This window comes from Phaenicophaeus curvirostris, chromosome 11 (assembly GCF_032191515.1).
Source record: "Phaenicophaeus curvirostris isolate KB17595 chromosome 11, BPBGC_Pcur_1.0, whole genome shotgun sequence".
NCBI classification, from domain to species: Eukaryota; Metazoa; Chordata; class Aves; order Cuculiformes; family Cuculidae; genus Phaenicophaeus; species Phaenicophaeus curvirostris.
Window position 1 is genome coordinate 14,783,595 of NC_091402.1, and position 546,378 is coordinate 15,329,972.

Here is a 546,378-nt window from a genome sequence, read left to right on the forward strand (position 1 = left end):
TGCTCTGGCAGAGCTCTCTTCTTCGTGTCTGGGAGCCTGTCTGCGGGGATGTGGAAAAAAACACCAGCTGCTTGCACCGCTGCTGTCGCTCAGGCCTGAGGTCACAGCTCAGCTGTGAAAGGAAGGGAGAAGAAAGTGGTATAGAAGTCATCACAGCAGGTCAGTGTCCTTTCCCAAAGCATCACTGCTGATCAGGAGCCAATTCTGAGACTGCACTTTGTCCTTGGTGATGTCTTAACCAATGTTTTATTTATTTCCTCTAGCTGTGAAATGGGGTTAATAATTTTTCTCAACTGCACTACAGTACTGCAAATTAATATATACTAAAAAATAAGTTTTTGCAATCAGGCAGGCCTGACAGCCCTGCTACTCATCATGCAGTGCTGATGGCAAATCATCATTTAAAAGGTCAGCACTTTAAATCCACAATTTCTAGCACTACAGCATGTGCTGTGCTGTGCCATTTCAACAAACGTGATTCTCATGGCAGGTATTTATTGGTGTATCCTTCATTCTATTTAAAGATTCCTGTTCTACTACTTCAGGACCAAAAAGAAATAAAAAAGGGAGGTAGGGAAAACAGTAATAAAGGGATAAAAGTCACAGCCCATTTTAGACAATCGTTTAATACGTTGCGCTCCCTTGACCATCTGCACTGTCAGTCCCCACAGGATATATGTAGCAGCTGGATAATAATTGAGAATTATGGCTTGGAAGGCAACTTATAATCTGATGGATAGTTTATGGCACCGATTTTCTTCCCTGCCGATACTAACAAAACATGACAGGGAAAATAATCAAATGAAGACAAGAATAAAATCAGCACAACAAGCTGCCAGCAGGAGCCTCTCCTCAGCCCTATGCCCTCTTTCAGTTACTAAAATATAGTGGAGTTTCCTCTAAACATTAGGACAGGGCTCATGCTGAGAAATGCTGAGCATTTTGGAAGATGAGCTGAGCATTCAAAGCCTCCCTTGGGTTCCTGCAGGTTTTCAGCACCTTCATGGAGGAGCTGAGCATCCCCAGGGATGGGGCTCTTGCAGGGTGGGCACATGAGACGTTTACTCTGCACAACCTACATTTGCTCTTTAAAAATGTGCTTATACATGCTCCCAGTCATTCTCTTTTTTTGGTGACCTTTAAATGCACAAATTAAAAGGATACTGGCAGTCCAGAAATAACAGTGTGATTAGATGTGATATAAGACAAATTCCAAACCTACAGATTGAACTGAAAACCTGGCAAGCATTTGAAACAAATCCTGTAAAAAGAGCAAAAAGAAAAACAAAACAAAACGTAACCCCAAAAAACCTGATGCCTTTCCTCCAATTATGGTGTTTTCCTTCCTCTTCCTTCCTTTTAGACTTCAAGAAATTTGGAACCAAAACCAAAAGAGATCTGTTTAATTTCCCATTTACAGTTAGTTTCACTGTCTTGTATCCCAGACATCCTAAGACAATGTTGCTTTCCCTTGACTCACAGCATTATTCGGGAATGATTACATGAAACAGGTACATTCTTCCTCAGCAGAGTGAGTTGCTGACACTAAATTAGGTCATAATGTCTAATATTTACAGCATTTTTTAAAGATGTCTTGAAGTGTGGTAGTCAAGGCTGGTTAATATATGTGAGTGTGTGTGTGTGTTCCAATATCAGTGTCCCTTTGAATGATATTCTGAGTCTTAACCATTTCCTCCTCCATCCAAAGATAATGTTACAGGCAGCTATCCTCACTTTCTCTCACTTCTTTCAACTTTTTTGAAAGCCTATTCTGTTGTCCAGGCTCACTCAGACCTTGCACGTATCCTAGATGTCCAGTTTCCTTCAAGGATGCCCAATAGCAGCACTCCCACTGCCTATGGCAAAACCCTCCAGGTGAATTTTGCTTGTTTGTTTTCTCTCTTATTCTCTGCAGCTTGTATTCTTTAGGACTTAGCATCCAGAAAAAAATTTAAAAAAAAAATCAAACAAAACAAACCACAACACAATCAAATGATGTAACTGATACTCACTAATCGCTTTATGTTCAGATTTGGAGAGTGCCAAAGCACCAATATTTATCAAACTGAAAACTGAAAAACACATGCTGCCTGAGTTGAGGGATGCACATGCCCACCACGAGCCAAAATAACCCCAAAACTTAAAACAAAAAAAACCATTTCTTGAAGGTCTTGGGTTATCTTGTTCCCACTGAAAGCCCACATTTGCTTTGAAATTGAATGGCACTTGCTCTACATGTCTACAGTTATGTTACCTTTCTAAGCTATAGTCTTTGAAGAAGACACTTGCATAATTTAAAAGAAAGCCAGGCCTTTGTTGCCACATCCTCTAGGCAGGAACTGCAATCTGTTCCTCTTCCCAGATGAGGCAACATCCTGCCAGGAGTTCTCAGGAGCCTGTTCTGGTAGAGCCAAAGTTCAGTGATGAGAACACAACACGGATGCTGCTCAAGCTGTGCCAGTGACTCATCGGGGTGTCTTAAGTGATCCTTTCTCCTTGTAAAATGGATAAAATGGTGTTTATCTATTCCTGTAATGCCCTGTGAGGTCTACATTCATAAACAATTAAAAGGGACTTGTTGTTCGTTATTGCAGGACAATTAAACAACGGCGAGGACTTCAGTGAGACAGGCTACTGGTAGTGAGGCATGATTTTAGGCTCTGAGTAGTGCTCGTGGAGAAGAAAACATGATGAGAACTCAACACATGAGAACTACTGAGAAGAAACAGTGGATGGGAGAGGAGAGAACTAACACAAATTGGGGTTTTCTGAGCACAGTAATTTCCTTTTTCAGTCGTATTCTTCTTGAGAAGTTCTTTACATCATTACTTGCCTCAAGACACAGGTATACAATCAGCCTGATTTCCAAAGGTTTTCTAAAGGGAGAAGTTAGGAGTAAAACTTCATAAAACTAATGCAGGCTGATAGCTTTGGGTAATGAAGTGATAAACAAAAGTCAGTTACAGAGGTACTCCTGGTACTAGTTTGCTGGTAAACAAGGATCACACAGCTGTACATCTTCTAGGATTGGACTCTGAATATTTTCTTCTTCTTTTGAGACTTTTTCAACTTTCATTCCTTATGAAAACAATGCTATTTTCACATTTCCAACAGACACACACTGTACTAATGTTAAGAAATTCTTCAAAGAGGCCACCAGCGTCAACCATGGGCCTCACCTGATTTCTGTAAGTGTTGGCTGATTGCAAATGCTTTTTTTATTAGTGTGTAGTGAAGCCTCTGTAAGCGAGATGTCTCTTGGGCTATACTGCATCTTGACCCAGTAAGTGGAACATTATTAACTGGGCCCTGTGGTATTGGTGGATATGACACCTTTTCCCTTGTATTTTTATTGCATCGCTTTGTGGAGGTTCAAGACTTACTGAAAGATATCCGATTTCATGGGCAGAAAGGCCTTAGGTTTTATCTATCATTCCATACTTTGTTTTACTTATGATTGTCCTGATAAAACAAAATGAAATTTCTCTTGCAACGAGCCAGAAAGGGAACTGTAGCTTCAGCAACAGAGATTCCTGTTATCAGGGTAGATCTGGGCATCGAACTGGTGATGCTGTGCGATGGAGCTACTGCTTTTTCCATTTGAGAGCTAATGGCTTCAATTTCCAGCAATCCGGCTGTCCCTGTGGATACTGATTCTATCTTGGCTGTAATGTAATGAGACGCTTAGCTATTGCAATCCTTGTCACCACAACTGAACTTATCCTTAGGTTTGCAGCTGGAAATGAAATTTCAAAGCAACATTCTCAGGATCTGTGGGGAGTTTGCTGTCTTCCTCTATCGCAAGGGTATAGTTTGGGCGTATTCTGTATTGCCATCACAAGGTACAATTTTTATTCCCCAGAAGCAGCAGAAGCAACTGGTGCTTTTATTATTGTTTATAACAGAAGTTTTATGGATGCTAAGAGTGGGTGTTTCTTGCTAACAGCAGGATGTAAGCAATCACTGTCTGAATTGGGGTAACTCGATGGGATTGCACTGATGAACAAAAAGCACTCAGTTTATCAGTTCATTTGCACGTCCATCAGAAAGTTAGTTGTAGCACTGCTCTTTAAGCACAGAACGGGAGGTAACAAATAGGATCAGAGAGATGTATTTTAGACTATTTTTTTTCCACAGGAACAAGGAACGATCTTTGCCCGCTTTACTTTTCTCTGTTATTCAAGTGATGGTCATCTTGTTTAGATGCTGGAGGTTGGAAAGGATTCTCAGGGTTGCCACCAACTTGTCATCTGGCCTTGGGAAAATCAGTAGAATTGATGACAAGGAAAAATAAAACCTCCAGAAAAAGGGAAATACAAAACTGAAATTTTGCTTCTAAATTCAGATTAGTATGTTTGGGAATGACGTTGCTGCACTTTCTGGGAGTTGCGATTCGTGATCTCATCCTTGTCACCTTGTCACCAGTGCAGGCTCATGCTGCAGTACAGTTCTCATATCATACTGCAATCTGCTCTGGACTAACAAGAGGCAGAGCTTCACAGACGGGTCATGGAAGACAAAATCCCTGCTTGATGCCTAGAGGAGATGGGGGTCACCCATTTTTTTAATATGTTGGTTTTCAGCCAAATGCCTTCCAGATTTTCTTTGAACTAAAAGTTTCCCATAAGGGACACATTTTCTGTCAAAACTTGGTTTAATAGAAAAATTTCTACCACTCAACAACCTTCATTTTCCCTGTAAACAGGATGACTGCTTCGACAATTGCCCCAAACAACAAAGTAATGTGTACAGACAGGTTCCTCCTCCCTCCGTTACTTGCTTTAATTCAAAGGCATTTTAACTGTTAGCAAAGTTCCAGCCTCTGTCACTGCACTCAATTATTCACAGCAATGGACAGAGACACTGACAGACTGCACAGGCACGAATGCAGTTTAGGACTGAGGCTCCTGGCACTCTGGTAATTTATTGCAGCCTATTATGCAGACTAACAGAAACTCTGGGACTTTACTTACAATAAATGTGCGATGCATAATCTATCGCTACCCGAAACATAAACTGGATAACCCAGTTCCTTAGTCCCAATGGAACTGAAGGGCGGTTGCTCGTTGCAGGAGACACATAGGGTAATGCTGTTTTCTTCAGTGTCTTTGGTGGTGATGAGTTCATTGCAGAAATTAGCTGTGGCATTAATACAATTAAACAAAACAAATTAGATCCTAAGTTCTTATATAGAACTAGGATACATCTTGAACCGAGGGGTTTCAGAAAAAAAAAACCCTACATGCTGTACAGCTCTATGTTGAATCTTCCCTCAACAAGAATACTGAACATGCAGATCACTGAAAGAGATTTGATACGAACAAGAAGGACAAGTAATTTAATGCATCGAAAATCTTCAGCCACATTCAGCCTTTCCTGAAAACTCTTCACTGACTTTTATCGCACTGTCCTACGGACTTCAGAAAATTTCCTTTTTCTTTTCAACTTTTCATCATTTGTTTGCTGTGTCAAATGTACCCTCTGAGACAAGTGATCTGCTAGCTCTCTGGCTGCCACCCCATGCTGCTCACAATGACAGGAACAGGAGCGAAAACGTCGGCTGGGCTTTCACATTTCTGACTCACTGCCTGTCCCTGACAATGTGGTTGGGATTTTGTATTTCTGAAATATCCCACACTAGCCTCTGTTCTTCATTGACACCAAAGAAATTGAAGGGTTTGGTTTCCAGGTAGCGTAGGCTTCAAGGTGATCTTTTCCCATTGTGTGGCTGACTCTATCGGCCGTGGTTGCAAACCTCAGCCCAGAGTGTGATCCAACCAACGGGTTTTGCTGAGTAAATGGAAACTGCTGACTGCTCTCCAAATGCCCCACAAGTCCTGGATGCTCCTGACCAGCACTCATGACGTCAGGTTAGCTGGCACCATGAGGGTGCCCAGACTACGCTTACAGCTTTTCCTCCCTTCTGCTTAAGTGTAGCACTTTGGATCTCTAAGGATCTTCCAAGAACCTGAAATACTTCAAGAAAAAACATTTCACCAGATCTGATTTCTGCATGTGTTTGATTTCCCGCTGTTTATTAACTGAAGAAGCTGGTTATGACTTCATCAGTACAGCCACTTGCCTTATCCTGGCCACGTCCACCTCCACCTGCCCCCGATTCCTCTCGGTTAGTCCAGAACCTGTTGCAAACAGACCTCGCTGTGACATGGGCTTCCCGCCCTCATTTCCTGCTTTCCCCAACTTTGACAGCGTCCATCAGGAAGTGACCCATCTCGCAGTCAAGGGGACCCTTGCCAATGTGCTTCAGCAGGTCCCTCTCCCTGCAGTCACATCCGTTGAAAACACAGCCCCAGCAGCCCAGCTTCCTCCCCAGCGGACATCTGTTGACAAACAGTCAGGAAGGAGAAAGGGGAGGGGGGCAGAAAAAAAAAAACCAACAACTTTGCTTTGCAGCAAGAAAAAAAAAAATACTAGTGCAAAGGCTTGGACTAAACGTCTTCCCTTTCCTGTTTTGCTCCAGGCTCTTAGATCTGTCTTCTCCCAGTGTCTGGTGCTCCAGTGGCCACACGCTCTTCCCTGCAGCATCCCCACACCCTCACCAATGGCCGGAGATGAGGAGTGGGGAGTGTGGGGTGGGCGCTCCCGGAGGGGCCGTGGGCACCGGCTGTGAGAGGGGCATCACCCAGTGATCCCTGGAGCATCCCAAGGGATGTGCTTGATCTGTTTGTACTGAAGAGGGGGTGGGGGCAGAGCTCCAGCCTGCTGTGAGGGGTTCGTGCCATCTCCTTTTCTCTACTGAGCTGAATTCCGTAAGCAAACTAATAAAACCAAGCTTCCATCTCCTGGATCACGGAAGCTGGAGACCTAGGTAAATACCACAAATGGATTATATAAACTGCCTTAAATTAAAGAAACAGACAGTCCCTGCTTATCATCACATACATCTTCTGGGGATGGGTTGAAGACTCCCCACTAAAAGTAACACAGCAGCTGTAAGTGTGAAAAAATATCTGTCTAAGGAAATTAGCTGTTGGTATGGATCACTGGGTAGTGTCAGATAGGAGATAGAAAAGGGAGAGATTTGGTAAGTGAAGTAATTCAAGCCTTCATGAGTAAACAGGGAATTAAGCAAAGGCTGCGTATATCTTGCCAGCCACAGCACTCTGAAAGGATAGAAAGAACGAAGCAGGCTATTAAAAATAAACTCAAGAAAATTATAGGGCAATATGCAAAGCAATGGACTGAAAAATTACGAGTGATATTAACAGCTTTAAGAAATGTAACAGCTCACGCACCAGTTTACATGTGCGGCATGTTTTATTTGGACAGCCTATGCCCCACACGTGAAACCCTAAGGATCCTGAAGGTGATCAGAGGGAATGGGAAAAAAATTACAAGAGAATGAAGAGGAAATGTAGGCTCTGGTGAAAGAAGCAATAAAAGAAGCAAGGAAAAAAATGAGGAAAATAAGAATCGAATTCATGTATATGTGGTGATACTGAGGCCAAGTAATTGTTTTGAGCCTGGGTAAAAAAAACCCCGTGCCTTAGAACTGAAATGGAAGAGGCCCTGATTTGTTATCTGTACGAGTCCAGGGAGATGAGGGCATTGGTGTGTATGAATGGCTTCAAGAACATTGGTATAGAATATAAGTGGAAAATGCAGCCCTGCGAGCTCCTTTTTGACACCTGATGTTATGGCCGAGGCAAGTGACCAAATCGAGCCACAGCTCCCTCTTTCAGTTTTTGGAGATGGGATTTCTTTTGAGCTTGCTGTGTGCTGAAGGGGAAGCCAGCCTAAATATTCACCTTCTCAAACTGATATTGTATCAACTGTCTACCTTCTTGGCCAGTTCACAAGTGAGTCCATACCTACTCACCCATGTAGGTGCTGAGAAACATGTAGGAAACTAAACATTTACCAGATGCACTTCAGTAGATTTAGGAAACAATTTAAGCAGAAGATCACGCAGAGCATATAACCAAAATAACACTCTGCAAAAGGCTTGAACTGCCCAGCTCAGGGGGTGAATCAGGTACTCGTGACTGTGAAGCCCCTCTTCAGAACATGAGTTCTTATGTTTTTACTGAATATATCACTGCTGATGTTATATAGTGCACCACAGTAATCCTGATCTTGGAACATAAAGATGGAATAAGAGCGAATCATAGAATGGTTTGGGTTGCAAGGGACCTTCAAAGATTCATAGGTGAGTATCTCAGCCTTCTCCACGACGGTTGCCACTAGTTCTGTTCCTCGCAATCCAAAATATTGGAAGTACCAAGAACCAAAGGACTGGAGTGAATAATTGCTTGTCCAGGTTTGTTACCTAATGACATATTGTCATAGCGTTTAACGCACAGGCATGCTTGAGATTGAGTGGAAAAGTTATATGTGACTGGTGCTTTAAAGCAGGTCCTCCATGGCGCCAGGGTAGTGTGTACAAGATTAAATCCAGTAATACCTCATTTTGATATCTGTCCTTTACATAAAAGCATTTAAATCAGATTACAACATGCTACTAAGAAACCTGCAGTGAATGGGATGTAGTAGTTTGTTCCCTTGGAGAAAGTGTTTTACCTTTTAGGTTTTATTAGAGAACAGTGAAGTGCAGTTTTGTCTTTAACTCCTGGTGTTGCAGAAGATTCTGCTGGCACCTTGGTTTGAAGCAGCTGGCAACCTGTCAAAACTAAAGGCAATTTGGTGGAATCACCCAGAGCTTTTAAAATATCGGTATTTGCCCTTTGTAACAGCCTAGGTGCTTGCAGTAAGAACAACCGTGGTAACCAAGGACAGGAGGTGATGGATGCACGGATGGCTGGAGGGAGGGAGCAATGCAGAGATGGATCAGTGGATGGCTGGATAGAGGGAAGGAGGGAGGGAAAGGTAGATGGAGGGACAGATACAAAGATGGATGGATGGATGGATGGATGCAGAGATGGGTGGTGGGAGGAAGGGAGGGAGAGGTAGATGGAGGGACAGATGCAGAAATGTATGGCTGAGTGGAGGGATGCAGAGATGGATGGATGGGTGGATGGATGCAGGGAAAGGTAGATGGAGGGACAGATGCAGAGATGTATGGCTGGGTGGAGGGATGGATGCAGAGATGGGTGGATGCAGGGATGGGTAGATGGAGGGAGGACTAGCGAGCGGGAGGGATGGATGGAGGGGCACGTGCCTGCACGGACGGAGGAGCGGACTCTGTCTCAGCGGGGCCGCGGACGCCGGTTTGCTGCCGCCCGGCGGCCAAACGCCGGTACTGCAGGTGCGCGGGGCGGCAGCGCCGCCCGGTGGCCGAGGAGCCGCGGCGGGAGGGGTTAAACCCCGGCGGGGGAGCCCGGGACACCGGAGCTGGCGGGAGAGGGGAGAGGGGAGAAGGGAGAGGGGGCTATATCCCCAGCGCAGGCCCCGGCGCGGCGCCGCTCCTCTAGAGGGACCCTGGCCGGCAGCCCGTGCTTATGTCAGCAGCAACGTTCACTCTCTTTAAAGAAGTCAATTTTGTTCCATGGAAGGTAAAAAAAAAAAAGAAAGCAAACACGCTCCGACAGGGGCTTTCTGTCTGACGTTTGAAAATACGGTTACTTAGATGAGACCGAAATAAGGAGCCGCCCCCCCCCCTCCCCCCGGCCCCGTGTGGCCCCGGCGAGGCGCTGGGCGGGGCGAGCGCGAGCCCTGCGTCACGTGACACGGGCCCGGTTGGAACCGGAAGCGGAAGTGCAAGGCGCCGGTGCGCGCGGCTGCGGCCCCGCTGAGGGGCAGGTGAGGCCGGGAGGGGAGCGGGGGCCGGGGAGGGGAGGCCTGGGTGGAACGGGGGGGTTGCTGGGGGACTGCGGGACCGTGTGAGGCGGAGGGTGGGGGCTGCGCCGTAGGGATGCGTGGGACAGGGCCGCGGGGTTGCTGCGGGGGCACCGCAGGGGGTGTATCGGGGCCGTGGGGGTTCACCTGAGGGGTGAACTGCCCCTGCCCCCGGGGTCAGCAGGGCGATGGGGGAGGCAGTGGGGACTGAGGAAGCCAGAAGCACGTTCTAGGGTGAGCTGGAGGGGGCACCATCCCCTAGGAGTCACCATCCAACCCCAGCCCCGTCTGACCAGATTCCTGCCCCCCTCAGGACCTCCGCAGCCTCTCCAGCCCAGGCGATGCCGGTGGTCTCCTTTCCGCCATGCTCCTTGCATCCTATTCTGCCTGTGCCCTCCTGCTGGCTGCTTGCCTGGCGCTGGAGCTGGTGGCCTGCCGCTCCCGCCACCCCACCACTCCTCACCACGCCAACCCGGCCTTCCGCCGCTTCCAGCGTGGCTACTACTTTGGCTACCTGCCGGCACTGGCCGCTGACTGGCTGCAGGGACCCTACCTCTACAAACTCTACCAGCACTACCACTTCCTGGAGGGACAGATCGCCATTCTCTACGTCTGCGGCTTCGCCTCCAGCGTTGTTTTCGGGTTGGTTTCCTCTTCTTTAGTCGATCGATTGGGTCGGAAAAAATCCTGTGTCCTTTTTTCCCTGACCTACTCAATTTGTTGTCTGGCCAAACTCTCCCGGGATTATCTGGTGCTGGCGGTGGGGAGGGTTTTAGGAGGGTTGTCCACAGCATTGCTTTTCTCGGCCTTTGAGGCGTGGTACGTCCATGAGCACGTGCAGCGGTACGATTTTCCAACAGAGTGGATTGCTGTCACCTTCTCCCAGACGGCTTTTTGGAACAATGTCATCGCCGTAGGGGCTGGAGGGGCAGCCGATTTCTTCGCTGAGTGGTTGGGGTTGGGCCCGGTGGCTCCATTCATGGTCTCCATCCCCCTCCTGGTGCTGTCAGGGGTCGTTGCCGTGAAAAATTGGGATGAAAACTATGGAAAGAAACGAGCTTTCTCCAAAACCTGCGGTGATGGTTTGAAGTGCCTCCTCTCCAACCCGCGCGTCCTTCTCCTGGGCACCATCCAGGCTCTGTTTGAAAGCGTTATCTACATCTTCATTTTCCTGTGGACCCCTGTTCTGGATCCCCACGGCGCTCCTTTGGGCATCGTCTTCTCCAGCTTCATGGCTGCCAGCATGCTGGGCTCCTCGCTGTACCGCCTGGCCATCTCCAAGAGATACCACCTCCAGCCTGTCCACCTCCTCTCCCTCGCCGTCCTCCTGGTCTTCTTCTCCCTTTTCATGCTCACCTTCTCCACCAGCCCCGGCCAAGAGAGCCCTGCCGAGTCCTTCCTCGCCTTCCTCCTCATCGAACTCTCCTGCGGGCTCTACTTCCCAGCCATGGGCTTCCTCCGACGGAAAGTAGTGCCAGAGAAGGATCGTGTGGGGGTGATGAACTGGTTTCGCCTCCCCCTGAACTTACTGGCCTGTCTGGGTTTGCTGCTCCTCCACGACAGCGACCGTCAGACGGGCACCAGGAGCATGTTTGGCCTTTGTGCGGCCGTCGCGCTGCTGGCTCTGCTCGCCGTCGGCCGCCTCTTCACCCTCAGCCGCCACGACGCCGAGCTCCGCCTGCCCGCCCCATCGGGACAGAGCGACACCGCGGATGCCGTGCCCGAGCTGTGACAGAGCCCTGTGACACAAAGTCCCCCCCAGGAACTGCAGAGGGGGCGTGGGGACACCCTGACGCACTGCTGCTGGGTGAGTGGCCCCCCCCCGCTGGCTGGTGACCCCCAAGATGTCCTTGTCCTCGCTGCCTCTGGTGGCAAGGGGGCAGAAACACGTGGGGAGGTGTATTATTTTTTTTTTAATAACAAAATAAAAGGTGTTTCTGTACATCCCGCCCCCTCCTGGACAATTTTGCAGGGAACCTGTTCTGTATCTGCCTCCCTGTCCGGCACCAGGGGCTGCGCGAGCTGCACGCTGGAACCTCGTCCCGAGCAGCGGCGTGCAGAGCCGCACTAGCACAATTGTTCTTGGCATATGGGGGCTCTGTGCACACCAGCGTTTGGTTTGCACGATCATCCCTGGTGTGCAGGGGCCTTTCTGCATCCAGTGGGTTTTCCGTTGCGCTGTCCCACTTGTCACAGAGCCGTGTCCCAGCACCTCTCTGCATGCTGAGCCGCCGGCATCCCCTTACAGCCTTCCCCACACGTCAGGGTAGCGATCCCTGCACCTCGGTGCACACCAGCAGCCTCACTGCATGCCAGTCCCTGCGGCACAGGTATCCTTGCACACTCGCTTCCCCTTGCACAGGTGTCCCTGCACACCGGCTCCACCTGGCACAGGTGCTCCTGCACACCACAAAGCTGTTGTGCACTGTTCCCTGCGCACCAGCAGCCTCTTGCACGCTGCCTGTGTGTACACCACCAGCCGCCCCTGCACATCCGTACCTGCTGCATGGGGGCCTGTGCACACCCGCAGCCATCGCAGGGAGATTCCTGCAGAGTTACGGATTTACACACAGCGGCCACCGTAACAGGGTCCAGCCCTGGGATCCCACTGATTAATGGCAGGTCTGGTTTCCGATTCCTTTATTAGTTCTTGAGAGACAGTTTGAGCTGGGTGCCTCCAGAGAGGGACCTTTATCCCATACTGCATCCCCCAGTTATACCTGGACCACCCAGCACTCAGTCCCCAAGTCCATCCCCAGATCTAATCCTTTAATTCTGGTTGGTGGTCTTTTGATTTCTTATGGGGTTTCATTTCTTCTGAAGTAACCTCATTCTTTTGGGATTGGGCCTGTTGAAGCAGGTCCAGAGGAGGACCATGAAGATGATTGGAGGGTTGGAGCACCTCATCTGTGAAGAAAGGCTGAGAGAGCTGGGATTGTTGAGCCTGGAGAAGAGAGGGCTCCGGGGAGAACCCGTAGCAGCCTTCCAGTACCTAAAGGGAGCCTACAAGAAAGATGGGGACAGGCTTCTTATCAGAGCCTGTCGCAACAGGTCAAAGGTAATTGTTTAAAAGAGGAAAGATTCAGACTAGACACAAGGAAGGGATTTTTTTATGGTGAGGGTGCTGAAACACTAGCACGGGTTGCCCAGAGCAGAGGTCAATGTCCCATCCCTGGAAACATTCAATGTCAGGTTGGACAGGGCTCAGCAAACTGATTGGGTTAAAGATGCTGAGGGTGGTTTCAGTTACACAGCAGCCTTGGCTGGATTTGGGGGTTCATGCAGAATTCACCCATGTGAAAAGCAAAAAGCATTTGGACAACATCCTCAGACACACAGGGTGAATATTTGGGTTATCCTGTGCAGGGGCAGGAGTTGGACTCGATGATCCTTGTGGGTCCCTTCCAACTTGGGACATTCTATGATTCTATGTCCCTGCTCACTGCAGTGGGGTTGAACTGGATGCCTTTTAAAGATCCCTTTCAGCCCAAACTATTCTGTGACTCTATAATTTTTTTCTTGGTCCTTCTCTTCATTCCGCTCCCATCTGCTGGATCCAGAGTTCTGTGTTTGTAGCATATCCTGCTTCTGTCTGGGAAAGGGCTCATATCCTGGGTTTGGTGGGGAAAGAGCTACTTTTCAGCAGAAGCTGGGTCGGCTCACAGCCCTGGCCGCTGCCCCAAAGTGGTCAGCAACCGGCTTGGGGTTTCAGTTTCGGGTACAGCGCAGGCAGGGGGCGGCTACGGTGCCGCTCAGCTGGAATTGGGATGAGAAGTTTCCTACCCTGGAGCAGTCAGGCTTTGGTCTTCTGGGCAGGGAGCTACTTGCATTGCATGTTACCTGTTCTGTATATTCTTTTATTGTTGCTGGTGTATTTTCTCTCCCTTTGCTGTCCTGTTAAACTGTTCCTATCTGAACCCATGAGTTTTACTTTTTCTTTTCACTTCCCCACCCCACTGGAGTAGGGAGGGTGAGTGAGTGCCTGCATGGTTCTTTGTTCCTGGCAACGCTCCACGTGATTCCTTCTTTGCCACCCGGCCTAAACCACGATAAGGCCTTAGTTTTATCAGCAAGTTTCTGCTTGGTCACTTCCTGCGGCCTCCTGACGCTTCAGCTCCTTCTGCTGGTGCCGAGCTGCTCATGAAACGAGACTCTTCAGAGAGAAGAACACAGTTCCCATCCCCAGGGGTCCTTGCACACCTGCACCCATTGCAGGGGGTCCCTGCGCGCCATGGGAGACAGGTAGGAGCTGGAGGTGGCCTCGGCAGCAGCCAAAACCCTCAAGCGCTATCAGAGACCGGCTGCTTTGCTCCCCAGCCCAAGGCTTCTGCAGAGAACAAGAACTGTCCTGGCCAGAGCAGCACAGCGGGGGCTGCACAATCATCCTCAGTGCATGGGGTCCCTGCACACCAGCCCGTTTACCACGGGGGTCCTGGTGTCCCTGCCCGGCCCTCCCATTGCACGAGGTGCCACATGGGTGGCAGGGACAGTTAAACGGGGCGCAGGGCAGCAGCGCTGGGGGAGCAGCGCGAGCCCGAGGGTCTGCAGGCACGGGGGGCGAGGAGGGCGCCTGCAGCAGGCACTGGCGGCTGAGCTGCTGGCACAGGCAGCTGCCCAGGAGCAGCAGCTGGGGCAGCAGGAGCAGCTCCGCAGCTGGAGGTGAAGGAGCTCCTGCAGGAGCTCAATCAAGGTGAAACCCGCTCTCCACAGCAGGGGGGTTCCTGCACATACCCATGGCCTGTATTATTTAAGGATGAATCATAACTAAGCTATTATTTAATGAACATGGTAGCAATTATTCCCAATCTGTATTGTAATCAAAAACTGTAGCAATCCTTTTTTTAAGCAATAAAAGACAGAAAAACACACACTCATGGCAGGGGAGCTGGAACTCGATGATCTTTAAGGTTCCTCCCAACCCAAACTATTCCATGATTGTATGAAAACTAGTTGAGAGACATCAATAGCTAAATTTCAATGTAGCCATTATTAAATTGCAGGCATTAATGACTCCCAATCAGAAAGAACACAAGAAAGTTTTAGAATTTAAAATGCAAATGGCATTGGAAAGGTAATCAGGAGCGTTCAGCACTGAAATTAGAACACAGCTCTAAGTCCAGAGGCCACAACAATTCCTGCTTAGAGCCGGGACAGTGTTATCAAGGGCAGAAGTTATCCGAATCCTAAATTTGGTGTCAGGAATTCCACATTGAGATGTTGGGGATTGGGGCAGGTAGAACCTGTTTGAGCCAGAAGCAGTCTCTTCAAATGGATGTGTCATCCATCATACATAAAAATACTTAGTTTTGCATTCAATGAAGGATTTTGCTGTCCATTTTATTCTATGCACAGAGATTACAGAGCCATCTTCATGCTGAAGCACTGAAGAAGGTGGCATCAAGCATCTTCTCTCTACTCTAGGTTCAAGCAGATGGCACCTATGTAAGATGAGGGTCACAGAACATTAATTATTTCACCATGATTACAGTGAGCATTTCCTTCATTTGAGACAAAGTTCTAATACCTCTAATGAAAGTTTGCACCGCTGCCAGCCGATACTCTGTGGTTCACCAGCTGTCCAAGGTAAAGCCTGGGTAACACAACACAAGCCCGCAGCTTGTGGGAAGGAGACCGCGCACCATCTTTCCCCCCAAGCAGTTTGTGTTTCTGCTTTTCATCTTATCTTTCAGCACATCACTAGCTTATTTCCTGGCCCAGCCAGGGTATTGCAAACATGCTTCCTCATTATTTACATTAACGAGCTTCAGTCAAAGTACAAGAGAATGTTTACAGTTGTTTCATAGTTTGAATAGCTCAGTGGTTCACACAGACAACTTATTCTTATAACTGGCCTTCCCGTGTAATCCCATAACTCAGCAGAATCCAGACAAAATGGACAACCTGTTGAATTCTTATAGCATTCTACTACTGGGGTAACATTAAAATACCTTCCAACATCCACAATTCCAATATCCACAATTTACAATGTTGAATTTTACTCGTCTGGTAAGAATACCTGTATTTTTTTTAAATAGATATTTTAAAATAGGTAAACGAACAGCAGCTGTGCCCATGTCGTCACTTTTCTTCATCAGCCGTCTTCCAACAGGGAACAAGAAGCTAAATTTCTTGATGATCAGACTCAGCAAGAGAAATTGCTGCCCCAGCTGGCAGCAGCCTATGCCTCTCATTTCATCAACTACCTGCAGGAGATCCAGAGGAAGAACTTATAGATGCTGCCGGCCATGAGCTGCAGGGGGATGAGCTCGCAGCACTTCTCACCTCTAAAGTTCAAAGCATTCCTCTCACCACCAGATAACTGGAGAAAGAGGAGGCACTTACGAGGCCAAATCCCGTGTCCTACATCCACCTCTGGTCAGCAACAGCATTTGCTTTACCGCCCCAAATTTTTCAGTTTGGGAACTACTGCAGATTGAAAAGCCCTTGAAAACATGTCCCCTTGATAAAAACCTTGTTCCAAGTACCTGGTGGTGCAAAACATTATTCACAACTTCACCTACAAATGCGTGTGCAAATATTCACTTCTAAGACAAAACTAAATAGGTGATTTTTTCAGATAGCACGTGAGATTTTGCAGCTGGGAGCCTGAAATGAAAACGTGCTTTGAATAAGGGCGGCCAAAGCCACTGCTGGTTGTGAGAAATCCAAAAATGCATAAACTGACCACAGCCCAGCCTGAGGGCGTGCAGTGTCCCAGGCAGACACCGAAGGCCGGGCTCAGGGAGCTGGACGCTACATGAGCAAGCAAAGGAGGATCTCATGTCCAGAAATTGCACAAAACTGAAAAAGGAAGCTTATTCTGAGGGTTGCTTGAGAACACTTTCACCACTGACTCTTTCTTAAACAGCTCCATGTGTTTTCTTCAGGCTTTCAAGCCGTGGCTGCTCAGTACTGCACTTCAGCAGCAGAGATCTGTCTCTGGGCGTGCACGGTACATGGTTCCCCCTAACTGAGCAGACTCCCTTCCTTGTGTATTAAAATACTTGTCTCTCATATTTATGAAGGGGAAAACAACATTTTACTCCTGCAAACTGCCAGGTAACAATTCAAATCTGTTCATCTAAAAGCCTGCCTCCCTCATTTAGTCACCCTCTACCACTTCTTCTCCAAAACCAGTAAAACCAGCTACTCCTTTCTCACACCTTCTAAAAATACAGCTCAGGACATAAAGTATTCATGTCTTCTGTCTAACAGGCATCAAGGTGTGTGGGAATTGGATTCTCTCTTCTATTTTTGGTTTGGGGATGCATGCAGGTGCTGTTCTGCATAACCTCATTTTCCTCTCTGTCCGGTAGCACAGCAAAAGCATCACTACACTAGTTTTGCAATTTTTTTTTTAAGCAACCAATGTAACTTGATATTGGTAAATTGAGGTTGATTCAGAGAAGGCAAAGTTGTTGGATGTTGAAAGCCGATGAGTCATGCCGTGATAACACCACTCTCCTCTGAACACACAGACTGGTGATTATTCAGAGTAGATGAAATACAGGAGGAAGAAACCTCAGTTGCTTGAACTTTTAATAATGTGTGGTTTCACTCGAAGGAGAAAACTAGTGCACTTCCCAGGGACAGAGATGCGACCGTACGCTTGCCTGCACGCACTGGTGCACTCATGGCTGATGCTTCTTGCAAGATTAACAGCAAGGCCAAGAGAGAAATGCTGTAACTTTTTACTTCCAGATGTGGGCACTCTAGGTCATAGTTGAGACGCCAAAAAAAATTAGAGGGTAGAACACTCCTTGAACACATTTAGGTCCAAGAAATGGTTTCATGTTTGTTAACGTAACGTCACTGTGTGCTGGGGATCACAGGGGGTAAGACCAAACCACCACCAGGACTCCCAGAGCATTAAGGCTCAGGCTGCAGAGTTGGTAACGTATCTAATCACCATGCTGCTGAGACTGCTAATAGCCACAGCAAGTTTCTTCCTACTAAATATTCATCGCTACAGATTGCTGTAGCATTAAACACAGCAGCCAGGCTACTTCCAAGACCCGACACAGATCAGGTTATTGTGAATAACATGCAAAACAAAAGGTCATTACTTGTTCAAGTCTGTTCTGAACCACTCATGGGATGGGCCGCACCTTGCTGCTCCGCAGCTGAACCCACTTTGCTTTTTGTGTGAGCATTTGCTGTGTGGTGATCAGAACCCTGCCCTGCTCTGTTACCCTCTTCCCAGGCTCCTGACTAAGTGCTTGATGGCAGCCAGTGCTGACCAGCCTGTTCTGCCATCTGTCACCTACCTGGCTGCAGTGAAACCTGGGAAGTGTCCAGCCAAGATCAAGTTTGTTTTTCTGAGTCCAGGTATTTACATGGAGACAGTCAGGTCAGTACAGAGAATGGGACAGGGTTTCTCACTGACATCAGAAGTGTGTTAAGAGCTCAGCTTCTTCCTTGCTTTAAAGGGAGGTAAAATAATCAAAGTTACACAAGAATTGACACCATCTGCTCCTGAAGGAGAAATGGAACATTGACACAGGATTAACAACCATGTCAAATGCTCAGTACAAAACTTTCACATTTACAACAACAGAAGTTTTTAAGCCATGTGCTACGTAACAACTATATTCCATAAGTTGATTCTGTACCAAGCTGGTGGCGGCTACTTAACTAAATCCCAGACCACATCACTGGGTTGCCCTCCAGTATAACCTTTAGGCAACTGTAGCTTGTGCAATTCTAAAATTTCACATAGCTGAGAAACCTATGTTTGCTTTCAATTAACACCACAGCACACACAGAGCCTCTCATTTTGCATAATCCAAGCTTGCTTATACTAAGTATAGATAAATTAAAATGTCAGAAATGCCATTTTGCCACACGATCACACACGAGTCTGAGTATGAAATGAGCTCATGTGGGCTGCTATATTTATACACAATACACTTTTTCAGTTTTCCAGAATCACTAGCAGCACAGCAGCGAGACCACAGGCCTCGAGTCAGTCAGGAGTCGAAAAGCACAACTATGCAACGGGAATGGCATCTCCAGCTATCGCTTGTCTCTTTATCAGAATCCCGGGTTTCTGGCTCCCAGGGAAAGCCTCTCCAAAGCCACCCCGCTGACAGACGGGGGAGTCACAGCAACCCTGAAACATGCCTGGTATTTCTTACATCTACTGCTCTCACAAGGGAAGATAACTGCAGGGGAAAGCAGTGATAAGTGCAATGTTAATTACTACTGAAAGAAAAATCAAATCAGCAAAGTCAAATTAATAACAGACACAAAACAAACTCCCAGCTCATATGGATCAGGCAACCAGTATGCCTTCGGCTGAAACAGGATCAGAACAGCTGCATTTGTTCCCCAAAACAGGGGTTAGTTAGTACAGTACTAAGCAGAAAAGCAAGCAAGCGGGGAGAGAAGCCCTTAATTTAAATGAAAACCAAACCCACCGGTACTTCAGCATCTCCAAAAACCAAAACTCGTTCTTTAATATGCAATTAAGTGTGATTCCTCTACAATTACAGCTAATGTCTTCCTTCCTAAACTGAGGAAAGGAAGATTTTGAAACAGATCCATGGCTGATTTTAACTTTATTCAATTTTGAATGGCATGTAATGTAATCTACAGTTCAGCCTGAGCCAACACAAATTGAAATGGACTTAGCAAGAAGCCTTGACAAGGAAAAAGAACCCCCATGCTGTGGCGATACCATCTCAGTGATTTCACATTAGGAAACAGCCCCTTTGTAATCAGTCAATTAGATGAAGTCTTTGATGAGTCAAACTCCTTCTCAGCAACAACCAAAATCCTTTCAAAACCATTGGCAGCGCTGATCGTCTCATACCCACGCAGCAGATACCAACACCATCAACCACCCACGATACTGTCAGCGTAACAAGAGCCACCCCATGGACAGGTGGAGTCAGCCTGCTTCGTGTGCTCTGGACCTCAGCTGGTATTTCTGAAATGAGACAGCTGGACACTTTACTGGTGTCTGACCCAGAAATGATCAGTTTATGTGAGAGGTAAGTTTGGTTCTTTTATCTGTGACAACAGATCTTCTCAGCTATAGACACTAAGCCCAATGTGCCATAAGCCCACGGTCTTCAACAAAACAGTTTTCACCTAGTGATGCATAGCCAAGATTCACTTGCTAGCAGTCAACTCGAGCACAATTCCAATGTGTTTCCATCACACAAACTCTTTGGGGGATTCGTTAGAAATATTCAGTGTAAGTACTACCATGATTTCTGAAGCGGTTCTCTAGAGTTTACAAATAGCACAGTGTTGACTGTTTACAGACAATTCTCCCCTCTACTGTCACTGTAAGACATGAAAAGGCCTGGTCAACCAGCAAAGAAAGAAAACGGACTAGAAAAGTGCCAGGGAGATGAAAAAGTTTTATATTCTTCACAAGAACATTTGAGTCACTTGGCCTACTAAAAGTGTTCTGAGGAGCATTCACTGTTGATTGCATTTGTTTTCCGGGCTCACTGCCACTACATCACAGGGAAAATCTTGGCAGAAACTGGAAAAACTCAAAACCAAGGCTGCCATCCAGAAGATTATGAAACATCTTTGTGACCTCTTTGCATTACCTTATGTTTGCATTATCTGGAAGTCAAATGGACATGGTTGCAGCATTGTACCTGGACCTCCTGGCTGTCTTTTGGTGAGCTGCTCTAGCATGAGAGGAATACACAGCTATTCAGTTTGTCCTTGTAACAGACATAAAACAGTGCTGCTGTACCTATGGCAACATCTCCAAAGTCAATTCACCTCACTAGGATTTTGTTCATTGCCTGGCAGCACTAGAAATTGATGGCAACATCTACACAGAGCTCATTTTCACAGCAAAACAGACTTAATTGTCCAGCTCCTCTGCGAGCTCTACATTAAACTTCTGTAACATGAAATCTTAAATTATTAATCAAGAAATCCTGAACATCTTCTAGTATTTGCAGTAGAGCAAAAGCAGGAAAGCAGCACTGGCAGGAGGCAGCCACAGCAACCGACCGTACACGGTAAAATCTGCTTAAGCCACAGCTAATACAGCCTACTCTGTTGCCATGGCTGAGCTGCAACTGGTACCCAAACAACCCTGCCTACTGCTAGTTCAGAAGCATCTGCTCATCGCTGTTAATTAGAAATTAAGTGAATTCTGAAATACGCTGAGGTTTTAACTTGCCACAACACTCACAAAGGCTTTTTGAGAAAGGGTTCACCTTTCCCTACTCAGCGCTGTTTGTTAAGGGCAGAGTAACTTAGGGTGCAGAGAAGCAAGTTGCTACTACGTGTAAAATTCTACTTAAGCCATCTGACAAGAAACAAGAACACACCATGACCAAAAGCAGAACAGGACCAAGCCGAACACCAAGCTTTTTCAGAACTGATGGCAGAATTCAAGTTAAGCAATAAACTGAATGTACCATTTTCAGAAGCCTAACACATCATTATCTCTGGAATTCATTCCAGCTTCTCTGTGTTCATCTATGCCTTGTTAACAGGATTCAAGAATTGAATGGTATTTACCTGAGTAATTTGACTCAATTATTTGCAGTCAGTAGAAAGGATACAAACACTTCCCCATCTGTAGCAAAATCCTGGCCTTTCCCAAACCCTCAAACAAATCTTCCCCAAAAGGAACTGGTGGATGCAAATGCCAGCATTTCAGCAAACTGCTTTGCATCCCTTTATCTCAGGTGTGGGGTACAGCCAGCACAACTTCCTGCACCCACGACAATGGGAGGACAAGGAAAAAGAAACCACCTTTTGCTTAGAAGATGCTGCCCTTCGCTCTGTCTGTTGCTGACTGCTGTAAGACTGGCCCCTGGGCCAGATGGGCCCTTGGTGTGGTTCAGAGTTGCTTTGTTCCTACAGACACAAAAAGAGTAGAACAAATAGAAATACTTAAGGTAACAGAAATACATAAGAGTAGATGAAGGTTAAAGATCAGAAAAGCACTAAACATCAGTCTAGCAGCAATCTTATTCCATTTTTTAAGACAACCACAAACAGCATAAGAAAAACAAAGCAAAACAAAATAAAAAAAAAAAACCAAAACCCAGTGAAAAGCAAAAGCAAAAACTGGCAGAATCTGCTTAGGAAACACCTGAGAGGAGATTGAGTCCTAAATTAGGGAATTAGGGACAGACCCCAGGTGATTACAGGACCCTGCAAATACCCACTCAAAAGTACAGACAACTCAGGGTATTAGTAGAACACGCCTCTGAGGAATCAAAACAAGTAGGAATTTCCCCAAAGCACAGGCAAGGTGGAAAACTGGCACAAGCATTTCAGACTGAGGAACACGAACAACTGACTTTCAGCTTTACTTTTGACATATTTTCCTTCCTTACAAAGCAATACCTGCTTGGGTAACATGAAATTCATTTATCTGCTCTGTAGGAAGGATGCTGTGGATGCTTTTCACCTCACAGATAAGAGTATGAATTCTGTGCTTAGTAAACCTGGAACTGCCAACAGCTCTGCAAGTGGGCTCAGAAGTCACTGACCAACTAGCAGCAGGTACAGCTGCTGGGTCACAGCCAGGCAACTTCTGCATTAGCAGGAGCAGAAATGGTTTGCTTTTCTTTTAATAACAGCAGCATAGACAGAGGTGGAATAGAAATGGTTTGCTTCTCTTTTAATAACAGCAGCATAGACAGAGGTGGAATAAAAACCTTTAATTATTAGTACGTCACTCAGAACAATGACCTGTGATATTCCAAATATGCCATCTATTGTCTTTTCTCAGACATTTAATGCAACGATGATTTACAGCCTCCAGAGTAAGAGAGCTTGTACCAGGGAGCTGGGCTGTCATGTGCCACCAATGTAGTTTTGGTAACGTTGTACAAAATAAACTAGAACAAGTCTGTTTATATAGTTTATATATCGTGGAACAACACTAGATGGTTGCATGAGCCAATGATTGCAGGGTATTTTCTATTCGCTGGTACATTTACCAGCACAATATTTATTTTTTTAAATAATATATTAAACCAGAAAGAGTATAAATGTTAAACAAGGCAAATTTCATCCTTCATGTTCTTTAGCACTTCACTTTCACTTCTTAATTCATCCATATTGTGGAGTAATGTAAATTCTGCATGATGCAAATAGCTATTGCTCTGTTTGAAAACTCATTTTGCCTTAAGTGAGATTTTTACTGTGGTAATCAGCAACCCTTTGAAATTCTACAGCTGAACACAAAATTTGCCTTCTGTAAGTATTCAAGTTGAAGCGTATTTTTGGAAGTTAAATAGTATGCTGTCCCAGCTGGATGGGAATTGTGTACTGGTTATGAAGGACAACACATGCTACAGGGAAAGAGATCTTGCATAGCTGAAGTAGCTGGTTGTTTGGGTGGTTTTTTTTTAAATAGTCTAGCTTTCTGTATTTCAGAGATCATCCTTAACAAAGAAATTACAGCCTTTTCCTTCTTCGTAATTACCATTAACTTCCTTCTACATTCTCCTTCTGAACTGATGAGTCCAGCCTGTAAGAGGTATTTGAAGCCACTTCTTCACAACATGCTTTCAAAATGATGAAGACCATGATGTAAGTGAAGGTCACACACTTCCTGCTGTCTTTGTGCAGCAGGACATTTATGAAGCATCACTAATGACTAATCAGAAATAATAATCAGTTGCAAAAAGTATGAAACAAGATTCTTAGCCAGCCATTTGCATTTAATCAGACAGGAGCCAAACAATGCTGAGTGGCACCCACTGTGATGAGGCAATCTAGTCAGAAATAGCCCAGGGTTTGCCATTTTCCAACCTGAAGCATCAAAATGATACCATTAGTCTTTCTTACTCTTTTTCTAAATACACTATATGAGGATTAAGGAAAAAAAAACCAAACACAGACATTATGAGTGTGTCATAACTGTACAGTGCCTTAAAGAAAACCAAACAAAACACAAAAGCAAACACAAAACCCAGCAAAACCTCCCACTTTACTGAAAAAAAATCCCAAGGAAGGTCCTTGGATTCTAGGAACAACTTGGTCTCTTAGATTAAGAAGCATATTAGAAAGTACATCTGGTTAGGCAATTTAAATAGCTCTTAACTCACTTTGCAGTGGAGTATTCCTGGCTAATGAAGACTGAGACAATGCTGATGCAAACTCCTGTCTCCAGAATTTACTCTCCCATTAACAGAGACGCTCACACGGTCTTTCTATAAATCTTAGGCTCCAATAAAGTGTATTATTTGGAATACTGCTTCTCTAATTATTATATTTAATAATTGTGGAAAGGGCAGGCTGATCCAGGCCAGTCATTAATTTGCTAGTAAATGAAGCGTTGCAAAGAAGGTCTTGTGATTATAGTTTAATGCCAGTTAACACAGATACTTCTTACCCTGTGTTGCAGGAAAGAAACAACCACTCTTCATGAGCTTCATCAGTTCAGCTTTTCTTTCCCCCCTTGTAGCAAGAATACAGCTCTTAAAATGCCTCTTACTACAAAAGTCAAAATCCCTACAACGTATGAAAAGGGGGAGACAAAATATGACAGATAGATACACCCCCAAGACCGATCGTCTGAGTGAGAGATGGGATGGAAATCTCCTGCCTTCAAGAACCAGCAGCTGCCATAGAAATCCATACCCTGCCTTACATCCCCAAAGAGCTGTGGTCCACACAGCCCAGAAAGCAAAGCAGTTGTAGCAGGGAACACTTGTAAGAAGTACTTCATGGGAGAACATGATCCATTCATCAAGACTGGTATCAACTCTTACTCCCAACTGTATTCAGGTAAGAGCACAATCAGAAATTCTATTATTAACTATGAGAAAATGCCCAAGATAAGCAGAAATGTCTAATCGAAATTGAACTTGAGTGAACACAGAACTTAAGTACCTTGACTTGAACATCATCAGAAACAGCACACTACAGTTAAAATTTCACATATATAAAGTCACGAGATAAATCACTAACAAACCAGACATTACTCGGCAGCTACAAGCATTTAGGCTCCAGGTTCCCTCCATCTCTATCCCCTTAGCCAGTACAATTACTTGCCATCCTGTGTTAGTCATAAAGCAGTTTTCAAAACACAAGCTTCTTCTATAATGAGGAGAGTTGAATCAACTGATTAAGACAAAAAAGAAACAAAGTACATCCATAACATAGGAGAACAGAGCCCTCCCAGGGTATTTGAACTACTCTGTAGAACAGAAAACCAAATTCTGGGTGGGGTTTTTTTGTTTGGTTGGTTGGTTTTGGTTTTTTAAGTATCAGAATTCTAGAAGACAAAAAAGATACAAATAGTATTCTGTATTTCACATTTTTATTAGCTTCTTGCTGGCAGGCATTACAGTTGGGAATAATATTGCACCAGGCATTAAAAATACGAATTCTACCACTGGGACATTTTGCATTTAGAATCCAATATAAACATTTCTAATCATATTTCCATGGCTACAGATAATATTTGGTTGCTTGGTTTATATGCATAGAAATAAACAGTTGTCATAACTGTAAGAAATTGTACTTATCAAGTACTTTTAAAGAGTGGGATTTGTTTTCATAGAATATTACAATAGTGTTTATTGATTTAGAAACGTGATTAGTCTACAAGATAGCAGGTTTTCCTCAGTTGCATCTTAAATTCTGTTTGTTTCTTCCTCCCAGTTCCGTAGCATTAGTTGGATTAGAAACCATTTAAACTGAGTTAATTTTAGCACTTTAAGTTGCGTCAGAGAATTGTGTTAATGACACAAAATACCCTATTGTACTAATTCTTTGGACTCCCTCTTTCAAACAAAAAGGTGTCTTGACAGAACAGGCACATGCATGTTTTTTTCTGAACAGGACAAAAGGACAGAGCTGCTAGAGAACGAAACTCCTCCAGTCCTTACTGATAAACAATAAATAGTTGTATAAAAAAAGCCCACATTGTTGCTTTAATCAAAATCCAGACTCTCTCAGGGATACTGTCCAACTAAGTTGCTAATCACTGAAGTGGCTCCTGGAGTTAGAATCAGTCATCTGTTTTCCGTGCCAGTCTACAGAAAGTCCAGTTGTGCTCCACTGTGTTTTCATTGGCACGCTCGCTCATATGATGAACTCTGGTATTCCTAATCGTGAAGCCTTGCTTCGTGATGTACTCCATCAGATGGACTCTGAGCGACACTTCCTGGTGATAATCGCACGGCCCAAAAGTGAAGGAAACCTGGCAGTCCCTGGTGTCCATCATATGCTTATTCCACTTCGTGAAGTGGTTTGAAATGCCTTCCAGTAATGAATGGACTTTTGTTGTGATCGTGAGCTGCGTGATGATTACAGCCACTGGGTTGGAGTACTTGGAAAGCTTGCGGGTGCTGGACAGCTCCACCACCTCCTCAAAGGTATCCACAGGATACAGCGGCTTGGGGTCATTAAGACACTGAATTAGTGGTTCAATCTGATAGAAGTCCGCCTCCTTACGAAGTAGGTCAAACTCCTTGAAGTCCAGTGGCAAAGTGAGCTCTGAGGTCCTTAAAAAGTTAAGAACATAACGGAAAAGTGGTCCATCTCTGTCAATAAAGTAATTGCCCTGAGAGTCCCTGGCAGTGGGGAAGTCTCCCCTGAACATGGCCCCAAGCATTGAGTCAGGATATCTCGTTAGAGTTGTGAGGGAGGTCGTATACATGTGTCCACCCACATTTAGCGTGACTGGATCAGTCATCTAGAAAGAGAGAAATTGCAGAGTTTATCAAGCCACCACAAGAAGATTCGATCACCTCACCGACACGCAGAGCAAATATGGTTTGAAACCTGCAGGCTCTGGAGAGACTCACGCTTCTCCCATTCCAAGCCTTCAAGAGGTGTTTGAACACGAATAAATCCAAGCGACCTAGCAACAAGGCACAACTGGCAACTAAACAGGATGACACTTAATATTCAGAACGCGCGTTTCCAGAATGCTTTGGAAATCTTAACAACTGAGCTACTGTCAAAGAAGCAAGTTTTGCATTTGGGCAACAAATTTTTTCCTACTCTACAGATGGGCAAATGAGAACAGAGATTTCCTGAAGAACAAGTTAGTCTGACAGAGGCCTATCAGTGCTCCTGACTTTCACAATCTGTCTCTCATTCTAGAACAAGAAAAAAAAAATAAAAAGAGAGAAAGACAGACAGACAAATCAGCTGAACAAGTCTGAAGCCTCTTTCTCTCCCTCAAAAGAGGATGACAGTGCAAGTTTAGACAAAGGACCAAGAGCTAACAATCCAAATAATCCATGCACCAGTTAAGAGGTATCATTAAAACAAACAAAAAATAACTTTCAGCTTATAACTTTAAAAAGAAATATTTATTAGCAAATTAGCATGCTGCATAGAAGAGGGGGGCCAGAACACAAACCAGTCTGCATCAGCTTCCAGACAGCACATGAGGAAGCAAGAGAGAAAGGAACATAAATCCCATCTGGCCACCAACCCTAACAACCAGGACTGAGGCCAGCCAGAGAAGAGAGACATATGCACGGCAGCAGAATGTTTAGAGAAAGAGAAGAGGAGAAAAATAGGATGTGTTTGTCTAGTTGGAAACAGGGTTTACAAGGAAAAATATTTTTCTTTATAAATAAAATTATGAAGTCCTAATAAAATGACAAAGTCCTTAAAGTTATATGCAGGAGGCACAAACTACTTTCAGCTTTTTTTATGTTAGGAAAATGGTAATAGTGAGTTCCAGGCATCAGTTAAGTACTCACTGTTTGTACCTAGGAAATACAAATCTGAGCTCTCCCCACAAACAGCAAGTGAGGTGAAACACCCCTGAGAACGTGAGCAAGCTGTTGTAACAAGCACAGTTTTTCTTCTCACATGACTGAAGTTCTGGGTTTACACAAGACAGATCTGGAAGGACTCTTACCGCAGGATCTTGAAAGCTCAGTTGTACCACACAGCGCACAATTACAGAAGCTCACTTACCATATATCCCCAGTCTCCATTATCCATCTGTTCAATTGCTTGAACTGTAGTATTCCAAGTTTAACAGAAGGCTGCTGAAAGGCTATGCAATTCACCTCTTATTATCTTCCTGCAGGAAAAACCACACACAAAAACAAAGAACAAAACATGGCAGACCATCAGTACCTACAAGAACAACCAAGGGGAATGCTTTCTAATCAAAGGCAGGCTCTCTGTCAGGAGAGCAGCCAGCTACAAAGCCATATTAGCAGGAGAATCTACAAAAGAGCTTTTCCCTCATTCTCCCTACACGCTACCCACAGGACTGCCTCCGGAGCACATGGGTAATCACTTTACCAGCTGTCTGACCATCTCAGATTGTTAAATAACAAGCAATGTGCCTCTGAGGATAATGTACATTCACAAATGGACTACCTTCACCTGGCAAACAGAGTACTTTGAAGACAGATGTCCTTTTCCCAATTTAAAAAGGTTTGTTTAGCCACCATTGAGGGCATACATGTGATCCGTTAATATTAGTCAAAATTCCCATGCTCCAGTTTCAAACTCTGCAGAAGAATAAATCAAGCACGAAAGTCAATGAAAAGTAAGAAGAAAAAAAAATCTCACTGTGGAATTAATAATTCAGTAGTGGAGAACTACAATTGATAGCATTAATCTACAAAGAGTACGAATGGACTTCACAGACACATACATGCTCACAAAAGAAATCTCTTTAGGGACAAGCCAGAAGACATCAAACACGTTTTCAACACTGCTCCAACAAAAGCAGTTTGAGAAGTGGTTCATGCCGTTCTTTCCCAGAAGATGCTGAACTGCTGACTTGCATAACAAGGAGACTCTCTCCACACGAGCATGGCAAGGGAAATCCACAGCACAGGTTGTGCAACTTGAGGCTCTGGCAGGGGGAACAGCGAACGACCCCAGACACCAACAGACTTTTCCAAAGGTAGCCTGTCAACCACGCCAAGCGATGCACGGACAGAGAAGCCAGTCATCAGTAAGCCTCTATCCCTACTCAGAGCCTGTCCCTCTGCTAGAGCTGCTGAAAATTTAGGTCAGTCTGTTTTAAGAAGGGTACAACTTCTCAGCTTTGTTTATTTTTATATCTTAAAGATCACACAATTACCAAAACTTCTGCTCCCATCCTCTTTACTAGCAAACTTCAACACACACAGTCACCCAGCCAAAAGCAGCATGAAGATTTAGCTGAGCCAGAGCCCTACATTCCAAAGCAACTGAAGGTCCACAGTTAATTCCCAACCAAAACAATTACTTTCCCTTCTCATTCCTAGCAAACAAGGTCAACCTCATTCACCACAGAACAAGGCAGCACATCCCACCTCTCTGGGTCCAGCTACCCTGCCCAAATCCACAGCCTGGGTACAACAGCGTCTGGCAGATCAGACCTTCAGGGGCTAGCAGCATGAGCACAGCCTCAGCTGCATTGGAGAGCAGAAAAAATCCAAGAAACGGGATATGAAAATCATGAGGTCAGACAACAAAAGACTGAGGAATACTAAGATACAGAACTAGTCGTACCAGGATCCTATTTTTACAAATTAGAGACAGAGCATGCCTCAAGAAAATACATTAAAGCACATCCACCCCCCAACAGCAGATAAACCTGGAACGCCAGCTCTTTTGCCAACCTCTGTAATTATTTTTTTTTAACTGCTCACAAATCAAGAAGTGAATTCATTCAGGTTTTCTTTATTTGGAATTGTCATTCAAGTACAGCTCATTAGCTTTTATCAATAGCCACACCTTTCAAATTCCAGCACCTATATGTGTTCTTCTGGTCAAGTATAACATGCGGATGCATTAAACCCATAGGAGACTGGTACAGGTTTCTGATATTCAAGGTAAACATTCACTTCAAAGTGAAATGATGCAGCCAGACAGAAACTTCGACAGAAGTGATTTGCAGTCTTAATAGAATTAATTTGAATTATACATGCAGAATATTCCTCAGAAAGAGAGATGTCCATCAGTTATTTAAACTGATGGACAGACACTATTTATTTTGGTCAGCATCTAAGTTCACAGTACAGATTAATCAAGACTTCCTTTAATCAGAGAAAGAAAATGATGGCACTGCCTGTCTGTACGAGGGCATGAACTAACTTTTGATCACAGCACTGCTATGTAGAATCATAGAATCATAGAATAACCAGGTTGGAAGAGACCCACCGGATCATCGAGTAACACCAGAGCAAGTAATTTAGGAGAGTAATTAGCTGAAAAAAACCCAGCCCTCAACATATAAGCAGCATTGAGAAGTTTCACTACTCTTTGCGTAAGGACTCAGTGTCACGGAGCACGCACAAACCTCCCTGGCAAAGCCAGTGCTGGAAAGAGATGCACAAGGTGAAGGGACGATACTGGGAGGCCATGTTAAAATGCTCGAGCGTGATCACAGCTACCCCCTGCTTACCTCATCAGCCTGGGAATTTCTAGACAACTTCATCAGCAGAAACAGCTCTGTTCAGGTACCACCTGAGCTTAGGACCAGCAACCACATCACAACAAGGGTGAGGACGTATGCCCTTCACGATGATTGCCCTTTCAATGATGCTGTAAATTCTTCCTGAATGAAATATAATGATGCATCACAGACGCTCGCAGGTGGGCAGACGCTCGCTCCATCCATACCCTGGGATGGGCAGCCTCAAGCCAGGTCTTGTCCCTGGGTCACACAACAACATACCACACCCAGGGACAGCCTCACTAAAGTGGCTACTCACATCCAGACAGCAGAGGACATGCAGCCATATCCAAAGACAGCCTGCCTTTAATAACTGTAACAAACATTCAGTTAAGATGAAACTCAGCCAGACAAACTGCTGACACCATTTAAGCGAAACTGGACATGGTTCTGTGGTGAGAGAAGCACGCTGATTGTGTCAAACCACAGTCCTGCTTTCGTTTAAGCTGCTTCTTCAAGCAGGGAGAAGACGGGCAGCGTCAGCACGGTCATCATAGCTGCTGCCACAGGCCAGCACCAAGCACATCCAAAACTAGAAAGGTACAATGAGAAGCGAGCACCTTTGAAGAAAAGTGCTCAAGTCATCATTTCATACTTAATACACCAAATTGGACACCTGCATTTATAAACTGTTCCCTCTCATTTCACGTATTATGACTCAGAGGATTACAAGGCTATTCACCAGCAACACTACTGCAACAGGTAGTCCCATTAACTTCAGCAGGGCTTCTCCCAGAACAGAACTGCTAACATGCAACCATTTTGCAAGGTGAAATTCAGAGAAAGCAAGTGAGAGTCAGCTGCACATCTGCATCTGTGAACAAACATACACACACGGGCTCAGGACAGGCCCAGGAGATGTCAGCAGCACTGCCAAGTGTCTGCACTGCATCTGGTCAAGGCCACAGGCTACACACTGCACCTGGAGAAAATCATACTGTGTGTCATACACAGCTACTTAAAGGAGAGGCAGAAATACACCTATGAGTTAAAAGTCAAGAGGCACTAGTTCCATCTAGTTTTTCCAACAAAAGAATTAAAGAATATACTACAGCACTAGTCTTTAATGGACAGTTTGGTATCAATATTGCAACACAAACTGTTTAACATCAATTACCTTAGATTTGTAGGCCAGTCCAGAGTCGACAGGAATTCTACCCCTGGCAACTTAAAAATTAAAAAGAGCAAAAACAGGACTCTACTTAAACAGATAAATATACCTGGTATTTCAAGCTACTCGCCCACTTAGTGAGCTCCCTGCCTCTCACACTTCAATGTCCAAAGATGATAAAAAGGAACTCCTGTCCCCCAGCACAGTTGTGCTGCACACAGACAGCCTCTCTATCCCCCAGCCACTCATAATATTGAAAAGTGAGTTTTTATTGTAATTCATTATTGGTGACTCACCCGAATGGACAAAATCTAAGCTAGCATCAGTGATTACTGTACTCCACCACACCGTACAGCAAAGCTATAGTCTGCAGAACAAAACCACGAGGATACAGCAATGTGCTACCCTAACCAAAGAGGAGGCAAGTTCTTAAAACAACTCATTACTGAATCTTCTGGTAATTCAGATCAGCTTCACTAAAGAAAGTATTCACCACCTTCTACACATGTCAAGTTTATAACGACTAATGTAGTTTATTAAAAACTAAGTTAGTTCTTGCGTGTCTTTAGTTGCTTTTTACTTAGTCCTCACCTCAGGCAGGAAGGAAGAATGCTCACACCAACCACTCAGCATTTTCACTCTTTATGTCTAATTGCTTCACTGTAAATTCCAAGCTCCTGAGTTTCCTTCCCTCCCCTGAGGAGCTCTACAACATCCTCGTTTTAAGTTCAGGTTCCAGACTTTTATTTGAACTGCTACTGGCTTGAAATGCCCATGTTGCTTTGGCCCTCCTCTCATGAGAGCTGAAAGACCCTTGCATGTAGCCTTGTGCTGCTGCAGGAATCCAAGCCACCCAGGCTTTCAGCACCTGTGACAACAGTTGGGTTTTACCCACATACATTGCTGCTGGGAAACTAACAGGTAGCTGTCTGCGCATGGAAACGTGTCCAGACGGCTTTGGAGAAGTGTCAGAAACACCGAGTCTCCCTGCACATACCAGCACATGCACGGACCGAGCAGCAACGGCAAGAAAAGGGCAGAAATCCTTCTCGTGACCCCTGGCCAAAGAGGGGACCCAAGCCTGCATCTGGAGCTGGGAAGCATCTGTTTCCATCACAGAAAAGCCAGAGAACTCACTGTAGAAGAACACTCCCCAGGATCACAATGATTCAGCAAAGATGCTGGAAACGAACCCAGACATTCTGCCTCCCCCCTGTCAGTGACCCGAGGCCACACCCTCGCCCTAAACCAGCGTCCCAACTCTGCCTCCTCTCCCCGGTGGGCCAGGAGGACCCACTCCCTCCCAGCGCAGGGTGGGACCCGCATATTCCAGACCCTTCCTGCTAGAGATCCGCGCTGGGCGCCCTGGCTCCCACCACGGCTCCCCTCCCCAGCCCAACCGGGAGCAGGACCCGCGCACCGGCTGTCCCCTCCCCACCCTAACACCGGGGCCCCGCAGCCCTCCCCCGGCTCCGAAAAGGCACCGGGAGCCCAGCCCTTTCGCCCCCGCCCGGGACGCGGCCTCAACGCGCTCCCCAACATGGTCCGAGCACCCCACCCGCCCCGGGCCGCGGGCACCCGGCCCCTCCGCGCTGCCCGGAGCCAGGGCAGGCCCCGCGGCCCCGGCCCGGCACTCACGGGCGCAGCTCCCGGCGCGGCGACAGAGCCCGGTGGCGGCAGCAGCAGCAGCGGCGGCGGCGACGGCGACTGCAGGCGATCCCGGAGCCGAGCCGCCGGCGCGGGCGGGGGCGGAGCGAGGGTGCGTCCCAGCCAAGCCCCGCCCGGGCCGCCCCACCCCCGGCACCGCCCCCGTTCGCTTCAGGGCCCGCGGCCCGGTGGCCGCGCTCGGGCCCGCCTCGGCCCTGCGGCCGCCGCGGCGTCACCGGCGGGGCTGGGAGGGGCGCGGCCCGGGCAGCCCCGTCTCCGGAGGGCGAAGCCGTGGCCGCGGGCGGGGCGCTGGAGCCCGAGCCATGCGCCTCCCGGGCAGCGCGGGGGTCGGGGCGCGGGGCCTCCCGGCGGGCCCGGCCGCCGCCGCCGCCGCCACAGGGGGACCGGAAGTGGCGCGCGAAGGGCCGCGCATCCCGCCGCGAGACGGAGCTCTCGCGAGAGTTCGGGCGGCGCGCGCGCCGTGCTGGGGCGGGGCCGCGAAGTCACATGTGGCGCGGCGGGTGTGGTCTCGCGATCACTGGGGCGCGGCCTCACCACCGCGGGGCAGCGAGAGGGGTGTGTTTTCATCGTCACGTGGTATGAAGGCGGGACCTAACCGTGACGTGTCGCCCTGGGGGCGTGGCCTCATCGTCACGTGTGGCGCAAAGGGGCGTGGCCTCCCTGTCACGTGTGCGGCGCGGCCCCGCGGTAGAGGACACGGCCAAGATGGCGGCTGCGGCGGCGCTGCGGCTCCTGGCGCGGCGGGGCCTCTCCGCAGGGCGGCCGCTCGTCCAGCAGCGCCGCGGGATCCGCCTCTCCGCGCCCGCCGCCATCCAGGTAGCGGGGCCGGCAGAGAGGGGCTGGGGGAAGCGCGCGGGGGCGGCGAGGGGCGGCGCGGGGCCGCGCCCCCGCGTCCTGCCCGCCTGCCCGTGTCTCGCAGGTGACGGTGCGGGACGCGCTGAACCAGGCGCTGGACGAGGAGCTGGAGCGGGACGAGCGCGTTTTCCTGCTGGGCGAGGAGGTGGCCCAGTACGACGGCGCCTACAAGGTGCGTGGCCGCCGTTCCCGGGGCGGGCGGGAGCCTCGGGCGGGCCCTGACCCCCCTCCTCTGCCCTGCAGATCTCCAGGGGGCTCTGGAAGAAGTACGGGGACAAGAGGGTGATCGACACCCCGATATCGGAGGTGAGGCTGCCCCCACACCCTGCCCTGGCCGTCCCTTCGCAGGCTGCTCCCCGCTCTTACCCTTGGTTTCCTTCCCTTTCAGATGGGCTTCACGGGCATAGCGGTCGGTGCTGCCATGGTTTGTAAATTTACATTCCGTTACTCCCAATTAAACCCTTAAAATAAACTTGCTATGCGCCGAGATGTACTAAAATATACTTTGATATATCAAACAGGCGGGGTTGAGACCGGTCTGTGAATTCATGACGTTCAACTTCTCCATGCAAGCGATCGATCAGGTTATAAACTCTGCTGCCAAGACCTGCTACATGTCTGCGGGCTCCATCGCCGTTCCCATCGTCTTCCGGGGACCCAACGGGGCATCCGCGGGAGTCGCCGCTCAGCACTCGCAGTGCTTTGCGGCTTGGTACGGGCACTGCCCGGGACTGAAAGTTGTTAGTCCTTGGAGCTCAGAAGATGCCAAGGGTCTGCTGAAAGCATCGATCCGCGATGATAATCCAGGTGAACGCAGGCAGATCATGGCAATACCTAGCACTTGATTCTGAAAAAAATGTGTCTTCCCCTCCTGCCTCATTTAAAACAACCACCTAAAAAAAGATTGTTAAACTCCAAAACGCTTTAGGTTGCTTTACTGCAGCTTTAAGGTACTTGCAGAGGCGCAGAAATATTTATTCTTTTCCTAACAGTCACTTGCCCGCTGGCAGCAGGCTGATTTTGTGCTGTTACCAGCTGCGTGTCTTTAGTGCCACTCTGGGTAACTTAGAAGTATTTATGACTCTGTCATAGAGGGGTTAAAAAGGATGCAGATGAGGCAGGAGGAGTTCCTGCATGTGCAGCGTCTATATATAAAACTCATTTTTATAGATCATTAAATTTGCACAAATGTCATTCATTAAAAGTAATGCAGTCTTTGTCTTTATTTCTCACAAACGTGCATGAAAAATCTTAAGACCTTTCTAAAACTAGTGATTCTACTGTCATCTACCAAAAGTCAACTATCTGATCTCGTTTAAGACTGATTTTAGACAATTTTTTAAATAATTCAGCATTGAAGTAATGATTGGGATTTTTATTTATTTATTATTTAGCTGCTACTCCCAGGCTGAACTCAAGTCCTTGTTACCTGGGTGGGCTTTGTGTATTGATCTGTCTATTGCAGTACTTCTCATCATTAGTCCAGTGCCTGCAGATGTATGCATTAATCTAAGTATGTTTTCTTCTAGTTGTGATGCTGGAAAATGAATTACTGTATGGTGTTCCCTTTGAAATGTCTGAACAGGCACAGTCAAAGGATTTCCTTGTTCCAATTGGAAAAGCTAAAATAGAAAGGGAAGGTAAGCCAAAGATACAGTTTGTTTCCTTATTAACTGAAGTGCTTGGGGAGTTTTTTAATATCTTAGCTATTCAGCATGCTGCTCTTATGGGGTACAGGAAAGTATTTCAATGTTAAGTGTTCAAATGTAGTACATTTTATTGTTCTGTTACCCATATAAAGAAAGATCACCTGATTCTCTGTATCTCAAAGTCTACCCTTCTGTAGGATTTTCTCTGTAGTAGAGATGGAGAAGGTGATGATCACTTTAGTATGTATGTCAAAAAATGCAGAAAGAGATCATTGTAATATTTCAGCCCCATTTGTTCATAATTCACCACTGAATTTATGTGAATGTTTGAAAATGATGATCTGAAAACTATATTAAACATCTCTTCAGTTCCCTGAATTAAAGGATAAAGTTTGTCAGCATAGTCCTTCCACTACCACTGTTCATGTATGGGTGTGGAATACTCACCACTTAAAATATACGTAAGGAACTTAAATTTACAAGAGAATCCTAACTTTACCTTGAAAAGACCTCAAGGTCCAGAAAAAAGCTTTAATTCTTGAAGTTTTTTTCTTTTGTCATGCTTTTTCTGTTCCAGGAACTCATGTTACGTTAGTGTCACACTCAAGACCTGTTGGGCACTGTTTGGAAGCAGCTGCTGTACTTGCCAAAGAAGGTGTAGAGTGTGAGGTAGGTGGGGTTTCTGTTGCTTTTTTCTTTTCCTGAAGTAGAGAAAAATGCAGAGGGTCTTCTTGTTCAGGTGCTGCAAAATTCAGCGTAATAGCTTTGAGCTGCTTATATTTGTAAATGCCTTACCAGCATGTGCATTTCACGTTTCTGAATTTCACCTTTTCATCACAAAATTAACACAGAACTAACGATTTTCAGATTGACCCAACTGTCTGGTGAGCAGAACAATGACAGTATGTATTAGTATGGTTGTATCTTGATATAGCGAGACTCGCCAATCTGGGATTTCCCAAGAGCCACCAAGAACTGTTGTGAGCAGTCTCTGCCAGAATAAATCGTTAGAAATTTTATTAACTCTTAAATCTTGTATTCAAGTTAAAACAGATTAAAAAAAGTGCTAAAGGGCACTGTACCCAAACGGTGGTAACTGACAGGCTCAGACCACAGCAAAACTCACACAGTCCCTACGTGTTCCCCTCCAGGTTATAAATCTGCGTACCATTCGACCAATGGATATTGAAACAGTGGAAGCCAGCGTTGTAAAGACAAACCATCTTGTAACTGTGGAAGGCGGCTGGCCACAATTTGGAGTAGGAGCTGAAATCTGTGCCAGGATTATGGAAGGTACCAAGTTTTGCAGTATATGTGTCGATCTTATTCCTTAGTCTAAATCCTGACAACTTCCTGATAAAGCCAGATGAAGGCAAAGTGAGGGGGTTATATCTAAGGATCTTGAGCCTAGCTGTCTTGCTGTAGAGATTATCACAGTGGATCCCACTCATCCTCTGCTGCAAGTAATGCTTATCCCACTGTGGGAGAAGCAGGATAGAAGCTTTTTGTCTAAACCACAGTACATGAAGATAAAAGAGCAGGAACAGCACTCACTGGAATGTTAGAGCTCTGGGAACAAAATTGTTTAAGGTTCAGAAATAGAATTGAGAGAAAACCCATAGCACATGGCAACCTGACCACTCTTTTCTGTTTCAGGACCTGCCTTTAACTACCTGGACGCTCCAGCCGTGCGTGTTACTGGTGCAGATGTTCCAATGCCTTACGCAAAAATTTTAGAAGATAACTGCATACCTCAAGTGAAGGATATAATATTTGCAGTGAAGAAAACATTAAATATCTAAGTTGTAAATACACATTTTAAAGTCATGCTTGTATCAGTGGTGTAGGGCAAGCTGTATGCGTAACTTCTGTTCTATAGCTACGTGAACTTTTGTACAGTGGGGGAAGTACAGTGACCCCCTAGGGTATTTATATGGGGTTACCCTCTAAGCCACACTTCATATAAGCAACAGTGTAATGTGGTCATGTTTGTTTGTTCAACAGTACAGGTGGGTTTGTGGTACTGTAGGTGGACAAGTCCCATTCTAAATTCAGATTGAGGTAAAAATCCTCTGTTTCTGCTTGGCTTGTAATTACCAGACCAGCTGCATTAAACTGCCTGAGTGAAGAACTGCAGTAAGCAAGAGGGGTCCCTGGAGTCCAGCCCTGGAATGCTGTACAGCTCTCTCAGAGCCCATGGTCATGAGGCTTATTAAAGGTGAATGATCAGACTGGAGCGGGTGAAGCCTTGCTTTTCAGTTCAACATTTAACTCAACTACCCACATTGGAAGCCTGTGGTGTGGGTTAAGAGATGGCTGACGTGTTTAGTTTGAAGAGCACTCCAATCATGCAGGAAGGGGTCTGCACAGGAGCTTAAATAAAGACTGTGATCCTCTTGAGTGTGTGATGGGAAACAGTACCTACTTTTTTTCACTAACTGCCACATACAGTGATAACAAAATACTTGCCCAGATGCTTTGCTTTATGTATCTGGGTTTTTAAAAGTCATCCAATGGGCTGACAAGGGCATGTTCAAACTATAGCTGTTACAGTGCCAAATAACTTATTTCATTCAGACTCACCGACGCTGGGGCTGAAGCAGTTGTGTAGATTGTGTTTGAAGAGCTGAGAAGCGGCTGCAGCAGCCTTTGAGCAGAGCACCACACAGCAGGATTTAGCTGAGGGGTTTGTCCTGACTGGACAGGCAGGGAGAGCTCTGCTAGGTTTTGTTCAGCAGCTTCTGGCACAGAAGAGAAATTCAAGAATTTAAATCTTGGAGGCCAGAGTGACAGCTGCCTAGCCGAGTCTGCAGTGCAGCTTGGCCTGTCTGCCCAGCAGGCTGCTTGTCCACCAAACCCTTGGAGAGGCGATACTTGCCCCTGAGAGCAGACCTCCTTCAATTAAGGGCCAGCAATACCTTTCAGAGTATTTCCTTTAGCAGAAGTGCTCTTAGGCTCATGGGAAGTCTGGCTTGCAGGTGCAGTCCTAGCTGAACACAGCCACCACCACGCTGCCAAAGGAATTCCATTAACATTTTAATAAAAACGACTGAATATCACAGGTTACATGAAACTTTGTACAGACATTCTCTGCATAGTAACAAACACTAATGTACTTGAATTTAAAAAAATGGATTATCTATAATCCTTTAAAGTGCAATTTGTTTAAGGTTTTAAATCAAAAAGGATCTTTCAATAAACTTGAAGCTGTAGAATTGACTTGATGTAACTTTGCATTTAACTATATCAAGAATATTATCTCAGCGCCCTATTAACGCCCATTTCAACCATTTCCCCATTTAAAAACACTTTCCCTTAGAGTTACAGGTAAGATGTCCACTTAAACAAGTCTAATGAAATTGCATTTTTACTCCAGCAAATATGCTGAGAATAAGATTTAATTCTTCAGTTCCCTCACCCTGTGCAGTACGCTTTAAGGGTTTAGAGGGGGAGGAGGATGGTGGATTATCTGAAACAAAACTTGCTGATTCAATGCAGCAAGAATTTAGATGAGTAACAAGCACATGAAAAGTGTTGGAAAACTGAGCAGGCTAAAACTGCGTTCCTGTCATTTAAAAGAAGGGGTGGAATAGAGCTGGAAAAAAAATGCATTAATTCACCATGATCATGGTCATTCCTATTTTTGGGTTTTTATTTGGCTGTATAGAAATTTCTGTAAGCCCGAAACTGTAAGCAGAGAACAAAGTTCTTGAAATCAAAAAAAAGAATGGAGTACTTAGCATAGCATGGCAACGCAATTCAGACAGGGTAGTGCTGCTACTCCAGAAGAGCTGAAATAGGGGTAAATGGAGCTACAGCGTGATTAGCTGCTATATGCTGGAGGATCGGTCACCAGTTGGGAGGGTCTTGTTCCCAAACAGCACAGGAAGGAAAGAGGGAATTAAACCCTGGTGTGAGCTGTGGCCTCAGCTGATCCTGGGAGCACTGTAATCACAGGTCTGTGTTTTCTTCAGAGTTCCTTTCTGAAAGTTTTGAATGGAGCTGAGTAAGGCTCCTCGGCTTGCGTTGACATCGGGCTGTGGGCTTGGCTGCGTTGGCACCTCTGTACTTGGAGGAGGAGGAGCTGCTGGTGGCAGGGGCGGCGGTGGCGGTGCTGGGGGTATCGATGATGCTCCTGTTAGTTGAGGAGAAAAGATGTGGTTTGATTATGTCTAGGAGGTCCTGCTGCAGAGGACTGCAGCTCTTAGCTGGACTTGGTCAGTCCTGCACTAGTCACGTCATTCTTGGAATGCCAGTGGAGTGTGAAGAACAGAACAGATGAAAAATGCCAGAGTGATCAGATCCCTCTATCTGCAGGTGAGTCGAGTCATCTGAGACACCTCTGAAATTAAGCCTGAAGTGCCTCGGTACTCAAGGATGGAAAACATGACTCAAATGTGATCTTGCTCTGAGGGAAATGCAGATCACATAATAGGACTTCCAGCTTTAGTTTCTCTTGTTGTGCCCAGTGAAGCAGTTTGCTCTTTGGGTCATGAACAGCTACAAAACTGGAAGCAAATCCTTCTGCTTTTTCAAATTATATTCCATTTTCGAAGCACTAACTGCAGATAGAGTTTTCTGGAAGCGTTTTACGCTTCCTGTCAGACTTTCCCCAAACACGTAACAAATGCTTGTTACACCGGCTGAATGAATCACAACCATCTGCCCCTCTCATCCCTCGCCTGCCTCCCATGCGCCCACCGGTCACCTTTGCACTCTAGTCCTTGCCTTCTGCCCCAGTCACACCCATCTGTTCCTTCTCACCATGCCTCAGCCTCTAGTTCCTGACTCCCTGGAAAGCCAGAGCCCAGAGCGGGGCACACAGGCAGCCAGCCCACGTGGAGGTGCCTCCTGGCAGCTCAGATCCAAACACCCTTATCTTGTACAGCTCAAAACATCTGTGCTGGAGCAAAAGCAAAGGGGTGGTGAGCCCTTGCCACTCCACCAGACATCCATTGGAAGGTGGCATTTGCAGCACACCACCAGCTACGTGGAGAATGATGGGCTTGGCTTGTCTTATATATTATGCAATGAGCATGGGGCATAATGTTTAGTTAGCATCTTACAACTATTCAACGGAGAATTTTAACTTATGATCAGCTAGATCATTAGTTATTCCATAGTAAGTCTAGAAAGACAGATGGCGCCTATAGTGTAACACTTTTGGTAGCTCTGACCTACAAAGAGTGTAGGTGATGAGTGGCAAGAACTGTGACACAACACAGCACAAGGTCAATCAAGAGGCTGTGGTTACTGAAGCATAACTGCTTGCTATGAAGCGAGCAAATACTAAGCAGTTAAAGAACATGATGTCACACAGACTCAAGAGGGATTTGATGAAGGATAAAGCTCAGCTACAGAAAACAAAAAGCAGGCAAAGTTCTCCATACTCCACTTCTCTCTCAATTCCTCCCTCACACTTGCTCTCAGATCAACAAGTAATAGTAAAAAAGTAACTGCTGCAATTAAAAAGAAGCAGTTACACTCGATGGAAGTCATACTCAAAGCTCCCTCATTTTCTATTTCTACCAGTCTGTGAAGAGAGACTTTTCATAAGGAAGCAAGCTCCAAATGCAGAGATTTCACACAAAGCATTCTGTTTTGCTAGTGTAAGTTAATACATGCTGTGATTGTGCCGCTGCCAACTTTTCAGGAGAAATTCTAATTGGCATGGAAACCACCTTCTGTGACAACAAAACATGGAAGTACATATTGGGCTCATCTTCACTCTCCCCCGTTCCAGGGGAAATATTCAAGTCCCAGTAGAAATATCAGAGATCAACTGACACAATTTAACATGCCTGTCACATGTGGATCAACTGCTCTCTTAAGTAATCAAAACATTGCATGATGTTAGCACAAACTGAAATAAATTGCACATTTATGCCTTGTTTTGCCTTGTTTCCATCTAACTTATCCAAATGTCCTTTCTACACTAGCCAAAGATGTAAGTCAATTTATTTTTAAAAATACTGGAAAACCATCACATAGGTTAGAGTCCTTACGTTTCTCACACGTACAGACTGACAGCAGATGCAGCAAAGCAAATCTTGACACTTTGCCAAAGGAAGAACAAGATCAAGAACAGTTTAAGTAACCACTTTTGCAGTTAAAGTGGTCAGAGCAGAACATCGCAGGACTGGCGCTATCACCAAAGTGTAAAAAAATCCAAGACCAGCTAAGCATAAGTTAAATGGCTTGGATGAGATGCAAGAACTGCAGAGAACAAAGAATTTTGGCTGGAACTGCAAGCCGAGGTTGAAAAGGCTGTGCAAGTAATGGTACAAGATGTAATAGAGAATGACCATGAAACCAGTGGCCAGGACTACCTTTGGAATATAAATACAATGGTAATGTATGCAGTGAAGAAGGTAAAACCTTTGACAGAGGGGTAAAAAAGTCACAAACTGCTTGGATTACTAAGTATTATTAGGTCAAGATTCCATGTGTAATCTTAAAATTTTATTCTGGCTATTTTACAACAATGGCAGAAAAGAGAGCGAAGTAGGGAAAGAGGCCACCTTTCTTCAGGAAATTTGTTAAATTCCTCAGTGCTAACTATTATTGAAATTGAGCTGCTGACAACATCATTGTTTACAGACTATGATACTTACACATTTGAGCTCTGCCTTAAAACAAACACACACAGTTTTCAGGAAGGTATCTGACTAGCTATGAGCATTACACATTGAACCCATTAATTAAGAGCATGGTTCTGAAAATCTTCAAATCAATTCATGTCAAGTAGTCAATCAAAACCAAGCTGTCTTTCCCTTCTTGACATGAATCGTGCAAAGGAAATCATAGTTCACGCTGGTGTGCTCATATGCAGTTACATCTACAGATCAAATTGTTGTGTGTGAAATACTTCACTGTATTTACTAGAAAAAACATTTGAGACTAGTGCTCAGTTATAACTAGACCTTTCCAATACATATGTTGGAAGAACTTGTCTGCACGCATACATTTTACTCATTCATGCAGTTGTAGGAATAAAACACTCAAACAAGAACTTACCAAGGGTTTTTTACAGGGACATTTTTGTTAAGAGAGTGTGTTAAAAGGAATAGGAAGTAAATCAGATGCTGTAAACTTGATGCCTGAATTGAAACAAAAACTTAATTATGAATTTAAAGTGACAGTAATTGCGCAAACAGCATTAAAAACTTGGCTGAGAATGGGATGCAAACAAAGAAAATCATTTTAGTGATAGAGTTTTTAAAGATGCTGTATTTCATTAAAATAATCCAAAAGAACGTTCAAATCTTTTTCTTCTGTTCCCTCCCAATACTAACCAAGTTCAAGATTTGCATTTAACTTTCCCACACAGAAACAGAGCATCTTTAAAGAGATAAATCAGCATTAGCTTACTTTTCCGAAAATTCACGTTCAAAATGATGCATGCTCTATTGAAGACAGCAGAGAAAGAGAGAGGACACAAGTTAATCATCCAGTTCTCGTGTCAAGGTAAGAAAAACAGATACTGTTAGCTGAAAAGTTAGTACAAAAATCAATACATTGTTATTCACTGACAAACATGAGGACAGTAGATTGACTATTTCATATTACATATACAATACTTAGATTCTGAGTAACGAACCACAATTTTCCTTGCTAGGAGCGTTATTATACTTGATGAGCAAATGAAACACATGCGTTCAGTTGCACATGCCACAATTCAAGCTTTACAGTATTAAAGTGCATTTGGAGAGATACAGCAAGAAATCTGCAGGAAGATTAACTACAGAAGACAAAATTTATTCCATTCAAGGAACACTCCCTGTCATATTAACACCTTTATTTACACTTATGCTCTACGTATCAGAGACACTCCAGAACAGCACTTGCTGATGCATTCAAATTGTCTTACAGAAAGGTGAAGAGCAGAAAAGATGCACCATATGGGTGTCTATGAAACATACGCCGTACTTCAGGATTCAGAACAACTGGCACAGAAAATTATAGCTAAAGTTAAGTACAAATCTCTCATTTTCACTCCCATAGGGAAGCAAAAAACAACCCCCCCCACAAAGCTTCTCTGTTTTATGGGCTTACAAGGTTTAGAGGAGACACAGTGAAGTTCTAAAGAACCCATACCATGATGTTCTGCACCCTTTCTGATCCTAACTACAGCTCACAGCTACAAAGAAAAATAACATATTTTCAAGAAAGCAAAGGATTATGCAAGTAGAGAAAAAAAAGAATCAAACATTCAAAGAGAATGTCAGAAACACGGGAAGTCACATTAGAATCACTTGCCACAACCTAAGCAATGTGTTTCAAAGATGTTATCTAGCCAGGTGTCAGCAACAAAACCAGCCCAAACATTCTAGTCAATGCTAAATGCTCAGGAGAGCCTGTATTTCCAGTAGACACCTCTCCCCTCAAAGCAAGTTGTGCATTCAATCCTACAGCTGCAGCTATCGCTACGAAGACAACTGAAGCCAGCAATCATTTTATTTCTTATTATGTTTTGCATTGACTATACCAAGCACACAGCTGCAAACTAAGTCTTGCCAGGCCTTTGTTCAGAGACAAAGCAGATCTCAACCTGTGAGAAACCGCCTGAACGAGGTTCCTTCCCCAGGGCATGTCAGCATGGAGCCTGCTCCCCTCTAGCCAGTGTCTCTGGCTCCACACATACCCACAAACTACACTGATTTGCTTGGTTACAGGCCAGGACAAGGGCAAGAGCTTCTGATGGATACACCTATCCACGTCAGCCTTCACTTTGCCATCCCATCATATCAGCAAGACGCTTTGACATGGCATGATTCTACCACAACCAAACCACAAAGACAGACCGAAGGACTCGCTCCCCTTCTGACAGTCAGCTCACCACTCTGATACCCACAAGTAATTTGGTTTAGAGGTAAATATCATTAGTAAGTACAAGAAAAATTGAAGAGAGAGGTACAAGCTATAGATCTGTCAGTTGTCACAGAGAAAGACCTACCATGAGGTCCGTGAGATTTTCACTGAGTCATTAATAGCACACTTACTTAGAATAGCTAAAACTGCTGGTGAAAAAAATATTAGGCATGCTAGCTTTTCTTAGAGCTAATATCTGAAGTTTCTTCTATGCATTCTGCTCACAAAAGCATTCCTGAAATGGTGGCGCTTGGCTTTACACCCCATCAAATGCATCAAAGCCATCAGCACACTGAAACACTGTCCAATTTGAATGTAGTAGGGCAACGTGAACTGTATCAAACAGGGCTGATCACCACAAATCACCATGACCACACCAGCAGCAGGATGACCCACACACTGTGACAATGGGATTTGAACAAGAGGCAAGTTTTGAGCCCAAACTTGAGCGATTTTTAGCCATTTGAGCCACGTCTACACATAAACTTGCATCACATGCTCAAAACTTGGAAAAGCTTTCAATAAAGTTCCAATACATTAAAGTTAAAACATAAGTAAAAGGTATTTCTACTGCAGAAAATTAAAAGAAAAAGGTATTCTAAATATCTGTCCTTTGGAAATACAAAGTTTTCTTTTGCATTTTCAGCTACTCCTTTTTAAAAACCACAGAACTTGAAATAAACCCTCCAACTAAGAGCCAGTAAGACCAGAGAACAGCGCTGTTACTGTGCAACACACTTAACAGGAATTATCTTGTTCAGACTAGGTGGGAGAATTTAGTTTATAAAATACACACTTCAACATACCCTCAACTTGAAGGAGAATAATTTGAATTTCAGCATGACTGACTTGAATTACATTACAGACTGCAGTGTCCTTTGAAAGACCATCCACAGCAAACACAAATTTGACTGCATGCCTTCAGTTAACATGCTGCGCTGTGCAGAAAGTTCCCGGGACTAGAAATCATATGGCATGGGTCACCATAAAAATGGCCATGTTATGGACTGCTTCCCTTCTAGAAATGTATTCCATTAACAGCTTTTGCTGTTAAGGTTTGCCAGTGATACGCTTCTAGCCTTTCAGACTGAAGCACATCCACTATCACTCAATATTCGGATTTGTCATCAAATTTACATGAGCATTTCTGTTGCCCACTCAAGCAGATTCTTCACTACTTCCCACCACCTATCCTAAACATTAGCAAACTGTTTGCAGAGTTATCCAGAAAATCGGTAGAGGGAACTGGCCAAAAATAATAAAGATGATATTTTTAACCCAGATCAGTCTCTGACTTTTTTTTTTCCCAGTTCTACCGGTGTTACGAATGGGCTGCAGCAGAACAGGGGAGATCCGTGCAGCCTAAGCCACTGAATTTGTCATACCCCAAACTTCTGAAACTACATCACAGCAACACAGGTGTAAAGCCACGATACACAAAAACAAAGGGTCAACAAACCATTAACATCAGAACAAATGTATACTGCAACGTGAGGCTCAGAAAAGGCCTGTAAAGTAGCAATGTCAGTAGGACTGGAGTAACAAGAGACCTTGAAGCAAGCACTTATATACTATGGGTAAATCATATCATGTAGACCTCAAGAAAGGTTATTAGATGAAAAAGAACAGTATTAAAAGGTTCTCAATAGCCCTTAAATACAGCAAATGCTCACACTCAGGCTGACAGAAGATAAATGTCATCTCTGTGTTCCATCCCTGAAAGCCACCAACCCTCAAACATCCTTGGGAATAGCACCCACAGTTGGGGGAGGGGGAGATAAAAAAACAAAGAAAAAGATGAACACTGTAACAACTTTTGAACTTACCTGCTGTAGAGGGCGGAGTGGGGGATGATGGCGAAGTTAATGGGGAACTCGCCCCAGAGCCTGCTAAATAAAACAACAGACTAGTAACTAAAGATGTGACATTAAAACTCAACACAGTCAGACAAGACAGATTGTTGGAAACAGGCCAACTTTATTGACTGAAAATCCAATCCTACTTCCACTGAAATCTTGGGAAAGATTCCATTTCATACAAACAGTGTCACTCAGACCTGATTTGAACAGGGAGGCTTTACAGAACACAGGATCAGAGGAGTTCCAAACACGTAAGAAGCCCACTCAACAGTATTCCTCTATGGGAAACACTTCTTTTCTGTTGCTTAGGCTGTTGGATTTCAGCATCAAAATTCTGTTGTCCTTAAGAGTGGTGCCACCGCATGGATGGCACCCCATTTCTCCTTCTAAGAGATGATTTTCAGTCAGTTGCTGTACTCCACAAATTACTCTGATATCCGACTATTCCACATCAGGTTGCTTTTGGACACATAACAGCCAGGCAAGTCAACTCTGTTAAACTGTCTGTTAGTATCGACCAGTCCTCTAAACTAAATGAAGACCTGCCAAGGGCTCTGTTGTTTTAGATTAATTAAGCAGATAACTTTCTCAATTCATCTTAAGACCTTACTACAGAATACACATCACCACAGGCTCACAGGCTTTCTCCCTGAAGGCTACATTATTAAATGGCCCAAATAATAGATGTCATTATTCCACTAAAATGACAAACAGATTGAAGAGATTTGATGTATTTATTTATTTTTTTTTTAGGAATGGGGCACAGAAGAGAGGACAAAATGTTTTGTATTCAGCAACTGAAAAAATAAAACTGACAATAATTTTAAGCCCTCAATATATCTGTTATTAAATACTCAAAACAGTGGTATCAGGCTTAGTCCAATATTAATGCGTAAACTAATGGTGACCCTGGATCTTTTAAGCCAGAAAAGGACAGCAACAGCAAAGACATTGACACAGCTGTGTAGAAGAAAGCTCTTTTTTCTGTAGTTACCTGAGTTATTTGAGTTGCTGTATTTTGCTGAGTGTTCTTCCCCACTTTCATAGGCGGAGCGTTTTGATTTCTATAAACAAAGCAGAAGAAACAGAAGGTGGGAGTGAGTAACTGTTTTCCATGATAAGGACTGAACTGACAGACAGACTTGAAGCAGCCATCATCCACTTTATCACACAAGGTTTATCAATGCCCAACATCCCTCTCCCGCACCCAGCATGTGCCGCCACGATGCAGCAAGGCTGTTCTGCACTCAGGTATCTCCAAGCAAGCAAACAGGGCAACTCTAGTGCCTCCTCACCACTGGGGAAAGGCAGAAAACTGGCCCTCCAGAAAGGAAAAGAAATGCAGACAGCATGCTGCAGGAGCAGACTTAAAAAGGCTCCAATATCCTCACAACTTGTATCAGGAAGCAGCACAGACTGTCATCTGTGTATGAGATGTTAACTAAGCCTGTTTTCATACAACAGCCTCAAACCAAGTTAAACCAATATGCATATTTTCTGTGCGAGAAACCTATTTAAGACTGCTTACCTTTCGTGCTAGAATCTTCCTTTTCTGTTTTTCTTCTTCAGAGCCATGATGAGATTGAGCTCTTGTCAGCCTTCTGTGCTGGTGAATCTTCGAAATGAAGGGAAAACCAGGAAAAGACCATGTTAAGATCTTAAATGTTCTCAGACAAAGCATATATTTGGGGTGCAAGAAAACACACTGTAGTCACTCTGCATTTAGCTGTCTTTTTTTTCATTTTAGTTTTTATCTTTACTGCTCCTGGTAGAGGATGGAGCCTTATATGTAGTTAAAACGATCCTTTAACTTGGGAGCCACTGCCAGTAAAGCTACACCACTTAAAACAGTAAAATGCCATATAGCCAACACCTGTTCTACAACTGCACACACTGCATTTTCAGGAAAGCAATTCCATTGAGGAAAGTTTTTATTACTTAAAATCAGTTCAAGTGAGTAAAAACTCACTTTCTCCAAGTAAAAGTGATAAGAGGAAGTAAAATGGCTGGAGGAAATACAGTAAAGAAATGCAGACATTACCAATTTCTGTTCTTCTGTTAATCGTTTTTCTATGCATTCCCTGGAGGTTTTCAATGCCTCTTTTAGCTTAGTAGGAATCTAATACAGAACAGGAAAAAAAAAATCATAGCACAAAATGTGATAAAGGAAAACACAACTTCACTGCTGAAAACTCACCATTCATCTGATCATGTTGCCTACCTAAAGCCCCACGTTCTGACACTATTCCCTTAGTGAAGAAAAAAAGACAACTCCGGGTGCATGTTTTCCACCTTTCAAGGGTGACATAATGTTCTTGGGTACAATTCACCAAAGGAATCCAAATACTGATGGCAATCACCATAAAGCCAAATAAAGCCAGTTCTTTTCTGCCCTATTTGTCAATTAGTGCATAGCTACCCACACCTTGGCACTTCCACAAACATCAGCAAATCAATGTTCAGCTCTACCTTAAACTGTGGTTTCTCCGAGTTTGTTAGCAGGACGTCACTGAATAATCTGTGAGTGGATGAAAAAAAAAGAATAAAAAAGGAATATTACTCCCAAGAGACAAGCAGAACCACAGTAAGAACACTACTGGCACTGTTCACTCCTTCTTTCTCCTTTTCCTTCTCTCTCCTCATCCTGGGCCACTGCTTGGTTTTGGTTTTGTTTTTTTTACACAGGTTTTTATGTACTGCTTTTCATTTTCCAAGCACTGACATAAAACTTGCAGCATCCAGCCCTCAGAATGTAGCCGTGGCTGACAGCAGAGTTAGTTTTCAAAATACTTCATCCAGTCTTGCTGATAGAACAGGTATAAAGGCAGAGAAGGACTTCCCCAAAATAAGAATGCCTTTTCCTTAAAAGTATTTGGATCCTTAAATGACAAGAGATTGTTGGGGAACTTTATTTTAAATTTCACCTAAACAAAATGATTGCTCTTTTTAAGACAACTCTCCTGGTACAAGTGTTGTTTTAGTATTAACAAGAACCATGTGCAAGGTCAATGAGTGAACTTAACATTTGAAAATATTTGCATTTTTTGTCTGTACTCAGGCAAAGGCAACTAAAGCAAATACTCTAATATTTTTGCTCTCCCTTCTGTGATATCAGCAGAAAGAGTACACATGATTAATCCTTTTCCATCCAAAACAAAGACACTAGAGGGCAATGGCAGTCTGAAAATAAACTGGTTAGTCTGTTTCAAGATACTTTGTTCTGGAGAACATACTAGAAAACTGTCCCAGTAAGAGATCTCAAACCTGGCTCTGACAAAGATTTCAGAGAGTTTTTTGTTGTTGTTCACTATGGAAAATTATCATAGGCCTATACTAGAGAAAACAAATTCAAGACTGGAATCAAGTTTATAAGAATGGTATTCCATTAAAAATTCAGATATAAATCAAATTTTTAAAGACTTTAAAAAAACACAAATATTCAACCTTTTTTACAGGGTATCTTTCTGACCCTTTCTCACAAAATTAAGCAAACTCACAGTTTATATGGTTATAAGAAATAATAAAGTTTAGTAAATATTTATATTAATTACATTGCACAACACACTTCCGAAGAGCACTGGTATGAAGGGAATGCAGTATAATATCCTACATATCAGATACAGCTGGGCAGAGGTTGTTCAACAAATTTTACCACCTGTACATTCGTGTATTCACAGATTTTTCTCCCCTGCTTACATTCTTTTCTCTACCTCCCACCTTCTTTAAAAACAGAGGAAAGGAGGAATAGAAGGAGTTGAAGGCTGAGACAAGCCTGCAGTAACTGTTCCCAGCCAGGAAATACGAATCCTGGACCATGCTCTAAATGCTGTGCAATCTGTATGCTGTGAGATCAGACCCAGATTTAGGTATGGGCAATCTGTCATTTATAAGGTCATGATTCTGGCACCTTGTATTAAGGATAAATAAAAGAAACCCCCACTAGGAACAGTGGTTCTTTTGCTCAGCATGCTGGTGACACGTCACAGCGCAGTGACAGCAGACAACTTCCCTGGTAATAGTGCCTCCTAATTGCTGGCAGGGCAGCACTGCAGACAGGTGTGATCTCCAGCTCAGTCATGCACTAACATTGATAACCTTCTGCATCCTAGTCTTGCCCCATACCTGCCCTTACCACTTCACTGCATCACTGGGAGGACAGCCAGGAAATTTCTATCTATGCTTTGGGGAATCCCCAAGCCAGCCCTGCAAGAAGCCAGCCAGAACTGCACAAATTTCACACCCAGACCCAGTTAAAATGTCACTGCAGAGCAAAAGAAGAGATCTATTTTGCTAGCCATATGTAAACTGATAAAAAAATCTCCCACATTAGGTCTGAAGAAGATATGCAAAAAGACTCCTTATTTTAAAAGCTTCAAGACAATCTATGCATGACCCCAATCATGCCTGCTCTACTTTAATAACTGGATCAATTTAAACCATAGCACCGTGCTAAATAAACTGCATTCAAAATAGCTCCAACACACCAAGAAACAAAGAAATGTTAAATGGGCATCTAAAATATTCACAAGGAATGGGTTCTATGAAGCTTATCAAGTTTACAGCTTCATTTGGGATACACTATACATCCTTCAGAATGATGAGCAAATAATTCTAAAGAGGAACATGAGTAGAAAGGTTTTTCCTCCTACTATAATTAAAAACATTGTTATGAGTATAAAACAAGTAAAACAAGACTTACGGCATCTGTAAGAGCCGTGAAACAGTTGGCATGCCATTCTTCATAGCTTCACAGGTCAGAATGGATTCCAACACAGACACTACCAAAGCAAGAATAAGAATGAACACATTTTTGCACGGCAGGATAGCAAATGATTTAGAATGAATGTCTGGCACTGCTGTGCGATGTTCCTTTCAGTACTGCATCAACTAAGCAGTGATGAAGCTCTGTGGCATGTGTTTTTTATTATAAAGTTACTATAACAAATAGAAACTTTACAAGAATGTTAGACATGGGGTAGGGGAGTCCAGGCATCTAATTACTTATTACACACAACTTTATCACTTAGTTAAAAAAAATAAAAGTTTTATTTATATGTCACAGATATTTCAGGAAGAAGACATTTTCTGTTTTTACAAACTACTAATTATTTTCAGTACTGGCCACAAAGATCTTGGGCTGCTATTTCACAGCATTTCAGCCTAAGTAAAAGGGAAGAGTACCCAGGGAGCTGAGTGAGATTTTCTCAATCGTATACTAACCAACAAACACTGATGGTGCAGGAGGGAAGCTCTCTACTGGAATCGTATCTGGGGGTCTTCCGTACGTCATTTCATACAGCAAGTGTCCAAAGCAATGCACATCGACACCTTCTAAAGTCTGCAGAAGAACAAAACCATAAAACCACAACTTGCTACAACTAATCACTTTTTCACAACTGGTTTCAAAACCTGCAATACTCCATTAAAGAAAAAAAGTGGTCTTGCATTTGAAGATAGAAATGAAGAACCATTAAGACAGCTCCTAATCACAACTACTTCCCTGCATAACTTTAGCTCTAATGAAATATTTCTGCCTCAAGCTAAAGCAGGTACTGCTTTCTGTACATGGTGATACAACTGGGATAGCAGTATAGTCATGTTCAGTAGAGTAGTAAATTTCCATATGCAGCAGTTTAGAGAGCCATAGACTGATACAAATCACAATCAAGCACATATTCCTAGCTAAGTCACACAGCAAAGATTGAGATCAATAATATGACCAGCTGTCAGTTTATGGGGAAGTAGATAAGAAGACAGCAAAAATGCACACCAAACAAACCTAGGAGACTGTCCTTCACTCCTTGTTAAGTTTGTACAAGCTGTACATATATGCTAAGCATATTTCTGAGATTTTTGATTCATGTTTAAACAGAAATGGCTCCTTTTACTGGAAGAGGCTTGGAGCTTTGATGGTACTAACAGATTTGGACTAACCATGAACTTTTGATCGTTTCTTTGACAACACGTTAGAACCTGTTTAGCAAGGTCAGCAAGCAGCTGCCTCGTGATGCTGTACGGAATTTCTTACAACAAGCACTTAAAGGCAGGGCAAGATGCTGGTTAAAAAACTGTATTGCTGCAGCAGGGCAAATTTGTTTTCATATTTTTGTAGGAAGATAATATTTGGCTTTGCAAGCCTGCAGCAAAGAGACTCTTCAAATACATAAAAAATACCATTTAATAGCTAGACGTCTGTAAGCACCTAATCAATTTTCACAGTATCCACCAAAGACAAGGCTGACACTCCCAGCTAAAACCAAGTAATAAGCTGCACTCATTTTACAGAGGTAGAAGTGAAGAAGTGTAGTAGACAATATGCAAATTCCTATGAAATAAAAAGCTAAGGTGAAAGAGACTGCAGTTCACCTCTATTTGTGTCAGCACCACTGTCACAAAAACATTCATTTGCGCTCCCCTTCTACCTGCTTACCTTTGGCCTTAGCCTCACTCCAGTGTGCTGCAACAAAAATTCTGTGCAGCCAGGCAGTAATTTGGAGGAAGCAGAAAAAGGAATTGATGGAAAAAAGCTCAAATCTAAAAAAGAGGTTTGAAAGAGGTTCTTCTCATTCTACTCAGTTCTCCACAAACAGAAGTTGAGGATTAAGGGATGCAAGACAGTCAGCTGAATTAATTGTCTGATTCTTACATTTATTTTCCGAAACTGTGAGAAGTATGATCGATAAAATGATGGAAGTCCCAACAAGGAATTTTCTAGATCCAGTAACTTGCATGTGTCCCCATCCAATATCACATTGCCAGAGTGAAGATGGCCATAAGGAAATCCTTTCTCATGCAGAAATTTTAATACCTGAAAAAAATCCAATACAGAAGCACTGTCACAAGATACTCTGATGATCTCAAGATCTTAAATGCTCTAATACTAAAGCAGACACAAAACAAATGAGGCCCCTATCTGGAATGCTTGCTCAGCTTGATTTTCTATGTACGTCATCTTTGGCTCATGATTCATTTCCATTTCACTGGTAACATTTCCCACAAAACAAACATTTGATGCTGATTCTCATAGCAGGCTTACTGACACCTCCCAAGAAGATTGGCATACAAAAATTCACAATTCTATTATAGTTTGAATAAATTTTTTTAAAACTCATCTTAATGACAGTGAATTTATGGCATGTGTTCTGCAGGCTATGACTTACTTCTTTCCCTTTTCCCACAGGGCAAAACTACATTATTACCCCTCTCCTACTTAAGCTAGACACACACAAAAATTGCCTTTTTTTTTCTTGGTCACAAATGGCCTCAGACATCAATACCTAAATTCAGCTCCCATCAGCTAATCTCAATTTACATTTAGCTTTGAAGCCTGCTGCTGAAATAAAGCTTGTCTACTTTTTCTCGTTAAACCAGCTGACCTGAAAAAAAATCATAAAGGCTGGTAAATAAAGCAAAAAATAAATACCTCTAATATTTGCCTTCCATATGTTTTTATTTGCTGAAGTTCAAGACCTTGAATTTTTTTAGGATTGCAATACTTCTTCAGGAATGGGTCTTTTGGCCTTGCCTTTAAAAGAAACACACATCAAGTATAATGCTCAGAAAAGCCAGTAATTGTTTCAGTTTGCTAAGCAAGAGATGGTGAACGGTTTTATAAAAGACATACTATGGTCATTCCAGCAAACATACTACCATTTAATCTGAGGGCATGAGGGAGACATTACCTTATAAATAAGGTCCTTTAGTGTCCCTTTTTCACTGAATGGTCTGATAAACAGCGCTGAAGATTCATTGGCAGTGGCAAAAGTGATTTTGTAAATATAGGGATGCTACCAAAAGAAGAAACTGCAGGTAAGTTTTAAATGACACATTCTGTAATTAATTTTTGCTTGATTCACATGTAAGAAAAGTGCTGCTTGAATTGTATATTTGAAGTAATAAATTGGATTCTGTCAGTGACATTTGCTCAAGTTATTCAGTCTTAACCTGGAGTAAACGCAAAGAAAACTTCACAGGACATTGTTCAATTTCCACATAAATTAAAAAATAAATCCACCAACTTTTTTTAACCAAACAGACTAGAAGTTTAGACAAATAAAAAAATCCAGCCCCACTAGCACTTACACATGAGCAGCTTTACTACAAGTTTAAGTCATGCTAGGCTAAAATCCATCCATGGTTTTAGACAACTATGGCACATAAGAGAACTTGGCATTAATAGCTGTCATTACAGTGTATGTCTTCAGAGATTATTATAACAACTTCCTGCAACTTTGTGAAACCAAATGAGACAATGCAGTTGGAAATAAATTACACATGCAATACATAGACTAAGTGGAATCGCTAGTAAGGAAAGGACTCCTTGCTCATGTCTTTTAATACACCAGTTTCAGTCTGGTTTGGAGGTTGAAAAGCCCAGTTTTCAGCCTTTGCTGTTGTGTGTATCTGCACAGAGGTTTTACCAGTTTAAATATCACCCTTTCCAGCCAGTCTTTCACATGCTTAACATCCTTAAAGAGAAACACCTTTTGAAGTCATATTCCAATTTTTCAGAGATGCCTACTGGATTTATAATGTGGCATTGCATAGGAACTTACAATTGCACAGCCTCCATTGTACCTCTGCTAAGATATTCCTGTCTCAAGTTCAAAGAACTGAAAAAATGACACCCATTCCACTGCTTTATCCACTGTTGCCTGAGAATATCCGCAGCATACAGGCTAGCAATTACACCTAGACAGCACTATCCTAGCAACCTAGGATGTTGAGGAGCTGAAATAAAAGCTCGTGATCTCACAGTACTGCACAAGAAAAAAAAAAAAAAAATAATCACAACTCTGAATCTCCTGTAATAATCCTGCAGGATTATTATCTCTGCTGAGAACATGTTATATCATGTAGTGTGGGAAATGTAATTAAATGTTTTGCAAATCTTTAAATGAAAGCAACTCTAAAATTACAAACTCTGTCTACTAGGCTACAGATGCCTTTGCAAGATCAGTCCTTGACAAGAACTTTTGTGCTGGCACAATTAAGAAGTCTTCAAGTAATACTCACAGAACAGGAAGAAAGAAGTTTCACAGCATACTGTAAGTCTTTGTCAGACAAGTATTTATCAGGGCCAAGATCAGCCTAGAAATAATAGGAAAAGAATGGCATCACAATGGATCCTGCATTCCATAAAGAAAATATGATCTATATTCTGCTTTCACAAATTAAGGCAGCTGCTTGAAGGTGTATTTTGAAGAAAAAGAAAGGAAATTACATACAGAATGAAACTCAAAAGAGTCTGAATAACGCCATGGTTTCACAATACAGAGTGTCTGACATTAAATAAATATTATTGCCTCCTTCCTCCCCCCATATCTGATGTGCATTACTGCCACTGAATGAACTCTGCCAACCCCAAACTAAGGACTGTGTGCACTGTGAACTGATAAGGCTTAAGCCCCCACCTTCTTCCCCTCCAGCAAAAAAAAAAACTTCCCTCTTACTGCAGAATTCAGTGATATCCGCTCTCCAGTGAAGTCTCACAAACAGCTGTGCTGATACAATTAAGAGGGCAGCACATTTCAGCACAGGAACACAAGCATGTGTTCAGTAATAACACGCTGTTCGGTGTCAATGCATGTCTACCTCACAGGAGCAACTCATGCTTCTCTGACATATTTATGTCAGTAAAACTAAAGATCGGAGTAAGGAAACCCAGCACTTTAAAAAGGATCATCTTGTTAATTTTCAGTGAGCAAGTTTATACTACGCTCAGCAGCTACATCATTACAACTAAAGAAATAGAGATGCAAGAATGGGAACAACTGAGCAGGCGCGGAAACTTGCAAACTGGATTTGCCACCAGAAGAAAGATATGTAAGTTCTCACACCACGTATCCACCCAAGGGCTTTCAAGGCTCTTTCAAAGCCTGAGCTCTTAAGTCTATGTCCCTGTCAGTCATGCATGGAAGTCAACATAAATTAAATCAGCCAATTTTATGAAGATAGACTTGAGTGTGACACGAAAATGCATATACCCAGCTTAACATCAGCCGTTCCTTTGGTTGATTCTTAATCTTCATTAAGAAATATTTCTTACGTAATCGCCAACCTACAAAAGAAGAGTCATCAACAGCTTTAATTAAAACACTACTAAATTACACAGCTTACAGACACGGCAAGGTCTGTAAGCAGAAACAGCATTGTAATCTTAGGACAATTTCTGTAGTCAGAAAAAAAAAAATCAGACAAGTTTCCATGCATACATGCTCTTCTTACCTATATCTTTTAATGGTTCTACCACTTCCCACTTTGGCTCTGACCGGAAGAACATTGACACATGCTGTAAGGCAATTTCTGGAGAGAAAAAAAAAAGTTTTTAAGAGACTATTTAAGATTATCACCCACATGTTGAGTAAGGTTGAATGCCAGAAGGAAGCCTGGAGGAATTCAGATTGAAAGTCAGCAAAATGACTTGAAAAGGAAATCAGATAAAACCACAGTTAAAGGGCATTTGCATTTTTAACCCGATATCTCAAATCCACAGAGAAAACAGAGAAAGCACTGCCTTCAAAAACCTTAGCCTACTGAGTTTGCATTCTATCTGCACCAGATCTACATTTCCAAGTTCAAATTCAATGCTCACAGCTAAGATTTCCCACACTATGTTAGATCAAAAAATGTTTCTACTATATCTGTAAAAGTGCTAACTTTTACATCGCTCTAATGGGCATCTACATTGCCATTACTACACGCACACTAACCAGTTCTGTTTCACTACGTGTTGTTCTGTTCTTTTCTATGCAGGCAAATGCATTTTGCTAGCTATCATCATCTAACACACATTTCAGGGTGGGGAGGGGGAGAGCACCCTTCTGGTTACTGAACTCTCCCACAGCTGGGAACACAACTGCTATGTTCATGAAGTGATTTGAGGGGAAATCTCCATGAGTAGTGACAGCAAGTGGAGAAAGAGAATCATGCCAACAAGGAGTTTTCTCTAACATGGCTTATCTTGGCACAGAAACACTGCAAAAAGGTAAGGACACGCTGGTCTTCCTGCACTCTATCTTCACTCTCAAAAATTAGGCTAGGAAGAAGAGAGAGAACAGTGCAATAAATATCAGTTCACTGTCCCAGTATTTAAGAAATGACAACTGATTGTGTCTCCAAAGACTATAGGCAATGACTTGATTGCTACTAACTTTCCAGTAACTTGCTGTGAAAACAACCTTGATGAAAGTGCTCAAAAATTAACACAGAAGTCACGGTATCTCCTACAGATTTAAACTGCTTGCTCAGCATCAGCCAGACAAACTGCATCCTTTGAGTTACTAATAATTTACAGCTCCTCCACAGCTTATCATAAACATCCAGGAAATGTTCTTTGCACTTCGAAGCTGAAGACACGACAATGTCACATAAAGGGAGAGCAAAAAGACAAGTGAAAAGGAAGCAGTAAGTTCCTGCTTCAGTAGGCTCTGCTTTTATGAAAACAAACTTTGCATTTTGCAAAGAGTCAATCTGACCATGAACTACATCTGTGGAGTGGGTTTCATCACTAAGAGGAAGTTTTTTTCAACCTATAAGAAAAATATTTAACATTTTCCAATGGCTGAAGCTGAAGCCATATGAATTCAAAGAAATACTTAATAATGAAGAGAACTGATCACTGGCATATCATTTTAAGGGATGCAGTGGTGTTCCAGTATTTGAGGAGTGAAAGGGGTGTCACTTATTCAGACCTTGAAAAAGTACTCAATCTATCTCAAACAATTAGTTCGAGGAAGTCTCACAACCCAAAGCGCTAGCGAGAGCCAGACAAGATACCACAATTGTTCCTGTTGATTTGAAAAACAGCAGAACCGCAACAAATGCAAAATTCTGTGCTCAGAAGGCTGGCTGTTTTAACAGAATGCAGAGCTGACAAACTTAACTCCACCTTACACTCTGGTAGACAGTTTCCAAGTACCAACCTTCCCCATTTATCATGAACTGTGAAAAAGTAGATATCACTCGCACCAACCCCACTCCCCCAGGTTCTGCACATATAGATCTTGACCCTCATTACTCTTCTGTAAAATAATACAAATATTTAGATTTGGCAATTGCAGCACGATTCAGGCACAGAGATGGAGATTATGTATGATTTATGATTATAAATAATCACATTCCCAGTATGATAATGTTGAAGGTTGTTCCCCACTCACCCCCTCCATGGTTCAGTATAAAACCCTGCCAGCATTAATGAAAGATACACACATGCTAAAGGGAAACTGCAACACAGTTTTGCAATTCCTCACTTACCAGTGTAGTTTACAGAATAGCTGTTTGGGTCCAAGAATTTTTTTACCAGTTCACAGTTAGACAGTATGTGATGGGTAGTAATTACATCGAGATAGGCCTGGAGTCCCTTCTGTCTTTCAGCTATGAATTCACGCTCCATATTTCCAATCAATTTTTTTGGAGGAAGAGGTAGACTTAGAGCTGAGATCTTAAAAAGAGAGGAAAAATTACTATCTTTGCTCTTAAAATGCCCCAGGGATATAAACTAGCAACTCAGAAAGTAAAAGACTTCAGCTATATAACTGTTTTTGAACTGTGTGTATAGAAGCTTTTATGTTTTTTCTAGGTAGTGTTATCAGGGTAAACCAGCCAGGCGACAGCTCGCATCCCGCTGTGAAGAGATTAATAAGTAGAACAACACTGAAAATGCAAGGAGATAAATCTTTGCTAGTGAGTCATGCATTTAAGATCACTGCACAAAAACTTTCACATACTAAATAACTACAATTTTCAGCCATATCGTTCCTATGACATACCTCCACCACAGCATAAAACCAATTCAGACCTTTCCACTTTCCCTGGATAAGATTTACACTTTCTTATTTCATGAAGTGCAAATTAATAACCTTCCCTTGCTTCTATTGCCTTTACAGGTAATTTAAAGACCTTACTGCTAGTATCTCAAATCTATAATTTCAAATACAGTGCAACTTTTCTGTTTTCTCTTCTGAATTTGTTGTTACACAGTCTTTAAACAGCTATACATCTTTCAACACAGAAATAGCTGCAATCTACTAGTGGATGCAGAGTAGTTGTCCTATGCTGACATAAATGATCCAAAACTTCAGATAAAATCAGAGAAATACTTTGAAATACAATGCTGAGAAACTGTACAGGAATTCAAAGCCTCACCTAAGTCAGAACAAAGAGATCATCTTTAGAAAACAAAACTAGGCTGCACACAGTGTTTATATTCAATTAGGTCATGGGAATTGCCAGAATAAATTTTTGTTGTTGTTAACACATCGCTGTCCTGCAGATCAAAGCACCTGCCTTGGCACGCTGAATCTCCATGGGAGTTAGCTTTAAGAAGCGCGTGTTGCAGGAATCAATTACACCAGATGCAGTAACCTCAATTCAAACTTCAGCAAACAGTTCACCAGAGAGAAGACAGTGACTTTTCGTGTTTGAACAATTCTCATTTTAACTAGCAGAAACAATAACAGGATTAGTCCAACAAACTGGGGCAGAAGTGGCAATCCCTTTCCGTTTTTCCCTCCTTTCTTTTTTTGAACACTGGAATCGACTGCCCCCAGCCTTAGCACTTCTCATGCTTTCTGACCACAAATTATGGGTTGAAAAACAGCTGTGACTGTATTACTCACCTGAAAAGCATGTCAAATCTTAATCACCTTTAACAGTTAGCTCCCATCAAACAGATGAGGACTCTAGTTCAGATGTTTTCAAACCACTATTATTTGTGTCAAAATTTATTACAATAAACCACACATCTGTTATTTTTCAACAGAAAGTAACATTCATTTTTGTAGCTATCTGCCAAAATACATAACACAGTGAGAACACTGTCTGGTCTAGAAGAACACCCCACTGAGGTCTCGACCTCACAAAGATCTCGCACGCTTTCAAACACAGGCAGTACTTCTTTGCGGCCCCAGCTCAGCACTAGAGCTAGGATGGGCTTCACTGCAGAAGAACCTGGGAATAAACATTCTTATCTTCAAATCACAGCCTGCTCAGGAATGTCTGTTCAAAAGCTGCAATAAAATGCTTCACAAAAGCCAGATATCTTGCTGTACCGGTAGTTCACTGAACAAAACAGAAGAGCAGCCAATGATCTTCACACATCTCTGTCAAATAAGTGAAGAGGAAGAAGTGGTCTGGAAGGGGATTTTCAGCTGAGAGTTCAGGAAATCTGGCTTGAAACTTTCTGATGCTGATCAGAGTCACGGGGGCATACACCTTTCTTTATTTCCAAAGTGTTTAGTAGGGCAGCATCCCCTAGCCTAGACACTTTGGAAATTTACAGTCCTTACTATTATTGCATAGGCAGCACCACATTAACAGCAGAAAAGTTGCATTCCGACTCAACTGCAGCTATTTGTTCAGACACAACCATCCAAAGCCTCCAGAAAGGTCAACTGTGCCACAAGAACTGAAAGAACTTGGAACTTTACACCCAAATTAAATCCAGCAGTTTTCCCAGCAACATTTTAGTCTTGAATGAAGGCAACTGGGATTTGGCATTTTCTTATTGCTCGTCTTTTTATATTATTTCGGGGGTTTGTTTTGTTTTGAGGCTAGTTTGTTTACTCTAATTTTGGCATACACAAGATGAGAGTTTAAAGAGTTTAAAAACAAATAATGGGAGATTAATATCGTGATGAAATGTTGTTGCTTAGAGTTCTGGATGGAAAGAACTGAGGAGTGCTGCGTGTCTTAATGGGTCAGAAAACTTCAGCTCCAGCATCACAAAGAGCAATTGATAAAAAACACCAAAACAGCAGGAGAAAAAGCAATTTTAACATGCTTCTCACCAGCTGCAGACTGCTGTCTCTCAAGCCCTGGCATACAGAGCTAGGCTGAGGGAGCAGTGGTGTTTGTCAAAAGCAGAGTTGTGCATCATCAATAAAGGCTTAAAACTGTCTTCCTGCCTTTTGCTGGGAACATACCAAAGAATCACACCTCTTAGGGTGGCCCTCTGTACTAGCGAAAACCAGCTGTCTCCAAGTATCTTGGCCTTTCTAGGCTGTGGAAAGCAGAAACGGGAGTTTGAACATCAAGGGGTAAGCAGCAGTTTTCACAGAAAAGATATGAAGTGCTAATGAAGAAGGCCTGTTAATTTAGCCACCATCTGCATATCCTCCTACCCAAGTCAGAGATACATCTTGATGTTTGATCTTTTCTAGCCATTCAGGTAGCTGATGATTTTGTCCCAGATCTTGGTATCTTCTATCTTCAAACTCTCTCATTTCAAATTCCTCCTTGTCCCACTCTGCAAGTTGCTGTCAAATAATTTCCTGAACCTTCCACTTTCATCATTCACCTCTGTCTCAGGTACAAAGGCCTTTTCTTTCTGTCCTACATCATACACAACCTATTTCCCTTTACTTTCTAGACCTTCCACTTAGGCCTAACCTTTCAGCACCTGTCATTTCTGAATTTTAAGTCTTAAAGGTCTACTGCCTTTTCTACTAAAGCTTTCTCACTTGAAAGTTAAATGAGAATGTAATAAAGCTTTTTCACATCCTATTCTCCATGGTTAAAAGGACTTTGTTAGAGGTAGCTGCAAAAGTGAACTCTTTCTTCTTTTTAAAGCATTCTCTTTGATGTCTATCAAAACTTGACTATAGTTAAGACTACAATGACTACTACAAACAATGGCACTAATACCATCTCATTTTCCTTGTCTTCCCATGGGTGCTTATCTTACATCTTGGATCTCTAGAGCAGGAGGCATCTTTGTCTTGCATTTCTTCAGCACATCACTTGAGGTTTCTAGGTCACAATTAAAGTTCCTACAAGCCACTCCATATTCAATAAAACAATGCTACAAGGCAACTGTGTTGGTTCTGTTGAATCATGACTAATTTGCCCCTCCATCTACCTTCTAGCATAGGAGTCATTCACAGCAGACTATTAGAGTGCACATTTCAACATCTTTACATGGTTTTGCTCACTGAAATTCATCAAGAAGATATGGGGGGGGAGAGAAGGAGAGGAAGTGCAGGTAGGATTAAGTTCTTGAATTCACACTGTATTTAACAGGAAAAAAAGCTTCAAAGTCACAAAAATCTATCCTCAAATCACAGAAGCATTCACTTTTTATCTTGTTTGCATAGTACTATGGAAATCTCAAGTAACAAGTTTCAGCCTTGTAGATGCTAGTCACTGCTGCTTCCCCCCTTTTCCCAAACACACTCATATACCCTGCTTTTTCCCACACAAACTAAAAAGAAATAATTGTCCTAAAAAGCAGAAGAAAACACACAGTAAGTCCAGTGTTTAACTACAGAGCACTTTCCAGTGATACAGAAAACCATCACATGATAAGCAGCATCTGGTAGTGCTTTTAGACGAATATAAATAATGAGACACATAGCACTTCAGTGCTGAATTTAAAAGGTTGGTATGTGCCTTGGCTTTCTTCAAATCAAAGGAGGAACAAATAATAACACACAAAACCGGAACAAGTCACAGTACTGAAGGGAAGATTCAGTATCTGCCAATTTCCTCCATTTCTACACAAATTGGTCCTGTTGATGTTAAAATTAAAATTTAACAAGAGAAAACATAGGAGTGAAAAAATATACATTCGAGTTACACTTGAAGTCAGAATTTCTCTTTACACCTATGTGAATCTGTATTTTTTCTTCACTGCAATATATAAAAAAATCACAAGCCATTTGAAATATATCCTTCTAACAGACATTTTATATTTATATATCAAGGGTAAAAGTTACCTGCAAGCTATTATTAAGCAAGTCAAAGTCACTGTATCGCCTCACAATCTGCAAAATATAAAGACAAAGTTCAGGAAATATATTACCTTTCCCATTAGCATTTTACTCTTCAAAATCCCATCAGAGAAAAGTAATTCCCATTTATAATTGTCTTCTTCTTTTAACCACTTATGTAGAAATGCATAACTGCTGGATTTATGTCATGCTGCCAGACAGCAAAGAGCAAAATAAAGATGCATTTCAGATATTATCTTAAAACAGCTTAAAATAATATTTGTGAGCAAAGCTGCTAGCAAACAATGGATTTTTGCCATGTTAGAGCAAACAACTTTTCACAATCATCATTGCTTCTAAGCTTGATTGGTCATGTATCAGCAAGGCCCTCATTTTATCACTAGGGAAGGCAAACTTGCATTTGAAATTTTGAAAAAATGGTCACGCCAACACATGGTAGTAACAAAACAGACATTTTTCCTGTTTCCCTGGAATGGTCACAATAGCAGCAGACAACTTGCCTTCTGTAGCTACAGAACACTGTTTTTCTCTTAGTTTTTGACCACAAATATTCAAGCACTTCATGTTCTCAATTCCAAACCACTTCCCTCTCCAGCTCAAATTTAAAAAGCTAGGAAGAGACAATTTCCAAATTCTTCCTGAAAAGGCATCCTGGTTACGTGAACCACATTTAAGAAATTACCTGCCAACTGTTTTCCGACGAAACTCCTCTCTGAACACGGATTATGTATTCCTAATAAAAGGAAAAAGTTATTAGAAATGAGAAGTAATGAGAAATGAGAAATGAGAAGATATTAGAAATGAGAAGCTGAAGAAAGCTATTAGTTACTTCTCCAAATGTGACCACTATCCAGTTAGGAAACATTCAGAAAGAGAACATTCAGATCAGGATTTTAAGTGCCCAGGTGACAGTCGGACCTGCGTTTGCTCTGACCCATCACGAGCAGCAAAGTAAAAGACAGAGAGGCCCAAGAGCTTGCAGACCTGTGAAGCACTTGAACAGTTCAATTTAGTTGACAACAGTTGAAGAAACCTCTCACCACTTCCAGAACGTAACAAATAGCCCTTGGGAATTACTACCTCCATCACAGCAGAACAAAACACCAGTACAAACCCACAGCTGCCCAACCTCTGATTATTTTTAGATGAGAAAGGTTACCACAAAAGCTTTGGGGTGTGCTTGAATAACAAGAATATATCATTTTCTCATGATGATTCTTAATTTCTAATGCACACTTGATGTTAATTATTTATATATTAACTATGCAGCTATATCTCAATCTCAGTGAACCACATTCAGATCTCAGGAATTTGTAATTCTCCCACCACAACTAGATTCATAAAACACAATTCTTTTCAGTCTCTTCATTTCAAGCTCCACTGTAACTTTTGTGGACCAATACCTGGTCAATACAACAATATCCCAATCGAGATTTATCTAATTATCTGAAGAAAAGACACCAAGTATTTTGTGCACCTACTCAGACACACTTCAAAGAAGTTGTGATTTTGTTTACCCCTATTCTGTTTAAGTTTGAAAACAACTCTAAAAACACTTTGACACTTCAAAGGTCATAAGCAAGGCAAGTCCTTTTCCTAGAAAGTCTATAATCTCAATTTTAGGTATTGTTTAATTAGCAAGGAAATAAAATTAATCTAGGCTAAGTGCAGTAACAGATGCTTCCCTCATTATTTATATACAGTGAAAGCTCTATAAATGCAGAACTCATTACACAGATAGTGCCCGGCCATGTAATTTACATTGAAAAACATGAAAACGGAGAGTCGGAAAAGGTAAGATGCTGCCTAAAAAACTACAGGTCTCAACAATGAAGAGAGCTAGAGAGTACCCAGAGTCAGAAAGAGAAGCAGCCACACAGGTACCTGTGCTTTTACACTCTCCTTCCAATTTATCAGCTTGACAGTGTAGGAGAAGCCTATGTCTCTGATGTCTTTTAAACACATTTCTCTGCAGCAGGACCCACCACCGGAGCTCCAAACACAATGAAATCCCCCAGGCTTCCTCAGTGAACACACTCAGTCACATTGCACACGTGCAGCTACAACATTCAAAGTGAGAACTAGAAATTCTAAACCAAATACAAATTCAAGCCATGGCTCACAGTATTTCTAAGCTGGAACATGCAAAAAGCTCTTTGCATTTGTGCCCAGGGATGCGTGAGTACCCACCCAGTTATTGCCTGCAGTGCAGCAAGCATCACATGATAAATCATTTATTATTCAGCTCAGACAACTTGATTCACCCTGGCACTTTCAAATGGATTTTATGTAAAGTAATGGATAATTTTTCAGTTTCAAATGCCACCTAATTTTGCTGAACTGCTTACATCAATGGGAGCCTTACACAGGTAAAAAAGGACAGATTATAGAATTATGCACATTTTTTCAGATATTAAAATTAATACTGCATTCCTAATTATCAGGACTAGACAATAACAAAATAACAACAAATAAACAAAGACATTTCCAGCACCTTGAGTTTGTATACCAGATTTGTCCGTTCTGTAACACTAACTCTGTGTGGTGTGTGTGCCTGCACACCACCTAAATAATTCAATTAATCGAGTGTTTGATCCATGAAGTATTATTATAAATACAAGTCTTACAAGTCTTACGAGGAGCGGCTGAGAGAGCTGGGGTTGTTTAACTTTGAGGAGGCTGAGACGAGACCTTATTGCTCTCTACAACTACCTGAAAGGAGGTTGTGGAGAGGAGGGTGCTGGCCTCTTCTCCCAAGTGACAGGGGACAGGACGAGGGGGAGTGGACGCAAGCTCTGCCAGGGGAGGTTTAGGCTGGACATCGGGAAAAAATTTTTCACAGAAAGGGTCATCGGAACAGGCTGCCCAGGGAGGTGGTTGAGTCACCTTCCCTGGAGGTATTTGAAAGATGGGTGGATGAGGTGCTCCGGGACATAGTTTAGGGGCAGATAAGAATGGTTGGACTCAATGATCCTGGAGGCCTTTTCCAGCCTAGTGATTCTGTGAAATCCACTACACGCATTCATCAGTAACTTCTCTCAGGTACCATGAAGTGTCTTCTGGTTTTGGAAGCTGCTTTCAGAGCCCCAAAGAACTAATTCTCCTCTTTCACATTAAATAAAATTAAAAGCTTGTACACCAAAAAATATAAATATATCATTGGATGCAAACAAACAATGTGGAACATATTAGAGAATCCCCCAGTAGAATTAAATTCCCATTTAACATTTACCACCATGAAAACTAAGTAGTGTAAATCACGAATTATGACTACTTCAGGCAAGAGGCAAAGGCAACATTTATCAGATGGCATTATCTTGTGTGTTCAGCTTTAACTAATTCAGGATTCAATTTACTGAAATTTCCTTCCAAAGCACAACGGTGCTCAGGCAAAAATGCTATTCCATTTTCTAAAGTTCACTTAAAATACCCTTTATCATCAACAGCTATCAAATATGTTTAGCAATTTTGAACCATCTAGCCTCGAGAACAAATTCAAGACTAGTAAGCATGAAAACCAAAGAGCATTCTAATGTCGTAGCACCTTAGATTGAAATGACAGAAATCCAAGATGTCACAAACCAAAACACATAATGATCACACTGAAATTAAAGTGTTTATTTTCCGAAAGTCAGCCTGACATGCTGTCTCCATATGCCCTTGTCGTACCCATTTGAAATTATAATTAAGGTATTTTCCTGCAAAACAAGAAGCCCAAATCCTCATAAATAGTAACAAAAATCCACAGAGCCGCTTGCAATTCAACCACCGTAATTATGTTCGGAAACTGTGTGACAGAAAGTGATTAAATAGACACCTGGAAACCCAGATTCACTGCTAACTTGGCTTTTCCTGCTTTGTGATCGTTGCTGCATTTTGGGAAGGAGGAAGAGGCTATTTCATGCACAGCCAAAAAATTGCAGCAACTGCTTTTTCAGCAAGTCCCAAAGGAACATTGGCTGCTTCTCTGAAAAAAAACACGTCAGCAATGATTCATCATGTTCAGTCATTCATGTTTTCTAGGATTTTGAAAGAAGCAGAGCTTTCGCTCAATCCCTTGTAGTGCTTACTCTTTATCCAGTGATTAACCTGTTATGTTGTACCCCAAGAAAATGCTCTCAGGCAGGCAGAACACACAAATTCATTATACAACCACCAAAGCATCTTATTGCATACAGCCACTCTGATCAATACAACAGTAGTCTCTTCTGGAGAGCCTAGTGATTAACAGCTTAGGGCTCAGAGCCCATTTTCTGTGTTACCAAACCAAATTAGGGCCACAACTATTTTTTTCCATGCAGACTCAAGCATTTTCCTACCCAGTTCTGCTTTGGAGCCCTAAAGCAATAACCAAACCCTCTCTTTACATCACAGGATCACCTGAAAAAAGTGAGGATCACTCTTCAGATAGGGTTGCTAGTTCTGCCTGTCTGGAAAAACAAAGTCCCCACCACGCTCCCTCCATCAGCACTGACCGTAAAGAGGAACTGGCCACCTCAGCAATACCTTGTCAATACAATTAATGAAAAAGCATAAAGGGTGTTCTAGTTTTTTTGTTCCCAAAGTTGATATTGAGATTGAGAGTCAAAGAACAGCTACAGTAGAAAATCTGTGATAAGAAACACAACCCCTCCCCCAGGATCTGCCATGGCTACACGTAATCAGCAGAGCACAGTACGCTGAGTTTTGGTGAGAAGCTGATACTTCCTATTGCCTCCACACGACAAGAAGCTTGTCTTGGGATTATAATTAGTACCGCTGATATATGCTTCCCATAGGACCAAAGAAGAGCTTTCAGCTTGTCAAGGAAAAAGCCTAAATGCACAAAAGCCTTTATTACTCTGCCAAACTGTTTCATTTGGGAAAAAAAAAACTAAGTAGAATAATATTCTTCTGAGACAGCGTGATTTGATAGTGGGACTGAGACTGTGCTCATAGGAAATAAATGAAAGCGTAAGGAAAACAGATAGGAATACTCAGAATCATTTCTGTTTAGCTGCATCATCAGGAAAATATAACAGAAAAAGGCCTCAGTAAGGGCTAGTAATTACTAGAATTCACTCCTGCCAACAAATGCAGGGATCAACAACCAGGCTCAGCGAGGTCTAGCTTAGCAACACTGATGCAGAAAATCCCATGGCATCTTTCACTCCTACATGAATGGCTCAAAATCTTTCCTATGACTCAGTTTACCAAACAACTTCAAAGGAGCCTTAACAGCTGCTAGCTGGCAAAGAAAGGTCTCAGCTTTCAGAACAGAGACAACCTCCCACTCCTGACTTTGTCCATGAGCAGCAGGCTCACTGGCGTCAACTACATAGGAGCAACCAACAAGATAGGCCATAAAACCATCCCCCGAGACAACCTCCCCGAGTGCCTCCAGACTCCCACACAGGTAAGATTTGCACATCTGCTGCTCTTCCTACCAATACCGCCAAGCCAGATCCTGCCGCAACCTTGATATTCCAGCATCACAGCAATATACATTTTTAAAGATGCCAAGCAAAGCAGTTTTACCTATGGGAACATTTCCTGGCTGCTCCAATTAGTTAAGAAAGCGGAAACTGGTGGTGAGAGGAGGAGGTCGGGAGTAGGGAAAGCTGTATGACCCCAGCTGCACACTGCCATTTCCTAAAATCTTCTTCCTACCACTACAGTGTGCTGGATTGAGTTTCTAAAAAGCAATATTTTGCAAACATCCACAAGGATCAGTGACAACCACACTGCATTTCTCCAGTCCTTTGCCAATAACAGTTTCACAATCACTTCCTGGGATTAACGTTATCCTGAACTTAACCATTTTCATGCAGAACCAACATTCAGGTGATGTCCACCCCTAAATTCACTAAGATTATTCCCTGGTATTCCAGCACTTCTTAAAACCTCAGCATCAGCAGCTCCGAGCTGCTCAGATAATTGTTGTTAAGATTCCTACTTGAAAATTACACAAAGTATACCCAAGTGTTTGTCATCTTTCCTAGTTTTTGAAATAGAAAGCAAATAGGAAAGAAAGGCTTTTGCACAGACAAAATAAGTAAGAACAAATGGTGTATTTAGAGATTGATATAATAAAACATAGAGAGTCCCGCAACACTGGGTAATACATTCTGTTTTCCCAAGGAAATAGTCTCTAAATTTCTGGCTCAGGATAGACCGTCTGTTTTTCCACAGATTTCTGCTGTACATCTGTTTAATCCAACAGCCTTGAAAAGCCAACCATTATAAAGATCCAGGTCGCTTTCAGGTCACATCAACTAAAAGTTTGAAAAGGCTTTATTTTATAAGCATTAAAGAGGGGAAAGCCTAATTAAGCATGAATACAATCCATGCTTAAGTAGGCTGAATTGGAACAATTTCAAGTAAGAAGCTCTTCTCAATGTTTATTTAGAAAATCTCCCATGTGAAAAGTAGCAACAAAATCAGGAAAGCTGCTCAGACCCGGGGACCTCTTCACTACAGACACAGTGTTTATTTGCTATTGCACAACCTGCCATCAAGTCCATCTGAGATGGAAACAGCAACAGTGGTGTTTACCTGCATTTTAAAGAACACACGTGCTTGTCCAGAGGCATTATACCACCCCACACACCCCGTATCGCTGGTGTAGTAATAAGTAAACCATTCAATAAGTGAAAGGTATGAAGTAGGACAACTGCAAGAAAAAAATAGGGCACACCTCTACATGTAATGAAACGTACAGAACAAGAAAAGCTCTGGACAGAGACAAAAGAAATAGCAGCTTTTCAGTACCCTGTATCACCACGGCCTTCGCCAGGAAAGAAAAATACTCAGTAGCGAATAAAAATTTTCTAATCACACCACAAGGTCTCTAAGGTGATGTATTTACTAAGGAATGATACAGCAGCTAATATATTGACCGCAGCCTCTGAGGGAGCAACAAACACAATGCATATTTAGTAAGCCCACCAGTGGAAACTATAAGGTTGGGATTTCTAAAATTAGATGTGATGAAGCAGCTATCTTTATTGAGCTCAAGCTGGGAGAGAAGAGGAGGTCGGAGATGGTCAAGCTTACTTACAATGTCCAGCGGAGGAACTGCATTTCCAAAACCTCAAACAAGTGAGCTCTGATAGTTCCCTGTCTAAAGTCACCTCTAAAAGTCACTTAAACAGTTCGGGTTTTTTTCCCCAAAGTGAAGGCAACCTTGCAGTAATTGAATTCCTTTTAAAGGAGATGTGCAAAGTCCTTTACAAGCTTTTAAAATGAATTCTACAGTTCTAGAAACATATTTCCATATTTTTTGTATCACAGAACAACATTGGAAAAATACAAATGCTTTTCCAACATTTTTCTAATTGAAAAGCTATGAGTGTCAACATTCATTATTGCTTAAGGAAAACGAAAAACTCTGAAAGCATGTTACAAGAACAATTTATTTCAGCTGTTCATTTCCAAATGCCTTGAAGACAACAATGTACTGCCACAAAACTGGCTGCTTTACTACTTCAATTTCAACATGAAATGTATGATAAAGGGCAACCACTTCAAAAAAGAATTAAGGAATGTTCTGAAGTATAGATTTTACTGGTATAAGGTGATCTGAAACTGGTAAGTACAGATGTGCAGTTAAGGAATATGTCTAGAAAACAGATGAAAACAGCACCCTATATTAAGCCTCAGAAAGCAAGCCTCTTTTAAATACCGAATACACAGATGAAATATTGCAATACGAAGCAAGTTCAATAGCCAAAATGTACTAAAGCTTTAGTGCTGAAAATACCTCTGTTGTCAGAACACAACATTTGGCATAAAAATGAGACACTAGCAAATTGCTTAATGTGTTGGATGTAATTCCAGTCCTACTGAATTCAAGGAATGCAATGGCAACAAAACAACTTTTTCTGCAAAATGATTGGCTCACATACCTACCAAGAGCACTGCATCACACCTATGAAAGGTGCCAAACACAGCCCTGGAAGTTACAGAGTCACACTCTCTTCAAACCCAGTGGTAGTGATTGAAGCACATAGCAGGGGCAAAATGAGGCTGACAGGGTTTGCTCATGTGATTTCAAACCTGTTAAGTGAGGCACCGTTGGAATGCACCTGCAATATAAATCTATTTGGCTTTCAAAATGAGGACTTCCTGAACACCACGCTATAGAATTATTTGTATGTAAATGCACATTCCAATGGAACTCAGACTGCTTGTAACACATTTAACTGGGGAAACAACTTCCTTAAATAGAAAAGGCACCATTTTCATCTTCACTTATCATTGGAAATAAATATGTAGAAAGAAAATCTCAGCTGACCATTTCTTTGTTGCAACACAAAAGCATGGAGATTATGTCCCAGCCGAGATGTACGAACTCAAGTAAGAACTTCAGACTTGAGATCTTCAGACTTGAACGAAACATGAAAAGCTTGTGAGCATATCAGAAAATTTTGCAGTTGATTTCCTAACAATCCAAAACCCACATTTACTAGGGGGTTGATACGTTCTTACTAAGAAAAACGTGCAGGACCTCAGAAGTACATTTTAAATACTAGCTTTGTTCCTTCTTTGGTTTCTGGAGAATTCAGGTAATTATGTAGTAGTTTCAGGTTTTGGTTTCAGTTTTGTTTCTTTAGTTTCACCTTCATCCCCAGGAAACAGAAACTCAGTCTCTGCCAAGTACAGCCCTTTATTCAATGCTATGAAGTTTACACTTACCCAGCCTGTTATATTAAATTTAAATTAACAGAAGCTGCTTAGAACAATACACAAGCAGACTGCTCATTTCACACAAGCTTTGGTGGCATTTCATCATGTCTACAGAGCTTTTCCTGAAATTCTTCACCTTTTCCGTAGCTGGTTATTCAGAAGACCCACTGTTTTCAGCACCCATAGAAGGTTTACTTTATTACTAAATCAGTTGCCATGTTAAAGCTGCACCTAGCCAGGGCCTAAATAATTTTCATGTAAGTGTTTTTATAAGCAATGACCCACAGGAAAAAAATTAGAAATGCAAGTTTAAAGCAATTCTAGCAACACTAGGCAGCTTTATAAAATCTTAATACACACTGCTGACAAAAGAATAGAAAATCTATTCAAGGATGCCTTTGTGTTTCAATTTTAGAACAAGCCTAGCATGCAAAGACCTAGTTCTCCAAACATTAGTTTGGGATGAAGAATTGTATAGATCTATATCTTTTGAAGATATCGCTTTGAGGTGGGTGAGGAAGAAACCACCAAAGCATTCAGTTAATGACAACCTACTTCCTTATATCTACAACACAACAAAGTAAAGTACAACAAAGTAAAGTTAATGCCTCGCAAAAGCCTGTTGACTCTTATTTCTTAGAGGGGCTTCATTTACACACCTCTTCAAACACAAGGATCTATTTGTGTGGCTTATTTAAACTCGGAAAGTGCAAATCAGGAACAGCATCACTCGCCAATGAATACATTGTTCAGATAGCAGGGACATAACAAGTGTCCAAAATGACAAAATACTCACACCAAATAAGAAACCAAGTCTCTGTTAAAGCTTCCTGTATTTTGTTATCCCACACTGCCTCCATATAAACCATCTGCACTACACACACTTCAAGCCATCTTCCAAATATCAACCGGGCTTCTGCAGTAAAACAAACAATTACTAATAGATGTATCTTAGAGATAGATATTAAATCAAAAGCTGCAGTGCTTCAGCGTTCTGTTATTAACAAAAGATAAGAACAAATCAGTAGAGATTTTTTTTCTGAACAGCCATTAGTTAACAGAACACAGAGATGAAAGACAGAGGAGGGGGAGCAACATTTGCTATCACACTCACCCAGACAAGACAACACACACAGGGCCTGGACTGAAAAACTGCTTCCAAGTGCTCATTCTAAAAGAATTTTGTGACTTTTCTTTTTTTCCTAACCCAAATAATTCAAATAAAAGGAAAGAACACGAAAAGCTATTGTAATTTGCACTACCAAAAAAGTGTAACAAGGCATGATGGAAACAAGTTAACAATCAAACTGTAATCTGGGGAGTCTTAGAAGTCACACAACTTCTCACTGGACTTGGCACATGCACCCCTCAGCTATTGAAACAGGTAAAATGTCTCAGGCTTGCTAGAAAAGAAACCTTATTAGCTTTATTTATAGGAGGAGTTGCAACAACCATGAGCCATAGTCTGCTAGATTCACAAGATCTTCTGGAGAATGTCTCATTCCTAACTTCTCTTCAGAGGAAGATTGGAACACTGGTAAATGCAGGTTCCTCACACAAAAATACACTTCCTAAGTGTGGATTACTTATAGGAAAAGTATTTAATAAGACAGTCTACAGATTGTGGTGAACCTATCATTATTGTCATTTGGGTTAAGAGCATTCACTAGCTGCAAGGAACCAGGAAGAGAGATCAAGCACGCAGGAATCAGAGCTGTGTAAGGGGCAGAGGGAACACCCTCTCTCCATTTAAAACATGTTTCCCAACAGCCTACCTGCTGCTCAAGTACCTCTGGCCTCCTTTACAGCCCAGCATCCCTGCTCTCAGCTAAGGCAGGAATCGGAGAGGACAGCCAGTTCTCTCTCTGATTCACAGGACTGCTTGCTCATACCTCAAGTAAACCCAGTTTTTAAAGTGGAAAATAACCACAAACAGGAGATTATGAATTTTGGGCTGTGACTGCATGCTGAAAGGCAGCGCAGTTCTCACGCAGGCTGCGCGTGTGGGTACCAGGCAGCCCAGAGGAATTATTCTGTGACATAAAAGTCACAGCAGGGCTCATCCCGCTCGGTGTCATCGCTCCCCACAACAAAGAGAGGGGGCTGTACCCCATTACATCTCTGCAGCTTTACAGCCTTCCCTGCAGCCGCACAGCAGGACCTGGAGGCAAACGCAACTTCATCACAGCTACTGGAAAGAGGCAGCTGGAGCCCCTCTCTGCCTCGCAGGCTGGGACAGACCCCGAGGGCTGGGGACGTCGTGCTGGGACAGACCCCCAGGGCAGGGCACATCACAGCGGCCACGAGGCCTCCCGGGGGCGGGCGCGGCTCCCAGACACCGGGGAGCCCCGGGCGGTGCCAGGGCCGAGAGCCGGGCCGGGCGGACACCCCGAGAGGAGACAAGCGGGACCCCGGCTACCCCCGGAGTTGCCCCCAGACCTTCCAGCCCCCGCTGCCCCAGCCCCGCTGCCTCCGAGGGCTTCCCCCTGCCCCCTTGTCCCCCTGCCCCGCTGCCCCCCCAGCCCCTACAGACCCCGCTTACCCCCAGCCCCACTGCCCCCCAGCACCCAGGCGCTACCCCTGCCCCCCAGCCCCACTGCCCCCTTGTCCCACAGCCTCACTGCCCTCCAGCTCCATTGCTCCCTTTCCCCGCTACCCCACTGCCCCCCAGCCCCACTGCCCCACTGCCCCCCAGCTCCATTGCTCCTTTTCCCCGCTACCCCACTTCTCCCCCAGCCCCACAGCTCCCCCTTGTCCCACTGCCCCAGCCCCACTGCTCCCCCAGCCCCACAGCTCCCACTGACCCCTTGTTCCCCAGCCCCACAGCTCCCTCTGCCCCACTGCTCCCCCTGCTCCCCCTTGTCCCCCAGCTCCTTGTCCCACTGCCCCTGCCCCACAGCTCCCACTGACCCCTTCTTCCCCAGCCCCACAGCTCCCCCTGCCCCACTGCTCCCCCTTGTCCCCCAGCTCCTTCTCCCACTGCCCCAGCCCCACTGCTCCCCCAGCCCCACTGCTCCCCCTTGTCCCCCAGCTCCTTGTCCCACTGCCCCAGCCCCACAGCTCCCCCTGACCCACTGCTCCCTTGTCCCCCAGCTCCTTGTCCCCCAGCTCCCCCAGCCCCACTGTTCCCCCAGCCCCACTGTTCCCCCAGCTCCCCTGCCCCAGCCCCGCGTCCCCCGCTCTCTCCCCCCGCGGCCCGGCCCTGCCCGCTCACCGTGTGCGAGTGCAGGCTCTGGCTCGCCTCGATCTGCGCTGTCAGCGGCACCGTGTCGTCCAGCAGCACCTTGCCGGCGGGCGGCTTCTCCATGAAGGCCATCCCGGGGCGCCGACCGAGAGCCCGGCGGAGCCCACCCGCGTCCCGGGGGCAGCTCCCGCCGCCGCCGCCGCCGCGCCCGCCGCTGTCAACACGGCAGCGCCGCCGCGGGGCCTTAGCGCCGCCGCCCGGCACCGCCGCCGCCCGCCGCCAGGGGGCGCAGCGCGGCCCGGCCCGGCACCCCGCGGGGGAGCGGCGCCCCCCGGCGGCGGGAGACGGCGGTGCAGAACGGGAGCGGGCGGCCAGCGCAGGGGGAAGGGGCGGGGGGGGCAGAGCGCCCGTTACCCACAGCCTGTCACCCACCAAGGACATCGTCACCCACCCTGTCACCCACCCCCTGCACCATCACCCACCCTGTCACCCATCATGTGCACCCACCTCCTGTTGCCCACTCCATCACCCACCACACACACCCACCCCCTGCACCATCATCCACCACCTCCTGCACCATCACCCACCCCATCACCTGCTCCACTACCCACCACGCGCGCGCACCCACCCCCTGCACCATCATCCACCATCACCCATCATGTGCACTGACCCCCTGCACCATCACCCACCACCTCCCACCCACCCCCTGCACCATCACCCACTCCATCACCTGCTCCACTACCCACCACGCGCGCGCACCCACCCCCTGCACCATCATCCACCATCACCCATCATGTGCACTGACCCCCTGCACCATCACCCACCACCTCCCACCCACCCCCTGCACCATCATCCACCCCATCACCCATCATGTGCATCCACCTCCTGTCACCCACTCCATCACCCACCACGTGCACCCACCCCCTGAACCATCATCCACCATCACCCAACTCCATCACCCACCACATGCACTGACCCCCTGCACCGTCACCCACCACCTCCCACCCACCTCCTGCACCATCACCCACTGTCACGCATTACATCACCCCCCACGTGCACCCACCCCCTGCACCATCACCCACTCCACCACCTATCATCCACCCCATTAGTCACTGCTTGTCCCCCACCCATCACACAACCCCCCCTGCACGCGCCACCTGTCCCCACTCGGTCACCCACACCCTGTCACTGCGCACTCTGTCCCCGCCACTCCTCCCAGTGCTGCTGTGCCCGGTGACACAAAGGCAGCAGGAAGGGGATTGCCCCAAGAAGCCACCAGCCCTCGCAGAGAGAGGAAGAAGCACAAGAGAGCTGGTGCTCTCGTTGCCCCTCACCTTCTGGGGGCTGTGTATTTAAACAATCATGAAGAATAGAACAGCACCCAGGGCCTTTGCCTCAATTACTTGGGTTTAGTTAATTTATTTCTAAACACAGATTTAAAGTTATTAAATGGAGCCCAACAACTCAGCTGTTGTTGTAGCAGCACAGAGAACTATTTCTACAGTGCCCAGCACCAGAAAACCCAGTGCCTGTTGAACGCTTCTCTGCCTTTCCGTATGTTCTTACAGCGTGTACAGGAACTGACCGCAGTGAAGGGGCTGTAAGCAGGACTGCAGAGCGTGGGTTTGTACTGCAAACAGCCTCCTCAGCCCCACACTGACAGGAAAACAGCCTGTGCCCTGTGGTTTAACAGCTTCATCTCAGGCTGGAATAGCGACCTTTCCAAACTGCTCCTGATGCAGCTACCCCAGGGTCAGAAACAGATTTGATGCCTTTTCTTAACAGGCATTAACAGGATGACTTCCCATCTAGAGAGGCAGGTGAACAAGGAACGAAGGAAGGAGAATGCCTGCTTTGAAAAAGTGTTGCTTGGCAAAAGCCAGTGATCAGGCACTGATCCGAGGCAGAAGAAAATGGGAAGTGAAGCAACTCCTACTGCTGAGAGATGAGGAAAGCTCTCACCAAGTACTGGTTCCATATTGAGAAGAGGCCAAACCCTGAGCTTTGGAAACAGAGGGCACGTTGAAGTCAAACAGCTCAAACATTGCCCCTCCCTCTGACCCAGTGTGACTCAATTCCTGGATTTGCTGTCACAGTGCCGCTGCCCTGAAAAACAAGACACTGCATCCAGACAGCGCAACCGTTTTACCAGCAGCTTTCATCACAGTTTGAAGACAAACTCTCCTTTCACAGCAAATAATTTCTGAGGTTATTTTCAGCCATGAAAAGTCAGGGCACTTAGGGACATTGTTTAGTTTACCAAAAAGAGCAGCCTCAGTACAAGCCCTGTCACTCCAGACTTGCCGCTGTAGGAGGTTTGTTTAAAGGTGCCACTTCTGTGGTTTCATCTTGGCAGTACATGAGGAAAAATGAAAAGCTCCAGGTTTAACATAGTTCTATCAAGATTAAGCTTGTGCACTCTGAAACATTGTGAAGTTTTTTTTGTTGTAAATTTACTAGATCAGATGACATCACATAAAAAGACAGAGTCAAAGCCAATCATACATTTCTCACCTTTATAGTAAAGTAGCACAGGATCAAAAGCTCTAACTGTCAGACACCATGACTTTCACCATCCCTTCCATAACAGTCTTTCCACTTTCTCTGACTTTACATGACACCAAGATGTGCGCCAGAGAACCCTTCAGGCGTTTAACTTCCGCAGCAGCTACAACTTCTTCATCAATATATAAAGGAGCTGGAAATCGGATCTCCTGAGAAAGAAATATACAACCTTGACCAGGCATTTTAGTACCCAGAACTGCAGAAATAAGTCCATTGATCAAGACTCCATGCACAATAGTTCTTCCAAACCTAGACTTCTTTGCAAAATCTTCATCTAAATGCAAAGGATTTGTGTCACCTGTTAAATGAGAAAAAGCAACAACATCATCCTGCGTAAAAGCTTTGGTAAGTTCAGCTTTGTCTCCAACTTTTATGTGTAAGTTCTGAAGGAAGGGACATCCAAGCAGGGAGCTGATTACTGTTAGCTTCGTCAGGGTTCTTTGTCGTAAATCTCCTCCAGAAATTCCACACCTGATGGGCGGCAACATCTCAAGCAGCTTCTGCTTTGTACAATGAAACCAACAGCGGCATTCAGTCCAGGACTAGTTCTCTACTGTTGCCAGATAATGCAAGAAGAAATGGAGAGGCCTAGTTTGGGGGCAAGAAAAAGAAACAAAACACAAAGCAAGAAACTAACTAAAGCATTAAAAAATAAAAAAACAAACCACACCACGAAATGCGCTCAAAGCTGAAAAACCTTAAATGTTCCTTTTGACATAAACAATGAAAAACTCAGAGCTGTGCCCAAGATTTTTTTTGTTTAGCTACGGCTTCAGAGACAAAGAATTCTTGGAATGCAATTTATTAAGCAGCATCTTCTGGAAAAAAATAAACTCTGGAAGTGCACGTTCATGCAGACATTTTTAAACAAGGTCAGACAACAGTGATTACTAGAAAGAGAAGAAACAAGGTAGGGGAAATAAAAGACTGGACCAAGGTGTGGGCCAAGAACACAGAAATTATTCCAGAAATTATTTTCTTGCAGACATACTAATGAGTTCAGGGCTTGTCATTTGAATTAAACCATAAAGCAATGACACAGCCACTATTGGCACATTTTCCAAGATTCATTATAAGATGCAAATTGCTTGAACACACACCTACACACCTGCATTGAAAAGCATTTCACTCTCAAACCATGACATTTTTGCACCTAGGCCATTTTGCTGTGAAGGGGAAGCGTGCTCAGCTGGCCAGACAACCTTAGAGCCAGAATCGACATTAGGGGGAAGCCATCCAGCCCCCGCAGAGCTTTACCTGCAGCACTCGAAAGGCACACCTCCTGTTCTGGTAGAAGCCCAGCAATGTTAAAGCACTCCACAGTTTGACGAAGCCACTAAGAAAACAAAATATATGAATAAAATCTGGGGGTTTTTTTCTGTTTCCCAGCAGCATTAACATCTTCAATAAAAACATGTTATGTGAAGAGTAACAAAACCTTAACTGAGTGTAACAGCAGTTAATTTCATCGATGAGTTCCAGTAGCAACATGATGTCGTAATGGGTTATTGCAATGACTGCAGTCTCTTGTTCTTGGCATACAGATACAAAACCATAAACTTTACAAGTTTACTTTACCGGCCCTGTTCTTGTTCCCTCTGTGAAGCTCCTCCTTCCCCTAAATCACCTGTAGTTGCCTTCACCACCTAAATCTGGTAGCCATTATCACCTTTACTTTATAAAGAGATTTAAAGCCACATATCTCAATGGTCCTGCCAGACCATTCTGTTTTAAAGCAGGAATAATGTACTGATGCATCAGGCTACCAAATCTTAGTGAATTTTTACTTCCCACGTACTTTATATGGACATCTGCAAGTTAGGCTTAATTCTTCAAAGACCACTCTTAAGTTAAGAGTCATGGTTTCTTATGAAAAATATTTCCATGGCAGTATCTGAAGCGCACATCTTCTGCGCCTTACCTGCTAATAACTCTTAATATGGCACACAGAGTTTTTTCCTCATACGTTAAGACGTCAACAGGTAAAGCTGCTCCAACCTATGAAAAAATACATTATTTAAGAAAGTACCATCCTATGCTCTTATAGTGGTTTATACGCAAGTGAATTCACTGCCAGCCCATGACATCAGGTATTACGGTTCAAATCTCATGTGAGTGTTTCAGTGACACCACCACTAGACACCCCAAATTCTCAAAACCAGATATGCTGCAGCCACTCGACTACAGACCCAGAGACAGAAGGTTCAGCCCCAGCTGCATCAGGAGCAACTCCCATGCAGCACAAACGGGGCTGATACAAGAAGTAGTTACTATTGCAAAAAGTGGGATGTTTTCTTTTTAAGCTAAGTATTAAGTTTCATCTAAGTAATTGTATTTTTTGAAAGTTGGACAGAATGTCCCTCTGATGGAATGTTTTCTTTCACAGTGCCTTCCAGATAGCGTTCATTCTTTGAAGATAACTTCTTGTGTTCAGTGCGATCTGTGCTGAACAGATGTGTTCTCTCAAATCATCCATTTGCTAAGGGGCATGGTTTAGTGTTTGATAGGAATGGTTGGACTCGATGATCCAGTGGGTCTCTTCCAACCTGGTGATTCTATGATCCCTGTTTGCTGCCTTTCTCTCCCTCACATCCAAGGTCAGGCAGAGCTGGAGCCACCTCCAAATCAGCAACAGTTTTGGCTATTGTAAAGTTCACAATAACATAAAAATTACACCTTGGAAAGTACAGAATATGCGTGAGATTTCTGGAAAATGTATATGCGTGCACGTCAGTGGGAAATCCATTCTGTCCCAGCTCTTGTCTGACTGCACGCAACTGATGGGGCTCGCTCCCTCGTGTTGCCCAGGCCTGATAATCACAGAATCATAGAATAACCAGGTTGGAACAGACCCACCGGATCATCGAGTCCAACCATTCCTATCAAACACTAAACCATGTTCCTCAGGACCTCGTCCACCCATGCCTTAAACACCTCCAGGGAAGGTGACTCAACCCCCTCCCTGGGCAGCCTCTGCCAGTGCCCAATGGCCCTTTCTGTGAAGAATTTGTTCCTAATGTCCAGCCTAAATCTCCCCTGGCGGAGCTTGAGGCCATTCCCTCTTGTCCTGTCCCCTGTCCCTTGGGAGAAGAGCCCAGCTCCCTCCTCTCTACAACCTCCTTATCATAGAATCATAGAATAACCAGGTTGGAAGAGATCCACCGGATCATCGAGTCCAACCATTCCTATCAAACACTAAACCATGCCCCTCAGCGCCTCAAATGGGTGCTCGCTCTCTAAAACTCCAAAACGAGTCTGAAGAGAGTTCGTTTGCCGGCATTTTCGGTATCAGGGCGACGGGAGAGGCGAAGAGCAGACGCTCCCGCCGCCCCCGCGGCCCCCGCCCACCTCTCCGTGCAGCTCCCTCAGCGCCGACACCACCAGCTGCTTGAACTGCGCGGCGCTGGGCCGGGACCCGCCGTCGGGCAGCTCCCTGCGGGGAAGCAGAGAGGAGACCGGGCTTGCGGGGGTTGCCGGGACCGCGATGGAGGGGGGGAGGTGGAGGGAGAACGCGGCCCGCGCTCACTCACAGCCGCACGCGCAGGTAGTGGTGCCCCGCCGCGCCCCGCAGCACCCGCCGCTCGAACGAGGGCGCCGCCATTTTGACCGGCCCGCTACGGCGGCCGCGCGGGGTCAGCCCCGCTCCGCTCCTTCCCCCCTCACGGCGAGGCGGCTACGGCGGCCGCGCGGGGTCAGAAAGGCCCCGTCTACCCTCTTATATCGAGGTGGCTACGGAGGCCGCGCGGGGTCAGCTCCGCGCCCCCCCGCCCCATCTTCTTATTCCGAGGCGGGGGCAGGTGCTTCCCCTCCATCCCCTCACGCGGCTGCACTCGCCACCGCTCCAGCCCGGGGCGTGACCCCGGGGGCCTCCGAGCTTGGCCGCCTCAGACGGAGGAATCATAGAATCACCAGGCTGGAAAAGACCCACCGGATCATCGAGTCCAACCATTCCCATCAGTCGCTAAACCATGTCCCTCAGCGCCTCGTCCACCCGTCCCTTAAACCCCTCCAGGGAAGGTGACTCAACCACCTCCCTGGGCAGCCTGTTCCAGTGCCCAATGACCCTTTCTGTGAAGAATTTTTTCCTGATGTCCAGCCTGAACCTCCCCTGGCGGAGCTTGAGGCCATTCCCTCTTGTCCTGTCCCCTGTCACTTGGGAGAAGAGGCCAGCTCCCTCCTCTCCACAACCTCCTTTCAGGTAGTTATAGAGCGCAATGAGGTCTCCCCTCAGCCTCCTTTTCTCCAGGCTAAACACCCCCAGCTCTCTCAGCCGCTCCTCATAAGGCAACAAGGACAGAATCACAGAATGACCCGAGATGGAAGGGCCCCACAAGAATTATTGAATCCAACTCCTTGCCGTCCACAGGGCAAGCCAGAAGTTCATACCCTGTGTCTGAGTGCGCTGGCCAAGCACCTCTGGAATATTGTCAGGCTCGGCGCCGTGACTGCTTGCCTAGAGAGCTGCCCCGGTGCTCCACCACCCTCTGCATGAGGAGTCATTTCAGAGAATCATTAGGCTGGAAAAGACCTTTTAGATCATCAACTCCAACCGACTCTTAATGTCCAAACTAACCCCCCCCCCAGCACGTCTTCCTGCTGTTCCCTCGAGTCCAGCGCCTGTTGCTCCTCTCCTTGTAAGGAAGCAGCTGTCTTTGGGGTTGGAATTAATCTCTGGGAAGCTGTGGAAACAGATGGTGTTTTGAGCGCTCCACACTAGCTTTTAGCTTCAAAAAGACAAATATTGAATACTCCACAGTAAACACACTGATGGAGAGCAACTAGCAGAGATGCTCTTCCACTTGCCCTTTAAACCAATGATGCTGGTCTAGATGCTGTTCCTGGTGGAGGGTAGTGTCTGGCACCACAAACACCGAGGGCATCGGGTTATTCCAGCATATGTTTTGCAGAACACAACTGAAACAGATTTGAAAAGTACACAGCAGTTGGCTGGCAGCGTGTCTTTGCATCTCGCTGGTCAAGGCAGAGTTGAGAGCACAATTTTATTAACAGCGTGAATCCCTGTAGCTGATCTGAAGCCTGCTGTACAATATCCTTCAGAGAGAAAGAAGAGAACAGATAGATGCATCTCTGCCCTGCCAAAATGAGGAAACACTGTCCTTGACATAAGAACTTTTCAGAATTTATTTTTTTTTAAAAAAAAGGTCTATCTAGGAATTAACATTGACCTTCACGGTAGCCTAAAAGCCACCTGATGCACTTGAGTTAGGGCCCAACTCACAGGACACATTTTGTTTGCCATCAAGCTGCTGTCTGTGCAAAGGAATTTCAGAGCTCAAGATGCATTCTGTTTAGATTTGAGGCTTTCGCTCTCCCACATGAGACAGCAAACTTTTGGACCTGAGCCGTAGCACACTGCCAGCCTGCTGCCACGTTTGGCTGCAAGGGGCACATCTCCCTTTTACAGGCACTAATCCATTTTCATCTTCCTGCTGCTGCTGCGGTGCAAAGCCTGGAGACAGCATGTGTGTCAGCTAAAGCCCTTGGTGATTTTCAAGAGGTATTCGTAAGAAAACAGCAGTATTATCTAATCCTCTCCTGCCTCAGACAGATGCTATAAGCATTCAGCAGAGCTAGCTTAGAACCATTGAAAAAAAACCCAAAAAACACCCAAACAAAAAATTAGTGCTGGAGGATTTCACACTCCCCTATGCAGTCTATTCGAGTTGTCTTCCAGGCAGATCTTTTCAATACTTAATCACCAGCTTTCCTGCTGTAGCTTATGCCCAGTATTAATAGGCCTGTCCCAATTACTATGGGATCATTCCTCCTTGCTGAAGTCTTTTCCCCACTCCTTTTTTCCATAGGGGAAAAAACCCAACCAAACAAAAAAAGCCAAACCAAACCCACCCAGTTTTTCCTCACCCGTCTGTAAAATGTAAGATTTTCTGGATATTTGTTTATCATGCTGCTGCCTTCTGGCCCTTCAGGCATCAACCATCTTCCTTGAGTCAGAGTGCCCCAAGCTGAAGTCCTGTGTTCTGGAAGAGGTTTTCTCATGGTGAGCACCACAGTCCCTCTGAACTGCACTCCCAGACTAATTTAAAAACTGTACATAAAATGCACAGTGCTTAGAAACAAAACTTCAGCAAAAAAAAAATACTGAGTATTTGAACAGGCAACTTCACATGTACCAAAGTAATTTTCTTTTCAAATTGTTAGTTAGGTTAAAAAGCAGCTTGCCACATAAAATTCAGTAGCTGTAAGTGAAGGCCAGCAAGAGACCTTTGGGAATTTTGTGTTTGTTCTAGGAACCAAGAACCAGTTAGCACAGTGCTAAAACACTAAATCAGTTTTACGATAATTCAGCAGACGTATCAGAGCAGCCAGTTTTATTGGGAGGAATTTTATCTACAGAAACTAGTAGTATTTTCAAGATGTTAGTAAAAATTTTATCACCAAACAGCAAAATTGGGTGGCCAGGTGATGTATAAATCTCTCCTGGTTATTGGAACTGGGCGAGTGCTGCTCTCCATAAGGCCCTGATAACAGAAGCAACAGTGACTCAGGCACTCTGAGTAAACCTAGTTAGCTGCTGTGAAGTCCACTCCTGAGGCGAGCACCGGGGAGGTTGTGTCAGCTGCAGGGAGTCAATAAAGAGCACACACAGGACGGTAGAGGAAGGCTGGACACAACAGGTCAGTTTATTAACCAAAGGTGAAGCTAAACCCCAGAGTGGTTTGACTCGTTAAAACCATATGTATATATGCCAGAAATTTTTCTTTTATGTTCAACACTATAGTGCAAGATCCAAACTGCACAGGTGTTCATCCTTTGAGAATCAAGTACTAAATGTAAAATGAATTAAAATAAGGGTCCCTCAATGAATCAATTAAAAAACCACACAACTCAAAAGAACAGACCGATTTTAAGAACTGTCTTATGAAATTCTCCCAAGTGAAAGACCTTGAAAAGCACTTGGAGCCTTGAGGTAGCAACTTTATGCAGAATTTAACTCCCCTCCTGCCCCACAGAGCAGAGAAAAATTAGTAGCACATTATTAGCTCCAGCCAGCTAATAATCGAGCGTTCTGTGCACTTAGTGATTTTCTCTTCCATCTTGTAATAGCAGTATATTCGTGCAGACCATCAGGAGGAAATCCACAAGGAAGGCCTCTTGAAATAAAGTATATGGTTTGAAAAAAGTGAAACTAATCAGCAATAACCATAATAAAATAAATATCTGGAGTGGAAAAAACCCAAAGCATTTGTATGTTGGCAAGACTAGTTTGCAAATACATGTCAAGAACAAGAGCCGCTTTCGGCCAACAGAAAAGAAAGAATGGAAGTGACATTCAAAAGGGTTTCAGTTTTTGCCCTCTGTGCAAAATTGCACTTTGTTTTAAAAGTTTTAAGGTTTAAAGTTTTGCACTAAGAGAGCACGTTTGCCCCTTTTTTTATTCTGTTACATTGTGAAACCTGTGCTGTGACATTAACAGAAATAACACATGCCAGGATATTTGACCACTGAAAGCTCCTCTCACTGACTTCACAACAATTACAAGCAGGGAATCACAAACGAGACTTCTTTCCCCTCTAAGGCTCAAAGACACTATCCTCTTTGCTCACTTTGCTGCTGAGTTCTTCTATTAAAAACTAGATTTCTCTGCTGCCAATTTTCAGCAGATTTACAGAACACTGAGCAGTAACAACAAAACAACTGGGCTGATTCTCCGTGACAATTGCGATGAACAGTCAGAGTGAAAAGGAATGAGCTGAGATACAGTGATGTGTGCAGGTCTTTACAATCAGACACCTCACTTTAATCCCTGGTCTTGGTACCACCACGCACACTTTCCAGCTTTGCTCCCTGCTGGTGGTCTAACCAGATACCTGGCAATGCTGAGTATCCAACTACAAGCTTCTCTCACTATATTCACCTTCCAAACCTGTCCAGGTTGCTTCAACCAGACCCAACTAAGCAGGCACATTGCAAATTATAGCTCCTAAATGGACGAGCCTTTTTACAGGCTCACTCTCATTCAGCTTGCCTCTTTACACGACAGAATGATATCACACAGATGCTGGATGGCATTGCTCAGTATGGCTTTGCTTTAGGGTCTAGAGAAAAATTCAAAACTTCTTGCTTGCATGGGATCCAAACCTTTTGACTTTACATTCTCATCCTTTCCTTTGACTTCTGGAAGCCACCAAATCCTCCCTTCCAGGCAGAACTACCTTAAGAATTTAACATCAGCTTTGCCTGGTTTTTTTGGTTAAGCTTCTGAATAATTGCTAACCCCCACATATGCTGAGTTACACAGTCCTGTCCAGCAGAGAACCAAAGGCTGTAAGAACCAGAATCCATCTGTAAGGTAGCCCAACCTGCCAGGCTCCTCTGGACAAAGGGGAGGATATTCTGCCTAGGAATAATAAAGGCCAGCTGATTGTTCACAGCAAGTTCCTCTTCAGTTCATATGACAGTTTAGGCAGCACAGAATCTCAGACTGTTTTGGAGATAAGTTTATGTCTGATTCACAGGATGGTCATAAGCTGGCTTCAAAAGGACTCTTGTCTTAGAGCCCAATATCTCTTAAAAGTTTTAACTGTTAACAATGTAAAGACCTGGGGAGTGTTTCTTTTTTTTTTTTTTAATTTTCTGTTGTGGTTTTGTTTGTTGAAGTTTTTTTATGCGTTTTTGTTTGTCAATTCTGTCAGCAAAAGAACGTTTTTGTCTTTGGTGTTAAACCTTGGAAGCATGAATGAAATACCTGCTGCTTCTTTGGCTGTAATTTACAACAACAGCAACAACAACAACAAAAGAACCAACAGCCCAGCAAAGCAAGGGAAATTCACTGTTCTAGAATACATGCAGTTAGAACAGCCGCTAGACATCACAACCAGGACTTTAATAATATGGAAACACCTAGTTCAGTGGTGTCCATTACAAATCATTTGCATTATATAAAAATATGACTCCAATTACAGTAACTGGACAACAGTCATTTAAACTTCTCAAGTTTCCATCTTACTCATATTGCAGGAACTGGGAGGAGCTTGTCCATTTAGGGAAAAATATTGTCCAGAAATCAACTTAAGAGTTGCAGCTAAGCATCTCGAGCCTTAGCAAAATGTCCACTGTGGTAACTAGAAGCAGGAATTCAACAATATCATCCTTCTATTCTTGCTCATGTGGCCATGAATAAAAAAAGCAGTTCTGTTACATTAGCATCCACAATTAAAATTTTATAACCCCCATAAAACACCAGTTAAGTTTTGTATGAGCTGTGGAACAATGCAAATTCAACAGTTCACTAGATTTATTACCTACAAATTCAATGTCTTAATATAAATATTCTGTTTGTACACCATTAAAATGTCCTTCTTACGGCCCAATTCTTGTTTAGATAATACTCTGATAAAATCTCAGCAGTATGCCAATTTAGGTCATTAAAACTATAGAAACAGAATCTATCTAATAGATGCTGTAAATTTTAACCAGTGTTTTAGATAAACATCATTAGCTCAGTTATCACCTAAACCAAAAAGACTCCTCAAACACACCAACTGCGTAGTTAGGAAAGACGTTTGCTTTACAAAGTCAAATGTTGCCAACTTGTGAAAAGTTTAGCAAATTGACAGGGTATTTGGAAGCATCCAAGTGTCTAATTAAGTTAGAATACTGTGAAACATTAGGACTGGGGGGACCTTCTGTAAGCAAGTACAGAAGTAGTCTTCATTTAAATTACAAAACATTCACCTCCTTAAAAAGCTTTAAAATTGACCCAGTCAACAACAGCGTCCTGGGAAATCTAGCAGTAAAAAGGGTCTCTGCAAGCAAGAGAAGGTCATACATTGTGATCTCATCACAATAAAATGTACTTGGTGTCAGGAACAAGGAGCAAATCTGGGGAGATGACAATCACAATACCTTCATTTGATTTGAACCACTGCACTTTTTTGGGCAGCATAGAATAAAACAATTTTCTTTGCTGCTCAGAAAACACTTAAAATGTACTAATGCTTCATTTTCTGCATTGTGTTGCTAAGCAGACTCTCCCATGTCCCCAGCTCATTTTACTTGGTTTAAAGAGCTATTGTAGATATAGTACCTGCTGCTTTCAGCAGGTGGAAGAAAACTTCAGTGCCACCTTATTAATTGGCTCTGTTGACATTTTAACTCCAAATCCAGATGCTACAATTAAAAGCAAATTTAACATTGTGTATAGAAAGCATCAGATGAAGGTCATAAGCCCATAAAAGGCTCGTATTCCACAGGTTGCCTCTGCAGAACAGGCAACCTCACACTACAGAATCTGATCTGACAATTTATCCCAACAATAACACCAGAAGGAAGGAGGCTTCTGTATCTTGCACACTTTGGGTTTCATATCAGGCACTTGAACTGTTGGACAGATGCCATTCTGAACCAAGTAAGTGAACACAGGGTTAAAATAATCTTTAATCTAGGTCTAATAATGAAGTATCAGCAGCAAATTGGAGGCAGGGAGTGAGCAGTCCATCTGTGCTGAGACTTGTTTATGGTTTCTAAAATGCCCAAGAAGACAGCAGCAGTAACTGTTCCATAGTGTCTGTTTTCCTTGTGAGTTGTGTTGCTGATAGGAGGCTTTTCTGTGTCTTGAACTAAGAAGGCATTGAGGTACCCTGTGCCTAATTCCCTGGATCCAACAGGTCCATGCTAGAGCCAAACATTGCCACCAGCTGCTCCTCGTAATGTGTTATATTCCTCTTCATAATGTCCATGCAGGGTCCAAGCAACCTCTCAAATGCTTGCACATCCATGACTGCAAAGGAACAGAAGTGAGAACAAGATTGTTTGTCAGAAAGGACACCACACACCAATCTATTTTTTGAACTCAGAATATAGACCTCCACTCCAACCCATCCAGGTTCAATGGAAGCCACAGAAACAGAAATCACATTTCTGTTTTCCCTCTGTACCATTACGTGGAGAAACAAGATTAATGAAATGCACACCTAACCTCAAGGACAAATACAGAAGGCAAATACACACCACACTGGCACTAAAAGAACACCTGAACGCTGTATGTGACAACAAGCAGTAGACAAGAAGCTGATGCTACTTACCTCTTCAAAGAGTATAGGCTACAGAAGCAGAAAAACCAGAATCTGCAGGAAGGAAGCAGCAGCGCTTCTCAGACTTCAAAGTGGAGATGCGCTCCAGCCCATGCCCCTAGCTTCTCGTGTCTGACCACGTTACTGAAAGGCTGCTAGGCTTCAAATAGCTGCTCACTCAAGCACAGTCCACAAAACAAGCAAAGAGTAGAAAAGGGTAACTAGAAACACAGAACATCTGCTTACCTAAACACTTGACTTCCCCAACAGCATAGGCAGAGGCTGCTCTGGGTTTGTTGGTAACAAGTGCAAGTTCTCCAAAATACTGCCCTCTGTGACACCGGGCAATCTCCACTTCTTGGTTGGCTTCTTTACTCGTCATAGTCTGTTAGACAGTACATTTTGATTATTTGCATACAGTCCTGTCTTTGTACGAGGCTGCAGTTAATCCCACGCATCTTACAGATGTGCAACATCTCATTGGTTTAGGGCTTTTAAAATAGCAACACCCACATCATGCTCTGTACTGGCAGAGCACCTAAACAGCATGTTCAATTAAAAGTTTGATAAGAAAAGTGTATGCCAGACCCTAAGTGTTGAGATTGTTAGATAATTACTTTTACAGCTTTGGGAACTACCATTACGTTAGCCTAACGGGTTTCATCATGCACAACATGGGTTGTTCCCCATGGGTGGTTCAGACTGTACAGAGATCCATCCAAATTCCAATGTCTACTGTGCCACTAGAGATAACAGACTGCAAATTTTCCAAGTTGCAGTTTTCTATAATCCTAGAAGAAAAGTTTCATCTCCAATCTTAAGGCTAAGGTTAGTTTGCAGAGGAGCAGATACAAGCTAAAGACTTTCCAACTTTAGTAAAGTGACTTCTGGCCTCTTCAGAACAGGTATGGGGATTTACAACCTAGTGCACATGAGTGACCGTCATAAATATCATAAAATAATATCTTAAAATAAGTGAGGGTAGTTTTTTTCACACCACTTGTATAAATAGATCAAATCAGGGATGGACCTAAAGCCTAATCACCCAATTTGAACTCACCTTGCTTTTGATCAAGATTTTTACTTCACCAGATTCTACAATGTAAAAACAATCTGCTTTATCGCCCTGTGAAGAGGGGAAAAAAAAAACCAAATTATTTTTACTGTAAAAGTACATATTTAATTTAAGGATCTGATAAGAGAATGGGAGCTGCTCAAACCTCTGAAACAATGTGAGGAAAGAGATAAATTTGATGTTAAGTCAGCAAGAAAACTATGAATGTAATAGGAAAGATGGAGAGAGATGATTACTACTTGAATATAAAACACAGGCTTGGAAAAGATCATGCAAGAATTAAACATGGAGTTACAGAACAAACTGAGACCTTAGCTAAACTTCCTGGGGATGGTTAAAAACAATCCAGCACAAGGCTTCTTATTTGCTGTTGCCATCTATCATAGCTTGAGCTAACACACAGAGCAGGCTTTTGAAAGAGTACCTATTTTTCTAAAAGAATGAAAACAAACTGAGTGGGAGATGTCCTCACAACACTGGCAGGCACTAATAATTTTCACGTGCTCCAAAGCATACAGCCCTTAACTGAAGGATCAAATTCCAGAAAAATAATCAAAATGTAAAATTACCCACGAGAGAAAAGGGGTTCATGGTATTGACGCAACTGCTATAATATAAGAGCTATCACATCTTTCCCATGCATAAAATTTCATCATCATTCAAAAATTTCAGCAGTGTATTACCATCACCTAGACCTATCTAGACTATTAATCCTCCTTTTAAGGGTAATAACATCCTTGTCCTTAATTAGGTTATTACAAAAGATTAAATCCAACTGCATAATTGGATCACTGATTGTGTGGGTTCTCAGTTTTGAGACTGATTTTAAGCTTTGATATTTCTGAAAATTCAGTTTTCTCAGGGTCTTAAGCAACAAGATTTTCAACTTCGCAATGGCAGCTTTGGAGAGAAGTAATTTGGCAGTATTTGGTTATCAGTAAACTAAGTTCTCCTACGTTCAGAATTATCTGACATTCAAGGTAATTAACATTAATTATTCTAGACATTATCATGGAGTCATTCTGTCTATAAAACAACATGATGGTTATGATTAAATGCCTGCAATTTCAGGTAAGCCAAGGAGTTCTTTTGCATTAGTTTCTGCTTGAACTACAGCACTTTTGCAACAAAGCATCCCCAAGCTAAAATTAACGCAAAATTTCAGTGTTCCATGAGCAATAAGGTTCAAAAAAAAAAAGTTTTGTGTCATGGTCAAAAAAACCCTACAGCTTTAGCTTGAGTTTGTCCAGCCTCATGTTCCACCACTCTGGTCTTGATCTCTTACAGCAGACAAAACGTACACCAACAACTAAAGGCTGGCAATTGAAGTTAGACTACTCCACCATTGAGATATTCTTTTTAAAGACCATCAGGAAAAAAAGTGGTTTCAATTAACCTTGATAGTTTCTTAGTATAGTTAACTAGGAAGAGGAGGCTGAGGGGAGACCTCATTGCTCTCTACAACTACCTGAAAGGAGGTTGTGGAGAGGAGGGAGCTGGGCTCTTCTCCCAAGTGACAGGGGACAGGACAAGAGGGAATGGCCTCAAGCTCCGCCAGGGGAGATTTAGGATGGACATTAGGAAAAAATTTTTCACAGAAAGAGTCATTGGGCACTGGCAGAGGCTGCCCAGGGAGGTGGTTGAGTCACCTTCCCTGGAGGTGTTTAAGGCACGGGTGGACGAGGTGCTAAGGGGCATGGTTTAGTGTTTGATAGGAATGGTTGGACTCGATGATCTGGCAGGTCTTTTCCAACCTGGTTATTCTATGATTCTATGATTAAAGTTTTCCCAATTAACTTCATTTAGTTTCATCCAAACCATACTCCTGTAGAGTTGTTTGGCTTTGTTTAGTCAGACCAAGGAACTAGAGATGCTTTTACTATATGCTTGTGACTCCTTGTTTAATTTGCTCATAAGGGCCTATGAAAAGTCTAGCTGTGGGCTTTCATGGAAAATTGCATAGATAGGCATTTAATTTTCAGAAGAAAAATGCAGAAGCTAAAGTAATAGAATGGGTGGTTAAATAAATTGGAAATATGAAATGAATAAGTGATGCCAAGTTGGTCCCAGTAATAGGACCTAGTAATAGTAATAAGTCAACTCCAGGGAAAAAAGAAGCAGCGAAAGGAAAACAATAAAGAGAAATTTAGACTTAAAGTACCTGAGAAATGATACGTTCACCATCTTGGTAGACTTTCTCCCCTATAACGTCCACTATCTTCATTCGCTCTGATGCCTGGAATAACAAGGAAAGTTAAGCTAATCACGTATCATAGAACATTTCTGGTAAAACCTGTAGCCTTGAAAAGGCATTCACTAAACATACAAATACACAGTACCTGAGTACTGAAAAATATAACTATTATAATTACATGGCCATAGTGCACCACATCTTTCAAGATTACCATAATCAATAGGGAAAGAAAATTTAGTGTCCCATCCATATGCTTTTCCTACCCCCAAAGTTAACAAATAACTGATCTGGCTGGCTTAGAGTAAAGAACAAAAAATCTCTTCCTCTAAGTTTCAGTTGAAATTCGAAGAAAATACTCAGAAACTGTCAAACTTCCTAAGAACAAACTTCAATAGGAATACGTGTGGGGTTTGTGCTTCCCAGAATTCATTTCTAGAGTGGAGAGAGGAAAGGGCTATGAAAAGGATTTCAGCTTTAAATTGTGAGCAGGCGCTGCAAGAGATGCCCAGCAGCAAGGGCAGGAGGTACTAATCTGACATGCAATGAAACTCATCCTAGTGTTCATAAACAAGAAGAGAAAAAGAACAGTTAAATTTATCTCCAGTGTTTCCCACACCACAAAACAATTTTATTACTTCAGAGCACTGTAAAAAAAACCATGTCAGGTAAGGAAGAAAATCCTACAGTTAAAATTAATACCTCAACAGATGATTCAGTTGTAATCCATTCATTCCACAAGTGCACCTCAATCTAGCCCATGTATGAGAAACTTCATTTTGACCCACACATGATTCAACTGCGGTGTGTCATGCAAAAAGCCACCCAGTGCTAATGAGTTATTTTTCTACATCTTTAAATATTTATGAGTCATTTTTGTGCTCAAAAAAATTCAGTCTGATGGAACTAGTGTAAGCCAGGCACTGGGGGAGAACGTGTTGTGTGATTTACAGCTACCAGCATATGTCCAAAATAATATATATTAAAGGTTGCTATTCACTTGAAATGATACTTGGCAATTTTGTAATCTTCTCCAAATGGATTAAAAGCTCTTCTCAAACACCAAACATTAATGCTGAAAAAAATCCTTATGATGAGAAAACAAAGAAAAGCTAAGTTATGGTGTAATGCAAAGACAGACTCCTGCTAGTGTTCAAAGCAGTTTGGTATGGCTCTAAAAACCCTCTTAAGATGCAGGCTGGATCAATGGCTTAGAAGTGACAGTTTATACATTGCTCCTAAAGTCATGGTGAAAACACATCAACTTTACATAAGCCTGCTTTGCCTGGTCATTTTGTTCCCAGGTAGCAGTACCAGCCTCTAGCCTATTCTTAGTTTACCTTCTGAATATCAGTTAAGGTTAAAGCAAGAGCTACTATGTCCCACAGCTTTGTCTCAATTTTAAAATGATTCACAGCTGATTAAATATATCCCAGTGATTGTATCATTCCTTCAACATCACACCCTCAAAGGGAACCACAGATCTGAGTCCAGGTTTTCACTTTAATACCTGTTCTCTGACACATTTACAGTTGGTTTCTGTTTTGTGGTGTTTCTGGGGTTTTTTTTCCAAATCTCTACACAGACTGAGATAAAAATCAGCAAATTGCCTACTGTGAACAAAATGTATATAAAAAAATGTTGTACAACTTCAACAATGCAAATTAAGTCATACAGTAAACACGGTATCAAAGCAGCTCTTAAAATTTTGTTCTAAACAAAACCAACACAGATCTCTGATATAGTGGAAACAGTGACTGCAGAGCTAATGCAATAATTTTATGCAGATGTCTCCAAGAGGCTTTACCTCCAAGGATTTAAGAAGGGGCACAGACTCAATAAATAATTCATATGTCTTCCTCTTCTTTGCGTTGTTTTTCAGTATAATTCTCCTGAATGTCACTCGATCCTGCAAGAAACAGCACAGGAAATACATTATTCCTCTTGACTAAAATGCTCTGTTTAAAGAGCTGACAAACATGAACTAGTATTTGCAACAAACACTGCGTTTGAAGAGCCAGCTGTTAAAAAGATACCATATTCATCACAACGGTGACTGTAACAGCTCTTGTGAGAGTACTTTCTGCAATAACAAACTGAAAAACAGGGAACTATAACACCTGCTCCTTCTCATATAAGCATTTAAGAATTCCTTTTTCTGTCTACCTTGTACTGTTTTTCAGGGTTCAGTTTCTGGTGGTGTTTGGTTGGTTGTTAATATCTCTTACATGCTTTCACATAGAATGAAGTAGTTGTGCTCTTCTTGTTGAAGCCATTGGAAACTGGGACTGCAACACTTATTCGTGAAGGCAACTGCAAGATTAAGTCTGAATCAGATTCTTCTCAAATCACAGATTTCAAAAGCAAGTTGGAGATTTATACTGGTCTCAAATAGGTCAGGAACAGAGTATCAAACAGCAACAGGCTTGATTCACTCCTCCACCTTTTAGGATCCAAGAGGCAGCTTTTTCCAGTGATTCCTTCCTAACTGCTGTACCATAAGCACTTTCCTGATGGAAAAATTGTTTGGTTTGGTTTTGAAGCCCAAATATTGGGCAAGATTCCTACTCACTATCTGCCAGCCCTCCTGCACTGCTCTCCTCCCCGGGCAGCAGCCAGCTATGTGCAGGCTCCATGGCCACAGGGCGGCACTACGTGCCCATGTGAAAGCAAGCGTGCCCCTTCACCCACAGCTCCTGCCTCAGTACCTGCCAGGGCAGACATATTTAAGAGTTTGTGGTTAGAGATCATCATGAAATGCTTTCTATTTCCACACGGAAAAGGCAGGGCTCAACTACTGGCAAATGCCAACAAGAACGGCCACAAGAGAGCTGAAACTAAACAGCACAACCAGGCTAAGCAGAAGGGCACCTGCCCACCAAGTAATTTTCTTAGTGTTTACGTGACAATCATGCCCACCATCCCCGTTACGAGCAGCACTAAATTAAGAACAGAGGGAGAGTTGCAGAGTTTACCTTACACAATAGGAGGCCATAAGTGTAAAAACTGAGAACAAAAAGTCAGAGGGGAAAGGAGAAGTATGGTTAGATTTAATTTTCTGAAAACATCAACTGCTACCTTAGCAGAGACATTTTGAGGTTAAGAGGGATTTTCAAGTTAAGAGAGCAGCTTTATGGGATGTATGCTGCAAATACGTGAAGCAATGATTGACACAGGTGAATATAAAGGTTGGATACAGTGGAATATAAAGGTCGAAGGATGTGAAAGATGAAAGGAAAATGGTATTGTTGTTATCCAAATGAGAACAAGAGATAATAAAGCATGAGGGACTCTCATTTTTATTTTTGAAAGAAATAATTCAGGGATAGATGTCTCTTCAAATGTACATGCTTGAAGAAGCAGAAAGGTGCAGAAACAGTCAGGGGAATTGCAAAAGCATAAAAAATTCAGAATTCATTTGATTGAGAATATCAGCGAGGGAGGAGAAGCAGCAGTATTTGAACACAAAAGGCAGAGCAGTGAAGGAAGCTTGTGTGATCCCCCAGCACATTCAGTAGCGAGGGCTGAGGATGTTTCTTTGCTCCAGAAGAGACCCACGTATGATTACTGCCTTGTGCCTGAGCCTTCCAGGCTTTTGTTGGCCTAAGTCTGCAATGCAGCAGGAGTAATCCACATTTCCTAAATGACAAATAACCCATAAGCCTTAGCAATGGCTTCTGCATACTAATAAAAATATGTTTAAATTACATCAGGCATAAAATAGTACAATAAAACATGGCAATGACAGAATATCTAGAAGAAATAATATAAATTTTAGGCAGGAAAATGCAGCCTCAGTTAATGAAATATCCAGAGGACAGATGACTAGCAAGAGATTCCTCTTCACCTATACCTTGCTAATTAAGTGAATGTATCACAGAAAACAAATGCAAAATTAACCATATTTGCACAGTTCTTTTCAAAAGCAAATGAGAACAAAGAATCACCTCATTTTCTTCCTTCTGTGAATGAGCTCAGTTTGTACTAGCTGCTTTGTTCTGTTTCATTTAAGAAATTAGATTCTGACATTACTCCCTGGTTGATTTCCCAAAATCTTTTCTTTCAGCTCACAAAGAAAAGGGAAATCAGAAGTCAGATCTCTCAGCAAGAGCTGAAATTGCGCAAGCGTGCAGTGTGTAGCAGCTTATCAGTCCTGTAATCAAGGTCACAACACACAGTCAGCCCCCAGCGCTAGTTGCCGAGGAGCCCAGTGCACACAGAAAGCGTACAGCACTTCTGGCTTCAAATGCTTCATTGAATGCACAATCGGCTTATTATGTGAGCCCTCAGAGATGAGTAAGAGAGCACTGTGAAAATAACCCTATCCAAATAGTACAGAGAAAAGAACTAAAAAAGGAGACTAATGTCTACAGCTTCACATTCAACACTGCTGGTCTAGAGACAAAGCAACACCATCACTTATAGCTGGGTATCTCATAGGTCATGCTGACCCGAGAACCTCTTCCAGGGTAGCATAAAGGGACCAGAAACATCGTGACAGTTTATTTTGAAGGGAAACAAAGATTTGTGCAGTTTTTCTAGCTTTTCAAATTACTAACGTCCTTAAGGAGATATTTAACACCTTCCCACTCCCCCTAAAGCAGACAAAATGGTAGGAAGGTGAGCTGAAAATAAAGAATCTTTTAGATAGTATTCATCTTCCATAAAATACATGCATTAATGCCTCCACTGTCCTCTGCAGGATGAAAACAGAACCAGGGCTTTTTTTTCCCCCCACTAAGAAAAGCCACAATTGCAGCAAACAAAAAATATTGAAGGGACAGATAGAACTGGTGATACAGTTTTTGCAGACAAGTTGTTCAGAAATGTGGCCAAAGAGATTTACACAATGGATCTCTTACGCTAGGAGGCGAGATAATAGATCGTGATAAAATAGTTAGGAGCATAAGGAGCCATACCAAGAGAAACACTGGACATGGTGAGCTAATGTCTAAAATATTAAGTATATGAGAGCAATTTCCTTTCCTTACCAGTCCCCAAAGGGCTCCTTCTGTTGTGGCAACAATAGTGGCAGCTCTAGGAGTGTTGTACATCAATGCCAGTTCCCCAAAACTGCCGTGATTATCATAGCGGCCCACACAGCGTGACTGGTTGTCTTTTGCCACAATAATATCATACAATCCCCTGGAAAACAATGGAATACATGCTTTTTATTAGACAACATTCCAGAAAAATCATAAAAACAGATTTTTGCTGTTAAACAAATAGTCCTTTTACTGCTAGGTGAGATGGAACGTGCTTTATAGAGCCTTTCAATCGCCTGATACGAAGCTGCTTCTATCTACATTACTTTCACAATAATTCTCTCAAAGCATTTCCCTCCTGATTGGTCTGGTCAGGATCCACTTGATTTCCTCTGCATAGTATTATATTTTGAAACTGCTACTGCAAGTATTGTGGCCAGGGTGATAGGTAGTTCCATCGCCTTTAACAGTACTGTCTTTTCAAAGCACATGTTACCCAGTGAGGCCTCTTTAGAGCTACTTGGATCCGTCTATACCCATTTTCTCGGTGACAGCATTGCTGTAGTACCTCTGGGATACACTCGATCCAACTGCTTACCTGCTCCTATGGTTTTGTCTCAAGTTCAGCTTAAGAGAGTGTCTAACATAACCCCAAAATGCAACTGTGGCTCATGTCTGCATATGCCCATGCTAGATTCAAACAATCCAGCTCTTGTCTGCCCAAGAGTGATGCTGTAGAAGCACAAAGATGACAGAAAGGCCCTTTCTTTAGATACCTAAGATACCGACTAAGTTCTATAGAGCAAACTGACCAGTCTTACGAGCAACAGACACTGATCCTTCCTGGAAGATTTAAAGCTTGTTCAGGAATGTTACACATGTCATTTCTTACCCAGTATTCATCTAATAGCTCCCTTATGACCAAAATTTCTATCACTCAGTTCAACTCCACACAGCGCTGCAACTCCAAGCACGCTGGAAGTTGAACCAACCAATTTTATCACCATTTTCATAGATGTGCAGCTACTGAAGAACACTGGTTACAGCACACAATAAACTTGAAGAGCATCTGTTCAACTCTCACAAAGCTCTGTGTGCTGAGGTGACACTGTAGGATGCAAAAGCTTAGGAAGCATGGAAAAGTAACTTCCAGCAGTTTTGCAGAACAGTATAGGTTTTACTCTAGTCACACAGGCTTCCAATTAAAGCAGCCAAGCTAAGAGGAAACTGCTTAGGTAATCAGAAGCATCCTTGTACTTTGTTCACAGGGAGCTGTAACCTGTTAAAATTGGAAAGGCTTCCTCACCTGTTCTCCCAGAGGCACAATTTCTACATTAAAATGAAGTTAAAGGAGCAATATTCCAGAATTTACTAAGAATCAAAAGACTGCTCTAATGAAGATGTAGGTACAAGTCCAGTGAGTCAAAGCTCAAGACACAAATCTGGATCAAACTGCACCACAGCAATTCTACATGAAGAAACAGGCTGTGCAAAGAAATGTAGCCCTCAGTACTACCTTATGTTTGGAGCTTTAAAAAATAATTATATATATTGTATATCTGGCATGACTAAGCTTGATTGATTCTTGGTTATGGCATCAGAGATCACTCAAGGACTAGCCACAGGCCTAGGAGACTTTTTAAAAATAAATCATGCCCTAGGAAAAGTAGGTAAGGAACACCTCCCTGTCTTTAAGCAACTGAACACACATAAATTTTCCCCAGGAGCTCAGAGATTTGTCAGAAGGAGTGGTATTATCTCCCAGAACATCATAGGCATGTAAGAAAAAAAAGAACCTCCAGAAATGGCAGGGGGTGAAACCTCATGGTAAACAAGCTTGGGAACAGAATCATTGGCGAAACCTGCCTAGCATTAGCAGGAGAATGTCATTCAGGATTGCTGATGGACCACCCTGGGTTTGTTAGCTATCTTTGAACACTGCTGCACCTAAAAAAAATGTACTACAGGACAGCTTTATGTCAGCTTAATTTGTAGTAGATTCCACAAAGTGGACATCACATGCATCCAACAAACAGCTAAAAAATATTAAAGTGAGGAAGCTTTGCACAGTGAATTGAAGGCCTACTGTATTAGTCTTTGAGGCCCAGAGAAAAGTTTGGCTACTGAATCAATAGAAAATGGGTCAGATTCAGACATGTCAGAAGATCCAAGAAATTTAGTTTCTCTTTGTCACCCAGAAAGCTAAAGGAGGAAGACAGGCACATGAGGACTGCGTGACATCCTTACCAGGAACTTTTTACACTTTACTGCTTACTGACACCTAGAAGACAAAGAAACCAACAGCATATAAGCAGTAAATTTAATAAGGATTAGTGACGATAGAAAGTTTCACTAATTCTTGTAATATCCCAAATCTATTTCATGATTCTCTGAGAGGCACCAAATGCAAGTACCTTCAGAGGGTTTTTTGATCTAGAAGAACCATCCTTGAGCACCTTAAGCAAATGCAACAACTTCTTCCCATCCCTTAGCCTGAAGGTCACTTACTAGTGTCATTTATTTCGCAGTAACTACAGCCATGTAACCTTCAGCCAAGCATTCAGCCCGAGGACTAAACTGATGAGGCACCACTGGGTAACCTTGGCTTAGATTTATTAAGAAAATTGTTGCTGAGCTGTAAGACAACTCATGAGCTAAAGCCCTGCAAGATAAGAAGAATAAAAACACAGACCAAAGTGTAACTGTTGAGATGGTAATCATTAGGAGCTCAAGGACTCAAAAGAAAAATACTGACCTGAAAAAATATAAAACCCCAAGAAAAAAAAAAAAAGCAGAAAAGCAGAAGAGGGCAACTCAGCAAGACTGAGGATCAGACTGTTCCAAGAGGCACCAGAGGCCAATGCTGCCCCTCCTGACTGATGACGGCTCAATCAGCAGAGACTCATAAGGTGCCTTCTCAGCAATGATGAACACACTAATGTTTAGCCAGGCAACACATTTGTCCTAGCTCTCCCTCCTCTCTAGTAAGCACTAACCAGCTCCTGAATCCTCAAGTTGCATCTGTCCTGCCTGCTGTCCCTCTGCACATGGTAAAAGACAGATAAAAGTGATCTGGTGAGGAACTATTACAACCAGAGACTTTAGAAAAAAATGGCCTGTGCCAGAAAGTCTGTTTTTCTATGCAGATGAGAACCTCAAGAGTTACATCTGCAACACAAAGTCACTCTTCATTAAGACAGGAAATAATCCTCAGGGATATTTAGGCATTAATGACAGAGTAACACGCCTAGTAATGCCTTGAAACAGCCAGAGCCCCCTGAATTGGCATTTGCAGGCTAGTGAAAATATTGTAGTTTTCCATAAGTATACTGCTATTCTTTTGCATGAAAAAATGAGGGGTTGGGAGGTTGAGGAGGACTGGAATGGAGAAGAAATGGAAAGAGAGAGAGAGACAGAAAATTCATAATGGTAGAATTCTTTCTAATAACTGAACAGCCAAAGACACAGGATTGGTCTGAGGCAGAGCTGTTGATGGAAACAACTGAGTGCAGAAACACAGCACTGGTTTAGGTTAATGGGATGGTATGGTAGAGGACAGGGGAACAGGCACATGGTCAGAATATATTTGAGTTAACATCATGACATGTAATTCCACTACTTGGAAAGGGGAATGTCCTTAAAATGAACAAGGACCATTTAAAATGAACAATTTCTAACCTAGAAATTCTTCTTCAAATTCATTATACACAGAAGTGACAATTCAAAAGGCAACATGTTGTATTGAACTGCTTTGAAAGCATTTAATATACTATTAACCATGCCGTTATTTGAATGATAAGGAAGAAAACAGTGTGTCAACAAAGACGTTTGCTAAGATTGTGCTCCAACAGACATTCATAATTTGGTCAGTAATATTCCATTTAACGTTACAGTTTTACAGGACGAAATAAAACTGTGCCCCTAATTCTTCAAATAGAGTGATTAAAAGTAATATTAGCCAGAACTTCTTCCAAAGAGTAAAAGATACTCAAACTGTGTATGCACACATACATTATTATATGCTTATTGCACATATACAATCCACAAAGTTACCATGTGAATTTCCTTGATGCAAGAAACTACAAATCAGCACCTTAAACTCAGAAAATACTAATCACACGACCAAGAGAAGCAAAGGAAGCTAAACTGAACAAATCATAGGCAAGCTCACGCTGTGGCCCTTCCCTCAGAGAAAGTGGTATTTGAGTTTTTCTGCAGTCACACAGAATGTGGTAAAACCCAGCAGGTTTGAAATGTCCTCCTCTGTCAGATTTGATTGCCACTGGGCAAATGATTTATAAGTCAACAGGGGGCTAAAAGGGAAAATGGAAAGATCAAAGGAAGAGGCAATGACTTTGGAAAGTAAATTTCCTTCAGGAACTGTCCTGTAAGCACTCCCTGCCATTTCTAAGAAACTGAAAAGAAACATACTCTGCATTTCAAAGGCACAGCTGCTTACCGCTCAACAACATAGAAATTGTCTCCATCATCACCCTGGTCAATCACATGTTCCTGAGGTTTCACCTTCCTCTCAAACATGGCATCAAGGACCTGAGACAGCTGCTCCTATAAAACAAACAGGAGAGGCAAAGGGGAAGAAAAAAAATCAGAACAGTCTTAGAAAATACACTTTATCCTTATTGCTGAACAAGGGCGAGTTCATCTGACTTGATCTGGATAGTGAAGTGCAACATGCATTACATTATTGTTCCTGTATGTAAATACAAAATGCTGATACTAAATGTTGATTTCCACTAGCACCTCACTTGCTTCCAGTTTATTAATTCAATAATTTACTAAGTTCAATAATGCGGACTAACAAATACTTCCATGACAGCAGAGCTATTATCTCAAATGCATGATCAAACGGTTTAATTAATGTACGTCATTTCAGGGCCAAAGCATGAGTGTACAGCAAGTTCTTATTTGGGATAATCTGACACAGCTTCACAGAAATGGATGCATATTGATTTATGTCAACAGTACACATTTCCTTACATGTATAAACGTCTAGAAACTGCATTGCAATGTATTAGTGACTTATTTGTACTGCTATCATCTAAGAGCTCCAGTCACGATCAGGAATATACTGAACAAGACTCTATAGAGTGTTATTTCCTAGACAGTCTGTGTCTTAGAGAACATGCAGTTCCAGTACAGGACAAGGTCAGACAAGTAGAGATGGGGAGCACATACAGCAAAAGTGATAATGCTGGTCTGCAAAGCAGACTCAAGCAAGGTTTCTCTGACAAGCCATGACTAACTTTTTTTGCAGGCAGCACAGCCAGAGAAGCTGTGAAAGCCAAGAGAGATGATAGCATATCATCTCGCCTCAATGCTGAGCTGCTTTACCCATCTTCGTTATTCCAAAGTCCATTAACAACAGACTTTCACGGCATTTTCAATGAACAGATGTTCAAAGTCAAAGATGCAGATCACAGCTGAACTTCTAAAAATATACTGCATGCACAGGCAACCTGAACAGGCAATCTGAATCAACTTCAGTCCGAAATTCAACATGAACTTTGCTAGAAGTGATGTGCTGGACACCAGCTCCCTTGTGTTTGATACCATGTGTAAGATATCCATGCAAGTGAAGACATTTTAAAGGGCTGTTGAGTCACTGGGCCTAAATTCAGCACAGTTCACCTACAAGCAACCAGTGGAAAAGGAATGGATTTGGCCAGGACATTTGAGTCACACAATCATATTTACTCCTAACTGGGCTTTAGGAAGTTTTGTTGTTGGGTTTGTTAGCTCATATTTAACAGTTTTACATGATACCTTTTAGAGGTTAAGAAGGAAAAGAATGTATTTTAAGCCTTAATTTGGAAGTGTTCCTCACCCTTATTAAAGGGCAATATGCACTGAGCAAGATCAGCAGCTGTGTATTCTGCCTTTCAGTGGGTATCCTACAGCCAGCCTTCCAAACCAGCCACATTATACAGAGGGAGTTAATAAAAAATTATTGGGAGGACATGTGAAAGGATGCAAGTTCCATACTCCCTTTATACTCTTCCCTCTCTAGAGTGCCTTTCATTATACAATAATCAATGTATGGACTGCAGTCATCTTGTTCAGCCATGTGCTATTTTAAAGCCCAAGTCTTTAACAGTTGCAGTTGTTTCCATTACTTCTCTCCTCAGCAGCTTCAAAAGCTTTTCCCAGGAAGCACTATTTTTCCAAACGCACTTTCTCAGCTCAAATTTGTTTTTCAAAGTAATCTTGGAATATAAATCGGTAATTAATTTTTGCTTCTGGGTGATTTTGCTGGAAACTAAAAGACTGGCCTAATCAATTGGAATGGTGATCACATTTTGTACATACTCCTTGCGCTGATGAATGCTCTTAAATATTTCATTTTTTTCCTGTACATAATGAGGTTACTTGCAAAAGGAACCTTTAAAGTGTTTTACGTAAATAGGCTTAATGACTACAGGAACCCTCGAACAGTGAAAGGCCAGTCTTGGAAAGGACAGCTTTCAAGGAAATGTTTTAACGGAATGTCAATTCCTTAAGCCTGCTGCAATCTAAAGCTTTCCACAATTATTTTGAGAATGCAGTTCAATGACCCTTGGGGTTTGTACAGCAACCAAGAACTGCAAGAACTTCCTGGTTTTCAAGGAAAGCTGAGCAGTGTTTTTGAAGCCATAAGCTACCACATCCACCCTTTCATATCTCAGGCAAAGCTCATTGATTCAAACCAGGCAGCTGCAGGGACTGTCACTGGTGTAACAGCTTTCATTCTTCCCCACCCCTTAGTAGAGATGTCAGGTTTTTTTCCTCATGGTAACATCAGCCTAGAGATGAGATGCATTTATTCTATGACCTCTCAGAGGCTGGATTAGGGGATCTCCAAAGTTCTCACCCTGATCTATCCTATGATCCTCATCAAAAAAATTCATGCCGAATAAGAATACTAGGTACAGTATTGTACCTAGTAATGGAGACACTCATCTCTAAAACTCAATGCTAAGCCAATGAGTAATTAATAACCACCTTCAGTAAAAAAAAAAAAAAAAAGGAGGAGTAAGAATAAGAACACTTTAAAAACATTACATTAATTTACAGAAACATTACTGACACATTGGCATTTAAGAAAAAAGTGCAGCAATCTGAAGTCATGCAAGTCTGGATAGTGCTCAATATCACAATTGTGTAAGTAATTTCCTTTTTAAGTTGCCCATAAAATTATTAACTGTTTCCTAGGGAAAAGGAAATCAGGTGCAATGGTACCCAACAGCAAAAACTGAAAAGTAGGCAAAGGAATGTTTAAAAACCCCAAGCTTTCTCTAAAAACAACAACAAAAGAATATGCAAGGAGTGACATCTGAATCACAGTAACTGACAATTTAACATGTTTAAGTTGTTCACTGACTGTTGACCTCCAATTACATGTCCCAATCCAGCCCACATATAACTAATAATCCATGAACTATCACAACACAAACAAGTGCCTGGACTGTTAGATCATGCTATTACTTGTACCTGCAAACCATCAACTCTGGTTAAATTTACCTTAAAATGATATTACCTGATCTAGGTTTTTGAAGAGCAGGATATCTTTACACGCTTCCTGCAGTCTGCACCGCTGCTCATCAGTTTTCGGATGAACTATCTTTAAAATAAAGTAAAACAAAACCATCATGACAACAAAGAAATATGATTAAAGACTTAACTTTCGCTTCAGAGTAAAGAAGCAGAAAGCAATTTAAGAGTGTCAAAGTAAACAGTTCTTTTTTTGTTGTTTGCATAAACAGTCTTTATATATAAACACACAATGCAAGACAGAATGAAAGGAAGAGACATAAGAAATAATATTATGCTGACAATTAACACAAGCAAAATAACAATCGAGAGAGACAAGAAGAGGATGCTTTTTCCTTTCACTTCGTTTCTAACCCAGCCACAGATACAGTCAAGGCTTGGGCATTTGGAACAGAGGAAGAGTTTTCTTTCTAAACTCTGGCTTTATTAGACCAAATACACTTATTGTTGGCACACGGGTAATTTATAAGACTTATGATAAGTATGTATCAGCCCATCTAATAACAAAAGTTACCCAAGAACTGTATTTTTTTAACAAAATTACTTAAATAATAGCTTTGCTGTTTGAGAGATCTTTTTTTGATGCTTTTTTTCCCATTATAAACATCTCATCAAGTTAAATTAACCAACACTCACTGTGTCATAGAAATGTTTATATATGTGCTTTTGGGGGGGCTAATTATGAAAACATAAAAATATTAATTACCTCCCATTCACCACATTAACTACATTTCTGGAATAACAAGGATCCCCAAAACTAGTTACATTAGTAGGCATTCCTAAAAATCCATTGTCCAAAGCTGAGTAGATCTCAGATATTTCGTTTTCTAAAGAAAACTGAATGAGCCATCAGGAAAGCTAAGATTTTTTTGATGGAATAAACGTATCCAGGTTTATAAACATTTGGCTGATCAGAAACAATCATTCTATTTTTCTTTTCAAGGCATCTTATTTTTCTTCTTTTTGAAGAGAAATTGAATTAGACTTAAATTGTCACTACAGAAATTTAAGCATCCCAAATACCATCTCAAGAAATGGAACACTAGAAGTCCAGAGAGAAAACACTGCTCTCACCAGCCAAGCTACAGGAATTCACTCACATAAAAGCGCCTCTAAAGAAATCCAATTACTGTATTTGGACTTGCAATTCCTAGAAATTCCCAGCATCCAAAAACAATAGAACAACAGGTGGCCACAGTCTCAAAATATTTCAGCAAAGTATTGCTCCTGCCCAGGCAGAAGTGTTTTGACAAGAAAGGCAGTAAAAAGCATGTCAGGAATTTTAAGCACCCATGAAGAAACAGCTGTGGTAAAGCTTAACTAATAATTCAGAAGAGCATCAATGCTCTAGGATTGCCTCAACAAGCATTTAAGATAATTAAGAAAGGAAAATATCCACACTTTTATAGATGGTAGACTTAAGCATGGCTCTTGAGTCCTTTGAAGTAAAATTATATTAAAATCTATAGTGACTAAAAAAGCACCTGAGACCAAGTGGCCCTACGTTTCAGAGCAATGTCACTTGTCAACGTCAGCCTCGCAGAATGAAATGCACAAGTGGTAAGGAAAAGGCAACGTACAGACATCTGACAGCCTGTCAGACTGCAGAGAGAACCATGCATGATACAATTCACCCACTCTTACCCTTTGTTCTGTATCTTCTTCCTCTTCATCTGGATTGAAAGCTTCAGCACAAACTTGGAAGAAACAGAGAGAGGAATTTAGTAAAAAGAAGCAATTACATGAGAACATGAAGCAAATCAAGTTTCAATTCCTTTATTCTATATTTTATTTTTCTACAGAAATAAACAAAATCACTTTAGTTTTTATGTCATTGTAGTGTCAGAGGCTTATATCCTGTCCATTCTCTAAGCAGACACAGCCTGGCTGTTCTCAAACTCTCATGAAAAAGGTCTGTCTGTAACTTAAAACAAAGTAATTGCACCTAACGAGTACTACAAACCATGCACACAGGTTCCCTTGCAATTCTTAAAGCTTGACAACCCCAATTCATTTACAAACACCTTCTCTAAAACGCAGGGAAAAAACACTGCAGCTACATTGTTCTGTTCTTTGCAGTTTGATGTATGTAGAAAAACACATAAATAAAATGAGTGCAAGGAGACACGTGGCACTCATTCCACCTGAAGTCAGATTTGCAAGCATCTGTACCTTGGGTCTTTTCAGAAACAGAGATATCACATTTACAAAGAAATTAACCCGGGAAATAAACAATCACCTTGAATATGGTATATTCTATGACAAAAACAAATGCTTAGTCCTCTTCCCTATGTGCTCCTATATCTTACTATATTTGACTCAAACGGGTGTCAAGTTGCAATATAAAAACAACTTTAAAACACACACAACATGATTTTTATTTTTTTTTTAAAAGGATGAGAACTCTTGTGGAAATCATGCATTGCAAGTATGCAGGAAACAAAGCTCTGCCAAATATGCCATTATAACTACAGGATCAATTGTAACAGAGGTGATGATAATAGTGAGCTTCTAAGATTTCAAACCATTTTTGTTCCACTTTAATACTTCAGAAAAGGCCTATCTTCACTTATCTTACCAGTTATGCTGTTACACAATTTTATAATATTAAATATAGACACCTTTAGCTGCCAAAAGTCTATATCTCTAGTTCAGACTTCAATATTAATTTGTGGACATTTGCAGTGTTTTTAACTCTACAATTCTAACAAGCTGTACAGGTAGTTAGGGAAAGGGAGAGTCAGTCCTGTTTTCATCTAGTTCTAATCTGACTTTGATAAGGGTGGTCTCACCGCCTACTTGTAAAATTTTAGAAGGAAACACAGGCAAGCATTTTTCTTTGTACTTTATCCAGCATCCTGACAATACTGAAGGCTTGGCAGGATGCCCAGGAGCTCACTGCAGTGACATCGAACCGCTGAATGGACTTAGAAAGTATAAATAAAAATAAGCAGATTTTAAAAAAAAATGGGAGGCCTATCATGTAGCAACTTTTAAATAATTTGAAAACATATACAGGACTATTGACCTTGTCATCATGCTTTCAAAAGGATTATAAAAATGCACAAGTCCAGTATGATTTGCTAGGGAAGACTTGCCTTATCTTTTTCCCCTCTGTCTAAAAGGTACAGATCTTTCCTAGCAAATCAGATTTTAATTCCTTTTTTCCTGGAGAGGTTGAAGAGACTGGAATACAACACAAGCATTCCATTTATCAAACAACAATGTAAAAACTCATATAACCATTAGGCATTTGAAGAGTAGCTACTGCTCATATAATAAAGCTAGTGTCACACTTCCTCTTCTGTTTGGTGCCATTTAACACTATAGAAACAGTATATTAACAGTGCACCTACAACACACACATGCTTTTAACAGAATGATCAACCCACATTTAGGGCAGATACTTTACAAAGAATAAACAGCATTCTTCCCCAGCTGCAAAAGAGAGTCTGGTCCATCACACAGTCCAAAGATGACTGTACAACAGGAAGGAAGATGCCTACGAAGCTGCAGAACTTGGACTGATCGGCAAAGATCCACTTCATATGCAATACAAAGGCACTAACAAAGAGAATATTATTAGCATTTTAGTGTGAAAGCTTTCCTCCTCCTTTCATTTTACAGTAAAGATCAAAGTCTATTGTGAAAGCTTTGGATTTTCTAATAGGAAACATTTTCTTAGAAGAAAGACTCATTGGCTTAAACAGTATGGTGAAACTGGAGATGAATTATCTTTATTTCTTACAACCACCATATCTTACCAGTCACTACAATAGTACATACTATAAATGTATTTCTGCAAATTAGATTTTCTTCCTGCCTCAACTGCAGGGAAGTTACTGCTAAGAATTTGCTTTGGAAATGAGGAAATTCTCTCAAAGATTTTCTTCAGAAAACAAGTTTAATTACCATGGCTAATGCTACAGCATTAGAGCAAAACCTTATCTTAAAACATGCAGTAATCAAAGCAACAGTCCTCTGCAACTTTAGTATCAAATGGCTTTGGTTGGGATTTGTACACATAAGTCTACCCTGTTTCATCTTACCCAGCAAGGGCAAAAACAGCTTCATAAATCCCACTAAGGATACAGACTAGGACTTAGGGTCCTTCCTTACATATGGAAATCACTCCTGTAGTACTCATGAATGGGCACCACAAATATACAACAAAAACGTGGCAAAAATACTACTTCTTCCCATGCTGTCACACAGAAAGCCTTCCCATTATACTTTTCACTCTTCAACCTCCTGCTGAGATTTCTTTTTTTCATGTTGAAGCGGCAGGGCATTTTGGACTTCAACTGAGAGCTCTGAATGACAGGACTTTATTTACTTGCAGGCAGAGCTGTAACATATATCGTAACATATCTGTTGTGGGACGGTTGAAAAAAAAAGGAAGAAAGACAAAAATGATTAATTCTGACCTCAAGCTTAAATTAATATTGTGATATGATGGAAAACCCACAGAAAGCTTTTCAGCCTACTCACATTACACAAACCAACAGCATTTTTCAAACGTTTTAAAACATGACTAATGCAAAGAAAAGGCAAATATTACGTCAACACTGTATGGTGGCTTACGTTCCAATAGCTCCATTTTTTCTTTCTACTCTTTTCAGTCAGTAAATTACTTGTGGAAGACTCTACTGGCAAACGCATTACCTGTCAAGATCTGTGTGTCAGTCTTACCTTCAATATGCTTCACATTTCCTGTGATCAGTATCATTTCTCTGCTCTTCTGATTGAAAAGAACCCCCGTAACTACCCTAAACTCTGCCAACCCCTGACAGAAATCTATGGAAGTTAATTTCAAGGCTCCTGAAAGTTAGTCATTTGTGGGTTACAGTACAGCCAGTCCCAACGAAAAACACATCTGATCTTTCATCTTGAGGGAGTGAAAACATACTTTCCCTGCTACTTTATACGTGACTGAATTAAAGTATTAACTATTTCAACGTCCCAATAAAACAGGTACATGAATGCAAGCTTATTTTCACAAGATTACCCTAAAGCAAAGCATTGGTAGCATCTTTTCAAACTCATTGAAACAGCAGTTGGAAGGGAACCCTCTCTGAAGGTAACACATTCCAGCCTACCCCTTAACAAAGAGTTATTTGCAACACGAGCTTGGGGCTGACCTGGAAACCTCCCTGGGTGAAGATGGCATCTCTCTCTGGCCAACCTGCTCCATTGCTCCAGCACCCCCCCAGAGAAGAAGTTCTTAACGCGCAACCTAAAGCTCACAAATATCTTGATATTATTTGAAGCGACTGCTGAAATCACACCTTTCCTGTGTGAGATTTTCAGCACAACTCTGCCCTTCAGCAAACACTAAGCATGAATGCATCAGTGAAAATTATGTGCAAGCGTGACACACAGCCCCACTACATATTTCCAATACTAGAACTATACCAGCATGTATCATGCAGACCAAGCTTCCTTCCAAATCCGCCCACATAGTTCAAATAGCTTTAGAACATAAAGAAACAGTTTTCAACTTAAAGAAGCTTTAGGATAAAAAGAAATTCAGGCTTCTATCCTACCATCTACATTTAGTCTCTCTCAGCTTGTGCAGCTTCTATAGCTAGCTTAGCTTTCTCCTCCTAGGGCACCTTCTTTGGCTTTCAAGAACAGGCACATCTGTTAACACTTCTGAAGGCTCAGAGATGATACAACTTGATCACTGCTTATGCAGGTGACAGCATCTGAAAAGCAAAGATCTTTCTAGCTGCAGCAATGACATAAGCAGTGGATGGGTGAGGGGTAAGCAAGGGGTGGGGAAGAGAATGAGAAGTAGCAATAAGTTTGCCAGTACAAACACCACCTTTGTTTATGCAAGTTTTATTCTCTCCCAGGGTAATATTGTTCTCTAAAATATGTGTTTTGTCAAGATAAAATTCCTTTCACTCTATGCAAACCTGCGTAATAGTTCAGCATTTATCTCCCATAAGCAAATAAACCCTTTGTGAGAAAAGCATTGGTCCTGGTAGCTGAGACATCACTGCTACTTTTTTTTCAAACTAGCAGCCAAGAGGCTGTGGCCTGAAAACCTTAAGACACACACAAGAGGAGGAAAATTTCTCATATCAGACATGGAAATTCTACATTTCATGTACAGTGAATGCTCTGTTGATATTCTGCTGTTATTGGAGGAAGTAGCAAAGATGCTCTGTCATATTCACTTTGCAGTTTTAGATGGCACTTTCTGTATTTGGGAGTGAAATCCTACTCGCTTGTCTTCACTTATGAGGATGCATCACCTCCAACTCATGTTATGAGATCCATTAATGAGAATCCACCCAGACTAGCACATGCAGAACAACTTTTCCAGTTATTTCTTCAGATCAGTAATCTTGCACTACAATGAAGGTGACGTTCTTTGCATTTGAGCTTACCAGTGCTTCAAATGCTTTGTAAGCCTGTGTCTCAAGGGTCGGATCCATAGCATGTTCTGGGAACAGTATGCCAGCTGGAAAGGTGACCACTTCCAGTGGCTTGTCATTCCTCTTCGACAGCTGAGTTGCTAAAGCAGGCAATTCCAAAGTGATGGCAATTCCAAAATGATGCAGTGAAGATGAACTCAGGAAGCTTAAACAGAGTTTATACGCGGGTCTTTGCTGGCACAGCTCAACGTGATTTTCTGCACTTCAGAAACAACTTCAAGTTTCCTCTCACTTCTGTTGCTGGATAGCTCAGAAGTTTTTGGTGTAGAAATTGCACTTGTTTTCCAAGTTAAAGATCTCACCGTGTCAAAGCAGATGACAGATTTATACCTCAATTCAGCAAGTGGGAAACAGAACCTGCACCCATTTGCACTACCTGAACAATTTTCACATTTATGACAGTTAGAATGAAAAGCAACACTGAAACCTGAAAAACAGTTAAGCCATATGCAGGAAAATCAGCTGTTTCAGCCTTCAGCTCACTAACAAGAAGTGACTGAAATCAAGTGTTAAGTTTTTAGCTAAAAAAATGTCATTGCATCAGCTCCTAACTTGGATCTCGGGTCTTAAAAGGCTTGATGTGCCACTTGGAAAATCTCCAGATGCAGGAGTACCCACAGCAGTGCCACCTCAGCACTTCATTCTTAATTCTCGAAGAGGCATAACTGAGACACGACTTACGATGAATGGGACTTGAGCAGACAACGCCCCCTCAAATCTTCGTCAAATACCAGCACAGAACAGCCAAACACACTTGCACGGCCATGTACGTCAAATCGATTGTAAGATTCTTCAGTTGAGAAGTATTTAGAAATAATGAATTAAGGTGGCAAAGGAAAATAATGGATTTTCAATTCCAGAAGGAGGTTCAAATTCCACTTGAAGTTAAAAGGAAATTAAAACAAAATCAAGTGCCTTTTTCACAGGCAGAATTATTCTGCCTGACAGATTAACTACGGAGACACCGAGTCACTTGGTCTGCCTGTGCCAAACCAGCTCAGTGCAGCAAGGATTACAGGTTCAGGCGCATCTCCGCACATGGTCCCAAAGCCTGCTCAGTTTAGAAAGCTGCACAAATCATTTTGGCAGGCAAGGAAGCCTTTGAGACACTGAAAAGCCTGTAAGGCCCTAAAATCCTATATTGCCTCACCCAGCTCTGCCAGCACTGCCTCTCTGTACTGTTGTACAAACACAGCAAGAGGTAGTTTAGGGGAATCATAGAATCATAGAGTAGTTTGAGTTGGAAGGGACTTTAAAGATCATCTAATTCCAACCCCCCTGCCCTGGGCAGGGACACCTCCCACTAGATCAGGCTGCCCCAGGCCCATCCAGCCTGGCCTTGAACACCTCCAGGGACGGGGCAGCCACAGCCTCCCTGGACAGCCTGGGCCAGGGCCTCACCACCCTTATCGTGAAGAATTTCCTCCTTATATCTAAGCTAAATCTGCCCCTCCCGAGTTTATACCCATTCTCCCTCATCATAGAATCATAGAAGAAAGGTGAAAACGCTCACCTGGCTTACTCAAAGCTTTTCTTATACCTCCAATTGTACCTGAAAATGCCCATCTCTGATCTGGGTGATACAGGTATTTCACACAGCTCACCACTTCATCAGTGAGTGGTACAACCGAGGTCACAGGCAAGGACCAGGTGCCTCCTCGCTGCCGAGGCACAATCCAGGGTAGGTGCTTTTGTGCAGGGAGGTTGGGGCACTGCAACTCTCTAAGGGAGCTGGATGATGTGTGCCAGTGCGTGCTATCCTTGCCTTTAGAAACCTGCGATAAACTCTCCCTCGGTTACATACCTTCCAGTAGTATAATTATCTAAATCAGACTTCTCCAGCTTGTTTTCTTCCCAGCTTATCAAGACAGAGATGAAACAGTTCCAGCAGCAATGGCTTCAGATAAAACTAACACCAGTGTCACACACTTCTACTTCATATTACATTTCAGTCATGAGTTCAGAACAGGCTGCATAATCAATTATAAATGCCTTTTATGACGATGTAGTTTTTTTCTTTGCAGGAAATCCAACTCTACATCCACAGACACCATTCATCCCACGACGCATAATTACAGGCAATATAATAAGCCCTTCAAAATGATCACAATTCACTGACAACTGTTTCCATATGTACATTTGTTTTATAGATTCTGAATGAATTTTTCAAATATTTATATTAAATTCATACAGATTAATAAAAATCCAGGTTTAAGTGTTTCTTTCAAAGACCTTATCATCTAGAGTAAACCAATTTATTAAATACATTACAGCAGAACAGCCACTACATGATACAGCCACCAATTAATTTTTTTTTCCACTACAGGAAGATTCAGGAAAGTATTTAAAATTGCAATTCCCCAGGGACAAATAAGAACTTTCATGATGAAAGAACTAGAATAATAAATGGAAAGTAAATAATCAGTCTCTTTTAGATTTGTATGTTTTACGTAGATATAATGAAAGCAGTACAATGCAGACAATACTGCTTCAGACAAACATAAAACACTTAACTTTTAATACAATGCATTCCTATTCAATTATTATTTTTAGGCAGGCTTTGTTTAGGGTTTGGTGGTTTGTTTTCTTTTGCTTAACTCCTTCTGCAACACACAGTATCGAGCTGGAAACTGCCCCAAGTTTACTGACAGGTCTTGCTTTGCCACAACCATCCTACACATCACAGCAGCACACAGCTTGAGAGCCTGACCTGCTCCTAGGATCTATTATGCAAAGAAATTTCCTGTCAAAGTAAGAGGCAAACTGGGGGTAAGGGAGATCCTACTGAACTGCAAAGGAACCTCAGAAGGCAATCCTCAGCCTCTGTATCCTTATTTAAATCCTCCTCCTACTCAGGAGCAATTAAAACAAAAGATTTGCACCAGTGTAGGACTAGGGACCAAATTCTCTTAGGCTTTTCTGCTACCTCTTTGGTACAAGCACATGAACACGGCATTTACGTTTTTCTTTTTGTTATTTAAACCAATACCAATTTATCACTGTGTTTGCTTTATGTTGCTGCCTGGTGAATTATATAAAGGCATGACTTCTACCCTTATGTACGAGTTATGCAAACTGCTTTAGCTTATCCTTCCACTTTACATGCTGACAAGTGGTTCAAGTGACAAACCCACAAACCCTCCCACCTCACAGAAACCAGATGCTGGATGATGATGATGACAATAACAACAATAATAATAATGTCACAAGGCTACTTTGTTTCATAGAATAAAACACGGGCAAAAATAACTGACAAAAATGCTTCAAGATCATCTAAACGCACATTCCTGTACACACTCCGATAGTTCTACATAATTTGAAATCCTAAAATTTACAGAGGACTGATCATGAAAGCACTCTGTAGATAAAATACAGTACTCTGCAATTAGCTGCTCTTCTGTACAGCTGGAGAAGCCAATGGACAAGTTTTCTCAATTTCACAGAAGTAATCTGTTAATTAAGCCGCAACCAGGGCTCCTTCACTTTTGGCTCCTATGTCTCTATTTGCAACAGTAAGTATCCCATCAGACACTACTGTGCTCCTGAACTTGCAGTAAGATGTAAGTCTGCATAAAAAATAACAATAACAAAAAAATAACAAAAAGCTTTCTATCATGGTAGAGGGCTAATTAAAAATAAGAAAGCTTTCCATGTGGCAGCATCAAAGGAGTTCACAGCTCTGTCATGGTAACAACCAAATCAGAAATATTGCCTCTTAGATCTTAAACAGTAATTTAAGATTTGCTACTTCTGTTTCCAACTCCCTTTCCTACGTTTAAACAAAAACCGTAAAACAGTAGAAGGTATTTTACAGTTATACGTTGTTATTGCATGTGGTATGGCCTGAGAAATTCAAATGAAGTACGCTTTATTCTTGCAAGTTAAGAAATCAGAAGACTGAAATGGATAAACATGCTGCTGACATTGTCCAAGCCATCTAAGAGAGCCTTTCCGATGAGATAGTCAGCCATAAAAAAGGTCTCCTGGAAAACATGATGCTACTACTATTTCAGAGCACCCAGCTTCACAATTGTAGAAGTAAGCCTTCTGCTTTAACGATCTTTTGGTTTAGCCCATCGCATAAAGCTGGCCACATTGCTAAATGGTTACATAACCAAGGCAGTCAGAACCAGAAATCAAGCACCAAAAATGTTTACACGCCTGATAAACACGGTGATACTTTAGCTCATTTAAGAACTGCATGAAGAATGTTCATTTCACATTGAGTTTATACCACAAGTACTAAGAAAGGGCTCAAAGCTCAAATATATACCTTCTAAAAGGGGAAGGAGAAAAAAAAGGCATGTTTCTTACAAGTTTGTAGTTGCAAACAGTAGTTAGGAAAGAATCTAGCTGAGGAGTAAAACAGAAAAAATATTTTGAGAAATAAGAAATTCTCTTTCATTTTCCAGACCAAGGCATTTTTTGTTCTTATACTTGCAGTTCTGATTTGTGAATTGCTAAACCTGCAATAAGGCACATATTTTAAAAGGACCTCAGCATCCTTAGAGAAGTGCACTGAAGGACTTGAGCATAGCAGATATTTAGCAATGAAAATTACCCACATCTTTCTGACTTATACCTTGACAGAGAATTGAAGGACGTCAAAGTGTCACAAGGCATTTCTGAAATTAATGGCTCAGCCAACTTAGATAGAATTTGTAAAGATTTCTAGAGAATGTCCAGATAGATTAAAAATCACATTCCCTTAATGGAACAAGTATCGCTTGTTTACCTGGACCGCCAGTGAACAATATAAAACTCGTACGGCTTAGGCACAAAAGGATTGCGTGCAGAGCAATGATGCAGAAGCCCCCAGGTCCCTGTGCTTTGAAATGACTGCTTCCCATTCTGGCACACAGGCAAAGCAGGGGATGTGGACACGTATTGACCAATCCCTTGAAGAAAAAAAAAAAAACAAAACACCGGCTCTCCCCATTTCTGTGCAGCTACCAAGCAATTCGGATGCTCTGGCGACTGCTAGAAGTGGGGAAGATATAACTGTCTGATTTGATGCAAACGCATCTTCAAGATGAGTCAACTCTTGACTTCAGTGGCTCACTGAACAAATCGATTTCATTTACAGGAAACACGCAGCTGAAGTCTGGCAAGAGACTCCGGCAGAACTTCATCAGCTGGAACTTGCATGCTTTACATACAACCCCTTACTTGGTGTTTTTCCATTACAGATGATTAGTGAGTTTAAGAAGATTAGATTCCTTCCTATCCTGAATTTTGGAGACGTGGGAAAAACATACATTATGACACACTAATCGGAATCAGGTAAGTGCTTCAGAAAGCCAAGTACCCATGCAGAAGTTATGCCCCAAAGTCAAGCCTTGATTTAAGTCTCTCTTTAAATGACAGCACTGTAAAAGTGCTCACAGCAATTCCTAACTGACACTGCTTTAAACTCATTCTGTTCCCTGTATCCAGTTTTTTAGCATCCTGACAACAGCTTTGCACTATTTAGAGTACACACAGCTTCATCAAGGTATCCTGGTGTTAAAAACAACTGAGTGAGGTTTCTGAAAATACATGGGATATCCTTTCACATTTAAGTCAGATACGCTTAAACTTTTCTGTTCTACATTCAATCCTTTTCACATTTGATCTGAAGTTACAGCAACCTAAACTTGTCATGAGTGTATTAATCAGTATAACAACATGACATCTATGACTGTCTAAAACTTTATATTAAAAAAGGGATAAGGTGCTGCCTTTTTTAATCAAAAAAAAAATGTAAAGCACATCAACTCCTGTGGTCACTCCACATGAATACCTCACAGCACCATGTTCTGCACTAAAACTCTTGTTTTAGCCTGTAGTATGACACGTGTTTTGAGATTTCTTCCAGTGTGCTTGCCTTCAGTTTCTTGTGCACAACAAACCATGTGGGAGTATTTTAATTTGGGCTTTAATTCACATGTTAAAAACCATCTCGGGTTCAAAACAAAAGGGAAAAAAAATTCTCCTCTAAATTCCAACCCATCAAAAAGTGAATTACATTTTATTAAAAAATAACGGTCGATGGCTAATATTTTCAAAACTGTTTATGTATCTAAATATACAGATTAGCATTAAATAATTTTAAAAGTTCTTTAACATAAAAGAATTAACAAGTTCATCACCTGCACCTTTTGCAACCCGAATACTTCTGTAAAATTAGACCTTAAGACAATAATGGCTTAGCATATAGCATACCATAATGCATAGCTATACCTTATTCTCCCAGTTAATAAGGACTAAATTGAATTAAAACAGTTGACTTCAGACAAACAATTTTTAATTGTTATATAACACTATACGCATTAACAATTATTTAGAGAATAAATAAAAAAGATAGGAAAACTGAGTGAATTCTATTCCACTGTAGCACTTACACTCACTTATATTTGCATTGAGTAGATTGGACCAGATTTCATCTGACCAGGTATGACACTGACCCAAGTTTTAAATAAGGAATCTCACTAGGTATTGTATTTCTCTTTCTCATTAAAAAAATCTAGCAGTTACAAGGAGAATTATTCACAACAGTGTAAAATCCAAGTAATTATGAAGTCACGACTGTTAATTTCCAAAAATAATCTTTTCATTTTTCACTGAATGCCAATTACATGCCAAGAATTTTTAAGTAAGTCCTCATATTGCAAACAGAGAAAACAAGCTTTTTTTTTTTGTTTAACGAATAATGAATCAGGCGCTTTCTTACAGGAGGAGCACCCACACAATTTATCACCACTTTCATCTGTCATCCCACACACTTGGCTTTTGCTCATATCAACATTTTTCAAAATGAATTATTTTCACTCTAGTTATGATATCAGTTTTGCAATCATTAGGGCTAGCAATAAAATAGGCATCATGTTGTTGAAACAGGAAAGCTGTTTGTGCCGTTAATAAAAAGTGAATTTTTGAAGTCAAAAGTCTCTTAAAATTTATTATCTGCCTGAAAACCTTTCAGCAGAAGTTATTATGTCATCCGTGTCATAAGATGGTGAATAATCAATAGAAAAATCATTACATAGCTGTAAGAGAAGAAACCAGACTATGATTTTCAAGTCAACCTCTGATAATCAGATAGTCTGGCAAAAAGAAAGCAAAGAGAATGGCACAGAGAAAGTTAGTCACTCGGTCTTCCTCCCTCAATGATGTGAACTGATGAGATTTTATCGCTGAAGTAGCAGATAGTATCCTGCAATAGAAAATACTCAAAACAACCTCCTGCAAAAGTGTTGCTTCTTGTTTCATTGCTACTATTTTGATGTCTTAATTTTACAGGATCCCAGAACTGTATTCTTTAGCAAATACTAACATGCCACATGGCAATAATTAATATAAAAGCTTTCTTAGAAAATTATTTTTTTTCAAGCTGTCATTTTAAAATGTTAAAAAGCTACTAAAAAGATTTTACTATGCATAATATTATCATATCCTGACATCTCGACTTGCCAGGGTGTGAAGAAAATGCTGTATCTCACCAGAGAGCCCAGAGAGATATCAGACTTCAACAACACATCTACTTTATGAGATGATTGCTCATCTTTGGTAAGAGGCAGAAGCATGAAGAGCCGAAGGTAATGATTGCCCCACTGTCCAAATGGAGAAAAACCAACAGTCATAGTCCTCTTACAGGATTTCATCTTATGAGAAAAGAAAAAGCCAGAAACCATAAGAGGACGTTGATTTAAACATCATTTAAATATGGTATTTTCTATGTACAGCCTCTATAAATAGTATGTTAAAATGGTACATAAAGATAAAATACCCCAAAGAACCAAATCAGACTGTCACATCAGACTGCTAGAGAAGAGCAAAAGGGAAACATCAAAACAATTACTCCAATCCCACCCTTTGATGTCAGTGTCCCCAACCATGTTAATGCTCACCATACAAGGAAAACAAGATTCATTTAAAGTAACATTTAAATAAAATTATCCTCTACATATGTAAACATTTATTTGGTAATCATATCTTAGGAGAGGGCTTATCCTCTTGTTCCAGGGACAGCAGATTTGATCCTTCTCCCTTCCCTGAGTCTCTGCTGAAAGATGCCCTACCAAAAGGACCAACTGAAGCAAGGCTGGCTCATTTGACTACTTCTCAAATTAAAATGAAAATAGTCACAGATCCTGAACATTAGGAAAAAATTCTTCACAGAAAGGGTCATTGGGCACTGGAACAGGCTGCCCAGGGAGGGGGTTGAGTCACCTTGCCTGGAGGTGTTTAAGGCACGGGTGGATGAGGTGCTAAGGGACATGGTTTAGTGTTTGATAGGAATGGTTGGACTCAATGATCCGGTGGGTCTCTTCCAATCTGGTTATTCTATGATTCTATGACAGTCATGTTACTTTGCTGGTATAAAAATACTGGGGAAATAACTACTGTATATTGCTTCCCTAGACTGCATGATTTGAGCATTTCGATCATACAGCTGTAAAATGTGAAAACCGTAATCTCATTCCTACCCCTTGGAGGCCAAAAGACGACTGAGGAAGGAATACAGGCATATGAAAGAGGTATGTTATACTAGGTCACTCAGAAAACCAGAAATAATTGGAGAAAACAGATTAAAATCCTCTGCCACACATGTATGGTATGGGTGTCATATTTTGTCAGAATTTTTCTATTCCATGAAGAAGTCAGCAAATCTGCTGGAGAGTGGGTGTTCTGTGGAATGAATCAAAGGTGTCTAGAAATGGCAATATAGAAATCTACATAGAAACTTTACTTTTCTGAAACAAACTAAAAAGGGAGAAACCATACCCAAGTGAGACTGTAGTAGGCGTCACTCTTCATTCCAAAACCACAATTCATTTTCATTCATATACTGCCAGAGAAGCAAAATTCCCCTTGATGTTATACATCAGTTGTTGCGATGGGACAAATATCAATGCCCTCTGCCCTTTAGTTTTCAAACAGCTTTGGTATTATTGTTTGAGAAAGGAGGTATCACTGATTGCCCCACCTCCCTGCACCCTATAATCTAAGGGCTGAGGCACTCGCTGCCATTCTCTGCAGTCGCTTCTACTACAGAAAAGGAAGCGACTAAAGAAGTTTGTCAGGAGCCCCTGTGCTTGAAGGAATCAAACATAATCAAGCAAGGATGAATTTCAGCACAGTCTGAGCCTTGGAGGAAGGAATCTGTACGGTTTTCAGGCCATTCAAACCAAGGCTGGGCAGACTGAGCCAGTCAGCAAGCCATGCAACGGGAGTTGCTCACACTGGTGGAAGGCTCAGACGCTGCTAATTTACTTAAAGCAGCAGCAGGACCATTTGTTCATCTGAGAAATGAGCACTGAAATTGCCCATGGCACCACAGGCAACCTAGAGCCAAGAGACTTTTAAATTAATGGGCTGGGAATGGTGGGGTTTTTTTTCTTTTTAGTTTCTACAGAGGGACAGCTTATGATTTTGCAAACAGAGGATGGTTTTAATTATAATTTGTATACAAGCCAGTGGCTCATAACTGACCAACCACACTCGGGGTTTGTGCACATAATACTGAACCTCAACATGTTACATGGCCAAACACACCGTACACAAGTAACATACATATTAATAGTATGTATTGCACTCTATACACAAGTAACATACATATTAATAGCATGCATTACATGCTATACAGAAGAAAACTATTCATTAGATAAATTTCTAAGGCAACATCAGGCTCCCATTTCTCTTTCTGCCTCCTAGCATTTCCTGGAAAAGGCTGTTTCTCTTCACGAGAACACTACTTTACCACTCTGCACTTCTATAAATAATTCCGAACATGATTAGATAAGCCCCCCTTTTCCAGGATGACCTCCCTGTGCAGTCTGTGGAGTCTCCCTCTATCCCACCCGCAGACCCCTGCTTGGCTGGCTGAATCTCTGACCAACACACAGAGCTGTGTTTCTCTGGTCAAGAAGCAAATGGGATTCCCTGCAGAGCCTTTATGGTTGTCAAACAGCCTGGAAGGGTTTAGTGCCAAACAGCCAACAGCATCCCTCCCCCTCAGCGAACACATCAGCCTAGGAGATGAGTAAGGAGCAAACACTTTAGAAAAGGGGAGCACAAGCGAGCAGAATGAATCCCTGCGTTCTCAGTATCACAGGGTGAGAAATAAGTACTAGCATGTGAGAATGAGCTACTGTCATTTATGGGATATGAAAGCGGTACCATTCTTGGCCAGTGACTTGAGAAATACAGGAATAAAATCTGTTCTGTTGGATAAAGAATATAAACAAGGCATGTTTTAAAGTACAAGGTCAGCTTCACCTTTCTAATAGATTAACATTTAGAAGCGTTTTTCTTAAATCGTAATTTCTTGGAGTATTTTAGTGAGGTGCTGCATAAGCCAGAAGTAAACAAATTTAAAAAAAACCAAGTTTTCAAAAAGCGCAAAAATAAAACCACATAGTTTGAGTAAGCCTTAAAGACTGACAGCTAAGTATTTACAATCATTAAAGCAATATTGGCCAGTACAGTCAAGAGCCCCAACTTCAGATGTTTCATAACTAAAAAAGCACCAACATGAAAATTCAGTAATCATTACAACAGTTTTTTTTAATAGGTTTATGTATCCTTAGAATTTGCATTAGTGCACCAAGGGACTCATGATCATCCTGGTACCTTTCAGCAGCAAATCACAACTGTCCAGGAGTAAATACTCCAAATTTAATATTGAGGACACTAATAAAGGACTTTAAAATAGATTCTGTAATTGCTATGTGTAAGAGGGTCATAAACAATCGTTAGTCTCCAAGAACATACATCCAGTTTAATTGTTTACCAGAACCATTATACACACAGTTTAGGACAGGCTAGTAGTGTAGATAATTACTTTATTATCGTTTCCTTTAATTAGAATTATATTTTTTCTAAATTTCATTCTTGACCTACTGAAAAACGTCAGCAAAACGCCACAATTTCCTTTCCTAAGTCAAATGCTTAAAAGAAAAAGAAAATAAAGATTCTTGCTGGATTATTAAGCCTTTTTCTCCAATATTAGTTTTTAAATTTTCCTATTGCGTTCTTCCAGAATACTGTAAATCTACAATTTCATGCATGCTAATCTCGATACCAGGAAACAATTTAGCTGCGTTCTTCACGCCCCTCACAAATGCACATTGCCCTGGAAATGTGAGAATAGCCAGTAAGACTGACAAGATTTAACACAGATCAGCAAAAAGCCCTTCTGATTAGAAGACCATGAAAGAACACACTAAATGCAAATACAAAAAAATTGTGCATTAGTTTTTCTCTGCCAAGTTTTGCTCTGCTTTACCTAATTAGTTAAAAGCAGAGACATTTAGATACTGCGTTGAGTAATCTATAATGCACTGTTGGGTTCTTTTTACAAAGAAAAAAGAAATCCTATAACTATTTTAGAATTAAAAGTTTGTTAAATCCTAACACATTTAACAAGGAAATCAAACTGAATTCAGAGCACCAAAACCAACAGACCAGTTGTTTATTTTATACATGGGATTACACACTGAGGTTGCCTGCGACAGTAGAGGCTGAGCTCAATAACCTAGGAGAATCCTACCAGCCTCGTTCCACTTTGGGAGATTTCTTGACAGACACAGCAGGTATGGATTGCAAAAACATCCCAACCAAACAACCTTCCTTGCCCCCCCCCCAAAAACAGTAGGTTTCTGGATTTTACTGCCAAGAAAAGGAAAATGGGGTCCCCTTGTACATGCATGGGTGCTGTTTGCATCTCTTTTGAATTTTAACAAATGCCACGCCACTCACCACCCACACAGTGTGTATACAAAAAGTGAAGAAAAATAATGGTGTTGTAGTGACAAGCATTTAAAACACAGGAGTAAAAGTATACATATTCTATTAATGTTGGTCTCCATGAGAATTCTAACATGTATTGCAAATTGAATTATTCTAGCTCTTCTTGGAGGAATGTAATTAAGCACCTAAGCAGTCCTCCTTAATCAAGCAGCATAGCTTCACTATTCAGTTTTACATTTGCTGTTCAGTTCTTCACATTGACCTTTAGACTCCTTCAAAGAAACCTGGTTCTAACTTAAGAGTAGCTCAGTACTACGACAGTACCAACACTATTTCAGCATTGAAGATCCAAAAAGATTACAACTACCATATCATTACGGCTCGACTTTTCAAGGCTGAATTATTCGTGAAGTTATTTAAATTTAAACCTGAGATGTACTCACTTCTCATTTGTAAGATTTTACTATGTCAGTAAGTTCCATTAAGCTAAGGCTAATTAAACTAACCCACATTATTTTAATTAGCAGAGAAATGAAAATGTCTTGGGACTCTCCAGATTAAGATACCCTATCCTGTATGACTTCCCAGTATTTACTACCAGAGTATCAAACGCCCTCAATTCAAAACATCAGTTGCACAAGCAAGGGGCTACAACACAAAGGTGGGATACCCCCACCTACCCCATATTTCTGTATTCTAACCAGACACGAAACTCCTAGCAACATGAAAGACTGGGAGATGTGTTCCAGCAGAAAGAAGCTGCCACTTTTTCAGTTCACTGCAAGTAAGCTTTCGCCATAACATTGCATTAAAAATTCTGGGGAGCTTTTCTGGACAGAGTCATTTACTGCTGATTTACTCAATGACCCGATGGGTCTTTTCCAAACTGGTGATTCTATGATTCTAAATTGTTTTAGTAGTCTGTAATCACCTACAGAACTGCTTTTAAACTACTCTCGATGTGTTTCCCAGTGGTTTCTACAGTGAATTAAGAAGCAATTTTCATTATTTCAAATAAAAATACTGCAAAAAGTATGAGAATTAAGGCAATGGCGAAGAGTAAGGTAATTTTTAATGTAACTTTAGTCAAATACTCATTTAGAAACTTTTTCAGAAACATTAAATTCTTAAAAGGCAATCTTACCTGATACTCTTCTGTTGTATCGGTTAACAACTGGAGCTGCAAAATAAACAAAACAAAATTACAAATGCTATTTATTATTACAAATTCAAAGTCATCATCTTGAATAATTGATGAGGCATTTTTACTTTCGAGTATCTCAGCACCACCAGAATATGAAGAACAATGCGTTCTTAAGCAAACACACAAGAAGTCAGCTTCTTTTGAGCATTTACAACCACGCTGCGTCTATAATTAAAACGCAGAACTGAGAAAAATACCAGAAAAAAGATCAAAATTATTATTGGGTATTCTTCTGTAGCAATAAAGGAAATCAAAAGAATGAAGAGGTTGGGCGAAAAATAATCAGATTAATCAACACTATAAGTAAGAAAATAACATTATTTCAGGCACTATCTTGCACACTCAGTTTTTTTTCCTCTGCTTTCACTTACTATGCTCATTTCTTGCTGGTGTTTAAGAATAACATTTTAACATCTTTAAGCAGAACTAATATACTACAGGAAAACTCTGACATACTTTGGGTACCATAGAAAAAAAAAAAATCTACTTTTCAAAGGCTATGGCTTCTTTTAGAATCTTGATTATTTTATCCCATAGCAGGATTCAGCGTCATCAGAACAGCATCAAGTTTTCCAGTGTTAAAAACAAGAAAAAACATAACCTTTTAAGGACAGTTAAGAGAGCACTATTATTCTGCCTCCACAAAGCTTTTAAGATTAAAATGATAGTTTGCTTTTCTCACAGCAGTGATGGTTTTAATATGTATAAAATTTCAGGTTCACTTTTATATGTTGTCAGAAGATGACTATTTTTATGCTAAGGAGAGAAAAACTGACATTTCCTACACCAGAAGATTAGCATTTTCTTTTGTTCTGGCTTAGCAATGAAAAGCTCTCTCTGTTTACGATTGTGTTCAGGGTTGCACAGGCAGGACAGCCGCTCCTTCAGCATCCTTGTGCTTTGCCATTAGAGGGACACGGGAAAAGTCTGCCAGCAAGGACTGCGAAGAGAACAACTCATGGAGGTCCTCCTCACCTAGATTACCATGTGGACAGATTCCAAAACAAACAAACAAAAAAATATCAGATGGGGTGGAAGAGAATAATACATTTACGGTTAACCCAGCCTTTTTCCTAGCCAGAACACATTAGGACATCTAATTTAAAGCAACAGTGATAGATAAACTGTTAGTAACTTTGTACGTCCTTCACAGCCATGGGAGAACACCTCTGCCCACGCTGCAACAAGAACACGGTGAACCCAGCACGCCAGCCTGGGACCACTCGCTGCTGGCATCTTCAACAACAAAAAGAAATTGCTGCTTCTAAATAGGAAACAAATTTTTTTTTTTTTTTTTATATCCACGTTTAGAATTTCCCTCTTGCACGCCAACAGGCCATGCTTTGGGTCAGTTATACATTAACTGCAGAAATTTTAATGAAAATAAAACATTTAGCTGCTAGATTGTTGTATTACAAATATTCCATTATGTCAAAACCTCAGATGCAGCAACATTCCAGTTCAAAAATGACTCGTACCTTTGGCACCGTCCTTGCCTTTACTTGGCTCTTGGGAGCCAAGACTTAGTAATTGGGGACACACAACAAAAACTTGAGGTAAATTAAACTATTGTACCAGAGGAGACCAAATCAGCCCCATTTCCTCCCTGGCAGCCAGAGGCAAGGGACACCGGCAGGGGAAAAGCAGATCAAGTTGTGCGTTCCACAGCTTTGCCAGAACAGACTCAGGACAGATCCTGTGCCGCTGCTCAAGAAAAATCAGAACTGTCTCCTGAATGTGTATTTTCCATACTGACCTGAGGCACAGACTGAATGGGGCACTAGACAGCAATACTCAACAGGAGCTGGTTTGGATTGAAGGAATTACAGGGTTTTGGCTGCAGGATTCTTTTTTATTTACAACTACAACATCTAGAACTAGTGTTTAAATCAAACACATACTTTAGTAATCAATTTTATTTCAGTATCACTTAACCTCACTCATCATTCTCCTCTTCCTGCACCAGGGGACAAAAGCCACAACAAAATAGTGGGCATGAATATGAATGCCACACATACACCATAAATAATCAAAGAAGAAACAATGCTATAAAGCCATTTTAAGGCCCAGCTTCCCAATTTCAAAAGCATTTTATACTACCTTCAACCAGCTAACTATGCAAAAATTAGTCATGCACACATTAGCTAATAAAAGAAAGCACAACCTTTCTTCCTCAAAGTAAAGCTATGTCATTGCACTTAATAAAAATTATTTGAACCATTCGCATAAATAAATCAATATTGTACCTTCTGTTAGTTAAAACGACCGATACATCTTATATCAAACAACAAGCAGCACTACTGCCACGCAGCAATCCTAACACGTATTAGTGGCTCCTTTCCATGTGGTGTTATAACTTGACAAATTAGGGACAAATTTCAGAAACAGAGCCTGGTTTACGATATTCCTGGGAACCACTGGCCTCAAATACAGATTTATTTATTTTTAAATAGCATTATTATTTTTAAAATACATTCCAAAAGTGCAAAAAACAGGAATTGCTTCATTACTCTGCAGTTTACTTTGGCACTGTGATTTTTTTTTTTTTTTGCTAGGCTTTGGCTCACCATGCTTAACTCACGTGAGTTCTGACTAGGGTTATATGCAGGTGTTTAAACTCAGCCCCATAGGTGTATATAAAAGAAAAAGGACACAAATGCTGCTTCTTTTTACCCCTGCTTTCAAGATCAAACCAACAAGTACTTAAGCTAAACAAGTGACAGTAAAATCATTCTCCATCTTCAAAAATCAGACCTAAAAGACTGTTTTCCCTGCAGTGCGTGGGTTCCCTTCTTTGTCAGCGTGCTGAAAAGTGACTGTAAAAACACCAGCAAGCTTCTTAAAAGTTACACTACTACCGTAAAAACATAAGTTATTTCTCCATACTACTTATATACATTGTACAGTTATAGAAGACACCAAAGCTTGAAATGAATAGAAAAATAACAACAATCGTTCTGCCACCTATTACTGTCCTCCTCTTACACATCTTAAGAACATAGAATTCTTACAGAAAAGATAAATAAAACTCAAAAGATCAGTTCAGGGTCACAGGAAAAAAAGTCAGGGACAAATGAAGAACTGGCATTCCAGGCATGAGCTTAAAGCACTGGGTGTTACCATCCCGTACAGGATACTTTGAGAACTTTATTTCTCTTCTCCACAAGCACTAGGTTTTTTTGAGGACCAGTGAACACTATTTCCAGCTGAGGGGAAAAAAATCCCCACATGTTGACTGTTCCTGAGACTGGATGCAATTTACAGCAGCTAAGTTAAGCTATTGTGCACACAAAGATTTAATATAGATCTTTCATGTAACACTCATCTGCTCAACAATTTCTTGAACGTTTCCTGATGAAAGACGGAGCAAAATTTACAATAGGTTGCATAAATTCAGTAGTGTAGTACTCAAGAGTTTAGAGATCGTAGGCGTGAAATACCAGCCTTAGTAAAACAAATTAGCAGAAATCAGTGATTTCCAGAGTAACTGCCCATGGAATCATAGCACAGAATCATCCTATGTGAACAGAGAGAGAAAGAGAGACAGAAGGTGAACTGTTCTTGTTTAACCAGTCAATTAGGATTACCCAAACAACATGTGAGTTGACATTATAAACTATTAAAGCTGAAATCCCAGAAGCAGAGTAGAGTATAACTCTGAGGTGTGACTGTCTCTATGGAATGTTGTATCAAGTTACGATAAGGAAGTGCTAGACTACAGCTGTCAAAGTGTTTTTCTACGCACAGAGATGTTAATGGACTTACATGAATATGAACCACCGCAACTGTGAGAAAATTCGAAGACTTAAGTATCAACGTTTTAGGATTTCTAGTAATTAAAAAGTGATGCCATAGCAGAAACAAGACTTTCATCACCAGATATACAATCGTACATTAATAAAATCAAAATCTGAACTGTAATTCTTTCACACGCAGTTCTGGAACCTAGCAGTCCATGTGTCACTGTTTCTGTCAGAAAAGCCAAAGACAGAAATGGACAAGAATTTTACAGGTGCCAGTTTTACTTCCTTCTATTCACACACACACAGAGACTCCCCAGAAAAGGATGGAAACTCAGAACCTGGTTACAGACAGGCAGGAGAGATTCTGATGGTGTCAACTGAAGCATGCCAGATATTCAGAGGAAGACAAAAGGTCAGGGAGCACCGCGGAGGAAGCAAGTTTTCAGAGTATGAACATGGAATGTTAAAAAAAAAAGACAGAAAGATCATCTGTGTATGCCCACACACTCAACTTTTCTGTAAAAGACTTTTACATCTATTAAGTTGGAAAACAGTAATAAATACATTAATACTAAACACTGTTTTCCTCTTCACTGCAGGAGAAGTAGTAGAGGCACAGATACCTTTTCATTCCCAGTATTTAAAAATAGCTCTCAGCAGCAGCATGAGATAATAAAATATAAAACCGAACTAGCAACACATCCTGCTCTCCAATTTAATTGATTTCTTTTTATTTGGATTTAAAAATTACTGACACAAAATGGAAAAATGGTGTTTGGAAGCCTCATCATAAAGAAGCCCCTGATCCTTGCTTTCGGATATTTTAGAATCCCTCTAATAGAAAGAATGTAATAAATACTTATGATGGAAAAAGTTGAGTCAACAAGCAAGGCATTTATGTCAGTTAAAAAAAGATCTTCTACAAAGTTATTAAAGTTGTTGTGCTATTTTGGGTTGGCTCTTTTTTTTTTAAGAAAAAAAGAAAAAATAATATGCACTCTGCAATGGACAGACTTTAAATAGCTGATAAATTCAAAAACAATGCTAAATCTTTACTTGACTCTCCGAAATAAAATCGGGGGAACCTCCTTGGTCAAAAACTGCTATTAAGAGTTTTTTTTAAATTCAAGACTTTTTAGAAAAATGTATCACTATTTCATCGTTCTCATTCCACAACTGAATTTGAGCAGTGGTGCGTGGTGCTCTTTTGATTATGCATCCCAGCAGATACTAATCCAATACCAAAAATGCCCACAACCTGTTTTGTGGCGAGCCCTGCTCTCCAAATTCAGGAGTTAATACAGTCTGACTGAAGCCTAAGCCCAGGAGAACAAACACCTAGCAAGCAGCACTAGTACCGTTTGACATTGCAACGACATGACCCAGGCAGCACTCCCCTATTTCTTACTGACACGTTTCAGAGATCGAGCCAAACACAACATTGGGGTTTTCTGCTGATTTTTTTGTGAGAGTAACCTATATTATGAAGATCAAAGAGAGCAATAGGAGATGCATGTGCTTTACAGACATAAAATCAGACAAATCTCTAGCGCTAAGGTACAACCTCAGCTGAAACAACACGCTTCATGGTGATTAAAGAGATAACCGTATGCTGATACCACATGGAGACTGAAATGAAAGACTTGGGCATTTTTTCAAGGATTAGAAAGGCAAAATTATATATTGCATGGAAAAGGAAGGAGGCTGCAAAGAACGAGGAGAGTTGAACAGCAACTGACAAATCTTCAAAGCGTTGTCAGGAGAGGAACACATTGGAGGGTAAAGCAAAGGAAAACACAGTAAGTAAAGAAAGGGAAAATTGCTTGGGCTTTAAGAGCAAACTTAAAGAGGAAGGCATTTCAGAGACAACGAAGCAACGAAGCCACACTGGTAATACCACCAAAGTTTTTGGAGCCAGAATGACATTCAGCTTACAGACCCCACATTAAATAGATGATAAAAAGTAAAATCCTGAACAGATTTGGAAAATTATTTTCATGTGGATTCTCTGACAATGACTATGAGACTATAGAGTAACAGCAACATCACATCAAAGAGAAACACCTGCATGTTTTCTTAAAATAAATGTTTTATGCAGGATAAGATAGTTGCATCCTACCTAGAGAACCAAAAGGCATTTCCCAGTCAGAAAGAAACATGAGCAACTCAGCCTCCTGTCTACGTGGAGTGGCAAAGGAAGGATAGCCTCTTCCTTCCCCAAGCCTCCTGACTCTTCCTTTTTATGTTTGTAGTCTTGCCTTCAAACTTCACCCCCTTATTTACCAGACTCCTGTCCCACCAGAAACCATAAATATAATAGGAAAGGGATTAATACTCCAGGGTATTTAAGATCTTTGAAATGTGACGAAGACAAATTTTGTCTGGAATCCTTTTGGATTTCAGAAGTGCTGTTTAAAACAAGGTTTGACAAGTACAGATCTCTTATAGCAACACATTCACATTTCAACTGATTTTTTTACTGTATCTTTGATTTCTAAGACACTGAGAAGACTTAACTTCACATCTTCATATCTTTTAAACCATCAAGCCCTAAAGACTTTTGGCTAGATTTTTACCCTTTGACTGGTTATAAGATGCAGAATCATTGCTCTGTGTTACATATTAGCAACATTTAAACTTCTTTTAGCTTATTAAGAAAGCTAAGATTCACCAAACATACTTAGAAATTATCTCTAGAATTTCTAAATGAGTCACAAAAAAGTCATTTAACTATGTTTAGTCAGCTACTCTATTTTTATTATTTCCAACAATGCCTCTCACATCAATCTTTTTCCACAGATTAATGAACTGCACACAGTGAATGCAACGTGAATAAAGCTAAAACAAAACCGAACCCCACATAGAATCATAGAATAACCAGGTTGGAAGAGACCCACCAGATCATCAAGTCCAACATAAACCTGAGACAAATTTTTATCAGTTTCACTACTACTGAATTTGCATCCTACCACAGCACAGAGCCACTGCTAAGTGGAAGTCTAAGCTACGTAAGTCACTGCTCCAAAGGGCATAGTCTCAATCACTCCTTCTGATCCACTACTGAAATCACACAAGACGACTTGTTTTTTCATTTTCAGTGGCCTAATTAAAAGTCCCACTACTATCCTGAACAAGTGAATGTCTTAAACATTATTGTGAAAACTTTACTGAGAGCAACAACCCAGTGAAGGTCTCTCATGACAGGTAAATCAAATCCACCTAGCAATTTCTGCACTCCTCCCTAAGGGAAAATGGCACCAACAAGCTGTGGTCTGGGACAGCATCATCAAAACCAGCTTAAGTGAGGTCCAGACTCAGCTCTTCCTCACTCTGACCATACTCAGTCACTGCTGCCCATGGGGTCTGGAAGTGGACAATTCTGCTCAGTCTCGCCGTGATTAGGTTTCAAACACTCTCATCGAATGAGCACTGTCCTCAGGAAAAACACACAGCCAGCCTCTCCCTAAGCACCCATATATCAGTTGACAAAGTACCTTTACTGAAGCCAGGAACCTCTTCTTTACTGCTAGGCCAGTAACTTGGAGAGAAATTGTAGCCAGGTAGTACAATTACAATAGTCAAACACAATCCAAACGTAGATCTGAGGGGAAAATCTTCACTAAAGTAGTATGGGTTAACTGGAAATGCTATCACTAGCACTGGCTTTAGTGCAGCCTCAGGTAGGAGCTATTGTGAAATTAAGTATGAAAAGGGTGGGAGACAATGATGTCACAGCTATGGTAACAGCACTAGTGAGTTAAACAGTGTACTAGATTTACATATACTGCACGTCCTGTCACTGCCTTTTCCATAATCTTTTCCTCCTGGACGCAACAGCTTATTCCCTTCTCACACATCCTCCTGAAAGGATAAGACAACTGCAACAGAAAAGAGGAAAGTTACAACCACCACTCACAGAGAAACCCTTTGTCTTTCTGTTCCAAGACTTTTAATACATTCCTACTACCAAGACTTTACTTCATATATCAAGGATTGCCACAGAAACACAGAAAACACTTAAGTAATTAATCTACACGCTTTCTCAGCTGGACTGCTGCTGTTTGCTGACAGCTGACTCTGGGTTTCAATATGCTACACTGCAGTGCACCACTGATGTTCTTGTCACTCCATTTCTCAGTTTTTCAGTACCCCTCCTATCCACGCTGAACATTTCTTAATACACCTCACTTAAGGTCTTAAAATCAATTAAATACACACACCTATAAATTCTTTTACACAGCCTTTCTCAGTTAATAACTCCTCAGATAACTCAGACATCCTACATTTCAGCAATTATCTATTGCCTTATATCTGTTCTTTAGGCAGAGGCATATTTTACAGCATAGCAAACGTTGCACACTCTCCTACTATTTTTCTAGGTACATTTAGCATTTAAGACAACTTAAGGCATAGTGCTGAATTGTTATTTGGATGTATAACGAAGAGTTGATTTCCTCCTGTATGTAAAGAAAGATGACAACACACCAATATCCTTGTGGTTTAGCAATGAACAACAAAAAAAAAAAGAATAAATTTTGACTGCCTCTCAGTTTCCACCAGAAACCAACCTTAATTTTACATTCACTGTATTGTATTTTAAGGAGGTTCCATCTGCTCTGTCTGTAGTACACATTAATATTCAGAAGACATCTGCAGTGTGCAGACCAAGCTTTTAATTGGAATCATGTCACAGCTACCATCACACAACACTGAATGTAAATGTTGGCTATCTGCACTTGGCAGCTGCTTGGCAGGCTTATTATAAAGTCCTACTGAGACCGATAGTGTCTTCAAATATTGCACTATCAGGACATAAAAAGTATCTTGAAAAATCAAATATTTACTATTATGAAAGTTTTACAATGCCATCCATACCTAATATAGTTTACCAGCACCTTAAACTACTTATGAGCAAAATATTTATATTCAGCAAGAATTTCCAGAGAGCCAAGAAACCGACACAACTGAACGCTCACGCCTTTCGTGATGATAGATATTTAAGCAAATCTAAAACATAAATGAAAGAGGACAAAAAACCCTGAACTTCAGTGCAAATGAAATTGTGTAGGGAAGCTTGAGGCATTGATAAAAATCTAAAACTTGAGCTTTGCTAAGCATGTAAGAGCACCTGAATAAAATAATTCAATTAACAGGTATGCTCGGTGATTTAAGACACTTACCTATTATGTCAGACTAATTATTCTAGAAAGAACAAGGCAATTTAGTGGGTTTTTTTTTTCTTTAAAAAGATAACTAATAGCATCGTCAATTGCTTCAAATCCTTGCCAAACTATGGAAAGGGCTCACGCTGGAGCAGTTCGTGAAGAACTGCAGCACGTGGGAAGGACTCGGTGTTGGAGAAGTTTGTGGGGGCCTGTCTCCCATGGGAGGGACCCCATTCCAGAGCAGAGAAAGTGTGTGAGGCATCCTCCCACTGCAGAGGAAGGAGCAGCAGAGACATGTGATGAACTGACCACAACCCCCATTCCCCGTCCCCCCACACCGCCCAGTGGGGAGGAGGTAGAGGAAAGTTAAGCCCAGGAAGGGGGGAAAAGGTTGGGAGAAGGTGTTTTAAGATTAGCTTTTATTTCTCATTATCCTACTCCGATTTGACGCGTTTGGCCCATGACAGAAATTGGTGAGCGATCTCTCCCTGTCCTTATCTCGACCCACACGCCTTTTGTTATATTTTCTCATCCCTGTCCAGCTAGGGAGAGGAGAAACAGAGCGGCTTTGGTGGGTACCTGGTGTCCATCCAGGGCCGACCCACCACAAGTGCCCTTCTCCAACAGACTAATTGGCTTAACAGATACTGCTTAGCTTCAGTACAGCTTTCAACATTAAAAAGGGAATTAAACACAAGGGGAAGACACAACTCTTTGTGCTCAGAGCATACACGCACAGCCAGTCTCAAGCCCATACTTGTACATCCACCACCATTTTAGAACACATTGTGGTGGAAGGGAAACAAAGGAAAATAAAAATCAGAGGACAGACTAGGGTTTGGTCTCAAATTTGAACACACAACAGCCAATTGACGGCTATCAATTATCACAGCACTTCTAGCCTGTTTCAATCCAAAAGGAAAGCGTTGGTCTTAGCTTTTTAATCAGTGATATACAGCTGGTCTGCTCAAGTTGCACTAGAGCAGACAGGAAGAATTAACGTGGGCAGTTACGGATGAGATGCAGTACAAGAAGCTTTTCCTTTTGCCTCTTAGCTATTTACAGTCTTGGATAAAACAGATTGGAGTCACTCTCACAGTCAGGTACTCTATCTCATGTGACAGACAGTAAGAAACAACTATAACTGAACCAGTTGTACAAAAGAGAGCAATTTCGAAGAAAAATATGGAAGAGAAGATTTGAAGCTCAGCAGAAACAACTAGTAACACTGACAAAGTCTGGAGTTTTATAAGCCCAGCATGGATGTTACACAGCTATACCTGCCAGGTCAACCTGAGCTCAGGATAGTATAATTATAAGTACCCAGGTAGGATTAAAGAATAGCGTCCTACAGCTAAAACAGGAGGGACATGAAAGGCCATAGTTCTTTGGTTGGGTCAGTTCTAATTTCATTACAATTCCTACTGTCATTTCTGATTTGGATGATGAAACATAGCATGGTTTTTACAAACAACAAAGCTGGAATGGGTTGTGCTATCATCTGATTAGATCTGTATAAAGAGCAAGAGGAATTTCAACTAGAAACACCAGCATCAAGCATTACTTCAAGTTGATTCGGAGCCTAATCTCACACACCCACCTTTAAACCAGGGCATAAGCGCGCGTGCACACACCACACAAGACACACTAGCTTCAGGGTATCCTGGGCTGCACTAGGAACAGTGTCAGCAGGGTGAGGGAGGTGGCCCTACCTTTCTACTAAGCCTGGTAAGATCACACCAGGATGAGTGCTGTGTCCAGTTCCAGGCTCCGCAGTACGAGAGAGACATGGACATACTTGACAGAGTCCAGCAAAGGGCCACAAAGATGAGGGACTAGAGCATCTCTTGTCCGAGGACAGTCTGAAAGAGCTGGGATAAAGCCCTTCTCTAGGCTAACGGTCTAGGCTAAGATTGATAAATTTATTTATCAATAAATTTATTTATTGATAAAGCTCAGGGGAGTTCTTATCAATACCTGTAGGGAGGGTGCAAAGACAATGGAGCCAGGATCTTTCAGTGGTACCCAGTGACACGACCAGAGCAAATCAGCACAAACTAAAACACACGAGCATCCCTTTGAACACCAGGAAACACTTTTTTAACTGTGAGCGTGACAAAGCACTGGCACAGGTTGCATGAAGAGGTTCTGAAACGTCCATCCTTCAGAATACTTAAAGGCACTCTGGACACAGTCCTGGGCAACCACCCTAGGCAGCTCTGCTTAACCGGGGGGATTGGACAAGATGACCTCCAGAGCTCCCTTATAACCTCAATTGTTCTGTGATTCTGTAAAGATATTCTAATAACTCAACACAACTCATTCTTTACTTCCAGTTTAAATTCCAAGGACTGCCCAGGGAAACAGCTGAGTCACCATCCCTGGAGGTATTTAAAAAAACATGTAGAAGTGGCACCTAGGGACATGTTTTAGTGTTGGCTTGATAGTGCTCGGTTAAGGGTTGGACTCAATGATCTTAAATTTCTTTTCCAATCTAAGCAATTCAATGAGTCTATGTGTATCAGCCTTCTCAGTCAATGTCACAAAAGGAATCTATTATCAGATGATCATCCATGATAACCTCTCCATCTTTCTCCACATCACTGTTTTCTAGGATTTAGAACTTTAGCCAATACACATAATCACCACTGAACACTCACTCTTGACAGAACAGTTTCTGAATGACCTTTCCCAAGTCAGTTTTTCTCAAAAGATCAACAGTTTGAAGAACTGGTTCAATTCTTGAAGTCCGATTTTGACAGCTTTTTTAATCAGATGCTTAAAAAAGACCAAAGATGTGTTGATTTGTGAAATTTAAAAAGTGCATTCAAAAACTACTGTTCCTATATGTGATATGCTCAAAAAATACACGGAGAAAAACCTGTTACCATGTATCATATCACACATTTTGATAACCAAAGCCAAAAACCTCCTGGTCAGTTGTTTATTAAAAGTTCTAGGTAAACTTGCAAATGTTATTTGTTTTCCAGTTAAAACAGGCAAAATAAAACCAAACACACAAAACTCCTCACACCAACTCACATCTTGTGTCCTATATATAGATTTATCTACAGGAGTCACAGGACTTAAAGGATTTTATCCTATAATGGCAGCTTCAGAATCACGGTGCTGGCCACAAGGATTTCTGCCTCGCTTCCCCTCATCTCTAGGGTGCAGGACCCTCTGCACTGAGCACAACTGACTCTACCACTCATGTCAATTCTCTTTATGGGTGCTTTACTGGGAAGACAAAACGTGAATCGCACAGAGCCCTTCCGCACCACATCACCGAGAGGGGATGACAGCCAGTGGACCAAGGGGTGGCACAGAGCGATAAGAAGGAAGGCACAGAAAAGCATCAGATTCTGCGGAAGAATTACTAACATCTCTGGCGATTCAGTGACTCTGTATACAACATAAAATACTGCTTCATTACCAATACAATTATATTCATCAATAATAGTTTTTCTTCTTTCAGATTTGCTCTTCTAACAACATTAAGTCAACATTCAGCAAAGCTTACTTAAATATACAGCTGTAAAAAGAATAATCTCCGTGTAAAAAAAGTATTTTGACAGACAGCCCACACACACACTTCCAGTAACTGAATCCTGAGCGCTTTCACAGGAAGAGGATTTTGGGGAAGAAGGATGAGTGAAGATAGACAGATTCGTCCTGTTTCCTAAGAAGGTATAATAGGAACAGTGTATTCTCCCCAGACCAGGGAAAATCTTTCTTCACGCTCATGAATGTTTGAAGTCCCTGCAAGAGAGTACAAGTTCACCCCAACACAAACATGCCAGTACAATAAAAAGAAATTCCCCGACCAACGTAAGCTGCAGCAGGTGGTGAGCACTACTATATGGGTCAGCTTCCAGATGAACTGACTTTTAGTAACAGAATTTCTAGTATAAAGTTCCCCACAGTCACTGTTACACACTATTTCAAAACACAATGCACACACTGCAAATCTTTTGGCTAGGAAAAGTTAAGCATCTGCATGTAAAAGCTAGGAAAAGTTAAAAAAACGCTATCAAAAACAATAGATATCATTCAAAGTTTCACAGTATCATCGTACTGTTTCATAGTGTTACCAAAAGAGATACAAGGCACAACACAATAATTAAGTATTTATAGCAGCAAGAAATTTAAAGTACTTCACAAGGATGTAAGAGATGCTCATACAGAATACAAGAGAAACCGAAGCCCAGTTTTTGGCATTTATCATAAAGTTACACAATCTCAAGATAACAATTAAAAACAACATACAAATTACATCCAGTGATGTTTAATTTCTATGTGCTTGAGGAACTGGAGTATGTAAAATAACATCACCAGTCTGAAAAGTATTAAGTTTTAGCATTTCAGAAGAATAATACTTCTGGAATCTTCCACCAACCTTCCCTAAAGGTCTCAGAAGACTGAATGTTCATCTATTTCCATGAGCCATCTTGCCAAACTTATCCCTGAGAAATCTGAGTCTAAAATTCATAGATATTTGTAAACCAGAGACATTTATATACTTTGTAACATTAAATGTCAAAAAAGTAAGTGTTTCAGAAGGATTACTTTCAAAAAAATAAATATAGAATAAAAAGAAACTCCATCATCTTTCAATTTTCATTCCAGGGCTGTCCATGAGACATCTTTCCCAGGGAGGTGGTAAGGTGCCCCCCATATGTGTGACAACCCGAGATGGACCAGCTCCTTACACTACAGCATGTCCTAGAGGAAGCAATTCTTCCTGGATGATCAGGATTAGCATGAGTGTCGCCACAGAAATGTGTTTACTGAGGCCCCAACAGGAAAAAAACCCCACACAAATATTTGTATTTTTCTTTTCTTAAAATCTCTTCTATGGAATAGGGTTTTCTCAATAGGAAGCAGAAAACAATGCTATCCCAGGGGAGAACCAAACTGGAAACGAAGGGCCATTGTGACATCCTGCTTTACAAGAGTCAATATACAATCACCAACAACAAGGAACTTGGCACTACCATTTATTCAAAAACACACAGGAAAAATACAGAGCAGTTTCTCAAGCCTCAACTAAAAACCACAGAGTTCACTGCTCACACAAGCTCCACACATGCCTTCAGAACGCTCCCATGGATGATCTTGATTTGGATTTCAACACCTGAAAAGGAGTGCAGGGTTCCAGACTTCTCCAAGATGACCTGATCTAGTGGGAGGTGTCCCTGCCCGTCGCAGTAGTTGGAATTAGATGATCTTTAAAGCCCCTTCCAACCCAAACCATTCTCCGACTCTGTGACCTCAGAACAAAACCTGACATCCTGCCAGTTGGAAACGGAGCTTCTGCAGGCTGCACACCTTTTCTGCAGAGAAGCAAAGCTGTTTTTCAAGCCACCCTCAGAAGCTCAACAGGAAATAGAAGGAGGGAACAGAGTGGCTTAAACCATTTTAGAAAAATAAAAAATAAGTTTGGATTTCTTGTTGTTTTTAAATTATAAAAGCAGTGCCACAGAAGGAATACCTGCAGCCCCTCCCACACACCTTGAAGGCAGGGTATTCCTAGAGATGCCTCCCTCCCTAAAGGGAATTTCCAAGTCTATACTTCAAGTAGAATTGCCACTACTCATCATCCGCAATTGCTACATAGAAAAGAAATGTCCCAGTATGAAAAGGAGCAGTACCAAAACTGCTACCAATTCAATGCAGGGCTTTATTTTACACACAACTTATTGTATATTTACTGAACAGAGACCGGATCCCAGCAGTATGAGAACTGTAAGACAAGCTTCCTTTCTTCTACATCTCTTATCTCTTCTAAGCATCCTACCCATCAAAGCACACAGAGAATATCACCGTGATCACCACAATTTTCACAGCCTCATAGACAAAACACAAATGACTACAAAGCAGCTACTTGTTCCACGCAACAGACCTCCAGAGTTTCCCTCTTTCAGATTCAAACATTCAAAATAAAAGGATCCTTTTGCATTAAAAAAAAAAATCTCATAAGCACACTTCTTTTAGTAAAATTAGTATCTTGCTGCAAGTGTCGTTGATACATCAGTGTTTTGTTCACACTCAGATTTCTCAAATTCCCCACTAGTCACTTTTCTAACCAATATTCTTATGATTTATGATTTACCCGGTCTGTTTCAGATTACAGTGATGCATAAAGACACTAAAAATGCAGAGTGCAGAAGAGTACATATCATTTGCCGTGCAACTAACGGCACCTCAGGGGAAAAAAAACCTAAATCTACATGATCAAAGAACTGTCGTGTATCAAAACAACACGAAACAATTGTTACATACCAAAGAACCACTGATGCAAAGCCAGATGCAGATCACAAAGATCCAAGCATAGCAGCTTATCTTAAAGAATCTAGAGGTCTCTTACAGAGATAGGAATGATATCCCCCTAGAAGAGGAGCCAGTATGTTTGTGAATTATATTTGACATTGTCTACTGCTTCTTTCACAAAAAAGAGGTTCATTCATGAAGTTGAAAATGTTACTAAAGCCAGCAAGTAACATCCATAGCTGGTCTTGGCTACACTTCCAGTCTGCATTTGAATAATGAGCAACTGCTCTTTGTTAAACATTAATGACTGACTGGTGAATAATTTGAAGTGAGCTTGCTCTCTGTTGTCTCCTCCTCTTCCCCGAGGTCTCCATTGTTCTATTTTAGATAAGAGGGTACAACTAAACTTCAGTATTAGCACAAGGGGAAGATGGCACTCTGCAACACAGAGAATTGTTTCAGCACTCGAAAATTAGTTTATTGAATGAATAAAACAGCATAGTTAAAAAGAAGCTACTATTCAGTACAGTATCTAATATCACAATACAATAATTTCCTTTAGCTTAATTTTAGAACCAGATAGAACAATCCCATTTTAAAAGTTTCATTCATTTTTTCTTAAAATAAACTTTTTACAATAAACATGGGAAAAAAGCTTTTAAGAATTCAATAATAATTTACAAAGCCTCGTTATCCATTTCCTTTATAGTTATGCTATTTTTAGAGGCCAGTATACAGTAATGCAGTTTCTATTTGCCCAAAGCAACAGCAGGACACTAAAAGAGCAGAAACTGAGTCTAGAATTTATCTATACAGTAGTACCTAGTATCAAAAGCTTTTTCAGCAAACATCAAGCTTAACAGTCCAGTGAAAAGTTACCAGCATGCAGCAGATCACAAATATTAATTCATAAGTCATTTTCTAAAGTACTACTTGCTTCCTCAAATTCTACGACGTGCAGATTACTTAAGAAAAGCAGAATGACTGCATCAAGCCACTGACAGCAAACTGGAATAAGAGGATATCTTTCTTGAGAGATTTTAAGGAGTGTCTAGTGATACTATAGGAATAACAACAGTGCTGATGACAGTGTTACAAATAACACTTATTTATACCATGTCAAAATTGCAAGAAACTAACCTTTTAAAACTAACACAAGTTTGTCCTTCCTCATGTAAATCAACACACATTTAGCAACATCCAGTGATGCTTGCAAATTTCAGTTAACTCATCTACAATTCCCTGCCTCTCAGCCAGCCAGCAGCTTTTATCCCTTCACTCTGTATTTCCAGTTCTTTTACTGTTGCAGGCAAGATACCTGCATTTTAATTAAAATTTTCACTTGTACTGATGATTACTGATGAAGCCTTCCTTCCAACTCCATTGGGATACAAATGGTGACCTCCTTAGTCAAAAAAAATCCTAGTCTAATCTTGTAACAGAACAAGTGCAATCTTAAGAACAACACTAAAAAGCAAGTTTTCTGTGATAAGCAAACACAGAAGCAAAACAAAAAAACCCAAAAACTCCAGAAAAAAAGCTTTAGATATTTTGTCCAAGTAGCTAAAGAGAGGTAAAATCAGTCTCTCAATACTTGGTTTATCTTGATAGTTCGCCTGTGTGAACAAGATAAATATAAGGAGTGAAGTTCCATTAGTACTAACAACTATTCTATTTAATCTTTCAGATTTAAGCCAGTGAGAACTATTTCTGCAAAAGCAAAGATGTGCAAGTATAGCAGCTGCATGTTATACTTTCATTTGATATTTATGTTAAACACGTTCAAGATACCATGCTGCCAAGACTTATTAATATTAGAAGATTAAACACAGAAATACGTTCCTCTTAGAATACTATCAACATGGATGCATTGCGAATATTTTGCTTTATAATTGATTTCACGTTCGCAATGGAGATCAAAGAATAAATAAAACTGCAGCTTCTGCACCTTCAGGTTGCTAGGCTTGCTGACATATACATTATTCTTAAACATAGTATAAAGAAAGCATGCATGTCTGTCTTTGTATACTCAACCCAGAAGCTTAATACAGTTAGATCATATTCTAGAGCTGCTTCTTCCATTTCCATAAAATCTAGAGACTGCTTAAGTAGAGTGCAAAGCACCTTTGTTATAATCACAATTAAGCTGTTAAGCCACATGAGTCAGTCAAACAAATTTCAAAGGGAAAAAAAAAAATGTAGTCATTATCAGATTATGAAAGTGCTCACTGTGCTACCTAGATTTTAAATAGTGTAGCTATTCTGTGGACTGAATTTGCATCATACAACGCAATAATATTGTAAAAAGGATGTTCTGCAAAGAGAGGCTCTTTTAATACTAAGGACAAAAAAAAAAAATAGTGAAGAGAGCTACTCTGTTTTATTCCCAGTACATTAACAATTACAGAGGAAGAAGGCGAACATACTACTACGAAGTTAAAAGTACTTTCATTTAGAGGTGACAGTACCTCACAGGAACTCATGAATCTGAATCACATTTGAAAACTTGAAGAGCATTCTTCAGAAGAGGACCGCCGTTCCCCTTACTCTGTCCTTCAAAAGTCTTAACGTCATCTGACTTCTACCATTCAACAATGTCCCTGACCTGTTTCAGGAAGACAGCAAGGAGTTATGCTTGACCTGTAAATTGATGTACGCAGAGCACAAATTCTTTGTGATTGATGTAACAGTAATTCCTGAGGAATTCCACAGGACAATAGCAGCCAAGTATAAGAGAGCATAAGCAAACGATGCTTAAGAATGAGAAGCAATCAATCCAAAACAGTTTCAATAGCAAGCATTTCTGTTAACAATAAAAAAGGAAAATATTTCCAAGATGAATTCATATTCAGTATTATCTCCAAGATTTAATGATGTAAAAGTGCATTTCCCTGCTTCCTTTTGCACCCCTTCTATTCAGATACCCTGTTGATGGTTTAGAGATGACACTTGGCAAATCCCTGAATTTTAATTGAGCAGCTCAGAGCCAAACTAAATGGGATTTTTTCACCTGTTCATCCAGATTCACAAGCACCATTTTCCTTCGTAACAACAGAGCACACTGAAGAGGATTATTTCACAAGCAATATATAAAGAAATGTTCCAGTTTTGCTCAGGGAGCAGCTGAAAAGCACACAATCTTTTCCTTCAATAACAAGGTGAGACTCTAGAAAGGAATAAATGGTTTTGCACTAAAATATTTGTCGTTAGTTAAAACATCCGAGTTGCTCAAGTTAGCATATAATCCCAAATAAAACTTAGTTCCACTGTTAGCTACACGTGGTATCTCCAAAACTAAACACAGGTGGCTTTTAAATTACCTGATTCACAGCCTTAACACATCCATTCAGAGCTTACTTGTTAAAAATACAAGCGTGATAGTCAAGGACACGTATCCATCCTTGGTTATGTCCTCAGCCTGATTTCTGGAGTTGTCATTTTGCATCTTTTCCTAACTCTATCAACTTGTCAACTGAGCAGCTACACCAGTCAAATAAAGGCTCCAAAAAAAGCTTTGTATGCATAAATTCTCTGCCGCAACCCAACGGATAAATGTTCCTGAAGGTTTCCCCACACACACTAGCAACATTTTCTTTCCACGCATCCTTTACCCTCCACTCACTGCCAAACAGCCACGTCCCAATATCCATCAATCACATATAAAAAAACAATTAAAATCAGGGATGAAACTCCAGAGGGGGTCAGAAAATAAGAAATCACTTCTAGGTTTATATTTAACTACCACAAGAGAACAGAAGTCGTCTTTGTAGTCCAGTAAGTTCCAGTGACTTTTACCACATTGATCAAGTGCCATAATGGCAGAAAAGAAACCACTGACTTCACTATGACTACATCAATAAATTTACCACATGGTTTACACCAACGGCCAAGGACTCACTCTGATTTTAAGTTATTTCTTGCTTCTATTACCATGTGCACTCAAAGCACATAAAAAAAGCAGATAACATATCTGAAATGTTCTCTAACTCATAGCACAGAGGTGCAGCCTAGCGAGATGCACAAATTTAATGTTGTTCCAGAACTGCAAACACGATGACACCCACATTATTTGTGCAGATGTCTTTCATGTCCCCAAAATAAACAATAAGATTATTTATTTAAGCTATCTTTAAATTTTCTTAACATAATATTTTACAACAGCACTGCTGCTCTACATCATTATTAAAAACAGCCATGGAAACATGTGTCTTTGCAGCCGGAAGGTGACACTGTGTTAACCCAGAGAAATTAACTGAAGTCTTTCCTAAGATGTTCAAGATCACAGAATCATAGAATCGAATCATAGAATAATCTGCCCCTCTCCAGTTTATAGCCATTGCCCCTAGTCCCGTCATTACCAGCCTTTGTAAACAGTCCCTCCCCAGCTTTCTCGTAGCCCCTGAAATCTGAAAAAGCAGAACGCAACGCTCCTCCTTCCCCAGGTCTGTGGAACGATGACGAGGAATAGCAAAGGTTTTCAGATAAGAGGCAAGACAGCATCGCTAACAGTGCAGCTTGCCTCGAGGGTTCCAACTTGCACAAGTGACACCGACCAGCCGTGTTAATTTAACTTTCTCTCCGACGAAGATAGATGATGAGTGGAAACTTGAAGCAAAGGAGCCACCTTTCTGCTGCGGACAACCTCATCACATTAAGTGGTATTTGAAAAGTTGGTTGCCACATCAAGTTCTTACATTTTTATCTGAAAGTATTTAACTTTAGAGGATCCTTTCAGCTGGAGTTGCCAACATTCACCAGCAAAACTTCACACTCACTCTCGCAGAGAAGATCTTTCGAACCCTAAAACAAGAAACTGATCTAGAAATAGAAAAGTTGCTTTCAGTAACACTAAAAACGCTGGTGGAGAGGGAGTTTTTGTACATGTTTTTTGCTAGTGCAGTTGTGGGTTTAAGGAAAACATCATAAATGGATAGTGCACATTTTAATAAAATTATATCCAGCTATTTAGTATGTTTTTTCCAATTTAGAACTTTATTTTAAAATAATACATTTTACAAGGAACTACAACTACTTTTACATTTGGAGATGCTTGAAAATATTCCTGACGTGGGTTGCAGGACAAAGTCACCTGTAATTATTGTCATAAATCTGTGCTCATTCTTGCACATCCCCTTAACTTCAATCGAGTCACTACCAGTGTCTACCCCTTTACCCTTCACCTTTCATCTTTTCTTCTGCCCTACACAGAACCTCTTTCTCATTAGAAAAGAATAGCCATCCAAATCTAATTGCAAACTGCTTTTTAACTCATCCTGACTTTTCTTCTCACATGTTTGCATGGCTTGTTTATCTTGTATATTTTCAAGAGCAGAAGCTGTGGTTTACTTTGTAAAGGTTCTGCAACGATAGCTGGGCTCTCAATGCTTCCTTAAAAAAAAAACCAACCTATTATTTGTTCTACAGTTTAATTTCTCTTTGTTTCTTTAAAACTGTTAACTGAGCACAGACAAAAGAAAACACTGCATTCACAAGGTGACACACGGTAATTGGTCTAAAAGAGGATCCTGTCAATAAAAGTCAGAAACATTTATACACATTACAGGTCAAGGACACAAGACCTTCAAATGAGGGCACTGAAAGTTTAGGGGAAGCACCTCGCCTTTCCCCTCTCCCCTTACATCCCTTTCTAACAAAGGGAGAGCGTTCCCTGGTTTCAGGTCCAAAATTGTTGGCGTGCCAAGAAGTACCATTCGCAAACGTTTTAAATTACTTTTCGCAGCGCATCTCAATCACAGCCCAAATCATAAACCCTGCGCATCGCACAGCATGCGTGTTACACCCAACAGAATAAAAATGGAAGCATCACCATTGTTCAGGTCAGGCAGGAATCTCTTCTACCTGGGAGAGCTACAGCGCACACACACGGGTGGGTTTGCATTTTTGCTATTTAATAACATATTAAAAGGTCGTTTCAGTGTGTTAGAATAATCATTTTAAACACAGCAGCCACAAAGAGCACAGAATCATAGGATAGGGAAGGACCTTAGGGAAAGGACCTTAAAGATCATCCAGTTCCAACCCCCCTGCCATGGGCAGGGACACCTCCCACTGATCAGGTGCCCAAGGCCCATCCAGCCTGGCCTTGAACCCCTCCAGGGACGGGGCAGCCACAGCTTCCCTGGGCAACCTGGGCCAGAGCCTCACCCCCCTCATAGTGAATAAATTCCTCCTTATGTCTAGTCTAAATCTGCCCCTCTCCAGTTTACAGACGCTGTCCCTGCTTCTATCACCACAGGCCTTTGTGAACAGCCCCCCCCCCCCAGCTCTCTCGTAGCCCCTTCAGACACTGGAAGGTCGCTATAAGGTCTCCTCAGAGCCTTCTCTTCTCCAGGATGAATAACCCCAACTCTCTCAGCGTGTCCCCTTATGGAAGGTGCTCCAGCCCTCGGATCGCCCTCGTAGCCTCCCGTGGACCCGTTCCAACAGCTCCATCCCCTTCTCACACTGAGGATTACAGAACTGGACACGGCGGCCCAGGTGCGGTCTGGCAGGGCAGCCGCGGGGCACAAGCCCCTTTGCCGACAGCCCCGGGAACCTGGCCGCTCCCTCGGCTCCCCGCACCCCCCGGGGGCAGGACAGCTGTCCCGGGAGCACGGCTGCCCCCGGCACCGGGCACGACCCACAGGCACCGGGCTGGACCTCGGCGATGCCTCCTGGCCCCCAGGCAGGACCCCACACCGGGTTGGACCTGAGGGCTGTTCCCCAGCCCCCGGGATGGACCCACATTCCCCAGGCTGGACCCTGGGGCTGCTCCCCGACCCCCGGGATGGACCCACATCCCCCAGGCTGGACCTCGGGGCTGTTCCCCAGCCCCCGGGATGGACCCACACACACCGGGCTGGACCTTGAGGCTGCTCCCCGACTCCCGGGATAAACCCACATTCCCCAGGCTGGACCTCGGGGCTGTTCCCCAGCCCCCGGGATGGACCCACACACACCGGGCTGGACCTTGAGGCTGCTCCCCGACTCCCGGGATAAACCCACATTCCCCAGGCTGGACCTCGGGGCTGTTCCCCAGCTCCCGGGATGGACCCACACACACCGGGCTGGACCTTGGGGCTGCTCCCCGGCCCCCGGGATGGACCCACATCCCCTAGGCTGGACCTTGGGGCTGCTCCCCGGCCCCGGGCTGAACTCCCCCGCTCTCCTCGGGCCGCTCCCCGCCCGGACACGACCCCCCCGGCCCGGTCCGTAGCTCGGGGCCGCCCCCCGCCCCGCAGAGCAGGACACCCCCCTTCCCCCCACCGCGCCCGCACTCACGCTCGAAGTCGGAGTCCGAATCGTCGTCGCCGCGGTCGGGCTCCTCCTCGCCGTTGGACTCGGTCTGCATGGGTTCCCCGTCGAAGCTGACCACCCTGCGGCCGCCGCCCGCCTCCCGGTCTCGGGCATCCCGCAGGCGGGCGAAATAGTCGGCGGCGAAGCCCAGCAGGTCGGGCGGCCGGTGCCGCAGCACCTCCACCGTGTAGCCCTGCAGCAGCTCGGTCAGCCCCGGCGGGATCTCGATGCTCATGGCTCCGGGCACCGAGGACGCCATCGCCTCCCCCCCAGCCCTGCGGCCGTGGCGGGGCTCGGGGCCTCCCTCCGCGGGCGCTGCCTCCCCGCCGCTCCGGTCACACGAGCCGCGCCGGGAGGCGGGGGGGAGGAACGGGAGCGGCCCCGGTGGCGCAGGCGCCGCACGGTGTGTGCGTCACGGGGGGCGGGGGAAGAGGCTTCGAACCGCCCCCCGGCACCCGCACCGAAACGCTTGGACCGGGACCGCCCCCCCGGGATCCCGCACCGCCCCCCCAGCCCTCCGCACCGCCCCTCCCGGGATCCCGCGCCGAAACACCGGGGCCGGTACCGAACGACCGGGATCCCGCACCGTCCCCCCCCGGGGCCCCCGCACCGCCCCCCGGGACCGGGACCGAACCACCGGGATGCCGCACCCCCCCCCCGCAGGACCCCGCACCGCCCCCCGGGACCGAACCACCGGGCCCCCGCACCCCCCCGCACCGCCCCCCCCGGGATCCCGCACCAAAACACCGGGCCCCCGCACCGCCCCACCCCGGGCCCCCGCACCGCCCCCCGGGACCGGGACCGCACCACCGGGACCCCGCACCGAACCACCGGGGTCCCGCACCACCAGCCCCGAATCCGCACCGCCCCCCGACGACCCGCATCGTCCTCCCCGGGAATGGCACCGAACCACTAGGACCCAACACTACCCCCCCCGGGACCCTCATCGCCCCCCCCGGCACCCTCACTGCCCCTCCGGGACCCGGCACCGCCCCCCGGGACCGGGACCGAACCACTGGGACCCCGCACTACCCCCCCGGGGATGGAGAGGGGGGACCCGGGCTGCGGGGGAGCCTGCGGGGTCCACATCGCCGACCCCGCACAGCGATTCCTTTTGCTCTTTCCTCACGCTGCCCAGGAGGGTTTTTCCAAGCTGCCCCCGGGAGCGAGAGGTTGTCTTTGATCTTGATGGGAGCCGATATAAAACTCGATGCGGTTCTTGGTTAGAATTGGGATTTAGTCCTCCGGCACCTCTGGGTTTCTCTGTCCTCAGAAGGAGGCTCTTCTCCCTCTGTACTCGGCACTGGGGAGACCGCTCCTCGAATCCTGGGGTCAGTTCTGGGCCCCTCACCACAAGAAGGATGTTGAGGCTCTGGAGCGAGTCCAGAGAAGAGCAACAAAGCTGGTGAGGGGGCTGGAGAACAGGCCTTATGAGGAACGGCTGAGAGAGCTGGGGGTGTTTAGCCTGGAGAAGAGGAGGCTGAGGGGAGACCTCATTGCTCTCTACAACTACCTGAAAGGAGGTTGTGGAGAGGAGGGAGCTGGGCTCTTCTCCCAAGTGACAGGGGACAGGACAAGAGGGAATGGCCTCAAGCTCCGCCAGGGGAGGTTCAGGCTGGACATTAGCAAAAAAATTTTCACAGAAAGGGTCATTGGGCACTGGAACAGGCTGCCCAGAGGGGTGGTTGAGTCACCTTCCCTGGAGGTGTTTAAGGCACGGGTGGATGAGGTGCTCAGGGACATGGTTTAGTGTTTGATAGGAATGGTTGGACTGGTGGGTCTCTTCCAACCTGGTTATTCTATGATTCTATGATTAAATAAATATCATTAAATAAATATTCCTAAAACTAAGAGGGATATGGAACATAAGAAGGATATGGAGCTGTTGGAGCGGGTCCAGAGGAGGCTATGAAGATGATCCCAGGGCTTGAGCAGCTCCCATACGAGGACAGGCTGAGAGAGTTGGGGTGTCCAGCCTGGAGAAGAAAAGGCTCTGGGAAAACCTTAGAGCAGCTGCCAGAACCTGAAGGGGCTACAAGAGAGCTGGGGAGGGACTGTTCACAAAGGCTTGTAGTGATAGGACTGGGAGGAATGGATTTAAATTGGAAGGGGGAAGATTTAGACTAGACGTTAGAAAGAAATTCTACATGATGAGGGTGGTGAAACACTGGCCCAGGTTGCCCAGAGCAGTGGTGGCTGCCCCATCCCTGGAGGTGTCCAAGGCCAGGTTGGATGGGGCTTGGAGACCCTGATCTGAAGGGAGGTGTCGCTGCCCGTGGCAGGGGGGTTGGAACTGGATGAGCTTTAAGGTCCCTTCCCAATCCAAACCATTCTATGATTCTATGAAAACCAGTGAGCAGAAGAGAGGCATGCAGGTCTTCACATCAGATCTGTAAGGGCCAGGGAGGTCTGGTGGATGCCTGGGGTGGGTGATGTCTGCGTGGGGGGAGCCATCAGCCTTTAGGGTTCGGCGTTGCTAGATAACCAGTCTAGGAGGAAAACAGTCCAGTGCAAACAGGAGTCAAGGAGAAGAGGGATGTTGGCTTAGTAAGGCCTCTACGTGTCGTCAGTGTAAATATTTTTATTTTATTTTTTTTTTAATTCTTTTGTTTCAACAGTCAACTTGTACTCAAAAAAAAAAAAAATATCACTTGGAAGCCCAGAATTGGCTGAGACAATTTATTGTGGGCTTTGGTTTTGTTTGCTTGTGTGCCAAAGGGTCCCACAGCTTATCCAGATGGTGCTCACCACAATCCCGTACAAAGATAGCCTGTTTGTTGCCGTTGCAACAACTGCAGATCCCAGAACAACCCATTCAGTGCTTTTACTTGATGACTTTATTCTCAGTGAGGGAGGCCAGTCGGAAGTCTCATGGCACTTATTACAGCACAAAGCCTCTCTGGTAAAAGCTGTTATTTGTAATTCAGCTCCCGTATTTTTTATGTAGGGTAGGATTACATTTTGCATCTATACAAAATGAACAAATTAAGAACAAGCACAGGAGATAAACTGATGAGATGTGGCAAATCTATCTGGAGATTTCCTATGAAGCCATTTCTCTTTATTTTTACTCTTTCTTTACAGCAGGCACAATAATTGCAGAGTCCCTTTTCTCCAGAGATAATGGATACTGATTTTTCATTTACCACTCCTAACATATTATCTTTCTGATGGCCTCAAACAGTACAAGAGCCCATTTCACTGCTGAATGTATTTACTTTAACTACTGATAGAACTAGTACAGGGAAACTGCACTTGGGGAGCCCCCCACAGAAGTGATATTTCTGACGAGATCTTTCCTTTGCCAGTTGGGTGCTGAACGCATTACTGGTGGTGAAAGGGTGCAAAGGAAATCTTAAAAATGCTCTAAAGCTCAGAAAATACTGTTAAGAATAAAAAGCATTGGCAAGCAGAATTAGAGGAAGAGAGAGAAAGTCTAACTCCAAGGGAATACACTTATTTTTCTTTCCCATTCTTGCACAGCAGCCAGCCTGACAACTGCCTGCTTTTGGCATTAGTCAGCTCTTGTATTAGCTTTTAACGTTTGTTGATCGTTTTCTCTCATTTGTGCCTGTGGATATAAATCTGGTTATTTATATGAAAAAATGTGTTACCAGTAAATATTGTTAAGTCTCTGAAGAGCTACATTGTGTTAGCCTTCTGATATTTATATGTCCACATACAACTAATCAGCTTCAGAGGAAAGTAAACAGCAGAGGGCTGTTTAGCCTCTTTCTGAAGGTCAGTGGACGAAATAAAATGCATTCAAGGTCACATGAAGCACATTTTCAAGCTGGTTCACACCACAGCTTGTCCCATTTCTTTATATACCTTTTTATTTAGTGAGCGTCAGGACTGATGGCACATATGTATGCAAGAGACTTGCCTGCGATCAGGGTAATTGCAATACTTCCAGCTGTGCATGCGTATAGAATCATAGAACCATAGAATGGTTTGGATTGAAAAGGACCTTAAGGATCACCCAATCCAACCCCCCTGCCATGGGAAGGGACACCTCCCACTGGATCAGGTTGCTTAAAGCCCCATCCAACCTGACCTTGAACACCTCCAGGGACGGGGCAGCCACCACTTCTCTGGGCAGCCTATGGCAGTGTCTCACCAGCATCACAGGAAAAAAATTCTTCTTACTATCTGATCTAAATCTCCTCTCTTTCAGCTTAAATTTCCCTTCTTTCAGCTTAAATGTAATTCATCGTATGCTTTCTTTCACCCTGAATTTGCATAACTGTTTCAATTACTACTGTAATAAGCATCCACATTAAAATAATAGTAGGAAAGAAATTAGGTCATGTACTAGCAGCCTTAATATGATCCCCTTTATAATAACATTTCTCATTCATGCAGCATGACCGATGCAATTTCTTTTTGCTGGCTTCATGGCATTATCAGCATCATCTTGTGTAAATGATGAACCCGTTCCCCCACGGTATTCCTATCAAAATATATATTATTCAGAATCATATTTTCTCCTAATGATTTCTTAGCATCTGAAAGCTATTCTCAGACTTACCATGAGTCTGTGCTCCCAAACACTGGGGTCTCTTCCCTCCACTCTGCCTGTCCTACCCAGTGCTGTGCCTGGGATACACCCTTAGTGAAACTCTGATGGAGCTTCAGTGCTTGTTTGACTTACATGAGCAGCAAAACTGCAAACAAAAAGGCAAAATAGTCTATGTAGTCTTGCACTGGAGAAAAATAATCAGATTAAACTTCCAGGCTGGCTCTTTAAAAAGTAAAATAAATCATTTTATAACTAGTAATAATTTACTTCTCATAAACCTGTCAGCACCAGCCAGAGCTCAGACACTGTATAAACATATGTACATCTTGGATTAATTACCCTTGCCTTCAAATTTGCTGCGAGTAATTCAGCACAAGGATAACGCAAGAAAGCACTAAGTATCCTGATGGCTGTAATTAGCAAACACAACCTCTTGTTTAAGGGAAGTTAGATTAATTAGCACAAGTGTAGCTTTTGCATGTTGTTACAAGGTGACACGCTCGCCAGCCCTTTCAAGTCGGGCATGTGGCAAAACAGTCCTCCCGACAAACCCCGTTCAGGGCCTTCTGCAAACACTGTGAAATCCTGCCCTTGCCCTGTTGACTCATGGAGTTCAATGGAGTGGGATCTTTTTGGCACAAAAAGCATGAACTGGAGAGGAATAGATTCAACAGTGGCTTTGAAACTCAATGGCAGGTTTTAAATGATTTGTTCGTTCTAGGTGGAAAGAAGGATCAACGAAAGGTGCCCCATTTCTTGTACTGTCTGTCTAGTTGTGCATTGTTGGGACTGGTTATTAGGTTTGGGGAACCTTTGCTCTGACCCACTTCCAATTTATGAGTTAATCTGGTCAGAGTCCAGAGCCTCTTAACACCTTAGGTACTGCTTTTGTCCTACACCACTGCTGTTCATATTGAGAAGCTGTAGGCCAATATTAAATAATTTAAAGACCACATTGATAGCATCTTAAAACAGAACAAGTCAAACGTTGTATTTGTGATTGAGCAATCAGGGCTGCTTGCCATTTCCCTATGTTTCCTGGCTGGTAACTACCTCAGCTCACTTTTAAACCCTTCCACCCAACATCTTGGAGCCATAGAATAGAGGACAGATGGTATCTGTTTGATAATCTTATGCAAGATGTTGTAAACCTCAGGATGTTATGTTTTCGACATCCCCTGTGCGCTGAAGCCAGTAGCCAGGGCTTGTCCCAGAATCCTGTCTTAGGCAGGATAGGAGGAGATTCTGCTTGCAGAGGGCACATCAGCCTGGCTACTGTCTGCAGCCTGATCCCCGAGTAGTGCTCTAGCATCTCTGGTTGTTTTGTTAGGGATGTTACGGAGCATAGCTCTAGCCATCTCTTGTCCATTTGAGGGAAAGAAGTAGCTGTTTATGGCTCTCTCATCTGGTTTTGAACCCACAGCTGCAGTTCATTTCTATAGTATCTCACAGAAGCAAGTTCCAGAAGTTAAATAACTGTTAGATAAAGCGTCACTCCTCTTTCCTCAGTTTTGAAACACTCCTCCCCCATTTACTGAATGCCTCCTACTCCTCGTATTGCAGGGTCTGGTGAATGATGGTTCTGCATCTGTTTTATTTGCTTCTTCATATTGTTGTAAACCTTAATCTTAGCTTGCTTCAGCCTTTCTTAAAATAAGGCCTCACACTCTTACCAGTCTCACCTCCAAAGGAAGCTACATCATCCCAGGACCACATTAAATGCTCTTTTCTGTACCTTCTCAACTCTACTACACCTTTCAAGAGCACCATTTGCAGATCTGGTCTCCAATTCCAAAATGTGGGCTCTTCTCAGTTTTACACAGCAGAAAAATTAAACTGTCTGCTTAGTTCTCCAACACGTTTCCTTGGGTTTTTTTGGCTGCCACTTCATAATGAGCTGGAGGTATCCTGTCTTCATTATAAGATGCTGAAAACAACCTCACTTCACTTGCTCTGTTCCTCCAGTGGTCGATCAACCTCATTGTAAAAAAACCCCAAACATATGCTGAGTTTCATATTTGAAATTTTCTGTTTAATGTTCAAACTTTGGTGGTTTTTGTTTTCCTATGTAAATGTGCACGTACATCATATAGCCACGTGCTTAACGTACAAAAAAGTTCTGAGTTTTGATTTTAGCAGAGGAAGTAATTCTAACAAAAGACAGAGTGATCCTGGGCTTAGCTACCAGGATGTAAAGATCCTTCAGTGCAGAGAACAGGATAAAACTGCTTCTCCTGCTTCTGTTTGGTTTTCTTCTTAGGGAAGTACTAAACCTCAGAAGCCAAGGTTTTGATGCTCTAATGAGCCAGTTTGCCTGTGGCAGTCAGCAAGACAGTATGTATTTTTTCTTGTTAGCTTTTAGAGTGAGGTGCTTGAATACTGTGTATTTCAATAAATTACACAGGACTGTGTACACTAGTACAAAGACAGGAGAAAAAAAATCAGCTTTCTGAATAAATGTACATAAATACTGGTATCAGTTGAAATATATTAGGTTGCCACTCCTTGATGTTGCTACAAGGTTGCTACAATCCTTGATGGATTGTAGTCCATCAAACATACTTTGGACAATTCTTGGGAAAACACTTTTCTTCATTTGCTGATAAAGCTCAGAGCATCGAGATAGGAGAAATATCTGCATAGGTGTCCGGATTTTCATTGGCATAATTTAGTTTATGAACACAGATAACACTGATTCTGTTGGGAACAATTATAATTTTTCAGGCAGTAGAAACCAGGAGTTTTAAAATACCTGATTTTGTAAGACATTTGCCCTAGCCCTTACCTAGGTGTAGAAAGAAATATCTCTGGATATCAGTTGCGTTGTACTGATGATGTAAAATGCGACGTGTATCAATCTAGATAAAAGTAGTTCTTGCAGCCTAAGACACGCGATGACCCTGTTGTTTAAATTACCTTGAGCAACACTACATGGCAAATGTAAAGTTTGTGGTTTCCACATCAGAGAAGCCCTAAGCAACTGCTTTCCAAGGTGTAAGCGCAGATTATTCAAATCAGAACCTTGCTAATCGTTTAGTTCTCTTGTTTACAAAGTGAAAACTGTACTCACTTTGATTGTACTTTCTTTTTTGTCACCAGCAATGAAAATATTACATGAAGCGCTTCCCTGGTGAGGCCAGGTGAACGTTGGGCAGAAGGAGCTGGTGAGAACAGGGCTTTGTGCCTGTCCCATGGTAGCAAGAGATAGCCCTGAGCCTGTTGGAATGGCTGTGTTTGGGTTACACTACACAGGCATTGCTACTAATTAAAGGTAAAAGGTTTCTAGATTGTTTTCTTTCAAGAGAAGACACCAAATTAACCTGCTTGTACATTGTTCAAAGACTCATCTGAATCTGAAGTATCAGTTTTTATCTATGTTTTCCAGCAGACCCTGTTCAAACAGAAGTTTGTTGGAGTTAAGGGGTGTGTCCCACAAAGAGCTGTGAAATTAATGTCTTCCTTGAGCCTTTGCTTGCAAATCTGGGATTGTCTTTTACTGTATGTACACACGTGTCCCTTCGCTCCCTATCTTCTCACATTTCCATCTGACGCAGTTCAGGTTGTCAGAGCCATTGTAATGCGGTCCCGACCTGCCCTTACCCGTCCCAGGGAGCATTTCAGACACGTCTTGCTCTATCGCTATTGCTACAAGCCCTGTTTTCACATCTTCCATTGTCACCTTTGTCCATTGAACACTATTGGCCATTTCTCACACCTTGGCATTTTCCCATTTGTCATATATCTTCACTTGCCTTTCATAGAATCATAGAATCATAGAATAACCAGGTTGGAAGAGACCCACCGGATCATCGAGTCCAACCATTCCTATCAAATACTAAACCATGCCCCTTAGCACCTCGTCCACCCGTGCCTTAAACCCCTCCAGGGAAGGTGACTCAACCACCTCCCTGGGCAGCCTGTTCCAGTGCCCAATGACCCTTTCTGTGAAAATTTTTTTCCTAATGTCCATCCTAAATCTCCCCTGGCGGAGCTTGAGGCCATTCCCTCTTGTCCTGTCCCCTGTCACTTGGGAGAAGAGGCCATCGTCCAAAAACCATTGCCATTCCCACAACTTCACCTCTGAGGTTTACCCCAAATCCATAATCCCACCCCATCCTGCTTATCTCCCCCAGTGGGGCACCTTGCAGACAGAGCCTGTCTCTCTCCCTCCTCTTGCAGCACTTGATCCCTCACCAAGCTGGGAGACGCGATGTCTGTGCTCTTTGGCCTCATTTTATGGCAACTGCAAGAAGTAAGCCATTAACACATCTTGCTGTTCCCAGAGTTTATGTCCCTGCCCCTGCCCTTTGGTGCTCACAGATCCACCGCACACACAGACGTACTAAACAAAAACACAGGACAGAGCTACAGAATCACAGATGGATGCTGTGCGAGGGATACATTTTGCCAGTCCTTCCAGCTCAGCACAGCGTGTTGACTAATTCCCAATGCTAAAATCACAGTAAATTATAGCAGTAGTAAATGAGTTTTAGCCACCAAATCCCAAACATTTTATATTTTATTCTTAACCCACTTTTATGAGCTCTATTACAGCTGTTAGCACTTGTTTTAATTAAACTTACAGCACAGCATGCAGCTCAGTTAACCAGTTCTCAGTTTCCAAAGCAAATCAGTAAGCAGTTCAAATTGCATTTTTCTGTCGTTCTTCCCATGCCGTGCTTTACCATGCATTGTAAAAATGTTGATAGAGGATTATATGTCTCAGGGGAGGATAATGGGAATGTGAAACTTCTTACTTTCAGGCTATTTTTTCCAACTTAGTTTAGATTCTTAAGTTTTATACAAGTCTTTGGTGTTTGACTGTGGCTTGGATGTGTGCTTTAAAGGCTGAGTGGTCTCAGCATCCACGACAGAGGATTATAAGGCCACCTCACCATGGTTAGATCCCTCATTGACAGTGTCAGCAAAAAACTGATTGGTTTATTGGGCTGAAGATGCTTGCTGGCTTCAACTGCAACTCGGATCATATCTGTATCAGAAACTGGTTGGGTTGGTGCTCCCTGTACAGTGCCTCTCCTGAGGATTTTTTGTGACTTTAATGCCCAAGTCTACCAGCCCAAAAGAGTTGTATTAGAAAAAGAAGAAAAAGAACCTGGTTTTAGAGAATGCAGTGGTACAGCCTTTGTTGCAGCTGCTTTGAAGCGTCTCTCCATTGACATCTAGTGTCGGTACAGAAAGATCTTCAGATTCCTCACAGCCATGCGGGCAATATGTGTATCCACACCTCTAGAGATTGTTTCCCCGTGTAGTTATCAAGACCTCTTATTGATAATACCGGGTGCACCAGTGGGTGAGGCTGACGGTGACAACACAGGAGTCTCCCTGCACTTAACTTTTTCAGATATGGCTCCAGAAACCCTTTCACCGCCCTGCAGTTCAGAAACATTATAATTTTTTAAGATATTCTGTGAATACCTGCAAAATGCTTTTAATCTCTATTATCTTTCCTCACAGCATACAAGTGATTGTGAATCTTCAAGACAGATTTTATGAAGTATTGTACTTCTGTAGTCAGGCATTATTCTAATTTCCTTAATTAACTAACAGTCTTTTTGAATAATAGAAGCCTCTTTATTACACTCCAGTATATCACCGAGAGCTATTTGGTAAAAAACTGTTTTTATCTACTTTTACAATGATGAAGAGTTATTTTTGTATTCATCACTTTATACTGTAGAAAATCCAAGTTTTTACAAAAGGAAAGTCATTCCCTAATCTGGAAACTTCCTGTAGGTTCACGTTATGATCATTTCCATTGCTACCTGGTTTAAAAGGCAGTTACTCCATATAAATTATGTTATGAAAGCTTAACATGATTTGTTGCCCTGATATCAGTTTGTTGCAGCTTCAGGAGAAGAGGACAGGTCCAAGATGCATGGCTCTTATCCACGATTGACTCTGTGGCTCCGAAGGGCTCATGGACTCCATCGTTTCTTGGCACCGTTTTATCATCCACCCCTTTCCAGTCTTTCCTCAGTATGTCGTAAGCTCTAGAGGAGCTCTCCCTTGGTTTGGTGATACCTGACATGGTAGGGTCCTGTCTTGCTGGTCAGTGGAAGCTACTAATGTGCAAATAATAAATCTGTGCCTTGGAACTATAGGAAACTTCTGCTCAAAAAAAAAAAAAAAAGGCTAGAACAGCCTTGAACTTTTTATGTGGGGCTCAGAGGAGTGTGATACAACATTCTCCATAATTTCCGGAAAATGAGCTGTCATCAGTTTCTATGAACAGTCAACTATTTTCCCCTCTTTGTCCTTTCAGTATTCTGATTATTCTGAGTATTAAAAATACTCATTACATTAGCCCAACCGTCAGAAATTCTGTATTGAGAGAACCTGCTGAATCAATACATCCAGAATAGGAATGAACACATCATTAAAATGTATCCTGCTTAGATTATTCATAATTTAACTATAAAGCAAAACATGTGATCATGAGCAATGAAGGAATGTGACATAAATAATTTCATTCAGAGCAGTGCATTATGTGGGCGCGGACAAAGCTGCTGCAGGAGCAGCCAGAGCCTTTAACATGGAGCTGCTTTACAGTGCAAGGTACAAATATACATTCATATCGTCCATGCCACGATCCTTTGGTCACCCTGACTTTTCATCCTTGGTAGGACTCAATGCTTCCAACAACCCCAAATTCTCCCTCCCTGGTGTCAATGGAAGGAGGCAGCAACTGCAGCTGAGAGCATTGCGTTGCTACAGCAACACATCCCACATCCCCAGGGACCGCTTTGTCTCAGCGACATCGGGCAGGCAGGCATCAAGGCATCAGGAGATCAAATTGTCTCAAAGAAGCTGCCCCCCAAAAAAGCAGGGTAGTCCTGGCCTTCAGACCATATGAGCGAGCAGAAGTAGATGACCTGATGAGTGTAGGACTGTGCACTCACAGCCCCAGTCTGAATTAGGAGAGGGGACTGGGGCGTGTGATTCTTTGCAGGTAGGCAAAGACATGGTTACTGCCAAAAATAAGTTAAAATAAGACAGCAGGAAAGACACTGTCAGCAGGAGGGGAGCAAGTGCTGAGGCCACTCTTCTTGGTTTGTATAATCAGGACCTGCAAACATACTGCAACATCAGAAATAATTGTCTTGCTGTATGACGCATCTATGAATGAAGAAACCTTGTACGTTCATTTTAGGGGAGGCCAGTGCTTCATTATGCTGTGTCACACACAGTGCACAGCGCCATGTAGGCAGAGGATTAAAGATCAATTTACATAAGCAAATATACAGTTGGGCACAGAGCCTCCCATTTATGTGTCTGCAGGTGGTCTGGGCCCAGCCCATGGGAAAAGGCTGACAGGATTTCAAGAGCCCATAGACTATTTATTACAACAGTGTTGGTTGAGATCAGCACCAAACGCATTCTCTGGACTTCGCTGGAGCCATCTGTGTAACTGCTAGTAAAATGCAAGTTTGGTGCACGGACATCAGTTATCCATAACACTTGAAAAGCAATTGGAAAAGCAGGAAGAAGGTAAAGAACAGAAGAATTTATTCAAGAAGACAGGTAATTTCCTTGTGATTTGTCCATTCTTATTGTAGGAATCTTTCCTCCCTTTACGCTGCTGGATTAAGAAGCCTCTTGGCTACTCTAAGTAGCCCTTGAATAAAAAACACCTCTTAAATACAAGCCTGTGTGTCCTGGGTTTGTGTGCTAGCTGTGCTTTGGGGATTTTTTAAGCCTTACACTGATTCTTGCAGAAGAGCAGAGCCTGTTTCAGAGGGTCTAATGTTATTTTTTGCCTCTAGAGACGTTGCCATATGCTGCAGTGCTGTGTCTCAATGATGTTAACGTATCTGGTTTTAAGTAAATATTGCCTGTGCTTACAGCTACAGCTCTGCTACTTGATTTATCCTTGTATTTCTAATATTTGCCTTACCCTCTCTGAGCCATTCTTTGTGCATTTTCTGCAAGACATTAGCTGTCTTTGTTCTTACAATCAAAACTAGGGTTAGTTGTATTCACAAAGGACTCCTGAACTGTGAGAAATGTTTCTCAGAGTGTGTGGTTTTGCATCATTTAGCCTTGAAAGGACGCTGCTTTCCCTGACCTCTTGCTGCTTTTTCTCATTGACACTCAGTAGCCTTGGGAGTCACATTTTCCTTTCACATCTAGGAAAGACCCAATATTTCCTTACCCTCTCCCAGCTGAATCACATATCCAGTCCCTCCTTTATGCTGTGGCTCAACCACACCAGCTTTTCCTCTCGCTCTTTTTCTCTGGCTCTGTGGATGCAATCTTTTTTCACTCTTGTCCAGAATGAACTCTGCCACTTTCCTGGCTCATCATTTCCACCGCTCTGCTTTTCTGTGAACTTCTCAGTCTTCTTTCCTCCCCCGAATGAAACACAGTTATCCTCTCAATCAATATCCTTTAGAACCCCTCTTCAGTCGAGTCCGTTAGCAGTCATTCTATCAGCGTTGTCCCCTGTCACTGTTTCAAACAGACACGTCAGTAGTTCTCTCTATCTCCCCACCACAGCTGGGCAGTGCTCTCCAGAGAAAAGACCACCATGGTCCTCCTGTTGGAGGAATTAATCTGTCATGTTTCACCCTATACTTAAAATTCAGACTGCCTCGGGGAAAGGGCTTGTCTTTTGTTTGCTTCAGCACACTGAGAAATTGAAAAAAATGACAGCCAGGAATGCATCCCAAGCCCACACATTTATGACTGACGTCACCTCGGAGCCGCTCAGTCCCCACGCGGATGTTCCACGTTCTCTGCAGTTGTGGAAGGGAGGGGTTCCCTTTCAGACACATGGCAGCAGTGTCAGTTCCTTGAGGTTTAATTTGCAGTCAGCAGGAAACTAGAGGCAACATGCATTAAAAAAACCTGTTTCCTCTCTTTCTTCACACCCTTTTAAAGGTGACTGGGATTTTTTGAGTCATAGCTAACGCAAGTCTTTTGAAAAAGATTAAGCCTAGACTTATACTACAGGTTAGAGGAACCTAAAAGACCATTTAGCATTTGAAGTATTATTATAAATTATTAATCAAGACCCCTGTCTGGCAGAGGTCAGTCAGGTCCTCCTTCAGGCTTTGTGGAGTTTGCTTCTCTTGTCATCCGGAGCAACCTTTAATGCGCAGAACATAGGTTTGCTGATAAATCAGGGAGATTGCTGGCAAAGTTCGGCTCTGTCTGCATTTGCAGGAGGATCTTAGTGCCAGAGATATGCCTTGCAGTTGTTCTTTTGTTCATATTTAATCACACGAGAAAGAAGAACATAATTATGGCCTGTCTCCCTCAATCTCCTCCCTGCCTCTGAGTATTTGAACTCTTTGAGATAAAGGCAAGTGGGAACGTAGGTTTTTCTGACAGTGGCGTGCATCCCAGAGAGGATCAGAAGTGATTCTGCCCCAATCACTCTGCAGTTTCCATTTGACAACAGTTTCCCACCGAGCTGTCTCCCACGTGAAGGAACACGGCCATTACAGACAGCGTTGGAAGCACCAAAACCTGATCAAAGCCAGAAGCATGGTGTTTCACAGAATCACAGAATCACAGAATAACCAGGTTGGAAGAGACCCACCGGATCACCGAGTCCAACCGTTCCTACCAAACACTAAACCATATCCCTCAGCACCTCGTCCACCCGTGCCTTAAACACCTCCAGGGAAGGTGACTCAACCACCTCCCTGGGCAGCCTGTTCCAGTGCCCAATGACCCTTTCTGTAAAGAATTTTTTCCTAACGTCTAGCCTAAACCTCCCCTGGCGGAGCTTGAAGCCATTCCCTCTTGTCCTGTCCCCTGTCACTTGGGAGAAGAGGCCAGCACCCTCCTCTCTACAACGTCCTTTCAGGTAGTTGTAGAGAGCAATGAGGTCTCCCCTCAGCCTCCTCTTCTCCAGGCTAAACAACCCCAGCTCTCTCAGCCGCTCCTCATAAGGCCTGTTCTCCAGCCCTTTCACCAGCTTTGTTGCTCTTCTTTCCTCTTGGTTTTCTTTGTACATTTGACAGCCCAATCAGACCATGCTTGATTCGCTTTTCCCCTCAATAGCTGGATGATTTCTCCTTATCTGAAAACACCCTTATACAGTTATTAGATTTGAGGATGCAGCATCAAGATGGGGCTTGCCTCCAAAATAGACTTTCTTTTCTTTATTTTCCCCCCTATTTAGCTATTTTAGCTGTTTATTTTCTGTTTGGCTTTGTATCAGAAGTTAAACTCACTTCATTGACGCTCTAAACCTGTCAAGCCCTATAAAGCTCAGCACAGGGCTGTAAAAGATTTTCAGAATTCTGAAAATTGAAAATGTCTTATTGAAAAGGGTGCCTCAAGCTTATGATTTTGGTTGGCCTTGAGCTGAAACAAAACCATAACAGCAAAGACGAGAGAGGATTGGAAGGGGCAAAGAAGGATGAGTCGACCCACCTGACTCCCAGGACGGTGGCTTGGGCTGGTGTCGTGGGAGGCAGCTTCAGATGCCAGCAGTGAGGGATGGGGTTTGACCAAACCAAGGAGAAACCTTTTGTTTCTTTGCCTGAGTTGTGTGTCAGAGCTACAGAAAAAACAGTCAATGAGACGGTAGCTGATTGATGAAATTGCCTGAAATGAGGAAGGAGGAAAAAAGACTGTAATATGTAAACACTTTAATTGCAAGTTGTTTAATCTGAACTGTTCTGGGAGCTGACAGGGTATATGTTACTGCTGCTTCCTAGACTACAGTAACAGGCACAGAGAATGACAGGGAAATCTTCCCCATGGCAGGAATATTGAATTATAAAAAAGATAAGAGTTTATCTTAAAAGTGATGAGCTGATATTTTCTGAAGACCTTTCTGCCAAATTTTAAAAGTGCCATAGAAATCAAAGCAGTGCTTAAAAGGAGAGAAATCTGCTACAGAAAAAATACTGATTTAAATCTTCCTTCAGTTTGCAATTTATTTTTTTTTTGACCTACAGAGAGGCTTTAAACAGGAGGAAAATGTATTCCAATTGCTTGGGATCAAAATCCAAGGCTCAGACACACAGAAGAATAGTCCGGAGAGAGAAGCCAATAATTGGCTGCTGAAAAAAAAGCTATGGCAAATGTGAAACCCAAGAAGAGTGGAAAGTAAAGGGGGAGAAAGGACAAAAGAATGGAAAATGTTCTTGCAGCAGCAGAAGTGCAGCTACAACAGAGGATTTGAATGTGAGGAATAACCAAAAGGTTATATGGGAAGATTTCTTGTGAGTTAGCGAGTATGAACTGTGGCACAGTGCTGGTGCTTAGGAAGCAAGCTGCGGGAAGGTTGATTTGATGGGAAAAGTCTATTCTTGTTGTAGAAAAATACTGAGATGAGGAGCTTGGGAAAGAGGAGGAGAAATGAAATGGAAAGGATTGCCCTGAAGAGCTTCAGTGATGAGCGAAACAGGGGCTGGTGCCCTGTTCCCCGCACCATGGGAGTGTGTCTGGGTGCAGCGAGGGCCAGCGGCTTCTCTGGGGAAGGTGGAGCCGGGAGCTGCGGGTAAGGGCAGCCAAGAAAACCCCGGAGCCTGGTCATGGTCAGGGACAGGCAGCGCTCACAGCCAGGGGTAATGGGGGCACAGAGGGAGGTGGATCGTGCTCTGCTCTCAGCACCCCACAGCTCCCTTAGTCCCCCGTGGCTGTTGCAGTCCTCAGGCTCTGCCCCGGGCATGAGGCAGCCCCTTGCCTCGCAGGGTTTCCCCATCAGAAGCTTTAAATATATTATTAGTGGCCTTTAGACTGAGCTGTTCAGTTCTGGCCCCTCACCACAAGAAGGATGTTGAGGCTCTGGAGCGAGTCCAGAGAAGAGCAACAAAGCTGGTGAGGGGGCTGGAGAACAGGCCTTATGAGGAGCAGCTGAGAGAGCTGGGGGTGTTTAGCCTGGAGAAGAGGAGGCTGAGGGGAGACCTCATTGCTCTCTACAACTACCTGAAAGGAGGTTGTGGAGAGGAGGGTGCTGGGCTCTTCTCCCAAGTGACAGGGGACAGGACAAGAGGGAATGGCCTCAAGCTCCACCAGGGGAGATTTAGGCTGGAAATTAAGAAAAAATTTTTCACAGAAAGGGTCACTGGGCACTGGAACAGGCTGCCCAGAGGGGTGGTTGAGTCACCTTCCCTGGAGGTGTTTAAGGCACGGGTGGATGAGGTGCTCAGGGACACAGTTTAGTGGTTGATAGGAATGGTTGGACTTGATGATCCTGGAGGTCTTTTCCAACCTAGTGATTCTGTGATTCTGTGATCGGCTCCAGCAGCTGCTTTCTTCAGCTCAAGCACAGGGAGGCCATGTGCTCCTTGTTAACCACACGCCTTTCCAGACTGAATCCCTGGAGGTGTGCAAGGCCAGGTTCAATGGGCCTCGGGCAGCCTGATCTGATGGGAGGTGCCCCTGCTCATCTCAGGGGGTTGAAATTAGATGATCTGTAAGGTCCTTTCCAACCCAAACTATTCTATGATTCTATGATTCCATGATTCTATGATTCTAAGAATAAGAAGCGATGTTATCTCCTATTAAAGGATGCGGTTGCTTGCCCGGTTATCCCTGTCACAGGGTGCAGCTTCTGCTCACATTTGAAAGCAAATAGTTTAAAATGCACTTTGAAATAAGCCAGTACTTTGGGAAAGGTCGAATTCTTGCTGGAATTTTGATTGGTATATCTTTTAACAGGAAAAGATCCAATAAAGAAGGTAAAATAGAGAAGGCAGCAAGCACTCATGCTATCAGTAATTCAGGCTCCCAGACTGCTGGGAAGAACTGCCCTCGGGGAAATTAGGTTATATTTTACTTACGACATATATAGAATAACAGATTTCTCCTTCATCTCTAAATCCATATCGAAAACGATTACGGAAGAGCTACTGGAACAGAAGGAAAATCGTGACCAAGCCATAGAAGCAGCATTAGGTCACCAGAAGTCTCTTTTTGGAGAGACTCTCATTGGAAATGAATACATTGGTTGCTGGAACAACTTAGAGAAATTAAGGAAGACTGCTCCTTGCTTTCAGTGAAGGGAAACCTCTTTCTATATTTATTTAGTTAGTTAGTTATGAAAAGATGTTGTTTAAGCAATATTTGGGGCAAAGAAGGTCTTGCAAAAAAAAAGGGTCATCAAGAGTAACCTGACCATTAAATAGTAATTACATTTCTAACATCACAATTTTTTAAAAAAGTATATTTAGAATTAATTTAAGTTGAATGTCATGGCATATGATGGAAAAACTTGGTATCTTATGAAAAAGAAGATCAAGTGGCAAGGAATGTTGGTTTGGATTTATAGGAATTCAGGAAAAGCAGTGTTTTCAGTAAGATAGTTACCTATTGTAGCAAAATGAGTACTACTTGTGTTGTTTGCTTATTTTTAAAAGCCTTGATATTTGAGAAAGGCTGAAGAAAAACAAAAAGACCCTAGATGTAACAATTTATCAACTGTTATATTAATTAACTGTATAAGGAATAACTAAAAGAGACATCCAACAAAAGGAAAAAAAAAAAAAAAAGAAAAATACTTAAAACTTTGCAGCAGCATAGGAGATGAGGGCTTCCCCCATCTGGAGTTGCTGGGGCAGTGGGTAAAGACAGCTCAGCAGGGCTGCCCAGGGCTCTCTGTCCATGCACCTTCCCCATCCCCGCAGCAGCAGATGCCACCCGATTTCCTGGCATCCTGGCAGAGCAGGTGGAGACCTTGCTCTGACCTCCTGCCCAGCGCAGCTTCAGGTTCTTTTCTTGAAGAGGCCTCTGCTGTTAGAGCCAGGGTCCAACCACCCCGCAGAAGCTCGCTGTGTTGCAGCTAAGCACGCTTGCGACTGCTGGGAAATGGGTGGTCTGGCTGGGAGAACAGCGAGTTCCCTCCGCTGAGTGATCTCTTGCCATCAACTGCCAGTTCCTGAACTTTGGCTCTAGCAGTAAACAGAGCAGATAATTGCCTGGCAGTGACTGATGGGGAGTCAAGGGTGAGCGGGGAGGCAGCGGAGGGGGGGTGGGCTGTATGAGCAGGAGGATTATGTTTCAGAGGGAAGTATTTTTTTAAGATTGTCTGTGCAGGCAGTCGGGAGCTTTTCTGAATCACGTGGGCTTTGCCCGAGCAAGAGGACTTGTTGTAATTTTACACCTTTTAAGCATTTCAGCTGATTCTGCTGAAATCTGTATAGGGATTAAAGATGGGAAAGGACAGATAATTGATTTCCTTGCCTTCAACCTACCAGGACAAACATTCATGGCTATATCGCAGTTTAGAATTTTTTGGTATGAGTGGAGAGAAGAAGGAGCAAGCAGCTGCCAGCAATAAATAACTATTAGGAAACAGTATTAGGAAATGGAACCCAGAAGAAATGTTGCTGCTAGGATATGCTTTCAGTGTTGGGGAATCCATAACCAGGCAACTCAAAATCTGCTTTGAAATCCAGAGTTCTTGTGCTTCTTTCAGACTCAGAGAATGGTGCTGCTAGAGAAGCCTGAGCTCGGGTGTCTGATGAAGAGAGGAAATCAGTTTGTTGCATGGATATACATTGCAGGCTTCCACTTGGCCGTGCTGAGGGCTGGCAACAGTGTCCTGCACTTCAGCAAATCTACATTCAAACTGTCGTTGCGAAGGGAAGTGAAGCTTATCTATAGCCTCCTGCTGTAAAGACAATACTGATCTTTATAGCCAGGCTTCCAGTAAGCCTGGGGAGAACCTATGCATTGTAAACCACTTAAACTGAACGTTCTGAGCTCAAACTGAACCATCTGAATTCAGAGACATATGTTAGTAAAAATCCTGTCCAAGCTCTGCTTAAGGTTTACATTTTTTACCAGGTTTGAGATACACTAGAAAAACTATTCTAACACATTGAGGTAATGGAAAATTCCTCAGTTTTATACACAAATCTCCCTGAATTAGAAATGGTTTTCCATTTCAAGCATCCAGCGTCAAGCACGCTGTTCCCTCTCCTTTGCTGGGTGACTTTCGCAGGGCAGGGTCTACCGGGCAGAAAGGCAACACACGGCATAAACCAGGGTCAGACAGAGCCTTGTCCGTGGCTGCAGACCAGATGGTCAGCTCACCGCTAGGAATGAGCACAGCCACATGTGGTTGGATCACCCGAAATGCATCCTGGAGAGTGGGGAAGAGGCAGGAATCCCCGCAATCCCTCCAGCCCTGTCCCCTGGGAAGCCCCCAGCTGCAAGGCAGGCGTCTCCCTGCTGCCTTCTGAGTCAGAAGCAAAAGTCCCCAGCAAACAGCTGCCAAAGCAGCTGGTCCTGTTTTCAAACGGGAGCAGTTGGGCAGCATTACTGAAGCCCTTTGGTGCCCAGCACGCCCAATGGCAGCAGCGAGTGCCACAGGGTACGTGGCTTCTCGCCCCTGACTCAGCAAGCATTTTCATCCACGGCCTGTACAAGCAAGCAGCGCGGTCACACGTTACAGTTGGAAGCAAGATGTTGTGCAGAGAACCATCCCACACTGCACACACGAGGTCGTCCTGCATGGAGACCCCACAGAACAGTCAGGGCTCTGCCCATCGCATCACAGGAACAGCAGCCAAACTATCAAACTATCTTCTGCCTGACAGTAGCCAGCAGCAGATGTTTAAGGAAAGAACACAAGAAATAAAGCCCTTGGTGTGGTGTCCCTAGCACACTCTCCCAGTTCCCATCAATCTGCAATTCAGGAACTTCTTGTATGAGACATTGTAGTTGTTTCACTTTCCAGTAGTTCTTGATGAACTGTTCTTCCATGATGTTTTTTAAAGCACTTTGCACTCTGTGGCAATGACTTGTGTAGCTTAACTGTACACAACAGTTAAAAAGTATTTTTATTTTAAATATTGCTTGATAACCTCACTGGACACACTGTATGTCTTGTACTGTAAGAAATAAGAACAAAAGCACCCTTGTGACATTACTAACTATTTGTAAGATCTACCACATCACATCCTTTCCAAACTGGAGAGTTTGTAGTAACCCTCCCACAGGCAGCTTCCTTTAATTAGTCAAGATTGATCAAGACTGACTTGTCAGGGTTATTCCAAGGACCTTTCTGCCAATATAGCAACGCTGAGTGTACACAACAGCCACTTGCACACGACAGGCAAAGAAATGCAAGCAGGGAAGACTTACGTATCATGGATTACTTCTGAAATACTTCCAGGCACCTTGAGTCACCACTGGAAAAATCACTTGTCTCAAAGCAGGATGGGCCAGGAAGGTATGCAGCACGAGAATTCTGGGGAACTCTATGCTGACTTTGATACAGCAAAAATGTACGTTATCAGCACAAGGAACGCAGACAAATGTCATCGGTATCCTTCGCTGGTATGGAGACCCAGCTTACCAGCTGCTCCTGTTAATATGTATATGTGCTACCTGAATTCCTACAAGAAGCTGGGCAATTACAAAATAACATCTGAATGCAAATCTAGGCTTCTGAAAGCAAAAGAGTCCTCAGAAACTGCACCTGCAGTAAAACCCCTCTCTCATTCTGAGGCTGCACACACCAGAGGACAAGGATTTGGCAAATTTTGCATTGCAGAATCTTGAGACGCATGAGCAGCTTTTTTAACTTTTCCAGGGTGTCTGGGTTTCAGTTTCTGAACAAACAAGCAGATGTGTCTGATCAGCCCTCCCAAAGCTCCGCTCCTCCCATCGCTGTTGTTGGAAAGCAGCCCCTGATTCCCAATTGCCTTCCTTCATACTCATCTAAAAGCACCAAATGAAATCGAGCACGTTAAACAGTCAGGATGTTATCATACAAAATGCAAAGCTCTGCAAAAAGTTCAAAGTTGGGAGGCTGTAATTAGGATAACTGAAATTGGAAAAAGGATCTGAAATGCTTTTAAAAAGTATGAGAAAGGATATTTGGGTAGCAGGGAGACAGTTTAATACTTCAGTTCTTACCAGGAACTGTAGGGAGCACAGGGAATCTCTCAGATTTCAGAGCAGATACTGCTTACAGCCACAGCCAGGCAAGCCTGAGCTGGTGAGAGCACAGCCAAGGTAAGAGCTGGAGCACCAAGAAAGAGGCCAGCACAGCCTGAGAGAAGGCACCCCAGTGGAAGATGGAAGACCTGTGCTCTTATCCTCAGCAACTGAATTCAGGGCATTACTAGCCCCTGACTTGGTTTCCAAGAATCAGATGGTTTTTGCAGACTGCAGCACTTCAGACTGGGATGGGAGGGAGCACTAACCACAACCCACATCTTAGCACCAAGCCTGGAGGATCACAGTCTTCTTCAGCAGGACAGATGAGGAGAAGAGAATCCTGCCTTCCGGCTGCCTGTCTGTCCTGACAGAGACTCAAAACTTCTGCGGTCTGACAGGGAAAGCTGGAGGTGCCACAGAGAGAGGTGTGCCGGCTCCCTCGCCTTTGGACCTGCCGTTTGTCTATCTCGACAGCCCCAGACAGCCATCTGCTGGGCAACTGCATCATAAACCAGTCTAGAACAGCTCTCCCAACCAGGACCATGATGCTTCGGTTCTTAACAGCTTCCTATGAGACCAGGAGCAAAACGGGAGGCACTATTTAGCAGAGCTGCTGGAATAGGCAGCTTTAAGCATTAGTATTTGGAATCTGAAGACAGAAGATGCACATCTACCCCTCCCAGGAGGTGTCAGTATTTCTGGAACATGCAAGTAAAAGGGAAGGGGAAAAAATATCAGCTTTATACCACTTCTCAAAGCTGAAAGCTGCTTCAAGGTATCAGAGCCCAGCACAGAAGTCAGAAAGGTGGCTACAGCAGCAGGGGAACCAAAGCAGTAGGACAGCATTTAGGGGTCAGGAAGCACAGAACCATAAAAGCAGACCTGGTCCCCTTGAAACTAGACAAGATTAGCCTCAGTAAACCTTGGGTTGTGTCTAAAAAACATTCCAGAGGTTCGCTAATCACTTGTCTGAACCATTATTAACTTAGTGCTCGTGCTTTAGCATTTCATTCATCCATCACTGCTGTGACTTTGAGAAGCAGGAGCAGCAGCAGGTTATCAAGCAGTGAGGAACAGGGAAAGCCTGTGGTGAACACAGAGGCAGCTTCAAGCGACTGTTTTTTTCCCACACCAGGTGCTACCTCATTGTCTTCACTCCCTCCCCTCTGTAAAACACAAGGGGTAGACTCTGTAGAAAGTAGGTTCCCTTCTGGTGCTTCCAAAGAATTGTGAAGGAGAGCAGGATTCAAGGCTTCTACAGCATCATTGGGTGGAAGGCATTTAAGGCTGACCCTGCCTGTGGAAAGCCAAGGCGAAGATTGTTTCCTGACAGAAAAAGCCAAAAGACCACACCAGACCCAGGCCAAATTCTTTGCCTCCTTTCCTGTGGGGCATCAGGACAGGTGCTTGCCTTCAGTTCCCCTCTTATCTGTGCCCAGGGCTCTCTGTGGAAAACATAAAATACTTTCCACAGGCAAGATGTTATTTAGCTTCTGGTTTTACAGTTAAAAAGCTGTGGCTGCAACACAGCACCTAACAGGACTCGTATGACAAATGTGTTGAATGCAGAACGTTCATTTCCACAGCTCATCAGAAATCCAAAAGCTAACAGCAAGGGGCTAACAATGAAAGACAGCACAGCACAACTTATTTCCCAATCACATCTCAGAATGAAGAATCAGAAAACTTTTGCAAAACTGACCATGCACATCCATGCAAAAGGTAAATGAACCAAAGCACACGTTCTAGCCAAGCACCAACTAGCTTTATTGAGTTCCAATAACACGGCATCAAACCCAAAAGAAATTAAAAGCTGCGTTTTGCTTCTTAGCATTAGGCATTTCTCAAATGAAAATGTGACTGTTAAGAGAAAACCAAGGAACAGTAGCAAGAATAAAGTTAGACAGAATTGCAGAGCCAGCGTCCCCTTCACATATCCCTTTCACACACCCCTCTCATGACAAAGAAATTTGAGTTCTTGGAAGCCTTGTTAAATTTCCTCAGGTGAGGGATTCAATCCCACAACACAGCATTTGAGAATATCAAATATTGTGGGCTGCCAGAAACCATGCTAAACTTTTGAAATCACAACTGGGATATCTTCAGTGGGATATTAAGGGATTTCAGAGAAAAGTTCAGGTTAATCAAACACGTTTCCCCCCTGGCTGCCTCAGTAAAGCTCAGTACAGTGAGGAGAATTCATTTTTCCTTCTAGTTCCACAGACAAGACCAGTGTACAAGATCCAATGTGGTATCTGTAACACCTCTCACTCCACTGAAATGGAGGTCTGGCCTCCCCTGCTTAGTTCTGCATTTGCTTCATTACATGCATATAGGATTAAAACCACTGTCAACACAGAAACAGCCACAACTGAAAAACTGCAAGAGATGCGAATGCTGTCTGACATTGCCTGCGAAAGCAGCATGCGCAGCTGCTAACTCATGCCCTGAGTTAAGTACACACTGCCAAGCAATTCTTTTAAGGAAGTTTTTCAGCATTAGTGGCTACATGTTTCTTCAGTAAGTAAAAAATTACATTTTAAGAAGTGTCCTCTTCTTCCATGAGGAAGTACTGAAGGTAGCGTGTGTGACAGAGACAGCTGCCTGTTAGCAGCATTACTGCTGTGCTACATTGGCTCAGAAGGCAGGTGCATCACCTCTAACTCCTCATCAACTCTGTTTCAGAGTTACAGCTTAAATTCCTGAATGGCACATAGCACCACCTAAAGAACGTGAGGAAGGCAAAAAGGTATTAGGCAAGCAATCATTCCTGAAACTTCAAGTGATCATTCATTTATTCCTGTGAGGCAGACTTGCACTCTATTCCTTCTCCTCTCTGATTTCCAAAGACTTTCTAGTCTTCACAGACCGGGTGCAATCCAGTTAAGGAACTTCATGGCAACTTCAAAACCAAGAAAACATGCCTGGAAAAGAGAGAACAGGCAGAACAAATAAGGATTTTAGCAACCTATTCTGAACAAGGTTTTTTGAAATGCAGCACTGTAAACACCTGATGTACCTAATGTGGAAGGAGGAAGAGAACAAAAAAAGGTCTTCGACCAGAGGCAAGAATTCTACTGTACCCATCCACACAAAGGCAGAATTTCTCTTCCGTTAGACTTGCTATTTATTCAAGGGGAAGAGAGTCTAAACTTAGCCACCCATTTCTGTCTTCTATGACTGGGTGTGCAATCAGACAAGAAATACTGTCAGAAAGAGCCAACAATAGGCTTTCAGGTAAAGCTTTGAAGGAAGGCTTACTTGGTGCTCCCCCTAGATTGAAGTACGTTTTTAGAACCTGGACACCAATAGCCAAAAGTACCTGCAGTGACAAGAATCTCACTGAAATGGTACAACAGCAAGCAGCCAGTTGTCTCCTCTACAGACTGCAAACATTCACTGTGAGTGGCCAGGTCCCTCAAACCCATCTGGAACTGCAATTTACTTACCGCGTTAGCGGGAAATGCCCTGATCATGACAGCTGTGAAGCCCTTATAGAGAGATGCAACTCCTTCCTCCCTGATAAGTTCTCTCAGCACATCTCTAAAACCATTCGGGTATTTTCCTGGAGGAGCTGAAAGGGATACAAAACACATTAGCTAAGATGCGTGGCAGTCACAAATGCTGGAGAATGTGTTGTATGTAATAGCTCAGGATTTTCAACAGGTTCATAGTCCTGTACCATCTAGGTCACACCAAAATGCAAGCATTGCTGAAGAGACATTGTGAAAACATATGCTTGGGAAAATTATCTCTCTCAGTCAAAAGCAAGCAATCAAAAAAGACACCTTACTGTGGACTCGGTAAACAGAAGGTAAGTGCTCACCATCACCACAAAGCATTTACCTAATCAAGTCACTGAGGGGCAGGGAAGAAAGAGGAAAACTTTTTTCAAGGCTGGATGTCTGAGCTGTTACTTGCGCCGCTGCTCACAGCTCTCCCAAGAGCTGCAATTAGGAAATAGGAAGGTCAGATATAAAAATCAATGAAGTCTGAAAATTGATAACGTCAGAAAATGATCCTATCACATGCCCAGCCAAGAATAGGAATAAACTTCGAGTGAAAAGCACAGGATGTTTTAATGCTGATGTTACACAGATTTGCTGAGGTGTTTTTTAAAAGTTATGTTATTCAAAGAGCAAGTTCTTCCTTCTCCTGCCCTTCTTGGGGAAGTACTGCCTCAACCAGCCCTCTGAACAAGAGCGCCACAAACCAACCCGGTTAAAAAGAACCACCGTTAACTCACATCATCTGCATAGCAGCATTAGGGATTGGCTCAGTGGAATAAGGGTGAAAAGCTATAATGCATTTCACACACATCCCTCAAACAACTACAGCAGCCATTCTTCAGATAAAACCAAAATAAGTTTCCTGCACTAGATTATCATAATCCATGACTCAAGGAAAAAGATCACTGTCCAGTGGGGAGCTAAGTCCACAGACAGGGACTGCGAGGAGCCTTAACAAAAATATCCATTGACTGGGACTCCCAGAGAAACCAACAAAAAGTCTGTCAGCTTCGCTGAAGTGCAGGGCCTAGGGACATCCTTACAATAACCAGGCCAGAGATACTGAAGAGCAGAGCTGCTAGTCTAAAAGCAATATTCTCAGCAAGATGCACTCAGTTACTATAAATTTCAGACAGCACAGACTACAAGTTATACAACTGCGTCTGAAGTGAAATAACCTCTCAAGAATCACATTTGTAATAAAACAGCCATGAAGAGCTGTCCTGTTATTATGACTTCTACACTTAGGCTTCAAACCACACATCTGAAATAGAGATCATTATATTAGCAGGGAGGCAGAAACAGAGAAGCACAGCCTGATTTGCCAAAAATTTGTGAGGAAACCAATTAAAAAGCTAGGAACACGCTTTGTTTTTTCACATACTTGTCTCAAGCAGTGTTCAAGACATGCTTTCTCCCAGCTGCCATGCTCAGATGGCATCTTGGAGATTGGCCGTGCTCAGATGGCATCTTCCCTCGCTGCCCAGCCCATTGCCAGGAGCACTGCACTGAGTGTAACAAGCAGGAATGCAACTCACCGGTCTGGAAACGGGATTTCAGCACGTCTGGTGGAATGGCAACCGCCCAGTTGAAGATCCCAGCCAGGCCCCCAGCAAAGAGGATCCTAGGCACACTGAGGTCACTCACACTGTGGCAGGGTTGGGGTAGGAGGAAAAGAAAGAAAAAAAAAAAAAAAGTAAGAAAAAAAAGGAAAATCTCATCTGTTTTGACTAAGGTGACAACCAAAGAGGCAGCCTGGCTGACAGCTAGAAGGCTGCACAAGGCTGCAGATGCAGAGTGCAGTATCTGAGCAAGATTTCCAAGAATCAGAGCCTTGTTGGCAAAATGTACTAACTCTACCCTAAAGGTCAGATCGTTTCATTCAGCAACATATGTACAAATAATCTGGGGAAGAGAAAAAACAAGCCAAAACAACAGAAAATCCCAACAACCCCACACACAGAGCTCTTGGTGCACACACAGGGGTGGAAGTGAAGAGACCTACTTTAAATATTCCTTACTTGGCTACTAAGATCCAAGGGAAGAATCTGAGAGGAACTCTAATACTATTTGCATTGTCACTTAACGCCAGAACAACACAGCTCAACCCAAGACAAGTGACTTTATTTTGTTAAATTTGTTTTGATGCTGCTGCTCTAATCTCTTCGAAACTGGGGAGATGAATCAGGAGTGTCTGGGAAGTCCAGAAAATGATGACTGTGAGATTTCACTAACCTTTTTCCCTCGGGGGTGAGAACATTCTTCAGCCATTCGTACGTCATGAAGTACATTCCGCTGGCTGGGACATCTAGTGGGTAAACAACAAGTAAGTAGTGGGGAATAAACGAAGCCAGAAGCACAGCAGCCCCAGGCCAGCTCAGCAACACCACTAAGTACATCCAGATTCCTTTCCTGAACCTCCTCTACAAACAAAATCTTCTGTTGCTCTAGACAGAGAAGCATGAACTTTCCCAGGGAGAGCAGGTGCTAAAAGCAAGAATTGGGAAAATAGCTGTTCTCAAGCATTTCTGTTAGCAGCCCTTCTGATCAGACTCTAACCTGCCTGCTGGCCGTTAAGCTAATGAAGAGATAGCTCCAAGCTTTCTTACTTACTGCATAGCAGATCAGAGCAGCTCAGGAACTTCCAGAGTTCTGCACATTATTAGTTCTAATGATTCTGTTTGGGGTTTTGTTTTTGTTTTGTTGTAGTTTTTTTTTTTTAAGGTATTCCCACAGCCCATTCTTAGCTCACGTCTCAACTGGAGAACGAGCCTCTGGCTAGGGACACTGCTAGAATTACATTGCTAGCTGCTACACTAATATGAGAAGCAGAGGACAGAAGAAATTCCTCAACTGAGATATAAAAAACACAGAAATTTCAGCTTGTGGTTGGACAACATTCCCTCGGTATAGGGAACAACCTAATGCTTTTCAAAGGAGAAAGTACTAAAGCACATAAAGAATTCAGTGTCTGGCACAATTTGTTGTTGTTGTGAGAGAGGTTCTGGCATCCCAGTCCAAAATAATCCACACTCAAGCAGGTAGAAAGCATAACTGCTGCAATCGCATCTTTTAAAGTGGTCAACATTACACAGCAAGTGTCATACACACTTTCTTTCCTTCTCTCAAGGAAGGAAGGAAAAAAAAAGACAAGGAAAAAAAGCCCACTTTGTATTTTTCTTTTCACTTTGTCCTCTCTGCTCCTCTCCTGAAGTCTCTCATTCCTATATCCCTCTGATCCTTGTTACCCAATCTCTTCCTCCCTCACTGAGAATCTCATTTATCTCTCAGTCCCATTGAGGCACTGGAGTAGCTCTGCAGACTGCAAAGAAAGGAAAAAGGGTGACATAGCATCTCCAGTTGGCTAAAGGGACGGTGAAATCTATGACACTATGTCAGTCTCCTTATCCTAAACTATCCCATGCAGAAGAAGCATCAGAACATCTCCATCAGTTACCTCTCATGAGGGTGAGCACTGTCCCCTTGTACACGCCACGAATCCCAGCCTCGCGGTACAGCTGTTTTGCACAGTCCAAAGAGCCACTGTATTTAGTTTCACCTGTAGCTGCCTGGATCTGAAGGATTAAAGTGACAGTGTCTGACTAGTGAAGGTTTCTGGCTGGTGAACAATCATTCAGCTAATAGTCAGAAAGCCACGTGCATGTTTCCAGAGAGGAAAGAGCACATACTCGTTCCACAGGCACTTCTGCATATGAAACCTCTGCATCACCCCCTCAAACCACACTCTCCTATTTATGTTGAGGCTATGTTTACTGTTCCATGCAGCAACTGCATTCTCCTTTATTTTTCCCCAGCGTAAGTTTGAAACAACTAAAGTCAGTTAGGTAATTTTATACTTGCAACGACAAGAAGTAGCCTTCAAATACTTCAGTGAAATTCAAACAATTTGTATGTGTATAAAAGCTTCCATGATAATATCACATCTGTCAGAACTAACATGTGACTAGGCATCACCATATTAACGGAGTTCAACAGAGTCTAGAATAAGGAAAGCTTCTTCTAAAGATGGTATTTTCCCCTGTTCAGGTTTACATTTTCCAACAGTACTTTAAAAGCCTGGAGGAGGTGTGGAGCTAACACTCACCCAAACACTGGAAAACTATTTCATGTATTTGAATTCCTCAGTTACGTCCCAGGAATCTCTCAAGGTAACCAAAAATCTCTACTCTAGAAAGAGTCTTATGATCTCATAGTTTTCCATTTTTTAGAAAAAGTTTCCTGCTGGAAAACTGGACTTTTCCATACTTTAAGGTAGACCGAGGCATCCACCAATGCCTCACATCATGCATCATAAGGCTTGTGCTCTAAAAAAATAGAGCAATGAATGCCATATGTACTCATACTGTCACAGTGAGTTTGTATAATGCTTCTTCGTGACACAGTTTCATTAACTGACAGTTGTCTCAGTCCTGTCGAAAACCAGAACAGAGTAAATACACTAGCTGAAGAATTTTCGGGTAAGGAGAGACAAAACCCCTAAAATTAAATTCCCATCACTGCCACCCGATGCCTTACCTGTAAAAGGCACTTGATTCTCTCGCCTGGAGCCATGATCGCTGTTGTGAACACTCCTGACAACATGCCAGCAGCAAACAGCTGAGGATATCTGCGCCAAGGAAACAGAAGAGACCTTAACACAACACAGCACGCAGGAATCATAGAATCATAGAATCATAGAATAACCAGGTTGGAAGAGACCCACCGGATCATTGAGTCCAACCATTCCTATCAAACACTAAACCATGCCCCTTAGCACCTCGTCCACCCGTGCCTTAAACACCTCCAGGGAAAGTGAATCAACCACCTCCCTGGGCAGCCTGTTCCAGTGCCCAATGACCCTTTCTGTGAAGAATTTTTTCCTAATGTCCAGCCTAAACCTCCCCTGGCGGAGCTTGAGGCCGTTCCCTCTCGTCCTGTCCCCTGTCACTTGGGAGAAGAGGCCAGCACCCTCCTCTCTACAACCTCCTTTCAGGTAGTTATAGAGCGCAATGAGGTCTAATGAGGAGACGATGGGTAGAAAGACCCTGGGATCGCCAGATTATGGTGTTCCACACAAGGCTGGCAGTGGAACTAGGAATGCACCCACTGCTTTTGATCAGTACAGAAGTGCCTCATCAATGCATAAATAGAGCTAAATGTTTAAGATCTCAAGGATTCAAAGCCCTGGTTCCCACAGTAACAATAACCCAGCTCTTCACATCATTGTATTTGCCTTTAACTTGTTTTTTTTGCTTCAGCATTCCCCATTGATTTTTATGCTCAACAGTCTCATCCCCTTCCAGTCTCCCACTCCCTTCTCCATGATCTAAGCTTCCACGTATATTCCTGCTTGTGCAGCCAGGAGCCTCCCTTCTGTAACCTCTCAGTCCTCAACTCCTTTAGCTTCTGACATTGTCGAGTCTGCTCTACCAACATGCCATCAGCCCACGTATTCTGCATCCACTGTTATTTGGCAAAGTCTCCATGTCAGAAATCCCTTTAACAGACTGAGCTTTATCATCACAAACTTATTTTTACATCCAACATCCTGCTACATTCTCTAGTAAGACAAGCTAATATCTCAATTTAATTAAATTTCACACCTCCCACTTCTCTCCTCTTGCCCAAGAGATGGCATTCTATTCAGCTTTTTTGGTTCTTACCACCTTTCTTTACCTTTAAGATTCTGTTAATCATCCAGACCATTCAGACCTCCCTCACCAGTCCCCACGCACCTTCTACTCAAACTAATCTTTGTGTTTTCTAACTTGCCTTGGGGTTATTCAGCCCTGGAAAAGATAAAACAAGCTCCTCCAATTTCTTCCTATCTCCTTCCTTTCAAAACTTCCCTTTAAAATCAGCCTAGGGAGCCACTGCCATCGTGTCTGCCTCTAGACGCACATACACAGCACTAAGAGTCTGACTTTTGTTTTCAGGCCTCACATCCCAAGTGCACTGTATCTTACTGTGTAAAGTCTACACCTAGGGTCCAGCACAGTGGGGAACAATGACAGTTGCATCATCTATTTGTTCTTTCTCTCCCGCTGCTCTGCTTGAGAGAAGTTCTACATAAACACTCAAAAAACTACGCTGCCCTCCTCCAGCTTGCTCCTTAGAATCTCCCTTAGGAATAATGTGTATAAAACACAAGGCAATGACTGAAAAGGCTGCTGGAAATAAGCCCACAGCACATTTATTCCTTGTACTCTCCACTCCTTATTGTTCCCCTGATTTTACCCTTCAGCATTGTCTGCAGGAGACGCTGGTTAACCAGAGCGTAAGCCAGCAGCGGCCTGGTATCTTGGCACTGCCTCCCTCTGAGCAACGTGAGCACGGCGAGCTCACTCTGTGTCACAGCAAGGACTGAGCTGTACAGCCAGGGGCACCCACGCCACCCTGCAGCCCCCACGCAGGCCAGGCTCCACCAGAAACCTCACCTCCCCACCCACCACGCCTCGCTCAACACAAAGGACTCTTCCTTTCAGACAGAACTCCTACGTATGGCACAAATAACAGAATAAAATGCTGCTAAGCTACAGCTCTGTTCCTGTAGAGCTATAAATCACAATTCAGCAAAGAAGTTAAGGGAGTACTTTATAGGGTGGGGGCTTTCTTTATGCATAAGTCAGCTTGGAGAAAGCCACATAAAGCTTTCCTAGCTTCCCATCTCTTTTCCAGGAGGTCAGATGTGCCTGAGAGGAGGGGTGCTCATAAACATCACCTTTTGGAAAGCAATAAGACATTTCTATGAATATTATTATACCCTAACGTAAGGACACAGCAAGAGTCACAACTAAAAGGAAAAACATAACCAGGAGTGAGAAATGTTGTCAAGACTACCTGACCATGACTTTATTTCTCTTCTGTTAAGAGCAAGGCTGTTGGCAGGCAATCATTATATAACTCGCGCTGTATTCATCTCAAATGGAATTGTTCCTTAATGGCTCTTTCTTCCGTAGAAAGTGATTTGCATAGCACCTGCCCACACACTGTCTGTTTTTAGCCTGTGCTATCGCTCCCACGCTTCCAGAATCCTTAAAACACACAAGTGTCTTATTTTTTAGAACTATATTTATAAGCTAGGAGAACAGACAAATTTACACCACAACAAAATGTGCGACAACAGAGGGTGCCTTTCCCAAAAGTCTGATTAACTCGGAAACTCACGTCAAAACGTCATCAGGCTTTCTCTGTTGGAGTCTTTTCCCCAAGCCAAATCCAAAGAAGCACACAGCAAACATGGGTGTCACTCCAATAATAGGAGCTGCCATTCCTCTATACAAACCCCGGACTCCCTGCAAGAAATGTAATCATAAGAATTACTTTGTTTTGCACAGACTTTGCACACATTTCAACTTACTGAGAAGAAAAAGTCTACAATACAGCACAGTATCAGTCAGAGAGTTAAATTAATCAGAAGAGTAATGCAGTCTATTGTTCATTTGCAATTGTATGCGTCTAGCTGCGGCTCAGGGCCTGTTGCAGAGGAAAGCTAACCTTCCTAGAAGACATTAGCACCACTTACACCCTTTTTTTCCAGTACTGTTCGTCCAGTACTTGCATCTCATGTATGAAGATGCTAAGGTAAAAGCCACCTGAATAATTGTCCTAATAGATTATTTAAAGCCTTCTCTCTCAGATACACACAGAAATGCACATGTGCTTTATTAATAAGTCATCAAAGGTAGCAGTGTGAAATCTTGACACTGAGCCCGAGAACACTGAATCAAATTTATACTCTTTGGATAAAGGAAGAGCAATGGGGACTAGCTTGAACTACTTCGCTCCTCACATGAATTCAATTTGGAATGCGCTCAGGAGCAAATTATTTTTTCTTTCCTCTTCTAGGTCAAAACTTTACATTCCTGACCTTTCCCTTCACCAGACAACACACATGGAAAAATTCTAATACAGACCCCAGCAGTAACATTTATTTCATTTATCTTGCTTTTGAACCGATCGTTTTCTAATAAAAAGGATAGTTATCTTTCTAGATAAAGCCCAGATACACAAATTAAATATTTGCTGGTCTGTCTACCCATTCCTTCCCCTCCCAATAAATCAGTGTATTCTAGTATGTGTCTGTACGCTTACAGGCACAACTGACACTAATGAAATGGTATCTGTCTGGCAAAGATCAGACACCCCTGCTCAATCTTCCCGTGTGCAGCAGGAAACAAAAGGCCTTGGCACAGAGGTTTAATAGCTTTTCTTATAGAAACTGATGAGTATTGAGTAGGAGTAGAGAGGCAGCATTGCTTTTGAACTTCACAGCACAAGGCTATTATTATGGTTCGGCTCTGACGTCCATGCTTCAGCAGGGGTGTTAAAAACCACAAGGGATTCAAAGCTAGCAAAGCATTTCAGCACTTTGTGGGAGAGACTAGGAAAGCAAGATTTACTTTGGTTACATAACAACCTGTTAATACCATCATGAAATTAGATTTCAGATATGAAATAGATCTTTCATTTAACAGAGAGTGACTTAACAAGATCCAGTGGGTAGAAATTAAGACTCCAGACTAGTAAACAAACAACTCGGCTTTACAGCCTTTGTTTCCAAATGGTAAAAAGCTGCTGGGGAAACTCACAAAGCAGAAAAATGGATTCTATGTCACTTAGTCTTTAAACAAAGGCTGCATGACTTTCTAAAAAGAAAACAGACTATAGTTCAGTCACAGGAGTGAAAACTAGTGTCCACCTGCTGAAGAAAAGGGAACGAAACCACTATAACTGATCCTCTGTTTTCAAAAAAGAAACATATCAAGCTAATGCTTTTCTGCCTTCTCATAGATGGCACAATATATTACAGAAGAAAGTAAAAATATTGTTTGTATCAACAAAAATCATTGCCTGTTTTAGGATTTCCAGAGACAACTCCAAATACCACTGACTACAACAAAGCCAGCAAACAACTGCTAACTTCAGATATTAATGCCATGATATTTTAAACCAAAAGTATTTCTTAATCAAACAGAGAGACATGCACCTGGAACATGTGGGTGCTAAGTATTCCTCAAGTTTTGTAATACGACAAAGAATTTTAGTTAGAAATCAATTCAAGCGATAACCAAAGAATTGTATAGTCTCCAAGGGACAACATTCCCACACAATTCCATTCCGGCGACAAACAGGAACAAGTGGTATTTTTGGCAGGCATTGCAGATGACTGGCTAACATAGTACCTCTCCGACAAGAGTCTTTCTGAAGCAGTCAAAGGTCCCAGAATAGAGTGGAGGCTGACCAGGCTGCGGCTTGGGCTGGGTTTGCAGTCTGACCTAGTAAGACAGAACAGGAAAACAGTATTTTATCAACCATTACTGTCTCAGCTTTGATTCAGAGCACATCTCTGTGTGACTTATGGAATAAGTTACGTGAGTGGACTTTGGTAGAGAGGTTAACAACCATCTGAAGGAAAGAACAGATTGAATTTTAATGCTTTTAATAGGGATTGAAGCGATAGGATGAGAGGGGACAGATTAAAGCTGAAAGAGGGGAAATTTAGATTAGATCTTGGAAAGAAACATCTTCCTGGGGAAGACCATGGGGAGGCCATGGAGCAGGTTGCCCAGAAAAGTGGTGGCTGCTCAGTCCCTGGAGGTGTTCACAGCCAGGTTGGATGGGGCTTGGAGCAACCGGGTCCAGGGGGAGGTGTCCCTGCCCATGGTACAGGGGTGGAAGTGGATGGGCTTTGAGGTCAGTCTTTAACCATTCTATGAATGTATTTAATTAATGTGCTGGAGAGCAAGTCTTATAAGAAGTGGCTGAGGGAACTGAGCTTGTTCAGCTTGGAGAAGAGGAGGCTGAGGGGAGACCTCATTGCTCTCTACAACTGCCTGAAAGGAGGTTGTGGAGAGGAGGGAGCTGGGCTCTTCTCCCAAGTGACAGGGGACAGGACAAGGGGGAATGGCCTCAAGCTGCACCGGGGAGGTTCAGACTGGATAGCAGGAAAACATTTTTCACAGAAAGGATCATACTTGCCTGCAGGGTTCCTCCTGCCCTCCCTGCGGCCCCGGGACACTGTGTCTGCCCCGAGGCTGGCGGGAGCAGCCCAGACTCCCCCTCTTCCCCGCAGCACCGATGCACTTTTATCAATTCACTGACTCCGCAGCGCCCCGAGAGAGACTGCGGGGAGAGCGGACACCGCCCCGCCGCCAGGGGGCGCCCTGAGGAGTGGGGGGGGAGTGGCGCACAGAGGCCGCCCCGCCGCAAGGGGCGCGCGCCACAGGCTCGGCCCGCGCGGTGCACGCCGGGAAATGTAGTCTTTCTCTCCCACACACTCTCTCATCTTCTCCCCTCCGCTCGCCGGGAAGCGTAGCCCCGCACGGCACCGGGGTGCCGCCGCCTCACCTTGATGGTGTCTAGCGGGTGCCCCACAAACACCAGGCAGACGCCGCCGAAGCCTCCGGCGAAGAAGTTCTTGACGGGGCTGATGGGCTGCGGCTGCTCCGCCATGGCGGCGGCGGCGGAGCGAAGCGCGGGGCCCGGCAGCTGTGTCCCCGCCGAGACAGTGCCGCCCCCTCCGCCCCGCGACCTTTACCCCACAGCGGGGCCGCGCGGCACGCCGGGACGCGGAGAGCGCGGGGCGGGACGGGACGGGACGGGGGCCCCTGGCGCTGCGGGCCCTTCCGCACCGGGCGCCGCCATCGGGCGAGGCCTCCGAGGGGCGCCTCCCCCCCCCCAGGCTGTTCCGCCCGCGGCCTCTTCCCCCCCCGGCCCGGCAAAGCGCTCCGGCTGTTCCCCCCTCCGGCTGTTCCCCCCTCCGACTGCTCCCCCCTACCCCGCCCCGGCGCTCCAGCTGCTCCCCAAACCCAGCGCAGCCATTCAGCTGTTCCCCCCCCCGGCCCGGCACAGTGGTTCGGCCTTTCTCCTCCCCCCCCCTCCCTGGGCCAGCATAGTGGTTCGGTCCGGCCCGGCCCAGCCCGGCGGCGGCTCCGGCCCCGCCCGGCGGAAGTGACGTCAGGCGGAGGCCGGTGCTTCCGGCGCACAGGCAGTGGTGGCCCGGCAGGAGGAGCCCGGGGCGCTGCTCCCTGCCTCCCCCGTGCTCCGCGGCGCCCGGTGAGTGCGGGGCCGGGGGGAAGCGATGGGGGCTCCCGGGAGAGGTTTGTGCCGCGGCGGGGGCAGCCGGTGGGGGCGTGCAGTAGGCGCTGCCGCCGCCCGCCAGGCCCGCGTCCCGCGGTGGGGGCCCGGGGCGGGGCGAGCCCGGCGTGGGAGACGCGGTGCCGCTTCTCCCGAACTTCTGCCCGCTCAGCGCTTGGCCCCGGAGCCGGTGCTGCGGGGGGGCTCCCTGGGGAGAAGCCGCAGCCCCGGAGCTCTGTGGCCGGTACTGGTACGGGCTGCGAGCGGGCTCTGCTGGGGCTCCCTCCTCGCCCCACCGCCATTCGGGCTCTTCCTCCGCAGCTCTGTTCTTTCCCCCGTGTTCCTGGGCTTTTGTCCCATAAGGATGCGGTGCCCGGGTGTGTGGGACAAGCGCAGGATTTTTAGTCTTGCACGCATTGCAAAAGCAAAGGACTTGGTGTGATTTAAATGGACAGAGCACCTCTCTGCCCAAGCCTGAAGTTACTGTAGAAGCAAGACTCACGTAGCTATGGGTCAAGTAACTTGTTAAAAGCGGTGGTGGATCAGAAAGGACAGGAATGAAATGGATTAGATGAGTTGGGAAGGACGAGGCAGTCGTAATAGCCTGAACAAAGACTGGGAAGTGGGAGGAGAGCATGCAGATTCACGGGGGATGTGCGATATGGCTGCAAGGAGGTCCCTGCAGAGTCATCTGTGGTGAAAAGGATGGGGGATGTTCTTCTAGTTTCTCACTTTTGGGGTGACAAAATCCTATCAAAAAATAGCGAAGGGAGAAATGGCAAGGTCCGCATACTGCATGTGTGATGAAGCAGTAGAGGATGATCCACGGATTACAGGTTTGAGTGACACAGACAAAGATGCGATTAACATCGATAGCCAGGATGGAGATGAGATTGTAGATGGCTTCAGAGAAAAAAGAATTAGGCCATTTAAAGTTTGCATGGGGAAGTGCTTCAGGAGGTAGAGTTGAGTTAGACTTTCTCTATGATGGCATTATCAATAAAGAGGTGAGAGGAAAAAGCCATGTCAAATGGCTGTGAAATATCAGCAGAAAAAGTAGAAGAGGAGTGTCTTTCAAAAGACTTATTGGAGAAATCGCACAGAGGGCAAGAAATCGGGAAAGAGTGATGTAGTGGAAGGAGATACAAGGCAGCAGAACATAGGGATGGGTGTGCTTATGAGGTCCTTCAAGGAGGCTGGAGGAAGAGAGGAGATTAAATTATATCGGTGTGAGTGAAGATGAGGGAGTATCTTGAATGAAGGTGATAAAGAAGTGCCTCATCCTCTCTTGGGTAGGAAAGTTTAAAAATTAATAATCTGATTTGAGACATTATAGTGATTATTTACATACTGATTGGAGGGGTTTGACCTGCTGTTATGAGCTTAACATCTTTATTGTCTTAAAAACTAGCGTTACCGAGTATTAGCTGTGTCCTGTCTTAGACTGAGCATTAGGTGAGGTGAGTTCTGTTCCTCATTTTCCTAGAACGTTGCTTTGCTTTGTCCCCAGAGTTTTTGCCTTCATCTTCCTCTCCCGTTCATGCTTGTCTGATGTGCAGTTATGCTGGGAGTGAGCTCTCTCTGAGAACATTGTGATGGGAGTCTCGGTAGTCATCCAGTCTGCAGGCTGTTTTCAGCTTGATATATCCAATTGCAGAGAGTCCCTGTTTGTTCAAGTAAGTGTGTTAGTGGCACAGAGAAACAGCTCTGCACTGTTCTGAGCTTTCTGCTCAGCACCAAGAGGTAGCTGCTGAGGTACAGAGGAGGCCCATTATTCTACTTGGATATCTAAAAAACCCATCATTGCTTGGATGGGACTCACTCTGTGTGAGACAGCAAATGGACCCAGTGTTTGAGGGTTTTTTCCTGTCTCTGGAGTGTGGGATAATCTGTCTGAGTTTGAGAAGTTTCCTGACTGGTGGAGCTTGCTCGGGCTTTGTGATGCTTTGAGGTTGGCTGAACAAAGCAGTTGCATGCTGGGCTATTGATATCTCTGTAGAAATGCTCATGATGGTTTTAGATTCTCAAATAAATTATTCCTTTAAAGTAAGGCTTAACAGGTGAAGATCCATTACTACTTCTACAGATTAAGCCCGGAACTGGATCATTAACTCTAAGCAGGATAGAGGGAGGAACGGACAAATGTAGGTTTGCCTTGTGTCTGTCAAATCAGGTTTCACGTCTGTCTCCTTCTAATATGAAGAGGCGGTGCCTCTGTTCCACTGAAGTTCCATGGGAAGCAGAGCTGTGAGATATTTGTGTGCTCCTATGTGGTGGATAGCTAAGAAATCAAGAGGCATATTAAAAGAATGGGTACCAGAATTCAGGGGATAATATAATTAGTTCCTAGCCTTTATCCTCTCTCACTGGAGGTTTGGATTTGCTGGAATCGCTGCAGCTCTTCAAGTTAATTGTACATCACATCTCTTCCTGATTGCTCTGTGCTGCCTGGTCAGGTTAGTGGAAACAGAAAACAAGCAACTTGAGGATGAATAATGAAAATTTATGGTTGAGATTTCCTGTGCTCTGAAGTCAGGATTTTCAAAACTTCATTATGTTTTCCCCAGCAGCTATAAATTGTGATACTGTGGGAATATATTTCAGTAACAGAGCTAACAGCATAGTGATTTAAAATGCAAACATGTAAGAAAGCCAGGACGTGCTGCTTATAGAAAATATAGTTTTGATTTTGTGTATATATTTTCATATGTAAAATTTGTTTGCAGAGTTGTTTTAAGTCTTTTGTGTTTAATACATTCCCTCTTGAAACTAAATTATTTTGTTAAATGGAAATGTGTGGCTAAATGAGATGACCATAACTCAGGGTTGATACATGCTCTACTGATGAACCTCTTAGAACTCAGATTCATGATGGTTTAGTTATTCAAGCAGAAGCTTTGTAGTTTTGATTAGTAAAGTCAAATATGTGAATTTTCCCATACCAGTGAGAATCTAAAAAAAAAAATTAAAGATTAGCTGTTCTGATTCTTCTGGAATAGCAGCTGTCATCACCCAAACATAAATTTCTACGTTCAGAAGATAAGTGTATGGAGAAGGTAATACAATTAGAGAAGTTTTTATTCCCCCCTCAGATGTAAGGCCCGAGCCACATCACATCCAGCAGAGCTTACTTGAAGGGATTAACTAATTTCACCATTTCTTTTGAGATGGTACCGAAATCTGTTAAATGTGGTGTATGCGAGTGATCTGTTTGCTAGTTGTCTTTTCCAAACTCCCACTTAATGGCTGTGGTTCTGAAGCACTATGGACTTGCACAGGGTATCACAGGTTGCCTTTCTAGCTACAGTGGTTACAGTTAAGAGGATTGTGATTTTTCCTTTTGGTGAAGTTGATGCTTTTCTGCAACACATCAGGCTGTTGGTGAAAACTTCGTGTCATCAATCTAGCTGTATCTCTGTAAAGATCTGTTGCAAAGGTTATGGAGCCACTTTCCACATGTCAGAAGTGTCGGGGCCTGTGCTGGGGGCAGAACTTTCTCTAGCTGGGCCACTGGATTGGTCTGTTCCTGACTGTTTGATCACCTGTATGATGTTGATGTGGCCTCTCTTATAATTGCCTAGGCAACAGAAAAAAAAAAAATCTTTTTCCCCCCCTTAGGAGACAGAACTCAGATGAAATCAAAAGAACGATAAAATTTGGAGGAGAAAAAGAAGCTGCAATTGCTTTCCTGGTCTGCAGTTTGACAGGGCATTAAGATGTCCGTGGACATGAACAGCCAGGGCTCTGACAGCAATGAAGAGGATTATGACCCTAATTGCGAGGAGGAGGAAGAGGATGAGGATCCTGGGGATATTGAGGATTATTATGATGGGGTAGCTAACGACGTGGAGCAGCAGGGAGCAGATGCCTTTGATCCAGAGGAATATCAGTTCACCTGCCTGACTTACAAGGAGTCGGAGAGCACTCTGAATGAACACATGGCCAGCTTGGCTGCCACGTTAAAGGTGAGGAAAGGTTTCTGCATTAATACAGGTGTGGATTAAATCTGTGATTGCAAAGGCAAATCCAAAGCATTGCATTAGATTTGAAATAAAAACTGTGGTGATGTTACTGTTGTGGGGGGTTGGAGAACGTTATTGAATGTCCCTGGTTCAGAACTGACGCAAACATTTAAAATTGTTGCACCTGTTTCTGGGGCCTGAAAAATCTTCCTCACTGAATGTTGATTCTTACCACTTTTATTTTTTCTTTAACAGAGCTGGGCTTCATGACCAAAATTCCTGAGTTATAGCTCTTTGCGTCAGCACAGTGCAAAGAGGCTGTATAGAAAAGAAACAAACCAAATCGTGAATGGTGCAGATCGGTACCCCTGTGTTTGAGATGTTAACTGACAGATGGGGAGACATGCTAAAACTCTGTAATTCTAACAAAAACACTTTTCTTTGTTGGTTCTGAGAGAATAATCATAGACTTTCAAAAGATCAGCTGTCATGCCAGGTATTAACCCTACTGTTGCAGTGACAGCAATTAAAGTACAATGAACTTGCCAGCTCTTGTAGTGACTAATTCATCACTGATGAGTCCCGCTTCAAGACAGCTCCATGGTATTATGCCCAATAAGACTTCTGTGAAGTTTTTTCTTTTTGCAACTGATTACTGTAGTGCAGAAGAGCAATAAAAACAGGGTCCCTCTCTGCTTTGCTAGTGTGCTTTGGTCCCAGTGCAGGTCATAGAAAAATAGTTTCCCAAGCTCTAGGTGTTGACATGGGTTAAAATTACCTATGCACCTACTTTGTAACAGGTCTCCTAGTGTCTGTGGTCCTCTGGAATGGCCCCTGAAAGGAAGACAGGTGATCACAGCATATATAAAAACACGTTGGATGGGTTTTGATTCCTACTCGTTTGGTCTGAATCAAGCCTTATTTAAAAAAAAATAGAGGGATCTCTTGGTCCTCATTTGCACATCAGTGTGTCCTATAGAAATAGTGTAACAGTAAATCCTGAAGACTGTAAAGCCTATAAACAATAGGCTCTAACATGCACCCATGCTTTTTGCTGCATCTCTGGCTGATTTTCCCATCTATTGTGCCTTTTCCCAGCATCCATCACCTCAGAAAATGAAGTTTTACTTTCTTGACTGTCAGACTTGTATTTGATTTCTTCAGTCAACTCTAAATACCTGCTATTCCCTACAGACTTTAGGAAAAAGGAAGCAAAAGAAAAGAACAAATGAGAGTAGTTCATCAGCATTTTTAATCCAGCTGCCAGTTGCTCTTGTTTCTTAGCAGTTAAAGATTTAGAATGTCTTTTCTGCTCCTTACCATTTGCCTTTAAGCGGAGCACCCTTCGAAAAGGTGACTGCTGCCATATTATTCCTTTGAAGTAAATTAACAAAAGCAATGCTTTATTTAGTTTTTAAAATCAGACTTACAAAGTCAAAATAAATTTTCTAGGAATTCTGAAGGTCTCACTGAGCAAATATTATGCTTGACCTGTAGTACCAACCTGCTAGCTCAAAACTGGCCCCAAACATGACCCAACGAGAGAAGATTTTAGATTCCAGTTGTATCAGGAATATGCCTGCGTATTTGCTTAAAAGTGAAGTACTACACATTTTGGTTTGTGCTTGAGAAGATAAAAATAAATTTGGGTAGAAACCTGAAAAACTGTGATCTCATAAGCCATACACCAAGTTTTTAGCTCTTGAAGAACCACATTAGCTCTGTTTGCTAGGAGCAGTCATGCAAGAGTTGCACTGTTCTTGGAAATGTGTCATGTATCTGCAGCATGTGCTTCTTGTTTCCTGGCATCCTTTCTTAGAATACTACAGCAGCCTTGTTTCTTCCTTCCCCTCTCTTCCCCTAAGGAAACTTGTCATTTTGTTGGTTTTCTGAGACAAACTGGAGTGGAAAGAATTTGCTTTGTATTAAAAAGCTTAGAGAAGAAGGAAATTGAATAGAACATGTTGAACTATTTGTTATCATTATTTTCCATTGACTTAATGGGTATGAATAAACAGGGACAGACTTGTGGAAGAACCATGTTAACTTCTTTCCTCTAATTTGCTCAAGCTCAAGCCTTTTTTTTTTTTCCCCTCTTGGAGACTACCTTTCATAATGTCTTGGGCTTTTTGGACAGTGATGATTGTTCTTCTGGAGCATGCTAGTTCATTTTGCTGATTTCATCTACTTTTCCTTGTGAGGGCTGGTGGTTGTGGAGTACTTTTCAGCAATAGCTCATATTTAAGGCAGAGTGGCTGCCCCTGACAGGGGAACATCAAAGTAAATTAAAGACCGTCTTCAGAAGATGCAATGTTGAAGGCAGTGCCTGACATGGTATCTTAGCAATTTGCTATCACAAGAAATGAATAGACTAATACAGTTCCCTAAAGCAAAGAAATATGAATGCAATAAATGGGCTGAAAGCCATGTTTGAATGTTCTGCCACTGCATGTTGTCTTTAGGTGATTCACTTTCTGAAAATCAAATTGGGAGGGGTCTGTATTGAGCGTGTTTTTTCTGTCACATACTGTCTACCTGTTTTTAAGACCAGAAACAGGTTTTCAGAGCTTTAAGTCCTCATACTTGCTGCTTGTACAGTTATTAGCTAATAACAAATAAGCAATGTTTCACTTGCTCTGCTCATTAACCCTCAACATTTCTCTTGAACTGTTTTATTCATCTAGTTCAGGCTGATTGTTGAATTCCTATTTTCTTAAAAGGGTCAGGGTAAAGGGTGATCTTCCTTGGAAACCCTGTTGGCTGCCTTTTTTTGTTCCTCGTGAGATGCAGCTAACCTTGTTCTCGCTCCTGCTGAAGCTAAACGAACAACTGAACAAGCCTTGGATTGGCTGACTGACTGCAGGTCAGGTGTGAATACCCTGTGTATGTTAGAAGTTTGAAAAAAAACAAAAAAACAGCCTCTTCAACAAAATGCTTGGTTTTTTATCTACCACATTTAAAGAGAAAAATCAGTTGAAATGTGTAGTCTGATAAAAGCATGAAACTCAGCATGTAGGTATACGCGTGCTCTTGTATCTCTTACTGTTATAGGAAACTCGTGCTTCAAATTCTTCTGACTTGATAAAAAGCAAGTGGGGAATTCGGAATAGGAAAAATTAGTACAAAGAAGGTAGAAGTACATACAACCAGCTGTGCTGTGTGTCAGGCCTGCAGCTACAGTAGTTGTTATCCCAGAACCATACTGAAACTGGAAGGACTTTTCAAGTGGCACTCTTAGAAGTCTCTCCTCATTTTTGTTTTAGTAAGAATTATGAGTGGATCCTTGCTTTCCAGGAAGAAGAGGAGGAAATGTTTGCTCCTCGTTGAGTGCTGTTAATTTGGAAGTCTCTTTGTGGAGGGTTCAATTAATACTCTGACTAAAATTAGGACAGGCTATCTCTGTTGAAACATGCCTGAAGAAAATCTCAAACTAGTATTTTCCAAAACTGCGATTCTTTGACCAAAAGGCCTGTGAACTGAAGCAGATCACTTCTAATTCCCAAAAAGGTCACTTAACCAACACTCATCACTTAAGGACAATACTCTTCAAAGCAGAGTGGCATCTATTGCCCGCAGATCAGCAAAGGAATTTACAGGAGTTCTTTTTAAAAAGTAGATATCATCATAAAATCTAGTATCTTTCCAAAACAATGTGCTAATTCTATAGTAGTAAGTTTGTTTTCAAGGTAACTGTCATATCATCACTGAGTGATGTGGGTCCTGGAGTAGCAATGTCAGTACATGCACACAAACAGTATGATACTCAACAGTTGTACAAACGGAATTGACTCTGTCACTGAAAAGCGAATAGGTGTGTGATGATGTCATATTGTTTTTGTTTGTGAATGACACTTCCTGGTTTTGCTGAGGGTCTCTGTATAAGTCTGAAATATCTGTAATGTTCCAAATAACTGTCAGTAGTTTCTCTGTTTCAGTGGAGAAATGGATCTTTCTGGGTTTTACCAGATTTTTTGAACTGCTGATATAAGCAACCAGATAAAACCATTTATGAAAAAATGTTACCTTGACTTCAGGTCTCTTTAGAAGTTTTAGAACTGATCAGAAAATAGTTTGACTGATTTGCAGTCATGAAGAAGCTAACATGTACAGGGTACCAAGGAAAGATAGTTGTGGTGTTTTACAGGCAATTGATACTGGTGTAGTCTTTCCACTAAACAAGAACGAATTGTAAAACTTAACTTGTAATTTTCAGTTCACTAATCTGAATAATCTGTTAATATTTACCAGACAGCAAAAAGCCTACTTCCCTTGCTCCTTGAAATAACAGCTTGCGATGTGGTTTTTAGCCCTGTCACGTAATCAAACACTTGGTAGATGCCAAAAGTATTTGATGTCATGACATAGTACTGAATCTGTTGATCCATGTTATCATTGCTGATCTTTTGGAGATAAACCATTTTTCTCATTTATTCTTGCCCACCTTCCTAATATCACAGCTTTTAATGCGGCCAAATTAGTGTTTGCTCATGAAAGCACGGCACTCTGAAACTTTTCCACACGCTCAAATTGCGCTGACACACAACAGTTAGTTTGTCGAGCTGCTTGGTGAATGCTGGCACTGGTCCTTCTCAAATACCATCTTTAGCAGATCCAGAGTCATGTGCATGGAGATTGGCAGCCTCTATGAGCAGCTCTACCCGAAGGAGCTGGCGCTCACAGAATGCCTGTTCAACGCGATGGCAAAAAGTCCGTAAAGAGCCAGATGTCAAGACGCTGGCGTGTGTGCCTCCCTGTGTCACCACACAAACCATGACCAAGCGTGTGGGGTGGGCTGCTTATCTGAGCAAACCTGCAGCATTGCATAGTCATCCTTTCTTATGCTGTAATGACTTCATGAAACTTATATGCAACGTAAGATGACAGTAATGAAAAGCTGGCTGCATCCGAGTCCCTTAAGTATGCAAGAAGTATTAAACCCCTTGAAATATTAAAGTGCACATGGATAAGAACAGAGTTTGATAAATTTATGTTCAAAGTTGGTGTCCGTAAGAGCCAACATTTGGTGAGTATTGGTATATATTAGCAAACAGTAAATATTTAAATATAATTTATTATAAATGGTAGACCCTGATAGGCAAATATAACTTTGCCACAGAACCCCTATGGTGCTGTTTGGCAGTGATTACACACACTTTCACAGTACCTGTAAACTCTAGATTAGTCAGGACGTGTAGGTTTATATCTGTCCTTGTTCTGTGTTCTCATATCAAGCCAACACTATATGGGCATCCAGTGTGAAGTTGTAGCCCGTAGGAGCACAGACGTTTGAGGTGTACCTTTGTCCTTTACCTGCCTTTTGTTCTTAAACAGAAAGATCCTGGAAGTTGTGCCATACGAGAGCTGTGGAGCCTACCAGATTCACAATGCCTGTAATTTAGTAGCGTGTTAAACATGAAGAGGACATGAAGATGGCCATAACTGTCTTCAGTGTGTGTTTTATTTTGGCTCCTAAAGGTCTTTTTTTTTTTTTTTCCTAAAGGAAAAAAAAACCAACCGAAACCACATAGTAAGTTTTTGTAGCCTTCTGGTCAGTGAGATAAGAGCTGGCAGTAGAGCCAGGCCTTGCAACAACTTCTTGAAGTCATTTGAGGAGAGAAATCAATTTTGTTCCTTATTGCTCAGGACTGCTGAAATATTCAACTTGATTAGAAAAATGAGCCACAAATGTGGAGGGTGATTATAGCCCACACACTTCTTTGTGATTCACGCCTTAAGTGCATCTTACAACCAGTACGAATTGGCAGTGAGCAAAATATCTATTCACAGCTGTTGATGAGTATGGTCTTGGTGGGAGGTAGAGGCAAGACATAAGTCATTAAAAATGCCAAAACAGTCTTTTTAGTAACTGTTCCATGCTGCAAGCTGGACACCACAATCACTGGCGCAGCTGAAGTGCATTGCCAAATTTGTGTGTTGTACCTGTTAAGGATGGCACAGCAGCAATGGCGTATGTTGTATGCTATGAAACTGTTTTACAAAGCGGGTGTTCCTCCTTGTCATCTTTTTAAAACGTAAGCAAAATTCCCTTAGAAGCTGGAATAGTCAAGTTGAGGACTATGTTATTTGGGACTGAATGGAGGTTACTCACTACAAAATTACTGAAGCTCAGTGTGTGTGTGCTGCTGTGGCTGTGTGCACGCACCAGTGCTTTCCAGTTGCACTTGGCTGCCCCTTGTCCTGAGCCACCAGTCACGATTGTGTGGATTCAGGTTGTGACCTGCCCTTTGCTTCCTCCCTGTGTGTCCTCCCCATCCTTCTTTATATCAACCAGAAAGAATGTTCTGGTTTGAGCTAAACTAGAATCTGTTTTCCAAGATTATAAAAATGATGGTAAGAACCACCAGGCTGGGGCTAAACCGTGACCAAGAATTGTCTGCTTCACCAGTGTTTCACTAGGAAAGCAGCTGGGCAGGGTCTGAGCTGAGCGCAGCAGTGGGGTTTGTCTGGGGTTTCACAGCACGTTGGGAGTGCAGTGCAGTGTGCACTGGGCACTGATGCTCTCAGACACTTTATTACATCGGAAGGAATAACTCCGGTGTGTACAGCTGGGGAGTCCCATGTCAATGTTCTAGCCGTGTGCTCTCTTGCAGCTTTCTCGCTGCATTTCTTTCTCTCTATATCTTTCGAAGAAGAAATCTCATAGCTGTTTTGTAATAAAGCCTTCTGGCAGACCGTCTTGCTTAAGTCTTTTTTTTTTTTTTAATTTATTTCTGGATCTCCTCAGGAAGAATAGCCTAACAGCTTGAGAAATACGTATGTTGAGATTTCCTAGCTGAGTCCTACTGATCCTGCTTGTTGGCAGCTGCAGCTGAAATTGTTGCTGTCCTGCGTAGGAGAATGGATGGATTAGAGCAATATGTAAGTGTGGAGAAGGAGTTTAGAATATAACCCAAGATCCCCTTTCTTTAGTATGTGGCCAGCTAGATTGTGCACTCACAGCTTCACAGACCCTCAGTATTTGTCATTCCCAAACTGCACTGTGGCTCCTAAATATGCTTCTAATCTTGCGAACTGACACTAGGTCTCTACGTGCCAGAGGCTGAGTGACGGAGTGCAGATCAAAACCCTGCAATGAAGCAGAGCTCTTGTAGAGCTGTTTGTCAAGACCTTCCAGTGATATCATGACTGCAGATACAGACTATAAATTGCGTTTCTTTCCCTGGTGAAGCCTGCACTCTGTAATCAGGAGAGGGGCTGAAATATCAGACAAATTGTAAGCGAAGCTGTGAGTGAAACCTGAGATGGAGGGCTTTTTCTCACATTTTTTTTTAAGGTTGGTTGAACAGAGAAAAAAAAGCGGGGTGCCTGATTTTGTTGTAATGTTGTCCTTTTCGTTCTGATAAGGGACATAAATCTGAAAATAGCCCTCTAATGCTCAGAAACCTGTAACAGTTACAGAGGGCTTTGCTTCAAGACTTTGAACACTTGTGTTTATGGCCAGTGACGTTAATCACAGCTCAAGCTCTTGCAACTTCATGAGTTTTCTACCAGGATTGTGTGTTGAAGCCTGCTTAAAAGAGGGGCAGATCAAAGCTAAGGAGCAAATGTGGTCCAAAAGAAGCTGTTGTCCCTTTGTTTCTTTTTAAATCCTAATACCTCTGCAGTTTTCTGCATAATCGTCCAGTGAAAACCAGAGCAGTTGGATGTTTTTTCCAGTGGGACATGGAGGGAGTCAGATCTATTTTCTACAAGAGAAGTGAGTGTAGAGTAGTATTTTGTCCATTTGCAGGTCACTTTTTTTACCTCAGTAAATAAATAAAGCCTGTCTGAAGGAATTTTGTTTTTCAGCAAAATTATTTGATACAGAGTACGGTTTCTTTCTACCCTTGTGAAGAGTTTGAGAGTGTGTTTTTAGAAATTTTGATGCAGCACACAAACTAATATCTTCCCAAGTTCATCCTTTCCTTGTAGAACTAACAAAAACTATTCATGGATTAAAAGAAATGCTTCTCAAGGTTAATCCTATTTGCTTAAATCTATTTGTACAAAACCCTTTGATTAGGGGAAACACAAGAAATAGAAACTGGGTTTCTTTATGCCAGGTTTGTGTTCATCTCAGCCAGACATTTTAGTGCAACCCTGATTGAACATGAATTGTCAGCTCTAAGCAGATCATAATATCTCCAACTCATTCTGAATTGAATCTCTCTGAGAATTCTGTGATGATTCTTGTTTTAAATTCCTGAAACCATATCTCTGCAAAAGTGAGGATTGAAACACACCTCCAAAAAATAGGCCATCCCTTGGAGAAAAGTGAAATGAACTCATGAGATATGCATGCAACATCAATATGCATGAGCAATTTCTGTAGAATATAAGCTCTACAAAAGACAGCAGTTTCTTAGCTTTTAGCAGATATTTCTGTCTGAATTAGCAACTGTCAAGGTGGCATGGTTGAAAAGACTTTCTGCTGTAGGTAGGTAAAACTTCAGCTCTTTAAACAACTTAGTTTATCTAGGGAAGCATTTTGAGACAGAGTTGTCTTAGAGCTCTCCAAACCCAGCATGGTACCTGCAGAGCTGCTTTGCAAATTCTTTTGCTATTGTCTTGTCCTAGACCGTGCCAGACTCTCTCTCTCACACTTCAGAAGTGTGAAAATTTTGCTTATCTTGGAGGGTAAAGAACCCAGGAGATAAACAGAGGTAGAAATAAGGAAAAAAAATACTGTGCTCTCTTCCAGACACTGAATAGATGTGTGTTTAATGCAGTGGCGTTACTTCTTTGTTCTACTTACAGAACCTAATTTTGTCCAGTACTATGTAAAATTTTCAGACTTCACAACTACTGTAGAGTGTTTCTCTTATGCAGAGCAGCTTCCTCTTGGTATCTTCTTGTGTGCACAGACACTGAGCCTCTTTTCCAGTGCAGTGATCCATTTCTTGCAATCAGGAGCCTTCTGTCACTAGGAAGGCAGAATTAAGCTGATTGAGTTTGGAAGAGGCTTCTGAATTGACCAAATTCCTGTTTTAAGGTGAAGCTAGCAATTGCAGATTGGGTGAGATCCTCTCTTCAGCTTTGCCACCATATCGTAAAGAAAGAAGCCTAGTCTTCAGATTTGGACTGAGCCAGTCTTTAATCTTAAAGTTTTAAGTTGATGGTGAAGAAACAGGCAAATGAAAATGAGGAAAAGAGAATTTTTTTAGTGTGACCACTGCTTTCAGCTTTCATCTTCTAAATTCAAATAAATTTAATCACAGCTAGAAGAGTTCTGGAGAAGTCAGACTATGTAGAAGTACTGGCACAATTCATTAGTTGCAGGTAGAAACTAAAATAGAAGTGCAGCACCTAGAATATGTGTTCTTCTGCTGTGTGGTCTGTAGAAGTGTGTTACTGAAGTGACCTGCTGCCACCAAGACACCAAGTGGGCTATCTCACTGCCTGGTTTGAGTCCTAGTATTCTGAAACAAGAATAGGAAAGCTGACAATCTATTAAAGACATCTTTTTTAATTTGTGTCTGAGATGAAGCATTGTTGTTCCTGGATGACCTGAGCTTCTGGTGGCACCCGGTGACTGATGGGGGACTGAATCATAGCTCTTTCTGAAATGTTTTGTAAGTTTGTAACCTTTCATTGCGTGAAACTTCTGACTGTCCAGGAAATGCTGTATTGGACAGTGTACCTGAAGAGCAACCAAGGCTTCTTTCCTAAGCTGCAGGGCTGCAGTGGGTGCGTATGAAGGGGGCATCAGTGTCTTCTAACTGAATAGTTGAACCTGCATTATCAGCATCTGTACATTGCTTCTCCAGTACTGTAAGGTAATGGATTATGTACATAGGGAACAGACTTCTGACTGCAGTGGTATTTTTTCCATGCTCAGCATGTTTTCACTCCTGCTTACAAAGAAATACTTCAATTATTCTGGGGTGTTATTGTGGAAGAACTGGCTGACTTGGTACAATCATTCACTCATTGTGAATGTACAATCATTGAAGAGGCTGGGGAGCACTGCTAATCAATAGAAGCAGGCTTTTGTTAAACACTTGTTTTTCTTCTCATGCTTGTTTTCTTGAATCTCTCCGTTAGTGTTGACCTCGATGGTATTCACGTTTGCCTTCTGAACCATCAGGCTTGCTGTTGGTGAGCAGGATGTAGACTGCAATGTGATGAGACTCCACTCGGCAGGCGTGGTCCCAAGCCTCATCAGTTATCTGCTCCTTTCCCATCCCTCTTTCTTACAGTTTCAATGTTATCTATCTTTAACGTGTGAGAACTAGTACTTCCATGCCAAGCATACTCTGGGTATGTTGCTGCAACAGTCTGATTCTGGGTCTTCTTTTTTGCCAGATCGATATGCACCAGTCAGGTAGTGCCAAAAACTTCTCTGCTTCGGGCCTTTTGTGAAAGTGGACCCATGTAACGAACCTGGCTTATGAATTTATGAAAATGTTGTATTCTTGGATGATTATATGACAAAAGTAATTAAATAAGCACTACAGTGGTCCAATCAGTGCTTGCAGTTGGAGCAAAATAGAAATGGTCACAGAAGCTTTATTATTCTGAATGTACTTGATTCCTTCTCCAGGAATAAGTAACTGCATGGGGTTATGATATTGCAATAGATGCTACACCTCAGGCTCTGAAAATCCAACTGAAAAATACTCATTTTCATATGTTAGATATGAACTTCCCATTTAAGTCTGATGGTTTGGTTTTTTCTGTTGGGATGGTAGTTCTTCCTTAGTTCTACTAAGAAATAATTTTTTTTTGCTGTTGGAGAATGATTCATTAGCATGTGATTTGCATTTGCAGGAAGCCAGTCTTGTAGAGACCACATTCCTGATGCTTGTTTGTTTTACAAAAGTGAAATGCAGATGTCTTCCTTGTTCGAGCAAGTCAGAGGTGTCTGTCTGGGTCTGCCAGGCTGGGGGCTTAAGCTAACAACCCGTGCAAGACTTTCAGTGGCACTTCATCCATGCAGACTGCACTTGTTGGCAGCAGCAGCCCTGCGTGCCACGCTCCATCTAGTCCCAGGCGTCTCTGCTGAGAGGGAGGACAACGCTGCCTGGGCAGCCTTTGTTTTCTGAGGGTCACATCACTGGTAAAGTCAAGGAAGGAGACATACCAGACCTTACACAGCAGGAGCTAATGCTTCAGTTCTTCTGGAAAAAGAGATTATTTGAATATTGGAAATTTCTCCTGTATTGCTGGGATATCTTAGTGGCTAGCAAAGTGAACACATTGGAAAGCAGAGGCAGACAAAAAAAAAAACAACCAAAAACCTTTAAAAACCTTGGCTGCATTGTGTATTGGTGCTACGCCGGTTTAGCTCACTGGATGAACTACCCAGCTCTGACAAATGCCAGCGTGGGCCCAGGGCAGTATCGTGTGGCAGGAATAGGTCAGTTGTGTTGCGCTGGGAAACTGCACCTCTTCGGTGGGCAGATTTTAAAGAGTAATGAATGTGCTGCCCCTAGGTGTGCAGAGGGTTTTATTGGGGTTGCTGTGTATCTGTATTACCGGTACATCGGATTCTGTGATTCACCTGCAGCAAGAATCAAGAAGGCTTATGGCTTTTCAGCTCATGATTGGGATTGACAGCTTCTCTGGGGAACAAAGAGCTCTTCCTGCAGCTGGGATGGAAGGAGTTTTGGTTTTCATATGTATAGTAGAGAGAGAGAGGTGACGTGGTGACAACTTGGCTGGGAGTGCAGGAGGTAAAGCCCCTTCATGTCAGAGGGTGTTTGAATGCATTGAGCTTAACCAAGGGCTTCCTAGCACAGAGAGGAGTGAGGAGGCAGGGGTCATGAGCTTTCCAAATCCTTCTGGAAGAGATGTCTTGTTTGCAGGAGACCTGCTTTATGTGAACTCCATGGGCCTGAGTCAGGCATGAAGGGGTCAAGAGGCAGGTTGAAGGTCCGTCAGCTCAGCAGTTGCCTGTGGTCTTGGTGGGTACAAGCCTTTTTGTGCTATCAGACCAGTCTATTTTATTCTGAAATAAACTAATACACAGAAGCAAAGGAGAACTTGTTCCCCCATGCCCTTGTAACATGACTTTAAAAGTCATGTTGCAGTATTCTAGCGGGTGCTCAGGCTAGCGTGGACTGTGTTAGTGCTTGCCAGGAGTCCACGTAATGCAAACAACTCTGCATGGAAATAGTCCCTGTCACAGTAGCTTTCCATCTTCCCAGTCCAGTCCAGCGTGTAGCTGTAGAAAGAAATTTCTACAGTGAAGGCCTTGGAAAATGGTTTTGGTTTTTCCCCCACCCTTTGCTGTCACAGCATGCCTGCATTCGCAGCTTGTTACTGCTTCTCCAGCTCAGTCAGTGGAGTCTGTTTTACCCCAAGGTGCCTGCTTTGCACACTTAACATGGACCCTAATCCCACTCTGGTCTGAGACTCTCAGGTGGTGACCACGGTCAGGACTGGATGTGGGCCTTCCATGAGCAGTTAAGCTAATCCAGTGAATTCATGATTCTTTCCTCTCTGTACTGTTGTGATTAAGTATCCGAGTTCATTTGGGTGCATCCATGCTTCATTTTAACCTGTGTCTTGCAGATGCACTGACTGTGAACATTATGTCTAGTAGTTTAACGGGTATTGGATATCACTGGGGTATTGTACTGCCTTTGTACAACTTATTTTGTAAGAAGGTCATAATCCTAAACAGATGTGTGGCTTCAAAATATGCTTAACTTGACTTTTTATTTTATTCTATTTTCCACCTAGGTATCACATGCTGTTGCAAAGCTAGTATTAGTTAGTTTCCACTGGCAAATCTCAGAGATTTTGGAAAGGTAAGTTTAAATAGTCTTCTCTCTTCTATGCTTAGTGCTTTTGCCCCTTGCTTTGCAAGAATGCACAGGGTGGTCCATAGGTGTCTTTTTGGCAAGTGTCTTTGAACCTAAAAGCAGGCCATACAGTCTATTTGGGAGCAGAGGAAAAACATTGTTTTGTTGAGGCTGCATTGCCTGTCAGAAATTTGTGAACAGGGAGAGAGTAGAAGTGGCAAATGTCTTTCAGTCTGAGGAATTATCATCCTGCTGGGAACCCTGTAGAAGCATTTAGCTTAAACTTTGAGATAACAGATTGAGAGTGCTGCATCTATATTTATTTATTTTAACAAATATAAAGGTAACATACGTTCTGTTTTGAACATATGAGCCATAAATCTTGAAGAAGCACTGAACCTATGCTGGTGTATTCTTTAGTGTTACATTTGCATTGAAGCTTTTGCTCCTTCGGACCTTAAGTGATGCTTTTTTCTAAGCTGACTAACATTGAGAGAATAGGAGACGGTTTGAGAAAACCAATAAGTGCAGCCCCTTTGTGGCTTGGTCAGTGTCACTGTAACTAAGTCCTCTAGCTGATTTCAAAAGGAGGGTTCGGACTCTACCCAAACATATACGGGAAGCGTGTCAGGAGGCACTGCTGTCTGGCAGCCCCTCCAGAAAATACTGGCTCAGAACTTATCATTGTCTGTAAACAGAGAGCACATCAGTCTGACTCATTCTGCCATGCCATTTTTTGGCTCTGTAGCCAGCAACTTCATCCAGAGGATGTATGGGAAATGCATCCTATGCATGGATATTGCTGCAGCATCTGTTGTAACTGGCTCGTTGGTTACCAGGTGTTGAGGAGTTTTTAGACCAAAATGGGTATGGATATTTAAACGTGCACAACCCAGCTTTTGCACCAGAATAAAAGCTAACTTTGCAGAAGAAGCAGCTACTGTAGAGGACACGCTGTCCTTAAGGTTTCTCTTTGTAATATTAGGAAGTTGTTCTGCCTTGTACTCCTCTCATTTCTCATGCCTAACTTTCCTCGGTAGTCCTTGATTTGTTACTTTGTAGTCTATCAATTTGTAGACCAGAATGCTCACATAGCTGTTTTCTATGGGAAAGTATAATAGTGTATGTAGCTAATGATTGCTTGTTGCTAAAGGAGAATTGTCCTATCAGCTTGTTACACAATAGCTTGTTTCACCTAAGTTAGGTATAAAAGTGTGTTATGAACTTTGATTAAACGGCTTCACTTGATCATATTGGTCGTGTGTTGTCCCTTATTCCTCCGCAACCAGGCATCCTGTGAAAGCTTTACTCTGGGGAACGTGGAGGGTGAGATTCCTGCTCAGGGTGATTTTGCAGGTCAACTGATGAGATTTAAACAAGAGGAAGTTTGGGGAAGGATCTACTTCTAAAGCTCTGACTTTGCAAGTTATACTGCGGTTGATCAGGTCTTCAAACATCTGTCTTGGTACAAAGTGACATTATTAAAGGAAAGCTCCCTAGTACAACTAAGAAGTGCTAGTGGAGAGGGGGGATTTACAACATTGTCACAATAGTGATGCTGCTGTTTCTGATCGTCTAGATATAGGCTTTCCTCTGCAACAGAAATCACAAACAGCAGAACACATTTAATTCTAAGGCTGCTGATAGACAGCTTCATATGCCTAAAGGGTGATAATCTGTCACAGAGTAAATACTTGACTAGATAACAGACTGGAGTCAAAGTGAGACCTAATCAGGATAGCTTCGTTTTACAAAGGAATAGGAGACAGACAGGAGCCTCACTGGAGTGCAGTGCTAATACAGGCAGTGCTTCAGGAATGCTTTAGGAGTGTGGACAGAAAAATCTTAGCTTCAAAAATAATTTTTCAGGGAAGGGGGAGAGCTGTAGAAAAATATTCATCAAGGAGTACGAGGGAAATTCTCATCCATTTCTCTTTCTGATTTTGAAGAAACTCTCATAAAGTTCTGTTGATGAGCATTCGGCTCGCTGTGTGGAGGAGCCTCACACAGGACACATTCCCACTTTTCTTGTGGTAACCTACCCTACCATTTGCACAGAGCCTGTTATTTATTCAGAGGAGAAGGATGAATTTAATAAAGCAACATGTATTCAGAAATTGATTTGATCGTTTTTCAATTGCCTTTCAGGCACAAGTCTAATGCTGCCCAATTGCTAGTAGAAGCACGAGTTCAGCCCACCTCATCCAAACATGTAAGTATGCTAACTATTTTGGTCTGCTCCCTTGGCAGACACCTCTGGCCTGAAGATTGCGTTACTAATGGCATAGTCTGTCCCATATTAACCCTTTGTAACCTCAGGTCCAACACCCTAACTCAACGATGGGTTTACTTTTTAAATGGAAATGTATTCAAGAGATGTCTTAACTTCTAAATAGCAGCTTTGCTATTGTCTTGCAAGTAGTGTTCATGAATTACTTGCCTCAAGAAAATTAAGCTTTTTTTTTTGGCGTGAGGGATGGTAAGCAATGGAAGGAGTGGAGTGCTTGGGCTTGGCTACCTCTTCCAAATTCTGCTCTCTCTGTAGAAGACAGTCAGGGAAAGCTCTGGCTGCAGAGAGTGAACAAAGCTTCTCTGTGGCTGGAACAGAGTATTTTTAATATTTTTCTTGAGATAATTCTTTGCTGTGCTGCTCTGCTCAGGGATGCTCAAGCCAAATCTCACAGTGATGTTGCTGCTGCTGAGCCAGTCAGTACTGATATCTGAACCAACAGCTTGTGTTTTGCAGCCAGGGCTACATAGGTCTACTGGTTTGGGGTTTTTCCCTTTAAGAAGAAAACGTCTTGTTGTAGTTTACAGGTTTTGTTTACAATAGGTGACTTGGTACAATTCACAGTTACCCCAGATAACATTGCAATGTGTCAGATTTTGAGTTAATAAAAATATTACATCTGAGAAACACTCTTTGGGCTGGGGGGAGGGGAGATTTTGAAAGCCTGATTTGGCATCCGAGCTGACCTGTAACTAGCAGGGGGTGAAAATGATAAAACAGCTGACAGGAGTAAGCTTCATGGACTCAAAATAAATTATCTGCCTAGAGTCTAGAAAAAAAAGCTTTGGTATTTGAGGTAACTGCAAATAAGTCCATGTATTTTGAGATTTGCCTGAATCTTTTATCAGCTGTCACTTAAGTATTCTCCACTGCAATGGAGATGTAATCTTGACAAACTTGGTTTGGTAGGTGATTCATTAGAGCCTTTTGGTATGTGCTAGAGCAAGTTGCTTTGTGCTTCTGCTCCTGATGCAGAATGGTGATGATTTGGGAGCAGATGCTCATACTGTAGAGCAATTGGCTCTATACGGAGAAGCTACAGTGGTGAGCTCAGAGGGACAGCCTTGCTGTTCGAGTTGAGCAGTCGGTGTAGGCAATCAACACAGTTGCAGTTGTAGTGAATCTTGTTCTTGTCCATAAGGGCAGCTGTTTAGAACAAAGTTGCTTTATTTCCTTTTTCATGTGGTCATGCTATAAAACAAGCTCTGTTGGTCATGTGGCTGGGTATCGTGCTGCTGCTTCTCTGTGTCTCTGGCATGCAGAGCTAGGCATGGAAGCTGATGACTGCCTTGTACAAGCTTCTAGAAGAGCAGCAAAGGTTTAAGTAGATGAAAAGTGATCATACGACTTCTTGGTGAAAGGGGAAATGGGGACGTAAAAGCAAGGCTCTTCAAAGCTGTTATCACTTCGGTGATGTGCTAGACCTAGTTCTTCAGGTTCCAGGGGTGAGCTGAGATGTGTTAGAGGCTTGATGTGTTGTCTAGGAATTAGTTCTGCGCTACCTGAGGGGAGATCCAGACTGCTTCCCAGTGGTTTAGTGAAGCAATAGCAGGATTATGCCTGACTTGAGACAAACCCTCTAATCCTTTTCAGATGAAGGGATGGTGCCTGCTTTGTCAAATGTGGCATGGGCGGAAGATAAGAGATGCGAGGTGATGGTCTGTCAACTCCTTCTCCTCTTTGCATATACACTTTGCACCTTCAGTTGCCTACCCTCTTACCCAAAATCATTTTCCAGTAAAAGGGCACTGCTAAGCCTGCTTCCAGCGGATGAGATGAGAATACTCGGGAGCACTGGGATGCTTTCACGGTAATGCTGATTTGTCTCTCTCCCAGGCAATGGTACATTCCTCCCATCACTGCGCAGTGTGCATGCAGTTTGTCCGGAAGGAGAACTTGCTCTCTCTGGCTTGTCAGCACCAGTTCTGTCGCAGCTGTTGGGAGCAGCATTGTACAGTGCTCGTCAAGGATGGTGTCGGAGTCGGTGAGTTTAAGGCAGATATGGTACAGGGTCTCTATTTGTTATGTTGACCGTTTTGATGATGACTGGCTGAATTGGTCTAAAACATCTCTGTAATGACAAAACAGAGTGTGGAATGAGTATTTGTGACAAACTTAATTGAACTAGTGATCACTAATCTGATTCCTTGGTTATTGTTGGCATACCACCGGGACAGCACTTACTCCTGCCTATCAAAACATGCAAGCTGATAAATCCATGCACGGCTTTTCTTCTCTCGTGATCTTGAGAGCATGATTGTAACAAGTTAGAAGCTGCGAATCTGCTGCATTTTGAGTTTGCATCTCTTGTGAAGTGTTGTTGCACTGCCCCAGAGTGCTTGTGGATGCAAGCATCTGTTCCCTTTGTTTTGGGTAGAAGACAGTTGTTGCCAGAGTTGCTTTGGGCTTTTCCTAGCCTGTCTTCCATGCTGGCATGGCAGTAACATGCAATTTTTTACTTTAAGTGTCTGACCTTGAGAATACCGGTTGAAGCGCTTACTGGTCCTGGATGCACATGTGCCCTGTCATCTTTTGGTGAAGACAGTTGGGCTTCAGCCTTTCAGCAGCCCAGATTTGTTTCACAGTTGTGTCCTACTTGCACAACAACAGATAGCACCCAGGAAACTGTGTTGAACGCTCTCTGTGCAGTCACTTCTTAGTATAAGTTGTGGTGAAACATTGTTTCCTCCTCTCAGGGGTCTCCTGCATGGCTCAGGACTGCCTACTTCGGACACCAGAAGACTTCGTGTTTCCATTGCTGCCTAGTGAAGAGCTGAAAGACAAATACAGGCGCTACCTCTTCAGGGACTATGTGGAGGTATAGGGGTTTTTTCAGTTTTAAAATATACTGGCTTAATTCACTGATGACTTGCAGAAATTTTGCTTGAAGTGCCTTGCATCTTTGATTAGAACTGCAGTAACTGCAGCAAAATTGTCCCTGATAAACATGATGTGGCTGCTTCTGTAGGACAGCCTCACTGATAAAATGCTCTAGCAAGTTGCCAGGGTAAATTCTGATGTAAGGTCACCGAGTAGCTCCTTGGCTGGTGCTTGGCTCTTTTCCTGAAGCGGATTTCTCAGAATGTTGCAGCTAAGAACTGCAAACTTCAATCTGAATTTTAAAGTCCTTCTTGCTCTTGCATAGATATTTTAGTCTCTCATCTTAGCGTAGCCCAACTGAATTGGCTTTCTCAATAGCACTTTATGTGAGGTCTTTTGAAATAAAAGCAGCAATCGTTAAGATTAAACGTGCAGGAAATATTCTGGTAGCTGGGAACAGACTGGGAACACTCAAGAAGCAGCGAAGGAGTTTAAGAGTGGTCACCTCTCTTCAGTAAGAGATCCTTTGTGAGGGAACAGCCACTACAAGAGATCAACTCAATACATTCTGAGGCATAAAGAGAGGACAAGGAAAAATCTCAAATGGAATAAAATTGTTTGTTCAGTATCTTGGTGGAGTCTTATGGTTGTGTTACTGCACTAACCTGGTCTGTAAACCTCCATTTGAATTCTCTCTTCTAGAAAAGCTGTGAGTAACTGACACTCCCTTTCCTCAGGTGGAAAAGGTTTGTCTGCTCTGTTAGCCAAGATCTGGTGACAGTTCTCACTCTTTTTCACCAAGAAGTAACTGACTTGTGTATTTTTGAGGATAGGCGTGATTAAACTTGGATAATGCTCTTCTGCACCCACTGCTGACTGACCACCTTGGTATGTTCGCAGAGCCATTATCAGCTGCAGCTATGTCCTGGTGCAGATTGCCCTATGGTCATACAGGTACAGGAGCCAAAAGCCCGGCGAGTGCAGTGCAATCGTTGCAATGAAGTGTTCTGGTAAGAAACAGAGAAGGTTAAAGATCGTGGGGAAAGTCTGTGCTGTCCTCAGAGCTACTCCATTTGCTTGCCAACAGGTTCAGTCTGTTGAAATATCTCAAGTGCTGCTAGAGTTGTTTGTAATTTGAGTTAGCTTGAGTAATTGGATGCTCGGGTTCTGACTTCTGCAGGTGGTCAGCCCTCTTCTTGCTTCCTAAACGGCTTGGAAGTTGGGTGTTCTGACAACCAGGGAATGCAGGGCTTGGGTAATGAAGGAGTTACAAATCTACCATTCTCATGCTTGCCTCAGTTACAAATGTTAGTACAGTCCAAGTGACCAGTAGAGATTCTGGTAATGGATGTGGCCTCGCTGCTATCTGCTGGTATTGAGTTTTTAAGTTTATTACATATTTGACTCCCGGAGTGTCTGGCATATGTTTCGGCTGGTGTGAGAATACATTTCTGCTGCATAGGAACACTAGTGTTCCTTCTCTGACTTCAAGTGTATATGGGACCAGAGCAAAAAGACAGCTTGCGGGGCTGCTGAAATGTCTTCTGCTCCGGCGTATCCAGAATCACTGCTGTTGAGAACGTCTGAGGAGCACAATACAACAGGTTTAGAGATGCAGGTTGCTGGTGTCTCTATGCAAATGGCCCTTACTCACCTGGTGGCAATCAGCTCATGCTAACGCAGGTGCCTTGATAGCTACCACTGGAGTAAGGCTACTTGTAAAGCCACTGGTAGAAGGCCTCAGGTCACTCTCATCCTGACTCCAGTTTCTGAACAAGAGGGTCAGGGTTTATTGGAGCTCAGCCTTAGTCTTTCACTCTAGCAATGCACATCCCTTACCCATGCTTGGCCTCCTAGATTTTGGTCGTCACTGGGGAAAACCTCAATTCTTGAGTCACTTCCTTGGAAACTGATCTGTCTTTTTTTCTTTCTTCCTGTTAAGCTTTAAGTGTCGGCAGATGTACCACGCACCCACAGACTGTGCTACCATTCGGAAATGGCTCACCAAGTGTGCAGATGATTCCGAAACAGCCAACTACATCAGCGCTCACACTAAAGATGTAAGGACAAGCACCTGCGTGTCTTTTTTTGTCCTCTAGCCCTGCCTGGGAAGCAAGATACACCTCCATACGCAACATAGCATTGTGTGCTGCTTTTTCACAGACTGTGGTTTCTCACAGCTTCCTCAGCACTGTTATAGAACAGAATTGAATGCTTTGGGAACACTTTGTGCAGAAAATCCAGTTGCTCTCCCCTGGTAAGGACCTGGTGGTCCTTATTTCAGACCTGGTGTGAATGTCTTGGGCAGCCAGGTGTGCTGCCTTCCCATGGGGAAAGGAACTGTGGCTACTTCAAAATGATCAGTGGAGATGTATTTCAAATGAAAGAAGAGAATGTAGTAAGATTAGAGTCAGTATCAAATAATGCATTGTACTGTTTAAACCTGAACAGCTGAGTGAAGTATTGTGTGCTGGAAGATGAGGGAGATAAAGTCTAGATTTGGCAAGGAGAGCAAAATAGGGTAGAAGTAGTCTGTAAATTAGACATTGAAGTACTTCTAGTAGATTTAGACCTAAGAAAAAGAAATACTATTGCATATTGTGCCCTTTAATAGTATTACTATTTCCATACATGAAATAGTAATACATATTGTGTTGCGGATACAATACCTTTATCCTCTAGATCAGCTGTTGCAGATTGGAACTTCTGATGTCTTTTGGGGATTTGGTGGCCTGACTGCAAAACAGTTCTTAGCTGGCTTTTGTTCTACCCTAGCCAATGGCAATTGTGACAGTGCTATTTATCTGCAAACTTCAGTTGTGTTAAGAAAATTGGTACTTAGATAGACTAGAGATTTTAAATTCCCTTCTTACTCTGGAGAAGGTATCAACATGTGATGGCATTGTTTCTGCTATGCTCTTTTGTAAAATAAGGTTCTGGTATATTGAGCGTTGTCCTGGCATACATTTAGCCTGCCGCTAACGTTTATAAAAAGCAGCAAAACTCTTCTTTGTACCTGTACAACCCAAAACCATGTAATTGAACTTGACACTCCAGAGCATCAGGGGCCTGGTGATGGAGCGAAGTATACAGCTCTCCCTGTGGTCAGCCGGATTCCCTGCAGCTAAGCTGTCAGTGTTAGTGGCTCCTGAAGGTGGGGCAGAGTGCTGATCCTCTTGTGGTCTAATGAGCTGCGGAAGCTGCTGTCATATATGAACTAATTATGTCCCTGTTCCTGAGCAACTGCTAAATGGTAGCTCAGTAAGACCTTCCCTTTTACAAGGAGTAACAACAGTGAACTTGTTTTCTTGAGCAAGCCGTCCCGTGCTGCTATGTAACTTCCCTGGCTTTGCCTTTCTGCCTCCTATTTAAATGGAGCTGTCAGGAGTTGATGAGAGGCAGGGTGCATCTGTGTTAACGTTCTCATATATGCATATTTAAAATAATAAAAAAAGCTGGAGGGGAATAATCATGCAAGTATTGTCATTCTCCAGAGGGCTGCTAGAGATAGAATTGGATCTAACAACTGCTTCTGTTTCCCCAGTGTCCCAAGTGCAATATCTGTATTGAAAAGAATGGAGGCTGCAATCACATGGTGAGCAGTTCCCTGAACATGTCAGACCTTCCTTGTTCTTCCTTGTTTTTTCCCCCACTCTCCACTAACCAGTGGCTCCTGTCTCTTCTTTTTCAGCAATGCTCCAAATGCAAGCATGGTAAGTAGGATTTGGAAACAGTTTTCTCTGGAATGTTTCTTAGTGGTGGTGTTCTTTTTTTTCTGTGATGTGAAGACAAATTGTAAACATCAACTGAAATTTCCACATAAACCCCCAGTAAAAGGTTAACAGGATATTAATTACAGACTTGTGTGTGATAGTGCTTTTTTTTTCCCAACTGGCTGTGATTGCAGCTGGGTTGTAATTCGGTGTTGATTTGGTTCCCTCTCCTCGACATGTCCATTGTATAAGAAGTCTCCATCTCTATCTCTTCATTAACAGTGGAATCCATCTCAGAGGAAAGCAGTAAATGCTTTCCATGTGCTTGTATTTGTCATCAGCTGAAAATAATGGCAAAACTGACCCGTTTACTCAGATCACTTTAAGTCCTTCTGCTTAATGATGGAAATAATAAGCTTCAACCTAGATGAATCTGCAGTAACTGTGAATTGTTCTGCAGAAAATTATCAGTTGGACTTCTCAGTCCACCTCTGTGCAATTAGCAGCCTGAATGTCTTTGGCCCATTGTGTGGTCCCACAAAATGACAGCCAATTCTTGCACTTATCTTTTCATGGCAGAATTAATTTCTGTTGCCTTGGAGCGAGATAGCTTGTATTCAGCCCTCTAAGTTGAGTGCACCACTAGGAAATTTTATAATATCCAAACCTTATTTAGAAGATAATTAAAGATTACTGTCCTCTCTCATTTCCTTTGCTTTGGGGTCCTCAGCAGCACTGGACGTGATTTGATGGAGCTGTCACAAGGGTGAGCATGCAAGTGCCAAGGTACCATGGTGATTAGCACTCGAGAAGGCTGGTGAACTCTGGAAATACAATTTCAGTCTCTTATTATGAGTAACACAGAAGTGATTCCTATGTAGCAACTTAATCTCCATCTTTTTTTCCTTCCCAGCAGAACACTCACAGCCTCGCTCTGAAATCAGGAAACTGTTGTGCGGGTTTTGCTGTTTCTCTCTTTCCTCCACTTTCTTTCCCATTCAGTGGCTCCTAATTTGAAGTGTCATAAACCACTGATACCTGAAGTTACCTGGCTAGTTCCCTCCTCAAGAGAACTGAAGGCAGACTTTATTTTGCATGAGTTACTTCGCTTTTGGATTTGATTGTTCATATTTCATTCAGCCAGAAGTCTGCATGGGGTGGTTTGCCAGTGGTGGGGAGGACGCACCTCACAAATAAGGCTGCAGCCTGCCTCTTCTTTAATCTAGAGTGACAGCCTGTGCAGGGCGCAAGTACGGTTCTGCCAGTCAGTCTTGGTATACAGGATGCAGTACTTCAGGATTTACTTTCCGTTGTTGCAGGGGAGGCTGTAAACTGAAAATCTTCAAGACAGGCTGGTATTTTGGGCTCACTATTGTGTTCCGTTATGCAAGATAATACAAAATGTGTATGTTTCTTGGCTTAGCAGAAATATCTGAAAACAGGTGGGTTGTGTCTCCTGAAGCTTTTCTCTCTCAGGAGTTTTTTTTCTGTGCATCACAGTGGGTTTTTTTGCTGTTTTCTGCAGACTTCTGCTGGATGTGTCTGGGAGACTGGAAGACTCACGGCAGCGAGTACTACGAATGCAGTCGGTACAAAGAGAATCCTGATATTGTAAACCAGAGTCAGCAAGCACAGGCCAGGGAGGCCCTTAAGAAGTACTTGTTCTATTTTGAGAGGGTAGGAGACATCTCCTTGGCCAGAGCTGCTGTAGCCTTTTAATGCTCCCTGCCTGGTGCAAAGGTCATTGCCAGCAATCTCCGTGCAAGAAACTGCCCAAAAGAATCTGTGCAGAATTTTCAGGCCCTGTTGTTTTTCATTCAAAATCCTGCCCAGCAAGTCCTGTCCCAACCAGTAATGTTGTACCCAAAGCAAATCACATTCACTCCTGTATTTCCTTGTGCTAAAGAAAATCAGTATTACCTGTGTGCCACTGTACTGTTTTACTGCAGGCTGAGTGCTGCTGCAGTAGATAGATATTGCTCCTGTCATTTCCTTCCAGGATCGGGGAACATCAGCTCTTTACAGTATGTCTTTATGGAGACAAAGACTAAAGAAACTGCCATGCTTAGAGTTCCATTGGCAGAAGCAAAGTTTTCCTAAAATTTCATGTAATTACATTTTTAAAAGTTGCAGTCAGAGCGTCTCTGTCCACACAGCAGGCTCGATGCACCTGGCCATACAGTGCGATTCTAGAGCAGCATCTCTAGAAGAGTACGTGGTAGAGGTTCAGTGCTGCTGCACTTCAGTTTCCCCATTAAAATGAGTTTATTCTTCACACCATGAGCCAAGTCTTTTGGTAAAATAAATGTGCTTATTCCTCAGTCTCCAGAACAACAGGCTGTGAGAAATAGCCCTGCTTACAATGTGCACATAGATGCTGGAGTTCACTGAGCCCGTGTTAAATGTCAATTTAAACTCTTGACCTTTCTATAGGAATTCCTTAAGTAGGAGAATCGCCGTTACTTTCCATCTTGTTAGACACAAGGTCATTGTGTGACCAGAAGGGATTCCCACTCTGAGGAGTTGGGTTTGCTCCCTGCTCTTTGCTGTTGTCAGTCTGTTGAATACAGCCTCTGCTGCTTCCTACGGGAGATGCTTCCTCGCTGTTCTTTCCTGCAGCGTGTCTTGCCTTGCTGGACTCCTACCCCACTTCAATTTCTGCTTGCTAGAGCTTGTGCTTTTGCAGCAGCAGTATTCTGGTCTCATGCTGTTTTTTCTTTCCCTATCTCCCCACCCTCACCCCTTGCAGTGGGAGAATCACAATAAAAGCCTACAGCTGGAGGCACAGACGTACCAACGAATCCAGGAGAAAATCCAAGAAAGAGTTATGAACAACTTGGGAACGTGGATAGACTGGCAATACCTACAAAATGCTGCAAAACTGCTTGCAAAGGTGGGTAGTTGTGGCTTGTTTGGCACAGAGAAGAAAATACGCACCAGAACGCTAAATTCACAACACCGAGGGAAGAAGGGAATTCAGGAGTTCTGGGTATGTGGGACAGTACCTCTGATCGAGGACATGAACTTAGCCAAATATCATCTGGAAGTGACCTCCATGAAGTTATACTTTACTGCACAACTTCTTCCAAAGAAGGTTTAGGAAATTCCACTCTGAAGTGTCCAGTTGTCCTTGTAAGAAGGTGGCTTCTTAGTCTGTAGTGGTCACACAAATGTGACTCTGCCAACTTCCAAGTCTGAGACTTTTGTCCTTTTTTTCTCTCTTCCTCCCACTCCTCAACAGTGTCGTTACACCCTGCAGTACACATATCCATATGCCTACTACATGGAGTCTGGTCCCAGAAAGAAATTGGTAAGATGTTTTGCTCTTTTTTTTTTTGTGCTGATAGCTTTTTGAGGTGTAGCTGGCAGCATGGTGGGCTGAATTCCAGAGCTTGGCAGTGTCTGAAATGTTAGTCCTGAGTTTGAGGCATGGACAGGACAAATAATAGGTGGATTTGCACCTTTCCTCTTCACTTCGAGATGACCAGCAGCTCGGTCTTCTGATACATTATTTCCCAGGGCAGCACTGCACTTTCTCTAACACACAATTTATCCAGAATGTTTTGAGGCTGGAAAAGTGTGTTTGTTCCTTGGTAAGACTTGTCACGGTGCTGTGGGCCATATCTCCCGGGAAGAGCTGCTGGAGGATAGCTTTTCCAGCCTCCAGTCAGGGTGTAGCTTTGCTTTTTTTATTCCTGCTGTAAGTTCCTTGCTTGCTGGCTTGGAGCATCCCATGGGCTGGGCTTGTTCAAAAACAGCCCTGAATTGACTGGAGACGTTGTTTCTTTGACTCGATTATCCAGTAAAACCTGTTATCCAATCTCTCCCCGTAGCATCATACATATTCTCTGAGGCTGCCAACAGATGTTCTGGGTCTGACTGTGCCAGTGGAACAAGTTACTGCTCCCAGCAGCGGGTAACAGTCCCCGTGCCCTGCCTGCAGAGCTGATCACAAGAGCATTTGGTGACCCATTTATGGCAAAATTAACTGAGTTAGAAGATATTTGTCAAAAAAAAAAAAAATTTTAAAAAAGATATTTGTTTATAGTCTGACTGGGTTAATCTTGAGTAATGCAGATTGGGAAGTTCTTACAGAAGAGACTCCTGGAAGGCGTCTAGCTGAAGGTGGATAAGGAGGAGGCACAAACCTGCTCTGCCAGCACAGCTGTCAGAAGAACACATTTGTCTGCTCCTCAAGTGTAGCGCGTGATACAAAACTGTTCCACTAAACTAGTTTCTTGTTGCTGTCTTTACTTTTGCTCTTTGCAGTTTGAATATCAGCAGGCCCAGCTGGAAGCTGAAATTGAAAATCTCTCATGGAAGGTGGAGCGAGCAGACAGCTATGACAGAGGGGTGAGTGTTCCTCTTGCTTGAGCCTACTGGCCAGATTTTGTTTGTTGGGCTTGACGCTTCTGCAGGAGCGCTAAGGCAGTCAAGTGAGGGTTCTGGGAAACTAGATCAAAAACCTCACCATCTAATCAGCAGATGTTTTAGAAGTGGAGTGCTCGCTGCCTTATGAGAGAGGAGGGAAGGCTGCAGTGAGCCTTGCAAACTGAAAGAGGACCAAAAAAAGCTCTGGAGGAGCTGCGTGTAGCCCTCTGGTGAAGAGCAGATCCTAACAGTTTCTACCTTCTCTTCTACCAGGACTTAGAGAATCAGATGCACATAGCAGAGCAGAGACGGAGGACCCTGCTGAAAGACTTCCATGACACATAAGACAGGAGGAAGTGACAAAATGCAGGGGTGAGAGCAGCAAGTGAAGTGATGGCAGCTTCACCGGTATAAGCAGGCACTGCCTCTGGGAGAACACGGCCAAGGACAAAGCCACCCCTCCCCTTGCAAGTCAGACACATGCAAACACCACATCTTAGTCCAGTTTGTTCTCTTATCTTTCTGTTTCTGCCAGGCTAGAGGCCAGAGTTCAGATTGGCATATTTCCTGGGACATTTCCCTCCTGACCGTGTTGGTTTCAGAAGGGGAGGGAGTTTTTCTCTGAAAGGCTGTTAATAGTATTAGATCATTACAATTTATGTAATTTTCAACGGTTGTACAATTATACAGGCAAACTTTAGAATAACACACAACCCTTTTTGAAAATAAATTGGCAGTGGAGTGTTTTTCCTTAATCTGCTTGTAAATTTAATGGGATTTTTCCCCTCTCCCCCTCCCTTCCTCTGACCTCAAAATCCTCCTGGGCACTGAAGGAGGTTACAAAATATCTCAAGGAGATTTCTCCATGCTCTTTTAGAGGGCATTGTAGCATTGGCGTTGCAGGAGGAGAGTGGCTGGTGTTAAGAGTGGCTGCTGCTGCGTCTGACCCAACAGTACCTGCAGTGGCCGTGATTTAGGATGATGACATGCGACATCTCTTTTCTTGTAAATCAGCTGTGCAAAATCCTGCTACACGAACAAAAGCAAACGGAGGAATCGTAGGGGAGAGACCAGGTTAACACGAGGGGATAGGCCTTGAGTCAGGTCACGTTCTACATTCGATTCTACATTTGATTTAGGTCTTCCATGTAGATTTTTGCTTTACTCATTTTTGTGGGGAGGATGTTGTATTGCCAAAGTGAGTGATGAGGGAGTAGTAGCATACAGTTGTTAATCAAGGCTTGGGAATTTTGCAGAGTGAAACAATCCATGTTATAACAGTGCCATGAAGCCTGGTAAAGATTATTTGTGCCTGCTGGGTAACATGGCTGAGAAAATTTGATCCCATGCGTCAAGGTGAGACTAAACACCGGTATATTATGAGGCAGAAGGATGATGTGTAACACACTCCCTGGCACGTGTTGGCAATGTGGGCAGGCACCTGAATACAGGTGCCCTGCTTGTGCAGTGCCTGCACCAAGCCAGGCAGAAAATTAACTAGCAAAATTAATTTATTTGTATATTAGTATTGATACTGGTGGGGACTTATCAGAAAAAAATTGATTGTTAGGAGCATGTGGAGCTTTTTTATTAACATTCTTTTTTCTAATGTAAAATATACACTAAAATAAAAATATGAAAACCTAGTTCATCTTAGTAGGGGTTAACGTGGAAAAGGTTACTTAAGTGTTGATGCTTCCCTGTTTGCTGCAGGGAGCAGGCCACATGTTAAGATTTCACAGGCATGTATGTTGCCTGCACCAGGAACATGTTATTTGCAGCCAGTAAGGTGGAGCTGAAGTCTGGTTTGAGGAAATCTTCACCTCTGCGGGGAACTCATGGCATTCTCCTCCATGCTCTGTTTGGAAGCGTTGCCTTTGATGCATCCCTGTATTGCTCTTACACAATGTTACTTGGTAAAGATTAAATTGGAGGGGGGGGAGAGTGCTCGATTCCTGCATGTCAGCAGAAGCTAACTCTGCTGCTGGAGCCTTTTTCACCTACCTGCGACATGTGAGCCAGGTATTTGCAGTGCGTATAACTGGGCTGATGGATTTTAATGAGAGAGATGCATCAGTTTAAAAGAGGAGTCAATAGTCAATAGGAGCCAATCCTGTGGCCGTGCGTGTTGCACACAGCAGAAAATTTTGAACTGAGAGGCATTTTTCCCTCCTTCCCATCGCTGGTGTGGAGTGCATCCTCAAGGAATGGGGGAACGTGCTGCCAGGAGCTGCTGGCAGTGGAGAGGGTGTTACAGCAGAAGTGGCTGAGGGTAGAGCAGGATTGCAGAGAGGTGGCTGGAGCCAGGGAGCGGAGCAGGGGCAAGGAGGGATGAGACAATGGTTTCTGGGAGCAAGTGCTGCTTGCTGCGCAAGAGATCTCCATAACCACAACTCCTGTGTTCCTGCTCTGTCCTGTTCCGCCTCCGCTCCAGGCTGGAGCCGTAGGGGTAGATAGGTCCTTGCCACAGCCGCTGCCTCCTGATTTTATTCCCTCCTCTGCTCCCTGCAGCAACCTCGTTGTGCCCTCCTCGTGAGATATTCTAGGCTCAGCCTCTTCCTTCCCCTCCCCTTCCCAAATGATTGTGAAAGTCTGGGCACGCTAGACCCAGGGGAAGGGATGGCGTGGGAGAAGGCTTGCTGAGACCTGGCAGTTTGCAGTGCGTAGAGCCAAAGTTTAAACTGATCTTTGAAAATGTAATGTGCAAAGTACTAATTAGGATAAAAGCTGGTGTTCTCGTTGTCTAAATGTAACTATTCGTAGCACCTAATCTCTTTGCAGAACAGGTACATGGAGTTCCCTGATCCCAAAGAGCTCTCACTTCTGTTACATAATTGTCCGGCTTTGAGCAGATGAGAATGGGGTTTTGTCTTTCTCCCTCCCTCTTCCCCTCCCTCTCCCATGCCCCCACAAAATGCTTTGCTATGAATCCTTGTTTGTAGACAAGCCAGACCATATAGCTGTGGCCAGGCTTACTGAACAGACTGCTGAGCAACAGTAACAAATACTGCACAGCACACCCCCTAATTCTTTCAAATTTTCTGAAACCAGAGCTTTGTCAGCAGTTCTGTTTATTTTAAAAGAAAAAAAAAAACCCACCCTTTTTTAAGATGGGGAAAGTCCTGGTTTGCACGCACAGATTTCTGTACTCTGGGAAAACAACAGGACTGCCTCGTGCAGCGCAGGCGAGGCGACTCCTGTACTGGTGTCCGACAGAAAGCCGTAAGCTCCAAGACCTGCAGAGCACGAGGACTGTTGGCTCTTCACATAAAGTGACTGAAGCTGCTTGAGAGGGAGGCGACAAGGAGGAAACAGAGTTCTTGATGCCAAAAGATGAGGCCAGTTTTTTCCCCTCTGATAGATACACGGCCCTGTTTGAGTCAGCGGGGTTATGAGTGTAGGTGAACAGATAACGGCTCAGGAGCTGCTAATTCTGAGGTGCAAGTTTCCCTTTGGTGCATTACTGCTGTGGATGTGGAATGTTTGCTCTCTTGTTTCTTTTTGCACTCATTTCCAGTTCCCGGGCCAGCCCGACACCTCTCCATCCTTCACCCGATACTCTGATTTCAGCTTCGCTTGTGTTAGTGCGTTGGCTGCTCACCTCTAACAGTCCTCAGGCTTCCCAGACTGTAACACAAAGAATTTTCTACTGATCTCGTAAACTGCATGACTGCTGCTCCGCGCTGCCGGCGCTGTGGGATGGGGCAGCAGGAGGTTTCTGTACCATAGTCTTACACTCTGAATTTTAGACTTTTTAAGCGGGTGAAAAAAAAAAAAATAGAACTTTATTTTTAAATGAGGCGCTTGCTCTGGGAATTCCTTCCCTGGCCCCGCCCGGCTCGGGCCGCGGGGAGCTGGGGCGAACCCCGACACGGGCTCCGCTTCGCCGCGCCTGCAGAGGGGCGCGGGGGCCGCCCGGGAGGCGGATTCCCAGCGGGCGCCCTCGGTTTATTTGAAATAAACTGCGACTTTCTCACTTTCCGGAGGCGTCGCGGCTCTTCTTGGGGAGCGGGGCGGGGAGGGGGCGGGGAGCTCCCGCCACAAGCGCGCGCCCTCCCGCCGGCGCCACGGGCTCTGGCCACGCCCCTTTTGACCTTGGCCACGCCCCCGCGCTCATACCTGGCCACGCCCCCTACAGGGCGTCTTTAAATATGATTGGCCCCGCCTCCTTCCATTGGCCCCGCCCCCCGGCGGTGACGCAGCGCGCGGCCGTTGCCGTGGTGACGCGCGCGCGGGGCGCGATGGCGGCGGCGGCGGAGCCTGAGGGGCCGCCGCTGCCCGGCCCTCCCGGCGGGCGCCCGCGCCCCGTGTGCTCCCGGCCCTATTTCCTCGTGCTGATGGTGTTCGCCCACCTCTACGTCCTCAACGTGCTGGGGCTGCTCCTCTTCGTGCACCTCAGCGCCGGAGAGACCGGCGCGCCGCCCGCCGCGCCCCCGCCGCCGCCGCCGCCGCCCGCCCGCGCCCTCCCGCGCCTCGAGGGCATCAAGGCAAGGCCGCGCCGCGGGTCCCGGGATGGGGGGGAGCCGCGCCGGGCCGCCGCTGACGGCCGCTCTCCCCACAGGTGGGACACACGCAGCGCCTGGAGCTCGAGCCCGGCAGGGTCCGCGCCGCCCGCACGCTCAGCCTCAAACCGCTGCTCTTCGGTGAGTACCGGGCCCGGGGCTCTCCCGCCGCTGTACCCCTCCTTTAACCTCCGCTGTCACCCCCGCTGTCACACCTGGTGCCTCCTGTCGCCCCCCGCTGTCACCCCACACCCCCGCTGTCACCCCTGCTCTCACCCCCTGCTGTCATAGAATCACAGAATCACCAGGTTGGAAAAGACCCACCGGATCATCGAGTCCAACCATTCCCATCAGTCGCTAAACCATGTCATTCAGCACCTCGTCCACCTGTCCCTTAAACACCTCCAGGGAAGGTGACTCAACCCCCTCCCTGGGCAGCCTCTGCCAGTGCCCGATGCTCTCATGTCACCCCTGCTCTCACTCCTGCTGTCACACCCCGTGTCACACCCGCTTTCACCCCCGCTGTCTCATAGAACTATAGAATCGCTAGGCTGGAAAACACTTTTGAGAACATCAAACCCAACCGTACTTGTCTGCTACTAAATCACATCCCAAAGCGCTTCATGGAACCATAGAATAGTGTGGGTTGGAAAGGACCTCAAAGCTCACCCAGTTCCAACTCCCCTGCCATGGGCAGGGACACCTCCCGCTGGATCAGAGTGCTCAAAGCCCCATCCAGCCTGGCCTTGAACACCTCCAGGGATGGGGCAGCCCCAGCTTCCCTGGGCAACCTGTGCCTGTGCCCCACCACCCTCGTGATGAAGGATTTCTTCCTGATGTCTAATCTAAATCTTCCTCCTTCCAATTTAAAGTCATTATAACGAAACAAAGCAGGCTTTCCCTAATTCATAGAATCACAGAATTGCTTTGAGATCATCAAGCCCAACCATATCTGTCCACTACTAAATCACATCCCTAAGCACTTCATCTGCCCAGATGGCAGCTCAACCACCTCCTGAGCAGCCATTCCAGTGCCTGAGAACCCTTTCAGTGAAGAAATTTTTCCTAATATCTAATCTGAACCTCCCTGGGTGCAACTTGAGGCCATTCCCTCTCATCCTATCACTTGGGAGAAGAGACCAACACTCGCCTCATTACAACCTCCTTTCAGATGGTTGTAGACAGTGATAAGGTCTCCCCTCAGTCTCACACTCTCTCTGTCTGCTTTCTCGGGGCTGGCTTTTCCCTTGGGACTGTCTGAAAAAGAGTGGGATTCTGTTTAAGGTATTTACTGCAGTTCCCAGAGGTTACTTGTTCTGGATGGCCCACTTAGAAGAATTTGGGAGATTAACCTTTCCAGGTTTTCCCTTTGACATACCACAGACAGAAGATTGCTGACAAGGACCCCAAAGAAGCTGCCGAGTATTAGGAAGGGATGAGGGACCCCCAAAGTTTTGATAATAAATTATGAGAAAGTGATTTAGTGTTGGTGCTTCAGTACTGAGGAAGGAGTAACAGGAGAAGCGATAGATTTAATGTCTTACACCATTTTGCATCCGTTTGTTCTAGATTTATCTTTATTTCTGCCTGTGCTGGTACACAACCCCACAACATCCTTCTTTCAGATATTTACATTTCTTCTCTACCTTTCTGTGATTTGTGCTGTGACAAGTAAAGTCTCGTTAATTGAACCCCGTGTGCTGGAAATCCACTGAAAATATACAAATTAATTTTGGGGACAGATGATTACAAAATTCCTGCTACCACAAAGTCAGAGAAAACCTGTTGTCTTTGAAAAAGAGTGTTGAGAGTGTCAGATGCTTTCTCAATAGTATAAGAAGGGTTTTTTTCAGATTACAAATCCACATAGAAACCTCAGCCATAAACCAGATAAGTTCTTCTGCCATTTCTCCATATGTGGTGCTCATGGGCTGCAGGTCTCCAAGTGGCTTTCTGACATTCAGTGAACAGACACCTCAACCTAGAACTGACACCTCACAGCCATCACAAAGCTGACCTCATTACCAGAACCACAGCCTGGGGCAATCGCTCTGATTTTCTCTCAGGAAAACTGTTCCCACTTCCTCTGCCCCGCTGGTGCTGCTGAAGGAAAAGAGCTGATCATGGCCTGCGAGGAAGGTGCTGAGGCTGAGAAAAGGCAGGTTGGTCCTGGCAGCCCTAATCCCAAAGATTTTAACTTGTCACTCCGGCACCTCTGTCTGTTCTGGGGGTAGCTTTGCTCCCTGAGGAGGCATCACAGACAGCGATGGACATTCAGCGTTTGAGATGCCACGCGAGTCTGTTCTCCTTTGTCCTCCGATAGGGTCCCTTATTTAGAAACTGCAAGTCGCAAGACAGCTCTTATCTCCTGGATGAACCTGCCAGGAGCCAGCTCTGACTTTAAAAGACTTCCAGAGATTCCTCTATCTATGCAAACAGCACCAATCTAAATCAACTCTTTTTTAAAAACCAAAATTTATTGCATCTCTGTTATTTAAATTAGTGAAAGTGTGTATTTAACTTGGTGGTGTTAGACAAACCCAGGAGCTGCTGGCAAAGGACTCATGAATTTCTGGGGATTTTACTCAGCACGAAGTGTTGTGGCGTGCGAGAGCCCGTTTAAGGGAATAAGTGGCTGGTCTGCAATCTTTGCTTTCAGTGGCGCAGGCTGTAGTGGGACTGCAGCAGCAAACGGCTCGTTAATGATTTAATGTGCGCTCTGTGCTTTGCAGCGTGGCACTGGCACCGGAGGGGAACTTGCAGTTTGTTTTATAAATGTGGCTAAGTCATCTGCCTTGAACCCAAGCGTATTTCATGGAGCCAGAAGAAGTCCCTGCCCTATTTTTCCCCCTCTGGCTACCAGACGTCATTTCTAAAGCTTGCAAGTCAGACCATCTGTGCACTTTTTAGTTAGGAAACACCAGTAATCAAATAACCCCATTAATGGAAAACAAATATCAGACAAAGCCTTTTCAACCTTCAGAGCTTTTATGTGTTCTGTCATGTTTTCCAAATGCAGTCTGTTCAGAAGATGCTGCTGTTGCAGGGACCACCTGGCAGCAGATTCTGTGCATCGGGCAGCCGTTTGTAAGACAAGGCTATAGGGAGAAATAAAAATAGGAAATCTCACTGCGTTTTCCTTCGGCGCCTCAGGGAATAGAAATAATGTCTGCACGAATGTCAGGGCGCAGCTAAATTTCAGTGTGAGTGTCTGCATGCTCGTCTCGGCCCACACTAAATCCAAAGAGGAGATCTCGTTGTGGGTTGTCGGTGTGCTGTACGAGCACAGGGAGGCAATGTGCCTCCATCAAACCGAGTGCTGCTCTCCACAGCTGAGGCTGCAGGCATCATAAACAGAGCAGAAAGCATTTCTCCCAAAAGGCGTTTTCCCCCTTGTTTTCTTATTTCCATCCGGAGTTTAATCCAGTGTAGAAACCTTTCCACAGACAGTGCTTGGTTAGGCAATACAAATCTGACTTGTTTTCTCATTTGGGGCTTGCTCTTCTCTGGTCTGTGGTCTGGAGTATGGAGCTGTAGCTGGTTTTGCCCCCTGCAGGGAATTACAGTCCCTACTTGGGTGAGAGCGTGAGCTGCAGAGAGCTGCCTTTTGCCACCTTTTTGGTCTTTCCTGCATGCAGGGGGAAGGCCAGACAAATGTGTGATGTTTCTTGCCCCCTGTATCCAAACTGCAAGTATCTCCTGCTGTGCTGCGGTTGGGGCTCACCGCCGAGTCCCAAGCAAAGCTGCTGTTGCACCCCAGAGCAGAGGTTTAAATGGCTGATGTCCTGCTCTGCTTTCTCAAGGCCCTTGCAGTATCTTTGGTAGTTCCTCAGATACCAGAATCTTCTGATTCAAACCCAGTTTCTGATGTTAAAAAATGTTTTTTGCTGTTATGCAGAAATCCTCGGCTATCTTTGCTCCGTGCCTTTCCTGCTTGAGAATGCCTGTTTCCTTTTACCCCTGTGGATGCTCATCAGCTCTCAGCGCAGCAAGCTGAAGGGACAGCCTGAGTGACTGATCAATAGTGGAGAATTAGCATTACTTTTTTAAGGGTCCAGGCACTGCTTAGGTGTGATCCTCTCTCCCTTAATTTACCTCAAACTGTTCAAAAGTAAAGAATTTGCTCCATGACCTAAAAAAGCATCTCTTAGCAGTCAGGGAGACTTTCATGTAATCTCTCTGGACAGAAAACAAGCAGGCACTTAGCATCAGTGTCTCAGGATCAAATAATGAAGCTGAAATGGCTATCAGCTCTAACAATGAGACGTAGAAGAAACTGTTATTATATGTCTCTTCTAGTTTGTGCTTGCCTGCAGAGTTCATTTCAGTTCAGTTGTGATGTTGGATCCTACACAAAGCTGTCCATTGCAAGTCCTGGATCTGCAGAGCCTTATGAGAGGAATATGTTAAATCTGCATCCTTAAACTCTGTCTCAGTAAAACCGTGATCTATCACGAGGCCCTATCTGTGGACTACGACTGCTTTGAATCGCCTAAAAATATTGTCTGTACATCTCCAAAACATCACCTGCCAAGGAAAGGAATTTTCTAGCCATAAGGAAAGGAGCAGTTTCTTATTGTTGGAATTGAGATTTTTCAGACCCTCCGGCCAGCCAGTTCGGGGCAGCGATGATGTTTCCACCTCCGCACTGCCTGGTGCAGGTTCCTGTTCTTCTTCTGCCAGGCGTAGGCCTTGTTCACCACCACTTTGTCACTCTGTACGTCACCACTTACAATGAAGACCCCTGCCTGAGTGCCTCTCATGATGTTGTGGACGCAGGTAGCATCTATGTCCAGCCACTGCTGGAGCCTGGTGGGGATTTCGGTTCGGAGGAGCGGGCCGTGCTTCAGGACCTCCACCCTGGAGGCATCTAGGTCAAAGTCCGAGATGGTGGTGGTTATATTCTTCCTCAGGATTCGGATTTTCACTGCTGCAGGGGTTGGAAAAAGAGCTGTTAGTTCTATTTACTTTTCATAGCTCTTACCTACCGAAATACACAGCCAGGACAAGGCTTTCTTGCTGTTTCTGTAATGCAGTGACACATCCATCCAGGCTCCTATAATGCAGTGAACTTGTCTAAGTTCTCATTTGAAGTTACCTTACAGTACTGAGCACCATTCTCACTCCACTTTTCTCGTGAGTGGCAAAGGCTGCATGGGCAGAAACCCTGTAGAATTAGGGGCACAAGCGAGTGGATGCGTCAAAGCCCTGGTCTCGTGCAAATTACTTTTCTCTGAGCTGGGATTTCGGGAGGTAACGTGGCTGCCAGCTGCTCAGGATTTTTAATTTTGTTTTTTTCATGAAGGTTGTGTGCCTGAATTCAAGACAGTATCTTGAAAACTTCCTGCCAGCTGACTGAGCAGAGCTGTTGCTGCCATCTGCTAGGGCTAGGAGAGGGAGAGGCGTGTTGCTAGAACAAGAGTCCTGAAGTTCAAAATAACTAATGTGGAGTTTGCTAAAGGTTTTCAGGGGCAGCAGTTGAAATCTTAGTCTCTGAGGCAAAACCAGTGCTTGTGTTTGGCAGCCACAGAACAAAACCAAATCACAGCCCACAGAAATAAAGCAGGTCTTCACCTTCGATGCTGTCTGGAGCTGAGCCCTCCTGCTGCCGAACAGGTAAGCTGGGACCTGGAAATCCCTGGGATCTGCTGTGAAAGCTGCAGTTCTGCCGAGTCAGTTTGTTAGGGCAAAGCCTTTTTCTGCCCCCACCACTACTCGGCTGTTGGAGAGAACAGCAGCAACTGAGAGGAGAAGGAGGGTTACTCACCAAAATCATTCGCACAGAGGTTTTCCAGAATCTCCCTGGCAGTGCTGGCCTCCTCAAGCTCACAGTCCTTGCAACTGGCTCGGGGCACTGCTGCAACAGAAATTTGGTTATAACACCCTTGTCAAGCTTCACCGGAGAAGGTGTAACACAATTTTGAGACCCGTGAGTGGTGGCTTGCTGTTCCCAAGTTGTGCCTCCTCCTGAGCTACCCAGTCCCTGGAGAGACAGCTTAGGCTTCCAAGGTGGGAAATGTTAATCTCCCCTTCCTATGGCTGGGGCAGATGCTGCTTGTTGTGCTTTGTTTAGGCTTATCAGTGTTTCTGCATGTTTAAGCGCCAGTGAAAATGCCTAATTAAGATGTCCTGGTTTGGGTGAAACAGTAAAGCCATTGGTATGGCCAGACTCCATCCAGTGATGCTGAAATGAGGCGTCCGTTCTCCCCCTAACCGCTGTTGAATCTCTCCTCACGTTTCTCAGTATCTAGGTGTTTAATTTAGTCTTTCAGTCGTAAAGATTTTTTTTTATGTGTAACACAAGTCTCCAAAGGCTTCTGCCCCTTTGTGGTGTTTCCTAATGCTTAAAGAGGAGGCTTGCAAAACATTTCTTTTTGCATGGTTATTTAAACCCTGGACAGAGCTGAAATATCAGGGCTGCAGCTCCTTAGCTCTGTTGGCAGCTCATCTCGCTGCCTGGAGCCTGCACACAAGCTGTGCCTGAGCATTAAGCTTTTACAGCAGTTTTTTTCCCCTGCCCAAACCCTGTGTGGTCTGATGGCACCCGGGGAGCTAATGAATACAATAGAGAGGGGAACAAGCTGCAGTCGGCTTTACGCTAATTTTCTAGGCACGGTGGAGTTTCCAGAGAGAACAAAACTAGAATTTACAATGCGTTCTTTTTTTAAGCATAGCTTAAAGCAAGAAATGTTAGGAATAGAAACAAGGCATTGGGTTTTCAGTGTTACATATGGGAAAACGTACGAGAGAAGAAATCTTACTTCTCCTGCTGGAGGAATTTTCATCTGTGGAGACTGCTGCAATGCACAGTTCGTGGTCTGCGGGGAACTTGTTGCAGTTCAGGATTTCGGGCCAGGGGTAGCCGTAGCAAGCCATGACGGGTGCGCAGCTTCTCTTGACGGCTTCGCACAGGCTGCGGCATGGGTAGATGAGCCTGGGGAGGGGATGGGCATTACAGCAACTCTGGACTCCTGGCGGCAGGCTGGGGGTCAAGCCCTGGCACCGTGCTGCTGCCACACAGGGCTGTGTTGCACAGTGTAGCTCTAGCGGTGCTATTTTGGGGTCTTTGATCTGTTTTGAACATTCATTCCCAGGAAGCAAACAACAAATTTCTGAGGACAGGAGGGACGAGGCTGTTCAATACACGCTGCTGCCAGAAGCCATTTCTTCCACCCAGGGATCTTCTTTAGTTGGCAAAGTCTGCTTACCTTTACAGGTGCCTAATTACCTGATTCCCTTAGCAGCTCTGTATTGTAATGGCTACAAGACAAAACTTTGGATTTTGTTGTGCTGCTGCTGCTGTCAGGCTGAGAAATCCCCTGCGTGGTGGGGCAGGAGCTGGGGAGGGGGCTGCAGGGAAGGTGGGACGTGAAGACAGTGAGCACCAGCAGCAGCAGCAGCAGCGAGAGGGGCAGCTGGGGGCAATGGCAGCAGTGCCTGTGTGGGAGAACAGGAAAATCCAGAGGACTGAATATAGTGCTTCTGCTCCTGCTAGATGAAATGCTCGTGTTTAACTTCCAGAGGGAAGGTCCCTGCTGGGTAATCCAATTGCCCATTGCCAAGAGGGGCAGCACAGCTTCTCGGGGACTGCACTGATCACGTTGCATGCATTTTCTCCTGGGAGGCAAGTGCCATTGCACTCCTGGGGAGCATTACTTGCTACAGCTGAAATAACGTGTGAAAACGTCTTACCTGTCCAAGCAGATTGGTGCAAAGAGGGAGCAGAGGAAAATCCTGGCGTCTGGGTGGCACTCCCTGGCCAGCAAGGGCAGCCAGCTGGAAGACTGCTGGATCACTTCTGACATGGTCTCGTGCTCCAGCAGGTTGGGAATCCTCATCTCCGAATAGCCAATATCGTAGCACAAGGCCATGTGGTGTGGAATGGGTGTGCAGCTGGAGGATCTTCTCAGGTAGCTCGCCCAGGTTCCTGAAGAGCCCCAGAGCAGCAGGCGTGCCAGGAGACCCAGCAGCCATGGGCTACCCAACCTCAAGGGGTGCCTGCGGTGGGCTGTGACCATGCTCAGAGCAAGCTGGGAGCAGGCGAACAGGCGGCGCACCCCAGACTGAGCTGCTCGCGACTGTGGGATGCCTTTTATAGCCTACGAGCCACCTCTCTGTCAATCCATCCTCATTAAGTGCGGCCCTTTCAGAGCCCTCATGGGGAAGACAATGCTCCAATTTTTGTTTGCCAGCGGCCCCGATTGTTTGGATTTTAGCTGGGGTTTGGCTTAGATCAGCAGGTGTGGAAATGAGGGCAGTTGGGGAGGGATGAATGACTTGGCCCATGTGTCTTGGGGCTCTTTCAGATGAGATTGAATCTCTGTTTGACACCAGTGCTCGAACCCATCCCCTTTCTCTTGCCCCAGGATTAGTCATTATTTCATAAACCCCAATGTTTTCCTCTCTTTTGTTTTTTGTAAAAGCAATCAAGTGTTGCTCAAAGTCAATTAGGAGGCATTTGTTTAGCTGGATCTATTGTTGAGCAGGCAGGGAGATAGGATGGTTTCACAGCCAGAAGTTAACTATTTTGGAGAGCTGTGGGTAGAGAGGAACTAATTTGCAGCTGTGGATCGAGGTTGTTTGCAGACGGGATTGGCAGCGCTTAGCTGGAAACCCCCCTACCTTGCAACCTGTGTGACAGCGCACTTTCAGGTTAGCAGAATCTTTGCTTCATTACAAAATCCCGTTGCTACTGCTGAAGAGCAGGATTGTCCTTCCTCCAGCATGTAATTAAGATTCCAGAAGCCGTTATTATTGTAGCCCAGTTTGGGGAACTGGAAATACTGGGGGTGTTGCTTGCCAGTGCACACGGTTCATTCAGACCTGGTGCCATGCCATGAGGTTCAAACCAGCCAGCGGAAGCTGCAGCTCTGAAGCATCCTCTGGCACAAGGGCTCTGCACTGCCTGTGGCAGAAATTGTTTCCTCGGAGGATGTTACGGATACAGCCGGCTGCATTGTGTTTCTTGGACTTCCCAGGAACATCTTATTTGCTCCAGGGCAAGTTCTGGTCTGTGCTTAGCAAGAGACCGACTGCTTATTGACAGTTTGAGCTGATAGGGTTGATTTAAGGTCACGAAAGTAATTAACTTGGGTTTTCTTCCCCCTCTTTGAGGATTGCTGCTATACTGGGGACAGAATATGTTCTTGGCGCATATCTGCAGGTGCTCTAGGGGAGAGCAGAACCTTTGGCCTAGGAGCACTAAAACTCTCCTGCTTTGGTGGGTTTTATTTCTCTTTTCAAAAGTCTCAGCAGCTGGTAACGAGATCCCTGTAGCAGTAACAGGCATCAGCCAGAGGGATCTTCTCAACCTGCTGGGCCACAGTGTAACTGTGCTGTGGAAGGGGACCTCGCCAGCACTTTCCATGCAGCTGGAAATCTCTTAGCCTCATAGTCATCAGTAGCTTTCTCTGCATTTAAATTCACTTGGGATTCCCAGTATTGCATGATTGCTGCTGGTGTTGTGCTGCAAAGGAGACCTGATGATACTGGAATGCTACCTGGGTATGGAGTGTGGTGTCCACCACGTGTGGTGTCTTCCTCTGTAATAATAAATTTGAAGACTGCTTTTAATGGAGGATCAAGGAATGAGTTGGGAATAAGTTTGGAAGTTGTTTCCCTGCTGTTTGAGTTTCATAGTAGAGCACTGGAAGGTGTTTGATTTTGTGCAAAGTGCCACCCTCTCCACGTGAGAGCAAGGAAGCCTGAAACTCTGGCTATCACCGCTGCCCACCGGAAAGGGATTTGGCCTGGTAGAGAAGCAGTTCCCAGAGTGCGATCTCCATGTCACCTTTGAAGTGATAATATGCGGTGATATGCACGTGTTTGTTCTCTCCTTTGTCCATTGTTGTACCTGTGAGAGAGTTTAAGGGCTTGACCTCTGGATCCAAACATTTAGGAACTGCCGCTGTAAAAATACCCACCTTCAGCAGCTCAGGTGTGTGGTGTGTGCTCTTAAGGGGTTCTTCTGATAGAAGGCTGGATGTGTTTGAAACTCCCCGGCTTAAGCAGTTTGTAATGGCCCCGGCACCTCTATTTTTTACCTTCTGAGCGGCCTGCCATCGGTACAGGGTTTCACTGTAGCGATTCCTCAGCCTCTGTCGCTGCTTACGCTTTTGCTGCAGAAATTCCTGACTTCCTGACGGAGGAGGAATGCAAGCTCATCATCCATCTGGCTCAGCTGAAAGGATTGCAGAAAAGCCAGATCCTACCAACAGATGACTATGAAGAAGCCATGGAAATGATAGAAATCAGCCAGATGGACATTTTCAATCTGCTGGACCACAATCAGGATGGGCAGCTGCAGCTCAAAGAGGTAGCGTGTGGGACAGACCAGGGGAGGTTTGCTGGGGGGACCCTCTGGCAGGACCTGTCCCCAGGACATACCCATCAGCATTTGCTTATTTCTATTTCTGAAGTCTTGTGCCGGCCTTGGGAAGTGTCTTGGGAAATGCGCCACAGTTGTGATGCTGTTGGGAGGTAGCAGCGGTCCTTGGCAGGAGATGGGTGTTTTGAATATGCTGGGTAAAATGTTCCTTGTGCTCCAAGTTTCCACTTGCTGGGTGTCCCAGGGAAGTGAGCTTGTAGCGTAGGGACTGCTTTGTGCAGCCTGTAGGGTCTGAATGCGCTCAACTGACCAGGCATCAGCAAAGCAACCCCTGTTAATGACCCTGGGGAGAGATAATGAGCACCTTGTCTGCAGTGTTGCAGTGCCCTTGCCCTGTAGGGCAGCATGCACCAGAGCAGGAGCTGGTGGTCCGAGGATGTCCTTTCCCAGGCTCCTGTTTCAGGTGGGCCAGGGGTGTTTGCTGTCCTGTGGGCAGCACGCATTGTGGAGTACGGGGAACTGACAACCCAGGGAAAGGCTCATTTCTCTGAAGGTCAGAGCCTGCTGAGAGCTCTCCAAGATACTGCATCTCTCTGTCCATGTGGAAAGGAAGTATTTTCTTCCAAACCCTTATCTTGGACAAGTAAATGCATTCACTTTTATCATCAGTAGCTTTATTTTCCCTTCAAGGGAAGTTGCTGTGCCCCCTCCTTCTCATGAGTGGTTAACTGAGTCCCAGCAGTCATTTGCCATGACCTAAACTGGAAATAACGACACTCATCAGCCACTCGCTGTGTGGCTGCCAGATGATTCTCACTGCGGTCGTCTTTCTGCAGAGGCGCTGATGCTTGGCTGGCCAGTGGTCTGCAGAGGAGAACCTCCCAGGCCTCGAGCAGGCAATCTGTAGGGTTTCGTTAGCACAAGAAAGCAGTGCTTGGCGTTTATATATTTATGAATTTCAGGTGTTGACCCATACCCGGCTTGGGAACGGCAGGTGGATGACCCCCGAAAACATCCGGGAGATGTACACTGCAGTCAAGGCCGATCCTGATGGAAATGGTAAGAGCAGCCCCGTGGGAATGGTAAGAGCAGCTCCTCAGTATGCAGGACACCTTGCACAGCTTTGCGGGGCAGAGCAAGAGCCGCGTCCCTGCTAAGGCCTGTTTCTCTAGCTGTGTTCTTCAAAGGAAAATAACGCTGCTTTTAGAGACCTTTGCAGAAAAGTAAAATCAGTGAAAACGTCTCGTCACAGCACTCCTGCCCCTTCACTGCCAGTCTAGCAGCAGGCTAGTTAGAATCATAGAATCACCAGGTTGGAAAAGACCCACCGGATCATTGAGTCCAACCATTCTACCTCCTGGGCATGGATTGTGCAGAAGCAGGAGCAGAACACAACTCAGCTCTCCCTCTTCCCTGTCAGACCTGCCTCGGTGTGAGCCCCACTGTAACAGGACCTTCAGGGTGCACTTCTGCTCCTGTGGTCTGAGACACCCCTCTGGCTCTGACTACGTAGCTCTTCTCACCTGGGCTGCAGGTTTTAAGGCACACCCTCCACTCCCCACCTCCCAGTTGTCAGGGAGACTTCTACAGCAGGCTGGGAGCACTGCATTGCTGGCAGGAGTGGTTGGAATAAGCAGAGGTGAGGGTGGTCTTGTTGGTCAGCCTTTGTCGCTGGCAGCCCTCTCTGCCCCTCCAAACTCCCTGTATTCCATGAGGCCACTTCTGCCTCTCCTGCCCTTGGTCTCCCAACAGCTCCTGCGGGTCCAGAGTTGCACTCTAACCTCTGCTGCACTAATTAGAGTGGCCTCAATTGAGCAACTCACCATTTCCTAATCAAATTAAGTGAACGCGTAGGCTCTGCACGCTGTCTTGCAGTGACCTGGCATTGAGAGCTGCCCGGGAGGAGCTGCTTTGGCGTTGGAGCAGGACCCTTGTGAATGCCTAAATATCCGGAGAGCACCCTGTGCCCTGGTTCTCCAGGCCGGTGGCATTCTTGGCAGGGGTAGGAGCGTACGATTGAGTCGTCAGTGGCTTTTCCACTGTTCCGGACACTAACAAATGAAAGGTCCTATTAAAGTGCTTCCAGATTGCTGCTTCCCTCATTGTTAGATTGGTACGTGACACAGAAACCGGGTCACGACCTGGATGTGATACTGCGTCATCAAAGACCATGTGGCGTAAGGGGAAGCCGGGACAGGGAGACACTAGAAATAATAATGGTGGATAATTTGGTCACTGGCGCCTGAGGAGGTGTCCCAGGGTGACCCCGCTGGCTGGTCCTTCCTCCTGCCCAGGGAGCAGAGCTGGCACCACAGCAGCACTGGGTTTGCTGCCTGAGTGAGCTCCTCTCGCAGCCCACGAGGAGTGCAGGGCAGTGCACTGCAGCGCTCCCCACACTCTGGTCCCAGGCACTAGGTCCCCAGTGCAGGGCTTCCTTCTTCTCCAGAAAGGGAAAACAACAAGCGTGGGGACTTTTCTGAAGGTGATAAAGACCAAAACCCATCCCTTGCTAGTCTGGTCCAAAAAGAAGTACCTGTTTTAGCAGAAGCCATGTTTTACCTCTCACTTCTCTGTTATTTGTACTTACGCAAGGTCATGCTCTGCTGTATTTCTCGCTCGTGTTTTGCAATTACAAAAATGCAGAAGAACGCACCGCTTGTTGTTTGGGGTTCGGCTTTTCTAAATTTCCCTGCAAGGGAAAATGTGGTCCTGCCCTGCTCTTAAAGGCATCTGTTTAAGTATCTAAGTAACAAGTCTCAAGGCATCAGGTGGCCCAGGCGTTTTAGCTGTGGCATTGCATATATTAGACCTGGAACTTCTCTCTTTTGATGGATTGGTTTCCTGCTTTAGAAGCTTTTTTTAAAGTTCAGAGTGGTATTTCGCCTGTGCCGGTTCTCACACTGCGTGGCAGTTTGCTAACAGTTTGCTTTTGCAGGTTGCTGCGTGCCCTCTGCTTAGCTGAAGCAGGCGAGGGCACTGCTGGGGTCCGTAACGTGTCGGTGCAGCCCATGATGCGTGTGGTGGACCCTGAATGGGGTTTGTTTCAGGCAGGTGATCTCTGCAGTGCCCTCAGCTGGTGGTTTCTCCGAGTACCGGATGCCAAGAACTGTTACCTGCACCACAGTCAGCCGGCTTTTCCTCTCTCCTGGTAGGTGTGCTGAGTTTGGAGGAGTTCAAACAACTGAATATCCGTGATTTCCACAAGTACATGGGAAGCCAGAAGGTGAAGATGAGTGACTTGGTGCGCAACAGCCAACACACGTGGCTGTACCAGGGCGAGGGGGCACACCAGGTCATGAGAGCCATACGGCAGAGGTAAGGGCCAGGCAGCTGGGCGGCTGGGTTTGTGTAGGCACAAGGACCATCTGTGCTGGGAGAGGTGGTGGCAGACGTGCTAATATTCACACTTCCTAATTGCCTGAAAGTCTTTGGAGTATAAAGAGCAATGACCACATGCACAAAATGGGGAGAGGAGGTTTTCATTAGAACAAGAATTTGTATTGTCTCGTGGAAAAGGAAAAAGAAAAATCAAACCTTTCGGCGTCTCCATTCACTTTTGGGAACAGCCCTCTAAAACCAAGAAGACTTGGCATCATATGAAATAATTCATTCTAATTAGTAAATGAGCTTACTAGGAGAAACTGCCCGTTTCCAATGCTGTCTGGGTGCCAGTAGTTACTGTCATTTGCTTTAGTTACTCATGCATTTTACTGAAGTCTGCCTTAGCTGTTCAGAGCTGACCTTTTAACAAGCACAACTTCACCTCAAGTTAGCTGAGTTAGTTTAATCCACCGAGCACACGTATTGCAGGGCAGCTCGCGGCAGATGGGAGAACCTCTTAGATTTGCCTTCATCTCAGGTTTGGTACTGGGAAGTGTTGAAACCCAGCACGCAGGCCCAGTCGTTTAGCTGTGGTGAGTTTCAGATAATTGGCTGGAGGCTCTCTTGTTCTTGTGGTGCTGGTCCTCGCCCAGAACATGGGTGGGTAAAAATCTGTCCTGAGGCTCGACAATGGCTGCGGCCACTCCTTTTCTTCAGCGCATTCCAGCCGGAGAATGGGGTCGCATATTGCCTTGATTAGAGCAGACTGGCTGCCACTTTCTCCATGCCAGATAGCCAGCACACACAGGCATTGGCGTGCTGCTTTTAAGCTCTTCAGTTGGCCACTGTTATGAGGACATGAAGACACAGTGCGGAAGGAGGGCGTTACAGCCCTCCATGGGTGCCTAGAGGGGCCTTGCCATCCTGCCTGGGTGTGCGTTCCCCTTGCACCTGCCCCGAGGGCTTCACCAGTCTGAATTCTCAGAGCTCTGAGTGTTCTTTGGCAGGTCTCGAGAGGTACCTGCTTGCCTTGGGGATGATCTCAGATGTAGCAGCGGAAAAATCCCAGAGCAGGAGGGCTCCGGTCTCCTTGATCACTTCCCGTGCCCCTCTGCCCTGGGGGAGGCTGCTGAAAAGGCTACAGGGAAAGGTGAGTTAGGTGACACGAATATTCCTAGAGGTAGTCTCTCGTTCACTCTGAGCAGGGGCCCTGTGCTTTGCTAACTGTCCCTGAGGTCTGTAGGTGGTGTTGCAGGTGTCCAAAGAAGCAATGAGATGGCACATGAAGGCTCCAGGGACACAAACTTTCTGAGCAAGCAAAGTCTTCCTGAGAGCAGTCCTGCTGGAGATGCACCCTTTGGTTTGAGTTTATTTTATTAACCTTGATGAGGACTTTCTGAGCTGATGCTGATGGTCCAACAGATCTGTAAGGACCTAGCTGTCTCGGCATGCTTGCTGCAGCCCATCCGTCTCTTCGGTCTCTTGGGGAAGGGGGTTATCTTTCTCTGGATTTATTTGGTGCTTAGGAGTAGCGGCTGACCAAGCTGACGGTGCTCTCCCCTCACCTGCTCTGCTCTCCTCTTCAGGGTAATGCGCCTGACTCGCTTGCCCCCCGAGATCGTGGAGCACAGCGAGCCCCTCCAGGTGGTGCGGTATGACCAAGGAGGACACTACCATGCCCACATGGACAGTGGCCCCGTCTTCCCCGAGACTGCCTGCAGCCACACCAAGCTGGTGGCCAACGAAAGCGCTCCCTTTGAGACCTCGTGCCGGTAAGGGCTGCGTTGGCACCGTCTGGCACGTGATAAAGAGGCGGGGAGAGCTGCTTCGCCTTGCCTCCCGCAGCTCTCAGTGCTGAGGTTGGTGGGCTCACAAACCAGCTCTGGGGATGGTTGGCATGGAGAGGTTTGAAGGGGAAAGTGGGTGAATCCTGTGGGTCCACATGAGGAGGGCAGAGTGGCTCTGCAGAGCTGCTGGGCCAGCCCCGCCAGGGGCCAGAAACGCACCCTCACTGCTGCGGGAGGGGATTTTCTTTGTTGTTCTTGTTCCTTCCTTGGGGAAAAACTGGTGATGTGCATCCCGTGTCTTATGATGTCTTGGCGCAACCGCTGTATGTATGGGGAAGGGGGAGGGTGCAGACAGCCCCTGTGTGTCCCTGTTCCCGTTGTGTCCCCTGACAGCTGCTCTGTCTTGCAGGTATGTGACAGTGCTGTTCTACCTGAACAACGTGACTGGGGGAGGTGAAACAGTCTTTCCTATAGCCGATAACAGGACGTATGAAGAGATGGTAAATGAATCTCACCTACATGTTACCCCCAGGGATTCTGAGTCCCTCTTTTAATGTCTTTATGAGGCTGCAGAAGGGGTCTGGTGTGTCAGGGTGGTGGATGTTGGCCTTCACAGCTAGAACATGGGGAAGCTGTGTCCCTCTGAGGCCAAAGGAAGAGGCGCGGGGGCTTTGCCAGCTGCACCTCTGCCCACTCAGAGATATGAGGGGATGGTCTGTTGGCCTTGCTGCCGTAATGTAGATCTGATTAATTCTGCCTGGGCAGGTTCCTCAGACTGAGTCATGGCAGGTATGTTGTGCTCCTGCCAGGCAGCGTGTTAAGGGCTGGGCGACTGCTCAGAAACAGATCGTGGACCTCCAAGGGGCCGAAATGAGCTGCTGTGGGTGGGTTGTGAAAGCCCTGCCCAGTCTTGAGCTGTCCCTGTGGGGCATTCAGGCAAAGGGCAGGACGATGACTGGCAGCAGAGGCAGCCCAGTGCGAGCCCTTTCTTCCAACCCCATTTGTGACACCTTCTCTGTGGTTTCTTGCCAGTCTTTGATCCAGAATGATGTTGATCTGCGAGATACTCGGAAAAACTGCGACAAGGGCAATTTGCGAGTAAAACCTCAGCAAGGCACTGCTGTCTTCTGGTACAACTACCTGTCAGACGGAGAAGGTACAGTCCTGTTTCAAACCTTGGCTCTTGGGAGGGGTAGGACTGCAGGGGGTGACAGCTGTTGTCTTCTTGCGGTGCCTAGAAGCTAAATGGAGAGCCAGAAAGTGATAGCTGCCTGCTAGTGGGAACTGTGGAGTCTACTTGTCACCAGCTGGGTAGGAGTTTCCTGACTCTGACAGGCCTTTGTTTGCAGGCAGTAGGTCAGTGGCTCCTGATGTCTTTGGGGGACAGGGCTAGCTAGCAAACAAAGACCGTGGCTGCACTAGCCATTGCCAGCAGCCTCCCGTCCTGCTGTGCGAGCTGAAACTCCTACTGGAACTTGGTCTGCAATTGAAGATGTTTCATTGCTGTGGTGTTGCCCAAAGGGCTGGGGAGGGGAGGCAGACAAAGGCATGGCCGTCAGTGCCGCAGCACGGGGAGGCCTGGCCCGCCCCACACAAGGCTCTGCCGTGCTTGGGGCCGACTCCTGCTTTATAGCTGAGCCGCAGCCTGATGGTATGCGTCCTTGGGGCTGTTTTTCTCATGAAGCGCAGCAGGGCTTTCTTTGACAGCCAGGCTGGGGGATTGATGTTAATCTTCCAGGCTGCTGGTGAGTATGACTGCAGAGTGTTTTGGTGGCAGAGTTTGAGCAGCGGTAGGAAGAAGGAGTACAACATCCCAGCTCCTCTGGGAGCAGCCTGTGTTTCCATCCCTGGAAAATCTGCAGAGGAGGTCACAAGACCAGCATTTGGGCTGTTGGATGATAATATCGAGGCCATCAACTTCCCTGTAAGAACAGCCCTGTTGTGTTTTTATGAGCAAATTGTTCCTAAATGGAAGGCAACTGCTGTTGCAAGGCTTCCACAGAAAAAGCATGGCACCTCTGTAAAGAGAGAGGATTGCTGAGAACTGCTGAAATGCAATCTCCAACGGGGCTGTGGGAGTCTGACTTCCATGAGCCTTCTAGTGGCACCACCAATCTCTCCCCTGCCAGCCCTTCTGCCCTTTTGGGAAGAGCTAAGAACTGCAGCAGCCGCCCTGCAGAACGCAAGAGCCCCTCGTGCTGCATGGAGACACGGAGGCAGCGAGCATTTTGCAGCTGGGGGGCCTCTCCTGGTGAACTCCTCATAGGTCCTAGGATGGGATACGAATAAATGGAGCGGTGCCAGGAGGAAACAATGCCTTTTAAGTTTTATCTGAGCTAAAACCCAGGCAGGCGCTGTGCAGGGGACAGCTGCTGGCAGCGTTCTCTGGTTCTGGCTGCGCATTGCTTCCTCCTGGCCACCTCCTAAGAGGTTTTTTTTCGCTCCGCAGGCTGGGTGGGGGAGCTGGATGACTTCGCCCTGCACGGGGGCTGCCTGGTCACCCAAGGCACCAAGTGGATCGCCAACAACTGGATCAACGTCGACCCCAACCGGGGGCGGCAGCTGCGTTTCCAGCAGGAGATGGAGCGCTACGCGGGGGCCGGGGCTGGGCCCGGGGCGCCGGCTGAGTGGACGGTGGACAAAGCCTATAGCGGGGCGCACCTCGAGCTCTAGTTGGGGGGGAGTGGGGGGGACGGCCCGGCCGCGCGCACGTGGCCTTTTCCCGCGCTGGGCGAGGGGGCGGGGCCGCGGGCCACGTGCGCGGCGGGGCCGCGGCGCGCGCCAATAAAGCGTGGAGAGGCGGGCGCGGGCTGCGCGTGCTCCGGGGCGGGGCGGGGCTCGGCCAATGAGCGGCGGGGGAGTGAGGGGCTCGGCCAACGAGCGGCAGGCGGGGCGGGACTCAGCCAATGAATCATAGAATCGTAGAATAACCAGGTTGGAAGAGACCCACCGGACCATCGAGTCCAACCATTCCTATCAAACACTAAACCGTGCCCCTTAGCACTTCGTCCACCCGTGCCTTAAACCCCTCCAGGGAAGGTGACTCAACCACCTCCCTGGGCAGCCTCTGCCAGTGCCCAATGACCCTTTCTGTGAAGAATTTTTTCCTAATGTCCAGCCTAAACCTCCCCTGGTGGAGCTTGAGGCCATTCCCTCTTGTCCTGTCCCCTGTCACTTGGGAGAAGAGGCCAGCACCCTCCTCTCCACAACCTCCTTTCAGGTAGTTGGAGAGAGCAATGAGGTCTCCCCTCAGCCTCCTCTTCTCCAGGCTAAACACCCCCAGCTCTCTCAGCCGCTCCTCATAAGGCCTGTTCTCCAGCCCCTTCACCAGCTTTGTTGCTCTTCTCTGGACTCACTCCAGAGCCTCAACATCCTTCTTATGGTGAGGGGCCCAGAACTGAACACAGGATTCGAGGAGCGGTCTCACCAGTGCCGAGTACAGAGGGAGAATAACCTCCCTGGCCCTGCTGGTCGCACCGTTTCTGATCCAAGCCAAGATGCCATTGGCCTTCTTGGCCACCTGGGCCACTGCTGGCTCATGTTCAGTCGCTGTCAACCAACACCCCCAGGTCCCTCTCTTCCAGGTAGCTTTCTAGACAGACTTCTCCTAGCCTGTGAGCGGCAGGCAAGAGCGGGAGCTCGGCCAGGGAGCGGTGGGCGGGGCCGAGGGCTGAGCCAATGAGCGGCAGGCAGGGCAGGGATTTAGCCAATGGGATCCCGGCGGGGTGGTGTCTCAGCCAATGAGCGGCGGGGACTCAGCCAATGAGCGGCCGGGGGGCGGGGCCTCGGCCGGTGAGGGGCGGGGCTCGGAGCGCGGCGCGCGTGGCGGCGGTGCCGGCGCGATGGAGTCGGTGGCGCTGGTGGCTCCGGTGACGGCGCTGGAGTTCGCGGGGGACGTGCTGCTGGCGGGTGAGCGCGGGCGGCGCGGGGCGGGGCGGGGGGGGGGTCCCGGCGGGTGCTGGGGGGGCGCCGGTGTGGCTGACGCGCTGTCCCGCAGGCACGGGCCCGGAGGTGGCGGCGTTCCTGCTGAGCGGCGCGGGCCCGGCGGCGTTGGCGGCGCGGCGGATCGTGCTGCGTGAGGCCAGCGTGCAGGGTCTGCGGGCGGAGCGCGGCGGGGCCGGGCCGGCGGTGCTGGTGGCGGCGTTCGGCGGGCGCAGCGTGGCGGTGCTGCGGGTGCGGGCGGCGGGCGGCGGGGCCGGGCTGGCCGTGCTGGCGCTGCGGGCGGCGGGCGAGCGGGTGTGGGAGGCGCGCTGGGCGGCGGGCGGGCGCCTGGCGCTGGCGCTGGGCGGCGGGGCCGTGGCGCTGCTCGACTGGCGGGGCGGCGGGCGCTGGCTGCGCCGGGCGGGCTGCGGCGGGGCCGGGGGGGCGCTGCGCTGCGCCGCGCTGAGCGGGCCGCGCTGGGGGCGCCTGGCGCTGGCGGCGGGCACGGCGGCGGGGACCGTGCTGGTGTGGCGGGCGGCGGCGCCCGCGGCCCCGCGCCGGCGGCTAACGGGGCACCGGGGGGCCGTGCTGGCGCTGCGCTGGGCGGCGGCGCGGGGGCTGCTGGCCTCGGCCTCCGAGGACCGCAGCGTGCGGCTCTGGGCCGTCGGCGACCTGCACGGCGGCGACGACGACGACGAGGGTGCCGGCCGGTGCCTGCTCGTGTGCTACGGGCACGGGTCGCGCGTGGCCGCGGTGGCGCTGCGGGGGCGGCTGCCGGTGAGCGCGGGCGAGGACGGCGCGTGCCTCGAGTGGGACGGCGGCGGCTCCGCGCGGCGGGAGCGGCGCGGGCACCGGGGGGCCCTGCGCGCCCTGGCGCTGCGGCCCGGCGGGGGCCGCGTGGCCACGGGGGGCGACGACGGCGGCGTGCGGGCCTGGCGGGCGCGGGGCGGCGCGGCCCCGGCCCCGGTGGCGCTGGGGGCGCCGTGGCGGGCGCGGGCGGCGCTGCTGCTGGCCCCGCGACGCGCGCTGGCGCTGAGCGAGGCGGGCGCGGTGGCGGCTCGGGAAGCGCCCGCGGGGCCCTGGCAGCCGGTGCTGCCCGCCGGGACCGCGGGGCCCCGGGCGCTGCTGGCGGCCGACGCCGAGCGGGCCCTCTGCGCCCTGGGCGACGGCGACGGGCGGCTGCTCCTCTTCGTCCCGGGCGGCCCCCTCGCCGCGCACGCCCCGTTCGACGGCGCCGTGCGGGGCCTGAGCTGGGCGCCGCGGCCCGGGGCGCCCCCCGCGCTGCTGGCCTCGGGGCCCGGCGGGGAGATGCTCTGCTTCGACGTCGCCCTCCGGCCCGGGGGGTCGCCCCGCGTGCGGCTCGCGGGGCGCTACCGGCTGCCGCCCTGCAAGCAGCGCTGGCACACCTGCGGCCTGCTGCTGCCCCGAGCCCCGCTCCTGCTCTGCGGGGACCGACGGGGCTCCCTGCTCCTCTTCCCCGCGCCCCGTGACGCCAGCCCGGGCGGCGAGGCGCAGCCCTCGTGCCCGTCGGACAAGGAGGCTCTTCCCCTGGAGAGCCCGCTGTGCGTGCTCTACGGGCTCCACGGGAAGACGGGGGTCACCTCGGTCGCCTGCCACGGCGACTACATCTACAGCACCGGCCGGGACGGCGTCTACCGGCAGCTGCGCCTGCGGGGCCGGCAGCTGGAGGTGCTGCGCAAGCACCGGCCCTGCAAAGGGCTGCGGTGGATCGAGGAGCTGCGCTTCACCCCGGACGGGGATCTGCTCGTTCTGGGCTTTCACGCCGACAACTTCGTGGTGTGGAGCAGCCGGACCGGCGAGAACGTCCACTGCGTGCCGTGCGGCGGCGGGCACCGCTCCTGGAGCTACTGCAGCAGCCCCTCGGCCGACGCCTTCGCCTTCGTCAAGCGCGGGGACGTGATGCTGTACCACCGCGAGGCCCAGCCCCACGAGCAGCAGGTGCTCCTCGAGTCCCTGCACGGGCGGGAGATCGTTTGCGTGCGGCGCCTGGGGGCGGTGGAGGTGCCCGGCCGCCCCGCCGTCGACGTCTTCGTCACCGGCAGCGAGGACACCACGGCCTGCGTCCTGGTGCTCAGCGAGCGCACCCGGGCGGCCCTGCCCGTCGCCCGGCTCAGCGACCACATCTCCAGCGTGAGGGCCCTGGCGCTGGCCGGCAACGGGGACTGCGCGGACGGGGACCTGTCTGTGCTGCTCTTCTCGGCGGGCGGGCGGGCACAGATCGAGTGCTACCGGCTGCTGTGTGCGGGGGACCCGGCCTCGGAGAGCGCCGTGGACTGCCAGGTTGTCCACGTGGCCTCTCACCGGCTGGACGAGTACTGGGAGAGGAAGAAGAACAGGCACAAGCTCGTCAAGATGGACCCAGAGACGAGGTGATGCTTGGGACCCGCCTGAGGCAGGGTTAGCAGTGACCGTAACCTGGGAGGGTGCTGGAAGCAGCGCTGGCCTCCCCTGGGATACCCGCTCTGGGCACCTGTGGGCTCAGCTGAGGCAGAAGCAGCTGGTGTGGCTTCACGCGCATGTCCCCGGTGTCTTGTACCTGATGGCTGGGCCTCAAAGGGCTTTTGGCTTAGGGGAAGGCTCAGCCTTTCCTTGCACTCCTCCGAGGGCTTGGAGCCGTGTCCCACACTGGGCTCAGGCTGCTCTGCTGGGTCACCCACCTCCCTGGGGCCATCGTGTCACCAAGGCCTTGGTGAGTGTCGTGTGTTTGCTGCAGGTACATGTCCCTCTCGGTCGTGCCCGGGACCAGCACCAAGCAGCTGCCGATGCCCTGGAAGTTCCTGGCTGCAGCCTGCAGTGATGGATCGGTCCGGTGAGGAGCCATCGTGGGCCCTGGCAGCGAGAGCGGAGCTGGGGCTGGCGACAGGAGCAGAGCAGGCTCCGTGGGGGTTGTGGCCGGCTCCGAGCCGGGAACAGGACGGTGCATGGTGGGAAGTAGGGGCAGAGGTGCCAGGAATCCCCTTCTCCCCCAGCTGACCGCCCTCTGCTCCATCACAGGCTCTTTGGGCTCCTGGAGGCCGCCCAGAAGCTGGTGCTGGTGGCGGAGTCGTTTCACCACCAGCGCTGCGTGCTGAAGGTGGAGGCGTTCCTGCACACGCAGGTGGGAGAGGAGAGGTGAGCCCTGAACGCGGTGCTGCAGCCAACAGGGCTCTGGGGCGAAGTGTTTAACCTCACAGAGACAGCAGCTGGCAGCTCAGCGGGCAGAGGGAAGGGATAAATGAGCCCGCAGAGGCTGTTCTGCCGCTTCCCTGGATCTTGTTGGAGACCTTTGGGGCTGCCTGCCGCCGGGCTGCAGCCAGAGGCTCCCCGACACTCTCCCTTCTAGGAGGCACCTCCTGTGCAGTGCAGCCACTGATGGCAGCGTCGCCTTCTGGGACATCACCCAGCCCCTCGCAGCCGCGGCCGATGCCCTGAACCAAGCGGAGGGAGAGATGCAGCCCCTGGGTGGGTGCAGCTGCCCCTGGCTCTGCTTTCCCTCCGGAGGCCCTGCTGGTGGCTCCTCCGATCCCTCCGGCCAAGGTGAGCCGCTCTCCTGACCAAGCCTGTTTTCCCAGCCCTGGGCTCCCCGCTGCTCACCGTCACGGCCCACACCTGCGGCGTGAACAGCCTCCACATCCGCAAGACGCCGGAGGGGCCGTACCTGGTGGCCAGCGGCAGCGACGACGGCTCCATCCACGTCTGCCTGCTGGAGGTGGCCGCGGGCGAGGCCACAGCGGGGACCAGCCTGCGCGTCCTGGAGCGGGTGGCCAGGCCCTGTGCCCACGCCGCTCACGTCACAGGAATCCGGGTGCTGCGGCCGGACCTGCTGCTCTCGGCCTCCGTGGACCAGCGCCTGACGCTGTGGTGGCGGCTCCCGGACGGGCTGGATGAGCTCAGCACCACCTTCTTCCACGTGCCCGACCTGGCGGAGCTGGACTGCTGGGAGGAGGCAGAGGCCAACGGGGAGCTGCGGTTCTGCTGCGTGCTCTGCGGGCAGGGCCTGGAGATGCTGCGTGGCACAGCTGCCCCAGAGCCCCTTCCACCAGGACCTGTAACGCTGCCACAGCCTGCTCCCCAGATACCTGGGGAGGACACCTGCCTACGTGCTCTGCCCCTCAGCACAGCCTGTCCCCTTCCTCCAGGGACAGCAGAGCCTGAGAGAGGGCAGCTTTGACCCTCTTGGAGAAGCCTGTGTCTCCCCAGGCAAGAAGAGGTGTCATCGACACTCTGTGCACACAAGTTGCTCTTCCCTGAGGGGTGATTAACCCATATCCAGGCTTCCAGGCCTCGGTCCCAGAAAGGAACCTGCTCAGGAGGGTGCTGGCCCTGCCCAGCCCCGGGAGCTGGTGGATGGCAGGAGGACGAGCCCAGTTTGGCGCTGGTGTGGCACTGGCTGGCAGCCTCCTGCTCCCTGGGACAAGCCTGAAACGCAGGGGGACACTGATCTTTGGTAGCGTCACCCTGCAGGGCGAGAGCCGAGCACCATTGGAGCACAGGGAAGAAGGACAAACAACTGCACGTGGCCCTCCAGCCAGGCAGAATAAGGCGTTGTGAGGAGTAAGATGCACTCTTCATTTGTCCAGCAACAAGTGTATTGGACCCCAGGATTGGGACCTGGCCTAGGGCCCGGTCAGAGCCTTGAGTCTCAGGAGCTCCTTGCCAGCATGGAGCAATCTTCAATAAACGGTTTTGAGGGAAGCAAGGTTGGTTTTCTGGTGCCCCAATTCCCCGTGCCGCCTCCCTCGGTGCGTCCCCAGCCCTGTTGGCGGCTGTCACAGGCGTCCTCCGTCTCCCATGCTGGGCACACGCCCCCAGCTTGGAACGTGTGGGCAGGGATGTGGGCAGGGAAAGCGTGTGCGTGGGGCTGAGGGGTCGGTCCTCTGGCTCCCTGCCCGGCCGCCAACGAGGATGTGCCCCATCTGTCCCCTCGTGGTGCCTGTCGCGCCATGTCACGGCTCTGTGGCAGTGGCTCAGATCTGGCTGAGAGGAGGGAGGTGGAGAGTCGCCAGGGCGCTGTGGAATACGTCCCTCACCGCTCCCAGCAGCCGGAGCCGGGCAAACATCTGGTCAAAGAGGTGAGGGAACGGCTCCTGCAGGGAGAAGGGCAGCGATTTTGGGCTGCTGGTCCCATTCCCCTCCACAGGTGCCTCTGCACCCTGCGTACACAGCCCTGCTGGGCTCTGTCACACCACTGGCAGCACAAAGCCCCAAAACAGAGAAGGCTCTGGGGAGACCTTGGAGCAGCCTTCCAGTACCTGAAGGGGCTACAAGAAAGCTGGGGAGGGACCGTTTACAAGGGCTGGTAGTGATAAGATGGGGGGAAATGGTTTTAAATTGGAGGGGGCAAGATTTAGACTAGACATTAGGAAGAAATTCTTCGTGATGAGGGGGGTGAGGCCCTGGCACAGGTTGCCCAGGGAAGCTGTGGCTGCCCCATCCCTGGAGGGGTTCAAGGCCAGGCTGGATGGGGCTTCGAGCAGCCTGGTCTGGTGGGAGGTGTCCCTGGCCGTGGCAGCAGGGTTGGAACTGGATGGGATTTCAGGTCCCTCCCAACCCAAACCATTCTGTGAACTTCATTCCAGCCCCGGGAAGGACTGCAAGGCCACAGCTCTTCAGGAAATAGCCCACAACATCTTACTTACCCCCAGGACGTGGACACGGTTGTAGTAGGAGCTGAAATCCATGCTGAGCTGTATCAGGAACTTGCACACCTACAAGACAACGAGCTCCTGCTGGCACAGCGGGGCCCCCAGGCACAGCAGGAGCCGCCCCAGGGTTGTCGCGGGCTTCCCTCAGCCCTGGCCAGCGCCCTGCCAGCAAGCGTTAGAGCTTGCGCTGGGCTGGGGCTGGTGGAGCAGCACCCGTGGGTGCTACAGCACACGGCACTTACTGCCTCTGTGTTGGCTGTGATCCGGATCCCCTTGGCAGGGGTGGGCAGCCATGCCGCCTGCTGCAGGACTTCAGGGAAGGGCAGGAGATAGTTGAAGAGCAGGAGCCATTCGCCCTGGGAAAGGATTACGTGTGTAAGAGAGGGCCGGGTCCTCCTGGGCCAGCAGCATCCGTCACTGCAGCTGAGGGTGCCCAGGTCCCCACACGCCCCCTCTCAGCACTCGCCTCTTCCCGCAGGCAGGAGAATTTCAGTTCTGACGCTGGTGGCGGAGGTGGGTATGTGCCTGGAAAGGAGGTGGGAGATTTCTTGTGCCCAGAGAAATCCCTGTGGCTCCAGGCGTGAGGAGCAGCCCAAGAGTGGTTGTTGGAGGAGGGTCACGGGGCTGGTGCTCACCCCGCTCCACTGCGCGCTGGTAGGTGTCAAAGAGCGTGGCCAGCCGGGCACAGTTGTACATCACGAAGGCACCGCTCTTCGTTCCCTTTGTGGAGATGCTGCTGTCCCCCAGGTCCAGGGTGATCTGAAGGCAGGGAGGACTCACAGTCCAGGCTGCTAAGTTCGGAGCCGCTTCACAGTTCCCTTGCCTGCCTGGCTCTTCACAAACCGCTGCCCTACCTGACTCCGGTGCGCAGTGCTCAGCATCTCGAACCTGATGGCAGCCACCGTGAGGGTATCAATCACCTCAGTCCAGGCCTCATCTGCAGAGAACACAGGTGGCATCACGCACCACTTGCTGCACTGTCAAGCACTGTCACCCCAGCACCCAGACAGGAAACTCTGGGGCCAGGCGGAAGCTGGGGACTGGCACGCTTCATAGAATCATAGAATCACCAGGTTGGAAAAGACCCAGTGGATCATCGAGTCCAACCATTCCTATGAAACACTAAACCATGTCCCTCAGCACCTCGTCCACCCGTCTTCTAAACACCCCTAGGGAAGGTGACTCAACCCCCTCCCTGGGCAGCCTGTTCCAGTGTCCAATGACCCTTTCCATGAATATTTTGTACCTAATGTCCAGCCTAAACCTCCCCTGGTGGAGCTTGAGGCCATTCCCTCTCATCCTGTCCCCTGTCACTTGTCCCCCGTCCCCTGTCACTTCCCCAGCCTTGACCTGGAGCGGCCGCTGCACCCTGCGAGCCAGTGCAGACACCTCCCCTGCAAGCCCTGGCTCCATCACGGAGGGGAGAGGGAGCAGCATGCAGGGGAGAGAGAGCCCCACCAGCCGCAGACTGGGAGCAGTGGAGATGGGGATGGAGCCACGGAGCAAACCCTCACCTTGCGCAAGCTCCCCGTACTTCATCACAGAGGCTTCGTACATCTGGTGCTTTCGGAGCCTGGGAGGAACATGGACACTCACAGCCACCACCCCTGGGCTAAGCCAGCTCCAGACAGTGCCCCAGGGCTTCCCCAGCCTCCCCGCTGCTGCACGGGGCATCCCAGCTGCAGCAGCCACCAAGCCCAGTGAAGGCAGTACAAAGCCTCCAGGAGCTGGGCAGGGACAGCTGCGCTGGGGACAACCTCTGCCTTTTGGCCTTGAAAGGGCCACCCCCACACCAGGACTATCCTTTAATGCATGAAAGCAGTGAGATGGCACCTTGCTCCACTGCAACACCCGGCTCCTGACGCTTCCTTTCCTCCCAGCAGCCCCTGGCAGCGCGACTAGAGGAGGTCACTTGGACTGTCCTCTCGAAACCGCCTTGGGGCCGTGGAAGAGCAGAATGGAGGGACTGCACAGAACTCTCTGCTCGCTGAACGCTGCAGCGTGGCTGCCTGGGTGCCCACAGGGCCGGGCAGAGCACAGGGAGCCTTGGCAGGCGAGCAGGACAGCAGGGGCCTTGCTACACCAACTTACTGGAAGTACTGGTCTGCCCCAATGGGTGATGAGGGGTTTGTCACCTTCACTGGCCCACAGACAAGGTGTTTCTGAAAGAGAAAAGAGAGGGTCAGTGCTGCAATCAAAGACTTAGAAGCTCCACCAAATACACTGCAGGAGAATCAGGCTAAAAACAGCCCTGTTCTAGCTGCCTCCCTGCAGTCTTGTCCTGATCCTCCTTCTTCAGCACTGAACTCCCAAGGGCAGAGAGGCTGCTTTACGAATAGAGAAGAGCGTGGAGGGGCTACCAACAGAAAGGGGAGCTTCACAAGGGGACAAAGCTGGGCCTTGGCATTCGCTGTGGGGACTGAAGGAGGCTGCGTGTGCACAGAGATGCCGGAGGCCGTAGTGAAGAGGGGTGGAGGTTCCTTACCTGTGAAGCTGTGTGGGCTCCTGGATCCAAAATCCTCCAAAGCAGATCCAGCTGCTGCTGCTGGAATTCCTCCTCGCAGCTCACCACATGCACGATGCTGCAGCAGCTCCCCTGGCCTCCAGCCTGCAGCAGAGCACAGCAGGGAGCTCTAATGCCATTGTGTGACATTGGGAAAGCGAGAGGAAGGCAGAGTTAACCGCAGGGTTACTCACTGTGCACTGCAGAACAGCTTGCTGCAGCTCAGCCAGGGACCACAGCTTCCCCTCCGTCACTGAAAGAAGAAAGGATGCTGAGAGCAGAACACAAGGGCTCGTGACCCCCCCACCATCCTCCACTATCGGCCTGCCCCAGGCTGGCTGTGTTTCTGGCTCCAACCAGACTAAAGAGGAGTAAGAGGAGAAGGCAATTTGGATCTTAAAGCTCCTTATTTCCTGTGAAAACAACTGGAAATGGAAATGGACCTGTTTGCAGGTGATCACCTCCCTGCTGTCACGCTAGACACACTGTACACGTGAGCCTCACCTAGAAGGACATCGATGTTGGGGTCATAGCCCACCAAGCCCTGCTGCTCCACGAAGCGTCGCAAGTGCACTTTGCAGATGACGTCCTCGGGCAGCGTGGCCGCGCCCGGCTCCTGCTCGCAGGCTGCGGCACAGGGGGACCGGGCCAGCACTCGCTTCAAGGCCGAGACAGCGTCCAGGAGGGCTGCGTTGTCGCAGTCGGAGGGCCAGTCGACACGGAGCTGCCGCAGGACCTCCCAGCCGCCCTCCTCGGCAAGGGCCGGGACCAGGCAGACGCCGACCCTGCGAGAGAGGCGGGTGCTGGCAGCGCCGGGGCAGGCGGAGGGACGGCGGGGCGCGGCGAGGCACTCACCCCTGGGTGCGCAGCAGCTGGGACAGGTGTTCGGCCAGCAGGAGCGAGCGGAGGTGGCGTGGCCGTGGCGGGGCGAGGCGGCGCAGGGCCGGACAGTGCAGCACCACGCTGCCCACCGGCATCCCCGCCACGGTGGCGGCGGCCGGGCCGGGCGAGGGGCCCAGCAGGCGCTGGAAGGCCTCGGGGCGCCGCACCTGCACCGCCAGCCCCGCCGGCGTCTCCTGGCAGCTCCGCAGCGACAGCACCTCCGGGCCTCCCAGGGACGTCACGGCTGCCACGAGGCTAGCAGGGACCTGCGGGGAGTGAGGGGTCAGACAGTGGTGGGAAATGGTGTGCAATCCAGCTGGAGGCCAGTGACAAGTGAGGTTCCCCAGGGCTCAGTGCTGGGTCCAGCCCTGTTCAATGTCTTTATCAATGACCTGGATGAAGGCATCGAGTGCACCCTTAGCAAGTTTGCAGACGACACTAAGCTGGGTGGAAGTGTCGATCTGCTGGAGGGCAGGGAGGCTGCAAAGGGATCTGAACAGGCTGGACCGCTGGGCTGAGTCCAATGGCATGAGGTTTAACAAGGCCAAATGCTGGCTCCTGCACTTGGGGCACAACAACCCTGTGCAGCTACAGACTAGGAGAAGTCTGTCTAGAAAGCTGCCTGGAGGAGAGGGACCTGGGGGTGTTGGTTGACAGCGACTGAACATGAGCCAGCAGTGGCCCAGGTGGCCAAGAAGGCCAATAGCATCTTGGCTTGGATCAGAAACGGCGTGGCCAGCAGGTCCAGGGAGGTTATTCTCCCTCTGTACTCGGCACTGGTGAGACCGCTCCTCGAGTACTGTGTTCAGTTCTGGCCCCTCACCACAAGAAGGATGTTGAGGCTCTGGAGCGAGTCCAGAGAAGAGCAACAAAGCTGGTGAGGGGGCTGGAGAACAGGCCTTATGAGGAGCGGCTGAGAGAGCTGGGGGTGTTTAGCCTGGAGAAGAGGAGGCTGAGGGGAGACCTCATTGCTCTCTACAACTACCTGAAAGGAGGTTGTGGAGAGGAGGCAGCTGGGCTCTTGTCCCAAGGGACAGGGGACAGGACAAGAGGGAATGGCCTCAAGCTCCGCCAGGGGAGGTTTAGGCTGGACATTAGGAAAAAAATCTTCACAGAAAGGGTCATTGGGCACTGGCAGAGGCTGCCCAGAGAGGGGGTTGATTCACCTTCCCTGGAGGTGTTTAAGGCACAGGTGGACGAGGTGCTGAGGAACATGGTTTAGTGTTTTATAGGAACGGTTGGACTCGATGAGCCGGTGGGTCTCTTCCAACCTGGTTATTCTCTGATTCCATATCTTCCTCGCTGGCCCCGCCCCTCAGCCGTTGACTCCGCCCCTCACCGCAAGCCCTGCCCCTTCATACAGACCCGCGCCGCGTTGGCCACGCCCCTTCATCTCAGGCCCCGCCCCCAGCACAGCCCCGCCTTATTTAGAGCCGGGGCCGCGTCAGGCCCCGCCCACCCCCGTTGGGCCCCGCCCCTACAGCACAAGCCGCGCCCCCTCCGGCGCTGCCCCTCCCCGCGGGCCCCGCTCCGTACCTGCCCCCCAGGGAAGGCGGCGCTCAGCGCGGCGCGCGGCGCCAGGAAGTCCCGGTGCCGCAGGTTGCGGGCGCCGCTCTCCTTCACCCAGAGCGCGGCGGGCCGGCCCAGCGCCTCGTTCAGCGCCCGCAGCGTCGCCGCCACCCCCGGCCGGCCCTCGCCAGTCTCCATAGGAGCCCACGCCGGCGCTTCCCCTTACCGGTGACCGGAAGTGACGTCGCCGCTCCGCACCGGCGCCCTCGGCCGGCCGCCATGTTGGGCGCGGCGCACCCCGTCGGCCATCTTGAGCGCGTGGGCTGGGGGCGGGGGCGGCCACCTCGTGGGGGGGGAGCGGGCGCGGCGGCGCCATGATGGGAGTGGCGGAAGCGAGCGGCGCCGCCATGATGGGAGCGGCGGAGAGGAGCGGAGCCATGTGCCCCAGCACGGCAGGCTCTGTGGGGCCTCAGGCGGCCCCTCGCAGGCCCCGGCCCGGTGTCACCCATCCCCGCCGCCGGCCCCGACCTGGGTATGGGGACACGGGCGTCTCTGCCCCAGCCCCATCCCCCTAGGCCGGCTCGGGGCAGCAGGAAGTTCCCTCCCTGCCCACAGGGCCCAAACCGGTTTCTCCAGGGCTGCGTGGGCTCTGCTGGGAACGCAGCAGCTCCTTTTGGGGCCCCACGGGCGAATCTGAAGTGCTGGGGTTGTTGCCCACGGCCGGTGTGAACCCAGAGACATCAGCATCCCCCCCAGCAGGGCTGGCTGCACCATGGTGGGTGCTCCCTGCACCACCCACAGCCAAGAGGTGATCTGAGAATCGCTGCTCACACCAGACCAACTGCTGACTGTCTGCAGGGCAGGAGCCGCCCAGCACCGCTGCCCAGCCAGCTGGGGGGCACAGACAGACCTTGTGGCGCTGCTGGGTGGGGGGGGTCCAGGTTGGATTCATCATCTCCTGAGCGCTGGGGGTGCCCACAGATGGCCCAGGGGAGGCTCTCGGAGATGCCGAAAGAGCTTTGGACAGACACGACATCCCCGATGGCTCTCTGGCTGCCCGCTCAGCGGGAGTGATCGTGTCATTCCAAAGCCATCTCTCTCTCTTTCTAGGGCACGGATCCTGCCCTGGCACCACTCGTGCCTGCTGGCACCGGGGAGGCCGCAGGGGGCTGGAGAGAGCCCGGCATAGGCTGGTAGCATCAGGAAGCTCAGACAGCACCATGACCCACAGCACCTCGGTGCAGGTGGCCACATCCACGCTGTGGCCGGCAGCACGCTCACCCCGGTGGTTAAGTTGGTCCCCAGGAAGCGAGTGGCTATTTTTAGCCATTGGTGGCACAACATGGCTAGAGAGCCCCAGGGACCGAGCCCCAGGGCTGGGCACTGGTGATCCCAACACCCTCCTGCTCCCAGCACGGCCCCCGCGCACCGACTCAGCCCCACAGAGGGGTTGAAGTGGGGCGAGCGGCTCTCGCCCGCTGCCCTGCTCGGCGTGGGGTGACGGTGGGCAGCGGCGTGGGGAGCGCACAGTGTGAGGCGGAGGCGGCAGCGCGGGTAACGAAACCCCAGGGCAGCTGGGCACAGCGGGGACAGCTGCGTTTGGGATTCCGTTGCCCGCCCTGGCGCCGTGGAGGGTGAGGCGTGGGGGTCACCGCCACGCCACCCCGACTCCGAGGCAACCGGTGAGCCGAAGGAGGAGAGGGCGACTTACCGCCGCGGCCGGGCCGGTTGTGGCTGCGGGTGCTGGCAGAGGCTGGGGTTGTGCCGCGGGCTCTCCCCGTGCCGTGGGCTGGGTGCCAAGGGGAGGGCGGCGCAGCCGAGCCAAGAGGAAACGGCTCTGAACAAAGCCCCGGTGGGGCCGGCTGGAGCATCTGGTGCCAGCCCAGCAGCCCCTGGTGGGGCCCGGAAACCCGAGCTGTCCCCGAGGGACGGCACCCGCCCCGACACCTGCTCCCGCGCCGCTCTGTGCCGCCGGCGAGGAGGCCTTGGGCACCGCCATGGGGGGAAGCGAAACCGTGCGGGGAATCCACTGGCTCCTCGTGGTGCTCACGCGGTAGTCGCTGAGGGTGCCCATCTTGTGGCCATGGCACCTGCACACCCAGCGTGGCACAGAGGTGGGAAAGGTCCCATCGCCCACTCCTGGGAGCTCCCCGGGAGCCCCCACGGTGCTGGGTGGCCCCGAGCAGGTGAAACAGCGTGGGGGACGCGGGTCCCCAGCCCCAGGACACCCCTCAAGCCCTGCTCCCCTGCAGCCCCGGCCCCACCGAGCACAGCCGGGAGCAGCCTGTGGTGCCTGCGAAGGGTGGCAGCAACTCGGGGGGCTCAGCCTTGGTCACCCACTGTGCACTGGGGCTCTGGTGGGTCTGGGTGAGCATCCCCGTTCCCAGGGACTGGGCGAGCAGAGGGATCCCCATTCCCTGAGCAGAGGGATCCCTGTTCCCCGGGATTGGGTGAGCAGAGGGATCCCCGTTCCCTGAGCAGAGGGATCCCCATTCCCTGGGACTGGGTGAGCAGAGGGATCCCTGTTCCCTGAGCAGAGGGATCCCCGTTCCCTGGGACTGGGTGAGCAGAGGGATCCCTGTTCCCTGAGCAGAGGGATCCCCATTCCCTGGGACTGGGCAAGCAGAGGGATCCCTGTTCCCTGAGCAGAGGGATCCCCATTCCCCGGGATTGGGCAAGCAGAGGGATCCCTATTCCCAGAGCAGAGGGATCCCCGTTCCCCAGGATTGGGCGAGCAGAGGGATCCCTGTTCCCCGGGATTGGGCGAGCAGAGGGATCCCCGTTCCCCGGGATTGGGTGAGCAGAGGGATCCCTATTCCCAGAGCAGAGGGATCCCCGTTCCCCAGGATTGGGCGAGCAGAGGGAACCCTGTTCCTTGAGCAGAGGGATCCCTGTTCCCCGGGATTGGGCGAGCAGAGGGATCCCCGTTCCCCGGGATTGGGTGAGCAGAGGGATCCCCATTCCCCGGGACTGGGAGCGCAGAGGGATCCCCGTTCCTTGAGCAGAGGGATCCCCGTTCCCCGGGATTGGGTGAGCAGAGGGATCCCCGTTCCCCGCTGCTCCCCGCGGCTGGGCGAGCAGAGAGGCCCCGTTCCCCGGTGCAGCTGGGGCCGGGTGAGCCGTGGGATCCCCGTTCCCCGAGCGGAGGGACCCCCGCTCCCCGCTGCCCCCGGTCCCGGCGGGCTCCCCGCGGCTGCTGCCCGCTCACCTGGGCCCCGCCCCGCCGCCGCTTTCGGTTTCGCTGCGGGCGGAGGCGGCGGGTCCCGGTCCCGGGGCGGGGGGGGGGGCGCTGCCCGCGGCCGCCGGGGGGCGCTCGGGAGGCCGCGGTGGCGGCGATGGCGGCGGCGCTGAGGGCGCTGAGGCCGCTCGGTCCGGCCGCGCGGAGGGCGGCGGGCGGGTACGGGCAGGGTCACCGGGCCCGGGGGCCGCGGGGTGGGGGGGGGGGCGCGGGCACCGGGGGTTCCGGGTGCGGGGACCGGGGGAGGCGGAGGGGGCGTCGCCGTGACCCAGCGGCGCCGCCCGCCCCCGCAGAGCGCCGATCCGGTGGCACCGGCTGACCCCGGCGGACGACGAGCTGTACCAGCGCACCCGGGTGACGGTGCTGGAGCCCGAGGCGCCCGGAACCCTCTTCGTCGAAGGCTACAGCGGCCGCGGCTTCACCGTCAGCGGCGACGTGGTGGTGGGACCGTGCGCCATCCTGCCCCGGGCCATCCTGCAGTGGAACGTGAGCGGCCCCCGGCCCGCTCCCGCATGTCCCCTCCCCACCATGACCCCTCTTCCCATGTCCCCTCTTCCTCATGTCCTCAACCCCCTATGTCCCCTCTCCCTCATGTCCTCTCCCCTCTATGTCCCCTCTTCTCTATGTCCCCTTTCCATGTCCCCTCTCCCCGCCATGTCCCCTCTCCCCCATGTCCCCCCTCACCCTCATGTCCCCACTCCCCCACGTCCCCTCTCCCCTCCATGTCCTTTCTCCCCCCTCCATGTCCCCTCTTCCCCCATGTCTCCTCTCCCCTCCATGTCCTCTCTCCCCACCATGTCCCCTCTTCCCCATGTCCCGTCTCCCCCATGTTCTCTCCCCTCCATGTCCCCTCTTCCCCATGTCCCCTCTCCCTCATGTCCTCTCCCGCCTATGTCCCCTCTTCCCCATGTCCCCTTTCCATGTCCCCTCTCCCCCGTGTCCCCTCTCCCCCCATGTCCCCCCTCACCCTCGTGTCCCCTCTCCCCAAGTCTCCTCTCAACTTCATCTCCTCTCTCCCCTCCATGTCCCCTCTCCTCCCATGTCCCCTCTCCCCCATGACCCTCTCCCTCCATGTCCCCTCCCCCCTCCATGTCCCCTCTCCCCTCCATATCCTCTCTCCCCTCCATGTCCCCTCTCCCCCATGACCCTCTCCCCCCATGTCCCCTCTCCCCCATGTCCCTCTTCCTCCATGTCCCCTCCCCCCCATGTCCTCTCTCCCCTCCATATCCTCTCTCCCCTCCATGTCCCCTCTCCCCTCATGTCCCCTCTCCCCTCATGTCCCCTCTTCTGCATGTCCCCTCTCCCCCATGTCCCTCTTCCTCCATGTCCCTCTTCCTCCATGTCCCCTCTCCCCCATGACCCTCTCCCATGTCCTCTCTCCCCTCCATGTCTCCTCTCCGTCCATGTCCCCTCTTCCGCATGTTCCCTCTCCCCCATGTCCCCTTTACCCCATATCCCCTCTCTCCCCCGTTTCCCCTCTCCCCACCATGTCCCCTCTCCCCCCCATGTCCCCTCTCACCCCGCTCTTCCCTGTCCCCCCAGGTCGGCTCCTACCGGGACATCTCTTATGAGAGCCTCTCGCTGTTCCGCCTGCTCGCACCCCAGATCGGTATGGGGGGCAGGAGGGGCATGGGGGGCACAGTGGGGGACACAGTGGGACAAGGAGGTTAACGAGGGGGCTGGAGGATGCACAGCAGGGCAAGAGGGGGCACAGGGGGGCAGCTGGATGGGCACAGGGGGGCAAGAGGGGGCACAGGGGGGCAGGGTTTCCCCTGTGTGGCTCGGGGAGCTCTGGGCCGGGGCAGCCCAGCTCGGCTCTGCCCGCCCTTGCCCCGCGGTCACGTCCTGCTCGCAGAGATCCTGGTGCTGGGCACAGGGGACAGGGTGGAGCGGCTCCATCCCACCGTCCTGAAGCAGATGCGGGAGTGCGGGATCGCCGTGGAGGTGCAGGACACGGTGAGGAGCGGGGAAGGGGAAGGCCACGGGGAGTCTCTCCTGGGGCTCAGGGAAGGGGCCCCGTGCCCTGTGGGAAAGGCTGGGGCTTCACTCCCTCCCTTTTCTGTTTCACAGCCAAATGCCTGCGCGACCTTCAACTTCCTAACGACTGAAAAACGACTGGCAGCCGCCGGGCTCATCCCTCCACGAGGCACCTACGTGGGGATGTAAGGGCTGAGCAGCTCTTCCCTTGCCTGCCCGAAGCCCCCAGGCGTCACTGCTCGTGATGGAGAGACGCTTCGGACCTGAACTGTCGGAGCTGCGGGCTGGGTGGTGGCTCTGTGCGTAGGATGGTGTTACAAAATGCGTGGGCTCAGCTCTGCCTTGAAGTCCCTGGCTTCTCAGCTTCCGATCCGTGCTGGGGGCTGTAGAGCTCGGCACGAGGCACGAGCAGAGCCGGCAGCACCGCACCCGCAGCCCTGTGGTTCCGCTGGGGTGTTGCCCGGTGCCTTGGCAGCAAGAAGCTGTCACCTCGAGGGAGGGTGGAAGCTGGTGGGGTTGAGCTCTACACCTCCGGGCACGTTTGGGGCTCCGCAAGGAAAATACTTGTAAAGTGGAAGTACAAAGCAATTGCGTGGTGGTTAATGACTCTAACGGGGTGCTCGCTGCCTCTGTGGAGCTGGCCGGGCGGTGGGGCTGTGGCTGCAGCAGCTCCTGGGCAGCGTGTGGTGCCAGGGGCGCTGGCCTGACCCGGGCTCTCCTGGAGGGTTTGGTACAGCCCTGCAACATCTGTATCCTTTGCTTCTCGCTTTCTTGCCCAACAGCCACTTGCTTTCTACCCTCAGGAAGGTTTTCCTTTTTTTGAACGCTCTGCACTGCATTATTCACTCCTCCTGGTCTCGGGGCTGTACCCCTCTTCCCCCTCACGTGCACAGTGTCCCTTCTGGGGCCGTTGTCTGCTCGCGAAGGAGAGAGCAAAGGAAGGAGAATGGAGGCAGAACAGAAGGAAGAGGCTCCGGGCTGACGCCGACTGCACATCTTTTCCTCTTTTATTCTAAAACACGGCCAACACGTGCAAGGCTCCAGGCACCAGCCCAGGGTCACTGCTCCTGGGCAGGGGCTGGGCCCTCTCAGGTGGCGATGAAGCAGCCAAGGGACACGGGGAGCTCCAGGCACTCTACAGAGTAACGATCCTTCTGCAGCAAGAGCAGCTCCTGCAGGTGGTGGTGCAGTGCCGAGTGGCACGATGACAGACACAGGCGGCCCTCCTTCAGAAAAGGCGCTTCTCATACCTGCGAGGGGAGCAGCAAACCAGAGAGGCCTTTTACTGATCCACCTCACCCAGGGCAAGCACCAAAGACGCAGTTAGGAACGGCTCCTGGACTGCTGGCCCATGGCGAGGAAGGACCCGGCACACTGGCCGCCAGCAGCTCGTCTGCTCACGCCTTGCGAGAGGAGCACCGGCCCAGGCTGGAGGCCAAGGCTGCAGCTCTGCTAGCAGCACAGGATGGCTGTGGTTAACCCCACCCCGATGCCTGCCCCGGGGAAAGCGGGGTTCCTGTCACAAGCACTTACGAGTGGAGGCCATGCACCCCTCCCTCCACCTGGGCAGATGTCGTCCTCTTCTCAAACTTCAGCTCTCCCGAGTACATCATGGCTCTGAGGGGGGAGAACACCAGTCACAAACCAGCCAAGAGTCCAGGGGAGACAGTGCTCTGACACGCATTCAGCTGCAGCAGCTGGGACGAGGGACACTGGCTCCTCCAGCTGCAGCCAGAAAAGTCTTTGCTGTGCTCTTAAGCCAGGCAGAGCAAGGTAACCCCAACGTTTCAAACCCAGGCAGCTGACCCTGCCACAGGAGACCTCGCTCCTGCATCCCTGGGGGCTGGCAGATCCCTGAGAAGAGGGAAGAGGGCTACAGCAAGGTCAGAACACACAGCAGCTTGGGTACAGCTTGCCTAGGGACCCCAAACGGGGCCTAACCAGAGCAGAAGCAAGGAGAAGCACTCACCGCACTTGGGTCAGGCTCTTGGCACCAATATCCTGGCAGGAATGCTGGATCCCAGCAATCAAGTATGGAATGAACTTGTGGATAGAGCCCTTGTCCTGCACTGCACCGGAGACACCCTGCGCCACTTTGATTTTGTCCGTCTCGCTGCGCGGGGGCACAAATCAAGGAAGTTTATGAAGCAGAGAAGCCCCAAAAGCTCAACCTGCTACCCCAAAGCACTATCTCTTACCTGAAATACCGGTTCTGGCTGCCTAAGTTCTTGTCCATGGCATCTAGTGAGCCCATGCCACGGTATTTCTTCAGCCTAATCCCATCCGAGAAGAAGTACTCGCCTGGGGCCTCGGTGGTGGCAGCCAGGAGAGAGCCCATCATCACTAGCACAAGAGACCACCAAGAACAGCTTGTCAGCAGCAGGAAAGCCGGGGCCGCAAAACCCTCAGGGTCGCTGGGCACAGCGCGGTGCTGCATCCCCCGTGCCCCCAGCAGGCAGGTTCACGTCCTCGTGCCCGGAATCTGCTGCCGTATGGAAACCATTCCTGTGAGGCTCCCTCCAACGTGCCCGACGCGTCGCTCACCTGTGGAGGCCCCCAGCGCGAGGGCCTTCGCAATGTGTCCAACCGTCTGGATCCCTCCGTCCGCAATCACGGGGACACCGAATCTCCGGGCGTATTCGGACACCTTGTACACCGCCGTGGCCTGGGGGCGGCCGCACGCCAGCACTGCAGGCAGGGAGACAGCAAAAGGAAAGCTCAGCTCCCACGCAGCAGCGCGTTCCTTCCCCAGCAGGCCCATTTAAGGCTTCCAGCACACACATGCTCCAGCACTCGGGAACGCACAAATCCCTGGATGCTCCTTCCCTAGGCCGAGTTGCAAGAGAAGTGGATGCCCAGGAGATGCCTGCTGGGACATCCTCGCGACCCTCAACTCCAAAAAGCTGTGGGTGACCTTGGGAGCGGGGTCTTTGGCCTGGGAGCAGCCGACACGCGTGGCTCGTGCTGGTGCCCAACAGACGTGTGAGGAGCTCGGGAAAGAAGCAGAGCAGACTCCAAAAGCCCCTCTCCAGAGCATCCCTGGCACGTAGCCACGTCCCACCGCTGGCTCCCTCCTAGCGGTGCCAGACCCCTTCTCCGAACACCCAGCCGCTGTATGATGTGCTGCTTGCATGGAAAGGCAGCTGGCTGGGGGAGAGCTGTATGTATATATATATACAGATAGATATTTATATATATACATCTGCATCCACACACATGCAGCAGTGGAAAAGGAAACGAGCAGGATGATTTGATGGCTTACAGGAAATAACTTCTGTTCCTGCTCTGCAACACAGCAAAGATTCTGTCAAGTTTAGCTGCCCCATAGGAAGGGAGTTACCAGGTTTGGATTTACCTGCTCTTCCCAGTTGGTAGCAGCGAGAGGCTTCCCATCGTGCAAGGGAAAACCAGCACAGGGCACGCCTGGTAACACATCTGTCAGCCACAGGCATGCAAGTACGCGGAGATAAGCTTCTCTGAGGGAGACCTCCCTTCCCCACAATTAAGTGGAAGCCTTCTCTCCAGTCATGGTTAGTTGGATACACCGGGTAAGTTTATGGCCATGCAGAATTAGTGCCTCGTAGCGTGGACTCCAGGTGCGGGTTAGCCTGCCCGGCAGCAGCGCTGGCAGAGCACGTCCCTGGCAGAGTTTTCCCAAGGCCGGGAGTCTAAAGCTGCCCCATTCCCAGTTCTCAGCAGCAACTGAGAGAGGGAAGCCAGACTCCAGGCTCGGATCATGAACGAACTGATTTTAATCAAACCAACCTTGGTGTTAAGCTAGGGCTCAGCCAGCCAGGGAGAGTCTGCCAGCTGTAATAGGAAGGCCGTTAGTCTTAAAGAGGTGGTCTCGCTCGGTACTGCACTGCTCAAGGCCACGTTTGGCTGCAAAATGCTGCGAGTGAAGAGCTCTGTAGAGAGAAGCACCTGATTTTGGAGGGCCTGCCCTCCAGGGTGTACGGGATTCTACCACAGACAGCATGAGGCCTGCAGAAACCTCAAAAGAGCAACCATGAAGACCAGCCCTTTAAGGAACAGCACAGCTCAGGGCCCCTGGGAGCACCACAGCGTTCCGAGTGTCCCAGTGCCCAGCGTCACAGCTTCAGAGCGCAGGCTTCCAAAGCAGGTTTAGAGCACACACACGCCAAGTGGTCTGGGTGAGGGTTTGTCTTTTTTAGCGTATCTGCAAAGGGTGGCCCTACAAGACCATCTGCTAAAGAAAACCTTCCAGGATCTTCAACAGAAACCTCTTTTCCCTTTGAGGTGTGTCAGAATGAGGAGAAAGGGCAAAACCCAAGGGTCGCCTCGCACGGTTGCTCGATCCAATAGCATCAGAGAAGTACAGAGCAGACAGCGCTGCACCCTGTGCTGGGCAGGGGAAGAGCCCTTTCTCTCCACAGGTTGAAAGATGGAAAGGTGGGGAAAGATGTGGTTCTGGTACACAGCTGCCAAGGTAGCTGTACACAGTTTAGGTCCCTCTGCAGCCTTGGGGGAGCTGGCTTCAAGTGAAGCTTAGCCAGTGCATAACTTCCCTGCAGCTGGGGCCAGATTTAGAGCAGGACTGAGAACTGTTGCTCAGGAGTCACCTCCCAGCACTGGATCAGCTGGGATATGCCCAGCTAGAGATCCAGAAGATTCCACCAGGAAGCTCAGTCAGGCTCCTGAACCGGATTTTGGAGTGGAGGGTGGACGAGCCTGAGTGCCCTCAGCTTTAACAATTCAGACTCTGCTTTAGGAATTCAGAAAGGCTTCTCAGCTTCCATTTCAGATTCAAAACCAGTATCCAAAGCCACAAAACCCCAAGTGCATCTACAGCTAAATTATTCTCAAACAAGCAGTAGGGCCATGTGCAGCCAAATCAGGGTCCTGCTTCAAGACACGTAATTAGGGTTGGGAACAGGGCAAGTGACTTACTATAGGTGCCCGTGACAGTAGAAGGGCATTTGGGGCTGTGGGACTTTAGGTCTGGAGGGATCTTTGGAGCAGCTAAACAAAAACAAACACACACATTTTAGAGACAGAAGAACAGCAGCAGAACAAAGGACCCCAGCAGTGACCTGCTACTAGGCAGAGCATACGGTGTGGGACAGAGCTGACCTTGCATCCCTTTCCAACCCCAGCCAAGCCAGCGGCCAGATCCAAGCCAGGCCCGGCTGTGCGCAGCACATGCTCGCCCTGCCCCAGCAGCCATCCAGAGAGATGACCTCCCTAGCCAGAAGACCAAAAGGGGACAAAAACCTGAGGACCTGTGGTTAAAGAGTTTTGCAACTACGTCTCCTGTGAAGTGCCACATTCTACCTCTGCTCTGTTCCCCCCGCCAAAACAAGCACCCAACCCCACCTCCTTTGGCAGCAGGGAGAGGCACCTTCTGGCGTTGTTCATCGCTGATGCGGAACGGAGCAAGCCCCAGCAGGTCCTCTGCCTCGGAGCCAGAGAAGGACACATGTCCTGGTTCTGCTCTGGCTAAGGAAGCGTCACAGCCCAAGGACACCACCACCTCCCTAGAAATGTCACCGAGACAGACTGCCCTGACTGGGAAGCCCACACAGCCTGTGCTCCCATGGCAGGTAAAGCAGCCTAAGCTTGAGGGCTGCTCAAAGGATTTGTGCTGGGTTTGGCAGAGCTAATGCAGTGCTTTTAGCCATCAGCTACCCTCTTGCTGCCTCTTGGGGCACGGACCAAGGAGCAAAGCAGATAGGGGCCGCGTTTGTGGGCTGCAGAGCCTCCACCACCGCTGTGCGCCTCGCCTGCCACGTTCAAAACACAAGAACTGAGCCTGTCCTCAAAGCAGCCTTTCTCCAGGCCCTGGGGATGCCCCTTTTTGCTGAGGATGACCACCCAGCCCCTGCCCCACACAAGCTCTGGCTTTCTGCTGAGACAACGGCCAGAAATCCCGTTTTGGCCTGAAAACTGCAGGAACGCATCGAGCCCGGCAGACCAATTCTGAAGCATCACGCACACTGCTGCCAGAGGGAAAGGCAACAGACAGCCCAGTGCACTTCACCCGGTAAGTCCCTCTCCCTGCAGAGCTGCCCGCCAGCCCCATCCCACACCAAGCCAGCGGCTCCTCTTGGGCAAAGCCACGCGTCCCACACTTGCTCTACTCAGCCTCGGTCAGTACTGGGAAATGCCTTTGCTGCTGCTGCCACCCCAAAGGTTTGACCCAGGTGATGAGAACATCCTGGACGAATGGGGTGAAAGAAGGCTTGTGGCTGGACACTGCCCTTACAACAGGAGAATTCCATCCTGGCTATGGTGCTTTCAACAGGGAATCTCTATTAATAAACAGACATCTTGAGCCTATTTAAGAGATAGCTGATCTCTCTCACCTTCCTGCGTGATGCAGATGGAGCCACTGCCCATCCCGACTCTCAAAGCATCGACCCCCGCGTCAATGAGGTTCTTGGCCTGAGCCGCGGTCACAACTGTGGAGAGCAGAAACTGGTTTGAAGAAACACAAGCAGATTTGCGCGCAACACCGCTCTGCCTGGTGCCTTTCCCCATGGCTGCAAACGCCCTCACCCAAGGCACCAGCTCCACCCTGTGTCAGAGCCAGGCCTGGCTGCAAAAGCAGCAGCGGGTTTCTGTCCCAGCTGTCCCCAGTGCATGAGGTGACACTGGTCCTTCAGGCTACTCCGCAACATGCTCACGCTCCGAGGCTGTGGTAGCAGAGGTTGCTTCACTGTGCCAAGCACTCTTTGGGCCACACCAGGCTAACAGCAGCGCCAGTGATGCACTGGCTGGGTAAAGACACGGACTGCTGAGCTCTGCTGTCAGGAGGCAGGGAAATTTTCCATCAGATTTCAACATTAGGCAACATTAACTATTATTATTACCCAAAATTTTGAACTGGTATGCTAGAGAGGCTGATGAGCTGCAGAACAAAAGTTTCAAAAAGTATTAGCAGCTGTGGCAGGAGCAGGGCACTGCCCTGTGTCTGCAGAATGGTCTTGCTCTGCTCCACGAGTGATAGGAAACCATTTTAAGCTCACAGATGTTTACCAAGAGGATCATTTCAGTCACATCCCTGCAGCTCTCTCTCTAAGAAACAAACATTAAAGTCAAGAATAATCTTCAACACACGCCTACCGTTTCCTCCAATGACTTGTAGGTTGGGGTATTTCTCCTTAATATATTTTATCATGTTGATCTGGAAGATGGAGTTCCCCTGAGAGGAATCCTGCAACAGAAAGAAAACCAATCCCAACCACAATTTCTCCAGAAGATTACAAGTGAAGCTTCGGAAGAGCCTCGGATCCTTGCTCTGCTTATCAGGGTCTCTGCTAAGTGGGCAAAATACCTCTCCAGACTGAGCACAGAACCAGAGGAGAAGCTGCTGCCGAGACAGTAACGTACCTTCCCTGGGCAAGGCAGCTTATTGTGAAGACCTCGCTAATATCCTTCACACTTAAATCCTGCAGCTTCAACAACAGACAAGTGGCAGCACATCTGGCTGTGGCGAAGAACCAAGTGGCTCTGCCACCAGGACACCATCAGCCCCGTCTCAGACTACAGGTGAGACGGTGAATGTTGGTTGTGAAGCCCTGAAGGGCTGGCGGGGGGACGCATCTCTCCCTGCTGCGCAGCAGAGCCACTGAAATACCAGCTGCTGGCCAGCAAGCGCTCAGGCCCTGCCAGCGTCCATGACCCAGCGTCTGTTAAACATTTCCAGCCACAGCGCTGCTCAGCCAAGCCCTTGGAGCATGGTGGACTTGCAAGCTAACGATCGATGGGAAAAACCAATGTGCAAATACAGGCAGTGACTGCTGTGCCCAAAAGCTTGAGAGGCCACAAGGGGACAAGCAGCTCCAGGCTGACCACTCATAGGTGGTTAAAAGAATAACACAGCAACATCAATCAGTTGAAGGGACACTTTAAGAAGCCAAATAACCAAAACTAGTTAGGAACAGCAAAGAGGATGGTGGCAGACTGCAAGAAGCATTTGTAGAAGACTCTGTATTAACTAAGAGCATTTCTTTTCTCAGCCTTTGGGACTTCGATGCACCCTACACACCCTCATGTGGCCACAAATCTCCCAAAGCAAGAGGAATCCTCTTATTGGAGGACTCCAAACTGAATTAGACTGAGAGGACTGCTGTAAAACAGAAGGACCTGTAACAAAGGCAGCACGTGCCACGATGCTGCCTCGCTGTCAGAGAGATTCACTCAAATCAGACCCTCGGCCCACCCAAGAGGTGCCTCACCAGCACTACGGCATCCACGCCAGCCTGCACCAGGAGGTCCAGCCGGTACTTGTCGTCTTCATGGGTCCCGATAGCGGCACCACAGAGCAGCTGCTTCTTGGAATCCTTAGACGCTAGAGGGTAGTCCCTGTTCTTCTTGAGATCGGTGCGGGCAATTATAGCCACCAGCTCGTCATCTTCATTAACAATTGGCAGCTTGCCTTGAAACAAACAGAAAGAACATCACTGCAGATTTCTGCAGGAGACAGAGAGCCTGGAGCGGTGTGGCAGACCAGGAGCATCAGGCAGGCAGCAACTGGTACAAGGTGGAGACTCCAAGAAGTCTGTTACCAAATCCCGCAGCCCTGGCTCGGGAAACAGAGCAAAGCGCTTGCAGAACTGGAGAAGGACTAAGTATTTTCACACTGGCCATAGAAAAAGTCTTTTTTAATAATTAGACCCATAATACCATGTTAAAAGTCAAACTACCAAACCCTAAGAGAGTTGAATTGAGTGCCAAAACGTACAGGCCAGGACAGAAAACTGAAGATGTGTGCCTGGACAGCCAAGCGCTCTTCAACTCCTGGGCTGCCAAGAATCCCTCAGCTTCAAACGGATTTGAGATGAACGCACGTGAACTCTGTACCCTGGCAGAGGGCTGCGGGCACTCTCTCCTCACTGGCCTCTCCGTGTGCTGGAATGCAGCCCTTCCACGCTCCACCCACGCGCAGACGCGTGCTCACGTTCACCCACTGCTGCTCCCGGCCCAGCACCTCCACAGCCCTCCCTTGTGACACAGACATTTTCAGGTACCTTTTTTACTCCTTTGCAGGATTTCATTCGCTTCTTTTAACATTACGCCAGCCGGGGCCACAACAAGGTCCTCCCGCTTCGTCATAATCTAGTGGGAGGGAGAAGATAGAAAGTCACAAGAACTCCTTCGCACGGATCTGAAAATAACAAACCTCTCAGCCCACGTGAAACGCGAGGCAGGAGCCATGTGGGAGTGCTCTACAGACAAAAGGAGCCCACGGCACAGCAACGCGCCCCCAGGAACAGCCTCCAATGTGCTGTCCCCTCCTTGCAAGCAGCCCAAACCCATTGGTGTAGTGAAAACAGGAGATGGCAGAGGGCCTCAGCAAGCCGAAGAGAGCACCTAGAAGCAAGGGACAACTCTCAGATGACCCTTGTTTGGGATGTCACCCAAACGGCCCTGCCTTTTAATAGAGCACAGGCAAATAAGGGCTGGAGAAGCCTCCCCAGTCCCATGCCGTTCTGGCAGAAACGCTACCCCCAAGCTCATTTTCAGGCAGCGATCCCCAGCGCACAGGCTCGGGAAGGGCTCTGCCCAGAATAACCCCCTGCTGCTGGCAAGGTCAACGGGGCGAAGGAGTCGCCTCAATCCAAACAAACACGCTCACCCACGCTCACTCTGACAAACAAGCACCAAAACACAGCAGAAAGGCAAGGGGCAACGGACACAAGCTGGAACACAGGAACATCTGATGCGGTACACAAAAAAAAGCTTTCACCTTGACCATGGTCAAACACTGAAGAGGCCCAGAGAGGCGGTGAAATCTCCATCCTTGGAGACACAGACACAGCCCCACACAGTGCAATGCACATCACACAGAAGGCCTGACAGAGGACCTGGAGGTCCCTCCCCACTGGCAGCGTTCTGCACTCACAAAACTCATGTAGGATGTTTCCCTAAAGGTTCCCAAAGCAGCCAGGGAAAGCTAAAAGGGAACGCTCCTAACCCTCAGCAAAGGTAGATTAATTGCAGACAACAATGAGGGAACGCTTTAGTTATTTACACCATAAGAACAGGCATTTTGTATCAGGATAGAGGTTCACCCTGCCTGCATGCATCCAAAACCCTACCGATGACAGAACCCACATCTCAGGAAATGCTGGAGGAATCACAGACACATCCCAACACACTGTCCCTAAGCCTGCAGGATCCACAACCTCCGCAAGCTACAGGAGACCTGTGTGTTTAACTGGATGGCAATGAACAGCTCAGCAAGATGACTGCTGGACGGTGAGCAGGAAGAGATCTAAGAGACCTTTCATCCTCTTAGCCTTGCCTGGTGACAGAGGCAAGAATCAAATGCTAACAGCAGCAAGCCAGCTTTGCAAGACTGAATGATTCACATAAAGGATGAGAGGAGATTCTTATCTGGCTCCTGTGAATGGGCCAGCATTTCTTCAAAGGGCCATGTGCACTTTTATAACCTACTCTCTGTTTAGGACTCCTGTTACAGGTATTTATAGGCGATTTCAAACCAAACAGGGATGAGCATGTGATACCAGGTTTGGCCAGCAAGAGCTAAAAATAGTTGTGAGTCAAGGCGAAGCCTGGGCGAGAGGCACCGCTGGTGTAACCTGACAGCGCCGCGGATCTACTGTTACAGCGCTCGTGTAACAGGACCACCACATCGAACAGGAATCAACATCGGCATCGCAGAGAACATTCTCCTGTACGAGGACAGGCTGGCAGTGCAGCAGAACAAAGGCTAAGCCGCAGTTCCTCACATTTAGAGGTTTGTTTTAAAGAGCAAGTCGCCTAGATGAGGCACGCAGGAAAAAGCAGTGCAGAAAATATGCACCCTTGGAGGGCTTGCTGGGCACAGCGCAGTTGCCAGAGCCCTGGACGTTGCCAGCACGCTATGTGGAACCACAGCAGCAGCCAGGAACACCGGGAATTAATTACTGAACCAGGGGAGAGCAGCAGCCGTGGAGAGAACGGCTTCCACAGCACTGAAAGACAATCCCACAGGAGGAGTCATGCAAACACTAACAGCACTTTCATCTCTCTTTCCACTTTCTTTCATCTGCTCCACAAGAGCTGCAGAGAGAGTGTGAATGAGTTGCAGAGAGAGTGTGAATGAATGCCACTACCCTGGAAATACGGTTAAAGATGGACCCACAAAGCTAACACGGAGTTGCTCCCTCTGGCTGGCGCAGCATCCTCACAGCCACACACTCACCCTTCTCCTCATCACAAGCCACACTCGCTTCCTAATGCGATGCTCGCATCCACCGGCTGCTCACAAGCCCTTCTCACCTCGCCGAGAGGCAAGTCGTGCTCCGACTCTTTCAGGAAATCAATGTCTCGAGATGAAATGATCCCAACCAGTTTGCCCCCCATCTTCCCGTTGTCCGTGATGGGAATCCCACAGAATCCATGACGAGCTTTCGCTTCAAACACATCTCGCACTCGGTCATTTGGGCTCAGCACCACAGGGTCTGTGATGAATCCTTGCTCGTATTTCTGGAAAGAAGCAGATCCAGCAGCCAGGCTGAGCGGCACTGCCAGACCGAGCAGAAGCCAGGCACAAGCCCAGTGGTTACTGCAGCTGCTCACAAAGGTCTGCAGGCACCCAGCCTGGCCATGTGCTCACCAAGAGGCTGACTCCCAGACCAGCACTATGGCTCACCCAGGGAGCATTAGATTCCCCAGAGTCTCCAGGCTAACCTCGTTCCTGAAATTATGGGGAATACTCCCAAACCAGGAGGCCCGGCAGCTCTCTAATCACAGGCTGCGCATGGATAGTGCGTAACTCACAAGAGGTTTGTGCAGGCAGCCATGGAGCTGGCCTCTTCTCCCAAGTGACAGGGGACAGGACAAGAGGGAATGGCCTCAAGCTCCGCCAGAGGAGGTTCAGGCTTGATATCAGGAAAAAATATTTCACGGAAAGGGTCACTGGGCACTGGCAGAGGCTGCCCAGGGAGATGGTTGAGTCACCTTCCCTGGAGGTGTTTAAAAGACAGGTGGATGAGGTGCTCAGGGACATGGTTTAGTGATTGATAGGAATGGTTGGACTCGATGATCGGGTGGGTCGTTTCCAACCCAGCGATTCTACGATTCTACTGCTCCAAAACACCAAGAGCTGGCACACTTTAAAGGTGTCCCCTCCCAGCTCCTTCTGCGGGGCCAAACCCCACCACCCACCTCCATGAAGCACCTGGAGCGGCCACTCACCTTCACTTTCCGCACTTCGTTGGCCTGGAACTCCGGTGTGCAGTTGTGGTGGATGAAGCCGATGCCCCCGGTGAGCTGGTAACACAAAGGCAGCTGGTAAATGGCTGCGATAACTGCCTGGCCCTTCACTGAGTGCATCCAGCCGTGGGCACAGAGCGCTGTGCCACCCAGGCCACCCTTGTGTTCATAGAACACCAGGTCGGGAAGGCCCTCTAGGACCACCTCGTCCCTCTAGGACGAGAGGGAATGGCCTCAAGCTCCGCCTGGGGAGGTTTAGGCTGGACATTAGGAAAAAATATTTCATGGAAAGGGTCATTGGGCACTGGCAGAGGCTGCCCAGGGAGGTGGTTGAGTCACCTTCCCTGGAGGTGTTTAAGGGACGGGTAGACAAGGTGCTGAGGGACATGGTTTTAGTGTTTGATAGGAACGGTTGGACTCGAAGATCTGGTGGGTCTCTTCCAACCTGGTGATTCTATGATTCTATGATCTGGTCCAACCTTTCTAGGTGATTTACGGTTTAAATGAGACAGCCCAGCACCCCGTCAAGCCGGGACTTAAAGGCATCCAGTGTAGAGTGATCCACTGCTTCCCCGGCAGACGGTTCCACTGTTTCACCGTGCCTGCCTTGCCCGCAGCCTCAGGGACGCGGAGAAGCTCGTCTCCTCGCTGAGGGGGCTGCCGGGGGCCCCGCAGCGGACAGGCCCGCGCCTCACACGCCTTTCCCACCCGCTCCCGCCAACGGCAGCTACTCACCGCCATGGCGATGGCCATGCCGGCCTCGGTGACCGTGTCCATGGGTGAGGAGACCAGCGGTGTTTTCAGGGTGATCCTCTTGGTCAGCGCCGAGGTCAGGTCCTGCAGGGAGGCAGCGGGTGAGCAGCGGCCCCGGTACCGGCCCCAGCCCACCCCCTCATCCCCGCCACTCACCACCTGGTCTGCTGTGAAATCGATGTACCCGGGGAGGATGAGGAAATCGCTGCGGGTAGAGGGCAGGCGGGTTAGTGACCACCACCCTGCTGCTAGACCCTGCTGCCCTGCTCTGCTGGATCCCCGCTCCCTGTCCCCCTGTCCCTATATCCCAGTCCCTTCCCTGTGTCCCAGTCTCCATATCCTAGTTCTGCTCCTCGGTGTCCCCATGTCCCAGCCCCCACATCCCGATCCTGATCCCTGTGTCCTGGCGTCCCAGTCCCCATATCCCGGTCCCAGCCCCCGTGTCCTGGTTCTGCTCCCCGATGTTCCGGTCCCGGTCTCCCCAGTGTCCCAGTCCCAGCCCTTATATCCTGGTCCCAACCCCTGTATCCTGGTCCCAGCCCTTAAACCCCGGTCCCAGCCCTTATACCCCGGTTCTGCTTCCCTCTATCCCGGTCCCAGCCCTTATACCCCGGTCCCAGCCCCTCTGTCCCGGTCCCAGCCCCTCTGTCCCGGTCCCAGCCCTTATATCCCGGTCCCAGCCCTTATACCCCGGTCCCAGCCCTTATACCCCGGTCCCAGCCCCTATACCCCGGTCCCAGCCCCTATATCCCGGTCCCAGCCCCTATACCCCGGTCCCAGCCCCTCTACCCCGGTCCCAGCCCCTCTATCCCGGTCCCAGCCCCTATATCCCGGTTCTGTTCCCCCTTATCCCGGTCCCAGCCCCCATGTCCCGGTCTCCCGGCCCCCTTATCCCGGCCCCGTGTCCCGGTCTCCCGGCCCCCCGGTCCCCGCGTCGCAGTTCCGCTCCCCCTATCCCGGTGCCGGCCCCGCGGTGCCCCCTCACTTGTACGTGAGCCCATCCCCGCAGCTGAAGAGCTGCTGCGCCGTGAGCCCGTCGTCGGGCACGTAGCCGGTGCCGCCGCTGATCAGATAGTCCGCCATCGCCCCGCCGCGTGCGCCGCCCCGCGCCGCCCCGCGCCCCCTGCCGGCCCGGAGGAGACACCGCCCCGGGGCCCCCGCCCGGCGCCGCGGGACACGGCCCGCTGCAGGGGGGACACTGCCCGGGGCGGTGGGACACTGTCCAGTGCATGTGGGACACTATTTGGTGCATGTGTGACACTGCCTGGCACTGTGTGACTCTGCCTGGCACTGTGTGACTCTGCCCAGTGCATGCATGACACTGCCTGGTGCATGCGTGACACTATTTGGTGCATGTGTGACACTGCCTGGCACTGTGTGACACTATCTGGTGCATGTGTGACACTGCCTGGCACTGTGTGACACTATCTGGTGTATGTGTGACACTGCCTAGTGCATGCGTGACACTATCTGGTGCATGTGTGACACTGCCTGGCACTGTGTGACACTATCTGGTGCATGTGTGACACTGCCTGGCACTGTGTGACACTATCTGGTGCATGTGTGACACTGCCTGGCACTGTGTGACACTATCTGGTGCATGTGTGACACTGCCTGGCACTGTGTGACACTATCTGGTGTATGTGTGACACTGCCTGGTGCTGTGTGACACTATCTGATGTATGTGTGACACTGCCTGGTGCTGTGTGACACTATCTGATGTATGTGTGACACTGCCTGGTGCTGTGTGACACTATCTGATGTATGTGTGACGCTGCCCAGTGCATGTGTGACACTACCCGGTGCATGTGCGATGCTGCCTGTCACTGTGTGATACCATCTGGTGTATGTGTGACTCTGCCGAGTGCATGTGTGACACTATCTGGTGCATGTGTGACACTGCCCAGTGCACACATGACATCTGCCTGATGCTATGTGACACTGTCCAGTGTTGTTTGACACTGGTCAGCACAGTGTGACACTGCCCAGTGCACGTGTGACATAGTCCACTGTTTTTTGACGCTGCCCAGTGCACATGTGACACTACCCAGGTCTGTGTGACACTGTCTGATGCATGTGTGGTCCTGCCCGGCACTGTGTGACACTGCCCAGTGCATGTGTGACACTGTCCCTGTGGATGTCACCCAGTTCAAGGCCCTGCACAGGACCGTGTCCAGGCGGGTTTTGGATCTCTCCTGTGCTCCAGTCTATGCCCGTTGTCCCTTGTCCTTTCACTGGGCACCACTAAGAAGAGTCCAGCCCCATCCTCCCGACACCCACTCTTCAGGTATTAATAAGCACCGACGAGATCCCCTCCCAGGCTTCTCTTCTCCCGGCTAAACAGACCCGGGTCTCTCAGCCTTTCCTTGTGAGAGAGCTGCCCCAGCAGAATCCGAAGCAACTTTGTAAGCCAGAAAGGATCTGCAAGAAGGGTGGAAGTGGGGGCAGGGGCCAGGTAACAGTCTAGAAACGTGAAGGAATGGAAAGCAAAGAGGAGAGGGAGCCGTGCGGGGCAGAGGAGGATCCCCAGGGATCCCAGCTGGACGCTGGCCTCACGCAAGCCCCCTGTTCCAGAGGCTGCCGGGTCAGGCCGTGCACACAAACACTTTGAAGAGGATGGCTGAGGGGCTCAGTGTGGCACTTTCCGATGCCTGTGCCACACAGGGCAGCTGGAGGAGGCTTTTGGAGAAGAGCAGGAGCAGGGAGCACTGTGCCTATGGGAGGGGAGCGGGCACAAACACCCACCTGACTTGGAGGAACCAGCATTCGGTTGTTGCCAGGGTAAGGATGACAAGTTTGGGTGTCAAAAGTTCCTGTACAAGGAGCTACAGAGCAGCCTCCTCTTCTGACAGTGGGTTTGCTTGTTGGGATATACCAGAGCTGGCCTCGGAGCTCCGGGGAGATGAGATAAGCTCACTGCTCTTATATGACAGGGTCTCCGAGGCAACCCACTATTTAACAAGTTCAGGAAACTAAAAAATGGCGCTGCTGTAGCTCCAAAGTTCTGACTGAAGCAGATGAAATCCTTGTCCAAAGGTTAGAAGTAGCTTTAAGAGAACATAACTGTTAACTCATGTTACCCACCTACAGGAACTGCGACCAGACATCTGTACCGGCCTCCTGAGACACTCGGAAGCAAACGGCCCTTGCATGTTGTCAGGTTTGTTGGATACATTGCAGGCCCTGGTTTGGATTAACGAATTCTGGTCTGACGAAGGTCCTCAAAAGAACACGGACTTTAGAGAGAGCAGTTAAGCTTGGCTTTGGTAGACACTCATGTTGGCTTTGATATAACAGGAGAAAACCCCTGAATGAGTGATCCACGCTGTGGAAAGAAGCAGGACTCCTAGGTGCTTGTCTGGTCTCAGCAGCAGTAACCTACACGGAATAGAGGTCACACTTTCTAAGTTACAGTCATTTCCCATCAAACGCTGGTTTTGTTTGTAGCGGGAAAGGCACGTGCGTGCCTCAGCACAGGGGTGTCCCTTCGCTGTGAGGCTTCCAGGGGCCCTTGTACCCGAGCCACCAACGACGACACTTGAAACTTTAAGTCAACAGATTTGTAGCGATCTTGTTGCTATTACCGTGAACACCAGCACCGACACCATCTCGTTCCTACAGCCACGTGTTAACGGTGTTTGTCACTACGCTATGCTCTGAACCTCACAGGGTTTCAACACGTGTTCCCTAGCAGTCTGCTGTGAAAGATTGCATTGCACCCTGTTTTTACTTCTTCATGTAAATTCTAGGTTTATTCACAGTTGAGAGTTGATTTCACCTAGCCGGACACTTATTTCCCACTGTTTGCAGTGCCCTTGGGGTAGGGAGCTATGAGAAAAGCCCTGTCCTCTGTAGTAAATAAAGCATCTAGGCTCACACCACCGACAGCAGTAAGGGGTAAAGGCACCGAGAGCCTCATCCCAGAGACAAGGTTCAGAAACACAGACTTCCAAAGGAAAACGCTGCCTGCCCAGGACACGCACTCTCAAGTCAGCATTATCCGTCACAGGATCAGCAGAATGGGAGGCACTGTGCCAGACCAAGATCAGCGTAACAGGTCTCTCTACCCTTTATTTTAAATAAGGACAGTGCTAACAAAGGTTCGCTAAGCCTAGGCTGGGCACGCACTGATCTCGGCTGTTATGCTAGAGCACGGGCACAGCAGTAAACAGGCAAGTTGGCTTCTGTTCCAGTAGAAACACCAGGCAAAGTTTAATGGTTCTCAAACAGACTACAACAAAGGCTGCAGGGAAAAACATTTTATTTCCAAGCAGATTACAAAGAGCAGAGAATATAAGAGTAAAATTAAATTAAAAAAATAGTTGAGTGCATCTCTTTAAAATGATTTGTAGTGTGAGTTACTCACGGGGCAAAGCTACTGGAGAGTTCTGAAGGTCACTTTGCAGGATGCCAATCACATGTGCTGTTTAGACCGGGGTCAACACGGGAGGGACAGACAAGACGTATTTTGCATATAGGCTGCACACTCATTATCAAGCGAGGCTCTGGGCTGCAACAGGACCCTGCCTTTCCGAGACATCCCCTCCACCTCGTTTTCCCCTGCAGTTTCCTCTCAAGTTCTAGATGCGGTTTATTGCTGCTGCGAGTTCAATCTGCCTCCCCATTCTGATGAGCTCAAATGAAAACGGAGAAACAGGCAAACGCGGCTGCCATGCGCAGTTATACAGGGAAAGCGACTGCAGTGCTGAGAGCTGAGCTGCAGCCACACAACGAAAGCAACCGACAAGCAGGGGACACGGCCATTGCTTCAGAGGTTTTGGGGCAGCATGTCAGTGAGACTGAAGATTTGAGATGCTTCTTAAGGTAGGAAGATGCTCGAGCTGAGAAGGGCTCTTTCTATGCACTGGCACCAGTGAAACAAACAGGCTGAAACATCAGGATAAAGTACATTCCCTGTAGTGTTTGAGGGGAGCAGCCCCAACAAGAAGATGCGGAGAGAAGCCCCGTCTAGGGTGGAAGACAGTTTATATTCCACTTAAACACAGATTTAAGAGTCCAAACACTAATTACAAGTAAGTCACTATTAAACTTGGATGAGAATACAGTTTGGTTGGACTGTGCAGAGTCAATCAGTGTCCAGCAGCGCTCAGACCAGCAAGAGGATGAGCAATGAGAGTATCAGCAAGTCTTCCACCTCACATGTGCTCAGAGAGCTCTGTCCTATCAGATCCGCACCTGTTCTTACTGCAGCACAAGAAGCTTGCGGGCCTAATCCATTCTAAGTACACCAAGGCAGAGAATAGCCCTGATGCAGCTGAGAACAAGACTGGCTTAACTTCTGCCCAAGCAGCAATGGTGCACAAGACTATTCTTATTTAGCGATCAGGTTAAGTCTTTTTTCACCAGTCCAAGGCAGAATAGTTCAGGAACTACCTCAGGCTCTGTCTCTAATCTAAAATCCAGGAGATCTCTAGGGGTGAAGCAGCCAACAGATGAAAGCCTTATTAAGTTACTTAGGCTGTTCCCTTTGCTCACCACCCTAGACAGGAGCAAAGAACCACACTAGTTTGCTCTCTGCTGCTTCAGCCATTACCACTTAGAGGAAATGCTTGAACTCTTGAAAATAAATTAAAAGCTAATGGTGCCGTGGACAAGTGTGTAAGAAGCTACAAGTTTCCTTAGGAAAGCAATGCTACTAGTGTCAAGAGAGAGGACAATACACAAGTCCCATGTCAGAACGCGAGGTGCTTTACAACAGTCAGTCATGCTCTGTTTTCTGTGGTTCTTTTCAAACCACAGAGATAAGATGAGCACAGTTCAAAACTAACAACGCAGGGTCCCTAGCTTGATCCTCTCAGCTTTTTTAACTTAAAGCTTGATGCATTTTCAGCCTGTCTCATACAAGGCATAGGGCATGGAGAGTTCCCGTTTAATATATACACACATACAAGAGCTAGCAGTTTGGCACTCTCAGAGCCGAGGGGGAATGCCCTTTAAGCAGCAGTCAAGCTGGTTATAGGAAAGTGTTAAAAAGCTAGTTTACATGTTTGAGTGGGAACGTTTCCCAAAACTTGGATAGCAACTCAAAGCCACAGCACTCGTCTGTGCTGCTCTGTGCACATATCTTCCTATAAGCCCCTAAAAGGGAGCAGATCATGTTCTTCACTATCAAAGAACATCATATTTATATTCTAGAAATACTGTACCTTTTAAATTAGCTCCAGAGAGCCAGACTAGAAGCCAGGTCCAGGCAAATGATCCTTAAGTCACAGTATATCGATTGTCTCTAAAAATAGGGAATGAAGTTAACACAGTGGACACTCTGATGAGACAGTACAGAACAGTACAGCAGTCCACTTCTGCATCAGCAAATCCTTCTCCTATGTATGTCCAAACAATGAGAAAATAATGGAAACTCTTCAGCCTTTCAGGACAAACCCAGTCATCAGGAGACCTCTACAGCTGACCATGTGCCAAGCTCCCCTGCTTTTAAACGGTGCACTCCAAGAACTCCACCCCTACAATGAGTTTAGATGATCCTACAGTTAAGACTGGTAAGGAAAGTGCACAATCTGGAGTTTTAAGGTAACATGGAATTCTGTTTCCCCCGAAAGCTCAGCTGAAGTTATCTGTCCACCCCTAACTTGGAACTGCCCTAATAGTCTATCAAGTTATTCCAGCTTCTGGCGATTTTTAGAGTAAGAGGTGACTCCAAAAGCCACCCAATGAAGCGACTTGCACACTGGGTATCTAGCAGATGACTTCAACAACCACAGCATTCCCGATGGAGACAAAGCTCACACTGAGGTGCGGGCCTGCTGGAGCTAGTTTCCCATGCAGCACTGCAGAGCACACACTGGAACTCGAGCACAGAACTAACTGCCCCAAAGAATGGGAAATTCACTCTTGTGCAGGCTTGTCAGACTTCCTGAGCCATAAGCACAACCCAGCTGCTTGAAGCGGTGGGAGCTTGCCCCTAACCATGTCCTTAAATATTTAAATTAGGGCCAGTGATGGACATTCTGGCCACTAAGATATGGCGAAGGGATTACAGGTTTCTGACAGCTGAAGCAGTGTTAGTCATCCTGAGAGCCACTCTACCAAGAGGCAACTGCTAGCTCCCAACAGCCAGGCTGAGCTGAGGCTGCACGTTGCCAGCACAACACACCACCTGGCTACCACCTTCCCAACTTACCCACCGGGATCTGGACACCAGCCCCGGGCTATTTTCCCCTGGCATAACTCTGAGGGCAGACACTGAGCTAAGAGCCTACTTTAGAGTAGGGGTTATCAATAAATAACAGCATGTTGCTACTTCACCGCTCCGCACCGATTTGAGCACAGTGTTATACAGGAAACAAACAGCTCATTTTGACAACCAATTCAAGCACATCTGCTTTCTCAGGAACACCAAAGTCAATATGAAACATCAGGGGCTTGTAGTATCTTTAAGCCCGCACACCTCAACGCTTATCAAGAGCACAAAGGCAGGGAACATCACAGCTACTCTCATCCTATGTGCACAACCGACAGAGGGCAGACCTTCCTTCTCATACAGACAGGTGCTGGTCAACAGAAGCTTCAGAAAAATTGCTTGCCTGTATACAAGTTTAAGTTCTTTTACTGTAATATATATTTAAATAGATACTTATATATTTTTGGAACAGGGAAGGTACGTAAGATGGAGAACCAGGGAAGCCAAGTTCAAGAAGCAGAGTCGTTTCTCCACATTCGAGAAGCTGGTGGCACAACTAACAAGCCTGGCTAGAGTGATCTCCCATTTCAAGCATGGTTGGCTACCTGCTGGCTTCGTAAGAGCATTCTACTTGTTAATGATATAAAATACAACAACCATTTAAGATGCAGCAAGGCAAGGCTACAGGGCTAGGGTTTATGATCATGGAACAATGCCAGAAGCTAGACAGCTGCTTTAGAAGTGTGAAAAGGCTGTTAAATGGCAGGAGTAAGCCACACGCTGCTCCTGAAAGGCCTTTTCCCTCCAACACCCCTTCATCCTGCCGTTGGTGTGATGTATTCCTAAAGGTGAGGAGAGGGGGATTTGCCTAAGGGTGAAGCCTTGCAGGCCGGCCACAGAACTTCAGGACATACTGGCTCTCACAGGTCCCATGTTCCTAGCCTGACACTGAGCTTCCATCAGCAAGCAGACACTTGGGTCCTTCAACAGAAGTGAATCCCCTTCTACCTTCCTAATTTGTAGGGGTGAAAGAAGTCCAGTGGAGTTGAGCTGGAAAGCACAAACAGGGATGAGAACAACCAGTTTGCATACTGATCCTTGTATAATGACCCCCCCCCCTCACAGCTCACTCTTCCCCAAATAAAGACACATTGTTCAATGGCATGTTGAAAAGACGTGCTCGTCATTCTTAATAAACAACTAGAGTAAGAATACATAAGAGAAACAGGGTGGTATCTTTATATGATACACAAGTGTATGTTACAAGAATTCCATCAGGCACAGGAGCCTCAAGGTTTAAGGCCTCAATGTTAGGCCAAAAAAAGAAGAGTGTGGTAAAGTTTGTACTTTTAACATCTAAAAATGTCACTTAAAGGTCTGAATAGAAATCGTTGGTTTGGGTTTTTTTTGTATAAATCACAATTGCAGTTCACTCTCTCCTCTTCCTTCCAAGATAACAGCAAATTAACGTCCAAGCACAAGAAAAGATGCCTGCCTCTCCTCCACCAGCTGAGCAGGTCCATCCATCATTCTGTGCCCTCTAGGCTGCATGTGCTCCAAGGAGATAGAGGCCCCAGCCATCCAGGCCAATCCTGTAGTTCATGTTTTCTACATCATAAAAAAAAACCAGAGTCAACCAGCAGCTTTCCACAGCTCCCAGCTCGCAGGGGATATGCAGCCTCCAATGGTTCCAACAGTTTGGTGTGTTGGGTAGGATACACAATGGGTAGGTTTTCCTTTAGATTCTTTTAAAGAGAAGAAGCCTAAAAGGGCTTCATAACTACACCAATAAAAAACCAAAAACTTAGGCATCTCCTTTAGTGTAAAAGTCTGTACAATTTATCTTTGCTTGTCCCCCATCACCCTGCCCCACCCCTTCCGAGCCAAGAAGGATGCCTTAGTGCATGGTGCTGGCATTAGCCACGGCAAGAGCTTCCTGAATCTCTCGTATCACCAGGATCCGGGTGAGCATCTGCTCCATCTGCTCTCTGCTGATCGGCTGGATGGAATACCAGATAGGGCTGTTGGGGGCCACCACTGGCTCCGGTGTCAAGTAAAACGTGTCATTCCGGCCTTTCACACTCTGGGGGCTGTGTGAGGAAGATCAGAGATAACCAGACTAACAGAATGTCCTGGAAGGGAGAGACCGCCACTGTCCTCACCCCAGGCTTCACAAATCCTGACAGCGAGCATCTGGCTGATAAGACATGGGGGTACGGAGGTACATCTAGAGGCAACAATAGTCTCAAAGTTTTGAGGCCGTATCATGGTTAAATTGCCATGGTGATGACTATAAAAGTCACTTTTATTTCACACTGCTAAGTATGACACAGACAGCTTTAGAGGTCTTTCAGAGTGAAGCAAGGATGGGGTATTTTCACATCCAGGCTAGTTGTACACCCCATCCATGCAGAGGAACATTTACATCAATTATCAGAATCATCTAATTTAAGAGTAGAGCCCTTTGAAGCTCCCTTTATTCTCCAGAGAAAGTCCTTATTTTCATTCAGCAACCAATATGAATAGGACCCTAATCTCATCTCAAGTAGTAGATGCTTCCAGATGACTTGCTTGCATGTCACAGGCAAAACAGCGAGCTCATGCTAACACAGCAAACTCTAGAGTGAGTATGAGTTTAAGAGCAGCCAGTTCACACATCAGGATTTGTCTCTAAGTACAACAGAACTTCAACTTATGTGTGATCAGAATAAATCCCACCCTCTCACATCAACACCCCATCCCATTTAAGTAAATTTATCACAGCCCTGAAACCAGGCCAGCTACAAGATGCAGCTTAACAGTCGCAGAAGACAAGAAACCACACACATGAACAAGAGCTCTCACCATTTGAAGAGGTAGAAGTCATACAGCTTTATCGGACACCTCAGGGGGTTCTCTGGATTCTCAGTCTGCTCTGCATACATGTCATCTGTAACTACAAACCAGCCCCCCGAAATCTGTCAGACAACTTGTAAGTACCATAAACTGAGCAGTGCTGTACAGCCTCAGCACTCCTTGTCACCATGCAAGAGCTGCCAAGAGACATATGACTGCTCCAGGGCAGAGGCACCTGGTTCTGAATGCTCAAAGGATCGTATAGAGAGCTTGCTGTATTCCAAGGCTATACCGCAACCCATCCATATCCTCCTTTCCATCTCTACTCTACCTGTGCCCAAAAATGAGAGAAGTCTCTCTACTGAGTCTGCAGTGCCTCTCCTAAACCCCGAGCCTGTGTTCTAAAGAGGACAGATTGTACTTTTATATGAATTCTACATGGATTCACAAATCAAGATAAGAGAAGCCCTCCCAAAGAATTTTCTTCCTCTGTTCACAAGCACTTAACCCCAAAAGCCTCTTTGCCCATAAAACCCCAAAATAACAAAAGACACTATCCTTAGCGCGCGACAGTCCCATTCGCTCAGACAAGGTATGTCCCCAGGCTTATTATTAGCTGGGACTACGTGCTCTAGAAAGCTTAAAAACTGCTAGGCAGAAGGCAATTGGCAGAGCCTTGGGTTGTCGTGGCCCTACCTGCAGACATCTCCAGGTTCATCCACTTCCTTCAAGCCCAGAAAGTAAATATTCCCAAACCAAACTTCCAGACACTACCTTTCTGTCCTGTCTGGTGTATGCCAGGAGCCTTCATGTAGCGGATACTCGTGCTTTTATCCTTGGGATTAGAAGGGTTCTTCTTGGTCTGTCTCAACACCTTGGAGAAGGCCAGCTTCATGTGCTGGTCTACTGTTTTCAACAGGAAGTATCTGAGCAGAAAGAAGAGAACACAAGGCATTCAGAGGCAAGTAAAGGGTACAGTTGTGACAGCGAGGTAGTTAGCTTTGCTCATTGTGAGCCAGGTGAAGTTCAAACCGACACTGAGTTAAAGACTGTTCCAGCAGCAAAGCCACCCCAAGTTGAGTTTTCCCTCTGCTACTGCATCTTCTTTGCCCGATGGGGCTGCAAAAAGGGCTCTGCAGGCAACCATTTGAAATTAATCATTTCACCCTAACCCAGCACAGCATTTTCCTAGAAATCTTGTCAAGGCATTTGAATTTCTTTCATTCCCCAAGACCTAGGTACTTACTTTGTATTAAAAAACATCAGTGTGGTGAGCAAGGTGGAAGGGGAGTGAGCTCCTAGCTGCTTACACTCCCACAGCATCTCTTCTGTTACATGACTGGAGAGGACATAACCTGCAATAATGAGAAGTCAGCATCATTCCAGGAGACAGTCACAGCAGGAACACAGGCAGTATTTTATAGTCTAGAAGTACCGAAGAACATAAGTCCTAAGGGAAGGCGGAGGAGGAGATCCTTACTGATGTCAAGACTCCCTGCTGCGCAAAGAACTTTTTAAATAGCAGGTACAGTTCAGAAATGCTTATATACATACGTCATCCTCTGGTTGTGGAGAGTACACTTCTGTGATATGCCTATACATCCCAGCCCACAGAGAAATAAATATGCACTTTAACAGCTTTTAATTAATGGCTCTACTCCAATGCAGATGCTCCTAATCCAATAATATGTGAGAGCAGGCAGGCCAGTGTAACAAATCGGCTCTTGGCCCTGCGCACAGCTTTAGTCAGCACACAGTGCCAAGTGATGTATTTGGACATGAATAATCCTTTCATTCTCAGATATTTTTTTTTTCCTTTGTGTAGAAGAGAAATACTATCCTCCAAATACACAGATAAACAGAGAAACAGACAGCAGTATGAACTCTGGGGCTTGTGGAATGACAAAGCACAGATCAAACAGCCAGGGTGAAAACAAAAGGATTCCAAAACTCATGGTGCTACTTAGCCATCTAGCCCGTAACATCAGCTGCTTTTCTGAACACAAGCAGTAGCTTCTTCACTGATGTCTAATCAGATCAAAGGGAATGAAGTGATGAGAAACCAGGTTTCTGTGCTTTGAAAATGCAATTCTTACTCTAGTTTTCATAAGCAACTCCTCCAGAATCTCTCTCTTCTGGAACTGCTCCCCCCAGCCACCATCTTCTAAACACAGGGTTGAGATGAGCTGCATTGATTGGGCCTCAAATGCTGCGAATCACATACTGGATTTTACTTTTGACACTTAGCCGGTCCTGCAGACTGTATCGATCTGGCCACACGGCAACATGACAGTGTTGTATTACCTCCCAAACAATTCATACTAGAGGCAGGATGTATTAGTACATCAGATGAAGAATCTTGATTCAGGTGAAGGATCAGTTGGCTTCTAAGTAAGCCAGTCTCATGACAACACAAAGTCCAAACACAATCTGCCTTGTGATGGGTGACAACAACAGACAAATCAGGGCTAGAGCAATAACCCCAGCATTCACTGCAGACAACACTTTTCTCCCTGACCAGTATGAGCTGTGCTAAGGGACATCAAGTACTTTAAAAGGGTTTTTATTCAGACTCCACTCATGCTGTAATTCAGTATAAACATTCCAAACTCTGGAAAGTTTTAAAGTTCTTATACAATATTCCTTACCAAGAGGGGAAATGCGGGGCTGTACGTCCTTGAGAACTTCATGCAGCCATTCAGTGAACCGAATGTAATAGAGATCTGAGAAGATGTCATCTACTCGGCCATTTTCAAAGAGATACTGTAAGAGATTCACAAGACAGTCCAGTACAATGGTACAGAGTGTAATCCTCAGATCAGAGCTTATCCTAAGAGCCCATGTACCAAATTAGTCAAGAATTTTACAGCATGGCACTGAAGACTAATACATTCTGCTTAGAAGAGTGAGGAATCTTGCATCAAAGCCAGTACAAGGTAGGTAATCTCAGCTACTACCACGGGAGTGCTAAGTCAGAAAGGAAAAACCATCTCAGAAAGTGAAGCTGATTGGATTTCACTTTCTATGTCAGGTGCGTTCACTCCAAGTTCTTTCACATGACTGTCCTTTGGACACTAGACTTGTTCAGGTTAAGAAGAAAAATGTTCAATTACCCTATCACAATTTAGCTGTTCCTGTAGCTCTTCCAGAAAGGACACTAATATTAGCAGCTCAGACTACCCACACCACACAAAGCCAAGTTCTTGCCTGTTGAAGTTTCAGCTAGATAAAGTTTTGACGTTGACAAATTCCTCAAACATTATCCAACACCCTCCCCACCCAACAAAAAACTTAAAAGCATTTATTACTCTCCATTCTCAGTTATAATGAATCTTCACAAACTTAAGTCAGTAGATAAAAGCACTGCTACGTGCTAGTTATGTTTAATCTGACCTTTTAAAAAAAAACAAAACCCAAAGACTTTTTTCTTATGAAATTGTTGGGAAGCTTAATAGAAGCCACGGTCTCCATTTTTGTGCCAGAGAATCCTCCCTATACATGCTGACAACACACACAGCTCTGCTGCACAGCCAGCTGCCCTCCCCCTACCTTCTGAATACACAGGAAGATATAGTAGAGCACGTCTGGATCATAGGGTTCACCATCACCATTTCGAGCTTCTCGTGTCATTAAGCATAGACCATAATTCAGCTCAGCCACAGCTGAAGAGATGAGATCTTCCTGGAACCTCAGCAGCTGACGCCCTGGAAAAACAAAACAAAGCCATTTTATTTAAGCCATAAAGTCATATTATTTCCCTATCTTTCAGGAATGATTTTCCACATCTCTGGCTTTGCCATTCTATCTGGTAGGCCTAGTACTACCTCATTCTCCCAGTCTAATAAAGAGAGCTGGAAAAAATCAAGACCTTAGGTTGTCAGATCTACTAAAAGATAAACAGGCAAGAATCCGACAGGAGTACTCTCTGCCCTGCCTACTGCATGACTACTGCCTTTTTTTACCATGTTCACAAAGAAATGCTGCCCTGCAGCAAAAGGAAAACAGCAACTCCATAACTGCTCTACCAGCTTGGCTGGCATTTACAGCTGTTTGTTCACCCATGCACCAGTCATACAGCATCCTTTTCTACTGCTGCCACCCTAGGTGCTCAAGCTGGCTCAGCACAGAGCCCTTGAAACATGTCCTGTGGCAGTGGGAGTAGGCAATAATTCGTGCTGCAGAGTAAATCAAAGCTTAAATTTAAAAGGAATCACTGATTACAGAAAGGTGCTTTCCAGAGCGGTAAACAACTAACAGTTTAGTCACTCCTAATCCTGCCTGAAAAGAAAGAAAGCCCACGTTGTCATGAAACTTACTTCCAATAGGTGCTAGCCTATTTTGGGCTTCTTTTTCCAGCTCTGCATTCTTGGTCTGTGCCCAGCTTTTCCACACTTCAAGCCCTTCTTCTGGCTTCAGGGAGTTTGGAAGTAGAAGTTCAGGTGAAGTCTGTGGCTGCGGCTCAACTTCAGCAACCTGAACAGTTTGAGCCTATGAAAGAGAATACTTCAATTTACATACACACCTTGATATGCAACAGTTCAACGATACCGCTAGTCCCAAGGCACTAGACTTTTGCAAAACTCTCCTCTCACAGGAATTAACCCGAGGAACACAACTTTTGCTGCCTAACCAGAACTGCTGCTCACAAAGAAGTATATATATATAAAACCAGTTTCCCCGAGAACACTTCAGTTCAAATGGACATATCTATAGTCCCTTTAGTAGATCCACACAACTTGCAGCTTGATGCACTTAGAAGCCCTGCAGAACTTCACAGGAGACCTAACAGCCAGGAGACATTCTTACTGCTTACTTTAAGAAGCTAGCCATTCAAAGGCAAGGATCTTCATAGGACAAAAGCCCTCTCAGCAGGCTCCTGGTCTCCCCTTGAACACTGAAATAGATCACTACTAGCATAGTGATCCTGAAGTCCCATTTGCTCCAATGAATTTTCCTTGTTTTCAGTTAATTTGTCACTCCAAACCACCTCTGAGGTCTATCATCTCACTGCAAGAGCAGACCAAGGCCCCTCACAGACAGAGCCTTGAGACACAGCAGCTAGGGAGACTGCCAGCCCCTGGCAGGGAAGAACAGTAAGTTGCTATCTACTCTACTAATCATTGTTGCTCCAAATCTAGACTGCCCTGAGCAAGGTTCTGGGTACAATCACTCTTGGACACTGCTAGCATACCTCCCCATCCTTGCCCACTGAGGTCAGGATCTCTTAATTATTCAGTATGTAACAGGCAAACTGAATAGATATTCTCTGCTCTTACCATCAAGAACTGCTAAGACTAATTCATTTGTAAGAGGTATAAAGTAATAATAGACCAGCATCAAAACGTTAATTTAGTTGCAATGCAATGCTCTCAAGCTGCCAACTACTGCTCATGAGAACTAGCTACTGTTCTGTGAAGAGCTACTGTATGACCTACTACTGACCCAAAGGGTCTCCAGAGCCTTTGAAAGTTTACTTTGTGGCAGAACCTTAAGTCACCAAGAATTACTACCTCAACATGAAACTTAATTTACACACAACTGATGGCTCCTATCCAGAAAGAGCAGTGAGCTCCCCAGCTGCGCTCACTCTGCATTCTTCTCTACAGGTTCTCAATCCCACACCACAGAAAGTCTCATGGCTACCTCAATTAAGGAGAATAACTTGAAGCTTTACAGCCCTTAGTCAAATTCTCACTGGCATCCCGATTGTCACAGGGGTAGCAGTTCTTGCATCAAAACAGACTTGCTTTCTCCTTCGTAAGAGTCACCCGAAAAGCAAGGCATTGCTATCATGCAGTAACTTTTCCCTTGACACTGACAAATGCCAATCAGTGAAAGTTGCTCTGACAGTACTAGAGACTATAATAAAAATGGCACAGAGACTTCAGTAATACCCGCACCTTACTCAGTATAACAAAAAAAAACAACAAAAAAAACCCCAAACCAAAACAACAGCTGAAGAGGCAAAGCCTGCAAGAGCCTCAGAGAGGAGCTTTCTGCCTGCCTGCTGGTTTCCCTTTTTTTGCAACAGCTCTTAACAGCTCTTTACTTATCAATCCCTGCATCACTAGCAGCGTCTGCCACAGCTGCAGAGAGAGACCCCAACTGAAAGGGTCCAACTTTTATCAAAGCAGATGGTAACAAAAGTTTAAGCTGCCAAGCAAGCCTCTGTCTGAGAAGACAGGAGTCCAAGGGTGAACTAACACCTTGTCTCTGCAGGAGCCGAGACGGAGCCTCTGCTCTCCTCCAGAGTGAAAGCAGAAGGCTTGCCAGAATCAACCACCTCTGTCAGCCCAAGCTCAGGGTCAACCTTCTGCCCTGACCTTCCAGACATCTTGCCAGTGCAAAGGCAGGCACACAGGCTGGAATTAATTCACCAACTGGCAGTTGCTTCTTAATTGACCTACATTTTTCACAAACAGAGCAAAACAGCTGCAACTTGTCTGGATCCCAGAGCAGCACAAGACCAGAGGACACTGTGGGGCAAGCAGGCAAATTCCTTCTCATTCTCACAGCTGTGAGGGGGACAACTCCCAGAAGTGTAACATTCAGGTACAGCAGCTTTATTGCTGTTTTAGAGGAACAATGCATCCCCTCCTGGACTTGCCTCTGTATTTAGGGGCTTATGAAAAACCCAGTACTCAAGAGAATTGTGACCAGAAAACCATCTGATACTTAAGAACTGCAGACTGCTGCGCACAGGAACACACAGCGTTAGGAGATTTACAAGTAACCATTAAAGAAACTATGGAGCTAATACCTTGGAAACAATCACAAGAATGTGGCTCATGCTCTTTAAGACCCTAAAATAAATCTAAAAATCCTGTTCAGCAGAAAAGCAAGAAGTTCTATCAACTTAGTTTGTTCAAGTAGCCGAGAGCGAGAAAATGCTCTCTGAAAAGGAAATGAGCTACAGAAAGCCCTTCAAACATGACAAAACAAAAAACCCAACCAACCAAACTTCCATGCATTGTAAGAACCATAACATACAGTCTTATAGAAGAGGGCATCCAGCACCTGAAAGTTATTTAGAGACGCAGGGAACCCTTTTCAGTGAAGACCTTGGTGGGCTGAAGCCCACAATTGACTCAAACAACCAGACGTGACTACAGAAAGTAATCGTCCTGACCTCAGTGCTTACTGATGAGGCAGAGGGCATACAGGCCTTTATAAAGCCAACAGTGTTATTTATAAACTGGAAAGAATTTATAACAACATTTACGCTCACAGACTTGGATATTTTTGTCCTCATTCCTTTCAGCAAAAACAGGCTCTGACAGATCAATCACTTTCTACTTTCTGGTAATAAAAGTTACATCCATTTGCACGCATAAGAGTCCAATAACAGCTCAAGTCATTCCAGTTTCAAAAGCCAATTCAAAATAACCTGTGGCTTAAAGTCAGCAACAAAGCCTCTAAAAAACCAGCAACAAGTGTGGCTGCCATGTTTGCCAAGCACTATGAAGAGATGTTTATCGCTGCTTATTACTGTGCTGTTGTGCACCAGGTATTTATTGGAAGCACGACGTGGCGTTACAGACAGGTACACCTGAAGTCTACTCACTATTAGTTAAATTTTACTGCCCACTTTACTTGGGCAGTGGATCTGCTGTGGACTCCACATGCTGTGTAACGCAAAGTAACAGATAACTAGGTGACTAGTGTATTTGTACACCTTACTTCTTCACAGTCACCCCTGCCTGTCCACTGCAATGCCTACAACAGCTCAGGAGAAGACTGCACACCTCAGAATACTTGCTATGAAGAAGCCAGCAACGAGCATGTACCTATTAATTTACACTATAAGTATTTATTAATCTACAATAATATGATCAACACTAATTCCTTCTAGGAAGTTTTTAATCCTATAATTATGTACCAACATTAACACGTGGCAGTCCTACACCTATTGGGAGTCAAATGTGCTATGCCACACCCAGGCTACTGGGACAGCCGCGTCCCTGCTTCCTAGATACCAGCTGACATCCTCCCTCTCCGCAACGTGTGGAAGTTGTTAATCACAGACTGAGGCTGAGAATCAGTTTTAACTTACTGAGCAAGTGACTTGCAGTTGCTGCTGCTGCTGCTGCCCCTGCTCTTGGGGTGTGGGCTGCTGCTGTTGCTGCTGCGGGTCCCATATGTGCACTGTCTGTGCTGTATTCTGGTACGTCCCTGCCACAGCCTGCACTGCCACTGGAATGTGGATGTTGCCATTCATAAACTGCGCTGGAAAGAGCGAATTAGCAAGAGTCTGCACCACTTCCTCGTGAGAGTTCTTCACTACTGAAGTACTTCCCACCATCTTATCCTTGTCATCTTCCAGCTTCACGGTAGCCAGTGTCGTTGGCGAGCCACTGACGTGGACGGCATTATAGGCCTCCTGAGGGATGGCGATGTGGGTTATGTTTTGCTGCTGAAGGTCACCACGCGGCTGAGCAGAGTAAACGGGGATGGTCCAAGTCTCTCCAGTGGGGCTAGTAATGGTCCCAGTGGCACTGTACAGGTGGGCACTGTCCACTGTTAACAAGTCTGGCCTCAAAGAGACGTAACTTTGCTGCTGGCCCTGAGGAATGGCCAGCACTGTGGCAACTGGCTGCCCTGAAATAGCATACGATACAGTGATAGGCATATCCACTTTACGTTTCTTCACCGGCTGAAGGACACTAGCAGTGCTGATCCGCCGCTCCCCCTCTCGTGGAGAGCCTTGTTGAGAAGGGGGAGGTGACAGCGCCCCAACTGTTTGGATCTGGATCTGTTGGCCACCAGTAATGGCCTGTCCTGCCACAAGCTGGGCCTGGATCTGCTGGTGTTGTATGTGTTCCTCCTGTATTTCAGCAGCCTGGATCTGTTGGGCAGTCTGCACATGCTGCACTTGGATTTGCGCTGCCTGCAGCTGAGATGGGCTGGGGCTCTGAAGAGACTGACTCTGTATTGGCTGGGATGCTTGCTGCTGCGCCTGGCCCTGGATCTGCACTTGGACCTGTATTGGTTGCTCTGAAGCCTGATGGACAGTGAGCTGCGGAGAGAGCTGCTGGGCGCAGACCTGCTGCGGTGACTGCTGGACCTGGACCTGAACCTGCAATGACATCAATTTAACAATTAGAGATCAGCAAATGCCAGTGATACAACGGAAATGCTCTGTCACTGAAGGTCTATGCTCCAGGTCTTTTATGCTCAGTTTTACAATTCCATGTATGAATCCAGTAGGAAAGGTCTCAGGAATATGAAAGCAAGTTATTCTAGGAGTGCGCGTTTGACAACAGCGATAGAAGCAGACGATGCACGGCATTGCACATGACCACACTTCTCCAAACAGACAGAACAGCACATGAGCTGCATCTCCCTCCTCAAGACTCTGTGGGCTCAAGCCAACAGATTGCATCCTTGGAAGCCAAGAGAATCTTCAGAACTATTTGCATTGCTAAAACGTCATTTCAGCACAGGCCTTGCAATAGCAAAACTTTAAGGTCATGCATATGACAATTCTGATAGTTTATATGGCTACAAAACACAGGAGCTTCCCTCATTCTTACTGCGCTCTCAAGATTGTTTTTCTGCCAGTCCCCCAAATGGCTGCAGGATCACTTGCCAGTGACAGGCAGTAAGAAACATGGGTAAGTCGAAACCAGCACTTGGCTCTTTCCACATAAAGAACAAATATTATTTTGAAACCAAATGCTAAAAGTAACACTACACAAGCAGGAGTCAACACAAAGTGGCAAGTTCAACCTGAACCTTTGTCATGTGTTAGGGGGCAGCATTGCCGCATTTGTTTTTTTAAGCCTCACAAGTATTTCTTTAGCAGTGATAATTAAAACAAATTCTTTTTTCATTATTTACTTATTCCACTTAATTCCATGATTGTCCAAATTACTCAGTTGTATTTCCTAGCTCATGCACTTACACAATGCTGAATAACACAGGCAAAATATGTTAAGGCTTGGATTCAAGCACAGTTCCTTTTATTTTAGGGGAAAAAATAAAAAACAACTTGCACCTTCAATGCCCATTTGTCCAAGGTCTGTCATGCCATCTAGGAGTAGGCCAGGAGTAGACTTAAAGCTAGCAGTCAGATGTAGCCTCCAAAACAAAGTTCAGGTCTCAACAATTTCACATTCCAGGCCGTGAACCCAACCCAGCTGGGGTCTCCACTCCCAGGGCATTAAGCAAGGTTTGCTCTCCTCCTCCAGACACTTTACCACTTTGTCCCTCGCAGTGACACAGCATTTCCCTCCTCCTAGAAGGGACATCCCAGGTTCCCATGATCATCTGCTTTCTCCAGGCTTCCTTAACGCTATATCTTAAGGGAGAGAACTAATTACTCAGCTTCTTTCAAATCCAGCTAGAAGATGCAGAGCTTTACTAGAAGTATATATGATGGCCATATGAAGTTGGAAGCCAACACACATTTATTTAGTTGCAAAAATGCCTCCTTACTCATGTTCTCCCATCCCTTTCTACCTCACCTTCTCGAGTCCGACAGACTAATGTAGCATTTGCGCAGAGACACTTCACTAGCCAGCCTGAAAATACCAAAATGAACTGGTAGCACAGGTCTACATTGTGCAGATACACAAAATCTCACTTCTCAACATCATCTCTTAGACTTAAAGAATGCTAAGGATTCATTCACAGCCAACTAAGAGTTGCTAAGGAAAAAAGGGGAGGTAGCAAAACACATGCTTGCAGACTAGTTATTTCTTGTTAAGAACTAATTCCATTTCCAGGAAGAATGGAGTTTCACAGGTTCCTGCTGGGAGCTGTGTGCACTATACTGCAATCCACATGACGTGGACTTTCTATAATAATTTCCTGCATGGTAACAAGAAACACATGACCTTGTGTCAGCACGACAGTTTAAAAGCTGCATCAATGAGCGACTTGATCAGGCAGTTAACTGAAAAAGATGAAGTCACCTATAGGATGCTGCTTCAGTTCTATCTGATACTCTTATATTGCCTTATAGCATGACTACTGCCTTGGGCAAACAGGTCAAGCACAGATCCCAGTTAAGAGCTCAGCTTAAAGAATCAGTTTCAATTACACCTCTAAGGCAAGTATACTCCAAGATATAGTACTTGGTATTAATTTAAGTCCTTGTTCAAAACATTACCTGCAAGGCAAAGGCCCAAGCTGAACAAGCTAAAATCCATTATTGTAAATTGATATATTTCCCGTTACTGCTGTGGGGCATACAAAGCAAAGCCTTTTTTTTTTGCTAGCAGTAGGAATTAAAAATCCGCTCCAATGCTGTAACAATTTTATCATATAACCGCAGTTAGAAAGGTAATGGAATAAGTTTAAGCAAGAGGGATTTTCAGCAAAAGAAGCATGAACTAACAACAGACCTGACAAGACAGCATTTTCTTCCTTTTGCTTTTATAGCTTGTCTGGAGGGGACCTACAGTGATAATCTGACTGCCTGACCACTCCAGGGCTGACTGAAATTTAAATGTTGTTAAGGACATTACCCAAACACCACTTAAACACTAACAGGCTTGGGGCATTGACCACCTTTAGGAAGGCTGTTGCAGTGCTTCACCACCTTCTTGGTAAAGAAATGCCTCCTAATTGTCCAGTCTAAACCTCCTCTGGCACAACTTTGAACCGTTAATTACTTTTTAGCCCAAGCCTACTGTCTCGGAAAGTCATGGGCAATGACCATCACTTTCAGCAGATGAGCAATCATAACCCGAGGCCTGACAATACTTCCCTAGGACTAAACCCTAAACTCTACAACTAGGTTGTCTTGCCTCTGTTTTAGAGTTCTCAAAATCTTACTGTTAACACCCAAAGAATTATTTCAGACCCAAACAACACGAAGAAGTCAAGACTCCAGAAGCACTGGAAGTTCTCCATGCTGCAAACTGCAGACATGATGCTTCTGGCAGAGGACTGCTCCTATGTAAAAGAATACTGGAGCTCTACCTACCATGCATTGCATATCCCTTATGAATTACACATCCATTTTTAACAACCATATTTGACAGCAGACTCCTCCCTGTTTTCAAGCAGGTTGTACCCAGGAGTGCTACAAACATCGGTTTCAGATTCACAGACTTCAACCCAATCTGACACCAGAGCTTCTTAAAATGACCTGACTGTCTAACTTCCTACCTGAGAAAAAAAAGGAGAATTACACTAAACATCATCACCGTCTGACTTTTTAAGACTCTGTACAGAGAGGAATGCTTTAGGTTTACAGGCCAAGACCAACAGAAAGGACTTTAAATCTTCACCTTATGCTGGAGATTAAAGTGAGAACATGTTATGCTGGGAATTCCTGGATTATACTGGTGCAAGACAGGAACATGCCAAGTTACCAGTATTGAAAAACTGCTCATTGCCAGAAGTTTGGATCTAACAGCATGAAAAGAATCACTTCCCAGCAGGCTACCATCACAGAGAAAAATGCTTTTTTAGCATAAAACAACTAGAAGTTGGACCGAGTACTAGCTAACCAGAGAATCAAAAGCATTAGAAGCCAGCCCTACATCATATCAGGAGGGCAGAACTAAATTTGTAAGATCCTCCTAAAAGAAATCTGCCACATTAAGCTCAAAACCATATTCCACCTAAAACTGAACACATGCAAAGAGAAAACAAGTAACTCCATGAGCACGAGAACAGCTGAAGCCTGGTTTCCACAAGTTACTTCCCCATAGTCGATAGACTAACTCCGACAAACTTTCAAGTAGAATGCATAACAGTTAGTGAAAACAGAAGAATACCAAGCCCATAATTATTTTTTGACCAATGCATGGGAAGAAGGCTTAAAATACACTTCCCACAACAACAATCCAAAGCCGGAGTGGCTCCAGCTTTAAAAATTGACACTGTAATAAGAGTTCCTTCTAATGTTACATCAGAAAGCGCACCTACAAAACAGATCTGAAGTACAGAGTAGGTGAAAACACTGACCACTGAAGTAGGAGGAAACATTGGAACTTGTTATTCAACTACTTTACAGGAAGTCCTTTGCTATCTAAGTAAACAAGGTCTACGGGGAGCGTACAAGCCAGCTTTTCAGAACTGCCAGACAGATTTTCACTCCACATTTTTCCTCTGCTCATTCATCAACATCAGAGAGAGAATTCCATGGGCCAAATTAAGCCTTGTGTGTATTTGAGCAGTTACAATATCAAGGTTTTGCTGTCAAGCCTGGATGCTGGGGAAGAATTTAAGCCTAAAACAGTCAAAACACATGATGCAGGGAAAACAAACCAGCTTACCTCTCAAAGAGGCACCTGCTTCCATATACAAGAAGGTGCTACCTTGAAAACATCACTTGACTATAACCATTCTTGGAAGTGGTACATTCAGCCCTGGCTAATGCTAATTAATACTAGCTGCTACACTAAAATCTTATTGGGATGCTTTTCAAAGGTAAGTGAATAGAAGCCCTACCTCTAGGCTAAACTTCAGAACCAAGACTGGGGCAGGGGGAAGCTGCATTCATTAGCAGTGACAGACAGCAGTAGCCTATGCAAAGCCAGAGACAACATTTTCTTGAGCTACTTAAGTGCCCCTTTCTCTGCCTTATAGCATTCCTAGTGCCCAGCTTCCCATAATGGCCTGAAATCACAGAACGTGCTGGGGGAAGACTGAAAAAACTGAACAGCAAAGACTTAAGGAACCCAGCAATTAGAAGGCACAGACCTTAAATGCCTGTGTAGTGTCTTTCAGTTAACCACTCCCTACATAGTTCTACAGTCCTGCTTACCTGCAGCACACTTCCCTCAAGCCCTGTCCAAGAAGCTCTTTTTTGCCCCCAGCCATCGTCTTAATAAAAAGCTGAAATTGAGGATCTTCCTGACATGCGCTGCACATGTCCTAAGCAAAGGTACTTTCTGTTCTCTGATATTCTTCCAGTTAAACCTTCTTGTGGAAGAGGAAGAGGCATAAGAGGTTCACTGCAGAAATACCATATTCAGTAAGCACGTCAGTGCTAACACCTCTTCTTGCTGGCACCATCAACTCGATGGCCTTAATGCACAAGATGAACTAGAAACAATCTCACCAAAGGCAGAGCTGATAAAACTCTTCCTTGACTGGAGCAAAACACGGACCTTCCCAGCCACCTGCAGATGCAGCACAGGGTATGACAACTTGACATAACCAAACTCTTTAAGATTGTTAATGACACTGCTGTGATACTGGGCATGGAAAGGGCTCCAAACAACTTGTACTGTAGCACTGCTAGCATATGTAACCCAGCAGCTGCGATCCACTCAGTCTTTCAAAATAAATATTTGCCAACAGTTTGCTGAACCTTTAAGGCAAGAAAACCCTAAGGTGGCAACTTCTTCAAACAGGAAATTTATTTTGCCAGGATAAATACAAGCAGCAGGTACAGTCTCTGGTTCTTCACAGCAAGTAAAATATAGGATGAAATTTGAGCACCGCCTGTCAGTCTTTATGACCGTAAGGTTGTCGGCAGCACTTGCAGCCATGAGGTCACCTGACTGGTCATATCATTAATCACCTTCAGTATCCCTGTCACATTGCCAGACCATAAGCGTAGTCATTTAAAGGGTCTTCTACTGGTTTGCAACTGGATTAGCAAGAACTAAACAGATTATCAAGTCAAGTCCTGGGATGACATTAGTTTGATCAAAAGCTAAGAGGCTTCAGCGGATGAACAAAATTTCTCGTAATACAATGCAAGCAGTATTTTTGCAAAGCGAGCCAGCTGGGTCAGGTGCGCTGCTCTGGTGGAACACTGTCACCCCAGAGCCACAATAAAAGTTGTTCAGATACCGCACTCTGCTGCTGCTGCCACAGAGACAGTCTTGAGACAGTTAAACACTAAATCATGGGTTTAACATAAATCGCATCTCAATACCAGATCCTGAAAGGCAGAAAAACACTCCTGCAAAGGGGTAAAGGCATTTCTCTCCATCCCATCCTTGCAAAAAGCCTTGAAGACAATTCTGATCTAGCTGCTCCAATACACGTGACTCCAGCTGCACAAAAGGTGAAGTCATATCTAGTACCAGATATGCCATCTAAGCATTCTGAGGGTTTGTAACATCCTAAAACAAGCGGCAGGGTAAGCAACCCAAACACTAATTATGATGTGTACTCACAGATGTGAAAGCAAGTATTTTAAAGCAGAGCCACATCAAAACTAAGGGGGAGAGCACAGACAACATTCTTCAGGAAAGCTGCTGCAATCTTGACTTCCATCAGATATTTTTTGTGTTCAGGGTGCAGGCCATTCAGTTTAAAAACAGGAACAGGTCTCTGGCAACAACTCTACGGTTATTTTCAAGAAGGTCAGGAGATTATTTTTCTCTGCAACATATGATATATGACCTCCCTCCCTATCTCTGTTTCTAGAAGACTTGAAAGGGTCAAGCCTGAACTTTGAGTAGTTCTGAAAGCAGGCAGCAGCAGGGGGAACTTTTACAATTGGTTTGAAGGCTTTCCACACCTTCAAGACTGAGGCTCCCCAAAAAAGCCAACCCTCCTAGTTCTTCTATAGAGAAATGAGGCTTCTCCCATAAAAACGTGCTGGCTGGGAGAACCAAAAGCACCCTTGATCAGTTTTAATAGACTCACACAGAGATCCAAGTAACATCTCCGAGACTACAGGCTTTTATTCTTCAAAAGCCTGGTGACGTAAGTTACTGTAGGGCAACAGGTTACAGAAGTCCCAGTTAAACATTCATTTATTGAATAGAAAGAGTAATTGGAGATGAGTTACCCAGTGAAGAGGCAAGTCTGTCTTTGCTGTAGGGTAAAAGCACACAAGTGAGCTGTCAGCACAAGTTTACTGCACTGCAGCAAGTTCGCACCACCTTATCTCCAGTCATTTGTGTCTCCATACCGCCATTTGTTGCAAAAGACAAGAGCTCACAACTTTACATCCATGCTACAGAAGGATTCCTATCTGGAGTGCATCAGAATTACAGCTGTAGACAAAGTGCAGCTGTTTGGAGACATAAGAAAACCTTAGTAAATGCCCCACTGCCTATAAACTCTTCAAATAATGAACTGTGTTTGAGGACCAAAGTAGTTGACCTAAGTTATATGTTTGGAGTTCCTTTCCCCTTTACTACTGGATTGCCTCTTTTAATACTTAATAAAAAAATTACTGTAATACCTATTAAAATAAAAGAAAGAGGAGAAGCCTCCTTCTACCTTGACACGCATGCATCTTCTAGAGTTCCTTTCCTGAAAGGTATTTACCCCGGTCCGTACCATGAGCTGACTCCCCTGCATTTCCCCCTGATGGAAAACCCAGTTCAAGATCTACAGCTTTCAGAACATTCAAACAAAATCATTTAAAGATAATTGATTACATTACAAAAACCTGAAGACTAGTAAGTTGCCACGACCACTCTGAACAACCAGATACATACAGACCAGCAGAGGAGGGTAGTATTTATAGCAGCTTCACACAGAGTGCAAGGCTTCAGGGAGCTGTGTACACACCAGAATCATCAAACATTTCTCCAACAGGTTACACCACTACATCGCTACGTATGCTGCTGCTCCTACAGTAGGGCTCAGCAGAGGTGCAGTCAAGACAGAAATTTACTACAAAATTCCTAAATGAAAGGGAAATAGTGCTGTTCTATACAAAGTTAGTTGGCTTTGCTCCTTAAGTGCTTGCCTATGATTTCAGGTTAGACAGTAGCTGGCTCTGAACACCACTCCATGGGTTAGCAAGTCATATATACATCGAGAGACAATTTAAAGCACTTACCTGGACTTGCTGGGGTTGCTGAACCTGTATCTGTTGCTCTGGTGGAGTTTGCTGCTGGACACTGGTTGTCACAGGACAAGCAAGTTCAAGCAGAGACCCAGCCACCTCCGTGCTGTCCGTGTAAATGCAGTTGCCACCCTGCTGATACACCATCGTGGTGGTGGCTGTCTGCTGAAATTCCTGCAGAGCTTCTGGCCCCTTGGAAGCAAGGGAGTCCAGGAACTCCTTCATTCTGTGCTGTGGGATCGTTCGTGCCTTCACACGGATATACTCTTCAAAGGAAATGGTGTTCTCCAGAGAATTATTCATATTGCAAGGTCCTTAGGGTTCCTTAAGGAAACAGAAAGTAAGAGTCTTAACTAAAGCACTTCTTTAATGCAAGGACATTCCTAACTCCAGTAACTAATTTCTCATACTGAGTCCCATATGAAAACTAGCAAACATGCACAGCCAGATGCCCGAGACAGATGCTTTAGTTTTAATAGGCATCTTGTGCTACTACACATTTCTCAGATTAGCCCTTAGCAGCTCAGGGAAGTCTGAACAATAACCAGGTGTAACTGTGGTACTGCTCAAAGAGCTCACTGCTACGTAAAATCTTCTAGCAATGCACTTCAAGATCAGGCGAGTCCCATAACAGATGAAATCAAGTCACACATTTCATTTGTTTGCTGCATGCAGTATTAGTGAGAGAAGCTTAGAAATCAATATCTGTGGCTCTGCTTCACAGTCATAGAGGTGGGAGAACCAAGCGGTATGTTCTATCAGGCCGTGCAGTTCTATTCTAGGCAGATAATGGGAAGCACAGCGGAAGAGCATCAGAGGCAGCGTTCAGCCCGCTGCTATTAGGACTACAACAGCCTTATCGATTTGAACATAGCAAGCAAAAGGAGAGCGCTGGAATCAAGAGATTCCTCAAATGGGAAACTACACACATAGAGAAGCAGAGCTCTAGAAATGACAAAGCCAACAGCAGCATCAGTTCTTGATGTCCTTTAGGAAGAGGTTAACATGAAACATGCCGTGTATGAAGACAAAAGAGACAGAAAAAGAAATAAAATGATCAAGGAAGAAATGAGTGCAAGGAAGAAAACCAGCAAAAGAGATGACTCCACCTAAGAACATTAGAAAACTCCAGGGTATACTTTGACAGCATTCTTCTCTTATTGACTTATCTTGTTTAAACCCACAAATTGTTTCTGCAATGAATATACTGGTTGTTTCTAAGGCACTAATTAGTCTTGATAAAGGATAAATAGATCTGAGCTATAACACTATCAGACACTGATACAAGATTAGGACTAGAAGAAGTGATTCGGTGCTATGAGATCAAGCTGTGGAAAGGAGGCAAAAGGGACAAACACCCCTATATGCACATTAAGACTGCAGTTCTAAAGAAAATAGGTACAAAAGCAAAACCTTGTTAAATCATGGTAAAATGATACAAAAAGCAGAACTAAGACAGAAATACGTGGTTGAATGTAAGACTGAAACAACCTGTGTGAAAATGGGAGTCAGTTCTCGGTACTCAGTGGCATCCAAGTGTACTCCACAAGTCCAGCTCCCACCAAAACCAGTAGGAGCTAAAGCAAATTCTAACCACTCCTCACTGTGACGTGACGGCAGTCTAAACACACAAAAGTTCTTGTTTACACGGAGTAGGTTCATGGCTAGTGCATTGGACCAAGCTCACGGGAGAAAGAATGAATATCAAAGGTAAGGGGAATGCACATGAGGCAACTTGCACTGCACCTACAGATTCTCAATTACGAAGCAACATTTGGTGCTGTATGACATTACTACAGAAAATATTCTTAAAATATGCATCAATGTTTAGTACAAAGCATCAGCTAGCAGTTTTCACTTGGTATATCCAACAGCTCTGTGAAAATCAGCATACAGAAGCTCCCGCAGAGCCCACAGCTGGACAGAAAAATAATTTGTCGGCCTCTCAGAGATTCTGATCTGACACATTTTCAAGCCAGCTCCACACAACAGAGCCACTAAGACTATTCACTTAGGGAGTGAAGTTTCCTCCAGGAGCCATGGGAGACTACTCTACACCTCCACAGGACACATAATTAACTCCTTCCCAGGTGGCTGTATGACCAGGGTCAAACCAACAGAGAACAACCTCAGCGACTCGGGCAGGACCTACATCAGGTACACTTGACTGCATCTCGTATCTAATTGCACGAGGCTCTGTCACATGCTCTGAAACTGGAAAACAGATCTTGAGCGATTAACTTGTCCTGATTTTATACCTAGAACCTGCAAATCCTTGACTTCAGTACCACAGCAAGGCATTCAGAAGAGCATACTCATTTTGTACTTCCACACTAAGGTGCACTGGCAGACCCAGCTTTCAGAGGGAAGGCTCTTGTGAGGAAAAAGGCTCGAGATCCTCTGCTGTGAACCCAGGTGTGAACACAACAGGCGCTCTCTGAGATTACGTGCTCTTTGACAGTTAGCTGCTGCTGAATAGGATGGGCTTGCCTCTCAGCAAAGGTCCTGCCTTCTTCCTTGCTCCAGATTACGTTGTAAAGACTCAGGAAATAGCCGTCCACCTCCTATTAATCTTGTCAAGGGAGAAGGTGGGAAGGGAGGTCAGCAGGGCCACTGTTTTCAATAGCAGCTGTTCATTAGCCCTTCCTTTTATTTTGGAACTCCCAACCCTTCTATCAAGGGCCACTCACACATGCATCACATTCCTGTGCAGTAGAGACTAGAAGCCAGCAGAAACCCAGATGCCTAAGCAGTAGGCCCAAAGAGCAAGAAGAGGTCCGCCACCAAATCACCACCCACCTTCTCCAACCACCAGGAAGCCAAACAAACACAGCATTAATTTCTTAGATACAAATCTTCACCCCTGCTTGGCTGCTCCATCTTAATTAGTTCTCTTTAGCATCAAAATCAAGAGCCTACTAGGCCAGTCCTTCCCTACTAGTAAATCTTCCTCCAACACAAGCTGTCAGAAGGAATCTCTCTTTCAATCTTCACTTGTATTTGCTTGACGTTACTATATCAAGAGCCACTAACGCCCAAAACAGTGAGACGTTCATCTGAGCTGCTGCAATACTTGAAGTATCAACCATGGATCAGAATCCCACTGCACCATGTGGTATGGGTTCCTGCTCCATAACAGCACCAGGATCTTTCTTTGGGTTTCTCTACAGCTCCCCAACTCTGACAACCAGAAAGGAGCTAAAGACACTGCAGGGAACAGTGTGGGCTGTACTACGTTTCTCTCAGAGTCATTCCAGTCCCTCTGAAGGCTGCTTGGGGCTATTTAACTGAAGTACTCAAAGTTGTACCTCACAAACCCCTACACGGCAGCAGAGATATCAGGTTGAGATTCAGGAGGTTAACGTTGTATCCTCAGAAATTTTTTTGATTAAAACTAAACCCACCTGTGTTTATGACAGACACTTCTTTAAGGTTCAATTGTGCATTTAACAGGCTTTTGTAGGGCAACATACACAGCTTGTTGCTGCAGTCGCCGCTTTTACTGTTAGTTATCAAAACCCACTAATTTACATATTCAACTTATCCCATAGACACATATTAGAAAAAGCAAACACCCATCCTCACAAGATCTGGGAGGCATGTTTTTAATACCGCACTTTAAAATAAAAAAAAAAAAGAGCATCCAGGCAATAAGCTTTCTCCGATAAAGGGAGGCCATTCCTTCCTGTTCAGCAAAACTGCATTTTTTCCAGGAAATAAGTTCAAGAAATTCTTTGAAGATCATGAGCACATACGGTTAGTTCATAAAACTTAGACTGAGGTTACTGCAAACACACACACAACTTGCAGCATGTGGACAATCTGGACTCACCAGTCACCATGTTGCATGTATTTCTGCTGCTCTTGTCCTGAGCTCTTAGACTTGTAACGTTCTGGAGAAGACAGAACAAAGAAGCCCTTTCCAACCCCAGTTCCTCTTTCTTTATTAAAGCTGTTTTATTTTTAATATGCACTCCATTAAGAAAAAGAAAAAAAGAAAATTGGAAGAGAAGGATGTGAGCATCCAGGCAGCCAGCAGCTCCGACTGAAGAACCGCCAGGTGCCCAATTCCTAACCTCTGTATCCCTCAGCCTGACAAGCGTCAGCAGGAAGGGGTTCACGAGCGCATCTGTCACCGGGCGCTGAGCACCACGCCGTGACAGCGGAGTTACTGGAAGGCAGAACTTAGAACAAGGCAGCAGCAGTGACCGTATCCAGAGGTGCCCCCTCCTCCTCCTCCTTCCCCGCCGGCGTTCCCGGCTCGGAACAGGCGGCAGCGACACAGACCAACCCAGCTCCATATTTAACCCCTGAGATCATCGCCCGCGGCTCCACACGGCCGGGCCGCTCCCCACCGCCTTTGTTCGCCGCCGGGCCCGGACCCGAACCCGCGGACAGGAGGCGCCGCTCCCTCCGCCCCCCACCCCCCCAACTCCCCGTTGCAGGAGCCATGTTGGGGTTTTCGCGGGGACGGCGGCCGCCGAGGGCCGCGCCGCGCAGAACGCGGAGGCCGCGCCTTCCTGCGCGCGCTGAGCCCGCCTGCGTGGGGGGGGCGCCCGGTGCAGGGCAAGGCGGAGTGGGGGGAGGGAGGCGAGCAGGGGGGTCGACCGGCGCGTGTACGCGCCGGTCGAACCCCCCTGCTCGCCTCTCCCCCCCCCGGGCCTGCGCCGCCCCCGGAACCGCCGCCACCTCCCCCCCCACCCCCACCCCGCGCCTGACGGGAGGCCCCGCCGCCGCGCACCCCCAGTCCCGTCCCCGTCCCGGCGCGCATTCCCCGCCCGCGCTAGCGCTGCGGCGCTTGCCGGCCCCGCCTCACCCCGTCCCCGCTGCCGCCGTCGCCTCGCGCCGCCGCCGCCTCGGCCCCGAGTCTCTCTCCCCCTCACAGCTCCCTGGGCGCCATCTTACATTCAACCCCCCGCAGCCAATCGGCGCGCGGGCCGGGCCTCGCGAGAGCGCGGCGCCCAAATCTCGCGAGAGCGCGGGAGGTGGGCCCGCCCCGCGCCTTAAAGGGGCCGCGCCGCGAGGGGGGGGCGGGGCGTGGGCCGGGGTGGGGCGGTGAGAGCGGGGCTGCTTTAAGGGGCCCACGTGCTCGGCACCGCCCCGCCGCCGCTTAGCGGGGCCCGTGGGGCCGGGCAGAGCCCCCGACTCCCCCGCGGGAACGGGGCTCTACTCAACAGGCGGTGTTGGTGCACGCTGGGACCCGACAGCCTCAGCCCGACAGTGCCCTGTGGGGGAGCTGCCTCACCCCACGGCGGCACCAGCCCTGAACAGAGCACAAACCCCAGGGAGGGGGATGCCCTCACCCCCCCAATCCAGCACCCCAAGGCTGAGCAGGGGGACAGAGGAGACCCCCCAGCCTCACACCCCAAGGTTGAGCAGGGGGACAAGGGAGACCCTCCAACTTCACACCCCAAGGCTGAGCAGGGGGACAAGGGAGACCCCCCAACCTAGCACCCCAAGACTGATTAGAGGGACAAGGGAGACCCCCCCCCAGTTCAGCAGCCCAAGGCTGGGACAGGAGGCAGGGACAGCACAAACACAGACAGGGCTGGGATGCTCTGTTTATTGAGGTGATTCTGTGGGCGCCCCGGGGGGCTGCGCCAAGGCACGGCGGCGCTGGGGGTGCACAGGGACCCCTGGGAAGCAGCACCATGGCAGGGCAGCAGCAGCAGGTCCCTCAGGCCTTGCCGGGGTCCTCCTTCAGAGTCACCGTCCGGTTGAACACCAGCTGGGGAAGAGGCAGAGGGTCAGCACTGAGTCCCACGGCCACAGACCTCCCAGTGCCCTCCCCAGGGCTCACCTTCCCCTCTGCGCTGTCAGGATCCACTGAGAAGTAGCCCAGCCGCTCAAACTGGAACTTGTCAAAGGGCCGGGCAGAGAGGACGGAGCTGTCGACCAGGGCGTTGTGGACCACGCGCAGGGAATCCTGGCAGGGGGAGGCAGCTCAGCTGGCACCCCTGCCCCCTTCATAGCCCTGCTCCTCCCACCTCCTCTTCTCCCCAGGACAAGGCAGGGCCCTGGCCAGGGAGGGCTGGGGGGTGCATCAAAACGTGTGCCTCCAGCTTGAGTGCAGGAGGTCCCCAGCTCCTCCAGGGCCCACGACCCCAGCTCCCGCCACTACTCACAGGGTTGAGGTCACTCAGAAAGCCACCGGGCACCTCTGCTGGGTCCTCAGGATTTTTGTGCAAAAACCTGCCGTGAGACAGTCTCAATCCAAAGCCAGCAGACAATGGGATGTGGGGCAGCAGGGACATGGGACAGTGGCTCTCAGAGCCTCATAGCTGCATCTCTGCCACCAAGGAGCAGGGCACAGCCCAGCAGAGCCGGAGGCACAGGGCCACGCTGCTGCTCCAGCACCGCTGAGCTCGGTGCCTCTGCAGGTGGGTGAATACTCACAGCCGCTCGTAGAGCCGCACTTCACAGGGCAGTGGCTCTGACACCCAGTGGATGAAGGCTTTGGGCTTCTCTGCCACGTCTGACTTGGTGCAGGTCACCTCCAGCTCGATCACGCGCCCACTGGCGTCCTGGGCAAGAGGAGATTGGACGAGATGTCAGGCAGCAGTCCCGACCCGCAGGGCAGCCCTGGGACCGAACCACCAGCTCAGAGAAACCCTGCTCCTCGCCACACAAGGCCCAGAGCAGCCTGCACCCACACTGTGCCCACGGTGCCCGGCCCGAGATGACCATTACTGCCCTTCCCTGCTGGAGTATGGCCACATCCTGATGTCTTACAGCCCAACCTTGTGTCACCGATGCCCGGAGCCACCCACCTTGATGATGTTCTGGACGGCAATGATGTAGCCAGCGTGGCGCAGCCCCACCGGCTGCCCACGGGTCAAGCGCTTGTAGCCCTTGTCCGCCTCCTGGGAGAGAATTTATGGCTGCAGAAGGAGTCCCAGCATGGGCAGTGGGTCCCCCCTCCAGCATGGCTCTATGTCCCCACAGCTGCATCCCAGGGATCAGGGTGCCCAGGGCTGTTAGAACTCCCCCATTGATGCTGGATGTTGCCCAGCACACAGGCCAGGTGTGGGCACCATCGGCTGGACACATCCTGGCCAGGTTGAGGGCATTTTCCCAGTGCCACCAGAGCCACTGGTACATTTGGGAATCTCTGCTGGGTGCCTGACCCTGTGCAGCACCGGCACTGCTCCCAGTACCACCAGATGCCTGCTGCCTGAGCTGCAGCTCCCAGGAGTGAGGGCAGAATGGCCTGGTGGGCCTGGCTCACCTCCCTGAAGTCTGTCTCCTCGATGTAGACAGTAGACTGGAAGGGCACTTTGTGAAAACCCCGGCTCTCATCAGCTGGGAAGTTGGGCACAAGGACCTCAAGTGCCTGAGGAAAAGGACGGGGTGAATGCTGACCTTGGGGAACCCCACTCCCAGCCCAGCCCGTAGCAGCCTCACCTTCGGGGCAGGGAAGTTGGTGATGGTGACCTTGAGGGGCTCCAGGACAGCCATGGCGCGAGGGGCCTGCTCGTTCAGCACCTCCCGCGCACACGCCTCCAGCAGATGCGGCTCCATCGTCGCCTGGGCCACGGTCACACCAACCTGCAGGACAGCCTGTGGTCACCACGCCACCCGGGAGATGCATCCACCTGCCTCGTCCCAGCCTGTCTATGGCACCTACCCGGGCACAGAAGTTGTTGATGGCCTCCGGGGGGAAGCCTCGCCGGCGTAGGGCTGTCAGCGTGAAGAGCCGCGGGTCATCCCAGTCCCTGAGAAAACACTGGTGTGACAGCTGGGTATGCCCCTGGGGGAGACCCGTCCTGGCTGCTGGCCCTGCTCCTACCTCACAGCACCCGTCTCCACCAGCCGGATGATCTTCCTCTTGGAGACGACTGTGTAGAGCAGGTTCAGGCGCCCGTACTCCCACTGCACGGGGCAGTAGACATCCAGCGCGTTGCACAGCCAGAAGTAGGAGGAGCGCCTGCGAGGGAGGAGAGGCACAGCCCGCTCAGCTTCACGCCCACCCCCAGCCCCACGGACACACTGGCCCCTGGCACTTTGGCAGCTGCTGGGATGCTTCCAGCTGCTCCACCCTGCCGGATCCAGCTCAGCACTTGGCTGTGCTGTGCACGGCGCTCACCTGGCCTGGAACTCCTTGGTGCAGAGAGAGTGCGTGATGTGCTCAATGGAGTCGCAGAGGCAGTGTGTGTAGTCATACGTGGGGTAGATGCACCTGCAAGACAGACGCAGTCAACCCTGGGGCACAGCCTGGTGCCGCTCCCCTCCTGCGACCTCCCTGCTCCCAGGAGATGGGGGGCAAGCCCACCCTGCCACACGTGCTGGAACGCTACAGGCCCTCCCTACCACTTGTCCCCGGTGCGGTGGTGTGGAGTGAACTTGACACGGTAGGCGACAGGATCCATCTTCCCATCCTCCATCACCAGCTTCATCCGCAGCGTGGCCTCCCCTTCCCCAAACTTGCCCTTTCGCATGTCCTGTGGAGCAGGGGGAAGCTGTCAGCCGAGCCACGGATCCAAACCCCACAGGCACGCAGCGCCAGTCCCCAGCCAGCAGTACCTCAAAGAGCAAGAGTGACTCCTCCACGGGCCGGTCCCGCCACGGCGAGGGCGGTGGGTTGTGGCCCTTGATCTCCTCCACCTTCTGATGGCAGACGTATGCCTGGCCCCTGTGGGGGGACACGCAGTCACCAGGCGTGAGCAGCACATCCTCTGGGCAAGGGGGAGCCCCAGCCACGGTGTGGGACACCAGCACCCCCAGCACACGCACCTGCGGATGAGCTCCAGGGCCCAGGTGTAGAGCTGGTCAAAGTAATCGGATGCGTGGGTCACTGCATAGGGTTGGTAGCCTGTGGGGACAGGGAGACAGAGCAGGTTGGAGACACCCCCAGGGAGCAGCAGCAGGACCTGCGTGCGGGGATGTCCCCAGCAGCGCCTGGCCTGATCCTGCCCTCCCCAGCCCAAGCTGTACCCAGCCATTCCACCATCTCCCGGATGGCCGTGAAGTACTTCTCCTCCTCCTTCTCTGGGTTGGTGTCGTCATAGCGCAGGAAGCACACACCACCGTTGGCCTGGGGATAGGGGGACAGTGAGCAGCCAGTCCCTGAGGGACCACAGGGCCAGGTCAGTGACCAAGCATCGGAGGGAGGCAGGGGCCAGTGGGAGCTCTCAGCAGGGCTTGGTGCTTCTCACCTTGGCGTAGCCAAAGTTGAAGTTGATGGCCTTAGCATGGCCAATGTGCAGGATCCCATTGGGCTCAGGAGGGAACCGCGTCCGCACCTGCAGGGAGGAAAGTGGATATCTCTGACCTTTGGCAACTCCTTCTCTCCATGACAGTGGGGGCACCAACATGAGCCCCTGACTATCCCACAAAGCCCCTAGTGCCGTGCAGGCGCTGCCTCTGGCCATGCCCCCGGTAAGCTGTGTGTGTCCCCAGCCTCCCATCCCACCCGGCTGGAGCCTGGCATGGCAGTGCCACCCTCATAGAGAACCAGGGGCTGGGGATGCAGCCTCACCTGCCCACCCGTGATTGTCAGGTGCTGCTTCAGCAGAGCCATGGTGTTGGGTGTCACCACGTAGCCCTCCGTCTTGTAGTTCTCTCCTGCAGGCAGAAGATGCTCAGGGCTGCAGCAGCCCCCTCCACACTGAGCCAAGCGCAGCAGCCAGCAGGGAAGGACAAGGGACCAGTCCGGTTCCCTGCAGCGCAGAGAGCTGGGGCCAGGCACAAAGACAGCACAGCAGCCCCACTCACGGCAGCGGCTCCTCGCACTCACCTGGCTTGTGGAACTTGAGGGCTTCTCCTCGCAGCTGCTCCAGCAGTGACCGCGTCTCTGTGCCCTCCTCGCCTGCAGGGAGAGAAGAGGGCTAAGCAGGGTCCTGACCGCAGCACCTGGGGCCCAGCTCGGAGGCGGGTCCTGGTCAGGAAGCAAAGGGCTGAGGAAGCTGCCTGCAGAAGGACAGTCTCTTACCATTCATCACAGCAGCCTTCTGCTTTTCTGCCGGAGCCGGCCGGGCCTTTGCAGCCTGCAGGAACCAGCACAGCACCCTGAGTGCCCACCCCCGGCACATACCTCTCCTTTCTGCCCCAACCTGCTGCCCCCAGCCCTCCCCTGGACCTGCGCCCGTGATGGCGGGTGGCCCAGAGCAGCTCTTTGGAATCCCACCCAGAAACTCAGCAGTGAAACGCCATCCCTGCTTCCCCCTCTGCATCACCTTTGGTTTTTTTTCCAGGTCAGCTTCTGTCTTTGGTCCCAGCAAATGCAACACCTGAAAAAGGGAGATGCAAACAGGAGTAGAAAAGGCTCCTGGTGCCTCAAAGCTTGAAGTGGTGCTGCCCAGTCGTCACCCCCTCTCACCCTGCCTGTGCCTATCCAGGGCGGGCTGCCCTCAGCACCAGGCCCTGCCACCGGACAGGACAGCAGATCCCACACCGAGCACAACACCAACGAGGGATGCTACCCCTAGCAGCGCCCAATCCACCTCCCTCGCACCCACCTGCAGGTCCACCTCATTCTTGACGGTCTTCCCATCCGCCCACCGCAGCCGGTTCCGCGCCTCTCCTGTGGACAAGGCACCCCGTGGGCCAGGGACACGGCCCAGCCTGGGGGCGCATCACCCAGGGCCACCAACGCAGGACACCGCAGGCCCAGGGCTGGCACCAGGCACCACGAGCAGCTGCCACCCACAGCCCTGCCTGCACGGGGGACACGGCAGGATGTCTCCTGCACGGCTGGGATGGGGCACAGCTGGGGCCAGGGACAACAGGCTGGCTCTCAGGATCCTGGGGAGCAGGAGTGCCCCACACTCACCCATCAGCAGCCCCATGTTGAAGCTGTAGCGCTCGGCCAGCAGCTCTGCCCGGTGCTTGTTGATCACGGCCTCAACCTGGCAAGGGGGACAGGGACACGGGGATGAGCCAAGTAGGCACGGGGCGCGACACCAGGGGCTGCCAGGCCACCCCATGCCCTCCCCGTGGGGCAGGCAGAGCTGCAGCCCTACTCACCGCCTCCTCGATCTGCTCAGGGGTGACGCGCACCCCAACGCCGCAGGCCTGCTCGAAGTCCGCCGTGTCCAGGGGCTCCAGGGGATGGCTCCTCACGTACTCCAGGGCAGCTGGGGACAAAGTGGGGATGAGAGGCAGGGCCCTGCTGTCCCCACTGGGGCCGGGGGCAGTGCCGGGGCTGCACGGTACCGCCGAGCTGCAGGTCGGTCAGAATCTCCTTGCGGGCGATGTAGCCGACGAGGAAGCCGAGGTGCTTCGGGTCCTTGAGGCGGGCGGCCGCGTTGTACAGCAGCGTCCCGGTGGCTTTGTCCAGGGCCGGGCCCAGGGTGCTCTGAGCCTGTCAGCACCCAGGGGACACGGCAGGGCTGAGCCCTGGGGAACCGGCGAGTGGGAGTGGGGGGTGCCAAGGGCTGGGGGTGCTCGGCGGGCCTGGAGGGAGGACGGGGCTTGGGAGAGGGGTCCGGGGAGGGGCTGGGGAAGGGATGGGGTCTGGGAAAGGGATGGGGTCCGGGGAAGGAATGGGGGACGTGGAGAAGGGATGGGGGACGTGGAGAAGGGATGGGGGACGGGGAGAAGGGATGGGGGACGGGGAGAAGGGATGGGGGACGGGGAGAAGGGATGGGGGACGGGGAGAAGGATGGGGGACGGGGAGAGGGGATGGGGGACGGGGAGAGGGATGGGGGACGGGGAGAGGGGATCGGGGACGGGGGGAAGGGATGGGGGACGGGGACCCGGGAAGGAGCAGGGTCCCGGGAGAAGGAATAGGGTCCGGGGAGGGGCGGGATACCGAGCAGGGGGCGGGGTCCCGGGAGAAGGGATGGGGTCCGAGAAGGGGATAGGGGACGGGGAATGGGCGGGGTCCCGGGAGAAGGGATGGGGTCCGCGGAGGGGGCGGGGTCCCCGGGAGACCGGGGGAGCGGTGCGGGCGCACCTGCAGCACGGCCCGGCGGAGCAGCGCGCTGAGCGCCCCGTTGCGCAGCGTCTCTCGCGCTTTGGCCTCACTGAGGCCGATGCTGGTGAAAAGCCCCAGCGTCTCCTCCGCCTCCCCCGCCGCCGCCGCCGCCATGCTGCTGCCACCACCGCCACCCCAGCCCGGGGCGCGGGGCCGCGCCAGCCAATCGGCGCGGGGAGGGCGGGGCCCGGCGCCGGCGAAGCCAATCGGCAGCGAGAGCGTCCCGCCTCAACCAATGGGAGGCAGGAGCTCGGCGGCGGCTCCGCCAATGGGAGCGATGGGGGCGTGGCCAAGCCAACGGCCGGTTGCATCATTTAAAGGGACCGGCGGCCTCCGCGGCCACGTGGGGGGCGTGGTCTCGTATAACCACGCCCCCACACAGACCTTTGGGTCACGCGCCCCTTAGGCCACGCCCCTTGTTTACCCCCATGTTCCCCCGCCCCGTCCCGTGGGGGGCGGGCAGCTCGGTCATAGAATTTCCAGGTTGGAAGAGACCCATCGGATCGTCGAGTCCAACCATTCCCATCAGTCACTAAACCATGCCCCTCAGCACCTCGTCCACCCGTGCCTTAAACACCTCCAGGGAAGGTGAATCAACCCCCTCCCTGGGCAGCCTCTGCCAGTGCCCAATGACCCTTTCTGTGACAAAGTTTTTTCCTGATGTCCAGCCTGAACCTCCCCTGGCGGAGCTTGAGGCCATTCCCTCTCATCCTGTCCCCTGTCACCTGGGAGAACGAGCCCAGCTCCCTCCTCTCCACAACCTCCTTTCAGGCAGTTGGAGAGAGCAATGAGGTCTCCCCTCAGCCTCCTCTTCTCCAGGCTAAACACCCCCAGCTCTCTCAGCCGCTCCTCATAAGGCCTGTTCTCCAGCCCCCTCACCAGCTTTGTTGCTCTTCTCTGGACTCGCTCCAGAGCCTCAACATCCTTCTTGTGGTGAGGGGCCCAGAACTGAACACAGGATTCGAGAAGCGGTCTCACCAGTGCCGAGTACAGAGGGAGAAGAACCTCCCTGGACCTGCTGGTCACACCGTTTCTGATCCAAGCCAAGATGCCATTGGCCTTCTTGGCCACTGCTGGCTCATGTTCAGTCGCTGTCAACCAACACCCCCAGGTCCCTCTCCTCCAGGCAGCTCTCCAGCCAGACTTCTCCTAGTCTGGAGCTGCTCAGGCACCACCGGCTGCACCAAACCATTGTCCCCGGCTCCTTCAGACCCATGTCTGCTCCACACCGGTGCTCCCACAGCTGTCCCAGCCCTGACCCCCCTCCCCCCAGCCCACTGTCCTCCCAGCCCGATGTCCCGTTTCCCCAGTCTTGGGTGTGCAGGATCAGGCCAGCCTGGTGTCCCTCGGGCCCCCCAGGCAGTGTCCCCACAGCTGCCCCTGCCCTGCCTCCTCCCATTCCCCAGCCTGATGTCCTATCCAGCTCACAGCCCCCCAGCCCCGTGTCCCCAGCTCTCCCCAGTGTCCCCCCCCCAGCACGATGTTGCTCTCCCCACTGTTTCCCAGCTCCCCCAAGCCCATTCCCACCCTGGCACCGGCAGCATCAGACCAGAGCGGCTGGGGAAGGGGGTTTATTGGCAACACCCAGCAAGAGGAGACACTGTCAGGTCCTGGCAGCCAGAGCCACTGTTGTCACCAGCAGTCCCACACCACCTAGGGGACCAAGCTATGGCTCTGTCTTTGTGCCGGGCACCGTCTCTGTCCCCTCAGTAGCTGCCTGCTCCCCGCCTGCCGCCGGCAGAGGCTTCAGGCAATAGCGGGCACTGATGTTGGTACCCGAGACGCTGCGGTACTCGCCCATCTCCGTACGAACGGCTTCGTTTTGGGTGATGGTGAGCAGGACCGGGACGGAGAGCGTCACCTCCTTCCGCAAGACCTGGATGCTGAGTACCGTGTGCGGGGGGATTTTAGCTGGCAGCTGCACCTCCACGCGTTCCCTGCGGGTGCTGGATTCGCTGCGCCCTTTCTGCACCGTGAAGATGTTGGAAGCCTCCACAGTCAGCGTGAAGGAGAGCCCGGCTTTGAGGCTGGTGGCGTTGCTGAAGTGGAAGCTCTGCCAGAGCGTGGTGGTGTACTCCCGGCTGCTGCTGGCTGCCAGCATCTGCTCCGACTCGGTCTCATTCACCCCCTCTATTTCATCCACCAGCACTTCTCGCTCTTCCTCCACCCGCTTCTGCTCCCAGAGGAGACGCGCTGAGACCAGGGGCCGCCCGGGCTGCAGTGGGCGCAGATGGGACAATCGAGCCTGGAAGTTCAGCTCAGTTTTGTAGTCGGCGAGGCGCTCACCGGGCCACGCCAGACAGTGCCAGCCGCCCCGGCTCGGGTGCTGGTAGAGCAGCCAGACGCCTCGCTGCACCACGTGAGAGGCCACCCGGTCATTGAAGTACCCATACGCCAAGTTGGTCTCCTCAGTCACCACCTTGCAGGCGCCTTGGAAGTTAGGGCGCTCATAGAGGGTGATCTGGGGGTCCCCCAGGTCGTGGTGCACAAGCCGCAGTGCCGAGAAGCTGTTGGGTCTCTCCACGGAGGGATACTCGCCTTCCTCGAAGACGTGCGGCTCCCCTTCATACTTTGGGTCCCTGTAGGCAATCCAGGGCTGCCCCACCACCTTCAGGGAGGCGATGCAGTCCCCGAAATCAAGCTCGTGCAGGTCAGGCACGTCACAGGTGAATTCCCGGCTCAGCCCCTCGAAGTCGGCTCGCTCATACACCGTGATCCGGTTCATGGTGGCACAAGCGCCCTCCCCTGCGAGGGCACAGTGTGTGGTAATACCCCTTGTGAGGGGTCGTGGGGGCTTCAGGAAACCCGTGGGGAAAGCCTGGCCAGCAAAGGGCCCCCCAGCACCTCCTTCTCGCTCCCACCCTCTGTCCCTGTGGTCTCACCGTCTGTGCCGGCAGCATCCCGATGCCAGCCCGCAGCCGAGCCTTTTACGAGAGCTTGGTGGAGCCGGGGCGTGCTGCGGCACGAAGCGAAGGCGATGACGGTGCTCGCCCCCGCATCCGCGCCCCACTCTGGCAGCGGGGAGCCCCGCACGGCACACCGGGATCCCAGCCGGCCTCGCAGACCAGCCCTGCCGGTAAGTCCTGCCGCACCCTGGGCACATGGCGCTCCACTGCTAATGAGTCACCACCAATTATCACCCATGTTTCTGCCCTGCCTGTGCTAATTACAGTGTGCGTTGCCGGTGGGGCAGGAACTGTCGGCTCACAGCGGGGTGAGAGGGTTCGTGGTGGGGTGAGCCTGCACCCCAACAAGCCCCTCTAGCGCACGGTGTCCCAGGACACAGCTCCCTGGCATGGGACACGACTCTCCCGGCACGGCACCGCTGCCCCAGCCCTGCTCCCCAGGATGGCCGGGGCAGGAGCTGGCACTGCTCTCCCTTCCTAGAGTGGCTAGAAAGCTGCCTGGAGGAGAGGGACCTGGGGGTGTTGGTTGACAGCGACTGAACATGAGCCAGCAGTGGCCCAGGTGGCCAAGAAGGCCAATGGCGTCTTGGCTTGTATCAGAAACGGCGTGGCCAGCAGGTCCAGGGAGGTTATTCTCCCTCTGTACTCAGCACTGGTGAGACCGCTCCTCGAATCCTGTGTTCAGTTCTGGGCCCCTCACCACAAGAAGGATGTTGAGGCTCTGGAGCGAGTCCAGAGAAGAGCAACAAAGCTGGTGAAGGGGCTGGAGAACAAGTCTTACAAGGAGTGGCTTGGAGAGCTGGGGTTGTTTAGCCTTGAGGAGGCTGAGGGGAGACCTCATTGCTGTCTGCAACTACCTGAAAGGAGGTTGTGGAGAGGAGGGAGCTGGACTCTTCTTCCAAGTGACAGGACAAGAGGGAATGGCCTCAAGCTCTGCCGGGGAGGTTCAAGCTTGACATCAGGAAAACAGTTTTCATGGAAAGGATCATTGGGCACTGGCAGAGGCTGCCCAGGGAGGGGGTTGAGTCACCTTCCCTGGAGGTGTTTAAGGGACGGGTGTTCGAGGTGCTCGGGGACATGGCTTAGTGGCAGATAGGAATGGTTGGACTCGATGATCCAAGAGTTCTTTTCCAACCTAATGATCGTCTGATTCCCTTGTCCCTCCACGGGCAGGATGGCCACAGACCTCCCTGGGTGGCCATGGCACTGCTGGAAGGTGACGGGTGCCAGCGCTGGGCGTGGTGGGACACTGACACCTGGCTAGGGTGCAGGAACGGCTGGTAGCCACCCTGAGCACAGCATGCTGGGGGCTTCCTCAGGGCACAGGTAACGGATCAGAGCTGCCCAGGTCCCCCCGCAGCTGGCATTCCACTGGAGCCAGATCATGGGGTCGAGGACAGGTTGAGCCTCTGGCTTCTCCGGCTGCACAGCCGGGCCTGAGGGCTGTCCCACCCTTCGTCCCCACAGCCCTCCCCAGCCTAGGGCTGTCCCTGCAGCACAGGGGACAGTGCTGGCCGCATGGGACGCCCCATGTCTAGCGCAGTCCTGTGGGTACCCACATCCTGCTATGGAGAGGGACAGAGATCCTGCTGCTCCTGCAACTCTGTCCCCACCGAACCACCACAAGAGAGCAACCCAGGTGTCCTGGGCTCCCTGAGCCCTGTCCCCACCTAACCTCTGTCCCCTTCAGGCAGGTTCACCCCCCATCTCGCCGCCCCAGTCGCCCACCGCCCCCGTTCCCCTGCCCAGAGTGCCGGGGCTGCCAGGGTCTCCCAGTTTATTGCCAGATGTCGGGGCGGTTGGGGTTACACCAGACGAACGCTAAAGGAAGCGGTTAGTGAGCGGGGGGCCGCGGGGGCCGCGGGCAGGGGCTGGTGAAGGGCTGTCTCGCTGGCTCCCCTGGCCCGCAGCCTCCCCGCCAGCCCCCCCCGAGCTGCCACGCTCCCCTGTGCCGGGGACCCTTCCCGCTCCCCGTGGCCGCCCCTGCCCCGCAGCCCCCGGTGACCCCCTCCCTGTGCCGTCTTGTCCCCCCGTGTGGCCAGGCTGGTGGGCCGGGGTGGCGCGGGGGCAGCGTGGGTGGGAGGCGATGCTGGCATTATTGCTATGGCAGGCGGGAGCAGCGCGACCCTCCCCACGCTCAGATCACAGTCTCGAAGTGCATCGTCTTCTCCTTGGGGGGCTCTGGGGCCAGCAGTTTGGCTTCTGCCTCGGGCGTCAGGTACTCCAGGTGGTGGTGGCCCCAGATTGGAGTGGTCAGGAGCTGCCAGCGCTGCGGTGACACTGTGTCAGCCCCCGGGGGTGGCAGAACCCGCGGCTGCCCTGGAGCTGGCACGCTGCATCCCCCAGTGCACTCGGAATGGGACTGAGGTGGGGACAGAGGTGGGATTGGGATGGGGATGGAGGCGAGAGGGGGACAGGGGAGGGATTGAAGTGGGTTTGAGAGAGGGACAGCACGGGGACAGGGGTGAGACAGGAACGGGGACTTAGATGGTGACAGGACTGAAACAGGGATGTCAGCAAGGATGGGATTTGGGTGAGGTTGGGAGTGAGGCAGTGATGGGGATAGCGATGGGATTCGGATGGGGTGAAAGTGATGGAAACAGAAACGGGATGAGGGTGAGACTAGGATGACAAGGGGATTGAAATGGGATTAAGAGAGGGACAGAGATAGCATGGGGATGGGGGTGAGATGGGGACAGGACTGAGAGGAAAGAGGACAGGGATGGGACTTGGATAGAGGTGGGATCGAGACAGTGATGGGAGCAAGAATGAGATTCAAGTGAGGGTGGGAGTGAGACAGTGATGGGGACAGGGATGGGATTTGGCTGGGGAAGGGACTGAGATCTCTGGTGGATGAGATTTGGATGGGGTGACACTGGGATGGGGACAGGACTGAGAAGGGCACACAGACAAGACTGGCTGAGATGGCGTGAGGATGGAGACGGAAGGGTCCTCACTGTGTCCCCCTCACCTCACGCAGGGAGCCTTTGCAGCGCAGGAGTTTGTAGACAACGGTGCAGGGGATGCAGAGCATGGAAGAGAGTGCCAGGACCCAGCCGATGGCGTCCCCCCACCACGGGTACACGTACGTCTTGTTGTAAGTCAGTGGCTTGTAGTTCACCACATGGAACACGAAGATGCCCTGGGTGGAGAAGCCAGGGTGAGGTCCCACAGGGCAGGAACCTGGTGACCCCAGACCCTCTGAGTGTGGCTGCCCCCACCCCTGACTGCCTGTCCCCCCATGGCCCTGACACTCATGTGCACCCCATGGCCCCAACAGGTGTGTCCCCTCTTGTGGCTCCAATGGCTGTGAGTATGTGTGTGTCCCCATGGCCCTGATGTGTGTGTATGTCCCCCTGTGGCCCCCACGTACGTGTCCAAGGGCCCCGACACGTGTCTGTGTGTCCCTGTGGCCCTGACACGTGTGTGTCCCCTCTGTGGCCCTGACACAGGTCTGTCCACCCCATGACCCCATCACATGTGTCCCCTTCTGTGTCTCCAACATGTGTGTGTGTCCCCATGCTCCTGACACACGGGTGACCCCCTTGGTGGCTGACACGTGCGTGTGTCCCCTGTGGTCCTGACACATACATGTCTCCCTCCACGCCCCAACACACACGTGTTCCCCCGCGCCCTGACACACGCATGTCCCCCTGTGCTGTGACACACATGTCCCCTGTGCCCTGACACACACGTGTCCCCCTGTGCCCTGGCACATGCGTGTCCCCCCACACCCCAACACATGCATGTCCCCCCTGCCCTGACACGCGTGTCCCCCATGCCCAAACACACACGTCCCACCATGCCCCAACACCCGGGTCCCCCTGTGCCCCGACACACACGTGTCCCCTCTGGCCCTGACACATGCGTGTCCCCTCGTGCCCCAACACACGCGTGTCCCCTCATGCCCCAACGCACAAGTGTCCTTCCATGCCCTGACACACGCGTGTCCCCAATACCCCAACACACACGTCACCCCGTGTCCTGACACGCGTGTCCCCCATGCCCAAACACATGCATGTCCTTCCATGCCCTGACACACGCGTGTCCCCCATACCCCAACACACACATGTCCCCCCGTGCCCCGACACACGTGTCCCGGGTTGTGGTGCCCACGGCAGCCGCCTGGGGGAGCGCGGTGCCTGCGGGCTGGGCATGGAGCCCCGTGTGCCCACGCGTGTCCCCCGCTCACCACGCAAACCAGCGGCGTCACCACGGCCCAGCACCACTTCATGAAGGGCAGCGGCCGGTAGCCGATCATACGAGCCACGTCGTCCATGAAGCGGTCGGCACCTGTAGGGAGATGGGCGTCAGCCGGGCCCCGCGGGGCACTCGTGTCCCCTTGCGTGTCCCCTACGCGTCCCCCCAGCCTCACCGTAGACCCAGGCGATGACCACGCACTCCCAGAACGCCTGCCACAGCAGCGTGATCCCGCTGGCCGAGTAGTAGTCAAAGAGCTGGAACACGTACATGCCGCCCTGCCGGGACGGTGCCACGCATCACCGGGGCTGTGCCAGCTGTCCCACGCCGGCACGGCTACAGCCCTGCCAGTGCCACCGGTGCCCCGTGTGACACGGACACTCCATGTGCCACGGGCACCCCGTGCTTCCACAGCACCCCGGGAGCTTCCACCCCACGCCATGGCCCCGGGGAAGGGACAACGGGGGCCAGGTGGCAGGTGTCCCCGCTGCGTCCCCACCTGCGTGACCATGGAGAGGTCGATGAGGCAGCAGACGATGCAGCAGAGCGCGGCCGTGATCTCCCGGCGCATGGAGCCGGCCGCCGGCTGGGGGAACAGGTCCAGGATGCCCGTGATGAAACCCTCCACACCGACAAACTGCGGCAGAGAGCGGGGCTCAGCGAGGACGCGCCACCTCGTCCCCTCCTCATCCCTGTCCCCTTGCCCGCGGCCGCACCTGGCTGTCCAGCCCCAGCACGAGGAGCATGAAGAAGAAAAGCGTCGCCCACAGTGGGGACAAGGGCATCAGCGTCACGGCTTTGGGGTAGGCGATGAAAGCCAACCCAGGGCCTGTGAGAGACGGGGGTCAGTGGTGTCACACCGGGGGGGGACACAGGGGACATGCTGCCCCGCTGCCCAGCACTCACCGGACTCGGCCACCTTGGAGATGTCCACGCCTTGCTCAGAGGCCATGAAGCCCAGCACGGAGAAGACAACGAAGCCGGCAAAGAAGCTGGTGGAGCTGTTGATCACGGCCAGGATGTAGGCGTCCCTGCGGGCAGAGCAGGTCAGGGGGTGCGAGGTGACACTGGGAGGCACGGTGGGGGGACGCCGAGGGCTCTCCCCACAGCCAGCAGAACTCTACCTGTAGCAGTTGTTGTGGAAGCGGTTGTAGCTGCCCAGCGCGGTCAGGGCGCCCAGCCCGATGGCATAGGAGAAGAAGATCTGGGTGCCGGCATCGATCCAGACCTGGGGCACAAGGGAGGGTGTCAGGGGGTGGAGAGGATGCTGGAGTGTGCCCAGCACTCGCCCCCACCTGCCCTCCCTGCCGCCCTCACCTGCGCCTCGGCCAGCTTGGACCAGTCGGGTTTCAGGTAGTAGATGATGCCGTCCAGCGCCCCGGGCAGCATCACACCATGGACCAGCAGCATGATGAGGACCACGTAGGGGAAGAGCGCCGTGAAGTAGACAATCTGTGGGGAGTGGGTGCCAGTGAGACCCACCCCGTCCTGGGCGCACGGCTCTCTGTCATGTGTCACAGGTGTCCCAGCAGGGCCAAGGCTTGGGGACGTCCCCAGCGGCACCTCCCAGATAGAAGTGGGACAGTGGGACACATGGGACAGTGGGACAGCGGGACAGCGGGACATGGAAAGGGTCATTGGGCACTGGCAGAGGCTGCCCAGGGAGGTGGTTGAGTCACCTTCCCTGGAGGTGTTTAAGGGACGGGTGGATGAGGTGCTGAGGGACATGGTTTAGTGATTGATGGGAATGGTTGGACTCGATGATCCGGTGGGTCTTTTCCAACCTGGTGATTCTATGATTCTATGTTGCACCCCCATGGGCTGCAGCAGGGGAGGGCAGGAGCCAGCAGTGCCACGTGCTGCAGTCCTGTCCCCGTGTCACCAACCCCCAGCCAGCATCACCTTCCCGGTTGACTTCACACCCTTCCAGATGCAGAAGTAGACGATGACCCAAGTGGCGATCAAGCAGAGGATCATCTGCCAGTTCATCTCCCCCGGCTCGCTGATGTCCCCCGAAATCCGCAGCACCTTGTTCCTGCAGAGCAGGGCCGTGCTGAGCGCCCGTGCGACTCCCCCTGGCCCCGGGTGAGACCCCCAGCTCCACACTCACTCCCAAAACTCGATGACGGGGGAACGCTTGTTGGCCATGTCGGCACAGCTGACGTTGAAGGCGCTGGCGTTGGCGCTGCCGTTGAGGCAGAGCTCAAGGTGGAAGAGCTCCGTGCACTGCTCTGTGTTCCAGGGGTGGTCACAGCTGGCCCAGGGCAGGTGGTCCGTCAGCGAGTGCACCAGGTAGAAGAGACCCCACACCAGGATCATGATGTAGTAGGAGTTGCAGAAGAAGACAATCACCATGGAGGCCAGGCCCAGACCTGCAGCGTGGGGAGATCGGAGCCGGTGGGCACCTACGGGCACCTGGCAGCCCTTAGGGGCTGGGGGAACAGGGATGGGGCAGGACCTGGGGTGCTGGTGGAGACAGCTCAGGACGTGAGGAGCCCGTGGGGACGCGGGGAGCCGGCAGGGATGGGACAAGCGGAGCTCCAGGCAGGACAGGAGCGAGGGCAGCTGGCAGCACGGCACAGGACAGGGGGAAGCTGGTGAGGTGCAGCACAGGGAAGGCAGCGGGACGCTGCCAGGTGGGAAGCCGGCAGCTCTCGGGGGAGCAGGGAGCAGGCGGGGAAGCCGGCAGCACATAGGCAGGGAGCCACGGGGCACGGGTACAGGTGGCTGCCAGCCCCGGCCGGGGCGCAGGGGAGCAGCGGGACGCGGGCAAGGTGCACGGGCGCAGACAGGGTGTGGGCAGGGCGCAGGCAGCCGGGGACACGGGCAGGGCACTGCCAGCCCTGGGCAGGGCGCTGGGGGGCCCCAGGCGGGGAGCAGCGTGCTGGGGACATGGGCAGGGTGCAGGGCACGGGCACAGGGTGTGGGGTGCAGGGCGCAGGCAGGATGAGGGGTGCAGACAGGGTGCAGGGCACAGACACGGTGCAGGGCGCGGGGTCCAGGAAGGGTGCAGGGTGTGGGATGCAGGCAGGGTACAGGGTGCAGGGTGCAGACAGGGTGCAGGCAGTGGGGTGCAGACAGGGGTGCAGACAGGGTGCAGGGCACAGACACGGTGCAGGGCACGGGGTCCAGGAAGGGTGCAGGGTGTGGGATTCAGGCAGGGCACAGGGTGCAGGGTGCAGACAGGGCGCAGTGTGCAGGCAGGGTGCAGGGACTGGGGTGCAGGGAGTGGGGTGCAGGCAGGGTGCAGGGAATGGGGTGAAGGGAGTGGGGTGCAGACAGGGTGCAGGGAGTGGGGTGCAGGCAGGGCGCAGGGTGCAGGGTGCAGACAGGGTGCAGGGCGCAGTGTGCAGGCAGGGTGCAGGGAGCGGGGTCCAGGAAGGGTGCAGGGTGTGGGATGCAGGCAGGGCGCAGGGCGCAGGCAGGGTGCAGGGAGTGGGGTGCAGGCAGGGGTGCAGACAGGGTGCAGGGCACAGGCAGGGCACAGGGTGTGGGGTGCAGGGCATAGACAGGGCGCAGACAGGGTGCGGGGTGTGGGGTGCAGACAGGGCACAGACGGGGCGCAGCGTTACCCTTGAAGAGGGGGGCGATGTTCCAGGCGGCGATGCCCCCCTGCTTCATGAACTGCCCCAGGGCCACCTCGAGGAAGAAGACGGGGATGCCGCCCACGAAGACGATGAGCAGGTAGGGGATGAGGAAGACGCCTGGGCCGGGGGGGGAGGGCAGGGGGGGAAGGAATCGGTGCCGGCTCAGGCGCCGCCGCTCCCCCCGGGCCCCCCCCGGCCCCCCCTCCCGGCGCAGCGAATGGCGAAGCCGCCTCCGCGCCCTCCCCTCGGTGCGGGGCAGGCCGGGGGGGCTCCGGGGCACCGGGCACCGGCCCTGCCCCTTGGGGGGCTCCGGCACCCCGTGGGGTTCTCCCGTATCCCACGGGGGGCTCCTACATCCCATAGGGCTCTCCCGTGTCCCGTGGGGTTCTCCTACATCCCGTGGGGTGCTCCTACGTCCCGTAAGGTTCTCCTACATCTCGTGGGGTTCTCCTACGTCCCATGGGGTGCCCCCCTGCCGTGGGGTTCTCCTACACCCCATGAGGTTCTCCTACATCCCATGGGGCGCCCCCCACCATGGGCTGCTCCCCTCCCGTGGGCTCTCCCGTGTCCCGTGGGGTGCTCCTACATCCCGTAGGGTTCTCCTACATCCCATGGGGTGACCCCCCACCGTGGGCTGCTCCCTTGCCGTGGGGTTCTCCTACATCCCAGGAGCTGCTCCCTTGCTGTGAGGTTCTCCTACATCCCGTGGGCTGCTCCCCTGCCGTGGGGTTCTCCTACACTCCATGAGGTTCTCCTATATCCCATGGGCTGCTCCCCTGCCGTGGGGTTCTCCTACACCCCATGAGGTTTTCCTTCATCCCATGCGCTGCTCCCTTACCGTGGGGGTCTCCTACATCCCACGGGCTGCTCCCCTGCTGTGGGGTTCTCCTACATCCCGTAGGGTTCTCCTACATCCCACGGGCTGCTCCCGTGCCGTGGGGCTCTCCCGTGTCCCGTGGGTTGCTCCCACGCCCCGTGGGGCGCCCCTCGCCTTGGGGGTGCCGCCGTGTCCCAGCGCGGGGGCTCACCTCCGCCGTTCTTGTAGCACAGGTAAGGGAAGCGCCAGACGTTGCCCAGCCCCACGGCGAAGCCCACGCAGGACATGATGAAATCCATCTGCCGGGTCCACGTCTCCCGCTCGGGCGCCGCGGCCGCTTTCGGGGGGCCGGGGGTGCCGGCGTGGGGGGGGTGGGGGGGTCCCACCAGCGGCGCCGTCACCGCTCGCTCCTCCCCGGGCGCGGGGGGCTCGCTGCCCTCCGCCTCCCCTCGTTGCTCTGCGGGGCCGACCCGGTCACGCGTGGAAGCGACCCCCCCCCCATATAAATAAAAAAAAAATCCACGCGTGGAGGGGGGGGGGGCGTGACGTCAGATGTCCCCCCGCCGCGTGACGTCACAATGCAGAACGGTGACTCACTCGGGAGGGGGCGCGCCGCGGTCACGCGTGGCCGTGGCATCCCCCCCCCCCCCTCCTCCTTCTTTCCCCCCCCCCCCCTCCTCTTTTTCCCCGCTTACCGGAGCCCGCGGGGGCGGCGTCGGGAGGCTGCGGGGCGGCCGTGTCGGTGGGGACGGGGGGCATGTCGCGAGGTGAAGGATTGAAGGGGTTACCGGAGATGGAAAGGGGGGGGTTGGGGGGGGGTGGGTAGTGGGGTTGGGGGGGGGGCTCCGCGGTTTGGAGTTGGGGTTGAGGGGTGGGGGGGGGGGGTTGTTCAGAAGCAATCCACGAAGCACTTGAAGGTGAGTCGGAAGAACCTCATTGAGGGCGGCGGACCGGGCCGGGGTTTTAGGGGGGGTAGGGGGGGTGGGGGGGGGTGGTGGTGTAGGGGGGGTGCTGCGGGGCCGGCGCCGCTCGCGGCCGCTCCGGGGCTTCTCTGCGCCGCGGCACCGGGAGGCGGCGGGAGGCAGCGCCCGTTCGGGGCCGCCCCTTCCATTCGATTGGACGGGGAGGACCCGCCCGCGGCTTCACGGGACTTGCAGTTCCACACCCCCCCCACACACACCGGCCCCGGTTAGGCTTGGATATGCGCGCACCGGGGCCGGTGGCTCTCCGCGGGGGCGCGCGCACCGGCCGGTGCGCGCGCCCCCGCGGAGAGCCACCGGCCCCGGGAGTCACCGAGTAATAACGCACCAGCGGAGTTTAGCGAGTTTAATGAACGCAGGACAAACCCCTGAACCCCCCCCCCCCACACCCCCAACCCCAATCCAGGGCAGGTGATGCCCCCCCCTCAACGCTGCCCCCCCCTAATCGACTTCTTCCATGCTGCTGTAGGAGGGAGCCGGGGGGAGCTCGGCGGGGAGGCTCTCCGGGGCGAGCGGTGGAGCTGAGTCGGGGGTCAGGCTGGATCCGAAGGGTACCGGAGGCAAACCCTGCAAGGAGAAGGTGGAGGTGAGAGGGAGAAGGGCACCTCGCTCACCCCCCCCCCCCCCCCATCCTCCCTCAGACTCTCCCCGGCACGGCTTGCGCACCCCTGGGGTTTGGCTGAACTACCCCAGGTGCTGCCAACACCTGGGTTGGGGCCCTCTGTGGGCCACCCACTTCCAAGGAAAGCAGGGCAGGCAGGTGCTCGCGGGCCCCAGCGTCGGGGTGCCAGCAGCAGCCGGAGCAGAGGTCACCCCGGGGTGCTGACTCAGCCCCACGAGGCCAGCGCTGTGGGCGAGCAGGGAAAGCCGCGCCCCAGGGCTGCAGACAATGAGGCGACTGTTCCAGGATGGGCATCTCACGCCCGGGGACCCGCTGGTCGAGGAGAGGACCCCACAGCACACGGTGTCACACTCCTTTTTTGCCCTGGGCTTCCTGCAGTGAGAAACGCAGGTGAGCCCCTTCCCCGCCAAGCATCCTTCCCCGGCGAGCCGAAGGCATCACCCGGTGGGTCAGCGGCAGAGATGGAAAAAGCAGTCACAGGGCTCTGAAGTCACCCTCTCGCACCCAAACACGCCAGAGCACTCCTGAGCCACACTCAGCCAAGGGCAACACGTCTCAATGTCAGACGCCACCGGAGCCACAGCCCGTTCCCCGGCCCCCCGGGACTGCTTGCTGCCAGCCCCACCAGGGTCCACCTGGAGCGGGAGCCCAGCCTGTGCCCCAATCACCCACAGGCAGGGCTCTCCCTCAAGCTGGCTGCCACCCCGACTGCAGCAGGCACCCAGTGGAGCGGAGAGAGTCACCTCAGGCCCAGGAAGGTCACTGGCTCCGGGGCAGAGGACAGGGATGCTGCAACTCTTTGGAGAACCTGGCTTTATTAACACACGGAGGTGCTACTTGCGCTCCCCGAGCCAACGCCTCTCCCGCGGTACCCACAGTCAGTCCCCTCACACTGCAGGCACTGCACTGCCCGTCACAGCCCTGGCCTCCTCAGACACAGCCAGCTGGGGCCAAGCAGGGACAGCCCACGCGCCCCACGGCGCTGCCGAGGGGAGGTGGCAGCCCAGGGAGGTAGGTGGCAGCCCAGCCCAGGTTGCCAGGCTCCCCAGCAGCCTGGGGGAGTGGAGCTGCAGCAGGGCTGAGCTGCCAACCGAGCAGGGAGCACGCAAGCCTTTGGTGAAAAGCCCGTTTGGTCCCAGCACGGGAGCACAGCGCTCGCAGCTCCAGCTGCACGGACAGCTGGCACCAGGAGGGAGTGGGCTGGCCCAGGAGCCACAGGTCGTGCCAACACCAGGGAGCACCAGGATCCCACAGCAGCACAACTGGGAAAGGCAGCCAGACCGGGACCCATGTCAGGGCATCCTGCCCTTATTGCAGCCTCCCACAGCAAGTCTTTTCTTTCCCAAGAGCTGAGCAGAGACAATCGATCTTCCCTGGGGTCTCCCAGAGTGCTGGCTGTGCTGCAGCAGCAACATCCCTTTTCGAGCAGCAGGTATCCGTGAGGTCTGTCCCGCTCCCAGCAGGCAGCAAGGGCGAGGGATGGCGGAGGGGCTCCTGGTTCCAGGCTGTGTCTTGGCAAGGCAGCGGGCTGGCCATGCAGCCCTGCCAGCTGGCACGGGAGATGCCAGAGCAGACAGGCAGGAGCCGACGGCCCCGTGCCTTCCTTGGCGAGTCCTTCCCAGCAGCTTCTGTCCTGCCACCCAAAGTCTTCGTCGCACAGCATCCTAGAACAGTGTTTGCCCCAGTGGCCCTGCTCCGGCAGCTGGCCCTACGCCTCTGCTTATCTCCAGCGGGTCTGGTAAATGAGCGGGTAGAAGACGTTCAGGAAGAGAGCCACGATTGCGGCCGTGGTGGCCAGGACGAAGTATCTGACGCAGCCTTCGTTTGGGTGCTGTGGGGTGCCTAGACTTGGCTTCTGGCCACGGGGCCTCCAGGAGTTTCTTGCGGGCCTTTGGGGTGCCTCGAGCTGCAGCTCTTGTTCTTCAGCCTCCAGTTCCTGCCAGATCAGAGAAGCCTGCGATGTGGAAACCTGCGTCAGCACTTGGAGAACACAACGGGCAACACCCCTCGCCATCCCTTGCCTGCGAGCCCAGCCCGTGCCCAGCCAGCCCGCCTCCCCATGCAGCACGGTCGCAGTCACGCCCGCCCCCACGGCTCTTCGGGGTCTCTGGTGGCCGGGGCACAGCCGGGCTCCGGCGGGCGACTCTGCGAGAGGGAGCGCAGGCAGCTGCCAGGCAGGGTCTTCGTGGGGCAGCAGGGAGCAGAGTGCGCGGTGGGTCCCGGTGGAGCCGATGCTCTGCCACTGGTGGATCCAGGTGTGGAGGGCGCAGGCAGCAACCAATCCCAGCCCATCTTTTTGTGATCCCAACAGGATCTTTCAGACGATGGCCAATCCAGAGGGCAGCTGGGGCAGCAGGAGCAGGAGGCAAGGTCACAGCGCAGCCAGTCACACTTCCGTTCCGGTGGGTGGGGATGCTCCGACAGCCGACCGCTGCCCAGCTTCCAAGAGGAATCTCCACAGGCAGCCAATCTCAGCCAGGCCCTTCGCTGCGCCGGGGATCATGTGGGGCGGCTCATCAGCGTGCAGGTATCTGGGGGGCACCGGGTGCCCGTGGATCATTCAAGCTGCTCAGGGCCCTGCTGAGCCCCAGCGGGATCCAAAAAGCCCCGTTGCTGTGGGGGATCTGGTGCTGCTGGGGGCCTGATGAGCCCGGGGAGACGTGATGAACCCCAGTGCTGTGGGGCACACAGTGAACCACTGAAAGCTCCCGCCGCTAGCATGGAGCAAGCAGCACAGGCTTGCTGCTGCCCAGGCCCCACACAGTGAGCGAGGCTGCTTCAGGGCATCCACAGCCCCCAGGATGGGAACAGCCCGGGGTTGGTGGACACCAACATTCTGGATAGACCCTGGCTCCAGAGACAGGCAGCTCCTACCCCCAGCCAGAGGGGCAGAGCTGGGATGCCCAAACCTGTGTTGGGCCGAGGGCTGCACAACCCAGATGGGTTGGGAGACCAGGCCAGAAGGGCCCCGCGCAGGGCACACACGTGCAGCTGTGCCAGGGACACGACAAGCAGAGTCCTAGACCTCGAAGGAGCCGAGCACGGAGGGAAGGGCTGCAGCACAGCAACACAGGGGAGCTTTGCCAGGCAGGCACTGCACCGCACCCCGCTCTGGGAATTCAACATTCATACAAAGATCAGCCCAACCGTTCCCCACCGGTGCATGCCGAAAGCACACCACGGGCCGGCTCACCCTCCCGGGCAGCCTGGCAGTGGAGCTCACGCTGGCAGGTTTCTCTTCAGCACCCTGACAAGGCTGCCAGGCCTCCGGCTCAGCGCTGGCATTTGCCTTTTTTGCACCTAGCTTGGCCCCAAGCTGGGCCCCAGCAGAAACCGTTCCCCACCCTCCCTCGAGAGCAGCTGCACAGCGCAGGTTCTCGCTGCTCCTTGGCACTGCCAGCTCCTGCTGCACCACTCAACAGCCTTCCTCTGGTGCAGATCCCAGCAAGGCTGAGCTCTTCTTGTCCTCCTCCAGCACTCCCACCCCCACCCTGATGATGGGAACCAGTTCTCCTTCCGTTCCTCAGGGCAGGGACCATCCCAAGATCACAGCAAGAACAGCGCAAGACAGGTCCCAACACCCAGTTGGCGCAAGCCTTTTGGTGTCAAACAGGGGCAGGCATCACACCGCAGCCGCACCAGGCTCTGTGGGATGGGATGGGCCCTGCGCGTGGGCATCTGGCCCCAGTTCAAGGCTTTGTGGCTTCAACAGTGCCAAAAGGGACGCGAGCTCTCACCTGGCTGGCAGCAGCTTCGGCAGAGGGGGTGCGCTCGGCCCGGTGATCTGGGGGGTGCCCTGGCAGGGGTCTCTCCACAGGAGAGTTCCTCCGGCGGTAGAAGAGGACATACGCATATCTGGTTACCACCTGGCTCTCGTCCACAGTGGTGACTGTGCTGTCGTCAAAGAGCCGCCAGCCTGAGAAGGGAGAAGGGTTAAAAGCAAGAAGACAAGGCCACAGCTGCAGAAGAGGGGGGCAGCAAGGCTGGCAGATCCTCACCCACGTCGCTGCGCTGGCTGTTCTTGTCGTTGGGCAGGCGGGCGTACGCCGTGTAATGCCCGCCAATCATGCCCCCGTAGTGGTTGATCACAGCGTACAGGTCATACATGGGCAGCTGCTGCTCACCCTTCCTGCCAATGCAGAACTTGCTCAGGTCCAGGCTCCTGGGGAGAGAGACGGGGACAGTCGGGGGACAGTCGGCATTAGGCAGGGCAGCACAGCAGCACAGGCACTGCCAACCCAGGGACATCGTCCCTCAGGCTCTCACCGGACAGGGAAGTCCACCATGTCGTTGATCTTGTCCCTCCAAATAAAGCTGCGGAAGGAGAAGCGCTTGAGCTGGATGATGAGGACGTTGGGCAGCCGCCACAGCATCAGCTGCTTGGAGGCCTCACGGTGCTGCTTGCACTTGGGGCAGTACCTGAGGGAACAGTGTGCTCGTTACCGGGGTGGTGAGAGCCGCAGGCCTCGCAGCCCAGCTTCCAAGGTCCCCAACGTGAGGATGCGGGAGGTCTCAGCCTCCCCTGCCAGGGACAGGCCGGCACAGTCCTGCGGAACGCTGGCATCGCTCCCTGCTGGCTTATGGCCTCCCTCCCCGGCACACAGGGAAGCCCAGCCCAACGCTCCTGCTGCCAGAAGAAACAGAGCACAGGCCTAGGCAGCTCCTGGGAAACCCCCGCCGCATCCTGGGCCCACGGGCTGGAACCCACCCTGTCGCCTTCCTCACCAGGCTTCCTCTGGGGCCAGGACCTCAGGCTTGGTGAAGAGATTGAGGCACTGCTCCAGGGTGAAGTGACCAGCACGGGCTGCTTCACTGGCCGAGCCCGGGTCCTCCACGCACTCCAGCTCCTTGGATTCCACCAACACAAATTCCTTGAGGCGCTCATTGTTCTTCCAGACCAAGGCAAGGGAGCAGTCATCTGTCAACTCCAGGGGTGTGTCACCTGCGAAGGGGCACAAACCTCAGACCTGCCCTGCCCAACTACACCCAGCCAACCCCGCTGGGGCCACAAGCACTCTTGCCTGTCCCAGTACTGCAATCGTGGGGACAAGTGGCCCTGTGGGGCACCTCCACAGCCACGTTCACCAGCCCAGGGCACCAGAGTCCCAAAGCCAGCAGGGGAAGGCTGTCACAGCCCCTCTCAGCACCACCTACATAGCACCACACGCAGGTGACCCATTCAGACATGATGCCATCCAGAGATCACAGACGCTCTGCGGATGCAGTTTGAAAAGAATCGGTCTATTTGTTGAGGAGAACAAGGACATCATGTCCGAGAAGAGCTCCTAGGCAGCAACTCTGTGCAGCAGAGCCCTGCCAGATGCAGCTTCCAGCCTGTGGCCACCGTCACACCTGGGTTCACCTTACGCCGTGCAGCCTAACGTGCCCTGGTCAGGCAGATCCACCACCCTGACAGAGGTCGCGAGGGGTGAAAGTGGCACTTTCTGGGTCTCTGGGCTCACCTTTATCTTCCAGCTTGTGCTCTCGGTTGGCAGCATCGATCTTGTTGATGTAGAATTGTGTGGCGCGGGCACTCAGCGAGTCTGGAGTGTGTTGGTACCCAGGGATGGCAGCTGTGGACATGCAGGGACAGATCTGGGGTGGCAGTGCCCATCTGCCCTGTGTAGGGGCCAAGAATTTGCAGTGCCCCCACCCCCACCTCACATGCTACGGCCTTGCAGGGACACAACCACGTGCCCCGTGTCCTTGACTATTTTTAGCAGGCGCCTGCCCCTGGCAAGCTGCGCTCCTCTGCCTGCCTTACCCCTTCACTGCACATTGCTGCCATCCTGAGACGAGTGTCTGGAAACGTGACAGCCAGGCAGCCGAGCGCGAGAGTCTGCTCCCGTGCAGCTGAGTCAGAGCAAGGGAAAACTGTGCTCACAGCCCCGAGGGGCTCAGCCCGCGCCAGGCTCTGCCCTCCCGTGGGACTCGGAGGCTTCTGCCAGCCCCTGCCTTCCCACACCACCGCAACGCTCAGCCTCTTTCCTAGGGAGGTCTCTGCTCTGCCCCACAGGCCCTGCCAGGGCAAAGCAGAGCGTGGGTGGGCAGGCATTTCAGGTGGGGCAGCACCGCGAAATACAGCTCCCAGGGCCTTGTGTATGTCCCCAAAGGCTTCCAGCTCACAAGGGGAAAGCGGAGGCTGTGGTGGGAAGTCACCCCAAGGAGGGATACATCACTGCCGTTTTGTCTTGGGGCTTCCTGGGCTCCCCAGCGCAGACACCGTTTGCACTGCAGCACCTCTTACCTTCTGGTTTGAGGGCTCTCTCATAGGATGGCTCCTTCTCACAACAGCTGTCGCCCTGCGACTCCATGTGCTCGGAGAAGCCTGAATCCAAGCTCAGCAGAGAGCTCCTGGCTGCCAGGACTTTGCTCCGCACGGTACCTATATCCGCCTGCTCTGGGTGCAGCTCAGGCACAGCTGGCGAGAGTGGGGGCTCCTGCAGGAGGCTGGAAGCCTTCTCTCCGTCCCCCAGATCAGGAGCGGAGGTGGCTGCTGCACAGCTGCTCTTGGCCAGAGGGTCCGGCTTGTCTGGGAGCAGAGGCTGCAGCCCCTGCTCTGGTGACATCCGGCCCAGCTGGAACGGAGGCTGGAACACGCTGACCGAGTACCTGGGCAAGGAGGCAGCAGTCAGAGCCAGGCAGGAACAGGGCTGAGCTCAGCTCCAGGGCAGAATGAACCCCCATCCCTGGCCCCTCACCTTGCGTAGCCCTCCAGCAGCTGAGCCAGGCGGGCATAGGTGAGGCGGGACTCCGGCACGCTGATGAGGAAGGGGAAACCGATGTTCTCGGGGCGGCACAAAGCCTTGTGGTCTGGCCAGTGGGTTTTCTGACAGGCCCTGTAACACATACAGCCACAGGTGAACCCAGCATCCATCACCACCCCGAGCAAGAGCGTGGCAGGGTCAGAGGGGTGCATCGGGGACAAGGGGAGCGCTGTGAGCCAGACTGGCTGCTTCCCAAAGGCCAGGCACATCCTACTCCCTCTCAGAGGGATAAGCTCTCCCATCCAACCCTTTGAAGCAAAAAAACCCTCTTTCCCTTCCAGGCACCAAGCCAACTCACACGTTGCAGTAACCAACTCGATAGCACCTCGTGCAGCGCCTGAGCTTCTCATCCTCAGGCAGCTGCTTCTTCTGGCAGGCTGCGCACTTGGCGACGGGGCCGCTGGGCACCTGTGGACGCTGCAGGAGAAAGGATGCATTGGGCAGGGAAGGGGACCCACGCTTGCTGCAGCTTGTCACCCAGTGTGCAGCTTTTTTCCCCCCTGCCCAGCCCCAAACCGTGGGCTCAGCCTCCTTGCCTGCCTCCCACTAGTCCCAATATTCCCCTCTTACCTGTTGGACCTGCAGCTCCACCACCCGCTCCTTGGCCAGCTCTGGGGATAGCACCTCGAAGCAAAGCAGCAGGTCCGTGGGGGAGACAGTATCCAGCGAGTTGGACGGCAGGAACATGCGATGGAAGCGGTTCTTGATCACCTGCCAGGTAAACAGTGGCCCAGGCCATGTGAAGGCTGCCCCAAGTCTCCTCTCCTGAGAAAGCCATAGATCTCAGCAGCACCCTAGGGATGCTCACCACCCTGCCAAACGAAGATGACATCCCCTGCCCCACCGTGATGACCCAGCCCTCCTCAGCAAAGCTCTGCCCCACAACACCAGGACACTGCCACCCATGGGCAAAATCTAGCACACAGACATGTTGCGCATGGGCAAGCGACTGCTGGTGGCCACACTCCCTTGGGAACTGTGGGAGCCAGGGCACCCATAAAAGCAGCCCACAGGTTGCTGTGCAGCTCGAGCGCTCTCACCTCTGCCAAACGCAAGTTCTCTGGTTTCACACGCACACTGTGGGCCACCGAGTCAAGTACCTCCATGGCACTGGAGTTCTCCTTGCTGATACTCACGAGAAACTGCCGTAAAAAAAGTGCCACATGAGTAACACCAAAACAGCAGATGTGAGCCCTTATTTAACACACGGCCCAGCCTGTTAGCACACAACCTGGCCCCCCCAGGAGCCCTCTCAGGCTCCCTCCCCAGAGTATGAGATGGCGTCCTTCACCTTGATGGGTTTCTTGTGCGGCTCCTTTGCAAAGTAGTAGACAGTCAGCACCTTCTGCTTCTGTGGAAGAGGTACGGGGAGGTACAGGAAGGGGTCAAAGGTGATGGACACCTGCAGACACAAGAGCACACTCAGTTGTGGGAAGTGTTTGTGGCCGAGATCAGCGGGGCAGCAGCTCCAGGGGACCCAAGATCCGGCCCTGTCTTGTGTTCTCTGAGGGTCAGGAGCCAGCTGGGCAGACAGGACAGGGACAGAGTCTCCAGTGCTGCCCTACCTTGGAACACACCGGGCACACCAGCTTGGATTTGTACTGGCCCTGGAAGAGGTCCACGATGAAAGAGTCGTTCCTCATCTTGTGTCGCTGCCAGGCCTCCTCAGCTACCACCTGCAGGGAGAAAGGGCTCAGCACTACGCTAAACCACACGAGCTGGGGCTGCTCACACAGCGGCTTTGGGGAGGGACATCCTCACCTCATCGGGCCTCCCATCTGAGTCAACAGTCTCTGTGTAGGGCTTGTTCTGGATGCGGTTGAGGTCCTCGTGCAGGCCATCCAGCAGGAAAGCCATGAACTCCTGAGCGTCGTGCTGGGCATAGCCAGTGAACTGACTGGCCTTACTGGCCACGATTGCCTGAAGGGAGCACAGTAGTCAGGGCTGGCCAGCAGCCCCCTGGCAGCACTGCCTGCCTCCCACACCTACCCAGCTCTCAGGGGCACTGGTGGGGCAGCCAGGTGCCCACAGAGAGGTGCTGGGGACCCACTGAAGCTCCTCTGCAGTGCTGGTGCCAAGCAGCCCTACCTTCAGTTTAGAGGGCTGGAAGGCATGGTGCGTGCCCTTCCACAGCGCTCGCAGCAGCATGGCAAAGCCGATGGCCAGACGTCCCCCCGTCCCCAGAGGGTTGTTGTAGTTGATTTCTGACTCAAAGGACCGATCTGCAAGAGATGCATGAGAGCAAGGGTGGCTCCTGCTGCATTGTCTGAGCAGCAGGGTTCTGCTGAGTCCCCGGGCAGGTGCTCACCATGGAAGTAGTCGCGCAGCTCCCGGGTGTTGGACAGGGACTGGATGACGCTGTTCATGAAGCAGGTGTTGCCCAGGTTCACCAGCCCTGTGAAGCCAGGCAGGCACACCTTCTTCTTCTCATCCTCATCCTCATCGTCCTCCACACTCTCGCTGCTCACCGGGCTGTGTGTCATCGGTGGCACCATGCACGTGGGTTTGGGCTGCCAGAGCAGAGGCAGGTGTCAGGGTGCTGCGCTCAGGGGTCTCTCCAGAAACACCAGAGAGCTCGACTACCCAAGGCACTCCTCAAACGTGGCTGGGTCGGAGCCACCACACCATCTCCCACCAGGAGACAGGACAACCGCTGCCCACAATCCTGCCAGGAACAGTTTGCTGGTCCCAAATCAACACTGAAGAGGCAGAGTCCCACAAGAGGGACAAGGAAGGGCCCCATTTTCCCCAACCCAGATCAAACCCAGTGCTGCACCACTCACTGAGGGGATGTGCGGCTCCTGCTTCACTGCCACGTGCTCTGGGGCTGTACGGGCTGCCACGCTATCCAGGCCCCCATCTTCCATGCGCGGCTTCTCTTTGTCACTGGCTCGGGCCTCCTCCTTGCTGGACAGTGGGTGCTGGTTACTGCCCGGGGGATTCTTGTCCAGGGGGGTAGGGCCTGTAGGCATGGCAACCTTTGCACCACCCACTGCACCTTAAAAAGGGGGAAGGGTGGGCCTGTGGTTAGCAGCACCACGCGGTGCCCACGGCCAGGCTAAGCCGATCGGTCCATGCTCACACACAGGCTCTCTCTTATCCCTCTTCCCCATGAGCAAGGGGAACAGCAGCGCCCTTCCCCTAGCGCTTGTCTCACCCTGCCCCACATCCCTCTCCCCGGCAGCCACTCAGTCCCTCTCCTTCCCCACAAGCCCACACTGGAGGATTTGGTACCACCCAACTGCTGCCAGCGCTGAGGAGGCCCACTCCCCACTGGGGTGCAGCAGGCAGGCAAGAGAAGAAGGCAGGGTGCAGACCTCGTGTGGCTGGAGCCTCCAGCCCGCCCCAGCGCTGGCTCTGGCGTTTCTTCAGGCAGACGTCGATGCGAGACACCGTGAAGTTGTACGTGCACTGGTCCGGCTCAATAAGGTTCCTGCAAGACAATGCAGCAAGTCAGAGGCGCCCCAGACCCGCAGCAGTCTCAGACATGCAGGGCCACAGCCTTCAGGCAGTAGGGACCCAGCTAGCACCACTCCCACGGTGACAAAGCAGGGCAGGAACCCTCAAGCCTGGCCACACCGAAGCACATAGAGGGCCTCTTTCACGGCAGATCCTAATTTTCCTAATGCCCAGCCTGAACCTCCCCTGGTGGAGCTTGAGGCCATTCCCTCTTGTCGTGTCCCCTGTCACTTGGGAGAAGAGGCCAGCACCCTCCTCTCCACAACTTCCTTTCAGGTAGTTGTAGAGAGCAATGAGGTCTCCCCTCAGCCTCCTCTTCTCCAGGCTAAACACCCCCAGCTCTCTCAGCCGCCCCTCATAAGGCCTGTTCTCCAGCCCCCTCACCAGCCTCATCCCTCTTCTCTGGACTCCACATCCCACCTCCTGCTGGACACCCTGCCCAAGGGGCACACAGGCTGGACTGGCTCTGTGCCCAAGAGCTCTAGAACTGACTAGGGGAGGAACTATGGGCCAGGAGGCTCTGGGATTTCCTCCCTTGCAAGCCACTAGACAGAGCCAAGGCAGCCTGGGCTTGAGGCATTAGCGCAGCATGGAGACCCCAAGCACACAAATGGCATTCTTTGCACAGGTTGCCAGCAGGGACTGGCTCCCTCTTCAGCTCTGCACTCCCAGCTTCCTCGCCCTGGTGCAGGTTAGAAGGACTGGAGCCATACCTGAGCTTCACCTGCCACCGGAACACTGTGTGGGGCCCACAGCCAGGGTGGAGGCGAAGGAAGTTTGTGTCACTGCAAAGAAATTGGGAGTGAGTGAAAAGTGAAAAAGCAAGAAACTTGACCACAGCCAGGAGTTCTGCGGCAGCCCGGCACTGTCCCGAGGCAAGTCTGTACCTCGTCTGGAAGACCAGCGTGAAGTCTTGCTCCCGGAACAACACCTTGGATGTCTCCTTGTGGATCTCCTTCACGTAGACATGCACTACCACCAGGTCATTGCCCTTCTCGTACGAGTCATTCTTGACAAAGGTGAGGCTCACGAAAGGCTCTGGCTCTGAGCAAGGAAAGCCATGGAGACATTACCTTCTTTGCAAGCTGAGGCAGTGCTGCAAGCTCACCCAGGAGAAGTCCCGAGCAGATGGACCTTCCCAACCAGGCCAGCTGCTGAGCTCCAGCTACTCACCATCAGCTGCTGCTTCCAGAGCCACATCATCCTTGGACCAGTCCCTCTTCTCAGCATCTCTGCCCAGAGGAGGGGTGGCTGCTGTGACAGTCTTAGAGCTCTCTCCCAGGACAGGCGTGCAGTCCCGGCCACGCAAGGCCTCAGCGGGGTTGCCTGGCTGCAGGACCCTCTTCTCTACACAGGTGGCAACACGGTGGGGGAACACCTCTGTGGTAGCCGCGAGAGGTGGCATCTCCATGGGAACTGTCTCCTTGGCCAAAACCACAGCCTTTCAAGACAGAGGGACACGGTGAAGAAGAGACACTGTCACCCCCAAGCTGCCCTGCCCACCCGCCGTGACTCCTGCCAGCCAGGCAGCTCTGCGCTGCCTGCTTCCCCGTCAAATCCCACACTGGCTCAGCCCCATTAGCACCACAAGCCAGCAACTGTGGTCACCCTCTCCTCCACCACAGCCAAGCCCACACCAGCCCTCTGCACCGCCTAAAGAACCCCAGAGAGCATCTCATCAGCAGGGATGGGGCCCTGTGTGAGCAGTATTCCCTGCGCAGGGGCCGAGGGAGCAGGAGTGCCCTGTTCAGCAGGGTCCTCGCATACCTTCTCCAGCGGTGGTGCGAGGTCCGTGAGTGCTGTGGGCACATCAGCTTGGCTGGATCTGCCATTGCGGCGGGTGCCTGCCCTCCCGCTGTGCCCTTTACTGGTCTCCCCGCTCCCGGTTACTCTGGCATTCGACTCCTCTTCAGTGGGAGCCACTTTGAGGTATACTGCCCGCTTGGCGCTGGGGCCACTCTGCCTCCCTGGGCTGGCTGGGCTTTTCCCTCCCAGGGCCTCGCTTCTTCCCGGAGCACGCTTGGGGTTGGAAGGCTCTCGCCGGGACCTCGGCAGCTCAGTGCCTTCAGCCCTTGGCTCTTCTGGGGGCAGCTCCGCAGAAGCAGCCTTCTCCTTCCCGTTCTCCCAGCACGTGGCCCCTTTGGCCAGCTCTTTGGATCCGTCCTTCCTTCTCTTCTGCGAAAAGCAGTGCAGCATAGTGAGAAAGTATCCAGTCAGAAGCACCTCTTGGTTTCTGCCAATGCCTCACCCGCCCTTCCCAGAGCACACCAGGGCTCTGCTCCGGAACCTAAGGGCTATGTGGCAGGTGGGGACAGGGGTACGATGACACACCCCTCCCCTGGGACAGAGGCAGGTGGATCAGTGCCCTCATGCAGCATGTGGATGCAGAATGTGCCCCGCATTACTCTCTGGGCAGCTCAAGAGCAGGGAGCGAAACCCTCACCGCAGTTCCCCCGGGCTCCATAAGCTCCCTCAGAAGGCAGATCCTCCCCTCCTCACCAGAAGCGAAGACCAGGTATGGAGTGGGATCTTCTTTTGAAGCACAAGCTGTAGAAAGTTGCCCTTTTTGCACTGGATCTTGCTGCAGGAGCCCTCAATTTCTTCGTAGAATTGACAGCTCCACTGACGCCCATCTGCAAGGGAAGAGGGACCGGCACCTCAGGCAGTGCTCCAGGCAGCTGTCACCTAACTCACAGCCAGCTTTCACCTGCCTGAAGGATCAAGGGAGGACTCGTGCAGCGCCAAGGAGGCTGCAGGCAGACTGCCACCATACCCCAGGAACCTTCAGGGCTTCAGCCAGCTTCCCTGGATTTGCTTTGTACATCTGGCTGGCTTCTTTCCCAGAGGGAAGGCCCTGGCCCCTGCTCTCTGGGACACAGTCACTTTCCAAAGGATACCCAGGGCCGACTCAGTCATCCCAGCAAGCAGGAGACAGAGATGCACCAGCACAGCAGTGGGCACTTGCTCACTCGGCGCAGAGGCCAGCCCTTGCCCTCCCCAGCTCTACACCCTTCTTTTACACTCCTCTTGTATCAGTCCTGCCTGCTGAGCCAGTGGAGAGAAGGGCATTGCCTCTGAAGGAAAGGTTTTCTGCCTGCCTGGATCAGCCCCAGGTCCAGCCCAGAGCTGTGCCAAGCCCTGCTGGAGAAACGCCTGGAGCAGTTGCTCCGTTCTGCATACCTGGCAGTTTGACCACGCAGTCCCTGTCGGTGAAAAAAGCATCCACGTCCTCCACCTTCAGAGCTCCACTGCCCAAGTTCAGCTTGACGATGATCTCATCGGCATTCTGCTTCCAGTCCAGCAGCAGCTCTGGGAAGATGAAGGGAAGCATCACCTATTCCCTGGGCCGTGAGCCTGCAGCACCCACTCCTTGGCTGGGGAATGTAAGCCTGAACGCAAGCTTGGTTCAAGGAGGTCAACACGGTGGACACAGATCATGCCAGTTAAACAGAACGCTCACAACCTGCTCCAAACAACAGCACATGTTGCAGCAGGGCAGGTGAATTCTGGTGGGAACCAGAGAGATGGAAAGGCAGCACTGCTCTTGGCCCCATCACGTGCAGCAGCAGTGGCTGGGAAGAAGGGGTTTCTCCTGCCAACTTAAAAGCAATTGCTGCTTTCCCAGGGAACAAGGAAGCCACAGAATTACTCTGGGGGATTCAAGTGGACTCCGACCACAACCAGAAATTGCCACTTCCCCTTTGCATATGCAAACCAAGCATATGTAATCACCAAGAACACTGTACTGCCAGATGAGCACTGATAACAGGGCTGAAACATGGGTGGGCTGGCCAGCCTGGCAAGAACACTGCACCAAGAGAGAAAAATGACACAGCAGCATCACTCCGATGCAGGCAGGACTTCTACCAGGTGCCTGCCAGGCTCCGAGTCAGGCCCTGTGGTGCCCTGGACTCTTCAGGGTAAAAAGGTGATTCAATCACCTTAATTTCAATCATGTTGATTCTACCCTCTGTGGCACAAGGATGTCCTACTCTGCCTCAAAGCAGGCCTAGACCAAGGCAGAAGACAGACAGCAGCGCCTGCTGGGTGACACATCCTGGGATCTTCCCAGCTCAGCACAGCTCCCCGCTCAGAAACAAGCATTACAGATGTTGGCAGCAAGATGTCCCAAGGCTGTGCTCAGTGGCACTGTGACACCCGTGCACCGCAGCCTGCCATGTGCTCAGGGCCTCTTCCTTGCAGAGAGCCCTTTCCAGCCACACACCCCCTTCCCTGCCCCTGGGAAGGCCACATCCAGTTAAGATAAATGCCAGGGCAAGGCAGCTCTCAGGTTAGTTAAGCTCAATGCAGGAGCATGGGACAACGACAAGGTGAGAGCTTCAAATCCCTCAGCAAGGGCACTGTGTGGCCATGCACTGAAAGCCGGCACACACCTCGACTTACCCTCTTCTGAGTCCTTCTCCTGGACAGCCTCAGCCTGCTCGAGCTCTGAGCGAGACACTGGTAGGCAGAAAAGCAGAGCACGGGCAGGTCGTGATTCTGCCACCTCAGAGCATGGCTGGCACTCTGGTGCCCAACATTTCCTTCTCTCCTGAACCCCTGCCCAGGCCTTTCATCCTGCACGCGCTGTTCATTTCCCACCTCTGCCTCCTCACACCTCTCCCTTCCCCAAGCCCTGCCTGCAGCACCACAGCAAGCCGGCCCCCAGGACTGCTGCTCGGGACCACACAACCATATCCCAGTCCAACCAGCACCACAGTGGGAGCAATGCAGCATCACCGCACCAGAGCGCAGTCTGAGGCCTGTCTCCGTGCGGAGCTTTTGGTAACATGCTGTGTGCCCGGCTCAGCACACCAGGCCTTCAGCCTCTGGCTGTAAAGAGAAGTCCTGCCTTGATCTGACAGGGAGAGCCTGACATTTGGGCACGATTGAACCACTTCTGTTGTAATGAGAGAACCACATGGCCCAGCTGCACTTTAACATTCCCATTCCTGCGGAGGCTGCCAACGTCTGCAGCTGAAACTTCCTTCCAGATCAGGCTGGGGAACCAAACTGACCTGACACCTAATCCCTGCTCCCTGCAGGATTACCTCCAGCTGCCAGAAGCATTTCAGGGCCTGCTCCGCCCCCACAGGGCAGTGAACTCCACCGGGCAAGGGGCTCAAAGTGACAGCACCTTGGCCCGGAGCAGAGTAACAGTGACAACAGGAGCTGTGGTCTCCACCCCAGAGCACTCAGAGCTGTGACTGCCTCCCTCGAATACCTACAAATCAATAGGAACCTTTTGCTGACCACCGCAGCCACTGCTGCGATGGTACTGGCAAGGCTGGGTGTGAGAAGCGCTGCAGCAGAACTGCCTGGAGGATCCAGAGCCTAGTCCAGCCCCTCACCACCCCTGCACGCAGGGGACAGGGCAGCACGGCCACACCGCAGCCCCAGGGAAGGCAGGAGCCCCCGCAGCAGAAGGAGCGGTGGGTCAGGCCTTACCAGAGATACAGCGCACCTCCCACGCGAGAGGATTCGCAACGCTGCGCTCTCTGTGCCATGGGCTTTCACATCAGGGACTGCAGCCGGCCGTTCCAGCACACACCTCAGCAAGCACTCATTTACCTTGGCCTATAAAACACCCTGTGATTTTGAGGTTACAACAGTCATAATGGAGCAGAAACAGAAATGAAACAGTTTTCCAGAGCTGCAGAAACTCTGGCCTGCATCCTGCCTGCAGGCATTCCCTGCCCTGAGCCAGAGCCTGCACCTGAAGCATTGTTTTCCGGACTACATACACAGCAGCTACAGAGGGAATTACTCCATGGCAACTGTTCCACTCGAGCCACACCTTGCCCTGATACAGGAGCTGTAGCACCAGGCCCACGCGTGGGCCCTGCACTTGGTGGGTGCTGTCAGCACCCAGTCGCTTCCTCGCAGCATCTGGCCCCTGCAAACCGATAGGTAAGCAGCCCTGTCTCTGGCTGCACAGCACGCACAGGCTTCCCTCCCACTGCCTCTGGATCGGGGTAGCGCAGTCCCAGCCAAAAGCAGAGTCTAGAAACAACCACCGAGGCCAACTCCAGGCTCAAGCTAACAAGGCCCGACCCTTCTCGCACAGCTGGGGCTAAGCAACGCCCGAAGGAAGGAGGTTACAGGTCCAGGGAGGACACTGTGCTGAAGAGGATCCCACACCACATGAGTTACCATCAGCTGCAGGAAGCGATTAGTTAAATCTGCTTATCCTGCAGCAGATGGCTGTGAGGCTCCCACCCTGCGGCGCCGAGAAACCATGGGCCTGCTTGCCACAGCTCTGCTGAGGGTCTCTCACCTTCCTTGCTCTCCTGGTTGGCTCGATCTTTCTGCTTCTTCTTGTTGGTGGCATCATCCAAGCCCCGAGACACTCTCCTCTGGCCAGGGGCATTGGTGCTGCTGGACATTTTCAGCCGTTTGGAGGACACAAACGGCCCGCCGGGGTCGGTAATGGAGTCTGGGTCAGGGGTGCGACGTTTTCTTCCTGGCCCAGCTATCTTGGCGACTCTCTGTGATCAAACTCTCTGGCAAGGAACTAGCGGCCTAAAGAGAGGAGAGAGCAAGCATGGCAGGAGGAGCAGGTGGAGAAGGCCCAACAGCATCAGGATCCGCTCTCTGCCCCAGTGCTGGGCCCTCCCAGGGCCAGTGCCCTCACACGACCTTCACTGTGGCATTTATGGGAAGCCCCTCGAAGTGCTCGGTGAGGAAACCTATCTCATCACAGCTGTTACAATGCTTACTGCCAAAAGCATGGCCTTGCCAGAGCTCCCAAGATAAAACCAGGGGTCTTCCATATGTGGCACACATTAAAAACCTGGAAAGCAATTGTCATGCTCACGGCTCCCACTACAGTAACAGTGGCACGGAGGAGCTGCTGGCACTAACAACACCCAGAGGCAGAATTGAGGATAAGAACATGGGGAGAGCCCAGTCCACAAAATCGAGCCTCTGGGGTTAACTTGAGCAGCCTGGCCCACGGCTCGGGGTGGCAGCTATTTCAGTCCAACAGTGCCCCGTGTCAGAGGGCAGGAATGGGAGTGAGTAACGCCCTAAGAAGGAAGCAGGAGCAGGCCTGGGACAGTCTCCTGTGACAGATGAGAGTGGAGCTCCCTGGCAAGAGGAGAGTTCCTCCCCTCTCCGCCCACCAGCTGGGAGCTTCACCAGCAGGAGGCACCTTGCATACTCATCTCCCACAGGTTTACAGACAGGGCCAGCGGGGCCTGGCCTGGAAACAGGACACCTCTGCTCTGCCTGCCCCAGGGAGAGGACAGAGACAAGGCACTCGCCCCTGTCCCCTTAGCCATGCCCTCCCAGGCACAGCCAGCTCCCCTGTGGAGTTGGGGAGCTGCTGACCCAAGGGCTGGTTCCAGTTTCGCTCCTGGGTGTTCACGGCTGTGATAGAAGAGAGCCGGAACAGCCCACTGAAAATGGTCCTGCTTGAGGTGCCTTCATGAATGTGGTGAAAGCAGAGATCTGGGAATTCTTCCTCTCTCGCTGCCCCAGCTGTGTGCCCTGACCCCAGTGGCACTTGTCTGCCTGCAGGGGAGCAGGTCCAGACACACAGATCCTGCCCACTCCCAGGTGCCGCCACCAGCTCCCAGTGTACAGATTCACACTCATCCCGCGGCCCTGCTCCTGTCCGAAGACACAGAGCTGAGCCCAACAGCATCTTGGTCCAGCCCAGCTCCACAGAGCCTGCCGTTTTCAGGGGGAGGTGAGCCGTGCCCTCAGCAACACCCCAATCTACCCACGTACCAGGCACAGACCCCACAGCTCTGCTCGGGCACGGGCAGGGACAGGAGGCACTGCCAAGGGGAGCCCTCGGTCAGCAGGAGCACGCTTGCAGCTCTGCACTGCCGGCTCCACATCCCCTGGAGTTTGTGTTCTAGAAACGCTCGAGGCAACAAGTAGCCACAAACATTGAGTCATAGCCACAGATTGCCAGGGACCCCAGAGAGAAAAACGGTCCTGTCTTGCCTTCAGCTCTGGTAAAGCCAGCCCCACAGCAGGCGCTGTGCCCAGTTTCTCTTCAGGCCAGCCTGCCCTCGGAACCAAGAGCCACCAAAACCAAGCCAAAAGCTCCAGCACCGAGTGCAGCCCAGCTGCCTGGCACAGACAGCTCCCACGATAAGGGAGACCTGAAATGATCTGATGATGGGAATGCTAAGCAGGGCTGGGCATCAGCCCCCAAAGAGTTTGAAAGAGTGTGGGAGGACAGCAGTGCTATCCCCAAGCAGCACTGAAGTTCCTCAGGACACAGCAGTGCCTCTGGCTTCAGAAGGGATAGGAAGGGCCTTTGCAGGGATAAATGTGGCTGGAGTTCACAAGGCTGGGCCTCTGGCACTGCCAGCCACACGCCACTGCTTCAGTCCCCACCAACACCGAAACAGCCCAGCTACAGATGCTCCCCAGCACTCTGAAGGCTATCCTGGCCTCAGCAAACACAGGAAAGTATTTTCTTGCTCGATTTCTTTTGCCTCAGGGAGAGAACCCCATGAGGAGTAGGATATGAGAAGAAGCAACTGCTTCATCCAGGACCAGGCCAGGCTCCATCGCCTCCTTCCTGCATCTCCAAAGGGTGGCACAGGTAACTGGTGGGCAGGGTGACAGCAATCTCTGAAAAGGGTCCTGGAGGGCTGAGAAAGGATTGTCCTGTGCCCGAGAAGGGATAAGGAGGAGAGACAGGGCTGCACGTCTGCTCTTACTCCTCTGGGAGAAGTCTGCTGCTCTCACGCCTCACTGCAGGTTTGGCTTCTTTGGATGCTTTGCCAACAGTTCTTCCTAAAGGAAGGCAGGAACCAAGTGAGGCTGGAGCTCTGCCCAACTCCAGCTGCTGAACTGATGGCAGCTGAGGCCGCCGTGGGCATCGTGGGCTTTTGGAGGAGTGTAGGCAAAGCAGAGGATAGTCCCATCCACTCATTCAAATCCTGAGGATTTCTGTCTCTCTGACATCAGGAAATGTGCAGCCAGGTGGGATGTTCAGCCCCTGGGTGTGCAAGGGCACGGGGGTTTTGGCACTGCTGATGTCAGCACCGTAGGAACTGCTGCAGGGGAGAGATGGGGGAAAGGCTGCTCTGGCTGGATGCCAGGTGTACCTCTGAGAAGCACCCAATGGGCTGAGCGTTCATACAAAACCTCACTCAATCATTTCCTGAGCAGGAAAGCCTGGCTGTGTTGCTAAGAGAGGAGGTGCCTCCTTGCCCTCTGCTCTCCCAGGCTTTGTGTTGGTGCGAGCACCCGCGCGGCTGCAGCGCATACCAGATCAGGATGCCAACCAGAGAAAAAACGCTTTCTGCCAAGATTTTCTTACCCCAGAGCAGTTCCTCAACCCAGTTCATGCCAGGGCTGCATAAACACTTTCACCAGATAGAGGAAAGGGAGAATTCAGGAATGTCAGCAAGGGGCTGGGGAGAAGGGCCACCCCTTCCCGCGGCAGCACCAGACCGGGCTAGTGTAAAACCTCAGGGAACGACAGCAGAAGATGCACAACAAGATGCTGTTTGTCCCTCCCCAGGTTTTGGTGCATATTTAGCACTTGGCAGGAAGAGGCTCTCTGGTTCCCGCCTGCAGCAGCTGCCTCAGTGCCCAAAGGCCTCTACTGGGGTAGCTGTGGAGGAGGCTGCTATCCCCCTGCCTCACCCTTCCGTGGACTTTTGGTTGGACTCGATGATCCGGTGGGTCTCTTCCAACCTGGTGATTCTATGATTCTCCGTGTCCCAACACAAACACTTCCTTGTGTGCACAAGAATGTTTGTTACCCTCTGCTCCTCCTCCCCTGAGGGATCAGAATCTCAACACTCAGCCTCGTTTCTTACTTCAGTTTCCTCAGCCTGATGCACAAGCCGAGGCAGGGCCAGCGCAGAGCCCCTCGGGGCGAGCACCCCACTGCCACAGCCCTTGTGGAAACCCCCACAAAGCACCTGACAGCAGCGACGCCCGCAGCCCGGCTCCCCCGGGCCCCAACAGAGCACGGCAGCCCCGTCCCCCCCCGCTACCGAGGGGGCGGGGAGGGAGTGGGGCGAGAAGGGGGCGAGGAGGGGTCAGGGAGGGGGACCGGGGGGCAGGGAGGGGGCACAGAGGCGACAGGGGAGGGGGGACGAGGGAGGGGACGGAGTCTCCGCCCCGCGGGCCCCGGGGGAGCCGCCCAGCATCGGCCCGCGGCCCCGCTCTCCTCGCCGCCCCCCCTTGCCCCCCCCCCCCCGCACTCACGGCTCCGCGGCCGCTCGGGGCTCTACCGGTTCCGCTCCGAAGTTCCGCGCGGGCCGAACCGGCGGGTCAGGCCCGAGCCCGTGACGCACTTCCGGGAGCCGGCAGCGCGGCGCCACGTGACCGCGGGGAGGCGGGGAGCGGGACGGAGGGGAGGAGGGTCACGTGGCGCGAGGCGGGGCCGCCCGCTGGCTCGCGCCCGCCCCGTCCCGCCGCCGCCGCCGCCATGGCAACGGCGCGCGCCGTGACGTCACCGCCGCGACGCGGCCCGGCCCCGCGTTCCCATGGCAACGGGGCCTGCGGCCGGGCTGGGTGTAGGGGCCTGCTGGGGTGGGGGGGGCCGGGACCGGAGGGAGGCTCCCAGGCCTGGTGTGGGGGTCCCTGGACCAGCGAGGGCGTCCCGGGCTTGCAGCCGGTGTCTGGAGCCCGGTGTGGGTGTCGGGAGCCCGCTGGGAGAGGGTATTGGGCTCGGTTTGGGGCTCCGTGTCTTCCCGTGCTGCATGTGCATGGATATTTGAAGGAAGGAATAAATCATTCTGTTAAGGGAATGAATTAGCACTAAATGTTGGGCAGCTTGTGTTTAGAAAGAATGTGATTGTAGCAGGGGCTTAGCTTGTTGAAAATTTACTAGTTGAAACCAGCAACAAATCAAGTATTGTGTATCTTAAACTCCTCTCTGCCTGATGCTCCAAGCCACCGAAGCAGGGCTGGCAAAAACAAAACAACAAAAAAAAAACCCCAAAAAACAAAAAAAGGGGCAGTTGTGCAGCAGAAACAAAGAACAGACCTGAGCTCACCAAGAGGACACAGTTATGAAGGAGATAAGATGAAGTAAAGACCACCAGAGGCCTCTGAAGACCAAAGAGAAACTGATGTGCATACAAGAGTGGGTGATAAACTATGGTAATGAGTTATTGGAAAAAATAATGAATATGTAACATGTTTCCCAGAATCTATATCAATATTTATCTTTGACCAGTATAAAAGTAATGTAAGCAGCCTCTTCAGTGGCACGTGTGAGGTGGAACTGTGCCCTGTGTGTCCAGGGATGCATAATACAGAATACCTGCTTAATAAATTGGCATGGATTATTGAGTTTCACTTTTTCACAGCGTTGTTTTCCTGCTGCATCAGAGTCCACTTGGCCATCAGGCTCAGGACTTTTTTCAGCTGCAGGTCTTGAAGCCAAGGTCCCGAGCCCAGTCTGGGTGTCCCAGGCCCAGTTTGGGGGGTCCCAGCACTGGAGTGGGTGTCCTGTGCCCAGCGTGCCCCCCAGCCCCATCGCTGGCCCCACAGCCAGCCCTTGCCCCACCGACTCAGCCCCACTGCTGCACCCAGGGGCCGGCGGTGGCCCAGGGAGCCCACACAGGGCCCACGGCACGGGGCAGAGGCGAGATGCTCTTGCTCTGTAACTTTATTCACACAGGGGGTTGCCCCACAGCCCCCACCCTGCCCACCGCTCCAGGCGCACACGGGAGGGCGTAGGGGTCCGTGCCTCTCCGGGGCATCACTGGCAGGTGTTGTAGATCTGGACCTGCTGGTTGATGGTGGCCAGCACCTCCCTCATCCTGGCCTCCAGCCCTCCCAGCTGGGCTGCCTTGGCGTCCAGCACCCGCTCGTTCCGCTCGTACGCCTCCTCCAGTGCTGCGGAGCACACGGATCAGCCTGGCCCTTCGCCACCACTTCCCCCTAGCCCGCTGCCCCGGCCTCACCTCGCAGCTGCTGCAGCTTGCCCTGGGCATCCCGCAGCAGCCCGGCAGCCTCATCCCGCAGCTGCTGTGCCCGGCTGCCTGCCTGCTGCACGCCCTGCGCCCGGTGCTGCACCAGCTCCTGTGCCATCCGGTACTGGTCCCGCAGCGGCCCCTCCAGCACCTGCCGGGAAGCGGAGCCGGTCAGCAGGACCCCCACCCCCGTATGACCCCTGCGCCCCCTGCTCACCCACCTGCTTGGCCTCGCCGGCTCGGTCCCGTGCAGCGCTGGCCGCCTCCTGGGCACGCGTGGCTGCCAGGCTGTTGTTGGCACGTTTCACCTTCAGGGCATCCGTCTGTCTGTCCAGGAGCCCAATCTGCTCCATGGCGCCTGCAAGCTGCTGCTCCGCACTCGCTGTCTGACCCTGCATCTGGGTGGCACGGGGGATGGGGGCAGTCAGGGTGGCACACGGTGGGGACAGGTCCTGACTCGGTGGGGCTGAGATCATGGAGACGGGACCCTTACCATGCCGAGGGCTCTCTGGCTGTGCTGGATGTCACCGGTGGCCTGCTGCAGTGCCTCCTCAGCCATGCCCTGGGCTTGCCGTGCCTCCTCCAGCGCCTTCCGCACTGCCTCGGCCGTGCCCCGTGCCCCCTCTGCCCGCGACCTGCAGCCAGGATGGCACAAACCTCAGTGCCAGCCTGGGCTGGGCGTCCCTGGAGTGGATTGTGTACCCACGTCCCCGGGCTCACCTGGCCCGCTGGGCGTCCTGCAGCAGCTGCCCAGCCTGGCGCACGTCGCCTGCCGTCTGCTCCAGGATGGCATCCACGCTGGCCAGGCTGCGCACCCGCGCCTTGATCTCCTCGGCCAGGCGATGGATCTGGGCCGGCGCAGCAGGGAGCGACAGCTCCAGCACTCGGCTGGCTACCACCTCGATGCTCTCGGGGTCGGCCCCCTCCTCTGCGGGCAGGAGCTGTCAGCGTGCCCCAGCGGCACCCCGGGGTGCACCGAGGGGTGGTGGAGGGCAGCGGGGAGCAGAGGGCAGGGTAGGGGGACAGGGGACGGTTGCACGGGCGTGAGCTCGTTGGGGCAGGCACCATGCAATGCAGCGTGGGGCAGGGGCTGTGTGGTGCTGTGCCCAGCTGGTACAGCTCACATGCAATGCAGGGACCATGCAGTGCAGTGTGGTGCAGGCACAGAGTCACACAGCGCCGGGCAGGAGCCGCCAGCACCCTCAGCACGCTGGCACTCACGGCTCAGGAAGGCCTTGACGTGGCCGATGAGCTCCCGCAGCTCCTTGTTGGAGCTCTCCACACGGGCCCTGGTCTGGTTCGCCTTGTCCAGGGCTGCCTGTGCCTGCAGCCGTGCCTCATCCGCCTTCCCCTTGGCCTCGGCGACCTGAGCAGGGAGAGAGACCCTCAGACCCTAGGGGTGGAGGGCACGGCTGTACCGCCTGCTCCCACCAGAGCCCCTGCGCCACGCACCTTGTGGGAGAGCTGGGCCACGTCACCGGTGGCCCGATGCAGCTCCTCCTGGGCATGGCGTGCCCGGTCCAGCGCGCTGTCAGCCGTGGACACGGCCCCACCGCAGCTCAGACCCCCACAGCGCCGTCCCCCGTCCTCGTCCCGGCACCCAGCTCCCCCGCAGGGGCTCTCAGCACAGGGCACGTCTCCCGCCGCACCGCAGACCTGCGAGACCGTGTGAGCTCAGGGCAGCTCCGAGCTTCGTCTCCCCACTCCCCTCCCCGCGTCCCACCTTCTCATTGAGTGGGTGCAGGCTCAGCGCCTTCGCCCGCGCTGCCAGGTCCAGCAGTGCCCGCCGGCTGGCTGCGTTTTGGCGGTTGAAGTCGCCCCGCCGGCTGGCCAGGAGCTGCTCAGCGCGGTGCCGGGTGTCCGCCGAGGCGCTGACAGGGCTGGGCACAGCACGGGTCGAGGCATCTGCGCGGCGCTCGGCCTCCCACGACTCCCGGTGGGACTGGCAGATGCTGTCGTAGGCACCTGGGGGTGGCAGGGGCACCATCAGACCCTCGGCCGAGGCCCCGCTGACCCAGCCCGGCTCTCTGGTGCCGCTCACCGAGGAAATTGGAGGTCTTGAGGGTGTGCAGCCGCTGCTCCAGGTCCTGCAGGCTGTGGTTGAGAGCGCGGGCGCCCCGGTCCACCGCGCTGAGCACATGGCTGGCGTTGAAGTTGGCATCCTGGGCGGCAGTCAGCTCCCCCTCCAGCCGTGTCAGCCTCTCCGTTGCCTCCTCGATTTGCCTCCTGCAAGGGGAGAAGGTGACAACCCACCCCTCACGGCCACCCCGGGAGCCGTGCCCTGTGCTGGGTGCTCACCGCAGCCCCTCCATGGCGTGCGTCAGGTGGGCGGCGGTGGTGGCGGTGGCATTGCGGGCGGCCACCACGTCACGCACAGTGGCCAGGCTCTCCTCCAGCCGCCGGAAGGTGCCCTCGAAGGCGCCGGCGGCCCCGCTGTGCTGCAGGAGGCTGGCTCGCTGCGCCAGCGCCCGGGTGCGGGCAGCCAGGTCCTGCACCACCCGGTCCCAGTCCCCAAAGCAGGGGTGGCAGGGCTGGCAAGCGGGGAAGGTGCCGGCAAAGCCTCGGGCGCACTGGTCGCAGCGGACTCCAGAGATGCCGGGCCGGCAGTCGCAGTGGCCACTGCTGCGGTGACACTGGGCGCTGGCGACGCCGCGAGGGTCGCAGTCGCAGGCTGTGGGGAGAGCGCGGTCAGGGTGCCGCAGGGCTTGCCGTGGCTCACCCTCCGGCACGGCTCTCACCTCGGCACTGCTGCCGCGGGTCGCCCCAGTGATGCTCCTGGCAGTCGGCACAGGTCCGGCCTCCGAAGCCCGGCCGGCACGAGCACTGCCCTGTGAACTGAAAGACATGGCGCAGCCGAGGCTGGCACCGCCGCAGCGTGCCCCCAGCCTCGTCCCACCCCTCTGTGTCCTTGTACCCATCTCACCTGGTTGCAGGCGGGTGTCAGGGCGTGCTGGGGGTGGCAGGCGCAGGGCTGGCAGCCCTGCCCGCTGCCCAGATTCCAGAAGTTGGGGCTGCAGCGGTCACAATTCTGGCCCTCCACGTGGGGCAGGCAGTGGCACTGCCCGCTGCGCCTGTCGCATTGGCACTGCTGGGACTCGCAAGTGCGGGGGTCGGTGCCCAGCGTGTTGCAGGAGCAACCTGGAACCAGATGGGTGCTGAGTGTTGAGGGGACAGGATGAGGACAGGGACAGGATGGGTATAAGGTTGGGATGGAGATGGGATTGGGGGGTGCAGGTGGTATACGGACACGAGCAGGAATGGGACGGCATTGAGTGAGGGTGGAGACAGGATGGGGACAGGATTGGGCAGGGACAGGGTGGGAACAGGATGGAGATCATAGAATCATAGAATCACCAGGTTGGAAAAGATCCATCTGATGATGGAGTCCAACCATTCCCATCAATCACTAAACCATGACCCTCAGTGCCTCGTCCACCCGTCCCTTAAACACCTCCAGGGATGGTGACTCAACCACCTCCCTGGGCAGCCTCTGCCAGTGCCCAATGACCCATTCCATGAAAATTTTTTTCCTAATGTTCAGCCTAAACCTCCCCTGGCGGAGGTGGAATGGGAATATTGAGGACCACTGACAGGGATGGGATGGAGATGGGACAGAGAATATCAGGACAGAGATGGGATGAGGATGGGAGGGTGACAGAGCCAGAGTGGCAGTGGGGACAGGAGGGCAACAAGGGTAGGGATGGGCATGAGATGAAGGTGTGGATGGGATGGGACAAGCTGGGCATGGGGGCAATGATGGAGATGGGGCTGCATTGCCAGGGCTGGGCAGAGGAGACACCCCAGAGCAGGGCAGGGCTGCAGGGGCCCCCCAGTGCCGCACACGAGCAAGGGCAACCGTGGGCATGCGTGGTCCCCGAGGACACGCTGGGCCATGGAGGCAGGTCTCGGTGTGGCTGTGTGTACTCACGTCTGCAGCTGTGCCGCATGGCATCGCCGTAGTAGCCGGGCTGGCACTCGGCACAGTGAGGCCCTGCCGTGTTGTAGAGGCAGCGCAGGCACTGCCCTGTGCGCCGATCACACGCCTCTGGGTCTGTCATGTCGATGTTGTCATGGCACTGGCAGGGCTGGCAGCTCCCGCCGGGCTGCCGCGGGTCCCCGTAGTACCCAGGGGCACACTCGTCACAGCGGGGACCTGCCGGCACAGAGCGCAGGGCAGTGTCTGGGGGCAGGGGACCCCCGGGGCCACCAACCTCGCCGCGGCGGGCACCTACCTGTGTACCCAGGGCCGCAGTGGCAGACGACCTGTCGGGAGCGGCTGTCTTGGTAGCAGGAGGCGGCGAAGTGGCGGGGGCTGCCAGGCCCCTCAGGGCAGGGACAGGGCCGGCAGTGCTGCCCGGACGCCAGCGCCGGGTTCCCGAAGTGCCCGGCCGCACACCTTGAGGCAGGTGGTCAGTGAGGGCTGGGGCTGCTGGCAGTGCCCTGCCCTGGCCCGGGCCCACACCCCACTCACCTCTGGCACCGCTCGCCGTCCGTGTGGTCGCGGCAGCGCAGGCAGCTGCCCGTGCGGGGGTCGCAGTCCTCGGCGTGCCCGTTGCACTGGCAGGGCCGGCAGGCGGGGAAGCCCCAGTGGCCGGGCTGGCAGCGGTCGCAGCGCAGACCGTGGGCACCCTCGCGGCAGGAGCACTGGCCTGTGGTGCTGTCGCAGACGGTGCTCACCGACCCCTCACTGCTGCACTGGCACGCTGGAAGGCACAGCAGCCGTGGCATCTGCCCCTGGGCCGCAGAAAGCATCCCTCCCCAGCACCCCCAGCCCCAGGGCGCCCAGGCTGCTCTCCAGGCTGGGTCAGCACAGCCCTGCGGCACCCACCTCGGCACCCGCCGGGCCCGAAGCCGAAGGTTCCCGGAGAGCAGCGGTGGCAGCGCCGTCCCACGACGTTAGGTTTGCACTGGCACTGCCCGCCCTGGGGCCGGCACTCGGCGCTGAGCGAGCCCTGGGGGTCGCAGAGGCAGGCTGCGGGCACAGAGCAGGGTAAGCGGTGGCAGCTGCCACCAGGTGAACGATGGGGCGCGGGGCCGTACTCACGCAGCGTCCCGTCATGCAGGATGGCCGAGAGGCTGTGCAGGAGGCCGGAGCAGGGCTCAGCTACAGGTGAGGGCCCTGCAGCGTGGAAAGGCTGGGCGCAGCGGTACCGCTCGAACGTCTTCCGGCGCTCCATGGCACCAGGGTCACCCGCAATGAACATCTCCAGCGAAGAGTAACGGGGCAGGAGCACCAGCTGGGGGGAACAAGCCAGAGGGACATCAGGACATCATGAACATCTCTCCTCGTGTCCCCTACAGCCGCATCCCGCTCCCCTGTAGGTTTGCCGTCCCCTGTCCCTCTCACCGAATCGATGAGCACGCTGGCAGTGGAATCCTGTTGAGCACCAGCACAGCCCAGCTCCAGGCGGATTGTGTAGGAGACGCCCCTCTCCAGGCAGATGGGCTGGGGCAGAACCACATACCTGAGGGCCAAAGCAGAGCACAGGCAACTGAGTGCCTCCTGCAAGCCCTGACGCAGCCTGGTCCCAGTGAAGCACTTACCTGGCACCGGAGGGGAGGCTGGTGGAGAGCTGGTCATCAGCTGGGATGGTGTTTCCGCAACGGCTGCTGGCAGAGACGGGGCTGGGGCGCAGCACCCTCACCCTCACCTCCTGCCAGGGCTCCGGGTGCTGCCGGCAGAGAAGGAGCTCTGCCAAAAAGCCTCGCCACCTGGCACTCCTCATCACCACCTCCCAACCTGGCGCGACATCCCACCCCTGGCTTCATCACGTTGCTCACCTGGGGCTCATAGCGGATGATCACGTCGTACTCGGTGGAGAAAGGCACGTCACTTATATGAAACTCCACCCAGCCGCCCTCCAGCATGCGGGCAAAGCCTGTCCCCGTCCAAGAAGCCGGGTGGTCCGTGGGAGGCTCACGCTCTACCACTGAGCCCTGGGGTGAGTTTGGCTTGTGAGATGGGACTCCAAAAATAGCCTTGGCCAGCGGGTACACAACAAAGAGCCACCCGCTGCTCTGTTCTGCCCTGCCCAGTGTCACCCCAGGGACATCTTTGTCCTTTACCTGATGGAGCCGCGCATCCTCAGCCTCATAGGTGTAATGGTCCAGGTTGATGCGGTAGAAGCCAGGCTCCACCTGGCCACACTGCCGTCCCATCACATGGCTGCGGCACCGGCACTGCCCTGTCTCCACGATGCACCTGGTACCCCAGTGGCACTGTCAGCCCCAATGCCAGCAGAGATGCCCCTTGCTCCCTGCATCCCCATGAGGACTCACAGGTTGTTGTAGGCACCTCCCACGTCGCAGTTGCACGGCCGGCAGCCCTGGAGGTCATGGCTGAGCCCCCAGTGCTCAGGCTGGAGAAAATAAGGGTGTCAGGGAGCGCTTGGCTGTGGTGCCGTGGCCCCAGGCTCCCTGCATGGCTGCCGAGCACCGCGCACAGGCCCTGGCACAGCCCCACTCACCAGGCACTGGTTGCAGTCGCGCCCGGTCACCAGTCGCTTGCAGAAACACTTTCCGCTGACAGGGTCGCACCGGTTGCCCTCAGCCACCGTCCCGCGGGTGTCACACTGGCACCCTGCATGGAGAGCCAGCAGCGTACACTGGAGCTGAGCCACGCAGCCAACCCCAGCGGGTGCCACCCCGATACCTACGCCGGCAGCCTTGCGGGTTGGCAGCACTGAGGCCGAAAAAGCCAGGTTTGCAGCGGTCGCAGCGGGGACCAGCCACGTGCTCCTTGCAGCGGCACTGCCCCGCGATCAGCCCCCGCGCGGGGTCGTCGGCGCCGTCGCACAGCCCACCGTCCAGAGAGCCGTCGGGGTCGCAGTCGCAGGCTGGGGATGCAGGTGGGGTCAGCATCTCACCCCGCCCGGGCTGTCCCGTGCCACGCACCCCCTGGCACCAACCTCGGCACACGGCGGGGTCCCGCAGGTCCTTGCTGGGGTCTTTGTAGTAGAAGGGCTTGCAGAGGTGGCAGCGGCGGCCCATGGTGTTGTGCTGGCAGTCGTCGCACACGGCCCCGCTGGCGTTCCCCGTGGCCAGGAAAACAGCCATGTCGAAGTGGCACCGCCGCGAGTGCTCATTGCAGTCACAGCCTGTGGGGACAGAGCCGCGGCACGGCGTGCGGCACCCAAACCTCCCCACACCTGGCAGGCAGCACCCCCAGTGCCAAACCTCTCCAGCTCTGACTCCCGTCGCGCCAGTCTGCAGCACCCCAACACCAAACCTCCCCAAACCACAGCCTGGAGCATCCCAACTACCCCCCAGCCAGGCTGCAGGATGCCAGTCCCCACTCGAGCACATCCCAGCGTGCAGCACCCTGGTACAGCACTACCGGTCAGCCCTGGCACCGAGATCTCCGTGCCAGGAGCCAGTGCTGGGATGGGATACTCACGGCGGCAGGCGTTGGTGCTGGAGCCCTCGGCTGGGCGCCAGGGCTGGTCGTGGTAGAAGTCCTCACAGCGCTCACAGTTCAGTCCCTGTGTGTGGTGCTTGCAGACGCAGCGCCCATGTACCTGCCAGGATGCCACGGTGAGGGGCTGCAGGGCTGGGCAGCGCAGCCACCCAGCTCCGGCAGGGATGACGGGGCCAGCTCGCCTTACCATGCCGTCGGCGGTGGCAGGCGCCCCGTTGAGCGGGGCACACTCAGAGGCGTGCCCGTAGCAGAAGCAGTTCCCACGCATCACCAGCTCGTAGAGCGCGTAGTAGTACTTCTCCCGGATCTCCCGACGTGTGTCCAGCAGGTCGTCCCCCAGTGTGTGCAGTTTGGTGAAGTTCACCCGCAGGTTGGTAACACGCAGTAGGTCTGGGGCAGGGAGAAACCTGCATTGGTACCAGGTGCCTGGCTTGTCCATCCGTGGCTTGGCTCTGCCAGGCTCGGCGCATGGCACAGGGCTGCGGGTGGCTTTGGCGGAGCCAGGCACAGCTCGGCTCGCCTGTGCACCGTTCTGGTCTGTGCATGGCACGGGGTGTCCACGCGGGGCTGTGCACCATCACCTCAGCTCCACAGGCCTTTCCACAGCACGGCTTATTGGCACAGAGCTACGTGTGCTTTGGCTCTCTGGCATGTGGCTACACGTGGCCAGACTTGGGCTGTGGATGCCGCTGTGGGGGTTCAGCTCCAGCGCACAGGGTTGTGCGTGGTCAGGCTGTGCGATGCCCACACAGTAGATGCGAGCTGTACCCCCAGCGCCGAGCACACACCTGAGGCAGGGGCACCTTTCTGGGTGTTGAGGTACCTGCTGCTGGGGGCTATGCCCAGCGGATCGCTGTACCCAGCGGGTGGCTGTGCCCAGTGGATGCAGCCTGGAGGCCCCCGCAGGACAGAACGGCTCCCCCGGGACAGCAGCTTCCCAGCTGCCCTGCCCTGCAGATTCCTCCCGTCCTCTCCCAGCCTAAATTTAGCTCTGACAGATTAACCCGCTGCATCCTGCACCCAGCCAGACTCCTCTGCCCATCAGGAACCCCATCCCGCATCTCAGCCGCCGCTCGGCACCGGGCTCAGCTCCGGCACGGCCGCCCTGCTTTGCTCCCCGCGCTGCAGCCCAGCCTTTCGCTGCTCCCACGCAGCGCAGCGCAGGAGGGGCCTGAGTCCCAGCAAGCTGGATCTGGCCCTGGGGCTCCAAGCAGGGAGAGAGCAGCCGAAATAGCAGTGCCCAAAATAGAGCAGCCAGGCGGGAGCCCGGAGTGGGCGACTCACTCTGGATGGCGGGGCTGTAGGGGTCCCGGATGGGGATGGCGGGGTCCAGCACGCGGTAGATCACCTGGAGGGGAAGGCAGGGCAGTGAGGGGAGGGTGGGGGGCTCCCCCGACTCTCCTGTGGCACCACTGGGGTCTCACCTCCCCTTCAGTGGAGGGCTCGATGTCAGAGTAGCGGGACTCGCAGATGACGTCGTCGATGCGGCGCGGGGGCCCACGAGGGACGTGGGGAAAGGCAGCAGCGCAGTCGTAGGCGAAGTAGCGATAGACCTTCCAGCTGCGTCCGAAGTCAGCCGAGCGCTCCACCAGCATGGCCGCGGGGCGGAAGGTCTATGGGACACGGTTGGACTCAATGATCCAGTGTGTCTCTTCCAACCTGATGATTCTATGATTCTATGACACCCGGCTGGGATGGAGGGCAGCCCCGCAGACCCCATCCCACGCCATCCCAGCCCTGGTGTGCCGCAACCCACCTTGAAGGTCATGATGAGGTGGGTGAAGTGGAACTCGGCCTCCAGGTCCAGCTGGATACTGACGTGCTCCACGCCTGGGGATGGCACACGTGACGATGGGGAGCACCCACCTGCAGGTCTCCACGCCTCATCCCCCCGAACCGGCCACGGTCCAGGGGTGCGGCCGTGGCCGAGGCTGAGTCACGCTTCCTCAGCGTGGGAGGAAGGGAAGGAGAAGCCCCCCGGGACGCCCTGCCACCCCCGCCCGCTCTCACCATTCTCTGACTGCCACCAGGCTTTCTTGGGGCGGGGGGCGAAGGTGGTGACCACATTCTCGATGCGGTGGCTGTTGGCATTGGCGCGGGCATCGTAGGGCCTCCGCGAGTCGCACACGAAGCACTTCTTCTCCTCCTGCAAGTAGGGGGCTCGGCACCGCGTGTCCTTGTCCCCATCCTGTCCCCCCCATCCCTATGCGGTGCCCCCAGCCCCCACTCCAGCCCCGTTCCGCTCACCTGGAGGTGGCTGACGATGCAGTAGGGCTGGGGTCTGTGCAGCCCGCAGGTGGAGGTGGCGCTGAGGCGGGGGGCTCGCCCCACCAGCAGGTCCCCGGTGGCCGGGTAGCAGCTGCCACGGGCGCAGCCATGGGGGGGATCGGGGGCCGTGCCCCCTGCCAGCCCTGTGGGGCAGCGGGCGCTGAGGGTCTGCGGGGCGCCCCGAGATGGGGCGGGGGGGGCGCTTGGCCAGACCCTGGCCCCCCATCCTGTCCCACTGGGGAGGGGGGGCTCGGACTCACCAGTCAGCAGGGGCAGCAGCAGGAGGGCAGCGGGGCTTCGCATGATGGGGTGCAAAGAGGTGCTAAGGGGGTGCAAAGGGGCACAAGGGGGGTGCAAGGGGGTGCAAAGGGGCGCAAAGGGGTGTAAAGGGGGAACAGAAGAGAGTGTAAAGGGTGCAAAGGGGCGCAAGGGGGGTGCAAAGGGGGTGCAAAGGATGCGAAGGGGCGCAAGGGGGGTGCAAAGGGGTGCAAGGGGGGTGCAAAGGGGGTGCAAAGGATGCAAAGGGGCACAAGGGCGGGTGCAGGGGGGGTGCAAAGGGGAGCAAGGGGGTGCAAAGAGGTTCGAAGAGGGGCAAAGGGGTTCAAAGAGGGGGCAAAGGGGTTCAAAGGGGCTCAAAGAGGGACAGAAGAGGGTGCAAAGGGTGCTAAGGAGGTGCAAAGGGGCTCAAAGGGGCGCAAAGAGGACGCAAAGTAAGTGCGAAGAGCCGCAAAGAAGGCGCAAAGGGGAAGAAAAGGGGGCACACGGGGAGGGGGTGCAAGGGGAAGCGCAAAGAGGGCGCAAAGAGGCGCAAAGGGGGCGCAAAGGGGCGCTCGGCAGGTGCCCCCCCCCCCCCAAGCTCCGTCCCGTCCCGCCCCGGGTTCCCGTCCCCCCCGCCTCCCCCCTTCTCGCCGCGCTCGGGGCTGCGCGGAAACCGCGGTTCGGATCCCGTGCGGAGCGGGGACCCGGGGGTGGGGGGGGGAGGCGGGACGAGGGAGGCAGCGGACACCGACAGAGCCGTTCATCGCTTTTATTTGCCGTGGGGCGCGCAGGGCGCGGCCCTAGCAGGTGGCGTAGGCGTTGGCCCGGTGGCGGATCTCCTCCAGCAGCCCCCACACCCGCCGCTCCAGCGCCTGCAGCCGCGAGGCCTTCGCCGCCATCGCCCGCTCGTTGGCCCCGAGGTGCCGCTCCAGTTCTGCGGGGACACGGGGGACACGGGGCACGGGGTGACCGCTGAGGTCACGGAGCCCGGCCGCACCTGGCCACCCCTCAGCCATGTCCCTCAGCACCTCGTCCACCCGTCCCTTAAACACCTCCAGGGAAGGGGACTCAACCACCTCCCTGGGCAGCCTCTGCCAGTGCCCAATGACCCTTTCCATGAAAGATTTTTTCCTAATGTCCAGCCTAAATCTCCCCTGGAGGAGCTTGAGGCCATTCCTTCTTGTCCTGTCCCCTGTCCCTTGGGAGAAGAGCCCAGCTCCCTCCTCTCCACAACCTCCTTTCAGGTAGTTGCAGACAGCAATGAGGTCACCCCTCAGCCTCCTCTTCTCCAGGCTAAACACCCCCAGCTCTCTCAGCCGCCCCTCATAAGGCCTGTTCTCCAGCCCCTTCACCAGCTTTGTTGCTCTTCTCTGGACTCTCTCCAGAGCCTCAACATCCTTCTTGTGGTGAGGGGCCCAGAACTGAACACAGGATTCGAGGAGCGGTCTCACCAGTGCCGAGTACAGAGGGAGAAGAACCTCCCTGGACCTGCTGGTCACACCGTTTCTGATCCAAGCCAAGATGCCATTGGCCTTCTTGGCCACCTGGGCCACTGCTGGCTCATGTTCAGTCACTGTCAACCAACACCCCCAGGTCTTTCTCCTCCAGGCAGCTTTCCAGCCAGACTTCTCCTAGTCTGTAGCTGCACAGGGTTGTTGTGCCCCAAGTGCAGGACCCGGCATTTGGCCAGTGCCTGAGAACCCTTTTGGTGAAGGGTTTTCCCAATGTCCAATCTAAACTTCCCCCACTAGTGCAGTTTTGGGCCGTTCCCTCTTGCCCCATCACCTATTGTGGTCTCACAGAATCACTAGGTTGGACAAGAACCCCAGGATCATCAAGACCAACCTTTCCTATCAATTACTAAACCATGCCCCTCATCACCAGTCTTTTAAACACCTCCAGGGATGGTGACTCAACCACCTCCCTGGGCAGCCTGTTACAGTGTTCTATGACCCTTTGTGTGAAAAATTTTTTCGTAGTGTCCAGCCTGAACCTCCCCTGGTGGAGCTTGAGGCCATTCCCTGTTGTCCTGTCCTCTGTCACTCAGGAGAAGAGCCCAGCTCCCTCCTCTCTACAATCTCCCACACGTAACCCCCCCCTCACCTTCCAGCTTCTTCTTGCTGCTGCTGGCCTTGTCCAGAAGGTCCCGGGCTTCTGCCGTCAGCCGCGTCACACGCTGCAGAGCCCCATTGGACACCCCTGCCAGCCCGCTGACCCGGCCCTTCAGCAGCACGTAGCGCTGCGTCACCTGTGCCAGGTCCTGGTGGCGTAAGGGCAAGGTGAGGCTGAGCACCCCCAGACCCCCACACCCCCTTGGTGCTGCGCCACAGCCAGGGCTCACCTGGCTGAGCGTCCCCGAGGCGGTGGTGGCACGTTGAGCCCTGTCCTTGGCTTGCTGGGCCACGCGGTGGGCATCCCGGCCCCGCTCCTGCAGGGCGGTGACACGCTGTGCCAGCTCCTGCAGCCGCCGCTGCACCCGCGACTCCTTCCCCTCCAGGGCCTGCAGCCTGCGCTCCGCCTGGGCAGGGACAGGTAGCAGCTGTCAGCAGGCACGGCGAAGGCCGCTGCCATCCTCACCGCTTCGCCAAACCCACAGCACCCGCCCCACGCCATCCACACCCCCATGGCACAGCCCCACCACCTCTAATGGCATCAGCCTCGCTCTCCATGGCATCAACCCTGTTGCTCCCAGTGGTACCAACACTGTTATTCCCAGTGTCCTCACAGCACTGACCCTGTTGCCCCCAGGATGCCCAAAGCACCATCCCTGGTCCCAAGCCGAGCTGGCAGCATTGGCCCTGGTCACCCAACACTCCCGTCCCCGCAGCCCCGGTGCCTCTCACCTCCTTGGCTCTGCTCTCAGCCTCCCGGATGGCATCCCTGGCACTCCGCAGGGCACTCCCCAAGGCCGTCGCCTGTGCCCGTGCCGCCTCCAGCGCCCGCTGCGTCCCCACCAGCTCATCCCTCACGCCCTCCGCTCGCTCCCTGTGGTGGCACAGGCAGCTCCAGTCCCCGCTAGAGCTGCGGGACAGACCTTCACTCCCTTGCCCACCCCAGCGCATCCCCCACTACTCACCTAGCATCCTGTCCCTGTGCCAGCAGCCCCCGTGCTGCGGCCAGCCCCTGTGCCGTGCTGTTCAGCACCGCGTCCACCCCTTCCAGCTGGCCGATGCTCTCCTGCATCTCTCGCAGCAGCTCTTGGATCCTGCTGGGGCTGCTGGGCAGGGAGATGTTCAACACCTGCCGTGCCACCAGCTCGATGCTGCCTGGGTCGGCTCCCTCCTCTGCGGGGACTCGGGGTGAGCTCAGGGTGGGCTCGGTGACCCCCGCTGTGCCCACCCCGTGCCGGTGCTACCTGCCAGGAAGGCCTTGATGCGGCGGATGAAGCCCCGTAGCTGGGCTGTCGCCTTCTCAGCACGGCTGCGGGCGGCCTGCGAGCGCCCCAGCGCCTCTTCTGCCCGGCTCCGAGCCCCCCGCGCCAGCTCCTGCACCTCCTCCATCTGGGGACAGGGCGCAGGGGGGGTGTGAGCGGACACGCACAGGGGACACGAGATGATGTGCAAGGGGTCATGGGGAGGTGTGCCACGGGGTGCAAGGAGACATGGAAAAGGGGTGAAATGGGACATCAAGGGGTGCAGCTGTGGCCTGCGGGCATGCAAGTGGCACAAGGAGCATCTATGAAGGGCCGTCAGAGGGTTATACGGGGCAGGGATGTGCTTGGAGGCATGGAAACGGGACATCAAAGGGGCATAGAAGGGGCACAAACAGGACACACAAAGGGAACACAAACCAACTGCCAGAAGTGCCATGAAGCCACTACCCCTACCTTCTGTGCCACCACACCCAGCTGTCCCAGTGCCACCTCCAGCTGCTGTGAGGTGTTATGGGCGCTGCTCAGGGCTCGAGCCGAGACGGGCAGTGCCCCCATGCACCCCGTGCCACCACAATGCCGTTTCCCCACTCCATCCAGGCACAAGGCTCCTCCACAAGGTGCTTCCTCGCAGCTCCGCTCCCCAGGCGCCCCACAAATCTGCAGTCATAAAATCATAGAATCACCAGGTTGGAAAAGACCCACCGGATCATAGAGTCCAACCATTCCCATCAATCACTAAACCATGTCCCTCAGTGCCTCATCCACCCATCCCTTAAACACCTCGAGGGAAGGTGACTCAACCACCTCCCTGGGCAGCCTGTTCCAGTGCCCAATGACCTTTTCTGTGAAAAATTTTTTCCTAATGTCCAGCCTGAACCTCCCCTGGTGCACCTTGAGGCCATTGCCCCTTGTCCCCTGTCACTTGGGAGAAGAGGCCAGCACCCTCCTCTCTGCAACCTCCTTTCAGGTAGTTGCAGAGAGCAATGAGGTCTCCTCTCAGCCTCCTCTTCTCATGCCAGTGGTGGAGGTGGCAGCTCAAAAGCACATGGGGAGAGAACCCTGTGCTGCTCCAATACAGGGATCTCCCCTCACACACCTGTTTGCCACTCACCAGTCCTATTCTCACCTTCTCATTGATCCCAGCAATGCTGAGTCCCATCACTCGTTTCTTTGCCTCCCGCAAGGATTTCCCTGCTGCAGCCATACCCCGGCGGAAAGCATCGCCCTGCTGCCGCAGCACCCGCTCAGTAGCCTGCCGTGTCGCCTGTGCTGCATTCAGCTCCCTGGCTGTGCCGTTGGCCATCGCCTCCGCCTGCCGCGAGTCCTCCACTGATGCCAAGATGCTGCGGTATGACTCTGCAGGTGCCAGCATCAGGGTTCATAGAATCATAGAATCATGAGGTTGGAAATGACCCACAGGATCATTGAGTCCAACCATTCCCATCAATCACTAAACCATGTCCCTCAGCACTTCATCCACCCATCCCTTAAACACCTCCAGGGAAGGGGACTCAGCCACCTCCCTGGGCAGCCTCTGCCAGTGCCCAATGACCCTTTCCATGAAAGATTTTTTCCTGATGTCCAGCCTGAACCTCCCCTGGCACAGCTTGGGGCCATTCCCTCTTGTCCTGTCCCCTGTCACCTGGGAGAAGAGCCCAGCTCCCTCCTCTCCACAACCTCCTTTCAGGTAGTTGTAGAGAGCAATGAGGTCTCCCCTCAGCCTCCTCTTCTCCAGGCTAAACACCCCCAGCTCTCTCAGCCGTTCCTCATAAGGCCTGTTCTCCAGCCCCTTCACCAGCTTTGTTGCTCTTCTCTGGACTCGCTCCAGAGCCTCAACATCCTTCTTGTGGTGAGGGGCCCAGAACTGAACACAGGATTCGAGGTTCAGCTGGGATGGTTGCCACTGAACCTCTCAATCCCTGCTGGATTCTCTTACCCCCAAATCCGGCTGCAGCTACGGTGCTGAGGAGGGTTTGGAGGTGGGAGGTGGTTCGGTTGAGACCCCCCAGCTGGTGGCTCAGCCCCGCTAGGCGGTTGCGGTGCTGCACATCTGCCTGGGCCAGCTGATCTAGATGTTGCTCCAGCTCTTGTAGTTGTTTCCAGAAGTCATCTAGCTCCATCCTTTTAGGGGAGAAGAGGAGTCTCAAGGCTTTTTGGGTGACAAAAGGGGGGGTTCCCCTGCCCCCCAGCCCACTGTGCACACTTGCCTGGTGCCGTCCAGCTGCCCTGGCAGCCCACTGAGGAGGGGGCCACCAAGGCTACTCCCCTCTCCCAGCAGCCGCTCCACGCGCTCCAGGGCCTCCTCCAGCTCCCGCAGGCGGCGGGGGCTGAGTGGGGGTGCTGAGCCCCCCTCTCGCAGTGCCCGCACCTGCGCCCCCAGGCGCCGCAGCCCGTCCCGCAGGCTGCCCAGGGCTGGATCCCAGCGCCCAAAGCAGGGGTGGCAGGGCAAGCAGTGGGGGAAGGCGTCCTGGTAGCCCCGCTGGCAGCGGTCACAGTGCAGCCCCCCAAATCCCGGGCGGCACTGGCACTGCCCGCTGGCCTGCTCACACTGCAGGCTCTCGGCGCCCACCGGCTCGCACTCGCAGGCTGCAGAGACAGGCGGTAGCATGGCCAGGCCTCCTCAGAGACCCCCATGCCCCCAGAGTGCCACCATGTCCCCAGCATCCTACCGTGTCCTTCTGCATCTCCAGGGTTTCAACATGTCCCAAGGGTCTCTTACGTCCCCACAATCCCACCGTGTACCCAAGGTCCCCCGAGGCCCCCATATCCCCAGAGATCCACCCTGTCCCCAGCATCCAACTGTGTTTCCAGTGTCCCCAATTCCCCCACAGTCTTCCATGTCCCCAGCATCCCAGCATGACCCCAGTGTCTCCCATATCTGAAGGGTTCCATTGCATCTCCATAGCCTCACCAAATCCCCAGGATCTCCTAAGTCTCCTGTGTCACCAGTGTCCCACCATCTCCCTAGGGTCTCCCACCATGCCCCCAGGGTAATTCAAGTCCCCAGGGCACCACCATGTCCCTAGAGTCCCATCATGCACCGAGGGTACCTCCATGAGCCCCTGTTTCCACAAGACCTCCCATTTCCCATGGCCCCCACGTCCTCAGACTTGCTGCATCCCTGGTCCCCGAGATGTGTCCCCACCTCGGCACTCCTGCTCGGGGTCTCCCCAGTGATGCTCCTGGCACTGGGAGCAGACGCGGCCCCCGAAGCCGGGTCGGCACTGGCACTGGCCCGTCATCTGCAGCGAGAGCAACATGCTCAGCCAGGACTCTCGCCCAGCCCCAGGAGGGCAGTGGAGCCATACTGGGGTGCTCAGGTGCTGGGGTGTCGAGGTGCCAGGGGTCTGACCGTGTCGCAGGTGGGGTGCAGGGCATGTGTGGGGTGGCAGCTGCAGGGCTCGCAGCCCCCTGGCCCCCCCAGGCTCCAGAAGTGGGGTGCGCAGCGGTCGCAGCTCTTGCCCACCACGTTCGGGCGGCAGGTGCAGGCACCCGTGCCATGGTCACAGTCGCAGGTGCCAGCGGTGCAGTGGGAGGCCAAGGTGCCCCGTGGGTCACAGCTGCAGCCTGTGGGCAACCACGTGGGGCTCAGCCCGTACCCCCAACCTGGGAGATGCCTTTCTGGCATCTGAACCCAGCATCCCAAATTTCCTGCCTGGCCCCCAAGCTCATGCACGGCTCCGACTCCTCCCAACACCTGCCTCTCTGACCCCAGTCCTTGTCCCCTGACAAATTCAAACCCTAAGCACAGCACCAAACTCCGCTGACACCCCCAAATCTCTCCAAACTCCACTTGGCTCTGACCTCACCCAGCCCCAAACCCCTCCAACAGCCTCAAACTCTGTCCCCAATCCAAATCTCTCCACACCCCAGCATAACGCCGAGCCTCACCCCCATCCCGAGCCCTTGCATCACCCGCACCCCCACATCCCCAGCCCCTGGCACATCCCCAGCCCCGGCACAGCCCCTCACTCACGCCGGCAGCTCCGTTGAAGGGCGTTGCCGTAGTAGCCAGGCTGGCAGTGGGCGCAGTGGGGTCCGGCAGTGTTGTAGAGGCAGCGCAGGCAGTGCCCAGTGCGAGGGTCGCAGGCTCCTGGGTCACTGGCATCGATGTTATTGTTGCACTGGCAGGGCCGGCACACGCCCCCCTCCATCTCTGGCGCCCCAAAGTAGCCGGGGGAGCAGCGGTCGCAGCGGGGTCCTGCAGGGAGGATGGGGCTGTGGGTGCTGAGGTCCCACAGCTCTGGTGCTTGGTGGGGTCCCTGCTGCCCGGTGCTTGCTCTGCTCCTCACCAGCGTAGCCGGGTGCGCAGAGGCAGACGATGTGGTGGGTCTCCTCGTCGGCATGGCAGGCGCTGCCGTGGTAGTGCCGTGTGCCAGGGTAGCCGGGGCAGGGGCAGGGCCGGCACTGCTGCCCTGAGCCCAGCACAGGGTCCCCGTAGTAACCATCCTGGCACCTGCAAGGATGAGGAGTGAGTGCCCTGTGGGGTCCATCTCACCCTTCATATCCCACCCCACCATTCCATATCATCCATACCACTCTGTACCATCATACTGCATCTGACCTCATACATTCTATCACATCTCATCCCGCTATTTCATCCCACCTCATAGAATCATAGAATCACCACGTTGAAAAAGACCCACTGGATCATTGAGTCCAACCATTCCCATCAATCACTAAATCATGTCCCTCAGCACCTCGTGCACCCGTCCCTTAAACACCTCCAGGGAAGGTGACTCAAGCACCTCCCTGGGCAGCCTCTGCCAGTGCCCAATGACCCTTTCCATGAAAGACTTTTTCCTAATGTCCAGCCTAAATCTCCCCTGGTGGAGCTTGAGGCCATTCCCTCTCGTCCTGTCCCCTGTCACTTGGGAGAAGAGCCCAGCTCCCTCCTCTCCACAACCTCCTTTCAGGTAGTTGCAGACAGCAATGAGGTCTCCCCTCAGCCTCCTCTTCTCCAGGCTAAACACCCCCAGCTCTCTCAGCCGCTCCTCATAAGGCCTGTTCTCCAGCCCCCTCACCAGCTTTGTTGCTCTTCTCTGGACTCACTCCAGAGCCTCAACATCCTTCTTGTGCTGAGGGGCCCAGAACTGAGCACAGGATTCGAGGAGCGGTCTCACCAGTGCCGAGTACAGAAGGAAAGTAACCTCCCTGGACCAGTGGGTCACGCTGTTTCTGATACCTCACCTCATCGTACTCCATCCCATCTCATCCCTTCCCATCATATCCAATCCTACCATCTGATCATAACCCTTCTATCCCATCCCATTATATCTATCCCATCTCATCTTATTCTGTGCCCTCCCCTCTGAGCAGGCTCACCTCTCGCAGTGCCGGCCAGCGGTGTGGTCGCGGCAGCGCAGGCAGGTGCCCGTGCGGGGGTCGCAGTCCTCGGCGTGGCCGTTGCACTGGCAGGGCCGGCAGGCAGGGAAGCCCCAGTGGCCGGGCTGGCACTCGTCACACTGCCGGCCCACGGTGCCGGGCTGGCACCGGCACTGCCCGCTCACCGCATCGCACAGCTGGGACACAGAGCCCTCCGGGGAGCAGGCGCAGGCTGTGGGGTGGCACGGCTCAGGTCAGGCACACGGGTGCAGGGACACGGGGATGGACAGACAGACAGATGAGGGACCAGCACCCAGGTCACGGCCAACCCACAGATGACTGCACAGGGGGGCTTGTGGACACACAGGCAGGCAAGCAGGTGGCTGGATGGACAGGTGAGTGAGTGTAAGGCAGCACCTGCACCTGGCAGGAGCACAGAGCTTGGATGGATGGATGGATGGATGGACAGGTGGATGGATGGAAAGACAGGTGGACACAGGGGGAAGCGGAACCCAACCCATGGGCTTCAGGAGAGCAAGGCTGAGACGGACAAATGCACAGACAGACAAGTGAACACACAGATGGGCACCGAATGGGGCTCTGACAACTGGACAGACAGACAGAAAGGAGGGACAGGGATGCTAGGTAGGCACAGATCCCACTACTCACGGCTGCAGCCCAGGGGCCCGAAGCCGTAGCTGCCTGGGGCGCAGCGGTCGCAGCGCCGGCCGAGGACGTGGGGTTTGCACTCGCACTGCCCTCCCTGCTCCTGGCACTCGCTGCTGCGGGAGCCCTGCGGGTCGCACTGGCAGGCTGCAGGCAGCAGGGACAGCAGGGACAGCAGATCAGGGCTGCCCTGCTCACGCCCTGGCACCGATCCCCTCCCCACCCCGGCGTGGACACAGCCCCATCCTGACCCACCATACCAGGCAGGGCTGCCCGCTGTCCCCCTCCCATCCTCCGTCCCCGGCAGCGTGCGGTGCCCGTGCTGTCCCCACTCACGCAGCGCCCCGCCGTGCAGCAGAGCCGAGACGCTGCAGACCAGGCGGGCACAGGCCTGGGCCAGCGGGGATGGAGGGGCCATGCGAAACGCCTCCAGGCACTGGTACCGCTCCAGCTCCTCCCGATGCGCTGCCCCCTCAGCTCCGTGGAAGCCCGGTAGCTCCAGCACCCGCGGCAGGAGCACCAGCTGTACCAGGCAACGAGAAGGGGAGAGTAGATGGGGCTGGGGAAGCACAGCCACCTTCGACCGTTGGACCTGGCCCCTGCTCCCAGGCCATATCCATCTGCCCCAGGGCACACCTGACCCTGCTGGGGGCTCAACCTCCCCAGCCCCATCTCTGTTGATATCCCCAACCCCATCAGCATCCCCAGTCCCATTGGTAGTCCAACCCAAATTGCCATTCCCACAGGCTTCCTTATTCCCATCCCTGCTGACATCCCTAAGGCCAGCCCCATCTCCATCAGCGTCCCCAGTCCCATTGGTATCTCCTTTCCTATCAACATCCCCATCCCCATCAACAATGCCATCCACATTCACTTTCCCATCCCCTTCCCTATGACCATCAACATGGTCTTTCCCACCTCCTTCCCCATCCCCATCCCCATCCCCATCCCCATCCCCATCCCCATCCCCATCCCCATCCCCATCCCTATCCCTATCCCTATCCCTATCCCTATCCCCGTCCCTGTCCCTATTCCCATCCCCACACCAAGCAAAGCCCCAGATGGGAGTCACTGCCACCCCAGTATGTGATGATCTGTCCCTGCCCACCACCCCAACCCTCCTGAGCACCAGGTGTGGGGCACAGTGGGTCCCCCCTCACCGAGTCAATGAGGATGAAGGCACTGGGGTGGCGCTGGGTGACCCCGGCCCGCTGAAGCCGCACGGTCACCTCATAGGGGGTGCTGGGCTCAAAGCAGAAGGGCCGGGACAGCAGCACGTACCTGTGAAGAGGCAGGTGTCAGGGTATAGGCACAACGGGCCTGTGAGGGTGGCAGCAGGACCCAACCAGCTTCCCTGTCCCCATTCCCATCCCTCATCTCTTTGATCAGACTGTCCTAGTTTCCATCCCATCCTCATCCCTCAGTTCTGGGAGAGTGGCAGGGATCTGAACAGGCTGGACTGCTGGGCTGAGGCCAACGGCATGAGGTTTAACAAGGCCAAATGCCGGGTCCTGCACTTGGGGCACAACAACCCTGTGCAGCTACAGACTAGGAGAAGTCTGTCTAGAAAGCTGCCTGGAGGAGAGGGACCTGGGGGTGTTGGTTGACAGTGACTGAACATGAGCCAGCAGTGGCCCAGGTGGCCAAGAAGGCCAATGGCATCTTGGCTTGGATCAGAAACGGTGTGACCAGCAGGGCCAGGGAGGTTATTCTCCCTCTGTACTTGGCACTGGGGAGACCAGCTCCTAGAATCCTGTGCTCAGTTCTGGGCCCCCTCACCACAAGAAGGATGTTGAGGCTCTGGAGCAAGGCCAGAGAAGAGCAACAAAGCTGGTGAGGGGGCTGGAGAACAGGCCTTATGAGGAGCGGCCTGAGAGAGGCTGGGGGGTGTTTAGCCTGGAGAAGAGGAGGCTGAGGGGAGACCTCATTGCTCTCTCCAACTGCCTGAAAGGAGGTTGTGGAGAGGAGGGAGCTGGGCTCTTCTCCCAAGTGACAGGGGACAGGACAAGAGGGAATGGCCTCAAGCTCCGCCAGGGGAGGTTCAGGCTGGACATTAGGAAAAAATTTTTCATGGAAAGGGTCATTGGGCACTGGCAGAGGCTGCCCAGGGAGGGGTTTGATTCACCTTCCCTGGAGGTGTTTAAGGGACGGGTGGACGAGGTGCTGAGGGACATGGTTTAGTGATTGATGGGAATGGTTGGACTCGATGATCCGGTGGGTCTTTTCCAACCTGGTGATTCTATGATTCTATGAACCTTGTCCCTGCCCTGGCCCAATCCTAGTCCCCTTCCCCACCCCATCCCCATCCCACCCTCATCCCACCCTGTCCCCACCTCTGGCTGTGGGGCAGGCTCTCTCGGTACATCTGCTCGGAGGGCAGGAGGTTCCCGCAGCGAGGGCTGGTGGGCAGTGCCCGTGATGTGACGCTGACCACGGCCTCCCAGTCCTCGGCCGACTGCGGCGACAGGCAAGGCAGCGTCAGGGCCGCAGGGCACCATACGCACCGTGGTTGTGGCCGTGGCCGTGGCTGCACTCACCTCGGGCTCATAGCGCAGTAGCAGCTCGTAGTCCATGGGGTAGGGTACATTGTCCACGTGGAAGGTCAGGCCAGCTCCATCCCGCACCCGGGCGAACCCTGAGCCCGTCCAGGTCACCATGCGCCCAGTGCCGTCCCGCACCACCTCCTCCACGTCCGGCTGGGCAGGGCACGGTCACGGCTTGGCCATGGCTGCCCCTGCCATGCCCCATCCCAGCCCCGGCGCTCACCTTGGGGGGCGGCTGGCGGCTGCGGCGAGAGGGGCTGCGAGGCTGGGAGGTGCGAGGGGGGCTGCGCTGGTGCTGCGGGCGCCCCTTCCGCCCCCCTGGTTCCCTGGGGTCGTAATCCAGGCAGTCCTGGGGCACCTCTGCCCGCACGGCACCCTGTGGGGATGTGGGAGCCATGCACGGGGACAGCCACGCACGGGGACAGCAGTGCACAGGGCACGGGGACAGCCACACGTGGAGCAGGGTGTGCGGTGATAGCCATGTGCAAGCCCAAGCTGGGGGTGCAAGGCTCCCCCAGGGAGACTCACCGGGAGCTGAGGGTGGCTGTGGCCGCGGCTGGTGGCCTGTTCAGCCTCGTAGGTGTAGTAGTCAAGGGGCGCACAGAAGAAGCCAGGCTGCACCTGGTTGCACTGCCGCCCCATGATGTGGGGACGGCATGGACAAGCCCCATCCTCCATGGAGCACCTGGGGATGACCACCCTGTCCTTTTGTCTGTCCTTCTGTCCAGATCTGTCTTCACTCCTCCCTCCCTCCCTCCATCCCTGTCTTCATCCCTTCATCTCAGGGGATGGAGATATCCCATTCCATCCTGCCACCCCAGCCTAGTCTGTCTCCCCAGCCTTGGCCCCATCTCTCCACCGATGTTCTCATCCCTCCCTCTGTGCTCGACCCCCAGCTCTGTCCCCACGCCCCCCCAGCCGCATGCTGTGTGCTGTGCTTGGCCCCACCGGTTGCTGTAGGCTCCTCCGAAGTCGCAGGCGCAGGGCCGGCAGCCCCCGACATCGTAGCTCAAGCCCCAGAACTCAGGCTGCAGGGAGAGGGAGGGATGTGGGGCAGCTATGGGGCCAGCTCAGCCCTGGGGGTGGCTGTGGGGCTGGGGAGAGCTGAGGCGATGGTGTGAGGTTTGGGGCAGGCTGGGGACACTCACCACGCACTGGCTGCAGGAGCGCCCGGCCACGAAGCGTTTGCAGTAGCAGTCTCCGCTGATGGGGTCACAGGGGGAGCTGCCCGCCACCGTGCCCCGTGGGTCGCACCTGCACGCTGCCCCCCGACATGCGCGTGCGCCCCCCACATGTGAGGGGCTGCCTCGGGGCACCACAGCCCACAGGCTTCATAGCCCTCCATCCCATGTCCTTCCATCCCTCACCCTTCTGTTCCCATCTCCCTGTCCTCATTCCTCCATCCACACCCCTCCATCCTCATCTCTCCATTTCCATCCCGCCATTCCACATCCCTCCATCCCATATCCCCCATCTCCATCCCTCCATTCCACATCCCTCCGTTCCGCATCTCTCCATCCCTTATCCCCCATCTCCATCCCTCTGTTCCACATCCCTCCATTCCACATCCCTCTGTTCCACATCCCTCCATTCCACATCCCTCTGTTCCACATCTCTCCATCCCATATCCCCCACCTCCATACCTCCATTCCACATCTCTCCATCCCATATCCCCCATCTCCATCCCTCCATCCCATAGCCCCCATCTCCATCCCTCCATTCCACATCCCTCCGTTCCACATCTCTCCATCCCATATCCCCCATCTCCATCCCTCCATCCCACATCTCTCCATCCCATATTCCCCATCTCCATCCATCTGCCCTGCATCCTCCCATCCCCATCCCCATCCCAGCTCACGCTGGCAGCCCTGGGGGTCGCCGTGGCTGAGGCCATAGGCACCGTGCCGGCAGCGGTCGCAGCGGGGACCTGCCACGTTCTCCTTGCAGCGGCACTGCCCCGCGATCATGCCCAGTGTCACATCCGTGTGCCCATCGCACGCGCCCCCATCCAGCGAGCCTGCTGGGTCACAGTCACACGCTGCCAAGAGAGAGAAAGAGACCATCAGGAGCTGGGGCTGCCAGCACTGGGAGCCATGGAGACAGGGTTGGTGGCACCAGGAGCCATGGAGACAGGGTTGGTGGCACAAGGGGCCATTCAGATGGGGCTGGTGGTGCCAGAAGCCATGGAGATGGGGCTGGTAGCACTAGGAGCCATGGAGATAGGGTTGTTGACACAAGGAGCCATGGAGATGGGGTTGGTGGCACTAGGAGACATGGAGATGGGGCTGGTGGCACCAGAAGCCATGGAGATGGGGCTGGTGGCACTAGGAGCCATGGAAATGAGGCTGGTGGCACCAGGATCCATGAGGCTGGGGTCCCGGGGCACTCACGGGCGCAGGCGGTGGGGGAGCGGATGTCGGAGCGGGGGTGTCGGTAGTAGAAGGGCTTGCAGAGGTGGCAGCGGCGGCCCATGGTGTTGTGCTGGCAGTCGTCGCACACGGCCCCGCTGGCGTTCCCCGTGGCCAGGAAAACAGCCATGTCGAAGTGGCACCGCCGCGAGTGCTCGTTGCAGTCACAGCCTGCGGGGACAGAGCCGCGGCACGGCGTGCGGCACCCCAGTCCCACCAGGCAGCGTCCCCAGAGCCAGACTCCAGCTGGCAGGATCCCCTCATCCCCAAACCCCCCCGATCACAGTCTGCAGCACCTCTGCCCTCCCAACCCACAACCCCAAAACATGGCATGGGAGACTCTCGATCCTCATCCCCAAGCCACAGCCCAGGGAACGCTGAACTCCCCTCGAACAACACGCAGGAGCCCTGAATTCCCCAAGAATGACATGCAGGACCCCCATTCCCCGAGCCCAGCTTGTGGAACCCCGAGGCTTCGGGCACAGCGTGGCACGAGGCACTCACGGCGGCAGGCGTTGGTGCTGGAGCCCTCGGCTGGGCGCCAGGGCAGGTCGTGGTAGAAGTCCTGGCAGTGCTCACAGTTCAGTCCTTGCGTGTGGTGCTCGCAGACACAGCGCCCGTGGATCTGAGAGGGCAGCACCCGGCTCAGCAAGGCCAGTAGGTCCCACGGGCGCTGTGCCGGGCTGGCGCATATCTCACCATGCCGGGGACGGAGGACGATGGGGCACCAGGTGCCGGGGCACAGTGGGCAGCGTGGCCGTGGCAGAAGCAGCTCCCGCGCAGCACCAGCTCGTCCACGGCGTAGTAGTACTTGTGCAACACCTCGCGCCGTGTGTCCAGCAGGTTGTCCCCCAGTGTGTGCAGCTTGGTGAAGTTCAACCGCAGGTTGGTGACACGCAGCAGGTCTGGGACGTGGAATGGCACCATCAGCACCCACCCCACCGAATCCGTGGCCCCAGCAACCCCAGCCACGCACCCTGGATGTCCGGGCTGTAGGGATCCGCCACGGGAATGGAGGGGTCTAGCACCTTGAAGATGACCTGGGAGGAGGAAGGAGAGGAGGTGAGTCTGGGTGTCCCTGCATCCCAGCCCCACTCCATGGCATCCCAGCCCCACGCACCTCGCCGTGGCTGGAGGGTTCAATCTCGGAGTAGCGCTGGTCACACAGCACCTCATCCACCAGCCCCGAGGGTTGGCTGGGGATGCCGGGGAAGAGCTTGGAGCAGTTGTAGGCAAAGTAGCGATAGACCTTCCAGCTGCGTCCAAAGTCAGCCGAGCGCTCCACCAGCATGGCCGCGGGGCGGAAGGTCTAGGGGACACCAAGCTGGGATGGGGTGCAGCCCTGCGGCCCCGCTGTGTCCATCCCATCCAATCGCATCCTGTCCCAGCCACCCATGTGCCAGGACCCACCTTGAACTTCATGATGAGGTGGGTGAAGTGGAACTCGCCTTCCAGGTCCAGGCGGATGCTGACATGCTCCACGCCTGGAGGGGACAGTGAGGTGATGGCCAAGGCTGGGGAAGACCTCACTGGGTGCCTGGCCACACAGCCCTGAGGAACATGCACAGGGGAGTGGCCCCACTGCTGCCCCAGCCTTACCATTCTCAGACTGCCACCAGGTCCGCTGGCCATGGGGACCGCTCAGGTAGATGACATTCTCTATACGGTGGCTCTCGGGCAGGGATGGGTCCCGCGAGTCGCAGGTGAAGCATTTCTCCGAGTCCTGTGCCAGGGAATGGCAGCATCAGGAAATGGGGTGGCCAGAGATCGTGCCGGTGCCTGGCTGTGCTGGGGCTGGGGGCTCACCTGGAGGTGGCTGACGATGCAGTACTCCTGGGGCCCGTCCAGCCCACAGGTGGAGGTGGCACTCAAGCTGGGGGCTCGCCCCACCAGCAGGTTCCCCGTGGCTGGATAGCAGCTGCCACGGGCACAGCCGTGGCTCGGGTTGGGCTCCTGCCAGCCCCCCGCCGCCGGCACCCCCACTGCAGGGAGCACAAGGGCAAGGGCTGGGGGCTGTGCCAGGGCACCCCCGACCCCTGTGTGCCCCAAAGCCTGCCTGGCACCCTCCCCACCCCCGAACGTCCCATCCCCACGTCCCGACCCACTGATGCAGCATGAAGCTCCGTGACCCGGAAAGGTGCTGGCAGCAGCGCTGGCGCCTCGTGACCGGGGGGGCAGGGAGCATCGGGCAGTGGGGGCGAGGCGGGGGCTGGGATGTTTGTGCTCCTGGGGCACCAAGCAGTGCCGGGGGGAGCCAGGGGCCAGGTCAGGCGCTTGCTAATCCCTCCGAGGCTCAGCACAGCCCAGATTCCCCGCTGGAATTTGCAGCCGTCAGGCCCTGGCTGCTGCTGGCCAGGGAGCATCGCCAGTGCCACCCGCTGCTGCCCAGCGGATCTGCCAGGCAGGGGTCCTGGGGCCACCACAGCTACCGGCCACCGAGCCCAGTGCTTACCCAGGAGGAGAGCGAGCGCCAGGAGGTCCATGCGCAGCCACAGGCTCCGTCTGGGGGGACACAGAGGTGGCACTGTGGCAGGGTGTGGGGCACAGGGTGGCCCCAGCAGGGCCGTGCACCCCAGGGTGCTCCCACCCAGAGCTGGCGCTGAGGAGAGCCAAGGGAAGCACGTGTAGTTGGGTCCCAAAGTTCCCCAGGGTGCCGTTCACTGCCCACCCCCATGGCCGTGTCCCAGCCCCACCCGAGCTGTGCTGTACACAATCCTGCCCGCGTCGGGGCAGATCCATCCCTTCAAGTGACACTGGTGTCCCTGGGGGGACGGAGCGCCAGGCCAAGGCCACCCGGGGAGGGCAGCCAGGAGTGCCGGATGCGGCTGGGCAAGGCGTCTGTGCCGCTGGCCGGGGTCCCGCTGTTAAATTTAGGCTGGAGCTGCCTTTTGTGCTTCCTTCTCTCCCGGTACCACCCGTTCTCAGGCTCCCAAGCGCTGGATCAAAGCCTGGCTCCGGCACTGCCCAAACACATCTTTCCTGTCCCCGTGTGGGAGCCAGTCAGAGCAGGGGGGCTCGGGATGGCGGGGGCAGCCGGGACTCTGTCCCGCCACAGAGCCTGCTCGAAGCCACGCCAAGGCGGGCAAGGCCACATGCCAGCGAGGGGTTCCCCGAACCCCACGAGCCCCCGGTACCGACCTGGCGTCCTGCGGCGTCCGGCGCGCTGTCGGGGCCGAGGTTGGGGGTGACGGCGGCGTGGGACTCGGTGGCCCCCAGGCTGGGTGCGCAGAAATGAGCCGGGGCGATGGCGGCGATGGGATGGCGGTGGCCAGTGGCCCCCCTTTTTCCCTGCGCACGATTCTTATTCAAATGGGCTGCCCGCTGAAAGGGACGGCGGTCTCCAGGCTACGGGAATGTCACTGCCGATTCCTTCTGCCTGGAGGCCCCCGCTGCCCGCCCGTCCGCCGCGGCCACGCGGGCCAGGCGTCGGCAGCCCGGGCACGCCCCGAGCCTGGCGGCACCACGGGCCCCAACGTGGAACAAAAGGGCGGCTCACGCGCCAGCGAGCCAACGGCGCCACGTTCCCCGGGCTCCTGGCGCCGCAGCCGCTCGCGGCCAGGTGGATGGGACACGATGGCAGGATGGGCGCCTGGCATTCCGGGAACCAGCTGGCTCAGCTGCGTGTGGGGCTGCGGCATCGCTTTTTGCCCCATGGTGGAGACACCAGCAGGGCTAGGCGAGAACCCAACGGCAGCTCATCCAGGCACAGCCACGATGCTGCTGGCTGGGCACGTCCCTGCCGAGGAACCCAACCCTCCCCACCACCAGGGCACCCTGGGCAAAGTCCAGCACATTCCAGCCCCAGGAAGCGCGCTGCAGGCGCGGGGGAATCCAGCCTGTTTCCCCGAGGGACCCCACAGCCCCCTCCTTGTGTGCCGCCTTGTGCTGGCTGCCAACACCAAGCCCGTGCCCGGGACGGGGCGGTGAGCCTGGCGCTGTGCCGTGCCCGGGGCTGTGCCATTCCCAGGGCTCCACGACAGATGCAGAGGCTCCTACCTGTGCCCACGGGGCCCAGCGTGCCAGGCGGGCAGCCGTGCCCCGGGTGGGCTGCGGAGTTGGCCAGCTCAGCCTCGCCAGGCTCAGGTCGGACTCGGCCGCTGTTCCTGGAAGAGGGCGGCCGGTGTCTGTCTCCTCCTCCAGCAGCCGTGCCAGGCGAGGGGAGGGACTGCCCACACCGAGTTCTACCCAAGGTGAGGCAGAGCCAGGTAGCAGCTGGCGGTGGCCCACGCGTGGCACGGTGGTGCCCAGGGCGGCTGGCACACAGCCTCCCCGCAGGGCTGCCGTGCCCAGCTGAGCGGCACGTGGGGCTGCCAAGGCAGCTCGGCCGTGACTCGCCCTGCACCGCACAGGCTCGTCTGTGTCTGTTCGGGGCACGTCTCCAGCATCGGTACCGGAGCCCCAGGGCGGCGTGGCAGCCAGCCACGCTGGGTGGATCCTGCCCCCCGTCCCGTGCTTGCACCATCAAGCAGGTCCCCACTCACCCCGCACCAGTCGGTGCTGCCGGGGATCCTTTGGACCAGGAGGGCCAAAGCTGGAGGCCCCAGAGCCCTGCGGGGAGCACGGTCACACACCGGGTTGGGCTCGACAGAGACCTCGCTGTCATGCGGGGAAGGTGCCTTTTATTAACCAAGGCCGAAGGAAGGAAGAGGAGCTGCGTGCATCCCACGCCGAGGCCGTGCTCCGGCCGTCTGCTGGCAAGCAAGGTCACAGGCAAACAAAACAGCAGCTCTGGCCATGGAGATGCCAAATTCCATGCCCCCAGGGATGCCCTGACACAGCCCAGGCTGGTCTCATGCATCCCGGTGGGTGAGGGATGCTGTGGACAGCCCTGCCAGCACCCCATGTCGAGCTTTCAGCAATCACTGGGAAACGTGGAGAGCGAGCCGGGCTGAGCTCAGTGAGGCTCTCGCAGCCCAGGTTGGTGGCACCACAAGCTCCTCAGCTGAGAGCTGGCAGATGAGCTGATAAAGATTCATTAGCACTGGCCAGTGTGTCTGTATCATCACAGGGATCTTGCCAAGCAAACCTTATCTAAGGAGATCCAAAGCGCCTGATAAATAAAGGTGACTGTAACAGGATCTCTGGCCTTGAAAAGCAAGGTAAAAATGGGAGGGAGGAATCCTCAGCATGATCTGAGAGTCAAGCGTGGAGTCCCAGTCCGTGTCCAGGTGCCTCCTGGCTACCCTGAGGGCTGCTATGACTTCCCATCCCAACCCCCGACCCCTCAGCTGCCCCAGGCTGAAGTGGCCTGTGTCCACCCGAGGAGATGACACAGCCAGGGGCAGCTCTGCTGCCTGGAGATCTGCCAGCAGCTCCACCGCAGCCCTCCCTCACCAGCGTTTCAAAGCTGCTGAGCATCTCCTGCTCCCTCAGGCACCCGTGGCCTCAGCTCCACCAGCTCTTTTCAGTAGTGATCAGAGCGCTTTTGCCACGATCAGCAGAGCGTGCGGCTCAGAGGAGCAGCACTGGGAACCAGCAGCGCTTGCTGCTTTGGGGCACACAGAGGAGGGGTCCCCCAGTCCTCAGCAGAACCCCCAAGCTCCTAGGGCATCTGCTCACGCCTGGCCAGCCCCACTTGGACCGACTTCAGCACACTCAGGGGGGTGGCCAACGCTTCCCTGAACATCCTCACGAGCTGGAGAACCACTTAAACATTTCCCTTCCCAAGGAAGAAGCTCCGGCACCACAGCCAGTGTCTGCCTGGGGCCATGGTCCCACCACTGTTAGTGCCGGGTCAGCGCACCGATGGCCCCACGGCACAAACCGGATTCAGATCACACGCCGGGGAACAATGGCATTTCTGATGAAGCAGCCAGCCGTGGGGACCCGGCCGCAGGGTCCCGGCTGCAGAACGGGCAGATCCAGAGCCAGAGGGTGGGCAGCACAGCACCGACCTGGCACATTTCTAGGAACTAACCTGCAACGTGGATTTACGCCAGTTTACACCAGTGGCACTCGTCTGGAGTGCTCCTCATCCCAAGTCAGGCATTCCTTAACAGGGCTTGGGTAACCCCAAACCTCACTGGGGAGACTGGGAAGAAGAGATGGTGATGGGCTCCAGCTGAGCGTGCCCCACGCAGCCGCCAGGCAGACGGGAGATGCCGTTCCAGGGAGCTCACAGGGCGCTGGGAGGAGCAGTCTGGCAGGGCCCAAAGAAAAGCTGGACACGCTGGGTGGTTCTGAGCACCATTTTACTGAAAGGCTGGACACCTGCTAGGACTTCATAACAAAAAGTTCACTTCATTTAGGAAAAAAAGACAGTCTGGTTTTTGTCCCATTCCCTCTGAAGAGCAGAACAATAGTAACGCTGTCTTTTCATTAAACAACGCCATTCCAAAATATACAACACTGAGTGTGGAGCCCAGCCTCATATTAAACACTAAATATTAATATAGCTTCAGGAACATTCTACACAAACAAATGAAACAGTAAAAAGTTCACTCAAGAACAAGATGGTCAAGTTGCTGTAAATTCACCATACAAAAGTTTGTTACTCGCCCTCCCACAGGCTGCAGTTGCTGTTCCTCGGCCATCGCTAGGGACACCGGAATGCCAGGGGACAGTCCGAGCTGGAGCACATCAGTCACACTGTGGTGTGGAGACAGTTATCCCGAGACGATGGCTGGTGGAGATGAACACAAGGGGCCGGGCAGTGCCCACCCAGAGCCCCCACGTCCCTCAGAGCGGCTGTTGAGCCTCTGCTTGGGAAACGCCACCCCTCACAAGTGCTGCACTGGGAACCAGGAGGAGGGAACAGCGTCATGCTCTGCACCTTCCCCACCACGAACACCACCGAACACCACCAGACGTTTCATCCCGTCCCAGGCGGAGCAGGGGCAGGAGGGGAGGTATTTCTGGGGTAGCTTTGCAGCACCTTCTCATTTACAACAGCGCTGCGTGCCTGACTGCGTCTGTGGGAATCACCAGGCTCTCACAGAGGCTGCATGTAGCAACAGGAACGGAAAGGGCTAATTAAGACAACAAGCAGAGAGTCCCAGACGATAATAAGGCCTTTAAGGCACTCCCCGGGACAAGGCCTAATGACTTTCAAAGGGGAAGGTATTTCAGATGCTCACTGGAGAAAGTGCTACCTGCCCTGCGAGGGCATCCAAGGGTACAACTCAGCACACATGGGGTGGGGAGCTCTGTCAGCTGGGGAGCAGCTTACTTCCCCCACAGCCACCCGAGCAGGGTCACTTTGTGCGAATGATGAAGGACAGAAACCAAGGGTCAGGAGGGGCACCTGCTCCAAGAGGGCGCCCCATTGCCCGTGCTCCAGAGCCTGCAGCAGCAGTGCCTGTGTGGTGCTGCCAGACAGGGCAGGACTGGCTCCCTCAGCCGGGCAGGGACAGAGTGGAGGCAGGGCTATGGCATGCCAGACACTTCCCTGTTTGCTCATCTCCTCCTGCAGTGGAAGCTGGCCAGCCAGGTGCTGCTGGTGTCTCTGGTTTCCCCTAATCCTAGTTCCTCACTTTTTCACCACACCTCCTTGGTCTTCCTAAGCAAACTGAGTGGTCTTGACCTCAGCACCACGGCTTTGGAGGCAGCAGTTGGCCAAGCTCCAAGTGCCAGCAGTCTCACACCTAAGGACAGGATTCACTTGACACTCAGGGCTGACCTAGGAATGAGGGCTGGCTCTCCTGTATTTTGGGACAAGCTCTCTGCTCAACCAGCCAGCGAGGCACCTGGCACCTTCCTAATGGCACCCAGCTCCACGCAGGAACAGGCTGTGAGGAGGGGAAAACCCAAGCGTGGTGCTTCCTAGCACACTGTCCCAAACAGGAGGGCCTGGGAACAACCTGCCCTGCTGCCCTCTCCACAGATGCTGCCAGCCTGCAAAGCCAAGGGCTGCAGCACCATCAAGAAGGTGCAAGGTGCCCGAACAGCCCTCCTCTCCTCAGGCCACTTCAGATCCTGGCAAGCCATCCCCATTTGACCGCAGGAGCAAACAGGCCAGTGGCATTCTGAACTGAAACAGAAACTGTCACTTCCACACAAACCAACCAACCTGCTTGAGCAGCAGGTGCTCCACACAGCTCACCAAGGACCCTGCCAACCACAGCCAAAACACAGATTCTCCCACCGCAACCTGCTCTCCTGCCTGGGAAGCTGCCCAGCTCACATCAAACTGTGCAGCTGCAGCAGAGACAAACCTGCTCTCCAGCCCCACACCTCCTTTGTGCCATGGCCAAAGGCCCAGCTCCCAGCCAAGGGCAGGGAACGTGAACCCAATAGGGAATAGCAGCTGGAGGGGCCGCCTGCTTCCACAGTCTTCCCTTGAACACAGCACAAGCCACAACTGAAATGGCCCAAATTCTGTGCTCAACCCCCAAAACTCCAGCTCCTGCCACAGTTGGAGCCAGGGAACTTGCACCGGCTCCACCAGCAGAGAAGTGCTGCTGGTGTACGAGGGTGGATACACAGCAGAACCAGGCCAGCTGTGGAGCAGGGCCATGGAGCCAAGTGCACAGCATCACCCACCTTTGCTGCTCTGCTCCCAACTTCCCTGCAACGCTCTTCCCTGGCGACTGGCCAAACTCTGAACAAGGAACATCAGGCAGCGAGGGGCTCAGCCCACCAACCCCCCGGCCCTGTGAACAGGAGCACTGCAGGCTGGGCAGGGGATGCCCTGCTCTGAGCAGGGCCTGGCTACACCAGTGCTCACAACACTCCACAAAGCACATCTCCTTCTCGCATGGAAATACCACCAGTGGGCTAAAAAACAGGAGTAACAAAACTATCCCATCTTATTTCGCAGAAAAGTGCTTAAGAAATGGCGTACAAGGATCGCTACAGCAGCTGGCTCTGGGGGCATACAGATGGTGGGGAAGCAGCAGTACCGTGCTACATGGCTTGCAGGGAAGAGGCCAAGGAGAAACTTCTCCAACTGAACGCAGTGGCAGAAGGTGAAATATGACCACAGTGGACATGAGCTTTGAAACATTTCTACCAATTAACAATGTGATTTCAACTAGTATCTGATGTCGGCTTCCCTCTCAGCTGCCTGCTGGACAAGCTGCTCTCCCCACGGATTTTGCTGACAGACATCTGAAGCATGCAGGAAGCTCAAGGACCTTGTCTGGTGCAGGCGAAGCATAAACTCTTCGCTTCTTGGCAGCTGAATAAAAGGAGAAGTTATTTCCACAAACGCAGTTAGAAGAACAGCCCTTTGACCACAGGCTGAATCATTTCTCAAAGTGACAGTGGCACAAATCCATGCGGTAAAAGCATTCCTAAGGGAGTCTCTAAAGCTCTCGGTTGTCACGGTGCCCAGAAACAGCGTAGTCCAGGTTAGGCACTTGGATGAATTCAAAGTGACTAACACAGAAACAGGTCTGAACAACCTGCACACAGCACGCTCAGCAGAGACCACAGCACTCTAGGCAAAGCATTTTTAAGTACCTCACCAGTTAATGCTGCACAGTTGCCTGGAAGGCAAGCGTCACGCTGGTGTCACAGAATAACAGGGTGGAAAGGGACTTCTGGAGGGAGATCTCTGGTTAAATCAGGTCTTAAGCAGGTCTGGTTTGACCAAGCCAAACCCCTCATCTTTCCTAAACACCAGACAGCAGTGTCCACAGCACAGTCCCTTCTGCAGCCTCCTGCACAGCAGCACTGAAGGCCCAGGATGCCAGGAGCATCTGCACCCGGCCACGAGATGAAGGACGGCAGAGCCAACCACCAACAGGCTGCAGGCCCCGCGTCTGCCAGCACTGGATGACAGGCAGCAGTTGCTGACATTGGCACATTTACAGCCCCCCTGGGAATAACAAGCTGCTATCCTTCCAGCCAAGTTCCCAAATCACCCGTGACAGGAAAGAGGAGACGTCAGGAGGACATAGAATGAAGCTCTGGTGCTCAGAAGCTCAGGGGCCCTGTGGTTTGTGAGAGATGTGCACAAGAGCTGAGAGAGACTGGAGTGATCACGGGCAAGTCCCAGAGCAGAGCTTTGGGGTGATTGCTTCCCTGGCAGGAGCCTCAGTGACACTAAAGCATTTCTAATGCACGCCTTTCAGAATCACAGAATCATTTAGGTTGGAAAAGACCTTTAAGATCATTGAGTCCAACTGTAAACCTAACAGAGACGACCTCTTGCTGGTGGCCTGGGAAGGCCACTGAGTGAGCAGTCACTATTGTTTGCAGAACTCAGCTCGGTGCCAGCAAAGGACGGCAGCGCTCAGGTAGCAAGTTCTGCAGAATGTGCTATGGAACAGTACAGGCCAAGTCCCTGACTGGCAAAGATGCTTGCTGTGAAAGACAAGGTGATGAAGAAGAGCAAGGAGGCAGGCAGCAGGGCAGCTAAGGGAAGAAACACACCAAAGAGGAGGGATGTGGCCTGATAAACTGGCCTCAGGTGCTCAGCTTCCTGCTCAGGCTGAAGGAAAAGCAACCTCAGCCTGAGTTCAGCCTTGTTGATGCATGGTTGTTTTTCCCACTGGAGGCCAGGCGCTCAGCTGGGATGTCTGTGCTGCATGAGAGCTCTCAGTGCCCTTATAAGGGGCTGGGAACAGGGGAAGCCACTGAGCCGCCTGTCAGACAGTGATACTGCAGGCAGGAGTTCAGAGCCCTCCTCAGGAAACAGCCAGAAAGAGAAACTCCAGTACGAGACTTCAAGACCTAGCATTTGAGACCGTGGGAATGAGAAAGGACTGAAGGAGTGGGAACAAAAGGGACAAAGCAATTTTTGGCCGGTTAACAGTGATGGAGGGCCCCTGTTCCTTCCTCCAACATCATGTCAGGACAGGGAACTCTCTGCCAGGGCATTTTAAAACACAGGAGCAGAAGGAAATACTTCTTCCTCCTCTGCAGCCAACCAGCGGCATTCACAGGTCAGTCTCAAACACTGCAAGTTATGATCTCTGACAGCAGCTCAGATACGCACAGTAAAACCACAGAGAACTCAAGAACATGACTCAGAGTCTGCAATAATCCTCCAAGAGAGAACCACCACCCTGCTCACAGCACTGTGATACCTGGGTGAGGGGAGAGAACCCTGGTTCTCTCACTCCCTCATGAACCTCCCCTCTCCTCTCCGCGCCATGGCTTTCCTCTCTGAGCTCTCAGACACTGACCCCTTTTACAAAGCGCTGGAATCCAGCCAAGTGCTAGGGAGGGGCTGAAACACAAAGATCCGGGGGTCCCCGGGGAGCTCATCTCTTCAGCCAATGTCCACAGAGATTACTAGGTCAGAAAGGGGTATTTTGAGCTGGTGAAAGAATGAGTGGATTACTGGCCCGCTGCCGCAAAGATCTGAACGTACAGTCGCGTAAAGAGCCATGTCCGTGCCTGTCCTGACACTGCTCCCTCTCTCCAACCCACCAGGTTCTGCTTTTGCAGTATTCCAACACAGATCATCTCATCGCAGGCTATCCCTCCCAGGTGATGCCTGCAGCACCGACCACTCCAACACGTTTCTCCTGGAGTCTGCGAATCCTCCCCTGCGGAGAGCAGACCCAGGCGTGCAGTCTGCGTTCAATTCTCACAGCGTATCCCAGGCACAAGAAGGCTAACGCAGCCTGGCTGCAGCGGTTCTGCAGTGCCTCCTGGGGACAGTCAGAGCCTGCGCTCTGGGAGCTTTCACACCTGCCACACACCTTCTCACAACATCCCACATGGCACAGCAAAGCCATCACCCATTCCAACACGGTGCCGGTTTCCCTTCCTACTGCTTCACCCCCACACAATGACAGAAACTCTCCACGTTTAAGTGCTGGCATACAGCCTCTCAGCTCTTCCGCTTTTCTGCTTTAATTCAGGCTCAAGCATCCCCTCCGAAAGCTGGGACCGGCAAGGTGAATCTAATACATTCAAACACATCCTGTGTCTTCTCTACCGGCACCTAGAACCTCCTCCTGAAACACCCAGCAACAGCAAAGCAGCGACATGGTGGGGAAACTTTCTGCAATTCTTATAAACAACTCCAGCTCTTCGGCTCCAACAGTCACAGTTCGTGTTCTACCTTTGCACCTGGGACACAGGAAAGTGAAGCAACACCATGTTCCGAGGAGGAATCGCTCCTTGGAGGCTCCATGAGCTCAGAGCTTCTGCTACCAACGAACAGAGGAGGCACCTAGAGATGTCAGGCAGACTTGCCCCGTAACACTCCCCGACTCTTATGCAGAGGTAATACCGAAAACATGATTAAAACTATAGTTTATAAACTGTTAGCCGGTAATTCTCCAAATAGCTTGGCATTTCTGGAGACAAATGAGCAGCTCTAGCTCTGCCTGCCTCTGAGCTGCTCCAGAGAGCCCAGAACAGGCTGTCACAACACTGAATCACAGAGAAATCCTGGCACCTCTCAACAAAAGACTGAGTGGAGGGGGAACAAAAGCTATCAAACCCAATCCCAGAGGGATGGAGAAGTGCATCTTCCCACAGTTCCTGGGCTATATGCACATCTATGGATATATAGACATACAAAGTTATAAAATCTGATCAAAATAAAACCAGTAAATGTACAGCTTGAAAAAGAGCAATATCACAGTGCATCAATGTCATGATAAAGTCCCGTGTTCTCCCCCTGCCACGGCCTGCTTGGCTCGCCGCAGGCGAGAGTCACCATCCCACATTCCCAAAGAGGGTGGTTTGTATTTCTGCAGTCAGTTCTGCATAGCAGTGGTAAACAGGCAGAAACAGCACGAGAGCCGGCTGCTCCGTCTGCAGGTTCATTGGTACAACGTCACCAGACACCAGAGACCCACAGTCACTCCTAAACTTCTCCACGCTCTGCCCCCAGGATCGTATTTTTAGTTATGAAAAAAGTGACATAGTGAAGAAACTCAGGGGACGCTGTCAGAGTGGGACAAGGGCTGAATTCGGATCACAGGGGACAAGTTGACCCTAAGAATCTTCTGTGCTCTCCTCCTCACTTCATCGTCAGAGGAAGAGTTGCCCACCTTGATGGTCCGGAATTTCAGCAGGTTTAGAGTACTCCGAGCCCGTCGAGATTTATTTTGCACAGGAATGGTTTTTGCTTTCTTCCTCTGCGGTGCTTCTCTTGACTCTGTAGCACTTCTCCTCTTCTTCCCAACGCTCTCCTGGAAAATGCTGCTGTCCTTCCACTCTGTTTTTCCCACCTGAGGTTCCTTACCTTTGATTTTCAAGGTCTTGGACTGCAGTGCGGTGCTGCAGCCGTGGGACGAGCTGCCTGTAATTCTCCCGTTGAGGACTCCCGAGGCTTTGCAAGCATTGCTCTCCTGCAACACTCCACCCTTTGGTCCCTTCGGAAGATTTAAAGTGAGGGTGGCAGAATCTGGTGCTTTCTTTATCGAACGCTTGTACCCCTTAACTTCTGTTATTTTAGTGGTCTTGCCCGAAGAAAACTGCCTCGGTGGACTCGAAGCTTTGAGGAGTTTGAGGTCTGAGGGCGAGATCCCAAGACGCCCTTGCGTGTAGTTGGACTCCAAACAGGACACGGTAGTTTTCAATGGCACCACAGCTTCCAGAACCACTGAGAGTCTCATGGCTGGATACACGTCAGGATACACGCCTGCAGGGAAGCCCACTGCCGCGGCTTTGGATGTGCTGGATCTTGTCTGCTTCAAGGAGCTCAAGAGGAGATTTGTGGAATCCCCTTTAGAGATGGGCTGAGCAGTGACTTTCGAAGCATTCATCGAAACACTAGTTGGAGAAGCAGACACCTTTGCCAAGGCTGCTGTGTTTCTAGCTGGACTCTTAGCGGACTCGGCAGCACTGGTGCAGCTGTGCCGGGTGCTCTCTTGTGTCGGGCTTGGTGTGTCTGCTGTGCAGGAGCTGTATCCGTACACATCCTTACTCCTCAGGATGGTGGGCCGGTAGCCCTCGTCCTTCAGGCCCTGAATGAAGGCCACCAGCTGGGTCTCTGTGCTCGAAAGGTCCTTGGACACAGGGTTGAAGACTCGGAGGGCTTCCTCCAGCACTTTCTGTCCTGCAGAAGAAATTCTCGACCAGGAATGGACAGCTTTTTCTTCCACATCGCTCACTGCAATATTCATGGCATTAGGCAAGCAGGGGCTTCAAAAAGGTCCAAATTACTGGAGAAACAACGCTTGACACCTCAAAAGGGGAGAGAAGACAGTTAGCTTACAGCAACTGAAATCACCTCACATTTTCAAGTGGGGACCTGAAACCATTAAGCCCAGGCATGGCTACTCACAAACTGAGCATAACCCAAGTCCGAGGCACCACCAAGAAAATCCCATCACTAATTTCTCTCTGAAGTAAAACTAAAACTTCACTCACAGAAATAGCCTCAAACCTAAACAAAGACTTCAAGGCAATCCCAACCAACCCATCCCAAGACGTAGGGTTCCAATGAAAGGCTCCTAGTTTCTCAGTGAAATCTGCAGCTCATTTCCAGTTCAAGTTCGACATGGCCCAGCTCCAGGTAATCAGAGCTCATTTTCTCTTCATTGAACTCTCTCCCTGTGCACAAACTGAGAATACCACAATCAAGCCATCTCAACAGCAAGCAGCCTGAGCACCTCAAATCTATCCCAGCTTCACTGTCTATTTTCCAGCTTCCTGATTCTGCTCAAAAATCGATTTTGAGTTCTTGCCAAAGAGGCACCATCCTCCTGAAGACCTGAGAGCAGCGCCGGAGGCTATTTCAGTTTGCGCTTCACTGATGCCAAACGCTGTGACAAGGCCACACTGCTCCTTGCTGCTTCCTTGTTTGAACAACAGTCTGCAACTCGCTGTCACAGCAAACTGGTGTTGATCCAAGGGCATTCACTGCCAAGTGAGGAGGAAGCAGGAAATTCAAGCAGGGCAGTATGAAGGAAATGCACATCACTGGGACAAGTGTAACAGTGGCCTTGAGGGAGAACCCTGGGATCACGCTCAGGGCACTATGCAGCTGTCTGACCAGGACAATAGCACTATTGCTTTAAATAAAAAACAATAGGCACCGAAGAGCAGTCCAGGCTGGGCTTTGTCATGCACCCAGATCCTCTCACGCTGAGCTGTCAGCCCCTCACACTGACCTGGATATTGTGCTGAGAAGTTATGAATTTTTTGGTTTCATGCTACCTCTCAAAACATTAAAGAGGATTCAGTGAAAAATCCTTTTCAGGAAAATGCAGAAGGCATCAAAGACACTATCAGAGAGGGCAGTGCACAGGGAAGAAAGCTGTGATGGAAAAGTTAGCGCCTGAGGAGAGCAAGGAACTGTTTTGTGTCCGATCTTTCAGAACTCATAGAGAACAGGCACAAGCCAAAAGCCACGGCAGAAGGGGAAACACAGGTCAGCAGGGGGGTAAGAGCCTCCACATGACGGACTAATCTCAGTCAAGTGTTCTGTAGACGTCATGGCAGAAGAGGGATTTGGAGGAGGATAATGCAGTTGTTGTGTGACACGTGGGGGATCTCCCACAGAGGAGGGGAGGCAGGCAGGGAAATGCTCCAAAAGAGCTGCAGCTGGTGTCAGCAGACAGTGCTAAGATTTGCCACCTCCAAAATGAGCATGCAGTAGCAAGCACAGAGAAGCCAGCAAGGATGTAAAACTTAATTCTGGGCTGGGAGAGAGGGAGAAGCCAATGGAGAAGCACAACTAACAACGTCAGTCTTTTGCCAAGTTCAGGCTGCCGCAGGCCCAGGAGCAGCCGGGACACTTTACGAGGTGAATAACCCTGGTGGTGTCGGACAGAGAGACTACGACATCTCACTGGGAACAGGACATCTCAACATCCATCCGCCCGGTCCCGTTTAGTACCGTGCAAGTTGCAGCAGGTGCAGAGGGCGGCCCTAAGCCGGCAGACCCACAGGCAGCCGGTCCTCCCCACAGCAACCTTGTTCACTTGACACGCTAGGTGACGCCGTGCCCTGCCTGGCTGCGGTGCCCCGGGCCCGGCGCAAGGCATCGGCAGGGCCCTCACGCGAGCCTTGAACGGAGCTCCGGGAACGGGGTCTGCTGCGCTTCACGAGTGCGGCGGAGGGGCCGGCCGGCTGCGGGCGGGGCCCCGGGAGAAAGGGGCGGGCGGGAGGGCTCGGCGGGGCTCAGCTTCTCCTCCTGCCCCTCCTCGGTGGAGGCGCTGCTGCTTTCCAAGCGCCCCTCTCGCCCGCCCCTCCGCAGGCCCGGTACGGCGGGGGCGGCGGGCGCCGCTCTGCGGGGCGGTGATTGGTGCAGACAGCGCGAGCGGCCCCACCGCTCGGCCCCCGCCGGCTCCCGGGCCCGGGGTGGGGGGAGAGGGAGGGGCGCGGGGCGGGGCTCTCAGCGCCGCGGCTCCGCCCCCATGGCCCGGAGGCCGCCCCGCCGGGCGGCTCGGCAGCGCCCTCGCCCGGGAGCGCGGGGCCCGGGCAGCGCCGGCCCCAACCTACCGGCCGCCGCCAGACCCGTACACGCCGCCTCGCCGCCACCGCCGCTCCAACATGGCCGCCCGCGGGGCCCCGGAAGCACCGCCTACTTCCGCTTCCGCCCCCCCGCGCTCGGCCCCGCCCCCGGGGCGCGCAGGCCACGCCCTATCTACTGGCCACGCCCACCGAACGCACCGCCTCTTTTTGGCCACGCCCCTTTGGTTCGCCCCACGCGCGGAGCGGGCTCGGCCCCGCCCCCGGGGCGGTCAGGCCACGCCCCCACCGTTGGTCACGCCCCCTCCCTGCTCCTTGCCCCTCGGCCACGCCCCCACGGGAACGTCGACCACTGACTCCGCCCCATATTGGCACCGCCTCTTCTCTGACCACGCCCCATTAGTGCTTTGACCACGCCCCCTTCCGACCACGCCCGCATCGCGAATGGTCACGCCGCGTCCTGGCCCCGCCTCCTTCACCTGACCCCCGCCCCTTCCCCTGGCCCCGCCCCCCCTCGGCTCTCCCTCTCGGTGCCGGCAGGGGGCGCTCGGCGGCGGAAGCGCCGCGGTTCCCAGGTAACGGCCGGCGGCGGGGCCGGTTCCGGGGCGATGAGCGGCGCGGGCGGGCGGCGGCTGGTGCTCCACGTGGACCTGAACAACACGGTGGTGGCGGCGGACGCCGTGTCCGGGCAGGGCCCCCGCGCGGCGCTCAACACCTTCCTCACCACCGTCACCTGGGGCCGCACCGGGACCGCCGGTGAGCGCGGGGGCCGGGCGGGCGGGGCCGTGGCGGGGGGGGCGGTGTCGGCGGCTGAGCCCCCTCCTGTCCCGCAGGCGAGTGGCAGTGGGCGAGCGACCGGCCCTCGCTCAGCGCCCCGTGCCCCGGCGCCCGCAGCTACTACAGCCGCCACGGCCGGGACCCCTTCTTCACCGAGGCGGGACCGGGCCGGTGCTTCGAGGGGCTCCACGCCCGCCACCTGCAGCTGCTGGAGTGGCCGGGCCAGCCGGACGACGTCTTCTCGGTGCGAGGGGAGGACGGCAAGAGCTACCACCTGCTCCTGCCCGCCTTCTTCCGCCTGCTCGACGCCCTGCACCGGGAACGGAGGCTGTTCTCCGTTATCTTCAGGTCCTTCGGCACAGACCTTCCCCGCGCCCTCCGGGCCGCCGGCTGCGCCCTGGCCGGGCAGCACCCCCGGTTCCCCGCCCTGCGGGACGTGGCGGTGAGTTGGCACCCCGAGAGCAGGCACAAACCTGGCCTCGGCGCTGGTGAAACCGTAGAATCGCGAGGTTGGAACGGACCCACTGGATCAGCGAGTCCAACCGTTCAATGTCCTGCTCCTGAGCCGCTCGGCCTTCCCGCTTTTAAAAGCTGCAGCGAGGAAATGCAGCCGGCGTCTCAGGATGAAGCTGTTAAGCAGGGCAGGGCACGTGTGCGGAGATTGCGGGTGTGCGGGGAAACGGTGGGTGGGAAAGGTCTCCTCTTGGGGTATCCCAGGTTGGACTGCCAGCCAGCGCCTGCTGCAGCATTGCAGGGCTCCCTGGCTCAGAGCCGATCCCAGACCCCTGGCAGCACACCAGGCAGGACGCTGGGAATGAGCTTCAGAAGCTGCTTCAGCTCTTCTCGAAGCGTTGACGGGGAACAGAGATTGGAACGGGGGCTGTGTGCAGCCAGGAGGTCATTCCCTTCCATCCCAAGGAAGGGATGGTTTTTGCTTGGGGGGTTCCACGCCTCCTCCTCTCTTCTCCCCAGCCCTGTCGTCTCACACTGCAGTCAGTGGTGGGGTGTTTCCACCCTGCTGTCTCTGCCAGTGCATGAAACAACCTGTCTGCTTTGGAAACCTTTCCTCTCCTGCTTTCCTGCAGCTCCCTGTGGACCTCACCCCTGGCCAGATACGCTGCAGCAAGCGTGAGGTGGTGCTGACAAAGGGAGCGGAGCGGTTGGCCACCCGAGAAGATGGAAGAAAGCTTTATGACTACTTCAGCTCCTTTGAGGGAATCGGAGGCTTCCAAGACCACTTTGACTGGTGAGAAACTGAGCACCGAGGAAGTGGATTGGGCATTTTCTGCTCTCCTGTGATTTTCTGACCTTCTTCCAGTCTTGGATAGCTCCTACTTTTGATGGTTTTGCTACTTATGTGATCCCCGTTTTGCCTCTGGGCAGCCTGATGGGACTCTCATATCTTTCTCCCAGTCGCCATCCCCTGGTGTACCTCCTGCTTCTCTCCAAACACCCCCTGCTTTGACACCTCACTGCAAAATGCTTTTCTTTTCTGGGAGGCAGCAGCTGGCAGAGGGACAGGACGATCTCCATCCTGCTTCCCTGGCTGACAGGGCTGCCCTGACCCTGCAGTGCAGCCTGGCCTGCGTTTACCCAAGAGCTGTCGTGCTCTACCCCTCCTGACTGCTCCTTGTTCCACTTGCTGTTTCAGGTGGGCCAGAAATAAGTTCTCTTCCCAGGGTGGGAAGCCCCTGTGGATCGATCCCCACGATCCCAGCATTCACCACATCTTCATAGACGACAACATCCGGCTGGATGACGCAGACACCATTGTTCATCCCCAGGTAGGCGGCTGAAGGGATGTCCTGACATCCTGACAGGGATGCACTCAGGGATGTCCCTGCTGAGGTCAGGCATGTTTTGTCCTCTTTGCTTGAGCGTGAGCCTGCAAAGGGGTGTCGAGGCGCAGCCCCAGTGTCACAGCACCCCATGACACCAGCATTGCTGCACGGGGCTGCCTGTGGGGAGGGGGAAATTGGCTGGCGGCAGAGAACAGCCGGTGCTGGCCGCTTGCGCTCGCTGCCGAGTGCCTCTGCTCTGCCGGCGTGAGTCAGCCCCGCTCCCAGCGGCAGCAGGCCAGCCGGCTTCGGCATGCGGCCGCAGCTCCTCTGTGGCACCGTATGGAAAGGAAAAGGGAATGTTTAATGCAGACGGAAACGTGCCTGGCAGTTGGACAACTGTTGGTGTTTAAACAAGAGCTGCAGCTCCACGGGCAAGCCTGAACCCCTGCCTGTTTCCATCCGGGAGGAGACAGCACAACGCGGGGAAGCCCGTGGCAGCCGCTGAGCGGTCAGCAGCGTTTGCCAGGCCGCTGGGGAGTGGGAGGGATGGGCTGCTTGTCAGCTATTCCCTTCCATACGAGCTCTCTCAGCTCATGGATTTCTAGCTGGTGGCAGGAGCTGTCGCTGCCCGGAGCAGACCTGTCAGGACCAGGCTTCGGTCTGTGCGGTGCCTGATTCAGGGGAATTGCTGTGGCTGGCTCTGCCGAGAGCCTGAGGCCCCTGTGCGTGGCAGCTGCTGCCTGCATCTCTGCAGCAGCTGGAGCGTGGCTCACGCAGCTCAGCTTGCTGCATTTCAGAGCTGGGTCGTTTCCCTGATCAAGTTGTTCCTCTCCTCACCATCTGTAGCCCCCGTGGCTGGTCAGTTGGGCTGCTCGGCTTCCTTGCACCGGCTGTGCAGCCAGCCCTGAATCACACACACAGGGTCAAGTTATGGTGGCAGCAGATCACCGGGGTCGGCGACAGAGCATCTCGCCAGCAGGGCTCATCCCCGCTGCCCGGACTTTGATGTCCTGCAGCCAGGATCACTAGGATGGATTCCAACTTCTTGCATCACCAGCTCCGCAGGACTGTCCCTGTGTCAGTGACAGTGATGAAGCAGCACAGGGAGGGAAATGGATTGCCAGGTGGCCTTAGGCAGAGCCATGGTAAAGGTCAGGTGAAATCCCTGTTCCCTCCTGTGCGACAGGCCATGGCAGCCAAAGAAAGACCCGTTCACTGGTTTTCCTGGGGTTGGCTGCTCCGCAGAGCCCATTCCTTAGGGGAGGCCTAGCTGTGTGTTGTGTTGAGCTGGTTCTGAGGCAAAGGAGCCTCATGGGAAGGAGGGGAAATCTGGAGAAACTTCATTTTCTGCCACTGGAGTGGAGCTGCGAGCCCCTGCCGTCTGCCATCGTCCTGCTTTGCAGGAGACTCAGAGCCAAGAGAAGGGCTCTGCGCTCCGGGCTCAGCCCTGGCACTGCTGCCTGCCGAGGCTGCAAGGGCTTCTGGGCGCTGCTCTCTCCCTGCAGGTGTTTTCGGAGCGGGGCAGCAGCACCCCCAGACGCGCTCCCACCTCGGAGCTGTACGATGTTTGCCTGGTGCAAACCAACCTGCTGGAGGCCATTGCCGACGAGGACTATTTCTTGCGCTGCGTGAGGAGGTGTGAGGAGAACTATGACCGCTACCTGGCCTGCGCCGAGAAGGACACCCCAACCCAGCAGTGGGATGGACAATGACAGCACGACGAGGGGCTCTGGACTGGGACACTCTCTGGTTCCCGGGCTGGGATCGTCTCTCAGTCCTACCAGGACCCTCCATGCCCAAATGTCTTAGAAGCTTATGCAATGGGATCCGTGCAGGAAACGGCTTTCCTTTCCTTGGTGGCACCGTGGCGGGCAGGAGCCATGCCAGTACCTGTTCATGCATCCCTTCCTGATGCCACGCCGGTACCCGTTCACACATCCCTTCCCATCCCACACCAGTACCCATTCACACATCCCTTCCCATCCAGCTGGTACCTGTTCTCACATCCCTTCCCATCCCACACCCGTACCCGTTCACACATCCCTTCCCATCCCAGCCGGTACCCGTTCACGCATCCCTCCCCATCCCACACCGGTACCCATTCACACATCCCATCCCACGCCGGTACCCCTTCACGCATCCCTTCCCATCCCAGCCAGTACCCCTTCACGCATCCCTTCCCATCCCAGCCAGTACCCGTTCCCGCATCCCTTCCCATCCCAGCCGGTACCCGTTCCCGCATCCCTTCCCATCCCAGCCGGTACCCGTTCCCGCATCCCTTCCCATCCCAGCCGGTACCCGTTCCCGCATTCCTTCCCATCCCAGCCGGTACCCGTTCTCGCATCCCTTCCCATCCCAGCCGGTACCCGTTCTCGCATCCCTTCCCATCCCAGCCGGTACCCGTTCTCGCATCCCTTCCCATCCCAGCCGGTACCCGTTCTCACATCCCTTCCCATCCCAGCCGGTACCCGGTGCGGAGCGGGTGCTGGGATCAGCGGGTGTTACCGGGGCCCCGCCAAGCCCCGCGGGGTCGAGCTAGCGACACCGAGTCCCTTCTGCCTGTTTTTAAATCCGACTTTTCTATCTCGTCGCTGTAGCGAGTTCCCTGCCTGCCCTCTGCTCTGCCTCCCGGGGGCGCGGAGCCCCGTCCCGGCTCAGCCGCGGGGGCACCGGGGACACGGCAGAGTCCCGCGCTGGGGACGGGCGGGCGGCACCGGGGCGGCTGCGGCACCGCCCCCAGCGGCAGCGGGCGGGACCGGCACCGGGAGAGCGGCGGAGCGGGCGGAGAGGCGAGCGGGGAGCGGCGGGGCGGGGAGCGGGAGCCCCGGTAGGTGCAGCGGGAGCACCGGCGGGTCCGGGCTGGGCACCGGGGGGTCTGGGCTGGGCACCGGGAGCACCGGGCAGAGGGAGCCTGGGAGGTCCGGGATCTGCACCGGCAGCACCGAGGGGTCTGGGCTGTGCACCGGGAGCACCGACAGCCTGGGGGCTTCCAGGCTGTGCACCGGGAGCCTCGGTAGGTCCGGGGCTGTGCACCGGGAGCACCGGACAGAGGGAGCCTGGGGGTTCCAGGCTGTGCACCGGCAGCACCGGCGGGTCTGGGCTGTGCACTGGGAGCACCGGGAGCCTCGAGGGGTCTGGGCTGTACACCGGGAGCACTGGGCAGAGGGAGCCTCGGGGGGATCCGGACTGTGCACCGGGAGCCTCGGGAGGTCTGGGTTGTGCACCGGGAGCACCGGGCAGAGGGAGCCTGGAGGGTCTAGGCTGCGCACCGGGAGACCTGGTGGGTGTGAGTAGAGCACCCCAAGTTGCGGGAGCCCCGGTGGGTGCAGGCTGTCCGTCAAGAACCCCAGGTAGCAGAATTTTCGGTGGGTGCAGGCTGCATCAGGAACCCCAGGTAGCAGGATTTTCAGTGGGTGCAGGCTGTGCATTGGGAGCCCCGTGGAGCAGGAGCCCCGGTGGGTTTGGGCACCTTGGGGAACAGGGGCCCCATTGGGTGCAGGCAGGGAGCCCTAGAGAGTGGGAGCCAGGAGGGAGCGAGCAGGCAGCCTGAAGGTGCAGGAGCATTGGTGGGTGCCAGCTGGGAGCCCTGGGGACTGCGGGGCTGCGGCACTGCTGAGGGGAGCTGGTTGCTGTGGCTGTGGGGAGCCGTGGGTGCGCGGGCACTGACTGGGACGCTCTCCCCGCAGGAGGCGGTGGGCAGAGCCGGGCCAGCACCGACTCAGGCCGGATGGGCGACACGGCAGGACAAGGGCCCGGGGACCCCCAGGGTGGCTGAGCTGGCCCATGGCGGCGGGCGCGGGCGCCTTCGCGTGGGCCACCTTCCCCGCTATGCCCACACGGCGCGTCTACTGCAGCGCCGTGCACCGCGACGGGCAGCTCTTCGTGCTGGGCGGCTGCGGGAGTGGTGGGCGAGCCCTGGGTGCTGCCGAGGTGCTCGACCTCTCAGCCCAGCGCTGGACCGCCCTCCCGCCGCTGCCCACGCCGCGGGCTGGTGCCGCTGCCCTCGCCCTGGGCAAGCAGATTCTGGTGGTGGGAGGCGTGGACGCGGCACAGAGCCCCCTCGCCTCTGTTGAAGTCTACCACGTGGATGAGGGCAAGTGGGAGAAGAAGGCGGCACTGGCTCAGCCCTCCATGGGCATCTCAGCCATACAGAGAGGTGAGGCCGCTGGCGGGACTTTGCTGTGGGTACCTCTGCCGTCTGGAGAAGCAAGGATGCAGGGGCCAGAGATGCGCAGGTGGGATTTGAATTCTGCAGCTGCTTGGGATGCAGCTTGAGGGTTTTACACGGTAGCCAATCTTGCCACTTAATGGCAGGATCATGCATCTGCCCCAGCAGCCCCGTTGCAGCCCAGGGCTGGATAGTACAGAGTCCCTTGGGCACAGGAGCCACTTCTGGCTGCCTTGGCCAGGAGCACCTTGGTGCAGCTTGGCTTGGCATGCTGTACACCAGGCACGTTGCGATTCCTGCCCAAACTTTGCTGAGCAGCCTCTGAGCTCTGGCGCGCAGGCCGGCAGCCCAAGGGCTGGGGTTGGTGCTGTATGGGGTGCCCACATCTGCTCCTTCACTAGGGATGCTGAGGCATGGTCTCAGGTTGAAGCAGGGTGGGCAAGGCACAGGGGGTGGCAGGGCAGCAGTGAGAGCGGGCAGGGGTGCCGGCCACACCGGGAGCGAGAGCAGGATTTGGCAGCATGGCTGTGTTGCCATGGTGTCTCCAGGGAGATGATACTGTCGAGAATAATTAGAGCCAATGGTCTTGTGCTCCATTCTGCGCCTGAGGGATGGGGTGGAGAGAGGGTTGAGGAGGTCCCAGCAGGGTCAGGGCACTGCTGGGCTCAGGCCTGGCCATGGTTGCCATCCCCCTGTGATCCCCAGCCATGTCTGGCCATGGGGCTCAGCAGTACCCGTGCTGCCTGCCCTGGGGAGCATGGGGGTGCTCCCAGCCTCACAGTGATGCCCACTGCTGTCCCCACCTCTCTGCCTCCTCTTTTGCAGATGGAGCTGTCTATGCTCTGGGGGGAATGGGTGCAGACACCTCTCCCCAGGCGCTGGTCCGTGTCTACGAGCCGGCGAAGGACCACTGGCAGCCCCTGCCCTCCATGCCCACACCCTGCTACGGGGCTTCTGCCTTCCTGCAGGGCAACAAGATCTTCGTCCTGGGTAGGTGCTGCTGGGGTGAGCTGAGCTGAGCATCTCCCCATGCTCCTGCCCTCTCCCTCCGCTGCCTCCCCGAAATGGGGTGGTGACCTCATGCACTCCAGGGTGGCTCCGTGCTGCCCTTCCATCCCGGCACGGCAGCTGCCAGCCCCATCCTGCTTGCTGAGCCCGACTGTGATACTGGCTCAGGGCACTGGCAGCCACAGCATCTCCTCTATGCACAGGGGGCCGTCAGGGCAAGCTGCCTGTCACCGCCTTCGAGGCCTTCGACCTGGAGACGAGGAGCTGGACACGCTACCCCAGCGTGCCCAGCCGCCGCGCCTTTGCTGCCTGTGCCGTGGTGGATGGTGTCTTCTTCAGCCTGGGGGGGCTGCAGCAGCCAGGGCCGCACAACTTCTATTCCCGTCCCCACTTCGTTAACACTGTGGAGATGTTCGATCCTGTGCAGGGTGAGTTCAGGTGATGTGTTTGTGGGTGGTGTGGGAGCACACCCTGCAAGCCAGGATGCCTCCCTGGGGCTTGGTGAGGGGTGTCCATGCCCAAAGGACTTGGCTCATTCGGGCTTTGAGCATCAGCCCCTTGCACCCGTGGCAGGTCCTGCCCTTAGTTCCTGGGATGCTGTTAGCCCAGGTGTCTCCTGGCCTTGGTGCACAGAGATGCTTGCCCCATGGAGAGGAGCCCCAGTGGGTGATGTGCACATCTTCTCGCCTCCAGGTGCATGGAGCAAGCCAAGCCGTGCTGTCCGCATGAGGGAGAAGAGAGCTGACTTTGTGGCTGGCTGCCTAGGAGGAAGAGTGGTGGCCGTGGGCGGCCTTGGTAAGGCCAGAGGGAGGCTTGTGGCAATGTTCCCTTCTCCATCCTTTGTTGCACATCAGTGACCTGTGTGGCAGCTAGGAGTTCAGCTCTGCAAAACCACTGTGGTACTGCAACACCCTCAGCAGCTGTGTGGCCTTAGCTCTGCCCACTGTGTCCCTCCTGTGCCCCCTGAGGTCCGGGGGGACCCTACTGCCCTGCCCCACCAGCTGACCCCACTGAATTGCTTGCCCCTTTCAGCCGCTGTCCCGGTTCAGTGTGTGGTGTGCAGGGCTTGCACAGCCCACACCAGCTCAGCACCGCCACACAGGGCTGCAGCACCGCATCCCTCTCCCGAGAGAGCTGGGGAAAGGTTAAGGCTGTCACTCAGTAGCGGGGATGCAGCGGGGAGGGCTGCCAGGGGAGCCCAGCATCAGCCGCAGCACGCGCAGCCCGCAGTGAGGGCTGCCAGACCCCACCGAGCTCAGACGGGGTGATGCCACAGGGCAGGAGCGGGTGCTGGGGAAGGCGAGCGGTGCTGGCTGGATCCCTGCGGCATGGCATCGCTTCCAAGCCCTGCTGAGACTGCAGCTGCCTCCCCTTACTCCCTGGTGATGGCTGTGGGATGCTGGGGCAGAGCCCGCAGTGCGGCATCAGTGCCAGCAGCCCTTCCCGTGGGGATGTTACTAATCCTCTTGTGCCCCTGATAATTGCCTTTGGGACCACAGAGCTCCCGCAGCTCGGGGCCTTGGGATCAGCTGCTGCTAGGGGCTCTGGATGGGGCATCAAAGGAATGTGGAGGGGAAAGGCAGAGCCTGGGGTGTGGGGAAGGCTGCGGGGGTGCTGATGCCATCCCATCTCCCGCAGGGAACCAGTCCTGCCCGCTGGACTCAGTGGAAGGTTTCAGCCTCTCACGGAAGAAGTGGGAGCCACTGCCCCCCATGCCTACCGGCCGCTGCTCCTGCTCCAGCTGCCCAACGCCCAGCTTGCTCTTCGTCATCGGCGGAGTGGCCCAGGGTCCCAGCGGCGCCGTTGAGGCTCTGTGCCTGCGTGAGGTGCCCTGAGCAGGACCCCGGGGACAAGCCCTGGCCGAGCACCAAGTGCCTGAAGACGGGGACAGGGTGTGCACGCACCTGCACATGCAGATGACCGGGCTCTGGAGAGCTCCCATCCCGTAACGCCGGGCACCGGAACAGCCGTGGTTTCTTGCCATGCTTGGAAACCCCTCTTGGCTCCTGCACCACTGCAGCGGCAGAGCCCAGGGCAAAATCCTGCCTGGTGGGAGGGCTGTGGCTGCCAGCATGGAGGGAGCGGCGGTGGCAGCACTGTCGCTGGCCGCACTGCCCCGTTCGGCCCCGTCTGTGCTGTGGCATGTCCGTGCCATGTGTGTAGCAATGAGTGCTGTGTCGTCGTTAGACCCAGTCGATGTCTCATGTAGCACAGAGGTGCCCTGTAGCTCAGTGCCTAGGAGGTGACGTAGCACCTCAAATAAATGAAACATGTGGAATTTTACCCCGCTGGAGTTGTGTCATCCCTGGTTATCCTGCTCTGGGCAGGGATGTGATTCATTGAGGTGCTGGAGCGTGTTCAAAGAAGGGCAATGAAGCTGATGAAGGGTCTGGAGCACAAGCGTTGTGAGGAGCAGCTGAGGGAGCTGCGGCTCTTTGGTCTAGAGAAGAGGAGGCTGAGGGGAGATTTTATTGCTCCCTACAGCTCCCTGGAAGGAGGTTATAATGAAGTGGGTATTGGTCTCTTCTCCCAAGGAATAAGTGACAGGATGAGAGGAAATGGCCTCAAGTTGTGACTGGATATCTGGAAAAAATTCTTCACCAAAAGGGTTGTCAAGCATTGGAACAGGCTGCCCAGGGAAGTGGTTGAGTCACCTTCCCTGGAGGTGACTGGTATTTAAATGTGTAGGTGTGGTGCTTAGGGACATGGTTTAGTGATGGCTTGGCAGTGTTGGTCTATGGTTGGACTCAATGATCTAAAAGTCTTTTCCAACCTAAACAATTCTATGATTCTATGCGTTGCAGCCTGCTGGGAGACAAGCTCCCAAGGAAAAGCCTGATGAGCCTTTCTCTGGCAGAGCCCTGTGCTGTGGGGCAGGGGCGGCTTCTGCTCCTTTCCCCGCTGCCAGGGCAAGCAGAGTAATGCGATGTAAAGATGTGCCCTCCTTTTAGAGGGAGAGCGCTGAGCAGCAGCTGCTGTCAGCAAAGGGGCTGTGAGGGATGAAGGCAGCAGAGGAGAGGGGCTTTGTCAAGAGAGAGAAGTGCACAAGAGCGGGGAGAGAGTAGCAAGGGCTGCCAGGATGCTGAGAAATAAGATGAGATGCCTAATGATGCTGGAGATCCTGGGCCCCATCCAGCACCAGAGCCCTGTCCCAAAGGATGGAGGGCATCCAGTGCCTGGGAGAGCTGTATCCACCTGTGTCCAGCTCCCTCTGGCAGGAACACCTCATCTCCCATTTAACTGGCACCAGGAAGGGAAGATAAACTCCACATAGGTGGTGGCTGTGACATTCAGGGGTGCACAGTGAGACTGGTAGGGGGGTCTCGCCAGCTGCCCGGTGCCATGAGTTCGTGTAAATCTCATTGGTCTTTGCTCCGTGCAGACTCACACGCCCTAAAGCATAGAGCAGCGGTCACAGACACAGGCAGGGGATTTGATCTTTTAATGATATGACACTAGGAAGATCTCACAGGTCTTGGTAAATATCAAGCACGGATGCCTGACCTTTCAGAAAAGACAGACGGCGCAATCTTCGGATGGATAGTGGGGCCAGAAAGAGGAGAAACCGAATCCCATCGAGTGTGGCAGCATCCAGCACACCGCTGGGTCAGGCTGCGCCATCTGCTGGAGGTGTGATGGCACGGGGAAAGTTGGAAATGATTTAGAGACGACTATTCACGAGATGTCTTCAGTGTTGTTGCCCCATTGCCCCTGCTGCCTGCCTGGTGTGGTTACTGCAGGGTCTGTCCTGGTGTAACACATAGTTACATCATGTTTCAACACGAATATCCTGGGTTAGCGGTACCTTGGCTAAAGCCATGCCTGCATCTGCCTCTAGAGTTGCCATAGAAACCACCACTGTGCCATAGCCAGCATCAACAGGGAGCCCCAAATTAGTGATTGAGCTGTACCTGGGCAGCTGGGGAGATGTGCTGGCAGCCAGACAAGGTCATCAGGTTGTGCTGTGCCAGGGGTCTGGACAGGGGGACCCTGTCCTCTGAGCATAACCTGGCTCCAGACTTCTCCTATGAATATTGCAGCTGAGCCCCATTTTCACAGCACGCCCTGACTCGCATGTCCCTCCAGCCCAATAGCCCTCTCCAAAAGCTACCGAGGCATATAACTCCACGCTTACTGAAACTTTAATCATAGGGGACCCTAAATCATGGAGCTGTGTTGGAAACGCAGACCTGATTAATAAGTTTTTTCCGCAGGAACATTGCATGGACAGGATAAATCAGATGCTGAGTCACCATCAAATTGACATCCCTGAGTGCCAACTTTGCAGCTTTTCCTACAGCTCACGGACTGCCCAGCACTACTTTTACCAAATTCAAGGTGATGCTGGCTGTGACGGCTAGGAGATGCCAGAGGGGGAAGCCGCAGCTCAGATGCCACTCACTGTTGCGGTCTTTCCAGTAGTGGGGCTAGTGGTCACTGCCCTGCATGGGGTTTGTCCTTTTCCTGGCAGCACCTTGCCTCACGCACATGGTTTTCTGGCACTTTGTCTCACTGCAGTGCCTTTTGCCTTGGTTTTTCCACTTGAGGCAAACAGAAATCTATGGCCTCTCCTTAAAGTCTGTATTTCTCATTCTTTTCTGTCTCTGCTTTTGGGAACAGGACCAGGAACCCATTCGAATGAGAGGAAGAGAGCGGCCAGGACAGTGCAGAGGGACATCTTGGGGTGGATGGAGTGATTGTTAAGCAAAGGGACGATGGCCCTGGCTGCCCTTGGAGAACAACATGTTATTAACTGAAGAGTTCCTGTGAGTTTCTAATGAAATGCGCTATGAAGAAAAAAAATGTTGAGGGATGTACCAAATATATTGCTATCTATCTCCTGGCAGCTTCTGCTAATTTTCACTAAATGAAAGGCTTCAAGTATGTGGCCACACTCCCTAACGCTAGAAGCACAGTCTGTTACTTCAGATATAAGGAGAACTACGAGCCAGTGCCTGGCAACATGGCTAATCTCCTCGGAGCGTGTTACAGATAGGGGAGAGTGGAACAGGAGGTAGCTGTCAGACCTATAATTAAGAAAATATTTTTTTTTCTTATAGACATTTCTTTCCATTGTCAGGAGAGATGGAAAAAAGAAATCTCATTTATCATATTCCACAAACTCTGTAGACACTCAAACCAGAAAGCTCCAGCCACAACAGAAATAGGAATAGCTGTGATTAACAGCCAAAAATAACGCGCCAGGCCCTATTGCTGATGCACAAAGCACCAGCAAATCCTTTCCTCAGGGCAATGGAAGTGCTGTAAATGGGTACATGGCTCTACAGCCTCTTCTGAAGGGAGTTCTCAACAAGTTTCCAATTGCAAGCAGTAAAATGATGCAGGGCCATATAGGACCTGGTGCACAGTGAGTCTCTTGGCAACAGCACTGTGCACCAAGATACATAACAGACCTGTAGGAAGTCCAGGAGCACAACAAGGCTTTTATTTACTCAATAAGCACAATAAACATTAATATTCCTGTCAACATGGCTCTCTGGAGGAAGCTTTGCCTTCCAGCCCACAGCTGCCTTGGACAGCCCAGCCATTATCCCATCCCCGAAGCAAGAACGCAACTCAGGCAGTAATTCCCCACTCTAGTGCTAGAAAATCAACCTGTTAGAGGTTCATCACGCATTTGAGAGTTAACAAGCCATTGCGATAAATTCCAGCTATTTATGCTAGACCTAGTCTGGTATAAATACCAATAATCCACAAAAAGCACAGTGAAGTCACTCCAAGAATTTTTTTTATGGGTAGAAGTCCAGAATTATCTATTTTCTTTATGTGAAAACTTTATTTCTATGAGATTTGATTAGAAAACCGGATATATACATCAAGAAAGCCATTATTTTGACACCTCTGAGCTCCAGGGTGCCTTTAATACTAAAGCCTAAAGACCATAAAGGGGAGAATGTGAGTGGTTTCCCTAAACTATCCATGAATTTATATCAACAGTATTTCTGCCGTGGTTTGGTGCTTACAGAGAGTACTTTCAGAACCAGCAACCAAACATTTTGACCAGTATTGAAAGTGTTTTGAATTAAAGGAGAGAAGAGCAGTCAAGCAAGTATGCTTATTTTCCACTCATGAAAACAAAGGAATCAGAAGTACAAGGGGGAAATGCCAGTAAAACCATATTTAAGAATCTTTCTCTGGTGAGTGTTTAGGTGATGGGGTTTTTGTCATACTTTTAATGGGTGAAATTAAATTGTTCTGCGTTTCTGCAAGAGGTATTTGCACGACAGACCGCACAGCCTCTGGCCAGGCAGTAAGAGCTCCTGTCAGAGCAGCCCTCAGGCTGCAGGATCCCAGTCCCCTTTTCCTCTCCAGGATAGCCCTGTGTTTCCCAGGGTTTGCTCTCTGGTCGAGTGGCAGGGTCAGCCTGGGCACCTGCTGTGGGCAGCCTGGGTTGGAGCTGAGTTTCCAGCCACGAGTGAGATGATTCTGCCCCTCTGCTCCTCTCCTGTGAGATTCCACCTGGAGTATTGTGGCCGGTTCTGGAATCCTTAACATAAGAAGGAGATGGAGCTGTTGGAACGGGTCCAGGGGAGGCTAAAAGGATGATCCAAGGGCTGGAGCACCTCTCATACGAGGGCAGGCTGAGAGAGTTTGGGTTGTTCAGCCTGGAGAAGGCTCTGAGGAGACGTATTAGTGACCTTCCAGTACCTGAAAGGGGTTACAAGAGAGATGGGGAAGGACTGTTCACAAAGACTTGTAGTGGTAGATCTAGGGGCAGTGTCTATAAACTGGAGAGGGGCAGATTTAGGCTAGACATAAGGAAGAATTTCTTCACGATGAGAGCGGTGAGGCCCCGGCCCAGGTTGCCAGGGGAGGCTGTGGCTGCCCCATCCCTGGAGGGGTTCAAGGCCAGGTTGGATGGACCTTAGGCAGCCTGATCTAGTGACAGGGGGGTGGAAGTAGATGATCTTTAAAGTCCTTTCCAACCCAAACTACTCTATGATTCTATTACACCCTGGAACTCGTCCCTGGGGCTGTCAGCCCCTGGATCCTGTACTGAAATTGGGGATTGACCCAGGGGTAGGACCTTGCCCTCGGCCCTGTTGAAGCTGGCGAGGTTCTCACAGCCCCACTTCTCCAGCCTGTCCCAGCCCTGGGGTGGGATCCAGGGACCCACCACCCCAGGGTGAGATCAAAGAACCCACGGCTCCGGGGTGGGATTCAGGGACCCTGACACCAGGCTTCGAGGCCCCTGGAGCGCGCAGGGCCCGTGGGGCACCACCATGCCCAGCGCTGGGCCTGCGGGGCTGTGATCCCCAGGCTCTCCCCACAGCGAGGGATGCTTCCTTCCAAGCAGGAATTATCTGTCTCTCTCTCCACCTTCCTCCTCCCTGCAGGGCGGCGAGGCAGCAAGGCCACCGCAGGAGCAGAGGCCGTGGGTGCCGAAGCCACGGGTGAGGGCCAGGAGCGCCGAACGAGGTTGTCAGCTGCGAAAAAAACATGAATTTTAACGTCTGGAACATCAAGGAGATGTTGAGCACGCCGACAGCCACCGGGTGAGCTCGGGCCGTGGGGTAGGGAGCAAAGCGGGTGAGGAAATGATACGCGAAATTAAACGCTTTGGGTGTTTGATAGTGATTCGGAGAAACACAACTGAAGTTGCTCTATGGTTAATTGTGGTGTGGTTAATGATGCCTAATTAGCCAGCTCCATCATCTTGTTTGTGCCTGTGTCGCTCCCGGCCTGCTGGGCACTGAGATGGATCCATCGTGGCTGGGAATCTGGAAACCGGCATCGGCGGAAAGCTGGTTTGTTCGGGGCGTGTTCGGGGCAGTGCTGTGGTCTAGCTACATCTGGTCAGATAAGTTAAAGGTTCCCTCTTGCCTTGTGCAGAGGGTAGGTAAAATGAGTCGTGATTTGCAGTGCAGTTACACATTATGTAACTCTGGAGTTAGTCCATACGCTGCATTAATAGGCACCACTTAGTTTTTTCCCAGCAGAAGTCAAAGAGCAGCTAAAACTCTCTAAAATATATAGTGAAACAGCAAACATCACTTGGATGTAAACATCTGGAGAGTAAATACATAAGACAGGCTACATTTTCTACAGCAGAGCATCACCTTATGCGTCACATGACTGAAAAAGAGAGCAAGATTTATTCCTTGTTTGACTCTGGAGAAGCTAGTTGATAAATTTGGTCCTTTGAGCCTCTGTTAGTTAAATAACCCACTTATATAACTAACTGTTCAAATTCACAGTTTTAGTCATGCTGTCTCTCTGGCCTGGTCTTACCGCCATGATGGATGATGATGAAGACAAAATAGTAATTTCCTTACCCATTATAAAAATATTTGTCATATATATGTGAATTAATTGAATTTTGCACAGATGCAATGGTCAAAGGGGAGCCAGTTCAGGGGAAAACATGTTTATAACCATCATGGTTTTGTCTTTATAAATACACATTGCATAATTCCATTGTCTTCTTGGTACCTGTAGATATCTTTTTTAAAAAATTTTTGTTTTCAAGAAGTTACTTCTAAGTAGTTAAAAAACCTGCCACTTTCTTTCTGGTCAGAGACTGAGCAGGGGAAGTTCAGAGAATGTATATAAAATACATATACGTTTCTTATGTACATATAAATCATTCTGTGGAGTCAGGCAATAGGAAAGGAAATACATGGAAGAAGTAGAGATGTCTGTTTGGAGAGGAATCATTTGAATTCCTTGCTCTTCTAAGGTATCCTGTCACCTACAAAGTCTTTTCTTTTAACTCATTAATGCAGGAAGAAAACACAGACAAGATTTTAACACCCATTCCTCAGCATTCCACATTTTTTGCAAGTGAGTTGAAAAAGCATCCATTAGGGCATAAAATGTTGCTGAAAAGTGCAGCTGTGTTTTGGGGGGAGTTGTGAAGGGGGAGAAGGTTCTCAGGAGGCTAACTAGCTTTTTCTAATGGAGAAAAAGTTACTTACAGAAGAGAGAGAAAGAGGGTGTGTTGAAATAGGGGGAAGGGTGTTGATTACTTTTTCCTAACTCACTTCTGTTACTAGAAACCTTCCTCACCGTAGCAGGGGGTATGCTGTGTAATCCCCCGAATGCTGTCTTTAAAAATGAAACATAAAAACAGCATATAATCTAGGCAGGGCATGAATCACACTGTGCGTTCTTTGCAAGTTTGAGTCAGGGTGTTACTTCTGAGCGCAGCTGCCACCAGGTGCCTAGGAAACGCAGAGCTCCAGTGGCACAATACCCTCCCAGCAGCGGTTCTGCAGAAGCCCAAGATTGCTCTGGGTTTTGTTCATTATCTATCTGTCAGATGTGCATGTGTTTCTCTGTAACCGCTAGCAGCCTGAGAAATGGGGTGGGGGATCCAAAGTCCTTGTTTTACCTCTTTAATGTATGAATATTGACACAGTAGAGATCCTAGAAACGCAGGAGAAGGCAGATAGTGTGGTTGGACACTCTAATATCAGAGTGCCAGTTATATAAGGAGGTGGGAGGGCATCACATGGACAGAATGACAGCTATACTGTGGAGATAACTTAGACTCAATTTAAGTGTATCGACAAATGACACAATTTTTGTGGACTGAAAGCCAGACCTAATTAGGGAAGTGCTACATTAGAGCAGTGCTGCTACCTGCCCCGACAGCAGGGCTCATGAAGAAAGATCGCAGAGGGTGTGAGAACAGCAGCCTCAAAAGCAGTGATGTATCAATCAGCCTTTTATTGACTGGTTAAGCATCACAGGGACGTGATGCTGCAAGTACATTTTCAGAGACCATAAACACCTGCCTCAGCCAGGGCACTCCCAGGGGAAGAGGCACATCTCACCTTGGCCCTGAGCCATCACAAGACCTGCAATCAAGTGTCCTTCTTGTAGTGCAACCCTAAGGTGACCATGGTGAACTGGAGTCAGCATCTCCACAAGAGTAACAGAAGAAAAAAAATCCATTATTCTTTAATTTCAGAAAAGACACTGATGTAGTAATGAGGAAGCTTGCTAAAAAGAAATTAAACTGGACAGCCAAAAGGGTTAAATGCTTGCCTGAGGCATATATATTATTTAGACCTCATGTTGAAGCTCAGAAAAATTGCATGCCAGCTATCAGATCAGATCAGATCAGATGCAAGAAAGATCAGTACCAGACTGGCATGGTATAAATGACTACTGAAAATGCAAGAAATTAAAGGCAATCAAAAATAGAAACCAACATATTATGATTTTAAATTGAAGTTATGAGAATTTTCTTGTTCCATGGGAAAAACAGTAACTTGCTGGAGGCATAAAAGCTACTAATATACCTAATTCCAAAGGCGTCAGAAGCAGAATGTATGTAAGCAACATATGATGAAAATCTTAAAGGGGCATTCAAAAAGGATACTGTAAGGATGTTAAGGTCTACTTGGGCCATTACTCTCTATGGCTTATTTCTACTGTTGAGATAAAAAACTTCCAGATTTAACAACCTCACTCAATCCATTATCCCATGAAATTTCATCCCACATAGCAGGGCCACATATTCTGAAGTCTCCTTAAGGTCCCAGAATAAGCAGAAAATGAAGGAGACTGCCGGGACAAAGATTGAAAGAGCAGCCGTAAAAATCCCAAGCCTTGGAGGAATGAAAAACTGGAGCTGCAAGTGCAGGCTGGAAGATGGGTTCGGACTCGGGGAGCAAAAGCCCTGTCTCCACATGTCTAATTCTTAATATAGTCAGGGATACGTTTTGTGTAAGTAAACAAGTCTGCTCCATGGAAATCCCAATCTCCTCATAAGGAAAACGGCCTGCGAGCCCCTGTGACCAGTGACTGTCTCAGGACAAAGGACTAACACGGTTTCCAAGGTGAGAAATGTCTGGGCAGTATTGAATCACAGCCAAATGAATAATAGAGTGGCTCATAGAAAGTAAAAATGACCTTCAGGAATTAAAACAAGACCAGAAGGACGTTGAGCCTGAAATCTGGACACTGGAGGCAGTATCTGAGCTGAACAACCAAAAGGAATTTTGTTGTGGTTAGTGCATTAGAGCCAATGCCAAAATGTGTTTGTAGAAATTCCTTTTAGAATAAGATGGAAATTATTTCTAGCAAGCAGGTCATGCCGTTCCAGGGGACGGAAAGCAGAAAAAAAATGTAGTCATTTCCAGTGAAGAGGTCATAAATGGCTGGAAGCTGCAACAGCAGCTGAACTTCCTTGATTTAAACTCCTCCAGGCCCTGGATGATGAGGTTTCTTTGCACCCAAAGCCAACGCTGATCCTTGCTCATTTGTTGAACGCACTGGCAGGCAGCAAATAGTGACAACAAGAGCAGCATAGCAGAGCTAGAGACAGTTCCTATAGATACAGACTAAAGCCAGGAGAAAAAAAGGGTGAACAACAACTCCCAGAATTTCAACGGGGTTTGTTGTGATGCGGCTCTGGTCCATAAATGAGGAGAGGCAGAAAGGGCTGGAGTTTTTCAGGAGGGGAATCAGAAGGGAAAGGAACTTTCTGGCACTGATCTTACTCAAGATTACAACCAGGAGAAAAAGATCTCTTCTTTGGGAAAGAAGCTTTGCTGCACTTTGAAGAAATGTGCCAGGAAGGCATAAGTGAGCTTCACCCACAGTGCTTGGGAAGAAGAGGAATGTTGGCACAGGTTCCATGGGGATGACAGAACCAAATAGAATCACTTACAGCAGCACAGTGGATAAATGTTATTTTGCAAGTTGTGAAAGACTCAGTTTGCTTTTCCAGATGACTCTTAAACCTTGGTGTTGGCGCACAGGATGGATCCAAACAACAGAGTAAAAATTACTCATTTTTAAAAAGAGCAATAATTTATATTTATGAATGTTAGCTTGTCAGTGTCCCTAGGAAACGCAATAAGAGGATATTTATCACATGCTGTGTTTCTCTTGGTGTGTTGTATCTGACAGCTGTTTGGGGGCAAGGCAGAGCCTTTGAATGAAAGGTGAACGCTTGCATATGGTTGTGCTAAAATGTTTGGAAATAGAAATTAGAACTTAGATAAATGAAAGGAGCTCCCAAAAGATCTCAATTCTTCTGTGAAGTGGAAATTCCCACTGGCAGCAGGGAAGCTGAAACTAAGAAGAACAAGCTGACTCCTCAGATGCGCAGAGGGCTGCAGATTTTTTAGATCACACTCATAACACAGAAAAGGTTGGAGTTGCCAATATCACAGTAGCTTGCACAAAGTTAGGTGGGAAAAAGCACTCATTCCATTGGTCAGCAGAGGATGATTTAGTGTTTTTTGGAGCTGAGAAGAACTTGCCTGGCATGTCTAAATCTGTTCCTGCTTTGGACGCATATGCTAGTGCCATAGGAACATTATGGGCACAAATGTGTGTCCAACTTGTGGAATGGCTCATGTTAGCGGAAAGCTACAAGTTCTCCGGGGGTGAACTATTGCATTACCTAGGAGGGACTTCCAACTGGGGTTAAATAGCTGGGATGGGGTTATATTTAGGAAGGGGGTATATTTAGGAAGGGGTTATATTTAGGAAGGGTCCCTGCAGCTCAGGCATCCTGAAGGGAATGATCATGTGGTTAGAAGCGCTGTGATTGCCTGATCATGGGTCCGGTCACTGATCTGATCCCAGTTGTCTGATCTCACCACCATAGGCCAGGGCCAAGTGTGGCCAGGCTGATGTCTTGCCCAGATGGTCTTGTTAGTAAATTAAATGTCTGCAGTGTTAAGCAAGGGAGAAAGAAATGCAGTGCTCAGGGGAATGAGTGTATTTAAGAGACGTCTGTTGGTCTTCCCCTCTAATTTGCAGAAGTGCCATCATTCCTAACCCATCCACTTGAAGCAGTGAACTTAAGACAGAAAAATTAGGCTCCAGAGCAGTCGACAGCCACCTTTGGTCATTGTGTCAGTGCAGAGTGAGCCTAGGAAGTCCCTTGGCTCATAAAGTCCTCTCAGCTCTAATACTCCTCAAAATACCAGTCATAAAATGATTTGCAATAGGAATCTTGTGCTTCAGGCATTAAGTAATGTGAAAGGACTGAGAAAATGAGAAAGGTGTGGGACGTGATTTTCAACAGTTGTACCAGACACTTTCAAAGGGAGTTTGACAAGACAGTGAAGCACTTGGGGATTATAAAACCCCTTCCTTAAAGTGAGAGGGAGGGCTTTTGCCTAGAAGACAGGCAGATTGAGAAAACTGGCACAGGAGATGTGCTGCCCACATTGCAAGCAGGGGTCCTGCCCATACGGGGTCACGGCAGCCCATGTGAGCCTATCTCTCCCTGACATGCTGGCTGGATTTTTTTTTCTTTAAACAAAGCTTTGCTGAGATGCAAACAAGAAGCTGTGATAGTGAGAGTTGTAGTCAGATTTCTTTTTTAGTTGATTTGGGGTCCACACGCACATCAAAGGGGAAGTTTTGAATTCAGACAGATTTATCAGGCTTTTTGAGAATCCAGAAACCCATACCTCACCTATTTTTGCCTGCAGCTCAGTGTACTCAGTGAGCTCAAAGCCAAAAATATTAATACGATATTACCACTGACACCAGTATTTATTGAAGAGGGAAACTGAGCAGTTCAATCCCTTCTCTGTGGTGTGTATGATGTTTGGGCTCCTTCCAGAACTGGGGATTAACCAAACACGTCACTGCTAATAAACGTTGGGGTGATCATCTTTTGTTATACACATTAATTAGTTTCCTGTTCTTTCTCCTTTGGTTATGTGATTTGAGATAGAAGGAAAACCATGCATGAGAGTATTTTTCATTAATTTTGGTCTGTAATTCCCAGTTCCAAAGGCAGCAACACGTCTCCATTTTGGTAGCTTAAAAAACAGCAAGAACTGAGTGTATAAGCCTGTCCCAGCTTTTCGTACCTTTGGACCTAGCCTAAGCACTCTGTTGGACCTTGTGGATGTGGAGCAATGGAATAGCAATTATGGGAAAATGAAAAAAAGTCTGTATCTTTGCTAGCAAAAGATTGAAGCCAGCCTCCAACACAACAAGAGGCAGTGCAGCTGTGCAGGGAAACCCTTGTCTGAGGGAAGCTGGTACTGTGCCACGAGCCTAGTCTATAAAGCAGTAGAAGCTGTGCTTCTGAAGAGGAGTAGAATCAGAGCAACGTAAACAAAGTCAAGGCAAGCTGCAAAAGGTTTATTTGGGCAACAGGCAGCAGCGAGAAGGGAATTTTTGAGTAGCATATTAAGTCTGAAATATGTCTAATAATTCAGATTGATTTGTGCAGCCATATGCTACCTATTTATTTGTTGTCAGACTGAAGGCATCTGGAGAATAAGTGCCCAAGAAGTGTTATCTATCAGTCAGAAATGTTTACTCTATTGCAAGTGCCTTCCAAATAAGGTGAGTAGCATCTGAGTTAGGGCAGAAATTATTACGTGGAGGAGTGAAAAGGGAGAGAGCTGGCACTTACTAGGAGCAAACCCCAAGCTGTCCCTTGATGTTGGACTGACTGACCAGGCAGGCAGGGTGAGCTGAGTTAGGTGGCCAGTCCTGGCTTCAGTCTTCTGTATGCAGGACATACTGGAGAAACACCTTCTACCCTGTAAGGTGAGTGCAGGTCTGCCGCGCTGCCTTTGTAAGGATGTGGCAGAGTAAGATGGGACAGTTTGCTTCGTGTATCACAAGCATGCTCTTAAATATTATCCAGTTATAGGGTGGCGCCCTCCAAGTGGAGAGTGGAAATGAACATGTTGGTGTGGGTCATGCTTAAACAGTTCCAGCAGGACGTGTAAGGAGCTGTAGTTGGCTTTTTAATTGCTCAAGACTCATTCACAATTTGCTCTGCCCTGTTTCAGGCCTAATAAGTTTTCCACCCGGAGCAGCGCTCCTAGTGACCACTCAAGTTTGAGCGATTCTCAGCTGCTCTTCGGCTCCCAGTTCTGCCCGGAGAACGTGCAGTTGGCAGTGGCACCGCTGGAGCTGGGCACGCAGCTGGGACAGCACAACTCCCAGGACGTGAGTCTCGCTCTCGCTCAGCCCCGTGCAGGCACACAGCCACCATTCCAAGTCAATGGAAAATGCTGAAACCAGGTGGTAACGCTCACAAATGTTAGTAATGCTGGATTCGAGTTATCCTCTTGATACATAAATGTACTGACTATAACTGGACAAAGTAGCAACCTGGTTGGCCAAAAAACTAGTATTCATAACATGTTACTATAAATAATTGTTGAGATAGGTTTTATTTTCTTTATTCACATTTTTTTAATTACTCAAATAACATTAAATTACTCTCAGGCTAATGACTTTAGACCACCTAGCTATGGGAGTATATCACATCTATTTGTCTTTGAAAAATACTGTGTTCCTCTCCAGTAGCTTTTTGCAAGTGACAAAGTTATTCAGTATTTACTTCAGTACTGACTGAAAATTACCTTGTTGTACTGTTGTCAGGGCATGTGCTTGAATGGTTTTGGTTGAAAAGCTTCTACACTCAGAATATTTCTCCTGTGATTTCTAGTGTTACCAGCCTCACTAAAATAGTTCCTGCACCGCTAACAGATACCATCAGATCTGAATAAAGACACCTCAGAGCAATTATTAGGAAAGAGCTGTGTTGACAGCTCAGTGGCCCTAGGCTTTCCTTCAGCTCAAGTCCCTATCTGCTGTCCTCTGCATTTTGCCAAAGATCTTGTCTGTTAACTGCAACAGCTTTTCAGCAGACACAAAAAAGGAAATTCACTCTTCACGATGAAAGAAGAAAATATAACGGAATTTGCATTTTCTTACTTCTTAAGGAAAAGGCATTTCTATTTCAGTCACACAGTGTCTGGAAAGTTTATAGAATGAGGGAGGTCTTTACAGCTTTCATAACAATATTAAATTTCTTGTTCTGGAATGTTTATTGAAGCATGTGAAAAACTCATCCGCAGTCTGGTGATGTTGCTAGTTGGCAGCAAAAATGATGTCACCCACCAGGAAATTCAATAGGATTTTCTTTAGATTCCTGCACAGGGTTCTCCCGGTGACGATTCCAGGAGCACTAGAATTCATTTCTAGTCTCCATGTTGAACATACAGGCAAAAAAATCCACACCCCTGATAATCACAACCACCTGAAAATCCTCAAGATGAGAGAAAAGCCTGAGTCTGGAGGAATTCAGGATGGTCTCAATTCCACATTGAGTAGATCTAACAGGGCACTCTAAGTGAGCCATAATCTCATTAAATTCTTAATCTGCTCGTCCAGCCTAATCTGTCACATCTAATCGCTATGATCTCTGTCTGCGAAGTGCTGGGTACACAAATGGTTTTTCCTAATTAATGTTCTGATTATTTTTATCCTTTAACATTTTTCTTTCTTTTATGCAACAGAGCGAGCCCAGTATTTTTACCAAATACCAGACAAAACCACAGTTATTCGATGAAGACACAAAAGAAAAAGGTTCATTTATTTTTGGTGCAGGAAGGGTGAAAAGTGTCTTGGAAAATTTTGAATTGAATAAGAACAAAATAAAGGACAAATATGATCGGTATGTAGACATCTACTGGAAATTCTTTCTGTGCTGCTGGTTATCACTCCCTGCAGCTCCTTCTTCTCCTATTAAAAATCATACGTGACGTAGCTGCTTATTTCTCCAACAAAAGTATCTTTTCAGGTTTTAAATAATCTCTGACTGGAAAGAGTCACAGGATAAGAGAACAGGGTTTATTTGCAATGTGATTTATGTAACACACTCAGCCATAAGCCACAAGGAACAACATAATTCTAACCTGAATTTATCTTTGTCCTTCTTTATCTAATCAGCAGGGGTTTTTTCTGTATTGATTCTCTGCAAGAGCCTGTATTTCTCAAAATTTTATAGACTGTGTGGGGACTGATTAAAGGGACTCTGAGGTCAGCCTTCACGTTTAGGCCAGAGGAGGATATTGCCAAGCATGCTTTGTGCAGTGCAAGATGCAATGGTTAAACCTTTATAGATCTGCACAAATCTCTAGGAGTTTACTTGTATACAAGATTTTTATATTTTGAGTTTTTGGTAACAGACAAGTGTTAATTAGCTAATGTAATTTGCATCTGCTGTTTGTCAGATTTTAAGAATAAAATGCACAGATAGGTCCTAAAGGACTTTAAGGAACAAGCTACCATTTCGAGCTCAAAAATGAAATGAAATGGCAAACTCCCCAGTGCACCTATAAATAATTCTTGGCACTGTACATTTTGTAATGTAACATCCAAAGTGAAATGCATTGTTATTAAGAGCCTTTGATTAAACCATGCTATGTACCTCTCTCTCGTTTGCAAAGGGCACTACGCTTCTGATAAGGTAAAATTTGATTCCCTAGTACCTATTAGAGAAGAGGAGGATCTTTTAAGTGAATTATGAGAAATGAACAAATAGTTTTAAATGTTTAGGCAGAACTCTTAATTATCCTTCATTTCTTCTTTAAATGAATTATGCTTCCTCCTACACTCCAGACACACTCCCAGATTAGAAGCTTGTTTATGGAAACATCTATATTATCTTTACAAAGATAAACGTATAATTTATCAGTTTACATCCCCCGCAAGTTTGACTAATAAAATGAATATCTTCCTTTCCCTAAGGCTAGAAAGATTTCAGAAGCCTTGCTTAAATCTCATAACTAGACTCTACCTGGTCTCCACCTTTCTGGCTGTTGCAATTTGGATCACTACATGGTTGATTTAAAATGACCTGAACCTTCAGACAGGAAACAGGTTATCACTTTGCTTAGCAACCGCTTTTGCATTTTGGTTCGATAGGTTAATAATGAACACAGCCTGCTTCCTGGTAGGCTCGCTCGACTTAAAAGGACGCAGAGCAGAAGCCACAGGCATAATCTCAGGAGAAAAAGATTTGCAGTATTTGTTCTTCCTGACTTGGGCTTTGTTGATACTGAAGTTTTTCCTGTATTTTTCACCCAGTTATTTTAGTCCAAATACAACACTCATTTACCCAGCAACTGGCACATCACCCCTGCCGAGGCTGGGTCCTTCTGGAGCAGGTGGCATCGTGGTAACACTCCAGTAGCTAATAGACAGTTGTGTAAATGCCAACTAAAACTTTCAAACAGGCATAAATTCTAAGCCAAAAATGAAAGAGTTTAAAAAAATAATATAATTTCATGTATAGGAGATATATGTGCATGTGTATACACATGGTTTTTTATTACTCTACATATCAGAATCCATACTTTTGTAAAACAAGTAAGGGTTATGCTCGCTGAAGTAAGACTTTAAAGGGTTATGCCCCCTGAAGTAAGCACACTTCTGTGCTTAAGCCCTGCAGTGTTTCATGTCTCATGTTTACTGTAATCTTTTCAGTCTCTGCCTATTTCAGTAACTTACATGTCTCGTTTATGCTTGTTTTTTTTTTCATTTTAGAGAAGTATTAAGCACCTTTATTTCAAGTATCAAAGACAAGCTTCAAGGGGTAAGTTAATTCCAATTCATATTGCAGAATTATGCAGTTAGAAATGCTGCAAAGCATTCACCTTCTCTCATTTACTGTGCTGATATTTGAATTATTATGCTATTTGTCTTGAGCACTCGAGTACTTTATACCAACAATTGTCAATTTTTTTGCATATACCATTGTCTTTGTGGGCTGTCCGTAGGGTCGAGGTCTTCAGGGCCTTGCCTCATGGTCAGCAGTGGAATTCTTCTGGGTCTCTGGAGCAAAAAAGGGCTGTAATGGATGTCTGCAAATATAAATTCTTTCTTCCTTCAGTCTGCTCCTGGGAATAAGTTAGTGTGGTCTTACTGTCTAAAGGCGAAGGTGTCTCCCCCAACATTGTTATAATTATTTTGATTTATGTTATTATTAATGTTTTTTTACAGATTAGTATTGCTGTTTCAAAATCTGTTAAGACTTCTGCAACATTTCAGGAGCCTTTTGAGCCCTTCCAGATCTCCTTTGGGGTTGCAACCAACAGCTGGACAAACTGTTCCAAGCTACAGATAAATAACCATTTTCAGGGTGTTCCACGCCATGAGTTGAAGTAGTTGTTCTGTTACATTTGAGGCTGTGTTTCTGCAAACGAAGGAAGGGCAATGCATTAATTTTCTCGTTTACCTTTGTTTTGGAAGCTGCAAGCATGCTTGGACAAGTTTGGAGAAATGTTTGACTCAAGAAACCAATCTGTTTTGGAGCACCTAGAAACCATTTCCAAGACACGTAAGTCCTTTTTGTATTTCTGTTAACAGCAGAGGGCACAGTCAAACTGCTGAATGTCAACGTCTTGCCTCCAGGCTGGGGTGAACTAGGCAGGTCATGCCACTCACAGCAACCCTTCATAATGCAGAAAAGCAAATAAGACTTGTCCATGGTATGGACTTGCCTGTTTTTCCATTCCTTTTCTCTATTCTCTTGTGCTATGTCAGAGAACTTAGGTGTTGCATGGTCAGATGTCATGCAGGCATAGATAAATACACCTCTTTGGTTTTGTATTCTGCCTGAGTATGATCGTTTTTAGACTATCTGGAGCACTAATGGAACACACAGTAAAAATAACTTAGATATTTATATCCTGACTATCCAGTTTCGGTTTTTAGGGCTTTCTCAGATTTTCACGTGTTAGTTTGAAGTCTTCCATCCTTCTTCTACACTTGAAGTGATTGCGTATTAGATATGAGCAAAACTAGTACTGTTCATTTCTTGAGTAAGAAGCACATCGTGAAGCACACTATTGCCATGATAAAAAAGTGACTTCCCAAAAAAGCCAATAATGGAAAATGCTTTTGAACAGCTCCACCTCTGAAGTGGCTAGTCACAGCAGTTTTGACTGAGGGAAAGTGCTTCAGAGAAATTGTTTCTAATTGGCCTTAGATCTGAGCCTTTGGGTGTGTGTTACTTTTTAGTCCTGGCATTATTTTTTTATCAACACCCTGTCAGGACTCTGCTCTGTGCTTGCCCTACTCTGTGCAAGAGCAAGAGACTGGATTTAATACACACAAGAACTGTGGAATGAGTTATACCTTGAGACTTCAAGGCAGCAGACCTTCACAAAAGCACTGTAATATTTACTGGGCCACAAAACGGGGCTTCCACGAAGCACAGCTTTGACAGTTACCCTTTAACTCTGGTGCATTCTGCTTGAGGCTGCGATAGCTTCATTCGAAATACCAGTCTTGTTATGCTAAGAACACTCCCTTGCTGTGCTTGGCAAGTGCTCTTTGGTGGGACCTTAGCATAAGCAGAAATCTATCTGCTTTGGCCAGCACAACAAGCTTCCTATAATGCATTTGCCGACCTCCTAATTACTTCAGTGCCTCAACTTGTCCCCTCTGCAGCAGTACTCTGACTAATTTCATATACCTCTTGCACAGAAATTGTTGTCATGGCACTGAAAATCAAATCTATTGTTCACGATTGCCCCTCTTTATTCCATACCATTTGCTCAGCTGTCCTGTGTCTTTTCCATACCCGTTTTAAATAAATGTGCTTTGAATGAAATGAGAAACCTCCCAGAGGTGCCTGCTGCTAGATTTTCAAAGCAATTGAAAAGAAAAATTGGCACTTTCTGTAATGTATTATGCTGCAGAATGCTGAATATATAATGAAAATCATCACATACTCCACAATGTTGTTCTTTTTATATTTCTGGGAGGTTCAGCTGTCACTGGTTAATTGCTGATAAACACTGCCATTTGACTGATATCACAGTGACGGGTAATTAAGTTCCTACTAAATAAATACTTGTACTAGTGCCTTGAAAAGGTCCCTACTGAGGCAGTTTCTTTGAAAAAATGATATAAAATTCCAAAACTCAGGTGATAAAGAGCTACATTCAGAGCTGATAATGCACCGAACGCCAGTGACTGATGATACAGTCCCTTGGGATGTGGGTGACACGGTAGAGATGTGTTAAGCCATTGGCAGTGGAGGATTTCACATGTAGGAGAGGAATGCAGAAGATGAAGAGCCTCTCTTCAAAGAGAGAAGTAGCACACCAGGACATTCAAACAGCTCAGAAAAGCAAAGAAAGGTGGAACTTCAAATCAAGACTGTCTTTAAAAGCATGCAAGGAGTATCACAAGCCTTGTTTATAGCAGCGGGCAGCAAGCGCACTTGGCACCGTCTGCACAGGCACCGGGTGAGAACAAAACAGAAAATATTTTCCAAAATATATTTCCAAATGCTGTTGGGCTGGCGTGCTCTGCGCAGTAAGATTAAAAAATGTTCTCCCTTGAGGGTTTGCTCATATGTGCTTGCGCACAGTGGCTAGAGCTGTCTGGCACTGGAGATGGGAGAACATTTGCCTGAGCAGCTTCTGCAGAGGCACAGCTGCTCTGTTCCCTGCACACACCTCAGCGCGCTGTGCACAGAGATGGAAAGAGGCAAGCATACCCTGTGTCCTCAGTTCTGCCACCTTACATAAGGTTTTTCTAGTTGACTTGCCTGCTCATCATTTCCTTCTGATTTCAGCTCCTGTAACTAATTTATTCTTATATTTGTCTTATTTTCATTTATATACCCACACTACCATCAAAACTTTCTGGTTTTTAATACAAATCCCAATTTTCACAGCTCAGCCCTTGCTGAACTGCTTTGCTTTCCTGGTATCTGGTAGTTCCAGCTGTGACTACTTGTAACAGCCATATCCTCCGCACCACCTTGACTTCATTGCAAATGAGAAGAACATTACCAGCCATCACACCACAAGCAATCCTCTGATGCTCCTGCCAGCAAGGGTGGCAAAATAACATGAACTATGTCCCTTACAGAGGTAGGAGCTAGCAATTCTCTGACAAAATACAGTGCCTAGTGGGCAGTTTTCAAACATGATTTGCTTCGAGACTCTGGAAGCCCAGTAGCTGCTGGCAAGGTTTCCTGGGAAATTTGCTGTGTTTATAACAGTGGGATTTGAGCTTGTTTACTGTGAACAGCACGGCCCAGACTGGGACACTCAGTCCAGATTCCCTTATATTCTGTATCGATTGAAAAGTCAAAACATTTAAAACCTTTCCCGTGCAGGCGCTCACTAGCTGTGCAGCGACTGGCAATGAAAGTTGTTGAGATTAGGGACCTAACAAGACTCTAAAACGCCTCAGCATGGATGGTGAGAAGGTGTGTGGTTGTCTTGGTGAATACTGGAACTTCTCAATGCCACACCTGAGTGCTTTGTGCTCTACCTGCCAGAGAGCAGACTGAGACCAGGGCAGCTCATCCCATGGTTCTCTGTTGCAGATGCTTTCTGCCGTGCTGCAGAAGGGGAGCCAGGATAAGGAGGCACAAACCAGCTGACTGTTCAGGGTATACCTGAACAAGATGCAGCTGTGGCAGCTCAAATGTCTCACCCTCTGTCACAGCTCACTTACTGCCCAGAAAACACAGTGATCTACCGAGCTCCATAGCTGTCTTCCTTGCTTGTGTCTTACCAGTTTTATATAACCTCCTATTTCCCTTGCTGAACCGGAGTGTGGAGGAACCAATCTCTCTCCAAAGTGTTATTTAAAGCCTCTGCCCTGTCAGTGCCAATCTCAGGATGAGTTGCATAAATGATGATAGATAGGCATCAGAAGCAGTAGCTGTTTAATATTCCAAGGCTGGGAGGCTGACGCTCCCTCCCTTGGCTGCTCAGGCTGTAGTTTTCAGGTGTTAGGAGCGCAGCTGCACCCGAGTGCAGGCTGATTTGTGGGGAATGCTCTGCAGCACAGGGTGGCAGACCCACCCTGAGATCCTACAGCCTTTCATCTCATGCCAGATTTCACATTCCATATGTTATTAATGTAAACAGCATCATCCAAAACCAATGGTACAGCAAATCAAAACACAGCCATGTTCTATGTTGTAAAAAACTGCTTTGTTTAGAGTTAAACACCTTCAGAGGCACAAGTCTGTACATAAGCTACCCATTAACAGAGTAAAGATCTTCCCTCTATGATCAAGTTATTCAACAGCTATCTGCTGCAGGGTTTGTTTGAAGAAAACTTTCTCTGAAGCAGCCATTCTTGATCATTTTCAAAGACAAGAGACTTGACTAACAGGGTCTGATCTGATCTAGTTTGGCCATCTCAGAGCCTGATATTTAGGGCTAGATTAATGCTCATTTTTGTTTTGTTTCGTAGTGTTTGACAAGTCTGAACATTCCTCTGGTATGGGAGCCAGAGAGGGAAGGATAGTGCCCCTCCTCTGTACTGAGGGTTTTTTTCTGCAGAATACTCCTACACGTACAAATGAAACGCATTCAAAGGACTGGCTGTTGGTTGCTTGCCTGCAGCACGCTGAGTCAAATGTATGTGCAGATCACAAGCCCAGTGGATGCAGTGCTATTTTTAGAGTGAGGATACCATGTTGTAAAAGAACAGACAGATCAGGGAAATCAGAAAGTTTTAAAAATAATTCTGAGCTAAAATTAAGTGCATGAGGAAGAGCAGCAAGATGAGGTAAGCTTGATGATGCTGGCCTTCCTGTACCCTCGCTATGCAGAGATGGAAGGTGATGGAGTGACATGAAAGGAGTTTCCTCCTTCAGTCACTGCTGCTCTCCTCCTCTCTATAAGCTTGCAGGCCAGGAGGGGGCTGGCAGACTGCCCAAAAACCTATTCTTGGATTGCAGGTAGCCCTTATGTCTAACCAATGAGATGCAAAGACTAAAAAGACCCACTCAAACCTTTATTCCACTGTTTCAAACCCATCTGCAAGCCACAGCTTTCCTCTGGTGATCTGCAAAAAAAAAAAAAAAAGTCTAAATCTGTCAGAGCAAAAGACTAAAAGCTTAAAAACGGCGGAGACAGAGCAGGGGCAACCAAATTGCATGCAGCAGCAGAGAGCTTATTAGTTGAAGTAAGTGCAGATAAGCCTCAGAAATCAGCTGCACTCCTACAGAGAACAAGACAAAGCTGTGGGATGATGGGCATCCTAATAAAATGGAATAATTCCCCCTGAGGCTGGGTCCGGGAGGAGGTTTAACTTGACACATGTGAGGAAGATACATGGATGAGGCAATTGTAGGGCTCCTTCTCACAGATGAGAGCAGTGTGCACTGTTCCCAAGCACCGCTCCTTCGGAGGAAGGCAAATAAAGATTAAAATACAGCCTGACAGGGGCTCCCCGCTGTTCTCAGCAGGCGCCCTGTCCCTCGAACATCAGCCTCGCTGCACCTGAGCAGCACCTTCCACCCCGTGCCACCAGGCACCTCTGGTGTGCATGGCTGAATAAGCCAAACGCTTTCAATCTCCTTTCATAAGAGATTATCACCTAAGCACTTCAATTATCTTGTAGCTTTTCTCTGCACGTGTCCCAGTTCAATCGACTGGGACTGTGCGTGGGCTTCCAGCCACCCTGGGGTGCAGAGCCGTTCCCATCAGCCAGGGAGTGCACACCCTGCACCCCACTCTGCCCTGTCTCACTCCTAGCCCTTGGTGCTGGCATTTGTGTCTCTGTGTAACCTGATAATCACCTAAATGCCCACTGGCTTTTGCACCCAGGTGACTATAGCAGATTTTAAGCGGGTCTTGAGGAGCACCTTCCAAAGTCATCCCTTCCTCTCATGCCACTTCTCTCAAGAGCTGATGTCTTCCCTTTAATTGAGGCTTATCCACTTAATATTTCTCGGCTTTTTTTCATATTATGTGACAACTTCCACTGAAAAGCTCTGTTGGAATCTACAGAAAGGCCACTGCATTGCCTTTGTCTAAGAAGTCACCTCTCTTATTCTAATGTATTACTTTAGTAAGGCACAATCCACCTTTTATAAAATCTTGTTCCTTTTTATTCTGTTTCCCTCCATGTCTTTGAGTACTCTTTCCCTTAAAGTCTATTCTAAAACCTTGCACAGTATGAGAGCAAACTAGTAAGCCCATAATTGCTCAGATCTCTTTCCTTTCTTCCTTCCTAAATGTGCCTTTTTTAAATGCCCCTGGTTTTTCAAAGCCTTTATGATCACTTCTTCCCTGCCTCTCTCTAATAGTTTGTAACTCTTTGACCAATTCCATCTAGAGTTTGACAGGAGGGCATAGCTCACCGAGCTAATTAAATCCCTGCAAGCTTAATGAAAATAGGTGGGCAGGAGAAGGAGAGATCTCGACTGCCCTGTGGCTCTGCAGCCTGTGAACACACACCTCTGGGGCGAGAGATGCTGCACTGAAGAGCCGAGATAAATACTCCACGTGCAGGAATAGCTTCAGCCGGGCTTTCAGCTCCACCAACATCAAAGTCAAGCAAGCGCATTGGATCTTTAGCAAAAGAGGATTAATTAATTGCAGAGCTCTCGTTGGAATGCAGGCTTTATTCAGCTTTTTCTTGGACAGGGAGTCCTACTCCAGGACTCCAGAGTTTCAGTTATTCCAGCCTATTGGCTTAGCAATGCATTATTTTTAGCAGGAGAACTTTGCATCCTGTTTTGTTCCAACCAGCCAATGCTCCAACCCAGCCACACCAACTGTACACACCCTCCTGGGCTGTTCCCAGCAAAGAACAGACAAGTCTAGCAAAAAGTACTTTTTTTTCCATCCTAATTTACAATTTTAAAGAAAAACTTCCATAAGACTGCTAAGGATTTTTTCACCTCCCCATTCTTGTGCTGCAGCGTATCAGGCACAGCAGTGTCTCCTAGAAGAATAGCTTCATCTTCCTAGGGGAAGTCACATCATTGTCCAATCATATCACAAAAATAACTAATTTTTATCATTTTTTCAACAAGACTGACTGAAGCCAAGAGCATCTTTCTCCAATTTAAATCCTTCCAGGGTCTCCCTGCCCCTGCAGGACACTGCCGGGGTCCCCACCGCCTGGGCACAGCTCCCTGGTTCAGATGGTTTCTGACCCCATCTCTTCCTCTACCCAGCAACTATAAATTTCAGTTCTTTGCACACTCCTTTATAATTTCCCACTATCCCTTCAGGCAGCTTTCTTTCAGTTACCGGGCTCCTGTGTTTTTCAATCTCTGGATGCACTTCTAGCCATGACCCTCCTGAACTTCCCTCCTGTTATCAGCAATGATGTTCTTCCCATCACAGGTTCAATCTCCCATTTACCACCAGCTGTTTCCAGAAGAGGGCTGGTTATCCTGGGGTGGGTCAGCTATACTGTGGTCCCCCTCCTGTGGCCATGCCTGTTGTGCTGTTGGCAAACAACTGAGCCTCAGCCTTCCTTGTGCTGAGACAACTGCCTCTTGCAGCTCCACGTAGCCGTTCATCTCCAGCTGCTGTATTAATAGAGCACAGTAAATGAGGTTTGGCCTATACACAACATCTTATAAATTTCAAATGCTTTGCATTAAACATCTACCCTATTGTTCATCGCTCGAGGCTCGGGGAGATCTCAGCGGGCGAATCACCAGGGTTGCACAGCAGAGTGAAGTATTTCAGGCCAAGCCATGGAGGAAGTAGCAATAGTATTGATAGTACTTTATTCACATTTACAAATGAAAGACCAAATGTGGTTTTTATTGATTTCCCTGTTTAGTGCAAGATGCTCTTCAAAGTCACTGTGGCTCGGTGCTGAAAGCTCTAGCAGATAAAAGCCAAATGGAGCAGGCACTGCTGGAGATGGAGCGGAGACTTGCAGCCGTAAGTGCAGAAATTAATCTTTTATTCTGAATCTTCGTTCTGAATTTCTGCCGCTTCTTTAAAACACTCACTGAATATTAAATTGCCTTCAAATGCTGGATTATAAACTAGGCTGCTCCTGTTGTAATGAAGGGAGAAAGACGTATTAAAATGCTAATTCTGGGTCGCATACTGCCTGATGCTCACCCAAGAACTTGCAACAGTGCTGCAAGCTCTGGGGAAGCCCTGGACAGTGAGCAGGGAGCCCAACAGTGCCCTGTCGTGGCATGCCAGGGTGGAGCACTGCTCCCTCACACTGGTGGCGCAGTGCATGTCTGCGAGGGGACAGCAGTGCTTTCTCCCTTCAGCAGGATGGCTTCCCGGGGAAAAGAATAAAAAAAGAGGTGAAAAAGGAACAAGTGAGTGGCAGAAACAAAAGAAAATGAACTGTCAGAAACCTCCTGGGCAGGTCCGGTTTCTACAAAGACCCTGCTGCAAGAATTGCTTTCAGCAAGGATGTGTCATGCCAGTGCGTGAGAAGGAAGCACTCCTGGGAGAAAGGGTGTCACAGTGGGTTAGAGATGTGCCCCAACCCCAAACCTCGTACTTTTGGGACAGTTTGAGACCATGTATTACACAGGGAGATAAAAATTGCTGTCTTTGGGTTGATACACGACTTAAGGTGTTCAGCTGACACATAATACCTAGAAGCTCCTTGTCTGAATACTATTATTGCACTGTTTAATGCAGTTAGATTTGCAAATTTAATGCAAATGCAGTTGCTTACTGCTTCTGCTCTGTTCACTGTCTCCCCAGAAAGATGTGGAGATTCTGGATGTGAAATCCAGTGTCCAGCAGCTGAAGGAGAGTCTGGAGACACTGCCGGCTCAGCTGAGTGATCGGCACCTGAAGCTGTGTGAAGAACTTGGCTTCCTGAAGCTCCCCAACACCTTAGCCGAGCTGCACGAGTTCATTTCCAGTGCCAGACCCCCACCCCACATGGCAGATAATTCTTCCCAGACCTCCCCTGGCCCGTGCCAGGGCTGTGCTCAGGGTAAGAACACTCACTGGCCCTGCTGCCAGGGCAGGGGGCTTTGTGGCTCCTTGGATCAGCCTCCATCTCCCCTCATGTCATCGGGAAAGCAGCACGGACACTCCGCCACGAGGAACCAGGGCACCGGGAACAGCGTACCTGACGGTGACCTGAACGCAGCTCCAGGAGGGAAAGTCAGTCCCACTGCTGCAGCAGCGCACGGCAGAGCAAACACCTCTGTGCAGGAGGTGAAATATGGTTCAGAAATAACGAGCAGTGCTAACCGTCTCTGCCTGTGCTGCGCTAGCAGTCACTTTTCTGCAGGCAGTCAGAAGAAACACTGTTCTGTACCGCAGGAGCTGCCTCTACGAACTCCGCTGAGGAAGGCGATCAGGAGAGGCACTCGAGGATTTGGAACCGTGACACCGTCACAACAGAGGCAGCCTCAGCTTTGCCACCTTTCTGTACAGAAAGATGTGTCTGAGCAAACAGACGATAACCTGTCCACAGACATTGAAGTGGAGAATACAGCTGTCGGGAGCAAAGCGAAACAGAAGCCAACAAGGATCCCCTGGAATAAAGCAATGGGGAAGAAGAAAATGTGCCCTGCTATGAGAAAAGGGGAGCTCTCTCGACGTGCTGATGGTGGGCTGAGGCAAAGGAAGGCAAATGGCATTATTGAGTTGGAAAGCTCCAGAAAAAAAACCCTTCCCAGATACATGGTTGCCTTCAATTTAGAGAGCTCTAATTCAGTTTTTGCAGCCCCTAGTCAGCAGCTCCTCAGCAGCGCTCAGTCGAGGCTCACAAAGAATTTCCCATCAGTGCCTTGCTCCAACAAAAGCCTGCAACAACTTGCAGACAGGAGGAAGAAAAGTTTGGAAATTAAAAAAAGAGCAAATGTTTCTGGTGTAAAACATAATTTCTGGGATTCCTCTCCCCAGCAGAATGTACTTTCCCTGTGCAGCTCAGTAGGTGAAGATCAGATGAGCTGCTTCAGTCTCCAAAGCCCTGCAAGCTCTAAGAAACCACATCCTGCCAATACCCTGGCTCAGCAGAATATGGCCTGTTGCTCTTTAGATTTTGATAGTGATTATTCTGACTGAGGGGGTTTTGTTTCATGTTTGGAGTCCTCAGCACAGCCTTGGCCACCTCAGTTGCAATTTATTCCTTTAGATGTGTTACCTGCTCAGTCAGAGACAAGGCTCATGCCTGGATGTTTGAAAGTCTTTTTGCCCAGGCTGATAAATTGTAAAGGACAGTGTTGGATCTGAGGGAAAGCCCTCCCATAGCTTGGAAAACTGATGGGATCTGTATTACTTTACCTCCCTGCTCCCAGCAGAGACGCCGCAGGCTCCAGTTACCGTCGTATTTACACAGCAGAGAAGCACCTGTGGAATCTGCCAAGACTCTCACTGGGGAGGAGAGGGCTGGCAGAGCACAGACGTGCAGCTTGATCAGATTTAACACTGAGATCTACTTTTCAATGCAGTGGAGGTAACAGAATCTCTGTGGCCACAGGCTTTACTCTGTTTCTCGCTTATAGTCGCTATGTTGGTTTTCATGTCTGGAAGTTCAGGTTTTCAGCTCCCTAGGCAGTAGGAACATTGTTCCGGTTGATTTTTATAAGGTTCAGATTTGTCCCAGGAGTTGTGAGACTTGGACAGGGTCAGGTTTAGCTAAGGAAAGAGGAATCCCAGAATCTCAGGTTCATCAGCTATTGCATTTCTTCTCCTTTAAGGCTGAAATTTTTTTGTTTCAGAAAATTCGGGAAATTATTCAGTTCCTATCTTATTTGCCTTATATATCTCTTAACTAATTAGGGAATTCTCCAACACTCACTTTTCAAGGGCACTGGTTCTCAAACAGAAGCCAAGAGATGTGACAATCATATTCAGCAGATGGTGGATAGTTCTCAGCCTCCAGAACCTTGCACCTCTCAAGTGAGCAGATGCTCCACACATGCAGATTTCCAAGTCAGACAGGACCAGCCTGCCCACCTACTCTGGCATTTATAGCACTGGGATCACTGGGCAGCCCCAGTTCCCACCAAGCGATGCTTGCCAGGGTACCCAGCTGTGACTTCTTCAGGCATTTGTATCACGTTTGATTTTTGATCTGACACATTATCATCAAAAGAAGCATTTCGGTGTTGATGAAACAAGTCTGTTGCCACAAATCCAACTGGTCTGAGCTTGTCATCCCAAGCAGGGGAGACTGGGATCCCTGTTTCCTGGCTTTAATAAACTCATTGTGTCTTCACAGAAGTCCAGTATCGTTGCATTGTTTTTTCAGGAGAGGCAAGATCCAGTTTCAGCTGTTTAACTCCCCTGGATCGTGGAACTGGGAAGATTGAATTTTTTCAGCTCCTCTCTGTTGTTTGAAGAAGGAAACCACTGCCCTGGCAGTTCAGCATCGGTTCGGTGATGCTAATTAGCAAGGAGAAGGTGTGGGGAGACACCAGAGCCTTGGGACCCCCAGCTCAGTGAAGGGGGTGGGTGACAGCAGCCATTCATTTTACATCCTAACCCCCCCCCGCCACTCCCCGCACCCATCTCTCCAGCATCCCCAGCAGAGCCTTTCCTGGGCAAAACCTGCTCCTCGGGGCTCCCCATCTCTGCTTTCCGGGGTCCACAGGGACGAGAACAGGCCCCTGTGCAGCCTGAACACTCCTGGCTGTGCTCAGCGAGCACAGCGGCACATGGCTGAGCTTGGAGGGACCTCTGGAGGTGTTTGCAAGCCCCTGTGCGGAGCCAGAGCAGGCCCTGGCTTTCCTGCACCCCAAGGATGGAGCATTCGTGCCATGGGGAGCAATGCGGGGCTGCCCCGGGGACCCCCACAGCCCAAACATGACCCTACACAGTGGGGTCCCAAACAAAATACTCAAACCAAGGGGGTGTTAAGGCAACAGCAGCCAGTGATGCTCCCCCGCCGCCTACCACCTTCTCAGGAGAGTGGGGCGAAGCCCCAAGGTGCCACCCCAGCTCTGGGCATGTGTTTTCTCCAAGCCTTTGCCACCACGGGGCCGCGGGGGATTTGTGGGTCTGATCCCACCTTTCACCAAAGCTCCCCGGGGAAGATGCTGAGGATGCTCCCCGAGCAGCACAGCCGCGAGGGACCACGGAGGGAACAGGATGGCACCAAAAAAATGCACACAGTGATCATCAAGGAGCAAAACTGGGCTTTGGGCTCTTCATGGGCATGTAATTGGGGCGGTTTTCTCCTAAACTGTGTTTTTGTCCTGCTTCCCTGGGGAGAGCCCAGGAGAAGGCAGAGGGCAGTGGCCAAAAGCCAGTGAAACCCAGGCGGCTGCCGGCACAGGGGTGTGAAAAAGCAGGTCACATCCTCGCCCTGAGTCCCCAGCTGTGCAGGCAGCCGCTGCGGTGACAGGGAGCGGGACTCTCATCTTTTCATCTGCCAGTGAGTCACTCGGCAGAGGAGGAGACCACTGACGGCACTGAGGATGCGGAGGTGGCTGCTGCACCCGTGCCTCGCGCTCGAGGCACCCTGGCGACTGTGCTGCACAGGGCACGGGCAGCTCCCTCCCCGCAGCCCCACCGCACGCTGGGCACCGCGGCTGCTCCGGCCGCAGGGTGAGGCCAGCGGTGATGCCTGGCAGCACCCTGGTGCCAGCCGACCTCCCTGTCCCTGCCGCAGCCTGGCTGTCCCTCCGCACGGCCTCCCCGTGGCTAATCCCCAGATTAGCTGCCTGCCCTGCATGCTTTGTGGGCGCCCGCGCAATTCCCCAGACCCTGCGCTCTGCCGCCCGCTGCAGCCCCTGGACATGCCGCCTGTGCCCAGGACAGAAACACCCGTGTGCCCTCGGGGAGCCCAGGGGTGGCAGGGAGCAGCACGGGGACACTGCTGCCATGGGCACCTGAGGTGCCGCGTGTCCCCGCTGGCCTGGGCAAGAGGAGAGCAATGGCAGTGACAGAGGGAGTCAGGGCTGTGGAGGCTCCGGTACAGCCAGAGGGAGATGGGGTGCAGGCAGGGAGATGGGGTGCAGGGAGGGAGAAGAGATGCAGGCAGGGAGATGGGATGCAGGCAGGGGGATGGGGTGCAGGGAGAGAGATGAGGTGCAGGGAGAGAGATGAGATGCAGGCAGGGAGATGGGGTGCAGGGAGAGAGATGGGGTGCAGGCAGGGAGATGGGGTGCAGGGAGAGAGATGAGATGCAAGCAGGGAGATGGGATGCAGGGAGGGAGAAGAGATGCAGGCAGGGAGATGGGGTGCAGGTAAAGAGATGGGATGCAGGGAGAGATGGGATGCAGGGAGAGAGATGGGATGCAGGCAGGGAGATGGGGTGCAGGCAGGGAGATGGGATGCAGGGAGGGAGATGGGATGCAAGCAGGGAGATGGGATGCAAGCAGGGAGATGGGATGCAGGGAGAGAGGTGGGATGCAGGTAGAGATGGGATGCAGGCAGGAGGATGGGGTGCAGGCAGGGAGATGGGATTCAGGCAGGGAGAAGGGGTGCAGGTAAGGGGCCGGGGTCTGTGTGGCGGCCGCTCGGCAGCACCGCGGGCCGGGGTGACTCGCAGCGCAGGCCCTGGCAGGGCCGGCATCCCTCCAGCAGGACGATGAAGCTCATTAGCTAATTACCCCCGGGCTGGCTTTGCCCCGGGGTGCCCGGTGCGGGGCGGGCGGGACGCGCCGGAGGACGCCCCCCCCCTACACCCACCCCCCCCGCCTCCTCTTCCCCGGGTCCCGCGGAGCCCGGATTCCCGGTTTCCCCCCGGTGCGGGCGGGTTCCCGCGGCGCGTGACCGCCCGGCGCCCGCCCCGCCCCGGCACCGGCCCCGGCACCGGCTCCGCAGGTCAGCGGGGAGGGGGGTCGGGGGCCTCCCGGGCCGCGGAGGGAGCCGGGGGGGGGGGGGGGCGGGGGGCGCCGGTACCGGGCGGGGCGGCGGGAGGCGGCGGGAGGCCCCGCTCCGCCCCGCGGCTCCGCAGCCCCTCGGCCCCGGTACCGGTACCGGCCCGGCGGGGGGAGACGCGTGTGAGCGGGGCCGGGGGCCGATCGGGGTGCGGGGAGGGGGGGACGCGGCAACGGGAACCGGGAGAGACCGAGCGGGGCCGGCGGCGGGGACAGCGAGGGAACCGGGGATGGGGACACCGGGATGAGGAGGCGGGGATGGAGGCACCGGGGATGGAGACGCGGGAACGGGGGCAGCGGGAATGGAGACACGGGGATGGGGACACGGGGATGGGGACACGGGGATGGGGACACCGAGGATGGGGACATCGGGGATGGGGACAGCAGGGAGGGAGACATGAGGATGGGGGCATGGGGGGCACCGAGGATGGGGATACAGGGAGCACCGTGGATGGGGACAGTGAGGATGGAGACACCGGGATGGGGACAGCAAGAATGCGCACACCGGGAATGGAGACCCCGGGAATGCAGTCACGGGGATGGAGCACCAGGGAGGAGACACCGGAGCCGGGATGGCGGGGAGGCAGCACCGGGGATGCTGGGGGCAGGGAGCGCTAAGCACCAAGGAGCACCAGCACCGGGGATACCGGGATGGGGAAAGCTGCGAATGGGGCCACCGGCAGCAGGGCCAGGAGGGATGGTGGCAACTGGGAGCAGGGCCCAGGGTCAGCAGAGCTGCTGGCTCTCTCCCCGGCAGCGGTTTCCCATGCTGGTGGTGTGAGGACCCCAGCAGGTGCGAGCCCCCCCAGCAGGTGCGAGCCCCCCCAGCAGGTGTGAGCCCCCCCAGGAGGTGCGAGCCCCCCCAGCAGGTGTGAGCCCCCCAGCAGCCGCCGGGGTCCTGGCTCACCAAGCTCTCTGTCACTGCAGGGCCAGCGGGGCACACACCATGGCCACGGCACAGCTCGTCACCTGGGGGCTGCTGCTGGCCGCCGGGGTCTCCTCCGAGACCCAGAGGACGCCGCCGGTGGGGCTGTCCCCAGGTGGGACCCCGCAGCGGGGCAGGGAGCCCCTGCACGACCCTGCCTGGGGACAGCAGTGGCCTGGCCCATCCCTGGCTTGGGAGGTGTCAGGGGACCCAAGTGGCGCTGGGGACCTCGGGGACGAGCGCTGGCGCCGTGGCAGCCCCGTGTCCTGGTCCCCGTGGCCGCGGGCAGGGGATGCTGCCCGGGCACCCCTGGAGACGGGAACCAGCGGGACAGGCGGTGGCACCAGGGCCTGGCGGGACGGCGATGAGGCTGTGGCCATGGTGGAGGAGCCGCTCGTCACCTGGAGAGGACACGAGGCCAAAGGCCAAGACAGGCCCCGCGGAAAGACCTGGTTGCCCTACAGCGCTGTGCTGGGGACACCGGGCCCCGAGGTGCCCACAGACACGGGGACAGGCTCCCCGGGGTCACCCTGGGAAGGGGAGGGACCATCCCCGGCTGGGCAGAGTGTCACCCCCAGCCCTCGGCCAACTGTGTCCACCATCGCCCTGACCCCCACGCCAGCAGTGGGGACAGGGATGGGGACAGCAGATGCCCACGCAGGGGGACAGCCAGTGGTGGCAGGACCCGCGACAGCCCTGGGCATCCCCCGGGACGCGCAGCTCGCACCAGCCAGCAGCCAGCTGGTCCCCCTGGGCACTGTCCCTGTCCCCCAGCCTGATGGCACGTGGCCAGCCCACGGTCCCCATGCCACCACACAGCTGGTGGGCAGACAAGAGGACGTGGGGGGGACCCCCAGCCCCTCCCCAGCTCTGCCCAGCTCTGCGTCGCGGCTGCTCCCCACGGCTCTGTCCTGGGGGCTGGCTGAGCCCTGGACCCGGGTGCTCCCGGCCCACCAGCGCGGCACCCGGAGGGCTCCGCTCAGCCGTGCCACTGCCAGCCCTGGGGACATAAACCCTCACACGGACCCCAGGCCGACGGGGCCGCAGGGACCTCACCCTGCCTTTGGCACCGGCCCCGCGTCACTGCCAGCCTCCAGCATGGCCCCTCCTGGCACCCCTGGCACAGGTAGGAGCCAGCACAGGGTGGGGGACTGACTCCCTGGTGGGGACTTGAGCCCTTGCAGGTGCCACCGCCTGGCTCTGCCCTCTCTCTCTCGCAGGGCTGCTGCCCGAGGAGGACGTCGGCTCCCCGCAGCGGGTCCGGGGAGCTGTGGGCCCCGTGAGAACCCCAAATGCCTCCGAGGCCATCCCACAGCCAACGCCACGTCCCACCGGAGGGACAGCCAGGACCAAGCACTCAGGTGAGCCCCATCGACTCGGTCCCCAGTGGGGAATGCCACGGGAGCCCATCCTTGGGGCATCGGGGCTGGGCAGGGGGATGGCAGCTATCTTGGGCTGCCCAGCTGGACACGATGACACCTTCAATCAGGATTGTGCCCGGCAATGGCTCTAATCTACTCTGAGATTAGTGCTAAGTGCCCAGTGGGTGGCATCTTCCCCGGGAGGGTCAGGGATGTGCCCAGGTCCATGCCAACCCCTGGTGGGCGCTGCGGCCACTGCATCCCGGCCATGGGCTGCAGGTGGGGGGTCACCAAGCCACGTGTGTGGTGTCCCTCAGATAGAATCATAGAATCACCAGGTTGGAAAAGACCCATCAGATCATGGAGTCCAATCATTCCTATCAATCACTAAACCATGTCCCTCAGCACCTCATCCACCCGTCCCTTAAACACCTCCAGGGAAGGTGACTCAACCCCCTCCCTGGGCAGCCTCTGCCAGTGCCCAATGACCCTTTCCTTGAAAAATTTTTTCCTAATGTTCAGCCTGAAGCTCCCCTGGCGGAGTTTGCGGCCATTCCCTCTCGTCCTGTCCCCCGTCACTTGGGAGAAGAGCTCAGCTCCCTCCTCTCCACAACCTCCTTTCAGGTAGTTGGAGAGAGCAATGAGGTCTCCCCTCAGCCTCCTCTTCTCCAGGCTAAACACCCCCAGCTCTCTCAGCCGCTCCTCATAAGGCCTGTTCTCCAGCCCCCTCACCAGCTTCATTGCTCTTCTCTGGACTCGCTCCAGAGCCTCAAAATCCTTCTTGTAGTGAGGGGCCCAGAACTGAACACAGGATTCAAGGAGATCCCCATTGACCACCTGTCTCCTTCCTCCTGCAGACACCCCTGGTCCCGCAGCCCCCTCGGCCACCTGGAAGCCGGCAGAGGCAACGACACCACCAGCCCCCCGGCATCCATCCACACGGCAGCCAGAGCCCAGCCGACCCTCCCTGGCACCAGGGGCCAATGCCACAGGGCCGCGGTGGCCCGAGCTGTGGCGCCGGCTGGGCTTCTCCTGGGATGCCCACGTCTACGGGGTGGCCACCGTCTTCCTGCTGCTGGCTCTGTGCTGCCTGGCTGGGCTGGTAGGGGCGGCCACCCTGCGTCCCCCGCACCTGCCCCACGTTTTAGGGGCGCATGGGCTGCTGCTGGCCGCCTGCCTGCTGCGGGCCACCTTCCTGCTGCTGGACCCCTATGGGGCGCGAGGCCGCCTGCCTCCCCGGGCACTGCTGCTGCTCAGCACAGCCCCCTTTCCCCTGCTGCTCAGCGCCTTCGCCCTCCTGCTCCAGCGGCTTCAGCGCCTGGCCCAGCTGCGGCTGCTGCCGGCGTGGCTGCGGGCGCTGCCAGCGCTGGGGGCAGCTGCCACCCTGCAGATCGGGGTGCTGGGGGGCGCAGACCTGCTGCCCCCCCGCCTGGGCTCCACGGCCGCGCTGGGGCTGCAGGCACAGGGCTGCGGGGCTGGAGCCCTGCTGCTGCTGGGGGGGCTCTGGGGGTGCTGGCGGGTGCTGCGGGCACCCCAGGAAGGGCCAGGGCTGCGGCGGGGGGCTTGGGCGCTGCTGGCAGCGGCGGCGTTGGGGCTGCCGGTGTGCGGGCTGCAGCTCTACAGCGCCCTGTGGCTGCGGGGCGTCCTGGGCACCCCCGGGAGATTCTCCCGGCCCGGCTGGGCAGCACAGTTCTGGCTGCGGGTCGGCGAGCTGGGCATGGTGCTGGCACTGCTGCCGGCCGCTGCCGAGCTGCCCTGCTGCCGCTGCCACCGCCGCAGCCCCACCGGCCACTCCTGCTGGGCCAAGGCGCTGCGGTACTTCTGCACCGGCCGCAAAGCTGAGGCGCCCGAGTACCCCAACAACTGCTACGACTGGGGTGGCGGCAGCGCTGGCCCAGAGCGGGCACCCACCAACGACATCTCCAAGAGCCTCATTCGCAACCCAGCGGAACAGCTGCCCCTGCGGGCGCTCAAAGACAGCAACGAGGCCTGGGCGGCCGCTGCTGGGATGCCGGGGCTCAGCCCCAAGTGCCCCAACGCGGTGGTTGCCCGCTCCTGTGCTGCCTTCGAGCAGGGTTCGTCCCCGTCGCTGGGAGAGCTGGCCTTCCGCCCACCGTCGCCCATCGACCTGCGCCGCAGCATCGACCAGGCGCTCTGCCGTCGGCACCTTCTGCATGACAGCCTCTTCAGCCAGACCCGCCGTGGCTCCGGCACCTCACTGCACAGCTCCCTGGCCCCTGCCCAGACCCCGCGCCTGGGGCGCATGGCGCGGTGCAGCTCGCTGACAGAGCTGCCTGGCCCCCGGCAGCAGCCCCCTGGCACCGTCACCGTCACCATCACCGCCTCGGCCAGCTCACTGGACAGCAGCTCACTGAAGATCAGCTGGAATCCCTGGCGCCACGGGCTGTCCTCGCCAGACAGCCTGCCCCTGGACGAAGCCCCCAGCCGCGCGCCCCTCCTGGTGCCCGCCGTGCCCCCCAGCTGGGAGCATGAGGGCCCCCGCAGCTTCCCGGCTCTCGGAAAGGCGACGGACACCCGCAGCCTCTCCAGCGACACCATCGAGCTCTGAGCTGGGGAGCTGCGAGGACGGGCAGAGACTGGGGGCGCAGGGGATGAGACCAGCAGTGGGGACCGGGGGCCTGATCCTGCACCCCTGCAGAGCAGGGAAGGAGGGAGGAGCTGGACTGGGCAGCTCCGTTTGTGCCAAACCAGAGAAATAAAAGTTTTATGTTGGGAGGTAGCCCTGTTGGTGTGCAGAGACAGCGGTGAGCAGCAGCACCCCCAGCCCCACCCCAGCCCCCTGCCCCAAGCAGCCGGGTTGGGTGTGCAGAGCTTTATTTCCTGAGATATGGACACACGGACAGATAAGCACACCCCGACGGACAAACCACAGACAAATGCAACGGCCACGCTCATGCATCTGGCAGTGCCCCCCGCTGCCAGCACGGCACCCTGGGAGCAGCCCCCGCCCCGCTGCCCTGCAGGAGCCCCCAGCCCCGCCAGCCTGGGAGGGGAGAGACGGGCTCTGCACAGGGATGGGGGGAGGAAGGAGTGGAGGGGCAACTCTCCCAGCCCCACGGCGCAGGGCAGAGGGGGGACCCAGCCCCCACTGCCCCACAGTGAACAGTCTTACGAGGAGGACACACCAGTGAGCCCAGCCCAGGAGACGCTTGCTGGTCATGCAGCACAGCCGAGCTGTGCCAGCATCACCACCCTGGCACCTGGCAGTGCCGCAGCACCCCCCTAAATCTGCCACGGCGCTGGGCCTGTCCTCCAGAGCACAAGGGGCTGGGGCAGCATGCTGTGTCCCCCCCTCACTGCCGCTCTGCTCGGCATCACCGCGCTGGCCAGAGGGAGCTGTGCAGGAGCTCCCCGGGGACCAGGCACCCCTGCCTCGTTCTGCCGGGAGGGTGGTGAGACCCTAGACTATCGGGGCTGGGGGATGCATGCAGGGCACAGCACCGCATGCAGGATCTGGCCTCAGCAGCCCCTCCTTGGGGGGGCAAGTCCCGCACCCCTGGCTGAGCCTTCACCCCCCAGCCCACAACTGGTAGCCCCAGAGCTATCTGCCCTTCATGAAGCCGTCGAGAACGCGGTCACTGCGGTCAGAGAGCCAGTAGCCAGCCATGGCAGCCACGGCACCGATGAAGATGGCAGTGAAGACCATGTCACCCTTGGCCGCCAGCGTGGCGAGGGCACAGATCATCACACCAAAGAACATCTGCTGCAGCACCACCACCTCGTCGTCGGTCACATCGTCAAAGAAGCCCTTCTCCGGGGCGTCTGCAAGGACAGCGCTCATGGCGGGGCACGGTCAAGGGGGGCGAATAGCCCCCCATGCCCCTTGCCCACAGCCCGAAATCCCCCTGCCACATCAGGCCATACCAGGGGGTTTGTCCTCCACGCATTGTCCATCCCGCCGGACGTGGCCACTGGCGCAGACGCAGCGGTAGCTGCCCTCCGTGTTCTCACACACCTCCTGCACCCCCGTGCACACCGGCTCCTCGGCGCTCGCACACTCATCCACGTCTGTGAGGAGAGGCAGAGCTTGGACAGGGCTCGGGCTGTGGGAAGGAGACAGAGCTGACCCCCGCCTGCAGAAGCCACTCACCCAGGCACTTAGCTCCATCCCGCCAGTAGCCCTTGTTGCATTTCTTGCAGCGAGCCGGCCCGGCGCCCATGCAGCCGATGCAGGCTGTGGAGCAGTCTGCCGTGGGGAGAGGAGCTGGGATCACTGCTGGAGACCCCTCCCGGCCCAACCTAGGGCAGGGGGGGATCCCTGAGCACAGGGGAGCTGCTCAGACAGAACCCCGTCCTCCTCCGCCTGACCTCGGCACTCGTAGGAGCCCTCCGTGTTGACACAGAACTGGTTGGCTCGGCAGTGCGCCATCTCCGTGCCACATTCATCGATGTCTGCAGGAAAGCGAGGGTGGCCTTGCTGAGCCCCAGCTCTGGGGACACAGCCACTCACATCCCCAAGCCCAGAGCTGTGGCCACGGGCCCTGAAAGCATCTGCCGTCCCCTCAGCCCTCACCAATGCAGCGGTGCTCGTGCAGCACCCAGCCTCTCTTGCAGCGAAGGCAGCTGGAGTCCTCTGGCCCCGTGCAGCGCCCGCAGGCCCGGTAGCACTCTGTGGGCACGGCAGGGATGGGTGCGGGCAGGGCAGACACCCAACCGCACACCCCCCATCGCCGCCAGCTCGGCTCCCCGCCTACCAGCACATATCAGGTGGCTCTTGTTCCGCGAGGCCTCGTAGTAGCCGTCACCACACTCGGCACAGAAGGGGCCACCGTAGCCCGGGCTGCAGACACACAGGCCAGTGCCGCGGCGCGTGCCATCACCATCGCATCGCCCGTTGCCGCTGCAGGGCTGCTGGGGGCCACCAGCACAGGCTGCACAGGGAGAGACCAGCCGGCTGGCAGCCGGGTTTGGAGCACGCCAGAGGGACCCCCGGGCCCTTCCAGCATCCCACGGGCACCCCACTCGCACGGCAGCTACTCACGTTGGCAGTCAGGGCCGTAGGTGCCAGGCGGGCAGCACAGCGCCAGCCGGTCCATGCAGAGCCATTGGAAGAAGTCAGGATGCTGCTGCCGCCTGGGGAGAGGGGACACACAGCTCTCAGCCCCCTGCCATCCCCGTGCCCCCGTATCCCTGTCCCCACACTCACTCGTGGAACCACCACTGCTCTATGTGCTCCTCGCTGCGCTCCAGCAGCTGGTGGCAGGCGAAGTCAGAAGGGGCGCAGACGCCCTCCAGCACCTCCAGCAGACGGGTCTCGCTGTGGTGACAGGGAGTCAGGGTGAGGACGTGTCCCATCGGGGCAGCTCAGGCCCCCCCCGATCCCCTGGCTGGGGGGCACCCACCTGTGCTGGTACTTGGCCAGCTTCTCCTCCTCCCACGCTGTGTTGCCCCCACCAAAGCCTTCGTGCTCCGTTCGCTCCAGGCCCTGGGCAGGCATCGGAGGGGGGCGGTGCAGGTGTGGGACTCCCAGTAACCCCTGTCCCTGCAGGGTCCCCCCTGGCCTGCCCTTCCTCACCCCAGCAACCCTAAATCATCCCAGGGACCCCGACCTGCTGCCCTCTGCTCTCTCCAAATCCCAGCTGCTGCCCCTTCAGACACCTCCTGCCTCTCCAATGTCCCCCCCCAGGCACTGTCACCACCTTGTCCCCCTGTGTGCGCTCCCTGCACCCCCCCTCAGCCACGTCACCCTACCCAGGAGCCACCCCCCTGTGTCAGGCCACCCCCAGCCCCACAGGCTGCGTGTCCCCCACGTCACCCTCATTCCTCCCTGCCTGCCACACGTGTCTCCCCCCACCACCCATGTCCCATGCTTATCACTGATGTCCCCCTGCCTGTCACCTGCATCCCCCTGCTTGCCACCCACACCCCTTGGGTCACCCTTGTCCTCTCTGCCTGTCACCCACATTCCCCCTGCCCGCCACCCGTGTCCTCTTCATCACCTGTGTCCCCTTGCCTGCCATCCATGTCCCCGCCTGTCACCCATACCCCCCCATCACCTGTATCCCTGCCTGTCACCCAAGTCCCCTTCTGTCACCCAAGTCCCCCCAACACCCGTGTACCCCCCTGTCACCCACGTCCCATCACCTGTGTCCCCCCCTGTCACCCACGTCCCATCACCTGTGTCCCCTCCATCACCCAAGTCCCCCTCCGTCACCCATGCCCTCCCAATCACCCGTGTGTCCCCCTGTCACCTATGTACCCCTCCGTCACCCATGTCCCCTTCCGTCACCCATGTCCCCCCCATCACCCAAGTCCCCCCCTGTCACCCAAGTCCCCCTCTGTCACCCGTGTCCCCCTCCGTCACCCGTGTCTCCCCCAGTCACCTATGTCCCCCTCCATCACTCATGTCCCCCTCCGTCACCTGTGTACCCCCGTGTCACCTCTGTCCCCCCCTGTCACCCACGTCCCCCTCTGTCACCCATGTCCCATCACCCAAGTCCCCCTCTGTCACCCGCGTCCCCCCGTCACCTATGTCCCCCTCCATCACCCATGCCCCCCCCTGTCACCTCTGTCCCCCTCCGTCACCCGTGTCCCCCCCTGCCACCCGTGTCCCCTCCTCCCCCGCCCCCGCCAGCCCCCGGCCCCGCACCCTGCTGAAGCTGTCGGCGAGGCCGCGGCAGGCCCTGCAGGGCTCGTTGCCGTCGCGGTCGGTGCCCGCGGCCGCCAGCAGGGCCGCCCCGAGCAGCGCGGCGGCCGCCAGGGCTCCCCCCCCGCGCCGCGCCGCCATCCTCCTCCCGCCAATGGCCGCTGACTCAGCGCGCGCCGCCCCCGCCAATGGCCGCGCGACGGCCCCGCCGCGGCAGCCAATCCGCGCCGCCCCCGGGCCCCGGCTCTAGCCAATCAGCGCCGCCCTGGGCCCCGCCCCCCGCCACGGCAACCAATCGGCGCCGCCTCCGCGCCTCGCCCCCAGCCAATCAGCGCCGCTCTTGGCCCCGGCCCCCGCGCCAACAACCAATCAGCACCGCCCTTGGTCCCGCCCCCTGTGCCCCCAGCCAATCAACCCCACCCCAGCCAATCCAGGGCACCATCCCCCTCCCCCGACAACCGCGTCCAGTTCCCCCTCATCTCACCACTGAACTGCTCTACTTCCCTTTTTGTCCCCCCGCCCCTCACCGGCCCAGTTCCCTCTTACACTCCACGGGCTTGCTCTAGTTCTCTCTCAGCCCCCCAAACCTGCCTTGTTCCCCCCCAATGAACCAGCCCAGTTCCCCCTCACTGGCCCAAACCGCCCCAGTTCCGCAACATCCGACCTGAACCGGCCCAGTTCCCCACCCACCCTCCCATCAAACCGGCCCAGTTCCCCTTCACCCCCTGCAAACACCCCCAGACCACCACCCACCTCCTGCCCCCCTTGCTCCCCATCACCCCTCCCCAAGCCCTCCCCGTCCCTGCCACCAGGGCTGGACTCATCCTTGGCAAAGGCACAGTCACCACTTTATTCCCCCAGCGCCCGCTGCAGCCCCTCGGCCACCGCTGCCACGTACGGCTCTGGCCACGGGTCCCGCCGATGCCCCGATCCTGCCAGCGCCCGCAGGAACCCTGGCGTCTCGCTGGGCAGCGCGAAGGCCGGGGCTGCCCACAGTGCTGGTGGCACCGCCGGCACCAGGGCCTCTAGCCGAGCCACCACGTAGCGCCCGCTGCCCGCCGCCAGCACCGGCATGGCACAGGACAGAGCCGCCGCGAACACCTCGCAGGGTGCTACGGTGGGGACGTCATCAGGGCTAGGGCCGTGGCGGGGGCCAGCGATGCTTTCAGCGTCCCTAGCCCCCGGCACGGCTCTGGCCCTGGCATCCCACCGGCTGGTAGCCGCCACAGCCGCCGGGGAGAGGAGGAGGATGACGGTATCACCCTCACGCAGCGCTCGGCGATGGTGGGCGTGCAGCCAGGGCAGCGGCCCCCACGCTGCTACCCCACTGCCACCGCCTGGTGCTGCCACCACCGCCAGCCCCAGCGGGCGCAGGGCTGCCATCAAGGCACACGCTGCCCGCTCCGCTGATGGCTCCGCCGCATGCACCAGCAGCGCCCGCCGGCCTCGCAGCAGGCCTGGGGGGAGAGGACTGTCAGCATCTGAACCCCTTTCTGGAAACCCTGTACCCACGCCACAGTGGGGACCACCCATAATGGTTGCACTCGATGATCCGGTGGGTCTTTTCCAACCTAGTGATTCTACGATTCTATGATAATGGGGGGACCACCCCTTGCAGCACCCTTCTACCCACCCCACGGGGCAACCACAGTAGGATGCAGGGTGGGATCACCCACAATAGGGTGACCCATCCCCTGTCTCTGTCCCCAAGCCCTGCAGCCGCCCCCGTACCCAAGGTAAAGGACAGCCATGGCGGGAAGCAAGCTGAGACCACCACTGATGGGGGACCCTAAGGACAGTCACAGCAAGAGGCAGGCTGGGACCCCCCAATAGAGTTCCCACCCTCTATTCTGTCTCCCTACACCTCTAATGACTCTATGGGGCAGCCATGGTGGGCAGCAAGCAGGGACCCCCGCTTGGCTCTGTCCTCTGATCCAGGTGCAGAAGATAAGGACATGCCTGCCCCATCCCTCCAGACCCCATGCTTGACCCACACTCACCCTCGGAGCCGTAGTCAGCCCTCAGAGTCTTCAGCCAGCCTGTGGGCAAGAGAAGCAGTGAGCTGGGGTCTCAGGCTTGGGTCCTGGGCTGGGCACGGCCCCCAGGCAGGCACTGCTCACCTTTCGCATCCTCTTTCTTCAGCAGGAGCAGGAGGATAAGGCAGGCAGCTCCCAGTAGCGCTCCCATCCACGCCAGCGCCCAGCGGGTGCGCAGGTCTGTGGGGCAGGGGTCAGCATCCACCGAGGGCCCCCAGCACCTGCCTGGTGGCTCCGCAGGGTGGGTGCCCTCCCTCAGCCCCATGCTGCACCCCCTTTTCCCTAGTGCAGCCAGGAACACTCACACTTGTGCAGAGGACAGGCCCAGAGCGTGACCCCAGTGCCGTTCTCGGGGTGCCAGATCTGTGGGGACAGGGACATGTCACACACTGCCCGGTCTGTGCCCGCTGCCCAAGAGCTCCCTGCACTGACCTGTCTGCACTGCCCCGTGGCCACATCCCGGCGCAGCTCCTCTTCCAGCAGCCCAGGGTGCCCAGCTCTCTGCAACGGTGGCAGGGGGTGAGACCACTGTGCCGCTGGTGCCACCGCTGGGACAGCGGGGTCCCTGCCCCTTACCACGCTGGTGAAGCTGGCGAGGGGCGTGCAGGTGCCCCGCTCCAGGGCACACAGCGATGCGTTCCCCCCGTGTTCTCCGTGCTCCAGCAGCAGGAGGTCATCAGCGCGGCCAAGCAGGGCTCCTGGGGACGCGGCAGAGGGCTGGGAAGGGTGGCAAGGAGAGGCCAAGGGGTGCTCACCCCTAGACCCCTAGGCTGCCGCTGCTCCTGCCCTCCTGCCCCAGCAGTACTCACGGTCCCGCAGGCACCGTGTCAGCCGGACCTGACCACCGCTCCACACCTGCCCCAGAGAGTAGGTTAGCAGTGTAGAACAGGAAAACTGACCACAACCAAATACAGCATCAGCTCTGCCTTCTTTCCCCCTCTGCCCCTTTTGACAGACGACAATAAGCAAATGACTCAACCTATTTAAATTACATTTTGAGTGGCTTTAGTCAGCGATTGTGTTTTCTTGTGCAGTACTCTTAACCTAATATTATATGGCCCTCACAGCAACTGGGAGCTGTGGATGCCAAAACATTACAAAACAGATCCCGACAGGAAAGGTTATGAAGAAAGTCCATGCTGTTTTTCCCTAGCTAAGGCAAGGCAGTCTCTAAAGCAAGCTGCTATTGGAAGTGAATAACACTTCAGAATCACCCCATTCTTTACAGAAAGCAGTTAAAACAGAATAAAGTATGGTGTTCCATTGTTAAAAAGAAATATTTTGCACAAATAGAACTGAATCTTGCTAATGAAAAAGCTTTATGAAAATATCAGGTTTAGTTAACACATCCCTGTGGGCCAGACATGGGGCAGAGAAGTGTCCTACCTGCACACAGAGGCTGGGGTGTGGCTGCAGCCCCCTGAACTCCTGCGGTCCCTGCGGGTGGAAGGGATGCTCCATCAGTGCTACCTGCATCCCTCCCCACGCCTCCATCGCCCCACGGAGCCCCACTCACCTGCCCCACGGCTGGCTGCTGCAGGCCAGGCAGGGCTTGGCAGGGTCCAGTGGGTGCCGGCTGCCAGCAGGGCACCAGCTCGGCCGGGAGGTCGCAGGGGGCCAAGAGGGAGCAGGTCAGTGCCTGCCCTTCGGCACGCAGGACCAGCTGGCTGCGTGCCCACAGCCGTTCCCAGGCCTCAGCATCTGCCATGGCAAAGAAGAGGCGTCTCCACCTGTGTGGTGTCCCCTCAGGTCCCACCCGTGTCCCAGTCCACCCCAGCCCCGCAGCAGGGGTACCATGGGAGAAGGGGCACAGGCTGGCACGCAGTGGGTCCTGGGTCTCCAGCCAGACCTGGGGAGGGTAGAGAGAGAAGGATAAAAGGATCTGGGGTGCCCACGCTGTGACCATGACACGACCGGACCCCTCAGGATACCAAAGGGAACCCAGAGTCCCTGTGCTTTGGCGGCAGCTCGGCCACCCCTGCAGTGTCCTCTCAGGTACCCACCTGCAGGCAGAGGCAGGGCAGCACCTCCTCGGCCGGCAAGCTGTAGTTCATGGGGCCGCTCTGTTGCCAGGAACCAGATGTGGGTCACCCCATGGCAAATCACCCCCCGGCAGAGTCACCCCGGTCCCCCTGCATAGAGGGACCCACTCTGGGGGACCCTCTCACGGTGCCCTGCCTATGACACAGACGTGGCTCCCCAGAGGGTGGGGGGCAGCGGCCAGAGCCCGGCCAAGGCGCAGGCTCAGGGAAGGGGTTCCTACTCACTGTGGTTATCGCACGCTCTCGCCCGCCAGCACCGTGGCTCTGGTTGTGGTACAGCCGGAGGGTGTAGCCGTGCCCCGTCACGGCCCCCTGCACCTCCACGACCACCTCGTTCAGCCCCGGGGTGATCTGCAGCCTGGGCACTGCACCCGAAGCCGCTCAGGGCACCCAGCACCGCAGCACAGGGCACGGCGTCCTGCGGGTCACCCTCTCCCCAGCACCCACCACCCAGAGATCCCCAAGGGACATGTGCTGAGGGGGGGTGTCCCAGCACTGCCATGGCCTGGGGACAACAGCACTTACCTTGGCACTGGGGGACAGCAGACTGTGCCGCGGGCCACGAGCAGTCTGTGGGGACAGGGGGTCAGCGGGCCGGGGGGACAGGGGCCACCGTGGCAGGGCAAGCCAGGGGCTCACCTGGCACCCGCTGTCTCTGGCTCAGTCTCCGGCGGCCACGCGAGTTGGTGTACGCTGTGACGTGGAGCTCAGAGCCCAGTGGTGCCTCGAAGCACCGGAAGATCACCCAGCCCTGGGCAGGAAAACCACCACCGCGTTGCGGTGAGGCACTGGCATCACCAGCACCCACCTCCCTGGGGCACAGGGAACAGGGCCACCGCGCCACAAACATACATCAGTGCCAACACCCACAACCCCACGCACCGCGGAGCCTGGGGACTGTCGGTGCACCCATCCCTGGTGTCCCACACCTACGTACCAGGGGTCGGTTGGGTAGCGTAGAAGCCAGCGGTGCCCACACCTCCACGGCCACACAGCGGGAGGAGGCGTAGGCATTCCCGGAGAGCAGCAGGAGCCCGGTGATGTTGGGCTGGGATGAGGCAGCCCCATTCACCGGTGACCGCTGCCCCCCGTCAGTGCCATCCTCTGTCCCGGGGTGGCCTGATGGCACGGCCTGGTGGGGCTCGCTGGCACCGGGTGGCAGGGCCAGGCGCAGGCGAACCTCCAGACAGGGCGAGCAGTCCATGGGCTCCGCACAGCGCAGCGCAGGCTCCAGGCGCAGCTGAGCCAGGGCCAGCCCGCGGCCGGGCTCCGGCAGCTCCATCCCGCACAGCGCGTCGGTGTCTGGGGGAGAGGGAGGGCGAAGGTGGTGCGAGGTCCCATGCCCTGGGTGAGCTGGGGACACTGGCAGTGGAGGTGGCACTTTCCAGGAGTGGGCACGTACAGAATCATAGAATGGTTGGGGTTGGAAGGGAACTTAAAGATTGTCTATTTCCAACCTTCTCACTTAGCCGGGAGGGGACACTAACTTACCCAGGACAGGACACTTCCTTACTCAGAAGGGGACACTGACCCAGAAGGGGACACTTATAGAATCACAGAATAAGTTGGGTTGGAAGGGAACTTAAAGATCGTCTATTTCCAACCCCACTTACCCAGGAAGGGACATTTAACCAGGCAGGAACATTAACCCAGGTGGGGACACTGACCCCGGCAAGGGACACTGACCCGGGAGGGGACACTTACCCAGGCAGGGGACACTTACAGAATAATAGAATGGTTCGGATTGAAAGAAAACTTAAAAATTGTCTATTTCCAACCTCCCTACTTAGCCAGGAAGGGACACTAACTTACCTAAGAGGGACATTTAATCAGGCAGGGACACTAACCCAGGTGGGGACAATGACCTAGACAGGGGCATTTACCCAGGAGGCGACACCCAGACAAGGGACATTGACCTGGGAGTGGACACTTTCCTAGGCAGGGGACACTAACCCAGGCAGGGGAAACTTATGAGATGGGGACACTTTCCCAGGGAGGTGGCACTTACCAGGAGGGGACCCTTTCCCAGGCAGGGACACTGACTCAGGAGGGGACACTGACCTGGCAGGGGACACTTTCCGAGGCGGGGGACACTTACCCAGGAGGGGACACTTTCCTAGGCAGGGGACACTTTCTCAGAAGGGGACACTTTCCTAGGCAGGGGACACTAACCCAAGCAGGGGACACTTTACCAGGGAGGTGGCACTTACCAGGAGGGGACCCTTTCCCAGGCAGGGACACTGGCTCAGGAGGGGACACTTTCCAAGGCGGGGGACACTTACCCAGGAGGGGACACTTTCCTAGGCAGGGGACACTTTCCCAGGAGGGGACACTTTCCGAGGCAGGGGACACTTTCCCAGGAGGGGACACTTTCCTAGGCAGGGGACACTTTCCTAGGCAGGGGACACTAACCCAGGAGGGGGCATTTACCCAGGAGGGGACCCTTTCCCAGGCAGGGACACTGGCTCAGGCGGGGACACCGGCCCGGCAGGGCCCCTTAGGGTGCGGGGCCCCTTTCCCAGCGGGGACACTCACCGAGGAGGCGGCAGGCGAGGCCCTGGGGGGGAGGCCGGGGTGAGCCGGGGCCGGGGGCGGCCGCCGGGGCGCGGGGACACGGACCCACCTGCGAGCAGCGCAGGGTGTCGCGGGGGTCGCCGCCCGCCGCCACCGCCGCCACCAGCAGCGCCAGCCCCGCGGCGCCCATGCCGGGCCCAGCCCCGCTCCCGGGGCTCCCGGGGCTCCCGCTTCCTGCCGCGATCCCGGACACCCGGCCCGGCGACACCGCCCCGGGGTGGGGCCTGCCCGCACCCGCCCGGGAACCGGAGCGTTGGGAAAGACCTGAGGGCGAGGGATCCCGCCCGGCACCAACCGTGTCCTCGGCGCCTCCCACACCCGGCCCTAAACAGACCCCGGGACGGCGCTCACCCACCTCCCTGACGGCTGTTCCAGGGCCCGATGACCCTTTCCATGGATAATTTTTCCTCATATTCAGTCTGAACCTCCCCTGGAGGAGCTTGAGGCCATTCCCTCTCATCCTGTCCCCTGTCACTTGGGAGAAGAGCCCAGCTCCCTCCTCTCCACAACCTCCTTTCAGGTAGTTGTAGAGAGCAATGAGGTCTCCCCTCAGCCTCCTCTTCTCCAGGCTAAACACCCCCAGCTCTCTCAGCCGTTCCTCATAAGGCCAGTTCTCCAGCCCCCTCACCAGCTTCATTGCTCTTCTCTGGACTCGCTCCAGAGCCTCAACATCCTTCTTGCACCAAGAGGCCCAACACCAAACACAATATTCAAGGTGCAGTCTCACCAGTGCCGAGTACAGAGGGAGAATAACCTCCCTGGACCTGCTGGCCACGCCGTTTCTGATCCAAGCCAAGATGCCATTGGCCTTCTTGGCCACCTGGGCCACTGCTGGCTCATGTTCAGTCGCTGTCAACCAACACCCCCAGGTCCTTCTCCTCCAGGCACGGCAACAGCGGGACCCACAGCGGCTGCAGAGCGGGCTGCACGCCAGCACCTCGCTACCCATGACACGGGGTGGCACCTGCCCCACTTGTGCATCTCCTCACCACCCGTCACACAGGGCGGCACTACAGGGGACAGGGTGACACCCGCTCCAGGGTGGACACCATGCACCCAGGAGCCGGCAGCAGCTGCAGAATGGGACAGGACAGGCTGCACCCCACTTCTGCAGCGTCTTGCTACCTGTGGCACAGGTAGCACCAGCCGATCCCCCCAGCACAGCAGACAGACAGTGGGCAGGGTGAAACAGCGCCTTTATTGCTCCCACCACGGACAAGGTCCTGCTAACAGCGCGGTCACGAGGGGCACAACCAGGCTGTGCTCAGCACGCACCCCCTCTAACCCCCCGGCTCTGGGCAGGACGGGGAGCCCCCTGCCCTGCCCAGCTTCTTCCAGGGCTGCTCCAGCACCTTGCCCAACTGTTGCATCCCAAGGGGCTTCCCTGGGGTCCCAGCTCTCCTCCCGAGCACATCCCTGTGTGGAGATAAAGCTGCCCCTGCCTGCGCAGCACCTCTGCTCCTGGCCCCTGGAGCCTGGCTGGACACTCGCCCTGGTCCCACAGCTCATCCTTGGCCCCACCGCAGGTCCTGTGGCCAGGGCCAGCCCTGCTTGGGCCCCACGGCACACACGGCCACCCCTCCTGGTGCCACGGTTGCCACGCTCAGCCCAGCCCCACATCTCCCCGCTGGGCCCCTCACCAGAGGGCTGCCCCCAGCCCCCCCAGCCCCACAGCAATGCCCGGCTCAGCCTTGGCACAGGCTCTCAGGTGCCGGCAGCCACCCTGGGTGCCTGCGGCTGGTGGTCACCCTCCCTGGTCCCCACCTGCAGCAGCCGGTGCAGATGTCCCCGTGTCCTGCAGCGACGAGGGGCCGGGGGGCTGCCCCGCAGGGCACCCAGCAGCCCGGGCAGCTGCCGGGGCAGGCGGTAGGTGGGCAGGGGCCGGAGGGGTCGGGGGACATCGCGGGGGCTGCAGAGCCGGCTGAAGTAAGCCAGGACCCAGCCACCGCTGCCACGCGCTGAGCCCAGCTCCCCGTGCAAGCAAGCCATGGCCGCCCCAAAGATGTCGTGGGCATCCCCGGCAACCCCGGCAGCCACCCCGAGCCGCCATCGGTGGAAGAGCCGAGTGCTGCCCCGGCTCCAGAGGAGAAGGACGGTGCCACGCTGGCGGCCCACATGGCCCCGCTGGGTGTACAGCCAGGGCAGGACGCCCGCCTGCCCCACACCACCTGCTTCCCACAGGTCCAGGTGCACATCGCAGCCCAGCCCCGTGCGCAGCCGCTCAGCCAGGGCGCACACCAGCCCCAGGTGCTCCTCCGAGTCCGGCGAGTACAGCAGCAGCACGGGGCGCCCGCCCGGGGCACCTGCAGGATGGAGGGGACAGTGACAGACCCCCCCAAGGGCATCCCAGCATCCACCGTACTGCAGCCTGGCGAGACAGCACCTCAAGGTGCTCCATCCGCACGGCCACTGCGGCCACCACCCCTCCACCCCACGGGGTGCCCCTCACCATCAGCCGGCCTCCAGGCGCCACGGCAGTTGAGGAGCAGCACGGTCACCAGCAGCACCAGCGCCAGCGCCAACCCCAGCAGCCCAAAATGCCTGTGGGAGACTGGAAGAGGAGCAGTGAGGAGCCACCCGCCACCCTCGCCACCCACCGCGGCCCCCCAGGACCCCCACTCACCATCAGGGCAGAGCAGCTGCTTCCGAGCAAAGCGCACGTCCGAGCGCCACACCTGGGGAAGGGGCTGGGTGAGGGGGAAGCAGGTTTGGGGTCCCCGCGATGCCGCGGGCGCTGGCAGGGGGGTCACCTTACCAGCACACAGCTGCCCAGCACCTGCATCGGCAGCAGCAGCGCCAGCTCCCCCAGCGCGGAGCCCTCCGGCTGCAAAGCACAAGAGCAGGTTCAGCACAGCTCAGAGTCCTTCCCACCCCGTGTCCCACTCAGCCCTGTGTCCTTCACCTGCGTGACGGTGTAGAGGGGGGCTTCGGGCTCACACTGTCCGCCCCGGCGCTGGCACAGGGCTGCACTGAAGGCCGCAGGGACACTGGAGATGAGGTGCAGGCGCAGCTGCAGCCCCCAGACGCTCACTGAGACATTCCAAGTGGTCTCTGCGGCCACCAGAGAGAGAGAGAAAGGGGATCACAGGATGCCCGAGGGACCCTAAGGCAGGGCTGCGCTCAGCCCAGAGGTGTCTCCCACCCATGGGGCTCACCTGGCCGGTGGGGACACTCCACGTGGCTGCTGTTCCCATAGGAGAACTGGGGGGAGTGGAGGCCGGCAGAGGATGAGCTGCCATCACCCACCGCTGCCCCCCAGCCCCTTCCCAGGTGGTGCCCACCCACCCGGGAGCACTTACCCGAAAGCAGAGCTGGGGGTGCACATCCACCTTGTCCAGCATGTACACCTGGTATGGACAGAAAGCACGTCACTGTCCCAACCCGCAGAGCCCACCGGCACCTCAGCACCCACCACCACCCCCAGGGGACTACTTGGGGCCCAGCAGCTCTCACAGCCAGGGCCACAGACCCCCCGGGCTGGTGCCCCATGGGACCCCAAAGTCAGAGGAGCCCTCACCTGCTCCTCTTCGCTGGCCGTGGAGTTGGGGATGTCGTGGCAGGGCACGGTCTCAGCTGCCGTCTCCCTCCAGCACAGGGTGGCACGGGGGCGCAGGGGGCAGCTGGCGCTCAGCACCATCGCCATCTGGTCCTTGCTGCTGGCACTGTAGTCGTGGAAGCGCACCGAGGACCACAGCTCGGGGCCATCTGCAGGACACTGGGTCAGGTTGGTGGCTGGGGAGACCCCTGCGACCCAGTTCCCCTCCCCAGGGATGCTTACAAGTGGCCGGCTGGTCATGGAAGGGGCAGCGCTTGCTGCGCAGGCTGTCGTGGTCGGGGTAGGAGGCCTGAGGGAGCAGAGCGGGGCGGTCAGGGCAGGATGCGGCCCCGTCCGTCCTGCCTACCCTCACTGAATGGGCAAAGAGAGGGGCCCGGCAGCTGCAGGGGATGGTGACACACCTCAATGCACAGGCAGGGCACCAGGAACTCATACGGCAGCGAGACACGGTGGCCCCCGGGCACCAGCACCTGCAGGCAAGGAGGCAGGGTGGGCTGGTGGGGAGCGGTGCCCCCATCCATGGCGGGGGCTGTGGGGCAGAGCCGTTACCTGCCGGTGGAAGGGAGGGGGCAGCTCTTCGCACTCCAGGGCCAGCTGGTGGCACAGCCGCACCAGCAGGGCAGGACCGTCGGGCACAAACACCTCAACAGCTCGTGTCTCGGGGACCCAGGTGTGGGTGAAGACGGGTCCTACGGAGCAGGCGGGGGGTCAGAGCGGTGCCAGCAGCCACCCGGGACACCTGCGGGGTCCCTCTCAGCCTCACCAGGTGGCTCGGTGGTGACTGAGTGGCTGCAGCTGATGTCCAAGCCCCGGTCAGGGATGGTGCGGACGGACACGAGGACCTTCTGGCCGCTCTCCACGGGGAAGCAGTCGACCTGCACCTGCCACTGTGGGGAGCGGGAGGTGAGCGGGATGCCCACGGCTCGGGCACATGTGCCCTCGTATCCCACCGGGCACTCACCGTCGAGCTGCCAGGTGCCCGGTGCCGCCGCCACACCTGCAGCCAGCCGGCCCGGTTGGAGTCCAGCTCCAAGAAGTCGAGCTGCAGCCCACGGACCCCGTCGAGCCCTGCGAGAAACCAGCGTGGGGAGCGACACGGGTGGGAGGATGAGAGACCCCCCCCGCCCCACTTCTCCTCCCCGTCCAGGGTGCCCGTCCGTGCCCGTACCTGTGGCCGGGAGGGCCAGGTGCACCCGCAGGCAGGGCTGGCAGCGCTGCGAGGCCGGGCACAGCTGCACCGAGCTCAGCTGCAGCGCCGGCGGCTCCAGCGGCGGCACCGGGAGGGGCGGCCGGCGGCACCGGGGGCGGCTCAGCCAGCGGGAGGCTGCGGGGCAGAGAGCGGCGGCCGTGCCCCGGGTCCCCCGCACCGGGAGCCTCGGGGACCGGGAGGGGGAGCCCCCTGCGCACCGGGAGCCCCAGGGACCGGGAGGGGGAGCCCCCTGCGCACCGGGAGCCCCAGGGACCGGGAGGGGGAGCCCCCTGCGCACCGGGAGCCCCGGGGACCGGGAGGGGGAGCTCTACGCACCGAGAGCCCCGGGGACCGGGAGAGGGAGCTCTATGCACCGAGAGCCCCGGGGACCGGGAGAGGGAGCTCTATGCACCGGGAGCCCCGGGGACCGGGAGAGGGAGCCCCCTGCGCACCGGGAGCCCCGGGGATCACGTGGGGGAGCCGTGCGCCCCGGGACCCCCGAGTGGGGGAGCCCTGCACACCGGGAGCCCCGGGGACCGGGAGAGGGAGCCCCGCGCACGCGGAGCCCCGAGCGGGGGAGTCCTGCGCACCGGGAGCCCCGAGCGGGGGAGTCCTGCGCACCGGGAGCCCCGAGCGGGGGAGTCCTGCGCACCGGGAGCCCCGAGCGGGGGAGTCCTGCGCACCGGGAGCCCCGGGGAGCAGGAGCCGCAGGCGGGGGAGCTGTACACATGGGGAAGCACGGGGACCGGGAGATCGGGATGGGGAAGCCCTGCATACTGGGAGGCCCGGGGGGAAGACGGGGGCCGGGAAAGCCTTGCACACCGGCAGCCCTGGGGACCGGGAGCCTTGGGAACAGGGAGTCCCGGGAGCGGAGAACCCTGCGCATCGGGAGCCCCGGACACCGGGAGCCGCCTCGGGGACCAGGAGCCCCAGGGACCTGGGGGAGAAGCCCCGCACACCAGGAGCCCCGGGGACCGGGAGGAGGAGCCCTGCACACCGCCGGGACCGGAGACCGGGAGGAGGAGCTCCCCGCGCACCGGGTGCCCCGGGCGGGTTGACGCAGAGCCCCGCAGACGGGGAGGCCCGGGGACCGCGAGTCTCAGGAAGGAGAAGCCAGGGGAAGCCCCGCGAACCGAGAGTCCCGGGGAGGGGGAAGCCCCGCGTCCCGGAGCCGGGGAGTCTCCCCACCCTCCGGGGCCCGGTAGTCGCGGCCGGGGATGGAGGGAGGGGAGAAGGGTCAGCATCCTCCCGCTGCCGGCAGGAGCCGGGAGCCCCACGACCCCACCGCTACTCACCGGTGGCCCGGCACTCCTGCAAGCAAAGAGACGGGAGTGAGCGCGGCGCCGCCCGTCCCTCCGCCCCCCCGACACCCCTCCCCCGGTTCCCCCGTTGCTCACGAAGTTGGCGGAGACCCGGAGGCGGCTGACGGTGGCCCCGGGCAGCAGCGGCGGCGGCGAGAGGAGCAGCAGGAGCAGCAGCACGAGCTCCATGACCGAGCCGCCGCCGCTCCCCGCCCCGCCCCGGTCCGGCCCCGCCGCATTCCTCCGGCGGCACGTGCGGCCCCGTAGGCAGGCGGCGCTTCCTGCGGCGCAGACACGCGTGGGAGCCGGGAGGGCGCTTTATTTCCACAAGTGGAGGAAAAAAGGGGGCACCCGCACCCCCCGCTCCGCCCCCCCCCCCGGCAATGAGAACACGGAGCCCCGGCGCGGCTCGGACACGCAGGTTGGTCCCCCCGGGGATCCCCCGGCGCGGAGCTCCAGCCCTCCCGGAGCTCATCCCTCCTTGCTCACTTCTTCTTCTTCTCCTGCGTGCTGGTGAACCAGGAGTCCAGCAGTTTCTTGCTGTAGTAGAGCTGCCAGCCGTGCACCTGAGCGGCCACCACCACCACCAGGTACATGACGGAGACGGCCGAGAAGCCGAAGATGAAGCGGTAAGCTTTGCCGTGACGGTAGAGCTGCTGTGCCATGGGAAACATCTCCATGGCCCCGTAGATGAGAGGAGCCACGGAGAAGAGGCCGGTGCTGATCATGGAGAGCACCAGGTAGCTGATGTTGTTGCGGGGGAAGGAGAGGAGGCCCAGGAGGGAGGGCAGGATGCTGAGCAGGTAGGGGTACTCCCACTGGTAGGGCATGGCCACCTGGTCATGGGGCAGCAGCTTGAGGTGGCCCACGCACATCTGGGCCAGCAGCAGCAGCCAGATGACCACATGCGTGTAGATCAGCTTCTTGACCTCTGACTTGAGGGTCACACTGAGGAGAGAGAGAGAGAGGGATGTCGTCAGGGCCCTCTAGGGGGGATGCAGCCGCCCCCAAGAGGCGCCGGGAGACCCACCTCATCTGGTAGTGCGAGGCCACGCGCTCCCGGTGCTGGAAGTCGCTGCCGTCGGTGCCAGCGGCGCGGGGACCCCCGCGGGAGGCCATGGCGCTATCCTGGGCAGGCACAGCGTGAGGGGGGAGCGGCCCCTGCCCCGCCCCGCGAGGGCCACCCCGGGCCTCCGTACCCCGGTGACAGCCCTGGGAGCCCCTTCCCATGACCGACCGCCCCTCGGTGACAGCCCCAGGACTCCCTTCCTGTAACCGACAGCCCCGGGAGCCCCTTTCCGTGACCGACCGCCCCTCCGTGACAGCCGCAGGACCCCTTCCCGTGACCGACAGCCCCCGGGGATCCCCTTCCCGTGACCGACAGCCCACCGGTGACAGCCCCAGGACCCCCTTCCCGAGACTGACAGTCCCGGGACCCCCTTCACATGGCCGACCGCCCACCGGTGACAGCCCCAGGACCCCCTTCTCGTGACCGACCGCCCACCGGTGACAGCCCCAGGACCCCTTTCCCGTGACTGACAGCCCCGGGACCCCCTTCCCGTGACCGACAGCCCTGGGACCCCCTTCCCGTGACCGACCGCCCCCGGGACAGCCCCCCGGGCACCCCCACCGGTGACACCCCCGGGACCCCTCCCCGCCGGCCCGGCGCGCCGCGCCCCACCTGCTAGCGGGACGCTCTGTCCGCACTTTCGCTTATCTATGGCCGCCGCCTGCGAACGCCTAGGGGGAGTCGCCGCTCTGCGCAGCCGGAGGCTCAAAGCTCTATGGCCGCGGCCGGGAGGCTCGCCTCGGCGCCGCCTCCGCGCAGGCGCGAACGCAGCCATGGCGGGCGGGGGCGCCGCCGCGCGCGTGCTGGGGCGCGCAGGGCAGGGGGCGCGCGCCCGGGGGTCAGTGGGGGCAGAGGGAGGGGTGGGGAGATGGGGGGGGGAATGGGGAGATGGGGACAGAGAGGGGGGGAATGGGAGATGGGGGGCAAAGGGGGGAATGGGGAGATGGGGGCAAAGGGGGGACTGGGGAGATGGGGGCAAAGAGGGGGAATGGGGAGATGGGGGACAAAGGGGGGGAATGGGGAGATGGGCAAAGGGGGGGACTGGGGAGATGGGGGGCAAAGGGGGGAATGGGAGATGGGTAAAGGGGGGAATGGGGAGATGGGGGCAAAGGGGGAATGGGAGATGGGGGGCAAAGGGGGGGAATGGGGAGATGGGGTAAAGGGGGGAATGGGGAGATGGGGGCAAAGGGGGAATGGGGAGATGGGGGGCAAAGGGGGGGAATGGGGAGATGGGGTAAAGGGGGGAATGGGGAGATGGGGGTAAAGGGGGGAATGGGGAGATGTGGGGGAGATGGGCAAAGGGGGGGAATGAGGAGATGGACAAAGGGGGGGATGGGGAGATGGGGGCAAAGGGGGGAATGGGGAGATGGGGGCAAAGAGGGGGAATGGGGAGATGGGGCAAAGGGGGGGAGTGGGGAGATGGGGGGCAAAGAGGGGGAATGGGGAGATGGGGGCAAAGGGGGGGAGTGGGGAGATGGGGGCAAAGAGGGGGGAGTGGGGAGATGGGGGGCAAAGGGGGGGAGTGGGGAGATGGGGGGCAAAGGGGGGGAGTGGGGAGATGGGGGCAAAGGGGGGGAATGAGGAGATGGGGGGCAAAGAGGGGGGAATGGGGAGATGGGGGCAAAGGGGGGGAATGGAGAGATGGGGGGCAAAGGGGGAGTGGGGAGATGGGGCAAAGGGGGGAATGGGGAGATGGGCAAAGGGGGGGAGTGGGAGATGGGGGGCAAAGAGGGGGAATGGGAGATGGGGGCAAAGGGGGGGAGTGGGGAGATGGGGGGCAAAGGGGGGGAATGGGGAGATGGGGGGCAAAGGGGGGAATGGGGAGATGTGGGGAGATGGGCAAAGGGGGGGGAATGAGGAGATGGACAAAGTGGGGATGGGGAGATGGGGGCAAAGGGGGGGGAGTGGGGAGATGGGGGCAAAGAGGGGGGAGTGGGGAGATGGGGGGCAAAGGGGGGGAGTGGGAGATGGGGGCAAAGAGGGGGGAATGGGGAGATGGGGGCAAAGGGGGGAATGGAGAGATGGGGGGCAAAGAGGGGGAATGGGGAGATGGGGGCAAAGGGGGGGAGTGGGGAGATGGGGGCAAAGGGGGGAGTGGGGAGATGGGGGGCAAAGAGGGGGGAGTGGGGAGATGGGGGGCAAAGGGGGGGAGTGGGGAGATGGGGGCAAAGGGGGGGAATGAGGAGATGGGGGGCAAAGAGGGGGAATGGGGAGATGGGGGGCAAAGGGGGGGAATGGAGAGATGGGGGGCAAAGAGGGGAATGGGGAGATGGGGGACAAAGGGGGGAATGGGGAGATGGGGGGCAAAGAGGGGGAATGGGGAGATGGGGACAAAGAGGGGGAATGGGGAGATGGGCAAAGGGGGGAATGGGAGATGGGGGCAAAGGGGGGGAATGGGGAGATGGGGTAAAGGGGGAATGGGGAGATGGGGGGCAAAGGGGGGAATGGGGAGATGGGGGGCCAAAGGGGGGGAATGGGAGATGGGGTAAAGGGGGAATGGGAGATGGGGGCAAAGGGGGGAATGGGAGATGTGGGGGAGATGGGCAAAGGGGGGGAATGAGGAGATGGACAAAGGGGGGGATGGGGAGATGGGGGCAAAGGGGGGGAATGGGGAGATGGGGGGCAAAGAGGGGAATGGGGAGATGGGGGCAAAGGGGGGGAGTGGGGAGATGGGGGGCAAAGAGGGGGGTGGGGAGATGGGGGCAAAGAGGGGGGAGTGGGAGATTGGGGGGCAAAGGGGGGGGAGTGGGAGATGGGGGGCAAAGGGGGGGAGTGTGGAGATGGGGGCAAAGGGGGGGAATGAGGAGATGGGGGGCAAAGAGGGGGGAATGGGGAGATGGGGGCAAAGGGGGGAATGGAGAGATGGGGGGCAAAGAGGGGGAATGGGGAGATGGGGGGCAAAGAGGGGGGAGTGGGGAGATGGGGGCAAAGGGGGGGAATGGGGAGATGTGGGGCAGAAGAAGGGTGGGAGAGGGGATGTGTGGGGCAGGGGGCATGGGTGGGACTGGGGACACGCTTGGGGCAGAGGGGGGTGGCAGTGGGGACATGTGGGGCAGAGAGGTTATAGGTGGCAGTGGGGATCTGTGGGGGTGCATGGGCAAGTGTGGGGGCACAGGTCGGGGGGACAGGGACACAGGTGGAGGGGCAGGGCAGGCGTGTGGGTCAGCTGTGGGGGCGCACATGTGGGGACACCCAGGGTGGGGGTGTCGGTGGCTTTGGGGGTGCCACGCAGGTCCCTGCCCATTCCCTTCTCTGCAGGTGGGGGCGGCCGCCAGGCCCCGAGGAGACGCTGGGGGTGCTGGAGGCGTCCGTGGTGCACCGGGAAGGTACTGGGGCCGGGGGAGCTGGGTGGATGCCGCTGGGGTGGCTGCATCCTGATGAGAGGTCCCCTCGTTAGGAGCCCTGCTGTCGCTGAGCAAGCCCCCCGGCCTGCCCGTCCTGGGTGAGTGAGGGACAGGGCGCTGAGGGGGTGTCTGGGGTGGGGGGGAGGTCCCAGCGAGCACTGACACCCCCATCCCAGGGCGTTCGGGGGAGCTGAGCCTTGTGGCGCTGCTGCCAGCGCTGAGACGACGCCTGGGCCTCCCTGCCGAGCTCCACGTGGTGAAGGCTCCCACCAGGTATGGTTTGGAGGTCTCAGGGTGGGGGTCAAGGGGTGCCAGTTCCCCCCAGCAAGGTTCAAAGCTTCTGCGTCCTGCAGGGAGTGTTCTGGCCTTGTCCTCCTGTCCAGCTGCCACCGCACCACGGAGCAGCTCCAGCAGTTCTTCAGCCAAGCCCGACGGAGAGGCCAGTACCCCACCACATACTGGTGAGTCCCCAGGAGACCCCGCTGTGCTCTTGGGGCGGGGGGGCTGTCCCCTCCTGACTCCTACCCTCGCCGCAGCGCTGTCACCGTGGGGGTCCCGGCAGAGGCAGAGGGAGAGATCCGTGCCGGGCTGCGCTGGCAGCAGGAGGGTGATACCGCCACGGTAAGAGGGTACAAGGGGCTGGGGGCGCAGGGGGGTGGCTTTGGGGGTGCTGAGGGCTGTTCCCCACAGGTGGTGCCAGTGCCAGCCCCGGGGCGCCGCAGCCTGGCCAGGAAGGAGGTGAAGAACACCCTGACACGTTACCGGGTGCTGGGTGCCGCGGGGGGCTGTTCCCTCCTCCAGCTCCAGCCCAAGACAGGTGAGTGTCCGCCAACACCCGCCGTGTTCCCCTGCTGCCAGCACAGTCCCAGCTCCCCGCCGTGTCGCCCATTGTCTGGAGCGAGTCCAGAGAAGAGCGATGAAGCTGGTGAGGGGGCTAGAGAACAGGCCTTATGAGGAACGGCTGAGAGAGCTGGGGGTGTTTAGCCTGGAGAAGAGAAGGCTGAGGGGAGACCTCATTGCTCTCTCTAACTACCTGAAAGGAGGGTGTGGAGAGGAGGGAGCTGGTCTCTTCTCCCAAGTGACAGGGTGTTGCCTTCGGGGGGTGTTGCCTCCGGAGGCGTGGCGACCTGGTTCAGGAACGACACGGTGACCAAACCCAGGTCACTCGGTCCATAAGCTCACAGACACCAATGTGGTGGACGGCAAATGGCGTTTATTGATACGTAACACAGCCTTATATAGCCTGGGCTTACGACGTCACTTCCGTCTGCTTACATCATGAACGAATACGCAATTGGCTACCCGGGAGGGGGTCCTACCTTCCCGTACATCGCGAGATCTTCCGACCGCCGGGCCCTAGCTACCCACATTTCCCCCCTCCCTATGCTTCATTTCCCCCCTCCCTATGCTTAACGAAATAGCCAAAAAATTATAAAGTATAAAATCTTAGCAAATATAAAATCTTAACAAGTCTCAAATATAACATCAAAAGTCTGAATTTAAAATATAAAGTCTAAACGTGTAAACAGCAGTTCCATAGTAACACTTTGCACACTTGGGCCCATGGTAACTTAAATGTAACTGGGTGTAGCGCTAACCCAATACCTTCTTAAAGCAGCTGCTGGTATTCTACAAACATAAAATTAACCTTCGCTGGCCAGCTCTTAACAAACGACGCAAGCTTACTCAATACACAGGGTCTAAAGACCAATACCAATATGATTATTACAATCAGTTCTAAAATCAAAATTACACAAACAGATAGCAGCCCCTTCCCATAGAGGCTACGTCGCTGTTGTTTGGATTCCGCCGGTGCGGAACTCCCAGGTGCGGACAGGATGCTTGTCGACTTGTCGTCTTCTCCTGTCACTGGGGCGTACGGGTTACAAGGACATCTGATAATCTGATCCTGTGGACAGAAACTCACAGTTTTCGTTAGCTTTATCGTGTAAGTCCGGTTTAATAGACTTAAGCGGACACCACTTAATTTTACCATCTTTCTTGATAGCAGCATACCCTCGCCCTGTCAGGACTAGCCTCCACCCTTGTTCCCATTCTCCCAGCTCATTTCTAATTGTGACCAACGGGCCTTCCTCTAACGCTCGGGTGGCCCAATGTTTTTGGGTTGGGCTATTCACCTCTTCCCCCCGGGGGAACTGATTTAGTGCTAGCAGAGCAGTCGCTAGCAGGCGTGCTTGGTTTCCCGGGGGAATGGCATTGACAAAACCTTCCGTTTTTGCTAATACTTCTAATTTAGATTTCAGCGTTTGATTTGCTCGTTCGACTATGGCTTGTCCTGTGCTATTATACGGGATGCCGTGTATTAAGGTGATACCCCACTTCCAAGCAAATGCCTGGACTGATTTGGAGACAAAGTTCGGACCATTGTCCGTTTTGATCTGATTAGGGATGCCAAGCCATGCCATAGCCGTCAGCCAATGTTGGATGGTCGCTTTGGAGTCGGTCCTAAGGTGTTGTGTAGCTACAATGACTCCGCTATATGTGTCTACAGTTACTGCTAGCCACGCTCGAGGCTTCAGCAACTGAAATCCGTCTGCCACACCTCGGAGGCCTTAAGGCCTCTGGGGTTGACTCCCCTGGACCACAATGGTGCTTTCTGACAGTGGGGACACGTGGCTACTATGTGTTTCGCGTCAGTAACTGAAATCCCGCACCTCTTTGCTAGCGCTTTAGCTCCAATATGGAGAGACTCATGCAGCTGACGGGCATCTCTTAGCGTCCACAGTCCTTTCGCTGCGGCGTCTGCTTTGTCATTACCAGTTTGGAAGAACCCTTTGATTGGGTTATGGCTATTGACGTGGATGACCGATATGGTACCTTTTCGGGAAAAAGGTGCTTCTTCTAACACTAAAGCTGCTGTGGATGTTGACACGCCAGGCCCCGACATGGCTAAGCAAAGCTTGGCCACGAACATCGAGTCAGTCACTATGTTGAGGTGTTCCATTGGGAACAGTCCGCACGCTAGTACTACGGCCATCACTTCTAGTTGCTGGACTGAAAGCGCACTATCGGTCATTTTAATGCAGTGCCATTCTTCATCCGATTGCCATACTGCTGCTGCAGTTGAGGTCACTGAGGATGCGTCTGTGAAGATCGTTGGTCCTTGTTGGGGTCGGTCCATGATTTTCCGTGGAAGGTCGATGTCGACAATTGCCAGCATCTGAGTCCAGGGGGGCTTTGTAGCATACCGGACTTCTCCACCAAATCCGACCAGGGCTATGGCCAGATACTCTGACATTGCTACTGATTGCGTTGGGAGCTGTTTGCGGAAGGGTAGGTATATCCTGGCAGGTTCGATGCCTAGGTGTCTTAGGGCGAGTTTTCTGCCTTTCATGATGAGGTTACCAAGGCACTCGATTCCTGGAGAGAATGCACGTGACGGTTTTCCTAGGACTATCCATTGTATAGGTTGAGCTTTTTCAGGGGGGCCCTGGGCTAGTGCCCCTACTCCCCCTCCTTCCGTGAAATGTACATACAGGTCAAGTGGTAAATTCGGGTTCCGTCTGGCAAGTGTGCTTGACGATACCTGTTGTTCGATGAAGTCGAGAGAGTTCATTGCTTCCGTCGTCAGTGTTTTTTGCTCCCATGGATGCTTTCCTTTTAGAAGATCATGCAGAGGGGCCATGGTTTCAGGAGGGATCAGGACGATATTACGGAGCCATTGCAAAGACCCCACTAGCTGTTGCATATCATGGAGTGTTTTGATGCGTCGACAGATTTTTATTTGGGGGGGGGTCACATAAGAACTTGTGATCCCCACTCCCAAAAAACTGACACATGGCCCTCTCTTAATTTTCGCGCTCGCAATCTCGAACCCGTTTATTTTTAGAGTTTCTGAGACTGTCGACACTAGCTGATCCACCTGACTTTCTGATGGTGCAGCGATCAGAATATCGTCCATGTATTGAATGATTGTCACGGTCGGGTCACTGCACTGGACCGGTGCTAACGCTCGATCCACCGTAATTTGGCAAATAGTAGGCGAGTTGATCATTCCCTGAGGCAGCACTTTCCACTGAAAGCGCAAGTTGGGGCGTTGGCTATTCGGGAACACGACAGAAAAAGCAAACCGCTCCTTATCTGCCTCATGTAGAGATATCGAGAAAAAACAGTCCTTAATATCAAGGACAGCACAAGGTTGTCCTTCTGGTATCATAGAGTTCATGGGCAACAACGTTTGGACAGGACCCATTGGTTGAATTTTCTTCTTCACTGCCAGGGCCACCCTGGGGTTTCGCCCCCAGAAGGTTGTCCTTGCTGTCCCTGAGATAAGGGCAGGTTCGACTGGACCGCTGGTTGGATCATAAAGTTGGTTGCTTCTCGGGGGGGGCTGCAGGTTCGGGGGCGCTTCGCCCCATTCGGGGTTGTCAAGTTGGGCTGCCTGGTGTCCCAAGTGGGAAAGGGCCGTGCGCGGCCCAGGTGCCCTCTCCCCCTCCTGTTTGCCTGAGTTTTAAATCTGCATTCCTTGGCAAAGTGCCCTTGCTTCCCGCAGACCCAACACGGTCCTCTGGGTCGATTCCAGCGCAGGGGGAATGCTGTTGGCAAGTCATTAAACCGAGGGCAGTTTGTTACAACGTGACCCACCTGGCCACATTTAGAGCATGCCATCACGTTGGCTATTGCAGTGCTAACGGCCATCTGGATTGGGGCTAGATGCTCTTCCTTCGCGACATGCTTGATCATGTCTGCGATACTCGACCCCACCGGCAATGACCGCAGAATTTCTTTGGTTGCCGAGTTGCACTGCTGACGCAAGCATTCTGCTACCACCGGGCCTTTTGCTTCCGCAGGCAGGCTCGAAGAGTCGACCGCTGCCTGGAGACGGTCCACAAATTGTGTGAAACTCTCACTTTCACTTTGTTTTATCATGGACCATGGTGATGGCTTGGCGATAACTCTAGAAGCTGTGCGAATGGCTTCTCTGGCCGCACGGGTAGTTGCCATGACTTCATGGGCCCGCAGGCCCTGAGCTTGCGCCTGAGGGGTGATCATTGTAGGGTCTGTTCCCATGAGCCGCTGCAGGCTGGAGCCGTGCAGTGGGTGATCTGCCCCAGCTACTTGGGCCAGCTGCTTCACGCAGTTGTCCTCCCATTCTTGTTTGAACACAATCATCCCTGCCCCGTCGAATATTAATCTACAAGCTTGTTTTATATCAAAGGGCAGCATGTCATCTCCACCGAAAACGCTGTCTATGAGGGTGGAGACCATGGCAGAATTAAGTCCTTTATCTGCAATTGCTTTAACAATTGCTTGTATGTCCTTAGGGTTTATTGGTGAGTGGACCCTCTGTCCCCCGTCTGTGATCCGGACCGGGAATGCTAGTGTGGCTGATGGGGCCCAATCGGCACATGCTATCGTTATTTTTCTCCAATCCGTGAGAAGGATTTGTCCCCCTCTCGGCTCTTCTTTAATTCGAGTGGGGATGTGTCGGTTTTTAACTCTATGCACCCCCACTTCCTCCTCCTCTGAGCTCGAGTCGGTTGTGACCCACCCGCCCGGACTAGTGTCCGAGCCGGAGTCAGAACTCGACTGACCGGCCACTTCCGGGCCCCGATCTCTTTTTGTTGGGCCCCGGCCCCGCCCACCTCCCTTGCGGGCGGGGCCGCTCCCTCCCCCCGGCTCGCCCCGCCTGCTGCTCGGAGCAGACGGACGCTGACTGGCTCTCCGCCCCTCGCGGGCACCACCCTTCTCTTTTATGTTCTCCTCCCCCTCACGCTTGCACGCGCTATTCAATTCCAGCGCTACCTCCTTGTTCCCGCCGCGAGCGTTCTCACCCCGCCTTTCCCTTTCCCGCTCGGCGCCATCTTGGGGCGCATAAGGTGGCGGCCTTTCCGAGATTTCCTCGGGCTCCGCTTTTCCAGCGGCGCCCCTGGCCTCCTCGGCCAACCCGCCCCAGAAGGATTCCGCTCGTTTCTGTCCCTCTGTGAGCGGGCCGGGGTTTGAGGATTGAGGGGACGTATCACCCTCTCGCAAACATTTAGATTCTGCATAATCATCACCACGTGGGGGGTGCAGAGTCCGCGTGGCCGCCCCGACCCCCAATCCCGGGGTGGCCGACAAACAGTCCCTTGCCGCCCCCCAGGTCTCCTGCTCCTGCATGGCCTCCTGCAAGGCCTGTACAACTTTCCCCCACGACTTAAGGCTTTTTGCACAACCCGAGAACATCGCCTCCTCGGCTAACGCTTTGGTGCATTCATCCCGCACCTCAGGGTGGAGAATATCCACCGGCTGGTCAATGACCCCAAGCTCTAAAAGCCTCGCAATGGCGAGAATAAAATCTTTAGGCTTACAATCTGTCTCATATAATAGCGATACGACCTTCACAAGGGCTTCCATCTTCCTTGCGGGTCCGGGAGCGTCCTCCCCGCCGGGCTGGTCCAGCCGCACCGGCCGTCGTTCACCCGATTCCAAGCGACTTCCCGATTCCCGGAGCTCCTTCCCGGCTCCCGGGTTTCGGCACCACTTGTTGCCTTCGGGGGGCGTTGCCTCCGGAGGCGTGGCGACCTGGTTCAGGAACGACACGGTGACCAAACCCAGGTCACTCGGTCCATAAGCTCACAGACACCAATGTGGTGGACGGCAAATGGCGTTTATTGATACGTAACACAGCCTTATATAGCCTGGGCTTACGACGTCACTTCCGTCTGCTTACATCATGAACTAATACGCAATTGGCTACCCGGGAGGGGGTCCTACCTTCCCGTACATCGCGAGATCTTCCGACCGCCGGGCCCTAGCTACCCACAACAGGGGACAGGACGAGAAGGAATGGCCTCAAACTCCGCCAGGGGAGGTTTAGGCTGAACATTAGGAAAAAATATTTCATGGAAAAGGGTCATTGGGCAGTGGCAGAGGCTGCCCAGGGAAGTGGTTGAGTCACCTTCCCTGGAGGTGTTTAAGGGATGGGTGGATGAGGTGCTGAGGGACATGGTTTAGTGATTGATAGGAATGGTTGGACTCGATGATCCAATGGGTCTTTTCCAACCTGGAGATTCTATGATTCCCCAGCATTCCCAGAGCAGCTCCCGGTGCACCTGACGCTGCTGCTGTGCCCGGCCCTGGGTGACCACAAGCACTCGTCCCGCGTGGGCAGGGTGCTGGGGGTGTCCTTCCTCCTGCCCCCCGAGGCCGCCCCAGCCCGCACACAGGTAGGTGGCCGGGGCGGGGGACTCAATGCAGCCCCCAGGGACCCCACTGAGCTGCCCTCCTCCTCACAGGTGCTGGACGAGGAGCTGATGGCGCGGCTGGGTCTCTCCCCACAGCAGCTCCACCGCCTCCCGCTCCACCTCCACCTGCAGCGGCTTGAGCTGCCTCAGGGCCCGCTCTGTGCCCCCCCACCCCCCCCTTTCCTGCACACCCTGCGCTGCTTGGGGCTGCCGGAGCCCTAGCACCCACAGGGGGACCCTTACCCCACTCCCCTCTGCCACCTCATTAAATCCCCACTTGCCATGGGTGGCTCGGTGCACTTTTCTTTTCTCAGCACACGTGGGATGCCTGGGATGCCTCCTCCCCACGGCATCGCTTGTGCCGGCCCCGTGCCTGACCTGGTTCCCAGTGCCAGGCAGCGGTGTTGCCACCGCTGTACAACCGCAGGCAGGCAAGAATAGAGGCATCTTTTCCTGCCCGCTCTGCCCCGAGCCGAGGAGCTGCTGTGGCAGCCCTGGTTCCTGTCCCCAGCCCCCCCAGTCCATACACCCACTCCACACACAGACAGAGCCAGACTTCCTCTTAAAACCGTGTTTTGCAGCCCCTATGGGGAGTGGGCTAGATGCTCGCACATAGCTGTGGAGCCCAGCTGGGGTGAAGGGGAGCCGGGTGCCGCTGCGTTGCCCCAGGGAGGGCAGGCAGTGTGCTGTGCCCTCCGGGTTGTCCTCCCGCGTCACGGTTCTTCTGCAGCCCCCTGGGAGCCACCCTTTGCCTCCCCACCATGGGGCTCAGCTCCGGGCTCAGCTCCAACAGGCAGGCCCGTGGGTTCTTGGACCTGGGTGCCAGCTCAGGGAGCTTCACTACCCTAGAAGGACGGGAGGAGGGGGGCAAGCCCGTGGGTCCCCCAAGGTGGTTGGGGGCACCCCTGGGCGGTGGGACAGGCACCCTGGGCAGGGGACGGGCATTGAGCTGGGGCAGAGTCGGCTGGGGCTGCCTCGGCGGGTGGCTAAGCTCCGGCAGCCCCTGGCTCTTGGCACGGTAGCCTGGGAGCTGTGGTTGTGCTGGGGTGGCAGAGCTGGGGTGGCGGGGGTGGTTCCTTTGCCCCCCAACAGCCAGGTTCCCCCGCGGCACTTCTGGCTTGGGCACCTGGGTGGCTCTGCCCCTGGGCCTGAGGGACACAAGGCGCTGGGGGGCACTGGATGCAGGGATGGGGGGCTTGTCCCCGGAGTGCTCCTGTTCCAAATGGGGCTTCCTCAGGGCGCTGCCTTTCACCATCAGCTTCAGCCCCTTGTATGAAGGCATGGGCACAGCCGCCTGCGGGAGGAGAGAATGGAGAGCACAGGGTTTGGGGTGCCTGGGGGCCGCCTGCCCCACGGAGCCCCAGCCCACCTCCTTGCAGATGAGCTCAAAGGCACCAGTGGAGCAGCTGGGGTCATTCCTGTGGTCGATGACCACACGCAGCGTGTCCCGCTGGACGTTGGCGCACAGACGTCTGGTCACCGCTGAGGAGGGGGCCATGGTGGGGCTGGCGTTGATCTCCAGCAGCCAGGGCTGGCAATCCTCCCCGAAGATAAAGTCGGCCCCGTAGAGCTCGAAGCTGCCCTTGTGGGGCTCCACCAGGTCCTGGGTGCTGTGCAGGGCGGCCAGCACGGCTGCCTTCATGCCAGGCACCATCACCTGATGCCAAGCATCTGCGCGCCCTATTTGCGCCAGGTATGCCTGGAGCTGCTGGCTGGACCAGATCCGGTCACGGGGCAGCTGCGGGTGCCAGCCCCGTGCCAGCTTGTACTGCTTCTGGATGGAGACGTTGCAGAGGTGCCGGGCGCTGGGACGGAGAGGGCAGGGATGGGTCAGTGGGGTGCCCGGGGTGCTGGGCTGGAGGGTTCTGGGGTGGGGGGCACTCACGGGTCCAGCTGGCGCAGGGAGAAGGGGTGGGAGCAGAAGCGCACGTAGCTCTCTTGGTAGAACCAGACAGTCAGCGGGTTCCAGTCAGTCACCAGGAACCATTGCCGGAGGTCGAATTTGGTGCCGAAGATGAGCAGCGGCCGCTCCACATACTTCTGCACCACCCAGTCTGCCAGCCCCGACCTGCGGTCTCTGTTCCCCACCAGCTGCAGCACCTCCTCCAGCCGCGCCATGCAGACAATTCCTGGGGGATGCGGTGAGCTTGGGACCCTTCCTGGGCAGGGAGCCTGTGCCAACCCCCACGTTTCCCCTGGCCTTACCTCTGCCTCGGGATTTGGCACCAGGTTTGAGGATCCAGATGTTGTGGTCACCCTCCATGGCCACCTGGGGCAGCTGCTCGGCCAGGCGCTGCAGCAGGGCTTGGCACCGCTCTCGCTGTGCCCCTGTCACTGCCAGCTCGGCCCCCTCGCTGTCAGAGAGACATGGGGGGGCTCAGCGCTGGTCCCACTGTGGTGTCCCCGCGGTCACGCTCAGCACTCACTGCGCTATGCGGTAGTATTCCCGCAGGAAGCGGTCCCAGTTGGCGCTCGTCACATACGGCAGCGGGGGGTCCGTGTCGATGTCCTCGTGCACCAGGCTGCCCAGGTGCTGCTCGCAGATCTGCAGGGCCTCCTCGAGCAGCTCGGGGTGCAGGGGGGTCCTTGGCCCTGCTGAGGATGGCATGGGGTGAGGGACAGAGGCTGCCCCTGGGATGGGTGGCTTTGGGTGCAGAGGGATGGGCAGGGCTCTATGTGCTTACTTGCTCCCTCGACAGGTTTCTGGGGTTGCTCGGTCCCCACCACCACATCCTCAGCCCTCTCCAGGGCCATTTGGAGCAGGCTGCGAGCAGCTGTGAGGTGGAAATCCTCTGCAAGGAGAAGGATTGTCCCTGCCTGGTCCCAAGCAGGACACGGTGGGGCACTGGGAGGGCGGGGGGGGGCAGAAGGGCAATGGCCTTGGCGGTCATGCCAGCCCTGAGCTCACCGAGGAAGGATTCCCAATCATCCACATCCCCCAGCCGGTAGCACCGAGGGAAGAAGGTCTCAGGGTCGGCTTGGTCAACCCAGGGCAGGTTTCGCAGGTTGAGGCACAGCCCGTTCTGTTCAGAGAAGGGTGACAGCCCTGCTGGACATCCCCTACCCCATTGTGTGTCAACTCCGACCCCCCTCCAAGGGCTTCAGGCTCCCACCTTGGTGGTGAAGGCAGTCACCCGGGCGTAGTGGTTCATCACCTGGTCCCTGTGCAGCTGCTGGCAGTCCAAGGTGCTGCAGCGGTTGGTCCAGATGAAGTATGGCACCTGGTTCTGCACCAGGCGGGACTGTGGGATGGGAGGACCAGGGTGATACACGTTGTCCCTGGCTGTGCCCTCAGCCTGGGTGTCCCAGGCAGAGCTCAGCCCTAGCCCTCTCAGCTAACCGTGAGGTTGTGGAAGCCATCAGGATCCTCATCCTGCTGTTCCTCCTCCTCCTGCTCCTCCTTCTCAACAGGTAGCCATGGGGAGCACAGGGGTTCCGAGGTCCCCAGGGAAGGCTGTGGATCTAGCACAGCCTCTCCCTCCCCGACACCATCACCTCTCTCCTCTTCCTCCTCCTCCTCCAGCTGCTTCTCCTGATTGCCGTTGTGCTGCTCCGGCTGGCCGCCTACCCTCCTCTCTTGGGGGAGCAGCTTCTCCACCCAGCCGCGGGCCCGCAGCAGGCTGCGGATCACAGGGTAGGGTCCCTGCACCACGAAGATCTTCTTCTCCTGGGGAGGGACCCGAGAGCTCAGTTCGGAGCCATAAATGCAGGTGAACGGCCTGCGGGGATGTGAAATCAGGCCCCTCACCTTGATGGCCTTCTTCACGTGCAGCCGGGCCCTCTTCAACTGCTCGCAGTCAACCGAGGGGCGGTGGCGGCGGGCGTTGATGGGCGCTGCCTGCCCTGTGAGGACAGCCCTGGCTGAGCCTGCTCCCCACATCCCCAGCCCCGTGGGAGCAGGAGAAGGCTCCTACCTGCCTGCCTCTGCCTGCCCGAGCCGGTCGTCCCCAACACAGCATTCACCGGCCTGCCGAGCCTCATGCCAGCGCCCGGTGTGCCACATGCGAGGCCCTGATGTGCCCTCGTCCCTAGCCTGACAGGCCAGGGGACAGCAGGAACCTGCCCCTGGCTGGGGGGCCGTGTCCCCACAAGGCGAGGCTCCTTGCAGCGCTGTCACACAGCAACCTGAGGGTGACGGGAGCGAGAGTCACCCTGAGGGTGACTCTGCGAGGCGCCAAACAGCTCCCTCGTCTCCCTGCTCCACTGGGGACGGAGCTGGGGGTCCACCCCACAACCCCAGCACTGCTGGGACACACAGCTCTGGCTCCAGCTGCCACCCCGAAGCGGGGACAAACACCAGAACCCCGAAATGCCACAAATGCAGCCCCCCTGTGCCCACCCCCCCATCAGCTCCCCCCCCCAACCTCACAGCCCCCTGTCCCCCCTTGTGCCCCACACCCAGACACCCCCGGTCCCCTTGATGCCTCCAGCCTCTCTCTACACCCTGTCCTGCCCCCCAGACATCCCCGACCTCTCTCCCCGCCCCTTCCTGACCCTGCCCGCACTGTCGGGGTCACCCCACAACTGTTTGCCGTTGTCACCCCCCAACAACTGTTTGCCGTTGTCACCCCCCAACAACTGTTTGCCGTTGTCCTGGCGACCGACAGGCCCCGCCCCCCTCCGTTTATGATCTGATTAGGGATGCCAAGCCATGCCATAGCCGTCAGCCAATGTTGGATGGTCGCTTTGGAGTCGGTCCTAAGGTGTTGTGTAGCTACAATGACTCCGCTATATGTGTCTACAGTTACTGCTAGCCACGCTCGAGGCTTCAGCAACTGAAATCCGTCTGCCACACCTCGGAGGCCTTAAGGCCTCTGGGGTTGACTCCACTGGACCACAATGGTGCTTTCTGACAGTGGGGACACGTGGCTACTATGTGTTTCGCATCAGTAACTGAAATCCCGCACCTCTTTGCTAGCGCTTTAGCTCCAATATGGAGAGACTCATGCAGCTGACGGGCATCTCTTAGCGTCCACAGTCCTTTCGCTGCGGCGTCTGCTTTGTCATTACCAGTTTGGAAGAACCCTTTGATTGGGTTATGGCTATTGACGTGGATGACCGATATGGTACCTTTTCGGGAAAAAGGTGCTTCTTCTAACACTAAAGCTGCTGTGGATGTTGACACGCCAGGCCCCGACATGGCTAAGCAAAGCTTGGCCACGAACATCGAGTCAGTCTCTATGTTGAGGTGTTCCATTGGGAACAGTCCGCACGCTAGTACTACGGCCATCACTTCTAGTTGCTGGACTGAAAGCGCACTATCGGTCATTTTAATGCAGTGCCATTCTTCATCCGATTGCCATACTGCTGCTGCAGTTGAGGTCACTGAGGATGCGTCTGTGAAGATCGTTGGTCCTTGTTGGGGTCGGTCCATGATTTTCCGTGGAAGGTCGATGTCGACAATTGCCAGCATCTGAGTCCAGGGGGGCTTTGTAGCATACCGGACTTCTCCACCAAATCCGACCAGGGCTATGGCCAGATACTCTGACATTGCTACTGATTGCGTTGGGAGCTGTTTGCGGAAGGGTAGGTATATCCTGGCAGGTTCGATGCCTAGGTGTGTTAGGGCGAGTTTTCTGCCTTTCATGATGAGGTTACCAAGGCACTCGATTCCTGGAGAGAATGCACGTGACGGTTTTCCTAGGACTATCCATTGTATAGGTTGAGCTTTTTCAGGGGGGCCCTGGGCTAGTGCCCCTACTCCCCCTCCTTCCGTGAAATGTACATACAGGTCAAGTGGTAAATTCGGGTTCCGTCTGGCAAGTGTGCTTGACGATACCTGTTGTTCGATGAAGTCGAGAGAGTTCATTGCTTCCGTCGTCAGTGTTTTTTGCTCCCATGGATGCTTTCCTTTTAGAAGATCATGCAGAGGGGCCATGGTTTCAGGAGGGATCAGGACGATATTACGGAGCCATTGCAAAGACCCCACTAGCTGTTGCATATCATGGAGTGTTTTGATGCGTCGACAGATTTTTATTTGGGAGGGGGTCACATAAGAACTTGTGATCCCCACTCCCAAAAAACTGACACATGGCCCTCTCTTAATTTTCGCGCTCGCAATCTCGAACCCGTTTATTTTTAGAGTTTCTGAGACTGTCGACACTAGCTGATCCACCTGACTTTCTGATGGTGCAGCGATCAGAATATCGTCCATGTACTGAATGATTGTCACGGTCGGGTCACTGCACTGGACCGGTGCTAACACTCGATCCACCGTAATTTGGCAAATAGTAGGCGAGTTGATCATTCCCTGAGGCAGCACTTTCCACTGAAAGCGCAAGTTGGGGCGTTGGCTATTCGGGAACACGACAGAAAAAGCAAACCGCTCCTTATCTGCCTCATGTAGAGATATCGAGAAAAAACAGTCCTTAATATCAAGGACAGCACAAGGTTGTCCTTCTGGTATCATAGAGTTCATGGGCAACAACGTTTGGACAGGACCCATTGGTTGAATTTTCTTCTTCACTGCCAGGGCCACCCTGGGGTTTCGCCCCCAGAAGGTTGTCCTTGCTGTCCCTGAGATAAGGGCAGGTTCGACTGGACCGCTGGTTGGATCATAAAGTTGGTTGCTTCTCGGGGGGGGCTGCAGGTTCGGGGGCGCTTCGCCCCATTCGGGGTTGTCAAGTTGGGCTGCCTGGTGTCCCAAGTGGGAAAGGGCCGTGCGCGGCCCAGGTGCCCTCTCCCCCTCCTGTTTGCCTGAGTTTTAAATCTGCATTCCTTGGCAAAGTGCCCTTGCTTCCCACAGACCCAACACGGTCCTCTGGGTCGATTCCAGCGCAGGGGGAATGCTGTTGGCAAGTCATTAAACCGAGGGCAGTTTGTTACAACGTGACCCACCTGGCCACATTTAGAGCATGCCATCACGTTGGCTATTGCAGTGCTAACGGCCATCTGGATTGGGGCTAGATGCTCTTCCTTCGCGACATGCTTGATCATGTCTGCGATACTCGACCCCACCGGCAATGACCGCAGAATTTCTTTGGTTGCCGAGTTGCACTGCTGACGCAAGCATTCTGCTACCACCGGGCCTTTTGCTTCCGCAGGCAGGCTCGAAGAGTCGACCGCTGCCTGGAGACGGTCCACAAATTGTGTGAAACTCTCACTTTGTTTTATCATGGACCATGGTGATGGCTTGGCGATAACTCTAGAAGCTGTGCGAATGGCTTCTCTGGCCGCACGGGTAGTTGCCATGACTTCATGGGCCCGCAGGCCCTGAGCTTGCGCCTGAGGGGTGATCATTGTAGGGTCTGTTCCCATGAGCCGCTGCAGGCTGGAGCCGTGCAGTGGGTGATCTGCCCCAGCTACTTGGGCCAGCTGCTTCACGCAGTTGTCCTCCCATTCTTGTTTGAACACAATCATCCCTGCCCCGTCGAATATTAATCTACAAGCTTGTTTTATATCAAAGGGCAGCATGTCATCTCCACCGAAAACGCTGTCTATGAGGGTGGAGACCATGGCAGAATTAAGTCCTTTATCTGCAATTGCTTTAACAATTGCTTGTATGTCCTTAGGGTTTATTGGTGAGTGGACCCTCTGTCCCCCGTCTGTGATCCGGACCGGGAATGCTAGTGTGGCTGATGGGGCCCAATCGGCACATGCTATCGTTATTTTTCTCCAATCCGTGAGAAGGATTTGTCCCCCTCTCGGCTCTTCTTTAATTCGAGTGGGGATGTGTCGGTTTTTAACTCTATGCACCCCCACTTCCTCCTCCTCTGAGCTCGAGTCGGTTGTGACCCACCCGCCCGGACTAGTGTCCGAGCCGGAGTCAGAACTCGACTGACCGGCCACTTCCGGGCCCCGATCTCTTTTTGTTGGGCCCCGGCCCCGCCCACCTCCCTTGCGGGCGGGGCCGCTCCCTCCCCCCGGCTCGCCCCGCCTGCTGCTCGGAGCAGACGGACGCTGACTGGCTCTCCGCCCCTCGCGGGCACCACCCTTCTCTTTTATGTTCTCCTCCCCCTCACGCTTGCACGCGCTATTCAATTCCAGCGCTACCTCCTTGTTCCCGCCGCGAGCGTTCTCACCCCGCCTTTCCCTTTCCCGCTCGGCGCCATCTTGGGGCGCATAAGGTGGCGGCCTTTCCGAGATTTCCTCGGGCTCCGCTTTTCCAGCGGCGCCCCTGGCCTCCTCGGCCAACCCGCCCCAGAAGGATTCCGCTCGTTTCTGTCCCTCTGTGAGCGGGCCGGGGTTTGAGGATTGAGGGGACGTATCACCCTCTCGCAAACATTTAGATTCTGCATAATCATCACCACGTGGGGGGTGCAGAGTCCGCGTGGCCGCCCCGACCCCCAATCCCGGGGTGGCCGACAAACAGTCCCTTGCCGCCCCCCAGGTCTCCTGCTCCTGCATGGCCTCCTGCAAGGCCTGTACAACTTTCCCCCACGACTTAAGGCTTTTTGCACAACCCGAGAACATCGCCTCCTCGGCTAACGCTTTGGTGCATTCATCCCGCACCTCAGGGTGGAGAATATCCACCGGCTGGTCAATGACCCCAAGCTCTAAAAGCCTCGCAATGGCGAGAATAAAATCTTTAGGCTTACAATCTGTCTCATATAATAGCGATACGACCTTCACAAGGGCTTCCATCTTCCTTGCGGGTCCGGGAGCGTCCTCCCCGCCGGGCTGGTCCAGCCGCACCGGCCGTCGTTCACCCGATTCCAAGCGACTTCCCGATTCCCGGAGCTCCTTCCCGGCTCCCGGGTTTCGGTACCACTTGTTGCCTTCGGGGGGCGTTGCCTCCGGAGGCGTGGCGACCTGGTTCAGGAACGACACGGTGACCAAACCCAGGTCACTCGGTCCATAAGCTCACAGACACCAATGTGGTGGACGGCAAATGGCGTTTATTGATACGTAACACAGCCTTATATAGCCTGGGCTTACGACGTCACTTCCGTCTGCTTACATCATGAACTAATACGCAATTGGCTACCCGGGAGGGGGTCCTACCTTCCCGTACATCGCGAGATCTTCCGACCGCCGGGCCCTAGCTACCCACAACAGGGGACAGGACGAGAAGGAATGGCCTCAAACTCCGCCAGGGGAGGTTTAGGCTGAACATTAGGAAAAAATATTTCATGGAAAAGGGTCATTGGGCAGTGGCAGAGGCTGCCCAGGGAAGTGGTTGAGTCACCTTCCCTGGAGGTGTTTAAGGGATGGGTGGATGAGGTGCTGAGGGACATGGTTTAGTGATTGATAGGAATGGTTGGACTCGATGATCCAATGGGTCTTTTCCAACCTGGAGATTCTATGATTCCCCAGCATTCCCAGAGCAGCTCCCGGTGCACCTGACGCTGCTGCTGTGCCCGGCCCTGGGTGACCACAAGCACTCGTCCCGCGTGGGCAGGGTGCTGGGGGTGTCCTTCCTCCTGCCCCCCGAGGCCGCCCCAGCCCGCACACAGGTAGGTGGCCGGGGCGGGGGACTCAATGCAGCCCCCAGGGACCCCACTGAGCTGCCCTCCTCCTCACAGGTGCTGGACGAGGAGCTGATGGCGCGGCTGGGTCTCTCCCCACAGCAGCTCCACCGCCTCCCGCTCCACCTCCACCTGCAGCGGCTTGAGCTGCCTCAGGGCCCGCTCTGTGCCCCCCCACCCCCCCCTTTCCTGCACACCCTGCGCTGCTTGGGGCTGCCGGAGCCCTAGCACCCACAGGGGGACCCTTACCCCACTCCCCTCTGCCACCTCATTAAATCCCCACTTGCCATGGGTGGCTCGGTGCACTTTTCTTTTCTCAGCACACGTGGGATGCCTGGGATGCCTCCTCCCCACGGCATCGCTTGTGCCGGCCCCGTGCCTGACCTGGTTCCCAGTGCCAGGCAGCGGTGTTGCCACCGCTGTACAACCGCAGGCAGGCAAGAATAGAGGCATCTTTTCCTGCCCGCTCTGCCCCGAGCCGAGGAGCTGCTGTGGCAGCCCTGGTTCCTGTCCCCAGCCCCCCCAGTCCATACACCCACTCCACACACAGACAGAGCCAGACTTCCTCTTAAAACCGTGTTTTGCAGCCCCTATGGGGAGTGGGCTAGATGCTCGCACATAGCTGTGGAGCCCAGCTGGGGTGAAGGGGAGCCGGGTGCCGCTGCGTTGCCCCAGGGAGGGCAGGCAGTGTGCTGTGCCCTCCGGGTTGTCCTCCCGCGTCACGGTTCTTCTGCAGCCCCCTGGGAGCCACCCTTTGCCTCCCCACCATGGGGCTCAGCTCCGGGCTCAGCTCCAACAGGCAGGCCCGTGGGTTCTTGGACCTGGGTGCCAGCTCAGGGAGCTTCACTACCCTAGAAGGACGGGAGGAGGGGGGCAAGCCCGTGGGTCCCCCAAGGTGGTTGGGGGCACCCCTGGGCGGTGGGACAGGCACCCTGGGCAGGGGACGGGCATTGAGCTGGGGCAGAGTCGGCTGGGGCTGCCTCGGCGGGTGGCTAAGCTCCGGCAGCCCCTGGCTCTTGGCACGGTAGCCTGGGAGCTGTGGTTGTGCTGGGGTGGCAGAGCTGGGGTGGCGGGGGTGGTTCCTTTGCCCCCCAACAGCCAGGTTCCCCCGCGGCACTTCTGGCTTGGGCACCTGGGTGGCTCTGCCCCTGGGCCTGAGGGACACAAGGCGCTGGGGGGCACTGGATGCAGGGATGGGGGGCTTGTCCCCGGAGTGCTGCTGTTCCAAATGGGGCTTCCTCAGGGCGCTGCCTTTCACCATCAGCTTCAGCCCCTTGTATGAAGGCATGGGCACAGCCGCCTGCGGGAGGAGAGAATGGAGAGCACAGGGTTTGGGGTGCCTGGGGGCCGTCTGCCCCACGGAGCCCCAGCCCACCTCCTTGCAGATGAGCTCAAAGGCACCAGTGGAGCAGCTGGGGTCATTCCTGTGGTCGATGACCACGCGCAGCGTGTCCCGCTGGACGTTGGCGCACAGACGTCTGGTCACCGCTGAGGAGGGGGCCATGGTGGGGCTGGCGTTGATCTCCAGCAGCCAGGGCTGGCAATCCTCCCCGAAGATAAAGTCGGCCCCGTAGAGCTCGAAGCTGCCCTTGTGGGGCTCCACCAGGTCCTGGGTGCTGTGCAGGGCGGCCAGCACGGCTGCCTTCATGCCAGGCACCATCACCTGATGCCAAGCATCCGCGCGCCCTATTTGCGCCAGGTATGCCTGGAGCTGCTGGCTGGACCAGATCCGGTCACGGGGCAGCTGCGGGTGCCAGCCCCGTGCCAGCTTGTACTGCTTCTGGATGGAGACGTTGCAGAGGTGCCGGGCGCTGGGACGGAGAGGGCAGGGATGGGTCAGTGGGGTGCCCGGGGTGCTGGGCTGGAGGGTTCTGGGGTGGGGGGCACTCACGGGTCCAGCTGGCGCAGGGAGAAGGGGTGGGAGCAGAAGCGCACGTAGCTCTCTTGGTAGAACCAGACAGTCAGCGGGTTCCAGTCAGTCACCAGGAACCATTGCCGGAGGTCGAATTTGGTGCCGAAGATGAGCAGCGGCCGCTCCACATACTTCTGCACCACCCAGTCTGCCAGCCCCGACCTGCGGTCTCTGTTCCCCACCAGCTGCAGCACCTCCTCCAGCCGCGCCATGCAGACAATTCCTGGGGGATGCGGTGAGCTTGGGACCCTTCCTGGGCAGGGAGCCTGTGCCAACCCCCACGTTTCCCCTGGCCTTACCTCTGCCTCGGGATTTGGCACCAGGTTTGAGGATCCAGATGTTGTGGTCACCCTCCATGGCCACCTGGGGCAGCTGCTCGGCCAGGCGCTGCAGCAGGGCTTGGCACCGCTCTCGCTGTGCCCCTGTCACTGCCAGCTCGGCCCCCTCGCTGTCAGAGAGACATGGGGGGGCTCAGCGCTGGTCCCACTGTGGTGTCCCCGCGGTCACGCTCAGCACTCACTGCGCTATGCGGTAGTATTCCCGCAGGAAGCGGTCCCAGTTGGCGCTCGTCACATACGGCAGCGCGGGGTCCGTGTCGATGTCCTCGTGCACCAGGCTGCCCAGGTGCTGCTCGCAGATCTGCAGGGCCTCCTCGAGCAGCTCGGGGTGCAGGGGGGTCCTTGGCCCTGCTGAGGATGGCATGGGGTGAGGGACAGAGGCTGCCCCTGGGATGGGTGGCTTTGGGTGCAGAGGGATGGGCAGGGCTCTATGTGCTTACTTGCTCCCTCGACAGGTTTCTGGGGTTGCTCAGTCCCCACCACCACATCCTCAGCCCTCTCCAGGGCCATTTGGAGCAGGCTGCGAGCAGCTGTGAGGTGGAAATCCTCTGCAAGGAGAAGGATTGTCCCTGCCTGGTCCCAAGCAGGACACGGTGGGGCACTGGGAGGGCAGGGGGGGGCAGAAGGGCAATGGCCTTGGCGGTCATGCCAGCCCTGAGCTCACCGAGGAAGGATTCCCAATCATCCACATCCCCCAGCCGGTAGCACCGAGGGAAGAAGGTCTCAGGGTCGGCTTGGTCAACCCAGGGCAGGTTTCGCAGGTTGAGGCACAGCCCGTTCTGTTCAGAGAAGGGTGACAGCCCTGCTGGACATCCCCTACCCCATTGTGTGTCAACTCCGACCCCCCTCCAAGGGCTTCAGGCTCCCACCTTGGTGGTGAAGGCAGTCACCTGGGCGTAGTGGTTCATCACCTGGTCCCTGTGCAGCTGCTGGCAGTCCAAGGTGCTGCAGCGGTTGGTCCAGATGAAGTATGGCACCTGGTTCTGCACCAGGCGGGACTGTGGGATGGGAGGACCAGGGTGATACACGTTGTCCCTGGCTGTGCCCTCAGCCTGGGTGTCCCAGGCAGAGCTCAGCCCTAGCCCTCTCAGCTAACCGTGAGGTTGTGGAAGCCATCAGGATCCTCATTCTGCTGTTCCTCCTCCTCCTGCTCCTCCTTCTCAACAGGTAGCCATGGGGAGCACAGGGGTTCCGAGGTCCCCAGGGAAGGCTGTGGATCTAGCACAGCCTCTCCCTCCCCGACACCATCACCTCTCTCCTCTTCCTCCTCCTCCTCCAGCTGCTTCTCCTGATTGCCGTTGTGCTGCTCCGGCTGGCCGCCTACCCTCCTCTCTTGGGGGAGCAGCTTCTCCACCCAGCCGCGGGCCCGCAGCAGGCTGCGGATCACAGGGTAGGGTCCCTGCACCACGAAGATCTTCTTCTCCTGGGGAGGGACCCGAGAGCTCAGTTGGGAGCCATAAATGCAGGTGAACGGCCTGCGGGGATGTGAAATCAGGCCCCTCACCTTGATGGCCTTCTTCACGTGCAGCCGGGCCCTCTTCAACTGCTCGCAGTCAACCGAGGGGCGGTGGCGGCGGGCGTTGATGGGCGCTGCCTGCCCTGTGAGGAAAGCCCTGGCTGAGCCTGCTCCCCACATCCCCAGCCCCGTGGGAGCAGGAGAAGGCTCCTACCTGCCTGCCTCTGCCTGCCCGAGCCGGTCGTCCCCAACACAGCATTCACCGGCCTGCCGAGCCTCATGCCAGCGCCCGGTGTGCCACATGCGAGGCCCTGATGTGCCCTCGTCCCTAGCCTGACAGGCCAGGGGACAGCAGGAACCTGCCCCTGGCTGGGGGGCCGTGTCCCCACAAGGCGAGGCTCCTTGCAGCGCTGTCACACAGCAACCTGAGGGTGACGGGAGCGAGAGTCACCCTGAGGGTGACTCTGCGAGGCGCCAAACAGCTCCCTCGTCTCCCTGCTCCACTGGGGACGGAGCTGGGGGTCCACCCCACAACCCCAGCACTGCTGGGACACACAGCTCTGGCTCCAGCTGCCACCCCGAAGCGGGGACAAACACCAGAACCCCGAAATGCCACAAATGCAGCCCCCCTGTGCCCACCCCCCCATCAGCTCCCCCCCCCAACCTCACAGCCCCCTGTCCCCCCTTGTGCCCCACACCCAGACACCCCCGGTCCCCTTGATGCCTCCAGCCTCTCTCTACACCCTGTCCTGCCCCCCAGACATCCCCGACCTCTCTCCCCGCCCCTTCCTGACCCTGCCCGCACTGTCGGGGTCACCCCACAACTGTTTGCCGTTGTCACCCCCCAACAACTGTTTGCCGTTGTCACCCCCCAACAACTGTTTGCCGTTGTCCTGGCGACCGACAGGCCCCGCCCCCCTCCGTTTATGATCTGATTAGGGATGCCAAGCCATGCCATAGCCGTCAGCCAATGTTGGATGGTCGCTTTGGAGTCGGTCCTAAGGTGTTGTGTAGCTACAATGACTCCGCTATATGTGTCTACAGTTACTGCTAGCCACGCTCGAGGCTTCAGCAACTGAAATCCGTCTGCCACACCTCGGAGGCCTTAAGGCCTCTGGGGTTGACTCCACTGGACCACAATGGTGCTTTCTGACAGTGGGGACACGTGGCTACTATGTGTTTCGCATCAGTAACTGAAATCCCGCACCTCTTTGCTAGCGCTTTAGCTCCAATATGGAGAGACTCATGCAGCTGACGGGCATCTCTTAGCGTCCACAGTCCTTTCGCTGCGGCGTCTGCTTTGTCATTACCAGTTTGGAAGAACCCTTTGATTGGGTTATGGCTATTGACGTGGATGACCGATATGGTACCTTTTCGGGAAAAAGGTGCTTCTTCTAACACTAAAGCTGCTGTGGATGTTGACACGCCAGGCCCCGACATGGCTAAGCAAAGCTTGGCCACGAACATCGAGTCAGTCTCTATGTTGAGGTGTTCCATTGGGAACAGTCCGCACGCTAGTACTACGGCCATCACTTCTAGTTGCTGGACTGAAAGCGCACTATCGGTCATTTTAATGCAGTGCCATTCTTCATCCGATTGCCATACTGCTGCTGCAGTTGAGGTCACTGAGGATGCGTCTGTGAAGATCGTTGGTCCTTGTTGGGGTCGGTCCATGATTTTCCGTGGAAGGTCGATGTCGACAATTGCCAGCATCTGAGTCCAGGGGGGCTTTGTAGCATACCGGACTTCTCCACCAAATCCGACCAGGGCTATGGCCAGATACTCTGACATTGCTACTGATTGCGTTGGGAGCTGTTTGCGGAAGGGTAGGTATATCCTGGCAGGTTCGATGCCTAGGTGTGTTAGGGCGAGTTTTCTGCCTTTCATGATGAGGTTACCAAGGCACTCGATTCCTGGAGAGAATGCACGTGACGGTTTTCCTAGGACTATCCATTGTATAGGTTGAGCTTTTTCAGGGGGGCCCTGGGCTAGTGCCCCTACTCCCCCTCCTTCCGTGAAATGTACATACAGGTCAAGTGGTAAATTCGGGTTCCGTCTGGCAAGTGTGCTTGACGATACCTGTTGTTCGATGAAGTCGAGAGAGTTCATTGCTTCCGTCGTCAGTGTTTTTTGCTCCCATGGATGCTTTCCTTTTAGAAGATCATGCAGAGGGGCCATGGTTTCAGGAGGGATCAGGACGATATTACGGAGCCATTGCAAAGACCCCACTAGCTGTTGCATATCATGGAGTGTTTTGATGCGTCGACAGATTTTTATTTGGGAGGGGGTCACATAAGAACTTGTGATCCCCACTCCCAAAAAACTGACACATGGCCCTCTCTTAATTTTCGCGCTCGCAATCTCGAACCCGTTTATTTTTAGAGTTTCTGAGACTGTCGACACTAGCTGATCCACCTGACTTTCTGATGGTGCAGCGATCAGAATATCGTCCATGTATTGAATGATTGTCACGGTCGGGTCACTGCACTGGACCGGTGCTAACGCTCGATCCACCGTAATTTGGCAAATAGTAGGCGAGTTGATCATTCCCTGAGGCAGCACTTTCCACTGAAAGCGCAAGTTGGGGCGTTGGCTATTCGGGAACACGACAGAAAAAGCAAACCGCTCCTTATCTGCCTCATGTAGAGATATCGAGAAAAAACAGTCCTTAATATCAAGGACAGCACAAGGTTGTCCTTCTGGTATCATAGAGTTCATGGGCAACAACGTTTGGACAGGACCCATTGGTTGAATTTTCTTCTTCACTGCCAGGGCCACCCTGGGGTTTCGCCCCCAGAAGGTTGTCCTTGCTGTCCCTGAGATAAGGGCAGGTTCGACTGGACCGCTGGTTGGATCATAAAGTTGGTTGCTTCTCGGGGGGGGCTGCAGGTTCGGGGGCGCTTCGCCCCATTCGGGGTTGTCAAGTTGGGCTGCCTGGTGTCCCAAGTGGGAAAGGGCCGTGCGCGGCCCAGGTGCCCTCTCCCCCTCCTGTTTGCCTGAGTTTTAAATCTGCATTCCTTGGCAAAGTGCCCTTGCTTCCCGCAGACCCAACACGGTCCTCTGGGTCGATTCCAGCGCAGGGGGAATGCTGTTGGCAAGTCATTAAACCGAGGGCAGTTTGTTACAACGTGACCCACCTGGCCACATTTAGAGCATGCCATCACGTTGGCTATTGCAGTGCTAACGGCCATCTGGATTGGGGCTAGATGCTCTTCCTTCGCGACATGCTTGATCATGTCTGCGATACTCGACCCCACCGGCAATGACCGCAGAATTTCTTTGGTTGCCGAGTTGCACTGCTGACGCAAGCATTCTGCTACCACCGGGCCTTTTGCTTCCGCAGGCAGGCTCGAAGAGTCGACCGCTGCCTGGAGACGGTCCACAAATTGTGTGAAACTCTCACTTTCACTTTGTTTTATCATGGACCATGGTGATGGCTTGGCGATAACTCTAGAAGCTGTGCGAATGGCTTCTCTGGCCGCACGGGTAGTTGCCATGACTTCATGGGCCCGCAGGCCCTGAGCTTGCGCCTGAGGGGTGATCATTGTAGGGTCTGTTCCCATGAGCCGCTGCAGGCTGGAGCCGTGCAGTGGGTGATCTGCCCCAGCTACTTGGGCCAGCTGCTTCACGCAGTTGTCCTCCCATTCTTGTTTGAACACAATCATCCCTGCCCCGTCGAATATTAATCTGCAAGCTTGTTTTATATCAAAGGGCAGCATGTCATCTCCACCGAAAACGCTGTCTATGAGGGTGGAGACCATGGCAGAATTAAGTCCTTTATCTGCAATTGCTTTAACAATTGCTTGTATGTCCTTAGGGTTTATTGGTGAGTGGACCCTCTGTCCCCCGTCTGTGATCCGGACCGGGAATGCTAGTGTGGCTGATGGGGCCCAATCGGCACATGCTATCGTTATTTTTCTCCAATCCGTGAGAAGGATTTGTCCCCCTCTCGGCTCTTCTTTAATTCGAGTGGGGATGTGTCGGTTTTTAACTCTATGCACCCCCACTTCCTCCTCCTCTGAGCTCGAGTCGGTTGTGACCCACCCGCCCGGACTAGTGTCCGAGCCGGAGTCAGAACTCGACTGACCGGCCACTTCCGGGCCCCGATCTCTTTTTGTTGGGCCCCGGCCCCGCCCACCTCCCTTGCGGGCGGGGCCGCTCCCTCCCCCCGGCTCGCCCCGCCTGCTGCTCGGAGCAGACGGACGCTGACTGGCTCTCCGCCCCTCGCGGGCACCACCCTTCTCTTTTATGTTCTCCTCCCCCTCACGCTTGCACGCGCTATTCAATTCCAGCGCTACCTCCTTGTTCCCGCCGCGAGCGTTCTCACCCCGCCTTTCCCTTTCCCGCTCGGCGCCATCTTGGGGCGCATAAGGTGGCGGCCTTTCCGAGATTTCCTCGGGCTCCGCTTTTCCAGCGGCGCCCCTGGCCTCCTCGGCCAACCCGCCCCAGAAGGATTCCGCTCGTTTCTGTCCCTCTGTGAGCGGGCCGGGGTTTGAGGATTGAGGGGACGTATCACCCTCTCGCAAACATTTAGATTCTGCATAATCATCACCACGTGGGGGGTGCAGAGTCCGCGTGGCCGCCCCGACCCCCAATCCCGGGGTGGCCGACAAACAGTCCCTTGCCGCCCCCCAGGTCTCCTGCTCCTGCATGGCCTCCTGCAAGGCCTGTACAACTTTCCCCCACGACTTAAGGCTTTTTGCACAACCCGAGAACATCGCCTCCTCGGCTAACGCTTTGGTGCATTCATCCCGCACCTCAGGGTGGAGAATATCCACCGGCTGGTCAATGACCCCAAGCTCTAAAAGCCTCGCAATGGCGAGAATAAAATCTTTAGGCTTACAATCTGTCTCATATAATAGCGATACGACCTTCACAAGGGCTTCCATCTTCCTTGCGGGTCCGGGAGCGTCCTCCCCGCCGGGCTGGTCCAGCCGCACCGGCCGTCGTTCACCCGATTCCAAGCGACTTCCCGATTCCCGGAGCTCCTTCCCGGCTCCCGGGTTTCGGCACCACTTGTTGCCTTCGGGGGGCGTTGCCTCCGGAGGCGTGGCGACCTGGTTCAGGAACGACACGGTGACCAAACCCAGGTCACTCGGTCCATAAGCTCACAGACACCAATGTGGTGGACGGCAAATGGCGTTTATTGATACGTAACACAGCCTTATATAGCCTGGGCTTACGACGTCACTTCCGTCTGCTTACATCATGAACTAATACGCAATTGGCTACCCGGGAGGGGGTCCTACCTTCCCGTACATCGCGAGATCTTCCGACCGCCGGGCCCTAGCTACCCACAACAGGGGACAGGACGAGAAGGAATGGCCTCAAACTCCGCCAGGGGAGGTTTAGGCTGAACATTAGGAAAAAATATTTCATGGAAAAGGGTCATTGGGCAGTGGCAGAGGCTGCCCAGGGAAGTGGTTGAGTCACCTTCCCTGGAGGTGTTTAAGGGATGGGTGGATGAGGTGCTGAGGGACATGGTTTAGTGATTGATAGGAATGGTTGGACTCGATGATCCAATGGGTCTTTTCCAACCTGGAGATTCTATGATTCCCCAGCATTCCCAGAGCAGCTCCCGGTGCACCTGACGCTGCTGCTGTGCCCGGCCCTGGGTGACCACAAGCACTCGTCCCGCGTGGGCAGGGTGCTGGGGGTGTCCTTCCTCCTGCCCCCCGAGGCCGCCCCAGCCCGCACACAGGTAGGTGGCCGGGGCGGGGGACTCAATGCAGCCCCCAGGGACCCCACTGAGCTGCCCTCCTCCTCACAGGTGCTGGACGAGGAGCTGATGGCGCGGCTGGGTCTCTCCCCACAGCAGCTCCACCGCCTCCCGCTCCACCTCCACCTGCAGCGGCTTGAGCTGCCTCAGGGCCCGCTCTGTGCCCCCCCACCCCCCCCTTTCCTGCACACCCTGCGCTGCTTGGGGCTGCCGGAGCCCTAGCACCCACAGGGGGACCCTTACCCCACTCCCCTCTGCCACCTCATTAAATCCCCACTTGCCATGGGTGGCTCGGTGCACTTTTCTTTTCTCAGCACACGTGGGATGCCTGGGATGCCTCCTCCCCACGGCATCGCTTGTGCCGGCCCCGTGCCTGACCTGGTTCCCAGTGCCAGGCAGCGGTGTTGCCACCGCTGTACAACCGCAGGCAGGCAAGAATAGAGGCATCTTTTCCTGCCCGCTCTGCCCCGAGCCGAGGAGCTGCTGTGGCAGCCCTGGTTCCTGTCCCCAGCCCCCCCAGTCCATACACCCACTCCACACACAGACAGAGCCAGACTTCCTCTTAAAACCGTGTTTTGCAGCCCCTATGGGGAGTGGGCTAGATGCTCGCACATAGCTGTGGAGCCCAGCTGGGGTGAAGGGGAGCCGGGTGCCGCTGCGTTGCCCCAGGGAGGGCAGGCAGTGTGCTGTGCCCTCCGGGTTGTCCTCCCGCGTCACGGTTCTTCTGCAGCCCCCTGGGAGCCACCCTTTGCCTCCCCACCATGGGGCTCAGCTCCGGGCTCAGCTCCAACAGGCAGGCCCGTGGGTTCTTGGACCTGGGTGCCAGCTCAGGGAGCTTCACTACCCTAGAAGGACGGGAGGAGGGGGGCAAGCCCGTGGGTCCCCCAAGGTGGTTGGGGGCACCCCTGGGCGGTGGGACAGGCACCCTGGGCAGGGGACGGGCATTGAGCTGGGGCAGAGTCGGCTGGGGCTGCCTCGGCGGGTGGCTAAGCTCCGGCAGCCCCTGGCTCTTGGCACGGTAGCCTGGGAGCTGTGGTTGTGCTGGGGTGGCAGAGCTGGGGTGGCGGGGGTGGTTCCTTTGCCCCCCAACAGCCAGGTTCCCCCGCGGCACTTCTGGCTTGGGCACCTGGGTGGCTCTGCCCCTGGGCCTGAGGGACACAAGGCGCTGGGGGGCACTGGATGCAGGGATGGGGGGCTTGTCCCCGGAGTGCTGCTGTTCCAAATGGGGCTTCCTCAGGGCGCTGCCTTTCACCATCAGCTTCAGCCCCTTGTATGAAGGCATGGGCACAGCCGCCTGCGGGAGGAGAGAATGGAGAGCACAGGGTTTGGGGTGCCTGGGGGCCGTCTGCCCCACGGAGCCCCAGCCCACCTCCTTGCAGATGAGCTCAAAGGCACCAGTGGAGCAGCTGGGGTCATTCCTGTGGTCGATGACCACGCGCAGCGTGTCCCGCTGGACGTTGGCGCACAGACGTCTGGTCACCGCTGAGGAGGGGGCCATGGTGGGGCTGGCGTTGATCTCCAGCAGCCAGGGCTGGCAATCCTCCCCGAAGATAAAGTCGGCCCCGTAGAGCTCGAAGCTGCCCTTGTGGGGCTCCACCAGGTCCTGGGTGCTGTGCAGGGCGGCCAGCACGGCTGCCTTCATGCCAGGCACCATCACCTGATGCCAAGCATCCGCGCGCCCTATTTGCGCCAGGTATGCCTGGAGCTGCTGGCTGGACCAGATCCGGTCACGGGGCAGCTGCGGGTGCCAGCCCCGTGCCAGCTTGTACTGCTTCTGGATGGAGACGTTGCAGAGGTGCCGGGCGCTGGGACGGAGAGGGCAGGGATGGGTCAGTGGGGTGCCCGGGGTGCTGGGCTGGAGGGTTCTGGGGTGGGGGGCACTCACGGGTCCAGCTGGCGCAGGGAGAAGGGGTGGGAGCAGAAGCGCACGTAGCTCTCTTGGTAGAACCAGACAGTCAGCGGGTTCCAGTCAGTCACCAGGAACCATTGCCGGAGGTCGAATTTGGTGCCGAAGATGAGCAGCGGCCGCTCCACATACTTCTGCACCACCCAGTCTGCCAGCCCCGACCTGCGGTCTCTGTTCCCCACCAGCTGCAGCACCTCCTCCAGCCGCGCCATGCAGACAATTCCTGGGGGATGCGGTGAGCTTGGGACCCTTCCTGGGCAGGGAGCCTGTGCCAACCCCCACGTTTCCCCTGGCCTTACCTCTGCCTCGGGATTTGGCACCAGGTTTGAGGATCCAGATGTTGTGGTCACCCTCCATGGCCACCTGGGGCAGCTGCTCGGCCAGGCGCTGCAGCAGGGCTTGGCACCGCTCTCGCTGTGCCCCTGTCACTGCCAGCTCGGCCCCCTCGCTGTCAGAGAGACATGGGGGGGCTCAGCGCTGGTCCCACTGTGGTGTCCCCGCGGTCACGCTCAGCACTCACTGCGCTATGCGGTAGTATTCCCGCAGGAAGCGGTCCCAGTTGGCGCTCGTCACATACGGCAGCGGGGGGTCCGTGTCGATGTCCTCGTGCACCAGGCTGCCCAGGTGCTGCTCGCAGATCTGCAGGGCCTCCTCGAGCAGCTCGGGGTGCAGGGGGGTCCTTGGCCCTGCTGAGGATGGCATGGGGTGAGGGACAGAGGCTGCCCCTGGGATGGGTGGCTTTGGGTGCAGAGGGATGGGCAGGGCTCTATGTGCTTACTTGCTCCCTCGACAGGTTTCTGGGGTTGCTCGGTCCCCACCACCACATCCTCAGCCCTCTCCAGGGCCATTTGGAGCAGGCTGCGAGCAGCTGTGAGGTGGAAATCCTCTGCAAGGAGAAGGATTGTCCCTGCCTGGTCCCAAGCAGGACACGGTGGGGCACTGGGAGGGCGGGGGGGGGCAGAAGGGCAATGGCCTTGGCGGTCATGCCAGCCCTGAGCTCACCGAGGAAGGATTCCCAATCATCCACATCCCCCAGCCGGTAGCACCGAGGGAAGAAGGTCTCAGGGTCGGCTTGGTCAACCCAGGGCAGGTTTCGCAGGTTGAGGCACAGCCCGTTCTGTTCAGAGAAGGGTGACAGCCCTGCTGGACATCCCCTACCCCATTGTGTGTCAACTCCGACCCCCCTCCAAGGGCTTCAGGCTCCCACCTTGGTGGTGAAGGCAGTCACCCGGGCGTAGTGGTTCATGACCTGGTCCCTGTGCAGCTGCTGGCAGTCCAAGGTGCTGCAGCGGTTGGTCCAGATGAAGTATGGCACCTGGTTCTGCACCAGGCGGGACTGTGGGATGGGAGGACCAGGGTGATACACGTTGTCCCTGGCTGTGCCCTCAGCCTGGGTGTCCCAGGCAGAGCTCAGCCCTAGCCCTGTCAGCTAACCGTGAGGTTGTGGAAGCCATCAGGATCCTCATCCTGCTGTTCCTCCTCCTCCTGCTCCTCCTTCTCAACAGGTAGCCATGGGGAGCACAGGGGTTCCGAGGTCCCCAGGGAAGGCTGTGGATCTAGCACAGCCTCTCCCTCCCCGACACCATCACCTCTCTCCTCTTCCTCCTCCTCCTCCAGCTGCTTCTCCTGATTGCCGTTGTGCTGCTCCGGCTGGCCGCCTACCCTCCTCTCTTGGGGGAGCAGCTTCTCCACCCAGCCGCGGGCCCGCAGCAGGCTGCGGATCACAGGGTAGGGTCCCTGCACCACGAAGATCTTCTTCTCCTGGGGAGGGACCCGAGAGCTCAGTTCGGAGCCATAAATGCAGGTGAACGGCCTGCGGGGATGTGAAATCAGGCCCCTCACCTTGATGGCCTTCTTCACGTGCAGCCGGGCCCTCTTCAACTGCTCGCAGTCAACCGAGGGGCGGTGGCGGCGGGCGTTGATGGGCGCTGCCTGCCCTGTGAGGACAGCCCTGGCTGAGCCTGCTCCCCACATCCCCAGCCCCGTGGGAGCAGGAGAAGGCTCCTACCTGCCTGCCTCTGCCTGCCCGAGCCGGTCGTCCCCAACACAGCATTCACCGGCCTGCCGAGCCTCATGCCAGCGCCCGGTGTGCCACATGCGAGGCCCTGATGTGCCCTCGTCCCTAGCCTGACAGGCCAGGGGACAGCAGGAACCTGCCCCTGGCTGGGGGGCCGTGTCCCCACAAGGCGAGGCTCCTTGCAGCGCTGTCACACAGCAACCTGAGGGTGACGGGAGCGAGAGTCACCCTGAGGGTGACTCTGCGAGGCGCCAAACAGCTCCCTCGTCTCCCTGCTCCACTGGGGACGGAGCTGGGGGTCCACCCCACAACCCCAGCACTGCTGGGACACAGAGCTCTGGCTCCAGCTGCCACCCCGAAGCGGGGACAAACACCAGAACCCCGAAATGCCACAAATGCAGCCCCCCTGTGCCCACCCCCCCATCAGCTCCCCCCCCCAACCTCACAGCCCCCTGTCCCCCCTTGTGCCCCACACCCAGACACCCCCGGTCCCCTTGATGCCTCCAGCCTCTCTCTACACCCTGTCCTGCCCCCCAGACATCCCCGACCTCTCTCCCCGCCCCTTCCTGACCCTGCCCGCACTGTCGGGGTCACCCCACAACTGTTTGCCGTTGTCCTGGCGACCGACAGGCCCCGCCCCCGGCCCCCCCGGCCCCGCCCCCCGGTGCCGCGCGAGGGAGGAGACGGACGTTACAGCAAACGAGACCGTTTTAAAAAAAACGAGACACGACAGCGGCAGCGGCCGGGGGGGCCGCTCTGCCGCAAAGCGGCGGCTGCTCCCGGCACGGCCGCCCGGCGCGGCGAGGGGCAGGCAGGGCCCAGCCGCTCACGGCGGGAGCGGGAGCAGGCACGGTGCCCGGCGGGCACAAGCGTCGGGGAGCCACGGAGTCCTGCGCCACGGCCTAAAACTGGAAGCAAAAGAATCACAGAATCACCAGGCTGGAAAAGACTCACCGGATCATCGAATCCAACCATTCCCATCAATCACTAAACCGTGTCCCTCAGCAGATTGTCCGCCCATCCCTGAAACACCTCCAGGGAAGGTGACTCAACCCCCTCCCTGGGCAGCCTGTTCCAGTGCCCAATGACCCTTTCCATGAAAAGTTGTTTCCTAATGTCCAGCCTAAACCTACCCTGGCGGAGCTTGAGGCCATTCCCTCTCATCCTGTCCACTGCCACTTGGGAGAAGAGCCCAGCTCCCTCCTCTCCACACCCTCCTTTCAGGTAGTTGCAGAGAGCAATGAGGTCTCCCCTCAGCTTCCTCTTCTCCAGGCTAAACACCTCCAGCTCTCTCAGCGCTCCTCATAAGGCCTGTTCTCCAGAAGACAAGGCAGTCCCTGCCTGCAGGTGGCCTCTGCTCCTCACCTTCTGTCAGCAGGCCCTCAGCAGACCCTCCTGTCATCAAAACAGCCACGTTCCCCTGGCTGCTGCCTGCCCTAAGCATGATCTGGGGGTCCCAAAGCTGGCATTTCACAAGTAAAGGGAGTACAAGCACTTCTGGGCATCCTTTCCCCACCCCCCAGAATGTCACCACCATCCCCACAGAGGGGCTCTGGGCTCAAGGGCTGCACTGGCTTTGAGCCTCACGCCCCACTCCCCAAACAAGGCACCCGCCTCCTCTGGTTTCAGAGCCTCACATTTTTAAGGAACTCCTCTGCCACAATGCGAGCCCTGGCATTGACAGAGAGCTTCATCTCGCTGATCTCCTTGTCAATCTCCTCCATGAAGTGGATGACAAAGTCCACCAGCTTGTGCTTGTACATCTGCTCCGTGTGGAAGTTTGTGATCAAGAAACTGATGTCGTAGCCCTGGGGAAGAGAGAAGTGGCCTGGACATGAGCACTCAGGCCACTCGCCACACAACCTCACGCCCCAGTCCTGCACCAGAGATGCCCCAGTGTCAGGAACGGAGCCGGGAGCTGCTCCCGCGCTGTCACCTCACCTCCACGGGCTTCCTGCGCAAGATGAAGAAGTTTTCGGCTCTCATCATCATGAAGCGCATGAATTTGTGGCACAGGATCTTCTCGATCTCATCGGCCTGGGGAGCAGAAGGGGCAGTGAGGCTTCCCTCGTGCCAGGCGGGAGCTGCCGCTCCACTGCCCGTGTCCCCCTCCTCACCTGTTTCACCGCGATGCTGACGCGCACGGAGTTAATGGAGCCCTCGATGAGGACCTTCTCCTTCTCGTTTCTGCTGATGATCACCGGCTGCAACAGCAGCTCCTTGCTGCTCCTACGAGCAGAAAAAGAGTAGGGATGACTCAGAAGGAAGTATTTACTGGTCAGAAATAGGCGTGGGGAGCCACAGCGACCACAGAGATTTTGCTTCATTCTGCTACGTGATGCCTTCTGCCTCCTGGAGGCGTCCATCGCCAAGGACGATCCTCCTTCAGCACCAAGCCTGTTCCCCTTCCTCCCTGCAGCTCCTCAGCTCCCCGTCTGCACAAACCCTAAGACCGAGGCGCGGCAGCCGGTGGGTGCGGAGCCGCCCCCTCCCCGCCGCGCTGAGCGGAGGCGGCGGCGCTGCCGGGAGCCGCCGTGCCGGGGCCGCCCCCGCCCCTCGCCGTACCTGACTTCCACCTCGGGCTTGTTGTGCCGCTCCACCACCTGCGAGGAGAAGTTCTCGAGGCACAGCGCAGCCTGCAGCGTAGCGCGCACCGCGTTCAGGTACGGGCGCAGAGTGGCGGTCTGCGGGGACACCGGGAGCCATCACAGACCGCACCGGGCACCGCCGGAGCCCGGATCCCACCGCCCTCCCCGGGATCCCCCTCCTCCTCCTCCCCCTTCCCCCGCTCCCCCTCCTCCTCCTCCCTCGGCCCCGGCCCCGCCGCCGCCCGCCCCACCATGGTGGCTCCGCTCCGGTCCCAGCAGGCGGAAGTGGCCGGTCCCGCGTTCCGCGATGCGCGGGATCTCCCACTGCGCCGAGACGGGGGTGGCCGGGAGGACCCGGTCTTCGTTCACGGCCCGAACGGCGGCGCAGCGGCCTCGGTACGGCGCGGGGCGGGGATATTACGGTGTTGGAGAGAGGTTGCGGCGCCGAGGAGCTGTGGTGGTGGCGGCGGCAGCAGCAGCCGGCGGCGGGATTCTCCGCCCGGCGTCGGGATTCTCCGCCCGGCGTCCTCCCCCTGCGCCCGGCCGTGCTTGGTACGCCCCTGTCATCGCTTCCATATTAGGGCAGGGAGATGGAGAGCGTGAGCGGCCAATCAGCGGCGGGCGCTGGGCGGGGCCGGACCAGTGGGAGCGCGGGGGGCGGGGCCGGAAGCGGCGCGGGGGGCGGGGCCTCCGGGACCGGAAGCGGCGCGAGGGTCCGGTCGCCCGCGGCGCCCGATGTGGTTCTCCTCCGCGCCCCGGTGATCCGCCCCTTCCCCGGATCCCCCCCGGTGCCCTCAGCTTCCCCGGTCCTCGGTTTCCCATAGCCTCCCGTTACCCCCGTAGCACCCCTTGCCCCCCACCGTTCTCCCATTGCCCTCCCGGTTCCCCCTGGGCCCCGGTTCCGCTCCCTTGCCCTCCCAGCTTCCCCTGTCTTCGGTTCCCGCATAGCTCCCCGTGCCCCGCACCGTTCCCCCATAGCCTCCCCCGTTCCCTGTAGACCCCGGCTCTGCTCCCTTGTCCTCTCAGCATCCCCTGCCCTTGGTTTCCTGTAGCTCCCCGTTATCCCCGTGTCCTCCTCGGTTCCCCCGCAGCCCCCCGGTACCCTGCACCGTCCCACCGTGCGCCCGGTGCCAGGTCCTTGGCACCATGAGCGAGCTGAAGGACTGCCCGCTGCAGTTCCATGACTTCAAGTCAGTGGACCACGTGAAGGTGTGTCCCCGGTACACGGCGGTGCTGGCCCGCTCAGAGGACGATGGCATCGGCATTGAGGAGCTGGACACGTTGCAGCTGGAGCTGGAGACGCTGCTTTCCTCTGCCAGCCGCCGCCTCCGCGTCCTGGAGGCCGAGACCCAGGTGCTGGGGCTGCAGCCATAGGGCAGCTCCCTGTCCCGCTCCTTCCACTGAAGGGGTTGCCTCCGATCCGTCCTTATCCAGAGTTGGGTACAGGACCCAACGAGGCATCATCACTCTCTTGCAGATCCTGACAGACTGGCAGGACAAGAAGGGCGACCGGCGCTTCCTGAAGCTGAGCAAAGACCACGATGTTGGCACCTCTGTCAAGCATGGGAAGCCCAAGAAGCAGAAGCTGGAGGGCAAAGGGGGCCATGGGACTGGGCCTGGCCCTGGCCGGCCCAAGTCCAAGAACCTGCAGCCTAAGATCCAGGAATATGAGTTCCAGGATGATCCCATTGACGTGCCCCGCATTCCCAAAAATGATGCTCCAAACAGGTGTGTGGGGGTTGTGGGCTGTCAGGGTCATCCATCTCCTTCCTTTCAATACCCAGCGTGAGGGCTGCCTGCAGCCCAAGGGAAGAGGTAACTCAGAGGGATCCCTCACAGTTCACCCATCTTCACAGGTTCTGGGCATCGGTGGAGCCGTACTGTGCCGATCTCACCAATGAGGAGGTCAGAGTCCTGGAGGAGCTGCTCAAACCACCAGAGGATGAGGCTGAGCACTACAAGGTGAAAAATTCCTGAGCCCTTTCCCTACTGTCCCACCCCATTCCCTCCTGGCCTTTGGCTGCTCTGTACCCTCCCGTGCCTCATGGCAAGCAGTCCTGCCTGGGGATGATTCACGTGGCCACCGTGGGGTGGGAGGCAAGGCAGGGGGTGCTGGGAGCTGCGCTGAGCCTCCCTCTCGCAGATCCCGCCCTTGGGGAAGCACTATTCCCACCGCTGGGCCCAGGAGGACCTGCTGGAGGAGCAGAAGGATGGAGCCCGAGCGGCGGCTGCTGCTGACAAGAAGAAAGGTGTCCTAGGGCCACTAACCGAACTGGACACTAAAGGTGCCCCTGTCCCCACCTGTTATGCAAGTGCTGGCACCCATTGACGCCGAGCCCAGCCCCACGACCCCAGGGTGGAGGCTGCCCTGCCCCACTCCTCACCTCTGCTTCTTTATGGTTGGTTTTTTCCCCCTCCCGCTTCCTCCCAGACGTCGATGCCCTGCTGAAGAAGTCAGAGGCACAGCACGAGCAGCCGGAGGATGGGTGTCCCTTCGGTCCCCTTACGCAGCGTCTCCTGCAGGCCCTCGTGGAGGTGAGAGGGCTCGGAGCCAGTCCTAGATCTGTGAGGCTGTGCCGTGGCCTGGCTCCATGGGGCAGCACCGGCACAGCTCAGCACAGTGACCCTTCCCTTGTCCGCCTGGCACTAGGAGAACATCATCTCCCCTGTTGAGGACTCCCCCATCCCAGAGATCGCCAGCAAGGACTCAGGACCTGACGGCGCTGGCACATCTCCCCGCAGCCAGAACAAGCCCTTCAGGTGAGCAACAACTGAGGTGGCCCCGTGACTCAGTGCTGCCCACAGGGACACCAAACACGCCAGTAGGTTTCCTGCCCTGGCAAATAGTGGGGAGCAAAGGGTGTGTGGTGAGCAGCAGCCGCTCTCTGCCCGGCAGTGTTCCCCACACCAAGTCACTGGAGGGGCGGATCAAGGAGGAGCTGGTGGCCCAGGGTCTGCTGGAATCGGAGGACCGGCCGGCTGAGGACTCGGAGGACGAGGTGCTGGCCGAGCTACGCAAGAGGCAGGCGGAGCTGAAGGCCCTCAGCGCGCACAACCGTGCCAAGAAGCATGAGCTGCTGCGGTGAGTGCCGGCAAGGGCCGGGTGCGGGCAGGGGGCTGCTGGCAGGAGCTGACACCCCTGTGTCCCCCTCAGGCTGGCCAAGGAGGAGCTGCACCGGCAGGAGCTGCGGCAGCGCGTCCGCATGGCTGACAACGAGGTGATGGATGCCTTCCGCAAGATCATGGCTGCCCGGCAGAAGAAGCGCACACCCACCAAGAAGGAGAAGGACCAGGCTTGGAAGACGTTGAAGGAACGGGAGAGCATCCTCAAACTGCTGGATGGATAGTGGGGGCCGAGACCCCCCTCTGCCATGGACCAGGGCAGCCAGGGGTGGTGGCCGTGGCCCTGTCACCCACGGGGTGCTGGCACGATGCCTGCACTCGCCCGGCCATCGTGGGATGGAGGGGACACAGCCCCCCCCGCACACCCAGTGCCTGCTCGCCCTCCCCACATGGGTGATGCGGCTCCTGGCTGCTGTCTCCTCCCTGCAGGTTGTTGTCACCCCACCCGAGCTGGGGCCTTCAGGGAGGTCTGGGGGTCCCTTCTATGAATGGACCTCCTGGCCACTGTCTTCTGCTCCCCTCGTTATTCTGTGAGGGTGGCAGCCGGGCCACTGCTGGGGCAGATGTGGTGGCCACTTCAGTGCGGCTCCCACGGCCCCTGTCCCTCCCCACGTCCCTGGGGGGAACCCGGCCCCTGCGGGGGCGTCTGGGGGCATGGGGAGGGGGTTGTGCGGCAGGGGACAGCCAGGCTCTCCGTGTAGCGGTGGTTTCTGCGGTTGTGTGCGGGCAATAAAGGGAGCCCGGTGCAGGTGGTGGTGTGGTGACCTCAGGGATGCTGTGGGGTGAGGGGGCAGCGTGGGTCCTGCTGCTGCTGGGCTCAGTCAGGGGTGGGGAGAGCGGGGTGGGAGCCTGGGCTGGGGCAATTTGGGGGTGCCGGGGCTGAGGCTGTTGTGTTGCCCCATGGTGGGAGTGCCCTGGGTGTGTCAATGCAAGGGACCTGCTCCTTCTGCACAGGGGGCACATGCAAAACGAGTCTGTGTCCTTTGTCTATGCAAAAGACCCGCTTGTGCCTACTCCTGCTTGTGTCCACCCAAGGGACCCACGTGTGGCTGCACAAGGTTCCTGCTCCTGTACCCCCGAGAGACCCGGCTGTGTTTGTGTGAAGGACCCACACGTGCCTGCACAGGGGATCTGCTTGTGTCTACACAGGAGACCCACTTGTGTCCACGCAAGGGACCCACTCCTGGTTACCCGAGACCCACTTTGGTCTGAATTATAGAATCATAGAATCACCAGGATGGAAAAGACCCACTGGATCATTGAGTCCAACCATTCCCATCAATCACTAAACCATGTCCCTCAGCACCTCATCCGCCCGTCCCTTAAACTCCTCCAGGGAAGGTGAATCAACCCCCTCCCTGGGCAGCTTCTGCCAGTGCCCAATGACCCTTTCCGTGGCAAAGTTTTTCCTGATGTCCAGCCTGAACCTCCCGTGCTGGAGCTTGAGGCCATTCCCTCTCGTCCTGTCCCCTGTCCCTTGGGAGAAGAGCCCAGCTCCCTCCTCTCCACAACCTCCTTTCAGGTAGTTGGAGAGAGTTGTGCCTCCTGCGTGTTCCCCCCTCACCTGCCATTTACCCAAGGAACCCACTCGTGTCCACACAGGGGGAACCACTTTTTTTCTATGCAAGGGACTCGCTTGTGTCTACACAAGGGACACGCTCCTGTCCTCCTGAGGGACCTGCTGTGTTCCCCCCCCGCAAGGGACGCACTCCTGTCCCCCAGGACCCCTCCTCTTCCCCCAGGGACACACTCGTGTCCCCCTCAGGACCCCTCCTGTCCCCCCCGCCAAGAGACACACTCCTGTCCCCCCCCACGGGACCTCTCCTGTCCCCCTCCAAGAGACACACTCCTGTCCCCCCACCCCTGGACCCCTCCTCTCCCCCAAGGGACACACTCATGTCCCCTTCAGGACCCCTCCTGTCCCCCCCCAAGAGACACCCTCCTGTCCCCCCCAACCAGGGACCCCTCCTCTCCCCCCAGGGACACACTCGTGTTCCCCTCAGGACCCCTCCTGTCCCCCGCCATGGGGCCTCTCCTGTCGCCCCTCAGGGACACATTCCTGTCCCCCAGGACCCCTCCTGTCCCCCAAGGGACACACTCGTGTCCCCCTCAGGACCCCTCCTGTCCACCCCCCAGGGACCCCTCCTCTCCCCCAAGGGACACTCTCTTGTCCCCTTCAGAACCCCTCCTGTCTCCCCACCCCGCCAAGAGACACACTCCTGTGCCTCCCAGGGACCCCTCTTCTCTCCCCAGGGACCCCTCCTGTCCCCCCCCAGGTCCCCTCCTGTCGTCCCCCCCCAGACACCCCTCCTATCCCCCTAAGGGACACACTCTCGCCCCCCCAGGTCCCCTCCTGTCCCCCCCGCCCCCGGCCCCGCCCTGGTGACGTCACGCGGCCCGCGGGCCGGGAGGAGCCGCCGCTGCCTGGCGCGGGGCCGGGGCCGCCGAGCGCCGCCGGTAACGGGGATGACGGGGGGGTGGGGGGGGGGCGGTGTGCGGGTACCGAGCCAGCCCGGGGGCGGCCCCGGGGCGGCGGGGCCCTGTGAGACCCGAGCGGGAGTCGAGGGGGGGACCCGCCCGCACCCGCGCGTGTGCGGGGGGACACGGGGAGGGGGCGTGAGGGGTTGGGGGGTGGGTGTGAGGCGGTCCCTTTGGTGGGCACGCGTGGGTCCCCCTGCGTGGACACAAGTGGGTCCCTCCTGTAGAAAAGCGTTGGTAGCTTGGGTGGACACGAGCAGGTCCCTTGTGAACCCATGTGGGGTCCCTTGGATGGACACGAGTGGGTTCCTCCTGTAGAAAACTGTGGGTACCTTGGGTGGGTCCTTTCTGTAGACAAGCGTGGGTCCCCCTGCATGGACACAGGTGGGTTCCTCCTGTAGAAAAGCCTGGGTCCCTTGCGTGGACACGAGCGGGTCCCTTGTGAGCCCGCGTGGGTCCCTTGGGTGGACACAAGTGGGTCCCTCCTGTAGGCAAGGTGGGCCCCTTGGGTGGACACCAGCAGGTCCCTTGTGAACCCATGTGGGGTCCCTTGGATGGACACAAGTGGGTCCCTCCTGTAGGCAAGTGTGGGTCCCTTGCGTGGACACGAGCAGGTCCCTTGTGAACCCATGTGGGGTCCCTTGGATGGATACAAGTGGGTCCCTTCAGTGGACATGCATGTGTCCCACCTGTAGACTAGCCTGGGTCCCTTGTGTGGACACGAGCAGGTCCCTTGTGAACCCATGTGGGGTCCCTTGGATGGACACAAGTGGGTCCCTCCTGTAGGCAAGTGTGGGTCCCTTGTGTGGACACGAGCAGGTCCCTTGTGAACCCATGTGGGGTCCCTTGGATGGACACAACAGGGTCCCTTCAGTGGACATGCATGTGTCGCACCTGTAGGCAAGCGTGGGTCCCTTGGGTGGACACAAGCAGGTCCCTTGTGAACCCGCTTGTGTCCCTTGGGTGGCCACGCGTGGCTCATTTGCACAGACACACCATAGGGTGGTTGTAGGGCGAGCAGGCAACATGAGGAGCCCAGCGTGTGTTCCCCACGGGGCATCCCGCATGAGGACTCCTGCCTGGGGTGGGGTGCTTGGAGAGCGCAGAGCAAGCGCAGGATTTGTTCTCGTCACCCCATGGTGACAATGATCCAGCGCATCCCCATGGGACCCCGTCACCCCTAGAGCACGCTGACACCCCGTCCCCCACTGGTGTCACAGGTGGGAGCGGGTGCCCCACGGGGCACCATGCCGCTGGGGCAGGATGGGCCCAGCTGGAAGAAGAGGACCGAGGATATTCGGCGCATCTATGATTTCCGAGAGGTCCTGGGCACGTGAGTCACAGCCTGGCGGGGGGACACACCGGTGACAACCCACTCATGGTGCTGGATTTGGCCCCTCCGACTTTGCCAAACCCAACAAATGGAACTAACCATGCCAGCTCAAATACCAGCCCAAGGCAGGAGCCAGTGCCGGGCTGGCACACGAGGGAATGCTCTCCGGGGTATCGGCATGGGGCTGTGGTGCTGCCTGCCACCTCACCCGGGTGCTGGCCAATTCCCTGAGCCACCAGCGCTGGCCGACTGCTGTGCCAAGGGTGCCCGATGGTGTTCCCGTGGCCGGCAGAGGGGTGCCCGGCGGTGCCCGCAGCGCCATAAGCTCTTAGGCTGGATTAGTGTGTTAATTACGGCAAGGCTTAGGCCCCGGCGAGGCGCGAACGCGCTGCCCGCCACCTGTCTCACCTGGGCGCCGCTGGCTCCCGCCGGGCACCTGAGCTTTAGGGTGGCTGCCATGGATCCAGGAGGGTGGCCCCATGAGCCCTGGGTGCTGCCAAAACCAGCCTGGGGGCTTGTCCCTGGCACGAGCTGCCGGCAGCACCGCCGTGGTCCCTGCCTGATACGGGGCTGGTGCAGCCACGCTGGGAGGTGCCGGGCACCCCATCCCCAGCAGGGCCCGTGTCCGGCCATCCCAGCGGGCGGCTCCCGCTTGCTTTTCTCCTATAAATAGCTGGACTTTCTGCCCGTCGCCATGGCAATCGTGGCGCGGCAGCAGCGCCTGCGGCCGGCAGCACCCCCTGCCCGCTCACCCCTCGCCCTCGCAGGGGGGCCTTCTCCGAGGTGGTCCTGGCGGAGGAGAAGGCGACGCGGAAGCTGGTGGCCATCAAGTGCATTGCCAAGAAGGCGCTGGAGGGGAAGGAGACCAGCATCGAGAACGAGATCGCCGTCCTCCACAAGTAAGGGCTGTCCTAGTGCCAGGGTGGTGGTCCTGCTTTGCCCACCCCCAGCACGGCTCCCCGCTGCCAGCACCCATCGCCCGGTGTTATCGGCAGCGCCCAAAATAGCCAGCGGCGCGTGATGCCGGCCACGCTGTGCGGTGGGGGCTGGTGGGGGCAACCAGGAGCCTCCTCACCCCCTCTCCCCGTGCACCTCCCAGGATCAAGCACCCCAACATCGTGGCCTTGGATGACATCTACGAGAGCGGCACCCACCTCTACCTCATCATGCAGCTGTGAGTGAGCAACGCGGGGGCCCCGAGGGGAGCTGGGGGGGCCATGCTGACCGGCGCTGCCCATCCGGCAGGGTCTCCGGCGGGGAACTCTTCGACCGCATCGTGGAGAAGGGCTTCTACACCGAGCGCGACGCCAGCGCCCTGATCCGGCAGATCCTCGACGCTGTCAAGTACCTGCACGACATGGGCATCGTCCACCGTGACCTGAAGGTGGGGAACACATCCCCCCAGCATCCTTGGTGCAGTGGCTGGGAGGGGACCTGGAAGGGGACACAGCATCCCCCTTCCCTGACCCTCCAACCCTGCTCCCCGCAGCCCGAGAACCTGCTCTATTACAGCCTGGATGAGGACTCCAAGATCATGATCAGTGACTTCGGGCTGTCGAAGATCGAGGGCTGCGGCAGCGTCATGTCCACAGCCTGCGGCACTCCTGGCTACGTGGGTGAGCGCCTGCCATGGGGCATCACCGCCTACGGTGCAGGATTGGGGTAACCCCCGGGGTTGGGGTCCTCCCTCACCCCTGCTGTCCCCCCCAGCCCCCGAGGTGCTGGCGCAGAAGCCCTACAGCAAGGCTGTGGATTGCTGGTCCATTGGGGTCATCGCTTACATCCTGTACGTACCCTCCCTTCCTGCCCTGCTCCCCTCTGCAGGGACCCGGCTTCCTGGAGCCACACAGGGCCAGTGTCCCCCTTGCTGTCACCTCCCCAGGCTCTGCGGTTACCCCCCTTTCTACGATGAGAATGACGCTAAGCTCTTCGAGCAGATCCTACGGGCTGAGTATGAGTTTGATTCACCCTACTGGGATGACATCTCAGACTCAGGTGAGCCGGGACCACTGAGGCGGTGGGGGCTGGGATCCCAGTGTGGTGTCGAAGGATCTGGGTTGGGGGTGGTGGGCACAGGCACTCATGGTTGGACTCGATGATCCGGTGTGTCTTTTCCAACCTGGTGATTCTATGACTCATGGCTGCTCCACGCTCCGTCTCAGCCAAGGACTTCATCCAGCACCTGATGGAGAAGGACCCTTGCAAGCGCTTCACGTGTGAGCAAGCCCTGCAGCATCCCTGGTAAGGAGTGACCTGCTGCCATCTCCCTTCACCCCTCGGCTCACCGGCCGGAGACATCTCTGCTGACCCCCACCCCTCGCTCCAGGATCGCTGGGGACACGGCCCTGGACAAAAACATCCACCAGTCAGTGAGCGAGCAGATCAAGAAGAACTTTGCAAAGAGCAAGTGGAAGGTGAGTGGAGGGTGTCAGGGGGATGTGGGGAGAGTTGGGGGCTGCAGGCCCCCCCGCCAGGCACTCTGTGCCAAGTGACGGACGCTGTGGGTCGGCAGCAAGCCTTCAACGCCACGGCCGTGGTGAGACACATGCGGAAGCTGCAGTTGGGAACCAGCCAGGAGGGCCCGGCCCAGACAACTCCCACCAGCCCAGGCGAGCGGCTAGTGGGGGGCACCAGCAACGGTGCGCCCTGACGCCCCCCTTCTCATCCTGCAGCCCCTGGGGCTGCTGCCAGGCTCTCATCCTGCTCCTCCCCCCCACAGGGTCGGACTGTGGGCGCCTGCCCATGAGCAGAGCTCAGCGCCTCTCGCCAGACTGAGCGCGGCCCCACACAACCACAGCTCGGGGGGGTTGGAGGGCTCCCGCCCCGCCGCGGGCACAGGGAGGGGTGGGGGCCCTGCGCTGCAGCAGGGAGGGAGGTGGTGGGGCCCCCCTGCCCTGCTCGCCCCGCAGAAGTGGGGCTGCCCCCTGCTGCAGAGCTCTGCATCAGGGCAGTGGTGGCCCCCAGGAACCCCCCCAGCTCGGGGCTGTGTCCCGGCCCCCTCCCGCACCCCCTACACCTGCCCCGGCACTGCCCACTCCCCCAGCATGTTCAAGGAGAATTTTCCAAATGGATGTTTCTATTTTATTGCTTGTAATAAAGGTTAAGAGGCCAATGCTGCTTGGCTCGGCTCTGGCCTGGAGGGGCTGGATACACCCTGAACCCCAAGGATGGCAGCCCCCACCCCAGGCACAGAGGGGTAGATGGGGAGCTCCCTCCACCCCTGTGCATCCCAGTCTGGGAGCAGGCACAGCGATGCCCCCACAGCCACTCGCTGGCCCAGGGGCTCCATTCCTCCTGGGGTGTCCCTAGCGGGGCTTGTCCCTGCAGCTGTCCCGGCCACGGCTCTCCCAGGCCTGATCCCGGCTGCCAGCTGGCTCCTGGCCCTTGCGGAGGTCAGCGCAGAAGAGGACCTGGCATGGGGAAAAATGATGGGATTAGCATGGAGAAAGATGATGGGATGGGCTTGGGTGGGGGGCGAGGGCTGAGCCTCAGGGTGCTCAGGACGGGGATACTCACTGCCTGCGCCCAGCCAGCGCGGGGACCCCACAGCCCCCGGAAGAAATCGCCTGCGGAGAGAAGGTGAGCGCCAGCACCCTGCCCACCGTGCCCTTCCCTGCGTGTCCCGCGTCAGGGCCCAGCCCTGCCCTCACCGATCTCCTGGTGAGCCCGGGGGGTCAGGCTCTTGCCGCCCAGCGCCATGCCGTAGCGCTGCCGCGCGATGCGCCAGATGTGGGTGTCCACGGGCACTGCTTCCGCCTTGTCCAGGGCCATCAGGCAGACGCAGTCGGCGACCTGTCACCACGCCGTTACCATCAGACCCCACCACCACCCCTGCTCCTGCGCCCTCCCCCTCGCAGCACCCACCTTGGTGCCCACACCAGGCAGGGCGCACAGCACCCTCCTGGCCTCGGCGTAGGGTGCGGCACGCAGCCCGCAGAGCCCCTCGGCACCAATCCCCTCAGCCAGGGCCCGTGCGCTCCCGCTGACAAATTTGGCTCGGTACCCAAAGCCCAGCGCCCGCAGCCGGGCCTCGGCGTCAGCGCCTGCCGGGGACAGTGAGGACACGTGGGTGTCACGGGCAACGGTGGCGGCAGTGGTGGTGGGGTGAGGGCAGACCTGTGAGCGCCGAGAGCGAGGGGAAGGCGTGGAAGGGCTGGGCATCCAGGCAGCAGAGACGGCGGCCGAAGGCCTGGCAGAGCCGCTCGATCATGGCCGTGATGCGGGAGATGTGGTTGTTGGAGGTACAGATGAAGGAGAAGAGGCACTCAACAGGGTCCTGCCGCAGCACCCGCACTCCTAGAGAGGAGGAGGCCAAGGGGAGACCTTATTAGAATCACAGAATCGTAGAATTGCTAGGTTGGAAAGGACCCACCGGATCATTGAGTCCAACCATTCCCATCAACCACTAAACCATGTCCCTCAGCACCTCATCCACCGTCTTTTAAACCCCTCCAGGGAAGGTGACTCAACCACCTCCCTGGGCAGCCTCTGCCAGTGCCCAATGACCCTTTCCATGAAATATTTTTTCCTGATATCCAGTCTGAACCTCCCCTGGTTCAGCTTGAGGCCATTCTCTCTTGTCCTGTCCCCTGTCACTTAGGAGAAGAGTCCAGCTCCCTCCTCTCCACAACCTCCTTTCAGGTAGTTGGAGAGAGCAATGAGGCCTCCCCTCAGCCTCCTCTTCTCCAGGCTAAACAACTGCCTACAACGATCCGCAAAGAGGTTATAGAGAGGTGGGGGTTGGTCTCTTCTCCCAGGTGATGGGATGAGAGGGAACGGCCTCAGGCTGTGCCAGGGGAGGTTCACATTAGACATTAGGAAAAATTTCTTCCCAGAAAGGGTTCTCGGGCACTGGGAGGTGGCGAGTCCCCATCCCCTGGAGATATTTCAGAGGTGAGGTGCTGAGGGACGCGGTTCAGCAGCGGGCAGGTGCGGTGGGGCTGGATGATCCCGAAGGCCCCCGGGGCCAAGCTCACCTGGGCAGTCCCGGGCCACCTGTCGGAAGAGGGGGTCGGCGTCCCCCCAGGCTCGGTACAGCTCCCGCAGCCCCACGTCCAGCTGGAAGTAGTCGCGCAGGATCTGGTCGGTGTCGGCCCCCGGCGCCCCGTCCCCGTCGCCGTACAGCGTGTACCAGAGCCGCTCCCGCTCCTGCCGCAGCGTCCACACGCGGCCCGCCAGGACCCCGCTCCACGCGCCGGGGCTGCTCTCCCTCCACCTGCCGCACGGGGGGGTCAGCGCCGCTCCCGGGGGCGCCCCCCCTCGCTCCCCTCCGATCCCAGCCCCGCTCACCGGAACGCCTGCCCCGACCGCAGCACCAGCTCCAGGCGCAGCTCGGCCTGCGGGCACGGCAGCGCCCGCCACAGCCCCGGCTGCGAACCGGGGGCGGCGCGGAGCCGCATCGCCCGCCACACGCTCCCGCTCCCGCCCCCACTCAGCCACCATCGAGTTCCCCGCGCGCTTGGCAGAGCGCCCCCACGGCCGCCGCTCTGGCCGCACTTCCGGCCCGCGCGGTGCTCCCCCGGTTTCATTTTCATAGAATCATAGAATCACCAGGGTGGAAGAGACCCACCGGACCATCGAGTCCAACCATTCCCATCAGTCACTAACCCACGTCCCTTAGCGCCTCGTCCACCCGTCCCTTAAACACCTCCAGGGAAGGTGACTCAACCCCCTCCTTGGGCAGCCTCTGCCAGTGCCCAATGACCCTTTCCATGAAAAATCTTTTCCTAATGTCCGGCCTAAATCTCCCCTGGCGGAGCTTGAGGCCATTCCCTCTCGTCCTGTCCCCTGTCACTTGGCAGAAGAGCCCAGCTCCCTCCTCTCCACAACCTCCTTTCAGGTAGTTGTAGAGAGCAATAAGGTCTCCCCTCAGCCTCCTCTTCTCCAGGCTAAACAACCCCAGCTCTCAGCTGCTCCTCATAAGACTAAGAGTCAATAGATTTTTGTGTTGGGTTTTGGGTTTTTTTTTGGTTTTTTTTTTTTCTTCCTTCAAAATAAATACAAAGACCATCCAGAGCGCGGGGGCTGGCGGGGCAGCGGCGGCGAGAAAGCCCAGGCAGCTGCGGGTGGGGGGTGCGGGCAGCGGCCGGGGGAGCGCAGGGGGGCCGGCCCCCGCTCCCGGTGCCCCGGCCCCGGTGGGTGCAGGCCAGCTGCACGGGGCGGGGGCCCGGGCCCGGTTTGCCCTGAGTTACGGCGGGGAGCAGGCGGGCCCGGCTCAGTCGCTCTCGCTGGAGTCGCTGCTCTGCTCGCCCTGCACCTTGTTGCGGTGCTGCATGGCGCGGTGGTAGGCGATCTGCACCGACTTGCGGATGTTGGACTTGCGGCCCTCCAGCATCTTCTCCTTGTCCAGGTCCTGGTTCACCCCCAGAGGCACCAGCTTCGTCCGGGGCAACCACTGCCTGCGGGGAGCAGGGGGCCACCTCGTTTGAGGGTTACAATCGTCTCTGGACAACCCCCCCCCCAGAAGCCCCCGGCGCCCCGGCCTTACCAAGTGCGCTTGTTGTCGAAGAAGAGGACAAGGTAGAGATGCTCGCGCGCTTCCTGAGTCATCTGCTCCCCCAGCTTCAACACCTCCAAGGGGGGCACAGGGATGGGGACGCCGTGGTGGAACATGCCTTCCCGCGGCATCTTGGGGTCGATGATCTGCCAGAAGAGCAGAAGGGCTGAGAGGGGACGAGGGACAGCGAGGGCCGTGCCGCGGGAGGGGATGTGGGGCTGGCGGTACTCACCAGCGCCGGGTAGGAGGGGTACCCTCGGCACTTGGCCCACACCAGGTCCAGGGCATCCAGGGAGGAATCCTCATCCTCGGAGAGCCACCCCGCACCGCGCCCCATGCCCTTGCGCACCACTGTGGCAGAGGAGAGGGGAGTCAGCTGGGTCCCCCCCAAGGTGACAGAGGCAGCCGGACCTGAGGCTGCACGGCTGAGGTACTTACTGCCGTGCCCCACGCCTCGCCCTGTGCCCACGGAGTAGGACTCGTTCTCCGTCCCTGACGTGTCCTCACTGCTGTCCTCGGGGAAGTTCACCCGGGAGAATGAGGGCTTCCCTCTGCCCTGCTTGGAGGGCGTTGTGCTGTGGAGAGAAGGAGCAGAGCCATGCTGAACTTCCAGAAACCATTTTCAAGAGGGCCAGCAAGGTGGGACACCAGGGTTCGTGGGCTCAAACCGCCAGCTTCAGCCCTGGGAAGGACTTAGCAGGGGAACCAGAAAGAAAGATGGGAAGGTAGATGAGGCAGTGTTAGGTTAATAGTCAGACTCTACGATCTTCAAGGTCTTTTCCAACCTAAATGATTCTATGGTGCTTCTGCTAGGGCATCAGCTAGACCCTCACTTATGTTCACCTAGGAGGACCCAGAAGTTCTGATCAGAATCGGAGCCACAGGCAGGAACCTGGTGGAGCTGACAGCTGGAAGGGCTGGAGCCAGAGCAGCTGCTGTGCCAAAAGGGAATTCATTCCCTGGTTTATGCTCCCTACTGGCCCTTGGCAGGGCAGCACTGGGTTCAGCACACTCCCACCTTTAGCTTCTACATTAGGAAGAGGCCCGAACAGCTTTCCAAGGTTCAGCTGACAGCAGCCGGGCAGGAGGAGGGTGAATGAGCCAGATGCCACCAAACCAGCTCCTTGTCTGGCAGCTGGAGGCAGAGCCACCCACTGCCACCCCCTTGGAGCCAAGCCGGGAAGAGTACCTGGTGCGATCCGAAGCGGCGCTGCTGCTGCTGCTGCTGCTGGACTCCGAGTCGGAGCTGCTCCGGGGAAGATTGCAGTCGTTACGGTACACCAGGAAGCTCTTCTTCACCGGCTGGTTCCCGCTGCTGAAACCGTTGGCTGGCAGGTCTGCAAAACACCCACCAAGAGAGCGTTACAAGCGCGTGGGACCCCGCCTGCGGTCCCAGAGGTGCCGCCACGTGCCCGGCTGCGCAGGGAGAGCTGCTGCACCCACCCATGGGACCGTCTTCAGGGGATTTATCGCTGTCACTGTCCGAGCTGGAGCTGGGACGCGGGCTTCGCCCTCGCTTCCTCTGCCGCTGTGAGGACACCATTATTGGGAGCTGGGGGGGCCCGATGGGGCTGTTGCCGTGCCCGGGGGTGATCTGGCTGTCTCGATTCTTCGGAGGGCGTCCTGGGCGTTTTGGAGGGCCTGCAGTTTTAGGGTTCTTCTTGGAGAAGAGCACTGAGGTCCTCCTGCCAACTTCGTGTGCTGGGGTAGAAGAAGAGTTGGGACCCAGACCTGAAGAGGGGAAAAGAAGGAATGAGCTGCAGCCCACAGGACCTGGCAGGGATTGCACGGCAGCAGCGGCATGGAACAACTTCATTTCTCTGGGACTCTGTCTCCAAAGACCCTCCCATCTGAGCCTTGCCATGTCAGTGCCCCCAGAGTCAAACTATCCAGTCTGCTGACTGCAAATCTAAATGGGGACACGAAAGAACACTCCACCAGCCAGAGATGCCCTTGTTTTTTTTCCCAGGCAGCAACCTTGCAGGAACAGAAGCCAAGTGCAGGCGAGCAGGGATAAACCTTTCCCACGACACACAGCAGCCAAGAAGCTCCACTACACCCTTGAAAGACAAAGGTCCTAAAACACTCCCAGCTCAAAGAGCAGCCTGCTTTTCCCAGTGCTTATTGGGGCAGGACAGGGATGGAGAGGTGGCAACCCCCAAGTGACACCTGCCAGCTCTGCCTGAGGCTTTTGCTGTGCTTCCCATGACCCCAGCTCAGCAGCTCTGTCCAGGAGACGAGGGAGCTGGCGGCTGGCCCGTGTTTGGCTCCCAGCCTCAGGAGGGCAGCTGGAACTCAGCAGTCAGCACTGCTGCAACTCCCTCCCCTGTGCCCCCAAGCAGGAAGAGACACTGAAGGCAGCCTGCTCCGTAATGCCCCTAGAGAAACCAGCCAGAGCGCCAGGGCCTGGCAGGAGGAAACAATCCATCTCACGCCCCACATCACACAGCTGGGACTCTCACGGCAAAGCACTGGAACGACATCCAGCTCCTGGGCCGCAAGGGAGACGAGCTCACTTGGTGAATGGTGTCTGCAGCTGCGAACACCAGCAACCTGCTGAGCTGACCCACCCCAGAGACAAACACATAGCAGGCTGCCGGCTGTTCCTGATGCAGCAGGCGGCTTCCCTCGGCTGCCGATCTCCCCTGCTTGGCAGACACAGCTCATTACCAGCTACCCAGGGGGGCACCATCCTCGGACGGGCGTGCCAGGAGGGAGCCCTGGGCGGCACAGAGGCTGTACTCAGCACCCAACCTATGGCAGGCACTATGGGAAAGGAGGAACCCCCACAGGAGATGAGGGACTGCCCCTCAAGAGGCCACCTGCCTGGCTCCTATGGAGAAGCGAAGAGCAAGGTGTGTGCAGGGAGCTCCCCGTGCGGCCCTCCTGCCTCGGGAGGTGCCTGGCAGGGCAGCCTCTCCCTTAGTCAGCCTGTCCAGAGCTGGTTCTCCACCGCTCCCCAAAACTAGCAGCACTCTGGAGGGATCAGTACCTTTGCCAGTCTCCTGGCTGCTGCTCTCTTCGGCAGCGCTGTCAGTCTGCAGGTCCTTCTCGCAGGGGTTGTGGGACTGCAGGACTCCCCTGGCAGAGGAGCCGTGCCGCTCCAGCCCGTCTCGGCCCAGGTCCCGCGGGTGAGCGAGTTTCCGCCGTAGCACTGTGATCTCCTTCTTGATCATCTTGGCCCGGCGGGACCGTCCTATGCTCTGCTTGCCAGCGTTGACCTCATCCAGCCGCTCCAGCAGGATCTTCAGTTGCTCCTCCAAGGGAAGGTGCTTCTGATTCTCTGAGAGCAGCAGCCGTACGTCTTCTAGGGGAATGAAGAGGAACACATGGATGAAAGAAATCAGGACCTCTTTGGAGCTCCTCTACCTGAATGAGCACAGAGTAATCCAGGTTCCCCAAAGGACGGAAACAGCTGACATGGTACCAAACACCTGTGAACGTGGGAAGTTACCCTAAAAGAGTTGGAGAAGAAGCCCTGCGGGAAGCAAGCCGGTTAGGTCTGCTGGGGAAGGCAAGCTGATCAGCAGCTTGGAGAACACCAGGCTTCCCATTGGCTGGGGCAAGGACAAAGCAGGAAAAAGAAAGGGGCTGGTAACAGAGAAAACAGGAGTCAAAAGGATCCTGAAGCATTACAGTGCAGGGAAATTCCCTTGACTGAGCCCATCCTGTGCTGGAGCAGGGAGAGGGTGGCCCTGGAAAGATCTTCCCTGACGGGCTGTTCCTGGTGGTGTGCGCCCTGCCCAGGGACAAGCAGCTCTACAACCACGGAGCCAGAGAGACTGGCTGAGGGGTACCAGAAGCCAGCAAAGCTCGTAGGTGGGAAGAGACGGGGAGTCACTTTTTCCAGCCAGGCAGCACAGGGGAAGCCTCAGCAGCTCACGGCCACTGCTAGGGATGAGGCAAGCAACCTACCCGTGTCCTAGGCAGCCTCCCACTCCAAGGGGTGGACGAGGGACCAAGGGATTGGCAGAACATGCAGAGCCTGAACAAGCCACTGCCTAGAATCAACCCAATGGGGCCAACAGGCAACCGGCTTGCAAAGCCCCCACCACTCCAAGGAGCTGGCACACACGAGGTAGCTCAAACAGACACCAAAGTGCCTGACTCTGCCCAGGCTTTGCCTCCAAATAACCCTGGTACCAGGGATGAATACCCACCATCCTCGATGTCTTGGACCTGAGCCTCCTCCACTGTTACACAGTGGGGGAAATGCATGCCTGTCTCAAAGTCAATGCCCATCTTCTCGGCCTGCCGGCGAGCCTGCCGGAGAACAGCACCTCCCTGCTCTCGTAGACGGATGGCTGCCCGATAGAAGATTGTGTCTTTGGCATTGTATTTCAAACAGTTGTTGATAATCAGGTTGAAATCCTCCTCAAAGTCATCAAAATTCAGATAGCGATAGGCTTCCAGGTTTTGTTTCATTGTCTGAAAATCCATTGGCTTCTTGATGTGATCCAGGTAGTCTGGGACCTGCACGAGGAAAGAGCCAGAGCTAAGAGCCTGGGAGCTCTCAGTTAGTATTACCTGCTCCAAGAAAACAGTTGTTAGAGGAATCAGGTACTGCTCCCTGAGTTCTGCCCAAATGCACATTGGGGAACAGCGTCTGCTTTTGCAGCTTGAAGAACAGCAACACCTCTGCAGCAGGAAGCCCATATGCTGTGCTCAACCTCTGAAGCGTTTTTAAGGCTCCAGCGCACACACCAGAATCCCATTCTCTTCTCCTGTCTGTGGGCAGCTGGGATCCAGTATGCTACACAGTGCTCCCAGGGGAGGAAGCCACAAGAGTAACCCCCAGGGGGTGAAGGTGAATGCAGACAGGTAAAACAGAACCGTCCGGGTGGCAGGAATGGCTGCAGGTGGGCTTGTTCAGCGTTCCTCCCCGGCTCTGCTGAGACCCCTCCATGCCGACCTGCTGCCAAAGCCATGCAGGCCCAGCACCGTGTTTCCCCACCTCCCCAGGTGAGGACTTGGTGACAGTGTCGGGAATTGTTTCCCTTGCTCCCAGCAGTGACAGCCGGAGGGGCAAACCCATTTCTGTGCAGTGCTCGGTCTGTCACCCAGCAGAGGCCTTCACAAGAGCAGAGGTCAGAGCCTGCCGCCTGCCAAGCACCAGCACTGCCTTTCCCAACTGGAATCCTCAACCTCTCACAGACACTGGGGAGTCACCAGTAACACACGCAGAGGAGGAGCCGAGTGCTGCGCTCCCAGCTGGCACCAGCTCAGTTGTTCTGCATTGGGCTCACCCAGGAGAAGCGTCACTGCGCACCCGCCAGCAGCGCTGGGATGTAGAAGCCAGCACAAGGCTGCCCAGGGGAGCTTCCAGACCAGAGAGCGTCCTGGGCAGCACTTGGCACGAGCAAGGGACAAGTTTGAGTGAAGTAGAAATCTGGGGGAGGGGGTTCTTACTTCGTAGATTTCTGTTACCTCAGACAGAGGGACCGGCTCGCTGAAGATGTTGCCCGTGTCTTTCTCCTGCAGCTGCTCGAGCGTCTTGCGGAGGAGGATGAGGAAGGGGGTCAGCTGCATTTCCAATGCCACCTGCTGCACTTTGATCTGAAACGAAGGAACAGAGCGGGGCTGAGCCCCCTGCCCGGTAGGCAGGAGGCAGGGACAGTTCCTGGGGAGCAGCAGTGCAGCCCAGTGACACTTCTCCTCGTGCGAGGGGCAAGGACTGCAACCTCACCCCCATCTCTGGGAAGCAGAGGTCCAACACCGGCTCCAGCCCCTGCGCGTCCCACCTCAGCCTTGCAGAGCAGCCACCTTTGCTCAGAGCTGCCGGGCAGGGCACAGCACGGCCAAGGGGACCCCGGCACACACCCTACAGCACCCTAAAAAGCCTGTGCTCATGCCCACCCCGGCAGGTCCCCGGGGAGGTGCAAACAGTCGTTACCGTCTCTCTCTTGAGCTTCTCCCGCTTGCGTATCAGCTCCACCAGCAAGCGTGCACGCTCTAGGTCATGGCGGAGGCGCTGCCATGACTTCAGCTGCTCCTTCAGGGCCCAGTTCTTATCCTCAGTGTCTCTCTGCGGGAACATTAGAGACAGTGAGCTGACAGGAGATGTGTTCCCAGCTCCACCTTCCTGACCATGTCCTGGGGCTCCTCCCTGGCAAAGGCAACCGGCACATCTGACCCACTGGTTCAGTGAAGGTCCCAGTTCCCTTGTTGTAACCTAGGCAGGTGACTCGTAAACAGTCCAACCTCTGACACAGAGCTCAATACCTGCTCCTTGGTCATCAAACCCTTAGGATGCTGGGAGGTGGACATCCAATGCCTCTGGAAATATTTTTCCTAACACAACCAACAGCCTTCAGCTGCCAAAGAGCAGAAATCAACAATACCAGGGTCTGTGCAGCTGCTCAGAGGTCCTGTGAAAGGCAACGGGGCAAAAATGGAACATGGCTCTCATTAATTTCACTTCTGGAGCATCAAAAAAATGCTAACTTTTATCCCACCATAGCCAAAGACGAGCAGAAGCAGCCTCAACTCTTCTCCAGCAAATAAAAATGACAGGGGACAAAGGCAGGACAAACTTCGGCTCGATTACAGACTTCAAAGAGCTCAGAAAGAGACTTAGAGCTCAGACAGGAAGCCAGAAGGAAAAAATCTTCCTCTCTGGCACCAGAGACTTCACATCTGTGAAGCGCTGACTAAGGGCTGAGGCAGACAGTGGGCTGGAAGCAGCACCCACAGGGAGCGCTCCTGGAGCAGTTTCAGAAACTGGAAGTGAGGCCCTGGTTCCTTCCAGATTGTTTCTGGAGATCTCCGGCCACCTCCCTCAACACTCGTTAACACTCGCTGACACAGCAGCCTCGGTCTAGAGCCATTTCTGACAGATTTGCCATCGCCAGCGGCTAAACACAGGCACTAGGAAGGAGCTAACTTCTGCGCGGCAGCACGAGAGGGCAGGATTCCCTTCCCGTGGCAGGCTGCCAACGGCGTCGCTGTTTGGCAATTCTCTGAACGTTTAGAGCAGAGGAGGAGGTGAAGCAGCAAAAGCAGCTGGGGCTGCCCTTTCCTCATCCAGGAGCTCGTAACCCCGACACCACATGCAGCAAAGGCTCTGAGCCCACAGCTCCGAGGGTGCAGGAAGCACATGCATGCGCACCCGGGATGCCCCGTAGCACCCAACAAGCAGCCCTTACCTGGTCGCAGTTTCTTTGTGACTGCAAGTGCGTCTGAAGGCGGCGGAGCAGAGGAACGCCGTTGCGGGACTGCCTCTTCAGAGTCCAGTAGCTGTGCAGCCTCTGCATGAATTGGCTCTTCCTCTGGATGGTTAAACGGTTTGTGATCTTACTGAGCCTGAGGAAGAAAAAGGAACCACAGACCCCATCAACAAGGCAAGCCTGGCCACTGCAGGAGAAGCCCTGGCTGGAGGACGTTGCAGCAAGGCCACCTGAGAGCAGTGGAGCAGCATCTCGGGCAGCAGGCACCCTTTCCCGTGGCAGGGATTTCTGTAACACCAAGTCATGCAGGGAGCAGCACCCCCGGGAGAGCCACAACGAAGGACGCCAGGAAACATCCAGCCTGGTCTCTCCAAATCAGACTTTTCATTTCTACCTCCTGACAACTGTTGAGCAAAAGCCTGGGGCAGTCTGTGCCAGGTCGGCAACGCAGCCACATCAGGGGCAGAGCCTTAACAGATCCCACAGTCCTGAGACAGTGAAGGTTATGGCTCTGCTATCCCAAACCCATTATTTACCCGGCCAGGGGCAACCCCTGGTGACAAAGGCCCTGGTCAAACGCTCCAGAAAAAATTCAAGCCCCAGGGAGCCAAAACCAAACCTTGACCAAACCTGGCAAAGCTTGATGAGGGGACAGGAGGCACAAGCACAACAGAGCTCCTATGTGAGGTGCACCCTAAAAGGACTACCCGAAAAAGCCCAAACCACCACAGAAGGGATTTTCCTACTCTCTGCAACGGCAGAAAGCCTGGAGGGGCTGGGACAGCCTCATACAACAATGACCAGACAGAGATGCTCTGCTAGCAGGGAGCTGAAGGGATGAACACCCCGGCATCTCCATGTCTCGCTTGTTACAGTGGATGACTTGACCTGCATCAGCCTCAGCTGAAGAGGCTGCAGAGAGCAGCCTCATGTGCCAAGCACAGCTCCCACAGGAAGACATTTGGCATTCTGGCAACAGCCCTTGAAGAATAATTAATCCCAACAGGAAGGCCCGGGGAGAGGTTAACAGCTTCTAGCTCAGTGTGGGGTTTGCTGCAAGCACAATGACAGCAGTGAGGGCCTACAAACCTCTTGCCAATGCATCCACACACAAGAAAAGAGGCTCTGGCTGCAGAGCAAACCCCGAGTGAACAATAACATAAGCCTGGGACGTGAACAGACTGTGACAAAAAGCCAGCCCCTGTGCAGCAGAGACCTGACTCCACCAGTTGCCAGAACGCTGCCCACGGAGCAAAGTTCACAGCTCCTGCGTGCTCCCCTCCCACCGACTAGGAGCCCCAACAGTCCTGAGGGTCTGCAGGGAAGCAGCAGTCCCACGTCCCTGCACTGTCACAGCTGTGCTCCACCGGCCGGCGGACACAGTGCTGGGGCTTCACAGCTCCTGCTGTGAGGAGGAGGAGGGCTCAACAGCTCAGGGGCAGCGGTTTACAGCCACGAAGGCAAACGCTTCTGTGCCCAGTGTGCACGGTCAATGCCTACTGCAGGGTGACAGCAAGATCCAAAACCATCCTGATATGCCTCCATGCGCTTTTACACACCGCCGAGGACACCCAGAGTCATAAACTACACTGACAAAATCTAGCAACGCTCTTATATGCTCTTGTTTAGAGATTTGCACACCTGTCCAATGATCAGACCAGAGAGACACGTGCAGTTACACTTGTAAATACTGTGCTGAGCCCTCAGGATCAGGATGCAACAGAAACACAAGCCCTGGCAAAGCCTTGGGTACTTGCAGCCTGCGGGCAGCCAGCTGCACAGAACGCTGAGGAAACCCAGGGAGGGCTGGGATAGAGAAGCTGTGCTAAATAGGGCACAGGGACCCACCACCCAGGAGCTGGGTACAAGACCTCTCCGCTCCAGAGCCCAAGCAACCACAGGTCAGCCCATTTCCCAGGCCTGAATTGCTCCCAGATGGCCCCAGGAGAAAACAAACCTCGGCAGAAAGGAAAGCAGCGCCCTCCTTCCTCCTCGGTTTACGCTGGTGCCTGAGGTCAGCATGACAGGAAAGGAGTGCTGGGAACCCCCAGCTGCTTCCTGACACATCTAGTCAAGTTCAGTCTCTGCTGATAAACTGCCAGCAGCTATTTCCTGCCCCGCTGAGGGCCCAGCCACCTTTGCTGGGCAGCACATCACTCAGCCTCTCTGCGGGACTCCAGAGGAAACCACCAGCAGCCCTCCACGAGAGCAAAGCGGAAACTACCTGTGCCCAAAGCTAAAGAGAGGAACCAGATAACGCCTGCATAGCAGGTAGGACACAAGGCATGGAGAAAGCGACAAGTTTCTCCACATCCAAGGGAGGGCAGCAGGTCATACCTGTGTGGAGGGATGCAGGGCACAGAAACCACAGGCGCCGCAGCTCTTTTCTCCGCCAGGATCTTCCGTGCCTTCTTCATCTTGATCCTAGACTTGGCCTTTGCTTTTTTGACTTTCTCAGAGCTCCAGCCTTTCCCTTCCTCCTCTTCTTCCTCCTCCTCCTCTTCCCCTTCGCTGTGAGAGAGGGCAGGAAGCCTGCGCACGGAGCCTGGGGGCGTATGGATGTCGCAGTAGGCGGTTTTGCGCACACTGAAGGAGGTACCATTGGCTCCCGTCTCCCGGACTGGCTCCATCTTCATGTAGAGCCCGGCTTGCTGGGCACAGGTGACATGGAAGGCAGTGTAGCAGTTGGCTTTGTGACACTGGATGCAAGCCCCAGAGCCGCGCTGCTTACAGATGTAACAGGTCAGCTTCCACCGCGCAGGTGGGATGTGCTCAATGCTGTCGATAGGCTCCAGAAAGACGGTGTTGGCAAAGCACACCTCTGGGATCCAGAGCGCACAGACCACGTGTGCCCAGCGCCCATCGTCCGTCTGCTTGAAGGCTCCCCCCTTGTTTGGGCAGAGGGCGCAGTCCACGGCTCGTGAGGGCGACTGCAGGCACCGTCTGCAGAGCCACTGTCCTTCTGGGATGTAGGGCACCCCGTAGCACTCCTGATGCACGGCCAGGTTGCACATGTCGCAAAAGAGGATGACGTTGCTGTTCTGACATTCCCCATCATTGCAGATGCAACAGACGGCATCCTCATCCACCAAGGCATTTGGATCCCCTTTATTGTGGCTCTCGAAGTAGGACTCCTTCTCCAGCCGGTCCATCAGGTACTCAAAGATCTCTTGGGGAATGGGGCTCACGCCTTCAGTCTTCCGCCGCTCATTCATGATGTCCAGCCAGATGTAATCTTCCTCATCCATGTCATACTCCACCTCCTCATCCAGCTCTTCTGCCGACTTCTCAATGTACCTGGAAGGACAGCACAGGAGGGTGAGGGCACAGCCAGCGGGTACTCAGAGCTAACTCCCGCAGACCATGGCTGAGGGAATGTTTAAATGCTACAGCCAAGTTGTGGCTAAAAAAAAACCAAGAATGAGGCAGGAACATGCAGCAGCAGTAGGTGCTGCTGCACCTTGAGCAGCGCAAGGGCACAACAGCACATCGGGCACCACAGACAAAATAACACTCATCTAACAGCAGCCTCATGCCCAAGACACAACAGCAACCAGGCACACAGGCACCATGTTTTATTAACCCTGGCGAAGGTGACTCTGCCCTCTTCTCTTTAACTGAGTTGTGGGTGAGATGTTATTTAGACCGAAAAACACTTGAACCCGAGGCCACTGCTCAAATGACTGATGGCAACCACCCCCTTGCCATTCAAACAAGCAGCACTGCAGACACTTCAGGGGTGGTTTCATTTCCAACACCCTGACACAAAACAATGCCATTATCCCATCCCTGGAACGCGGTGCCAGCTTCTCAGGGCATGTGGCAACTAGGACAGCAACCATTAAATTTGTTTCAGCATTAGCTCCCTGCTTAAAGTATTATTTTGGGCCGCTGCATTCACCAAACAACTCATGGGAAAACAACAGGACAACAAAAACACATTAAACATGCAAACAGACACATCTTATGGGTAAATCTTGGTGCTGGGGGGGGCTCTAGATTAAGTCAGCACACCTCCCAAGGGCATAGGAAAGGCAGAAGGGTGCATTCAGCTTTTGTTACAACTGTACCTGCCATCCTAGCAAGGGAAGTGCAGCAATCAAACTGCCAGCAAAGACCTAAGTAGCAACTGAGAGCTCTGCAGGCACACGGACCCCTCAAAACCAGGGTGTGATGCCAGGTAGAGCTCCAAAAGCCTGAAGCCACCGGATGGATGGCTTCATGAGATCTGAGAGTGGCAGACGGCAACCACTCCTATGAGCCACAGACAAGGCGCCTGCACAGAGCAGTGCAAATTCCGCCTCCAGACCCAGACCACGAGCTAGAGCTGCCCAGGAACCTCTTCACACCCCAGCCACAGACAATACCTATAATAGGAGGTGGGGCGAGGTGGGGCGTCAGGGGTGTCCTGCTCCAGCTCCCGGTACACCACCTCAGGGAGCTTGGGAGTGGTGCCTGCTGAGGCATTGTGGTGATGGTGGTTGGAGTCCTTGCGCTTCTCCTTGTTCTTGTGCTTGCCAGATTTAGGCGGGACGCTCTGAGTCTCCGTGTTCTCCTTATTGCTCCCATTCTCTGGCACCTCCTCGGGAACCTCCTCATCCTCGGAAACCACGTCGAGGTTATCGAAGATGCTGATGCGATGGACGCGGCCGTGCAAGTCCACCTCCACCATGCGCTGGGCCTGGGCGTAGGTCATCACCTCTCGTCCCGGCGACTGAGAAGTCTCGGAAGGGTTGGGTGACTGTTTGTTGGCGGCGCGAGCCTGGCGCCCCTTCTTCTTGTGCTTGCGCAGGGGGGTGTGCTGGGGCGGGGGGGGGTTGTCATGGTCATAGTGGTACAGGTGGTACTCGATCCCGCTGTAGCTCTTGTAGATCTTGCGGCAGGTGCCCACCGGGCACTCGTAGGGCGGCTTGGTGGCGCGCAGGTTGTGGCAGAAGGTCTTCACGTCGAAGTCTACGCCCATGGTGCCACCAGCCCGAGCGGGGCTGAAGAGAAGGCAGGGGGATGAGGTAAGGTCGGGACGGGCCCCCCGGCTGCCCTGCACTCCCCTCCCTGCTCTCACCGGCCCCGGGCCTCCCCTCCCTCCGTTCATCGGTACCAGGCCACTCTCTCCCCACCGGCCCCGGGCCTCCCCTCCCCTCCCTGCCCTCACCGGTCCCGGACCTACCCTCCCTGCCCTCACCGGCCTCGGGCCTCCCCTCCCTGCTCTCACTGGTACCGGGCCTCCCCTCCCTGCCCCCACCGGCCCCAGGCCTCCCTGCGCGCTCACCGGCCCCGTGCCGCCCTGCCCTGCGCTCGCGGGCCCCGTGCCGCCCTGCCCTCGGTGCTGCGGCCGCGCTCAGCGGCCCCGCGGCGGCGGCTCCATGGGCGCGGGGCCCGGCCGGGCCGCAACAATGGAGGCGGCGGCGGGCGCGGGGCGGCCGCTGGGTAAAGCGCCGCGCCGGCCTTAGCAACCGCACTTTCGGCACGGCACGGGGAGGGGAGCAGGCGGGGCGGAGCGGGTGAGGCAGAGCAGGAAGGCCCGGGGCGGGGCGGAGGCGAAAAGAGCGGCGGGAGGCGGTAAGAAGCGGTGGGAGGCGGAGGAGAACGGCGGAGGTCGCGCCGCGCCGGATGGGACGAATCTGCCGACGGGAATCACAGGCACGGGTGGTGCCGCTCCGAGCCCCGCCCCCCGTCCCCAGCCTCAAGCCCCGCCTCCAGACCCGCCCCCAAAGCTTCAAGCCCCGCCCCCATCTGGCACCGGGATGGGTTGGAGCGCTTTATTTACAATCGGTAACGCGGTACAGACCCCGCCTGCCCTCCCAACGAGCCGCCCGGCACCCCACGGCTGTGGGGCTCAGCCTTGCAGCACCCCATGGCTGTGGGGCCAGGCTCTGCAGCACCCCATGGCTGTGGGGCTTAACTTGGAGGTGCCCCATGGCTGTGGGGCTCAACACTGAACCACCCCAGGGCTGTAGGTCTCAACCCTGGAGCACCCCATGGCTGTGGGGCTCAACCTGGAGGTGCCCCATGGCTGTGGGGCTCAACACTGGAGCACCCCATGGCTGTGGGGCTCAGTCTGGGACACCCCATGGCTGTAGGGCTCAACTCTGGAGCACCCCATGGCTGTGGGGCTCAGCCCGGGGCACCCCATGGCTGTAGGGCTCAACCCTGGAGCACCCCATGGCTGTGGGGCTCAACCTGGAGCACCCCATGGCTGTGGGGCTCAACCCTGGAGCACCCCATGGCTGTAGGGCTCAACCCTGGAGGCGCCCCATGGCTGTGGGGCTCAACCTGGAGGTGCCCCATGGCTGTGGAGCGAGGCCCTGCTGTAGGCGTTGGGACGGGCTGTGGGGCAGGCAGGCTGGCCCAGGGCACTAGAGCCAGGGAACTGGGTTGCTGGGGTGAGCTGAGCAGCGGGACGCAGGCAGGAGGGGTGAGACCCCCTGCCCCAAGGCCCTGGCGAGGCTGGGGGGCCCCCGCATGCACCCGGCCCCAGGGTCAGCCAGGCTGGCCTCCCTGGGGGGACACACTGTGACCCTCCAACAGCCTCTGCACAGGCACCAGCCCTGCCCACGCCACTGTCAGAGGGACCGTTCAGTCCGAGCCGGCCCCGTGCTGCCAGGACATCACTGCTGGCCAGGCAGGAGGAGCAGGGCAGCTGGGGACGTCCAGCCCCAAGGTCTGGCTGCCAGAAGAGGAGAGTCCCAGCCACGTTCACCGGCCACAGCAGCTGGCTATCGCCCTTGCAGAGGTCACAACTCCACAATCAGGCCCCAGCAGAAGAAGGGTGAAATGTCCTCTCCTCACCAGCCAGCCCCACGGCATGTGGAGGAGCTACTGGGGGTCCGGCCGGCGAGGCTTGATGTCATGGGTCTTCATGTAGGACAGCAGCTGCTCGGGGATCTCAGCCAGCACGTCCTTGGCCAAGCGGGCCATGCTCAGCACCTGGTTTCCCGAATCGTCCACGTAATCCCGAAATGGCACGAACTTCAAGGGAAAGAAGTTTGCAGCCTGGTTGGAAACAGCCCTGTGGCTGCAAGGGTCAGCGAGGGGCTGAGGATCTCTTGCCCATAGTGGGACCAGGCTTAATGCTAATGTTACCTGTACGATGTCCCTCTCGGCGTAGCGTCCCCGGGAAGACACCCGTACCTCGTCACCATCCAGCTCCTCCATGGCTGGGGAGTGACAGCCAGTGTTGCCAAGCCTCAATGGGGCAACCCCCGGGGATGGAAACACTGTCCCTCCCCATGGCTTTGGCATCCCAGAGGAAGGGGCAGTGTTTCCATCCTCCTTCCCAGGTGTCCCCAAGCCCCAGCTCACCCTCAAACTCAGCTGGACCCACTCCCACTATGATAATGGACATGGGCAAGGCGGAAGCCTGTGGAGCAGAGGCAGCGTGTGAGCCAGGGCAACACCCAGTGTAGGGTGAACTCACAGTAACGAGGCTGCGCTCACAGTGACGATGGCTTCCTTGGTCTGCAGCATGTCGGAGATGACGCCGTCGGTGATAATGAGGAGGACGTGGTACTGCGAGCCGTCGGTCACCTGGGCAGCCGTCCTATGAGGACAAGCAATGGGGTCCCTCCAGCAGCCCCGTGGGTGTGGGACTGGTGGCATTTGGGGATGGCAAAGGGGGACAAGAGTATCCTAGCACTCACCCAGCCACCTGGTTGATGACGGGAGCGAAGTTGGTGGGACCGTAGAGCTGGACAGTGCGCAGGCTCTGGAGGTAGGACTCCAGCACACCCTCGATGCCAGCGCAGCTGGGGTTGTCCACGTTGTTGTTCTAGGGGACGAGGACAGGTGCTTGGAGGGAGATCACAGCTCCCCGAGTCCTCCTCTGTGGGATGCAGCCAGAGCACTGAGCTGCTGTGGGCACCCCCGCCCCAGACGCACCAGGGGGAACTGGTGGGAGATCTTGCCATCAGGTGGGACTTTGGCACCGAAGCCGTAGGCGGGGAAGAGCTTGTCGCTGTCATAGTCCTGGATGACCTCGCCGACCGCCTTCAACGCCAGGGCGTAGGCGCTCAGCTGGTAGGGGCTCGCGTAGTGCAGCGAGGTGGGCTGTGACGGCAACCCTGCAGCACAGCGCCCGTCAGCACCCGCTCCACGGCCACGCCGACGGGGACACACCCCGCACCGGCTGCACTCACCATTGGAGGCCGTGAAGTCGATGGCAACGGTGAAATTCAGCTGTGTCCTTGCAGGGAGAGCGATGGAGGCTGCTGGCCCCACAGCTTGGCGTATCCTCCCTTCCCCAGCACCCTTCATCAGAGCCTTCCTTCCCCAGCATGCACCCCATAGCCCGGGACCACTGTCCTGCACCCCCTCTCCAGCCCCAACATCCCCTCATCATCCCCAGGGACTCTCAGGGGACTCAGGTCACTCGGCCCCCCAACTCACCCGCCCCGGATGTAGTCAACGAAGGTGAACTCCGACTCAACGGAGAAGGAGAGCAACGTCACCTGTGGGTGCGAGGGTGGTGGTCAGACCTGGACTTCCTCCTGCTGGCTGGCACAGCATGGGCGGCAGGGTCTAGGAGGCAGGCAGGAGCACCCCAGCCCCACTCACGGTGCCGGAATTCACATATTTCTTCTTCTTGCATTTCTTCCTAGGGTTCAGCACCTGTGGGCGCAGGGGTGGGTCAGCCCCAGGGTAGGGTTGCCCCTCTTTGGGTCCCTCAGTTCCCACCATACCTCGTACACCGTGAACTGGCTCTGTGCTCGGGAGAGTTCCCGGTAGCTGGTGGCAAACTCGCCAATGAAGTCGTGGCTGCGGGAGGAGCCCCTGGTCAGCACAGCCGGGTGTCCCGGTGAGGGGCACCCCAAAGACCCCAGGTACAGCCTCACCTCCCGTCCCGGTCCCAGTCGTACACGTCTATCTTTACCGTCCTGAAAGTGAAGGCGGGCAGAGGGTGAGCTGCTGGCACAGCTAGCACCCCTGGTTTGGGGACACCCATCCCCACAGCCCCCGCAGCGCACACCCTGCTGCCGGCAGAGCCACCTCACATCTCTACGGGGAGGGAAGCGGGAAATTTGGGTCACAGCGGGGGCCCTGGAAAGGAGGGGGATGCCTTTATATAATTTGGGCTGCAACAGAGGGAAAAAAATGAAAAAAAAACCCCACTAAGAACCCAATTCTGAGCTGCCTGCCGCTGCGGGGCCAAACCTTGAAGCAGATGCTGTGGCCCCGTGGCTGCCCCCATCCCCATCCACGACACGGTGCCTCGGTCCCTGTCCCCATACCGGTCGTAGTCACCGTTGCAGAGGGCGCGCACGGGGATGGTGAAGGGCTGCCACACCGGGTTGAGCGTGTTCTTCACCACTTCTGTCTTATGGCATATGGTGAAGCTGCGGGGACAGGGCAGGGTCGGGGCGTGCCGTACGGCAACACCGGGCACGCTGACCACCCGAAGGGCCCCGCGCTCACGTGCCGTCCTCATTACTGCGGTAGAAGACGAGGAAGGGGTCGGATTTTCCAAAGAAATCCTTCTTGTCCAGCTTGTTGGCGCAAAGCTGCATCGTGACGATGTCCTGGGGACAGCGACCGTCACTGCCAGCCACCTCCTCAGCCCCAGCAGGTGCCCGCACCAGGGGAGACACACGGCTCCCTCCTCGCTGCTGCCGGGGCGCAAGCACTTACCCGACAGTTGCTCAGCTCCTCGGCCAGCAGCAGGATGGTCCCACACCGCTTTCCGGGGACTCCCCTGGGACCAGAGGCACCCAGTCAGCTTGGGGACCAAGAGGGAGGTGGGACTGGGGCTTGCGTCCCCCAGTGTGGCCGGTGTGCCCAGGAGGGGCCACGTGAGGAGAGGTGTCATGGGGCAGGTGGCTGGGGACTCACGTGAGTGGTCTCTCCAGACGGCCTCGCTGGGAACCGATCACCTCCCCCAGCGCCACGAACGCCTGCCCCAGGAAGTCCTGCACCCCGAGCACAGTGCTGTGAGAATTTGGGGGCTCCCGACACCGTCCTCCACCACCCACCCACGCTCCTCACTCTCCCGATGTGACCTGCTGACACTTCACCTTGGGGCCACCTCAAGTGCTGAAGTCACCCTGTTCTCTGAGGACCACCCGGAACCCATCCTGAACCCCCCAGGACGATCCCAGGTGCCCACTCCATACATCCTGGACTCATCCTGTGCCCCCAGGACCACACCAGGTGCTCACTGCATACGTCCTGGACTCATCCTGTGCCCCCAGGACCACCCCAGGTGCCCACTCCATATATCCTGGACTCATCCTGTGCCCCCAGGGCCAGCCCACATCCATCCTGTACCCCCCCAAACCTCCCCACATGCCATGCTCGCATCCCTCCAGAACCACCTCAAGTTCCCACAACCCATCCTGCACCCCAAAAGCCACCCCTGTGATGTGTCCTGGCCCCATTCCGCCCCACCACAACCCCACCAAGAGCGGCGTTCTTGGGGCAGAGCAGGACACCTACCTTCTGCCAGTTCCCACGAGGCACAGAGAGACGGAGAGCAGGTTAGAGCCCCCCGAGACCGAGGGTGGCTGTGCCCCAAAACAGCACCCGTGCAGGCCATGGCCTCGGGGTGCATCACACCGGGGTGTCACCACGCTTCTCCCCGGCCCGGGCTGTGCTCACCTGCTTTAAAATGGAGCAGCTCTTGGAGTCCACGTTGTAGCTGGTGATGGGAGAGCAGAGCCCTGAGCCGGTGCCCATGAGATGCCCCAGCACGCAGCCCCACACCCATGCTTTTTGCCATCATATCCTTACTTATTATTGTTATTTATTATCCTTGTTAACTATTGTTATTTATTATCCTTGTTAATTAACGTTATTTATTACTGACTCAGTGCTTTGTTCCACCCCAAGCCAGACCCAAGCCCTTCCTGGGCTGTCCTACTCACACATCAAAGCGGAGATTTTGCTTTTCCTCGAAGTAGTAGTCGAGGACAAATTTGCGGACAAAGTCGGGGTTCAGGGTGTTGTCAATCACCTCCGTGCGCCCGAACTGCAGAGAGAGGGGTGAGGGCAGCCCCCCCCCGGAGCCCGTTGCCTCCGCAGCTGCCCTGGCACTGATCCCGGCGGGGGGATTAGGGCGGCTGGCGGGACCCGATCATTAGCATGGATGTGGGTGGCCATATGGGTCTGTTTAACTCAGCCAGGGATTAGCCAGGAGCAGGGGTGCCGGCTCAGAGCTGGGAGCCTCCCAAGGGCCCCGGCTACAGGGGCTGTGCTCACCTCCTTCCACTCGCTGCCGCCTGAGCCCTGCACGAAGAGGACGACCACTGCGGGGAGAGGAGATGAACTGGGCTGCCGTGCTGTGCCGTGCCCGTGCCGTGCCCCCCTGCCTCATCCCGTTACCCACCTGGGTCAGATTTGGAGAAGGTGTCCATGTCCAGCAGGTTCCTGTGGGGATCAGAGCCAGGTGTGAGCCACCCTGGGTGCCCGTGTCCCCACCCCAGTCAAGGGACCACACAGCAAGACCACGCTGGCACCCAGCAACGCAGGGGGATGCGCTGGCTCCTCGCTGCAAGGTTCAGTGGGACAGCAGGGCGAGCGAGGAGCAGCGTCTCCAGCGCTGACAATGATTGAACATGACAGGGAACCCATTTAAAGGATGAAACCTTCCTCCGTGCCGCTGGCGCAGGCTGAGTGCCCGCCACACCCGGCAGCGGGAGCGCGGCTAATGGTGGGGCGCACAAGTGAGAAGAAAGGAGACGCTTAAAACAGGGGCTGGGGAGCTGGTGGAGATCAGTGTCTGCCAGCAGAGCGACTGAGCCTCGTCCTTCGTATGGTGTGACACCGGGAAGTGCTGGGGGCTGCAACCAGTTCTGCTGGGATCCTTCCTGCACCCCCAGGGTGGCTGCACAGGGCCAGGGGCTGGAATGCTCAGAGAGATCCCCTGAACAGGGCTGAGCTTTTTGGGGGCTGCAAAGGCAAAGCCTGCCCCTGCTCTGGGCCATCTCCAGGAGCAAAACCTGACCCCCTGACCGGAGATGCCAGGGCCCTGCAGCTGCTCTGCTCACTGCCCAGATGGGCTGGTGGGGAGGGCTCGGGCTCAGCCCTACAGAGGGGGCATGGCAGACCCTGGCCCAGACTGGAGTTTGCAGAGCTCGGGACCACAACAGGGCCACCCAGCTGGCCAGGAAGCTTTCCAGGGCTGGCCACAGGTCTTCCCTGATGCCCCAGCATGGGGGCCACTGCTGCCCAGGAGGCCACGGGTTCCGGCAGGCAGGAGCCCCTGGCCGTGGGCAGCGAGGGCAGCCGTGCCTCTGTCAGGCTATATTTAGCCACCGACAGATTTGCAGCTGCTGCTTGTCCTGTGGACCAGGAGCCAGAGGCACCAAGCAGAACCTCTCCTGAAGCCCCCGTCCTGCCATGGGCCAACGCTGACCTGGTCCTGGCCCTGGCTCTGTTGCTTCCCGCGGGGCTGATGGAGCCGGGCAGCTTCGGGCAGTTGGTCTGCAGCCAGCACCAGCACCCTGGACCCTGCCAGCACCACCTCGGACCCCACTAGCATCACCCTGCACCTCACTAGCAACACCTTGGACCCCAGTAGCAGCGCCCTGCACTTCACCAGCATCACCCCACACCCTTACAGCGTCACTTCGGACCCCACTAGCACCACCCCACACCTCCCCAGCATCACTCCGCACCCCACTAGCACCACCCTGCACCTCACCAGCATCACTTTGGACCCCACTAGCATCGCCCTGCACTACATCAGCATCACCCCGCATCCTGCCAGCACCACCTCGGACCCCACTAGCCTCACACTGCACCCCACTGTAGCATCACCCTGTACATTAGCAGCATCAACCCGCTCCTCAACAGCATTGCCCTGGACCTTGCTAGCATCACCTCGGACCCCAATAGCACCACCCCAGATCCCACTAGCACCACCCTGCACCCTGCCAGCATCAACAGACCCCACTAGCATTGCCCTGCACCTCCCCAGCATTGCCCTGGACCCCACTAGCACCACCCCACACCTCAGCAGCAGCACCCTGGACCCCACTAGCACTACCCCGCACCCTGCCAACATCAACAGACCCCACTAGCATCACCCTGGACCCCACCGGCATCACCTCGCACCTCCCCAACATCACCTCGCACCTCCCCAACATCACCTCGGACCTCGCCGGCATCACCCCGCAACCTGCAAGCACCACCAGCCCCCCCCAGCATCCCCCCGCGGGGTCTGTCCCGTCCCCGGCGCTGCCTTAGGGACCGCCCGTCGGGGCTCCGGGGCCACGGGCAGCCCCGCGGCGCGTCCCGCATCCCCCTCGGTGCCCGGTTCCCCGCGGGGCTCACCGGCAGGACACGGTGAGCTCCACCTTGGTGCCGGGCACGCTGCCGGCCGCCGGTTCCAGCGCTCCCGGAGCCGCCATCCCCGCCCGGGCGCCGCCGCTCCGCTCCGCTCGCCGCCTGCCGCGCCGCCGAGGGGCGGGCACGGGCACCGGAGCCCCGGCCCCGCGGGCAGCGCCGCCCCGGGCACCGGCAGAGGTGGGGGCTCGGCACCGGGGACCGGCCCAGCCCCGCCGGGACCTCCCGTCCCTCCTTCCGTCCCTCCCCGGTGCGGCGGAGGCTCAGCCGCGACTCCCGTCCCGCCGGGGGGCGGAGGTGGCGGGGGTGGGGGGCAGCTCCCTCCCGCTCCCGGCTCGCTGCTATTTCGGTGTCTCCGCTCCCGGAGCGTGGGATGCGCTATTTATAGGGAGAAGCTCCCGCCACCCACCCCCCCCACCCCGGGTTCAGCCTCACCGCCCTCGGTTCCCCCCCCGAACCCCCCCTCTCGGTTCGGCCCCGCCGCGCCCCCGGTTGAGCCCAGAGAGGACACAGGAGAGGGCAGAGCACGGGGGTCTTTACTGCAGAGCCTCGGCGGAGCCCCCCGCGCTCCCCCAGCCCCGGGCAGGGGGGCAGGAGCGGGCACCGGGTGCTGCAGGTGCCCGCTGAGGGATGGGGGGGGTCCCAGCTCGGCCAGGGGGTCCCGGTTCTCCAGCCAGCGGTCCGGGAACGGCGCGCTCAGAGCGTGCTGCTGCCTCTCAGTCCCACGCCTCGAACGAACTGCTCGAGGAGGCCGCCGATGGCCCCCGACGGGCTGGGGGGCACAGCCTTCAGCCCGATGGTCCGGCTGTAGCTGGCCACGAAGGCAGAACGCACTTCTTCCAGCCGGGACTCGCGGTCGCTCGCTGACACCAGCCTAGGAGAGACAAGCAGGAGGTCAGCGACCGCAGCCAGCCCTCGCCCTCCCTCTTGGACAGGACGAGAGGCAATGGCCTCAAACTCCACCAGGGGAGGTTCAGGCTGGACATCAGAAAAAAAATTTTTCACGGAAAAGGTCATTGGGCACTGGAACAGCTGCCCAGGGAGGTGGTTGAGTTACCTTCCCTAGAGGTGTTTAAAGGACGGGTGGATGAGGTGCTGAGCAACATGGTTTAGTGATTGATTGGAATGGTTGGACTCGATGATTCAGTGGGTCTTTTCCAACCTAATGATTCTACAATTTTCTGATCCCAGGTGTGGGGCAGGAGCCTGGTGGCAGGGCTGGGGCTCTGCCCATGGCACCAGCAGGGCTGCGGCAGCACCAGCCCCACAAATCTCCAGCTGGAGCAGCTGGTTACGTGCTGCCTCCTCGCCCAACTCAACCCAATGCTCTCCATGGAGCCTCTCGCAGCCTCCCTGGGTCTCCTGCTTCACCAACCCCTCCCGTTTCTCCCGTCACCCTGTGCTTACGAGGCCATAGTTCAGACACAGTGCTGCTTTCGCCAAGCGGGTGCTGGCTGATGTCAGCCCCTGTGCCAGCTTCCTCCCCTCCCACATGGAGCCCATCCACATGTGCCGAGCCTGGACATTCGCTTCCAACCTATTTGCGACTGTCCCTTGCTTCCCCCAGGCCCAGCCTTTCACGTTTGTGCCAGCACAGATGGCTTTGGGGAAGGGGGGATGAGAGGGGGCAGACAAGGTGACAAAAGCCCGAAGGAGCACTCCAGCCGTGAAAAGAGGAGAGCTTAGCGGCGTTTTACTTCTGCTCGCAGAAAAAGCAGGAGGGCTGCCTGCAGACTAGGGCACAGCTTCCCCTGGGACCTGCTCTCCTCTCCAGCTGATCCATGCACCTGGTTAGGGGTGGAGGGAAAGAGAAAGGAAGGCGGAATTTGAGCCGAGAGAGCAAGCCTAGGGTTCAGAGGTGGCTGTTCCAAGCAATTCGGCCTGAAACGGTCCTTACTGTGGCGCTTCTGCAACGTGCTGGTGGTTCCCAGAGAGAATAAGAATTTCCTCAAAGGTCACTCCAAGGGCACAGCATGAACCTTCCCCATAAAAAATTCTCTTTAATCTCTCCAGTGCCTGGGCTGGCTATAAATTGGCACAGCTCATTTGAATGGAAGTGTTAACCACCCACAGCCAACAGCTTCGGTCCGGAAACAGCAGCAAGAGGATATGGTGGGAGGCCTATAAACAGCAAGCGATGCGGAGGCAGCCAACCAGGCCGCTGTTTACAGTCTCTGATAATAAAGAAAAGCCAGAGGGCAAAGGAAAAAAGGCAACATATCTAAACACATTAAAAAGATGCTTGTTTGGCAACCTAATTAGGACGCGGAACTGCCAAACCTCCTAGCATTAAAAATAAGCTACATGAAAGCAGGACTGACTTGCACCCAAGTACGCTTAACTTAAACATCACATGCAGAGGTAAGCGAGGGCGTGCAGCTGTCAGGTCCCACATCTTCTGCCTCTCGCACCTCTTCACAGGACAAGTTTTAGCTCATGGAGTGAGAGCGCAGGGTCAAGCTGCAGGCTGCTGCCCGAAGCCAAGCCCTGCAGACCAGCCGCACCGTTCCGCTCCGAGCAGTTCAAGCAGGGAGGCAGGTCACGCTTCCCTGCCAAATCCACAGTGCTCTGCCCCACTACACTTCCTACAGCCTCCCCGCTCGCCTGCAGCTTGGGGCGCAGGATGAGAGGAGGCTGTCAAAGCCCCAGCTCTAAGTAAGCCCTGACAAGCCCCACACAAGCACAAGTAGGCTGTGAAAAGCGTCCCTTCTTATAGAGCTGCTGCCAGCTGAGATGTAAAGTGGGAACTTAAATGGAATTTAATTTTCCAAAAACTCATACTGTGCTGGGCTGCAAAAAAATGGGGTAAAACCACAATGGGCTCTTGAACAAACAGAGCTGATGCAAACAAAGTGGAGGCCCTGGGTCAACCTCAACACAACATTCTTGGGAACTCTTCAGCCCTTCCGAACAGTGCCTGGTCCCAGTTCCTGCAGTTGAGTGGTCCCCGAGCACCCCACAGCTCCACTGAAGAGCCGAACGGGCCAAAGCACTGACAGCATCTGCTGCACACACAAGGGAGAAGCACCACTGCTGTTCCACTCCCTTTGAACTTGTCTGTTTCAAGCAGCTGGACTCCAAACGGCATGAGCCTGTGTCTCGGTACAGACAGGTCCAGTCCTTCAGAGCTCAACTGGAATTCATACTCCTCTACTTAGTTCCTTACTGTGATGTTGGATCCAACTCCAAGAAGAGCAGCAACGACTTGCTGGCTATCAGTAGCCATCAGGCACAGCCAGCTTCAGGGCACAGAAAAGCAGTTGCCACTTCAGCCACTAAATCCTTCAGTCCCTTCTGGTCTCTAGACAACTGCAGGAGCAGCTCAGTGTGTCCTCAAAGAAAGAGGGAGCGAATCCTGGCCAAGTCATGTCCGACATCTCTCGTGATTCTTTGATCTGCCAATTCAGGCATCGTGTAGATTCACCATAACTCGGTGGCAGATGCTCTGCTCTGCTCAGCGGTGTAGCACGCAGCCACAGGACAAGGCGAGCCAGGGTAGCCAGCCTGTCTCACAGGGGATGTTGGTTTTCGCGTTTGTTTGCTTCTGCCTTCAAATCACATATTTGGAACTTGGTAAGGGACTGCAAGCATTTGGCACCACAACTCCAGCACAGACAGCCAGCGGCAGCCCCTGATCTGCCATTTCAGTTTCCCGATTGAGAGTTTGCAGCCTTCAGGCACAAGCCCATGTTCTCCTCTAACAGCAATTAAAGCCCATCTCCCGCCTTTCAAGCTTTCACAGAGGTGGCTTTCTATTTGGGGAGCAACATTTGCCTTCCAGCCATTGTACGTGGCAGGAGGCAGCAGGATGCAGGGTCTCCGCTGCTCTGCGCTGATCTGCAAATGATGCTGCCTGTGGTCAGACAAAATTGGGGTTACGAAAGGGAAGCCCCTTTCTTACTGCAGCAAGGATCTGACCCTAGCAGGGAGACAGAGATGAGCAAGACACAAAAGCAAGAAAATCTGGGTTACCAGTCCTGTCCTGACAAGCACGCATCCTCAAATGCACTCAATTATGCCCAAATTCAGCATCTTAGGGAAGAGAGACAAGCCTCTTCTTCCTAGAGAAAGCAAAGTAGTCCCGTCACTAGGCAGAGAAAATGCTGGAGTATTTCCGAGTTCAGCATAAGCAAAGAGTGCTCAGTGACTGCATTTGTAGATGGAAAGAACCAAGGCAGCAAAGATGGGCCAGTTTGCTGTGGGATCCCAAGCTTCTTTAAAAGCACAAGGGTGATGAAGTTCCAGCGCTCGCAGCCAACCGAAAGACACAAGGAGAGATCCTGCATTTGAGACACTTACAGGCAAGTGCTAGGGAACTCATCCGGGAAGCTGCAAGGGAGAGAGGCGTCTGCGCTCAGGATTGCCTGCTCCCGAATACTGCCACACCCTGTCACCATCTGCCAGCTGCCAAAGTCTGTGGAAACGGAAGATCCGGGCAGAGAATGGTCCGCCGATCTGGGGCAGAGAGAGAGGGAGACGGCGCGATCAGTCAGGTCATTCAACCACATGCTTTCCCTAACGCCGGTGCCAGGGACCCGCCAGGCTGAGTGCCAGCAGCACCTGTGCCAGCAGCTTCGACACTCGAGGACCGGGGTGTGAGATGCGGCTCTGGCTGGGCCCTGTGCCAAGCCTTTCCTTTGAAATTAAGGGGAGAGACAAGCTGGCTGGGACCGACAAAGCAGCTGGGAGCCGGACAGGACAGAGCCAGCAAGAAGCAGATGGCCATGCAGAACTGTGAAACCCATTAGCGAGATGCAACAGCCCTGAATCTCTCAGAAGTGGATGCTGCGCTGTACAAGGGGCACCCCCTGTTTCTTGTCGTGGCTGTTAGCACATCCCCAGGGCAGCAGCAAGGTCTGACGGAGAATCAAGGCTGCAGCTTGGTTAGTGCTGAGGGAGACTTAGAGATGCTTGGTCCAGCAGCTGTTACAAAGCAGCTCTCTGCTGAGGCATTAACAGCAGGTATAAACAGAGCCATTCACTGCTCAAGACATCCCCAGGGCACCCACCCTCCCCAGCATCTGAAGATCTTTTCATTCCTGTGTTAGAAGAATGGACTGTGCCAGAAACCAGGCAGCAAAACATCTTTAGGACAGTAAAAAGAGCCAAAGGAAGATAATTGTTAGATATATGTATCCTTCCACCAGGAAAGGAGGAAGCATGAAATCTGATAAGTGAAGCCAAGGAGACCCTCCAAAATCTCAGAGAAGGCGGCACAATCACTTGAGACAAACCCAGAGCTCTTGGCTTCCAGGGAGCAAGCAATTACTGTGCCCCACTGCACAGCAGAGTGTACATAGCTGGAAGCACAGCCCGTGGCAGAGCTACTCAATTACACACTACCAAGACGGTCTGGATAATTTATCTGAAATCTGCTGGGCAGAGAGCAGCGCACCAGCTCCAGCTCTGCTGGGCCAGGTACTTGCACGCTGTCTTCACAGCTAAGAATAGCAGTGGCGCACTGCAGCTGCTCCCCAAGAGACCAGGAGAACAGTTAGAAAGACAGGATCTCCCACAGCAAGAAGGACCTCAGTGAGACTGGAAAGCAAGGGTGAGGGAAGATGCACAGCAGTAAACCCATCTGCAATCTCAATCTGCATACTTCCAAGCCTGCCATTTAACTAGTGGGGTTGATAGGGGCAAGTTTGAGAAGGCTGAAACATGGTCCTGAGCTGGCTGCACAAGCAGAGAAGGGGAAGTCACACAGTTCCTTGTGTGCCAGCTTCCCATCACAGTGCTGACGCTCCTACCCCTGCAGTTTGGGTGTAACACCACTGTCTGGAAGCTCAAGCTCTGGAAGGGCATCACAACAGAAAGCAGGAAGAGCAGAGCTTTCTCTGCCTTGCATGGCTCTTATCCTTTGGCTGCTCAATGAACTGAGGAGTGAGGTGGGGAGTATTTGGAGAACCCCTTCTTACAAAAAAGTGTTTTTCCTGCAGCACGTAACACTGCAGCAAGAACGAGGGCATTTCACTGAAAGAACTGCAGCATATACTCTTAGGAAGACCTTAGATCAGACAGGGATAACCTTCCCTGAGATGCAAGGAATTGGTAAGGGAAAGGGAGTCGCTGTTCAGCGACATGTACGCCTCTCCCTGCTTTTGAAGATAAAGCTGAGAAAATCAGCTTGAAGGAGGAGAGCAGGCAGAGCATTTGGGCCCAGAGCATGGTGCTATCCTGGAAGCACAGTGAGAACAGTGCAGGAAGCCAGAGAGAAGCATAGAGGGACAGTGCTTCCGTGCAGAGGGAAGAAGAAGACATCACCTCCCAGAGAGTACAGCACAGCTGACAGGACAAACAGAAGTGTCATATGCAGCGATAAGAGTTTGAGCTAAAGCGGTGAAGAGGTCTGTAGGTGATGGGCTTAGGCAGAAACAAAGGTTTTGAAGAGGACAAGTCTAGATGGCACAGGAGGACGTGAGACAGCAGGATCTTCAGGTAAAGAGAAGTGAACAGAGCTCTGCAGCTCTTTCAAAGGGAGACTAGTAGCAGGAGCTTGCCTGGGAGACTGTGCCCACATGGCAAGCAAAGGAGTAAGACATGATCCAGGGCCCCAGGACAGTAAAAACGTCCCTCTGCCTAGTATAATCAGCCACACCGGTCAGATCATTCTGTGCTCAAGAAGCTGAACAGAAAATTGCTTCCTCTTCAGGTGTGCAGCCTTGGCTTCCAGCTGTTGGTCACCTTCCATGGCTGTCAGTTAAGATTAGACTGATCTTACACTACCTCTTAGAGGTGGATCAAGTCACCTCTTGAATCCTTTTTTGGACAGGCTGATAAAAGCATCATGTATCTCCTGCTAGACTGACTCTCCATGGCTCTCTCGCCCTCTAACCCTTCCTGGGGTCCCTGACACTGTTAAGCAGCTGTGCCGACAGTGCAAGGGGTCTTGGGAAGCAGCTGGATGACTACAGCAAAGCTGACATGGCTAGAGGAGATGAGATACAGCAAGTCTTCAAGTTGCTGTCTCTGCCACAGACAGAAAGAAAACGAAAGTGAGCTTCACACACCCACCTCTTCAGGTCCACGAGTGGGAAGAAACTCCCTCAAAAGTGCAAGATTAACAAAATTAGATTAGCAAAACAGAGATGAGCTGCAAGCTGTTTCTTCACACAAGGAAGGACCTCTAGCAGGCCATAAACTGGCAACTCTGAGCCTGGAAGGGTTCCTTTTAATCAGGTCAGTGCTTCCCATGCAAGATGCTGCACAAGACAGTATTTCACAGCACATGGACGGTCACCTGCCAAAGGAGAGTTAATACTGGAGGCAGAGCAACAGTCAGGGATCCTTCCCCTTCTTAATACGTAACAGAGATGAGTGCCAAGTGCCAACAGCCCGGCTCTCATCCTGCCCTGTGCCGCCCCCGCTCACCTGCCATACTTCTGCACACCTAGGACTAGTTGGGAAGCAGCTCATTTGCCAGAATATGCTCTGTGCCTTAAATTGAAGTGTTAAGTAGGTACTGTGAGCACAGGCAGATTGTGGCAACCTGGAGTAAAGGGCAGCCCTTCCCACCTTTGCGTGGGAAATATTGGCAAGGAGTACTTGGCAAAGAGCTGCACTGAGAGCCCTGGCTGCTATCTACAGGCTGCGTTAGTGCCGTAACAGCCTGAGCAGCCAGTCCTCTGCAAGCGCAATCGTTTCTGATTGCAGCACTGCCAGTCAGCAAGCCCATTCTGTAGCACGGTCCTGCAATAATTCCAGAAAACGTTCCTGTAAACAATCCCTGTCCTGCTGCAGTCACTATCCCAAGTTGTCACATCGCAGATCCAACTTCCAAGCCAGGCTGTGAGGAGCAAGACATGCAGTGCGTATGCAGTCCTGTCGCTGTCAACCAAAGCCAAGGGACAGCAGCTCCTCTGTCCCTCTCTGCACCCCCTCCAGACCCACAGCTGAGCTGTCTGCAGCCCTTTAAGTAGGGGAGTTCTCTGTGGCTGTTGACCAAAGTGGATCCTCCACGACTTAACTCCTCTAGAGATCTTGACTCTTCAGATCGCAGTACTTTGGGTTTTATTTAATTGACTTAGCAAAAGCACATTCAACCAAAGATTATCCAGCAGCTAATCCACATTAGTGGTATGTGCACACACGCTAAATCCCTGACACAAATAAAGGGGTTTTCTGCAGTATCATGGGATATTCAGACTATCAGTGTCAAATGCAAACACAGGACACAGTTTGCAAGCCACTACCCACTCACATGTAGGGAGTTCAACTCAATGCACTCTATCATACTCGGAGCTCTCTGTTTGTAGAACAAGCAGCACTTTGTCATACTCTGCAAATAATCTATGCATTATCTTCATGCATGTTTGCCCTCAGTAGATGTGATATTAACCAATCATGCTGGGATAAGCTAGAAAGACTGCTAGAAACTTGCCTTTGTACTACTTTGTCTAACAAGGACCATCCAGGGACTTACAGGTATCCAGGACCTCTGGACTGGAGCAGGACTCAGAAGACGGGGTGGTGAGGTGAGGGCAGCAGCAGAATGGTGACACAGCCAGGGCAGCAGAGGGGCTTGTATCCCACCAGCCGAGTTGGCATTTGCGTTCAGGCGACCCCAGTTCCCCTCCCAGGCCCTGCTCCTCTCTTACAGCTGGCTTGCCTTCCCATTCCTTCCGGAGCTCCCTGCCTGCCAGCACATGGACCGGACTCTTTACGTGAACTACCTGAAGGGTGCCTGCTAGTGTTTTACAAGCAACCTTTTTTTCTTAACTGCTGCTGCAGTGGTTAAGTGTTTTGTTGCTATGGCCACACAACCAGAGAATTAGGAAGTAAAGTACAGTAGCTCCTTCACCTCAAGAGCCTTGGGTGTTAACCAGCCAGTAGCACAGTAGAGATAAAGGTATTTCTGGCATCATGATCGGTCTCTGTGCTCTGGTCTTTCCATCCTAGTCCTATCGTTTTTCAAGCAGTGAAGGGAGAGAATCTACCTCTCCCTTACACTCCTTCTTCACACAAAATGGGACTCCACCTTTCCTTCATGATGGAAAACGGTGGCTGAAGGTACTGTGATAGCCATTACCTACATGGAGCTCACCAGACAAATTCAGACTAAGATAGTCCAAATGGGGAGACCAAAGCCAAGTGGAGTGACACAAATGCTTTCTCTGCAGACAAAACGTACTGTGCTCAGTTCCCAAAAAGTGGAAGGCAATGCACTGCTCAAGTCCTTTGCTAGCAGAGCTGCTACCAGCGTTATCCCAGGGAAGGCAGGCAGGGCACAGACAGCAATCTGGCTGATCTGGCAGTGGACCATGAGGCAAAGGAACAGGAATGTGCGAGAAGACTTGGTCTGGAAAAGAAGCTCAGTTCAGCCATTGCCTTGACAATTCCACTCACTGCCTAGGCTTACCTCCTCCATCCTGTGCTCCAAGAGGAGCAGAGAAAGCCCAGGTGACACCAGAGATGGAGAGCAGGCAGGTGTACACAGTTGGCAGCCAGAAGAGTGTGGCAGACTAACCGTCTTTATGTGTAGCTGACTTCGCAGCTTTGGCCTCACAACCGATTCCCTTCTCCTGTCCCCTTGGTTTCAGGCTGAGCAAGGGGTTGGCACCCTTTTATCCCTTACTCTTTCCTCATGCACTTTTTTCAGCAGCCCAGCCTTTCATGCTGCTGTGTTCACAAAAGTTAAAAGGAACTGGGGGGGGACGGACTGGTGCAGCTTCTCTGAGCTAAGGATTATAAAGGTATAAGCCACCTGAAAACTAAATGTTTGTAGCAAAGTTCACTAACCTGTTTTCCCCTTATAATAACAGAATACTGCAACTCCTTCTCAGGTTTATTTATTGGACATAGGGAAATGCCACCCCCAGGGACACTTGCCTGGCAGGAAAAAGCTTCCCCACCATGCCTGCCAGCTGCCTCAAGCCCTGAGTGCCAGTTCCGAACACCTGACACCAATGGGCATTAATCATATAAAAGCTTACACACGCTCCATCCAGACACAGCCAGAAGACAATTGCTGGCTTTATCAACTCCGAGCCCTGGGAATACAAATCTTAGGGACTGTGTGCTCAGCTCCTTCCCACGGTGCTGTTCTACCTACTGTGTCTCTCCTCTTTGCTCTTGCAGAGCAGAGTCCAGCTAAAGCATTATAAATAGCTTCTTTCACAGCACTGCTGCAAGCTTGCTACCAGCTCAGTGCCACACAGCCTGTAAGGTTTTGGGAATGGCATGAGACCACGCACAGGAACCACGGCGTTACCGTTGTGAACAAAAGCAGCCCCCAAAGACAAGCTGCTTTTTCTTCCATATTCTGTCCTCTTCTTGGGAAATTTGTTTCATCTTTCAGAGAAGGCAGAGGTGGGCCTCGGCAACTCAAAAACATCCTATTGATCTCTTTCCCCAGGGAGAACAGTTTGCATCATTTAATGAACTGTCAGACAGTGATTCTTCTCTGGAAACAAGAAACTTGATAAGCAAGTCTTATAAATTTTCAGTGCTTTACTTGTTTGTCACTTTATTTTCCATGTGATGAGAGAGTACTAAAATTTGGCTGGTGGCTGTTTCTGAGGGGAATCACTAGAAAAAGATTCAGTGGAAAACCTGCAGAGACTACACAAGCGTTTGATGCTGTTAACAGCAACCTCTTTTCTAAGAGCCTCTTTATCCCCTGTCGGCCTAAACACATGGTGTTTGCTCCACAGGCTCTGTTCTTTCTTCCCTAGCCTCTCTCACTGGTCTGCTTTGCCCTACCACAGCATCAGACTCCAGAAGGGTGCCAGAATATCCTTTGTTATGGCATGAGATTAGGCTCAGGTCCAGGGTCCCCATTCCCTGGTTGCCTAGTGGGAACACACAGCCTTCTGGGCAAAATCCTTTGTGCCTGCAAAGCACTCGCAGCTTGCTCCCAGCAGATTCTACCTCTGCTTTGCACCAGCACCCAGAGTTTTTCCACCCTGCAGTGTCAGGAAGGTCAGCAGGCGGAAAGGGAGACGGGAGAGATGCAGAGCGATATCTGCTTGGTTTGAAAGGCTTCCTCCCACACACAACGCAGCCATTTCAAAGCTTCGTGGATGCATTCGACAGAAAAAGTGCTGTGAGCTCCAAGCATGCAGGACGAAGAGGTGTCAGAGCTCATGGATTGATGCATGCGCTGAGGGCAGGCAGAACAAACACCTAGCTGTTATCAGCATGGCTCCTCACTCCTCTAAATGAGCTGAGGCAGGAGTTTCAGGGTTTAATGGCCAGCATTTCATACAAGGTCAGGACAGGAACAAGCCCCCCAAGGCCAGTTTGTATTTACAAACTGTGTAAATACAATGTGATGTGCTCCTGTGTTCTCAGAGCCCTGTGCTCCCTCTACCTGACACTCATTTTGCCAAGAAATGCTCTCCTCTGTCCCATCTCACCTGGATCTGGGCACTTCCAGTGGGCTGCTTCCAATCCTCAGGAAGTTATCAGAATGGGTTGATGAAGAGGAGCTGGAGGACTTGACTTCGACCATCCCTGTGGAAGGCAGCCTGTCTTCAGACTGCTGTGCCCTGCTCCAGAGCACGGCTTGTGGTGACGATGCACAGCTCTTCCTCCTGTGGGATGAAGGACTGGGTGAGAAAGCTGGCTTTCCTATATACTCCAGCTAGGAACCCTTTCCACAACAGGCTGGATTTTACCTCAGCAGCTACAAGCTCTTGTTCGCACTGAACCTGCCCTCCTCCATCCCAAGGAACCATGAGTCACGGGTAAGTGACAGGTACACTGAGCTCAATCCATCTTAGCCCATTCTTTTATAGATCATCATCCACATGACCTGGAAATCAGAGACGGGTGAATGCATCAGCCCACACAGGTACAGTGATTGCTTTGTTTAGTCTAGCTGTAAAAATGCCTCAAGCAAGGGGCCTCCCAGCAGGGAAAGACCATTTTGATCCGCTCTAAACTCTACAGAGTTTATCAGCCCAGGAGCTCAGCTCAGGTGGACGTTTGTGCACACTGATGAGGGTGACAGGGACGCAATCCCAGTGTCGTTCTCCTTTTTAGTGATTGTCTTCAGGCACCACTGACCACATGTCTGACCATACTTCTGATCACGTGCTCAGAGCTGACAGTCACTCAGATGCATTTCAGTCCTCTCCCTGTCTGTTCTGACAGCCCAGAACTGCTCTGGCTTCTTTTCCAGCCAGCACATTCAGTCTTGGGTGTGATTCACTGTCCACTGCTGCACCAGGCCTTAGCTTACAGTACTGCCCAGCTACATGCCAGAACTCATACATGGGACCAATTCATGTCACTGCCCCTCCATGCTCAGAAGACTTTATTTCTTACATGAGTTTTTTTTCCTCCAAGTGTCCCAAGATTATTTTCCCCTTCCAAAACCACTGCGAATTGGACAAAGACATTCCTAAGTACACAAGTGAAAAGGAAAAGTCTAAAACAAACTCAAAGAGAAGAGATGCTGTTCTTCCTGGAAGCTGGAAGGGTATCTCAGCTCTGTCAGAGATCTTTAGCACTGTCAGCAAGTGCAGCTGAAGAGACAGGCTCATTGTACAGTGAGAAGCATGATACCCTCTCTTCACTTCTTGAAGTGTGTCCACCCTCAAACATCACACTACAGCCTCTTTCAAGCATTATTCATCTCATGTTTTCATAGCTGCCAACATCTCCAAGCACAGCCTGCAGAAACAGGCTTGTACAGCTAAAAAACAAAAGCCCCCCTGCAAGAACACCTTGAGGCCACCTGTTTCCAGGACAATACAATGAAGTACATCCCCTCCTCTCCCCGCTCACTCTACACACAATCCAGCTCACTCAGTATGTTCTCAGACACAGCAACAACAGCCCACAGCAAGACATCTGTGTCCAGTCCCCCCACTAAGCAGCCACGGCAAGGCTCACAGCCTTCCCTTCCCACACTCATGCCTACAGCACCGGCCCAAAACATCATTGTGGCAGCAGCAGCTAACCCCAATACAACCTGATGTCTCCAACAGCAATGAAAGCAAACCAGAGTTAGAAAACACATCGCAAAATCAAGCCCTGATACACACAAGTACAGCATGCACAACTCTTCCAGCATACTCTGGTCATTTCACGTTTTATGATGTCGGTTTTGTGCTGAAAAATCTAGTCTGTATGTCCTGAGCACTCAGAGCAATGTTAATGCTTCCAGTTTACCACCCTGTAGCCAGGCAAGTGGGAAGTTGTTCTCTGCCTGCTGCAGTCACTTTGCTGCAGATAGGAAAGTGCTGTGTGTTTAAAGAGGACTCTGTCCTGCTCACTTGGCAAATGCAGTTTGGGGCTCTCCCTGTGTCCGTTCTGTGATTCTGCAGGAATATTCTCTTTTTCCCTCTTCAGTATTTTATAAATTGAATCACAATGTGCTTTAGAAAGGCTGCTGCCACTAGCATGGCTGCAGGCTCAGTCCCAGAGGACTTCCAGCACAACCTAGATTTAATTTAAAATAATTGCAATATAAAACAGCATCTTCGCATGTGCTGAGGGAGAGGAGAGAAAAATTAAACTGAGAGGGGCAACCCTACAGAAAGGTTCTGAAATCCCCAAACAGCACCAGAATCTCCACAAGCAAGCATAACGCCTGTCCCAGACCAGCAGAGTCACCAGACACCTTCCTTCTCGACTCCTCGCTTCCAGACAGCCACATGCACCCCCAGGTGAGTCCTCTGTGACCCCCTATCAACAGGGAGCACTGAGAATTTCATACTTTCCCCCATAAGTATCTCGAAGCAGTGCTGCAAGCAGCCACCTGCTTTCAGTTCACACACCTTATGATGCTAAAAGTAGCTAAAGTTTAGAGGTGATTCTTGGCCACCCAGCCCACCTTCCAGGAACTGCAGACACTCCCCCGTACAATCTCTTCCATAACCTGATAAAGCTTCATTTTAGGGCAGCTAAACTTTGTCTCCACATATTCCTGGGGAGGCTGCTGCCAAATGTAATTTTTCTGGTAGTTTGGAACCATCTTTTAAAAGTAATGAAATCTTTTCTGGATGAAGTTTAACAGCGAAGCTGGTGAAAATGAGACAAAGCTGCTTTACTCTCATCAGGGTACAAACTTTAGAGCATTCCCACAGAAGGTTGACACAGTCATTAAAGTGAGGTGGTCTCTAGTTTTTCATGCAGAAGCTCTTCAGCACAAGCTGCAGCAAAGCCTCCAAAGCTAGATTTGTTCCTTTGCTGTAAGGAACACATGCCACAGAGGGCAAACCCATAGGGAAAGGGACTTCAGAAATATCTTTTTTCCTGTGTTCAGAGCCTGTCCCTTTTGCTCTGCAGCCCACTGAGCAGTTATCTCCTCACCATGCTGCTTGAGTCTGTGCTCCTGCTGGCATCAGCTCCACTGCTTCATAGGTGAAGCTCCCAGCAGCTGCTCCAGGAGAACTTTCCATCCCCAGGGAGAAGTCGCTGCTCAGACTTGTGGTGCTGCCTCGGTCTCTCTGCTCTAGAAGAAAAGAACACATAACTACCTGAAGGCCAGCTTGGTCTTGCTTGCTTTCTCTATCTTTAAGCAATACATCTCTCACTTGCCCTGCAGCTGCGCTCTTGTCAGGGCAGCACATCCACTTGTAGTCACCCCAGCCCCCAAGCAATCAACCATTACCAGCACCCAGGGGTGCTGATGCTTGGCAGCGCCACTCACTGAGCATGCAGATCTCCTCAAGGGTGAAACCAGGCGGCAAACTCTTCCTTCTGGGGAAGAAAGGACAAAGTTACCTCAACCACACTTCACGGCTGCATGGAGGCTGGCCACAGCCCCATCTCTGTAGCACACACTGGATCAGAGCAGTGGGGTTTAGCTCTGCAGGGGCAGAGGAGAGGGGATGGGGCCAGTGTGCTGCATCCAACTCTCCTAACAGTCCCAGCCCACACCCCTCATGCTTCCAGAGTGGCAACAGGCTGCAGGCAGACATGTTTATTCAGAGTCTGCAAGGTGGGCTTTGTTTCTTTCTACTCCCCCTGGAACAGGAAAGGGTTAATGCTTAGTGCTCTGCTAAAAATGAGCCACACGGCTCCCGCTGCAGCTGCAGTGCCGGATGGAGCTTGCTGAACAGCCTGCTTGAGCCAGAGCACACACCTCTGGCTTCATCCGTACTAAAGCAGCCACGGACAGTCATTAAGCAGAGAGCACATTTCAGCATGGACAGTTTTTCAGAGCACAACATGGCACCTCACAAGCCTCGGCCCCATTTTGCAGCCTTCAGAGTGCAGAATAAATTAAAGAAAACTGGGCCAGGGCACCAGGGCTTCCATCTCCCCAAAGGAACAGCACTAACAAGCTCCCTGGCTCTGCAGGCCAAGCAGCAGCAGGCACAGGCTCCTTACCTCTGCGACTTCACAGCAGAGAACTCCTCAGAGGTGATGTGCTTCAGAAAATTGAAGCAGAAAAAGAAAATCTGAGCAAAGGGAGAAAGAAGAGTGGTTCAGGAATGAACCTGAGGCTCCATGCAGCCTCTTATCTTGGTGGGGAGGTGCTGGCACAAAGGAGATAGCAAGAAATCTGCAGCTACCAGCCTCCAATGTGCCACGGGCTGCCACCATCCCATCCTGGGCCATTTCTTACATATTACACTGACCCTCTGTTCCCTGCCACGGGAAGGCCCAGTAATGAATGTGTACGACAATTCTCCTTATCAATGCTTTGCACACATACCACAAGCACACGGCAGGTACTTATGTCATCAGTGCAGAATGGAAAAGAGATGTCCCCCAGCAGCTGCTTAGACACCCAGGTAAGCAGCAAACCCACCAGCACTGGCAGGGTTAGAGCCACAGGCTCCACCTATATCGCACCTGGAAGCATGCGGTACCCGCAGCACCTGCGATCCCAAGCTCATGCCCTGCCATGCACCGGTACACTCTGCAGCATTTCCCCTGCTGTGCCGCTGCCATCCCAGCCTCCTGCACAGAGCTGAGCCCTTCTCCCCCTAAACTGGGGAGCAGGGAGGGGGCTAGAGGCAGCCTGGCACCCCCTCTCCTGTTCCAGCTACTAACTCTGCCCTTGGCCAAGCAGAGCTTTGGGAAAGGAATGAATGGGAGGAACGATGCTAATACAGTGTTCCTGGACCCGTGAAAGATGGAAAATAGGGCAGGGTCCCAGCTGTAACGCAGGGAATTCCGTAGTGAGACCCTGAGAAGCAGGGGATTAGCAACAGGGTTAGACATACTCCTCACCTCCTTATTTCTATCCAAAAACGATATTGCAGTGCAGTACAACTACAGTCACAGCAATAATTTTTTGCCGTTAAACAGTGAAATATTTGAAGAGAATTAGTTCCAATAATCTTAACTGCCTCCCAGCCTCATCTGTGCACCTGCAGATACACTCTGCCAAAGACACATGCCAGAACCAGCACAAGCTGCTCCTCCACGAGCCTGCGATGACATGCAAAACACATCCAGCTGCATTGCCCAGGCAGGAGGGCTGGTACTCAGGACAAGCACACAAAACCATACAGCTTTATTTCCAAGCTCCCAGGAGTCGCAAGTCTTCAGCATCTCAGCTCACCGAGCTGAACAGCAGGTCCTAGCACCGTTTCACCAGAAAGCCTGAACACTAACGGCACTGCAGGGGAACTGGCAGGACTGACACCCACCAACCAAACTGCAGGCCAAGAGAAAAGCTTTCTCACACCTTATGCTTTGGGAGGTGACAAGGCAAGGCTCCTACCTCGTATTTCCAGCACCTGAACAATGTTTTTAGAGCCCAGTCAGACCACTGATACCACCAGAAGATGGCAGTTGCCACTGTAAACAATCACCCTGAGAACAAAAAGCAGTGCTCAGCCACTGCCCCAGACCAGACACTCACCTCTTCCCCTTTACTGAGTCGATCCACTAGCATGTGCCTGGAAAGAAAGCAAGGGAAGCTCTGTCACTTGCTGGAAGCCAGAATCAGCAGAACACACGCTGCCAAGAACAGCCAGATGCCTAAGCCTCCAGATAAAAAAACAAGGCATCAGTCCCTCTTGTCATAGCTCAATGGGAACTGCCCCACGCCCGTCTTTGGCTGTGAGCAAACACCAAAGATGACCACAGCAAGGAAGAAGTCTCCAAGGGCTGGGATGCATGTGCAAGTAAAACTTAGTGTGCCTACCCGAAGAGAAACCAGTCATAGGCCACTGTCAGGTAGAGAATCTCAGACGGCTCCAGGGATGCATGGATCAGCCCATCCTGCAAAGCAAATGAGAACAGCTTCTAGGCAGCAGCCCTGGGGATCGGGACTTGGCAATTCAGTCTACTGAAAAATGTCACGGTGATCCAAGATGCCCAGCTTGCTCTGCCTGCCTGTGATACCATGTTTAAAGGCAAGATAGCACGTTGGGCTCCACATCAAAGCAAACCCATACCCTCTCCAAAGCCAAGATGGTCAAAAAGAACATGAACTGCTCCACCTCCTCTTCCAGGTGAAACAGTCACTCACCCTCCAAGCAACCATCCCCAGAAGCAGGGCAGGTCAGCCAGGTACTCACAGCCCATAAGGAGAGGCGCAATAAGGAGATGAAGAGAGGAGTTCGATCCCAGCCGGATATACAGTGCACCAGGAGACCGCTGTCATCTGTTCAAGGCAGGGGTACCAAGGAGAGGAAAAACAAAACAAGGGCGTTGTAACAGCAGCAATGGCTTTTCTTTATGGCAAATCTGTACCAACAAACTGCCTTCCATCCCCACTGCCTGGGCTCAACAGCAGGGCTCAGCCACCAAGCCAGAACATTTTGCCTTGAATACAGCCGCCAACAAAGGGCTCAGAGTGCCCTGGGTTGTCAGCAGCTCCAGCTGATGGGCTGTCCTGGTCCTGACAGCTGCTCAAGACATGAAATCACTAGATATGAACATCACTTTACTACCCAGAACACAGACCTACCCAGCTGCAGCCCACTACCACAATCTACCCCCACAGAGAGACCTGCTCCAACTGAACATTTTTTCAGTCTCTTCAACCTTCCTACTGATACACGTGGAGCAGAAGCACGCACTGGGCAGCACTCCTGTGCCCTGCAGAAAACTCACAGTGTGTCCCAATGTAACACCTGCAGAAGAGTCTGCAGTTGGCTCTGCTGCCAGAGCCAGCCATGGCTCCATCTATGCAGCAGGGCGAGGTACAAAGTCACAGTGCTTAGAGGGAAAGCAATGCCAAGACAGAGCAGTACGTGCCCTTTGAGGAGTTGGGGTGGCTGTGATGACAGAGGATGGAAGGGGCTTTTAAATAAGCACCTAATGAGATCTCAGGGGACAAGACACAGATGTTCAGCAAATAAAGAGCAAGAGCCAGCAAGCAGAGGAACAAACGTTTGTTCTCTTCAGCTTTAAAGCAGTAAAACTTAGCTAAAGTTTTCAGACACCACTCCACCCCTGGGAGAAGAGAGTCGTCAAGGGATAAGCTAGGTCCCTCTCTAAGAGAGGAACTGGAGCCCTGAGATGTCAGGACCATCACCCAGTTTAGAAGGAAGAGAAATGAAACTCCATAAATTTTTGGTTATTGGGAGCTGATCAATGGTGACACTAATACCATCAGCTGTTCTTCTGGAGAAAGCAACTGCTCCAGTTAGACTGCTGGGAGAAGAGAGTTTGCCTTACCATCACTATTGATGATGGAGATCAGCAGCTTCAGGTAGTTCTGTGTCTGCTGCACAAGGTCCCAGCTCTATACAGAAAGAGAAACATTGATGGTAAGGGTCTGCCCACAGCAAAAGGTTGCTCTGCAGCTCAGAGTCTGCCACGCTCCTGGCTTCTCTACCCAGAACAATAGTGAAGCAGAAAGAACCCCAGGACTATTCCTCAAAGCAACAGACTCCCCTGGTGCCTCTAACTACTCCTCCCATACCCCAGAAAAGGCACTTTGGGACAGATCAGGCAGGAAAAGAAAAGACCATCTCTCCTGTCTGCCTGGCCAACACAGAACCTGCTTGCTCGCAATCCCAAAGCTCCAAGCAGTCCATGCTAGGAGAGACTGATGTGAGCCAGCAAACACCTGCAGAGCGCTGACCCAGTTCTGCAGCCCTCCCCCCAACACATGCGCTTCACCAAGCAGCTCAGCAGCCACATTACAGCTGTGTACGTGATGCGAGGAGCATGATGGGGTACAGGCCAAGGTCAGCAGGCTGCTCCCACAATCCAAGCACTCTGCCCCAAACTCTCTGGCCCTCGTCAACGGCCCCAGCAGGCTGCCTGTGGAGCCAAACCAGCTGCTCCAGACTGGAGGCACTGGACTTCGGCAATAACTTCCAAGCAGCAGAAGTACCACAGAAGGGCTCTGAACTCAAGACACCTTCTGGCTCTACAAGAAATGCAAGTAAAAAACATCACAACAACCTCAAGCGTGCCACTGTTGATCTTGAGAAGATGCAAGGCATTTCAGCAGAGGCAGACTAGCTCAAGGAATGGGAGATAGCAGTGGCAAGGAAAAGGCCACATGTTTCATTGTGACAGTGTTAATGGTATAAGTGACATCTCACCGCTAGCAAAAGAACACTCGCTGTGTGCTTGCTTGCATGTGTGCACATGTGCATGTAACCACACGTAAGACTACTGTCAGACAAAGAACATATTTCCCTGCCACAAAGCCAGCACAGCAACAAAAGCACAGGGAAATGGGGGACGCACTCAGCCCCGGGCAGAAAAACACATCCTTCCAAAGCCTTTTATCTGCCCAATTCAACCCAATCTTGTGTTTATGCCAGAAGGAATCATCTGGTCATCCAGTTTCATCAGAAACCAGAAAGTTTTGTACAGTTGCTCCATAAAAAGCCTGAAGCTTGCACTTGGTGACATCTCTGCACAGAGAAGCACCTTAACTAGGGGTGACAGTTCATCGTTCCTTTGGCAACATATTCCAAGAGACCATCCTCAAAATTAACAAGAAAGATGGCTGTCCCTTATTTGAAGGTCTGATTGCAGGCTGCAGATACTGCTCCCTCTGCAGCTCTTCTAGCCTGGACTCAAGAGTGCTTTAGAATTAGTATTTTATTCCTGCAAACGCACTTAAACATTAATCAAGTCAATCCTCAATCACTTTCATGATTACCTAAACAGATTGAGAACATCAGCTTTAAGTGAAGCTCCTTCTCCAGTCCACAGATCAGTTCTACATCTATTTTTTGCACCTTCTTCAATGTTTAGTATCCTTTTTAAAATACTGGCTGCTCAGTATTCCAGTGAACAAGTTTCTAGGCATAAACAAGCTGTGGTCCCATTAGTTTTGCTTCAACACTGCGAGCTACTTTTCTGCGATTCTGCTTATGCTGGCACTTAAACATTATTTACATCACTGATAAACACTGGCCCAGCACAGGGAGCTCTGCCAGTTCTCTGGTGCTTCCAGACACAGAGCATAGGAGCACGACACGCTCCAGCAGGACCAATCACCACAGAACCTGGGGGGAATGGTAAATCCGCTGACGAGTGAAATAGAGCACCCTAATCAGCAGTATAAGGTGATGCTCCCTGCTATAAATAAAGGTAAACCTTGAAGCCCAGGCAAACATAAGAGTTCAATTATCATTTGCAAGGCTGTCATGGTAATAAGGAATGGAGACATGCTATGGTCAATTAGAATTTTCCACTTCACTCTCACAGGACGGGTACACCCATGAAGAAGGTGCCTGGTCACTTGGCTTCTGCTCACATAAAAGAAGTCTGACCTTTCTCAAAACTCTCCACAGCAAGCTAAGCCTGCCCACTGCAGGCATGTGCCTGGATAAATTTGTGAGCAATACTGTTTTCCTTTTGCTGGCACGTTCCTTACCTTCGTTAGCGACATCTCCCTAATGGGTTGTAAGCTGCAGAAAGAGATTTGATGTTACAGTCAGCTGCTTCGGGAAACACCAAGCCACAGAGTTTTGGGGCATAGGATTTCCACTGCTATTCTGAACAGACAGTCTGCAGTCCCCCTCCCACTGGGGCAGTATGAAGTGAGACAGATTAAGGCAAGAGGAGCAAGTCAGACTTCAGGTCTTTACTGATCCTTTCTGACTGAGTCCCTGACCTCCCACAGAGATGCCTGCTTTGCTCACCTGGTACTCGCTCCAATCAATGTTCAGAGACTGGGTCAGAGAGGCTGGGATACTTAATGGAGCATCTACGTAATCCTGCAAAAAAAAACAAGCACAACTGGTCAGAGAAAAGCTCTGACTTGAAGGCAGCGAGTTCCAGAAAGAAAATAAAATAATAAATGCCAAATGGTGCATCTAGAAGAAAGCATCTCAGCAAAGCATCTCTGAATGCAAAAACCAGCAGTGGTAAGAACTGACTCATAGCCACTTAGAGGGACTTGTGGACAAGAGAAGCTTTTCTGTGCTCCCAGCAGTGAAAGCCAGGGACAAGGCACGTTTGTGTCTGAATTCCTGTAGCGTTGCTCCACTCAACCACCCCCCTCAGCAGGAGACAGAACATGAAAACAACTGAGAACAGAGCCTATCAATAAGATACCAAATTCAAAAACAGGAGCAACCCATACTCCCCATGAGAGTGCAAGCATCCTGGACTTGATGATAACAATTCATTTATTTTACACACAAACTTTATAATGAATGATTTAGTACAATCACTATCTGTTGTGTTTGTCTTATTGGTTTCTTCCTTGTGATCCACATAACGCACACACCATCACTCAGGAACTGTTAAGGCAAGAATTAAGCCCAGTAAAGCCCACAGTTCTCCATTTTTTAACACCCACATACCTGTTTCCAGTTAAATATCAGACCTTCAGCTGTATAATCCCGGTCTTTGTACTCCTTAAAAAATTCACAGCCTGCAAGAAGAGAGATAACAAACAACTGTTCAGCTAACCAATATCTAACAACTGAAGTGCCCTGAGGGACTGGAAGTGCTGTCAGCCTCAGGCTCCAGAGCACCAAACAAAACTGCTGCCTGCAGGAAGAGAAGAGCAGTAATTATCAGTATGGTGTGCAGCACAGCCTCCCAGCAGCAACAACCCAGAGCACTCGGCAGTAAACACACTCATACAGCAAAGGGCAAACTACAGACATGCAGCAAATGTAGAGTTCGAGGGACTGATTTCATTCTTTCCTAAACAAGAGCTATGCTTTCCAGGGCCATTGCCTTTTGCACAGATCTAAGGCATCAGCCTGGCATGCTGAAGGAGAAGGAACTAGCAAAAGAAGGTACTGGCAGAGCCCTGAGGAAAGCCAGCTTTCACAGGGCGTCTGCTGCAGGTAACAAGAAAGGGCTCTGTTGGAAGCAGCTATGAGTTCTCTCACATTTAAGTCTCCTCTTTCTAATAAGTGAATTGCCCTATCAGAAGGAAGCAGGTACATAACCACTTCCAAGGCTTCCCCCAAGCCCTCCCCTCCTGATGTTTGTCCTTTGGCACCGTTCTTCTCAAACAACTATTTGAAGTCTCTGCTGCAAACTGCAGTCACTTAGTCACAGCTGAACAGCACCATTAGCACTGCAGCTGCCTGCAAGCCATACGAAACACCTCTCCCAATGTACTGCGTATCCCCCAGCAGTGCCACGGTGCCCACGTTATCAAGACAGCCCTGTGCCAGGCACTGAACACGGGCAATTAACCCAATCCTGCAAGTCACAGGTAACCCCAATGGTGAAAAAAAAATCTTTATACAGGGACAGGACTCACCCTCAAAAACACAGTCAGGAAGCAACCTGTCAGTTGCGATTTAACTCCATTTAAACAGAGGCTTAAAGCAAAGAATGGGGGATTATGGCAGTTAAGAATGGGCATCCACAAATGCCAACTGCCGGTAAAATGAAAAAGAGGGTTCTGCAGTGGAGAGCACAAAAGCTTCTACAGACACCCCATTTTAACCTAACTCTTTCACCCTAGACAATCACATCTGGACACTGGCTCACTCAGCTAAGACAACAAGATGTCAGAAAAGCTTTAGAGACAAATTATAACACAGAAATTCTTCCCATGCAAACCTAGAAACAGTAAGAACAAATCATGGCATTTGGGCAGTCACTAGAGGGACTGCTGATCCTTAGATGTGTTTGCCTTAGATCTAACGGAATGACAGCATTCCCCTCCGGACCAGCACTGCTGAAATCAGGCAGCATCTACAGGGAGAGTTGCCAGTTTTATAAGGTTTACCTCTAGCATGGCAATGAAGAGCTGCTAAAAGGTAGCAGCTGTCCCAGACGGCATAAGGATGATAACTGAATACTGCCTACAACATCTACATCCTCACACAGTAACGGCTCCATACCTTAACTCGATAGAATTGCTTCTCCCTCGTTCTTTACAAACCCTGCAAAAGACCTGTGTATGCTCTTTCTCATGGTCTAAGCTTAATGAGGCATACGGCAGCAACATAAACCTGAGCCACATGCTCCCAAAACCATTACACTCTTATTTCTGTCCACCTCTGCAATCCACGTAGCAAACTCAACACAAATTTTAATGCAGCTCCTCTGAATTGTCACTAATTTCTGTACGAACCGAATTTTTTTAAAAGAAACGTGTTTAAGGGCAACAACTACAATCAAGGAAAATCTGGGGTTGGATTACCCACAACAGTTCTGGGTTTCTTTTCCTCCTCTCCTTTTCTTTGTGCACAAGGGAGAAAGAAACGTCCTTTCCTGCAGGCAGACCCCAAGCACAGCATTCTCACGTCCAATCCTATCACCGAGCCCAAGATCAGCAGGCAGGCAGCAATATTCAGCTCAGCTTTAAGACTGCAGCAAGTGACCCAGCAGTTGTTGCTAGGTACAGGGACTAATATAGTCAGGCAGATGGGCTAGAGTGGCCTGCATCTCAGTCAAAACTTCTGTGGGCATCTTACAGCAGTGCCCTGGAACACTAGGACTAGGAAATACTCTTAGGAATTGGGTTTTTACATAACACAGAGCAAGATATGTAATTTGCATCAAGTAGCAGTTTGGAGTTGCAGGAGTGTCAAAGGCCATCTTAACCTCAGCTCCACCTCTGGGACTTTTTGATCTGCACTTGAATTAAGCAGAACTGCTAGGAAATTATTTTGCCACCTCAAAGAGTGCCTAACACTGACTCACAGCATCCAGATTCGTTGCACTGTTCTCAGTTTAAAAAAGCTTCTCTCCAGGGGGAGCACAGGAAACGTTCAGCCAGCCACGGTCATTTCACCACACACACACGCAGATAGTTCCCAGTTCCCAGAAACGGATTGTCACCTGTCCCTTGGGAGTCCCTCTGGACATCAGTCCTGTACCTGGGTATGGGATGGAGAGAAGCGTGAAATCAGCATAACGTTGAGCTTTGTCCACCTTCTCAGAAGACGTCACACTGCACAGGACAAGAGGAAAACAGCAGGCATCTGTAAAGCATGTTTCACAGAGATACCAGCACCCAAAAAGCAACCTGTCACATCTCCCTGCACAATGACTTGACACAGTAGTGAGCAGCGGCAGAAGATACTCAACACATCCAAATAAACAGGTATAGCTCAAAACCATTCAAGTTTTCCTCTGAAAGGAATACCAGGAGAAACATCTCCCTCTGTTCCTATACACAAGCAGAAGGCTCCTTTTCTCTCCCCTTTCTGAAGGGGCGACTGTCACATCACCATAAGCTCCACAGAGAAAACCTACTCAGACTGGGCAAGTCAGATAAAAGCAGCTCTTTTGCCCAGATACAGCTTGCTCTGGCCTAAAACCTCTTTACAGCATAAACTACCTGACCCTGCTGCAGTACTCTTGCAGGGACTGCTCCCAGGACGCTGAGTGCACACCCAATAACAATTCACAGGTAACGGCTACACCAGCTGCAATCCAAATCCTGCAGAAAAACAAATGAACCTACACTCACTTCAAGCCAAACTTCACCTTCTTGTTTTCCACCATCAGGTCACAGATGTATCGGACAGACAAGTATCGAAGCAACTTGATGTCATGTCCTCTGACCTTGTCAAACAGCTGGGAGTCTGCATTTCTGCAAGACAGAACAAGACAAAGCCAGATAAGCATAAAAGACTGACAGTGTTGAGTCTGATTCTCTGCACAACACTGCCACAGTTCTTCCCCGAACAGCTTCTAGCCATAAGCTGCATCGCACAAGCCGTGACTCCACAGGTCAGAGTTGGACTCTGTAATGAATTGATACTGAGAACTTCATGCTTAGGATCCCTTCCCACATCCGCCTCTGTGCTGCAACAAACACATAAGCTACAGAACAATTTCTCCAGGCTGTAGATGTATTTTCAGAATGGAGTAAATGCATCTGTGTAAGCCAAACACCTTTTTAAATGGCTCTGTATAATCCCAGCTCCAGCCCTTCCCTCTGGCAACACTCAAGATTCTTTTTTTCAAAAGCAAGGAGAGTAAGAATCCAGGCCTGGTGTTGATGTCAAGCCTGTACTCAAAGCCCAGCCTAAGAAAGGCCAGAATTTAGTGGCCAAGCCAGTCAGCCTTGGTCCAAACTCCCTTTTCCCTATCCCAGCGATGCATACAAACCTAAATGCAGAATCTTCCTCTGAAATGTCTTCTGCATCTGCCCAAGCATCATCAGAACCCCCTGCAACGAAGGCATTAAGAAGTGAAGCTTGTTGGATTGAGCTGGTTTAGACCAGATATGCATGTGCCCAAAAAGGCCATGGTTTGGCACCTTCTCCCCATACAACTCCTCTCAATAGTTCCCCACATTTCCTCTTCCTGAAAAGCCCATTTTCTAATATAGCTCGCTCTTCCCTTGTCATCACAAAGGACCTAGGCAGATCAAACACATTACTGGGAGCCAGAAGGACAGAGTGATAGTGCTACACACAGTTTTGTTAAGCCAAGCTTCAGCTCCCACACTACAGACACCAAATACTCCATTGAAGAGCTTTCCCTGGAGTCCAGTATATGCCACCATTAGCAGGATTTGATTCCAAATGATTACCCAAGAAAGTTCTTATCCTCTTTCTTCCATTAATGCCACCCTCGACATTTGGGAATTGGTACCCTGAAGCCTTTTGGCCTGCCCTACTTGTCTTCCTGTGTCCCACAACTCACTTTTCAGCCTTAAGCTCTTCTGTCACTGTTTCTTATAAGCTATGGCACTCTGTCCTGGTCCTTGGAAAAGGACACGAGATTTCAGTCTTTGCTCTACTGTGCAGGGCCTGGTATAAGCAGGTCTATGCTAGAGCTCTGCACCAGCTCTCAGGAAGAGCTGGCTCTTGTGCGTAGGTCACTGTCCCAACACTGACAGCTTTACCAGGCAGACCACAACAAATGGCTCCTGACTCACCTGAGAAGATATAGTTGTAGCCAGTGCGCCCATAGAGCTCTCCCCAGCCAGCCAGCGTTGCCGATCTGCAAATATGCTGGAGGAAGATATTGTTATTAATCTCACATGCTCCAGGAGCCTTTCCCTTATCAGGTCTCTGGCCCATTTGCTGTTATGCTACACAGCCATGGCTAGTGCCTACAGCTACTGCCTCTCAGCTGTGCCCTTGCAACCCTGGTCCAGATCGAGTTCTCCAAACACATCAAAGTCCCAAGTGCCTTTATCTGTAGCTAGGTTTTAAATCACATTTTTATTTCTGGTTCTCCAATTCACTAATACAGTCAATTCCTGCCAAGTTAGCAACATCCGTGCTCTGTTAATACCCTGCTTGACCCTTATTTCCACATTCCTGTGGATAAGATTGTGGACAGTCACAGTGTGACTCCAGGCAGTTCACACCTGCAAAGAAGGTCAGCAGCTTCAGCCAACAGTGGCTTCAGTCAAGCTAGATTAAAACTGTCACAGGTGTGATTTTGCCACTCATACAGCATTTCTAAATTGAACTAAGAAAACTGAATTAAGCTACTGAAATTCCAAATAAGATCACTGCAATACAGTTTAAGTAATCCACATAAAAATGAATCTAATTTCACTTATTTATAGATCCCCTTGCAGAAAAGCTCTCACATTCATAAGCCCATTTATGCAGCTTTGCCCCCACAGGGAACAGACAAGGGGAACTTTAAAGAGAAAAGTTATTCAAGTGGAGGCTCACAGCTGGGAAGAGGAAAGAACAGAAAGGGACAACAGCTGTCTTCCCCCTCTCAAAGACCAAATAACTTTGGTCCTTCAGAAGAGACATACATATGGAGAAAATGTAACCTCTTGGGTGCAACGCTCATGGCATTGAGGAGTAAAACACAGATGACTTAGGCAGCCTAGACAGCGAATGCTATCTACTACTACCAGTTGCCTGCTTGTGCATAAGAACAGATTATTATTGCATTCGGAAAGGTGACAACTGACTGAAGATGTGGCTGCACGGTTCAAACAGTAGTGAGAGAGGTAGTTTTCTAAGTTAAGAGAGGTAATCTAAGAAGCTTTTACCTTTCCATTGTACAGAATGACTGGGCACACAAATCGTCCTCTACACCTTGCCATCTTACTTCGGTTGATAAGGTCCTGCAGTTTGCCAACCTGCACAGGGCTCTCAAACCTAGTGGACAGAGATTCAGTTCAGTACACAGAGCATCTTCTCACACATCTTTCAGCAAAGCTGCTGCAGACACCCTGGGCTGCCATCCCCACCCCCTTTGCCTAGAAGGCAGCTCTGAAGTTGGCAAGTGAGAGGACACTTCTTTAAGAACCGCTTCTGCTGTTACACAACAGGACGCTTTTCTGTCTCCTCCTCTTTATTTCAAAAATTCAGCTGCACAGCACATGACAGCGAGCATGTGGCAATACGAGTACCGACAGAAAGCTCTGCTAGAGAGTAACACGTGGACTAACACGAAGGGCTACTAGAGTAAGCCAATGTCTACAAAAATACACGTTCTGCTTTCCCCCCCATCTTCCCACCAAAAAGCTCAGCACCGCCATCAGAATGGATCATCTATCAGCGGTATTTTTGCAAGCAGAAATAAATAAAATAGAGGATCAAAGCCTGAAGGCTCAATGAGCCTTAGTTCTGGTCACTTGAGCATGCGTGTTTCTGGGTAATTAGACAACTGCCCATAAATCAGCTAGGGGGTTAAGCAGGGCTGTTCCATTAGTGGCAGCTGCATCTGCATAACTCAATTTTGTTTGGTTTTCTGGTTAAAGCTAAACCAGAAACACATTCTAAGTTGGAGATATTTTGGAAACAAGTTAACACTGCTGTAATTTGTCCAAATACCAGTCTACAGCTGATAAGAATCCAAATGTACTTCTGAACTACACAGACCCTCAGGAGGCACAGTCAACACAGGGAGGACTAGGAGTTTCCATAAGAATTGGAAAAGCATCTTGAGTGACATAACAGAGACCACATGAAGTCTGGCAATACAGAACCGCATGGCCATGCACTTAGAGATGACTAACAAGAATTTCCAGTTAGCCCTTTCTGGCTCTGGAGCTCAGTAGAAGAGCCTAGATGAACTGGTTGATCTCTGGATGTCCATATGGTACCAACATGGCAAGTCTGAAAAAAGGGAAAAATAAGATCACGGGAAATTCTCCAGTGGGACAGAGAAGCACCAGCATTACTGTGCACAGCGCAAGATCTCAGCTGAGATAAGGTGTCTGATTCTGGTGACCTACCCATGCCTGATCAGGTACAGCAAGATGGTCAGGATGGCCAGGGGACAGCATATGCTGCAAGAGAAACCACCACAGACCGAGTGGCAGAGCAGACGAAGGGAGGACGCAACAATACATGCATTCAAGTGAAGGAGAGGACTTAGAACAGAGAGGGAGAAGAACCTAAAGGCAGAGAACAATGCTGGCCCAAGAACAAATTAATACCTTTATGCTGAAGTTACAAGAAAGTTGCTAAGCTTCAGAATCAGTGAGTGTGTGGAGCAACCTATCTGCAGCTGCTGTTCTGGGAAGGATTAAAAAAAATAATCTATTATTAACATGGAAATTGATCTGTTTATGGAAAATATTAACCAAAGCGGTGCCAGTGGAAGCAGGGAAACAGCAAACAAGACCTTCAAATCCTACACTGTTTTTTTAAAAAGGATTCCATTCTCAGAATTCATAGTGGAGGCTGAGATTTTTCAATGTTTCCCAACATATAGAGCTATTTTGGCTGTCCAGCTCCATAGAGTTTTGACACATACCAGAATTAAAATAAGAAGAATCCAAGCTAATCTTCTTTAAATGTTGTGGGCATGAGGGACTCTTTAAATGTGGACATGCGAAGATGGGAAAATGCTAACACAACGTACTATACACAGGAGTATGTGAGGTTGCGTGCAGGCAAGAGATGCACACGCCTGATCAACACAACTCAAACTCCACTCATCACGGTCACTGCAAACAGCCAAGAGCTCCACTCTGCAATCTGCTTTCCCTCCTCAGACAGCACGTGAATAACATGTGCTGCAGGAATGGCCTGTGAGCAGTCTGAGATGATTTGTGGATAAATCCCAAAACCAAACTGTCCTGAAACTGAGAGATTATGATTATGTGGTCATGAGGTTGTTTTTAAATGAATGCACACAAGTAAGAGAGACATCCTGCACTCTGCTCCAGCTGTCTTTGTTTCCTTTGAAAAAGCAAATACAGCAAGAATCAAGATCTTTAATACGGTGTTACCAGAATAGCTCTATGGCACCGCTTTTAAGTCCAGAGAAAGGGATTCAGCAAGAACCTCATTCCTGGAAGATCAGAAATCGTAAAAGAAGCACCTCCCAGGGGAGCTGAGACAAGGTTTCACCTCTCAGCACACTAACTGTGCTTCTCCAGAGAGGCATCACAGCACTGGGGAATGAGTCCAAGTAGCTTGGCAGGAACTCAGGACACTTGGCAAACAGAAAAGCCCAGTGCTCCACTGGTGACATGGAAAGATAAGCCCCTCTCCCAGGCTCCCGTGCCTGTTCCCTGGGATGCCTGCACGCGCACTGGAAACCTGCCCTGCTATCCATCATGGCTGTGCTCTTGGAGCACAGGCTCTTGGAGCTTCTCATCCAAAGAGCCATCGTCAGTAACGCTAAAGATAAACACGAGCTAGAGATAAACACAGCAAGTTGGACCGAGACTACTGTAGTGAGGGGAAAGGCTTCTCTGGAGAATGTGTACAGGGCTCTTACAGGGACAAGTGATTAAACACAGCACAGGGAGGAGTAAAATCTACTGAAAAAGGTTCAGAGAATAGAGCACTTTTCAAAAGCAGCGTGAAAGAACGTCATTAAGGGTGCTTGGGACAAGGCAGAGAAAGAAGTGGAAGGAATTACATGTATCTTAACTACTTTTTTTGACTTTCAGGTATTTTTAGTGTGTTTTACTTTTACCTTCAGAAGTTTGCTGTCCAGAAGATATGGTCAGGCAACCTCACCTCTGTGTTAACCCCTCAGCCCTCCCCAGCAAGTCAGCCCCCAAACCTGAAATCACCTTTTTAAATGCAAGGGAAACACTTCCTATAATAGCAAGCAACTGTTTTGGCAACTCTCTGGGTTGCCATAAAGAACCTCTGTTTCCATCCCTGCAGCACCTGCCTGCTCCTTCTACGGGGATGTCAGAGTCCTCCGAGCGCAGGGAAGGTGCTCCTGGCTGTCAGAGGTGCTCTACCACCTTCTGTGGCTCCTGGCAAGCAGCACACGACCAAGAGACATACAGCTACCTTGGCTGATAGACAAAGAAGCACAGCAAATTCCTCACACTTCCTCCTGCACCTGCCTGGATTTTAAAGTACTGTTAGCAAAGTTTGATGAAGCAACTTCCTTTCTTCCCCCAGCTGCCCAGCTGCAAAACAACCCAGATCAGAAAACCCATCTCAGTTAAAAATACCCATTTTTGCTGGTTCCTCAGAAGCAGCTGTAGCAGCAGAATTGATGGGGCAGCACAGAGTTAAAATAAGTGAGAACTGCTTCCAACAAACCTGCTGTTCTCAAAGGTGTGAAGCACCCTGCCCACTTCAAAGAGATCTTAACAGCTGATTAAAAACATTAGAAAGATGAAAGGCAGCCAGAGACACTCAGGAAGAGGTTCTTGTGTTCTGCAATGCAAGAAGTGCAACAGCCTCTCTTTCATAATTACTCCACAGAGTACAATGATGAAACTAAAAATTGGATTTGTCTAAAAAATACCTGGCAGCTTTTACAGAGATTATCACCCAGAATTCAGGAGGGGAAGGACAAGGAAGAGCAGTCTGTTTCTGTGACTCTCAGGGACAGCAAGTCAAGACTTGGAAAGAACAAGTATTTAACACTAATTGTCACTGCTGGCTTGCAAAAGTCCCAGAAGAAAACAGGGCACTGAATGCACGTACACTTGTTTTGAATACTCATCAGAAAAAGTAAGCACCCTTTCCTCTTGCAAGAGCAGAAAAAGCAGAAGCACTCGGTTTCTCTTCCCCAAAGACACTCCTAACCACATTTACAGCTTCAGACTTCAGTTTCCCCCTTTTCTGCAGCAAGAGGTTTAATCTTTTCTGATTTATTCTAACTGTTAAGCAGAAACTCTCCCACCTGACAATCAGCTGGGGGGATTTTCCAAAGACTCCCTCCTTCCGCACTCAACCCACCTGCCAGCACAGCAGCTGACAGTTTGCCTCCCTCAGGCAAAGCAGCTGGACACAAGGGGAACTCGGATCACAATCCTTTGGAACGTGTTACTCTTGGCACAGACACAGTTTAGACTGCAGAATTACATTATGTTTTGTTGGAAGGGACAACAAAACTGAGAAGCTGTCGCTAGAGCTGCAGGGAGCAGCCAGTGCTCAACCGAGAGGTGAGACGAACACAATTCTGAGCTTGCAGGGCCAAAGTCCAGAAACGCGTTTGCTTAGACTTGCACTAAACCACAAGCGTTTCTCATTAACTCCCTAAAACTCAGCACCTGCTGACCCACGAACCACAGTGAGAGCACTGTCAAGATTATCTTGCCTGTCCGGCCCCTATCAGCTCCCACCTCGTGCCCCAAGATGTTTTCCAGGCTAAAATTCCTCTGAGCAGAGGCCTCCCAGCACGGCACCTCACCCAGACGGGGCGAGCACCAGCACCGCGAGCTCTCCGAGCCCGTGGGGCAGCTGCAGCCATAAGGTCCCAGCACTGTGCTCGGGTTCACCGGCGGACAGCGGGCAGGGAGCGTTCGCTGCCCCGAGCAGCCGCTTCTTTCGCAACCCTCCCGTCCCGGGAGCCTCGGGGAGCAGGCGCCGCCCCGGCGAGCAGCGAGGGGCCCCGGGAGCGGCGTGCCCGGCGGCTGACACCGCCCGCTATAATTAGTCGCACGGCTGCGGAGCTTCCCCCGGGGCAGAAGCCTAACGCGCCTCCACCGCTGTCAGCGGGACCGGGGGGGCACCGGGATCCTTACGGGTCGCGGCTGGCGTCGCGCTCCAGGAGGACGATGTGCCGGGGGTAGTGGGCGCAGACCTCGCCGTGCGCGTTGGGGATCACGCTGTACCGGTAGTCGCGGCCGAAGAGCTCCAGGCACCGCCGCTCGATCCGCTCCACCTGCGCACAGACACCGCTCAGCGCCCGAGCCCGTCGCGCCGCCGGTTCCCGGTCCCCGGTCCCCTCCTCACCTTAGCGGCAGCGGCGCCGCCGCCGCCGTCCTTGGCGCGGTACTGAGCCCGGGAGAACTCCAGCAGCAGCTCGGCCAGGGCGCGGTCCCCGGAGCCCGCCGGGGGGCAGCCGCGGGCCGCCGCCATCCCCACGCCGCTCCGCCGGCCCCCGCCCCCCGCCACTTCCGGTCTCTCGGCCAATCGCCGCCCCGAAAGCCCCGCCCCTTCCGCCCCACCCCCTCGTAACCCGCCCGTGACGTCATCGGGGCGCGACGCGGGCGGCCGGCGCGGGCCCCGCCGCTCCGGTACCGGCGCTGCCAGGAACGGGGCCGTGCATAAACCACGTTTAGGCTCCCTCAGGCGTGAGGCGGCCCTCAGGCCGGGCTGCCTCACCCGGTACCGGAGCCGCAGCGAGCCGGGGAATGCTTGAAGCTGTGAATAAACTACGTTTAGAGCCGCGCAGGTGTAGAGCGGGCTGCGCTCCCCGGTACCAGAGCTGCAGCGAGGCGGGGGGCGCCGAGGCTGTGCATGAGCCGCGGGGAGAAGGGTCTGACCTTGGCGCTGCGTGCTAAGGGCCCTGCTCTTTAGAAAGAATCCTCAAGTGGGTGTTAATTAAAGCAGCCCCTCCCCGGGGGGGCCTCCACACACGAGACGGGTGAGATTGACGGTAGCGCAGGCCTCGCACCGGGGCTGGCGGGCAGCTCCTTCGCTCTTAGAGGGGAACACGGAGGGGTTTCAATCTGTTTATCCCCGATTGAGGACTCCGATGGAACCTGGAGGTGTTCCAAGTCAGGTGGGAGGAAGCTCGGAGCACCCTGGTGCAGCAGGATGGGCTTTGAGGTTCCTTCCAACCCAAACCATTCCATGATTCCGTGATGAGGCCCCGGGAGCAGCTCCCGAGCGCGGAGTTCAGCAGCTGAGAGATCTTTACCGCCTTGAGAAGGAAACTGGCCCGGGATGGCCCGGTCTCCGCTGGTGTTTTGGGGCCAGCGGGAGGCGGCCGGGGCGGGGGAGGGGTTTGCAGGGCCCCCGCCGCCGCGAGCGCAGCCGAGCGCGTTCCGGAAAGAGCCGAACTGAGCCGAGCGCGTTCCGGAAGGAGCCGAGCGCGTTCCGAGCCGAGCGCGTTCCGGACGGAGCCGAAGAGAGCCGAGCGGGTTCCGGAAAGAGCCGAACTGAGCGGAGCGCTGCCGAGCGCGTTCCGGACGGAGCCGAGCGCAGCCGATCCCGCGGCGGGCGGGGCCGGGGCGGTGCGGTGCCCGTGGGGCGGGCTCGGCTCGGCTCCGCAGCGGCGGGAGGGGCCTGAGGCGGGGTGGAGGAGGAGGAGGGGTGTGTGTGTGTGTATGTTAGGGGGGCGGGGGGTGGGGGAGCAGGGAAGGAGGTGAAGTGAGGCGGGGGGGGGGGGCGCGTGCCCGCGCGGCGGGGGCGCGCGCGGGGTGCAGAGGCGGCAGCCAAGATGGCGGCGCGGGTGGCGCAGGGGCCGGCGCCCCGCGGGCGAGCCTAGGCCGCGGGGTTTCCCCCCCCCCCGCTTCCCCGCCCCGCCGCCTCCTTCCCCCTCCTCCTCCTCCTCCTCCGCCGGCCGCCAGGATGCTGCCCTCGCAGGAAGCCTCCAAGCTGTACCATGACAACTACGTGCGGAACTCGCGCGCCATCGGCGTGCTCTGGGCCATCTTCACCATCTGCTTCGCCATCATCAACGTGGTGGTCTTCATCCAGCCCTACTGGGTGGGCGACAGCGTCAACACGCCCAAGCCGGGGTACTTCGGGCTGTTCCACTACTGCGTGGGCAGCGGGCAGGCGGGCCGGGAGCTCTCGTGCCGCGGCTCCTTCACCGACTTCAGCACCATCCCCTCGGGCGCCTTCCAGGCGGCGGCCTTCTTCGTGCTGCTGTCCATGGTGCTGACGCTGGGCTGCATCACCTGCTTCGCGCTCTTCTTCTTCTGCAACACCGCCACCGTCTACAAGATCTGCGCCTGGATGCAGCTGCTGGCAGGTACCCACCGGTAGCCCCTGGTACCCCTCAGCACCCGCTGATCCCCACTGGTACCCACCGGTACCCATCAGCACCCACTGGTACCCACCGGTACCCATCAGCACCCACTGGTAAACCACCAGTACACATCAGCACCCACTGGTATGCTCTGGTCCCCACCGGTACCCATCAGCACCCACTGGTACCCACCGGTACCCATCAGCACCCACTGGTAAACCACCAGTACCCACCAGCACCCACTAGTAAACTACCAATACCCATCAGCACCCACTGGTAGGTACCCATCAGCACTCATTGGTACCCACCAGCACCCATTGGTACCCATCAGCACCCTCTGGTCCCCACTGGTACCCACCGGTACCCATCAGCACCTACTAGTACCCATCAGCACCCACTGGTAAACTACCAGTACCCATCAGCACCCACTGGTAGGTACTCTCTGGTACCCACCAACACCCGTTGGTACCCATCAGCACCCTCTGGGCCCCACTGGTACCCTCTGGTACCCACCAGTACCCATCAACATCCACCAGTACCCACTGGTACCCATCAGCACCCTCTGGGTCCCACTGGTACCCTCTGGTACCCACCAGTACCCATCAACATCCACCAGTACCCACTGGTACCCATCAGCACCCTCTGGTACCCATCAGCACCCTCTGGCACCCATCAGCACTCTCTGGCACCCATCAGCACCCACCGGCACCCGTTGGCAACCTGGGGCAGGGGACAAGGGGTTCGCTGGGGCAGCAGCGCTGAA

General features: G+C 52.0%; 42 protein-coding genes across 79 annotated transcripts in view; 14 read left to right on the forward strand and 28 right to left on the reverse strand.

Annotated features, from left to right (window-relative positions):
• Nucleotides 1–9,673: 9,673 nt before the first annotated feature.
• MFSD5 (major facilitator superfamily domain containing 5) lies at nt 9,674–11,698 on the forward strand. Its single transcript, XM_069865543.1, has 2 exons — nt 9,674–9,720; nt 10,070–11,698. Exon 2 carries the CDS (start codon nt 10,121–10,123, stop codon nt 11,486–11,488), a length of 1,368 nt encoding a protein of 455 aa, XP_069721644.1. The 5' UTR covers nt 9,674–9,720; nt 10,070–10,120; the 3' UTR covers nt 11,489–11,698.
• A 13,309-nt stretch (nt 11,699–25,007) lies between these two features.
• On the reverse strand, nt 25,008–33,245 carry KCTD6 (potassium channel tetramerization domain containing 6). 3 transcript variants are annotated; one of them, XM_069866071.1, is made up of 3 exons: nt 32,886–33,245; nt 27,649–27,757; nt 25,008–26,404 (listed from the first exon to the last, which is right to left on the reverse strand). In XM_069866071.1, exons 2-3 carry the CDS (start codon nt 27,673–27,675, stop codon nt 25,718–25,720), a joined length of 714 nt encoding a protein of 237 aa, XP_069722172.1. In that variant the 5' UTR covers nt 27,676–27,757; nt 32,886–33,245; the 3' UTR covers nt 25,008–25,717. The 3 variants fall into 3 exon arrangements, with proteins under 3 accessions (XP_069722172.1, XP_069722175.1, XP_069722174.1); XM_069866074.1 differs by lacking the exon at nt 32,886–33,245 and adding an exon at nt 30,819–30,837; XM_069866073.1 differs by lacking the exon at nt 32,886–33,245 and adding an exon at nt 30,086–30,255.
• A 360-nt stretch (nt 33,246–33,605) lies between these two features.
• PDHB (pyruvate dehydrogenase E1 subunit beta) lies at nt 33,606–37,819 on the forward strand. The gene is made up of 9 exons (XM_069866068.1): nt 33,606–33,731; nt 33,835–33,942; nt 34,014–34,076; nt 34,159–34,194; nt 34,292–34,577; nt 35,300–35,410; nt 35,997–36,088; nt 36,571–36,712; nt 37,076–37,819. The coding sequence occupies exons 1-9, from the start codon at nt 33,621–33,623 to the stop codon at nt 37,219–37,221; spliced, it is 1,095 nt and encodes a 364-aa protein (XP_069722169.1). The 5' UTR covers nt 33,606–33,620; the 3' UTR covers nt 37,222–37,819.
• A 620-nt stretch (nt 37,820–38,439) lies between these two features.
• Nucleotides 38,440–80,932, reverse strand: PXK (PX domain containing serine/threonine kinase like). 11 transcript variants are annotated; one of them, XM_069866061.1, is made up of 21 exons: nt 80,826–80,932; nt 80,644–80,728; nt 79,217–79,293; nt 78,553–78,631; nt 63,562–63,612; nt 62,865–62,912; nt 58,405–58,591; nt 56,377–56,454; nt 56,136–56,209; nt 55,165–55,239; nt 53,832–53,936; nt 53,573–53,674; nt 52,796–52,957; nt 51,370–51,487; nt 50,849–50,927; nt 48,619–48,667; nt 48,191–48,268; nt 47,678–47,764; nt 47,144–47,213; nt 46,117–46,179; nt 38,440–39,554 (listed from the first exon to the last, which is right to left on the reverse strand). In XM_069866061.1, exons 1-21 carry the CDS (start codon nt 80,894–80,896, stop codon nt 39,346–39,348), a joined length of 1,947 nt encoding a protein of 648 aa, XP_069722162.1. In that variant the 5' UTR covers nt 80,897–80,932; the 3' UTR covers nt 38,440–39,345. The 11 variants fall into 11 exon arrangements, 9 of the variants coding, with proteins under 9 accessions (XP_069722162.1, XP_069722154.1, XP_069722153.1 ...); XR_011338219.1 differs by lacking the exons at nt 78,553–78,631; nt 79,217–79,293; nt 80,644–80,728; nt 80,826–80,932 and adding exons at nt 42,437–42,519; nt 42,791–42,825; nt 74,761–74,930 and having other exon boundaries at nt 39,537–39,554; nt 46,117–46,176; XR_011338218.1 differs by lacking the exons at nt 78,553–78,631; nt 79,217–79,293; nt 80,644–80,728; nt 80,826–80,932 and adding exons at nt 42,437–42,519; nt 42,791–42,825; nt 74,761–74,930 and having other exon boundaries at nt 39,538–39,554.
• Nucleotides 77,159–78,631, reverse strand: HTD2 (hydroxyacyl-thioester dehydratase type 2). The gene is made up of 2 exons (XM_069866075.1): nt 78,553–78,631; nt 77,159–77,883 (listed from the first exon to the last, which is right to left on the reverse strand). The coding sequence occupies exon 2, from the start codon at nt 77,781–77,783 to the stop codon at nt 77,277–77,279; it is 507 nt and encodes a 168-aa protein (XP_069722176.1). The 5' UTR covers nt 77,784–77,883; nt 78,553–78,631; the 3' UTR covers nt 77,159–77,276.
• A 2,995-nt stretch (nt 80,933–83,927) lies between the features above and the next one.
• PRKAR2A (protein kinase cAMP-dependent type II regulatory subunit alpha) lies at nt 83,928–146,412 on the reverse strand. Its single transcript, XM_069866067.1, has 11 exons — nt 145,994–146,412; nt 123,472–123,507; nt 105,793–105,845; nt 104,135–104,218; nt 101,060–101,166; nt 96,607–96,760; nt 93,423–93,524; nt 91,586–91,660; nt 89,410–89,475; nt 88,596–88,734; nt 83,928–88,057 (listed from the first exon to the last, which is right to left on the reverse strand). The coding sequence occupies exons 1-11, from the start codon at nt 146,265–146,267 to the stop codon at nt 87,924–87,926; spliced, it is 1,224 nt and encodes a 407-aa protein (XP_069722168.1). The 5' UTR covers nt 146,268–146,412; the 3' UTR covers nt 83,928–87,923.
• Nucleotides 146,413–170,182: 23,770 nt separating this feature from the next.
• SLC25A20 (solute carrier family 25 member 20) lies at nt 170,183–181,579 on the reverse strand. The gene is made up of 9 exons (XM_069866070.1): nt 181,265–181,579; nt 180,100–180,192; nt 178,082–178,209; nt 175,451–175,541; nt 174,372–174,489; nt 173,150–173,222; nt 172,453–172,562; nt 170,855–170,979; nt 170,183–170,329 (listed from the first exon to the last, which is right to left on the reverse strand). Exons 1-9 carry the CDS (start codon nt 181,367–181,369, stop codon nt 170,267–170,269), a joined length of 906 nt encoding a protein of 301 aa, XP_069722171.1. The 5' UTR covers nt 181,370–181,579; the 3' UTR covers nt 170,183–170,266.
• A 269-nt stretch (nt 181,580–181,848) lies between these two features.
• ARIH2 (ariadne RBR E3 ubiquitin protein ligase 2) lies at nt 181,849–213,547 on the forward strand. Of its 2 annotated transcripts, XM_069866062.1 has the most exons (15): nt 181,849–181,972; nt 185,612–185,958; nt 198,643–198,710; nt 200,853–200,916; nt 202,831–202,978; nt 203,691–203,812; nt 204,715–204,824; nt 205,757–205,874; nt 207,359–207,409; nt 207,506–207,527; nt 209,053–209,204; nt 210,277–210,420; nt 210,769–210,837; nt 211,797–211,880; nt 212,172–213,547. In XM_069866062.1, the coding sequence occupies exons 2-15, from the start codon at nt 185,710–185,712 to the stop codon at nt 212,241–212,243; spliced, it is 1,473 nt and encodes a 490-aa protein (XP_069722163.1). In that variant the 5' UTR covers nt 181,849–181,972; nt 185,612–185,709; the 3' UTR covers nt 212,244–213,547. The 2 variants fall into 2 exon arrangements, with proteins under 2 accessions (XP_069722163.1, XP_069722164.1); XM_069866063.1 differs by lacking the exon at nt 185,612–185,958 and having other exon boundaries at nt 181,952–181,972.
• Nucleotides 213,548–216,114: 2,567 nt separating this feature from the next.
• On the forward strand, nt 216,115–234,633 carry P4HTM (prolyl 4-hydroxylase, transmembrane). 3 transcript variants are annotated; one of them, XM_069866064.1, is made up of 9 exons: nt 216,115–216,385; nt 216,460–216,541; nt 226,495–226,715; nt 227,690–227,786; nt 229,880–230,042; nt 231,635–231,820; nt 232,245–232,335; nt 232,868–232,991; nt 234,285–234,633. In XM_069866064.1, exons 1-9 carry the CDS (start codon nt 216,140–216,142, stop codon nt 234,506–234,508), a joined length of 1,434 nt encoding a protein of 477 aa, XP_069722165.1. In that variant the 5' UTR covers nt 216,115–216,139; the 3' UTR covers nt 234,509–234,633. The 3 variants fall into 3 exon arrangements, with proteins under 3 accessions (XP_069722165.1, XP_069722166.1, XP_069722167.1); XM_069866065.1 differs by having other exon boundaries at nt 226,525–226,715; XM_069866066.1 differs by lacking the exons at nt 216,115–216,385; nt 216,460–216,541 and adding an exon at nt 221,448–222,016.
• On the reverse strand, nt 220,392–225,569 carry LOC138725287 (secreted frizzled-related protein 5-like). The gene is made up of 4 exons (XM_069866069.1): nt 224,093–225,569; nt 223,162–223,334; nt 222,168–222,254; nt 220,392–221,330 (listed from the first exon to the last, which is right to left on the reverse strand). The coding sequence occupies exons 1-4, from the start codon at nt 224,416–224,418 to the stop codon at nt 220,996–220,998; spliced, it is 921 nt and encodes a 306-aa protein (XP_069722170.1). The 5' UTR covers nt 224,419–225,569; the 3' UTR covers nt 220,392–220,995.
• Nucleotides 234,634–235,639: 1,006 nt separating the features above from the next.
• Nucleotides 235,640–240,317, forward strand: WDR6 (WD repeat domain 6). Its single transcript, XM_069865534.1, has 6 exons — nt 235,640–235,744; nt 235,833–238,146; nt 238,491–238,586; nt 238,772–238,888; nt 239,100–239,218; nt 239,329–240,317. The coding sequence occupies exons 1-6, from the start codon at nt 235,678–235,680 to the stop codon at nt 239,925–239,927; spliced, it is 3,312 nt and encodes a 1,103-aa protein (XP_069721635.1). The 5' UTR covers nt 235,640–235,677; the 3' UTR covers nt 239,928–240,317.
• A 10-nt stretch (nt 240,318–240,327) lies between these two features.
• On the reverse strand, nt 240,328–246,530 carry DALRD3 (DALR anticodon binding domain containing 3). The gene is made up of 13 exons (XM_069865535.1): nt 246,323–246,530; nt 244,760–245,052; nt 244,409–244,689; nt 244,099–244,157; nt 243,887–244,009; nt 243,493–243,563; nt 242,916–242,974; nt 242,256–242,338; nt 242,037–242,160; nt 241,868–241,926; nt 241,644–241,757; nt 241,396–241,464; nt 240,328–240,843 (listed from the first exon to the last, which is right to left on the reverse strand). The coding sequence occupies exons 1-13, from the start codon at nt 246,491–246,493 to the stop codon at nt 240,724–240,726; spliced, it is 1,626 nt and encodes a 541-aa protein (XP_069721636.1). The 5' UTR covers nt 246,494–246,530; the 3' UTR covers nt 240,328–240,723.
• Nucleotides 246,531–249,622: 3,092 nt separating this feature from the next.
• Nucleotides 249,623–252,098, forward strand: NDUFAF3 (NADH:ubiquinone oxidoreductase complex assembly factor 3). Its single transcript, XM_069865547.1, has 5 exons — nt 249,623–249,692; nt 249,827–250,019; nt 251,076–251,142; nt 251,389–251,489; nt 251,604–252,098. Exons 1-5 carry the CDS (start codon nt 249,631–249,633, stop codon nt 251,697–251,699), a joined length of 519 nt encoding a protein of 172 aa, XP_069721648.1. The 5' UTR covers nt 249,623–249,630; the 3' UTR covers nt 251,700–252,098.
• Nucleotides 252,099–252,489: 391 nt separating this feature from the next.
• On the reverse strand, nt 252,490–265,552 carry IMPDH2 (inosine monophosphate dehydrogenase 2). Of its 2 annotated transcripts, XM_069866337.1 has the most exons (15): nt 265,435–265,552; nt 264,606–264,654; nt 264,432–264,533; nt 263,679–263,753; nt 262,761–262,967; nt 260,504–260,591; nt 259,712–259,911; nt 258,597–258,687; nt 257,837–257,932; nt 256,422–256,493; nt 254,055–254,198; nt 253,709–253,853; nt 253,480–253,623; nt 253,044–253,127; nt 252,490–252,760 (listed from the first exon to the last, which is right to left on the reverse strand). In XM_069866337.1, exons 1-15 carry the CDS (start codon nt 265,530–265,532, stop codon nt 252,739–252,741), a joined length of 1,617 nt encoding a protein of 538 aa, XP_069722438.1. In that variant the 5' UTR covers nt 265,533–265,552; the 3' UTR covers nt 252,490–252,738. The 2 variants fall into 2 exon arrangements, with proteins under 2 accessions (XP_069722438.1, XP_069722439.1); XM_069866338.1 differs by lacking the exon at nt 256,422–256,493.
• Nucleotides 265,553–272,769: 7,217 nt separating this feature from the next.
• QRICH1 (glutamine rich 1) lies at nt 272,770–296,107 on the reverse strand. Of its 3 annotated transcripts, none has more exons than XM_069866099.1 (12): nt 295,977–296,087; nt 294,993–295,053; nt 291,155–291,484; nt 282,494–283,516; nt 278,757–278,928; nt 277,990–278,144; nt 277,089–277,203; nt 275,687–275,795; nt 275,215–275,366; nt 274,450–274,540; nt 273,502–273,695; nt 272,770–273,213 (listed from the first exon to the last, which is right to left on the reverse strand). In XM_069866099.1, exons 3-11 carry the CDS (start codon nt 291,461–291,463, stop codon nt 273,503–273,505), a joined length of 2,319 nt encoding a protein of 772 aa, XP_069722200.1. In that variant the 5' UTR covers nt 291,464–291,484; nt 294,993–295,053; nt 295,977–296,087; the 3' UTR covers nt 272,770–273,213; nt 273,502. The 3 variants fall into 3 exon arrangements, with proteins under 3 accessions (XP_069722200.1, XP_069722202.1, XP_069722203.1); XM_069866101.1 differs by having other exon boundaries at nt 294,993–295,101; nt 295,977–295,994; XM_069866102.1 differs by lacking the exon at nt 294,993–295,053 and having other exon boundaries at nt 295,977–296,107.
• Nucleotides 296,108–296,709: 602 nt separating this feature from the next.
• QARS1 (glutaminyl-tRNA synthetase 1) lies at nt 296,710–303,201 on the reverse strand. The gene is made up of 24 exons (XM_069865757.1): nt 303,057–303,201; nt 302,315–302,462; nt 302,126–302,235; nt 301,932–302,007; nt 301,618–301,682; nt 301,336–301,389; nt 301,092–301,146; nt 300,897–300,968; nt 300,639–300,724; nt 300,316–300,402; nt 300,095–300,194; nt 299,894–299,972; nt 299,684–299,792; nt 299,471–299,601; nt 299,247–299,339; nt 298,950–299,087; nt 298,788–298,875; nt 298,565–298,708; nt 298,389–298,493; nt 297,931–298,023; nt 297,557–297,684; nt 297,286–297,352; nt 296,961–297,086; nt 296,710–296,888 (listed from the first exon to the last, which is right to left on the reverse strand). Exons 1-24 carry the CDS (start codon nt 303,189–303,191, stop codon nt 296,838–296,840), a joined length of 2,340 nt encoding a protein of 779 aa, XP_069721858.1. The 5' UTR covers nt 303,192–303,201; the 3' UTR covers nt 296,710–296,837.
• A 1,438-nt stretch (nt 303,202–304,639) lies between these two features.
• LOC138725069 (epidermal differentiation-specific protein-like) lies at nt 304,640–306,081 on the reverse strand. Its single transcript, XM_069865579.1, has 2 exons — nt 305,960–306,081; nt 304,640–305,822 (listed from the first exon to the last, which is right to left on the reverse strand). The coding sequence occupies exon 2, from the start codon at nt 305,800–305,802 to the stop codon at nt 304,744–304,746; it is 1,059 nt and encodes a 352-aa protein (XP_069721680.1). The 5' UTR covers nt 305,803–305,822; nt 305,960–306,081; the 3' UTR covers nt 304,640–304,743.
• A 1,662-nt stretch (nt 306,082–307,743) lies between these two features.
• On the reverse strand, nt 307,744–315,383 carry SLC6A8 (solute carrier family 6 member 8). The gene is made up of 14 exons (XM_069865542.1): nt 315,283–315,383; nt 314,799–315,044; nt 313,756–313,887; nt 312,294–312,555; nt 312,086–312,218; nt 311,501–311,635; nt 311,308–311,411; nt 311,090–311,214; nt 310,900–311,012; nt 310,683–310,820; nt 310,359–310,461; nt 310,176–310,276; nt 308,955–309,125; nt 307,744–308,252 (listed from the first exon to the last, which is right to left on the reverse strand). Exons 1-14 carry the CDS (start codon nt 315,344–315,346, stop codon nt 308,121–308,123), a joined length of 1,959 nt encoding a protein of 652 aa, XP_069721643.1. The 5' UTR covers nt 315,347–315,383; the 3' UTR covers nt 307,744–308,120.
• A 596-nt stretch (nt 315,384–315,979) lies between these two features.
• USP19 (ubiquitin specific peptidase 19) lies at nt 315,980–336,691 on the reverse strand. Of its 6 annotated transcripts, XM_069866278.1 has the most exons (27): nt 336,604–336,691; nt 332,693–332,937; nt 330,820–330,876; nt 329,596–329,724; nt 328,915–329,048; nt 328,183–328,590; nt 327,589–327,856; nt 327,303–327,459; nt 327,129–327,200; nt 326,274–326,389; nt 325,740–325,954; nt 325,265–325,466; nt 325,045–325,178; nt 324,718–324,876; nt 324,522–324,632; nt 324,248–324,358; nt 323,997–324,098; nt 323,527–323,667; nt 323,255–323,373; nt 322,891–323,028; nt 322,437–322,801; nt 321,652–321,762; nt 320,915–321,131; nt 320,456–320,608; nt 320,188–320,351; nt 319,927–320,105; nt 316,992–318,143 (listed from the first exon to the last, which is right to left on the reverse strand). In XM_069866278.1, exons 2-27 carry the CDS (start codon nt 332,799–332,801, stop codon nt 317,910–317,912), a joined length of 4,305 nt encoding a protein of 1,434 aa, XP_069722379.1. In that variant the 5' UTR covers nt 332,802–332,937; nt 336,604–336,691; the 3' UTR covers nt 316,992–317,909. The 6 variants fall into 6 exon arrangements, with proteins under 6 accessions (XP_069722383.1, XP_069722380.1, XP_069722379.1 ...); XM_069866282.1 differs by lacking the exons at nt 316,992–318,143; nt 336,604–336,691 and adding an exon at nt 315,980–316,134 and having other exon boundaries at nt 332,693–333,598; XM_069866279.1 differs by lacking the exon at nt 336,604–336,691 and having other exon boundaries at nt 316,991–318,143; nt 325,740–325,948; nt 332,693–333,599.
• Nucleotides 336,692–337,981: 1,290 nt separating this feature from the next.
• LAMB2 (laminin subunit beta 2) lies at nt 337,982–348,448 on the reverse strand. The gene is made up of 33 exons (XM_069866076.1): nt 348,267–348,448; nt 347,986–348,149; nt 347,749–347,884; nt 347,495–347,568; nt 347,163–347,351; nt 347,023–347,086; nt 345,926–346,128; nt 345,718–345,838; nt 345,230–345,418; nt 344,978–345,157; nt 344,789–344,901; nt 344,601–344,680; nt 344,388–344,523; nt 344,103–344,258; nt 343,866–343,993; nt 343,669–343,786; nt 343,366–343,558; nt 343,150–343,293; nt 342,793–343,024; nt 342,554–342,717; nt 342,250–342,474; nt 341,245–341,459; nt 341,060–341,156; nt 340,620–340,992; nt 340,363–340,547; nt 340,045–340,286; nt 339,774–339,977; nt 339,543–339,687; nt 339,042–339,249; nt 338,815–338,956; nt 338,543–338,719; nt 338,313–338,472; nt 337,982–338,244 (listed from the first exon to the last, which is right to left on the reverse strand). The coding sequence occupies exons 1-33, from the start codon at nt 348,307–348,309 to the stop codon at nt 338,108–338,110; spliced, it is 5,337 nt and encodes a 1,778-aa protein (XP_069722177.1). The 5' UTR covers nt 348,310–348,448; the 3' UTR covers nt 337,982–338,107.
• Nucleotides 348,449–349,025: 577 nt separating this feature from the next.
• On the reverse strand, nt 349,026–353,855 carry LOC138725293 (laminin subunit beta-2-like). Its single transcript, XM_069866079.1, has 9 exons — nt 353,574–353,855; nt 352,764–352,993; nt 352,091–352,294; nt 351,620–351,764; nt 351,341–351,548; nt 351,108–351,249; nt 350,606–350,782; nt 350,368–350,524; nt 349,026–349,198 (listed from the first exon to the last, which is right to left on the reverse strand). Exons 1-9 carry the CDS (start codon nt 353,755–353,757, stop codon nt 349,065–349,067), a joined length of 1,581 nt encoding a protein of 526 aa, XP_069722180.1. The 5' UTR covers nt 353,758–353,855; the 3' UTR covers nt 349,026–349,064.
• LOC138725292 (laminin subunit beta-1-like) lies at nt 353,781–365,125 on the reverse strand. Of its 2 annotated transcripts, XM_069866077.1 has the most exons (25): nt 365,032–365,125; nt 364,386–364,561; nt 364,179–364,302; nt 363,990–364,063; nt 363,700–363,888; nt 363,556–363,619; nt 363,279–363,484; nt 363,084–363,204; nt 362,562–362,750; nt 362,030–362,209; nt 361,320–361,432; nt 361,120–361,199; nt 360,700–360,856; nt 360,395–360,547; nt 360,166–360,324; nt 359,962–360,083; nt 358,789–358,909; nt 357,965–358,151; nt 357,632–357,775; nt 356,963–357,194; nt 355,930–356,093; nt 355,614–355,838; nt 354,990–355,204; nt 354,783–354,879; nt 353,781–354,223 (listed from the first exon to the last, which is right to left on the reverse strand). In XM_069866077.1, exons 1-25 carry the CDS (start codon nt 365,060–365,062, stop codon nt 353,781–353,783), a joined length of 3,966 nt encoding a protein of 1,321 aa, XP_069722178.1. In that variant the 5' UTR covers nt 365,063–365,125. The 2 variants fall into 2 exon arrangements, with proteins under 2 accessions (XP_069722178.1, XP_069722179.1); XM_069866078.1 differs by lacking the exon at nt 360,395–360,547.
• Nucleotides 365,126–368,822: 3,697 nt separating this feature from the next.
• CCDC71 (coiled-coil domain containing 71) lies at nt 368,823–378,958 on the reverse strand. Of its 2 annotated transcripts, none has more exons than XM_069866312.1 (2): nt 378,879–378,958; nt 368,823–376,616 (listed from the first exon to the last, which is right to left on the reverse strand). In XM_069866312.1, the coding sequence occupies exon 2, from the start codon at nt 376,553–376,555 to the stop codon at nt 375,362–375,364; it is 1,194 nt and encodes a 397-aa protein (XP_069722413.1). In that variant the 5' UTR covers nt 376,556–376,616; nt 378,879–378,958; the 3' UTR covers nt 368,823–375,361. The 2 variants fall into 2 exon arrangements, with proteins under 2 accessions (XP_069722413.1, XP_069722414.1); XM_069866313.1 differs by lacking the exon at nt 378,879–378,958 and adding an exon at nt 377,045–378,136.
• A 423-nt stretch (nt 378,959–379,381) lies between these two features.
• On the forward strand, nt 379,382–383,974 carry LOC138725042 (uncharacterized). The gene is made up of 5 exons (XM_069865537.1): nt 379,382–379,604; nt 379,682–380,067; nt 380,711–380,871; nt 381,277–381,409; nt 382,912–383,974. Exons 1-5 carry the CDS (start codon nt 379,457–379,459, stop codon nt 383,116–383,118), a joined length of 1,035 nt encoding a protein of 344 aa, XP_069721638.1. The 5' UTR covers nt 379,382–379,456; the 3' UTR covers nt 383,119–383,974.
• Nucleotides 383,975–385,063: 1,089 nt separating this feature from the next.
• KLHDC8B (kelch domain containing 8B) lies at nt 385,064–388,865 on the forward strand. Its single transcript, XM_069865475.1, has 5 exons — nt 385,064–385,562; nt 386,400–386,564; nt 386,786–387,010; nt 387,276–387,377; nt 388,221–388,865. The coding sequence occupies exons 1-5, from the start codon at nt 385,190–385,192 to the stop codon at nt 388,415–388,417; spliced, it is 1,062 nt and encodes a 353-aa protein (XP_069721576.1). The 5' UTR covers nt 385,064–385,189; the 3' UTR covers nt 388,418–388,865.
• An 88-nt stretch (nt 388,866–388,953) lies between these two features.
• IHO1 (interactor of HORMAD1 1) lies at nt 388,954–415,129 on the forward strand. The gene is made up of 9 exons (XM_069866135.1): nt 388,954–389,095; nt 393,941–393,997; nt 401,021–401,087; nt 401,336–401,495; nt 402,854–403,011; nt 404,886–404,934; nt 405,591–405,678; nt 412,911–413,014; nt 413,810–415,129. The coding sequence occupies exons 1-9, from the start codon at nt 388,954–388,956 to the stop codon at nt 415,127–415,129; spliced, it is 2,145 nt and encodes a 714-aa protein (XP_069722236.1).
• Nucleotides 415,130–419,787: 4,658 nt separating this feature from the next.
• PRRT3 (proline rich transmembrane protein 3) lies at nt 419,788–423,933 on the forward strand. The gene is made up of 3 exons (XM_069865524.1): nt 419,788–420,944; nt 421,039–421,179; nt 422,037–423,933. The coding sequence occupies exons 1-3, from the start codon at nt 419,840–419,842 to the stop codon at nt 423,746–423,748; spliced, it is 2,958 nt and encodes a 985-aa protein (XP_069721625.1). The 5' UTR covers nt 419,788–419,839; the 3' UTR covers nt 423,749–423,933.
• Nucleotides 423,934–424,006: 73 nt separating this feature from the next.
• On the reverse strand, nt 424,007–427,930 carry CRELD1 (cysteine rich with EGF like domains 1). Of its 2 annotated transcripts, XM_069865741.1 has the most exons (10): nt 427,790–427,930; nt 426,543–426,625; nt 426,347–426,457; nt 426,182–426,273; nt 425,895–426,071; nt 425,714–425,809; nt 425,509–425,592; nt 425,291–425,386; nt 425,065–425,208; nt 424,007–424,962 (listed from the first exon to the last, which is right to left on the reverse strand). In XM_069865741.1, exons 1-10 carry the CDS (start codon nt 427,925–427,927, stop codon nt 424,742–424,744), a joined length of 1,242 nt encoding a protein of 413 aa, XP_069721842.1. In that variant the 5' UTR covers nt 427,928–427,930; the 3' UTR covers nt 424,007–424,741. The 2 variants fall into 2 exon arrangements, with proteins under 2 accessions (XP_069721842.1, XP_069721843.1); XM_069865742.1 differs by lacking the exon at nt 425,714–425,809.
• Nucleotides 427,931–428,619: 689 nt separating this feature from the next.
• IL17RC (interleukin 17 receptor C) lies at nt 428,620–434,568 on the reverse strand. The gene is made up of 17 exons (XM_069866136.1): nt 434,488–434,568; nt 434,400–434,421; nt 432,802–433,166; nt 432,504–432,615; nt 432,390–432,434; nt 432,090–432,229; nt 431,826–431,885; nt 431,617–431,671; nt 431,339–431,523; nt 431,209–431,259; nt 430,632–430,677; nt 430,399–430,520; nt 430,255–430,323; nt 430,128–430,185; nt 429,907–430,002; nt 429,787–429,825; nt 428,620–429,243 (listed from the first exon to the last, which is right to left on the reverse strand). Exons 1-17 carry the CDS (start codon nt 434,566–434,568, stop codon nt 428,636–428,638), a joined length of 2,154 nt encoding a protein of 717 aa, XP_069722237.1. The 3' UTR covers nt 428,620–428,635.
• A 1,057-nt stretch (nt 434,569–435,625) lies between these two features.
• Nucleotides 435,626–440,701, reverse strand: IL17RE (interleukin 17 receptor E). Its single transcript, XM_069866340.1, has 16 exons — nt 440,581–440,701; nt 440,479–440,494; nt 439,163–439,318; nt 438,956–439,062; nt 438,758–438,881; nt 438,544–438,683; nt 438,396–438,464; nt 438,217–438,283; nt 437,956–438,143; nt 437,738–437,785; nt 437,594–437,639; nt 437,341–437,489; nt 437,194–437,262; nt 437,062–437,113; nt 436,888–436,989; nt 435,626–436,741 (listed from the first exon to the last, which is right to left on the reverse strand). The coding sequence occupies exons 1-16, from the start codon at nt 440,671–440,673 to the stop codon at nt 436,143–436,145; spliced, it is 2,025 nt and encodes a 674-aa protein (XP_069722441.1). The 5' UTR covers nt 440,674–440,701; the 3' UTR covers nt 435,626–436,142.
• Nucleotides 440,702–440,850: 149 nt separating this feature from the next.
• Nucleotides 440,851–442,259, reverse strand: JAGN1 (jagunal homolog 1). The gene is made up of 3 exons (XM_069866343.1): nt 442,166–442,259; nt 441,515–441,612; nt 440,851–441,432 (listed from the first exon to the last, which is right to left on the reverse strand). The coding sequence occupies exons 2-3, from the start codon at nt 441,601–441,603 to the stop codon at nt 440,970–440,972; spliced, it is 552 nt and encodes a 183-aa protein (XP_069722444.1). The 5' UTR covers nt 441,604–441,612; nt 442,166–442,259; the 3' UTR covers nt 440,851–440,969.
• RPUSD3 (RNA pseudouridine synthase D3) lies at nt 441,937–452,386 on the forward strand. 2 transcript variants are annotated; one of them, XM_069866341.1, is made up of 9 exons: nt 441,937–442,391; nt 444,812–444,879; nt 444,951–444,995; nt 445,074–445,170; nt 445,251–445,358; nt 445,434–445,518; nt 445,588–445,714; nt 451,927–452,066; nt 452,136–452,385. In XM_069866341.1, exons 1-9 carry the CDS (start codon nt 442,204–442,206, stop codon nt 452,304–452,306), a joined length of 1,029 nt encoding a protein of 342 aa, XP_069722442.1. In that variant the 5' UTR covers nt 441,937–442,203; the 3' UTR covers nt 452,307–452,385. The 2 variants fall into 2 exon arrangements, with proteins under 2 accessions (XP_069722442.1, XP_069722443.1); XM_069866342.1 differs by lacking the exon at nt 445,434–445,518 and having other exon boundaries at nt 442,233–442,391; nt 452,136–452,386.
• Nucleotides 452,387–452,646: 260 nt separating this feature from the next.
• On the reverse strand, nt 452,647–456,338 carry LOC138725422 (tubulin monoglycylase TTLL3-like). Its single transcript, XM_069866339.1, has 11 exons — nt 455,999–456,338; nt 455,833–455,927; nt 455,425–455,751; nt 455,198–455,326; nt 454,993–455,107; nt 454,769–454,876; nt 454,511–454,679; nt 454,290–454,438; nt 453,970–454,213; nt 453,454–453,889; nt 452,647–453,378 (listed from the first exon to the last, which is right to left on the reverse strand). The coding sequence occupies exons 1-11, from the start codon at nt 456,063–456,065 to the stop codon at nt 452,683–452,685; spliced, it is 2,535 nt and encodes an 844-aa protein (XP_069722440.1). The 5' UTR covers nt 456,066–456,338; the 3' UTR covers nt 452,647–452,682.
• A 5,721-nt stretch (nt 456,339–462,059) lies between these two features.
• On the reverse strand, nt 462,060–465,752 carry LOC138725233 (tubulin monoglycylase TTLL3-like). Its single transcript, XM_069865937.1, has 11 exons — nt 465,412–465,752; nt 465,246–465,340; nt 464,838–465,164; nt 464,611–464,739; nt 464,406–464,520; nt 464,182–464,289; nt 463,924–464,092; nt 463,703–463,851; nt 463,383–463,626; nt 462,867–463,302; nt 462,060–462,791 (listed from the first exon to the last, which is right to left on the reverse strand). Exons 1-11 carry the CDS (start codon nt 465,476–465,478, stop codon nt 462,096–462,098), a joined length of 2,535 nt encoding a protein of 844 aa, XP_069722038.1. The 5' UTR covers nt 465,479–465,752; the 3' UTR covers nt 462,060–462,095.
• A 5,726-nt stretch (nt 465,753–471,478) lies between these two features.
• On the reverse strand, nt 471,479–477,979 carry LOC138725164 (tubulin tyrosine ligase 3-like). Its single transcript, XM_069865790.1, has 13 exons — nt 477,679–477,979; nt 477,405–477,523; nt 476,957–477,068; nt 476,781–476,876; nt 474,257–474,583; nt 474,030–474,158; nt 473,825–473,939; nt 473,601–473,708; nt 473,343–473,511; nt 473,122–473,270; nt 472,802–473,045; nt 472,286–472,721; nt 471,479–472,210 (listed from the first exon to the last, which is right to left on the reverse strand). Exons 1-13 carry the CDS (start codon nt 477,679–477,681, stop codon nt 471,515–471,517), a joined length of 2,703 nt encoding a protein of 900 aa, XP_069721891.1. The 5' UTR covers nt 477,682–477,979; the 3' UTR covers nt 471,479–471,514.
• Nucleotides 477,980–478,144: 165 nt separating this feature from the next.
• TADA3 (transcriptional adaptor 3) lies at nt 478,145–481,298 on the forward strand. Its single transcript, XM_069865425.1, has 8 exons — nt 478,145–478,780; nt 478,905–479,155; nt 479,284–479,389; nt 479,571–479,712; nt 479,859–479,962; nt 480,078–480,187; nt 480,324–480,509; nt 480,582–481,298. Exons 1-8 carry the CDS (start codon nt 478,574–478,576, stop codon nt 480,772–480,774), a joined length of 1,299 nt encoding a protein of 432 aa, XP_069721526.1. The 5' UTR covers nt 478,145–478,573; the 3' UTR covers nt 480,775–481,298.
• Nucleotides 481,299–482,955: 1,657 nt separating this feature from the next.
• On the forward strand, nt 482,956–487,473 carry CAMK1 (calcium/calmodulin dependent protein kinase I). 2 transcript variants are annotated; one of them, XM_069865796.1, is made up of 12 exons: nt 482,956–483,007; nt 484,249–484,361; nt 485,129–485,260; nt 485,461–485,535; nt 485,607–485,745; nt 485,851–485,977; nt 486,072–486,147; nt 486,244–486,356; nt 486,524–486,602; nt 486,688–486,775; nt 486,874–487,000; nt 487,081–487,473. In XM_069865796.1, exons 2-12 carry the CDS (start codon nt 484,276–484,278, stop codon nt 487,134–487,136), a joined length of 1,098 nt encoding a protein of 365 aa, XP_069721897.1. In that variant the 5' UTR covers nt 482,956–483,007; nt 484,249–484,275; the 3' UTR covers nt 487,137–487,473. The 2 variants fall into 2 exon arrangements, with proteins under 2 accessions (XP_069721897.1, XP_069721898.1); XM_069865797.1 differs by having other exon boundaries at nt 486,874–486,970.
• Nucleotides 487,449–489,772, reverse strand: OGG1 (8-oxoguanine DNA glycosylase). Its single transcript, XM_069865798.1, has 7 exons — nt 489,651–489,772; nt 489,338–489,576; nt 488,478–488,657; nt 488,226–488,404; nt 488,012–488,153; nt 487,878–487,927; nt 487,449–487,771 (listed from the first exon to the last, which is right to left on the reverse strand). Exons 1-7 carry the CDS (start codon nt 489,758–489,760, stop codon nt 487,667–487,669), a joined length of 1,005 nt encoding a protein of 334 aa, XP_069721899.1. The 5' UTR covers nt 489,761–489,772; the 3' UTR covers nt 487,449–487,666.
• A 529-nt stretch (nt 489,773–490,301) lies between these two features.
• On the reverse strand, nt 490,302–503,439 carry BRPF1 (bromodomain and PHD finger containing 1). Of its 8 annotated transcripts, none has more exons than XM_069865779.1 (14): nt 503,304–503,439; nt 502,391–503,008; nt 500,361–501,320; nt 498,003–498,159; nt 496,751–496,882; nt 496,267–496,413; nt 495,018–495,330; nt 493,850–494,161; nt 492,301–492,588; nt 492,047–492,194; nt 491,296–491,432; nt 491,090–491,208; nt 490,849–491,003; nt 490,302–490,759 (listed from the first exon to the last, which is right to left on the reverse strand). In XM_069865779.1, exons 2-14 carry the CDS (start codon nt 502,984–502,986, stop codon nt 490,576–490,578), a joined length of 3,648 nt encoding a protein of 1,215 aa, XP_069721880.1. In that variant the 5' UTR covers nt 502,987–503,008; nt 503,304–503,439; the 3' UTR covers nt 490,302–490,575. The 8 variants fall into 8 exon arrangements, with proteins under 8 accessions (XP_069721880.1, XP_069721877.1, XP_069721876.1 ...); XM_069865776.1 differs by having other exon boundaries at nt 490,302–490,780; nt 493,850–494,164; XM_069865781.1 differs by having other exon boundaries at nt 490,303–490,759; nt 496,285–496,413; nt 503,304–503,438.
• An 893-nt stretch (nt 503,440–504,332) lies between these two features.
• On the reverse strand, nt 504,333–511,422 carry CPNE9 (copine family member 9). 2 transcript variants are annotated; one of them, XM_069865791.1, is made up of 20 exons: nt 511,290–511,422; nt 509,341–509,381; nt 509,214–509,260; nt 508,880–508,983; nt 508,614–508,653; nt 507,849–507,925; nt 507,648–507,711; nt 507,435–507,538; nt 507,251–507,355; nt 506,855–506,896; nt 506,702–506,777; nt 506,577–506,630; nt 506,409–506,470; nt 506,159–506,205; nt 505,902–506,083; nt 505,664–505,791; nt 505,461–505,563; nt 505,326–505,383; nt 505,107–505,180; nt 504,333–504,992 (listed from the first exon to the last, which is right to left on the reverse strand). In XM_069865791.1, the coding sequence occupies exons 1-20, from the start codon at nt 511,364–511,366 to the stop codon at nt 504,840–504,842; spliced, it is 1,638 nt and encodes a 545-aa protein (XP_069721892.1). In that variant the 5' UTR covers nt 511,367–511,422; the 3' UTR covers nt 504,333–504,839. The 2 variants fall into 2 exon arrangements, with proteins under 2 accessions (XP_069721892.1, XP_069721894.1); XM_069865793.1 differs by having other exon boundaries at nt 504,795–504,992; nt 505,107–505,209.
• A 397-nt stretch (nt 511,423–511,819) lies between these two features.
• MTMR14 (myotubularin related protein 14) lies at nt 511,820–543,803 on the reverse strand. Of its 2 annotated transcripts, XM_069865961.1 has the most exons (19): nt 543,650–543,803; nt 543,439–543,578; nt 538,531–538,639; nt 537,445–537,520; nt 536,670–536,730; nt 536,026–536,148; nt 535,430–535,503; nt 532,940–533,010; nt 532,274–532,348; nt 529,839–529,905; nt 528,734–528,819; nt 528,358–528,434; nt 528,073–528,109; nt 526,587–526,657; nt 525,904–525,953; nt 525,564–525,705; nt 522,659–522,835; nt 515,601–515,756; nt 511,820–512,175 (listed from the first exon to the last, which is right to left on the reverse strand). In XM_069865961.1, exons 1-19 carry the CDS (start codon nt 543,773–543,775, stop codon nt 511,998–512,000), a joined length of 1,896 nt encoding a protein of 631 aa, XP_069722062.1. In that variant the 5' UTR covers nt 543,776–543,803; the 3' UTR covers nt 511,820–511,997. The 2 variants fall into 2 exon arrangements, with proteins under 2 accessions (XP_069722062.1, XP_069722063.1); XM_069865962.1 differs by lacking the exon at nt 515,601–515,756.
• A 1,250-nt stretch (nt 543,804–545,053) lies between these two features.
• The window catches only part of LHFPL4 (LHFPL tetraspan subfamily member 4), a 13,876-nt gene continuing 12,551 nt past the window's right edge, over nt 545,054–546,378 (forward strand). The window contains exon 1 of the mRNA XM_069865963.1: nt 545,054–545,618. Coding sequence (XP_069722064.1) covers nt 545,213–545,618 — 406 coding nt within the window. The 5' untranslated portion in view covers nt 545,054–545,212. The remainder of the gene's footprint in view (nt 545,619–546,378) is intronic.

Excerpts from the sequence above, each read along its gene's own strand:
- MFSD5 (XM_069865543.1), top strand. The coding sequence starts at position 10,121 with ATGCTCCTTGCATCCTATTCTGCCTGTGCCCTCCTGCTGGCTGCTTGC.
- KCTD6 (XM_069866071.1), bottom strand. The coding sequence starts at position 27,675 with ATGGATAATGGAGACTGGGGATATATG. Across the intron at positions 26,405-27,648 it reads ATGGAGACTGGGGATATATG|ATGACTGATCCAGTCACGCT; the intron begins GTAAGTGAGCTT and ends CTCTCTTTCTAG.
- PDHB (XM_069866068.1), top strand. The coding sequence starts at position 33,621 with ATGGCGGCTGCGGCGGCGCTGCGGCTCCTGGCGCGGCGGGGCCTCTCC. Across the intron at positions 34,578-35,299 it reads GATCCGCGATGATAATCCAG|TTGTGATGCTGGAAAATGAA; the intron begins GTGAACGCAGGC and ends GTTTTCTTCTAG. Across the intron at positions 36,713-37,075 it reads CTGTGCCAGGATTATGGAAG|GACCTGCCTTTAACTACCTG; the intron begins GTACCAAGTTTT and ends TTTCTGTTTCAG.
- HTD2 (XM_069866075.1), bottom strand. The coding sequence starts at position 77,783 with ATGTTGCCGCCCATCAGGTGTGGAATTTCTGGAGGAGATTTACGACAA.
- PXK (XM_069866061.1), bottom strand. The coding sequence starts at position 80,896 with ATGGCGGCGCCCTCGTTCGAGCGGCGGGTGCTGCGGGGCGCGGCGGGG. Across the intron at positions 55,240-56,135 it reads AACGGCTGATGTTAAGCTGG|GCTGATCTTGGCCCTGATAA; the intron begins GTATATGCATTT and ends TATTATTTCTAG. Across the intron at positions 48,668-50,848 it reads TCACGGCTCTTACAGATGCC|ATTATTCAGTGACGTCCTGC; the intron begins GTAAGTCTTGTT and ends ATCCACTCACAG.
- PRKAR2A (XM_069866067.1), bottom strand. The coding sequence starts at position 146,267 with ATGGCGTCCTCGGTGCCCGGAGCCATGAGCATCGAGATCCCGCCGGGG. Across the intron at positions 123,508-145,993 it reads TTCGGACTCCGACTTCGAGC|CTCCAGTTGTTAACCGATAC; the intron begins GTGAGTGCGGGC and ends TTTATTTTGCAG. Across the intron at positions 105,846-123,471 it reads ATACAACAGAAGAGTATCAG|TTTGTGCTGAAGCTTTCAAT; the intron begins GTAAGATTGCCT and ends GTTTCTTCCAAG.
- SLC25A20 (XM_069866070.1), bottom strand. The coding sequence starts at position 181,369 with ATGGCGGAGCAGCCGCAGCCCATCAGCCCCGTCAAGAACTTCTTCGCC. Across the intron at positions 173,223-174,371 it reads AGTGCTCACCCTCATGAGAG|ATGTCCCAGCCAGCGGAATG; the intron begins GTAACTGATGGA and ends TTTACCCACTAG. Across the intron at positions 172,563-173,149 it reads CTCACCCCCGAGGGAAAAAG|TGTGAGTGACCTCAGTGTGC; the intron begins GTTAGTGAAATC and ends ACCCTGCCACAG.
- ARIH2 (XM_069866062.1), top strand. The coding sequence starts at position 185,710 with ATGTCCGTGGACATGAACAGCCAGGGCTCTGACAGCAATGAAGAGGAT. Across the intron at positions 209,205-210,276 it reads ACTTGTTCTATTTTGAGAGG|TGGGAGAATCACAATAAAAG; the intron begins GTAGGAGACATC and ends CACCCCTTGCAG. Across the intron at positions 211,881-212,171 it reads CAGACAGCTATGACAGAGGG|GACTTAGAGAATCAGATGCA; the intron begins GTGAGTGTTCCT and ends CTCTTCTACCAG.
- P4HTM (XM_069866064.1), top strand. The coding sequence starts at position 216,140 with ATGGCGGCGGCGGCGGAGCCTGAGGGGCCGCCGCTGCCCGGCCCTCCC. Across the intron at positions 216,542-226,494 it reads CCTCAAACCGCTGCTCTTCG|CCTCTGTCGCTGCTTACGCT; the intron begins GTGAGTACCGGG and ends GCGATTCCTCAG. Across the intron at positions 232,336-232,867 it reads ACAGGACGTATGAAGAGATG|TCTTTGATCCAGAATGATGT; the intron begins GTAAATGAATCT and ends GTTTCTTGCCAG.
- LOC138725287 (XM_069866069.1), bottom strand. The coding sequence starts at position 224,418 with ATGGTCACAGCCCACCGCAGGCACCCCTTGAGGTTGGGTAGCCCATGG. Across the intron at positions 223,335-224,092 it reads GCACCAATCTGCTTGGACAG|GCTCATCTACCCATGCCGCA; the intron begins GTAAGACGTTTT and ends TCCCCTCCCCAG. Across the intron at positions 221,331-222,167 it reads CCTCTGTGCGAATGATTTTG|CAGTGAAAATCCGAATCCTG; the intron begins GTGAGTAACCCT and ends CAACCCCTGCAG.
- WDR6 (XM_069865534.1), top strand. The coding sequence starts at position 235,678 with ATGGAGTCGGTGGCGCTGGTGGCTCCGGTGACGGCGCTGGAGTTCGCG. Across the intron at positions 238,147-238,490 it reads AAGATGGACCCAGAGACGAG|GTACATGTCCCTCTCGGTCG; the intron begins GTGATGCTTGGG and ends TGTTTGCTGCAG. Across the intron at positions 239,219-239,328 it reads GGGAGAGATGCAGCCCCTGG|CCCTGGGCTCCCCGCTGCTC; the intron begins GTGGGTGCAGCT and ends CTGTTTTCCCAG.
- DALRD3 (XM_069865535.1), bottom strand. The coding sequence starts at position 246,493 with ATGGAGACTGGCGAGGGCCGGCCGGGGGTGGCGGCGACGCTGCGGGCG. Across the intron at positions 244,158-244,408 it reads CAACATCGATGTCCTTCTAG|TGACGGAGGGGAAGCTGTGG; the intron begins GTGAGGCTCACG and ends TTCTTCTTTCAG. Across the intron at positions 244,010-244,098 it reads AAGCTGTTCTGCAGTGCACA|GCTGGAGGCCAGGGGAGCTG; the intron begins GTGAGTAACCCT and ends GCTCTGCTGCAG.
- NDUFAF3 (XM_069865547.1), top strand. The coding sequence starts at position 249,631 with ATGGCGGCGGCGCTGAGGGCGCTGAGGCCGCTCGGTCCGGCCGCGCGG. Across the intron at positions 250,020-251,075 it reads GGGCCATCCTGCAGTGGAAC|GTCGGCTCCTACCGGGACAT; the intron begins GTGAGCGGCCCC and ends CTGTCCCCCCAG. Across the intron at positions 251,490-251,603 it reads CCGTGGAGGTGCAGGACACG|CCAAATGCCTGCGCGACCTT; the intron begins GTGAGGAGCGGG and ends TCTGTTTCACAG.
- IMPDH2 (XM_069866337.1), bottom strand. The coding sequence starts at position 265,532 with ATGGCGGACTATCTGATCAGCGGCGGCACCGGCTACGTGCCCGACGAC. Across the intron at positions 262,968-263,678 it reads ACGAAGTGCGGAAAGTGAAG|AAATACGAGCAAGGATTCAT; the intron begins GTGAGTGGCCGC and ends GCTTCTTTCCAG. Across the intron at positions 253,854-254,054 it reads CGCGCTGGGGGCCTCCACAG|TGATGATGGGCTCTCTCCTG; the intron begins GTGAGCGACGCG and ends CTCTTGTGCTAG.
- QRICH1 (XM_069866102.1), bottom strand. The coding sequence starts at position 291,463 with ATGAATAATTCTCTGGAGAACACCATTTCCTTTGAAGAGTATATCCGT. Across the intron at positions 278,145-278,756 it reads TAGGCTAGCACCTATTGGAA|GGCGTCAGCTGCTGAGGTTC; the intron begins GTAAGTTTCATG and ends TTGTTTTTCCAG. Across the intron at positions 277,204-277,989 it reads TCTTCCTGTGTATTCAGAAG|TATCTCTTTGAAAATGGCCG; the intron begins GTAGGGGGAGGG and ends AATCTCTTACAG.
- QARS1 (XM_069865757.1), bottom strand. The coding sequence starts at position 303,191 with ATGGCGGCGGCGGCGGCGGGGGAGGCGGAGGAGACGCTGGGGCTTTTC. Across the intron at positions 301,147-301,335 it reads ACCTGGAAAAAAAACCAAAG|GCTGCAAAGGCCCGGCCGGC; the intron begins GTGATGCAGAGG and ends TGGTTCCTGCAG. Across the intron at positions 300,195-300,315 it reads TCAACTTTGGCTACGCCAAG|GCCAACGGTGGTGTGTGCTT; the intron begins GTGAGAAGCACC and ends CCCTATCCCCAG.
- LOC138725069 (XM_069865579.1), bottom strand. The coding sequence starts at position 305,802 with ATGAACCGGATCACGGTGTATGAGCGAGCCGACTTCGAGGGGCTGAGC.
- SLC6A8 (XM_069865542.1), bottom strand. The coding sequence starts at position 315,346 with ATGCCCCCCGTCCCCACCGACACGGCCGCCCCGCAGCCTCCCGACGCC. Across the intron at positions 311,636-312,085 it reads GTGTGAAGTCAACCGGGAAG|ATTGTCTACTTCACGGCGCT; the intron begins GTGATGCTGGCT and ends CACTCCCCACAG. Across the intron at positions 310,821-310,899 it reads TGCTGGGGCTGGACAGCCAG|TTTGTCGGTGTGGAGGGTTT; the intron begins GTGCGGCCGCGG and ends TCTCTGCCGCAG.
- USP19 (XM_069866278.1), bottom strand. The coding sequence starts at position 332,801 with ATGTCCAGCAGCACCAATGCCCCTGGCCAGAGGAGAGTGTCTCGGGGC. Across the intron at positions 326,390-327,128 it reads CGGTGGCAGGTGAAGCTCAG|GAACCTTATTGAGCCGGACC; the intron begins GTATGGCTCCAG and ends ATTGTCTTGCAG. Across the intron at positions 321,132-321,651 it reads GCACAAGCTGGAAGATAAAG|GTGACACACCCCTGGAGTTG; the intron begins GTGAGCCCAGAG and ends GCCCCTTCGCAG.
- LAMB2 (XM_069866076.1), bottom strand. The coding sequence starts at position 348,309 with ATGCGAAGCCCCGCTGCCCTCCTGCTGCTGCCCCTGCTGACTG. Across the intron at positions 344,524-344,600 it reads GGAGGTGCCTACAACAACCT|GTGCATCGTGGAGACAGGGC; the intron begins GTGAGTCCTCAT and ends CTGGGGTACCAG. Across the intron at positions 340,548-340,619 it reads CACGCCATGGAGGGGCTGCG|GAGGCAAATCGAGGAGGCAA; the intron begins GTGAGCACCCAG and ends CTCCCCTTGCAG.
- LOC138725293 (XM_069866079.1), bottom strand. The coding sequence starts at position 353,757 with ATGGAGCTAGATGACTTCTGGAAACAACTACAAGAGCTGGAGCAACAT. Across the intron at positions 350,525-350,605 it reads CCTCGGGGACGCTCAGCCAG|GACCTGGCACAGGTGACGCA; the intron begins GTGAGCCCTGGC and ends TTACGCCACCAG. Across the intron at positions 349,199-350,367 it reads CAGCAAGAAGAAGCTGGAAG|AACTGGAGCGGCACCTCGGG; the intron begins GTGAGGGGGGGG and ends GTGTCCCCGCAG.
- LOC138725292 (XM_069866077.1), bottom strand. The coding sequence starts at position 365,062 with ATGGACCTCCTGGCGCTCGCTCTCCTCCTGG. Across the intron at positions 362,210-362,561 it reads CTCCCCCACCGCCTGCGCCC|CGTGTGACTGTGACCCAGCA; the intron begins GTGAGTGCCCCG and ends CTCTCTTGGCAG. Across the intron at positions 355,839-355,929 it reads CTGCGCACCCGGCTACGCTG|GACCCCGCTGCGACCGCTGC; the intron begins GTGAGGAGCAGA and ends TCCTCCCTGCAG.
- CCDC71 (XM_069866312.1), bottom strand. The coding sequence starts at position 376,555 with ATGAATATTGCAGTGAGCGATGTGGAAGAAAAAGCTGTCCATTCCTGG.
- LOC138725042 (XM_069865537.1), top strand. The coding sequence starts at position 379,457 with ATGAGCGGCGCGGGCGGGCGGCGGCTGGTGCTCCACGTGGACCTGAAC. Across the intron at positions 380,068-380,710 it reads CCGCCCTGCGGGACGTGGCG|CTCCCTGTGGACCTCACCCC; the intron begins GTGAGTTGGCAC and ends GCTTTCCTGCAG. Across the intron at positions 380,872-381,276 it reads TTCCAAGACCACTTTGACTG|GTGGGCCAGAAATAAGTTCT; the intron begins GTGAGAAACTGA and ends TTGCTGTTTCAG.
- KLHDC8B (XM_069865475.1), top strand. The coding sequence starts at position 385,190 with ATGGCGGCGGGCGCGGGCGCCTTCGCGTGGGCCACCTTCCCCGCTATG. Across the intron at positions 386,565-386,785 it reads CAACAAGATCTTCGTCCTGG|GGGGCCGTCAGGGCAAGCTG; the intron begins GTAGGTGCTGCT and ends CTCTATGCACAG. Across the intron at positions 387,378-388,220 it reads GGTGGCCGTGGGCGGCCTTG|GGAACCAGTCCTGCCCGCTG; the intron begins GTAAGGCCAGAG and ends CATCTCCCGCAG.
- IHO1 (XM_069866135.1), top strand. The coding sequence starts at position 388,954 with ATGAAGCTGATGAAGGGTCTGGAGCACAAGCGTTGTGAGGAGCAGCTG. Across the intron at positions 393,998-401,020 it reads CGTGGGTGCCGAAGCCACGG|GTGGCCAGTCCTGGCTTCAG; the intron begins GTGAGGGCCAGG and ends GAGCTGAGTTAG. Across the intron at positions 403,012-404,885 it reads ATAAAGGACAAATATGATCG|AGAAGTATTAAGCACCTTTA; the intron begins GTATGTAGACAT and ends TTTTCATTTTAG.
- PRRT3 (XM_069865524.1), top strand. The coding sequence starts at position 419,840 with ATGGCCACGGCACAGCTCGTCACCTGGGGGCTGCTGCTGGCCGCCGGG. Across the intron at positions 420,945-421,038 it reads TCCTGGCACCCCTGGCACAG|GGCTGCTGCCCGAGGAGGAC; the intron begins GTAGGAGCCAGC and ends TCTCTCTCGCAG. Across the intron at positions 421,180-422,036 it reads AGCCAGGACCAAGCACTCAG|ACACCCCTGGTCCCGCAGCC; the intron begins GTGAGCCCCATC and ends TTCCTCCTGCAG.
- CRELD1 (XM_069865741.1), bottom strand. The coding sequence starts at position 427,927 with ATGGCGGCGCGGCGCGGGGGGGGAGCCCTGGCGGCCGCCGCGCTGCTC. Across the intron at positions 426,072-426,181 it reads CTACGGCCCTGACTGCCAAC|CCTGTGCTGGTGGCCCCCAG; the intron begins GTGAGTAGCTGC and ends CTCCCTGTGCAG. Across the intron at positions 424,963-425,064 it reads CGTGGAGGACAAACCCCCTG|ACGCCCCGGAGAAGGGCTTC; the intron begins GTATGGCCTGAT and ends CTGTCCTTGCAG.
- IL17RC (XM_069866136.1), bottom strand. The coding sequence starts at position 434,568 with ATGGGCGCCGCGGGGCTGGCGCTGCTGGTGGCGGCGGTGGCGGCGGGC. Across the intron at positions 430,521-430,631 it reads GACACGGTGCCTGCGGGACC|GAGCCCTGCTTGGCCGCGCT; the intron begins GTGAGTACTGCT and ends CCGCGTCCCCAG. Across the intron at positions 430,186-430,254 it reads CCACGGGGCAGTGCAGACAG|ATCTGGCACCCCGAGAACGG; the intron begins GTCAGTGCAGGG and ends CTGTCCCCACAG.
- IL17RE (XM_069866340.1), bottom strand. The coding sequence starts at position 440,673 with ATGGAGCTCGTGCTGCTGCTCCTGCTGCTCCTCTCGCCGCCGCCGCTG. Across the intron at positions 438,882-438,955 it reads GGGCACCTGGCAGCTCGACG|TGGCAGGTGCAGGTCGACTG; the intron begins GTGAGTGCCCGG and ends CGCTCCCCACAG. Across the intron at positions 437,786-437,955 it reads CGGCCAGCGAAGAGGAGCAG|GTGTACATGCTGGACAAGGT; the intron begins GTGAGGGCTCCT and ends TGTCCATACCAG.
- JAGN1 (XM_069866343.1), bottom strand. The coding sequence starts at position 441,603 with ATGGCCTCCCGCGGGGGTCCCCGCGCCGCTGGCACCGACGGCAGCGAC. Across the intron at positions 441,433-441,514 it reads GCCTCGCACTACCAGATGAG|TGTGACCCTCAAGTCAGAGG; the intron begins GTGGGTCTCCCG and ends CTCTCTCCTCAG.
- RPUSD3 (XM_069866341.1), top strand. The coding sequence starts at position 442,204 with ATGGCCGCCGCCTGCGAACGCCTAGGGGGAGTCGCCGCTCTGCGCAGC. Across the intron at positions 445,171-445,250 it reads GTGGTGAAGGCTCCCACCAG|GGAGTGTTCTGGCCTTGTCC; the intron begins GTATGGTTTGGA and ends TGCGTCCTGCAG. Across the intron at positions 445,519-445,587 it reads AGGAGGGTGATACCGCCACG|GTGGTGCCAGTGCCAGCCCC; the intron begins GTAAGAGGGTAC and ends TGTTCCCCACAG.
- LOC138725422 (XM_069866339.1), bottom strand. The coding sequence starts at position 456,065 with ATGAGGCTCGGCAGGCCGGTGAATGCTGTGTTGGGGACGACCGGCTCG. Across the intron at positions 455,928-455,998 it reads GGGCAGGCAGAGGCAGGCAG|GGCAGGCAGCGCCCATCAAC; the intron begins GTAGGAGCCTTC and ends CTGTCCTCACAG. Across the intron at positions 455,752-455,832 it reads ACGTGAAGAAGGCCATCAAG|GAGAAGAAGATCTTCGTGGT; the intron begins GTGAGGGGCCTG and ends GTCCCTCCCCAG.
- LOC138725233 (XM_069865937.1), bottom strand. The coding sequence starts at position 465,478 with ATGAGGCTCGGCAGGCCGGTGAATGCTGTGTTGGGGACGACCGGCTCG. Across the intron at positions 464,290-464,405 it reads TGATTGGGAATCCTTCCTCG|AGGATTTCCACCTCACAGCT; the intron begins GTGAGCTCAGGG and ends TTCTCCTTGCAG. Across the intron at positions 463,852-463,923 it reads GAATACTACCGCATAGCGCA|CGAGGGGGCCGAGCTGGCAG; the intron begins GTGAGTGCTGAG and ends TCTCTCTGACAG.
- LOC138725164 (XM_069865790.1), bottom strand. Across the intron at positions 474,584-476,780 it reads TGCGCAGGAAGCCCGTGGAG|GAGAAGAAGATCTTCGTGGT; the intron begins GTGAGGTGACAG and ends GTCCCTCCCCAG. Across the intron at positions 474,159-474,256 it reads ATGGCTTCCACAACCTCACG|TCCCGCCTGGTGCAGAACCA; the intron begins GTTAGCTGACAG and ends CCCATCCCACAG.
- TADA3 (XM_069865425.1), top strand. The coding sequence starts at position 478,574 with ATGAGCGAGCTGAAGGACTGCCCGCTGCAGTTCCATGACTTCAAGTCA. Across the intron at positions 479,156-479,283 it reads AAAAATGATGCTCCAAACAG|GTTCTGGGCATCGGTGGAGC; the intron begins GTGTGTGGGGGT and ends CCATCTTCACAG. Across the intron at positions 480,510-480,581 it reads AAGAAGCATGAGCTGCTGCG|GCTGGCCAAGGAGGAGCTGC; the intron begins GTGAGTGCCGGC and ends TGTCCCCCTCAG.
- CAMK1 (XM_069865796.1), top strand. The coding sequence starts at position 484,276 with ATGCCGCTGGGGCAGGATGGGCCCAGCTGGAAGAAGAGGACCGAGGAT. Across the intron at positions 484,362-485,128 it reads TTCCGAGAGGTCCTGGGCAC|GGGGGCCTTCTCCGAGGTGG; the intron begins GTGAGTCACAGC and ends TCGCCCTCGCAG. Across the intron at positions 486,603-486,687 it reads CAAGCCCTGCAGCATCCCTG|GATCGCTGGGGACACGGCCC; the intron begins GTAAGGAGTGAC and ends CCCTCGCTCCAG.
- OGG1 (XM_069865798.1), bottom strand. The coding sequence starts at position 489,760 with ATGCGGCTCCGCGCCGCCCCCGGTTCGCAGCCGGGGCTGTGGCGGGCG. Across the intron at positions 489,577-489,650 it reads CGGTCGGGGCAGGCGTTCCG|GTGGAGGGAGAGCAGCCCCG; the intron begins GTGAGCGGGGCT and ends CCCGTGCGGCAG. Across the intron at positions 488,658-489,337 it reads GGTGGCCCGGGACTGCCCAG|GAGTGCGGGTGCTGCGGCAG; the intron begins GTGAGCTTGGCC and ends CCTCCTCTCTAG.
- BRPF1 (XM_069865774.1), bottom strand. The coding sequence starts at position 502,986 with ATGGGCGTAGACTTCGACGTGAAGACCTTCTGCCACAACCTGCGCGCC. Across the intron at positions 496,883-498,002 it reads CACAAAGAAACTGCGACCAG|AGAGACACTGAGGATAAGAA; the intron begins GTAAGGGCTGCT and ends ATGTTCCCGCAG. Across the intron at positions 495,331-496,284 it reads AGCCGGTCCCTCTGTCTGAG|GTCCCAGACTACCTGGATCA; the intron begins GTAACAGAAATC and ends TTCCTCGTGCAG.
- CPNE9 (XM_069865791.1), bottom strand. The coding sequence starts at position 511,366 with ATGGCGGCTCCGGGAGCGCTGGAACCGGCGGCCGGCAGCGTGCCCGGC. Across the intron at positions 509,382-511,289 it reads GAGCTCACCGTGTCCTGCCG|GAACCTGCTGGACATGGACA; the intron begins GTGAGCCCCGCG and ends TGATCCCCACAG. Across the intron at positions 505,564-505,663 it reads GTCATCAACCAGGTGGCTGG|GACGGCTGCCCAGGTGACCG; the intron begins GTGAGTGCTAGG and ends TTGTCCTCATAG.
- MTMR14 (XM_069865961.1), bottom strand. The coding sequence starts at position 543,775 with ATGGCGGCGGCCCGCGGCTGCCCCCCGGCGGGCTCCGGGGACCGCGCC. Across the intron at positions 526,658-528,072 it reads GACTCAGTAAAGGGGAAGAG|ATTTTCTTTTTCTGCTTCAA; the intron begins GTGAGTGTCTGG and ends CCCTTTGCTCAG. Across the intron at positions 525,954-526,586 it reads TCTGCTGTGAAGTCGCAGAG|AAGGAAGAGTTTGCCGCCTG; the intron begins GTAAGGAGCCTG and ends TTTCTTCCCCAG.